Source organism: Megachile rotundata, chromosome 3 (assembly GCF_050947335.1).
Source record: "Megachile rotundata isolate GNS110a chromosome 3, iyMegRotu1, whole genome shotgun sequence".
Classification (NCBI taxonomy): Eukaryota; Metazoa; Arthropoda; class Insecta; order Hymenoptera; family Megachilidae; genus Megachile; species Megachile rotundata.
In genome coordinates, this window is record NC_134985.1 from 13869888 (window position 1) to 14388029 (window position 518142).

General features: G+C 37.7%; 35 protein-coding genes and 8 long non-coding RNA genes across 169 annotated transcripts; 21 read left to right on the forward strand and 22 right to left on the reverse strand.

Moving 5' to 3' along the window:
* Nucleotides 1-1743: 1743 nt before the first annotated feature.
* Nucleotides 1744-2560, forward strand: NP15.6 (NADH dehydrogenase [ubiquinone] 1 beta subcomplex subunit NP15.6). The gene has a single exon (XM_012282663.2). The coding sequence runs from the start codon at nucleotides 1973-1975 to the stop codon at nucleotides 2417-2419; it is 447 nt and encodes a 148-aa protein (XP_012138053.1). The 5' UTR covers nucleotides 1744-1972; the 3' UTR covers nucleotides 2420-2560.
* Nucleotides 2561-3088: 528 nt separating this feature from the next.
* Nucleotides 3089-5521, reverse strand: Grasp65 (Golgi reassembly-stacking protein 2). The gene is made up of 7 exons (XM_003702025.3): nucleotides 5035-5521; nucleotides 4793-4873; nucleotides 4472-4675; nucleotides 4173-4390; nucleotides 4013-4097; nucleotides 3628-3934; nucleotides 3089-3551 (listed from the first exon to the last, which is right to left on the reverse strand). Exons 1-7 carry the CDS (start codon nucleotides 5095-5097, stop codon nucleotides 3199-3201), a joined length of 1311 nt encoding a protein of 436 aa, XP_003702073.1. The 5' UTR covers nucleotides 5098-5521; the 3' UTR covers nucleotides 3089-3198.
* A 153-nt stretch (nucleotides 5522-5674) lies between these two features.
* Nucleotides 5675-16690, forward strand: LOC100879144 (uncharacterized). 3 transcript variants are annotated; one of them, XR_013037375.1, is made up of 11 exons: nucleotides 5675-6086; nucleotides 6175-6316; nucleotides 6391-6599; nucleotides 6660-6806; nucleotides 6891-7126; nucleotides 7210-7395; nucleotides 7465-7627; nucleotides 7702-7739; nucleotides 12255-15828; nucleotides 16360-16388; nucleotides 16565-16690. XR_013037375.1 is itself a non-coding variant. In XM_012282665.2 (8 exons), exons 1-8 carry the CDS (start codon nucleotides 5931-5933, stop codon nucleotides 7735-7737), a joined length of 1275 nt encoding a protein of 424 aa, XP_012138055.1. In that variant the 5' UTR covers nucleotides 5675-5930; the 3' UTR covers nucleotides 7738-7892. The 3 variants fall into 3 exon arrangements, 1 of the variants encoding a protein (XP_012138055.1); XR_013037376.1 differs by having other exon boundaries at nucleotides 12255-15756; XM_012282665.2 differs by lacking the exons at nucleotides 12255-15828; nucleotides 16360-16388; nucleotides 16565-16690 and having other exon boundaries at nucleotides 7702-7892.
* Hyccin (PI4KA lipid kinase complex subunit hyccin) lies at nucleotides 11241-14749 on the reverse strand. Of its 2 annotated transcripts, XR_013037374.1 has the most exons (10): nucleotides 14600-14749; nucleotides 14306-14440; nucleotides 13904-14029; nucleotides 13593-13810; nucleotides 13382-13528; nucleotides 13166-13296; nucleotides 12968-13084; nucleotides 11987-12488; nucleotides 11707-11837; nucleotides 11257-11380 (listed from the first exon to the last, which is right to left on the reverse strand). XR_013037374.1 is itself a non-coding variant. In XM_076529214.1 (9 exons), coding segments are annotated over exons 1-9 (1527 nt in total). In that variant the 3' UTR covers nucleotides 11241-11379. The 2 variants fall into 2 exon arrangements, 1 of the variants encoding a protein (XP_076385329.1); XM_076529214.1 differs by lacking the exon at nucleotides 11707-11837 and having other exon boundaries at nucleotides 11241-11380.
* Nucleotides 16691-17032: 342 nt separating the features above from the next.
* Nucleotides 17033-23647, reverse strand: CrebB (Cyclic-AMP response element binding protein B). Of its 22 annotated transcripts, none has more exons than XM_012282669.2 (10): nucleotides 23311-23635; nucleotides 23057-23200; nucleotides 22777-22952; nucleotides 22225-22435; nucleotides 21676-21825; nucleotides 21473-21602; nucleotides 20233-20322; nucleotides 19577-19720; nucleotides 19191-19278; nucleotides 17033-19114 (listed from the first exon to the last, which is right to left on the reverse strand). In XM_012282669.2, the coding sequence occupies exons 4-10, from the start codon at nucleotides 22414-22416 to the stop codon at nucleotides 18970-18972; spliced, it is 939 nt and encodes a 312-aa protein (XP_012138059.1). In that variant the 5' UTR covers nucleotides 22417-22435; nucleotides 22777-22952; nucleotides 23057-23200; nucleotides 23311-23635; the 3' UTR covers nucleotides 17033-18969. The 22 variants fall into 22 exon arrangements, with proteins under 22 accessions (XP_012138059.1, XP_076385349.1, XP_012138062.1 ...); XM_076529234.1 differs by having other exon boundaries at nucleotides 22324-22435; nucleotides 23311-23625; XM_012282672.2 differs by lacking the exon at nucleotides 22777-22952 and having other exon boundaries at nucleotides 23311-23637.
* On the forward strand, nucleotides 21792-22151 carry LOC143264040 (uncharacterized). Its single transcript, XR_013037384.1, has 2 exons — nucleotides 21792-21929; nucleotides 22061-22151. It is a non-coding gene; the product is annotated as an uncharacterized LOC143264040 (long non-coding RNA).
* Nucleotides 23648-25250: 1603 nt separating the features above from the next.
* On the forward strand, nucleotides 25251-31981 carry LOC100876980 (transmembrane protein 47). 6 transcript variants are annotated; one of them, XM_076529237.1, is made up of 7 exons: nucleotides 25251-25637; nucleotides 25777-25865; nucleotides 26416-26476; nucleotides 27694-27880; nucleotides 27958-28107; nucleotides 28193-28255; nucleotides 28364-31981. In XM_076529237.1, exons 3-7 carry the CDS (start codon nucleotides 26426-26428, stop codon nucleotides 28576-28578), a joined length of 666 nt encoding a protein of 221 aa, XP_076385352.1. In that variant the 5' UTR covers nucleotides 25251-25637; nucleotides 25777-25865; nucleotides 26416-26425; the 3' UTR covers nucleotides 28579-31981. The 6 variants fall into 6 exon arrangements, with proteins under 6 accessions (XP_076385352.1, XP_012138056.1, XP_003702081.1 ...); XM_012282666.2 differs by having other exon boundaries at nucleotides 25251-25519; XM_003702033.3 differs by having other exon boundaries at nucleotides 25251-25865.
* A 1778-nt stretch (nucleotides 31982-33759) lies between these two features.
* Nucleotides 33760-70795, reverse strand: LOC100877278 (rho guanine nucleotide exchange factor 10). 6 transcript variants are annotated; one of them, XM_076529193.1, is made up of 15 exons: nucleotides 69922-70795; nucleotides 66394-66554; nucleotides 66048-66313; nucleotides 64537-64821; nucleotides 63943-64097; nucleotides 39080-39290; nucleotides 38725-38962; nucleotides 38231-38413; nucleotides 37852-38148; nucleotides 37679-37771; nucleotides 37212-37436; nucleotides 36981-37142; nucleotides 36680-36886; nucleotides 36285-36599; nucleotides 33760-36190 (listed from the first exon to the last, which is right to left on the reverse strand). In XM_076529193.1, exons 2-15 carry the CDS (start codon nucleotides 66499-66501, stop codon nucleotides 34322-34324), a joined length of 4614 nt encoding a protein of 1537 aa, XP_076385308.1. In that variant the 5' UTR covers nucleotides 66502-66554; nucleotides 69922-70795; the 3' UTR covers nucleotides 33760-34321. The 6 variants fall into 6 exon arrangements, with proteins under 6 accessions (XP_076385308.1, XP_012138092.1, XP_076385306.1 ...); XM_012282702.2 differs by having other exon boundaries at nucleotides 64537-64824; nucleotides 69922-70794; XM_076529191.1 differs by lacking the exon at nucleotides 69922-70795 and adding an exon at nucleotides 69114-69337 and having other exon boundaries at nucleotides 64537-64824.
* LOC105662167 (uncharacterized) lies at nucleotides 56461-61132 on the forward strand. Of its 9 annotated transcripts, none has more exons than XM_076529228.1 (5): nucleotides 56461-56606; nucleotides 57996-58089; nucleotides 59266-59368; nucleotides 60082-60437; nucleotides 60609-61132. In XM_076529228.1, exons 1-5 carry the CDS (start codon nucleotides 56558-56560, stop codon nucleotides 60982-60984), a joined length of 978 nt encoding a protein of 325 aa, XP_076385343.1. In that variant the 5' UTR covers nucleotides 56461-56557; the 3' UTR covers nucleotides 60985-61132. The 9 variants fall into 9 exon arrangements, with proteins under 9 accessions (XP_076385343.1, XP_012138084.1, XP_076385345.1 ...); XM_012282694.2 differs by having other exon boundaries at nucleotides 56465-56606; nucleotides 60124-60437; XM_076529229.1 differs by lacking the exon at nucleotides 56461-56606 and adding an exon at nucleotides 56680-57055.
* A 9-nt stretch (nucleotides 70796-70804) lies between the features above and the next one.
* Nucleotides 70805-83079, forward strand: Agxt (Alanine-glyoxylate aminotransferase). 4 transcript variants are annotated; one of them, XM_012282692.2, is made up of 9 exons: nucleotides 70805-70943; nucleotides 71492-73459; nucleotides 73567-73795; nucleotides 73861-74061; nucleotides 74495-74652; nucleotides 74743-74898; nucleotides 75494-75841; nucleotides 76178-76344; nucleotides 79142-80377. In XM_012282692.2, exons 3-8 carry the CDS (start codon nucleotides 73619-73621, stop codon nucleotides 76329-76331), a joined length of 1194 nt encoding a protein of 397 aa, XP_012138082.1. In that variant the 5' UTR covers nucleotides 70805-70943; nucleotides 71492-73459; nucleotides 73567-73618; the 3' UTR covers nucleotides 76332-76344; nucleotides 79142-80377. The 4 variants fall into 4 exon arrangements, with proteins under 4 accessions (XP_012138082.1, XP_012138081.1, XP_012138083.1 ...); XM_012282691.2 differs by having other exon boundaries at nucleotides 70810-70943; nucleotides 71458-73459; XM_012282693.2 differs by lacking the exons at nucleotides 70805-70943; nucleotides 79142-80377 and adding an exon at nucleotides 82437-83079 and having other exon boundaries at nucleotides 73210-73459.
* On the reverse strand, nucleotides 76573-218250 carry sog (chordin short gastrulation). Of its 12 annotated transcripts, none has more exons than XM_076529207.1 (15): nucleotides 218120-218250; nucleotides 214660-214801; nucleotides 214206-214521; nucleotides 213816-214104; nucleotides 213627-213730; nucleotides 213397-213504; nucleotides 213152-213267; nucleotides 196917-203692; nucleotides 129544-129647; nucleotides 114835-114964; nucleotides 95039-95104; nucleotides 93001-94770; nucleotides 91785-91936; nucleotides 90016-90342; nucleotides 76573-82771 (listed from the first exon to the last, which is right to left on the reverse strand). In XM_076529207.1, the coding sequence occupies exons 8-15, from the start codon at nucleotides 197041-197043 to the stop codon at nucleotides 82577-82579; spliced, it is 2871 nt and encodes a 956-aa protein (XP_076385322.1). In that variant the 5' UTR covers nucleotides 197044-203692; nucleotides 213152-213267; nucleotides 213397-213504; nucleotides 213627-213730; nucleotides 213816-214104; nucleotides 214206-214521; nucleotides 214660-214801; nucleotides 218120-218250; the 3' UTR covers nucleotides 76573-82576. The 12 variants fall into 12 exon arrangements, with proteins under 12 accessions (XP_076385322.1, XP_076385319.1, XP_076385327.1 ...); XM_076529204.1 differs by lacking the exon at nucleotides 218120-218250 and adding an exon at nucleotides 216124-216390 and having other exon boundaries at nucleotides 214667-214801; XM_076529212.1 differs by lacking the exon at nucleotides 218120-218250 and adding an exon at nucleotides 216124-216390 and having other exon boundaries at nucleotides 95048-95104.
* On the forward strand, nucleotides 96975-133173 carry LOC105662166 (uncharacterized). 11 transcript variants are annotated; one of them, XR_013037379.1, is made up of 7 exons: nucleotides 96983-98373; nucleotides 121716-121940; nucleotides 122005-122150; nucleotides 122215-122441; nucleotides 122506-122585; nucleotides 123217-123340; nucleotides 124785-126957. XR_013037379.1 is itself a non-coding variant. In XM_076529242.1 (7 exons), the coding sequence occupies exons 4-7, from the start codon at nucleotides 122378-122380 to the stop codon at nucleotides 124944-124946; spliced, it is 387 nt and encodes a 128-aa protein (XP_076385357.1). In that variant the 5' UTR covers nucleotides 96990-98373; nucleotides 121716-121940; nucleotides 122005-122150; nucleotides 122215-122377; the 3' UTR covers nucleotides 124947-126957. The 11 variants fall into 11 exon arrangements, 5 of the variants coding, with proteins under 5 accessions (XP_076385357.1, XP_076385358.1, XP_076385356.1 ...); XM_076529242.1 differs by having other exon boundaries at nucleotides 96990-98373; nucleotides 123217-123297; XR_001095577.2 differs by lacking the exons at nucleotides 123217-123340; nucleotides 124785-126957 and adding an exon at nucleotides 122715-122849 and having other exon boundaries at nucleotides 96987-98373; nucleotides 122506-122650.
* Nucleotides 218251-218453: 203 nt separating the features above from the next.
* Nucleotides 218454-222016, reverse strand: Arf79F (ADP-ribosylation factor 1). Of its 4 annotated transcripts, XM_076529240.1 has the most exons (6): nucleotides 221877-222016; nucleotides 221596-221792; nucleotides 220641-220812; nucleotides 220395-220504; nucleotides 220086-220211; nucleotides 218454-219902 (listed from the first exon to the last, which is right to left on the reverse strand). In XM_076529240.1, the coding sequence occupies exons 3-6, from the start codon at nucleotides 220786-220788 to the stop codon at nucleotides 219738-219740; spliced, it is 549 nt and encodes a 182-aa protein (XP_076385355.1). In that variant the 5' UTR covers nucleotides 220789-220812; nucleotides 221596-221792; nucleotides 221877-222016; the 3' UTR covers nucleotides 218454-219737. The 4 variants fall into 4 exon arrangements, with proteins under 4 accessions (XP_076385355.1, XP_012138073.1, XP_003702087.1 ...); XM_012282683.2 differs by lacking the exon at nucleotides 221596-221792 and having other exon boundaries at nucleotides 221877-222007; XM_003702039.3 differs by having other exon boundaries at nucleotides 221596-221948.
* A 409-nt stretch (nucleotides 222017-222425) lies between these two features.
* Nucleotides 222426-229853, reverse strand: LOC100879367 (uncharacterized). Of its 9 annotated transcripts, none has more exons than XM_012282723.2 (29): nucleotides 229564-229853; nucleotides 229367-229502; nucleotides 229156-229312; nucleotides 228941-229079; nucleotides 228545-228809; nucleotides 228376-228485; nucleotides 228104-228298; nucleotides 227899-228024; nucleotides 227729-227830; nucleotides 227505-227623; nucleotides 227246-227446; nucleotides 227096-227189; nucleotides 226921-226988; nucleotides 226733-226862; nucleotides 226570-226673; nucleotides 226296-226491; nucleotides 225990-226211; nucleotides 225634-225804; nucleotides 225413-225548; nucleotides 225131-225298; nucleotides 224803-225064; nucleotides 224402-224728; nucleotides 224045-224291; nucleotides 223811-223953; nucleotides 223563-223733; nucleotides 223321-223483; nucleotides 223129-223263; nucleotides 222982-223059; nucleotides 222426-222640 (listed from the first exon to the last, which is right to left on the reverse strand). In XM_012282723.2, exons 1-29 carry the CDS (start codon nucleotides 229717-229719, stop codon nucleotides 222620-222622), a joined length of 4542 nt encoding a protein of 1513 aa, XP_012138113.1. In that variant the 5' UTR covers nucleotides 229720-229853; the 3' UTR covers nucleotides 222426-222619. The 9 variants fall into 9 exon arrangements, 8 of the variants coding, with proteins under 8 accessions (XP_012138113.1, XP_012138112.1, XP_012138117.1 ...); XM_012282722.2 differs by having other exon boundaries at nucleotides 222936-223059; XM_012282727.2 differs by lacking the exon at nucleotides 225990-226211 and having other exon boundaries at nucleotides 222936-223059.
* Nucleotides 225085-226531, forward strand: LOC143264039 (uncharacterized). Its single transcript, XR_013037383.1, has 2 exons — nucleotides 225085-225216; nucleotides 225337-226531. It is a non-coding gene; the product is annotated as an uncharacterized LOC143264039 (long non-coding RNA).
* Nucleotides 229854-229966: 113 nt separating the features above from the next.
* On the reverse strand, nucleotides 229967-238195 carry Chro (chromodomain-containing protein chromator). 7 transcript variants are annotated; one of them, XM_076529201.1, is made up of 11 exons: nucleotides 237766-238078; nucleotides 236447-236545; nucleotides 236049-236191; nucleotides 235729-235969; nucleotides 235483-235652; nucleotides 235276-235412; nucleotides 234989-235198; nucleotides 234822-234904; nucleotides 233783-234729; nucleotides 232396-233626; nucleotides 229967-232173 (listed from the first exon to the last, which is right to left on the reverse strand). In XM_076529201.1, the coding sequence occupies exons 2-11, from the start codon at nucleotides 236499-236501 to the stop codon at nucleotides 232076-232078; spliced, it is 3315 nt and encodes a 1104-aa protein (XP_076385316.1). In that variant the 5' UTR covers nucleotides 236502-236545; nucleotides 237766-238078; the 3' UTR covers nucleotides 229967-232075. The 7 variants fall into 7 exon arrangements, with proteins under 7 accessions (XP_076385316.1, XP_012138111.1, XP_076385315.1 ...); XM_012282721.2 differs by having other exon boundaries at nucleotides 232396-233568; nucleotides 233656-234729; XM_076529200.1 differs by adding an exon at nucleotides 237352-237427 and having other exon boundaries at nucleotides 232396-234729.
* Nucleotides 238085-259558, reverse strand: Pex23 (tectonin beta-propeller repeat-containing peroxin 23). Of its 4 annotated transcripts, none has more exons than XM_076529198.1 (26): nucleotides 259230-259558; nucleotides 258847-259089; nucleotides 258537-258719; nucleotides 258047-258199; nucleotides 257856-257948; nucleotides 257604-257784; nucleotides 257301-257524; nucleotides 257013-257213; nucleotides 256750-256928; nucleotides 256545-256677; nucleotides 256249-256475; nucleotides 256038-256169; nucleotides 255820-255976; nucleotides 255583-255745; nucleotides 255401-255504; nucleotides 255190-255332; nucleotides 254766-255114; nucleotides 254551-254701; nucleotides 254273-254469; nucleotides 253993-254202; nucleotides 253820-253921; nucleotides 253614-253749; nucleotides 253351-253542; nucleotides 252972-253115; nucleotides 252692-252849; nucleotides 238085-238329 (listed from the first exon to the last, which is right to left on the reverse strand). In XM_076529198.1, exons 2-26 carry the CDS (start codon nucleotides 259069-259071, stop codon nucleotides 238297-238299), a joined length of 4170 nt encoding a protein of 1389 aa, XP_076385313.1. In that variant the 5' UTR covers nucleotides 259072-259089; nucleotides 259230-259558; the 3' UTR covers nucleotides 238085-238296. The 4 variants fall into 4 exon arrangements, with proteins under 4 accessions (XP_076385313.1, XP_076385312.1, XP_076385311.1 ...); XM_076529197.1 differs by lacking the exon at nucleotides 238085-238329 and adding an exon at nucleotides 251925-252619 and having other exon boundaries at nucleotides 255190-255323; nucleotides 259230-259553; XM_076529196.1 differs by lacking the exon at nucleotides 238085-238329 and adding an exon at nucleotides 251925-252619 and having other exon boundaries at nucleotides 259230-259549.
* Nucleotides 238342-241823, forward strand: Ssl1 (general transcription factor IIH subunit 2 Ssl1). 12 transcript variants are annotated; one of them, XM_076529216.1, is made up of 10 exons: nucleotides 238342-238460; nucleotides 239227-239294; nucleotides 239406-239484; nucleotides 239560-239761; nucleotides 239837-239965; nucleotides 240034-240207; nucleotides 240276-240532; nucleotides 240605-240854; nucleotides 240940-241081; nucleotides 241419-241823. In XM_076529216.1, the coding sequence occupies exons 3-9, from the start codon at nucleotides 239426-239428 to the stop codon at nucleotides 241069-241071; spliced, it is 1203 nt and encodes a 400-aa protein (XP_076385331.1). In that variant the 5' UTR covers nucleotides 238342-238460; nucleotides 239227-239294; nucleotides 239406-239425; the 3' UTR covers nucleotides 241072-241081; nucleotides 241419-241823. The 12 variants fall into 12 exon arrangements, with proteins under 12 accessions (XP_076385331.1, XP_076385337.1, XP_076385335.1 ...); XM_076529222.1 differs by having other exon boundaries at nucleotides 239227-239277; XM_076529220.1 differs by lacking the exon at nucleotides 238342-238460 and adding an exon at nucleotides 238517-238571.
* slif (cationic amino acid transporter slimfast) lies at nucleotides 248033-251280 on the forward strand. The gene is made up of 9 exons (XM_012282712.2): nucleotides 248033-248261; nucleotides 248330-248458; nucleotides 248791-249051; nucleotides 249157-249443; nucleotides 249575-249915; nucleotides 250001-250167; nucleotides 250240-250406; nucleotides 250486-250594; nucleotides 250673-251280. The coding sequence occupies exons 1-9, from the start codon at nucleotides 248033-248035 to the stop codon at nucleotides 250792-250794; spliced, it is 1812 nt and encodes a 603-aa protein (XP_012138102.1). The 3' UTR covers nucleotides 250795-251280.
* A 5688-nt stretch (nucleotides 259559-265246) lies between the features above and the next one.
* LOC100879590 (uncharacterized) lies at nucleotides 265247-268039 on the forward strand. The gene is made up of 3 exons (XM_003702141.3): nucleotides 265247-265560; nucleotides 265631-265980; nucleotides 266049-268039. Exons 1-3 carry the CDS (start codon nucleotides 265436-265438, stop codon nucleotides 266591-266593), a joined length of 1020 nt encoding a protein of 339 aa, XP_003702189.1. The 5' UTR covers nucleotides 265247-265435; the 3' UTR covers nucleotides 266594-268039.
* Nucleotides 266994-269084, reverse strand: LOC100879701 (putative inositol monophosphatase 3). Its single transcript, XM_003702142.3, has 5 exons — nucleotides 268094-269084; nucleotides 267762-268010; nucleotides 267514-267674; nucleotides 267338-267455; nucleotides 266994-267266 (listed from the first exon to the last, which is right to left on the reverse strand). Exons 1-5 carry the CDS (start codon nucleotides 268332-268334, stop codon nucleotides 267025-267027), a joined length of 1011 nt encoding a protein of 336 aa, XP_003702190.1. The 5' UTR covers nucleotides 268335-269084; the 3' UTR covers nucleotides 266994-267024.
* A 156-nt stretch (nucleotides 269085-269240) lies between these two features.
* LOC100879809 (ubiquitin-conjugating enzyme E2 W) lies at nucleotides 269241-271464 on the reverse strand. The gene is made up of 4 exons (XM_012282736.2): nucleotides 270973-271464; nucleotides 270006-270356; nucleotides 269868-269943; nucleotides 269241-269718 (listed from the first exon to the last, which is right to left on the reverse strand). The coding sequence occupies exons 1-4, from the start codon at nucleotides 271015-271017 to the stop codon at nucleotides 269705-269707; spliced, it is 486 nt and encodes a 161-aa protein (XP_012138126.1). The 5' UTR covers nucleotides 271018-271464; the 3' UTR covers nucleotides 269241-269704.
* Nucleotides 271465-271928: 464 nt separating this feature from the next.
* LOC100878064 (N-acetylneuraminate (7)9-O-acetyltransferase) lies at nucleotides 271929-275789 on the forward strand. Of its 3 annotated transcripts, none has more exons than XM_012282739.2 (12): nucleotides 271929-272268; nucleotides 272483-272642; nucleotides 272717-272813; nucleotides 272887-273145; nucleotides 273221-273478; nucleotides 273551-273786; nucleotides 273849-274070; nucleotides 274141-274462; nucleotides 274533-274772; nucleotides 274846-275136; nucleotides 275196-275414; nucleotides 275500-275789. In XM_012282739.2, exons 2-12 carry the CDS (start codon nucleotides 272528-272530, stop codon nucleotides 275623-275625), a joined length of 2385 nt encoding a protein of 794 aa, XP_012138129.1. In that variant the 5' UTR covers nucleotides 271929-272268; nucleotides 272483-272527; the 3' UTR covers nucleotides 275626-275789. The 3 variants fall into 3 exon arrangements, with proteins under 3 accessions (XP_012138129.1, XP_076386227.1, XP_003702091.1); XM_076530112.1 differs by having other exon boundaries at nucleotides 271929-272253; nucleotides 272324-272642; XM_003702043.3 differs by having other exon boundaries at nucleotides 271930-272268; nucleotides 272499-272642.
* Nucleotides 274767-277152, reverse strand: LOC100879919 (mpv17-like protein 2). Of its 2 annotated transcripts, none has more exons than XM_003702144.3 (3): nucleotides 276953-277152; nucleotides 276450-276611; nucleotides 274767-276376 (listed from the first exon to the last, which is right to left on the reverse strand). In XM_003702144.3, exons 2-3 carry the CDS (start codon nucleotides 276606-276608, stop codon nucleotides 275951-275953), a joined length of 585 nt encoding a protein of 194 aa, XP_003702192.1. In that variant the 5' UTR covers nucleotides 276609-276611; nucleotides 276953-277152; the 3' UTR covers nucleotides 274767-275950. The 2 variants fall into 2 exon arrangements, with proteins under 2 accessions (XP_003702192.1, XP_012138128.1); XM_012282738.2 differs by lacking the exon at nucleotides 276953-277152 and adding an exon at nucleotides 276749-276945.
* An 863-nt stretch (nucleotides 277153-278015) lies between these two features.
* Nucleotides 278016-281098, forward strand: dup (chromatin licensing and DNA replication factor double parked). 2 transcript variants are annotated; one of them, XM_012282740.2, is made up of 7 exons: nucleotides 278016-278255; nucleotides 278334-278968; nucleotides 279046-279298; nucleotides 279371-279707; nucleotides 279789-279971; nucleotides 280049-280296; nucleotides 280385-281098. In XM_012282740.2, exons 1-7 carry the CDS (start codon nucleotides 278178-278180, stop codon nucleotides 280751-280753), a joined length of 2103 nt encoding a protein of 700 aa, XP_012138130.1. In that variant the 5' UTR covers nucleotides 278016-278177; the 3' UTR covers nucleotides 280754-281098. The 2 variants fall into 2 exon arrangements, with proteins under 2 accessions (XP_012138130.1, XP_003702092.1); XM_003702044.3 differs by having other exon boundaries at nucleotides 278016-278968.
* Nucleotides 281099-281236: 138 nt separating this feature from the next.
* On the forward strand, nucleotides 281237-282327 carry mRpL33 (mitochondrial ribosomal protein L33). Its single transcript, XM_003702045.3, has 3 exons — nucleotides 281237-281503; nucleotides 281920-282023; nucleotides 282231-282327. Exons 1-3 carry the CDS (start codon nucleotides 281463-281465, stop codon nucleotides 282278-282280), a joined length of 195 nt encoding a protein of 64 aa, XP_003702093.1. The 5' UTR covers nucleotides 281237-281462; the 3' UTR covers nucleotides 282281-282327.
* Nucleotides 282328-298636: 16309 nt separating this feature from the next.
* On the forward strand, nucleotides 298637-330845 carry dmrt99B (doublesex-Mab related 99B). The gene is made up of 6 exons (XM_076529564.1): nucleotides 298637-299566; nucleotides 302468-302819; nucleotides 324655-324777; nucleotides 326112-326383; nucleotides 326896-327202; nucleotides 328405-330845. Exons 1-6 carry the CDS (start codon nucleotides 299297-299299, stop codon nucleotides 328728-328730), a joined length of 1650 nt encoding a protein of 549 aa, XP_076385679.1. The 5' UTR covers nucleotides 298637-299296; the 3' UTR covers nucleotides 328731-330845.
* A 33113-nt stretch (nucleotides 330846-363958) lies between these two features.
* On the reverse strand, nucleotides 363959-364951 carry LOC100878404 (thioredoxin domain-containing protein 12). The gene is made up of 2 exons (XM_003702046.2): nucleotides 364633-364951; nucleotides 363959-364321 (listed from the first exon to the last, which is right to left on the reverse strand). Exons 1-2 carry the CDS (start codon nucleotides 364881-364883, stop codon nucleotides 363997-363999), a joined length of 576 nt encoding a protein of 191 aa, XP_003702094.1. The 5' UTR covers nucleotides 364884-364951; the 3' UTR covers nucleotides 363959-363996.
* Nucleotides 364952-365756: 805 nt separating this feature from the next.
* On the reverse strand, nucleotides 365757-368179 carry Syx7 (syntaxin 7). The gene is made up of 5 exons (XM_003702049.3): nucleotides 367508-368179; nucleotides 367376-367445; nucleotides 367144-367318; nucleotides 366857-367069; nucleotides 365757-366781 (listed from the first exon to the last, which is right to left on the reverse strand). The coding sequence occupies exons 1-5, from the start codon at nucleotides 367614-367616 to the stop codon at nucleotides 366533-366535; spliced, it is 816 nt and encodes a 271-aa protein (XP_003702097.1). The 5' UTR covers nucleotides 367617-368179; the 3' UTR covers nucleotides 365757-366532.
* Nucleotides 368180-368310: 131 nt separating this feature from the next.
* On the reverse strand, nucleotides 368311-385810 carry ACXD (Adenylyl cyclase X D). Of its 4 annotated transcripts, none has more exons than XM_076530060.1 (22): nucleotides 384667-385810; nucleotides 384346-384456; nucleotides 383446-384092; nucleotides 377714-377848; nucleotides 376118-376338; nucleotides 374738-374894; nucleotides 374221-374370; nucleotides 374028-374149; nucleotides 373712-373959; nucleotides 373147-373499; nucleotides 372714-372994; nucleotides 372310-372486; nucleotides 372049-372229; nucleotides 371885-371968; nucleotides 371718-371816; nucleotides 371475-371618; nucleotides 371310-371405; nucleotides 371103-371226; nucleotides 370818-371027; nucleotides 370568-370748; nucleotides 370363-370498; nucleotides 368311-370292 (listed from the first exon to the last, which is right to left on the reverse strand). In XM_076530060.1, exons 3-22 carry the CDS (start codon nucleotides 383554-383556, stop codon nucleotides 370128-370130), a joined length of 3375 nt encoding a protein of 1124 aa, XP_076386175.1. In that variant the 5' UTR covers nucleotides 383557-384092; nucleotides 384346-384456; nucleotides 384667-385810; the 3' UTR covers nucleotides 368311-370127. The 4 variants fall into 4 exon arrangements, with proteins under 4 accessions (XP_076386175.1, XP_076386177.1, XP_076386176.1 ...); XM_076530063.1 differs by lacking the exon at nucleotides 368311-370292 and having other exon boundaries at nucleotides 370360-370498; nucleotides 370568-370582; nucleotides 370651-370748; nucleotides 384667-385718; XM_076530062.1 differs by lacking the exons at nucleotides 383446-384092; nucleotides 384346-384456; nucleotides 384667-385810 and adding an exon at nucleotides 379145-379780.
* A 3460-nt stretch (nucleotides 385811-389270) lies between these two features.
* On the reverse strand, nucleotides 389271-395223 carry LOC100880373 (importin-4). 2 transcript variants are annotated; one of them, XM_012282743.2, is made up of 16 exons: nucleotides 395046-395223; nucleotides 394720-394910; nucleotides 394275-394361; nucleotides 394094-394201; nucleotides 393875-394027; nucleotides 393621-393806; nucleotides 393259-393553; nucleotides 393027-393184; nucleotides 392360-392957; nucleotides 392051-392286; nucleotides 391765-391976; nucleotides 391363-391703; nucleotides 391116-391291; nucleotides 390840-391048; nucleotides 390453-390763; nucleotides 389271-390362 (listed from the first exon to the last, which is right to left on the reverse strand). In XM_012282743.2, exons 1-16 carry the CDS (start codon nucleotides 395071-395073, stop codon nucleotides 390238-390240), a joined length of 3414 nt encoding a protein of 1137 aa, XP_012138133.1. In that variant the 5' UTR covers nucleotides 395074-395223; the 3' UTR covers nucleotides 389271-390237. The 2 variants fall into 2 exon arrangements, with proteins under 2 accessions (XP_012138133.1, XP_012138134.1); XM_012282744.2 differs by having other exon boundaries at nucleotides 395022-395162.
* Nucleotides 395224-395336: 113 nt separating this feature from the next.
* On the forward strand, nucleotides 395337-400850 carry LOC105662168 (uncharacterized). Of its 9 annotated transcripts, none has more exons than XR_013037716.1 (6): nucleotides 395337-395563; nucleotides 395997-396104; nucleotides 396194-396837; nucleotides 396987-397339; nucleotides 398367-398468; nucleotides 398594-400850. It is a non-coding gene; the product is annotated as an uncharacterized LOC105662168 (long non-coding RNA). The 9 variants fall into 9 exon arrangements; XR_013037715.1 differs by having other exon boundaries at nucleotides 396987-397286; XR_013037713.1 differs by having other exon boundaries at nucleotides 396194-396575; nucleotides 396647-396837; nucleotides 396987-398468.
* Nucleotides 398324-404029, reverse strand: LOC100878921 (uncharacterized). Its single transcript, XM_003702051.3, has 2 exons — nucleotides 402394-404029; nucleotides 398324-398863 (listed from the first exon to the last, which is right to left on the reverse strand). Exons 1-2 carry the CDS (start codon nucleotides 403589-403591, stop codon nucleotides 398607-398609), a joined length of 1455 nt encoding a protein of 484 aa, XP_003702099.1. The 5' UTR covers nucleotides 403592-404029; the 3' UTR covers nucleotides 398324-398606.
* A 1083-nt stretch (nucleotides 404030-405112) lies between these two features.
* On the forward strand, nucleotides 405113-407737 carry LOC105662169 (uncharacterized). Of its 2 annotated transcripts, none has more exons than XR_001095595.2 (3): nucleotides 405113-405226; nucleotides 407086-407307; nucleotides 407619-407737. It is a non-coding gene; the product is annotated as an uncharacterized LOC105662169 (long non-coding RNA). The 2 variants fall into 2 exon arrangements; XR_013037718.1 differs by having other exon boundaries at nucleotides 407086-407515; nucleotides 407619-407677.
* On the reverse strand, nucleotides 407181-417961 carry LOC143264176 (uncharacterized). 3 transcript variants are annotated; one of them, XR_013037706.1, is made up of 8 exons: nucleotides 417826-417961; nucleotides 417473-417578; nucleotides 417166-417337; nucleotides 415827-415926; nucleotides 407993-415570; nucleotides 407608-407865; nucleotides 407382-407531; nucleotides 407181-407313 (listed from the first exon to the last, which is right to left on the reverse strand). It is a non-coding gene; the product is annotated as an uncharacterized LOC143264176 (long non-coding RNA). The 3 variants fall into 3 exon arrangements; XR_013037707.1 differs by having other exon boundaries at nucleotides 407181-407319; XR_013037708.1 differs by having other exon boundaries at nucleotides 415827-415980.
* A 133-nt stretch (nucleotides 417962-418094) lies between these two features.
* On the forward strand, nucleotides 418095-431709 carry LOC143264074 (uncharacterized). Of its 3 annotated transcripts, XR_013037559.1 has the most exons (6): nucleotides 418095-418250; nucleotides 418673-418896; nucleotides 419066-419290; nucleotides 419688-419852; nucleotides 419923-420183; nucleotides 427946-431709. It is a non-coding gene; the product is annotated as an uncharacterized LOC143264074 (long non-coding RNA). The 3 variants fall into 3 exon arrangements; XR_013037558.1 differs by having other exon boundaries at nucleotides 418673-419290; XR_013037560.1 differs by having other exon boundaries at nucleotides 418673-419290; nucleotides 419926-420183.
* Nucleotides 431710-446999: 15290 nt separating this feature from the next.
* Nucleotides 447000-452244, reverse strand: croc (forkhead box protein crocodile). Its single transcript, XM_012282753.2, has 2 exons — nucleotides 450158-452244; nucleotides 447000-449575 (listed from the first exon to the last, which is right to left on the reverse strand). The coding sequence occupies exons 1-2, from the start codon at nucleotides 451513-451515 to the stop codon at nucleotides 449449-449451; spliced, it is 1485 nt and encodes a 494-aa protein (XP_012138143.1). The 5' UTR covers nucleotides 451516-452244; the 3' UTR covers nucleotides 447000-449448.
* Nucleotides 452245-472323: 20079 nt separating this feature from the next.
* Nucleotides 472324-480802, forward strand: LOC143264078 (uncharacterized). 3 transcript variants are annotated; one of them, XR_013037565.1, is made up of 7 exons: nucleotides 472324-473212; nucleotides 473301-473531; nucleotides 473622-474495; nucleotides 475214-475621; nucleotides 475690-475845; nucleotides 475913-477361; nucleotides 478439-480802. It is a non-coding gene; the product is annotated as an uncharacterized LOC143264078 (long non-coding RNA). The 3 variants fall into 3 exon arrangements; XR_013037564.1 differs by having other exon boundaries at nucleotides 472324-473531; XR_013037566.1 differs by lacking the exon at nucleotides 475913-477361 and having other exon boundaries at nucleotides 472324-473531.
* Nucleotides 480803-480967: 165 nt separating this feature from the next.
* On the reverse strand, nucleotides 480968-484006 carry LOC143264079 (uncharacterized). Of its 2 annotated transcripts, none has more exons than XR_013037567.1 (4): nucleotides 483876-484006; nucleotides 483642-483789; nucleotides 482051-482246; nucleotides 480968-481412 (listed from the first exon to the last, which is right to left on the reverse strand). It is a non-coding gene; the product is annotated as an uncharacterized LOC143264079 (long non-coding RNA). The 2 variants fall into 2 exon arrangements; XR_013037568.1 differs by having other exon boundaries at nucleotides 480968-481296; nucleotides 483876-484004.
* A 465-nt stretch (nucleotides 484007-484471) lies between these two features.
* Spg7 (SPG7 matrix AAA peptidase subunit, paraplegin) lies at nucleotides 484472-487962 on the forward strand. The gene is made up of 10 exons (XM_012282758.2): nucleotides 484472-484688; nucleotides 484778-485000; nucleotides 485068-485373; nucleotides 485448-485676; nucleotides 485749-486045; nucleotides 486109-486277; nucleotides 486338-486690; nucleotides 486770-487266; nucleotides 487335-487460; nucleotides 487640-487962. Exons 2-10 carry the CDS (start codon nucleotides 484836-484838, stop codon nucleotides 487763-487765), a joined length of 2268 nt encoding a protein of 755 aa, XP_012138148.2. The 5' UTR covers nucleotides 484472-484688; nucleotides 484778-484835; the 3' UTR covers nucleotides 487766-487962.
* Nucleotides 487963-488207: 245 nt separating this feature from the next.
* Nbr (exonuclease mut-7 homolog) lies at nucleotides 488208-492927 on the reverse strand. 5 transcript variants are annotated; one of them, XM_076530118.1, is made up of 14 exons: nucleotides 492906-492927; nucleotides 492452-492502; nucleotides 492246-492386; nucleotides 491946-492130; nucleotides 491638-491876; nucleotides 491392-491573; nucleotides 491127-491318; nucleotides 490862-491065; nucleotides 490630-490779; nucleotides 490237-490515; nucleotides 489984-490132; nucleotides 489480-489893; nucleotides 489215-489405; nucleotides 488208-489139 (listed from the first exon to the last, which is right to left on the reverse strand). In XM_076530118.1, exons 1-14 carry the CDS (start codon nucleotides 492910-492912, stop codon nucleotides 488821-488823), a joined length of 2703 nt encoding a protein of 900 aa, XP_076386233.1. In that variant the 5' UTR covers nucleotides 492913-492927; the 3' UTR covers nucleotides 488208-488820. The 5 variants fall into 5 exon arrangements, with proteins under 5 accessions (XP_076386233.1, XP_012138146.2, XP_076386232.1 ...); XM_012282756.2 differs by lacking the exon at nucleotides 492906-492927 and adding an exon at nucleotides 492628-492820; XM_076530117.1 differs by lacking the exon at nucleotides 492906-492927 and having other exon boundaries at nucleotides 491392-491570; nucleotides 492452-492821.
* Nucleotides 492928-493136: 209 nt separating this feature from the next.
* Swt1 (Swt1 RNA endoribonuclease) lies at nucleotides 493137-497427 on the forward strand. 2 transcript variants are annotated; one of them, XM_076530119.1, is made up of 12 exons: nucleotides 493137-493610; nucleotides 493774-494299; nucleotides 494442-494651; nucleotides 494718-494956; nucleotides 495031-495267; nucleotides 495349-495579; nucleotides 495639-495897; nucleotides 495970-496158; nucleotides 496234-496349; nucleotides 496446-496603; nucleotides 496677-496817; nucleotides 496929-497427. In XM_076530119.1, the coding sequence occupies exons 1-12, from the start codon at nucleotides 493479-493481 to the stop codon at nucleotides 497170-497172; spliced, it is 2682 nt and encodes an 893-aa protein (XP_076386234.1). In that variant the 5' UTR covers nucleotides 493137-493478; the 3' UTR covers nucleotides 497173-497427. The 2 variants fall into 2 exon arrangements, with proteins under 2 accessions (XP_076386234.1, XP_076386235.1); XM_076530120.1 differs by having other exon boundaries at nucleotides 493774-494239.
* On the reverse strand, nucleotides 497337-507619 carry Phyhd1 (Phytanoyl-CoA dioxygenase domain containing 1). The gene is made up of 5 exons (XM_012282780.2): nucleotides 507406-507619; nucleotides 498447-498590; nucleotides 498258-498371; nucleotides 498041-498191; nucleotides 497337-497922 (listed from the first exon to the last, which is right to left on the reverse strand). The coding sequence occupies exons 1-5, from the start codon at nucleotides 507424-507426 to the stop codon at nucleotides 497504-497506; spliced, it is 849 nt and encodes a 282-aa protein (XP_012138170.2). The 5' UTR covers nucleotides 507427-507619; the 3' UTR covers nucleotides 497337-497503.
* Nucleotides 507620-518142: the final 10523 nt, after the last annotated feature.

Consider the following 518142-nt stretch of genomic DNA (forward strand, 5'->3'; position numbering starts at 1 on the left):
AAGAACAATAAGGATAATGACGATAAAAGTAGTAATATGCGTAATAATATTGATAATAATAAGAATAATAATGATAATGATGATAAAAGTAGTAATATGCATAATAATATTGATAAAAATAAGAGTAGTAAGGATAATTACAGTTTCAGCAACGATAGTAGTCGTAATATGCGTAATAATATCAATAATTGTAAGAATAATAAGAATATTGATGATAAAAGTAGTAATATGCATAATAATATTGATAAAAATAAGAATAGTAAGGATAATTACAGTTCCAGTGATGATAGTAGCCGTAATATGCGTAATAATATCAATAATTGTAAGAATAATAAGAATATTGATGATAAAAGTAGTAATATGCATAATAATACTGATAAAAATAAGAGTAGTAAGGATAATTACAGTTCCAGCAACGATAGTAGTCGTAATATGCGTAATAATATTGATAATAATAAGAATAATAAGGATAATGATGATAAAAGTAGTAATATGCGTAATAATATGAGTATTAATATAAGTAGTTATATATATGACTATATAATACTATATAATTATATATAATACTATATAATACTATATATATTATAGTATATATGGTATACTATAGTGTATATAGTATAGTAGAGTATAGTATAGTATAGTATAGTATAGTATAGTATAGTATATATAGTATAGCATAGTATAGTATGTATAGTATAGTATAGTATAGTATATATAGTATAGCATAGCATAGCATAGCTTAGCATAGCAAAGCATAGCATAGTATAGTATAGTATAGTATATACAGTATAGTATACTATATATATACTATATACTATAGTATACATAGTGTATATATACTATATAGTATAGTATGTATATATATATATATATATATAAAACACTTCGACGCAGTGTTATATATATATATATATATAACACTTCGACGCAGTGTTGGGTAGGTCCAGTGCATGCGCAGTAAGCTATCCGTAGAAGTTCTCAGTAGCGTATACACTTTGATGAAATATAAGGTATCATTAGGCCCTAGTGAGGGAAAAAAATAAATCTGAAGAAAGTTGCAGGAAAGAGAATAAAAGTGTGAAATAATACAACAGATTATATACAATAAAAGTAATATTAAATTTATTTATGATTATTATTATTTTTTACGTTTACAGCCGATTTGTTATATGAATATCAATATTTGTTGCAAGAGCAAAGGAAAAAGATACCGCTCGATTTTTATCAGATCTATGCATGTTAACAAAATACAATCCATGTATTTCTTTGTTATTGTTTCTCTGATATTATAATTTTCACACGTATAAAATATAGTTATTCAAAGAGGTCGTTCCATGTCGTTTGTCTTAAATAATAAATTCATTTAGTGTTTTAAAAGTTATTTTGCTTTTATGTTAGTTTAAATATAATAATCTCCCATATTCCGTCATATTATTCCCGTATATTATATTATATAATTCACAATATATATATATATACATATATATAGTTGTATAGTTTTATACAGTCATATATATAACTAACCTAACCCAACCTATACATTCATAGTTTACGGTGCAATTATAAGAATTTTTGAAAAATTATGTAGGATCATTAAGGTGCCCTCATCAGTCACAACTGCGTGTACCGGCTAGGTACGGCATTGGCAGCAAGCTGTGACGTCAGCTGACGCATGCGCATAAAGCTCTCGCCTGCGATAAATCTCAGGACTGCCCAACACTGCTTCTACGGATAGCTTATTGCGCATGCGCTGGGACTGCCCATCACTGTCCTGTCCTCTTGGCGAATCAAAAATATATGCGTACAGTTCCTAACCTTTAAAGCAAGTCGTTGCCAAACGTAACCATATATGCAGTTATCTAATTTTGGTTTCTGAAATTTTCCACGATATAGTAAATACTAGAAACTAGCAAAGGCATTTTATCGTTTGTATATTCATTTTGGAAACAAATTGCTGTTATTAAGAAACATGTCAACGTTATTGCGAATTATTCGCTCTTCAGGAATTAGGAACAGAGTGTTATGTTTAACATTGAAAGATAGTAAAATTCATGATATAGCACAACGCAGTTACTCCTCGGAAGTTAAAAAGCATGAAGCAGATAATGAAGAGCCAATTAAAGTAAAACGTACATGGACCAGTTACGGATTCGACGACGAGGATGAAAAGATGGATCGTCATTACATGCATCAAACACTTTTTGTTGTTATTAGTATATGTTTTGTGGGTGGAGCATTCCTAATTGCCTATATGCCAGATCCTAAGTTGAAAGATTGGGCTCAACGTGAAGCATACTTACAGCTTCGTTACAGAGAAGAGAATGGTTTACCTTTAATAGATCCAAATGCTGTTGATCCATCAAAATTCACACTTCCAAGTGAGGAAGAACTTGGCGATATGGAAATAATTATTTAAACACTGCCAGAAGCATTGTATATAATAAGAAAAGTAAATCTTAGCAATTTTAGATAGTGCTATATAAATATTTATGTAATATTTTAAGTTATAATGGTATGTACAGAAAGAAATAAACAGTTTTCATTAAAACCAGAATAATCTTATTCCTATCATTTTTAGAATCCATAAAGAATTTACTAGAAAAAATATATATTTTTTATATGAAACTATATTTGTAAATTCAGGGGTGTTTCTTTTTAAACATGGTTAAGTAATAATTATAAATTGTAATAGTAATTTAAAAACGTACTCTTGTAAAAAGTTTTAATATTACAAACATTATTTTATTATTTAATAATAAATTAGAATTTTGTAATCATGATCATATACTTATAAAGATAAAACAGGTAACATGATTTAATACATATGTTATTACATATGTTATTACAAATTATTATGATACAGAAAATAAAACTTATAAACATGCACAGTTAAAAATATAATAAGCAGAATAATTAATATATAAAGATTTAATACCTCTCATTTTTTTAAATGCTTTAATTCAATTCTAATTTATATAATTACTCAATACCTTTTATCTATGTACAGAACTGCATAATCTTTTTCCCATATTTAAGAATTTGTATACACTACATTAAACAAGTAATAAAGTATAAACTCACAAAGTAATATAGTATGTTTGTGGTGTTTGTATCACACCTTTGTTTTACTTTTATTCTTTAGTATGTATTTTGTTATAAAAGATAACAGATATTTATTCAGTAATAATATACTCATTACTGTGTTGATGATACCGTAGACGTGGGAACTGTACTAACATTAGTCAATTCATTTTGCTGAAGAACAGACGAATAGAAAGATGTATTTTGTGGTAGACCTGCACTAACGGTAATTGGCGGCATACCAGGTAACGAAATCGGTATTGTTACTACATTAGACTGAGGCACATTGAACTGTACTGCAGGTGAAATTCCGCCTTGTACGGTTGTATAATCTTTTGACATTCCAGCAATGCCAGTTGTTTCATTCAAAGACGTCGGGTTAGTAGTAGTAAAAGTTGGTAAAGGTGGCGTAGTCGGCATACCAGGTATATTTGGCATTGTATTTTGATAAGACAGAGAATCGTTACCTAATTAAAATAAATAATTAAAAGTACGTCTTCTTCAGTGCTATAACATTAAATCTAATTATATTCTAACACTTACCATATGTAGTATTTATACTACTTGGGTTAGATACATCAGGTACAGAATTAGTAGTAGTAGATCCTCCAACTGTAGTAGGATTCAACTGAGGAGATGTGTATGTTTGGGTACTTGATGTATATGTAGTTTGCAATGGAACAGTGGTTTCAAGTTCTGATTTTGTTGCACATTCTTGAGTTGAAATGTAATTTGGTGGAATAGAGAAACCTGGAGGTATACTTGTAACAACATTACTTCCTCCAGAGTAAGTGACACTTGTTGGTGTAACTTGACTAGATACTAATTGATTACTTGATATAACATTACTCTAAGAAATAAATAATAATTAAATAGTATAAAGTATTTTATCATATTAGATACGATATTGCAATAAAATAGTACATACCATGTATGAATTGTTAGGTTTATGTTCCTGAACATTTCTAATGGGTATTCTATGCAGATAACCATAACCAATTCCACAACCCAAACTATGAAAGAAAAATATTTGAAGAAATATTTTTACATTATGTAATTTACAATGGCATTAAAAAATATGTACACACCTTCCTTCTCCTCCCCAATTATGATTAGGTACAATTGTAACTTCTCTGCAAGAATCATCTTCTGTGTTATATACATATAATTTAAGAGATCTAGATTCATGAGCTTCAATTAAAGTAAATAAATCCTCAGATTCGTGTAGAACTGAATCAGCACCAATAATATAATCTGTAAATGGCCTTAATCCTGCTAACTCAGCAGGAGAAGATGGGTGCACCTCCTGTAAAATATAGTTTTATAATATTACATAAATACATTATTCTTACTATAAACCACATTTTGTTTTACACTATGTACTTACAAGAACATGCCAAACATTTTCATTTGAACCTTCAAAAGAACAAAATCGTACACTAATACCAAGAAGACCTTGTCCACCCCAGGTAAGACTAGGTACTATAACAGTTCGTCTTACAGATTGTGTTTTACTACTATAAACAGTCATAGATAATTTGCTATCCACACTGTTTTTAAGAAGTTCTTTTAATGTGTCATTATCTTGATCCTATAAGACAAAAGAAGCACGAAACCTTAATGTAATTTAAATATTAAACTATACTCATTTAATATTGAATGAATGTAAGATTTCTATGAAGAATATAGATTTATATTAAGTACATACCAAACGAGTATTTCCAATGGCTACAATAAAATCAAAGAATGCTTCGAGACCAGCTTTTTGACCCGGGGAACCATCCTGTACCTAGTTTAATCACAAAACTCCAATTAAATTTTTAAAATTACAACTATCTAATTATCATCAATTGAAACACAGATTGTCAATGTCTTTACTAAAATTTGTTCTACTAAGCAAACATTGTACATTTTTTAAATAAATCATACTATTTTGACAAGTTTCCTTACCCTTAATACATGGTAACCTTCTGTACCACCTCCTGGTATTTCAATACTGTGGGAAGATCCCATTTTTAGTGAGGAAACTTTTTAAGTCACTTGATTTGAAGAAATACAAAACATCAAAGCTAATGTTATAATTTAAAAACCACTAGTCGAAATAGAAAAATATGTAACCAAACGCCTCGTATAAACTACTTGGTGACGTAGCCTATCATCTGTAAAGGTTTGGATGTGCTTACTATTCATACAGTGCTACCAATGCAGTTAACCTATTTGTTGGTATCTACTACTTGCTCGATGGTAGATCATACTCAATTTGCGCAACTCGGATAACTTCAGAAGGTTTCCCACCACTCAGAGCTATTTAAACCATCACACTTTGTCACTTATATACATGGTGGACAAAATATACAAATAATGGAAATAAATAGTTATGAAACAGATATATTATATATAACGTCACCCGTTATACATGTCTGGCGTCACCAAAGTTAGAAATGGAAATGTGGATAACCCTTGGTTACGGAGTGCATTTGTACCAATTAGATCTGACATGCGCAGAACAAGCAAAAATTCGTCATCTGCTGAGTATGACTACATGTAAAACGAATAGTAACTTTTATTTTGATAACATATATTTTTTATTAATTGTAGCTTTCCTACCAATTTCTAACTAGATTAATCAATTTTAATTATCATCTTACATGTTATATTTATGCACAAAATATTGCAATTAAAATTATATTTGAAAACTAGTCATAAAAATGTTGTGCAGCTTGATTCGTTCATTGCGCATGCACAAATTTGAATGCATTTAAAACTAACTGTCTAAAGCAAGGCGTCTGCAGTTTTATGAATTTTTATAACAAATACTATTATATAAAAAGGAATTTATCAAAATAATGGATTTGGACATAGAAAAAATACATAATATTCTAATTCAAGCCGATCTTCCATCAAGTATAAATGACTTGAAGAATCCAACGGAAGAATTTGTTATCAATTTAATTAATACATTTTTGAGAAGGTTTCATATAGATGTTGGCGCAATTGATAAAGTATTATTATCATATTTAATATTTTAAATAACTTAAATACAAAAATATATTTTTTGTATGAACTCTTTTAAATTTTATTTTCTTGTAGCCAACAATGGAACAACAAGATATAATGAAATATTGTGAAGATTCTGATATAATTAAACTCATAAATTTACATGTTGTTATGGTTCAAATATGTGATCGAATATACTTGAAAGATTTATGTATTACAGATATATCCAGTCCAGGTATGCATTATGAAATATGATACTGAAATATACTCATAATGAATTCATTAAATTATATCCATCTAATTATACAGGTTCAAAGAAAGTACGTAAACATGCAAAGCTTCTTGTAAATTTCATATTGTATGCAACTAACAAAGAGTCTGATATAGCAGATGAAATCAGCAAGATTCAAAGTAAAGGCAAACTACTACATGATACAATAGAAAAGAAAAATGAAATATTACAAGCTAAAAATGAGAAAGCAATCTACACAGCAAAGCATTTATCAGTGAAGGAAAAGGTATTGAATTTAATAAATGTAATTTCTAAGTACCATATAATTTCATATATCTTCTCTTAGTGTGCTGCTGAAATTCAAAAATTACAATCAAAAATTGAAAAGAACAATAAAAGATATATGGAACTAATGGCAAAAGTAAATAAAGCAGAAGAGAAAAAACATCAAGCAGTGGAACGTTGTGGAACTAAGAAAGCAGAGGCTACAAAGGTAAAATCTAAAATATTTAATTGAAAATATACGTACAACATATGTACATATGTTAAATTTAATAGAAATAATGTATAATTACAGTTAAGTAAAACACTTACACAATTAGAATCGGAGATTGTAAAGTCTCCTGAAGAATATAAAATGCGTTTGAATGAGTTAGAGAAACAACAAGCTGCTAAGGTCAAAGAACGTGAAACAATGCAAGAAGCATTCCTGGATAAAAAACATTTAATTGAGCAACAAACAAACATTTTAAATTTTGTTCAGAAACAACTGGAAAAGTTTGTTGAAGTTCAAGATATACATCATCGATTAAAGTACTTTTACAAATCTTTTTTCTAACTTTTAGATAAAGTTTTTAGTTGGTCATTTTATATGTATGTTTGTCCTTTATTCTTAGGAACGTAGATATTCAAGAAAATAATGTTAAAAAACAAGTAGATGTGCTTAGAACAGATATTACTGAATTTGAAAAAAGATTACAAACTCAAAAGGAACAACATGAGGAGATTGAAGTACATAATCTTAATGCACAATATGAAGAACGTCTCGTGCCTTTACGTAATTTGAGTATGCAGTTATTAAGGTGATATAAATTATAATAAATACAAATTCACTATTTCTATTGGAAAATTACACTAACTTAAAATTTCAGTAATAAAAAGTTATGTAAAGAGAGATTAGAAGAAATGAAAATGAAGTATAATGATGAGTACCTGAAACTAGAAAAATCACAAAGTACAATAAAAAAATTAGAAGAAGAAACTGTAGCACTTATTAAGAACTACCAGGATCTTTACGACAGTGAAATTTTAATTGTAAGTTGTTGTGCACTATGTAAACATTATAAGCAAAACTAATATTATTCTCAAGATTTGTTTAATATTAACAGGAGAAAAGTTTTATGGAACACGTGGCCAATAAATGAAGGTAAAATTTTTTTCTAGTAATAGCTTAATATTTTTAATCTATAGTGTAATATTTGAATTATATTTTATATTTTTTTATTTCCACTAATATGCAACAAATGAAGTAAACAGTAAAATACAATATTAAAATATAAAAAATAAGTATTCAACATTATATATTATTCTTTATTTTATTTAATTACATTTGTTAGCAACACAGTCACTAATATTTAAACATTATTGAACATATTTATCTAAACATTACCTTTATTGCATTATTTTTTACTGTTAATAAATACACAAGGTAGTAACAATATATGTACTCTTTAAATAGGAAGTTATGTAGGTACTTTGATTTTGTTATTAACTTATTTTAATAATTTTATCGTGTGTATTGCTCAACAGTTTTAATATTTATTTTCTAATAAATTTGTTAGTAGTCGCACATTTTCTACAACATGCAATATATATAACAAAGTAAAGGTTTTAAAAAACAATGTAAAGTATAGTTGTTAATAAAAATAGATTTTATGCAACAGTTCAAAACGTTATTTTAATTTAACATACAATGAAAATTAAATATATTACGAATAAACTCAATCAAACCTCCTGTGCAGTTAAGTTTTATATATTATTTACATATTGACAACTGTAACAATATAAGCTCTAACAGTATAATTACAAATTAAAACAATGTACAATATTTATACCTGAATATACACGAGTTATCATGGTTTCGTTATAATCTGCATAAACATACAAGAAATTGTATATATTATGTACACATTACTTTTCTTATACATGAAAAGTATCTACATGTATGAAAGAGCATAAGAGAATTTAAATAGTAAACAGCTCCAAAATTTACGTTAAATGTTACAATTCTTATGTATTTACCAATTCCCGTTTTTATACCTTTTATACAAATAGTCCAACAAATTTAACAAACTTTTAACTTATTCGTTTTATAGTACCATTTAAATTTTCTCCTTGTGTAATTATTTAATACTTATAACTTGCATTATTTCGTTCAACTTTAAAAACATATTTTTCACGCCTATGCGTATACATTTTAAATATAATATAATACATACTCAATCAAATGTGTAAACTTAAGTTATCGATGTAATTTATTTTTAGTAAATTACACTATATGGCAGTGATACAGGAAATTAAATTGATTTTTTCTAAAATAAATCTATATGTAATTCTAATTTTTGTTTCCGTATGCTTGTGGATTAATAATAATGTTATTTAAGAATTTTAAATAATAAAAAAGGCTCAGTATTTCAAGTTCATCGTTTTTTTAAGTGTCAATATTTGAAATATGCTTCTTTTTTAATAACTAATAATACGTAGGAACAGGGAACAATTTAAATGCACGACTGAAATGTAAAAAATGTAGAATTTTACACATTATTTACAGAATTACTAATTTCTAAAGCATAATTTAATGAAGTTTTAATATTAGAAATGCACATTTTATTTCACTGTTTTAACGAAGATACTTCCAGTTCATCTTAATTGATTCATTGATAGAGTAGATTTATGTCATTTAAAATCCTTAGAATTTTTATAAGAGTTAAATGATTGCTTTAAACACACATTTATGCGAATGCATTATATAATATTCGTTCATCAAATATTAATATGCGTATGATGTTTTATTGAACACTATGATTGGTTAAAGAAATCATAAGGGTATATCTCTTAGTTAGACTAAGCAATAATGTAATGCAACGTGCAGTCTTATTCAAGTAGATACCAATTCCCAGTTTCAATTTCTTAAACATAATTCAATTTAAAAATTGTTTCAAAAACTTGTTCAGAATTATCATCATTTGATATCATCTGTATTATTTTATATTCATAGATCTTTTACGACACATTATTATTTTCAATAAAGTAACTGATGAATGTTTTTAAATGAAATTCTACTTAAAAAATACAGTTTCTATCACAGTGTATATTTACAAACACAAAAATACTGTATCAATTGCAAGGAAATATTTTACATTGCAACTCTTTTTGATTGTAAATAATATGTACAGTGCTATTCTATGAATTCTTGTTTTATATTTAAATAAATCTTCACAGTAATGACACATAAGTTTAAACAAAAATAAAAAGTTGCTACTCCAAAAACCTTGAGTTTGTTAATATTAAAAGTACAGAAAAACATGACTACACATAAATTATTTTAAAATTGTTATAATGCGGATTATGGTATGATCTAAAATTTTCTTATTTTAAAATGTATACAAAAACATTTTCTCTAAACATAATTTACCAATATGATTTTATGCATAGAAGCATGAAAGTACATCATAGAAAATGTAATTATTAGGAAAGTTATAAGTTTTTCTTTAAGTTTATTTTTACATTGTCTTCAAAGACAAATCAGTCATATTGCATTTTGTTTATAAAATGCCTAAAATTTAAATATATAGTAAATTAGACTTTTTGTGAAACTATGAAATAGTTTCGACTATTTAATGTCAAAAAGTTTATTTTACACTTTGCCGAAAAATAAATGCAAATATGATACAATCGGATACTTTAAATATGAAAAATAATATCGTTCAATTTAATAATGAATTATTTCAGAAAAATGTATATAAGTACATGTTTTCAATTTGAAAATATATCTATTTCGAATCAGATGTTAAAACGTTGAATTAGTCAATAATTTATTTTATGTAAAGAGCAAAATTTTTTAATATTTAAAATCATAGAATAATTATAAATAAAAATATTTAAAAAATATAAAACTGACTGATACATTGAAAGCATATTATAAAGATAGTTAACTTAAATTTTCAATCTACATTAGTGTATTTCTATAAAAAGAAAATATACATTATTAGTTTATTGTTCCCTTCCCCATTATATCTTTTAGAATCTTTGAACTAATTATGGAGATCAGTATAGTAATGGACTACTTTTACAGCGACTGTGAGTATAAAATCCTTTCAATTTTCTCTTTTAATTCTTATTGGAATTGATATCTCAGTAATAAAAGAAGAAACAGGTATATACAACTGTAAATTAAAGCTAAATGAAAATAATTAGTTTTTCCAGATTACTTGTTCAGTGTAGCCCACTACTAATAGTTTTGTTTGCTCTACAAATTTGTTCTTAGTAACTTAAACAGAACTGACCTGAATAGACGAAGTCAATCAGTCTGTTTCATTACGTGTACTTAAGGTAATAGGAGCTTCCATATCAGTGTTATCTACATCTTCACCTAATGCAAGACGTTTCGCCATCAATTAAAGAAATGTTAGTGTACACTGCTAAATTGAACGATTTTCCTGGATTATTCTTTTTTTTCTTTTTGATTAAACATTCGTTAACATTTCCATTAATTTCTGTTGAATCGCTATTTAACATTGAATCTTTAATACTTTCCTTTAATGTTGTCTGAGATCCTTATCAGGTGGATCAACATGAACATTCATAATTATTTTATCGTCCCTTTCTCGACGCTTTTTTTCACGCACGAAAGAATTTATAATCTTTGATGCAGTCTTTTGACCCTTCGATTGTCTTATTGAACCAACTCTACTTTCGGTTCTGCGGATTCTTCTTCAGTGATGGAAACAAGATTACTTTTACCCTCTCCTCCAGAATCCTCCTTTGTTTCTTGAATTGGAATATCATCTGAACAAAGGGAAAAATAAATAGAAATACATTATTATTAATAATACTTATCGATAAAAGTAAATTGAAACATGTATCAGAAGATCGTGAGAATAAAAAAAATACAAGGATTTAAGCATTTTGTGTAAAGCAGAAAATACAAAATACAAATATCAACATTCATGGTGTAATTTGAGGACAACACAATTTTATATGTAATTAATAAACAGAACAAATGTTTTTTGACTGAAATATAAAGCAATATAATTTATATTTTATAGAGAAAAAATAATGATAATTGAAGTTAATAGTAGTAGAAGAGGAAGTGTGAAAGGATTAGGATGAACCTGCATTATAACAAACGTGATATCTTCGGTAAAAAGAAATGCATCAAAATTGCATGCAGTTTCCCATCATATGCACTTGAATATACAAAATTTAGGCTTGTGTTTTGTTTCTTGTAAGAATGATGGTACCTCTGAAATGAATTCATCAATAAATGCATAAATTACTAACAATTAAAATATTCAATGTTACATAGTGTAACAACTAATTTGCCGCGTGTTTGCCAAAGAAATTTTAATAATATTTAGTGATCCTAAAGTGCTGAAACTGAATCATTAGTACCATGTATTTGTTGACAGAGTAGCAGACGTATGAAAACCATCGGATTTATTTCCTTCCGAATATAAATTTTCCACCGATTCATGAACTATCTCCCCTAGAAACTGTTCTTCCAATACGCTATACAGATGCGAAGCAGATCCGACTTTATTCTCATGAACAATATCCGAATTTTCTTTATGATGTTTTTTTGCTTTCGGAGTTGTTTTCAAATTATGATCTTCATCTTTTTCAGATGTACTTTTCTTCAAATGCTCTCTGTTTCTTTTAGGGGAGGATTTGAGAGGTGAATTTTGAATACTACACACGCTCCCTCGTCTGCAACTCTCCAATGAGGAAGAAGAACTCATTTTTCTTATTTGGGCTTCTTCTGCGTTTGAAATCGGAAGTGAATGCTTCCAATACCAAGGGAACCGCTTCGAAGTGTTGGATACTGCTACTTGCTGTTGTTTTTCAAGATTAGTACCGTTCGCTTCAGCCTCAAATAACGTCTCATCCAGATCGTCTAACGACACATGTTTGCAACCAATGCATGTTTGCTTTAATCCACTAATTTATGAAGTATATTTTTTATTGTTTAAATATTTAAATATGTAATCCAAGACATATTCAAGATATTTTATACAAAAAAAAATTGTAGCAAAACAAAGTAATATGTAATATATATAATAATTTAAAAACAAATATTAACAGTATACACATTTTATAAGTATCCTTAATTGGCACTGAAACCAAGTTTCTTAAAGGAAATTTATCATTATTTGTACATATTTAGGATATGCTAATTGATGATTATTATACAATGCTTCATAACATTCTGGTTGGATATGAATAATATAATCAAACATGAAAAATAATCTTTCCTTCATGAATATAATAGTAAAAATATAAACCTTAACGAAACAGTCGAGCAAGTTAGTGTATTAAGCTGCATTTCGATGATATTTATAAGTAAAATAGAAATGTTAATTTGTAAAAATATACCTGGCAATTTTTTAGCCCGGAAAGAAGCGTTCGTAATCATGGATTTAGACACCGTGGCGGTGGCGGTTGCTGGTGATAATGCCACACTAATACCGATTGGTCCATCGGTAGGTTGACCTAAAACGATCGAATTTTTTAATAGTATTTAATACTTTTAGCCAATAATTAATTTAAAATATTGATCAATATTTCACACACCAGATGGACCACTGCTAGCAGAATTGCGTATGGCATTTGTGACTAGCATAACATCTGGATATGTCTCATAGCATGCCCGATTATGAATGTCTTCTACTGCTTGAGTTCCTATGTACCAGCAATCATTATACCTGTTGATATATGTACATTATGCAATATAAAAGTGGCTTTAATTAAAAAAAATAATTACTACCACAAAAGGATCATGATACATACATAGCAAAATATACAGCATGCAAAAATTCAAGAAGAAATTGACTGGATACAGGTATACGAGGTAGAAGTCTTGGGACAAAACTAGATTCACTTCCATATGAAGAACGTTGGTGGTGCCCTGGTTTCATAAATCCTTGAGTAACAAGTCTGTAATAAAGTTTTAAAATAATTACTGTTCCTTCATCAAATACATGAATTTAATTCAGCTTACTTTGTAGCAACTTTGCATAACTGTTCCAAGGCAAATTTACTTATGTAGCCCAGCTGTTGATTGTAAATAAAAAGAAGAGCAGTCATAACCTTTAGTCTATTCTGAGCAGTTAGTGTTTCAACTTGTTGCAATGGGCCCCAACTAACAAGTTTTGTATTGCATTCTTCAAATCTACGCACTGCACTCTCCGTTAAAGAAGCAGGTGCTAAACTTGCAGGCTACATAAAAGAGATAATTATGCTAGTGTAATGAATTAAACATTAATACTATAGCTAAAGTATAACTATCTATGTATAATAAAATACATGTACCTCATGATATACAGAAAGCATGGCAAGTGATGGCAATCTAAAAGAAATTGCTTTTGACTGTCCAGATTTATCCATTATTTCCAGATTATACAACCCAATTAATAATGTTTCTACAGATCTACAGTTCTGTAAAAGATGACAAATAACAAATTAGATGCAAAATCAAATTTTACAAATAATATGTACATGATTTTTCAACTTAAGAAAGAGTAATGAGTTTTTTATAAACAAGAATACATTAACTATTTTTGCTTCCAGTGTTGAATTAATACTCTTATGTTATATAATATCAGTAGTATACATCTGCTATCCTTGTAAGTATAGTTTGTCATAAGTTTATCAAACATAACATACTAATGAGGCTAATACTTCATCATATTTTCTTTAATTATATGCTGTTACCTTGATATCACCATGAGCTGCAGAATTCAAATAGATATATATTAAAGTGGGCAAGAACTGCAAGGTAAACCTTTGTAATTCTGTTTCCCGAGAACGATAGAAATTGTATAACTGATCACATACGGTATCCACTAACTGTAATAAATCATATGTTACTTGTACACTCAAATAAGGTTCATCTTGAAAATGAAAAATAAGGTTATAAGAAAACAAACTTATTTTATCTAGATTTTTAAAATACATGTTAACATTTTTTAATTATAATATAAATATTATTTATTACAAATCTATTACCTGACTATATTTACTACGTTCTTCTAAAAGAACATAAAGTGCTCTGACTATTTCATTGTCCTGTGACAGAGTAGTAGCAAAAGTATGAAGTTCCGATGACGAGACATCTGCACAATCTGTCAGCCATTCATTTATCAAACTTTCCGTCATTTTTACTTCTTTTTCACCTGTGTCAATAAATCAGGATCTTGTTGGTGAGAAATTTCGGTATCAAAAATAAACCGTCTAACGCTTTGACAACCATTACACCAATCTTGAAAATGGTTAACTATTCACAAGTGATTCACACAAAACATCGTTATATTTCATTAGTATATTTATAAAATTGATAACAGATTAATACGAAGTGGTGTATTAAATGGTTCACGATGAACAACTGCGATATCGTAAAGCATTAGTAACATTGCTTTATCATGTTATCATGTACGATTTAATTGTGTCGAATTTAAATCTGTTGATTTCTGCAATAGTCACTTTTATTTTAATTAAATGACAGTCAAAAAATCTTAAATTTTATTCAGATCGCACTATAACACCTTTCAATTACCTCCATGTCTATCCTATACGACACTCAGTCCTCCCTCGAAATACTGACACTTGTAACTTGTAACTACTAAAATGAAATACATAATACATAGATAGATAACACATAACAAATTCGTGTTGATGTTTGATTGGATAAAATTGACACATTAAAATAAATAAAATAAATGTAAATATACAGGTTATAATTATCTATATTACTTATATCTGCATGTTTTCAGAAATTATTTATTTATCAAAAAAAAGGATTTTTATTTTACAGAAGAACTGTGGTATCAAATAACGCTATTATTCATCTTGTGCAGATTTGCTTCAATTGGTTAACATATCTCTAACCAGAGATATCATGTATGCACTTTAATTGTAATGTCAAGTGTATATATCTAGTGATCTGTTATTTAGTATACTTTTCTATATCATTATTTCTTCCTATTATTCATATATTTTTGATCACCTTGTATATCATTTGGAAATGGTAGAAGGTGCTTCCTGAACTTAGCTGAGATGCGCGAACGGTTTTGTCGAGAACATTGAAACCTACCCAAAGATCGTATCTCTATGTAGCACTAAGTTATATTACAAGCATCCAACGTTTTTCATGTTAGTACATCCAGGTTAGTCGAGCTGATTGTGAGAAATTATTTGTTAAAAATAGGAATGGCGAAATAAACAAAATTTTCCATTAAGTAAGTTTAATTTATAAATATTTTATTATATTTCTAGCTTGTGCTACCAAATATATCTAAAATATATCTTTTTTATCTAAAATGATAAGATTGTAACGCCGTGATAACCACGTGAATTTCGTTTTGTCTTCAAAATTTTTTAATCTAAAAGCATCTTTAATAAATAAATGCAATCAGTATACAATTAATTTATAATTCGTATATTTTTCTTATTTACTATGATTTATAATCTATATATTTTTAATAATTTATAACTTATTATCGCTACAACAGCTTAAATTATTTTTCGCTTTCAAGATGATCATTTTAATATTACTAATTGATCATTGATTTTCTCTATTATTTATGTTGCGTTATTGTTTATATTTACAAATCTTTAAAAAATATAAAATATGATGAAATTGTAAACCGTTTATTCATGATACAATGATTGTTTAACACATGCACTACCAACTGAGTAATTTTAGTTAAAATAAAAAATAATTAAAATAATCACACAATGTTAAATTTAATTTTATTGGTTGATTTCAGATTTTTGGGTTGCAGTGTATATTTGTATGGTTAGTATTATTCCTTTTCTTTTTATTGTATTAAAAACTTAACATGATGATACTTCAACCGTTAATTATGAATTAATGATTATTTTAACATGCACTACCAACTGAATTGTTTAACTTATTTAAAAATTACTGTTACTCCTATGATGCATATATTTCTAAATATATTTACTTTGTAGGTGACCAAACCACTGTGATTGTAAGCAGCTGCTGTGTACTGATGTTTCAATAAAGAATATAATTGTATATGTTACCACAAAAACTCTGTAAATAATTGTTTATAATAAAGATTTTTTAAAAATTTAGTTAACTTATTTAAATCTATTTACCCATCCTTATATTCTGTATTCTATTAAAAATGATATTATCCTAAAAGGGGTTTATAAACTATTTTGTTAACACAGATGATGTGTAAAAATACATATATTATCTATATACAATATTTCATAATATTATCGGTGCAGCAATCAAGATATACATATATTATACATCTAATTAACATTGGAACAGAGATGAAAATGTGCAGAATATCAGTTAATCTAAATAAACTTTTATTTTGTAAGAAAAATGGAACTTATAGTGAACTGTTTTTATTTCATAACACATCACTATAAGTATATTGTACTTTTAGTTAATAAAGAATTGGATTCAATAAAAATTGTATATTTACAAATTACATGTCAAAAGAATGTGATAAACTAGCCAAAATGGATAATTGCTCCTGCCTTTCACGGCTAAAAGGGAAACAATGTAAAGAAAACTAAGTTTAAAAATTACATAATCCATTCATGTAATAAATTTTTCCAGTTTGATCAGTTCTTAGGGCATTCATTTCATATTCTGTACAAAAATATATTATTATACAAATATAAAAGAAATGTACACAAAAAGAATGCAATTCAACATCATTATATTTTTTATATAAGTTATTGATTAACGCTTAACATAATATTTATAATAAAAAAATTACATTTCTTCTAAAATTATAAACAGTTCATTGTTGAACTAGATAATATCAAATTACCGAATGATCAAACTGGATTTCTGATACACAAAATTGTATACTTTTTAAAAATAAACGCCTAACAATTAAAATCATACATTCAGTAATTTCCATATTTAGATACACAGAATATCAATTCTACAAGAAAAATGCATTAGAGAATAATCCCTTGTAAAATACTTGATTGTAATAAGATTTTTGTTATTTCAGTGTGAAATTCATTTAGCTATATATCTGCATGTAATTTATAGTACAATATGTAACTAACAATAATAATTCAAAGACTTTATTTAATTTTAGAAAATATGAAAATGTATCAGAATAAAAATTTAAATATTAACATAATATTATAATTTTTATGTAGGACATAAAACTATAACATAATACATAGTTTTAAAAATATTATATATACCCATTTTTTCCTACAACATAATTTTATACGTACATTGTGTGTGTATTTGCGCATTTGCGCGTGTCATTTGTATACTGTAAGTATACAGAAATCTTCAAGGCACTCCAGATATATATTACATTCATATTTTACAAACTCTGTTATTCAGTTTTTGCACTTGAGGCATTTTAAAATAGAAATTAAGATCAGATGATAGCGTTTTAACTAATGCTTTCCTATCGCACACTTTTCTACAATATAAATTATATTTCTCCTCATAATACAAATCTGAAATTTGTATGTAAAGTAAAAAATTATATTGAAGTGACACTTTATACATGTACATGTTACAGAAGCAATGATTAAATCAGCAAAATTTCCACCTACTATCTATTTACAATGTTTCAATTTCTTTGTTCAGGTAGTAGAATTTTAGAAATTTTCTCTAATTTTTAATACGAAACAACAAAGCAATTGAAAAATAAATTAGAGACACTGCTGTCTAAATATACTTTCTTTCACGCAGAAATTAGGTGTCTTTAAACTGCAGTAATTGTATCTACAATAATTTCTAAATTACATTAGCAAATGTAGTGTATAAGGCGTTTCTCTGATGCAGGTGTATTAGTGACCAATTATGTATTATAAATTGACTACTAAAGATATTCTTTGTTGTTTTTGTGTAATCTTTTCGAGCTTCAGCTATTGTAAAGTTTTCTAAAGTAGAGGCGAAACTACACGAATACAATGTTCATGTACAGGTAAAACAGTACCAAAGTACTATTTAACATCACATAGTCACTGTAACCTAAATGAATATGTTTTAAACACTGATGTTATCGTTTCGTTATCAACACATATTTTGAATATGCATACATTAATAACCTGTCTTCGTACGAGTGTTAAGTTTATCCAAAATATAGATTGACTTCCTGAATATTGCCTATAAGTTCGCTACCGTCGTATTTCATATACCTTTGGCTTCTCGCTTTTTAGTAATAGCAAGTTTCACAAGCCTTCGTATTCGCACTTAAATACAGTATGTTACAGAAACACTTATTTATAAGAATGCATGTACATCACCATTGCTTACCTAACAACGTTTAGGATAATGTACACAAAGAAGACATGTACAGGTTTTTTAGCTGGTTAATAGTTTTCATACAATGTCTCAATATTAAACACCAACCTCAGTCAGTTTTCGGTTCGCATAGTTGTTTTAACGACTTTAATTCTTCTATTAACGTCTGATTTCTGTTTTCCAATATCGCGACTCGGTTTTCTAAACACTTTATATATTCTTTCTTTTTTCTTCTACACTCACGCGCTGCTTCTCTGCGAAAAAAATGTATTTACATATGAGTAATTTTATAATCAAAATCAGAATATTCTCAATTTTTATTGCTGTTACCTGTTTTTAAGCAACCTTAACTCTCTTTTTCTAGCTGCATCTTCTACTACAACACCATGTCCTGTATAAGCTGGAACATTGCCAGAAACTGTATTCCCCAAATTTTTACTTTTGTTGCTCACAATTAATCAGTATAACTTAAAACTATGTATAACTATTTATCAAATATAGATTTATATTACTATCACTAAAAATAGTTAAAAATGTATGTTTTTATATTTAAAATTTGTTATTAAGTATTTGAACTGCTTACAATTTAAACAGCAGATTGTAAATATTATAGAACAAAAACAGCAAATTAAATCATGCATAGTATGTTCGTAATAAAAGTTTTTAAGAATTTAAACTAACAAAACTGCAATGAGAAAGTGTGAAAAAGGACGCACCTGGGACAAAAAACTGTGTATCTTGGCCTTGTGCATATTGTACTATAGCTCCTCCTGCTGTTGCTGGATTACTCATAGTTAGCGTATGAAGCCCAGGAACTCCTTCTCCTTGGGTTGCAATTTGAATGGTACCAGCAGGGATTACTGCAAAAATATATATATCTTATTTAATATTACTTAGCTCGGCAGTTTCCAAAAAATACATCTTTTGTGTAGTAAAAAAACAGAATTAAAAATAATACTGCAACTATACATGTTCATTATGTGCATTATTTTTATTTGAAATAATTATATAATATTTCACTATGAAAAAGTTAAACAATGCAGAAGAAATGAATGGATGTATAATTACTTTTTCAGTGTTTGCAACCATTACATATGCATTGTCTAAATATACAATGTACACATATACCTATTTGCAAATAAAATCAAGAACCCCATAAGCAAAGATGCCACACCAAGCAAACATGATACAAAATATCTCATTAGCAATATACACAAAGATAAAAGGAATTCAATTTTAAGTGCTTTAATCTAACAGCTCTAATATACTCCTCTAACATTGTTTTTTAAATTAAAAAACAAAGGCTGGGATATGTGTAAAGAACCGAATAAAGGACAGCCAGGAAAGATATGTAGAAGAAAAAATAACCAACCTGTCTGATAATGAAGCGAGTGGGAAGACACTTCACTGTCCACGTTAGAATCACACTCAGAAGATGATTCTAGGGGGGGCAATCGACCGTCTGTAACACCGAATTAATACAACCCCTATTATAATAGAGTTGCTATCGGTGTTTATCTGTTTAGTCTAAATGTACAATCTATACCAAATATTACTATAACTGAATTTTTTATAGTATTTATTTATCAACTAAAAACGATGATACCTAATTTATTTAACATTTGCAGTTAACATTTCTTCTGGAATAACTTTCCTGATTGCATTATAGTGTAAAAGTGTTTGCTTTTAAAAAAAACTTGCATCCAGAAAGTAAAGTGATCAGTTGATAACTAGAGAAAATAATGGTCAAAATAAAATTATACCATTATATGCTATTTCCTTTCTGGCTGCTGTTTACATATATTTATAATAATACTGTGCAGTCAGCTCATACAAAAAGGAAATAGATCAAAATGAAAGTTAAAACAGACTAATATTTATGTGCAATCATGAAAAGTGTAAATAATGTAAATAAATTTCTAATAATTAACAGAGAAATGTAATTGTAATAAAAGTTAAGCGATACCATTTAAATATTATTATTATTTCTTTATACCATTTTTTATAAATTTTCAATATTTTTTATCTTCATTACACTTATTCATTTTAAAATAAACCTAGAAAAGATAAAAACCTAAAAACATTTCATTTTATATCATATTTTACTTGATTATATAGCAATTGCATAATTCACTTTATTAGTACTAAACAAACATATGTGTACATAGATAACAGTTAGAGGAGAATTCACTGTTGTTCAGTTTATCATAACTTACAATCTAAGCTTGGTATGGCATTCCTTCTCTTTTTATACAGGTACATGAGATAAAATATTAAAAAGCTAAAATGTCACATTCATACTCTCATAATACTAATGCAATTGAATTTGTTGAGAAACAATGTTCAGGTTTAATAATTTCGAAAAAAAATACTTATAATATGTATATAACAATAATTGTATGAACTGACATGCACTTTATTATTATCTAACAATCAGTATACTTTTAGAAATACATTATAGTAAAACAAAATAAATACAATTTTATATAAGCACCAAAAATATTATATAAGATTATAGAAACAAATTTCATGACAAATCTATTAATTAATATTTTCTAGATGTATCATATATGTATCTTTTCCCAAAATTATTAACAAAATATTTACTATACCTGTAATTTCACCACCACCTAGATCATTGAGAATTTTCTTATAAGATGGCCGTCTGGTAAGGATACCCCCTCTCTGTTCAGGTGATTCTTCTGAATCTGAGAAACTATCATCGCTTCCAGTTTCAACCACCTGTTGTAATAATACAATATAAAATTTAAACATTTATTTATTATTTAACATAAACACATAAAACAAATGTTACCTGAAGAGTCTGTAAGCTAGCCTGAGCTGTTTGAATGACAGAATTGGGTTTACTAACAAGAATGACATTTCCCTTTGAAATAGCAACAGGTTGAATATTTGTTGCAGTTTGAATTACTGACTGTTGATTTGGTTGTATAACAGATTGTACCTGAATGAACAGAAAAGATACTAATTATTATATGATATTACATACAATAAAAAATAAATATCAATAATGGATATAACTATAAAAGGTTTTAATATTAACTACAGGTAATAACTTTTATAACAATTATAAACATGCATATATGAGTCACTATGAAATAAATGCAAAATATTTATTACTAAAGAATGAACAAGTAAATTTTAATTAGTTAATTAAGGATACTTAATTATAATTTCAGTCTCTTCATTTGAACCAGCATTATGCAAGATCGAATATATACACAGTGCTCATTAAATTAACTGACAATAATTAAACCACAAAAAAAATAATGTATGCATGCTTTGAAATAAAACAAATGAATAAATGATCAGACATAGATACACAGGAGATTCTCCTGTATACCTGTGTTGCCGCTGACGTAGGAAGTGTCAGTTGCACAATGCTGGTAGAGGCTACCAGATGATGAGTTTGCTGCTGATGTGTTCTATTGAGAGATTGTACCGATGTAGCTATTGCTGGTGCTGCGTCACCACCTTGAGAACCCGTAGATAATGGGTCAACAGCTGATCCATTTTCCTCAACCATACTTTCCATAGCCTGGGGACCACAAACCCTATAAAAAAAAGGGATATATTTCATTAATTTTGTATGTAATTTGTTATCAAATTCTATAAATTCTACTTTATTTTAATTTGTTGTTTATTTTTAATACTGACACATATATTTCTACATATTAATCATTACATGTCCTTTCGGAGTCATATTCATAACAAATGAGAGAATTTAATAGAATAACTAATATAATAATGACATTGATTAATATGCAAATAAATATTCTGCATAATAGGTATGGAGTTGAATTATGTTGACAGTACTAAGTATTCAAAGAAACGAAAGCTGTGTAACACAAGTATAGAAACAATTTGTCATTTAAAAAGTCAAATATATGCATACTTGAAATATCATGAATTGACTTCCAGACTAAAGATTAACATCGTCAGAGAAAGTGGGACCAACGATATCGAAAAGGTATCGACTTGAAATCGGGATTATCCATTAAAGTGCAAAATTTTTAAATTTCCCGCCAGTCAGCGATCGACGGTATTACTGCGTCATTTACATAAGCAGATCTAAAAATAATACGAGAGAACAATAAACACTTAAGATGCTTTCGTAGGTAATCGAAGATCCAGAAATGATAAAAAAACATGATGAAACGTGACTAAGATTGTACCGATCGAAATCACGATGCTTCAATTAGCGGCGAAAAGAGTTGTCAGAATCATCACGTAACCCCCATTGCTCTTTTCGAGAAATTTGTACATCTTCTTTAAGGCGCCATATTTTACGGCATATTCCATAGTAGATGTAAAACTGACTATATTGGGATCATGAAATAAAATGCTAGTAGTTTCGGCAGCATTTTAGGTGTACCGTAAGTGCAGTGGTCCATGCCCGGTTGTTATTATTCTCCAGCTGGGTACTTACCAGTTACGTATTTCTCGTCACCAACTTTGCTGCAATCGGAGTGGGCAAACGGGCAGGTACGTAGCAGCCACGTCAAAACTCCAGTGGCTTCGTCACTGGTGGAGCCCACGACCTCCGCGCTGCGCGTCACGATCAAAATGGCCGACGGTTTTCCTCCACCCCCTCGTAAGCTGATCGTGAATCGGATAGTGATGGGACTGATGCTCTCGTGTACACTCATACCCTGCACTTACCACTTACGTACTAATTGCTTCCAAAATAGCTGACGTAAGTCGAAAAAGACATAAGTCGGGGTAAACGGGAACTGACAATCGGTTACAATCTAGTCTTTCTTTGGTTAAGGACCAGTGTAGGGGAAGCAACCTCCCACCACATGCTTCCGATTTTTGAAAATCATATATATATACTTCGACGTTTCCAAATTTCCAAATTCTCAAATTCTTAAATCCTCAAATGCTCAAATGACCACATTTTCAAATTTCCTAAATTCTTAACTTCCCAAATTCAAAAATTTTGAAATTTACTAATTCTTAAATTTGCAAGTAAAGTTCTAAATTTCAAAGTACTGAAACAAAAAATCATCGATTGATAAGGAGTCATAATTCTTCTATATGTTTTGTTATTTGCACTACGGAAGCCTACTGTACTTGACGGTTTGCATACATAAGTACTTATACACACGTGTATCGTACCGATATTGTAGTAATTAAAATATATACGTACATGTAAAAACATATGATACAGATAAGTAGGTAGTTTTATGCAATATCATTTGATATTAATCGCGTTGCCAATAGAAACAACGTAAGTGCAAAAAAACGCAAGTCCGAGTATGATTATCATTGGTACTGGTCACGTTTTGCTAAAATTTTAACTGATATAACTCGACCAAACTGTAACTGATATCAATCATTACATTCATATCAATTTATCATTATATTTAATATCTTGTAACAGCTAGCATTAAATATCGATAAATTTTATAGCAAATAATTGTTCATTTCGAGTTAATTAATTATCAACAGTCACACACGAGATAAGACGGATACGAACGTGCTTTGATTTAGTGAACTTAAAATAGTAATTAATCATTTACGTAATATATTGTAGATTATTTATTTTCGTTTATAAATAAAGAATGTACGTATATTTAGTAGAGATCGTTTCTACTTATTTGTCTTCGTTTGTTCAACAAACGAAAATGTTTTTCCTTATCTTGTGCAATCATTCTTTATAAATATTTGTACATTCCTTTTTTTGAAAATGTTATACAATTCTCGTACAAAATTATAATAAAAGTTTCTGTTTTACACATGCAAAATTCGAGATAAATTATGAACAGAGAAGTTACTAATGAAAACATAATTTTTTGATTAAATTTTTTGTTTAATTTTTTTCTGAAACAATATGAACGAATTATCAAAAAACCGGATAAAGTGAATCATCTGAATGAATATTTTCACATGTATAGTACGTTTATGTGATCCCTTAGTGTGTGTGTTATACTGACGTCATTCAGTGACGTCATCATCATATTTAGAAACATGTCCACATGTTTCATATTCTTAATACTGTATTTGTTGTTACTAATGAGCTTGAAATATCTTTCGCAACTGGAAAACAATTAATGTTTTTTTACATTTTGTATATTAGCTCCCTTATGCAATAACTTGTACAGTAGATTATTCTTTTTAAATAATTATTTTACATAAAATTATAAATACATGTTTTATGGTATAATAAAAGAAATTTACCACTTCATATGAATTAATTATTGTTACTTTTTGTACACATAATATCTTGTGTTTCTTCGTTTATCTGTTAATGCACGAATAAAAGTAAATCGTGTAAAGTATTAGTCATAAACACCTTCGAGTTGCAAACGTCCCGTGCGAAAGAGTATTACATTTTTTATTTTACGAATTTTGTATGTATATTTAAATAGTGAAAAATATTACAGATTCGTTTTGTGCACGTGAACAATTTGTAGAAAATATTGTTGACATCCATATGAAATGTATAAGAATATGTGTGCGTTCGCGTATCTATTCTCCTTTGTAAAATGTAGAATATCGTTCTCCCATTGGCAGCTGTGAGATTGTTCCCTTGGAATCACTTGTTTCATTAGATACAACAGTCCAAGAATGCAGTGAGCACTGAATTTTATTCGTCGTTTTGGAAAATACATGAAATACCAATCACCGTTCAGGTTAGAAATCTCATCACAAGAGCCAATAACAGCGTTTTCCTTCTACAAATCTTTGGAGTGATTACTCACTGATACAATATACATTTTCTCATTATATGTGTGTCAGCGGCATACGAAGGTTGGAGTATGGAGTGAAAGACTGAAACCTGTTGTTGACATTTCTACTGACATAACCCTTGAAATTAGACTGTGTTGTTGTTTATCAATTCCGAAATTAGTCTTATATTTACGTACATTTTTTGTATGACTTTTTTCAGCTATTGGATTTTCAAATCGAATTCCACCATTTAGGACTTCATATGTGTCATAGCAATTGATAAGGCCTAAAGTGAATATACTCATTATTGTAAGTGAATTATTTTGTTCAAAGTAACTATTAAAATGAAAAATGTTTTTCTATCTAATAGAGGGACGTGTAAGTGATATTTTGTGCAATTGATGACGTTGATTATATTACTTTTAATTAATGGTAATCTAGTAATACGTATAAGGGACATGTAATAGTGCATCTTTGTGCATTGTGAATAATCTATTATCTATCATTGAGGAATATGCCATTTGTTAAAAAGAAAAAGAACAATAGTTATCAGAAGAATATGTAAATGGCAGAATATTATAATTGTATTTGTTGTACATGTATATAAATGGTATCGGACAGTGAGAAAACCTATTGACATATAAAATGTAATATTTATATGTAATAAATATTATCAGGATCCATAGTTATATTAATATAACTCATTATTCATCTTCCATTATGTTATTTAATTCAACATGGTTACTGATATGTTCCTCCTATTGTTTTGCTTTTCTTTCTATGTGTGTTACTTTTATTTAGTTATATTAATGATTTATTGTTTCATTATTATTATGAATTTATTTTATTTTTCTTACAGCCAATTAACAATGCCACAAACAACAACCATCGAAACCATCACTATTACTAGACCATTAAAGGTAAGCTTTAATGTATTTTAGAATTTAACTCTAATATATTTTATATAACAATAATGATATAACAATAAGTATTAAAACATTCAGTTTGTCATATTCTTGACATGCTCTTGTAAAAGACTGTCGAATGCAAAAGATTAACATCCTTATTGCAGTAGTTTATATTTTTTAGTATATAATGATATTTTAAAAGCTAAATTAAAAAATATTGTATTCTATACTGTCCAAATTAGTAAAATATTTAAACTGAAGAAAAAATTATAATACAAAAATAGATGAAATATTTTAAATTAAATTTGATTCAAAATTAGGTCAATATAACTAAATTTAAGGTTGCTAACATCTGTTACGTATGTATTAAATACTTTCTCAAAGAAAAGAAAGTGATAATGTTATAAAAATGTCAATGGAAAGCCAAGAAAATTAAGTTGTTCGTACGATCATGATAAAGAAAATTTTCTGTAAATGGAACACGCTCGTCTCAAGTTTCGTCTATATTAAAAAGCACCCTCTACCATGTACGCGCACTGCGCCACGACCTTTAATGGGCGCAGCTTCCCTGGAACCCAATTACTCCCCCAACTTCGAACGGAGAGAATCTCAGTTTGACCTCGCGAAACGACCAACATTTTCGATATTTTTGCCAAACGTTGAAAGTAAAAACTGCAATAATGTAATTCGCGCAATGCTCAACTTAACTCGATAAAAAGGATTAATTCCTGAACGTAGCAGAAGTACATGAAACGTGAAACGTGTTTACTTCGGAGGTGTTTGTCATTCGTGAAAGTTTTACGTCTTTGAACGATCTCTAAATGCTTTGTTTTTTATCGAGAGTGATTCGTAAAAAGGTATACGATGTTCCGTAAGTGGTACCTGTCACAGAGACCAAAAAAACAGTGAATTCGAAACGGATTTAATTGAACATTAAATTCTTGGTTTCATCCATTGGGACTAATCTTTAAAAGTGCACCGTGGATCTACGATGATCATGTATACAGTCGCTGAAGATCACATGGGCGATACTGAAATCGCACAGGTATAATCGAAATATTTCTTGTGCAGCAAAAACAATCTTGTTTTGCATATTGATCAATTGTTTTGCACAAGTATTTGTTATGTTGTTCTATATCATAACTTTATTTCAATGAATATCAATTTTTTTTTCAGATTTATTTCTTTAATAATACTCATAGAAATATTTACTTTATTGTTGATTACAGGTGATAGCATTTATATGTGGAATAATAGTGATACTGTTGATGATAATGGGCTTAGCGTCCACTGATTGGCTGATGGCATTAGGATGGAGACAAGGCTTATTTGCGCATTGCATAGAAGAAGGCGCTCCTACACCAGTGCCATTTAATTTACCAGATACAGCTGGATGTTACCAAGCTAGAGACGTTGGTATGAGCAAAATAATCAACTTTAGTGAGGTTCCTAAAAACATGATTTCTCAGCTGCTTATACTTTTGTTTTTGTAGCCTACATGAAAGCAGCTGCTGCCTTGTGTGTAGTATGTCTGTTAACAGATATTGCAGCAACAGTTCTCACTGGTCTTGGTTTAAGATCTCAAGACAATCGTGAGAAGCATAGGTATTATAGATTTGCAGTCTTCTGTATGGGTTTTGCACGTATGTATATGTACTTAAAATCAAGTAAGAGATATTTTGCTTTACTTTAATTTGTACACATATTCAAAGTCTTTTTATGTTTCAGTGGTGTGCCTCTTAATAGCCTTAGTAGTATATCCAGTGTGTTTTGCTACAGAACTGAATCTTGGTAAGATTACATACAATTCTATAATATCTTGAAATGGATTATTTAAAATTTCACTGTGAGAACTAGATCATTGTCACAGTAAAATTATCATGATATAATGTGTTATAGGAAATCGAACAATTTGGGAATTTGGTTGGGCATATGGAGTTGGTTGGGGAGCAGCTATATTTTTGTTCGGCGGAGCTGTGTTGTTGTTATGCGATAAAGAAAGCGAAGAAATTTATTATAAAGAACGGAAGATCGTTCGTGACGATATTGGCGGTGGAGGTTCTATGATTGGAATGGGACATCACGGTGGACGAAGTGGGACGCAATTAGCCTAGTGGCATTGCTCCCTGCCCGACGTTGTTCTCTAGGTGATTAACTTTTCTTTTTCTGTCCTCACCATTTGATACATATGTGAAGAAACGTACACAAGTATAAGAGCAAATGGTTTTTATACATAGTGTATTCGTTATGCCAGCATATATTGGACATAATTATCACTTTGATATAGAACGTTTAAAACATCAATCCATTATTGGATGTTTGACGAAACGAGGATCGTGAGTTGACTGAGACTTGATAAATTTATTCATGGGTTACCAATTTTCACTTTTTCATAGCAACAATTTCGGGACCATTGTTATTTTTAGTTTATGGTAGTATTGTTTCTTCTGTACATTATATAATTACAAATATTTTTTACACGGTATATTTACATTATTTTTCGACTGTATTGTTTAACTTTTTTTATACTATTATAATGGTAGCATTGATGCTGCGTTTCTTTAAATATCAGTAGGTAACAGTTACTTAATTCAGTACAATATAGCAAGTGACATTTTTAAACCTGTTGATTTACTAATGTTCGCAACTTTACATTAATATAACTTTCACTGTGCCTGCATTAGCAGTTCATCATGTTTGGCTAGTTTTAAAAATAATCTTTGCTACTTAAGAACAAAAAATTATATTCAGGTACTTAATGCAATTTGATACTTTATTGTTTGAGGACATTCTGACGAAGATTCCAGCAATAACAAGCTAAAAAATATATAGGTGATTAATATAATTATAGAACAAGAACACTGCCCTTCTTTAGTCAAGTAATGAATTATGTTTATTAATTTAATTTTTATGTGAAAGTTGCAGCTTTGATTTAATTAGTATTTATTATGTTTTAGTATATTTTCTATGTGTGGTATGTACATATACATATATATGCATTTATAATTAATTGCCACTAATTTATTATTTGCTTACATTTACGTCTTCATATTATTATTAAAAGTGATATATGCTTTAATTAATATGATTTATATTATTATGATATTTACCAATATCCTTGGTATAATGTTACAAAGTAGTAATATTTATTACTTATGCTTCCACGTGTTTTGCAATAAATCTTGGCCAAAAATTTTCGTAAATGATATATCTTATGATTACATACACGCACAGAAGTTATATAAATGGAATTATAAGAAATTAACTGAAATTAATCTTGAGTATTGCAAAAAGAAAGCAAACATTAGTTATAATAAGGTCACATGCTTGGGCACATTTGTTAATCATTATCAATAAGAATTTCTTAAATTATTTAAAAATATTTGGATAAAACAATTGTTTATATTACATCGTATAAATTATTTTTATATTTATGCAAGTCATCTTAAAAGTCTTCCTTTATTTTTCCTAAAAATATAAATGTTTTTTATTATTCTATGAAACATGCAAATGCTACCTCTGAATTTTTATTTTTCGAGTACAATTAAGTTATGAATATGTTAATAAAAAATGCGCAAAAGAAAGTAAAGGAAAAAAATTTGCAATTCTTCCAAACTGTAAAGATAATATTTGATTTAGTTTTATAAAACAACGTTAATCCTAGTTTGTGTGTAAAAGTTAATTTACATCTTGCATTAATTCATTTCGTACAAAGGAAAAAATTATAATGTCATTACATTGAGAATGAATTTACTAAATTATGGACATTAAACAAGACATGTATGCAATGTGAGAGCTGACATATGTATGCGTTAGTGATGTTTCTGGTGATATTTTCAATATTACGTTGCTAACATAATATTGAAAATTCATTAAACGTAGTCGGATGTTGATACGGTTTCTAACAGTATTATGTATTTCATAGTAATTCTTAATTGGTAACCATTTACTTTCTCATTAATCGAGTGAACGTTTATAATTTTTACCCATTGCCTGTAAGGAGAAGTTTAACTTCCCCATAAGTCGAGTTATATTTTATGTTAAACACAGCACAGAATATTTAAGTGTGCGATGGAATAGAGACAGCTCGGGCAGGTATTATCTATTATGTTATCTGCATTACATACGTGTATGTATATGTATATATATATAGGTATTTTATAAATACATGTAATAGACTAATGTACTTGCAGTTACTGCGATACTCTAAAGTAAAGTCAAAAAAAGGACAAAAGGCCCATATATGCATTTTTGTATAATGTGGCAGATTGATTATGCTTTATACGAGACAAAAGGATTTGTATTTTAAAGCTAAGGATTCTAGCGTGTTTGATTCTTTACCAAACACTGTCGATTTGCGCCTTTCAATTTTGATATACTTTTAATGAAATGAAGTACCACATAAGACTAAGCGTAACCAAGTATTTAAATATGTTTAAAGAAGCAACAAATGAACCATTAATACGTTAATTAAAAAGTATATACATATTATACAGAAATGTGTACGCATAAATGAAAGATTTCAAGTTACCGTAAACTGAATACGATTTGTACTCGTCGTGTATATTGCACATTTTTTCTGCTATGCTTTACTTAACTATTTTCAAGCGAAACAGAAAGTACTACGATGCCACTAAAAATTTCTAGAATATATTAACGCTACTCGTTGATAACTCAATGATAAGTTATGATTTATAAATTTTGAAATCATGTATCAGAATAGTTTCCAATCTTCCAGTTAAGCTATAATTTTAAATGTAAAGAAAATAGTACTCGTTATATGCCTACACTTCTGTAGTAGAATGTCAATGTAGATAATAGATTATTGCTTAAATATTTTACCGTTGTTATCGTAAGCAAACCGATTGAATGATTGTAATTAAATGAGCATAGACATAACGTAGAATTAATAGAGCACCATATCAGAGTAAAAAATATTAGTTGTTCGTTATGTGTATAAAATCTCCGATAAAAAATGAATTCTCTATCGTGCGAAGAAAATCATTGATAAATGAAATACACTGTAAGCTTAGTTAAACTTCTGTAACATATTCTTTTTTACAAGATTATATCGATACGAAAGTTACAAGTTTAAGAATGGCACGATAGAGATACTTTCCTTTCCAGACAACTGTTTAAACTATTGTAATTCTTTAATTTGTAAATCGTACTAAGATATCCGTCGAAAATCTTGAAAGATTATAAAAGGAAGGAGAATGCATCATAGAAATTTCATTCTACCGAACTTATGCATTTTAAACCGAAGTAGCAGAGCGTAATTTATTGAATAGTTAAACGTTTCATATTGTATAGTACACATATCGTACTTACTCCATGCATATCGTAGTGTCTCAAAAAATATTGACGTGAAAATAAAGACATGTAAATTCATTTTCCTTGTCGAGAAATGTTCAAAATATTGGTAGAACTATACGAATGAATTATTTATGCGCCATATTATAAAATGTAAACATATCGTAATATTGTACAAAGAATAAACTATATATCTGAAAACGATGTGTAGAAAATTTTTTACAACCTATCATAAATGAAACTTATACATAAAGAACAAAGAAGAGGTGGGGTGAAGAATCTCATGTTTGCTCTTTTTTAAATAATCATAGTATTCAGCAATATAGCAATACAAATAGTAAAAATGATTAAATCGAAGAGGTTTTTCGAAGAAATCTAACGTAACAAAATTTTCGAATCCATATTAACAATGATACAACGCTACGGACCTTTTAAGTAATAAATACACGTGCGCGTATGCTGCGTAAATGTGTGCGTGTACGTGTGCGTAACACAAGTATTGCTGAACAAATTCCACGTATAGTATCATTCGCATAAATACAAAATAAGATTACATTATGTATATGTATTTATATAAATCTAAACAAAAAAAGGTAGTGTACAAAATATAAATCTATGCAGGATTTTAATAGAAAATTAATTTCCTCTGAAAATATATATGTACACGCAGACTTTCGTTCGTCCATGCCGATAGCAAAAAACAACTTAACAGCACATTTGCGAAAAAACTACGATATACTTTTCTCACTGGGTAACTGATATAAATTTATTTTCCCCCTTGCTAATATTCTTTTTTTCTGTCTACCTATCACAAGTATGGTTTCCGCTGAAATATAGCGTGGTCTTTCTTTTGCCGATCCTTTTTCCTCTCGACAGAAATCTCTATCGCATTTGGCAGTAAAATATATATATCATAAATTTTTAACGTGCTAACATTTTATAAAGAATATAAAACATTTGACGCACCCTCAAAAAATGCTATTAAATATACTGGATATACCAGTACACGGTATAACTGTAATAAGATTTTCCAAAAAAAAATGTCAAAATTAAACAATCGAATGTACTACCGATTTTATCGTAAAACTAAACGTGTTTTATAAATTCATTTGCGCAAGAGTTCGAACTGTTTCATTCCTTTTTCTGCAGCGGGAAAAAAAATTAAAAAACAATTCTTAATATTGTCAGAGATTCTTTGTGCGCTAGTATCACTGGCGTAACAGATTTTCTAGACTTGAGCCAAGTCTGCTGAAATTTGATTCGGTCCTTTGGCATACGCGTGGAGTTCCACCTCGATTCGGCTTGGCAAAAATAGGATGCGTTTGGTTGGGTAGTTTTGGAAGTAAATCGATACTGTCATCATTCATCTCACTATTACAGCCTTCCATCACATATTAATAAAAACCGAGTATCCTATTTTTGCCAAATCCATTCGATACTTTCAAGATTTCACTTTACTTTTAAAGTTGAAAATCTCATCCTATTTATAAAGTTACGCCAATGAGTAATACATCAAAAGAATAAATCACAGACGCTGCTCTGTGCCTTTATCTTACTCCTGTACAAAAGAGATTTTTTTAAATTTTCATCAACAAGATTCGAAATGAGAACGTGAAACTCTTAAAAATTTGATCGTTTTCCCAACGATGCGAAACGTCCTGCGTATAAAGATAACGTTTCATATTCATACTATCTCACAAATTCATGCGCGTGTATCACCTGATTATCACCGAATTACGAAAACTCGGAAACTTGACTTTAAATCAGTGGTACTCACTGCGTTTACTCTGTGCTATCGAACATAATATTTTAAACGAATTCATAAATAATTTTGATTACGCTGAACAAAATTCCAGATCATATTTACAAGAATACCACTGTTTTAAGCAGTTCGTAGCACGTAACTACTAAGAAATAACAATGTTTATTAAAATATAGCTTCAAAACTTCATCTTTTTTTTAATAACGCATACACTCGCATATTTCTTAAAATCGATACATTTATTAACTTTTTTCGTAAATATTTATAATCATGGATACACAAGAGATTCTTCGTTAATTTGCACAATGGAAAAAGAAAATACGGCTGAGGTATGACTGAACGATGTATACGAGTGTACACGAGAACGGAGTCTAATCAACAACGAAACCTAAGACCTTTAACGTGTCATTACAGGGACGTAATCGAATACGCTCCCGAGAACGACACTACAAAGCGTTGTTATAAAATACAAGATTCTTACTTATTTAGAGAGCTACGTGAAAACTAGATCTTTGCACTGCCGACAGAGTAAAGGACATTCGACTCGGTGAACTTCGTCTCCACATTACGGTTCACCCGCCTGTGTAATTAACTTAAAACCGCGTGAATTAATTAACAAATATCCTTATTACTTAAACGAATATCAGTTCGACAACAGTTCTTTTTTTTGGTCCTATATACCGATACTACGAGCTCATAATCGTAATCGGCCTGAAAGCATTTAACGTTTCTATCCATACTGACGATAGTAGGCGTAACGGTAGACCTAACGTAACTGAGTATCATAATTTCATTTCCCAAAGCACGATGTGAGCATCGTTGCTGTTGGGATCTTTGAAAGTGTAGCCCGATTTGGAACTTTTGTCTGCGACGGACTGTGCGTTCAGTTGTCTCCAATTGATGTAACCACGACCACCCATTAATGTCAGAACAGTTCGTTTAGGTTGTTCCACCTGCTGCAACGTTTTGTTGATCTTTTTCCCATTTGGCTTCAGATTATTAGGCGCTGGTACCGCTTCCGGTACCGATTGTACTATACTACTATTAGGGGTAGTCGTTTCGTACGGGCCATTTCGACTAGCGGTACTACTGTTGCGAGACAATTTGCCAGTTTTCAGAGAAATGTTTTCTTCTGACCCGGACGATGTGTACAGAGAACTGGCATGAGAGTCGACGGACCAATTCGACAGATCCAAGGATCTGGGTCTTGTGATCTTCATCTTCAGTCTGCGATCTAATGTACTAACTTTATTTGGTATGGCTGCCAGTTCTGGATCGCTCCTTCTCAACGACTCGTAAATTGGGTCGATACCGGAGCTGTTCTCGTTCTCGTAATCCTTTACGTACATTAGTTCGCCGTATAAACCGTATACGTCGCAGTTTTCCCCGGAACTCTGCGAGCCTGACATCGAGCTCGACAGAAATCCTCCGCCAGAACCAAGACCTCTTGGAAGAGTTTTGGAACCTTTGTATTCGTATTCCTTGCTTCGTTTCCTTCTCAACATCACTGGACTGCCTGCTAACTGTTGTTTCAATTTTATAATACTATTCGACATCGAAGAATCCAAGCTTGCACGATCCCTAGTTCTGTTCTCCGTCTCTTTCGTCCTCAATTGTACAGTCTCCTCGTCGTTGATTTCTTCGGAAGTCGAGCAGCTCGTCGTGTTCTTCGGATTCTGAATAGCGAGTAGAAACGTGATGGGGCCAAAATGCGCGTGGTAAGAGATATTTACACGGCCACTGATAATAGGTACGCCTTCCAATCTAGGCAGAGGTATCGTCAAACTTATGCCTACGTTGGTACCGACCCAAAGGAGGCCTTTACACGCCAACAGTGCTGTCACAGTGACGGCTGTCTGATTGTTATTTAAGTTGTCGCCGCATGAATTCGAAGCGTTATTCGATCTCGTTACTCTCAGTACGTTGGACGCTATGTTAATGTCTTGTAGGTGTTTGAACGTTTCCGTGTGATATAGACAGACGGTGCTGGAGTTCTTGAGAGCAACCCAGAGACCAACTCCAGAATGAGCCATCAGTTTTACGCTACCAACGTGTTCGTGCTGTACGCTGAAACTTTTGGTGATGTCGCCGTTCACTCCGTGAAGTACCCAAACTTTCTTACCACAGGCGGCATATACGGACGTATTAATTGGCATCAAGCACGACACTGGCTCGCTACCTAGAGATATCACGTACGGGTCTCTGAGGTTCCACGTGCCGTCTACTTGTCTCTTGAATAAAAGAAGCAGACCAATTCCCAGAGCGACGAAAACGTTATCGCAATGATGTTTGATTTGTATTACTGGACCGGATACGGAGTAGCTTCCGAGTTGTTCTTGCTTCTCGGGTTCCGAAGCGGCGTAGATGATGATCTTGCGAGAATCCGTGCCCATCCAGACGAGGTCGTTTGCTAATGACAGTGAGTCAGAGGATACACCTTTTATAAATTCTATGGCGGCCACTTTAGTTTCTACCAAGTCGAAAGCGGTAATTTGTTTCAAGGAAGTTGCCGAAGCTGTTGTCGATTGACCGAATACTGTTATGTGACTGGATATGCCGTCCCCTGTGCATATCCACAAGTAACTTTGACTTCTGCCGCGACGCCTCGTAGGTCGAGAATTTTGTGTTGTGTAGTAGCAACCGCAACGTACCTGAAAAAAGTTTATTTTGATACATTGTCTTCCAAAATACTGCTTTTTTAAGGTAAAAAACAAATTGCTCAAATAATATTTCATATTATCTTACTTCTGTTTGATGTTGCGAATGATACACCTGTTGCGAGCTAACAAAGAGTGGCATTTTTGTGGATGGTCTTTGTTCTTGTTCAGGTACTTCCCAAGAAGGAGAATTGTTCGGATCCAAGGCTAGTTGGGCTAACCTAAGTTCAGTTATCCAGTCTTTTTTTACTAAAGGATTCTCTGTTTGGAACGTATACATTTGACCTTGCTTCGTTACTAACTGCAAACAACAACTGTCTGCCCAAACCATATCCTCATCTTTTTGTTGTATCGAAAGTTGTATGGATTGTAAGATTTGCTTAGTTTTTTCCAATGTCATTCCCTATAAGCATAACATTATCAAATGATCAAATGATACAATATCATATAACTAGTTTACTTTTCTATGTAATTTTTTCTTACCTCGTATTTGCCCTTTAGCTGTGCAACTAAGTCACTTATCCTAGACATCACCTCGTAATCGTGCATTAAATCGCTCATTTCTACACAAAGATTATCCGCACCCGCTTGTCCACATTCTCCGCTTTTGTCAGACTTCAGACTGCCACCTTTATTTAAACCAGCAGTCAGTAAGCGACTCAATGTTGGCGAAGTACTTGTATCCTGAATCTGTATCAATACATACATGTTATTACTATCACGACTGCCTATCAGTTGATTATTAATTATTGGATGTTCTAAAAATATTAAATTGTATTTGTACCTCAATATCTGATACAGGATATGTCCACTTCAAGGTTAGTCTCTCGCTTCCACTGAAGTCTTCCGTGGACCGTGGGGTTACGGAAACGCACACTACGAGATCATTCAATAACAATAACCTTCTCCTCTTGGACTTCGTTATCATTCCATTTTGATTAAACTCCTACAACAATTGAACGTAACGTAAGTAATTCATCATTGTGATCCTATATTACAAAGTGATAATGCTTACCAATTGCGTGACGTTATCTTCCCTTATGAGATACCTGGACGACGACGAAAGAGGACGATGAGATAATTTTCCAGACACGTGTCGTAACATCTCTTTAAACGCCTGGAACTGTTCCGCTTCTCGTTTTCTTTCGTTCAACATTTCAGCCAGGCTCTCTAATTGGGTCAACGCTAATTGTAACGACATTCTATCGTGATGTCCTTGGGGCGTATGTTTCAATAAGTCCTAATGAAAGTTTGTATCACTATGATGCAATTAGCGGAAATCAAGTTAAACGTATACTTCTGTGCACGGTAGGCGTCCCTAGGGAAAATGGCAATGCAGAGGAAGGAAACCATCAGACTTTTTTCCTGGTTTGTAGGTTTTCAATTTTAGAAAATTTGGGAGTGCAGCAAATGTACGATACTTCTCTCTTATTCAAAGGATGCCTACGTTGCATCGAAGAATGCATTCATTAGTGTACTTACTTGTAAGAATAGTATAAATTGTGGAAACCTCTGTACTGGTTTAACCATTAATCCGAAAAAGGATAGTCTGTCATGTGCGCTAATTTGTTTCACCTATAAATACGACAGCGATAAATACAATCATTACTTTACTAAAAATACAATCATAAAAAAACCCGTGATGCAAGACAAACCTTGAAAAAATCAGCCAAGGCAGTCTTTCTCTTAGACTCCTGCTTAGCCAAATCCATAGCTACTGAAAAATTATTTATAAACCCGCTATAAATGTCAAGAACGATAGCTTTGCTGAAACTGGCTACAAACACGTCTCCTAACTTTTCATCTTTGTCCCATGAACGCACGCATTCCGCTAACGCGATTCTGAACAACGTATGGCATTGCAGAATCTCAGGCAATCTATGAAACAACGTCGCTATTTTCGCCTGACTTAATATAGGCGGTGAGGATTCCTCCAAAGGTTTCTTGTAATCCTGAAACGGAACGCGTATCTTCAACGTGATCCTCAATTCCGCGAAAGGGGCTCGAATACTGGTATTAGTGGTGATACGATACATTCACTAGCCTCTGCAATGTAGACACGTAACTGTTCTCGGAGTGCACTATAGCGGCTACTATGTGTCGACGCTTCAACTGTTGAGGAGTTAAATTCGGAGGTGTCGGTGGAAGTGCAGGCGGCGTTTGTCTACGTTGTTGCATACACTGGAACTGCACCATCGCGCTGTTTTCTTCTTCCACCTAAAACAGAAACATAATAAATTTTCTGAGTATGAAGTTCTTGTAAAAATTGTAGAATATTAATCTCTTCGAAAACAGTTTTTGTATAGTGTATATATATGTTATAGTGGTGTGTGTTAAAGGAATTAAGCTTGAAGGGGACTAATCTGAACAAAGGAATGAAATCTTACAAAACAGAAGTAAATGGTCTTCTTTTAACACACTATCTATACAATCTGGTTATTAACAAACAGAATGTTCATATTTAATATGATACAGATACCAAAAGAATTAAGTTTGAAAAGAGAAAAACTAAATCCTAATGTAATTACTTCGCACAGTTGCGGCATTTGAGGTGTTTTAATGGGACTGGTGAGGGAAACAGTGTCGGAGGAGTCAACGTCATACTGTTGCGTCGACCCCCTCCGAATGCTAAACCATCTGGATAGTCTTCCATGGTTCCCGGGCGAATCCAATGGGTCAGCATTGTTCACTCGCATATTCTGCGGTCTCCATTTGTCACACAGCGTTCTCGCCTTGTGTAACGTGTTCCTCAACTGGCAATTACTTCTGTAAAAATTATTTAGGCTATTAGTTCTTTTCATAGAGGAAGGGTATAATTGTATATTTTCCAATAATGGAGGAACAATGACTGTACGGGAAATGGTGCGATAAAACGTTACTTACTTAATACTGATATTACTCTTCTCGCTTTCATCGTCCGAGGAGAGGTCATGATCCGACGCTGAGCACCAAGAGTCCTCGCTTCTAGCAGATTGCGTCGAAGTGTTGGACCTGGTTGCCTCCAACGAAGGATGCTGTCTGTGCGTTTGCCCGACAGTTTCCATTTTAGTCGGACCTACGTCATCCCATGATCTGCACCTTGAACGTGGTTCATCTGCAACAATGCGATACGTTCAAATTTAATATATATTCGGTTTATTTTAAACTTAGGTGCTGATCTACACCACCTTGAAACGTCCTGTGAAGGTCATATTACAATTTTTAAATGATCACACGTTAACATTTATAAATTCCTAAATTCTCTAAACCTACAAATTTCTGAACCTCCACTTCTAAATACAATTAAAAAATTCCTGAAACTTTCCAAATTCTTACATCCATGGCATACTGTCAATTCAGTGTTCCCTATTTCGTTATCGTCAAATATGAAGAAAGATTCGTTGAACGATTTCTCCGAGATAACTCATTAGCATACGCCTTAACATTGCTGTATTTTTGTGAAACACTTGACGAAAGCATCTATTTATACAACTATGTCTCAATCGTAACAAGATTTAATCACTGTTCCTCGAAAGTCGATTAAATCATTATTATTTGCAGTTTAATCGAAAATGGTAGTCTCTCAAGCTTGTCGCTCTACTTTTTTCCAAAATAAATTCTCTACACTTTCTCCAGTTTGGTAACGCATATAGATAGTGGTATCTTTTATCAAATGTTTGCCACTAACTAATGGAAGAATACCAAATGCACAACGCTCGTGAAAATCTACTCGCGACAAAGATGTTTGGAAACAACTATGCATACAGATTACCAATGTGAGTCATTTCTTGAAATTCGTAACGTTGATCAAACCGCATCGTACATAGCTGACCTTTGCTCGCGGTACGCTATGAATTCATTAAATGCATTTTTTTATCGCAAAAAGGAATTGAAGGTCATCCGCATTGTTCTCAAGATGGCAGCCGCATGCTGAGCTTCTTCCGAATACATTTTTATGCATGATTTTTCTCAAGGAAGTATTGCGCGTATTTCTTATGTAGATCAATTCAAGGAGTTCAAAAGTTCAAACGTAATCCTGGAGGAGATACCAGATACAAACGCAAAGACCTTCGTACAGTGAGAAAATAAGATTCGTGTAATTTAAAATAGCGTCGAAAATATCAAAATATAAGTGTGAGTGACGCCTGCTCGTTTATTCCGAATATCATTCATGAACTTTGTGTGGTCTGCGTCAGTTCGCCTGTCGCTCCCGGCAATCGTTCGAGTTAAACACTTGACTCGTTCCCACGTTTCGGAGATAGACGTGGACAATGATCAATGTTTACTCTCTTACGGAGTCTGAAACGTTCAAATTTCGAAATGTTTAGATTTTCAAAGTCTACGGCGTCAAATTCCACAATTCATAAATTCCTAATTCTCTAAATCTCAAATTTCCCAATTTTCAAATTTCCAATTCCCATATTTCCCAATTTCCACATTCCCTAATTTCCACAGTTCCCAATTCCCACATTCCCCAATTCCCACATTTCCTAATTTCTACATTTCCCAATTCCCACATTTCCCAATTCCCACATTTCCCAATTCCCACATTCCCCAATTCCCACATTCCCCAAATTCCAAACTCCCCAAATCCCAAACTCCCCAAATCCCAAGCTCCCCAAATCCCAAACTCCCCAAATCCCAAACTCCCCAAATTCCAATCTCCCCAAATCCCAAATCCCCCGAATTCCAAATCCCCCGAATCCCAAATCCCCCGAATCCCAAATCCCCCGAATTCCAAATCCCCCGAATCCCAAATCCCCCGAATCCCAAATCCCCCGAATCCCAAATCCCCCGAATCCCAAATCTCCGAAATCCCAAATCCCCCAAATCTCCGAAATCCCAAATCCCCCAAATCCCAAATCCCTAATTCCCCAAATCTCCCAAATCCCAAATCCCCCGAACCCCTAATTCCCCAAATCTCCCAAATCCCAAATCCTAAATCCCCCAATCCCAAATTCTCCAAATCCCAAATTCCCAATTCCCCAAATCCTCCAAATCCCCCAAATCCCAAATCCCCAATTCCCCAAATTCCTAAATATCCCAATCCTCAGACCCCAAAGTTAAAAAAAATGGCCATAAAGTCTACGTAAAACATTTAAAACGGTTTTATGAATTAAAATGCTCACGTGCCATTTATAAATGTGGGAAAGAACGAACGAAATGCAGAATGAGCCGCGTTAACCAGATAGTCACCCTGATGTTAACACCGAGGTAACTTGAGTGCGGCACGCACACCGGAAGATCCAATAAAACCAACAACGCGTGAACCTACCACTTCCGCACGGGGGACTGTCAGCATCGCAGCATCGTTAATTGCAACAGAATAAATCCTAAGTTCAAGTTCAAAGGATGCAAGTCTTTTGATATCAGAATTCATGTTTTGTATCTTGTAACAGCATACACCTGTTTTAGCGCCTTAGCTTCATTATTAATGGATCTTGAATTTCCCTCCTTTTTGCTGTACATACGGAAAAGGAAATTGCTAGAACAATTATGTATAATGTATACAACATATGTTCAGTATTAACTAACTAGTAATTAAATTAATATTAATTTAACTTCTAATCTCTCGGTAAGATCGGAAAATTTAATATCGAATTGTGTCTTCGTTAAGAATGTTTCTACTTGAAAGAAAGGTTATGTCACCTTCGATTACCATAAAGCTCAATACAGTTGCACGGTCGAGTCTTGCTTTTTTACCGATACTCCTAGAACCTTGGATCTGTATCTTAACGGAATTAGTCACTGAACGTATTCATCAGATTGCGTCTCATTATATAATTCTTAACGCATAATCTAACCGAGTATGTATTGTTACATCAACATTTGAAATTTTCAAATCGACATGAATATTGCAACGCGTCGAACTCGATTTCTTAACGACCGATTACTCTTTGCTATGTTAACACTGATCGCGAGCAAATTCATGGAAAAATGCGCAGTGCAGTGTCACGTTCAAGGATATTTTCGATCTTCGTCACTTTTCTAATAAGTCTGCTTTTGTATTTTACACCTACAGTAAATATATGTCTTTTTCATCAGCACAGAAACATTAGAAACATAACTATTGCGAGATGACCACGAGAGGAGAGGCTATGTACTGTATTCCAATTTGGCGGGAAATTTGAACAAGGTATTTTCATAGAATAGAGATGTGTAATTACAAAGCTTTGCTAAATGTAACTGTGCCTTATTTTTAAAGTACTATATGTTAACTTTGAGTAAAAATATTTAAGACAAGATTTTATAAGGCCTCGAACTAGTTCCGTCTATAAGTCGTCCTTGAACTAAGCAAATTTATGATAACGAAACTATTAAGAGGATTATATGATTTATCCAAAAATAGTCTTAATACATGTCATTGAAGAATTCATGCATACGAATCACGTTTCTTAAGCAACAATGTGATCTCTGAAGACATATTAACGATTATGATTATGAGCGATTATGTACGACATAGCGTTACATCACTTTTTCCTAAATGGTAAAGACTGAATAGGTAAAACGATTCCTTTTACAGTAGCCATAAGAAATATTAAATTTGTACTACTTCAAAATGAAAATTCTTTTTCAACGAGTAACGCGAACTTCGTCAATATAACCTAAAAATGATACTGTTTTAAGACTATTTGGCGGAGAGTTAAGCCGAGTATATTTATGAAAACAATTTCAAGAGAACATCGCAAACATACGAACTTTATTGCCCTGTCTTGTACAAGGGTAAAAGGCTAAAGGTTCAAGGATAAAAACACAGCCGAGAAGAACGCGATCTTCGCACCGTATCCTTTCTTCTTGCAAACCGGAAATCACCATGAACGACACACAACGCATTCAGAATGTTCACTCGACACGTCAGTTCGACCTCGAGACTAACACGCGCTCGTTTCTACAAACGAGATATCTTGAACGGGCGGGAAATGAAAGGAGAGCAATAAACAGAGACGTTAGGCTAACCAAATTTCTAAATTTAAAACTTTATAAATTTCCACAGATTTACTTTCCGCGGCGCCTAAGTTCTCCTAAGCTAATTTTCCGCAAACTGTACACGTTTAGTCAACGTACTTACTAGCTTGATTTACTGTAACAGAAATATTTATCAGGCTTCAGTGAACCGAGAGAAACAATGCAACGATGCTCTTTGAACGGAGCTTCGTAGAATGAAAAACGACGACTCCGTAGATCGGAGCTTACGGGATAAATCATATCATTGGCAGCAGACTTGGTCATTACTGTCTTCGGAGATAAACACGACCGGTCGAGACACCCCTATTGCTTCGTAGGTTTTACTCGCGCGCAGGAAGTCGATTATCGCGCCACCATGCATCGCGTACATAAGCGATCAAGAAAATCATGTTCAATAACGAGGATGAGCATGATCACCAATTTAAGGACTGTTTAAAATGTACTTAATTTTATGCTGCCAGCCATTACTGCCGTTTCACCGGATCAATTTTATGCCTGGCCATTAAATGCGAATTAAAATAATCAACTTTCCTCCTTTTAATACCTGTTGTTCTACAAAAACAACCTGGTTATGCGTATTCCTTTATGAATAACTAAATTAAATTATTTGCTATTAAAAGAATGTTCAATGTTCCTTCTTTTCAAGTACAAATATAAAGCAAGATTTTGGATTTTATGTTCCATTAAAAATATTAGCATTTCGTGATTTATAGAACATCGAGTGCAGCATGGAAGCGGACGTTGATACATGGGTCATGCACGCAATTTAGCGTTTAAGCGTGGGTCACGTACGCAATTTAACGTTTAAGCGTACATCAATTGCAGAATTTAATGTTGGAACATGGGATATCTATGATTATGCGTGGGTCACCCATATAATTTATTGTCGGGCGTGGGTCATCCAGGGTGGCGCGTGGGTCATTTGCAGAATTTGAATTTTAAGGCTTGGTCACTCCACAGAATCCATATCGACCCGTGGGTCACGCGATGAAGTTGTTATCGAGTCGTGGGTCACTCGCGTAAATTAATATTTGGGCGTGGGTCATTCGTGAAATTAAACTTCTAAGCGCGGATCATCCATACAAGTCAAAATTGTTGCGTGGGTCACGCGAAATATTCAGCACCGTGCAGTGGGTCATGTGAGATATTTAGTATCATGCAACGGATCACTGGAAATATTCAGTATCATGCTGTGGGTCATGTGAAATATTCAGTATCACGTCGTGGGTCACATGAGATATTCAATATCATGCGGTGGGTCACGCGAGGTATTCGGTATTGAGTCTTAGGTCATAGGATATATCTAGTATTGTGTCGTGGGTCACCCATGTTATTCAGTATCGAGTGTGCGTCATGTTATTTATCTTCAATGTGTAGATCACTCATAAAGTTTAACAGCGATGCATGGGTCATCCAATCCAAAGCGTTGATCATTTACCCATAGTGCCAATTATTTATTGAAAATAATTTAACATCTTGCTATGGGTCACAAGAATAATTTACCGCAGAACATGGATCAATCTACAATTAACTTAAACTCCCAATATCCACAGGTAGAACATTCGAAATAATTACTCGGCAATATTTTAATATAAAAAGATTTGAATGGTGTCATTTAGTAAACAACAAAAAGAGACGCAGTGAGCAGCAATTAAAACGTTAAACTTGTAAAGCAAACGAAACATTGAGTGGTACTTGGGCAGACCACAAGGGGCGAAGGATGACTCGTTTTCTCCGATTCACCGAACACTCAAATTATTTTTTCAACGTGTGTCGCAACACGGACTTTCACGAACGAAAATGTTTGAAAACTTATCGTTCTCTGCCCACGCGGCTCTGGCCACGCACGAGTGAACCGAGTACAAACGTGTCGGCTATCTAGCGCGTGCATGCACAACGGACGAGCACGTGTACTTTTACAAGGAAAAATATTTGCGAATCACTTTTTCTTTCTTTTTGAAAACAATTTCCGAGATTCATGCTGCGTTCGCGAACGAATGTACTCTCGGTTTATTCGTTCAACAAACAGGCCGTGGAACGAAGTGTTCGAGAAGAAATTCTGTAACGGCTAGGTACACATACATTTTTAGCCCTTGCAAAGGCAATTGAGTACTCGTTGAAGATCCGATACTTTGCATTTTAAGATTTGCGAAGAAAATATCGCGAAGAGTTTGGAGATAGCGAACGATAGGATGACGGAACGAAATAATTTTAGAAAGGAAATTGATAAACGATTTTATGCACGCGATTGTACACGTGATTTGGCTTTCTTTCCATCATCGATTTCGTTCTCGTCAAAAGCAGACAAGTTAATCTTTGGAACTGACATCTGATAGATATAACAGTTCGATTTTAATATAGCACGACGAACAGTACTCTGTTATCGAAGTACCCATTTGTTCCCTTTTCACGAACAGATACAAGAGAAATGAAATCCAGTCCTGTTTAGAAATCTCTTACAAAACGTACCAAGAATTACAATGTTTCTTTATCTATACTACCATCCGACTATATCAAATTGGAAGCCGCACTCAAAATGTTAATAAATTGGACAGTTTCCCAACTATCTACTTCCTACTGCGAATCAATTGCTACGTCACCAGTTTCACGCCAACTAATTCGAAAAGCAATCGCTAGTCCGTGCACACTTCGGAAACATCGAATAACGTAATCCATAATTTTGTCACAACGGGAACTACGTACATGCATAAATTACTCATACTGACCGGAAAATCACGGCAAGGACTTCGAAACCGATTAGAGCACTACCGGTCACAGAACTCGCAGTACTAGGGTCTAATCGAGTTTATTCGCAACATCGAAACACAATACGACGAAATATCTCGCGCAAAATCTTTACCGAAGCACTGGACGAGGCACCGACACACGAGACGTGCCGCGACGACTGGCAACGATTGTCACGAGGACGCCGCTGTTCGCCCCTTTTTCCCGTCGACGATCTCGATGTAAACACGACCGATAAGGACGATAAGAGCAACGCGACCGTCGAGTTGGAGCACACGATCGACACTATTCCTTCGCGAGTCGAGTCGCGTCTCTCATTCTCTGTTGCGGTCGGTTCGACCCACGCGTTCTTACTGGCGAAACAGAGACAGCAGAGGCAGAGGAGCTTTACGCTTGTGTCTCTCCCGATGCACGCGATAGCGCGGGCGCATGCGTTTCACGGATGTCATCTGCGCGTTAAGTGACCGTGTAACGCACGTTGCGAACAACTACTTACGTTTCGCGAGTGTATGTAGCCTTTGCATTGGCGTAACTAGAATTTTCACCTTTGGTCACTAGACAAATGCACGTCGGTACCCTTTGAAAATTTTGGAATTTCAAGACACAGTGATTCGAGAATCTGAGTGTACGGTTCGAGGATTTGAGTATTTAAAAAATGGAGATCTATTTATTTGAGTACTTGGATTTTAGAAACTGAGTATTTACAAATTTAGAATTCTGACCACTTGAGAAGTCAAAAATTTGAAAACTTGTAGTTCTAAAAATGTCCAACATGAGGTAAACGATCATATTTATAAAGAGCCAAATCATCCCTACCTAGTTACGCCAATGTGGTCGATTGCTGCAACGACACGGGTGGAAATGAATCTTCAGAATGATCTATCCTGTTCTCCCGTGGGAGAACGAGCGTCACACTGTAATCGGTTTAATGCCTTGTATTGTTCCAGCCAGCCGAGCGGGATCGAGCAAGGTGTAATACTCCTGACTTCAACTACTGTTAATAACATGTTTCTGAACTACTGTTAATAACATACTCGCTAACTCGCTTCATTTTTATTCAATGCAGCAGTTATCGAGTGCAATTTGAAAATTGATAAGTGCGTTTTTAACTTGCCTTTTTATGTACCGCTGCGGTTAACAAAAGAACTGTTATAAAAAGATGTGATACATAATGTGATATATCGGTCAGTTACGCGGTGACTTCGCTGGCAGTGATTCACCGGTAACCCACGACTAGTCTAACGTGTTAGATTCATTGAACCGACTAGAAGGGAATTGAACAGGTATCGATAACTAATGAAACGTTCATGTATTTGATAATTCGAATAAGACACACATATTGGTACTCGATTATGAACTTAAGATTATCAAAATGATCCATTTCGAAGACTGTGAGTCACTGGAACGACTTTTGCAGGAAGTATTGGTATATTACTATTCGATAAGGATCGCGTAGGTCACTTGAGCGATTTATTAGACTCATACATCGCTCGAGTGATTAATCGAGATTGATAACTGACACTTAAACCAGTTTCGTTGAGGATTTTCCGAAAAAATGTCGTTCATGCGATTCGGCGTCGATGCGTGGGCCACGCGAATTCGAATCGTGGGTCACGCATATTTGAATTCGAAGCGTGAACCATATAAGTAATTGCAACCTCAGATGTTGGCCACGCAAGTAATTTAAGCGCTGGTCCGTGGGTCATCCGTGGGTCACGCATATTTGAATTCGAAGCGTGAACCACATAAGTAATTGCAATCTCAGATGTTGGCCACGCAAGTAATTTAAGCGCTGGTCCGTGGGTCATGCGTGGGTCACGCAGTCGATTTGAAGTCGATGCATGTTATACGTAAAATATTATTGTGACGAAGTGTAGACCATGTAAATGATACCAATACCGGTGGGTCACACGTGGGTCATGTAGTCGATTTGAACTCGGGGCATGGTATACATGAAATATTAACGTGTGGGTCATGTAACTGATACAAGTATCGGTGGGACATGTAAACAACTGAGATTTAAAATCGTGGGTCACCCAGTCGAAATAGGATCGAAAGCATACGATGATGCGTGGGTCATGGAAGCAATTCGAATAAGATAAAAGAGTGTTAACGATTTAAAGTTAAGAGTCAGTACCCCGATATTACTGGTCGTGGGTCAATTCAACAATTTACTATTGAAGGTCTAGGACACAATCGAACGTGGGTCATTACGAACTACTAAAATCTATGAGTCAGTAGTAGTAGGTCATGGTTGCCATTTACAACGCTCCAATATGTATCATTCAGTTCCCATAACTCCTAAAATAAAAAAATTTCATACGAAATTTGCATATCCGTTGGAATATTACGAAATGGCGGTTATCAATATCCTGTCTGCCGTTTATCTCCGCGTGTGGACACAAAGGGACACGTATTCTCGTAAATTCGTATCGTAACATACACCAGTTACTTGTTAATGGAGCACCAGGGCAATATGGTACCGTCAGGTTTTATCGCTTACACTTCCAGTCGGTTTATTAATTTTACACGCACATGCGTTATACAGAGTGTTCCGCGACGAAACGCGTGTTCAAACATCCTGAAAATGTATCCGTGTACTTTGTCGCGGAACACCCAATATATTCGCAGAACGCGCGACGTAGATCTCTGGGATTACCGCTTCACGTGCACGAAGCTTTCACACTCGGGGTACATTCAATTTTCCGCGAGAATAGTTCGAAAGAAAAATGGAGCATTGTTCTGCTTTGATTAAAATTTTTCCAATTCGCGTGTATCTCGATCGCTGGTTTACCCCACGATTTATAGAGTGAATCTGCTGACGTGTAGCTATTCAAAGTACAACGAATACTCGGAGAACACGGATAGGGGGGAGAGAGGTGGCTCTATTTCAAACGTTATTACGCATTCGCGAGTGGAAAAGGGTATTCCACGTTGGGTGCACACGAAGCGCCGTTTAAAATTTCTGTTGTACTACCGTGAACAGCGATAACTGGCAGGTGCTATGGGTCAAGTTCTTATTTCAACTTTTACTTAGTCCTCGGTAAACAACGGCTCTAAAACAAACAGGAAACGTCGCGAGCAGCTGCAACGATAACGTGAATTCGTGTACACGGAGATCCTTCTTGTTTATACGCGACGGTAAGCGTGTAAAACAAGTTGCAACATTTTCGAAATTTGTCCTTGCAGGGCAGACGTTCGTGCACGAAATATATCCTGAATGCATCGGTATGCTCGAAATCTGCAGTCGGTCGAAACAGTTAAGTTCCCCTGTGTATCAAACACCTACGTGAATGCAGTTCGCCTACGAGCAATATATTGTCTCCTTCGTTCGAAAATAGAAGCGGGTACGCATCCTCCTTGATTGTGTTCCTTTCAATGGATACCGCTGTTTGCTTGGCGCAGGTTACAGAGAAACCGGCACATCGAACGGATAAAGCGTAGCATGCAGGTGCAGCGCGGCAATGCACAACAAACTGCAGGTACACGACCGTTTTCTCACACAAAGGCGTGCGGTAGCTGCAATACCCAAGATGCATCCCACACGACGCGATGAACTTTCTCGTTTGCTGGCATATTGGCTGAACGATTTTATTTCTGCAACTACTGCAGCTTTTTAACGCAAACATCTTACACAGAACCTGTGCTTCATATTTCTCGAAACGACAATACCACAAGTTCGAAGAAAGGATCTGACCCACTTACAGTGGCATAAAATCGATAGAAACTTCTGAATGGATTCGTACAAACAAGAATCATTATCAAATCGCGAGGACGTTTCAATTAAACGGAGGACATGCTATTCTTATTTTCCGGAAGTCCCTTATAAAACGTATTGCGTCACAGGTGTGTACAAACGCTTCATATTGTTATACCTACACAGACCAATTAACGACAACTATCATCGCGGGTATCGTTTAACTTCGTATTCTAACGAGGCGATTAAGCGTTTTGTATTTCCGTCACATAACGTTTTCGTTGTTATTCGTATCAGCCGTTCGTGGATAATTTTCCACGACGTGGGTCACTTAGACTGTTTTAGAGTGAGTCATGCAATTTGGCAAGGGTTCATAGGTCGATGCATTTTGTTATGTATTCGTGGGTCATGTATGGATCGCTCGTGCATTATGCGCGTGTATGGGTCATGTATATGATTTAACGTGGATTGTGGGGCACTTAGACGATTCATCGTTGTGACGTTGGGTCACCCATGCAATTTGACAATGGTTCGTATGTTGATCATGTATTCGTGGGTCATGCATGGACCATTCATATAATGTGACGTAATTGTGTGGGTCATGTATGACTCGATCATGGGCGACTTAAAACTAGTGAATGTGTGGGTCACTCGCGATATAGCATTGAAGTGTTATTCATACAATTTGGCGCTCGGTAGTGGATCATAACTTAGCGTAGAAGAGTGGGTCACAATTTAGTACCCGGCGTGGGAACCCTAAGAATTCAGCATTGTGGGTCACTGATACGATTTAACATTGAGTAAGACACGGGATTTAGAATTAAAACGTGAGTCACTACTCAACACCGAAGCGTGCATTACTCGCATAATTTTTATGTCTACGGCGTGGGTCATTCGCAGAATTTATCATTGGACAGTGATTTAATATTATGGTGCAGATTACTTTTACAACTTGATATCGAAGCGTAGGTCATGTAAGCGATTTAGCACCGGATCACCGATAATTTTGTGTATACGTGAGTCATGCAAATTAGTAGTAAGCAGTTAGATGTTTCAATTCGTCAATTTGTTTAGGAGTCGTCAAAAACTAATTGGTTAAAGTATGGGTCATGCTGGTGATTTTAATTTTACATCCTTCTTGTTCTCATTATCTCTCATTACACGATCCAACTATCTGAGGGTTAAACACTCGACTCACACTATCGATCCACTCGTGCCCTGCTAAAACGTTACTCACAGTGTACACACGAAGGTAATCTAAACAGTGAATATTTGAGTGAACGGGGGAACCTAACCTAATCATATTCGGAGCAACTTTATTTCAATAATCTGAGGAAAATCAGTAAACTCTATGTACGTCAATTAGTTAAAAACATAAGTAGCAAATAGCGTGGGTCTACATGTGTAAGTCTGGCAACAGCGCGCCACTTGAATGCTCATTGTAAGCACGTAGCCTAGCTCGTGTGTGCCCGAGCCGTGTGAGCGGCTCACGGAGAGGCCAGCTTTTTACAGTGACACACGTGCTCCCCACTAACTTTATTTCTGACGACAGAGTTCACGATTCGAGGAGTCATCGGCACGAGAATACTTCCTTTTTCGCTAGCGGGGAGCCGAATTTACTGCGACTACGCACCCGGTTATCCCTGTCCCCTTACACGTTCGCATTTAAACACGCATAACTGAGATTAGCGGCAACTGCGTTTTCACACCGACCAGCACGCGAACTAGTTCGGTTACCAGTAACTTCGGTTTTCGATCGATAGAATGCAGTTTCGACACTTTTACGCCGCGAATGAATCTTGAATGGGAAGCTGTTACATAACGAGGATCGATGACCTCGACCGTTATGAACAATGACTCGAAAAACGATTAGAAACCTTGTTTAACCCATATGAACCCCTCCTTAGAAGCTAACCTTCGGATGGTAGGGTGGGGTCGAACGGAAACGCGGGAAAGATATCACCGATGAATAATTCACTTGTTTCAAATCGAACGATTATTTTTAACGAATTCTATTTTCTTTTAAATTTACAATCATTTACTCAACGCATAGCAACATTGGGAACGACGATTTGTGATCATTTTAATTTATAATTAAAACTTAAATTTAAAAGTTTTTGCCAAGAATTTAAAATACACCTTCGCGTGTATTATACTCCTTGCACGAACTATATAAATAACTTTGTTTTAATTCTGTAGCTGAATCAAAATGACCTAGTAGAGATAGTTATTTAAATAGATACGCAAGTACAGTTTAAAGGCATTGAACTCTATTGGCGGTATACGTATCTGTGGGAGAGAGGAAAAGTAAACGCGAAACAGGTTTTAGGAAAAGCAAAGTAATTCGCGTCCTACTAAATAATACAGGTTAATATCGAATTACGCGTATATACCGTGCCATTATCGTTACGAATTGCCTTTTGCGGTTGCAGACACGCGATGCTCGTCACGGTCAGTGTCCCATTTTGCTCTCGCTTCGTACTTTTTTCTTCTGCATCGTGACGATCAATCTACGTAACATACGACTTTGTGCAGATTTTCTTGCTGTTACTACCTCATCCTGACGTTACTAGGCACGCTTTGATGGATTATGTATCTCGTTAAACAGTGAAGCAGTGACGAGGCACCACCAGTCTAGATACGTTTATCTGCTCGCGCGAAAAAACTCTGCTTACGTAATAAACCTCGTTTCGATTTGACGGAGACATAATGTTAACGTTAACGATCAACGAACGGAAAGACGCGTTACGGATGAATCGATACGAGTAAATACGAGTACATACTCGATCCCAAGTACGCTTAGTATCGACACTACTTGCTATCGAAAAAAGTGCGTACTTGTGTCGAGTGGTGAGAGTTATCGATATGAAAGTGAAGGTAGATTATGTTCGAATGGTAACAAGTGAAACTAAATTTTATTAACATCTATAATATTATTTCCCGAACTTTAGATATCGGTATATTCTTTCTCAGATTTATGGCATGATCAGATTCTATCGGTCTAATTATCTTAATTATATACACTAATGATGTATGTAATTACTTTTTTATCAATTACTATCCGTACACTATTATAATCAAGCTGACGATGCTCGTTCGTACGAACGTTACGAAGTTGAACGAAGATGCACGAGCACCGGTGAATTTTGGAATTGTTTGAACGAAGCGCTTGTCACAATTTGAATATGAAAATTTGATTGATACAGAGTAAAAAATATAAATCCGGTGATATATAATATAAATTGGATCGGTATTTAATAGATGACTATGAATATTCAATCGGACGTGTTCGACATACAATTATTCGTATCGTTTCGAAAGATACAAATTAGTATCTATTTGTTCCCTTTCACTATCTCAACCGGTTCATCTACGTGGTACAATTGAACGAATGAAATACGAGGGTACATTTTTTTAATAACGAGCGAAATACCGACGGCCGGTATGACATTTCAATCTGCACTTTTATAAGAGAAAGCACGCCCACGCGTGAATAACAGGTCCTACAGATCTAGGAGACACTCGATATCGTTCGGTGCGGTTTATAAGTCCATACATCACCCGGCATAAATTACCATATTAACTAACCGTATTAACTAACCGGGGTAAATGGGGTTGCTTAAGCGTCCCAATCTCGGATTACGATAAATTATAATTTTAAATCGATATGTCACAGGTGTCGCGTGTACTACGCCCGATCGAGTCGTTCGAGGCGTGTCGATCACTAATGTACATGATTCTGCGTTAAAAACATACGGCTAATATTTTCATGTAGCATCACGTTATCGGTTTACGTCACAATAGACCGCCCGCGATCGGCAGTTATGATACGAGTCAGACAAAAGGAAATAAAATTACAAAATTTATACCCCGCAAACACTTAATCATTCGTCGAAGAATATTTCGAAACTGTCAACAGGATAAGGTTATTTATAGATAATTGGTAACGTTGTCGACCGCGTTTGCAGCGTGTTACTATGAAAGTACGCGCTAGAAAACTCTGCTATTGGATGCATTATCGATACCTTATTAAAATTTAACGATATTTATCGATAACATTAGCTTTAGTTTGTGCTGTAGAGCGATTCAAAAAATATGATTACGTCATACGAGTGCTTCCAGGAAAAATTTGACGCATCGACTGCCCTGAGGTTCTCCGGTGATTGGCGTCATAAATATTTTGAAATGTTAAACAGCGTAAAGGTTATATCTAGCGGTTAAAGGATTATGTTGCTACTGATTATCGGCATCGAAACGTTTATCGTTAACAGTTAACGTCGTTATAAAATTGATTTGCGGTCATTTTTAATAGTAGGCATTAAAAGTGGCATGGAACCATCAGGAACGCGGAACGGGCACTGTCCCTAAGCTGACGCTGCACGATACGTACGTTTCATCGTTTCCACGCAACCGTGCCGATGCCAATTACCGGAACAATGATCGACCGTGTTGCAACAGAATCCAGTTGCACCGAGTTTGTTTCATAATTCGAACTCTACCCCGTCACTGACACATTCTCGAAAACCGAGGTTATGTTATCGACGAGCCGGGCGTTCTTTCAAATTCATTGAAAAAACCGTAATGACAGCAGGGTGAACGTTCTCCGTTTCTGGTCGAACGCCGTCAGCACGCGTGATACGGTAAGGTCGGTAAAACGCGAACATTCGACGAGACGAAACTCAACTCAACTTACACTTGATCAAGATGACACCGTTATGCAGCTCCTCCATCTCGCGGAGGCGAGCGATCACCCTCGCGTATCGTCCTCCAGGTTAAATCACTTGTTCGTTATCGAGCACCGGCTGGTCCGTGTCTTTCGTTTCGTGTGCGCAACGTGTTCGCGATTCGAGTTCGCAGACCAGGAACATTCACGCGCGCGCAAGCTCGCGTTCCCAAGAGTCGCGTTCGCGGAACGACACTCGGCGTGGAAACGCGACGGACGAGTTAAAAAAAAATCACCGCGCACACGTGGTCACGCGGCCAGCCGCGGGCATAATTAATATCGTGGCGGCATGCACCGATAAGAATGCGTCGCGTTCGACGAAGAAACAACACCACCGAAACCGAGTAAACATGGCCGCGCGCGCGCGCCTCTCTAGCTCTCCGTGGCCAGCGGAGCCGTCACGCACTGAGGGAGGTTGCATGGAAACGAAGGGCACAGAAAGGAGGGACAGAGAGAGGCCGAGCGAGCGAGATAGACCAATGGCTGCGCAAAAGAAAAAGAGACACACGGTCGGTGAGAATGGAACAGAGGGTGCTGCAAGCTGCGAACGAGAGAGAAAGTTTGGGAGAGAGTGAAAAGACGCATGCCATTTGTGTGTGCAAAGGAAACGAGTGAGAGAGAGGTCGACCGGTTGGTTATGTGGAAGAACGAGGACAAAAAAGACAACGAGACAGAGAGGCAGAATGAAAGAGTTGGCTCATTCTGTACGCCAAAGCGGAAGAAGGGAGAAAGAGAGAGTACGATAGACATAAAGAAAGGGAAACAGAGACCGGCTCATCGTTTTATGGTAGTTCGCTGAAACGACCGCTATGCGGAGCCACCTTGAGCGCTTACCTCTCCCCGTCGCTCCACAGATCTCGAGAGCTTACGCTCTGGGACGACCCTGGTTTGTACACTCCAGTGCAATGTTGGCTCACTTTGGATAAGAATTAGCATAAGAGTAAAAACCGCCCATTGTCTTAAATATTAAGACTAAATTTGCGGACCTAAAAATTTCTAGAACCCTAAATCTTCGAATTTTCAAATCTCCAAATTTATTAACTAAAGGTTGTTCTGTAGAAATCGGCGATGCTTGCCAATGTACCGATCCTCTGACCTGAGGCATTGTTAAGCGATCAAAGCGCACAGCAGCTGGACTTTAAGGGTCTTTGAAAATGTGTACCCATTTTTGTGCGCTTAATGGATGGAAAATTCCGAGAAAATTTTAAACTGCGAGAACAGATGCGTCCTTGCATTTGCAAGGATTCTAAGTGATTCGAAAAATATTTGGTTTCCTTATTTAAAAGATAACAATAAGCTACTTAGTGTGTTAAACTTTCGTCACGATTATGTACTAATGTATCTCCGTATGTATGCGTATTGACATTATCAGATTTATCGACTTGGCTCTAAATATTTTCGCAAGACTAAACACGTCAATCTCCTGTCTAACAGTTAGCGCTAGTCCGATACATGCATATTTTGCGGCACTATAATGTATCGCTCTGTTTCATTTTAGAACTGAAACTAATTTCGAACGTAACAATATTCATCTAACACAAAGAACCACGATATAAGCAATACGTTAACACACAAATAGTGCTTATATAGGTGAAATATAATACGATTCGGAAGTCCACGCGTACACTGCGTGAATGTGCAACGTTTGTCACGAAACGCTAACCTGGAGAATTTTGCAAATATATCAAGTCAACATAAATGCCTCATAAAATAAAATTATTTTGCAAGGGAGATACTACAGCACCGTTAAGTTATTTGAGAAATACTACTGGATGGTATCAACATAAAAAGAGCAACGTGTACCGCCATTCACACACTGTATTGCGAGACGATCGTGGTAAGGATATTCTACCAGAAATAAAACTTTCTGCCAAGATCAAAATATGTCGTACGAATGATACTGCCAACATGGCAGACGTCCAAGGTTAGGTATTAATTGTATTTTATGGAAATTTTCTTCAACTCGACAGAGACCTGTACTTCCAGGATCGACATCGATTATCCTTAGTTAAAAGCTGTGCCTGGTCGATAACGCAGCGAATCGCGGGAGATCCGTAGCACGGTTAGCCGAGCAAGATGAAAAAGAGCTGTTGTGGAGCGCTAATGGGAGATGGCGACGCGGTTTGTTTTCCTTTCTTAGTTGGCACGCACCCAGAGAACTGCCGGTTATACGCGTTAACATTGGCGTAATTAGGACTTTTATCTGCGGTGGTTCACGTTTTCTAGGCTTTACTGGCAGTGGGAACATCGCATGGGTATGGATAAACGACTACCGAAACTGTGGGAATTCGGAAATTTGGGTATTTGAGAATTTGTAGATTTGGAAATTAATTCTATACTTTGTAACTTTGAAATTTTACAAATTCCTAATACGAGATATACTACATCCTATGCTTCTGACATTACGTCAAAAGGGCCTGTTTATACTGTGCAGGGTTTAGGCCCATCCTCCGCCCTCTGTGATTACGCCAATGCGCGTTATTCACGGACAAACTCGCGTCTATACCGTCCAAGTATCGCGTGTCCCCACCAAATCTATGTTTGCAGCTTCCACCGCGGCGGTAGTAGTTTATACGTTCCTCGTACTCCCCTCTCAGTCCGCGGATGAAGACTGAAACCAGGTCTAGATTTTAGTACGCATCAGAATCTCGACTATGAAAAGTTTTCACCCGGTCGTACTAGTCCACGTTAGAGACGTATCGAACGCTCGTGCTCATGACGCAGTCTGCCCAATACACGAAATTTCGATGTGAGTTTTGACGGGAACGACGATGTCCCCACCACGTGTATGATTCTTTTCTCCGCGTTCTATTGGCGTACAGTTTATCGGCCACCATACGACAAGTGTTTTAACGCGAAACAAAGACCACGTTTTGTGGTATCAAGGTGCTTCTTCTGTCCCTTTTTAATCGTCGCGCGTACACGCGTTCGGCGTCTGTCACAGTGATCCATTTTACTACGTAGATCTATCCGCAAGTACATGTTAACGTTTCTCTTGCGTCATCGTTTCTATGATGCTCCCTTTGTGCGCCGGTTTGTGAACTGTGATATCGCCTTGTAAATGAAACATAATAGTTGAATCGTTACTGTCATTCAATTTACTTTTCAAATGTTTGCCACGACGTATATACGCAATACTTGAAGGCGTCCGTTACATTTCAATAATGAAACATGCACGGAATTTATTTTTGCAATTGCACTTCATTGATACGATCGATTTTGGCTATTTATTATTTTTAAAATTGTTGGTTTATTTTTGGTCTCGTTGACACTTTTTACGAATAAACAATGGAAGAATTCAACTATCCACGTCGCATGGTTTCATTTGCTCGCGTAACCGAATCATTAGTCCCGTTTTTATGATCGCCAGCCTCTCCATCTCGATGCACACGGGCGACTCGAAGAAACGCGTAAAGGAATGCGCGTAAGGTGCGCATGCGCGTCAGTCTATCCACGTGTTCGCGGAGTACATTAAATCGCGCACCTTCCAATTGTTATTCCTCCCACTACTATTTTTCCCGTTTTTTCTTCTTTCTTGCGACCGTGACGACCGGTCTGGTAACCCGACAACATTCCATGGGCGATATAATAAGCGTCTTAATAGGAATCTTTGCTACGGATACGTGATAATAATCGCGAGTCACGCAACGTAGTTACGGGGATTTCCCCTTTTGTGGATGTGCCCGCAGGGACCGAGAATCTCACCTGCCGATTCATTCAGCTACGAAAGGAAAATGGAAAGCTATTCACCGGTCGCAAATATTCTGCCCAAGCGGGTTGGGAGTAAGTAAATGCACGTTAATTACTTTGTTAGAGAACGCACCAAGGTACCGAGTAATTCATGCGGCAATGTAGGTTTGTCGAGCATTTAAATTCTCGAATATTCGAATATACCAATTCATCGATAATAAAATTTCAAATTCCAGAACGTTGTAATATACGAGCTAGAATTCATAATGTACAGTATTCTGCAGTCAAATTTTTACTTACTTCATTTACATCGGTAAATGTTTGCGACCCTCGATCCACAGCGCGCGTGTTAAATCACTTGAAAAGTTGCAAGGAGAATTCTCGAATATCCATCACTACTTACAACGTGCCAAACACGAAACGCCAATTTACCCTTGGTTCACACGAGACTCGCGAACTATCGTACAAGTAAAACATGCACCGAAACGTATCCTCGACCGGCGAATATAAAAATACTGACAAAAGGAGCCCCGGCGCTCGTGTCGTTTATCAACCACGACATTCTTAATAATTATCGACCTCGAACACGCGGAGGAAAGATACGCGTTTATACAGAGTTTCCATTTCGCGATTCGTCACGTTTTGTATCCTTGTTGGAATTTCAAAGTAATGGAAACGTTTAAGTGCTCGCCTCGGGGCAATTGCAGAATCGCGTGAAATACCGAAACAGAAATTATGCCAAAGGATCAGACGGCTGACTAAAATAACCGGGAACACTGAAATATTGGGACGCGAACGGTGAATTACTATTATTAACGAGCGCGACGAGAATTGGAAGGAGATAACAAACATAATATCAGTTGCATATATTTCTTCAATTCAGCGAGGAGGATTTACGACACCTCTGAGAGATAATAATTTAGATTTGAAGCACAGAAAACGAGAGGAACGGAAACAGGAAGGTCCTGATATTGTAATTCAGAATCATGAAGCCTCGTGCCTATTCCGTTTATCGAGCATTCGTCTTGAACTGTTTCCTTATCGGTCGTGAAACGTACGCGCGCGATAAGAGCAAAACAATAGGCCGATTTTATTCCCTATCGCGAATAGTGTCCTCCTCTGTTCGTTTCTCGGAAGGCGAATGGCGAAACGCGAAAATATACTCGGGCCGGGTGCAACAAAACGAACGCTGAACGTGCCTCATTGTCGTGTCCCTGATACTACACTCCAGTATTATATTATAATTTCCTCTGTTCCTTTCGTTTTCAGATACATTCTGCAGCAGATGCGAGAAGAATTTCCCAGCGTGATGGCTAACGTGCACTACAGGGTGCTGAAGAAGAAATGGTCAAACCTGTTGCAGCAGTACAAAGTGAGACGAGGCAGATGCGCGCATTGGCGTAACTGGGATTTTTCTTTCAAAGAGTATTTGCATTTGGAGGCAGAAGATTTCTATACTTTCACGTTTCTAAATTTCTCAATATCGTATAATGCAAATCTTTACATTTTTAAATACTCAGTTTCTCGAATTTTGTAAGTTTACAAGCTTCCTTTTTACACTGCTAATTCTCTATGTCCACATATTTGTTCATACCCTAAATTCTCAAAGTTACAAATTTACAAGTTCTTTCCAACGCTCCGAGTCTTAAAATTATCAAGTTTCCGAAGCTCCAACTTCTAAATCCCAAAATTTGGAGAACACAACTCAGCTACGCCAATGCACGAAGTACTCTATTACCCCAACGATTAAGCGCGATCATTCGTGTTTATCCGCTCGTGCACGTTAGCTCGCTATCTTCCGTCCGTTCCAAGCGCAAAGATAATAAACGCTCGGCAGATAAAGTTGCAAGTTGAAACGGCATCGCGAGGGATGGTTGTAATGATACCTATAAAACCCTCGGGGAATCGATGTCTTCCTCGCAACAATTTTTCATTTTTATTCCATCGAACGTGCCGGAGACCTTGACGGGTTCGAAATAACCCCTAAAGGTTTACGGGACGATAAAAATGTCGGAAATGGGGGGAATACGTTGCTCTCGGGAGCAATTCCGCGCGGATACACGCGATCGTGCACGACCCGCTTAGCTCGTCCTGTTACTATGCATCTGCCACAGCGATCTGTTGAAGGAACTGAGGAATCCGGTACACGGAGACAGAAACAAGGCGGACGACGTCTCGTGGCCGTTTTACAGCGCGATCGACCAGCTCCTTGGCCACGATCGAGGCGCGACGCCGATCAACGACGAGTACATAGATCCTCACGAATTCTTGTGCGTCTCCGTGACACCGGAAGAGCCCACCTCCTCCGTCGACACGCTTCCTGCGGGATCCGATCCGGAAATCGAATGTCGGATCGGTGATTCATCGAACGAGTCAAGGCTGCGCACATTTGGCAACGATTGTTCCATAGAAATCAAGAGGGTACCTTCTGATGAAACCAGGTACGGTATTACCTGTGAAATTTGCTTATTTAAACAGGTGAAAATGTCTGATAAAAATTTCGACGCTTCAACGTCGAATATCTGATGTAATACAATATCAAATACATCTAATGTAGTATAGTTTCTAGTATATCTAATGCAATTTATAAATAGAAGTATGTGAATTTTCAGACAAACAGGAAAATATTATGGGAGAAAGAAACGAGAGACGAAGAACTTGATGCCGCGTTTACCACGTGCCACGGGCCTCACGATCAAGAAAGTAACGTCAGAGGCCGACTGCTCTAAGGACTTGTCGAGGGTAGGAGGAAACGACGTGGTCGATTCCATCGGAGACAAAGAACGAGCGGTTACGGCGCGTAACGAGGATGAGGAAAGGCCTAGAAAGTCGAGGAGAACCCGAATACCGTATCGCGAGGATCACGAGTCACGGACCGATCGCCGTATCGAGCAGATCTTCGAATACATCAAAAGAAGGGACGAGGAGAATAGATCCATCATGATCCGAGTGATGCACGCCGTGGAAACCATCGCCAACAAGCTGTGACATCCTTCTATCCGCGGACCGGTGAAAGGAATTGCGTTCAAACGCTTTCTAACGGCCACGATCGATTAATTCGCTTGCAATGTATAAGCGTACATAAACACTTTGTAACGTTCTCTATTATTTTTATTAAACTGAACCTTGTATTAAATTCTTGCTTTATTTATGGCGATGAACTGTGAGATCGTACACTGGGATTCTTACATTCCTGTATCTTTAGATCTTTAGGTTTCTGGATCCACTAATCCCAGATCCCTTTATCTTCTCTGTATTTTTATGTGCTGGTATATCCTAAGATCTTTATACCCCCAGAATTTGTTATCTTTGCATCTCAATCGCTTTTAACTTGTGAAACACGGTAACAAAAATGATGTATCCACGAATAATAATTTACTTGACCGTTCTATTTCCATCACAACTGCTCATTGCGAAATATCGCGTTCAGTTCCAAACGGCAACGGTGCTTTCGCCAAGATTGGAGAGTTCGTCGACTTCACCTTGAAATTCCGAGAAAACTCGTAACATCCGGTGGTCACCACAAAGCTGGTATTGTTTAAAGAGCTACGGAAGCGTCCTCGAGGCTCTAGTCGGAGATTAGGGTAGGCCCGAACCGTTCGAGGACCTCGACGGGATCCCGGAAACCATATGGCTGACTAAAAAGACTGCTCTTTTCTGAACATCTGCCCCCCGATGTTGCCCAGCCATTTTTCCTTTACAATCTCTGCCCGCCATCGACAGAATTTGTTGTGGCGGAGACAAAGTTCCGCTTAGCGAACATCTGACACTTGGACCTGTTTACCAAATTACAGTGTGAATCTATTCTTTGTCTCCCGTCAAATATTTCGTTGTACGTTAACATTTGGTCGATTGGAGCAATGTTTGAATATCGCATACCAATCGTAATTGCAGCTTAACGCCTTATTATACTGTAATATCTGTCTATTGTGCTAGGTTCATAAGAGCCGTGAAAAGAAATGGTAATTGGTCGACGTGATAGAGCCACGCCTCGATTCACACGTTGCGATCGAAACGATCTATTAATAAAGACTTCCATCTTTTGAGACACACAAGGTAACAGAATAACATAAGAAAGTGTAGATCGTAAAGGCTTTTCTAAAAACTACAACGAACCGGCTGAAACTTAATTGACCGAACAAAATTTCACGCTAATAAATCTGATTATATCGAAAGAAGTTAAAGAAACGGAACGAAGCAACGCTCGAAATCCAAGTCAGCCATAAAGCATCCAGAGGCGGACAGACTTACGCAAGACGAAGAAGGGTTACTCAAGGGAAAGAAAGAGTAGGAGAAAGAGAAAGAGAGAGATCGAAGCTGGAAGAGAAGGGCGTGCACGTGGTCTCGCATCTGCTTCTCCACCGAGTGACCCCACGGCTGACCCGTTCCAAGTACCAATAATTAACTCCGTTCGTGCGCCAAATGCACACGAGCGCGCGCGTCGGGGCCAAACGCTTGCGTCATACTCGGCCAATGTTCCCATGAAAGAAAGGCCTGCGCATACTTGTGCAGTTATGCGCGACAAAGGGCCGTGAAACAGACGTACAAAAGGTGCTCGACACGGCTCGAGCATGGTACGCGAGTTCCGTTCTCGGATCGATCATGATTGCGGCAATATTTTTCGCTGCTCTATTGACCAACGAGCGCGTTTCATATTCATGACGCATCGTGTGCGTCTTGTGCCACCCACTCGCGCAACTTTCCATTCCCACAACCGTCTCTCGTTCGATGCAACTGACGCACGTGGTGCGTCTTACGCTGACATACGCAACTTTTGATGTATTATGCATATCTCCAAATATGGATCCCATCCGACTGCTCGCTTGCTGGGTCTGACATACACAACTTTTGATGTATTATGCATATCTTCAAGCATTCGACTGAGTTGTGCATCTTATGCTGGGTCTGACAGCCACAACTTTTGATGAATTATGTACATGTTCAGATATGTACGATGTAACTGTCAACGCACCTAGTCTTGTGACTACTGTAATTGATTATATACGTGTACTTTATATTGAAATATAATCGATGAGATTACGTATCGAACCTATGCAGTTAGTGACGCGCCTGTTGCGTCTTGCATTGTTTGTGTCCTACACTATTCGTTCAATGTAACCATGACACAATTTATGTGTCTTATGATATTAAACCTTTGATGGTGAACCTGTTGCATTTTGTGCAATTTAACCCTTGCACTTGATGACGCATCCCGTTAATTACCGTCTTATTTAATACAACGGTGGTGCAACTCTGATATTAAATCTATATGACTAACAAACTTTTATGCGTTTCTTACTCTTTAACCTATGCGATAACTGTATCCCTATTTCTTACAAATAATGACGTGTCCCATGCTTCCCATTTTGCGACCTCGAGTCTTAGGATATTGAACCCGAAAATGACCCTGTGCGTCGCTGGTTGCAAGCAGAAGACACGTCGAAATTAGTTAATGATCGATAATTAGTCGCGTATCAGAAGAGAAAATTATCGGAGTTTGTATTCTTGTCACGACAACCGATGGTACGCGCAAGAAGAATTTTTAACGAAGTCACAACCGAGTATAATTAATTCGCGGCCATGAGTAGTTCGTGACCGAAGCTCGGCCGGTTCCGATAGCACTTTCATTGTTGCGATTTATTATCGTCGAGCGCAAAAAACAAGATGGAGTACGCTTCGAGTTATCGGGTAACACGTGTACCCGATTGCCAGCGATTATTTCAGTGCGCAACGGAAAAAGAACGTTCTAAATCAGCGGGGAAAAGGAACATTTTAAAGTTATGGAAAACCTCGTTAAAAGCTTCGTTCTTTAAAACGCGTGAAAGATTACGAAAGACTCGCGACGTTGTTCTACGACGTTTCTATCGGTGCTTGTACAGTTTATTACTCTGAAACGCAGCGAACAAAGTATTGTCGACGAGAAAATGGTATGTACGAGTGACTCACCAGTCTTGTTGCTATTATTCCCGAAAGAATGCAGTTTCTTCCAGCCTTTCCAACCCTTTTTCCAGATCATAGCGGCTTTAGTTTTACGTTGGTTCGCCGGTAATTCTGGAGTGCTGGTTTTTCCTATTCCTCTCCTTAGGGATCCGAGACCCGACCTAAGTAAATAACAATCGACAACGTCAGAACGCTGGCAGTTCCTTTTTTGCTCGTGCAAACCCGGACTGAAACACGACAGTGCACTTTAAAACTGATCCTTTCTTATATATTATTTCTTAGGACTTCTCTGTTCCAATATCTTATTGTGACACTATCCTCTAGAAGGGTTAATATTATCTGACATTGAAGAGACACTTGGTGTCTGGATTTAGTTAACGTTAGATTTACAAGTAAATTTTCATAGTATTATAACCAGCCCATATTTAAATTTTGTAAGGTCTAAACTGATCAAATTCTCAAATTCTAAGAGTCACAGTGAGGTATTACAGTATTAGTTATGGGACATGGTCAACTTCAGGTAGAAAAGAACAAAGCATCAAAAAGACTAAGCTTGTTAAGGTTTAAAACTGGCCGTGTATAAATAGAATTTGTATTGACCTGTAACTTGCACTGGAGCTTCCACTGAAGCCGCTGTCCATGTCACAGCCAACAGGCGAGAGGAGGTCGTCGGTTGGACTGACCGAAGATAATAGTTCCTCCGTGGACGCTCCGCGTTGATCCTGCGGCTCATCCTCGTCGTTATTATCGACTACGGTCGGCATCAGCATCGCCTCCACGCTCAAATTCAGCTCCCCGAGCACTCGACGATGACGTGACTGTACTCTTCGTACCTCCTCCGCCACCAGGGATCTTCTTGAACCGTGCAACGCTCGGTGACATTGTCTGCTAATGAATTCCAACCATTAGTATGTGGAATTCCTCTCGAGTACTATATTTAATCGACAGCCAATGATTCATGGCGTCTAAAGTTGTCCATCTTTGACAGACGAAATTCTGTCTAGTCATTACAACTCGTCTTTTATACTTATTTTACAAAGTAACTACACATAAAATTAATTTAACCTATGATGACATCTTGATACTTATTTTACAATGTAACTATACATCAAAATAATTTGACCTATGATGACATCTTAGCTTAGGATGACGTCTTAATGGTACAAAAAAGAATTACTTAATATTTTGACATATTTCAAATATGTAACAATTACATAAATAAATCCTACAAGAATTTATGATATACATAAGCAACAATATCGTCATAAGACCTTTGATCAAAGAACTGAGAAACTAAACGTACACATATGTAAGTATTCTCAAACAGTGTTGGTGCAACGAAGACCATAGAAGTAGAAATCGATTGGTTTTCTACGAGGTTTCCATTTCTGATGAAAATGTATTCCTACACCGGGTGTATCCAACAGGAAGACGGTGTTAACTTACAACGTTAGCGAGTCGAGCTTCTTTCGGTCGATAGAAGCGCCGATGATAGCGCGTAGAATTACGTTTCATTCAGTTTAAATGGTTGATGAATACGCACGTTCATTCGCCCGACGCGAAGTGAACTTCATCGAGGCGAGTATGGATGCGGTTCAAGTGGACAACAACAAGCTTCCAACCACTTGTCCGATTCGACCGGATACCATGAGACAATGATTAAGTTGCGAACAATAAGAAAACGAGTTTGTACGATTGTACAGCGTCCACTGTACCAGGGACATAAGTCATCGGGGATTAAATGAATACGCATTCAAATCCAATCCTATCGTCGACTATATTATTCTGCAGCGTTCGATAAATTATGTTATCATTATTCCTTTTCTTCTCCTTGCTAATACATATTTCCTATGCACTGTACTTTGCTGAACTAATTTTACAATTAACCAACTAGTTTTACAATATCCTTGACGACTATCATTTGTTGGTTTGTGTAAACAGATCTGATAGCATTTGTATTGTATAAAATTTTATATTATTCGCTTTGTTTATTTCTAATTCTCAAACTCACAGAACTCTAAATTTCTGAGTCTCAATATTTCTAAATTTGAAATATTACAGAAGAAATTCGTGCTCCACTGAACACCGCTCTTCTTATACTACATCCTTACTTGATTTCTGATATTTCTTCGTAGATGTTCTCCTCCGTCCCGTAGCGGGTCATGTACGTGTGCCTCTTGAACGATTCTGGTCGTAGTTGCTGTTGTTGTTGCTGCTGCACACGATTCAAACCCACTTCCGCCGGATACGTGCCGTGCAGGCGACTCGGGCCAGGTTCGTAGTAGGCGTACGAATAATCCTGAAGGGGATGCTGGTGAGCGGTGCTCGACATAGGCGATGTCACCGCCGCAGGATCCACCAAACCCGAACAAGCCATCTGAAATAAAAAATTTTACATGAGCAATTTCATAAAAATTAAATAAACAGTATACAAGTATGTACAAAAATTGCAGTCACCTGATTGTGAGGGGGTGGGTAAGGCGGAGGTGGTGGAAACTCCAGGTTGACTCTTCGTGGTGTCGGAACACCCGACGCCATTCCTGGTCCTCCAAGGGACGAGGCCATGATGCATTGTTCGGCTAATTGGTATGCTTCCTTTACATCGTTTCTCTGATTTTCTGAAATATATCCCGTATATAATTATTCGATATTATACTGTTTCAAGATTGAATAAAAATACAAAATTCACGTGTTACAATGAATATATACTGCTATAACGTTTAGAACTGTAATCTTATATTTCTAGATTCTTCTACACTCGTATTTCTTCTAAATGTATACGTATACCTTTGCATCTCAAAACTTGTATATACGATATCACTAAATTGTCGAATTGTAATATTAAATATAACAAAAATAAAATCCTATTTAATACTAAATATAACAAATAATAAAATTAATTAACTTCCGTGATACCAAATATTTAATCGAAATAGAAGTTGTGTAAATAGTCGGCGAGGGAAAAGGTGGTCCTAACCTAACACGAAAGCCCGGTTTTATCGGTAAGAGGGAGGAAATTTAAAGAGGGAACCAAGGTCCTGCGTAAACGCGATAACATCGTGCACGGCACGACTACGACGTGGATGATGACGGTGTTGGTGTGTCGCGGAGGGAAGAACACAGGTGCGCGGGACATGATACACACGCTGCGAACGCGACGATTGAGATTCAAAACGCAGCATATAATTCGCTAACGCCGTGCACACTCGACGATGTGTAATAACGTTCGCCGGCTGTGAGATCCAGCTAACAAGATAAACGTGTTGTTATTCGCGACGCTCTTGTAACGCGTTTCTTCGCGCGTTACCATCATAATGATAGAAATTAGCCTGTGTTTATCGTCGACGGTGATACCACGCCAGGTTAGGGTATATTGTTCCGGTGAACGTTACCTTTGTGGCCCTTCGTAACACCGAAACACAAACGAAAAAGTTTTGTGAAGAATTTTTGAAGGTAGACGTTCGTCTCTTTACTGTCCTGTCTGGGAATTTGACTAAGCGAACCTTAATAAATCTGGAACGTTCTACTAACGTGTATGCCCGGTAGATAGTAATTTTTTAAATCCAGTCACATTAAAAAATTTTGTACTAGGGAACTTTATAAATGCTAGAAAGTGATCTAGGGATATTTCAATTCAAGTATATAAGGTCTAGTAATATTTGAATAATTAATTCAAAAATATTAAAATTACGTATTAGGATCTAGGCATATTGGAATTACGTCCTAACACACTGTTACGCACAATGTATATACCCACACGCACTGTATGTTTATGTACTTGTTTTTAATCTATAAAGTTTACAAACTGAAATATTTTTGTTTAACGATCGTGTAAGCGGATTTATTATTAGACGATAAAGTCTGCGTACTTCGTAAAGCTGACCGAGTCGGCAGTTGCTTCATTGTAAAGGGTATTTACCGACCGAAGAAAAATGAGGCTTGTCGGGCAGTCCAGGGAAATCAGATTATAAAAAGCGGAAAGAACCGTAACGACGGCGTTTCACCGCCGAAACGAACTTGAAATTCAATTTGTGTGGGTGGCGTATGGGAATGCAGACGCCACGAGGAGAGACACGCACGTTGCCCTCGCATGATAAACGACCGGTGTCTATCTTCACCTGCCCACGTAACGTTAATGCAGTCAATTACTCGCTAAAGTGATTCGGCCTGCGTCATAATTCTTTTTCGATTGAGCACGCCGATCGAAATTACGAACACTGACCGGTCGATTACTCGCGAATGTACGTTCAGAAACGCGGCAGAGGTGCACAAACTTCGTTGTTATTTTAACTTTGTTTTTATTTTAATAAATTTGTACTTATTATATTATTAACGGAATATGAAATGTAATAAAACTGCAGTTACTCATAGTTAAGATCGCTGGCCCGGCAATTAATATACCTATTGTTGGTATCTAAGATAGCGAGATACGTAACGTTCGTGTTAGGTTAGGTTAGGCTGCGACTGCCTTCATCGCGTTTACCCATCTGGACCCGCCACCAAGACACTCCCATGCATCGCAAATTGAAAAGTCCCCACTGATTAACGATGAAATCATGGCGTAATATTACTTCTTCAAATATTTAGTCCCCCAGAAATTACAACAGCACTATAATTCCATAAAGGAATTCACCGCATCCGCCTTACATTGCCTAACTTAATGAACCATTTGCCTTAATTACGTGCCTCGTGTATGCCTCTCGTGTCTCTCGAATAAGACTCCATGATCTGTCTTCGCGACGTACTTCACAGTCCTCGCGAACTGATTTATAAACTCGAATCGTATTTTGTAAATATTCGTAGTAACGTCTGCGTAATTCGTTATTACGATATCAAAATTCGAATATCAACAGTTTCATTCAATATCTCCCGTTATTAATTGTCGATCTACTATTTACTATTTACTTGCGTCAAAGCAAATCCAACGATACAGCTGTTCAAATAAAATTTCAATGAAGAAGTGTTATCGCGTGTTATTTAACGTTAATAATACTAAAAAAGTGATTGATAGTTAAATAAAAATATTTCCATGTTTGTAGAGACTTTTACATTCTTCGTGAACGTGTCAATACCGTTGCCGCTTACAAAGTCATACATCAGTCAACACGCGATCAAAAACACCAAGGTTCTTCGAATTGAAATATTATTTCCGGTATGTCCCAGCCATGAATACATACGCACACACGTATCTTCGGCAGCCGTCGGTATTTTTGGATTTGGTCCAAGAAGCGGCGAAACGATACAGGAAGGGCCCGATGATGTCGATTCTCTCCGGTTTACTACACCGAAAATACTTTGCAACCACGTAACGACTTCCAAGAGTGTACGAAAACACGTTCCTAAAATCCCTCCCTTGACGGAAGCTCCTTACGCTTCACGGCAGCTTTTCTATTTCGTTTCATCCCGAATTAAGCTGAAAGGGGACCCTTGCCGATGTCAAAGCGTATCTAATTTGGTGGGTCTGACTTTTGGACGCGTGTCCGTTGTCGATTATTCGCTCGTATTCGGTCGATTATTTGGACGGATTATTTCGAGAAGAATGGAGAAGAAAAACACAACACGTACATGGGGGTCTGTTGTTACGATACTCTCGTGGTCTTATATCGATTTCTCCGAGAACGATATCTGTACATTCGTGGCCGTAACTTTTCTCACGATCTATCACTCGGAGTAATGGTATTTCGAAATGGGAACGCAATACCTATCGGCTGAACGATTATGAATCGAAGTCGTTACACGAGGCCGTGCACGAGCCGAACGGGTCGGCGAATATATACGAGAAGCGGTAACTGTTTCCTAAATTGCCAATTTTTATATCGTGTTAAAAGCTCGTTCCGGTCGATTCGTTAAACCGTTCGTTTAAAAAGTTAATTGAAACCGTTGCGTCCGATCGCTCAAACGGATATCACGTGTTTCAGAGACGGAAAAAAGTGCCGGTTATTCGAAATAAACGAAGGTGATAATCATAACAGTACACTCACTCACCTTGTTGAGCGGGCCACTCGAAGACGATTCCACTCTCGTTAACTCGTCCGTTGTGAATCCATCCGAAATCCGAAAAAAAAGTACCGAACGACAGTTTCGGTGTAAACACACACTCGTGGAGCAAAGATCGGGCCACACACAGGCAGAAAACACAGGAACCATTCGTTCGCGCCTCGTGCTTAGATAGTTTTGCGTTCGCTCATTGTTGAATGTGGCCAAGCACGCCCCCTTGAGAGACCGGTCAACCGAGGAACGGATCGGAGAAAGAGAGGCGAGGAAAGAGAAGCGGAGAGAGGATCGCAAAGCGAAGATAGGGACAGTATGGTCGAAGGGAATGCAAGATGAAAGGAGCGAGAGTGTACGAGACGACGACACGACCGAGGGAAGCGCGTCAACCGCACAGATTTCTTAACCATGGACACAATTCGATTCACTTATACGCGCCGATCGATAATCACTCGTTGAACGTGCACGGTTTCCCGATATCCACGGGAACACCGGTGACAAGCAGTTAGCGACGATTACGAACTGACTCGTGCGTCGTCGATTATGTATACGACTCCTCTTCGTGGGACGAAGATAGACGAACGATACCGATTTCGCACGAAAATCAATGTCCCGGTCGATAAACACCACCGCCGAAACGATACACTCGCGTCGAGACTTCGTTCGTTTCCTTGACGACCGTGATCCGATATCGATCGATTCTCACGCGCGTCGAGATTCGGCGTAACATCGATTGGAGGGAAAAACAATCGCAAAACACTCGAAAGACACTCGAAGAGAAGGAACGTGTACGCCGAAAACTGGCAGTCGGATCTTTTTGAGGCTCTTTTTTCCAGCTCAACACACAAAGCGTTCCTCCTTGGTCGCGGCCCGGCCTCTACTGAGAAACAAGTACGCCAGGGGGCAGTCACGAGCAAGCGGTTCTCGAAGCCGGGAGCCTGAAAACCGTCTTCAGAAATCCTTGCTGCCTGTTCATGCACGGTTTCGTGGACGTACGAGACGAACAAGCAAACCAAGTAAGTACGATCCACCCGCTCGCCTCGCTACTCGGACCCGAGACGGCGACGTTCCATTGTTTCGTTGTCTCCTGGTTCGGGAGCGTGGCACACAGACAAACACGATTGCGGTAGCGCACGTGCACGCCCGACCAATACACGCTTCAACGCCACGATACGCGTACACTGTCGAGCATAGTATGCTTCCCTAGGGAAAATGGCGAGAGAGGGGAGGGGGACATAACAATTTTAATATTTTTCGGATTAGAGGTTTTAGTGGTTTTTAAATTTCGAAATTTAGGAAGTTGAAAATTTTTTAATTTTGAAGCTTAGGAATTTGGGCATTCAGTCATTTGAGAGTTTGGGAATTTGGAAGTTTAGAAATTCGAGGATTTGGAAAATTCTAAATTTCTTAAATAATACCCAGCAGTTTACGTAAATGGTGGGACCTCCTTCTCTTTTATCGCGATTTTTTTTACGAAATAATAGTGCTCGGTAATTCGTTATGCCATTTCCCCCTACCTATTTTTTCTAGCTTAAGCCAACAATGCTCTCGATTGTACGAGCAGGTTAGGGAGCACGCACACGTCGAACAAACCACACCACACTCTTCTCCGCTATAAACCGACCGACCGACCAGTCACGCACGATCTCTCGTTCGTGTATGAATGTCGTAGTCCGGTTACCACCGGACCCGAACCCATCTCGAACACCGACGAACTTATGGTTGCGAGTGCGCGAGCGCACACGATCGTTCACGAACGAAAAACCTATCGGGAACTTTTGAAGTACCGATGAAAATTTATCGTGTTCCCTTCGTCTTGCCGCCTCGTCGTTTCTCCTTGACCTTCCGGTCATTTCGAATAATTTCACGTCGTACCAACGCTATTACTATTAGCGGCTTAACACCGGTGACCTACGAAGGGAGATTAAAGAGCGTCAGGAGGAGGAGGGTGGTAGAAAGTGGCGAGAAAGAAGGGAGACGAAGTTAATGAAGGAGCAGAAAGAAGACGGAGAGAAAAGAGAACCAAAGTGGTTGCGTAGAGGGGGGGCAGAGGAGGAGTTGGGTGCTAGGTGGAAGCCGATGGAAGGGGAAAACGATGTCGAGCAACCGAACTTGACCCTTGCTGGATCTGCATTTTCGTCGGTTTGCTTAGCAAACAGAAAATATTGAGCTTTTAATTTCATGCGAAATTATTCATTACCAAATTATTATTTATGAAAAAAGATTCGATCACGCGATAAAGGCATTCGACAGACTTAACTCGATGTTAATATCAGTATTTATATATGAACTTTCGCTGTGTTTTAACGAAAGGAATGTTGTACCGGTATTCCGTTATGAGCACCAAGGAATTTCTTCTTGCTACATTCATAAATTGCATTTTTTGTAACATACACGTGAAACTGTTCACATACATTGTTAACCGCAAAATTTTCAATACTTTCCCACACAAATTCAATTTTCTGTATTTCAACCTTCGTTCAAAAAAGATCAGTTTAAATATTGCGCGTTAAAAAAAGCGCGCCTTTTTTTCAGGAAGCGTCTTCAAAGTTTAAAGCGTGTTTCGGCAACGCGGTAGTTAAACGATACAGATTTTAACACGCTTTTTTGTAATTCTATAAAAGTTTTAAAATAGGCGCACGTCTTAGAACACAATTCATCTACTGTACCGCTTTTAGTGTCACGTGTTTAGAAACACGTGCGTGAAAGAAGCCTAGAAGAGTAGGTTAGATAGAAGAGCACGAAAACAGCTCTGATAAACGTAACTTGAAACGGAACTTGATAACCACTCATCGTATTTAGAAACCTAACAGTTAGCTGTCGCCAGAACAAAAAGCATTTAGAAACGCATTCATTTTTTCCATTAGCACGTTTCACTATACTTGATATTCCGAGTCAGTTGTGTCTACGAATCGCTTTATGATTTATGGAACTTCCCCTACCTCCTAGCGTGGATGTAGTCGTATAACGTGTAGTGTTACAACACGCAGCGATACAATGCGATGGAAATACAATGCGTGGCGTGTGTTATGACGCGTGGCGATATAACGCGAGGCGATATCATTTTTATTTCGTTTGCAGTAAAAATTATAATCAACTTTTTACATTCACCACGTGCGTAGCTAATTGTTTTTGTAACGTTTATGTAAGTTACGATTAATAGTTCGTAAGGTTATCAGAGTGCAGTTACGTATCAAGTTGTTTTCACATTTCAAGAGATTTCTTTGTACTCCTATTCTTTCAATAAACTCATGAACGCTGAAACGTCTTTTTTATCTACGCCTTCACATTCATACTTATTTCGACGTCGAGACTGCAGTTTCATATTAAAACAATTATATTTCGGATGGAGGCTTCAAGTACATCCGAACTTGCGAGCGACTGATTTTTAAATTGAAATTATCTGCTGATGACCGTGATATTAAACGCCCGCACTGTGTATAAGTAGAACAGATGGTCGTAAGACCATTCGTGTGTCATCACAGTGACTTGTAAAACTTATGTAATATTCCTCATCATTTCAGGAGTTTAGGTAAGTTAATTATTAATTAAATTTTAATTTATTTTTTAAATTATATTCTTTATTTTTATTATAACGAAATTGTAATTAATTTTTACATTCCTTCTCCTAAAATATAGCGTACAACCTCCTAATATATTCTTTAAAATATTTAATAAAAGAGAAGTCGCCATGAATTACAAATGGGACCAGCTTGCCGTTCGCAAAGAACCACCAAAGGCACTTCGAAGCAAATTACAAGTGCCGGTAAAAACTTTAGCAACTCCCGGACCGACTAATTGCTCCAAGAGAGTCCTTCGCTCTCTTCAGAATCAAATTATCGGCCATCTTCAGCCCGAGATCTGTCAGGTAATCCCTTGTTTATTTGCAATCGAAACATCAATACCAATAACCATAGCAATCCAATTTTTCAGATAATGGATGAAATTAAGGCTGGACTGCAATACGTCTTCCAAACAAACAACAGACTTACCTTGGCACTTAGTGCATCAGGACACGGTGGCATGGAGGCGTGTCTAGTTAATATACTCGAACCCGGTGAAACTGTCCTCATCGTCAAATCTGGCATTTGGGGTGAACGTGCAAGTGACATGGCCACTCGAATTGGAGCTAATGTATGCGAAATTATTTGCTATATATAAGTTTCTAAGGCACTTTCAATTCAATGATTATTTGAGTTAAAATGTTATAGATAAGTAGAGTTGTGTTATATTGCCATCGATGGAGCTGCAGAAGTGGAAAATTTTGGAATATAGTGGATAAGCTATTGAGCGCGGTTATACAACGCGTGGAGATACAGCGCATGAGATACAATTCGTGGTAATATAGCGCGTAGATGATACAAGCGAAGATACAGACATAAGCGATATAATGGATTCAGCACATGAACGATGCAACAAGATCTAATGCATGGTGCAATGAGTAAGGATTAAACGCGCAAAAATCTATCACATGGCAATATAACATTCGTAACTTCCTTTAACATTGAGTTGAAAGTGACAATGTTATCCTATGTTTATCAAAACATATTCAATTTAAAAATTCTAGGTCGAGCTGATAGAAACGCCACACAACAAGGGCCTCACATTGGATGAACTAGAAGTTGCTTTGGCAAAATATAGACCAGTAGCTGTTTTCATGGTCCAAGCAGAATCCTCCACAGGGTTAAAACAACCACTGGAAGGTTTTGGAGACCTCGTTCACAAGTACTTTTATTTAACTCGAGAAATTATATCAATCGAATCGAAATTATATCAATCAAATCGAATATGAATTAAGAAGAAACGATATTTCAGATACGATGCTTTATTCATTGTCGATTGCGTCGCGTCATTGGGCGGCGAGCCGTTCTTCATGGATTCCTGGAACATCGATGTGACTTACACTGCTAGCCAAAAGGTTCTTGGTGCCCCACCTGGATTCGCTCCCATTTCGTTCAGTCCACGGGCAGAGTACGTATATTCGTTTCTTTCGCGGTTTTCTTTTCAACCGCAAATCAAAAGGCACCGGGGAAATGGCCTGAGAATCGGGACTCCGAGTGATCATCTTAGAATATCAATCGCACCTGAGGTCATCATTGTGACTCGTGTGGCCTACTCGTTCTACCAGTGATTCATAATGGGAATGTCTGATGAATTCTTATTTGATGACACTCTTTTGGCTTTCTGAATTAAGCAACGCGTTGTCTGTACCTATCACCTGAAGCTTTTACTTTGTATCTTAGAAACTAGATTAATATTAGACCAGTAATTAAGTCATCAGATAATATTTGAAGAATGTGAAAATTATTGAAGCTGAAATTCAGATACTTTCAAATCACTTTCAACACTGATACATGTATAACTAGTTAATCAGGTGCACTTTTTAGAAAGACAATCTCTTATAAGTTGAATCTTTGGCTTAGTTGAATAACATATCGATTATTTCATAAAAAGAGTAGCTTTCCCAAACACTAACTTTTGTTCATTATTTGACCGCAGTGCCATTATGTCATCAGGCACTTTTTATTAATATTTTATTACCTAATTGCAATTTTCTTCACGTCAGACGAAAGCTGTTCCAAAGAAAAACCAAACCAGTCTCCTTCTATTGGGACTTGAGGATCCTCGGCGTTTATTGGAAATGTTTCGATAACGAAGACCGCGTGTATCACCACACGATGAGTGCAACGTTGTTGTACGGTTTAAGAGAAGCATTGGCAGAACTCATTGAAGAGGGTCTCCCAGCATCTTGGGCCAGACACGCGGCTGCAGCTGCCAGATTCAGGAAGGGTCTTGAATTACGAGGGCTTCGATGTTACGTGCAAATTCCACAGTATCAATTATCCACCGTGATCTCCATAGAGCTGCCACCTGGCGTCGACGAGAGGATCATTGTGCAGCGAGCCTTGGAGAAGTGAGTCGCGTTCGCAATCACCGCCGCTTCATTCATTTTTATTTTTAATATATTCGTTATAATTTCTACATAGATCTCCCTGTATTTTTGACAAATTTGTTTAATAATTGAAAGCATAGTTTTACTATTTTCTGATTGTTGTTGTCGAAAACATAAGGAGTAGTAATATTATAGTTATTACAACTGTTTCAAAGATTATAACCAGTGATATAGTAGTGCAAAGTTTAGAATGTAGTGTAAGGTTCGATTGTACTTGTTGCAATCAGAAATTTAATTTCCAATATTTTACTTTTTAAATTCCTTTGCATGAAACTAATAATTATATTATTTTTCCAGGTACAAAGTTGAAATCAGCCGAGGTTTAGGACCGACCGTAGGGAAGATTATACGAATCGGATTTTTAGGAATTAATGCGTCACCCAAAGTAGTGGATCTCGTACTACGCGTGCTCGACGAAGGTCTCATACACGCCAAGAAATCAAAGCTGTAAATGATAAAGCGACGTATGTATCTTCTAATAATAAACAACGTTTTATAGTTAAGAACTTTGATTTATCATTGAAATCTTGTGGATGCAAGTAGTATACGGGTTGCATTGCTACAGGCGTCTATCGAATCTTAGAGACCTGTCTCAGTCAATACCGGTTACGCAGACGATTAATCGTGTGTGTTTGTTTATTAATGGAAATACTGAAATCGGCGTACAATTACTTCTAATATAATCATTTGCATAAAATTCAATTATATGATTTATTGCGATAGTTAGCAATATCAACAATTGGTTGTTCGCTTCTCTTTCTCTCGTTCCCTTTTTTCATTCTCTCATTCTCTCTCTCTCCTTCCGACTGGCACACCTATGTACGTGCAATCGTACATAACGTAGTTGCAACAATTATTAATTACGATTTAATTGACAATCGTTTTGGCACAGTACAGAATAACGTTCGATTTCCATGCTCCTTCTATGTCCTCTTTTTGAATAATACAGAATTTGTTTCGCGGTTTAAAAAAATAATTTCAATATAACGTCTCAAAAAGTATTTTTGGTTCGATTTCACGACATTTCAACGATTATAGCACAATTCATACGAGGCGTTACGTTCGTTAACTCTTGTGTTAGTAACTTCAAGTGTTTCGAAGAATCGAGTGCTTCTAATATGCAAAATTATTTTTCCATCGATTTACTGTTATTAACACAAGGGTTAAATACTGTTTAAACAGTTTCGTATCGATCGCTTCGATTGTTAATTAAAATTTCTTAAGGCACTAGTTCGCGATTCTTACATAATTTACATACATTTACAACTGACGTCGAACAATGTTATCGACCCCAACATACGTGTACAGGCTCCAATGAAATGTATACATGTACGACTATTAATATCAAACATTAACGTTGACGTTCATTCAGAACATTTTTTAAAACGTTCATTGAATTACGTGATAATAAAGTGTGTATACACTTCACTGGAACTTTCTGTATATTAGAATACACTCTGCAATATTCTCGACCGATAGTCATTAATCATAACTAGACAAGATGAAATCAACAGTTATCGTACTGTTCTGGTGTGTGTGGAAGAATACGACGCTCTTCGGCGATTAGTAAACAGTAAGAAAAATAATAACTCGTGTATTAATGCACTTTTAGGACGATATAGTGTTTTAATACATTGATGGACTCGTGCATCTTCAGTTCCAAATAAACCTTCAAATTTCTAAATTCTCAAACTCCTGAATACACAAATTGTAATTCGTGAACATTTGAATTTTTAAGATCTGAATTTTCTGAATCTTCAGTGATACGCTAGATATGATTCTACATTTTCCTTATATCGCAATGTACCTGCCCGAAAAATTCTGAGGGTAATCTGCCCATCACTGTATTAAAGCGACGCCATTAACGCTTCCCTTCCTGACAAAAGATCGGATTATATCATGCGCGGGGATGATTTTAAATAATCGTGAAGATAATATCTCTAACATAATGATAATATAATAATAGTAATAGTATTGAAATAGAAGAATAAAATAATATTAACGAGCACCGTCGACGATTGATCAGTTCGACGAGCCACGACGAAGAAGACTCCTAACAGTTACATATAAATATTATTAATAATAATCGTGATATTGGATAAACGATTCTTATCGTGTATTACATACGTCTATGTACAAAATATCGAAATTCGAACATACTTAAGGCCTCTACTGGTGAACGGCTAACACTAACAGCGTTGACTAAGTGTACATGCACGATGATTAAGGCACAATCACTTCGAATTTCTTCGAAATTTGTCCAACATTGGACTACGTTATCATTCATGCGTATCCTAGTACCATCAGTCAATGGTACGATATAATTTGCGAACAGGAAGACAATTTTAATCCTCGGATCGATTAGACTTTCTCTGCGAGCTTTTCTGTTCTTGCATAACGAGACTCGTTATTTAATTTCGTGACATTCCGATTAATATCGTTTACGTTCATAATTTTTCAATCTTTAATTCACATCGCATAGATCACAGCCGACTTGGATCAACGGAGTTCGCGGCGAGCATTAAAATGGGTCAAAGACGATAAATTGACATTTTAATACTTATGAATGACGATCATTAAGTCGTTGATTGTCTCAGTAAAAATTAACATACATAGACATATAATACAGTAATAGCACAGATAGTTTTATTACTGACTCTACATTACGGATCTTCGTTTACATTTTACTTCTGCCTCGATTGATTTCTTGTAGCAGGTGCATCAATCAACGCGTTAACAATGAAATCAAGTTCAATCATGAATAACTTCAGTTGGGTATAACGTAGGTCACAGCTCGTGTTCACTTTCTTGTCGCGAACCCGTTGACCATGTAAACAGTTACAGTTTCACGGTACTGGGCAATAAAAAAAGTTTCCCGTTGAAAGTGTTGAAAGCAAACAACCAGGCCTACCAGCTGCCATGGCTACGCGCAAAACCGCTACCCCCGATTTCTTCTCGTCTTTCAGCGATCAAGTCACCGCTCGTTTTCCGCAAGCTTGCTCGAACAAGTGTTTCAGACACTTAGACTAGATGCTAACAATGCATTGATTCTTCACTCCGAACCCTCATCATTTTTTCGTTACAATACTTTTTTTTAAATTATATCATCACGTGTGGAATTCCGAAATATAGAAATTTTTAAATCATTCCTAAATTTTTACATTTCTATACTTTCGAATTTTCATATATTTCCAAATCCTGAATTTAATAATCTTTAAAAATTTTCGAATTCGCTAAATTATTAAATTTCTAAATTTTCAGGAGTGAACGTGAACCGTTACGTGATAATATAACAAGAATCCAGATCTATCGCACTCGTCTCGTTATGCAAAAACCTGGGAATTTCCGCTTGACAACCTGCGGCTCGGCAACAACGAATCGTCAAAAGTTTGAACACGTTTCTCGCTTCGAGGATGACACTTGAAAGATACTCTCTCTATTAATTTCCCGAGAAATTCGTTGAAGTTACATAGTTGAAAAGACGGCTACTTTTACACACGCACGCGTCTAAAAAAACTGACTCACACACACATTCGTTAACTAATCAAGCATTACGTTCTTTTTAAATAAACGCCGAAATCGACTGTAATCTCGATCGTTGAACGCATCGAGATTACAGACGCGTTCGCCATCGAATAACTTACAGAACCTAACAATAAATAAGCTTATAATTTATAAAATAAAAAGAAAAGTAGGCTTATAAAGAGCGAAGCCGTTTCGATGAGATTACAGGCGGTTTCAAATGTTAACGCTAGTATCAAGCGATGAGAAAATAACATTATAATAGTAGCAGCGATATTTATACTATTCAAAATAGCGATAGAAACGTTAATAATAATATTGATATTAATAATATTAATGACAACGTGACGAGATGAGAAATGAACGGAGGATGAAACGATGAACGATGACGAATGAACGATGAAACTTACGATAAGTGTATAAACGTTAACATCGTTAATATTAATAATAATAATAATAATATTAATAATCCGTAGCAATAAATTGCGTTGGAGTATAGATTTACATATAGTGTAAACGTTAGCGTGTTCGCGCAATGATAACTGATGCCACCATCGGAGGTTTTTCAGTCTTCTTTGGTTGCTGGGTAACTTGGTGAGGTTGGTGGGTACGGTAGGGCTCTGCGTTTACCGCCTCGACTATATTTTCATTCTCTACCCCAGGCTTGTGTCTCTCTCTTTTCTTACATCATTTTTATTACACAATATACTCCCGTTATACTGCCACATTTCATACCAGATACTATACGGCGCAATATTAATTCTTTTCCGTACATCAACATTACATTACTTTTTTTATACATAATCGATATTGTCAGAATTTTTATTGTCATGTTATCATTCAATATTGTCGACACAACGATATTGCTAGTCAATCTTTTCAATACAATATTCATTATCAGTATTGTTAATTTTCTAAATATTTATTATGAACAAATAATGAGGAACACTGAGAATAAAGCCCGTCAAAAATCTCCATCAATGTAAATGCACCAATTATTATATGCATCACGTATTATACATCCGCGTGTTATACTGCGTATTTTCTCCCGACTCCTGCAATTAATTACCGCAATCGTATCCCCAAAAACATCAATACTCGTAAGTGGCAATAAAACGAGAGTCTACTGTACCGTCGCATACGAGCTTATGTACTCGTGAGGTCACTCGAAGATAGAGAGCGGTTGGCTTCCGGTCCGTTGATCCGTTGATGAGAGCCAATTGATTAATAAACGTTTAACGGGTTTATGGGTGCTCCTCTGTGTGCGCGCGAGGGCTTGATAGACCGTTGCGGACCAAGAATATAACGTCTGACGAGAACCATGCTCGCGTTACGTTATTGTCAGTATTATTACCGTTCTCCTTATTATTATGGTTTCCTGTGATACCCGTCGATCATCGCAGACACACCAGTCTTTCTCTTTCGTTGATTACCATCTTCCGTTCGACGATATTGCCGACGAACAGACTGCTCCATACATTTACCCCTCGAACATCATTTTCATCGTGTCCGTAATCTAGCCGTTCCACCGTCGTATACGGCGAGGATTTACTCCAGGTACGTGTTTTCAGGGCCGGTGCTGGGCTAGGTATTTTATATTGATGTGGATTGGGGGCTGACGGAGGGCAGGATGGAGCTTTGGAACTGAGGATTTAGGGATTTGGCAATTTGGAAGTTTAGAAACTTAGAAATTTGGGAATTTGAGGATTTAGGGATTTGAGGGTTGGGAGATTTGGGGATTTGGGGATTTGGGGATTTGGGGATTTGGGGATTTGGGGATTTGGGAATTTGGGGATTTGGGGATTTGGGGATTTGGGGATTTGGGGATTTGGGGATTTGAGGATTTGTGGATTTGGAAGTTTGAGGATTTGGAGCTTCAAGGATTTGAGGATTCGGGGATTCGAGCATTCGAAGATTTGAAGGTTTGAGGATTTGAGGATTTGAGGATTTAAGGATTCGAGGATTCGAGGATTCGGGGATTCGAGCATTCGAAGATTTGAAGGTTTGAGGATTTGAGGATTTAAGGATTCGAGGATTCGGGGATTCGAGCATTCAAGGATTTGAGGATTTGGAGGTTTGAGGATTTGGAGGTTTAAGGATTTGAGGATTCGGGGATTCGAGCATTCAAAGATTTGAAGGTTTGAGGATTTAAGGATTCGAGGATTCAGGGATTCGAACATTCAAGCATTCAAGGATTTGAGGATTTGAGGTTAGGATAGTTTGAAGATGTGGTGCTTTAAGAATTTATGAATTTGGAAATTTGTAAATTAGAACATTTAGAAAAGCATAGTTTGAGCACTTGCGAATTTAGGTACAAGGAGATTCGTAACAAGAAAATTCTACAATTTCGAAATCTCAAAATTTTCACATCACTCCACTTCACAAGAACCCACTATTCCCATACTAACTGCATGAAAGACCTATTAAAATGAATCAAACTGAAAAAGTCATAAAATCAACGATAAAAATATTTTGTTCATAAAAGTGAATTTCCTGTTGTCCACAGCCCCTACCAGCCGGCCCTGTTTTATCCGCAACCGAATGTAATCCTCCCCGGATATCGTAAGCTCAAACCGAACCAGTCGATCGTCAATACCGAACCGTGATACCTCCATCTGGCCAGACAGCCTCGTTAAATTTCTGTCCTCGCGTAAATTGAATTTTACAGCCTCGTTATCTTTCCACCGTAAATGTGCAACACTCGTAAACCTTAGGACGATCCTCTTTTACCGCTCCTTTGATTCAATCTGCACGAATTGTAATCGGCGCTCTGTTCCGCAGACTTTCTGTTCGACTGCTCTATCCTCTCGAAGGCATTACTGTCACGTTGATAAAGATGGCGAAAACGAGAATCGTATCGTAGGATCAACATCGATATTTCTTGGTCCGTGTGGACTATAAACTCGACTCGGAGTGTCAAGATGGCATAAATCGATTTTGATATTTCCACGAGATCCTTCTATTTGATACGGAAGACAAGACTATAAATTATAACTCTATAAGACGAGAAGATGTAGCTCCGATATTTCTGCAGGATCCTGGTCCGTTCGCGGAAGATGGACGACTATAACTGCTCTATTCGACTGTGGGACGATGACTGTCGAGAGAAACATGGCCCGGGAACGTTTCCATGAAGCAGGATAGCTCGAAGGAGGTTCATTCGGACAGCTGGACTCAGCTGAGCTCTCGAGGCGTCACCGAATGTCGGGCTGGGTGGTGATTGTTGCGATGATGACGCCTTGCTCGACGACACTGCACCGTGCAACAGTCGTCCACCTCTCCTACGTATTCGCCGCGTTTTATTTGATGAGTGATCGAGTTGCAGAGCGCACGGGGACACCGCTTCCGGTCGCATCTCACCTCGCCGTTCTGAAACAATGAAAATGTTAATTCGTACTTGCATTGTGATATGGGACACTTTATGTTGCATAGAAATTCTATTTTAGATACACTCTCTATTAGATAAGAAACTATATGTTAATTATTGTTAGCGTTAAATTCAAACAAGCTTGTGGATTACTGCGTAAGATGATGGACTTGAAATACTAGGGTCTCGTGTTCCAATCTTCTCCTCTATATCCCAAATATTTTTTCTCAATTTTTTTGTATAATATTATACATTTATAAATATTTATACATGTGTATAAATACGAATAAATATTGTTTATCAATTTTTTCGCATAATATTATACATTTATAAATAATATATACATTTGTATAAATATGAACAAATATTTTTTGTCAATTTTTTCTTATAATATTACACATTTACAAATAATATATACATTTGTAAATATACATTTATACATTTGTATAAATATGAACAAATATTTTTTGTCAATTTTTTCTTATAATATTACACATTTACAAATAATTTATACATTTGTAAATATACATTTATACATTTGTATAAATATGAACAAATATTTTTTGTTAATTTTTTCTTATAACATTACACATTTACAAATAATTTATACATTCGTAAACATACACCTATACATTTTAAACACGAACAAATAAAATTTGTCCAAAAGAATAAACGTTCCTTGAAGAGCCGCTTCCATGAAGTTCAAACTAGAAAATAAATGAAAAACCAGCTAACGACAATCGTCGATAGACCTGTCACATAAAAATGGTGGTGTTCAGTGGAACACAGAGTATGTTAGCGGTGATCGCGATCCAAGAAGTCGAGGATACTTTTTCTGAGCGTAATGCCGGGTCCGTTGGCGCGATCCGTGGCCGCGTTCCATTTTCATCGTAATGGATGGACCCTTTTAATGGTCGGTCCGGGCGAACGAGTCCGGTTAAAGGTTTTCTCCTTAAAGGTCTCTCGTCGTGGCCGTGTCTGGATATCGCAACGAGGCTATGCCACCATTCTAACGAGCGTGTACGTACGCGACCAACAAGCAAAAGTAAATCAAGTCGCGAGCCAACTTTTTTTTTCGAATAGACCTTCGTATTATAATGAAAATGTCTCGCCTTGCCCTTTTTTGGGTTTTCTCCGGCTCTTTGATGGACGATTTTTACTAATTGCACTTTGAAGGTTTATTCAATATGCAATTTTTTTTTATTTCTGTTTGGGTTGGGACTATCGAGGGATATTGAAATTTTTAAACTTGTAGATTTTTAAGTTTCGCATATTTCTATGATGCAAGATTTTGCGAATTCTGAATCCTTTACGTTTGAAAATTTCAATGTGCCGAAATTCCAACGCGCCGAAATTCTTACGTCCCGAAATTCTTACGTCTCGAAATTCTTACGTCCCGAAATTCCAACGCCCCGAAATTTCCACGGGCCGAAACTCCTACGTCCCGAAATTCCAACGCCCCGAAATTCGACCGCCCTGAAATTCCAAAGCCCCAAAATTCCAACGCTTCGGAATTGCAACGCCCCGAAATTCCCACATGCCCAAACTCTTACGTCCCGAAATTCCAACGCGCCGAAACTCCAGCGCTCCGAAATTCCAACGCCCCGAAATTCCAACGCGCCGAAACTCCAGCGCTCCGAAATTCCAACGCCCCGAAATTCCAACGCGCCGAAACTCCAGTGCTTCGAAATTCCAACGCCCCGAAACTCCCACGTTCCGAAATTCCAACGCCCCGAAATTTCAACGCGCCGAAATTCCAGCCCTCCGAAATTCCAACGCTCCGAAATTCCAACGCCCCCAAATTCCAACGTGCCGAAATTCCAGCGCTTTGAAATTCCAACGCCCCGAAACTCCCACGTTCCGAAATTCCAACGCGCCGAAATCCCAGCTCTCCGCAATTCCAACGCGTCAAATTCCAGCGTTCCGAAATTCCAACGCCCCGAAATTCCCACGTCTCAAAATTTCTACGCGCTGAAATTCCTACGTCCCGAAATTCCAACGCCCCGAAATTCCCACGTCCCGAAATTCCTACGTCTCCAAACTCCTACGTCCCGAAACTTCTACATCCCAAAATTCCTACGACCCCGAATCTTCAAACTCCCAAAATCTCAACTTCCCAAATTTTCACGCCACCCAATTCCCAAGCTTGCAAACGCCAAGTCCTCCAATATCTAGAAATTTCTTAGCTCCAGAAGGTGAGAAACGCAGAGATCGCGGAATAGGTGGAAAAGATAGTAAATAGCCGTGTGTCGCGGATCGTGTCGGGCAGCAACTTGAAGCACGAGCGGAATGCGGCTGATGAGGGGTTAAGAGCGATCGTGTAAACCGGAAATTGTCGCGTTCGCCGAGTAAAGTACCGTGACGATCTCGTGCTACTAGTTCTGAACGGTACGCGTTCGATGCCGGTCGTTTAATACGTGCGCACAATGCCACAAGAAACGTATTATTACGTTCGAGGCTTTCCAATCGGGGCCCTGGTAACGTATGACCGTCGATATTTTCTTTTTCGATCGGCGTAAATTTGTTGCCTCGTAACGTAGCATCGATGTCCTTATCGCCGGGAACTCGTGTTAAATGGCCACCGTGTCCTGACACTCTTCCCGTTCGCAATTGGCACGACTGCAAGCTGCATCACTATTTCTGTCGCCGTAACAGAACCGCGGTACCGCGAATCTCGTCTTATCGTCTTGTACGCCTCTGCAAATCATAAATTCCCTCCTGGCTACAACGTTTGCGACTAATTTTGTCCGGGCTCGGATCAATTAATAAGGCCGCTGACTCGTGCTGGACATCTTATAAACACGGCGAATACGACTGATGTACGGTGTTCCTTTCATCTTCGTTAAAATCGAGGTACAGTAGGCTCTCGTTATATTGCCAACGAGACTATAAGGAACTGCTGGTACAGGCATCGTTAAATTGGCTATGAACTTTGTTTGTATATCGTGGCGCTTTGAAGTGCAGTTGATAGTAGTACAATTAGTTTTGTTGCTAACAAGTGTTACTTTGGAAGTTGTACTCCTATGATTTTGACACGGAGTTAATTTAATCTGGTTGACTCAAGATAATATTTTCAAGCCTGTAAATATTGTAAGGATAATTCCAACTTGAAATTGTATAACTTTCTATCATATTTAATTTAACAAGACAATGTTTTATTTAAGTGTAAACCCTATGATTCGACGTTATTTCAATTCTACATATTCTAATTTTAATGTACATACACTACCGTCCATAAGTATCCGGACACAAGCGAAATATGCACTCGCGTTGCATGAAAGTTATTCAAGTATCTGCAACAGTAACTAAAATCGATTCTTTTCTGCGAAGGTCAGAATACTGGAACGTTTTTCGTTTGATAATTCTCGTTTGGAACTCATATCTCGATGGAAAAGAAGCTACAGACGAACTAAACCGAAACTGTCGAGTGCGTAGCGTTACCTCCATTCTTATCTTCATTGAGGGAACCTAAACATCTACCAACAGTTTACAAACACTTGAAACATATCGAAGAACCCTCTGAATACGTTCTGCACCATAGACATGAAACACAGTAGAAATGAAAATTTTTTTTAGAATCGAAAGTGTTTCATTAGATTCACAAATTTGGACTTTGACTTCTGGACATGAATTTTACTTTCACACTTTCATTGTATAATTTGTACTTAAAAATTAATTCTATTGCGTTATGACACCTCGAAAAAGATAATAATAATTATTACAAATGATACGATAACCCTAAATACCTTTCGTACAAAGTTCAACTATGTTTTATGTAACGAAACCAAGTGTCCGGATACTTATGGACAGTAGTGTATATTCTTATGTCAAGTACCATAATTGTAACTAATAACGTCTGTAGAATTTCATCGTCAAAAGAGTTCCTATGTCCACATGTCCAAACGACATCCCACAATTCAATCTGTAAACGCAACTGTCGCACTCACGAATCACATGAATTGTACGAACGCAACGCACATACCCGTGCATTTTCACAAATCACGCGTTCACGGCTCACTCTAATTCGATCCCTCGATTTGTATCGGCGCGAAATCGCGGCGATTGTCTCATAAAGGCAATTTACGCGACCGCGAGTCGCGCTAATCTTCCTACGACCACAAATTGCACCGATGTTCTCGCATCTCCGGCTAGAACGATCGCTCCCCTCCAACCGTAATCTTCCGAAATTTGCTCTCCGCGGCGATTTGCTACCTCCGATCACAAACCATTCGCATTCCGCTCGTGGAGTGCCAATCTTCACTGCAAAATCGTCTCGATCCTGGAACGGGGCTTTCAAGTGCCGACACGATCTCATCTTCGCTTATTGCGCGCCACTGATCAAAAAAACTTGCGTACGATCACCAACAATTTACTGTGGACATTTACGTCGTAGAGGATAATTTGGAGAATGTGGGGAACTAGGGAAGGAAGATGGGGATAGATGAATAGAGGATGGAAGGGTTTGTCGATGTGGGGATGTAGGGGTGTGGAGATGTGGAGGTGGAGTTTGAGAATTTAGGGATTTGGAGTAGTAAGTATTTGGAGTAGTAAGTATTTGGAATAGTAAGTATTTGGGGATGTGAGAATTTGGGGGCGTGACAATTTGGGTTATGTAGGAATTTGGGGATGTGAGAATTTGGGGACGTGAGAATTTGGGGACGTGAGAATTTGGGGACGTGAGAATTTGGGGATGTACGAATTTGGGAATGTAGGAGTTTCAGGACGTAGGGATTTGGAGACGTAGGAATTTGGGGATGTGAGAATTTGGTTATGTAGGGATTTGGGGACGTGGGAATTGGGGGATGTGAGAATTTGGAGACGTGAGAATTTGGGGACGTGAGAATTTGGGAATGTAGGAGTTTGAGGACGTAGGGATTTGGAGACGTGGGATTTTGGGGACGTAGGGAATTGGGAGGCGTGGAGATATCGAGACGTAAGGATTTGGAAACGTAGAGATTTGGGGACGTATGGAATTGAGGGACGTAGAGATATGGAGACGTAAGGATTTGAAGATGTAAGGATTTGGAGACGTAGGAACTTGAGGATGTGGGAACCTAGAGACACAGATATTAAACTAGTTATTATCTACCTAGCCATCTATGCATCCATGTATTCGAAGATCAAAGTAGACATTTAATTATACAAAAATTTCGAACTGCTCCTTCAGTTTAGATCCATGTATCTAAACATCAACTTAGACATCCACAAAAATGTTGAACTACCCCTTCTGATATGTCTTCCCTCCACATATTCATACACTCTCGCAATATTAATATTTGCAATAACGTTGCTCTTCTGAGCATGCGTTGTAAAAATGCATAAAGTGCGTATCGTTCGGTCAGTATATTCAAAAGTGATTAGTCGAAGGCTGACGTTCGTAAGATACGAGGCGTTGATTGCGAATATTTATGCATAATCAGTCACGCTAGATCGGCCCGTAAGAATGATTGAAACACAAAACTCACCACGACCCGACTGAAATATGTTTACATATCGCGCCCAGCATTTTTATCAAGCGACATTACGTCCAAGTCTTTAATCAATTGCAACAGCCTGTCCGCTTCGAACGCACAGAAGCCAATCGCAATTAATCATAGCAACGATATTACTCAATATCGTTCCGCCATCTATAGCAGTGCTGGTTACCCTGTGTTTGTTCTGCGTTCAGCTACTGGACCATCTCAAGGGTAAACATTCTTTTCTCATCATTTTTTGATCTTTTGTGGAGTTAGGTATTGTTAGAGCTGGGAATGTATGTGATGTCATTGGTATCGTATATTATCATGTATGTGGATGTCATTGGTATCATATATTATCATGTATGTGGATATCGTTGGCATCATATATTATCATGCGGATTGGCATCGTACATTAATATGTATGTGGATATTGCAGCGATAGACAGTGTAGATATTTAGTGGAGCATTATTGTTTGAAGGTAGTTAGTAATTTATAATAAATTTTTACTAGGTTTCTATATCTATAAGTAGTCAGGTAGATTCCTATGTTCATGCTTCCTTACATCTTTAAATTTTTATGTTCTCAGACCTCTATGTCTTTAGACCACGTCTTCAAATCTTTACATCCATAGGTATCTATCTACTTCTCTAAATTCCCAGATCCATGTGAATCACACATACCCACTAGGGGACAACTATAACCCTAAATCTCCACGTGCCGAAATCCTTGCATCCATAGATCTCTACATCCCCTAATTGCTAAATTCCCAGATCACTATGTTCCCAAACCTCTACCAGTATTGATACCCACATCCCTAGATCTCCGCGTCCCCAAATCCTCACATCCACAGATCTCTACATCCTCGAATCCCTAAACTCCCCGATCGCTACGAATCTTGACACCTACATCCCTAGATCTCCGCGTCCCCAAATCCTCACATCCACAGATCTCTACATCCCCTAATCCCTAAACTCCCCGATCGCTACGAATCTTGACACCTGCATCCCTAGATCTCCGCGTCCCCAAATCCTCGCATCCACAGATCTCTACATCCTCGAATCCCTAAACTCCCCGATCGTTACGAATCTTGACACCTACATCCCTAGACCTCCGCGTCCCCAAATCCTCACATCCACAGATCTCTACATCCTCGAATCCCTAAACTCCCCGATCGTTACGAATCTTGACACCTACATCCCTAGATCTCCGCGTCCCCAAATCCTCACATCCACAGATCTCTACATCCCCTAATCCCTAATCTCCCCGATCGCTACGAATCTTGACACCTACATCCCTAGATCTCCGCGTCCCCAAATCCTCACATCCACAGATCTCTACATCCTCGAATCCCTAAACTCCCCGATCGCTACGAATCTTGACACCTACATCCCTAGATCTCCGCGTCCCCAAATCCTCGCATCCACAGATCTCTACATCCTCGAATCCCTAATCTCCCCGATCGCTACGAATCTTGACACCTACATCCCTAGATCTCCGCGTCCCCAAATCCTCGCATCCACAGATCTCTACATCCTCGAATCCCTAAACTCCCCGATCGCTACGAATCTTGACACCTACATTCCTAGATCTCCACCCACATCTGACACCCACATTACGTCTCCACATCTATAGATCTCCTCTACACATCCACACTTCTACCTCTACACATACCTACCTTTACACAATCCTATCGTGCAACCAGGTAGAATTAAACACGAGTGCCATTAATCTCTAACCCGTAAATGCATCAGCCTCGAAAGAATATAAAAATAAAAATATATCTCACCTTGCACCTGCACTTGACGCACTTCATCTCCCCATGCGAGTGAACGCGAGGATGCCACTCCATCCCGTTCTCGTAAGGTCCACCCAGAGGATACTTGCAACCACCGGCAGCGAGGATCTCTTCGGGGGTGCGTTTGACCGTCGGTATCGCTTGGTCTCGAGGTAAACGCGTGGTGTCACCACCCTGAACGCCGACGTTCGCCGTGCTGGGCGTCGTCGCCGGACATTGCCTGCAACAGGCCTTCTTGCTCGGTCTGAAGGCGATCTTCTCGTCGCAGTCTAATGGCGGGCACTGCACTCGTGGACATTTTACCTCCAGCGTGACGGGCTACAAGATAAATGGGATCTTTAGTCGATAATTTTAATGCTGCGTTCATATGACTTTGTAAGTTTCGCCAACTATTCGTAATTACTTCGTGCGTTAGAATATTATGCAGCGATTAATTTTGCGACACTCGAAATTGCCTACAAATATGACACCGGTCGGTGCTAATGGGTTTCACGGTAATTGCGGTTTGTATCTGAGAGATTAGATCTCGAATCTAGTCTGATATGCGCACATTTGCTTCCGTGGAGCCGAACGTGTTAATACGAGGGTTGCAGATAAAGTTCAGCTGGGACGGCTAAGCAAAAATAGATAGTAATACTTTTAAATATTTAATGTTTAGAATTCCATACTGTATCTTGCTTCAGGATCTTCCACACATTGCATAAAACTAATGTACAAAACCTTTGCGTTTCGTATCATTAAGATCGAATTTCATGCTCGAGATGTTTCACCACTTCGTCCGTGTGTACTCAAGTGGGCTCGAACGTGTTAACACGATCATTTACGCGTTCGAGGATCGACAAGATGAATTATCAGACCTTCGCACACTCCAAACAGTGATAACGGGTAAAGGGTACTGTGATTAGCCTAAGAGTCTCCATATGGTCCTATCTGCCTCCAGATTCAGAGCAATCAAGGTGACAAAGCGACGGATCAAAAGGATGCTGTTATCGCGCTTAATGGAGGACTTCGTTCGACGCGTTTCAAGCATGACTTCAAACAATTTACTTATAATATATTTAGAAAGGCCTGTCACCGATCAGCCGTGCGCCGTGCTCTTTCATGACTCGGCAGAGAGCAACCGCATTCTTCTGGCGCAACGAACCCTCGCGTCGTGTGTCTGTCTGTCTGCTTGAATTTTTCATCGTCGGGGAGCCTTCCACTCGTGTACAACGTTGTCTCGATATACAACGCATTATAATATAGGTACATTCGTGTGTACGGGCACACGTACATGTCGCAGGATCGCGTTGATGGTGGCCTGCGATCGTTACGAAACTCGCCACGGCGAAGTGAACGTATGGTAAAGAGGTAAACAAAGAATCTGGAAAAAGTCATGCACGCTTGGAATTCGAGTTGCCAACGAACCGTCTCCGAGTGCCTAGCGTCTCAGAACTTTATCCGCCGCAACGATTTGAATTCCGATGTTTCGAAACTCGACCTCAGGTTAAAATGCAGGGATTTGCGTCAGTCACCGGTTATCCTGCCGTCCACGGCTAACTTACGATGCTATCTTCTGGCAAAATGAAAAAACCCTACCTTCCATAATATGCATGCTAATGTGGACGAAATCGCCGGGTAAAGATTGCATTTTATACAACCTTGTGGCGCTTAAACGTTCGAAAGGATGCGATTCGCAGAGGGGTTCTTCGCAGATTGGGGTTCAAGCTCGTATCTTCCGTTCTTCAATGTGTTTTGTAGGGTGTTAAGAGGAAACTTACGTCGCACGTGCAGACTGCACACGTGTCGAATCCAACAGGTGGCAAGTATGGGTGCCAGGACGCTCCTGGTAGGTGGAACTGACCGGCCAGGATGCATCCTCTCGTTATCGAGCTGACGTTCTTCCCGGTCCCGTTTACGTTCATCCCAGGACCTAAGTAGAAATGATTCGATTAGAAAAATATTCATCGCGTACACCTCTCTAACGTAACAAAAGTCCATTATCCGAAATCTGAATGAAATTCAAATATCTGTGGGTGTAATTCGACATCGTATCACGTAAGAAAATATTTGTAAGATTGACAAACCGATGCCTCCAGTGGCAATATACAGGACGTTGGCGCATTAATTTGAAATTAATTCCGCTAACTGGATCCGGTAGAGCAGCATCGCGGGGACGGGAGTCTGGTAACGCGACTAAATAACGCAACAAATAGTGGAACCGGACGATGGAAACACGACAGATTTAATTAGATACGATCGAACATCGACGTAGCTGAAGAAGATGACGGATCGGCGCGATGGCTCGACCACGTTCGGGGACTTTTTCCCGACACATCCGATACGTCTTTATTGCTCGAACTCCGCGAATAAAAACAACCTATAATTTGTCTGATCGATTAGACGGACGATGAACGGGACATACGTTTCCAAGGACTAGATTTACCATCTCTCGACGCAACTAACAGGATATTAGTCCTCGATCGACCGGGTAAAATATTACGCGACAGATAAACCAGACATTTATGCCGGCTGACACATTGTAAAGTAACACCGTGTACATCGTGATTGATAAACGTTCGTGTAACGCAGACGGGTCGTAGATAGGCGTAACTAATTCTACGCGATTACTTTCATGAAGCGTGTCACGGCTAAGCGGATTTAATCAACCGTAGACGGACACGTCTGGGTTAAGTCCGATTTATCGATTTCTCGAGAAAACGAACGGTAATTAATCCGTCAGTCGATTCAGTACACGGTAGCGCGTCTTAACGATCGCATTCGTCGAAACTAGAAAAGTATGCTGAAAGATTACATGCTAATAGTTGTCCACTTAGCATCGCAGCAACTGAACGGTAGAAGATTAACTTCGGATACACTCTCGCAGTTACAAACACTTTACAAATGACCTATATACTCGCGTACATTATTAACACGAATCGAAGTGCATCTGTTCAGGTGCTGTGCCGCTAAGTGGACATTTCTAAAGTAACCTACCCGCACAAATCGGGCAGCAGTGGCCAACAGCAGGCTTCAGTTGCTTGCCCTGCGCGCAGGTGAGTGCAGGACAGGGCACAGGGTCGCACTGTGCCAGTCCACGATAGCAATGGCACATGGAACACGGGTCCGTGCTGGAGGTCCACTGGGTGCCCTCCTCGTAGAATCTGGTCTCGTGGAAACAGGCACCCGTCTCGTACGCTACCACAGACGCAACGTCGTTGTTCGTGTAATGGGGTAAGCAGTTGAGAGGCGCTCTGGCCTTGAAGGGAGCCTTCAGGATCCTCTCGGCCTGCTTATCGGTCACCTCCAGGAACCCGATACCGGATTCGATTCTGTACAGCTCCACAGGCGAGAGTCCCGTGACTGACCCTTCGAGTACATAGCCGGTGAACTCCTCCAGGAGTCTCCGAGCGACTGGTGCACCCTGGGCTAGAAGAGGCATGGTCTCCAGATAGAGCCTGAAGGTCCGTGGTTCGGTGTTGGCGGTTGCCGGTGCCTGCGGGAAGCCAGCGATCTCTAATTCATAGTGGAGGGAGCAATCGAGGTCCACGGCTATCCAGACCAGTCCAACGGGACCGGGATGAACGGGTTCCTGAGACAATCTTCGAAGCAACACTGGCGCTGTGGTGTCCCTGGCGTCCGCCACTGGTCTCTGATAGAGGCGACCACGCAACATGGAGCCCATATGGGAGGCTGCCACGACGGACAGCTCGCCGTTGAAGAGGGGCTCCAGGAGACGCGGTCCTGGGCGATCCAGGGACCCGTTCGCGAGCCCGTCAACCAAAGCAGGAGTCAGATCTTCGAGTTCCGTGCGACGTTTGCCCCCCTCGTCCACCAGGGTCACCAGGGGACTCTCTTCCTCGAGTCCGATCAACTGAACTCCGTACCGTAACGATCCAGCGCGGTCCAAGAAAGCCCAGGCGAGCCCTGACGCCGCTGAAGGCGTCTCCGACAACAGCAACGTCTGATACATGTCGCAGGTGGCTCTGGGACCAACCATGCCCGCCAATCTTATCGCCTGCGGATCCTTCTTGGACATTATGCTGATGGACAACTTGCCGCGCGTCAGCAGACGCAGGTCCGCTCCAGACAACGCGCTACGGACCTCCCCGAAGTTCAGCTCGTTCGACGGCTTCTTCACCACGATCTCCTCTCGCAGCACCACGTAGTCCTTCTCCACGTGCTCTAACTGAACGATCAGGGGCACCTCGAGCACGTCGTTAGGCAGGAACACTCCGTTGAACACCAGGGACACGTGGATCGATGGCGCCGAAGCCGACGACGCCGAAACTATGGCTGTGGCCCCTGCGCCAGACATCAGAGACCGGTCTACGCCCATCGTGGGCTCCAGTAACGAGGAGTACTGCTCGGTGGACAAGGCACGGTAACGGGACAATTGTCCGGTCAGGGTGGACGACGGCTCCCATATGAACGACACGTGTAGACGCTCCTCCCGAAGTAATTTCCTGTAGTCCCGAGGAACCCTTCGCCAAACACCGCACAGTTTACCCGTTGCGTTTTGATACACCCCGCCGATTGGGTCAATTATCTGCTCTTCTAGGATGCTCCCTGAACCGTCTACGAATTGTATGCTCCTCGGTCGGGGAGTTGTTGTCGATAGGTAGAACGAGTAGTAGAGGTTCTTGCGGTGGAAAGTGAAACGCCCGGTAGCCACGTAGTTGTAGGCGCTGTTGTAGAGGGATGTTGGGCTGGGCTCGTCGCGACGGAGGACCTGAGATGTTCTGCCAGTTAACAGGGTTCCGAAATCTGTGGGAAAAGTGATGGAAGAGGTGAGTATCGAACGAGTGAGATCATTGTAGTGACGTAATTAGGGAGACTAAGGTGGATCTCGCACTGAAAGGAGCGATACTTTACAGGATAGCAGTGTGTAGGACACTACACTTTACACGCTATGAAAAATATTTTCAAAGTTACTAATTTTTCAATTTTTGAAAATCCACTTAGTCGTACATGAACCCAACAATGAGTAAAGTTAGGAACCCAGCCCTAATTACGTCAATAATAACTAAATTACGTTTCAGACTTCGTTCCTCTTCCTCCGACGACAGCTGCGCTGGCAGATCCTGCACTATGTCCGTACCTGAAACACAACAAACATGCAAATAACATTTATCCTTACTTATTTCATTAAATTACAAGCTACATCTCCCAGCTGTAAGTTGAAGAAATCTCCGACGATTTCTATTTTGTGAAATATAAGCATGACTGCAAAAAATCGTTTTATCGCCTCGTAAAATGGCGGCGAGCGCCACCGTTGCCGGCGAGAAATTTCTCGTTAAAGTACGCTTCCGAAGGAGCAGTGATATACGTCGATGTTTTATGTCACGCGGCATAACGCCAGTCGAATCTTGTCGCTGAAACGATCGAGTGGATACAGTAACGCCAGGGGCGTCTCTAAAGTTTGTGGAGTCTGGGATTTATATCATTTTTGATGGAATTGGACGAGAAGTTCTAGGTTCTATATTTGGACTTCAGTAAGACACTCAGAACATTTTTAGATCCGGTTCTTCCTATTGTATTAATTCTCCTCTAGTTCTTAAACTGAACCTAATGTTTAGATGTTCCTAAACTGAACCTAAGATGTTCCTAAAGTGGTCTCCAGTCCCAAGGCTCCTCTCAAACTCCTTTGAATTTCTAAATCCTCCTGCTTCTCTCGAAGTCTACCTAAGTCTGAACATCGTCTGGATCCTGATTTCTAATGGTCTCTAAATTCTTGAGTATAGTAATACCCTGACAGGTGAATTTCTCCCGCGAGTACTCCCAGGAAAGGCTTTCGTTAAAACCGTACGGGGAAGGAAAGTTCATAGACAATTAGAAAAATGAATACCGACGGAACAACGCGAAAGTCACAAAGGTATGTTGGGTCGTAAATCTAGAGGTTAAGAGGTAGAAACGTCGGGTAGAAAGGTGAAACGACAGCAATGTTCCGAGGCTATTGGTCGGTGTCACTGGCTCGTACAGTACGTATGCCAATTAACGTAACCGTGCGGCTGGACCGGTGCGGTATGTGCCATAAAAGCAACATTCGAAGTAGCGGTGGTTGGCGCCAGCCGCCTCTTTTCCTACCCTCCGCTCATTTTTTATGCTTCGTACACGCATCGCGACTGAATGAGCCTCTGCCTTTCTCTCCTTTCCTCCTCTCGTTCTTTCTCGCCTTTTCTCCGGTCGTTCCTTCTTCGGTCGACCGGTGGTTATTTTTGTTTTATGTTCGACTCGCGAGCCATTCGGTGCCGCCTTATAATCGATACACCACCACGCGGAATACCGAGGCGTCTCGCGCGCGCCGCAAGGATAATAAATGAAATTAATGGCGAGGAATCATTAATTACCCCCGTTCTCTTGGTACAATTTATGCAATTTTATTACCGAAGAATGATCTGTGATTCATTATTTATTATAGTGGGTAAACAGGAAAAAATATGATGTAAATGAAAGCAGTTAATTATTAAGAATCTTCACGGTACAATGTGTTATAAAGAAGCAACGCGCGCAACAAAGTATAATTCCTACTTCTCCTTGACGTATACCGGGTAGTCTATCATTAGGGGCAGCGTATTTCTAAAATACGGTCGGTAAAAATAAAAATTTGATCAGCGCCATCTAGCGGAAGTTTCCCAAAGCTTGCTCCTGGTAGCCGGATAGCAGGAAAGCGAGGAGGTATCCGAAGTAGTAAGAGGTTTCCCGCGCAAACTTGCGCATGCGCGGTAGAGGGGGGGTTGGCGCTACCTCTTCCAAAATGGCGGACTACTAATCGACAAACATTAGTGATCTATAACCATCAATTTTTCCTTTCTCAAATATAATTTATGCACTTTCGTAATTAAAAATTAATCTCTGATTTATTATGTAATTTTTGATGCAACATTTGTTAAGATTTTATTCGAAGACAATTAATTATTAATATTTATTTATAGGTAAAATATTACTGCCAGATTTTATTAATGAATTTTATATAGAAATGTTAAGAAAAATTCAAAGTGTATTTGATAATTAAGAAAGTGTGGAAATTATATCTGGAAGACAAGTAATTAATTAATGTAAATCATTGTTTCGATCTATTTAGAGAGACGCCATCTTGGATAAGTGGCGGGAGTCTGGGCCTACTGCGCATGCGCGGATTTGCGCGAGAAACCTCTTACTACTCCGGATACCTCCTCGCTTTCCTGCGATCCTGCTACCAGGAGCAAGCTTCGGGAAAATTCCGCTAGATGGCGCTGATCAAAATTTAGTACTTACCGACAGATTTTTGACGCATGGTACAGTCGTAGATAGACACGGTCGTAGTCGTACCGGTAGCGTGCTTGCGAGTGACAGTTTATAATTAATTACGTATAACGAAAATCTTAGCATATGTTACGTGAAGTGATAGATTATAACTCAGAGATTATTTTTAAATTACAAAGGTGCATAAATTTTATACGGGAATGGAATAATTAATTATAATCTATAGGCAGTAATTTTATTTTTTTTCGTGTGTAAGTGATTAATTATTTCGAAATAAAATCTTAGCAAACAGTGCATGAGAGAATAGTTCATGAAGATTAGATCATTGTTTGACCATAAAAGTGCATAAACTGTTAATAGAAAAAGTGTAGTGAATAGTGTCGTGTCATTAATTCCATGTGTTCAGTGAGCCGCCATATTGGATTTGTGACGCAAGTCTGTGCATGCACGCTGCTGCGCGAGAGATCTCCTGATATTCCGGATACCTCTTCGCCTTCCTGAGATCCTGCTACCAGGAGCAAGCTTCGGGAAAATTCCGCTAGATGGCGCTGATCAAAATTTAGTACTTACCGACAGATTTTTGACGCATGGTACAGTCGTAGATAGACACGGTCGTAGTCGTACCGGTAGCGTGCTTGCGAGTGACAGTTAATAATTAATTACGTGTAACGAAAATCTTAACATATGTTACGTGAAGTGATAGATTATAACTCAGAGATTATTTTTAAGTTATAAAGGTGCATAAATTTTATACGGGAATCGAATAATTAATTATAATCTATAGGCAGTAATTTTATTTTTTTTCGTGTGTTAGTGATTAATTATTTCGAAATAAAATCTTAACAAACAGTGCATGAGAAAATAGTTCATGAAGATTAGATCATTGTCTGACCATAAAAGTGCATAAATTGTTAATAGAAAAAGTGTAGTGAATAGTATCGTGCCATTAATTTCATGTGTTCAGTGCGTCGCCATATTGGAGAGGTCGTGCAAGTCTGTACATGCTCGCTGCTGCGCGGGAGACCTGATATTCCGGATACCTCTTCGCTTTCCTGCGATTCTGCTACCACCAGCAGCCCCAAAACCCCAAACGCTAGATGGCGCTGTCAACTTTTTACTACGTCGGTAAGTCACCTCTTTATTCAACTGATTCCTTGATCAACAGGAAGTTATTTCTTTTACGTTCCGTAAAAAACTTATTACCGTAAAGTTGCCTACCTTGTCCACAACACGCGCAAATAGATCGTATTTTCTTCGTAACATACGTAGATACAATTGTAGACAAACTAATAGGCAATGTTTTCAATAAACATATCAGTAGAATCTATTAATCCGATAATGCGTTGACTCATTCTGCGTTGCTAGGAACGTTTCAATAGCAGATACGGAAAGACGTAGTCTCTGTAAGTAGTACAGAGTAGTCTTGCATCTTTCAGTTTGCAAGTTTCCAAAGTACCATATCTGAAAGTCGCAAGATTTACTACGCTCTACGTGGCGCCTCGTTTCCGACACCTCTCAGCATTAAGCTCCAAAAAGCTCGGTTCTCTGACGAATTACGTCAGCCTCGACACGCACGTGCAATCATCGACGTTCGTGTCCAGAACAGTTGTTGCCAAATACGTTCCGCGGCAAATAGCGTCATAAATTTGCTCGTGTAACGGTATTTCCTGCACCAGTTATCGATGCACAAAGTGCCGAGCAAATTTATCGATGATCGCCGTGTTTATTCTCCGGGACGGTTAAGTAAAAATACATACGCGAAACACAATCGATGCAAATTTCATTAACACGAAACATAGTCGTTTCCCCGTCGAAAATCGAAAGGCGTATATTCGTGTTTTTACGACGGCTCGGCGTGATTAGCAAGCACCTTACGGTCGTTTAATGGTATTCACGCGGTACGTTTTACCGAAGGACGCTCGTTATTCAAGATTAAACGTGCTCGTGAAAACGGCGCCAAAATCAGCAGGTTCGCCTAATTGGCTGGCTTTCGCTTGCTTCTCCGGAACGGTAATCCGATACGGACCCGAATCTTTTCGCGATACTTTACTGCCTTCCACTCTAATTATCATTCTAATTTCCACGAGCAATCGAACTCGTCGGGACACGTTGTGAAACTGATTCGACGATAAGTAGCGAAATCGGTGATCCTTGCAGATTGCTCTTACTGATAGAATACTGATGTGGTTTGCACTCATAGATATACATATATTAACACTTTAACGACCGCTCACACAACACGTGTGTGATAACCGGAACAACCGTTCACGACCGCTCACACAACATGTGTGTGATGCTACCGCCGAAGGTTGTTGTCCAGTGCCACACTTTCTGCGTGATAATTTATGAAAGTAAACAAGTGTGGATATTGCTATTGGCTTCGTATTTCATCGCCACGTCTTTGATTTTAGGTAATTATTGCCTATTTTTAATTTTACATTTTACACTACAGTGGTGTACCATGTAAATTATGGAGCAAATGTCGGCGCTCTACGAAATATTAAATTTCTTGTTAAATTGTTGTCGTTTTTTGTTTTATGTTAACTTTTTCGTGAATTTAATAAAGTTCTTTTAAATTAATTCTTCAAAAATACTGCCGGCCCCTGGCGACGTTTGACTGCGTAGACGTGCGGTTGTTAAAGTGTTAATGTAGAATAATATTTAATAATTAGAAAGATTAATGAAGTTTATTAATAAAGTACGATTAGTTATAATTAATTAAATGCAGCACAAATGGAACTTCACGAATTACAAATTTCTTACGTCTTTATCTCACAATCTCTCACGAAGCAATGCGCTCTTTGCTTTGCTCCCAAAAACATTCGATCACATCAAAAAGACAATCGTACAATCTTCTAGCAACCTTCATTACATGCAAACTTCAATCATACCATACGCAAGCTTCATTTATATTATGCACTCATGTCGATCATACAATTACATAGTACATACACACACATACCATACAATTACATAGTACATACACACACACATACCACAATATTAATATTAGGTCAAGTCATAAGTAACTTCCGTTTTTTTATCAGACATTTATTTCGTTCTCATTAAACAACAAAATTATATTATTTTATTATATATTCACCACTATTTTCTATAACCTTCTCCCATTTTCCTGGTAGTTTATCAATTCCTTCCTTGTAAAATGTGGTTGGTTTGGACTGGAAGAAGCTTTCAACAGCCTGCCTGACTTGCTCTTCAGAATTGAAGGTTTTTCCATTTAAAAAGTTTTGTAAGGAACAGAAAAGGTGGTAGTCTGTCGGGGCAAGATCTGAGAAGTAAGGTGGATGTGGTAAAACAGACCATCCAAGCTCAAGAATTTTTTCTTGAGTCACCCTTGTTGTATGCGGTCGCACGTTGTCGTGTAAAAGAATGACATTTCTGCGATTGACGAGTGCAGGGCGCTTTTCTAGGAGTTTCTCTTGCACTCTTTGCAATTGCTGAATGTATTTATCCGCAGTAATCGTTAAATTTGACTTCAACAAATCGTGGTGACTTATACCTTCATAATCTCACCATACACACAATAAAATCTATTTAGCTGCATCGGAAGTTACTTATGACTCGACCTAATACTACATAACTATAGTTGGATTAATGATAAAACCAATAGGACATTGAGTTAATTGTTCACTTATGAAATTTTCATTTTTGTCGCATTACAAAAGCCAAGGTTTCTAAGAAACCCAAAACGCCAAGAACAAGTATGATCTCAACTCTGTCTTTCTTTAAAAAAATTTCGCCTGTAAACTCCTCATCAGACTGACTGATCTTCTATGAAGCTACCGTCCCTGATACATTGGCTATCTCCGTTGCTTTCGCTAGATACTCGAACATCAATCAGCTCCAAATCACCAAAAGACAAAATCTAATGTTCCTAAGAAACCCAAAACGCTAAGAACAAGTATGATCTCAACTCTGTCTTTCTTTAAAAAAATTTCGCCCGTAAACTTCTAATCAGACTGACTGATCTTCTATGAAGCTACTGTCCCTGATACATTGGCTATCTCTGTTGCTTCTGCTAGATACTCGAACATCAATCAGCTCCAAATCACCAAAAGACGAAATCTAATGTTTCTAAGAAACCCAAAACGCCAAGAACAAGTATGATCTCAACTCTGTCTTTCTTTAAAAAAATTTCGCCTGTAAACTCCTCATCAGACTGACTGATCTTCTATGAAGCTACCGTCCCTGATACATTGGCTATCTCCGTTGCTTTCGCTAGATACTCGAACATCAATCAACTCCAAATCACCAAAAGACAAAATCTCTTTCTTTAAAAAAATTTCGCCTGTAAACTCCTCATCAGACTGATCTGCTATGAAGCTACCGTTCCTAACACATGGGCTGGCTATCTTCGTAGCTAGTATCTACTTGAACATCAAAATCCTTAGCTCCTAAAGTCTCTCCTCCCATCTGAACCTAGAGGACCTCCTCGATCGGAAATAATCTCTCACGGGTTCAACGAATCTTTTCCGTGAGAGAATCGTTATAAAAAAATGTCAGCGTGTCGTCCTCGCGAGACAACAGCGAGACGGCTAAACGGAATAACGAACCGTGAGAGAGGCCGAATTAACCGGCGGAGGTGGTGCAAGAGGAGCGGTAAAACAGCGCGGAAAAAAGGTCGATGATAAAGAAACGGTAGAGACAGCGAGGGGAAAAAAAGAGAGAAGGGAACGAAGAGGAGTGGAAGGTCGGTGGTCGAGGAACAGAGACCGAGAGGGGGATCGGGCGCCACGGTTTAGCGCCATGGCGCCGGCTATATTACCGCATGGCGTCACTTCGATTAAGCCGTGCAATCTAAATGTAAATATTAGCATACGTAATGATCGGGCATAACGCGCGCGGGAATGAGAATAGACGAGAAGCTCCTCGCCGATTTGGAGAGAGGGTTGGAAGGTCGCGGGGGAAGCGTAGGAGGGAGAGCTAAACCTTCCAATAAGCCTCTTGATCGACCATGCCGCCTCCGACGATTCTTTATCTTCGCTAATTTCCACCGTGTTCCTTTCCTTTATCGACGTTTCTCAAACTGGCCCTTGTTCTCTGCTTATCTCGTTAGACTTTCCAAATCGGTATTAGGAATAATTATAACTAGTCTACTTGTATTTACGATTTCACTCTTTTGATGCTTTACGATATACTGTTAAAAATATTTTACTTGATGGTCAGCGAGTTTAGAATTTATTGGTAGAAAAGTTTGAGGAATTCTTCTGATGTTATTACAGTGATGAGTCACGATAAAAATCATACTGCAAGTTTAGTTGAAAAATAGTTCTTCCAGACTTTTATATTAAATCGTATGGTGTCACTCTCGTGCAAAGGGTTGAAATTATGGTGAAATATTTTGGAGTCATTTCTAGCGTGGATCTTCAAATTCAATATTGAATACATTCCCAAATAGTTCGTCATCTTTCAAGAGCAAAGGGTTGAAATTATGTTGAAATATTTTGAAGCCATTTTTAGCGTCGATCTCCAAGTTCAAAATTGAATACATTTCCAAATATTTCGTCACCCTTCGAACTCAAAGGGTTGAAATTATGTTGAAATATTTTAGAGTCATTTCTAACGTGGATTTCCAAGTTCAAAATTGAATACAATTCCAAATGTTTCGTCACCCTTCAAGAGCAAAGGGTTGAAATTATGTTGAAATATTTTAAAGTCATTTCTAACATGGATCTCCAAGTTCAACATTGAATACATTTCCAAATGTTTCGTCACCCTTCGAACTCAAAGGGTTGAAATTATGTTGAAATATTTTAGAGTCATTTCTAACATGGATCTCCAAGTTCAACATTGAATACATTTCCAAATGTTTCGTCACCCTTCGAGCACAAAGGGTTGAAATTATGTTAAAATATTTCGGAGTCCAGCATAGAATTTCAAGCTCGAAATTGAATAAATTTGCAAACGCTTCGTTAAACTTCAAAAGATATTAAAACATGGCATCGTACAAAGTTCGTCACGCAATTATCAATGAATACTAATCCCTATAGAAATGCGATAATCAGACTCATCGATAGCATCGTCCATACATGCACAAATATGTATACTATCAAAATATCATGTACAATCTGATAATTCGATATTTTGTTGATATTTTCGTGTGACGACGGTGCTGAATATAATTTCACCCTTCGATTTCAACCTTCGAGCACATCGGATTCTCTACTTCGCTAAAATTACATTTCGATAATTTTAGCTTCACTCGGTGAGAAGTAATGGGTTGAAGAAAGTTGCTCGGTTGGTAATCCAGGATTTACATCAACGCTCTATCCTCGTTCTACTTTTAAATAACTTTTTCTGTTGGTTCGCGATCCGTGAGCAATTTTGTAGCGATTCCCAGCAAAGAGGTCATGATTTCTTTACGACCGTTTCAACGTTAATTTAAAGCTCTTCTTATACTACCCATAAATTATCTCCCTAACTGTATGTCAAATCGTTCGCTAATTTATTTGAAAATCCAGTATATTAATACAGCGAAGTTGCAACGCGTGAAAATTTCTTTTTACGCTTATCGACGTTATCGATGGATATCGACACAACAGTGCCGGTAATATGACATGTTTATGGTATTAATACATAATAACATGTAATTTTATACTGTACACGTATTTGTATTATAAATTTATATATAACATTTATATAAAACAAACTTATATTTTAAGTCCAAACAGGATTCGATAGACTGTAACGATAAAATGTCACATTAGGATACGTATTCTGTTAGATAAGCTCCTAATATACACTACCGTCCATAAGTATCCGGACACTTAGTTTCGTTACATAAAACATAGTTGAATTTTGTACGAAAGGTATTTAGGGTTATCATATCATTTGTAATAATTATTATTATCTTTTTTGCGGTGTCATAACGTAATAGAATTAATTTTTAAGTACAAATTATACAACGAAAGTGTGAAAGTAAAATTCATGTCCAGAAGTACAAAGTCCAAATTTGTGAATCTAATGAAACGCTTTCGATTCTAAAAAAAATTTTCATTTCTACTGTGTTTCATTTCTATGGTGCAGAACGTATTCAGAGGGTTCTTCGATATGTTTCAAGTGTTTGTAAACTGTTGGTAGATATTTAGGTTCCCTCAATGGAGGTAAGAATGGAGGTAACGCTACGCACTCGACAGTTTCGGTTTAGTTCGTCTGTAGCTTCTTTTCCATCGAGATATGAGTTCCAAACGAGAATTATCAAACGAAAAACGTTCCAGTATTCTGACCTTCGCAGAAAAGAATCGATTTTAGTTACTGTTGCAGATACTTGAATAACTTTCGTGCAACGCGAATGCATATTTCGCTTGTGTCCGGATACTTATGGACGGTAGTGTAGGTTTGACAAAATTATATACGAGATTGTGTTAGATTAGATACGAAGTTCTAACAAGACTAAAGAGATATTAATAGGAAAATTATGTATCAGGTTAGGTTACGTTGCATCAGATTAGATTTCAAGTTCAAGATAAAACGTTTTGTTCATCGATCAGTGATGTATTCGAACTTGATTTCGCTAGTTCAATTTTTAAAACTTAAGAGCAAGTAACTCTTAACTTAACTCATGAGTTACTCAATCAAGATCAAGTAAAGAATGTTTGAAATATACATCGAATTAGATCAGTGTCGACAGCTGTCCTTAGCCCCTAAATTATTAAGACTTAAATAACAGTTTTTCGTTTCGATTCGCTGCATGAATAAAGTACACCAAAGTCCGCTTTCCTACGTTTCACATATTTGAATAATAACCGGTGACACGTGGTAGAAATATTGCCGCGCAGCAATTTGTTAAGTGGCAGATTAAGTTATGTAAATAATAAAGATCGATTCGTGTTTGTGTATTATAATCTGATAGGCGATTTTATCGTTCACATTTGATTACACGTTTCTGCCTGAACTTCACATCGAACCTAACTCGATAGACAAGTTTCGTATTTAAATCTGTCTCTTCGTACGTAAATTTCGAACATAATCTAATATTACGTATCCATAACCTAAAACCTTAATGTCAGATATAACTTCATCGTTAAAATGTATTTATTCTTATCTGAACTTCGAATCTCGTAACTTGATACACTGTTCGAATCAATTTATTCTTGTGTAAACTTCGCATCTGATATTATGTAAACCTGATGCATAATTTTGTCGTTGAAATTTTAAACTTGATGCAAAGGTAGACAATCGTGTTGCATAAATACTTGTTTGAACTTCGAGTATAACCTCGCATATAATTCTATCGTCTGTTCTATCTTGAACTTGGAATCTGATGCAACGTAACCTAACGTGATACATAATTTTGATATTAATATCTCTTTAGTCTTGTTTGAACTTCAGATATAAGCTAACCTATCCTCACATATAATTTTATCATCTGTTAAATCAAGTTCGAGTACGAGTTAAGGAGGGCGTCATTCTCATTTTTTCTGCGCACGCGTCTCCATTGAAGTAAATGGGAAAAAGATGATCTCACATAAGGTACCTCTTCTGGAAAACCAGAGCACCTACATGTACACCCAAGGTACCAAATTAAAGCTACGGAGATGGCCGACAATCCGAGTGAAGTGGATTTTTTTGTAGGCCTTCATTTTTTTTGTAAACACTTCAAACCTGACAACTTACCTCAACGGCTACACTTAAGGCCAGTTTTGAAAAATTGAAGGCCTACAAAAAAAATCCACTTCACTCAGATTGTCGGCCATCTCCTTAGCTTTAATTTGGTACCTTGGGCGTACATGTAGGTGCTCTGGTTCTCCAGAAGAGATACCTTGTGTGAGACCATCTTTTTCCCATTTACTTCAATGGAGACGCGTGCGCAGAAAAAATGAGAATGACGCCCCCCTTAAATGGACTCCTAGATGTAAGGATCGTTTTATAGGTGGTTTTCTAGGAATAAACGAACAAATCGTTAAGGTATAAAAACACAAGTTCCCAAATTTCTACGTTCCTAAATTCTCACATCCCTAAATCTCCAGATCCCAAATTTCTGGACCTCCGAATCCCACACTTGAGAATCTGTCTCAACGCGAAACGACGCAGCCTTATCAGTCTGAATTCACCTCGAGTTTCCGCGTAAAAGATTCCGACGACCGGAAATTGCCCGGTTTCCCACGGGCGTCGAAATTAGCGACGATTCACGCGACATCCCGTCGGCACCTCTCGGTGTCCGTGAATGATCGCAATCAAGCTCGCATACCCCGCGATAGATCGCGGCAGAAAGGTTGTTGTTCCTTTTTTTAAACGGCCATACAGCATAATTGCGCGGACACGGTCGCGCATTAATATAGAGGATGACAGACGACCTAACCGTAGTCGTGGGGTCTTTCGGCGTCTCTCCCTCGAACGAACCGAACAGCGTCGACGGGGCGAGAGATTCAAACGAGTTTCGTCATTATCCGGCTGCTTTCGTGTCTGCTGCCACATCCGGGACGTGGTCGTTGGTCGTTCGTCGTCCGAGTCGATGAGAATCGATGTGACAGTCCAATCGACGGGCTCATGGGTCGCAGTTTCTTTTCGCGGGACGTAAAAGGGAGAGAGCATCGGTAATCGTAAGCTTCACCTTCCATCAGCAGAGGGCAACGAGCCTACCAGACTAACGCGCCGACCGACGACGACAAACACCATTGCTAACGAACCTTTCGTTACTGACCACGCTTCCCCAAATAGTCGCGTCTATGACATTTTTAGGGAATATGGATACTATTGGGTTTTCCGGAAAGTTCGTGCCGATTTTGAGGGGAATTGAAACGCAGCTCATTTAAATTTGGTACACATTTATTAAATTATATAGGTGCCATTCTGTTCTATAACCTTTCTCCATCTTTTATGCAACTTGAGAAGTCCTTCTAGAACGTCTCAGGCTTTTTAGTGAAAAATTATGTAGAATAATATTTAATAATTAAATATAATGCATGAAATTTATTAACAAAATATTACTGGGTATAATTAATGAATTGCAACACAAAGATGAAACTTCTCAAATTACAAAATTCTCACGTCTTTTCCTCTCAAACTCTCAAAAAGCAATGCCCTCTCAGCTTCTTCTCAAAACATTCAATCGCACCAAAAAGACAATCTTCTAGCAACCTTCATTACATGCAAACTTCAATCATACCATACGCAAGCTTCATTCATATTATGCACCCATGTCCAACACACACATACCACACACCACAATTATTCTAAATAAAATTTCATGCCGCCTACCGAAAATCGGCACGAACTTTCCAGATAACCCAATACATTTCTTTATTTTATAAGCATATTGTTTTATGTTATTAGCATATTGTGACGCGTTGGCCTCGTCTATGTCATTTCTAGGGAAAATGCATACCATGTTTCTACTACAAGCTACACTTCATTATCTTACATTTGACGCGTTGACCTCTATGACATTTTTAGGGAAGATGCATATCGAATTTCTATTACAAGCTTCATTTCATTATCTTACAATTGACGCGTTCATCTCTATGATATATTTAGGGAAGATGTATATCGAATTTCTATTACAAGTTTCATTTCATTATCTTACATTTGACGCGTTGACCTCTATGACATTTTTAGGGAAGATGTATATTGAATTTCTAGTACAAGTTTCATTTCGTTATTTTGCATTTGACGCGTTCATCTCTATGACATATTTAGGGAAGATGTATATCGAATTTCTATTACAAGTTTCATTTCATTATCTTACATTTGACGCGTTCATCTCTATGACATTTTTAAGGAAGATGCACATCTAATTTCTATTACAAGCTTCATTTCATTATCTTACATTTGACGCGTTCACCTCATCTATGACTTTTTAAGGAAGATGCATATTGAATTTCTATTACAAGCTTCATTTCATTATCTTACATTTGACGCGTTCACCTCATCTATAACATTTTTAGGGAATATTCAGATTGAATTTCTATTACAAATTTCATTTCATTAGCGTGTTTTGACGCGTCAGGATGTAGAGGTTCATAGATCCATTTGGTGATCCAAAGACTTCCAAATGTGATCACTTTGAGATCCACACTTAAAAGTATAATAATAAAACCTGATACACGTTACTTCTCATTCGCGTCGTACGTGGGGTAGAAAAAGCGTGTAAAGAAAAACAAGGTTGAATCTCTATCGAGCGCAGCCAACGCAGAAACCTCTTTATATCGAACGTTGTCGCGATAAAGAAATCTGCTCGCGGACCCGAATGGAAATAGAAAGCGCGGACAATGACAGCGTACACTTGTCCGCGGATAATAAATGCGGCCCCGCTAATTGATTCTAAGTAACCGATAAATTGTCCGCTGCCCACCATGGTAGAAGCGTTATGGTCAACGACGCGCGGTATCTTTCACCGGCTATTTATTCATTTTTCCTGGAAACCAACCTTTCGGTTTTCTCACTCGGACAATCTTCGTTGTTCTTATCGAGGAATCCTATCGATCAATATCGCTTATGATTATCGTATCGGTGCAATAAACAATGACTATTCGATTTTTATTTCCGGTAATCTTGTGGGACACACGTGGACTTATCTTATTTTTAGACAGATTTTTGGATTTGTGAGTCATTCGGATTTTTGCGCTTTATGTTAGATTTGATGCCACGTATTATGTTATCCCTGTATTTTGTTATTACATATTATTGTTTAATGAGAATTGTTCATGTAATAATATTGTGCATGTAATACTACATATAATATTACGTTATTAATCAATTCTGTTGCTATGTGCTACTACGTTCTATTAAATTTTATCGCATAAAGTTTCATTAACACTAAAACTACCGCTCCACAAGTTTCTTATTAAAAGGTATACATTTTGTTGAAATACATTTCTTGAAATCAGAATTGATTTTCATCAAGATAAAGAATAAATGTGTGTACTAATTTATGTTTCATCCTTTGCTTATTTAATTTTTAACTTCATTTTTAATTGCAAATTAAGTACGCATTGTATGCCAGTAGGTTTAGTGTTAAACTCGGCTATGAACGAGTATACATGCTTACAGTATTTTATTATTGCATGATACTACAATCTACTAAATTCTGCTACCATGTACTATGATTCATTGACCCGTGTTATCACGTAGTACTACGTTCCATTGAACTTGGTTATCATATACATATCATATATCATATGTCATGTCATATACATTGTTATTCAACTTTACTATCATTTGCTACCATATTCTACTGAATTTTATCACGTAGTAGTATGTTCCATTGAACTTAGTTATCATATACATATCATATATCATGTCACATACATTGTTACTCAACTGTACTATCATTTGCTACCATGTTCTACTGAATTTTCTTATCACGTAGTACTACGTTCCATTGAACTTAGTTATCATATACATATCATATATCATATATCATGTCATATATTAGGTCGAGTCATAAGTAACTTCCGTTTTTTTATCAGACATTTATTTCGTTCTCATTAAACAACAAAATTATATTATTTTATTATATATTCACCACTATTTTCTATAACCTTCTCCCATTTTCCTGGTAGTTTATCAATTCCTTCCTTGTAAAATGTGGTTGGTTTGGACTGGAAGAAGCTTTCAACAGCCTGCCTGACTTGCTCTTCAGAATTGAAGGTTTTTCCATTTAAAAAGTTTTGTAAGGAACAGAAAAGGTGGTAGTCTGTCGGGGCAAGATCTGAGAAGTAAGGTGGATGTGGTAAAACAGACCATCCAAGCTCAAGAATTTTTTCTTGAGTCACCCTTGCTGTATGCGGTCACGCGTTGTCGTGTAAAAGAATGACATTTCTGCGATTGACGAGTGCAGGGCGCTTTTCTAGGAGTTTCTCTTGAACTCTTTGCAATTGCTGAATGTATTTATCCGCAGTAATCGTTAAATTTGACTTCAACAACTCATGGTGACTTATACCTTCATAATCTCACCATACACACAATAAAATCTATTTAGCTGCATCGGAAGTTACTTATGACTCGACCTAATACATTGTTACTCAACTTTACTATCATTTGCTACCATGTTCCACTGAATTTTCTTATCACGTAGTACTACATTCCATCGAACTTGATTACCATATACATATCATATATCATACATCACATCATATATCATACATCACGTCATATACATTGTTACTCAACTTTACTATCATTTGCTACCATATTCTACTGAATTTTCTTATCACGTAGTACTACGTTCCATTGAACTTGATTATCATATACTACATATTACATAACTTTGCTATCTTCTGCTACCATGTTCTACTGAATTCTATTATCGTAGCACTACGTTGCAAAAAATTCTTATCGCGTCGCGTTGCAATTCCGTTATCGCCATGTAATTCTCTTATCACGTAGCATTACGTTGATCACCAGGTTGAATGTATAGTCATTATTCTAGTAGCCGTTGATTGCATAAGCGTTAATGCAGGTTGATCGATAAAATTATCCGAGGAACGAGTATTCAAGCAAAAATGATGTCACTCGACGGTCTTTTACGTGCACAGGTTATTTTAATGACAAATGATTAAGGCACTACGAAATACGCGCTAATTGCCGTTAAATTCCGATACAAAACAACTCACACGTGTTTATTAAAGAAAAAAAGAGTTGTATGTAAAATATGGTAAAAAATGTGAAACGTGTTGGACGGACAATTTTTTTTTTTTGGAGAATCCCCGGAGTCACTTTAAATTTCTTATTGCGAGCTTACAACGCAGATTATCTCATAAACGATCGGACACGACGTTTATGATAATATACTGCTATTATAGTAATAGACATCTAATAAACGGGCAATTCAACCGTGGATCTGTTTTTTTTTCGTCGGCTTTTTTTGCTAATCCATTAGCGCTCTCGGCATAAAACTCTATTAATACACAATTTTATTTTAAAGTCGCTTGCAAGTTAGACTCGTCAGCTGCATTCGACGTCATCGTTTCTAGATTGAAATTTTTCGTCTTTTAACGTGACGTGTAACTTGTTTGGTATAATACACAATGGCTTTAATAATCGACCTTACAGGCAAATAATGTATAAATGGATTCGATTAAATATATGAGATAACATTACGTTGTAAAATTATAGTGTACAAGATTACCTAATTATAAGATCAGAAAGGAAACTACAATCATAAAATTATGGAACAGAAAAATTGGTTTAATGCATGCTTGCAATGTACAGCTATAACGTAAAGACAAAAAATCTTTATATAAAAAAGTATATCTTTTTATAATAAAAATGTATCGTGCAGTTCTTGCAAACGAGATCTACTTGCAATAACTTTTTGTCGCTCATATAAAAATGACGACTACATGTACGAATAATTAATCGACATTCTAAAATACCGAAACCAATCAAAAATTCTAATAAAACGCCGCATATTTTGCCATCAATTACAATTAACTAGAATTTGCTTCGGCACAAATTGACCTGAACGTTGCTTTGCGTACTAATCAGTTATCTCGCGGAACACGTAAGTTAGAAAGTAGAAAAATTATCTTTCGAGATAGATTTATAGTAGTCAGTTAACAGTCCTGCCTACTGTACTACTCGTTACTCAGTCAGAATTCCATTTGCTAAATTCCTGGCCTTCACTTTTCGTTGCTCCTTGTATTTCCAGTCGAGAGCAACCGAAATATTCCGACCGTTTCATTTATTTCATCCGCATTCTGTATAGAAATGGGAAAAAGAGAAATGCAACGGAGTCGGTTATTTACAGAAGTTACATTTTTCGAATGGTTGTCTACAAAGTGCAAAGATAATTGAGGCGGTTCATTAATTTTAAATATTGATAGCTTATAAGGAGCAGTATGAAAGTTTTGAGAACTTTCATTGGATAGAGGTATTAGAAAGTGAGTTTACTGTGTATGGTAGTGAGGCATAGGATATATTCACATCAATTTTCTTCTTTACAATCATTAATTCAAGTATTAATGGTCTACTAATTTTTATGCAAATTTATAGTGATGTAGCGTGAGTTATAGCTGAGTCTATTTAACGCTGAGTTATCAAACTAAAGATTGTAGGACAATAATTAAAGATCAGTGGTTGTTGAACGATTCATTCTAATCGGTGACTATACTGAAAGAATGATAACAAAAGAAACTAAACTCGGCTTGCAACACATGCTGACTTCAACTCTGACTTCATAAAATTCAATACATTCTGAATTCACACAATTCAACACACTCTGACTTCATGCAATTCAATACATACTGAATTCACACAATTCAACATACTCTGACTTCATACAATTCAATACATACTGAATTCACACAATTCAACACACTCTGACTTCACGCTATGCATTCATCTCACAAGATTAACAAGGTTCCTCCAGTTGGATATGTGGATCTCTGTATTAGATTCTTGGATCTACTAGATTTTAGATGTATTAGATCTTGAATGGTTGGACATTTGCAAAAGTGGATTCTTGGACAGGTGGACACTTGAATAGACTCTTCAATGAGTAAATTTTCATACTGATAGATTCTTGAATAGATGGATTCTGGAACATTTGGAGTTTGGGATTAATGAACTTCTAGATGAGCTGATCTCTGAATGAGTGGACAATTAGATGGCTGGATCTGTAGATGGATGGATGGACTCCTAGATGAATGGATCTCACAGTAGATGGATGGACTGATAGATGAGTGGATCTCTTAGTAGGCGAATTCCTAGATAGGTGGATGTTTTGATTAGTAAATTCATAAGCAAGTGGAATATTATATAAATGGATTTCAGGATATATGGACTCTTACATATGTGGATCTCTGAATAAGTGGACTCCTAGGTGCGTGGATCTCTGGATGGTTGGTTTCCTAGGTATGTAGATCTCAGGATGGGTGGACTCCTAGATGACTGGATCCCTGGATAAGTAAATTCCTACATGGGTGGTATCTTGGATTGGTGGATCTCTGGATAGGTGATTTCCTAAGTGTGTGAATCTGTGAGTGTGTGGATTCCTAGGTGCGTGGATATCTGGATGGGTAGACTCTTAGATGATTGGATCTCTGGACGGGTGGACTCCTAGATGACTGGATCCCTGGATAAGTAGATTCCTACATGGGTGGTATCTTGGATTGGTGGATCTCTGGATAGGTGATTTCCTAACTGTGTGAATCTGTGAGCGTGTGGATTCCTAGGTGCGTGGATATCTGGATGGGTAGACTCCTAGATGATTGGATCTCTGGACGGGTGGACTCCTAGATGATTGGATCTCTGGATCAGTAGATTCCTACATGGGTGGTATCTTGGATTGGTGGATCTCTGGATAGGTGATTTCCTAAGTGTGTGGATTCCTAGGTGCTTGGATATCTGGATGGGTAGACTCTTAAATGATTGGATCTCTGGACGGGTGGACTCCTAGATGATTGGATCTCTGGATAAGCGGACTCCAAAGTGGTCTCGCAAACTCACAATACCAAAAACGATGCATCAGCATTCATCCTCACTCATTACCCTCTACAACATTAAAAATTGTTACAGTTAAATTCCATTACACTAATCATACAAATAATACAAAATCCCTGAACAATCCCTATAATAATCCCCTACAATTAACCTCCACGCTAATGGAAATAAACAAAGAAGACAGAATGCATTCAAGAATAAGATTCTCAGAAGAAAAAGATACCGACCAGAGTTTCTCATTTCTCGCCAATTGAAAAAACACATGCACACGCGTTTATCCGTTAATCCGTTAATGAGAGCACTCGAGCGCTTCGAAGCGATAATAAAAGTAAAGGCACCGATAACGCTCGACCATGATTACATGGCATTGCAAATACGATTATCAGATCGATCGACCGATACGCAGTCGGATCGAAAAAGCTTCGAGAGAACGGTGGACAAAGAGAGAAACACCTCTGGACGATATCGAAGACAAAGACAAGAAGACGCAAAGAGGCGGTGATCGTTGATAAATGATTTATGCAAGCCACTTAACTCTCATTAATGCCCACAGTCATTCGATACATTGTGGCTGGAGCCTTTTAGAGATCTTTACGACGAATCGTCTTGAGTAAATGAATTATTTTTATAGTCGAAACTTTCTGTTAACAGTCGTTCGGGTTTTATCGAGGGCTTCGTTAATGATGATTTAGGGATACGGTTATTGCGAGTCGGATTAGTTAAGAGTAAGAGGAGGAGCTTGCCATCAATTACTGGGAGTAAGGGGATTTGTAATTTTCGAAATTAATTCATCGATCATTGAATTTTCAAACTTCTACATTAACTGAATTTTCTAAATCCTATAAATCCACAAACTTTTAGACTGGCAAACTCTTAAATGTAGATATTGTTCAAACTCTACAGACATCTCAAACTCTGCAAATTACTAAATTGACAATTTTCTACATTTCCAAACTTGCATGTTTCCTAATTTAAAAACCCCTTAAACTTCTCAAATCTCCAAATCCTTAGATTTACTATTTCCAAACTCTCAAACTTGTAAAATTCTGTATCCAAAAATTGACTAATACCTTAAATATCAGTAGACACCCTATACATTTTACATACATACACATTCATGTGTATCAGTTTCAAAATCGTGATAATATTTATATGAAAAAAGAAGATGGTGTTACTCACTGAAATCTCCTGGACAAGACTTGCAGCATCGGCCAGGAAGAAGAACAGGTTCGTCGCACGTAAGTTTCGGGCACTCGTTTTTAATGTTACGACAGTGGACCCTCGCCACGATCCGTCGCTTCTTTTGCACCTACAATACAACATACATTGCTATAAATAAAGGCAATCGATAAGCTGGCGAATTTATAATAATGTCATAACACTTTGGGTGGGTGAATCCTTCGAAGGGTGGATTTCTAGATGCGTGAATCTCTGATACAGGACCAGACCCGGAACTTAATGATTGCACCTCGTAGATGGATTTTTAGATTAGTAAACTTTTAAGCAAGTGCAAAATTATATGGATGGATCTTTGGATAGATGGATTCTTACATGGGTGGATTCCTAAGTGCATGGATCTTTGGATGGGTAGATTCCTAAATAGATAAATCTCTGGACGGGTGGATTTTTGGAAAGGTGAATCCTTTGAAGAGTGGATTTGTAGATGTTGTTAGAATCCGGGTTAAGGAATAAAACCACTTTTAATATACTAAAAATTTATTCGATTTAAAACCTCTATGATTACGCCGAACTCAACTTCAACAGAAAATCGTGTGAAGAATAGAAACAACGACCTCCTTGCTAACTTGCAGCAAAAACTGACTCTCTTTCTAAAGTGCCCGTGGTCAGTGAAAATATATATATATCCTCTCTCTAGTGGGGGAGGACGACCTTAGCTCTTGTGACTAATGGTGGATGTACGCTGTCTTTGTTGTTGTGCATCGAGAGAGTCAAGGTTTAGCTATGACATATTATTGGCTTAAGATAGGTCATCCAACAATGCGTGAATTTCTGAATAGGTGGATACCTAAATAGGTGAATCTGTGGATGGGTGGATTCCTAAATAGGTGGATCTGTGGATGAGTGGATTCCTGAACAGGTGGATCTGCAAAAGGGTGGATTTCTAGATGGGTGGATTTCTCGATGGGTGGATTTCTAGATGGGTGGATTTCTAGATGGGTGAATTTCTGGATGGGTGGATTCCTAAATAGGTGAATCTGTGAATGGGTGGATTCCTGAACAGGTGGATCTGTAAAAGGGTGCATTCCTGAATGGGTGGATTTTGGGATGGGTGGATTTTGGGATGGGTGGATTTCTAGATCGGTGGATTTCTGGATGGATGGATTTCTCGATGGGTGAATTTCTGGATGGGTGGATTCCTAAATAGGTGGATCAGTGGATGAGTGGATCCCTAAATAGGTGGATCAGTGGATGAGTGGATTCCTAAATAGGTGGATCAGTGGATGAGTGGATTCCTGAACAGGTGGATCTGTAAAAGGGTGGATTCCTGAATGGGTGAATTTCTAGATGGGTGGATTTCTAGATGGGTGGATTTCTAGATGGGTGGATTTCTAGATGGGTGGATTTCTAGATGGGTGGATTTTTAGATGGGTGGATTTCTAGATGGGTGGATTTCTAGATGGGTGGATTTCTAGATGGGTGGATTTCTAGATGGGTGGATTTCTAGATGGGTGGATTTCTAGATGGGTGGATTTTTAGATGGGTGGATTTCTAGATGGGTGGATTTCTAGATGGGTGGATTTCTAGATGGGTGGATTTCTAGATGGGTGGATTTCTAGATGGGTGGATTTCTAGATGGGTGGATTTTTAGATGGGTGGATTTCTAGATGGGTGGATTTATAGATGGGTGGATTTCTAGATGGGTGGATTTCTAGATGGGTGGATTTCTAGATGAGTGGATTTCTAGATGGGTGGATTTCTAGATGGGTGGATTTCTAGATGGATGGATTTCTAGATGGATGGATTTCTAGATGGGTGGATTTTGGGATGGGTGGATTTCTCGATGTATGAATTTCTGGATGCGTGGATTCCTAAATAGGTGAATCAGTGGATGAGTGGACTCCTACATACTTAGATCTCTGCATGACTGTACTCTTGAATGTGTGGATCTCTTAAAAAGTACCCTTTTGGAAAAGTAGACTTCTGAATGAGTAATCCCTTCAATGAGTGTATTTCAAAATGGATAGACCCCAAAACAGATAGACCTTCACATGGTTAAACCCCAGGATACTTAAATTCTCAGAACCTCGAATACTTTCACCCTACAATACTTGAATTTTTAGATCTACAACACCCCTAATTCTGTAAACCAAACATTCTAACTCCCATAATCCACGTCCACTCAGTTCTCCACAGCGCAACCTCTAAACTCTAATATCAAAGCTCCGATCACTCGGTATCGCGATCTCCATCGTCACCTCTAACCGTTGCGGTCCACGACTCGTTCCCCGCAGCGAGCGTTAAAAATGACAAACAACTGATATCAAGATAAGGCGAAACGCGTTTACGGAGCATAAAGCCATGTTTAGATCCAATTATCGCCTAAATGTCAACAGGCCTCTGCACATTACTTTTCCATATAAATCGTGCAAATTCCAAGCCACGTTTCTCTATTAACGCGAATGTAATCGTTTTTTTCCCCGACACCGTCAGCTACACGCGTGTTTATTGCTGCTTTACGCATGGCTGCTGATAGCTGCAACGTTTACACGCACTGCACGCATAAATCTATCGGCAAGTAATTGGTAGGTGTTGCTGATCACAAAGGACTCGTTTATCACGGTCAATGGTACCATTATTCGCGACACGGTCTACAATACCGTAATATAAATTATTATTTAACGTCTCTGTCCGCGCGAAAAATGAACACCGCTAAAATACACGTTACGTGTCGAAGTACACAACCTTGTCCCGCGACACTTGCGTATTCACATTTCTGGATTTCGTCGACACTTTCTAACCGTATGTCTTTCCTCTCTATTTCTCTTCAACGTCTTACTACCGATTCTATCTTGTTCTTTACGACATTGTTCCTACTTTATGACCCGACTATGTTGCATTAAAATTCTTTTCGCTTGAACGTCGTTGATGAAATACGACATGGGAGGTTTTACGTATTACTTAACTCGATGTACGCAATTTTATTGCCTTTCTGAATTAATACTCTTATGGGCTAGGATTTGCGTGGAGTAGAATCTAAGGAAATTTTGGAACTGGAAAAGGGAGAATCTGAAGGTTGGAACTCAAGGGAGGATCTGAGGAAGATTTCAGACCTGAGGAAGATTTAGGACCTGGTGAAATTTATGAGGTTACAGATTCTGGATTTTAGGGGCATCTAGGGTGTACTGGAAGTCTAAGATCACACAGGAAATTTAGGGCCTAGGTACTTGGAATTTATAGAAAATTTAGGATGGGAAGGTTAGAACCTATGGAAAGTTAAGGACTTAATAAGGTTTAACTTGTTCAGAGTCTCGAATGTAATGGTTTCTCCATACGGGAGTCTAGAATATGGGAAATATAGAATTCAGAGGAGTCTCGACCTTATCGAGTCCTTAGAATCTATGGAAAATGCAAAAATAGCCTAGGACCTGGTCAATCCTCAAAGAGGTACCTCTGAGTTACCTCTGAGCTACCTCTAGAACCTTCATAAAAATTCCATCTGTATATTCCAGAGTCAAACAGAACCTAGAACCCTAGATATCCTAGATACCCTATTTGGAAAGGCGAATTCTTCGAAGGGTGGATTTTTGAATGGGTGGATTTGTAGATGGATGGACCTGTGGATAAGTGGATTCCTAAATAGGTGGATTTCTGAATGGGTGGATTCTTGAATGGGTGGATTTATAAATGGATGGATCTGTGGATGGGTGGAGTCCTAAATAGGTGGATTTCTGAATAGGTGGATTCTTGAATGGGTGGATTTATAAATGGATGGATCTGTGGATGGGTAGATTCCTAAATAGCTGGATTTGTGGATGGTTGCATTCCCCAATAGGTGGATTTCTGAATAGGTGGATTCTTGAATGGGTGGATTTGTAGATGGATGGATCTGTGGATGGGTGAATTCTTAAATAGGTGGATTTGCGGATGGATGGATCCCTCAATATGTGGATTTCTGAATGGGTGGATTTGTAGATGGATGGATCTGTGGATTCCTAAATAGCTGGATTTGTGGATGGGTGGATTCCTCAATAGGTGGATTTCTGAATGGTTGGATTTGTAGATGGATGGATCTGTGGATGGGTGGATTCCTAAATAGCTGGATTTGTGGATGGGTGGATTCCTCAATAGGTGGATTTCTGAATGGTTGGATTCTTGAATGGGTGGATTTGTAGATGGATGGATTCCTCAATAGGTGGATTTCTGAATGGGTGGATTTGTAGATGGATGGTTCTGTGGATGGGTGGATTCCTAAATAGTTGGATTTGTGGATGGGTGGATTCCTCAATAGGTGGATTTCTGAATGGGTGGATTCCTCAATAGGTGGATTTCTGAATGGGTGGATTCTTGAATGGGTGGATTTGTAGATGGATGGATCTATGGATGGATGGATTCCTAAATAGGTGGATTTCTGAATGTGTGAATTCCTAAATAGGTGGATTTGTGAATGCGTAAATTCCTAAATAGGCGGATTTGTGGATTCCTAAATAGGTGGATTTTTGGAAAGGTGAATCCTTTGAAAAGTGAATTCTTGAATGTGTAAATACCCCAGATCTTCAGATCTAACTGCTAGATCTAAAAAACCCAAAAAGAATCCCAATCAACAAAACAAACCTTAACCCAAAATCCCGAAACAAGAAATTACGTGATTCACTGAACAAACTGCCCGTACAATAAATATCATAGTTTAAGGCAGATTTGCACCGGGTTATCTCGTCGCGTGAAAAACCGACGCCCAAGGGAAAAAGGATAAGAGATCAGACACGGATCAGAGGAGGTTCCGATTACAAACGGTCCACCGAACAGAAATTAAGTTCGGGGTTTTATAGAGCTGCGCCGGCATTCTTGGAACACGAAACGATACACTCGATATGTTGATTCAAGTGGCGGGGAGGAAAAAAAAAGAAAGAAAGGGGTGACCGGTCGCGGACGTTAAGAACTTCGAATTACAGAAGAATCGGGGAGTAAATTCCGAGTTTCAGGAGGCTCCTGGACAGTTAACCGGGTCCTGTGAATCCGTAGGTGTAATTTTTATCGCTACGAGATACATTTAGGTGGCGCACGACGCATGCCTCAAAGGCTTCCGATAAGTTCCTGCCAGATAAAATACAGAGTGTAGATAGAAACGGGGTTTGGAGGTCTGTATTATCGAAGAATAATTTTGTTGCGATGGATACAAATTTTCTCATTCACTTTTTGAGTGATTTTTCAGTCTTTTAGTAATTGTTTGGTTTCTGAAGGATTTTATATATAGCAAAATAAAATCTTCGAGTGTAAAGGATTAATGACACGTATAATAACATATATTAGTAACATGTATCATTACATGTGTATTAATAACATGTACCATTTTAGTAAACAATTCAAGGTATTTAATTCATGTTAAATTAAAAGTTAATAAAATAAAAAGAAACACTGTATAGAACCTATAAAATGTTAGCTAACTATATGGTGATACTATATGGTACACTATACAATACTATATTTAATTAATCACAGATCATGTCATTAACTTATCAACTCATCAAGAGCCGAACCCAAAGTTACATACTACTAAACCCAAAAAGTATAAAATTCAATAAAAAAACAGCTACAGAAAGAATGAAATATTAGGTCGAGTCATAAGTAACTTTTTTTTATCAGACATTTATTTCGTTCTCATTAAACAACAAAATTATATTATTTTATTATATATTCACCACTATTTTCTATAACCTTCTCCCATTTTCCTGGTAGTTTATCAATTCCTTCCTTGTAAAATGTGGTTGGTTTGGACTGGAAGAAGCTCTCAACAGCCTGCCTGACTTGCTCTTCAGAATTGAAGGTTTTTCCATTTAAAAAGTTTTGTAAGGAACAGAAAAGGTGGTAGTCTGTCGGGGCAAGATCTGAGAAGTAAGGTGGATGTGGTAGAACAGACCATCCAAGCTCAAGAATTTTTTCTTGAGTCACCCTTGCTGTATGCGGTCGCGCGTTGTCGTGTAAAAGAATGACATTTCTGCGATTGACGAGTGCAGGGCGCTTTTCTAGGAGTTTCTCTTGCACTCTTTGCAATTGCTGAATGTATTTATCCGCAGTAATCGTTAAATTTGACTTCAACAACTCGTGGTGACTTATACCTTCATAATCTCACCATACACACAATAAAATCTATTTAGCTGCATCGGAAGTTACTTATGACTCGACCTAATATATGGTACACTATACAATACTATATTTAATTAATCACAGATCATGTCATCAACTTATCAACTCATCAAAAGCCGAACCCAAAGTCACATACTACTAAACCCAAAAAGAATAAAATTCGATAAAAAAACAGCTACAGAAAGAATAAAATAAAATGCAAACGTGTAACTAAATGTGTCGATAGAGATTCATGAACGAGAGCACTTTTCTGAGGTTAGGGTCGCGGGCAACAATCGTTTCGATTAAAAAGCGCGTGTCCCACTATTCATGAACCGTGGTCGGATGGCGTGATTCATCCACCCACGAGTTTCTTCCTCGAGCCATTCATTATTTCGTCGCTATTGTGGGAATAATGATAGAAGGAACGATACAACCGGAAGTCGATGTCAATCCGTGCGTGGGGTCTCCTCGATCGTGTGGGTCGTCTCTAGATAAGTATTTTACCTTGAACAATCTTTTCATTTCGTCGCCGTGTGAGAAAGTTTACGATTTGCTTTGGTAATGGTCATTGTATTTTTATGTCATTCTATTTTAGGATTTTTGGGTATTAATGGGTTTATTGATATTTGGAAAGTTGAATGATACTGAATGAGATTCTTCGGCATTTGAATATATGTTCAGCATTTGTATGCTTTGATAGACTATTGGATTGATAGATTGTTGGATGTATTACTATTGGATGTATGATGTTTCAGGTATACGGAGTATTGGATGCATGGAGTATGGGATATGTGAACTACTGAATGAGTGGAGCAAAGAATCGATGGACAACTGGATATGTGGAGTATAGAATCTATGGACCATTGGATACGTGGAGTATAGAATCTATGGATCACTGAATACGTGGATAATTGGACATGTAGATCATAGGATAAGTGGACTATTGGATAGATGGACCACTGCATGTGTGGACTTTTGGGGTGCGTAGATAACTGAATGTATGAAATACTCGGTGCATAGACTAATAAATGCGTGAACTTTTAGGTGTGTGGACTATTAGGTACATGGACTACCGTATATGTGAACTGTTGGATGCGTGGACCACTGAGTATGTAGACCGCCGAGTATGTGGACTACTACATGTGTAGACTACTGGAGTGCGTGGACCACTGGATGTGTGGACTATTGGGGTGCGTAGATTACTGAATACATGAAATACTCGGTGCATAGACTAATAAATGCGTGGACTTTTAGGTGCGTGGATTATTGGGTACATGGACTACCGAACATGTGAACTGTTGGGTGCGTGGACCACTGAATGCGTGGACCACTGAGTATGCAGACCTCTGAGTATGTGGACTACTACATGTGTAGGCTACTGGGGTGCGTGGACCACTGAGTATGCAGACCACCGAGTATGTGGACTACTACATGTGTAGACTACTGGAGTGCGTGGACCACTGGATGTGTGGACTATTGGGGTGCGTAGATTACTGAATACATGAAATACTCGGTGCATAGACTAATAAATGCGTGGACTTTTAGGTGCGTGGACTATTGGGAACATGGACTACCGAATATGTGTACTGTTGGATGCGTGGACCACTGGATGCGTGGATCCCCGAGTATGTAGACCGTCGAATATGTGGACTACTACATGTGTAGATTACTGGATGCGTGGACTATTGTGGTGCGTAGATAACTGAATGCATGAAATACTCGGTGCATAGACTAATAAATGCGTGGAGTTTTAGGTGCGTGGACTATTGGATACACTGATTACCGAATATGTGAACTGTTGGATGCGTGGACCACTGAGTATGTAGACCGCCGAGTATGTGGACTACTACATGTGTAGACTACTGGATGCGTGGACTATTGTGGTGCGTAGATTACTGAATGCATGGAATACTCGGTGTATAGACTATTGAATGCGTGAACTTTTAGGTGCGTGGACTATTGAGTACATGGACTACCCAATATGTGAACTGTTGGATGCGTGGACCACTGAGTATGTAGACCGCCGAGTATATGGACTATTACGTGTGTAGACTACTAGGGTGCGTGGACCACTGGATACGTGAACTACTAGAATATGTAAATTATTGAGTGCGTGAACTACTAAATGCATCGACTATTCAATATGTGAACTATCGAATATATAATCTATCTGTACAGACCTCTTAGTACATAGTCTACCAAATATTACCACACTCACCAAATAAACCCACCACTAATAAAACCGAAATTTTCCAGAATCCAGAAAAACGTTACCTGACATACGAGCAGTTAAAGAAGCCAGCACGAAACAGTGATCACAACGACCAGTATCGAAAAGTAAATCACAGAATGGTGGACAGTGGGCCGGCATAGTCTTTCGGTAAAGAAACGACGTCTCGTGTGATTCACGCGACGCGTCTGCCTGTGCTCCTCGCAACGAAGACCGCGACCTATCAATAGCTGCTCATATACAGTGAAGAGGGACTGTCATTCCACCGAAGGCTAAAAATAGAGTTCGCGCGTCCGTCTATAAAGCTGCTGCTTCGAGAACTCCTGTACCACCGCCTCTCACTCTTCGTTCGACCATTCTTTCTTCCTCTCTCCGACATTCTTTCCTCTCTCTTCCATCTTCTTTCTTCTTTCTTTTTATCTTACCGACTCTGTATTTATAGTTCCGCGCGAAACACTTCCCTGCTACATACTCTTCGTTCATGCTTCGATCGAAATGCGTCTGCATCAAAACTTTCGGGTATTTCGTCGATGCATGGGTCACTGGGACCCCAGGCATTCGGGATATGAGCTCTGACGTGATTTGATGCTAATTTATATGCGAGATATTGCATTTTGGGAAGTTAGATTTTGGGTGCTTAGATTTTGAGTAGTTAGATTTTGGGTACTTAGATTCTGGATATTTAGGTTATTGATTTGTGTAATTGTATTATTGCATCTTTGGGTTATTGCATTGTTTGAATGTAGATGGATCTTTGGATAGATGAATTCTTACATGGGTGGATTCCTAGGTGCATGGATCTCTGGATGGGTGGATTCCTAAATATATGGATGAGTGGATTTTTGGGAACGTGAATTCTACGAAGAGTGGATTCTTGAATGGATGGATCTCTGGATGAGTAGATTTCTGGATAGGTGGATCTGTGGAAGGGTGGATTCTTTAATGGGTAGATTTTTAAATGGGTAGATATCTGGATGGATAGAATCCTAAATAGGTGGATCTATGGATGAGTGGATTCTTGGATGGGTGGATTCCTAGGTGTGTGGATCTCTGAATAGGTGGATTCCTAAATAGGTGGATCTCTGGATGGGTGGATTTCTAAACAAGGGGATCTGTGGATAGGTGGATTTTTGGATGGATGGATTCCTAAATAGGTAGATTTGTGGATGGGTGGATTCCTAAATAGGTGGATTTGTAGATGGGTGGATTCCTAAATAGGTGGATTTGTGAATGGGTGGATTCCTAAATAGGTGGATTTGTGGATGGGTGGATTCCTCAGTAGGTGGATTTCTAACTGGGTGGATTCTTGAATGGGTGAATTTGTAGATGGATGGATTTGTAGATGAGTGGATTCCTAAATAGGTGAATCTGTGGAAGGGTGGATTCTTGAATAAGTGGATTTGTAGATAGGTGAATCTCTAATTAGATGGATTCCTAAATAGATGGATCTGTGGATGAGTTGTCATCTCAAAATCTTGTACCTCTCAGTCCCCTAAACTCCTAACTACCATCCTCCTCCATCCTCCTTCATCTTATCTTCGCAATCGATGACGCGAATCTTCCAACAACTAATCTAATATCTTCTTCTTTGCAGAAACCTTGTACCTACCGTGTGAAGTTTAAGGTGAAGCCGATAAATCATCTCGAAAAGAAGAAACGTAAACGTGGATCTAAACGAGAGGCTAATGGCAGCCATCAAAGAAGAGCACGTAAGAACGGTAGCCAGTCAAGGACGGAGCTTATGAAGATTGGCTAAATTAAACTCCATTAGGACAGTCGTGGCCGTTTTGTCCCGACGATAAATGCATGCGCGACAGAACCCGTGTAACTATGATAGAGAGCATTAATTGAACCGCACAGAGCGACGGGCTCCGAATCGCTTTACGATTGACCCCGAATTTATTTCCACATTCTTAACCCACAATCAAACGTTCGCGGGTCACGTTATTAACCCAATGGTATTAACCCGTCTATGAATCAACCGGACTAAACTTTCGCTACGTCAAGTGATTCTTATTTGTCCTCGTTGCTGATACCCCTTTATCGATCGTTTTATATTTTCTATAAATCGTTTGTAATAACTGGTTTTACGACGTTTTCAACATACTAATCGATTATTAATCGGGCTTATTTCGTCTGGGTTCGTGGATACAATTTTATTGATGGCGAAAGTGTAGTGTGGTATATTTATTTCTATCGAATCAATTTATACATCTTGTTCTTAATTTATTATAGTCGGTATAGGAACACACCAAAAATTTGTAATATATTTATTTATAATTTTTAATATATCATATGAGTAACTTGTATATCATATGAGTAATCGTATGAGTAACTTGAAGAAAGGTTCGTAGAGAGACTCACTGTGTATTCTAGCGTATTCAGAATTATTGTAACCTCTTTACGCAGTTGTAATAATATGCTCCTACGAAAGTGTCAAGCAAGGTGCGAACGAAATCTTGTTCCTCCCAAACCTTATCATTCGAGAATGTTTACACGAAATGCAAATTATATCGTTAATGATACAGTGGAGAGATAATAAAAAATATAAGAACCGAAAGATAATGATATAGTATAAGTTTGTCGGAACAGAAAGGTTAGGCCTTCACCTTTCATCGAGAAAGTCCGGAAGAGAACCACTTAAACTCAGCTAATTGGCTGTGGTAGTGCATTTATCCGTTGAAAATCATGCTCGTTAGTGCACGGAGTATTATTAGTGGACTGTAAAAAGCTGTCGGTGAAAAAATGCCCGATTTACTAACCGGGAGTTGTTCGTAAATCGAAGTTCGCTCGATCGTGACGATCTGCGAGGTAATATTCGTTGTAATTAATACGTGTAAAACACCGTATACATTCCCATTTAAGAGAAAAAGACATCGCCTTGAAGTTTCGACGGTTCCTGCTACGAGGTCAAGATTTATGTACGAAATAAAATGTCCTCTCGAAACGAGCCGAAACTTTCGTCCGACACGTTTGTCCGTGTAATTCGCGGAACGAAATGGTGTTCGACGTCCAAAGATCAAAATGGGCGTCGTGTTCCGAAAATGTCCAGAAATCGAGTTAAATATAACTCGCCGGTAACCGAGCATAAAATTTGCATCATTAACGGTGAACGAAGTCGTAAACTGAATATCGTTATTCTAAAAGTGTCCTACGCAATATCTTGATAAGTTTGCGGCCGATATTTCGAGACGGCAGGAAAAAGAAAAGGAAACGGACGATCAAAGGAACAGGAGAGAGGAGAATCAAGGTTAAAAAGTTACGGAAATTTTCATGCAAATGTTATTCAGGAAGTTTGTTGTCTCGTGGTCGAGAAACGTTGATCTTGACGGGAAAGGGCAAGAATATCGATGACGTGTGCGCAAGGGAAGCGGCATTTATCGCTCGGTCGCGTATCGAACGCGAGACAACGGGGTTCCTCTTGCGAGACAAGCATGCAAATGATCGACCGACAATTCGACTAATTTTATTCGTAAGACAAATTCCATATTACAGCTATTAGTTATTTATGTGGGAGTGTAATATATTTATGTATGGTTTGATGTAGAATGTATGTATAGTTTATCACTGTGAAATTGCGTGTATGACTGCAAGCGTGAATGATGATTAATGAAAGAAACGTGAAATGTTGTGCGCCGCGAAATACAAATTATAATATTCTACGTATTACCATTTTACTACGTTTAATAGTTCCATATGTTATTGTACTCTTATTGCGAGTTAATTGTTGTGTTCTCTTAAATAAAAGGATAGTTATTAAAACTCTATTCCTACACTTATGACTGCCCCGACAAATAAATCATAGAGCAAGGGATTAAAAATATTAATAAAAAAATTATGTATCGTTCGAAATAAAATTTTTAAACACGCATTATTTTGTCAGCTCAAATAGCACAATGGCACATAACAACGTCTAAGACTCATAAACGTGTCGGTAAGTTTTTGACAGGGTTTAAAGGTCTCGCAATGACGTGTCACGACATAGCAGTAAGACTACGGACTGGTATAAGGCTAGGCTGATATATGCAACAGTAAAGTAGCTCACAAGGCGGACGCCAGTCTGTCTCGGCCAGAAATGGGATTAGGAAGCACGTCAAGTATCTATGGGTCACGTCACGTAGATCGAGATTTAGTCCGTGTCACGTCGATCTAAAGCACCGTTCAAAGAGCAATGCCGTTTCTACAGCCTTCTTAGAAAAACCGACTCAGGAACACGTGGATTAGATCACGTGTACACTCTGTGAATAATGGATGCATATCTCTCTGTGCGGTACGGGGATATACTTGGAAATTTGGGATTTAGAAATTTAGGGGTCTAGATGTTCAAGAATTTAGAAATTTGGAAATTTATTCTGAGAAAGGCTATTTCTACTTATGGAGTTTATAGGGTACTAAGGATATAGAGATGTAAGGGGTGTAGGTGTACAGATGGATCTGTGGATAGGTGGATTTTTGGAAAAGTTAATTGTTTGAAGGGTGGATTCTAGAATGGGTGGATTTCTAGATGGGTGCATCTCTGGATGAGTGGATTCCTGAATTGGTGGATCTGTGGATGGGTGGATTTTTGGAAAGTGAATGCTTTGAAAGGTGGATTCTAGAATGGGTGGATTTCTAGATGGGTGCATCTCTGGATGGGTGGATTCCTAAATTGGTGGATCTGTGGATGGGTGGATTTTTAGATAGGTGCATCTCTGGATGGGTGGATTCCTAAATTGGTGGATCTGTGGATGGGTGGATTTTTGGAAAGTGAATGCTTTGAAGGGTGGATTCCAGAATGGGTGGATTTCTAGATGGGTGCATCTTTGGATGGGTGGATTCCTAAATTGGTGGATCTGTGGATGGGTGGATTTTTGGAAAGTGAATGCTTTGAAGGGTGGATTCCAGAATGGGTGGATTTCTAGATGGGTGCATCTCTGGATGGGTGGATTCCTAAATTGGTGGATCTGTGGATGGGTGGATTTTTGGAAAGTGAATGCTTTGAAGGGTGGATTCTAGAATGGGTGGATTTCTAGATGGGTGCATCTCTGGATGGGTGGATTCCTAAATTGGTGGATCTGTGGATGGGTGGATTTTTGGAAAGTGAATGCTTTGAAGGGTGGATTCTAGAATGGGTGGATTTCTAGATGGGTGCATCTCTGGATGGGTGGATTGCTAAATAGGTGGATCTGTGGAAGGGTCCACCTTCAATTGAGATATAGAAATTTAGAGGTATAGGGATGTGGAGGTATCGGGACATAAAGGTATCAAGTTGTGGAGGTATCGGGACATAAAAGTTTCGAAATGCAGAGTTACAGGAATACAGAGATATCAGTACATTGAAATTTAGGGACATAGGGTGGTTGGTACATAGAAATTTAAGGATGTACAGATATCGGAATATAATTTGGGGATACAGAGATCAATACACTGGAATGCATTCATCTACAGATATCAAAATATAGAGATCTAACAGTTTAGAAGTTTAGAGACCCACAGTCTGGAGATCTATGGCTCCAAATACATGGCCTAAGGATTTAGACATTTACACTACCGTCCATAAGTATCCGGACACTTGGTTTCGTTACATAAAACATAGTTGAACTTTGTACGAAAGGTATTTAGGGTTATCATATCATTTGTAATAATTATTATTATCTTTTTCGAGGTGTCATAACGTAATAGAATTAATTTTTAAGTACAAATTATACAATGAAAGTGTGAAAGTAAAATTCATGTCCAGAAGTACAAAGTCCAAATTTGTGAATCTAATGAAACGTTTTCGATTCTAAAAAAAATTTTAATTTCTACTGTGTTTCATTTCTATGGTGCAGAACGTATTCAGAGGGTTCTTCGATATGTTTCAAGTGTTTGTAAACTGTTGGTAGATGTTTAGGTTCCCTCAATGGACATAAGAATGGAGGTAACGCTACGCACTCGACAGTTTCGGTTTAGTTCGTCTGTAGCTTCTTTTCCATCGAGATATGCGTTCCAAACGAGAATTATCAATGGAAAAACGTTCCAGTATTCTGACCTTCGCAGAAAAAAAATCGATTTTAGTTACTGTTGCAGATACTTGAATAACTTTCATGCAACGCGAATGCATATTTCGCTTGTGTCCGGATACTTACGGACGGTAGTGTATGTAACTGGAAATTTGTTAGATTGAAAATGAAAAGACTTCCGCGACTATGTAGAAAGCCACGTTGCTCGAGAGTGTACCTGTACGGGCAGCACCGTGGACCCCGTCGAGACGCGGCACGAGGGGAGGGGTCAAAGGTCGAATACGGGCGAACACAAAAGTCCGGTGATCGAGCGCGCATACGGACACGCACGAACGCGTGAGGACACACCCACCCATCCACTTTCATACGTACCGGAATGCATTCGCATTTGATGCAGTACATGACTCCGAAGGGCGGGCCCAAATCCGCGAACCAGGTGGAGCCCAATTCCCGTATCTGCTTGCCGAACGTGCATTCTGCAACAAAGAGGTATTTCAATTGGCTTTGGCGAATTTGTAGCTCATTCTCTAACGGCGTGTTACGGCATGACCGGGTATAAATATCGCTCTTTGAAAACTGGCTAAGTTGAAATATTTGAAAGCGAACTGAATGTATGTGATTCGGGTTGCGGGAAGGGAGTGGTCCGCGGGAGGGAAAGGCACGTGAGAGCATTGCTCAAAAGAATTAAAGGTGAAGTCTGATTTCAAATCGCCTGGAATTTATTTGGTAAAAGTTTAGTAACGGTGAGTGCGAAATTGCAAGGGATATGTGAGTAATAGTACCGAACACGGTACTTGACCTGGCGGGTCCTGTCGGGAAGAGTCGGTAGCACTCGGATGGAGGATTTGTGACTTCGGATCTTCGGGTAGTTGGATCACGTTCGGGTAAAGTTCGATCTATCGAATCTTCAGCGCCGAATTTAAAAACACAGTAGTCTCGATTTTGCAAATTTACAAATTGAGCATTGTGAGTTTAAGTATTGTCAAAATAGTCCGTCCCGAAGTTATCCGAAGATCCCGAGTACACATTCGAACCCGTCCGACTGTGTCCGAGCCAACCCGAGACCGAAATGAATGGAGGACCTGTTCCGAGCGAGTCGCGCAATCGCCAACTTCTGAATCATCGTCACGCGCATACAAGCAAACATTTTTGGTCGCCGTTTAAAAATTGCCGAGACGACGATGAGACGGTGCGTAAAAGAGGAAGAATAAGAGCGACAGCGCCTGTTAGATGACGAGAGTAGGGGGAGAGGAAGAGAACGGCGATCTTGGTAAAAAAAAAATGCGTGCACCATTCTCGCAAGGCCGTTGCCTCGTTTAACACTGACGCTGTCTCACCTTCTTCCGCTAAAAAAAAAACAAGAAGAAAAAGCGGCTAAGGCCCGTGTATGACTGCGCGTTACGACGTCCTTTCCTTTTCCGTGTAAAAATAAATACCCGACCAGGCCGTGGCACCGAAAATAACGAGCCCACACTTTTTCGACGGATTATACGATTTGTACTTCATCCTTCGACTTCTGAGAAGCCGCCTCTATCCTTCCGGTTCAAATAACTATGTCGGAGGTCGTATTTACACACGGTTAAATAGCTTCATTTTTCAGCAATTTTTAAGGCTCGGTTAATTTATTGTTCATTTGTTACGAGATAAATGGTGACTTGTGAGCAGCATGTGTAGTAGATGTTATGGAAGGGTCAGACAGGCGCCATGAGAGACTAGGGAGTTTGGAACCTACGGAATTTAGGAGCTATGGAGTTAAAGATTCAGGTCTTGTGGAATTTAGGAGATCCATGAAATTTAGAATCTAGGGATAGCCTAGGACAGAGGGACACTTTCAGACCTATGGTACTCAGGACCTAGGGTGTGCAGAACCTTGGGAGATTAGAATCTGGGAAGAGTTTGGAACTTAAAGAATTTAAAATCGAGGAAGTTGAGGACCTAGAAGATGTTTGAACATAGAAAGACCTAAAGTTAAAAGTCCCAAACTTTAGCTTAGTAGACTCTGCTTAGGTCCAGAACTTAGCACCCAAATCCCCAAGATCTGCGTTCTCCATAAGTCCTAAACGTTATGCAAAGTTTCCAGATGTCCTATCTTACTTTCTACACTTTCTTCAAACTCCATACATCCCACGTTCTGAGTCCTCTCAGGTTCTAAACCCGCGTTTCTCTCCACATCGCAAGATTCAAAGGAAGCCGTCAGAAAGAGCTCACAGCCTAGAACTCCAGATGGATTCTGCCAAGAGTCCAGCACATCACATGTTTTGCAATATTTACATACCAGCGTTGCCTAAACGACTCCGCCCAAGGTAATTAAGACGCAGAGACAAGCGACGGCGATCAAAGCCGAAGTTTCTGACAATATTTCCAGACGGTGGCTGTCTAGAATCGCCTTTGTGCCCGTCCGGGACCTAATAGGACGCTCGCGTCGCGACGTTCCGTGCACGAAGAAAACGGAGAGAACGAAAGATCGGTGTTCCCGGTCTCTTTGGGCTTGTACGCGTCCACTCGTCCGTTTGCTTGAGATGCGCACGGCTGGCCGAGAAAGAGAGAAGAAAGATACACAGGGAGTATGGCTCGTTGCGCGAGGTCGTTGCACCGCGTGTGCTAAGTCGTTCTAAGCGCGGAGTCGGTCCTAAGTGTTACCTTTGTAGCATCTCTCGCTAACTTTGTAATGCCGACTGTTTCTCTATATTTATACTTCGAGAAAACGTACAGATCCGATTTTTTTGTGTCCGAAATTTCTAAAACATAGATCCTTTCATTTATCTAGCGAGCTTAAATCGTGTTTTTTTTTTAATACGTAGATGGCAAAACGAAGTAAATAAATAAAACGAAGGCAGATTATCTATCGTGGAGAGGACAATATTTGTATTATAAAGTTCCGAAATTCCTAGATCTCCAAATTCACAGATTCCTGGATCCATAGATCCCAAAATCCTTAGATTTTTAGCACTCCAGATTCCTATATTCCTAGTTTATCTTTAGGCGAATTTCACCATGTTACTTTAAACGTATTTTATGTTTATTTTTACATGAAAAATGTAAGTTAGTACTATTGTAATTTAATTTATCTTCTTGTAGGAGGAGGACAAATCATCCCTGGCTGCAGCCATCTAGCGAATGCAAAGATGAGGGTGCCTTTAAGATCTTGTTCAAGCTAGTCGTAACAGCTGATTCGCCATATGTAAGAAAAACAAGAATGCATAAATTTCCAAACATATGTTCTTTTTGCTACTTGAGAGAAAAATATCAGACATCGAAAAAGCCTTGTTACAAGATACATTGAATAACGAAACACAGAATTAATTATAGGGCCAAGAACGATAGGGCATAAGTTTTTTACGTCACGCGTAACTCGTATGTAGCATTCTATATACGAGATAGCACGTAACTGTACTGCAAAACAGCAGTTCTTCCAATTTCTTTGGAGCATAAAGTATTAAAATTGATTTACAGGGGAGGAAAAATGAAATTAGGTACAGTTTGATCCTTGAGAGTAATTTCATTACGTATATGCAAATACACGCAGTACACAAATTGATGCGCGCATGCATTTGCGCTTGCGCGACAAATCTGCGCTACTTAAAAGTAGTTTAAGCCATGCGATCAGACCGACGAACTAGTCTTTATAGCATTGCAGTGGAGGAAGGATCTTTGCGTTCCAGTTATACATATAACGTAAGTCCTATTTTGTATTATTACACATATATTTAGTCGCAACAATTGTACATTATAAATTATTATTCAATTTATTATTTTTATAATTAACATTTTGTGTATACTAATGTTCTAACCTTCACGTAAAAATATTATTAAACCGTACTAACTACAATAAATATGTTATTATAAATGCTTTTATTTTTCAGGTCCGAAATTGAATATACATACAACCTGCCTCGATCTTCGACAACAGAATTAAGCCAATAAAGAGTTACATAAATTACAAATTGTACAAAATATATTTGCAAATTGTATGTATTTATGAAGTTACAATAAATACAAGAAAAAAAATCATGTACTTATTTAAAATCCCTTCCATTACATTCATAAACATAACAGATAATCAACAGGTTAGGTCAGGCTTACGGTTAGGTTATATTATATTAGGTCAGGACCTAAGGTTAGTTCGGATCATGTTAGGTCAGGGCCTAAGGTTAGGTTGTATCAGATTAGGTTTGGAAACCTAACATATATCATTCCCCACGTTGCTATTACTATTATCGTGGAACTATAATTATTACCTTTATTACTCTTATTATTATCAATTTAACCGATTCCACTACCCATATTACTACTTTTATTATCATTATCCTTATGATTCTTATTATTATCAATATTATTACGCGTATTACAACTTTTATTATCATTATCCTTAGCACTCTTATTATTATCAATATTACTTCACATATTACTACTTTTATTATAGTTATCCTTATCATTCTTATTATTATAAATATTATTACGCATATTATACTATACTATACTACTATACTATACTATATATACTATACTATACTATACTATACTATACTATACTATACTATACTATACTATATATACTATACTATACTATACTATACTATACTATACTATACTATACTATATATACTATACTATACTATACTATACTATACTATACTATACTATATATACTATACTATACTATACTATACTATACTATACTATACTATAGTACATATATATTATATAGTATTATATAGTCATATATATAACTACTTATATTACTACGCATATTACTACGCATATTACTACTTTTATCATCATTATTCTTATTATTCATTATACTATATATACTATACTATACTATACTATATATAGTACACTATACTATATGTACTATACTATACTATACTATACTATACTATATATAGTACACTATACTATATGTACTATACTATACTATACTATATATAGTATACTATACTATATGTACTATACTATATATACTATATATACTATACTATATATATACTATATATAGTATACTATATATACTATACTATACTATACTATACTATAGTATATCTATATTATATAGTATTATATACTCATATATATAACTACTTATATTACTACGCATATTACTACGCATATTACTACTTTTATCATCATTATCCTTATTATACTTATTATTATCAATATTATTACGCACATTACGACTACTATCGTTGCAGGAACTGTAATTATCCTTACTACTCCTATTATTATCAATACTATTACGCATATTACTACTTTTATTATCATTATCCTTATCATTCTTATTATTATAAATATTATTACGCATATTACTACTTTTATCATCAATATCCTTATTATTCTTACTATTATCGATATTATTACGCATATTACGACTACTATCGTCGCTGGAACTGTAATTATCCTTACTACTCCTATTATTATCAATACTATTACGCATATTACTACTTTTATTATCATTATCCTTATTATTCTTATTATTATCAATATTATTACGCATATTACTTCTTTTATCATCAAAATCCTTATTATTCTTACAAATATTGATATTATTACGCATATTACGACTACTATCATCACTGGAACTGTAATTATCCTTACTATTCCTATTATTACCAATATTATTACGCATATTACGACTACTATCGTCGCTGGAACTGTAATTATCCTTACTACTCTTATATTTATCAATATTATTACGCATATTACTACTTTTATCGTCATTATCCGTATTATTTTTATTATTAACAATATTATTACGCATATTACGACTACTATCGTTGCAGGGACTGTAATTATACTTACTACTCTTATTTTTATCAATATTATTACGCATATTACTGCTTTTATCATCATTATCCTTATTATTCATTATACTATATATACTATACTATATTATACTAAATATACTATATATACTATACTATACTATACTATACTATACTATACTATACTATATATACTATACTATACTATACTATATATACTATACTGTACTATACTATATATACTATACTATACTATACTATACTATATATAGTATACTACACTATACATACTATACTATACTCTACTATACTATAGTACATATGTATTATATAGTATTATATAGTCATATATATAACTACTTATATTACTACGCATATTACTACGCATATTACTACTTTTATCATCATTATCCTTATTATACTTATTATTATCAATATTATTACGCACATTACGACTACTATCGTTGCAGGAACTGTAATTATCCTTACTACTCCTATTATTATCAATACTATTACGCATATTACTACTTTTATTATCATTATCCTTATCATTCTTATTATTATAAATATTATTACGCATATTACTACTTTTATCATCAATATCCTTATTATTCTTACTATTATCGATATTATTACGCATATTACGACTACTATCGTCGCTGGAACTGTAATTATCCTTACTACTCCTATTATTATCAATACTATTACGCATATTACTACTTTTATTATCATTATCCTTATTATTCTTATTATTATCAATATTATTACGCATATTACTTCTTTTATCATCAAAATCCTTATTATTCTTACAAATATTGATATTATTACGCATATTACGACTACTATCGTCGCTGGAACTGTAATTATCCTTACTACTCCTATTATTATCAATATTATTACGCATATTACTACTTTTATTAACATTATCCTTATTATTTATACTATTATCAATAATATTACACATATTATTACTTTTATCATCATTATCCTTATTATTCTTATTATTATCAATATTATTAACCATATTACTACTTTTATTATCGTTGCAACTATAATAATAATAATTATTATTACCTTTACTAACATAACCAACCTCCCCATATCTATTCCGACCTAACCGGTTAGGTTGTATCGTGTTAGGTCGGACCCTAGGGTTAGGTTGTATTAGGTTAGGTCTGGGTACCTAACCGACCTAACCCACCCTGACCTAACCTGATCTGACCTAACCTTCGGGGCAGACCTAACCTGATTCAACCTAACCGGTTAGGTTGGAAAAGGTTAGGTCTGACCCTAGGGTTAGGTTGTATTAGGTTAGGTCTGGGTACCTAACCGACCTAACCCACCCTGACCTAACCTGATCTGACCTAACCTTCGGGCCAGACCTAACCTGATCCAACCTAACCGGTTAGGTTGGAAAAGGTTAGGTCTGACCCTAGGGTTAGGTTGTATTAGGTTAGGTCTGGGTACCTAACCGACCTAACCCACCCTGACCTAACCTGATCTGACCTAACCTTCGGGCCAGACCTAACCTGATCCAACCTAACCGGTTAGGTTGGAAAAGGTTAGGTCTGACCCTAGGGTTAGGTTGTATTAGGTTAGGTCTGGGTACCTAACCGACCTAACCCACCCTGACCTAACCTGATCTGACCTAACCTTCGGGCCAGACCTAACCTGATCCAACCTAACCGGTTAGGTTGGAAAAGGTTAGGTCTGACCCTAGGGTTAGGTTGTATTAGGTTAGGTCTGGGTACCTAACCGACCTAACCCACCCGGACCTAACCTAATCTGACCTAACCTTCGGGCCAGACCTAACCTAATCTGACCTAACCTTGGGGTCAGACCTAACCTAATATAACCTAACCTTGGGGTCAGACCTAACCTAATCTGACCTAACCTTGGGGCCTGACCTAACCTAATATGACCTAACCTTGGGGCCTGACCTAACCTAATCTGACCTAACCTTGGGGTCAGACCTAACCTAATCTGACCTAACCTCGGGGTCAGACCTAACCTAATCTGACCTAACCTTGGGGTCAGACCTAACCTAATATAACCTAACCTTGGGGTCTGACCTAACCTAATATAACCTAACCTTGGGGTCAGACCTAACCTAATATAACCTAACCTTGGGGTCTGACCTAACCTAATATAACCTAACCTTGGGGTCAGACCTAACCTAATATAACCTAACCTTGGGGTCTGACCTAACCTAATATAACCTAACCTTGGGGTCCGACCTAACCTAATGTAACCGGTTAGGTTTTGGGCCTGACGTAACATAATATAACCGAATATTGATAACAACAAGAGTAGTGAGGATAATTACAGTTCCTGCGATTATAGTAGTCGTAATATGCGTAATATTATCGATAATAATAAGAATAATAAGGATATTGATGGTGAAAGTAGTAATATGCGTAATAATATTGATAATAATAGGAATAATAAGGATAATGATAATAAAAGTAGTAATGTGCGTAATAATATTGATAGTAATAGGAGTAGTGAGAATAATTACAGTTCCAGCGATGATAGTAGCCGTAATATGCGTAATAATATCGATAATAATAAGAATAATAAGGATATTGATAATAAAAGTAGTAATATGCGTAATAATATTGATAATAATAGGAGTAGTAAGGAAAATGATAATAAAAGTAGTGATATGCGTAATAATATTGATAAGAATAGGAGTAGTAAGAATAATTACTGTTCCAGCGACGATAGTAGTCGTAATATGCGTAATATTATCGATAATAATAATAATAATAAGGATATTGATGATGAAAGTAGTAATATGCGTAATAATATTGATAATAATAAGAATAATAAGGATATTGATGATAAAAGTAGTGACATGCGCAATAATATTGATAATAATAGGAGTAGTAAGAATAATTACAGTTCCAGCGATGATACTAGTCGTAGTATGCGTAATATTATCGATAATAATAAGAATAATAAGGATATTGATGATGAAAGTAGTAATATGCGTAATAATATTGATAATAATAGGAATAATAAGGATAATGATAATAAAAGTAGTAATGTGCGTAATAATATTGATAGTAATAGGAGTAGTGAGAATAATTACAGTTCCAGCGATGATAGTAGCCGTAATATGCGTAATAATATCGACAATAATAAGAATAATAAGGATATTGATAATAAAAGTAGTAATATGCGTAATAATATTGATAATAATAGGAGTAGTAAGGAAAATGATAATAAAAGTAGTGATATGCGCAATAATATTGATAAGAATAGGAGTAGTAAGAATAATTACAGTTCCAGCGACGATAGTAGTCGTAATATGCGTAATATTATCGATAATAATAAGAATAATAAGGATATTGATGATGAAAGTAGTAATATGCGTAATAATCTTGGTAATAATAAGAATAATAAGGATATTGATGATAAAAGTAGTAATATGCGTAATAATATTGATAATAATAGGAGTAGTAAGGAAAATGATAATAAAAGTAGTGATATGCGCAATAATATTGATAAGAATAGGAGTAGTAAGAATAATTACAGTTCCAGCGACGATAGTAGTCGTAATATGCGTAATATTATCGATAATAATAAGAATAATAAGGATATTGATGATGAAAGTAGTAATATGCGTAATAATCTTGGTAATAATAAGAATAATAAGGATATTGATGATAAAAGTAGTAATATGCGTAATAATATTGATAATAATAGGAGTAGTAAGGAAAATGATAATAAAAGTAGTGATATGCGCAATAATATTGATAAGAATAGGAGTAGTAAGAATAATTACAGTTCCAGCGACGATAGTAGTCGTAATATGCGTAATATTATCGATAATAATAAGAATAATAAGGATATTGATGACAAAAGTAGTAATATGCGTAATAATATTGATAATAATAGGAGTAGTAAGGAAAATGATAATAAAAGTAGTGATATGCGCAATAATATTGATAAGAATAGGAGTAGTAAGAATAATTACAGTTCCAGCGACGATAGTAGTCGTAATATGCGTAATATTATCGATAATAATAATAATAATAAGGATATTGATGATGAAAGTAGTAATATGCGTAATAATATTGATAATAATAAGAATAATAAGGATATTGATGATAAAAGTAGTGACATGCGCAATAATATTGATAATAATAGGAGTAGTAAGAATAATTACAGTTCCAGCGATGATACTAGTCGTAGTATGCGTAATATTATTGATAATAATTAGAATAATAAGGATATTGATGATGAAAGTAGTAATATGCGTAATAATATTGATAATAATAAGAATAATAAGGATATGGTTGATAAAAGTAGTAAAATGCGTAATAATATTGATAATAATAAGAATAATAAGGATAATGATAATTAAAGTTGTAATATGCGAAATAATGTTGATAATAATAAGAGTAGTAAGGTTAATTACAGTTTCAGCGATGATGATAGTCGTAATATGCGTAATAATATTGATAATAATAAGAGTAGTGAGGATAATAATAATAGTTATAACGATAATAAAAGTAGTAATATAGGTAGTGAAATCGGTTAAATTGATGATAATAAGAGTAGTAAGGATAATAATTATAGTTCCACGATAATAGTAATAGTAACATGGGGAATGATATATGTTAGGTCTCCAGACCTAACCTGATACAACCTAACCTTAGTTCCTGACCTAACATTATCCGAACTAACCTTAGATCCTGACCTAACATTATCCGAACTAACCTTAGATCCTGACCTAACCTAACATAACCTAACCCTAGGTCCTGACTCAACCTAATGTAACGCAACTCAAAGACTTTGATCTAACCTATTCCTAGTAAAGCCCGGGTGGGAAGAATGCGAAGCTGGTGTAAACGTTGTCGCATCGTCCTTCGTTGGCCGAATCCGAAAAATTGTGTCAAGGATCCATTTTCGACGGACGCTACGATATGATTTGTCGCGAGAAGAAAGTGGAGAGCATAGGCGTCGAATCTCGCTAAACGTTTAATCTATTATTGGAATGATGAGAATAGGTTAGAGGCGGTGTGGAAAGCATAGAGTAGTTGTTGCTAATTTGGCCCGTATATATACCAACGTTTCATAGACCGTTGACTCGGCTGCCATAACTTATGAACCGTGAAATGTTGCGCGCTTTATCTCAAAGGCGACCCACGTTCGCGCTTAGCACGACCGTTACCTTCGTGGAACGCGGCGAGGCAATCAGAAATTCATTGTTTCCCCGATGCACGCGTTCCTTTTTTGTTTTATCCCCGTGCGTCCGCGTTTCACGCGTAACGAGATTAAGGACGCTAAGAGAACGGCACAAAAGGCGTCCGCGCGAGAGATTCGCATAAATGGATTAGCATAAATTAAGCGGGACGCTAAAGCATCGAGAGCACGTTCGTAAATTGGCCGTGTTTTGCATAAACATAATGGCCCGCGTTCCGCTTCTTCCGTTCGCGGAAAAATTGCGACGAAACATGACGTGGCCCAGAAGAAGGCGCGTAAAAACGAGTACTCGAGCCGGCATGTCACGACGGAGATCCTCCAGACATCCACGAACGTAACCGGGTAGAGAAAACAGAAGTCGGTGGCACTCGATCCACGGTACTTTCGAGGACCGCAAAAACCGAACGACCATTGCTGGCGACACCAATTATGGCGCGATTCAGTCCTTCCGATACGATTCGCTGGATCGACTGTGGGGTCGTTTGATAATCTAAATGTTCGACTGAACTAGACACGGAGAGTTTGCTTAGGTAGCATCTAAGGAAATGTGACTACAACACGTGATAAATGACGGGGAACCGAATTAGCAATACTGGTACCAGTACATTTCATACATATCAATAAATCATTGGTCCATTTACCTAGCCACGAAGTGTCCGTTTCAAAATCTGAAGAAATTGTACCCGTATCCAACTATGTAACTATCAATTTTAGTTGCAGTGTCCATCAAAATTACGTATGAACAGTCAGACCACAAAGTTGACGAATCCCACCCAATGTTATCACAATACAAAATAAATGAAATAAAAAAACAAAGAAAAACAAATAGTATTAATATTAGTAACAACTGCCGAACTGTTAACGAGTCGGATTACGATTTCGTGTTTAAAATTTAAAGTTCAGTAGCATTCCATTCCTACTACGTTTAGCTTTCCGCGAATTTAACCGAGAATTCGAGGAACAAGTCTTGAGCCACTATTCTCAGCCACGTAGACGCTGTACGATAACGTCGGACGCTTCTAAGTCGGGAGTTCGATGAACCACGATGAATCCTCCTAACGGAGTTCGTTTAGGAAAAATACAACAGGATAGACACCACTGTTAATCCTAAAATATCCAACACGTCGACCGTTGACTCGTTTGTCCGATGCAGACGATTCGACGCACACTAGGCCTTTACGATCTGCGTTGCCATGGTTGTTTCCATGGGACATCATTAAACTTAATGAAGAAGCAGTTTCCTTGCCTTATTGCAGAATCCGGTTTGATTGGGGCGAGATAGGTAAAATGATTTACCCTTTCTAGGTTCCACTTAGGACTATAGGTTTCTTGTGTAGGATAGAGCTATTAGGTTCTACGATAGCTAGGTTTGTGGATTTTATGATCTTCATAGGATGTTATTCATAGGATCCAGATTCTAGGCTCTAGGACCTAGGTTTGTATGGAGTAGAAGTTCATGTGTGACCTATCTTACCCATAGGATGTGGGATTTCCATAGGCTACATGTGATACAGGCTATCCTAGGACCTAGGATCATTGTGAACCTTGGTATCCACCTAGTTCCAAAGCTGAACAGTATGGACATACTACCTAGGCTTCCTATAATATCTGAAGAGATTGCATACCTTGAGGAGCCACTTAGGACCTTCATAGGATGTTATCCATAGGATCCAGATTTTGTACAGGCTCTAAGTCCTAGGTTTATATGGAATAGAAGTTCATGTGTGACCTATCTTACCCATAGGATGTGGGATTTCCATAGGCTACATGTGATACAGGCTATCCTAGGACCTAGGATCATTGTGAACCTTGGTATCCACCTAGTTCCAAAGCTGAACAGTATGGACATACTACCTAGGCTTCCTGTAATATCTGAAGAGATTGCATACCTTGAGGAGTCACTTAGGACCTTCATAGGATGTTATCCATAGGATCCAGATTTTGTATTGGCTCTAAGTCCTAGGTTTGTATGGAATAGAAGTTCATGTGTGACCTATCTTACCCATAGGATGTGGGATTTCCATAGGCTACATGTGATACAGGCTATCCTAGGACCTAGCATCATTGTGAACCTTGGTATCCACCTAGTTCCAAAGCTGAACAGTATGGACATACTACCTAGGCTTCTTGTAATATCTGAAGACATTGTAAACCTTCAGAGCCACTTAGGATCTGGACTATCCATAGATCTAAGCTCCCCTAGAACCTAGACACTCTGTAAACCATAAGATCCATCTAGGACCTAGGTGGAACCTAACCCCCTATGGGTCCTATCCATACCTAGCTTCCTCTAAAATATCCGCTTAGTCCTCGCTAAAATTCTTCTTCTCCAACACCCTAATTACTGCCTAGGGCCTTGCAGACTCAGCTTCCTCAGAAGCGAAGAGCTTAGGAATAAGTTTCTACATTGTCCTGCGATGCAATCATCATTCCTCCGCATACACGTTTCACGCGGTACCATGTGTACGAGTATATACATCCTCGGCCACTAAAATAAAGTTCTCGGCGAGAAGGCGAAAAAACGAAAAGGAAAGAAGTGGTGCGATAGCGGTGCAACGGGAACGACAAACACATGCCACTTTCTTTCCTCGCGTTTCCCAGTCTTTTCCATCTCGCTCCTTTTTCCATGAATCTCGCAGGTTATGCTTCCTTCCTGGCCCCTTCTGTTCGCCGGTCCGATGCTTGTTCGTGCTCTATCTCGTTCCACCTTTCTACGCGTTCCGTTTCTCTCGCGTCTACGCGTCTCGTTACTCCCTCTCTCACTATGCCTTTCTCGTTTGCTCTTCCTCGTCCGCGTCTCGAGTTTCACATCACCTTTAGCATCGTATACGATCTCGTGTCACGTGACATTGCAATGCGTCAAGTGTACGTCTCGGTCGTTCGATTTCTAATGTTTCACTGCCACTGCAGATAACGACATTGTAGCGAGATGAAAATGTATACGTATCTGTGTTGCCGAGCCGGCTGACAGAAGTGAAACCGGTTAATGGTAAGAGCTATTGGGATCAACTTTAACACCAATTTGCACGTTTTAATTGCCGCTTTATACCAAAATATAATATGAACGCCTACATATTAAATCTTTTGCTTGAATTGGAAGATATTTCTAACTGGAACATCCAAAAGCAATTAAAATCGACCGCAATGCACCGTTTAGTGCATGGGAATACAAGATGGACGCCCACGTGCTCATTTTTGTTACTCTGTCGCGTTAAATCCGCTGTTACAAACGACAATGCTGTATCTGGAGACACTTCTAACTGGAACATCGGAAAGCAACGGCCGAGTACATTGCGCGACCCAATTCCATTCACCGTGCGGTTTCTTCAGCTTCTAACGGATTATAATAAATTTATGGAAGGTGACTACCGAGATGAACCTCGAGGAAAGTCGCGAAGTTAAGAAGGTTTCTCGACGAAAATAAAGACGCGTGAAAAAATACGAGTAGCGAACGGAAGAAGAAGAAGAGAAGCCGAAGTGCGTCGACATCTCGCAGTTACGCAACCGTTGTTTGGCCGTGAAGCAGCGTCTACGAGGAGGAGGATGCCATCTTCATCTTCCGGTCCGATCCTTGCGCCACTTTCTCATAGGTTATATGGCCGCGTGTGCAAGTGGGCAGACGAACGTGGGCGACGCTTCTCGCGACTTCTTCGACATTGAAGTCACCTCTTGCCGTGTCCCGACTGCACACGTATATAGCCCCGCGATGTTGCGCGACCGTACCTGCTCTCTCGGTTACAGGTTTTCACGTAGGTGTACACCTACGTGTACCAGGACCGAATATGTATTCCTTCGAGTCCCGATCGCCATTAATATGCAGAGGATTTAAAGTCGAGTACTCGGCCTCGTTCGGGTTGCACGCGAACCTTTTAATACATGTACAGGGTGGAACACGTAACTGCAACCACTTCGCCGTAAGCGACGATTTCGATGAAAAATTCTTTGAATAACGATTTCATGATCTTGCGAGCAATAAGGTTAGATCGATAACGCTAGGATATATTACGGTAGCGATATAACGCGTTGCGAGTACACAGAAATACAACGCGAACCAAATACTCCGCATGGTTGATATAAGTGGTAATTCGACATGTGACGATCCGACGCCGGTTGATCTAATATAACAGCGATCTGAAAGTACGAATTATGTAACTAAAGATACTAGGAGCTAAAATATGAATTATGTAACCGAAGCTACTAGCGAAACTGAAGTACGAATTACATAAGTGAAGAACGTAGTACTGTATTAGTAGATGGAAGTACACGGTACCATTTTTGGTCCGTATGAAAGAGACCTAAAGGCTTCGTTTGGGTGAGCCCACACGTAGGCGACACGCCTTCGCAATCTTTGCTGTCTCGTTTGGGGCGCGCGCCCCAACTACGTGCAAATGATCGGTGATGCTGCCCACGTACAGATTTACGTTTCACGCGAGTACACATCCGCTTCTCGAAAACGCTTCAACACACTTTACACGCGTTTCCAGTAATTTTCTTTGTCGTGACGAAATATCGACGGCTGTAAGTCAAATTAGAAGCAATCATGTAAATTGAGTGAAATTATACGTCATTACGATATATTCATAGAACGGAGAAAATAGAAAACTTGTATCGTCACGACATTGCGTTGTTGTCGTATAACACTCGTTATCCTGTTCGTGTGCATGATCCTAATCAGAAAACAGTGGTCAGGGAGGTAAAACTTATGTGGGTTAACCTGGAATGCGTGAATCCCCTGAATGATTCCGAGCGCGTTACCATATCTCCTAAAACGCATCTGGCGAAACAACGAGCGCGTTGCGCGTTGACAGACGCGGCGATGTTTTACTGCCGTGCAAGTAACAATGCCGCTTTGTTCGCGGCGCGCCGCTGCCGATTTAGAGTCGATGTTTTCTACCGACTCCGAATAAATTTATCTGTTTGCCCCGTGAGATGCAATGGAACGGCTATGACAATGCCCTCTAGGGCCACGTCACACGCCTAACAAGAACACGGATCGATACCAAAATGGCTGCCAATCTTAAACTCTACTACTCATTTCTTATTTTATATACGAACACAGCGTAGTTCTTGTATATATTATTCTGTGTTCACCGTCCATAAGTATCCGGACACTTGGTTTCGTTACATAAAACATAGTTGAACTTTGTACGAAAGGGTTATCATATCATTTGTAATAATTATTATTATCTTCTTTGAGGTGTCATAACGTAATAGAATTAATTTTTAAGTACAAATTATACAATGAAAGTGTGAAAGTAAAATTCATGTCTAGAAGTACAAAGTCCAAATTTGTGAATCTAATGAAACGCTTTCGATTCTAAAAAAAATTTTCATTTCTACTGTGTTTCATTTCTATGGTGCAGAACGTATTCAGAGGGTTCTTCGATATGTTTCAAGTGTTTGTAAACTGTTGGTAGATGTTTAGGTTCCCTCAATGGAGATAAGAATGGAGGTAACACTATGCACTCGACAGTTTCGGTTTAGTTCGTCTGTAGCTTCTTTCCATCGAGATATGAGTTCCAAACGAGAATTATCAATGGAAAAACGTTTCAGTATTCTGACCTTCACAGAAAAAAAATCGATTTTAGTTACTGTTGCAGATACTTGAATAACTTTCATGCAACGCGAATGCATATTTAGCTTGTGTCCGGATACTTATGGACGGTAATGTATATAGTCTGTATATTTCTGTATATGTCATATATAAGTTTTAACCCTTTGCACTACTTTGACAAGTCTGACTCGTGACGCACTAGTACTTCGTCCAGAATTAATTTTACTGGAGTTTTCAATTCACTTCAATTTGGAGTACAAGTTCAATTATAATTTGCATAGTCAATTGCATTAGAAAATATTGACATAACATTTCAAATTTGTTTGTCTGTTTTAATATTATAGCTGTAATTAATCAGTTCTGACTGACGCACCAAATAAGTCATAGTGCAAGGGGTTAAAATTACCACGTTCAATCTCTACGTCCCGAAATATCCATTATATGTCCATTTTATGCAACGAGAGTGAACATCCGCATCATTGAACGATACGAAGAAACCTTTAATCCGTCAAGACAATCAGGTAAAGAAAGAATTGGCTAGATTTCTCCTAGTCACTTAGGAGTTGCGGAACAACAGAGATGAAAGCCGCGGGTGATCGTATCTGGCGGGTTTGCAAGTACAATTAATTTCTTTGAACGCTCGCGAAGGGAAACCCTGACAAGCGCAACGTGTAAGGTCAAGACTTCTCTCGTGCGGTTTCCTTTTTCAGAACAATCCAAAAATATACCCTAGGAATTGTCTTTCTCTCGCGAGGTTATAAAAGACGCGTCAACCCGAAGGGCAAACGCGGCGAGTGCAAAGACGAAGAAGAAGCGGATGGAAACGTCCGCGAACGAGTCACCGGGTCCTTGATGCGCCCTTAATCATCGACGGAACAAGAAATGGACGCGGACGAACAGAAATATTGCTAGTCGATCGTAACAGTACGGCCCTCCTCGTTCGTACTCCCTTCGCGGCAAGAACGGGAATGTTAATGCCGCATCAGGAGTTATGACAAATGATGCGATTTCGCAGGGGGCGCGCGAACAAATATGTTACTGTCGCTTCTTCGACGTAGAAGAAACGGCTCCGAAGTACTCGGACAGACGGTACTATGCCGTCAAAGTAGATAACGATGCTTGAAACTTTACGCGAATTACAAATGTTTCTGTTTGCTATGCTACTATCGTATCTGAGCTTTCTGTGTGGAAATAAAGTACTCAACATTTACACGCGGTATAGTGGATAGAGAGATGGGAATTTCATAGATAGCGAACTTGGAAGATAGAGAATTTGATAGCTGGAAAATTTGGAGAAGTGGACATGTGAGAATTTGGAAATAGAGTTTGGGAATTAAGTGACTTGGAGACTACGTCATTTGCTTAACAATTTTCGTAGTGTCCAAATTCTCGATACTCTAAACTCTCCTAACTTCCCAATCCTTGAAATTCTCATGACCCCAAATTTCTGAATCTCAAACCTCTTACTTCCCAAACTCTGCATCTCTCAAATCTCTAATACTTCAAATTCCCTAGTCCGCCAATCCTCATTTGTCTAACTCCACAGTGCCCAAGTTCTCAAATTCCCTGGTACCTAAATTGATCAGCCCATCAGTGCCCTATCTACTTAAAACGCCAGTTTCACAATCGCGAAAAGTCCGACGTCAGAGCGCTTCTCATAGTAGCATCCTCTTACATAAAACATTGAATTTATAAGAATTTTTTGTCGTCCGCTAAAAACGATCGGAATTCGCGTGATTGCGACGGCAGTAATTCGCGAAAGATCAGTCGCTGCGATAAGTCAGCCGAGCGCCGACAGAAAAATCTTCGTGCGATATCCCTGCCGGCGGCGCGCCATCCCGAAAATGGTCAGACCTCTCCGAGAGAAAAGGAGCAGGTTCGCTGTTACACTTCCTTACACGCGTAATTATGACCGTATTTGTCACCAGTTCGGATCACCGCTACCTTCTTGCCGTCCCCGCTAACTCTTCTTCTTCGTTCATCCCCTCCGTTATCTCTCTCGCTCCGTTCCAGTACCTTCTATCAATTTTTTTTTTTATCTGGAGTCTCCACCCTTTTTCCTTATATCTATTTCGAGCTCCATTTATGGCTCTCTTCTTCTTCTACCTTCTTCGACGACCGACTCCACCTTTCTCCATTTTCCCTTTCTCGTTCCTTTGTCCTTCTTGTGGACCAGTTATGATCGAACGAGTTTCTCGGCTTTGAGCAGAGTGACTCACGTGTAGTATCTTTGGTTTTTGGTTAGTTATGGAGATTGACATGAAAATGGTTCTGGATTCTAGATTTTGGATAAATTTTAAGGTCTTCAGGAATCTAAGATTTCTTTTGGACTCACTGTGAGGTCTAGGATCTTCCAGGTTATATGCTCCACATACGGTCTATACACCTTTGGATACTCTATTAGTTACTAAATCTTGTCAGGTTCTAGGTTTTTCATAGATCCTGTAGTCTCCACAAGCTCAATGATCCTACAGGCTCCCTATGAGGTCTACACTCTTCCTAGGTCATAGGCTCCTCACACGTTCTACACACCTCTGAACTTCCTATTAGCTACTAAATCTTGTCAGATTCTAGGCTCTCCATAGATCCTGTAGTCTCCACAAGTTCAATGATCCTTCAGGCTCCCTATGAGCTCTAAACCCTTCATAGGCCCTATACTCTTCATACATTCTACACACCCCTGAACTTCTTATTAGCTACTAAATCTTGTCAAGTTCTAGGGTCTGTCTAGATCCTGTGCTCCTCATAAACTCAATAATCCTTCAGGCTCCCTATGAGGTCTACTCTTCCTAGGTCATAGGCTCCTCACACGTTCTACACACCCCTGAACTTCCTATTACCTACTAAATCTTGTCAAGTTCTAGGGTCTGCCTAGATCCTGTGCTCCTCATAAACTCAATAATCCTTCAGGCTCTGTAATGGGTCTACTCTTCCTAGGTCATAGGCTCCTCACATGTTCTACACACCCCTGAACATCCTATTAGCTACTAAATCTTGTCAAGTTCTAGGGTCTGCCTAGATCCTGTGCTCCTTATAAACTCAATAATCCTTCAGGCTCTGTATGAGGTCTACTCTTCCTAGAACATAGGCTCCTCACACGTTCTACACACCCCTGAACTTCATATTAGCTACTAAATCTTGTCAAGTTCTAGGGTCTGCCTAGATCCTGTGCTCCTCATAAACTCAATAATCCTTCAGGCTCTGTATGAGGTCTAAACTCTTCCTAGGTCATAGGCTCCTCATACGTTCTAAACCATCCTATTAACTACTAAATCTTGTCAAGTCTCAAACTCTCCATAGATCCTATGCTCTCCATAATCTCACATATCCTTCAGGTTCCCTACGAGTCCCACCTCCTCCCTAGACTTTACCTAGCTCACCTCGAAATCTACTGTATAAATAACCTATTGCGTCCACATAATAATATTGCATACAAAAGTCCAGATTTCTGCAATATCTCAGCTTCCCCATAAATTGTACACCGCGTCGAATGCACTTGTACCCGTTAGTCGTTCGCCTCTTGACCAGACGTTTCCCATCGTATGCCGGACGATTCGATGTATCGGTGCACCCACGCAGGGTCGAACAGGAATCCAGACGATTCCATGTATCCGCACGCGCACGTATCCGGGCGTATGTACGTAGGTAACGTACGATATCCGGAGCTCATCGTGTACATCGACGCGGTCGTTGGGGAACTGGTGCGGAGGTGGCCAGTGAAATTTTAATTTGCTTGCTTTTCGTCAAAATTCCGCGAAATGCTTACACTGAAAATATTCCGTTGCGGATATAACGGCGGTGCCTCGAGAGGTTCCGCTCGATCGTGTCCGGTACACGCTTCGCGGAAACTTTTCGGGCCGCTTTGTTGTTTTGACCGCCAGGAGAACGGAAACGGTTCTATTTTGTTCCGAGGGACTTTCGCCTGTGGAATCAGTTTGAAATACGAGAGATCAGAGGAGAAGAGGACATTGGAGGAATCGGAAACTCGCTGGGGAGTCCGGTGCACGTCACGAAGCAAAGGCGAACGTGGTTTAACGGTAGCAAGGTGCGAAAACGTTGGATCGTTACAGCGCACCCTTTTAAAAACCTGGAAACGCTTTTCCGAGTTTTCTGAACGCGATATTTTTAGGCAACGCGCAAACTCCCCGAGTCTATTCTCTCCTCGTATAAAATATATTTTTTAAGAGCGTATCGCTGCATTTAGCCGGCGAGTGTTTTCGCCGGCCGCGAGATGACACGTAGGATTCCAATAACCTTTCGAGGAAACCGATCGAACGTTTAATCGGGTTATCGTGTCATTACGAAACAACGTAACTCAGCCTATTGGACTTTCAAACAATAATATTGATTACCACCGCTAGATTGTCGTAAGACGATTACGCTTTTCATACTGGGTCACCGACGGATTACAATACGAACGCTATCGCTGCTTGACATAGGTCATCGGTAGATTACGGTATTATGTCACGCATAGATCTACGCGAGCCAATAGATAATTCGATTACCCCTTCAAAATCGTCAAACTTAATTAACCGTGGAGGTCTTTTCGATTTTCCGGCTTTCGATTGTACGCTGATTCAATGAAGCTGTTTCAATGGGTGTATTCTTAGATGTAGCAAGTCTAATATTTGCTACTTCGCTATTTTTACTTAGCTATAAACTACAGTAATTGATATATCCTCCCAAACAGAAGTTGTTTTCTTTCAACGAACGAAAGTATCGATGAAAATTTGTATACGTATTCGTACGTCATTTTTTTAAAGTGGTGCAACACATATTTTAACTTTGACACAACTGTTTATTTTTTACAAAAAAAGTATTGAACTATTCACTATGATACATCAATTTAACATATTTTTAAATTAACATCTTCGTATTTATATGCATTGTAATATCAACAATTCAATTCTAATCTGTCGGCCATCTTGATTTTATTTACTCGAAATATTATAAATTTATTTTCACGTTTCAAACAGAACAACTAACAATATCTAACAACAACCTTACTGATTAAAAAATCATAAAAAAACAGCTTTAAAATACAAACATTTGAAACATGTATAACTCGATTCTTTTGGCGGGAGCGCAGCGGGAATTCAAACGCGATTAACGTAATCCAAACAACGCTTAGCATCGAATCACAATTTCTTGTATATTTGATCATTCAGCAAGAGGACTCATATCAAGATTTGAATCTGGAAATAGAAACGCGCGAATTTCCGTCAGGGATTTACATCACGGTCGTATATCAGCGGCTCGAACCCGCGGAATTATGGCGCGTATCATCCTCACCGAATAACGCGTGCCAAATGGAAGGAAATAACGTAAGTCAGCAGAACGCGAACACGAGGGAAGAGTGTCGTAAAGAATACGAGACGATGCTGTAAGAAAGCGTTGAAACCATTCGTTATGGGTCCACCCGTTTCGTTCAAAGTTTCGTCGGACCCATGAAAGGGAGACAAAAACGGCGCGCGCGTGCAATGTACAGTTTGGTGCAATGTTGCTTTCTGTTTGGTATAGACGAATAAATATTATACTTTTCGATTAAATTTTAGGGTTAACGATCCTAATTCCTTAATTCCCAAATTTCCAAATTCCCACATTTTCCAATTCCCATATAATTCAATTCCCACATTTCCCAATTCCACATTCCCCTATTCCACATTCCCCAATTCCCACATTCCCCAATTCCCACATCCCCCAATTCCCACATTCCCCAATTTCCATATTCCCCAATTTCCATATTCCCCAATTTCCATATTCCCCAATTTCCATATTCCCCAATTTTCATATCCCCCAATTTCCACAATCCCCTATTCCCACATTCCCCAATTCCACATTCCCCTATTCCACATTCCCCAATTCCCACATGCCCCAATTCCCACATTTTCTAATTCCCACATCCCCCAATTCCCACATGCTCCAATTCCCACATTCCCCAATTCCCACATTCCCCAACTCCCATATTCACCCATTCCCACATTCCCCAATTCCCACATCCCCCAATTCCCACATTCCCCAATTTCCATATTCCCCAATTTCCATATTCCCCAATTTCCATATTCCCCAATTTCCATATTCCCCAATTTTCATATCCCCCAATTTCCACAATCCCCTATTCCCACATTCCCCAATTCCACATTCCCCTATTCCACATTCCCCAATTCCCACATGCCCCAATTCCCACATTTTCTAATTCCCACATCCCCCAATTCCCACATGCTCCAATTCCCACATTCCCCAATTCCCACATTCCCCAACTCCCATATTCACCCATTCCCACATTCCCCAATTCCCACATTCCCCAATTCCCACATTCCCCAATTCCCACATTCCCCAATTCCCACATCTCCAATTCCCACATTCCCCAATTCCCACATCCCCCAATTTCCACAATCCCCAATTTCCACATTCCCCAACTCCCACATTCTCCAACTCTCACATTCCCCAACTCCCACAATCCCCAATTTCCACATTCCCCAACTCCCACATTCCCCAATTCCTACATTCCCCAATTCCCACATCCCTCAATTCCCATATCTCCAATTCCCCAATTCCCACTTCCCAAATTTCCAAGTCCACCATTTCCCAATTCCCAAATTCCCAATTTCCCAAATACACATTCGCAAATTGCCTTCTCATAGTATAGTTCCTCAAGCATCCTAATGAAAATCAATTTGTCCAAAGTGCAGTTTCGCGTATCGAGGAGAGGCAGAGAGCGAAAAAGCCACGGATACAGCTAAGCCGTGAAGAGGAGAGAAGAGGATCGCGACGAGGACGCGTTTGAAAAGCAAACGGCCGAAAGTGGTAGGTAGGGGAAAGGGGCAGATGAGCCGAGCAACACGGTGGGCGTGTGTGGGGGCAAGGGGAGACAGTTGTTCGGTGTGCTGCCACACTCAGAATGGAGTCGAGTGCCAGAGAGTCGGTTGTCCGTGTATTTCAGGCGGCACGGGCCACTGCACTGCCCCTACCACTTGTGCACCTACGTGCTATGTATATCGTACCTTTCATATCAGGGGTGTCGTTTCAACATGCTGTGTCCACCCTCCATGCTTCATTGCTTTATTTTTTTATTTAGACTGTAACGTGGGTGATGTTATAATAGGTACAAAAAAATGTGCTATAAGAAAACTGTAGACGTAACAGGAATTCGAGTATTTGAATGTTTTATATCGTTACATCACATTCAGCAAATCTTTTATGCAAGATTAAAACAGGTTTTTATAACGTTTGAGGAATTAACTGTAAATGGTACGTGGTGCAACTGGTTAATTGTTGTGGTTGTTAATGACTTCGGACGTGACTAGTTACGATAACAGGCCACTTAAAGTGCCAACTATAATTTACGTGCCCCTACTGTTACGGACACCTTTTCGGATTATTTAGAGGAAAGAAACTATCCTTTCAAGTTAAGTATGCACCTCGTATATCGAAGATCAAAAGCTGGCTACCCAATTTCAGTTTATATTTTAGAAAGGTTTAAGCCAATTCCGAGAGCGACGTCTGCTCGATGAGATCAGAAATAACAGAACGCGTAATGTATGCTCCAATATTTGTCAAGAATGAATACTACACCCTTCGTATAACGCGTGTCATACGGAGACACGTTTTGCGGGACCGATGGATAAATGTCCACGATCCTCGAGGCGCCAAAGCTCCGTTCTGGAATACTCGGCAGACACTAACGTATGCCCTCGGAATCCGCTAGGAGAAGAAAAAGGGACCAGAAAGGGGAGGAATGAATGCCGTGCTCTGTCGTGAAACTATTTCCAGTGGACTGCCGATCGTGATAACCGATAAGATTTTGGGGGAATGCGACGAGGAGGAATGAGACACCGCGCATTCTTTTTCGAGACTTTCTTTCGGCTTCTCTCCTTCGTTGCTTTTGCGGCTTACAAGACTGTTCGATTTATTCGAAAAATTATCAATGTTCGAACAAAAATATTCCACCTAATTTCTCAATCAGTTAACATTTTTTTTTAGTAGGAGTCGCTTTTATATTTTTAATAAAGAATTAATCTTACTTGCTGTAAATGCATACACGTTTATTCGAAAAATTATCAATATTCGAACAAAAATATTCCACCTAATTTTTCAATCAGTTAACATTTTTTTTTAGTAGGAGTCACTTTTATATTTTTAATAAAGAATTAATCTTACTTGCTGTAAATGCATACACGTTTATTCGAAAAATTATCAATGTTCGAACAAAAATATTCCACCTAATTTTGCAATCAGTTAACATTTCTTTTTATTACGAGTCACTTTTATGTTTTTAATAAAAAATTAATCTTACTTGCTGTAAATGTGTACACGTTTATTCGAAAAATTATCAATATTCGAACAAAAATGTTCTACCTAATTTCTCAATCAGTTAACATTTTTGTTTATTAGGAGTCACTTTTATATTTTTAATAAAGAATTAATCTTACTTGCTGTAAATGTATACACGTTCCTGTTTAACCTCTTCAGACATTTTTCCTAAATATCTACATATGTATAATTATTAATCTTACTCGTAAACATAGACATGTTCCTGTTTAATGACTTCAGACATTTTTCTTAAATATCTATATATGAATAACTAATTAATTTTACTCATAAACGTAGACATGTTCCTGTTTAATACCTTCAGACATTTTTTTTATGTCTTCAAACATCCACACAAGTATTCCTGAACAGGTTAATCAAAATATAAATTCATTATATTGACCCAGGTATAAATTCATTATAAAAATACATTGTAAAAATATACATAAAAGTAAATATTTCTGAGTAAATTATTTGTGGACTGAAAGATTAGTCTGACGAGTCAACGAAGAATCGTAATAAATAGTTTCATACGTCAGTTATTGCTGAAGTGACCAGCATTACTCCATTCTCTTAGCCATAAAACGGACTACGTACATTTTAAGGTTCTCTAAGTCTATGAAACAGAAATCGTCTCGACGATGTACACGCGGAGAGACGGTAATTCTTGTGATCCATTAAGTCGTTAACACGCCATTTTGCGTGTCCAGCTTGCGTATGTCAACTGTTAGTAACCTCCCGTAACGTCTGTATAGACTAGTTTGTTTTCTTAGCGTCTCTAACCCTATTTCTTGAGAACCTAATGTGTACCATAACTCGAAAAGTGATTATAAACGATCGGAACTACGGTGGCTTAAATTGAGCTCGAAATAAGAGACTCTGAATCGATCAGGAGTAATTTGAAAATTATCTCGAAGTTTAAAACTTTGCAAATATATCAGTTCTAAAACCAGCTTCTAATTTTCTTATCAGTTTCTAAATTTCTCATCACATTTGTCAATTAATGGTAGCGCCAAAGTGGAAGTGGAAGCGCGCATGCGCAGAAAGTAGCGCGTGCGCTGCCGCGAATTACGAAACGCGCATCGCGTAAATTGTCGAGGAGACAGAGACGCGCGAAAGCGATTCAGTGTAATCGCCGTTGAGAATCGAGCGATTCAATTAACGCGAGCAAGATCGTTCCGAGTGAAAAGACGAAAAAGAAACACGGGGCGAGAACGATTTTGCCTTGGACCATTCCGGCCGACTGAATGATGCTGTTTGATTTCCGACAAATCTCGCACGATTGGATTGTAAAACGTCGCCGCGTAATTTTCTGAAAGCTCGGGCCGTAAACGCTGGCCAGCCACGCTTGAAATTCGATTAATGAGCAGCCGCGGGGAGTGCAAGAAAGAACGACAGAGAGAGAGAGAAAGAGAGGACGAGAGCAAGGACGAAGAAAAAGTTGACCGGACGGCGGAAGGAATAAATAGCTCGGCGAAGAGCAAAACGAAGACGGCAGAGCCCCTGCCAGATGTACAAATCGAACTGTGCGATCGGCGAATTCTTCGTAATTTCTTGCAAACGCGAAGCCTGTTTCGTGACTCGGAAATTACTCTCTCGTGCCGCTAACACGTATCCCCTGAAATTTAATGCCAACGATCGCCGCTAGAGTCGCTCGCAGTCTTATTGCGGACACTTAGATACGCGATCGACGCTGTCTCTAAGTGGACATTATGTGCTCGCTTCGACTAAACCACCTAGATTCTAACCTACGACTCCCCTGCAATTTTCTTAGATCCAAAGTAATTCTCTTTGAGGTCACTTTTTTTAAATTTCTTTCCTAATTTTTTTCTATACTCTCTCTTCAGAATTATCTCCTATATCTGGAGTTATCCTTAGGATCTCAGACTTCCTTGCGTCACAAGTTTTCATGGGCTCCCGTTACAATTACCCCAGGTTGCCCTTCTAGCGTCTGTGAAAAATAGTGGGCGGACGCCACGATGGAACGTCGACCAGCGAGGAAATAGAGTAGTCGTCGGGGAGATGCGACTGGCCAGATGCGTAAAGCGGGGCGCCGACTCCGGGATTCCTCGTAATTTCTTCCCCGTTGGGACGCGAACCGCGGCCTCTCGTCCGTCATCGCGCTTTAAAGTCTCGCTGTTTAATGCCCCGCTCTCTCTTCAACCATCGGTAGCATCTGTCGCGCGCGGCCGGCACAGTTAAATAACTCGAATGATCGCGAAGGATTTAGCCGTCACGCGTTCCTCCCTTCTCCTCCATCCCCTTTTCTCTCTCTCTCACTGTATCTCTCTCTTCTTCGACCGATGCTCGGTTGCGTGCGCGCACAAAAAGTCCGCAAGAACAGATATCCCCGACCACGAGCCACTGCTACCAATTGCCCTTTTTTGGCGCCAAACTCGAGAAATACTTCGCTACTTTGCTTCGGTGAAGTATCGGACAGACTGGTTACTTCCTGGTTTAGGGTAACTTTATGTGCAACAGCTGTATCGAGAGACAGTCTCCCTAGAGAAAATATGGTAAGAAAGGACCGCACATGTTCATTTTAGAACTTTTGAATTTAAAAAATTTGTGGATGAGTCAAGAAGTTGAGGACTCAGAATGTGTGACATCAAATTGAATGATATAAGCATTTAGCAATCATGGGATTCTGGGATGCAACATGAACATGTTCATTTTAGAACTTTTGAATATAAAAAATTTGTGGATGAGTCAAGAAGTTGAGGACTCGAAATGTATGACATGAAATTGAATGATATAAGCATTTAGCAATCATGGGATTCTGGGATGCAACATGAACATGTTCATTTTAGAACTTTTGAATATAAAAAATCTGTGGATGAGTCGAGAAGTTGAGGACTCAGAATGTGTGACATCAAATTGAGTGATATAAGCATTTAGCAATCATGGGATTCTAGGATGCAACATGAACATGTTCATTTTAGAACTTTTGAATTTAAAAAGTTTGTGGATGAGTCGAGAAGTTGAGGACTCAGAATGTGTGACATCAAATTGAATGATATAAGCATTTAGCAATCATGGGATTCTGGGATGCAACATGTAAATGGACACATCTAAAGACTTTGGAGATAAGACTCTTTATGATTTGAGCATCTAGGGATCTGACGATCTAGCAATTCAAGAACACAAGAATTTGTGATCTCGATCCAGAAATTTGTTCCAGACTTAATCTAAATAAATTTCGTAAACTTATTGTGGAACTTGCTGATCTAGAAACTTGAGGACAACTTTGTGGATCTAAAGATCTAGCAAGGTTGACTGTAACACTCAAACAATTTTCAATTGCATCCAGTAATGTCTTAATTTTGAATAAATTTTTCCAAACATTTTCACAATACCTTATTACATTTATTTTCCATAGATCCATGTAAGAATTTTCAATTAGGAAAGCGCATAAATTTTAACGATACACATATTAAATCAGTATAGACACTTAACCCTTTGCGCTCGAGAGGCGACTCTCAGTCATTTTATTTTAAACAATAATTTGAAGTAAACATTCTTTAATTTGATTCTATAATATGACACGTGAGATAAATATAGTGAAACAAACAACAGTGGAAATTATTAGTAGAGGAATAATAACCTCAAAAGAATTCATTTAACATTTTAAATAAGTTTTAAAGTTGCTGTTTGCAAAACAGTGAAATTACCTTCGAGTGCAAAGGGTTAAGCCTCATCCATACATGGGTGATGTGGCAGTCAACGCGCTAGAGGTCAGCCATTTTTAAAGAAGTCTCTAAAAGCTACATATAAGCAAAATTTTAACCACAGATGTTTCCTATAATATACACGTAAAGCGAATAACCCAATATATATATTAGGGGTACCGAAAAGTAATAAAAATTTTATTTGCTGGCGAAAAATATTTATTTATTAAAGAAATCTTAAATCAACAAAATAATTTCCATCACTTTCTAACGCTTTTTGCCAGCGTAAAGGCAATTGTTCCTTTCTTTAAAAAAGTCCTTCGATTTTTCATAGAAAAACTTTGAAACCATCGAAGAAATTTTGAAAACTTTTCGGTTTCCCTAATACAAATCTGATACCGTAAGATAGCATAGACAGCATAGAGTGTAAAGGGTAAAAGATTTGCAGTTGGCAAGCCTGGAACACCGATGGACAAAGGACGACATGGCCGTCGCATCCATCAACGGTCGCAAGAAACGGCGAATTGCCGTGTGAGGTCGGTCAGTAAAAATACCAGCGATTATTATTGAGTGAGTCAGGGAGAATAAGCGGCATGCGAACCCCGTTGCAACGATGACCCCCCCGGTCGCTGGCTCGCATCAAATTGATGGAAACAAACGAGCACCGGGGTTACCGGCGTGATTACTCTGCCCTGACGTTATCTGCGTCGTATTTTCGGACACACGCGTGAGTCGGCCGCGTTAATTTCTGCGACGCGATTATTATCGCTCGTTGCGCAAACGATCCCGCGCGTCTGATACATTTTTAGCATATTATTTCAGTGGCTCTGTAATTAAACGGACCCGCTGCGATCGAGTCGCGAGTCTCGTTAACCTTCTCGGACCGAATTGTGCCGCGTCACGAGACGCGAGCGTACCAAACTTCTCAAACGTTCAATTTCGTTTGCTCTCTAATGGCGTGCACATTTGGAGGTACAATCTTCCACAAGAGATAGAATTCTTATAGTCTCAGATTTATAGATTTAGAAAATCTCAAACTCTGCAATTTCGAAATCCTTGATTTCTTAAATTCAGACTCCCTACTTCCAAAATCCAGTTTCAATGCTCCTAAATTTCATAGTACTTACACTCCTCCTACTACCTAGTCTCCTAAGTTCAAAATTTCCTAGTTCCCAAATTCCTTCTCTCCTAAAGCTTTCAATTCCCAAACTTCCTAGTCCTCAAAACTAACTCTCAAAGTCCGTAACTATCAGTTCTCGAAAATTTCTAAAAACCCCAAGTGAAACTATCGACTCGATGACTCAGCAGAATCAGTAAGATCGATTTTCATCCCGGAGCAATCAAAACATCGTGGCATCTACGAGAGTAAAAATTGTTCGGTGTTGGCGTCGCAGCGCGAGGTGCATTGTGAAGTCAGCGAGGCATATCCGAGCCTATAGCCGTCCGTAACTAGACCGTGATTGTATGTCAGCCTTCATCCCGTCCGAAGGGTATCGAGATCGAGCATAATCGTCGATCGTAACGTCGTTACGGATCGAACTTTTATCCCGTTCGAATGGCACCGATTAATAATTCGAGATCGGCGGCGTCCATCAGGCTTTCGAGTCGGCCGATTCTCCACCTCTGTTAAGCTCCGATCCGAGTGCACCGAATACGTAATCTTCGTTGTTCGAATCAAGTTTCAAATCACTGAAACTACCGATTTGCATTTGTACAGCGCTGAGGATCGCCATCTGCATTTCTGACGATGTTACAAATAGGTTCACAAACGAGATCTGGAGGATTTCCAGAATCTCCTTAAACTTTTCTTAGCTTCTTTCTGTACGAGCTGCTTCACTTCTCGACACGTTTTCCTGGGTCATCTTTAGAATCCTGACGCTGCTATAGAATTCCTTTAGGCTTTTATTTGCATAAGTCTTCTTTAGAATTTCACTAATTCCGTGTAGCACCTTTTTAGGACCCCGGAAGATTCCTAGAACCGTCATAGAAATACCTTAGGTTTAAACTTCGTAAGCCTCGACTAACATTTCTCTGAGCCTTCATAGTTGCGTTAAGAATCTTCCTTGGTCCTTGTGGAGTCGTATCGAAATTTTCTTAAGTTCTCACTTCCTCCACGTAGACTCTCCCTAAAATTGCCTATTGCGATGATGATCCACTTGGACTTTTATCTGAATCTAGTTAATAGGACAAGCATCTGTTCTTGTCCTAAAATCTAGTTGACTCCTCGCAGACTCTTTTTGAAATCTTTTCAAGTCCTCCTATATTCTTCCTGCAATTCTCCTAAGTCCACATAGACTCTCCCTAAAATTGCCTATTGCGATGATGATCCACTTGGACTTTTATCTGAATCTACTTGATGGGACAACCATCTGTTCTTGTCCTAAAATTTAGTTGACTCCTCGCAGACTCTTCTTGAAATCTTTTCAAGCCCTCCTATATTCTTCCTGCAATTCTCTTAAGTCCACATAGACTCTCCCTAAAATTGCCTATTGCGATGAAGGTCCACTTGGACTTTTATCTGAATCTAGTTAATAGGACAACCATCTGTTCTTATCCTAAAATCTAGTTGACTCCTTGCAGACTCTTCTTGAAATCTTTTCAAGTCCCCCTATATTCTTCCTGCAATTCTCCTAAGTCCACATAGACTCTCCCTAAAATTGCTCTAGGTCTGCTTGGTCTTTCATCTGAATCTACTTGATGGGACAACCATCTGTTCTTGTCCTACAATCTCCTTAACTCCTCGCAAACTCTTCTTGAAATATCTTCGAGTCCTCTTACATTCTTCCTACAAATTCCCTAAAGTGTCCACATTTACCTCTGAACTTCCTCTGATCCTCTTCCTCTGAACCTCTTCCTCTGAACCTCTTCCTCTGCATCTCTTCCTCTGAACCTCTTCAATAAATTTGTTCAGACCCCAGCTAGAATTTCGCCAGAGTCTCATTTGGACAAAGAGGTGCAAAGAAGCTAACGAGGAGTGCAAGAATCGGTATAGGAACGTAGACGCGCGTCGAAGGCATATTATACGCGCAGACGATATATTCCATCGTGCACGCCTACGTGATGTCATGCGCGCGTCAGAAATGCCGACCTTGCGGCTGCGGCTCAAGTCAGTGCACGCGTAATGCGATGCATTTGTATTGGCCAAGCCTTTCGGCCGATCCCACCATTGGTCCGCGCTGATAAGCATACCTACGCCGCTCAACCTATATGCATCGCGAGAGTACACGGATCGTACGCTCGAGCGTACGTGGCTATACGATCAAAGTAACCGTAGAAGGATCGTCGCCCCGGCGAGCCCAGAGGATCCAACCGGCAACATTCTTCCAGACATTTCCACGACAATCATCTCGTGATGCGCTAGATGTCCAGATAACGCTTTCTGGGGAGGTATGTTTCGTTTAGGAGCTCGATCGAATTAGGTTGTTCGAATTTCTTGTGGATTGGTAAAGGTAACGGTGGCCTTGTGAAGGTAAATTCGAGTACAGGAGGGAATCATTCATAGAGGGAATTCATAGGTGGTCAAGTTTCGAAATGATCAGATATAGCTTTCGGGATTAAATTCTTAATTGTGCAATTTCTACAGTGACACGATCTATAATTACTCAAATTCTCCAAATGTTTGAATGGGTGGTTCTAGGACTTGGAAAATTGGGATTTTGTGAGTTGAGGAGTTTGAGATCTTGAAATTCATTAATTCTCAAGTTTCACATTACTCTTCAAAGTTCTCAAGTTTCTAAGCTTCCAAATCCTATAAACTCTCAATATCCAACCCCTCAAGTTCCAAGATCTCCAACTCCCCAAATTCCCCAAATTTCCAAGGCTTCTAAATCACATAAACACCCAATCCCCAACATCTCAAGTTCCAAGATCTCCAACTCCTCAAATTCCCCAAATTTTCAAGGCTTCCAAATCCCACGAACTTCCAATCCCCAAGCCCCCAAGTTCCAAGATCTCCAACTCCCCAAATTTCCCAAATTTCCAAGGCTTCCAAATCCCACGAACTTCCAATCCCCAACCCCCCAAGTTCCAAGATCTCCAACTCCCCAAATTCCCCAAATTTCCAAGGCTTCCAAATCCCACGAACTCCCAATCCCCAACGCCCCAAGTTCCAAGATCTCCAACTCCCCAAATTCCCCAAATTTCCAAGGCTTCCAAATCCCACGAACTTCCAATCCCCAACGCCCCAAGTTCCAAAATCTCCAACTCCCCAAATTCCCCAAATTTCCAAGGCTTCCAAATCCCACGAACTCCCAATCCCCAACGCCCCAAGTTCCAAGATCTCCAACTCCCCAAATCCCAAATTTTCCAACACCTCGAATCACCGAATCTCCAATATTCAAGCTTCCCCAAATTCCCTACATCTCCAAATTTCCAAATCCCTTAATTCCTGTCCATAACACAAGTAAAAATTCCTCGGTTAACGCGTATGGCGTCCTTTTAGGTTAGGATTAGGTTAAGTCCGTCTACAAGGCAGAATACCAGAGCTATTTATAGCGGTCCGCATGACCGACGTCCCTAAACATATCTGAGATTCCGTAACGTCATAATGCCCGCAAATATATAGCGTTGTCACAAATGTCAACGATCTGGAACCTGATACTTTTCAACGCCGAAAGATCAACGACCGATGCAGCGCACATGACCGTATATAGATCGTACTTGCAAGGGTTCCAAAAACTGATCTACAAATTAATCACTATGATCCATTATTTATTCCAAGTAAATACTATGTAACAGCTACTATTCTACACACTGCTCTACATATTACACATTCCATGATCTACATAAACAAGTATTTCGTAAGTTATTTGAAACCTCAGAACAGGTGATTGAATCTACTATTAGAATCCGCAATTGATTACTTCCGATACAAGGTAATCTCGGCTAATAGAATATTCAGATACTCGAAGACAGTTATGGATGAGCGTTGTTTACGAACGGAAGATTTACGACCGTGCTATATCCGTGCGTCTACCATAGAAGACCGGTCACCTTTCGCGACAGTCTCGCAGATAACGAAATAGCTTGGTTTACACCGTCTACGTTTCCGGCGCCAAAAGGATTCCTGTTGCACGTGCTCGTCTTCCTTCGAGCAACATGCACGACTGTACACGCTGTAACTCGAGTCCACGTTCCAAGAGCCGATCGAGAAAACGTTGAATGTAAATTTCTCGCAAGGTCTCGTACACGCAATTCGATTACAGAGGTTCTAACCGGAGTTCGATCGTTCGCAGACATTGTATTGAATTAACAATATTGGAATGGTGCCACGGCTTAATGCTGACTTAAATCAAATCTGTCCAACGACTGGTGATCTCCGTTGCCGGCGAGTGCCTCGTTCCTACTACTGTCAACCTCACGCTGGCACGTGTCAATTCTCGAGCCAAGAAAACTCGCCGATTCGCTCGATCGTCCGCTCGATATAGATCCGCCATGTTGGACGCTGAGTCACTGCAGAAAATCCCTATACGTTGTTGCAGCTCTTTCAAGCTTTTGGGACTTGGACTGTTCAGGACTTGGACTGTTTGGCACTTTAGACTGTTTGACATTTGGACTGTTTGGGACTTAGACTGTTGGGGATTTGCATTGTTTGGGACTTGGACTGTTTGGGACTTGTACTGCTTGGCACTTCAACTGTTTGGGACTTGGACTGTTTGGGACTTAGACTGCTTGACACTTAGACTGTTTGGGACTTAGACTGCTTGGCACTTGAACCGTTTGACACTTAGACTGTTGGGGATTTGCATTGTTTGGGACTTGGACTGTTTGGGACTTGTACTGCTTGGCACTTGAACTGTTTGACACTTAGACTGTTTGGGACTTAGACTGCTTGACACTTAGACTGTTTGGGACTTAGACAGTTTGGGACTTAGATTGCTTGGCACTTGAACCGTTTGACACTTAGACTGTTTGGGACTTAGACTGTTGGGGATTTGCATTGTTTGGGACTTGGACTGTTTGGGACTTGTACCACTTGGCACTTGAACTGTTTGGGACTTGGACTGTTTGGCACTTTAGACTGTTTGACACTTAGACTGTTTGGGATTTGCATTGCTTGGGACTTGGACTGCTTGGCACTTGGACTGTTTGGGACTTGGACTGTTTGGCACTTTAGACTGTTTGGCACTTAGACTGTTTGGGACTTAGACTGTTGGGGATTTGCATTGCTTGGTACTTAGACTGCTTGGGACTTAGACTGTTGGGGATTTGCATTGTTTGGGACTTGAACTGTTTGGGACTTGGACTGCTTGGCTCTTGAACTGTTTGGGACTTGATCTGTTTGGCACTTCAACTGTTTGGAACATGAACTGTTTAGCACTTGGACCGTTTAACACTTGGACTTTCAGAATTATAAACTTTCACATAAACAAAATGATGATACATGGGATAGATTCCTACACACAATTCTTGGATCGAAAACTTTTGTAAGTTTCAAGTTTCCCCGAAATTTTCACCAGGGTCCTCCAAGGACGTATACCACAGATCCACGTTTGTCCTCGGATCTACACATCCACGCTCCTTCAACAATTATTCCAAATATTTTCAACAAGACATGGAGCTCGTTAAGAAAAATTGCAAACAAGCAAATAAAAGTTTCATAACTTAAAAATAGTTTCGCATGTAAAAAGCCAGTACACATAAAACCTAACTGCACAAGTCGATAATATTTAATAAATTTAATAACGTCGTTAAGCAAACAACGTAGCAAATTATTGAGAGATACATTCAGGAAAACGTTGGAGATTTAAAGATCGCTCGTAACCGACCGTTAAATTACGAACCTTTGGCCGTAAACGTTGCAGCATCTATTAATCAGTCATCGAGTTGCGAAGGCAAAAATCTATAATGACAGATAATTGGTGCGGTTAGCTGATGAACAAGTTTATCGCTACGTGACTCGAGGATAATGGGTTAATGTGACGAGATTCAACGGATACAAATTTTTTCCGCGGAAAGAACGAGACCGAAGGCGTCAGGGAAAATCACTCTCGGATTCGTGTCACGACAGGGAATACCACGCCTTCGAAATAACAAGAACTCATTGGACGATCGGCAATAACGATGCATGTGGTAGTTTTCCTCTGTCTCATAGGTTGAATGGGTGCGAAGACAAACGCGCTGGAAACGCGACGATGAATAATACATTCGTACGAGGTCTGAAGAACGTCCATTCGATTGAATTGGAACGGCAATCGGTGCTTACGGAGAATTTGAAGAAGCTGCGATGATATTTATCCGAACACACATTTCTCGTATTCTCGGCTCTAGGAAAATAACTACGTGAACAAAATGGATCATTTAACGCTCTGCTCAGTAATTTTGATGAATTTTATTGCTGCAGTTTATGGGAGGATTTTGAGGAATGAGGGAGTTTGGGACAAGAGTGGAGTGTGGAGGATTTTATGTATAGGAATTTAGGACCTATAGAAGTTTGGGATATTGGGACATTACGAGAGATTGTAAGACTTGTGGTAAGTTAGGTACAGGAGTTTTGTACCTATAGAAGTTTGGAACATTGGGACATTACGAGAGATTGTAAGACTTGTGGTAAGTTAGGTACAGGAGTTTTGTACCTATAGAAGTTTGTGTTATATGCCAACCTAAACTAATATAGATATCCTACCCAACTATCTAATATCCCGATGACCTCATCCTTAACTGCGATTCACACTGTCAACAATCAGCCCTACATCATCCTCAACCTTGTCCTATGCGTCATTTTTGAACCCCGTCCTTACAAATTCCAACTCCCTCCACCACTCTTCAAAATATATATATATTCCTTCATTTTACTAAAAGTAGAATTATTGTCAGTCAGTCAGTCAAAGCGAACTCTTGTACGTCGGCACGACAAGATATCAGTCAGTCTTACTGTACGCATTAATAAAGACTAGCCTAAATTCCGCTTGGAATCGAAGATTATTTAATATAATAACCCTAATCCCTACGGAATACAACATTTGGAACATTGGGACATTACGAGAGATTGTAGAACTTGTGGTAACTTAGGTACAGGAATGTAGGACCTATAGAAGTTTGGGACATTGGGACATTACGAGAGATTGTAGGACTTGTGGTAACTTAGGTACAGGAATTTTGTACCTATAGAAGTTTGGGACATTGATACATTAGAAGAAATTGTAGGACTTGTGGTAACTTAGGTACAGGAACTTTGTACATATAGAAGTTTGAGATCTTGGGACATTAGAAGAGATTGTAAGACTTGTGGTAACTTAGGTACAGGAGTTTTGGACCTATAGAAGTTTGGAACATTGATACATTACGAGAGATTGTAGGACTTGTGGTAACTTAGGTACAGGAGTTTTGTACCTATAGAAGTTTGGGACATTGATACATTACGAGAGATTGTAGGACTTGTGGTAACTTAGGTACAGGAGCTTTCGACCTAAGGAGAGACCTAAAACTTGGAGAAATCTAGGACCTATTAGAATTTAGAATCTAAGGATGGTGCTAGTACTTGTAGGAACCCAGGACCTACGGGATTTAGGACCTATTAGCACCGAGGATATGTTGGAACCTTGGACCTACTGCAACCTAAGATCTATTGGAACATTGGATCTATTGGAACCTTGGAACTACTGGAACCTAGGATCTATTGGAACTTTGGATCTATTGGAACCTTGGAACTACTAGAACCTAGGATCTATTGGAACCTTGGATCTACTAGACCTAGCATCTGTTGGAACCTTGGACCTACTGCAACCTAAGATCTATTGGAACCTTGGATCTAATGGAATCTAGGATCTATTAGAACCTTGAAACTACTGGAACCTAGAATCTATTGGAACCTTGGATCTATTGGAACCTTGGAACCACTGGAACCTTGGATCTATTGGAACCTTGGACCTACTAGACCTAGGATCTGTTGGAACCTTGGATCTACTGCAACCTAAGATCTATTGGAACCTTAGATCTATTGGAATCTAGGATCTATTGGAACCTTGGAACCACTGGAACCTAGGATCTATTGGAACCTTGGATCTATTGGAACCTAGGATCTATTAGAACCTAGAATCTATTGGAACCTTGAACCTATTAGAACCTAGGATCTATTGGAACCTTGGATCTACTAGACCTAGGATCTATTGGAACCTTGGATCTATTGGAAACTTGGACCTCCTGGAACCTAGAATCTATTGGAACCTTGAACCTACTAGAACCTAGGATCTATTGGAACCTTGGACCTACTGGACCTAGAATCTATTAGAACCTTGGACCTACTGGACCAAGGATCTATTGGAACCTTGAACTTACTGAAACCTAGAATCTATTGAAATCTCGAACCTATTGGAACCTTAGACCTACTGAAACCTATATAGATCTCAAACCCCATCACCTACTTGAACCTAGAGATCCTAGAACCTAGCACCCACTAAAACCTAAAGAACCTAAGTCCCAAACCTTAAACCACACAACACAGATCTTAAAACTAATTAGAGTCCACCTACAGAGACCACCTTGGTCCACCTCTTATGAGGTAACACGATAAGTACTATCTTTAAAGCATGAAAAGTATTCATCCAACCATACACATGGCACACGTTTTCTGGTGTGCTCGCATGGAAACAATCGCGGAACAAATTCCACACGATCCATGAACGGTTCTCGGTCACGGATTAACCAAGTTACGCAGAATTCCGCGGGAAAGCGCATCGCCTCAGGCTTCGGGTTCAAGGTTCCAAGGAAGCCTGTTCGCGTACAGTTCCGGCGATCTCGTTGCAGATGGAAGATAACCGACGGCCAATCACGGTACGCCACTCATTTGAAGGAACGTTCCGCGGGGTCCGATAATGCGTCTCTGATCATTAAGGATTACCGGGAAATTGTTTCGTTTTGTTCGTGATTTAACCGTGTGTCATGGTTTTCTTTGAAAACGTGGCGAGATTTCTCAAAGGAAATTACTGTGTATCGTGTGATGCAACTCTCGGTAACATTCGTAACATAGTGGATTGCTTTTTAACGAATGAGGCAGAGTGGTTTAATTTGGAACTGATGAGAATTATGGATGTCTTTCTGGATTCCTATGATACTAGGTACTGAGGTTTAGGTTCTAATTTTTGTGTGGATATTAGATTTTAAGCTCTTGATAGATTAGAGTCGAAGGTTTCAATATGTGCTAGGTTTCAGTAACTTCTAAGTCTCAATTTAGATTCCTACAGGTCCTAAGTTTCTATAAATCTGAAACATTTGTAGGTCCTAGGTTCCTATAAGACTGAAACATCTATAAGTCCCATATTTCAATAGATCCTGACTTTCAGTAAATCCTAGGTTTCTCTATACCCCAACTTTGAATACATTCAAAGTTTCAATAAATCCTACACTTTAGGAAGTCGTCCATGCCAATAAGTCCTACATGCCAATAACCACGAATCTAAATCCCAAAGTATCCACAAGATGCAACTAAACTGCAACGACAATGTAGCAAAGATCCTGAAGATTACCAAGTCCGTGAGAACAAGCCTTAAGGAGCACGTGAGAACTAGGAAGACTAGGCGTTGCTACTTGGCAGGCGCCATGCGCGATCGAAGTAGCGCTCTGGTGTCTTCCATCAAACGGGATTCATCTCCGTAAATCATCCGTGACGCTCGTATTCGAGTCACGTAACACACCCACTTAACGTTCAGGATATAAACTTTCGACTGGTTCGCATGCTGCTGCATTTTCACCTTGGCTCGTGGCCGTCGCTTTAACACTTCTCGGTAGATACATGGTACACTTAGCAATCAACTGTCCTAGGGATGGGGACAACTATATCGGTTTCTTAACATGTGAATCTAGTAGTCGGACTTAGAGGAGTTTGTGGAATTACTGATAGGAGATTTTGTGGGTATAGGGGTTTAATAATAGAAGTTGGGCATATGGAGATGTAGGAATACAACGGTTTGAAGGTGTAAGTATATAATGTGGTGTATTATGGTTGTTTAAGAGTAAGAGACCTAGTAGGTACAGGAGGATCTACAATATGAGCATGTACACTAGTATAAGTATCCGGACACTTGGTTTCGTTACATAAAACATAGTTGAACTTTGTACGAAAGGTATTTAGGGTTATCATATCATTTGTAACAATTATTATTATCTTTTTTGAGGTGTCATAACGTAATAGAATTAATTTTTAAGTACAAATTATACAATGAAAGTGTGAAAGTAAAATTCATGTCCAGAAGTACAAAGTCCAAATTTGTGAATCTAATGAAACGCTTTCGATTCTAAAAAAAATTTTCATTTCTACTGTGTTTCATTTCTATGGTGCAGAACGTATTCAGAGGGTTCTTCGATATGTTTCAAGTGTTTGTAAACTGTTGGTAGATGTTTAGGTTCCCTCAATAGAGATAAGAATGGAGGTAACGCTACGCACTCGACAGTTTCGGTTTAGTTCGTCTGTAGCTTCTTTTCCATCGAGATATGAGTTCCAAACGAGAATTATCAATGGAAAAACGTTCCAGTATTCTGACCTTCGCAGAAAAAAAATCGATTTTAGTTACTGCTGCAGATACTTGAATAACTTTCATGCGACGCGAATGCATATTTCGCTGGTGTCCGGATACTTATGGACGGTAGTGTAAGATGTATGAAGATACATTCAGAGGGATGTATGAAGATCTAGAGACAGGTTTATGAACACAAGAAGGTAAGGACACAGTGACGTGAAATACAAGAGTTGGAATAATATGGTTTTAAAATATAGAAGCTAAAAAATATAATAATTTAGAGAAACATCGTTCTAAGGGTTACATAAATATGAAAGTGAAAATCTGAGTCTATCCCCAATGCTACTCCTTCACATCAAACATACTCATCGCCATGAGCTGTCCACATATAATCTAGCCATCATCGATACTAGCCATCATAAACGAATTTTCCACACTTCGCAAAAAAAGACGAAAGAAGAATAATAAAGAGACCAGGAATCAGTAGATTCAAGAAGCGTCGCTCGCGAATCGAGGCGTAAGTGGCACGAAACGCATCGAGCATCGTCGAGCAGGCGTTCGAGAAACGAGGGAAGGGGGATGAAAAAAGAAGGTGAAACATCAGAATAAAAGGGACACGAGGAGAGAAACAGAGAATCGAATAGCTGGTTCACACGATTCGATCGCGTCCGTGGCCCGGGGGCTTCCCGTCTTGCTTTTCGATGCTCGTCCTTCTCCGTTGGCCGGTGTACTCTCCCTGTTTTTTTCTCGGGCTTGTTACAGAAACACGACGAACGCAGGAGAAACGGAAGGCCAGTACCTTTTTTCAGGATCCGATCGGACGAGCGGCGAACCGCTGACGGAAACTGGTAAAAACGCTACGTTCAAGTACCGTGTAAACGAGGATATCCGAAGAGAGGGATGCCATTTCTAGGCACCAGATTTTGAACGGATACCTTTCGGGTAGGTGTGTTGATGAGATGTTTTATAAGAGATATTTTTGGATAAGATGGTTAAAATTCTTGGATATTTAACAAGTTTGATCTCGGTAAGACAGGTAGTAAGGTAGTAAGACAGCCAGATCCAACGCGTGGTGATCCAACGCGTAGTAATGCAACGCGTGGTAATCCTATGCGTAGCAATGCAATGCGTAGTAATCAAACACGTACTAATACAGCGTGTGGATATCGAACGCGTAGTAATCTAGCGCGTGCATATTCTACGCGTGGTAATCCAACGCGTAATAATGCAACGCGTGGTAATTCTAAGTGTTGGGATCTAATGCGTGGTAATCTAACGCGTAGTATTCCAGCATGTGGAGATCCAACGCGTAGTAATCCAACGCGTAGTAATGCAACGTGTGGTAATGCAACGCGTGGTAATCCTACGCGTAGTAATCCAACGCGTAGTAATCAAACACGTACTAATACAGCGTGTGGATATCGAACGCGTAGTAATCTAGCGCGTGCATATTCTACGCGTGGTAATCCAACGCGTAGTAATGCAACGTGTGGTAATGCAACGCGTGGTAATCCTATGCGTAGTAATCCAACGCGTAGTAATCCAACGCGTAATAATGCAACGCGTGGTAATTCTAAGTGTAGGAATCTAATGCGTGGTAATCCAGCGCGTAGTATTCCAGCATGTGGATATCCAACGCGTAATAATCCAACGCGTGGAGATTCGACGCGTAGTAGTCCAACGCGTAATAATCCTCGTGCTCTGACTGGTCCGTGTTTTCCCTAATAATTCAAAAACGAAGCTTCAAATCCCATTTTTGCAAAGAAAAATCACAATGACGTCTTCTACCACCCCATTCAGGGACTTCTACCTTCTACCACCCTTGTAGTTCCGAGACACCCTGTATAGCGAATGGTAGCAAACCTTCTCATGCAACATATGACAATACATGGTCCTATACGTGACAATATCACAATATTGGTAATCGAAAAAAATAACGCGACATCGAGTTTGAAATCTGGTGTCCCGTAACATCATGATCCAGTTGAACGCGCCATCGTTTCGTTTTATTAGGTAGACAGCGTAAGTACGATGTGACAGGCAAAAAGCATGGTTGGCACAACGGAACATGGCCAAACGATAAATCGCGGTACGTGTCGTACGGACGACGATCGGATTTCAGTCGCTTTTGAAATCGGTGTCTCGAGTCCGAGTTAAAACGGTTAGGTTAGGTTAAGGAGCATGGTAAAAACCCAGTCCAGAAACAAAGAACGTAATGTTTACGTATCGTCTGTCAGTAAGCGAAACTTCGTGCTGCCACCTGCAAAGGGTTAAACTTCTCTCAAGTTCCTGGAAGGCTCGTGCTTATAACGTTACGAACACGCATCAGAGATATCGATAGCGTTTATTTACGTTTGTAACTGCATTTAAGCTGTCGTTGAAATGTTCGGAAGTTACCGTTCTGGCTCACGAAGTTTGAGGAACTTACAGGTTCTTGGAAATTGAAGGTTTGGCATTGGAAGTTAGTGAGACTCCTTAACTGTTCGCGGATCGGTGCAATCGTCGCTCAGTTACGGCGGGAGGTGGTAGTTCCACAAAGTTCACTATGTATAAGTTCAAGAAGTTGCATCGAGTAATGCTTGTCTCGTACCGAAATTATTTGCTCGGTCAGGTAACAAGACTGCTACTGTAATTATATAATCAACTTTTCAAAACAATGACTCACTTGCAACAGCTAATTACTGATGCGTTTCGAGACTGAATTTGTGTCCACCCGAGTAAATATACGCATTGAAATATTTCAACCGAAGCTACAGTTATCCGAAACTCTCGCGTCTGCGCATGCGTAATCCTCGCGCTCCGTATTTTTCCTTAATAATTCAAAAACGAAGCTTCAAACCCCATTTTTGCAAAGGGAAATCTCATTCAGAATCACGTCAGCTACTCCCCATTTCAAGGACACTAATTGTGAGACACCCTGTATCGCAGCCTACGTGTTCCCGTAAAGCCACAACCATAACGCGACAAAGCACGCAGTCTTTTTTACCGATCGAAATCACACGGTACGGATTATATGTACCCACGTACGTTGGTGCACGCAATTTCTCCGGTCGGTCTGGTACATACTAAGAAAGCGTCGCCTACATAATCAATGAACATCAATAACCCGGACAGAATTAAGGCCCACGATTTACATTGTTTCATTTGGTTACAATGTAACGTTCGCGCGTTACATGGTTCGCCCGTGAATATCGGGGCCCGTATTCGTGCGCGTTCGATACCGAATGCCGGGACATTGTCCGCAATTTCTCCGCTCGCGTTACCGACAGACGTCCTCGTATATGTACGCAGTCAATTTCTCCCTCGGTACTTAGAATGAAATTAATGCATTCTTTCCGACTCAATTCGTCCCCGCTTATCTGCATACAATGCCAAACGGTTGACCGCCGGCGTCATTATCGTCTGCGCGCTCGTAATTAGATTCAGCCAACGTTTTACACGTGTATCTATTTATTGTTTTAGCCGTTTATCGTGACCGTGTACGTCTACCTTTGCGCACGCTTCTCGGCAATGAGTACAACTTATTACTTCGATTACCCTACTTATTCTAATACGTACTATTGTGCTCAATTGTGTGTACTTATTCCTTATTACGTCTGTGGTTCTATTAGGTCGAGTCATAAGTAACTTCCGATGCAGCTAAATAGATTTTATTGTGTGTATGGTGAGATTATGAAGGTATAAGTCACCACGAGTTGTTGAAGTCAAATTTAACGATTACTGCGGATAAATACATTCAGCAATTGCAAAGAGTTCAAGAGAAACTCCTAGAAAAGCGCCCTGCACTCGTCAATCGTAGAAATGTCATTCTTTTACACGACAACGTGCGACCGCATACAGCAAGGGTGACTCAAGAAAAAATTCTTGAGCTTGGATGGTCTGTTTTACCACATCCACCTTACTCCTCAGATCTTGCCCCGACAGACTACCACCTTTTCTGTTCCTTACAAAACTTTTTAAATGGAAAAACCTTCAATTCTGAAGAGCAAGTCAGGCAGGCTGTTGAGAGCTTCTTCCAGTCCAAACCAACCACATTTTACAAGGAAGGAATTGATAAACTACCAGGAAAATGAGAGAAGGTTATAGAAAATAGTGGTGAATATATAATAAAATAATATAATTTTGTTGTTTAATGAGAACGAAATAAATGTCTGATAAAAAAACGGAAGTTACTTATGACTCGACCTAATATTTAGGAAGATAGAGATATATTAGAATCTGTAGATATACAGATCTCTACTGTATGTAGAGATCAAGGGATGTACAAATCCACGTGAGGATTTGTATACGGGAACCCGAGTTAGGAAGCTAAAGATGCAGAAATATAAGGCAGTAATAATCTAGAAATTTAGAAATAGCCTCGATACCACCCACGCGTAAAAGCGATATCTCCGAGACATGTTATTACAGCGACCGTTTCACGTCGCGAATCGGAACGAGCATCGACTTCGAAGGTTTCCTTTTATCTAAACGGACGTTCGATTTCTCCTAGAGAAAAGTTGTCGCGACGAACAGACGGGAAAGTCCATATCCAGATCACGAACTGGATTCCAAACACCAGACAAAATGAAGGTATTCCTTTTTGGCGCGCAAATTGATTTCTCCGTAAACCATTGCTGCGCGGTGAATCCCCTTAACGACACAATGGAGTACCGTTTCTACACGAGATTCCTTATTCTTGCGTAAAATCTAAACGACTGCATAGACTTCCAATAAGGTGTCATTCGTTCTGACTTCACGAATAAATCTGTGTAAGTTCATATATTATATAAAAGGTGTTTGAAAATAATGTACATTTCGAAATAATCACAAAACGCTAGACAAGAAAATAAAATGGTACGTACACGTATATATAATATCATGTTTCAAGATTTTTATATTTTTCAACCGATTAATAGTTGTTCGCAGTGGGACTCCTCGCTATTCTCATTCAATAACGTATCTTGTTTTAACGTCGGTTCCTTAAAGAACGGTATGTGTACGGTCTGGAGTTGTTGGTGCGAGGAGATCCCGCGAACGTTAACGCGCCGCGTTGTACGTGTACGCGCGGCGCATGCTGCACATACGTAACGAGGAATCTCGTTTCGTTGCGTCTGGTGACCTTGGGAGCATGCGCTGTAAAAGAGCAAAACCGACAAATAAACGCCTTCGTAATTTTAGATTCATGAAGTCCGAACGAGTCGTGTCTCTCGTTTCTCCCTTGTTCTCCTTTTCGACCCTTTTGCAACGTAGCCCACTGTGCTCCCTTACTCGTTGGAGTTGGAGACTTAGAGCTGTAGGGACTCAAGGGATGTAAGGACGAAGGGATGTAGGGACGTAGCTATAGGGATGTGCGAATATAGAGTTAGAATGTCCTACTTAGGGTTATAGGGATCTAAGGATATAAGGATTTGGGATAATAGTGATCTGGGGATGTAGAGAAGTGGGGTTACAGTAATCTGGGGATGTAGGAATTTGGGACTATAGGGATTTGGGCTATAGGGATTTGGAAATATAGTGATTTGAAGATGTAGAGATGTGGGGCTGTAGTGATCTGAGAATGTAGGGATTTGGAACTATAGTGATCTGGGAATGTGGAGATATGGGGCTATAGTAATTTGAAAACGTAGGGATTTGGAACTATAGTGATCTGGGAATGTAGAGAGATGAGGTTATAGTAATTTGAAAACGTAGGGATTTGGAACTATTGTGATCTGGGAATGTAGAGATAGGGGGCTATAGTAATTTGCAAACGTAGGGATTTGGAACTATAGTGATCTGGGAATGTGGAGATATGGGGCTATAGTAATTTGCAAACGTAGGGATTTGGAACTATAGTGATTTGGGAATGTAGAGATATGGGGCTATAGTAATTTGAAAACGTAGGGATTTGGAACTATAGTGATCTGGGAATGTAGAGATATGGGGCTATAGTAATTTGAAAACGTAGGGATTTGGGACTATAGTGATTTGAAGATGTAGAGATATGGGGCTATAGTAATTTGCAAACGTAGGGATTTGGAACTATAGTGATCTGGGAATATAGAGATATGGAGCTATAGTAATTTGAAAACGTAGGGATTTGGAACTATAGTGATCTGGGAATGTAGAGATATGGGGCTATAGTAATTTACAAACGTAGGGATTTGGGACTATGGTAATCTGGAGATGTGGGCATATGGGGCTATAGTAATCTGGAGCTGCGAGGGTTTAGGACCATAGTGATCTGCGAATGTACAGATTTGAAAATAATAGTGATCTGGGGATGTGAGGACCATAGTGATCCAGCTACATAAGGATTTGAAGTCGTAATCTATGGTTCTACATACACTACCATAAGTATCCGGACACCAGCGAAATATGCATTCGCGTTGCACGAAAGTTATTCAAGTATCTGCAACAGTAACTAAAATCGATTCTTTTCTGCGAAGGTCAGAATACTGGAACCGTTTTTCCATTGATAATTCTCGTTTGGAACGCATATCTCGATGGAAAAGAAGCTACAGACGAACTAAACCGAAACTGTCGAGTGCGTAGCGTTACCTCCATTCTTATCTCCATTGAGGGAACCTAAACATCTACCAACAGTTTACAAACACTTGAAACATATCGAAGAACCCTCTGAATACGTTCTGCACCATAGAAATGAAACACAGTAGAAATGAAAATTTTTTTTAGAATCGAAAGCGTTTCATTAGATTCACAAATTTGGACTTTGTACTGCTGGACATGAATTTTACTTTCGCACTTTCATTGTATAATTTGTACTTAAAAATTAATTCTATTACGTTATGACACCTCAAAAAAGATAATAATAATTGTTACAAATGATATGATAACCCTAAATACCTTTCGTACAAAGTTCAACTATGTTTTATGTAACGAAACCAAGTGTCCGTATACTTATGAACGGTAGTGTATCTACAAGAATAAAAGTCTGTGGAACATACACATCTAGAGACTAGAATACCTAACACAAAATTGCTATAGAATACGTGGCGATATAATAGAGGGAGCCAGAGGGCACACTGTGGTCTAGGTGTGCATCGTCGATCAGCTAAAAGTTCCTAGCAATCACGAAAGCGTTCGAGACTCGGGCTATCTGATTGATGATTGGGTCTCACGGACCGGACAGGGCACGGCAGGATACACAAAATAGGCTGTCTGCTCGCATTACTCGTCAAACGTAGCTTTAGGTGTGGTTCGCGCTTAACGCATTCCGCGTCATCAGCTTTGTCGTTTTGACACTTTTATCGTTCGCCCTGCAGACATTATTCGAACATATGCCCCGCGATCGTTCGAATAAATTCCGAGTATTTATCATCGGCTATTGTGTCGTAGGAAATCGTATTTGAAGCTGTTGACTCGAATCGGTTGATCGTTGAACAATGTTGCAATTTGTCGATGACCCGCACGGTTAAATGATACGATGTTGTGACATAAGATGACAGCGCGGTATTACCACTGGTGATCCACCTCCATTCATCGTTGTTGATAGTTCGCGAATAGAGACGAGTTTTAATTCGCTTACTTACACGCAATTTATAAGAGCAACCTTTGAACGTTCTCGTTACTGACCACCGCTGGACAGCCGCTGACTTGCGAGATTCGCGTTAATCACCTGATGCTCTAGGCTAACTTTCGACTGGCACGTGTTATTTGTCGCGTGCCGCTCAACACGGATCACTCCATTGTAATCCTTAAACTGTCCCCTAAAGCTATAATTAACGTCCAAGTGCGAACACTTGTTATCTATATGTACATAAGTCGTTCGTGTCATATCTCTAAATATAAGTCTGAATGACCAGCTTTCTGGATCTCGTGTAGAGATCCTCATGTAGACATAGATCCTTCATACGTCTCCCATATCGTTACTCTTAGGTGGAGATATCTCTGGATCTATAGATCTATATTATTAAGTGCATATATTCCTGCATTCTTAAATACAGCCACAGGTTCTACCTTCTCATATGCACAAATCTCCATATGTATTTTCAAATTCTTATGCATTTAAGTCGCCATATTTGCAAATCCATCTATCTCCAAATCCTTGAGTCACTTAATTATTACATCTCCAAACTCCTGTATGCTCCCACATTCTCAAACATCCAGATGTCCAAAACCCTATATCCCTAAATTCCTGCATGTCCACACTCCCACATCCCCAAACCTCCAGATGCTCAAACCTCTATGTCTCCAAAATTCCTATATGTCCAAACTCCCACATCCCCAAACCTCCAGATGCCCAAATCTCTATGTTTCCAAAATTCCTATATGTCCAAACTCCCACATCCCCAAATCTCCAAATGCCCAAAATCCTATATACCCAAATTCCTATATATGTCCAAACTTCCACATCCCCAAACCTCCAGATGCCCAAATCTCTACCTCTCCAAATTCCTATATGTCCAAACTCCCACATTCCCAAACCTCCAGATGCCCAAATCTCTATGTTTCCAAAATTCCTATATGTCCAAACTCCCACATTCCCAAACCTCTAGCTACCCAAATCCCTACACCTCCAAACTCCTCTACCTCCAACCTCCCACATCCCAAATTTCCAAATACCAAAATCCCCACCTCCCCAAACCCTTACACCTCTACATTGCATCCCTAAATCCCTACATCCCTAAATCCCTACATCCCCAAATCCCTACATCCCCAAATCCCTACACCCTCCATCGCGCTAACAAACCCAAGACTCACGCCATCCGAAACTAAACCCGTAAATCCAAGAACTCCCGATTAAAAGCGAGCGTTTCATCTGGCCGCTGTCGAAGCTAGAGAATAGAAAAAAGGTGAAAAAAGGTGACTCGCGAGAACCGCAGGAGGAGGAGAGAAAACAGCAAGAGGAAGAGGAGCAAGAAGAACGAACAAGTCCCTGTCGCGGAGGTGGTGGTAAGTCGTTTTGTGTCTGCAGCCCGTCTAAATATACGCGCGGGTCTTCTCCTCGGCGACGCAGCCTTTCTCGCGACACGAAGGGACAGAAACGAGCGTCGTTAAAGAAACGCTCGCACAGGCGGAAAAGCGAAAACCGTCGACGGAAAACGTAGGTGGCTGTTCGCGAATTATGAGTACACTTCGAGAGGCTGTTGGACGGGAGCAGCGTTCAATTGTCGCGTTTGATAGCGGCTGGCAGGCAGCGCACAGAGAAACGTTCGCGCGGACGGATTTCTTAAAATAAACAAGCGTGAGATATCGTGTTTCCGAAGTATTCGGGCAAGTCAAAACATCGCGCGCGACAATTGCGCTTATCATATCTGCCTCTTGCAAACAGCTTTGTACGCGGTGGCAAACAATTCGCGTTGCGCTGCTCTTGTGGTTAGCGGTAGGATACTTGGTGTACATGGAGGGTACTCGGTTAGAGGGTATCGATGGATATAATATTGGAATGTAAAGTGTTTTAGGTTGGTATATTGCTGGAATGATAAGGGAGGGTGGTTGACGTATGCAAGAATTAATTTTATACTTTCTAGGTAATTTCAGACTTTAATTTCTAGGGTTGTGGATTATCAAATTTTGTAATTTTTGCAGGCCGAAATTTTGTAATTTTGTAATTTACTGAGTCCCCAGATTTACGAGTTTTTAGCTCCCAGATTTGTATTTTTTTTTTTTAGTTTGTCAAGTATACAGGTTTCCAATCTGCCACTTTTACAAATCTCTGATTTCCCAAATAATTTTTTAGTCTGTTAATTTCTTAATCTTACAATTCCTTCTTTCCACGCGAAAACATTAGGAAATCACATAATTTGAAAGCTACAAAATTAAAGAATTTAGAAATTCAAAAACTTGAGCAATTAGAAAATGTTGAAGTAGGAGTAGGGATAGGTGTACGACTACTACCAAAAGCAATACCAGTTACAAAAGAAAAATTACCCAAGTCCAAATTACATAAAAGCAATAATCGCAGAATGACACGTGTCGAAACGTTTTGAAAACGTACAATAACCTATTCATCATTAACCTTTACGTAATACCGTCATTATGCGACGATTAGTAAAACAGCGATAGAAAATTTCACGGACTCGAGAACAAAACGTTCAAACTTGAACCCGGCATTATTTTGGTCTATTCGAAAAGTAAATTATTGCCTGGCAGTTGATGCCGCGTGTCTCGAGAGCGTTGTTTCTTTCTTTTATTTTTACGATCGTTCAAAGCGTTCACGTGCCGGTGCCGAACGTAAAGAGACCTATTCATAAATCGAGAGAGGCACGTCCCGGCAAAACACACGTGACTACCACGTATGATCCTTTGAGGTGTGCTGACTCGCGCATTCCTTGCTATATAAATTCTTCGAGCCGAGCCAAGCGAATATAAATGTCTATATATTTGTCATACGATTAACCGTACCGCGCGATGTGTAGTAGCGTGATTAACATCAACCACGTGAGCTAATAGGAGCTACAAGGAAAGGCAAATGAATCCATTCGCGACCTGCTTCCTCTTATTCCAGGACATTATTCATTTTTCCTCTTCTTAATGCGCCATTTTACTATCGATCATTTCCTTCTCTTGTTGGAATAACAAACACGCGGAAATGTTATACCCTGCTACTGAGCATTAAGACATTTTCAAAGCTATGTTTCAGGTTCATCTATAAATCATCTACCTATAAATTGAACACTAAACCTATGAACATATAATGTGTACTTTCTTTGAAATTTAAAATGAAGTTAAAAAATATACAATCATAAAACAAGTTAGTACATAGACTTATTCTTTGTTTTAATGAAAATCAATGCTGATTTCAAGGAATGTTTAACAAAATTTGTAAATTGAACACTAAACCTATGAACATATAATGTGTACTTTCTTTGAAATTAAAAATGAAGTTAAAAAATAAACAATCATAAAATAAATTAGTACATAGACTTATTCTTTGTCTTGATGAAAATCAATGCTGATTTCAAGGAATGTTTAACAAAATTTATAAATTGGACAGTAAACCTATCAACATATAATGTGTACTTTCTTTGAAATTAAAAATGATGTTAAAAAATATACAATCATAAAACAAATTAGTACATAGACTTATTCTTTGTTTTAATGAAAATCAATGCTGATCTCAAGGAATGTTTAACAAAATTTATAAATTGGACAGTAAACCTATCAACATATAATGTATACTTACTTCGAAATTAAAAATCAAGTTAAAAAATAAATACACAACCGCGAAGCATAAATTAGTACACACATTTATTATTTGTCTTAATGAAAATCACTGCTGGTTTCAAGTAATGTTTAACAAAATTTATAAACTGACTAAACCTACCAATATATGTGTACTTACCTTGAAATTAAAAATCAAGTTAAAAAATAAATACACAACCGCAAAATAAATTAGTACACACATTCATTCTTTGTCTTAATGAAAATCACTGCTGATTTCAAGTAATGTTTAACAAAATTTGTACCTTATAATAAGAAGCTTGTGGAGCGGTCGTTTGATAGTTGTAGGGTTAATAAAGTGTCGTTCATTGGACTCGAACCCTATGCAAATACTCTACCAACCCTAACTGTGTAGCTAACATATAAAATTGCAAACTGAAATACCTCAAAAAAATGATAGTCCATTTTGAAAAAAGGCACCATCTCTGTAATACCACATATGTATTAGAAGTTCTACATATCGTTCGAAAAGCAATTTGTCGTCGCCTCGCGAGTTTAACGAAGCTCGATGGCGACAGGACGCGGCAGTAATTCAATTTTCGAATTGTTACGTGAAACTTATTTGCGGGACGTGTCTCGGTCCAGCGCACAGTGAAATAATCTTTGCTCCGCAATGACGTCCATTGAATGATGATGTAAATTCTATTAGGTCCATTTCAATCCCATTGTCCGTTTCGAGTCCAATAATAATAATGCTCGGTCGAATAAACAGGGCACGTCTCGTCCTTGATATATCGACCTCCTTACGAAAGCTCCGAACGTATTTTTAATTCTCGAAATCACTTGACCGGCAAATGACTGTTTTCTCGGGTTACAACACGCGCGCACGCACACAGAAAACACGTCGTGACCGCGTCTCTCTGTTTCTCGTTCGCGTGTTCCCTCTTTCTCGGGCCGGAATAAACGTCCGCGCGAAATGCATGGCCGGTCATTCGATTCTTCTAGCGACGCGTCTGGGATATTTTTTCTCCCCGTGATATTCTCGGTGCCATATTTCATTTTTGTCGATGGCGACGCGGTCTAGAACGCTCTCGTAACGGCTCTTTCCTCGATAAATCACCCTTCGCGATCGATGGATGTCGCTATTCTTATTCGCACGGGCGTAAATCATGTTCCTCCATTGTCCACGCTATTGGTACTTCGGTTTCTTTTCCTTCGAAATTTATTAAACACCCTACTGGAGGTCTGGTTTGATTAAATTCGATTGGCGCGACGAACCATTAGCTTTTACTGGTACTATCAGTACGTGCTACTTTATACAATAGATTCTCCATAAGTGCTACTTCTCTTCAGGTTCTGAGATCTCCATAGATCCTAGTGTAAGGTTTATATTAAATAAAAGTATCTTTCGCAGTTTCAGAAAATTAACTGTAAGGTTTATACTAAATATAAATATCTTTCACAGTTTCCAATTCAATAATTACAATAAGCAAAGACAAAATCTGCACTCAGTTTAACGACACGCTCGCCGATCCCTTTTGTTCGCACGCTCGCTTCATACCAATTTGCCAATTTCGACTCTCCTCACTCTCATTCCTCACTTTGTTTATATATCGCCGATCCTTCAGAGGCTCTCCCACCACTCATCCTATTTATTACAATTTCTATACTCTACAAATCTTACACTAGGGTCTCAGGCTGAGTCCCTATGAGTCCTGTCATAAATAAGTCCTTACATAAATCTTGTGCTTTCTCTAGCTCCTAATCATCTAAACCCTCATATCTCCTCTCAAGTCCATCTTGCACTCGAGTCCATCTACATATCCCCTACAACCCGCAATTGCGTGGCAAACGGTAGCATCGCAATTGTACCAATTTCTCGGTAAGTTGTTAGATCATAGCGCGTAAAGGTTCCTTAAAGGTCTCGCGTAAATGGATGTTATTCACGTGCGTCTCCGTCCGACCACGGTATCTCGTTCCCGCGTGGCGTCCACCGCGATTCTCGCAACACGATTCGCGGCTAATTGGCCGCAGCCACGAAGACAACGTGGCCGTTGTGCATTAAAGAAGTTTAGTGATTCGACGCGCGTTTTAAGTAGGTAAATCGCGGGGCTGCCGGTCAGAAGCGAAGCGATCACGCCCGACCACGCGAACAGTCTCCGGCGACTTCAGCGAGTTTATGCTCGCCGTTTATAACCGTCGAGCGGCGGTAGACCAAGGCCTACCACGTTCGTAAAGCGAGTAGTTTGCCCTTGTAGGGGGAAGAGAGCCGCGGTGTTTGCGGGCAGACTCGACGGCCGGCGACGCGACGCGTCGTCGCGACGACCATACTCGCGTGTCCACCACCCGAGGTAATAGTCCCTTTACCGTCCAGCCTTTTATTTCTTCCGGAGGCGTGTTCCGACGACGCGAACGAATCCCAGATAAATCTCGCCAACGTCGCTCGTTTATTTCAATTATTCCCTCTCGGACCTGGCCACCTGTGCCGCGATCCTCAACCTCTAATTATCTGCCATTCTAATACTACCTTCGCTATATGGCACTTCTTAATTAGTCACATGGTCAGTCACATACGTAATGCTCCTGTAACACGTTCACAGCCATGGCATCCAGATATGACTGACGCTTAAGTTGCTGAACTGATCTAACGTGAGTAGTATTCAAAATTTGTTCCTCATAAAAAATTCTAGCATTAATTCCGTAGATCTATGGATAACAAATATAGCAAGATACTGTGAAAATATTTGGAAAAATTTAAAACACTACTTGATGCAATTTTCAACTGTTTGAATGTGCCAGTCAATGTGATAAAGCAACTGATACTTAAGATGCGTACATTGTATACCAAATGTAATGTTTATCAAATATTTCGATATGCATGTGTGACGTCATATGGTATACACATGGAGTTGTACCGTAAATGTGACGTCATAGTCCAATACACAAGACTGCATTGCAAATACACAGTTCAAATGTGACTTCGTAATGCACAATGTTGCATACATTAACATAGCTTGTAGTAATAAAAAGTAACATGTCATCAATGCACAAAGTAGCATTATATAAATAGAAGGCTCCAAGTGTAACTTGTTGTAATGCACGAAGTTATATTTAACTTCAAGCTATGTAAATATAGTAAGATGTGTATGTTAACATAGCTTGTACCATTAGAAACTGACACGTGACCTGTTCATACTTAAAGTTGCTACTGCAAATCCAAGTAGAGTTCCCCATCAAATATAACTCATTAGTGCAATTGCATATATAAATATAGCTTGTACCAATAAAAGCTAGCGACACGTGACCCATTTATACACAAAGTTGCTACTGTAAATATAAGCAGAGTTCCCCATTAAATATAACTCATTAGTGCAATTGCATATATAAATATAGTTTGTATTAATAAAAGCTAGCGACACGTGACTCGTTCATACACAAAGTTACTATTACAAATCCAAGTAGAGTTCCCCATCAAATATAATTTATTAGTGTATAAGATTGCATACACGAATATAGCTTGTACCAATAAAAGTGACATGTGACCATCGATACGCAAAGTTGCATCGCAAACATAAATAAATTCAACTCCAAATAACTCGGTAGCTTATAGTAATGTATTGCAGAACGTAGGAGGAACTCTAGGACTGACCGAAGACGTAAGATTCAGAAGCACTGAGATCTAAGTAGACTTCAGATGCTAATGGAAGAAGGGAACCTAGGAAGACTCTAGGACCTATGCACAGTGTAGAAGCTTAGAACCTAAGGAGAACATAAGATGCAAGAAGAGCTAGAAGCAACCCAGTAGCTAGGTGGATCCTGTAGGGAGTCCAGATTCTAGAGAGTGCCCAGATCTTGGAAGCTCAGAGCTTGCCAATAGAATGTGGAATTAGCTCGAAACCTAAAGAAACTGTAGAAGAAGCAGAAGATGTCAACAACCTAAACTAATCCAAAAACCTAGAGGAAGTCTGGATCTTATAGAGAACCTTAAGTTTACTAAGATACTAAGAGTAACAAATGTCTAGAGTCCAGCCTAACATCTAGAACCTATGTCAAAAACTAAAACCTTGCACCTAGAACCTAAAACATAGAACCTAAAACCTAAAACCTAGAATCGAGAACCGAGAACCTAGAAGCTAGAACCTAGAACCTAGAACCTAGAATCTAGAACAGAGAACCTATAAACCTTGCATTAATTAGACATGAATCGATAAAACCAGATGACTTTTCCCAGTAAAATACAAGTATGGTTATAGAAAAGAATGGTTGTCCCGGAAGCGGCGTAAACGGAGGACCTCGAGTATCGAAGACAGTTACGAGCAACGAGTAAGACGGATTTCAAGGTGACCTTCGTTTCTTTCTCTTTTACGGAATGTCGATTCTTTTTTTGTACACTCGAGTGCAATAACAGTTGTCCAGACGAGCTTGACAAGCTATAATAGAAGTCGTCAAGGCTCTGTACAGAAGCTCGTAAATCGATTTGTAAAATGAACGATCGGGGCCGATTCGACGGTAATGACACATAATGCCTACAATTTCGTGTACATATAGACGTTCGTGAAATGCAAATATCCGGCACCGATAAATACATTTCGCCAGAAATCATTGTATTAACGACTCGCCGATCATGAGACTTGGCTTTGAGTCTACCTAACATATTCTCGTTTCTGTGGCAAAAAAGACCGTACAAAATTAGTGCAAATGACGTCTCAATAACGTTTCTTGAAGAAAAACAGAGATTATCGACCGTTTCATGTAATTTTAACTCTGACTGTTTTATTTTCTGGACTTTAATTGCTATGGTAGAACTGACTGTGTGTGGCACGACACGTTCTGTTACGGAAACCGGTAAATTCTGCGCGTGGCAATTTCTACACGCAGAACGCTCACTGCGCTGCAAATTCGACGCATTGAGAACTCAACGTGCTGCAAATTCGACGCGTGGAGAATTATACGCGCTGCAAATTCTACGCGTAGGAAATTCTACGCGCTGCAAATTGCACGCGTGGGAGATTCGACGCACCGCAAATTCAACGCGTGGAAAATTCAACGCACTGCAAATTTGACGCATTGCCAATTCGACGCGTGGGAAATTCTACGCGCCGCAAATTCGACGCGTGGGAAATTCCACGCGCCGCAAATTCGACGCGTAGGAAATTCGACGCGCCGCAAATTCCACGCGTGGATAATTCGACGCGTGGAGAATTCAACACACCGCCAATTCGACGCGTGAGAAATTCTACGCGCCGCAAATTCGACGCGTGGGAAATTCTACGCGCTGTAAATTTAACGCGTGGGAAATTCTACGCGCTGTAAATTCAACGCGCCGCAAATTCCACGCGTGGAGAATTCAACGCACCGCCAATTCGACGCGTGGGAAATTCTATGCGCGGAAAATTCGACGCGTGGAGAATTCAACGCGCCCCAAATTCGACGCGTGGAGAATTCTACGCGCCGCAAATTCGACGCGTGGCGAACTCGACGCTCTGCAAATTCCACGCGTAGAAAATTCAACGCGCCGCAAATTCCACGCGTGGAGAATTCGACGCACCGCCAATTCGACGCGTGGGAAATTCTACGCGCGGAAAATTCGACGCGTGGAGAATTCTACGCACGGAAAATTCGACGCGTGGAGAATTCAACGCGCCCCAAATTTGACGCGTGAAGAATTCTACGCGCCGCAAATTCGACGCGTGGCGAACTCAACGCGCCGCAAATTCCACGCGTAGAAAATTCAACGCGCTGCAAATTCGACGCGTGGAAAATTCAACGCACCGCTAATTCGACGCGTGGGAAATTCTACACGCCGTAAATTCGACACGTGGAGAACTTGACGCACCGCGAATTCAACGCACCGCAAATTCAACGCGTCACAAATTCTCCACATGGGGAATTCAGCGCACCATAAATTTGACGCACAGTAAAATCCACCCATAGAAAATTCAATGCGCCACAAGTCTAAAGCGACATACTTCACAAAAACTTCTCCGTGAAATAAAACTCACTAATAAATTCGACACGCAACTAAACTTTGCCACAAAACGATAAATTCAAAGTTCCACAATGTTTCCATAAAAAGCATAAAACCGTTCAAAAAGAAACGTAGAAATGGCAACTCGGTTGTTCAGAGAAGGTTTAATACGTTGGCATACCTGTAGAATTCGTGTGCGGTCGCGACAAGCGTATTAAACCGCGTCTCGCATAAAACTCCCTAGCCGTGGAGCGTCGCCACGCCGGCAATAAAGACTAATTGAGATTAGCAGCGGGCGTGCTACGTTAAGCAGGTGTCCCTAGGAGAAAAAGAAAGAGAAACGACTGGTAAGGAAAAAAGAAGAAGGAGAAGAAGAGGACGAGACAACGCGAAGATGACACGTTCCAACTTCAATGGAGAGCTGCTCTGTTCCGACGGACATTGGACACGGGACATTGCTGCTTACGACTTAATATGTACATGCAAGAACACGATTCATCAACTATGTTCTACCTGCTATTCTTGTATCAGAACGTGTACGACACTGTTTTCGACACTGAACATTGTTGGGAGTTATGGTCTCGATTCGAGCTGACTCCGGATAGTTTACCTTGAAATACTAATGCGCTTTGTTGATGGCGGACTCTTTTCTTTGGTGGAGGTATTTTGAGAAAGATATTTTTGCTTGGACGTTTTTGTATTTTTGTGTAGTTCAAGTTTTGTGTATAGTAGTGATTCGTTTTGAAGATTGTTTATTTATTGTATAAATTTTTATATTGTTGGTAGAAATTGTGGATGTAATAATAAATTGCATGTTGTGAAATTTTTCAATTGTTTAGTTCAAAATTTTTGTGTTGCCAAATTAATATATTCTTAAGTTCATTTCTGTTTTTTTAAATGTCCAAGATTAAAAATTACGAAATTCACAAATTCACGTCTCTAAATGTGCAATCCCCTAAATTCCTAATTTCCCAACTTACTAAATACCTAACTTGATAAATGCCTAACTTGCTAAATCCCCAACTTGCTAAATCATCAACTTCCTAAATTCCCAACATGGTAAATCCCCAACTTCTTGAACTCCCAACTTGCTAAATTCTAAACTTCCTAAATGCCCAACATGCTAAATCCCAAACTTCTTAAATTCCCAACATGCTAAATCCCCAACTTGCTAAATCCCCAGCTTCCTAAATTCCCAACATGCTAAATCCCCCAACTTCCTAAACTCCCAACTTGCTAAATCCCCAACTTGCTAAATTATAAACATCCTAAATTCCCAACTTGCTAAATCCCCAATTTCTTAAACTCTCAACTTGCTAAATCCCTAACTTGCTAAATGCCTAACTTGCCAAATCCCCAACTTGCTAAATCCTCAACTTCCTAAATTCCCAACATCCTAAATCCCCAACTTCCTAAACTCCCAACTTCCTAAACTCCTAACTTGCTAAATCCCCAGCTTCCTAAACTCCCACCTCCCTAAATCCCCACCTTCTCAAACATCTAAATATCCACATCCCAAATACCCAAGTCCCCAAATTCTGGAATTCCCTAATCCCCAAACGTCCACGCCCCTGAACTCCCATATCTCCAAATTTCGTACGATTTTATGATCACCAGTCGACCGAACCTTAGTGTTTCTGTTTACCCCCTAATCCCATAGAGCGTCATAAACAATTATCCCGTCTAACCGTTCGTTTAGGAAAAACCAGAGGATAAATACGATAAAGGACAAAAGCGTTTAAAATCGTCAGGTAGTCCAGGTGTGCGCGTGTCCACAATTCGAAAATGAATGGCAATCCGTAAGGAAGTAATCAGGGTCGACAGGTAGTCGTGTATTTAGTCTGACGGCCAACAGAAATCAATCAAGGCAGGTCAAACAGGTACTCGGGCACCAGGTGTCGTGTACCATGGCTGGTATTTCCCCTTGTATTCTTCCAACGGTGGCCAATGACAGCGTTCACGGCTAATCCAGTTTTATTTCCTCCTCGAGACTAAACAACCGATTTGCCAAACAGGGATACATGGGCTATCGAAGATCTTGGATTTTCCCTGAACACATGTACGCGTGATTAACTTGTACTGTTAGCTTAATTACGTTTGTATGGTTTTATAGGATGCACGGCTTCGGGCTATTGCTTTATTCAACGATTGAAGTGTTTTTCCTCGTTTGTACGTTGGTAAGAAGCGGAGGATGGTAGATTTATTAGGTTTGCTAGATGAGGGTTTTTATGAGTTTTTGATGTTTGGGAGAGTTTCTGTTTGGGGGAATTCTTATTTGGGGAATTTAATTTGAAGGAATTTTAGGGGATAGGAATTTTAATCCGAAGGAATTCTAATGGATAGGAATTTCAATTTGATGGGAATTCCAGTGTGTGAGGATTTTGATCTGATGGAATTCCAACGCATAGGAATTTTAATCTGAAGGAATTACAATCCATAGGAATTTCAATCTGATGGAATTCGAACGCTTAGGAATTCTAACGCATAGGAATTCCAACGCAATGGAATTCTAACGCAATGGAATTTCCACGCATAGGAATTCTAACGCAATGGAATTCCAACGCATAGGAATTCTAACGCAATGGAATTCCAACGCATAGGAATTCTAACGCAATGGAATTCCAACGCATGGGAATTATAATGCAATGGAATTTCCACGCATAGCAATTCTAACGCAATGGAATTTCAACGCGTAGGAATTCTAACGCAATGGAATTTCAACGCATAGGAATTCTAACGCAATGGAATTCCAACGCATGGGAATTATAAGGCAATGGAATTTCCACGCATAGCAATTCTAACGCAATGGAATTTCAACGCGTAGGAATTCTAACGCAATGGAATTTCAACGCATGAGAATTATAACGCAATGGAATTTCCACGCATAGGAATTCTAACGCAATGGAATTCCAACGTATGGGAATTCTAACGCAATGGAATTCCAACGCATAGGAATTCTAACGCAATGGAATTCCAGCGCTTAGGAATTCTAACGCAATGGAATTTCAACGCATAGGAATTCTGACGCAATGGAATTCCAGCGCTTAGGAATTCTAACGCAATGGAATTTCAACGCATAGGAATTCTAACGCAATGGAATTTCAGCGCTTAGGAATTCTAACGCAATGGAATTTCAACGCATAGGAATTCTAACGCAATGGAATTCCAACGCATGGGAATTATAACGCAATGGAGTTCCAACGCATAGAAATTCTAACGCAATGGAATTCCAACGTTTAGGAATTGTAACGCAATGGAATTCGAACGCTTAGGAATTCTAGCGCTTAGGGGTTCTAACGCTTAGGAATTTCAACGCATAGGAATTCTAACGCAATGGAATTCCAACGCTTACGAATTGTAACGCATTGGAATTCCATGATAGGAATTCTAATCCATAGAAAGTCCAACACAAGAAACCTTGCACCTAAACCATGCACCTAAACCTTGCACCTAAACCTTGCACCTAAACCATGCACCTAAACCATGCACCTAAACCTTGCACCTAAACCTTGCAATTATACCAAAAACACCGTGAAATTTCACAAACATACATTTCAGAATTATAAATCATTCCGACGAAAATATAATTGCACGAGAATCTCGATTTTCGCGAAACAAACAGGTCGCAGACGTTATTGGTATAATAACGATCGTTCGGTTAATTTGCTCCATTCCGAGATATCGTTGCTCCCGTTTTTATTGTTACACGATAACCGAATAAAGTGCTGCAATGTGATGTCACTGGCGATAAAGCGGTATCTAACCACTCGATGTCATATATGCGGCTCGTGCAATCAAATTGTCCACGGCAATTTCGCGTTTCAAACGCTAGGTACAGGGTTTTCGAGGTGGCGGCTTCTATCGAGCTAGATAAGGCAGTAACCGTGGAACAGGTACGAAACGAGAGTAACGAGGCCAACGAAACGAAAGAAAGAGAAAGAACGTACAAACAGAGGCATCGGACGATACTGGATCCTTATAAAGAACAAGAACGAACCATTTTAGATCGCTTCGACTAATGCGACCGGATACTGCATTTTCTACCCTGCGTTCGAACGTTTACGACGAAACGCTACTTTGTTAGTCCCTCAGACATGTACCACACTTACGAGAAATCGACGACGCTTCTTACGAAAGATTTAATAGAGGTACTTCGTTTTGATTGTACAAATGTTTATATTAATTTGAATGATGGCCTGTGTGTGGTCAAACTTGATTAACATTTTTGTTTTGGGAAATGTGAACATGAAAATATAAGGACTCACTATGAATCTAGATCATCTTCATAAGAACATAGTACTTTAAACTTGGACATGTTAATAGAAACATTTAGAAAAATTTCTTTGAGATGTTCATAATGATCATAATGAAGGTAGCTGGGTATACAGTCAAGCTTATATGTTCCATACTTTTATTTTGCAAAAGGTGAAGATGAATATATATAGGCTCAGACTGACTCTAGATCACCTTCATAAGAACAGAGTACCTTAAGCTCAAACATGTTAATGCAAACATTTAGAAAAATTTCTTTGAGATGTTCATAATGATCATAATGAAGGTAGCTGGGTATACAGTCAAGCTTATATGTTCAATATTTTTATTTTGCAGAAGGTGAAGATGAAAATATGTAGACTCACACTGACTCTAGACCATCTTCATAAGAACAAAGTACCATAAACTTGGACATGTCAATGCAAACATTTAGAAAAATTTCCTTGAGATGTTCATAATGATCATAATGAAGGTAGCTGGGTATACAGTCAAACTTATATGTTCCATACTTTTATTTTGCAGAAGGTGAAGATGAAAATATGTAGACTCACACTGACTCTAGACCATCTTCATAAGAACAAAGTACCATAAACTTGGACATGTCAATGCAAACATTTAGAAAAATTTCCTTGAGATGTTCATAATGATCTTCATAATGAAAGTAGCTGGGTATACAGTCAAGCTTATATGTTCAATACTTTTACTTTGCAAAAGGAAAAGATGAATATATATAGGCTCAGAGTGACTCCAAATCATCTTCATAAGAACAGAGTACCTTAAGCTCAAACATGTTAATATAAACATTTAGAAAAGTTTCTTAGAGATGTTCATAATAATCTTCACAATGAAGTTACTTGAATATACAGTGAAGTTAATGTGATCAATATTTTTATTTTGTAAAATCTGAACATGGAGATATAGACACAAAGTGAAGAGTTCTGGGAGCTCTAGTTTATTTTAGAACAATATGGAAATACCTCCATTAGAGGTTGCTCATCGGTTTATTAGGAATTAACGCCACGTCTCGTTAAGTCGGCCTTGTTCTACGTACTCTCGAAGGCTCGAGATATGCTTCCACAATCGAAACTACAAAAACATTGCGCAATTATGTGACAAACATCACGTAACAAACAGAATTCCGCAATCGAGAGTATTGCTTTTCAATGGTGTTTCGCGACAAATGTCTTAAGGACGATGCTATGCAAGAAATAGAGGCGATGAATAATGGAAAATGGATCGGAAGAAGATTTTATTGATATGGGTATGTAACGAGGGACAGTGTAGCATATGGAGAATGTGAGGTTTTCGGGGGTGGAAGGTGTAAAAATTGAAACGCGTGGAAATTGCAATGCGTAGAAATTACTACGCACTGAAATTGCAACACGTGGAAATTGCAAGGCGCAGGAATTACGACGCGTAGAAATTGCAAGGCGTAGAGATTGCGATGCGTAGAAATTACTACGCACCGAAATTGCAACGCGTAGAAATTACTATGCATCGAAATTGCAGCGCGTAGAAATTACTATGCACCGAAATTGCAGCGCGTGGAAATTGCAATGCACCGAAATTACAACGCGTAGGAATTGCAACGCGTAGAAATTGCAACGCGTAGAGATTGCAACGCGTAGATATTACTACGCATCGAAATTGCAACGCGTAGAAATTACTATGCGCCGAAATTGCAGCGCGTAGAAATTGCAATGCGCCGAAATTACAACGCGTAGAAATTGCAACGCGTAGAAATTACTACGCGCCGAAATTGCAGCGCGTAGAAATTACAACGCGTAGAAATTGCACCGCGTAGGAATTACAACGCGTAGAGATTGCGACGCGTAGAAATTACTACGCATCGAAATTGCAACGCGTAGAAATTACTATGCGCCGAAATTGCAGTGCGTAGAAATTACAACGCGTCGAAATTGCAATGCGCAGAAGATACTGCGCACCGAAATTGCAACGCATAGAAATTACAACGCGTCGAAATTGCAATGCGCAGAAGATACTGCGCACCGAAATTGCAACGCGCCAAAATTGAAATGCGTGGAAATTACAACGCTCCAAAATTGAAATGCGTGGAAATTACAACGCGCCAGAATTGCTACGCATACAAATACACTACTCGCCAAATAAGCGTGGCTCAAATGCAATCAAACTCACAACCAATACAACACGTGCCAAATAAAAGTCATCAATAATCACACACCGATCGATACACCTTCAAGTACCATAAAGTATTACATCTAATAGCACTTTCAACCATCTTATCGTGATCATGTAACATAAGCAAATACATTGTCAGGAGATTCTAGAGCTAACTGCAAACGAAAACTATCGTATCAAACTTTATTTTCCCAATGGCTATACTGATAGAGAAACCTAGATACTGCTTCAACAAATGCTACACACCTCCGTAACTTTTAACAAAATTTTTACAACTCACGTAAGAGTACTTTTTCATTCGAAGAAAAAGATTGATTAACTAATTTCGCCACGAGCGAGCAATTAACGAGTGGCATAAAGAAATTGAATGGCGTAACTGGTCATTTACATCGGTTCATAAATATTTACATATTTCTTGTTTACTACGTAATGACGCAAGTATCACGGAAATTAAATACCTCTTGACCCGACAATTTTTCATAGAAAATCAATCACCGAGTTCGACTAAGTACGATGAGAGTGCATTTACTACTTCGATCGAAAAACATCGATTCGTCAACGATCGATTACCATCGGCTGCAGGACGATACTGCACGCGATGGTTAGATCGGTTTAGCGAGCGAGTCGGTTTCGGGTCAACGTATAGTTCAGAAGTTGTTCAACTCGAACGTAAACCGCTCGGTATGTGGGTGCAGTTAAACGGGTTATCGGGTGTTCAGATATACGTGCAATCTGAACGATGCGACGGCGGTTTTCTGACGGGAAGAAAATTACGCAGCCAGTCACGATGTACCAGCAGATACAACGTCGTCGCAGAAATGACAACGCGTATCGTTGCAGACCGTTCACGTATTTAATCCCGACTGAACAATCATTTGATCATCTTGCGATTCTTCGAATGTTGAAGAAATTTTTGGTCCGAAATAATAGTTGAAGATATAGCAATCCAGAGATGCAGGACATAATGAATGAATGTAAGAATCTAGGGGTACAAAGATATGGAAATGTGAAGACGTATCTACGGATATTTGGAGTCTGTATGTTTTGGATCTGTGGATACTTGAGATGTAAACATTGTTTTGATGTAGGGATGTTTATACTAGTATAAACATGTAAACTAATTGCAGCGCGTAGAAATTGCGACGCGTAGGAATTACAATGCGTAGAGATTGCGACGCGTAGAAATTACTATGCATCGAAATTGCAACGCGTAGAAATTACTATGCGCCGAAATTGCAATGTGCCGAAATTGCAACGCGTAGGCATTACAACGCGTTGAGATTGCGACGCGTAGAAATTACTACGCATCGAAATTGCAACGCGTAGGAATTACTATGCGCCGAAATTGCAATGTGCCGAAATTGCAACGCGTAGAAATTACTATGCGCCGAAATTGCAACGCGTAGAAATTGCAATGCGTAGGAATTATAATGCGTAGAGATTGCGACGCGTAGAAATTACTACGCATCGAAATTGCAACGCGTAGAAATTACTATGCGCCGAAATTGCAACGCGTAGAAATTACTATGCGCCGAAATTGCAACGCGTAGAAATTACTATGCGCCGAAATTGCAATGTGCCGAAATTGCAACGCGTAGGCATTAGAACGCGTTGAGATTGCAACGCGTAGAAATTACTATGCGCCGAAATTGCAATGTGCCGAAATTGCAACGCGTAGGCATTAGAACGCGTTGAGATTGCAACGCGTAGAAATTACTATGCGCCGAAATTGCAACGCGTAGAAATTACTATGCGCCGAAATTGCAACGCGTAGAAATTACTATGCGCCGAAATTGCAATGTGCCGAAATTGCAACGCGTAGGAATTACAATGCGTAGAGATTGCAACGCGTAGAAATTACTACGCACCGAAATTGCAACGCGCAGAAATTACTATGCGCCGAAATTGCAACGCGTAGAAATTACTATGCGCCGCAGTTGCAATGTGCCGAAATTGCAACGCGTAGAGATTGCAACGCGTAGAAATTACTACGCACCGAAATTGCAACGCGTAGAAATTACTATGCGCCGAAGTTGCAATGCACTGAAATTGCAGCGCGTAGAAATTGCAACGCGTCGAAATTGCAATGCGCAGAAAATACTACGCGCCGAAATTGCAATACGCAGAAGATGCTACGCACCGAAATTGCAACGCGCCAAAATTGAAATGCGTGGAAATTACAACGCGCCAAAATCGCTACGCATACAAATACACTACTCGTATAAACATGTAAACTAAGAATATGGGGATACTTGTGATCTAAGAACACTATAGTTCTACATGCATTTTGCAATTAAATATATTTAAAAATTAAGATGAAGTACAAAGATATAGAGATACAAGGCACGAAAGTGTCAACACCTACGAAAATATAACTCTAGGAATACATAAAACAAATGTAGGAATTTGTATCTCATTTAGCATAAACTAATTAATCTTCAATTAACACATTCGTACAACATCAACGTTGATAAATTAATCGAGAGAGAATGAATGGATCGAACCTATCAAGATTGGGCACACTGCGCACGTGCACTGCGCAATAACGTTAAATCGACGCATGCGCGCAGAATTTTTACCGGGACCGCGAAACGCGTGCCACGCTCGAGAAACCCCGTTTTCATCGAACGGGAGAACCTGTTCCTTTACTATTCATAAATTTAATTAACCGCTTGATTGGTCAGTTAATTCCTTGAAACTGGTGTGATTTATTTTTCTCCCTCCGCCGTTTTCTTTTCACCTTTTTTCGTCTTTTATTCGCTGCTCCTTCATTAAATTGATTACTAGATTTCTGAATTCGATATCTCATTCGTCTGGTAACACGATCGTTATTAAAGGTAAGTATTACGCTACGTAATCTAGAAGCAACTGTAATTAATCCCTGGCCATACAACCGCATTTCCTCTCTCGAAACATTTTTGCTTAAATTGTTCAGCGTTGTACGAGCGTTTCGCAACCTCGCAAATTACGACTAATTCAATATATTTAGTTGGAGCATTATGATACTGATAGGCGATGCATGAATAAGAAAAACGAGATCATTATATGGCAATATTCAATGTGACTACATTGACGCACATGCACGTCATTCTTCTTTGCTGCCTCATGTAAAACGTTTTATTTCTGTTTCAAATCTTGCGACATATAAAAAGCAACATAAGCGAACGTTTTACGGTAAAGTCTATTTTAACCGTCAGAATGCTAAGCATTTTCGTGACGCGTCGAGTGCACTAAACTTTATAGTAACGTCAGTTGAAATACGCGATTACAATACACATCCATTAACTCGTTTTAACATCTGGGTCAGAACGAGGTGTTTAAGAACCGGTATACTACTTCCTGTCTCCTCCTTCGTTTCGTTATTGCTAATATTAGGTTGATGCAAAAATAATTGCGGTTTCGTGTTTAACTTTCAAGCACCACGTGTCTTGGATTAAAATAAAGTTTATTGCCCGAAATAGGAATCGAACGGTTTAAAATATACTTGCTTCGTATAACGTGATCTATAACTACCGTTTTAACGCTTCATTTATTCGAAGATTTACATCGTTTCAAATAAAGGTGAATAAACGATAGTAATAATAATTACGTGAAATTAATCACGTATGTAGCGATAAAATAAAATTTCAATGTACGTGTATTGTAAAGCGCCCGTAGCGTTCCGTCGAGTATTTTAAGAGGCTAACGCGCTTTTTTATCGAAACGTTTTATCAACAAGAACTTGTTTTATTACGGAGCGTTTTAAACGTTTCGCTAAGTGTATTATATCTTAACGCGGCAGTAAGAGTTTATTTTCGTTTAAACGAATGGAAGGTTTTCGAAATAAGCAGGCTGGTTTTTGAAACAAAGGAGAACGTGTTATTATCCGTAATTGTCTAGGTTGAAAAGGAAGTATTCGGTCGGAGACGATCGATAAAACAGTTCGATTCGCGTGCGAAACGCCGGTGGCGGAGGGCGAGAAGCGTACGCGAGATTCAAAGCGGTGAATCCGAACAGCGATTCCCGCCTTTTTCACGGCGGCTCTCGTTACGTAAATGCGGCTCTCGTCTCACGGCGAAGCCCGGTATTTTCGAACGTTCTCTAACCTTTAAAGGAAAAGAAACAGCTCGTATTCTGACGAAATCAACGACGGGAGGCTGGCCGGAGAGACCGGTAGCCCCGACGCGGTCGCGTCGTCGTCCACGTCGATCGTCGAGATCGTTCTGAACCGGCTAACGACGCGAAAAAGAGGGGAAAAAACGTGGCTGCGCGTGCGAAACGATAAAAAGAACGGAGACATGAACAATGGCGACTTACCGGCGGCTCGATGAGGTCTCCTCGCCCAGTCGTCTTCGATCAAGGGCGCGACCCTACGTGCGCGCAGGGTCAAAGGGCAAGAAACGACGATAAGCAAGATCGACAAGAGACCACCGTGGAAATGCATCTCGGCTGCTTTCGAGTCCGTCTCTCGTTGCGTCTTCGTCTCTTTCTCTCTCTCTCCGTCGCACTCTCGCGTCTCTCCTATTCACCGTCTCGTCTCTGGCACTCGCGCGCGATGCTTGACGCGTATATAGCGCGTTTTCCTTCGTCTCTTTTCCACCTTCGCGTACTCTTCTCGCGTCTCGTTTCGTCGCTGTCTTTCTCTGCTACGAAAGACGCTCGACTCCGTCTCTGTCCGGCGCGCGGAGCCGCGGCACTGGTCTATTAACGACCGTTCACTGCACAAAACTCTTTCCACCGTGCGTGTCTCGCACCACCTTATTTCGAGGAGGATCGGCTAACGACGACCGGCGAAGTCGATGACAACTGCGACGATACGCGGCCGGGTCGGTCGCGCGCACGATAACGATTAGAAACAATCGACGGCCCCACGGGACAGCCCGCAGTATTTACCGCAGATAACGCGAGAGGTGTGCGTCGCGCACCGCGTTCTCGAGGCACGTCCGACGGCTAAAGGTACACGAGCCTCTCTCGTCCGTCGATTTATCTTCCGACTATTTATTTACTATCCCTTTCGTCGTTTTTTCGCTATCTCGTTCGTACGAGCACGAACGCGTAACTGCGCGCGCGTTTTATAAGGCGGCACACAACGGGCGACGAGTTTCGAGAGGGACACGAAACGGAGCTGCTGGTGGCGTGGTTGGCAACCTCTCTTTTCCTCTTCTTCGCTCCGTCTCGCTCGTTCGCGCCTCGCTCTCTTCACCTACGATTCGCGCGTGTCTCTCGCGGCGCAACTCGCCGGTACGCTCCGCTTCTGTCGCCGGGTCACCGCTCCAAACTCTCGAGCCGATCATCCACACGCGATTCACCAGCCGGCCAGCAGCGACTTCGCGCTCCTTTTCGTATCAGATGATCGTCGACGCCAAATCCCGAGCGACGGCCGAGCGTCGCATCGCGCCTGCGCGGCGATATTCCGCGCTGTACATATACGTCCAACGCGAGCAACGCGAGACTTCGATCGCGATTTAACGGCGGACCTTTCTCGATCACCGACCAAATATCCTTCTTTTCTCACCCGTCCGGCAACAACGGCCTCGTTCCGCGCGAACCAACGTGCGTCTGACACGGTCGCCGCGTGACTGCCGTCACTGACTAACCGATCGCGAGTGACTGACTGACTGTGGCTGGTGGGAAGCTGTTACTCGGCTTGCTCTCTGCGCCCGTGCCGCCACTGAATCCGATGCGTTTGATCATCGGCACCGCCGGCTGGCTCGCTCGAAAAAGCTTCTGCTTTGGCGCTTGCGCCACGACGAATCGCTTTTTCGCTTTCGTACGCGTGACCGCGTCTCCGCCGGTAACGCGAGAGCGCGCGGACGCGTTTACGTGTGCCGTTACATGTACGCGCGCGCGACGCCGACCACCACCACCCTCCGGGAGGACGCGACGCCTTTGCCCGCGGGAGCGTCGCTCTGTCTGCCGTCGAACCGACTTTTCTCTCTCGTCTCTTATAATAGTTTTCGACCACGTGTGTCGGGATCTAGATCTTCGCGCTTTCGAATCCGCGACGATCGCCGAGAGATAATCGCGCGTCGCTTTATCTGTCGATCTTATCGTTGCTCGGCCTCTTCCGCGTTCTCGAAATCGCTCGATCGATCGCGGAAACGTGTCGCGACGACGCTCCGTTCGCCGGGTACCATGCCGGAGATGTTCGTTTTCGCGCGTGTCCGTTCGACGAGGATACTCTCGAGTCGGATGACCAAAGGACTCTACCGTTCGAAAATACGCTAACACGAGGAGGAAACGCGTTCCGCCGATATGTGGCCGACGATGACAACTGTCCGCAGGCCGGTCGAGTCCGTCGCTTTTATGGGGATAGCCGAGCACGCTGTCGCGGCAGCGGGACTCGCCGTTCGCGTGTGTGTGCGTACGCGCGTTTACGCGCCGCCGTGTATAGTGCGCGCACGCGCGAACACGGCTTCCTTTATCCGTACGAATAGAATATTAGCCGTCTAGGCCGCGTCGAGATGCATATACGCGAAGGAAACCGACAGAGAACAGGGATTAACCGAGAGAACCCGTGTCGTCCGGTGCGCGATACCTCGATCGCGGTGGGTGTCGCGAATGACTGTACTGTCCAAGAGGTGTGCGAGAGTGCGCCGCGCGTGTGGGTGCTCTGCCCCACCACCGGTCGACCAGTCACCACCACTATCGCGATTACCACCACCATCGCAGGCCGTGCACACCGCTCCGCGCAGCGGCGAATACACCGGTATCGGAGACCGCCGACCGTGGAACGTACGCTTCTTCGCGTTTCGTCATTTCACCCACACTCGGATTATTGGAAACGCTTGTATCGCGTTTATCTCGCTGTTCGCTTGTCATTTTTGATAGGGCTCTCGTCGTTCTTCCTTCGGCTATCTCGAGAGATCTTAACGTGCCCACGCGAGCTCAACCGACGCCTTCGGTACCTGACCCTTAACGCCACCCCCTGACATGCGGAGCGACTAACGAAATCTCTCGCGAACGGACACCGAACCTCTTCACGAATTTCAACTTCGAACGAGAAATTAGTCGTACTCCTTTTAAATGTCTAATTATGTAAATAAATCCGGATGCATGACTTTTGGTCGATGGACTTAATACCAAACGTCCACATATGTATCCTCACTATTCATTCTCGTGATATAGCTCCTGCTACATTTAATATATGATACGTCTACAAGACTTTTGTTCACTTTTGGAACACCCTGTATATCTTGTGCTTTCGATCGATAATTCAATGATAATTTAGATACCTGTCTATAATTAGCTAGAGATACGCGTGAGCCACCTTCCACTCGTTTCATCGTTGCTAAAAAGTTTGGAAAATTTTATCGCGCAAAAGTAAGACCACGACAATGAAAAACACGAATTCTTTGGCGAGGCGAACAGACTTAAACGGTGCATTTTTTTGCGCCATCAAGTAAACTAGCTCTACAAAGTCTCGTTTTACATTCGCTCTTAATACATACTGATGAATATTTTATACGCTCTGGCGCTGTTTTACGCGAGTTTCCAGCAACACAATATGGTAGACCTGATTAGCGATCTTCGGAAAAAAGTCAAAAGTAAATTGCTCGCGACGGAATTCTATGGGAGCAGAAGCAGCTTTACTACTTGCTTAGGGCGGTGATATAACGCGATAAAAATTAAAAGCGCGGAGTGAAATGGCGGATTACAAAAACGGGAGGTATAAAGTTCTCGAGGAAATATAAGGTGCTAGAGAGGAGAAGCTTGTAACCAACAGGTGGTTACGTTGTAGGGAGAACCATGAACTTTATCATAAGTCGTTATGTCGTCGCATGTCACATATCTATGCATAATGCTACCGTGAATGTATCGCATCAGTTAGGAGAGCAATATCGAACGAAAATACAATCGAATACATGACTCTAAGAATGTTCGGTACTGCGCTCTATCCGCAGCAATATAGCAAAAGGCATCAATGAAACCACAATCCCGGTGGTTTCCAATTCGCCTCGTTGATTCCCAACACGCGTCGAAATGACGTGCTCGGTTAAATGCGTTCTACTCGATGCAAATCCATCGTATGCCCGTCGCATAAATAAAAACCCTTGAGTAACGCATAATCGATATTTGTAGATCGATGAAGCAGCGTTTAAACATAGAAATGCTCCTGTCGAGCAGTCAGAGTATCCCGAAATCCGAACTGAGGAAATCAACGAGCCGACTATGTCCTTCTGAAATCACGGTAATCTAAAAAGGAACGGCTATAACGTTATCCTCTGTTACGGTGACGGATTGGGAGCGGCAACGGCAAACCCGTTACGAAATCGTCCCTAAGACGGGGTGACTAATTGCTAAGCGGCTTGTAAAAATTCGCAGGACAGTCTGTCGACATCGTGGCGCGGTCGTCCGATCGTGGTCGTCGCGCTGTTATACTTTTTGCCAGTGTGCACGCTCGACTAGAAAAGAGAGTGACGAAGAGAAGGATCGAACGGGTGGAGGAGTTGTGTGGGGTCGGAGAAGGGGCAGACGGGGTCGGAGGGGGTTGTCGGAGGACTGGACCGGGGCGAGGAGAAACGTGTGCGTGCGAGGCCTTAAGGTGAGAAAAGAAAAATGGCGAAGAGAGGCCGAGGCTGCGTCGTCCGCGCGCTCGAAGGCGAGAGGGGACGGCGCTTTCGCAGATTCCACGTGAGATACCTGCGGCATTCTTCGTTCTGCACCGGGCATTAAGCCGGATGCACATTCGTCGTGGACGACGCTCGCTGAATTCATTTCCAAGAAAAATATCTTCCGCCTCGAAACGAATTTTACGGCAGATTTTGTTCGCGGCCCGCCACAGAGGACGCTTTCTTCTTTTTTTTTTACTTTCGAGGGACACGAGCGAGGACCGCCGAGGAACCGGCAATAAAACATCTAATCCGACGATAAACCGCGCGTGATTCTTCCCCCGAGACGTTTACGCGTCTCTGACACCGTTCGTGCGCGCGACTGATGCGCACCAAATCGAACGCGATCCTCTGCGCAGCCCTCGCCCCGTTCTGATTGGTCGACCGATCGCGAGCGCGCGCATGCGCTCCTTTGAACTTTATTTATTTGTCAACTTATTCAAATAGTTGCCTTGTTAATCCTCTATTACCACTAGCTGTTCAATGAACTTACACTTCGAGGGGTAAATTTTAAAGATAATACAAATTTAAACCTGATATCGAAAATTAAAGAAGTTATAATTCCTAACTCGACGCAAAAATAATGAAATAAAATATAGTCATCTGTTTAAACAAATACTCCATCGAGCGATGAAATCATTTCCGAGCTCCTCCCCAATTATTTCGAAAAAGCGTACCGATGCGACGAAAGGAGTTTTAGCAAAACATATTATGTAACCTCTCGTACGATCGTCGTGAAAGAACGAAAGAAAGAAGAAGAAAAAGACGCGAGGAGAATTCCGTATTTTGCAAATAATTATGGAAGATGATTCACTGAGAACCGTGTCATTGTCAACAAGACTACCTGCCGATTGCGTCATCCGCATGCGAATTAATTTCGCAATTTCCCATTATAATCTTAATGCTTTTTGGTAGGTTCGAGTTTAATGGGCACGCATCGTTCGTCCGGCTTCGACCCCGTTTACGATTCCCAAAATAGAGCCGTAAAGGTGTAATCGACGTAACAAAGATTTACATTACCGATCCCTTATATCTGCGAATCCTCTCTTCACATTTCAATGAATTCACGTTACAAGGTTCAGTACTAGCATTTTGTAAGATTCGAATGCTAGAGAGGAGTCTATGATTCAAGGGGAGATTACGATGGAGGGAAAGAGTGGAACTAGGAAGTGGCCTGAACTTAGAGTGTAACGATAAAGAAATGTAAACAGTGCAATTTAACCCTTTGCGCTCGAGAGGTGACTCTCAGTCACCGTTTTGTTTAATAAAACAATTTGAAATAATTATTTTTTAACTGATTTTTTAATACGACACGTGTGATGTATAAACACAGTGAAACGAACAAACAGTGGAAATTATTAGTAGAGAAATAATAACCTCAAAAGAATTCATTTAACTTTGTAACTAAGTTTTAAAGTTGCCGTTTGCAAACAGTCAAATTATCTTCAAAGGGTTAAAAAACCAAGTATTGTACAACATAGTCGTTTCGGAACGTATGTAAGATGCGGTTAGGAGCGGGGGTGTACACACGTAAGTATGTCCGAAGGTAACGAACGAGTGGGACGACAATAATCAACGAAGGGTATAAGAGGAACAAGCTAATACTCGAGCCAATAAGAAAACGAATCATGATAGATGGTAGAGAAAGAAGAAATGAAATAATACTCGGATGGCTAAAGGAGAGGGATATATTTGGCGTGCGCCGACAATACCGAACACCCTGCATTCCTACGGGACCGACAATGAGCATTGTGCGATCGTGTCTGCGTTATAGGCGAGCAACGTCGAGCTTGACTTTATTTCTCCGGTCCCTCTCGGTCGCATAGAGAAAGGGATATCATTGTTAAAAGGGACCAAGCGAAGGGTCTACGAAGCGTTACATCCGCTCATCCGACGTTGAATAGAAATACTCCTCCACCTCCTATCTCTTCCTCTCTCGTCTCTGTTCCCTCTTCTTTTTTGTGGTCCCTGTTATGGTGGTGGCACCCTAAGTCGCCAAGAATCTATTAGATTTGTCATAGCCGCGCTACGTGAATAGTCCTCGGTCAGATGATCCCTTAACACCCTTTTTCTCCCTGTCTCTCTTTCATACGCTTTCTTTCTTCCTTCCTTCGACCTCCTTTTTTTCCTTTCGTTCGCCTGTTGTCAGACGTACCTGCGAAAACGCAAAATGCAGCGTCAGAATCCGATCGTAAAGCCGTGCGCCACAAAAGGAGGGCTCCGATAATTCCTCGAAGTAATTGAGTTTCTTCTTGTTTCATTGTGCGTGTGGTCTCGCGCCACAATTGGACACACGACCAGACCGGACAACAGTGATAGAGAATTGAAATAAATCATTTTTTCCAGCCTCTTTGTGCGTCCTGATATCCTCTCACGATTTCTATCTGCGGGATCTTTATATTGTGCTCGATCAAAATCTTGCTGGTAGACATCTTTAGGTTCTTCTGCGATCCGAACTTCTATGTCTTCGATTTCTGCAAACTTAGCGATTTGCGAATTCACAAATTTGAATTTCTCTTAAGATTAGCGGTCGATCGGGACAAGTGACCTGCTCGATAACTTAATAAATAATTTGTTAGTAACCGTCGAGGATATTAAATCGACTTGTATCTGATCGAACTTCGTTCAAGAAACGCTGTTGAATATTAATGTAAGAAAGTGAGTGAGCTCATCGGCGAACATTTAGCGCAGTTTTTCGAACGGTTCGACTGCAACGGGCAAAATAAATCTTGCATCGATACTTTTTTTCGCTTTCACTGAAGAGACTCGGCAGGCAAGAGAGCGGGTTGCTAGGTTCGTCAAGATTTTATTGGCCGTCGAGCGGGGACGTATAAAACACCATTTATATTCAGTGTATTTCACGCACTCGTGTGGTAACGTTCGTCCAGTAAAAATTGCCTCGACGAGATTAGCCAACGTTACGAAACGGTACTTCTCTCTTCTAAACCCGGTTGCAAACGTTATTTTGCAACGGAGACTCGTCCCGTGTCACATTCGCTCGACAATTTTCCTATCGTATCGTTCGATAAGATCGAATAAAACTATATGAAACGTGCCAGTCAGACTAACGATACAGTTATACTACTGAAAGAATAGATCCATACTATCTTCGCGTTATCTGCTCCACGTCTCTTAGGAAAACGATAGATAAACTCGGAACGATATTTGCAATAACGGTACGGTTTGCGTACAGTTTCTTACTACATTTTGTGAAGAAGCTGTACAGTTGGAAGCTGATTTGAGAAAATAGAGATTCAGCAAATTTGATGATCTGAACTTCCATCTTAAACTTCAAACTTGAACTTCCATCTTGAACTTCCATCTTAAACTACAAACTTGAACTTTCATCTTAAACTACAAACTTGAACTTTCATCTTGAACTACAAACTTGAACTTTCATCTTGAACTTCCATCTTGAACTACAAACTTGAACTTTCATCTTGAACTTCCATCTTAAACTTTCATCTTGAACTTCCATCTTAAACTACAAACTTGAACTTCCATCTCAAACTTCAAACTTGAACTTCCATCTTGAACTTCCATCTTAAACTTCCATCTTAAACTTCCATCTTGAACTTCCATCTTAAACTACAAACTTGAACTTCCATCTCAAACTTCAAACTTGAACTTCCATCTTAAACTTTAAACTTGAACTTCCATCTTAAACTACAAACTTGAACTTTCATCTTGAACTTCCATCTTGAACTTCCATCTTAAACTACAAACTTGAACTTCCATCTCAAACTTCAAACTTGAACTTCCATCTTAAACTTTAAACTTGAACTTCCATCTTAAACTACAAACTTGAACTTTCATCTTGAACTTCCATCTTGAACTTCCATCTTGAACTACAAACTTGAACTTTCATCTTGAACTTCCATCTCAAACTTCAAACTTGAACTTCCATCTTGAACTTTCATCTTAAACTTTAAACTTAAACTTAAATCCTAACCAATAGTGTATACATTGTAAATATATCGTCTTCAATATTCTCTATCCTTCTACCACATCAAACTTCTCGAGTGCCATACAAATACACTTTGTCAAGATTCAATCCCCATCGAAAATCCTCGTTATGGGAACCACTGTAATTTACGAGAGGACAATTTGGGCTCGTCCCATGTACCTTGCACAATCAAATCGTGCTTCCGCACTCGATACCCGGATTATCCGTGGGTCGTACGATGGCCAGGTGAAACTACCAAAGTAGTAGTAACTTTATTCATCGTGGCAGCGTCCGGTTCAGTTTTTCGTAGAACTCTGGCCATTGTCTTGGAGATTAATGGTGCCGCGGAAACCGTTCATCCTGCCTTTCGGCGGGAGAGCCGAAAGATTTCGCTCCTTTTGTGCGACCAACCACGCTTCTTCCTCTCGATCCCTTCTTTGCCGGTGAGAAGATGGGGTGGCCCATTCAATGCTCTCCAACGGCACGAAATTAAGTTTCTCGGGGTGAATTTCGTTTGATCTTTCGGTGCTCCGTCTATTCAATGGGAGAGAGCTGTTTCCCTAGGATTTCTTAATTGGTTGGGATATTAATCGTGTTTGATATATCGACTGTGAAGCTTCGTCGTGTTCTGCAGGGACATTGTCGTGGGATCATCCTTAGATTAGAGTCATTCCTGGACAAGTCTATTTAACCTACTCTCGTCTAAACCTACATTAAACCTAAACCTACCGGCATATAGTGTATACTTAATGTGAAATTAAAAATGAAGTTAAAAAATAAATAAACAAACGACGAAACATAAAATAGAACATACATTTATTCTTCATCGCGATGAAAATCAATGCGAATTACAAAAAATGTACTTTAACAAAATGTGTACCTTATAATCGGAAACTCGTGGAGTGGTCATTTGACCGGTTTGTTAGTTTTAGTGCTAAATCTTGTTAATTTTGCAAACCATTTTCACTCATCCCTTAAATGTCTAAGTGACATCATATTCCCAAATAATTCGCGTATTTGAAAGTCACTAGATCTCTTAATAAAACCTGAAACGTTTTCTGAAACACGAGAAGACGAACGGGTGTGGGAGCCACTGTACCGAACGCGTTCGAGCGGACGACGGGCCAAGAGGGAAGAACAGGGTCGTACAGAATTTTACAGTGCGCTACAAGGTGTAAATAACGCCGGAGCCACTATATACAGTCGGCACAGGAAACCTCGTGGTACGAATCGGTTTACGACCTTCCGGCGCCTCGAGACACCTGCCCGCACACCTCTCCTCAGCCTCTCACCTTACCGACCGCTTCTCCCGCTGATTCTTGAAAAATACTTGCCCCTTCCACCACGTACTGGTTCATTCAGGTAAACCCGGCTGTTGCTGAATGCGAGCAGACCTTGATCACAGCTAGGGAACTTGGAATTTTTCGAACGGGCCTCTTGATTTTGCCTTCGAACCTTCGTCATGCACTTTCCTCCTTTTTTAAACGCTATGCCTTCGCTTGACATTATAACTTATTTACTGTAATTATAATTTTAACTCTTATCTGCATAGACGAAGGAACCGTCAGAGTATCAACCGCCTTATCCCAGTATGTCAACCATTTTACCTCGACGTGTCAACCATCTTACGCAACAGTCAGACAAAATGGCGAACGCACGAATTAGTTTCTAATTTAAGTCCAAGGGTAACTATTCCGTATTGATAATATTGATTACATTATTTCAATCTTACATTACATTATTTTGCTGAAATATTGCATACCAAATAAAAAAATTGCAGATATTTTCGTTCAGTATTGTAATCGTTTCACCCTGATCTCTCTTGCTTTAAGATACAACCTTGACCGGATAAGGGTTAAAGCATCCGGGAAATAAACGAACGCGAAAAACGACAAGAAACATAGCTCGTACGTTGTTCGAATGTTTCTCGAACGCGTGACGATACGTCGCGGCGAATATGGAACTCGAACGGCAGAAAAATCCGCTCTGGTCGATAGCGTTGTTTTATTTACGACGTCCAGACAAATTCATTACGATAAACGGCGGAATAAAAACAGTCGCGGCGTGCTGCTGCAGTCCCCGGCCAACGAGGTCAATTAATTACGGCGCCAAAGAGGAAAAATTCAAATGAACACAGTGCCGACGCTATGTTTTTCTTATTGCCGGTAAACACCAGTTTCTGTCGTCGTGGATGTCGTCGCGTTAAATAATGACCAAGTACGCGGATTGAATTGTCCATTACAGGCTGCTAACCAACGAATTTCTAATACGCTAATCACACACGCTACTCGGGTAACAATTGCTTCCACTTTGTCAATTACAACGATTTCACGTGGCTTTCTCACAGTAATGCGGACGTAACGCGACACCCTGTAATTTACTGCGAGTGAAATCGGTAATTAGCATGTTCAGCATACAAAATCGAAGGTGGCCTCTAGTGAGAGTGTTTAGAGGAAGAGGTCTAGGGGAAATTTTGGAACTAACTGGATTCTAGGATCTAGACGGATTGTAGGATCTTTGGAACTACTTAACGAGAGCTACAAGGAGCTTAGGTCAATGACTCGAGTCCTAGGGAAATCTTAGGAGTGTAGGTTCTAGAGGAATCCAAATGGAACCTGAAAAGTAGGGACATCCTACGACTCATAGAGTGGCCAGAATCTAGAGTACCACAGAAGCTGAAGATCCTAGAGAGAATCCAAATTCTAGAAATAGATTCGAACAAGGACCTAAAGGCAAGGAAGCACTCGGTACTTAGCAAGGGCCTATAACATATGGGGCTCTTAATAAAATCTAAAGTGTCAGAGCCAACCAGGAACCTCGTCCTGCATTCTAGAGCTCGCTAATCAAGACCAAATGTAAAGCGCTAATGTGACGTGTCGCGACAGGCTCTCGTCGCAAATCGATGCGAACAATGTTTTGTTTACGTCTCGCCCGAGAATAACATCGGTGCCGAATGCAGAAACCGTGTACAACCATAACCTCGTTTTAGGCACGCTCGAAATTTTGGCGCACACCGGACATGACCATATATACATAAGTTTCGTAGGTAGGGGCGCGTAGCTAAGAATCTGTGTCATGTCGCGTAAACGTACTATAATAATAATACACTATAAATACGCTTGAGTAAGAAACGCACTGTCCGCGAGGCGGAGGGAGAGGGAAAGTATATGCAGGCGCCGGCGCCGGCGGACGGGTACATTACACGCGCCAAGGAAGTATTATCCGTCCCACGTATACAACGTACTCGCTTCTTCCTCTCTTTGTCCCTCCCGTTCTTCTTCCTACGTTTTCCACTCTCTTACCTCGTTGATTCTCTTCGTCGTTTTACCTCTCGCTCGCGCCGTCTTCCTCTTTCCCGTCTCGACGATCCTTTTTTTCTTCTCTTCTTTCCGTTCCCACCTCGATATGTCCCTCCCTGTTTTTTCAACGGTCTGCGGATGTCTGTCTCTCTTCTTCGATAACTCTAGGGGCGACTTAAGCCCTGTACACACCTGCGCGTGTTAAAATATTGTACGACGTTTGTATGCGTTGTATTCTGCGCGTGTTTATCCGCTACAAGTCCTGCTTATCATCCGTTACATCGTCTCACGTTGCATAGACACATGTATCCTCCGAGCGTGGCATTTGTCGCGTGTATTGTACGATAATTGTACGCGGAATACAGTGCTCGCGATATTTGTCGCGTACGGTAATTGTCGCGTGTCGTCTGTTACGTGCGGTATTTGTCGCGTGGTATTTCCTGCGCGTGAGATTCGACACACGCGATATTTCTCACACGGTAATCCCTTGTGGTATTTCTACGTGCGATGCCTGTCGCGTCATATTTGTCGCGCGCGGTAATTGTTGCGCGCTGCATTTGTCGCCTATGATATTTTACTGCGTGTGACATTGGTCACGCGTGGTATTTTCTATGCATGGTATATATCACGTGTGATGTTTTGTACGCGTAGTAATGCGCAATGTCTCATTCGATAATTGTAGCATACGGTAATTGTCGTACGCTACATTTATCGCAAGCGGTGATTGTGTATCTACCTCGCATCACGATTACGCGCGTCGTATTTCGTATGCAATGACGCACAGAGTAATTGTCGCATGTGTTATTTCCTACGTGTGGTATCATTGCACGTATTAAGCGCTTCAGGTCATCTTCACCAAACTGCAATTTAGATAGTATCCAGGTGTGAATAGAACTTAAGTCTCGCGCCAAACTGACCGGATCACGGGCGCCGTCCCTTGTAACTGGCTCGGTTGAACGACCAACCGGCTCGATCTCATCTTTCCATCCCCGTGCTCTTCCTATTCTTGTTTTCATCGTAGCGATCGAGCTAGGACGACGCTCGTTAGACGCGAAATCGATCTTAATTTCTCGGAGTTTGAATGGCCGCGCGAAACCGAGTCGCGTATCGGCTTCGTCGTTGACCACTTGTCAAGTGTCCCGGCGTCGTTCGATTCAGATATTCAGCGGTGAAGCTGGTTTTAAGGGGAGCTAGACGGGTTTTAGAAAGCAGACGCGATATTTATGACAACGTTGCTCGTTGCCTTTTCTTTTGCCGCTATTTACCCACTGGCCGGACAGACGTACTGCCTCGCGTCGTAAATCATCCACCGGGAAGAAGATAAAATGTCGTTCGTTAAAATTTTGTTTTTGATAAACTAGTTCCACGGAATCCGTTCCCGTCCTGCAATACGGGCTTCTCCTTTTCTTCCTTGTTTCCTCCTTTTGCGAGAACGCATGACGCATGGCTCGTGCTGGCTTCTTCCCGGCTCCGCAGGTTCCGAGTGGTCTAGACTTCGACGGCCAGACGTATCCTCGTGATATATCGTTCTTAAGGGAGGAACGTGAGAAATCTTTGAATATGCGAAACCGTACGAGGTGTTCATGAATATATTTAGCGGGTCTTTCGAAAATCGAATAGATTCTAGCTCGTTTTCGAACGCAAATAGAAACTGACACACCTGACATTGCTATGAAACGAATGCAGATGTCATTAGGTTTGTGTGATATTGGCTAAATTTCATGCGTGTTACGCAATCCATTTACTCCTTATTAAACTTCACAAATTTTCTTATTTGACTGTCAAGTGCATCAATAATTATATGTCAATTATCAGTCAATTATCACAGTTAATATTTTTAACCTTCAGTCAACGCCAAGTACCCTTAATGCTATGGAGGATTTCACAGCTTTGATCTTACAGTATTTATTAAAATATTGAATTAAATAAATCAGAAAAATTTGTTCCGAAACTTTCTCTGCTGCATATAATGTCACCCAACAATTTCCGAGTACAACTCTCACTTCACTTTCCCACGTTTCGTAGATTCCTAAACCATTCACACTCTACTACCATGATTACACCACCGATATTATAACTGGTCAAGGTACATTGCAGCTAATTTTAATATCAGCTTCTCGATCCGCGAACGATCTTCGTTTTATCGCGTGCTGCTTAAGCTTCCATTTTTCTAGCCTCGGAGTGCCTCCATCTATCAACGACAACGAAACCGACAAAACAGCAGAAATAGAGAACAAATAGGGTAAATTAGAACGGAACTTTATAAACACGTTTGTGGACTATTCTGATAATCATAAATAACTGTACGGAAAATTCAAGAAAATCTTGAATTAATTTTACATTAATTCTGAATGTAAGTCTAGACTTTTGCTATATCGTCGGTTTCATGCGGACTTTCATGGGCATTTCCTATACGTTATATTATCCACGCGTTATATCGCCACTGCATTCGCTACTGACGTTTCTTGCGCATCGTATAACCACACGTTATATTTCCTACACGTCGTATCACCATGCGCTGCAACTACTATGCGCGGTATTTCCCACGCATTGTATTTGCTACGCATTATTTCTCACGCTTTATATCGCCACGCGTGGTATTTCCCACGGACTGTGTTCGCAACGCATGGTATTTCCCACGTACTGTATTTCCTACGCGTCGTATAACCAGCGCCTCATATTGCCGCTCGTCATATCGCCACGCTTGTATCGAAAACTTTCAACAATACCCACGTACAATATTAAGATTGGAGTACTCGTCACGCGTACCACTTTCGGCAACTCCGGTACATAAATTTCCCACGGACTGTGTTCGCAACGCATGGTATTTCCCACGTACTGTATTTCCTACGCGTCGTATAACCAGCGCCTCATATTGCCGCGCGTCATATCGCCACGCTTGTATCGAAAACTTTCAACAATACCCACGTACAATATTAAGATTGGAGTACTCGTCGCGCGTGCCACTTTCGGCGACTCCGGTACATAAATATGAAATACGCGTATGTAAATAAAGCGTGTATAACATATGCGCATAATCACTCTAAGTACACACCCTGAGCGGATCCAAGCTTACGTGTTTGGAGCAGAAATATTCGCCCTTCTGCATCCACAAATATATATACGTCCGCGTGGATCTATTAGTCCACGCCTCTGCCGCACACGCGTTCTCGCATCAGATGAGATTATCGCGAAGCGTACAGTAATGCTAGAACGCTTTGAACTTTTCGTCTCGAGCCTGTCATTCCCGGAATCGTATCGATACATCTTTCGACAGCGTAAACGATAAAACGACGTACGTGTGGGCTGGTAAACAAACGTTACTTCGATAAAACAGCTGCAGCGTCAGTGGTGATTTCTGAATTATGGCAGTTGATCGAGAACGTGTTTGAACAGACGGTTTCAGACTTGCGAACACACATATTGCTATGAATTTTTTATTATCCAGTGTTTTCTATCAAATTAGTCAGATTTTCTTATCCTCGGTAGGGTTCTAGCTTTTAAACTTCCCTTAGACTATAAGCTCTTTAAGATTTTCTTCTGAATCTTATTGTCGCTTCCTAGTCTCCAACAGCTTCTAGGAACCAAGTCAGAGTTTCTGTGCATCTTAAAAATTTTCTAAGAGTTTAGGCTATGTCCAGATTCTTCTAAGTTTTGTTTCTTCTTGATCTGGAAATAATGGAAAACATCTGCCCCCACGTATCCCTTTAATCCCTAAACTTTCACAACGTGGAATTGCATAAAACCAGCCATAAAAACAAAATGTCACTGTGTCACCATAACAAAAGGCACGATACTTAATGTCGCTTAAAAACATACCTTCGAAGTAAATTGCATCGTAATCCGCCTTCACCTATTTGTAGATATAAATAGAACATTTATTGCAACTGTTTCGAAAGAAAATACTTAATAACGAGACAGGTTACGAGTGCACAGAGAACGATGTCTAAAACGAACGTTATATTGCCGTGAACTGTACGTAGCGGACAGGGTATTATTCGTCCCACACGTTCACCCATTACCGACCCTCCCCTCGGCCTTTTTCTCGCGGGCGGCGTTTTAGCCCGTGCGCACGTGTTTATGTAAATTTTCGCGCGTATGCACGTACCGAGTGACTTATACCCTGGCCACGCATCGAAACGTTATTCACGGTGTGAACATTAAGAACGCCGGCCGACGAAAACCACTCGACGCCGGCTCGGCTCGGTTCCTCGCCTCGGCATCTTTGCCTCCGTCGAAGGAGATCCGACGCGACGCGACGGCTTCACGAGGCACGCCGCAAAGATCGATGGCTCGTAATTCTCGAGCAACGAACCGGAGGAATCTTGGAAGGCCGCCGAGTTCGTTGTAAAGTACACAGCCAAAATTGAATACCGATATTTCAGGAGCTGTCGACAACCGAGCAACTCGTGAAACTTCAGCCAAGCTTTATCGAGCATTTCATCTTTCCTGACGCTTCTGCTTACTTCGATCTTTCACCGCTTCATCGTGAACCTAGCCCGTTGCGTACTTAAAATTCTATTTGCCGTCGTTCAACGAAACGCCGACCGATCCGTGGAAACCCGACAGGCAACGGCGACTTCCTGATAGAACGGCGACGCGGACGATGATGGATGAACGCGACGGACGATTCAATTACGAGGTGCGATTAATTTCATAGTTTGAGGACACAGAGATACGTGGATAGGAAGGTACCTTGAGGAAGAGCTGATGTTTCAAAGTTAACTTGTTTCTTCTACCGCATTTCTCTGTTATGGTATACCTGTTGCTGTCCAACTGTTCGAATATTCCATGGGTTAGTAAGGATAGCACTGAAATGAAATTTATCCTGATCAACTGTCGGCGCAGACTATGATAGATGAATGCAGACAACATTTCAGTTATAAGTTATGATTAATTTCATAGTTTAAGGACAACGAGATACGTAGATAGGAAGGTACCTTTAGGAATTAATGTCTCAAAGTTGACTTGTCTCTTCTACAACGTTTCTATACCATGGTATACCTGTTGACAGTCACGTACTCGGATATTTATGGATTAGGATAGCACTGAAATGAAATATATCCCGATTGAGTTGCGTAGACTACAATGGATAAATACAGCCACCGATTTAGTTGCGAATAGTAATTCCAAAATTTGAGAATATTAAGATAAGTGGATAGGAAGGTACCTTCGGGACAACGAGTCAAAGTCTCAGAATTAACATGTTTCTTCTGTCGCGTTTCTGTGCTATGGCATATGTACGTGTTCAACTTAGCATTAGTAAGGACAATGCTGAAATAGAATGGATTTCGTGTACAGAAAGTAAATTAGTGTTTCGCCGGGAATTATACAACTTACACAAGAATTATAAACCTACTTCTGCATCCGCAATAGTAGTGCTTCGATCTTAATGAATGTTCAGTGTATAAATAACGGTTGTTCGTCATTTAGATGCCAATTAACAGCGGGAGAAGGCGAAGAAAAGCCCGATTTTCATCGTGGAGGCAGCAAAATGTCAAAGGCAATTCTGCGCCACTCGGAAAGCACATATTTCTTGTCGCCTGAACGACGACCGCTTCCATTAATCGAATTTGCATGAGTAGCAATCAGGCGTCAATTAATAGCTGAATTATACGGCATTCTTGTACCAGCAGCTAGGATTTTACCTACATTAACACGTTGCAACTAATAGAGATTCTCGTTTCTGCACTGTACATACGTATGTGCATACGTGCTATAGCATTCTCTCTATCCACCGCTAATTTACCTTATATTCCTTATGTAGCACACCACCCACGCAACAGGCTCCGACCCGTTATCGGCAAACGGCCACGTCGCGATCCAACATTTTACGGCGCACACGCGTCGACAGATGGGAATGTTGGCGCCATTCTCGCGGTATTATGCGCGTACAAGCTCGTACGTTTCTGCACGGCACAATTGTGCGATGATGAAGCAAGTAAAATCTCGTTTGTAATTTGACGAGCCCGTGCACGATCGTCATTTTTTCGATCGACGCAACGTCGAAAGCCTGACGTCGAGAGACCATTGTCTTGAGTTGCGGTTAGGTTATGGCTTTTCTTCTGAAAAAATATATATGAACTTTAGAAGGTCTGATACGTTATGATTAAGATAGTGATGAATAGTATTAGTGTGAAATAATGGCGAAATAGGGAGTGCCTTAGTCTAGGAATACCCTAGGGACATTGGTGCAATGATACCTGATACCTGAGGAAGTCCTAGGACGTAGGAGGCTGGAATGTAGGGAGATCCGGCATAGGAAAATGGACCTATAGAAATCTAGGAGCATGTCTTCGTTCTCGTCAAGTACTCCATATTATCGATGTCCTTGGATGTCCACCACTGTTACAAAAAACAAAAGTTAATTCTTGAAGATACACCTATGTGAACAGCACCTAATAAAATACTTCGAAAAAAAAATTTGACTCCAATAACAAACGTGGAGTGATACTAAAATATTATTTCGTGTGGAGTTTATTCGACGAGAAGTTGAGTGGACCGATCGAAAATTCTTAACCATCGAGAGAATCCACCCTCTGAGAATTTCGCCTGGCACAACAACAATCTGGTCTCGACTTGGAATAATATTTTTCCAATGTCCAAGGGAAATTAATAACCATGGCCCGTCGGAGGGAAAACACAGACGGTCGTGTAAACTCGGGACGGTTTATAGCGCGATGCATAGAAGTCTCGTGTGCCCGATCGAGGGTCTTCGAGAACGCATTTTTGGCAACGTCATTACGCGAGGACAGAACGGTGCGTCGATATGAACGCATCTGCACGCGATGAAAAGAAAAAAAGTAGTACATACATATAATATTATCGTCGCCGGAGATGCATTACACTCGTCCAAACTTTCGCGAAGGTCATCGAAACATCGACACCGTCTAAATATAAGATACCACCAATAACAACGATTGCACATGTCGACAGATTTTTATATTCAACGGTGGGTCTGTTTCGAGAACCTTCTCTCGACGCGTCGATTTTTTAAGACTTCCGGTGAACGAGGAAAATGCGTTAAGTTTTTCTCGGTTCCCGAATGTAGGGTAGAATTCTCTTTCTATTCTTACTCGTGATATAAATTTTCTGAGATCGAGACGAGTTTTCTATTATTATTATAATGCACTGTACCTTTATACGTGTACTCCATTCACTCGGCGAACGTTCGCGCCATAAATCCACATCGACTATCTAAGCGATATGTGTACGACACGAATCGCATCACAGTCAATTAACATGATGAATATTAATACCGATAATATTTTTACTTATTTAATTCACCCCACAGCCCCCGATACACGGAGAACATGTTAAATCGCGCCATGTATCGAGTCAAACAACATAGCGTTATTGATAAATGCATGCTTCAAATGACAGGTTGCGGAACGATATTTCATCATAATAACAAAAAACTCGTCAACGACGCGGTACAAAAAAACTGCAAGCGGTCTACGTTTACTTTTACCATTTAACGTTCGTTTTAATTCCCGCAGAAAAATTCCGACCAAAAAATTCGTATCCCGTCCCGCATGAGTCATTGCGTACACGATAACCTCGAAATTGAACGATAACGTCTATACGTACACAATATATACGTGTATTATATGCTGTACGTTACTATACGAACACGATTACCATTTCACGAAGGATTTTTCGCTTACCTTGCTGTCTGCATTCAACGAACTTTTCACCGGCTATTTATTATTCGACGATCGACGATTTTACGCGGTTGATTGTGAAAAGGCGCGCGATCTGAAAGACCGCGATGACGAGTACCGGACGTTTCGTTATTACCGACGAAGAAGACTGGCGCCGTCTACGAGGCATATCTATCACAAACAACTTCGTCTGACATTCAATACGTGATCGTTACTCTGCAGGTTGTTAATAATTCTAAAAATACGAGGGGCACCGGTTTCGCGCCGTTTCACAAGCGCAATATCTACATACATCGCCGAGCGATGTACATGGCAGCACCGGAGAACCATAAACATGATGGATAGGAAGTACGCTGAATAGATACGAAATGACGACTGGCCTCGTTTGATCGATAGCGCCATCTTTTTTTCATGATCGCACCTTTCGTAGAAATAAAAATCGCACAGAGTCGTTACCATATCGATATTATAGTTCATCACGATCAGTGCAGCGCGCATGTTATATTCGTTTCGATGCTCATAAAACATATTTGAAATGTCATAGAACTAATATTCAATCGACTTCGTAATTACAATTATATACTGAAAGTTTGGAGAAACATTGACGTGCGCTTAATCATAAATTAAACTAGATTAACTAGTATCCGGTATAAATTAGAAAAAATTCTTTTATCGAAAACTAATTTCCGTTAGCTTTCACTTTGAATTTTAGATCTAAACTTCTGATAAAAACTTATTCGATCCAGTCTGCTGATTGAGAATGTTATCCACGGTTTTTTTACCATTCACGAGAAAGGAAAAAAATTTGCCTGACGAGTTCACACACGTGCATAAAAAGTCTTCAAGTCTTTAAAAGAACTCACGTGATTTATTTTTTATACTCAATAATATACATAGCTACACAATACTCCTTATAATAACATATACTTTCGAATTATAATATTCTATCCATATTTACGTAATAATCTATACAAAAATTATTTAATGATAACAAGTTGAACATTTGTTTCTGTTTTCTATCGGATCAATTGAAATTTAAATGTATAATACATTTCTTGCCAATTTGTAAAATTATTTAACCAAATAATAAAATGAGATTTACTCGCACGAACATAATGTACACTGACAGGTATGGTAGACTCCCCAATAAAGGGAAATTTCTCGCCTTGCAATCGTTCTTAGCCGAAGGAAGCCTACGTTTACACACGAGTGTACGTTTATATGAAGTTAAATATGACAATGCACAGTATCGAGTACTTACTCACACTGCGAAGGTTACGTGCATGAAAATGTCACGACATGAGGTCATGCTCATAGGAGCGATGTCATGAATGTGACTTGTAAGCTTTTAACCCATTTATTGTTGACGCTGATGAATCGTTTTAATCGATAAATGAAATAGCGTTATATGAAATCATGGAAATTTGAAACAAATTAACGATTAGTAGATAAAGCAAAAAGACAACGCATGAAATTAGCGCGATAGTAGTTATGAAATATAACAGACAATCATTGATAAAGATTTCTGAATCTTTGAAGAAATGATCATAAAGATATCTCGATCAATAACGTATCGATTAATAATGCTTCTGCTGGTAATAAAAGTCTATATCGTACATCTTGAACGTTATGTTATTTATTGTTCTGACATAACCGGGAGAAAAAAATCTAGATTAAAATCCATATTGTCTCAGATTGATAAATTTACACGCGTTGTTAAAAATAAAATAGAAAATTGACACACACAAATATAATATATTGTTGCAAGAAGAATGTATAACAGTGATGGGTAGATCAAGTGCCCGCCAAATTTTCAAGTGTTGCATATATAACTTTTCTATAAAGCCAATTTCAACAATTCTGTCTATCGGTGCGAGTGCCCATCACTGTTATACACTATTCTTATTTTTTTAGGAAGAATAAAAATCTATAACCCGTAATTTATCCGTAATTAATGTATAATTAGTTAATTAAAAAAAAAAAAAGAAATGAAACTTACGTTACTAAATGAAACATGTGGTATAGGCAGTGCACAGTCTTCAGCGGTAAAAAAAAAGTAATCGTGCTTGTAACTGAAGTACCATCGTCTGAACAAGGGATGCGTGCAGGCTGAGCTCGCCATGAGGATAGAGGTGCGTTTGTATTCATCCGATATACACAAGTGTTCTTTTTTACGATAACGTTTTAATTTCGTATCAATGCTGGAACTCCTTTATCCTGGCCATTCCTTGCGCAATATGCAAGCACCCCGAAGTAGGATCATATATAAATCTATTTATAATCAGCCAGAACAAAAACAAACTATTTAAACGGCAAATAACACATAGACTACATAAAGCACAATTACAGTATATTTCACAAATTGTTTAAACATTCATATATAATTATACGAATCTTCGCATATGACGGAAAGGCGATTTGATCAATTAGGGAAAGATTATTTCGTAAAAACAATGTATTTTTTTAAGGACAGGAGAAACATTAGGAGATTGAAGGGCTTGCAAAAACGGTTTTATCTGGCAGATTGCCATGCCAGTTTGGATTGCTGGCTTAGAAATTGCGAGGCCTATCTCTCTTTACTGCGAGAGGTTCTTTCCTAATATTTTGTTTTATTCCACGTTTTTTTTCCATCGTTTTGTTTCTTTTTTTTCATTTAACGTTTTATCTGCATTTCCCGCCACGATCGATGCATAATTTCGGAATGTTGACAATATTCTAATTTTACCTTATCAAGGTGCAATAAATAAATGATATCTCTTTTACACTGAGATATATAAATGGTTGACTGACTGTTAGTTTCATCGATAGCAGGTGAAGGAGGGTGCAATTACCGCACCTGCCGATGACCAAGCAGTGAGACAACCATTTTGTATAGTTTTGTTTTTACTTTTTTTCGACGTATACCACTGAAAACTTAAAAAAATAGAAACAAACTTTTGCAACTAGAAACAGTAAGTCATTGCACCGTCAGTTACCACTCACTGCCATTTTTTTTTCTTTTTCATGTCAACTGATGGGCCGATGCGACATTTGTAATGTAGTGGACAGAGCAACATTCTCTCATCTATTGATCACATTTTTATCATCGTATTTATATAATGTAATGTACAATATGCAGCTACATTATGATAATCAGTATGTCCAACGCATTCAAACTGATAACACCATGGGTACTTCACTTTTTTGTTCTTAAATTTTTTTTCAAAGATATTCAAATTATTAATTAATCAATATATATTGTATGTTTCAGAGTTAGGTACTTTAATACAATTACTTCCAAGTTTTCCACCTTTCTCGTGGTATCTCTGTGTAAAAAGTGTAACTATAATGCTAATATAATAATAATTATAATAATAAGTTGCACAAGGCAATAGTCCTGTGTGGCCGTTCGAATGTGTTTGCGGCCGTTCCTCCACTCCCCTCCCCCCAAAACTTCCTGGCACAACGACAACTTTCGATAATCTCTCCACCCTCCACTGAAGATCCAAAAGAACTCGCAGTTTGCACTTAGTGTTACCTCTTTTATATTATTACTCATTCATGGGGGGACAGGTGTGTAGCTGATTTTTTTTATGATGTTAATATAGCAACTGAATGTTGACAGAATAACGTTCCAATTAGCGATTGGCACTTTTGAGCTGATTAGAGAGCCAATCGAGGCCCTCGTAAAGTCCGTCTCCACTTGTGGCACACGTTGCTTGAATGTACCAATTACGATTGCGTAAAGAGTGCAGGCCCAACTTATCGGTAATCTCCGCTGCATTCATTGCATTTGGGAGATCCTAAAATTAAAGGTATCTTAGTGTATGTATCTTTAAGTGTATAAATTGTTTCGTTAATTGGTTTCTTTTGGCTTAGTGATTAACAATTCTCCTGGCATCTGTCCATTGTATTTGCACAATAGGCATTATGTATGATGAATTAAAGAATGTTTTGTGTATTAATATATCTGTAACTATACTTACTTGTTTATTAGCAAATATAAGAAGTACAGCATCTCTAAGTTCATCTTCTGCTAACATCCTCATTAGTTCTTCACGTGCCTCACCGATACGTTCCCTATCATTACTGTCAACGACAAATATCAGTCCCTGAAAATAAATTTAATTTATAGGAATAGGTGTAAAAATAGAATCCTTTTTCGTAAGTTACCTATGTAAAAATTAATACTAAAACACAAATTTAACAGTAGTAAGAAAAAGAATAATTCTAAAAAAAAAGTTGTAAAACCTTAATAACATTAAGAAAAATAATTAAATCAGTAAATAGCATACTTGTGTATTTTGAAAGTAATGTCGCCACAGAGGTCTGATTTTGTCTTGGCCACCCACATCCCATACAGTAAAACTTATATTCTTGTATTCAACTGTTTCTACATTGAAACCTAAAATTTATAATGTAAAATCAGTAAAATTCATCATCAGATATACCTTCTCTATATTTTCCAAGAAAGAAAATAAAATTGAAATAATTTCAAAATATAATTTTAAGCACAATTGTAAAGAAATGTTTATGTTTACCTATAGTGGGAATTGTAGTGACAATTTCCCCTAATTTTAATTTGTACAGAATTGTGGTTTTACCAGCTGCATCAAGACCCACCATCAAAATCCTCATTTCTTTTTTGCCAAATAGGCCTTTGAATAATGTTGCGAACATATTCCCCATGGTTACTGTTGATTATGTAAATACCTAAAACAAATAATAATTCGTGTAAGACTAAATTATGATTCAAAATTATTATATGATAAAAATGACATCAACGTTTCAACTATTCGGAACACAACATTAATATGGTTCTTTGTTTATTTTATTTAAACCATTTTTTAATGCAAATACAAAAATTAATCTAGATTTCATTTACAAATATACATTAACAATTATGTAAGAACAAAACATTGAAAAATTAAAGGGCAAGAGCATCATCTGTAAAAATACAAAAGCCACAAAGTGCACAATTATGAATTTATAACCTTATTATATCTTTATTATCACAAATTTCTTATATAAAATTCATTCAGTGAATCGCAATTATACGAGACATATGCAACCATACAATGTACGATACAATTTACGTATAATACTATATACGATTCAAAATCGCACAGTAATAATTTCCACAGAACGAACGGAAAAAGAAACTTCGATCGATTCGAGATAACAATTTTCAACACGTATACACGAGTGAGCAAAAGGAACACGTTTCGTGAACGGAAAAAACTGAAATTACGTAGACGGAGCCAACGTAGAGAGAAACATGCGTGAACTACTGATACTCTGACACAAAGGCTTAAAAGCTAACCTGCACGTAATATAGGAAGCAAACAATAAAAAAAAAATTATCACGAACGACTCGAATCATGGATTACAGATTAACGAAGGAAAAAAATGTTGTGAAGGCATGCACGAGATGCTCACGCTGCCCGCTATTGATTCTCATTTTAATACATCGCTATGATTATCGAACTAGCATACCGTTAAGGATCACTCTAGAGCGTTTTGCTGGTGATCTATGCACTTTTAAAACGTGATCGGCTACCTAAAACGCCAATACCGAAGTATTGCGAGCAAGGCGGAAGATATTGTGCGGTTTGTGAAGCCACTGCGTACACCCGGTTGTCTGTCACCTTCGACCTACTCCCCAGCAAATCGTCAAGGGTTCCCCGCTCAAACTTCCATTATTTATAAACGTTGTCTGATTATTCAGTGTTTCCCGTAATGTCACGTTGTCCGTATAAGCCACTTGCGTTACTTACGTTTCGATAAAAAAGATTATTTTCACGAGAAACGATAAAACATAAAACCAACACTCTCGAAAAGTACCGTATGTCAAAATGGCGGACGTGGAAAGGATTCATGCCTTATGCCACGTATAGGGCCCTCGAAATTCTCTGATTGGCTACGTCGGTCACGTGACATGCAAAATCTTCTGTGTTTTGCGTTTACTTCGGCAGGTGGAGACACTGAGAGGAAGTCGTGAAGGGACTCATGAACGATCAATATATATTGTCAATATTTCACTATTATCAAGATTATTGAAGATCGGAAAGAATTTATTAATGCATTGCCAGTATTTAAATTATTGATAAGATGATCTGATGAAAGTGAAAGCATTTTTATAATATTGACAAATTATTGATAATAAATATTGATCGTTCCGGAGCCATTATTCATAACACTTCAGTTGGTATTGGAGCGGCGGTCAACAAGTGTACTAATTTATTTTGTATATGTCGTATTTAATTATACTTACGTTATGTTGATAATAACCTACTGGTTCTAAATAACTCGTCAACAAATACTAATAATTTAGAAGTATTAAGTTTTATTGAAAACTACAATGAATTTCTTGTGTTTTGAAACGTGCCTTCAAAAGATCTATCATGATCCTTTGTGTGTTTATACACTCGGAGTATGATATTTTTCATCTAATGTTCCTTCTCCATAAATTTCACATTCTTCTGTATTGTAAGGAATGCCAGTTGTTATCTCTAATGTTTCAACCGATTGGCCAGGTTTCCTATATAAAATAATAAATAAATATAATAATCAACATAAACTGTAATCAAGTTTTTGCTTCAATTAATTTACTTTGGCTGAAAGGAAACTGTAAGCATAAAACAACTGCTTTTATTATCAGAATAACCTGCTAGTGTTACATCATTCTGATCAAGTATAAAATCATTGTTTTTCAATTTGTTATTAATTTTGATACCTTGACCATATACTGTTAAAAGATTAATCAAATTGTAATGTTAATGGCATTTTATATTTCTTAGTTTAGATTTCAAAAATATTAAGAAATACAACTGTACTTGATAAGTTTGTAATGTTTAACATTAATTTTTTAGTATCACCTACATAAACTAGACCAAAGTTTAATGCATATGATGATAATTTTAGTATTGGCAGCCAAACTTCCAAAATTAATTCTATATCCTGAAATTGAATATATTTAATGAAAAATAATGTTTACTTTGGTAATTAAAAAATGATTAAGATTGAAACCTGCTGAGTTTTATCAGTGTGTGTAATTTGCAATGGCTCTGTTATCGTAATTACTGAATCATACATATCTTGACTTTTACTTGTATGAATTATTGTTTCAATGAATTGTGCATCTACAATACATACTACTACTACCTGCAAAAAAGACATTATTCAGTGTTTGCATTTGAAGTAACTAAAAATGTAGATTACTTCTGCACATCCTTTGGGATTAATACATATAACTCCTGTAAGTTTGCATGGATTGGTTCTTGCATAAATTGCAACAGATTTGATATGAAATGGTTTGTATGTTTCAAACATTACACGTACTGTTTCAGGTTTATGGTTGTGTAAAAAAAATGTTTGAACCAATCTAAATATAAAAAATATTCAATTAGCTTGTGCTGAATGAATATTTTCTTAATAAAGACAACTGAATTTTCTTTTTATACTCTAATTTTTTTCCTTCGCTTTGCATCACATCATAAGCACAGCACACAAATGTTCTATTTATTTTAGGAATATTGAAGGTCAACTTTGGGTGAATAATATTTGCAGTAACATCAATCTCTATAGGGGAAAGATAATTTCCATCTTGTCTAAAGTAATAGTTGTCTCTATACCTATAAGAATTTAAACCACTTTATGAATTTTTTTAACTTTCACTGGTTTGCAGTATTAGTTAAAAATATGTACAAACTTATCACTAGGAGCAATTCGTAGGAATCCCAGGATTTTACAAAATAGTTCACCTTCATAGTTCTTTTTTAATTTTTCAGGTTGTACATTGATAGTTAGAAAAGCATATTTATCAGGTAGAAGAAACATTTCTCTTGGAGCAACCTTGAGAAAATTTAAAGTATTTGCTGATTGTTCATACTTTCAAATATCTTTCTTAAAAGACTATTATAATCCATGTTTCCTGTTTTCTTACTGCACCAGCTTTTGTATCAATAGATCCATAATAAGGAAGTATTGAAACTTTGATTTCAGTATCCCCTGTTTCCTGGGCAATGTTATGATGATTTATATCCAAGAATGCAGTGTCTTCATCTTGTTCATGTTTAAAAATACTTTTGGAAGTTCTGGTAATACTTTGACTAGTATAGTCTATTGAAATTTCAGTAGTATATAAAGATTCATAATTTGATTTCCAGGATATGGCCATATAAGAGGATCCCCTAAATTATTTTATAAAATAATATATATTGTTGCTAGATAATACTTTATTCCATAAAATACTACAAATTAGTGTTGTCAAAGTACTATTATATTATCAAAAAATATTTACGAATAAGTGTATCCTGTTATACTATCAGAATCAACATTGGTTCCCATAGAGTCAAACTCGTGGATTTTTGAATTTTCTAGTTTAGAACAACAGTTTTCATATTGTACAGGAATTTCGTTAACACTTCCTAATTTGCTAGCTCTCATATCTGAAGCTACCTTGTCAGTAAATGAAGTACAAATATCAAACACAACATTAAAAGGCATCTTCTCTATCTGTGGTTTAATTATAAATGAATGCCAATTAATAGCTATAGGTATGATACTATTATTCCACACTATTATTTTTCTTTCCTGCAGACGTACTCCTGTCATTGTTGTTCCATATCTACAAGTAATTAATAGACTTGAAACATCAGGTTCTTTCTTGTAAAAGATAGAAGAACAGATAAACTTTCTAACTTAATAACAGGTATTTTTGACTGTCCTTTATCCGAAATTGATAACCATATGGGTAACCCAACCACCTGCACGCATATTTCTAACGTATACAATGGTAAGCCTCTTATATTTATCTCCAATTTGTCAACATAAATACCCCACGTATCACCATAAACATAAATATTCACAGGCACAGCCTCAAAAGATCCAACATATGAATTTACGGGATCAACGTAAATTACAACTCCTGATTTTGGTTGTTTCACTCGGGACATTGTATCTTCTGTAAAATAAAATGAGCTAGAGAGTATTAGTTTTAAATCACATTCACAATTAAGTTACTTCTTACCAAGCAGACTTTTCTGTTTGCAATGAACTCTCTTGTAGATGGATTTGATACGATCTTCCAATGACAGCCCTTCACAAGAACACATAGTAGGGTAGAAATTTTTTAAGTCAATTTGAAAATTAGTTGGAATAGATGTTTCATTTTTTATGATGAAAGTCTTCTTCTCCACTAAAAATTTAATATCTGTTTTTATGTCAATCTTCTAGCATCTATGTTTCTCCAAAGTCTTTCTCTTACATCCCCCCAAACCAAGAAAAGCCTACTATTGCAACACAAATGTACCTGTTCTCAAAGGTAGATTTAAAAATTCAAGTACAACTGGTTGCTGACCGGATGGTAGAGTTGTTTGGAAGAAAGGAACTATATCTCCAGAAGAAACATCAGAGCTTCTCCCGTTTCCTGTCACCAAGTTACTCATCTAGAGTTGAATGAATTACTAGATTACGATATTCGAATATTCTCCAGTTCATGGAACCTTGTGGTAAAATCTGCCGGTATTATACTTGAATGATTTCTGAAGTACGTGTACTCAAGGTAAATTCCTCTCCCGAGTCTTCAGCAGCCACTTCGCTAATCGAAGGACCTGCAGAAGCGTCTTTAAGAACATCCCCTTGATCCAGATTTGCAGTCATTAATTCTTCTTCTTCTCTTGCTCGATATTTGTCCAATAGCTTCTGCAACGTTGCAAAATGTAACATGATGTGATTATTGTATTAATTATCAGAAGAAATTTATGGAAATATTTGTAAATATTTATTTAAGAATCGTTAGAAAATTATAATGTAAAAGTCTTATACTATAGGTTCAACTTGAATTAGTGAACATTTTATTGCAATCTTGGCAGTACAATAGAACTTACTATGCCCCTTGTACTTGTTCCTGCTAAGTCAAAAGCAAGTTGAAGACTATTCATGCGCCACTCGACTTGAATAAAATTGTTCTTCAATTTCACAGGCTCTTTGTCGGTCAATGGAAAATAGAATGTCACATAGAGAGGTTCGATGTAACATTCTACACCAAGTATTATAATTTTTTGTGAACCTCCAATGAAACAGGGCATGTATAAAGATTGCACTATCCCCTGGAAATATATGTTCTTTCATCGTATGTCCATACGAGTAGTAGAATAAATTTAAGCAAAAAGTTGTATATCACGAGTATATACCTCTTTTATCGGTGTAAGGGTAATCTTAATTTTCTCGGAAGTTCGACCCGATACTTCCCCTTTCTCAGGGCACGCACAGACTTTCACTTTCTCTGCATCTTCGCCATTCACTTCACCCCACGAATAAATTAATGCCTTATCGGAGAGGTTTTTTATCGTCAACACACAAGTTTCCTCGATACCAATGTACAAAGTCCTGGTGCATACAATATACGCAATAAATATCAAAAAATTTACATGTATAATTACTTTGAAATATTGTGTAACCATATACCTCGTGGGTCTAATAATACCCATGGTTATCGTACGTTCCCGCCAGTGTGGCACAAATTGCTTTAGATTCAGGATGTCGTAATGTGCAAATAGTTCATCTATTAACTATAAAATATGAAAAATTCGATGAACGAAGTAAAATTAAAAATTGAACGTGCGTTTACCAATTGACTCGTTGATTTATATTCATCGTCATGACCGTATTCTGTTCCTTCGTACTGGTCTTCTATGAAGTCCTTGTAATATGATGCCTTTCCAGTAATACGTTCTGCTATTTCATCAAATGCTTGATCACTAATTAAAGATGAAGAATTGAAATATATATAAAACATTGATTAAGATGTAGATGTACCTTTTAATTTGGTCCTCTAGTTTATATTCCAACCAGACCTCCACATCATCAATCCAAACATCTACAGACTAGTAGCAGCATTAGTACATAAAATTATTTCATTAGTTTGTAATAAATTATTACTTGTATGAGAAATTAGGTATCCAGTTATAAAATATATAAGAATAAGAATTACATTTCCACAACTACGTTGTCTGTTAGTGCATTCTTGAACATGAGATAGTAAGTTGTTTGAAACAGCCATTTCAGGTATGTCCTCCACGTACAATCTAAAAGTTGTCAAAGTTTTAATTTCGTAACTTGAAAATATTTATCATATACTCACTGTAAAACAGCAAAATAAATATTTGGTTGCAAATTACTGTATTCAGCAATTACAGTAAAATGGTGAATAGAAGTTGGAGCAAATATACCTTGCTCTGGCTGAATAAAAAGAGACTTCAGAGGAAAATAATTGTACTCATCTATTTCATTCTCGTCGCTTTCAATGTCTCGTTTTTCCCATCGAAAGTACATTCTTATTTCGCTGAAATTCCAAAACTTATTATTGTCTAGCAGTTTCTTTGATCATTTGAAGTTTATACCTCGTGTTAGTCACGGTAATTGTGCATTGACCAAATATGTTTGGAGCACTTGTGCTTAAATTTATGCAGTAATTTGCGCGTTTATCCAAGTCCTTCTTTGATCGATCCTTTGTTAATTTCTGTAATTTGTATACAATAATTGTTTTGGTATCTCCATGGCCTGCGTTTCATGTTATACAATGGACTGTCGATACATAGCCATTTATGTTGACAAGAATATATACTTTATCAATCTGGATTAAATTCTGTTCAAATATCACACCATCTCCAATTATCTCTGTGGCCAATATAGTGCAATTATTGCAAAGTACGTACACTTTGTCCACCTAGCAACAATATGTTGATACAAACAAGAAAATATATTAAATAAAATTAAATGATTTTGAACATTCACATGAACACCGTAAGAATCAGGTGAGAAGGTCGTATGTAAAATCATTCTTTCCTTCGACTTTATCTTGAAATACGCTGGGTACACGGTGAAACGGGATAATTTCAACACGTTTTTATCCGTGACGTCCTGATAAAAAAAAAAAACAAATAAAAAGTTACAGTCAGAAGTTAAAGCAGTAAATACATATACAAAAAAGTGGTCGTACTTGAATGTACATGGAAGTCCAAGAAATTTCGCTCATTATGAAAAATCTACCACCTCCTCCAACGTTCTTGAATCTGATGGGTACATAAACTGTCTCTCCCACGAAGCCTATTCTGCAGTCGAAAGTCGTGCTGACAAATTTATTGTGAATAGTTTCCCAGCTCTCGATACTGTATGTCACGCTTTCTTCACTAGCCTGTAACATTATTATACAACTAATCAAAAAATAAATATAAGTATTATAACTTCAGATAGAGATTTACAAGTACACACATCTGTACTCTCTTCTGAAGAAGACGATGATTCTGGTTGCCACGGTTCAACGACCCACTTGACGTTCGATTGTAAAATTTCGAGGGACTTTCTGGACGGCAGGCAGGTCCCTATGGAGGAGTTTGCGTTTAACATTGAATTTATTTGAATCTTTTTCCAATTTCTTTACCCAATAAAATTGGAGGTTCCTTGTATCCATGCAACTTGATGACCAACGGTTTTCCATTCTCCACCTTCAGCACCAGTAGTTCTTCCGGTTCGTCAACCTCGTTGCACCGGAACAAGATGATCAATTGAAATTGCATTCCCGGGGGAACAATGTTCCGGGTACCCTCGCTACGTTTTATTATCACGCGAAAGTTGGAGCGATATGGCCTGGGTTCGATTTGGAATCTTGCTGGTAATGTGCTGACATTTTGTAACGTGACTGTTTGCTGAAATAATGGAATTGGCTCATCAGTTATTGAAACTTTATAACTTTAAATGGATTCTAAACCTCTAGTTCGACTCTGAGGCATATATGTAACACTACAATAATAATTAACGTGTCATATTCAGTACACACCTTATATAACCGGTTCAAATTAAAATTACGAAACTGCACGTAATTAGTATCTGCGATCAGGATGGTTTGTTTCGGCTGCAGCTTGATTATGCTCCTTTTAGCTCGACCGTGTCTTCGTGGCAGCGAAATAAACTTTTCCCTAATATAAATCAAATTAAATATAATTATTATACCGTAAACACTAAATTGTAAACAGTATAATTTTAAAGAGTTACGAATAAATTTGGAGCCTCGGTAGAGATGTAATATGCACTAATGGCGATCTCTTGCGAATCTTTGGCTTCACCTGCGTCAGTTCTACCAGTTTCTTGTATTCATCCCAAGTTTTCAATTTTTGTGTTTCCAATTGACCTAGCTCGCTGGCGTATTCATCTAAACAAAGTTTTGAATAATTTATTAGCTTCTAAGAGAAAGAATGTTTCGTACCGAATCGAGCTTCGTATTCTTCAAGGTCGCTATCCGAGTCTTTAGACTTCGAATGTAAATCTTGATCAAAATCTGTTTCGAGTTTCAACATTTTTATATCCGCCGGACACGCATTTCGCAATCTCTTTTTTCGACTCTGTAAAAATGGGCACAGTTACTATTTCTTGAACTATTAAGATTTTACAAATGAAACTAACATAAAGCAGATAGGAATACTTCTGTTGCAGTACAACATTCTCTTGACGAGACTTAATAACGCTGTACGACATTCTCCAATTAAATACATTTTCAGGAGTTCTTTGAAGATTTCTGTTCTCGGTATTTTCTGTAGAGGCGAAGCGTACAGAATTCATTTTACAAAACTTGAATAATTCTACCTTTGATAGGTGCAATTACTGTTTGACGAAGTAAACAAATGAAATCGCAGTGTAATATAATGTGATCGTTAACGCAACATCGCAAAATCGAGTACATTAAATTTCGAAAATAATAAAACACATATTTCTGTTTACAAATAAAAGCTATCTTGAAAATAATATACATGTGTTCGCCAGTGAATAACAAAATAAATATCAGACAGAAAAAGGAAGGATACAATAATGAATTTTTAAGACTATGATTTATTTGGAAACAATTTTTTTTATATAAAGGTTTAGAGAATGAAATTCTATGTACAAAAGGGTTACGTTAGTAAAATACTAGGATTTTATATTCCTGGCCGTACATCGTGCAAAATAGTTTCCTCTTACACTGAAGATATAATAATTGTTTTTACTTTTATTTTTCATTTCGTGCAGTTCTTTCTCCTCTGTAATTCTTATCGCGAGTCTCGGACTGCTTATTTAATAATTAAACGCTTGAATCTAGTTTAACCCTTTTTTTTTTTTAAAAACGTCGAGGAAAACTCGCTTTTGCTCGACGTTTCGATGATAATCACATAAGGTACACTTATCGTATTTATCCGTAATTCTTGAATACAAAGAATTCTTTTTTTTATCTTTTTTGAATTCGTCGTACGTGTATACATATACATTTATATATATATATAATATTTATATATAATCATCCCAACACGCATAAACATTATACGCAATGTTCTTTCCTTCTCGTTTAACGTGTAAGACATTACAAATTACGCTTTGTACAATTTAATAATAATATAAACAAGCGAGAGAAACCTCACGATTTTGTAACATAAATTTACGGTGTTTACAAAGATTCCGTTAAACAAAAGAAAGAAAAGAAATATTATTACAATTAGTTTGATAGATGTGTATATCTGCACAATAAGTAAGTTCTCAGTGTCTCGACAAAAAAAGCACTTATAGTATTTAAAAAGAAACTTCTCTGATTAATAATAATAATAATGAGATATATGTAATAGGAATGGGCTTAATAATAATGAGACGCGCGTGATGTTCCATTAAACAACACTGTATTTGTATTTTCTTCTTTTGTAAGCCTTATAGATTTAGAAATGATGTGTTTCCTTTTATAAGTGTGCACTTATTTAATCTAGATAGATTAAGCATACACAGTCCATGAAAGTAGTGTCGAATAATTTTTACAAGCGTACGAATTTATGAAATTCATACGAAGCGCGATTTACCGCCATTGGCGTAACTAAGGTTTTCGTGTACATTAGACCAAGTATGCTTCCGTAGAGAAAAAGATTTATCAAGCGTTAATGTTTTCTCTAGGGAATATACCGATGTAAGGAAAGAGGGCACGATGAAGCCTCCTTTCCTTAAATCACCCTAAGGAAGTCTACCGTGCTCGGCACTGTACTTATTCCAATAATTTGTTATAACGGTGCCACATTTTGGAAGGTCAAGTCCAAAATCTAGGCCCCACCTAGTTACGCCAATGTCTCTTTCCCATCAGCAAATTAATTTAAACGAAGAATCGAAAAGAACCATCGTTTTGCGTCGATCTTGTACAATGGAAAATGCTAGTCAAACTAGGTTCAAGCTTCTATGTAAAAATTTGTCCCCCCTCTTCTTAGAGAAGTATTAATTTCGTATATTTACATGTTGAAGCGCCGATTCGCGTTTATCATGATCGGTACCCCTTCGCGACTTCCCTAAAACTTGTGACTTATCGCGTCGTAAAGCTTGGACTTTGTATGCAGGGGAAAGAAGTATTTTGTTTTATTAAAAAGCCTATTGGTTTGTTCCGTGGAAAATATAAAACCCCAGATTATACTTCACTATCCTACAAATACAATGCTTACTTCAAACGTATAATGGTGTGTCGTTATCGAAGATGCAGTTATCCTTTCTCTCTTCGCGTTATTATTTTACTCTATGCGCGTTTTTGCTGCTTGTACCATAAATTAAACATAAAAATTAAAATTCCAGAGCGGATTCGTTTTATAGTGAAACATGAAATTTCTAAAATGTACTTGTTTATCCATTAATCTAACCTCTACGTGTCTGTATTTGTGAATCATTTTTTTGTTTTGTTTTGTTTGCGTTTTTTACAATACACCAGCTTATATGTTGTTTACGTGTTATCTTTTCTTGCACATTGTATCAGCTGGAAAACATATCTGATAAATTTTATCCATTGCAATTGTACGAAGTGAACGTTCTTACAATATATACAACCCACGATCACCCTTAAGCGTACAATTTCCACATAAATCGTATAAGTTCGATGCATGATTGTTTATTCTTTCCACGTGTGTGTCAACGTTTAAGTGTCTCTTCACTTGCCTAGTCCGAGTGCAGCGTACTGTTCTTCCGTCACTTCGGTCATCATCAGATTTCCGTCAGGTAAGAGTAAAACCACTCTTCTGGTACCACCTAGTGATTACACGCATAAAAAACAATGTAATATACTCTTCATACAATGATCTTTACTTATAAATACATTCAAAGCGATGGATTCGATGAAATTTCGCGATATGGCCATGGATAGGGCTGCAGAAATGGGAACAGTTATGAAATGAGTCCAATTTTTGAAAGGATTCGTATGAAAGGAAGCCATACAACGAGACTGTAGTTTGCTTAAATCCATCAGTTTACCTGGAGTAGGTTCTTCCGCTTGTACGACTTGAGCTACGACTTGTCCATGACCGTCACCTTCCTCCTGCCCTTCAGTCACATCGGCAGTATTCGTGTTATCCATGATGGACATCACCATAGGATTTTCAGTAGGCTCTGTTCCACCCTCCTTTACGTAAAACTGCGAGGCCAGGTTTACTTGATCAGGTATCAGCTGAGCCACGGCTTCTGCCACAGCATGATCCAACGTTAATACAGATCCGTCGTCACCTTGCTGTTCCGTAGTAACATACACGCATTGCTGTTCGCCATCGGCATCTCGGGTGACCAATAACGTTTGGCCATCCTCGGCTTGACCTGCCACTTGATAAACAACACCATCCTCTCCGGTTATCGTCACCAAGTTCGACGCATCTTCCGCTACCTTCCTTTCCTCCGTTAGTTTCTCCTCGGACTTGGCTACATCAGTGGATGCGATCGTTATCGTGCTAGTCGAAGTAACTGTAGCTGTTGTTAAGCCTGGAGCGATGGTCGATTCGCTACTCGATGTAGCTTCTGTCAAGGAAGTTGTCGTCGTCGTTGTGACCGGAGTGGCCACGGCTGGAGCGGTATCGTCCAAGCATGGAAGATCCGGAGCCGGGACAGAAACATTCGTTAAGTTGATTTGTGCTGGCTCGCTCGTTTGAACAATTGTGCCCGTTGTTCCACCCGGACTCATTTCGACTCTCATTATCCCACCAGTCTCTGTAAGAGAATCAAGGGAAGGTAGCACCAATTCTGTCGTGGTAGTGGTAGCAGAAACGTCTATACTCTCGGATGTGGTGGTAGTTGTTTTAACGGTGGATAACGATGTGGCGGGTTCTGGTTCAGGTTGTGGTTCAGCTTGTTGTTCAACTGGTTCACCGTCTGGACCGATGATGCGTCCGGTTAGTGGACACAAAGTGAACGGTCTGGGCGGACTGTCAGGTTCCGTAGTGGCTATGGTATCGGCCTCAGGAGGTGGAAGTTCTGGTTCACCCTCGCTGCTGCTTTCTTCGGAGCCTACCTCGTGGAATTCCATATGAAGCCCGTCACCCTCCGCCAATTTACTTTCTTTTGGTTTGGCTCCTGGTGTGGTCGCCGTTGGTGTTTCAGCCAGTTTCCCTCTACCTCGCCCGGCGCTAGCTCGAGCACCTGCTAGGAGGCCACGGCCACCTGGTTTAACGACACCCGCTGCTTCTTGAGCTTTCCTTTTTGCCATTAGTAACTTTTGCTGCGGAGATAATAATGACTGTGGCTTACCAACTGGTGTTTTCGGTGATTGTTTAGCCTGTTGCACTGGACTAGTTCCAGACTTTACCACTTGCTTCGGCTGTGGACTAAGCACCGTGAACTTCGGTCTAATCTGATTAACATTTCCAGGACTCACCGAGTTACTTTGGGTAGTTACAGCTGGCGTACGTTTTTGTAGCACCTGACGGGTTTGCTGCGACTGAACTTGTCTGGGGGCTGGTGCCCTTACAGGTGTGCGAATCGTTGATCCGATTCCGAGTACGCTAGTCGGTGTTGTCGCACGCAGTGGAGGTCTTGGTAACAATGGGCGACCATCCGCACTGCGTTGGCCTGTAACAGGTCCAGGACGTATTCCTGTACTTATTCTTGATTGCAAAGTTATAGGAGCCGGCACCGCGGTCACGACATGTATCTGCGGTAACTGTGTCGGATCTGGTTTCGGCTGGATCTTTATAGGCTCTGTTTTCTGTGTACCTCCTGCTTTAGTCGTAACTGGTTTAGAAACTACTTTCATTTGAGTTACTACTTGACTTCCATCCATTTTGGAAACCACTTTTACAGGTGTTACAGAATTTGACTGCGATGCTGTTATTACTTGCTTCCTCACTACGTTAGTATTATCTCGATTTTGAACCATTAAAACACCTTGTGTAGTCGGCGAACCTTTTACTGATAATTTTCCACTAGGGGACGAATCCAACTTGATAATGCCATCTTTCCGAGACATTACGTAAACGCCAGACGTTAAGTTCGGCATTTGTTTGGGATCAACTTTAACGACACCTTTTGCGTTCGCAACCAAAACTGGTGGTTGGTTAGATTTTGCTCCTTCGGGAGACTGAAGTCCCAATGAAGTCGCAAGATCTGAAGACGAACCACTCGGTCTGTTAGAACCGTTCGATTGAGCATTGGCACGATTAAACGCGCGTTGGATCACGTCGCTTCGTCCCAATAATCTCTCCTCCTCGGATTCTCCGGTCCAGTCTTCGTCGCTACCTGTGTCACCTTTCGCTCGTTTTGCAGCACTGCTGCCTCCATCCTCGGAATCACTCTCAGAATAATCCATTCTCCTTTTCCCTAATACTGGAGAAAAATTTATTAATTTGCATGTTTTATAGTGTTTGTGAAATTCATAAATAATATTATCTTGTGGCATGCTACGAAAATACACGTACGATCATTGTCTTCATCTTTCATTGAACCACACCATTGCTTCACTTGATCCATCGCTTTTGATTTACTTGATCGCATTGGTCTTCTGTATATAAAGTGTAGCGTATAAAATTTATTTCTTACAAAATACGTAACGTATGCATCAGTAGGCAAAATGTTATCGTCTTACCCTACGTGAGCTGCAGTACTTGGTCCAGGTTTAGCTTCTGTTTTTATAACTGTTTTGTGAGCAAGATGACCACCGCGTCCTGCTGCCTTTGAATTAGCCTGCTGTTGAGCTGCTTTTAATTCTTTTTGCTTAGCAAGATTTCTTTCAAATTCTTCTAATAAATGTTTACATGTAGCTACATGCTCAGCAGGTTCCCATGTATTATGTTCGCTGTAATTATTTGTACATTTTATGTAGCAACCTTTCTCTAATAATAATGTTTTGTGAAGCTACTCAGCTAAACTTACTGTCCATAACCCTCCCATTTTAATAAATATTCCGAACATCTCTTTTTTGGATTGAAACGTTTTGCTAAAATTTTTTCTACTGTATATTCTTCGTCGCTTGAATCTTTATCTTCTTCACCAGCTTTACTAGATTTACCCTATACAATAAGAAATAAATCAAGAGTTTCTATAGAAACCGGACAATTGATAAAATTTAGTTGAACAAACCTTGGGTTTTATAGAAGGTTTCAATTTTGGCTTCTCCTTCTTTTCTACTTCAGTATCAACAGATTCATTACTTTTTTGAGCCTTGGTTTCTAAAGTTTTAACATCCTTTTTACTATCAGTTTCTTCTGGCTGCCCATTTCTAATAACTTTACGAACAATAACAGGCTTTCCTATATAAACATAAAATAATTGTAGTACCAATATTTTCATTTAAATTTATAATGAATTTGTTTGTATAAAATGTACCTTCTGTGCCTGCACTTATTTGATTTTGCCTTGGTACATCCTGCATTTTTGCATTACTGATTTTGGTAAATGTTTGAATAGTTTTTCCAGCTGCTATCCATGAGTCTCTTATGTGCGTATCCATTTTACACCATTTTTGGTAAAGTTTCCATGAATTTGTTGAATCCTTGTCTGGCCCTTCCTGTTGGATTTGTGAATCTTTCCATAAAAGGAAAGCCCACACTTGTGCTTTTTGTTCATTCTACAAAAAGAATCAAAATAAAACAATGATTCCCTGGTATCAGTAGTGATATTGTTCAAATTTAATGAACATTACTAACATTACTATTTTCACGAAAATGAGAAACTTGAGTACAAGCGCCTTCTTTAGTACGATGCTCTTGAAACTCTTCAATGAAATGAAAAACTGAATGGCACTGTCCACACACAAGAACATCTAACCTTCCCATCTCTTCTTGTGCAGCTGGTAACATAAGTAAATGTTTTATTTTGATCATTAAAACTAGTTTACTTAATTAAAATATTCAAAAATAATTTTTAAAAAAGTTTTTGTCATGCTAACAGTCAGTATGTCAGGTTCCTCGTTACCATATACCAATGACTACCAACTTCATTTGTATCAAAACCATTAGTACACTGACATATATAAACTTACTATTGGATAAATAAAGTAAATAAACTAAATATTTTTATAAATATTATAAATTAGAAACATTACCTTTAATAGCAGTAGGATTACTACTGATGGCCGAAGGGCCATCACCTCCCTCCATTTTATTTGATAGACTAAATGAACCTATATCCGCAATGTTTTTTTCTAAAAAGTAAAATTATCATTTACTTTCAATTACATTGTACTGTGCAGAACTGAAAAAATTGCTTATGGCAAGATATAGGAATAGGAGGGGACATATGCTGCTTAATTTCCTCGAATTACATGAATTCATCAGTTGATGATAAAAGTGTACAAATCATGTCTTTTATCATTTTGCTAAACAAAGGCAAAGTTTATTCTTTTCATATGTAATCTTTACAGTTCTGCATATTAATTAATAATGATATACTGACACTGAACTAACTTTATTGTTTAATGATTATCATAAATCGAAGATGAAATGTTTACCCATTCGTAACAGTGTCAATTTCACATGCATAGGTTTCATTGCTTATTACAAATATATAATATATATTTATTATTTGTAGCTATACATATTCATTATACCCTTAAGATATCACTATGCCACCCATTGCGAATGTGTTAATATCAGTGATATTAAATTCAGCAATAAGTGTATTTATTTTCTGTTTCTAATTTGTGAAATATAATTATTTATATCTTCTGATATTCATTATGTTTTTGAGGCGCCAGTATGTCATTTGTGTAAAACCTGAGTACACTTTCACATACTGGTACATCCATTGCGAATGGGTTAATATTAATGAAGGCAAACTACAATTTTAGATAAAAACTCTTATTACAGACTATTGAATTAAAATATGACATAAAAAATACTTTGAAACAATAAAATCTAACATTTCATTTTTCTTGTTTATACAATAAATTTTTATAGCAGCTTTAATTTATATTATTATCGTATCAATGAACCTTATTAATTATCATACGTAATAAATTCGCTAAAAGCTTTGATTTCTTTCAGCAAATGATTCATAAACATTATCACGTTGTTCATACGCTACGCTGTAAATAAAAAAAAATTTATAACATTTGGACTTCGAAGTTTCGCGGGCGTCAGAAAAATTTACACGCAACATGCCGGTGGAAATCGAACTGCGAACATTTTTTAACAAGACACCACTGCCGTTGTTACGGCGATTCGAAGGTTCACTATACACGCACAGCTATCATTGGTAATTTTGCAAATCGTCTCCACTTCCAAGACGTATCACGATGCGTATTACGCGAAACTTTTTATTTAAACTAAACGAATTCCCGCATAAATGGTAAAACGTCCAGACACAGCATGGAGTCATTGTAAACGCGGCCAGTGGCGTAAGTTACCAACGAACAAAACTCACATATATAATTTGTTCTTGAAATATTAGCCGGCTCACCGTGAACGTTCGTTACCGATAAAAGCGACTATTCCAGTTGCAAATAAAACGAGAGTCGAGAAATTAGAAAAACATTTAGAAACGATGCCATTGCCGCCGCCGCCGCCGCCACAGACTCGTCCTCTGTCTATCACGAGCAAGCCGATGCTCATCAAGATGGCTCTCGTCACCGAAAACTTTCATCGACTATTCACTTCCTGTCTACCCGTGAATATTTTTCGAACACACTTGTCCGTTACCGATTTCGATGTAATCGACGCTCAAATCAATGATATTGACTTACGCCCGTTAAACCGTGGAAAAATTAGATTTCCCTGATCCGGATAATTGCCGTCGCCGCACGAGATGGGATGAAAACAGTGACCGCGTCTGACGACAGTAGCGCCATGGCGCTTGCCCGCCACGGCAACAGTTTACCTTTTGGCGGGAGAGTATTATCGGTTAATTTTACTTTATTTTCCCTTATGAGTAGTATCTTTTCTATAACATTGCTGCTTATATCCACAGTGTTATATTTTGGCCCAATTGCTGAAGGAAAAATACTAAATTATTTGCAGAAGGAGGACGGAATTCCTAATGTCCCCGTTATTAATTTCAAATATACCGCTTTTCTTCGATGAATTTACCCGTGTTCCGGCATCGAATTGAGTATAGAAAAGGCAAGTTTATGTTAATTGATGGCATGGCAATTTCGTAAATGGCATGGACCTAGGTATATAGAAATAGAGAGTAACTTTGACGGGGAAAGCCATTGAGCGCGAGACAACGAGGTAAACCTATATCTACTTTTAATTGGTTACAACTTGGTTCCTAATTAAAATTTTGGAATTTCTACATTTAAAAATTTGAAATTTTTCAATTTCTATATTTGAAAATTTTTAGATTTCTAAATTTAAAAGTTTAAAAATGCTTTAATTCGAATATCTGTAAATTTGTGCATTTATAAACTTGAAATTTCCAAATTTCTAAGTTCAAAAATTTGACTAATCTATACTAATAAATGATTTGTAATTTCTCTATTCATAATTAGCGGTACGGAACATGCGCAGAAAAACAATCAATCACATTATGGCATTGGCTATTAAAGTTCTCCCCTCCTCTTATTTTACTTCACTCTCCCCGTCTATTCATTCCATATTGCTCCATATTTCTAGGTCCATGGTAAATTGTTATTGTTTATTCCATATAAATATATAAATTGTACATCATTAATAGCTTTCTTTTTAATTATTGTACTATGCGTACATGTTTTAGTTATGTATTTGATGCTTTTACTATAATTTATAGGAAAAAATGTAGAATAAAGAATTGCTTGTATACACCGGACACCGTTTGAAAATCATACGTACGACGTACGAATATTTTCAAATGAATCACTTGTATTCTTCAAGAAAATTTCTTAAACACAGGTTTATGTTATTACAGGCCTAAAGGTATAAGGAAACGTTTGCATTAGTGACCGTGTTCATAATATTGGTACGTTATTTTTAATGGTAAGAGGAACATAAACAACATTAACCTTATTTTAACGTAATGTTAAATATAACCATAAAAAATAAACAGTACTACAATTTAAAATATTATTTTACATTGTTTGATTGTAGCTGTATTTTAAACATTAAAAATGGCTGATGAAGAAGAAGAGAAAGAGTACAGATGGGAGACTGGTTATGAAAAGACATGGTACACATTATTTTTTAATTTGATTATTCTAATGGATCAAGTAAACTAATATTATGTAAATTATTTGTCATACAGGGAAGCAATTAAAGAAGATGATCATGGATTGTTGGAAGCATCTGTTGCAGATATTATTCACAATGCTAAAAGAAAACGTCAGATGAATAGAAAGATTGGTGCCAGATTAGGAATGATGAGACATCTTTATATAATTCTGGATGCTTCTGAATCTATGTCAATTCAAGATTTTAAACCAACACGTTTTTTATGTTCCTTGAAGGTATTTTTACTTTGATATACAATATAATGTGACTGTGTTAACATTTGTTATACATATACAATTGTTCATTTTAAGCTCTTAGAAGATTTTGTTGAAGAATTTTTTTATCAAAATCCTATAAGTCAGTTGGGGGTAATTATTACAAGAAACAAAAGAGCAGAAAAAGTGAGCGAATTAGTTGGAAATTCTAAAAAGCATATTAAGGTATATTTTTATAAAGTGCTATCAAGATTTATATATTTGTCTTGGTAAAATTTTTTATACATTTGTAGGAAATACAAAACATGCAACAGATGGTACCAGCAGGGGAACCTTCATTACAGAATTCCCTGGAACTAGCTTTAAAATCTTTACGTCTTCTACCTTCACATGCTAGTAAAGAGATTCTTATAATCATAGGAGCTCTAACAACTTGTGATCCAGGAGATATTAATGAAACTATACAAGTATGTACTGTAATATTCATTATAGTAACTACAGAATCTAGTATTTCAATGATCAATTATGATTTTAGGGTATGAAATCAGATTGTATAAGATGCAGTGTGATAGGATTGGCTGCTGAATTGTATATCTGTAAAAGGATGGCAACAGCAACTGGTGGAGAACATGGTGTAGCATTGGACGACAAACATTACAAGGAACAACTAAATATGCATATAGATCCACCACCAGCTGCAACTAGACTGGATGCTGCTCTTGTAAAAATGGGTTTTCCACATCATGCATTACATTCCTCTGTGAATGATTCTGCTATGGCAGTCTGCATGTGGTAAGTAATTGATATATTAACATTTGAAAACTATATATTTTATATAATAATAATAGAGAATATTTTTCACAGTCATGCAGAAAACTCTGAAGAATCTGTTAAACTTATTAGCACAGGATATCTATGTCCTCAGTGTCTCAGTAAACATTGTGAACTTCCTGTAGAGTGTAGAGCATGTGGACTAACGTTAGTATCAGCACCGCATTTAGCTCGATCCTATCATTATTTGTTTCCTGTCGAGCCGTTTACTGAAACTGTATTTGATGGAACTCCTTCACTCTGTTATGGCTGCCAAAAAAATTTTTCACAAATGGACAAAAAGGTATGATGCACAAATAAACATTAAAAGTCGCGATTAATAAATACAATTTAGTAAAAGAAAACTATTTGTGTATCTTTGTTTTTAGATATACATTTGCAATAAATGTAGTCAGGCGTTTTGCCTGGATTGCGAGATATTCATTCACGAATCTTTACATACGTGTCCAGGTTGTGCGACGAATCCAGATACATATCAAAGATCAATGGATAGATCTTAATTTATTAAATGTATGTAAAATAAAATTAATACTTTTAGTTACTTTGAATTAAGTGCTTTAATACAAATACCGTAATCTAAATCCAATTTCATACATCATCTAGTTTTATATCGTCATAAATGTTGATATCATAAAACCAATCAGCAAATGATTCATAAAAAGTATTATGAAGGAACGAATACATGAAAAAATAATCATAATTTTAATGGTTTTTTCTGCACCTTTTTTTTACTATAATAACTGTGACCTAGTAGTTTTTCCACAATAAGACACTAATAAAAGTTTACTTCATTTCTTCCGCATAATTAAAGATTGTATAATAACTAGATAAATTTCTCTATTAATAGATTTTACGTTTCGATGATAATAGTATCGAACAGAAGTTCACATAAGTTTGAAGCAAAAGGAAAACAAAAGAACAGGATTTGTCTGTTTACATCCGAATGATACACAGACTTCTTTCCTCTAGGCAAGGAACCCGGGAGAAGTTTTTCGAGCGGTTAACGCAGGCCGCTTTAAAGTTATGGTGGGAGGTGATTGAAGTTTATTAGCTAGCGGACAGGTGGAAGCGAGCATCGTGATATTAGAGCACATTATTAGTTTGCGATCGTCCTCCGACGCGACCGGTTCCACGGTGTCGACCTACTTCCGATTTAATTACGTATGTCCATCCTGCCCGAACAAAGTGACTTTGTACGTGAGACATTTTCCACACACCTGGTTTCCTTTCTAATACACATCTTCGAGATCAGGTAAGAATATTTTGTACGCGGCACACATATCATTTTTCCAATAATCACGCGATGTCCTCTTACATTTTAAATATATTTTAAAGATATTGTCCTTAACTGCTTAATGTTTTACAGTGACCTGAAATCATGTACATCTGGAATAACTATTATCTACTTTTACAAGTTTCAATTTTCGACGTTTGAAGTTGTGTTTAAGTACTACTTTATCTTTTTCTATTTCGCTTTTAAATTTAACGCGACAAGGATGTTTAGTAATGTCACATACATGCACGCGCGTGCATGTGTGCCGTACGTTTTACATATCTAGTAAGTGTGACGATTGTTAGTAAAGAATGAAATACAAGGTTTATTACCTAGGCTTCCTATGTTATTACAAAATGAAAATAAATCATTTCATGGACAATTAATGTGCAAGAATAATATTGTATTTTAAATATTTTCAAATGAAGTTATTACAAGATTCTGGTAGAGTGTGCACAGTGCAAGAACAAAAAAAGAATTTTTTAATTTGTTTACGTATTAAATTTTCATTGGTACCGACTTCGGTAAAATAGTTTTAATTTATCTTTTATATCAAAGTTGCAATCGACAATACTAATTGTGATAAAGTGTTTGCTAACTAACGAGACATTTAAATCGAAGATAGTATCGGTTATTAAAAAAACAAGCCACTTGTTACTGTTTATTATCACATTTCGCATGTCACCTTGTATTCAATTACTCGATTTCATTTATCATAAGTAATTTATTATATTGCTTTAATTAATTGATACGCATTAAAACATACATTCGATGTTGACATCAATTTATCAGCGTAATTGGTATCGTGAAACGATTACCTTACGTTAAATAACATATCATTAATGAACGTGTCTCATAAATTTCAGTAGCAAACAATTTAAAAAAATATGTTCTCATATATTATAAGTATAATCAGTAACATAAATTGATAAAACCTTCTGTCTAACATGATGGACATTTTATCCAGGAAGTTACAATTTTTTCCTGTATTATGACTTTATTTCTTAATCCAAACTTTTCTAGAGACATGATAAAGCAAATCTTACACTCCTAACTATATCATCTTGATTAGAATTATTTTATCAGTCGAATCAAATTAACTTTTTATGTAGAAGAAAGTATGCTTAGCTTTGCAATAGGTACTTGTTTAGAAAAAAGCAATACAAAGTGAGATCCTAAGATTATTTGTAACATAGCGTCCAAGGTGTATAAATCAAATGATAGTGTAGCTGCTATAAATCAATCAGTATTGTTCAAGAAAGTCAAACTCATCCACTTGCAATTATATTTTAAATTTGAAGTATCATATCAGTATCAAATGGAAAAATGTAATCAGAGAAGACAAGGAAGATAATTATAACAATTATAATAAAATATACTGTTGATTTATATATTTGAAAAGATAAAAGACTTGCATCGTGATACAATGAATAGTTAATGAATTACCAAATGTTACTTAATTTTTATCGCATTCTTCATAAATATTAATATAAATACTTGTAAGTTACTACATCAATTTGTATATAAATTCAAAGTTCAAGCGTGACGCTCATCAAGTAGCTCAGTGATTTTCTTTTTCCATTTTAATTGTGCCACACGAAGACCAAATGAATTCCTTTCTCTTTCGTTAGCGCTTTCAATTCGCGCAGCAATAACTGGTTAGCCCGTAACATTTGATACTTCGTCTAAGTATAGGCATCTCAAAAAAAAAAACAACATTTTTCTAGGAAATTAGTCTTGCGAAATGTATCACGCTACTTTTCCTCGCAGCAATGTAACATGATTGTCCGTCCGTTCGCAGAAAAACTAGATCCCCCTCGTTTATTATGACACCAGCTTGTCCAGCCGTGAATTACGATCGTTTGTCATGTTTACCATTTACATCTTGTACCTCTATTTTCATGCCTCGTTTTTGTTATATCTCCTTCTACGACCGTCACGAAAGTGAAAATATTCTTGTTCCGGCTTTTAAACACGAATGTTGTCAGACTCGTTATGTTTCAAGGATCGACGAATACATGTATAGCTGTTACCACGAAGGACAAAATTGTTGTTCGTATTGTTGATCCATTTATACCGATCGATCTATTAATGCGCACCTGTTAACTCTTTCTATTGTTACTTAAATACTAGGATTTTGTTACGTGATTGTTTGGGAACTATGTGGGTACCGTTATGTTTACGTAGGATGAGGAAATCGCGGTAACGTGGTGATATAGCAATATATGGCGCGTCGAAGCGATAAGGAATACAGTATTCGGCGATATAGCGCGAGGTAAATACAACGCGTGGAATCTGTCTAAGGAACGCAAGATTATGAAGGTGCAACGCACGCGAAGGTCCACGAGAAATACAGCTTATGCTAACACCACTCGGAGCGTTGTAATGTGCGGCGATATAGCGCGATACCATGACTACAGCACTACACTATAACACAGCAATATGACTCACAAAAGGACTTAATATCTAATACATATAGATACATTAAAACTTGTCAAAAATGCAAATTAATCTAGATCTAATATCAATTCTCGTTAACTTTGATTTTCGTATAATTTCCGTTCCAGCTCTAATCAGAGATCCTTCGTCTTCGAAATGACGTATCGATATTATCAGTTTTTAGCATATCAAGCTGCTTTCACGAGGCAAGATACGTATCTTTAAATCCCGAACCCGTTAATTCGAACTTTCCTTTGACCTCTCTCTCTGACGCGAATCTCTCGTCAAAATTCACAACGTCTCTGTCTTTATCTCTTCGGGACAAGATACGCCGAGTATTCGAGCGTTTCTATTGACTCGTTCTACTTTACGCTCCGGAGCGGCTCAGATTATCATTTTATCCAAGCGGCCTCTTAGGGACGAACTCGATCAATCACTATTACCTAAGATATCTGTGTCATTCCGGAGGAAATAAACTGTTTGTTAAAAAGAAATTACGGAATAAAGGAACCACCTTGAAACTCGACGTCTGGATAAAAATGAGCGAAATTATTAAGTAGCTGTCAGAGAGAAGTGGCATCAATTTCGGGGATCGGTGAAATCCGCAATTGGCCCACGTACGAATCGTAAATAAAGATAACGATTATATTGAGGTGTCGAGGGGATCATGCAATGGGGACACAGTACCACGGTGCCTCGCCTTAATTGGCCTGTAACCTTGTCACGTTGTCCGACACCAGCGATACGCGTTGTTTGGCTCCCCTTTGCTCCAATGTCACACTACATCCGAAAATTCTAACCGATTCGTACAATCGAGAGCGAAACACGCCGTAATGATGATCAGCTGAAGAGATAGCTTCAGGCTTTCGATAATGCTGTAATATTGACGATGTTCTATTATGACAAAAATCTTGAAATGTTAACAACTGATTGTTTGAAGTTTTCGTTACTGTTCGACTACTCTTCACTTTTTTAGAAAACAACTTGTCCGATTAATATCTTTTCTCTGTTATAACGATATTTATTTCAAATGTATTATACGGTACCATTGTCTCAGTAGTATATCCTGATATATAATTTATTCTTCAGATCTCAGGCTTCACGCAGTAGCAAGTAAATGATTGGAGCCGGAATTTGCTTATGGATGTTGAGGAAAATAACTTTGGAAAAGGCGATTTCACTTTCTTCCGGCTATTTGCAGTGTTGATGAAATTTCTCGTTACGAAGATCTGCGATGAAGAACTCTCCACTTACTTTTTTGTTTTGACAATTGTTTCTCGATATTAGTCGCTTTTTATAATGTCATTGGTGGAACTACGTAGAATAGTTTATATACCATTTGGTAGTTCATATACTATGCATGACAATACGTTGTAATACCACACATGATAGTACCATGTATGCTAATGTGAAGCGTGGTAATATCACGCGTGGGGATACCACTTGTAACACTGTGCATAGCAATACAATAACGCTATACTTCAAGTTATACTACTAATTAATAATTCAAGTTATACTACTTATGACAACGTGGTAATTTACATATTAATGTGTCGTAACGCAATAAGTAGAGCAACGCGTGGTAGTCTGTCGCGTGGTAATATCAAGAGCGTGTTGATGCAACAGGTAATGCGTGGAAACATAATATGTAATAAAATAACGTGTAATAGAATGTGTAGTATTACTAATGCGTATAGTTGTGGTAATTTTCAGGTACAACATAATGATACCACCATCGTGCGTGTACCACGAATACAACACAGTGAAATCATAGAAAAATTGTAGTTACGTCAATATGTACTGTTACACAGAAAAATTCTATAATTATCGTGATTAGCAGGGAATTCTAACGATTTTTATCAAGATGCAACCCGCGTACAGTAAATACGTAATCACGCCGGTGTTCCCCGTTTCTTTAAATCACTGATCACGATCGTTGTTTAAAGGGATCAAGGTAATTCGAAGACGGTGAACGATCGAGCAACCTTGATGACTCTTGTTCAAATAATACTGAAGAAAAAAGTATTGTACACAACCGTGTTCCGATTCTCATCTCAGTGTTATACTGCTTTCTCGAATCTCATAATTGTGCAAACGTTGAAAGATAAATAATTTATCTTTAGTGTATAATTATTATACACTTGAACTATTTTCCTACAATCGTAAATTTGTTAAAGGATAAGTTGAAGTACTTGTTATTGTTAAAATTTAATTATTTTCAATTGTTGTAAATTTGTTAAAGAAGTTGTTGAAAGCAACCGAAACTTCTAGAAGTATCAAAGCAAGTCTGACTTTTCCTTTCGCGACTACTGGATAGAAAGGTCACCGGAATTTCTTGTAATTGCAACACAAACCGCGCATTTTTATACATGAATTCCTGTCGCCGTCGACAGGAGTCGGATGTGCGCTAAAAATACGAGGAAAGATTTTCTTGGTACTTGATTTACGAGTCGTGTCATCGTCACGCGCAAATATTCATTAAATTAAATATACGATAATTTTTCAAATTGTTTGTCGCAAAAGTTGATTCGAATACGCTGAATTATATTATCTGTAAATCGATTTGTTAGCATAATTTTGCTGAACCTCGCTAATCGATTCTAATAGTTGGGTACCGAGAACTCGTTGTTAAACAAATCATCAAGATTAGTAAATCGATATTTTTTTGGTGCATATCGGAATTTGCCGATATCTCTTCGAAGAACTGTGTGAAAGGAGTTACTTCAAGAATCCGAGATTATATCTTTGTCAACGTGGTTTATGACTGCGAACACCTAATTCGATTTTGATAATTGAAGAAGAGATAGACGTAAACTCTCCGATTTCAAAAAATCATATGATTCTGTAAACTTAATATTTTTAGAGTACGGTATAATTGTGCTAAATTTGTATTTGTTTATGCTAATTCACAGTTCCCAGAAATTTTATCGTTTAATCATCGCTTCTCTGATAATTATATCTCTGACAATTAGTCGATAAATATAAGCAGTCTATATTTTTCCTATTAATTTTATCTATATAGCCATCGTATTAATAAGTGCGATGTAAATCAGAGATATTGATTAATTTCTCTTCTGTTAGTCGAGTATGTACTTAGCAAATTTGATAAAACCGCAATACTACTATATCATAACGTTATTCAATTTTATGTACATAAAAGAAAGATATTGTTGTGTGAGAGCTTACTGTCTGTCTTCCCGTGACGGAAAGAAAACAAGGGGCATTCTAATCGACAGATACGTATTCGGTAAATGAAAGCTGTGAACGATTGTATCTCGAGATGTTGAGTAGCTATTACCACGTAATCGCGGAACGCATTTATTGAATTTTGTCTTCGCGATCACTGTTATCATTCTGAGCGACGCTTATCGACGCTTAACTTTACGCTACGCTGTCTAGTACCATCGATCATTTCGTTCCTGTTCGTTTGTTTATTGAATATTGAGGATTTGGAGATTTAGGGATTTGGGACTTAGACAAATTTGGGAACATAAATATGAGGATTTATAGATCAAGGGATATGAAGATTGAATTTGTAAATTTATTGAGCTGAGAGTTTGCAAATTTAAAAATTTAGGACTGGGAGTCTAGACATTTTTATATTCACGTATCAATCTCTCAAAGTCTCAAAGAAATCTTAACTCGTATAAATTTTTATCCAAAGCGTTCGTCGCTGATTCATTAATTATTAAAGAGTTTTTTTGGTTTCAGAAAAACTACGTGATTGGAAGTGAAAAAGAAGGCTCGGGATGGCGAGCCGATTGTGGAGGGCGCTGTCCCGAAAACGCGTCGACGAAAGTCAGGAGAGCAAGGGTGAACTAGCACGAGTTTTAGGGTTGTTCGATCTCACGGCCCTCGGTGTAGGCTCGACACTTGGTCTTGGAGTTTATGTCCTCGCCGGTACAGTCGCCAAAGAGTCAGCTGGTCCTGCTGTCTGTCTTTCCTTTCTTATCGCCGCCATTGCTTCCGCGTTCGCGGGTAAATTGTCATATCAGAAGTCAATAATTTAAAAAAGAAAACAGCTAATTTAATCTTTTGAATTTCAGGAATGTGCTATGCAGAATTTGCCTCCAGAGTTCCTAAGGCGGGATCGGCATACGTGTACAGTTACGTGACCGTAGGAGAGTTCGTCGCGTTCATTATTGGATGGAATTTAATTTTGGAGTATATAATAGGTGCGAACAAAAGTTTTACCTGCTATATGTTCGAGAAGAGGATCGACGTTTCTTAAGGGATTATAGCTTGTTTTTGAAAAAAGCATTATCTTTATCAAAGTACATTATCGTGTTTAGTCGGGAAGAGTAGAATAAAATGATATATCTATTAAGTAGGGTATGATTAATTTGACTGGGATCGTGACAGTAATTTTAACAAATAAGCCTTTTTTTACAAAGATATATAGAACATGATACTCAAATAAGTGCATATGAGTCAGTTTAAAATTACTGTTATTAAAAAGCTATACTTGTAATTGTTGTAATAAGCTATAATTGTAACTGTTGATTAGGTACTGCCAGCGTCGCTCGAGGACTTAGCAGTTATTTGGACGCATTGATAGGAAACGCGATAGAGAATGCATTAACCTCCGTAATGCCCATACACGTTAAGTTCCTATCAACATATCCGGACTTTTTCGCATTTGGAGTGGTGGTACTTCTAGTGATACTGCTGAGTATAGGAGTGAAAGAATCTTCTGTATTAAACATCATATTTACAGTTGTCAATTTGATAACCATTTTGATCATTATTGTAGCTGGATCCATTAAAGGTGAGAACACTTAACTTTAGAATCAGTTTGCAGATCAAAACTCCAGAAACGATTACTGTATTCTATCAAATATTTTGATTAAAACGTCTTCCTTTAAATTTTTAGCTGATCCAGCAAATTGGAGGATACGGCCAGAAGATATACCGGACAAGCATAAGGAGTCCGCAGGATTAGGAGGATTTATGCCCTTTGGAATAGGTGGAGTAATGGTTGGGGCAGCAAAATGTTTCTACGGTTTTGTGGGATTTGATGCTGTGGCTACCACCGGTGAAGAAGCTAAAAATCCTCAGCGCAACATTCCTATAGCTATCGCGGTGTCTTTGATTATAATATTCATGGCTTATTTTAGCATTTCTACGGTGTTGACTATGATGTGGCCGTACTATGATCAGGTACAGTCATATTGATTAGAAAAGTCTGGCACCTCAAAGTATAGACTAGACCTTAACATGCTCAGTAGTGTTTCAATTTCAGTTTCAAACGTCTACAGATATTATAATCAAAGAACATTTTATGTGTTTAGAACGCTAAAGCTCCATTTCCGCATGCATTTGAAGAAATTGGATGGCCTACAATTAAATGGATTGTTAATATTGGAGCTGCATTTGCATTATGCACAAGTTTACTTGGTGCAATGTTCCCCTTACCGAGAATACTTTATGCCATGGGCAGTGATGGAGTAATTTTCAAACAGTTAGCCGCTGTCCATCCAAAAACAATGACACCTATTATCGGAACCGTAGTATCTGGTATATTGACAGGATTCATGACTCTTATTTTTGATCTTCAACAGTTAATCGACATGATGTCTATTGGAACGTTATTAGCGTACACGATAGTAGCAATATCTGTCTTAATGTTAAGGTAATAGCGGTAATGTAATTAATAGAATGTTCCAATACGTTTTTTAGTTAAATATGTAACATGATTACAATATTCTGATAATCAGGTATCAAGGAAGAGAATCTGAGAAACCGAATACTTATTCTATAACATCAACAAGCAATTATAAGTTAAAGCCGATCGACGTTTTGAAACAAATATTCAATCTACGCAATCAAAAAGAGATAACTGAGAGTTCGTATAAAGTTGCAAAGTATGGTGTTTTTACATTATGTAAGTTTGAATAAGATTATTACTGATTTGTTGAAAATTTAACCTTATTAATATTTGTTAATATTATTACAGGTATTCTTATATTTATAATTGCACTCCTCGTCAAATTTGGGGGTACAGGACTATTCAATAGTAATATAGTAGAATCTGTGATACTAGTTATAGTTCTTATAATATTCTTATTAAATCTAGCAGCTGTCGCGAGGCAACCTACACAAGAGACGAGTATAGCATTTAAGGTACATATCCTAAAAGTTTATTTTACAATAATAAATAAAGAAGAACATACACGTCTAAGTTACTTTTTGCCATTAACAGGTGCCATTAGTGCCACTTCTACCATGTTGTAGTATTTTTATCAATATATATTTAATGTTGCAATTAGATGCATTTACATGGATTAGATTTTGTGTTTGGATGTTTATTGGTAAGTATATATAAAATATTGATAATTAGGAGCAAAAGAAGTAATTGACATGTTCCATTGTTATATTTATTTTTGTAGGTTTTATTATTTATTTCACGTATGGCATATTTCATAGTGAACAAGGTAAAAGAAATAAAGCGGAAGCTGAAATGATAAAACGAAAATACGCAGATCAAGTTAGAATCGTAACTAAATTTTAATAATGATCTTACAATAAGTAATATTTTTGATATTAAACGAACGAAAAGCCATAGATATTATAATATGTGATTGTTGCTATTTTAAATTATGAATATTTTATTGATCAGATTTAAGATATATGGAAAGTTAAGAAAATAACAACTTCTGACTGTGTAAGATAAGTATATTGTACATAGATTTCTATTGCAGGATGAACAATAGTTTTTATCATAAAATTTTTAAATGCCAATAAATGTTATACGTTTTAAGTAAATAAGTATGTCTGTACGTCGTTGCACATGATAAAATGCATTATAGAAACTCTCAAAATATTTTATAAAAATCTAACGTAATGTACAGTGTATAAGATTATATCAACATATTTTGTTCCTTTTTATTTATATGTGAAAGTAATATAATGTAATGTACATATTGCTTAACAAATTTTACTATGTTTATTAACTTCAGTGCTACTTGCGCTAATGAAATACAGCGTTTTATATTAATTTTTGTGTATTTATTTATAAAATCAGCAAAAATTATTTTGCTTAAAAAAATACAATTTTAAAAAGTGTTTAAAAAAATATATTTACATAAGACGATAAACATAAAATTATTATGTTAGTGACATTAAATAAAATATACTAATATAGGAACATTTAATTAGCACTTAGGAAAATCGTGAGGTATCTGTTTCAATAGAAAGAACATACACTGATCGGTGGTTAACATTTTTTAAACATCAATAACATCCATTGTTAAGCAACCTGTTTAAATACATAGTTTTCAATAAGCTTTTATATGAAATGGAACGTTTAATACATAACAAGTATTAAAATAAAAATTTACCATTTCTTATTTTATTATGATTTTGACTCCAAAAATTTGTATTAATAGTCTCATTTTTCACTATCTTGTACTAATAAAAACAGTGTATAACTAGACAAGGCATTTTGTACAATTAAGTCATAGGTTTTTCAATATATGTATAACTAGTCAAAAATAAAATCAATATTTTCCACATCTTCATACTATTGTGCTATTATAAATTACTTTATGTTAGTAATCATATAAATACATATATTTGGAATTCGACAATAATTTAATAGAAAAATTATATGGTAAAACTATAGGAATGGAACTGTTAATATATCTTTTAAACGCTTTTAATATCACTGTCATTTTTTACACAAGCTTCCCTTTACTTATCGAACAAAAATAGTAGAAATAAATTAGAATAATACGTTCCAAGAATAATCTAAATCATTACATAGTCAATTAGTATTGTTGGTATGTTTCAGATAAAATAATATTTTTCTCATTCATTAAATACGTTATGTGGTAAGCTTATATTGTAAGATTTAAGTAGTTGCAAAAGCTAAGCCTTGTACATGTACACTTGAGTGCAATGCAAACTTTCTTTAGAAAAGGATAAATGTAGGGATAGACATCTCTCCCAATTTAACTGTAAACTTAAAAGCATTTACATTTCTAAATGACTAAATATCTAAACCCGAAATTCTTCAGTTTCTAAATTTCTAAGTTTGAAAATCCCCAAATTTTAAAAAATTAAGAAGTAACGATGCCTTTTTCCCTATTCCACCGTTTTCTGTATAAAAGCCTACAATGCTCACTGGTGTACATACACGTATGTTTACATGTACTTATCCATTTTGGTATTCATGACAAAATTGTTGATGAAAACAAGTCGCTAGAGCATTACACTCTCTAGCAATGTAATAATACTTCAAGTATCCGATTTCGAGAATTCTCAATTCTTTAAAAAGGAATCATTCATTTAGTTTTATTTACAAGTCCGCCCACATTTATATACTGCCAATTCGCCTGTTGAATGTAGTAGCAACTTTATAGTATTTTTTAATAACACGTAACTATACTTGTTAAATGATAACTTACCCCTATACCAGTTACCCAACCAGTTCCTGCGGGATTCGTTTCAGTAACACCAATCCTACGACAAAGTATACCAGCTCCTGAAACTGCCCATACTTGACCCTCTTCCCTTGCAACATCAATGTGTCGAAAACCTTGTTTCGCATTTACAACTGACATATCTAGAATTCACAAAAAATTGTTTTATAACGAGCAAGACGAATCCTGTTAACTGCATAAAACAAAGTATAATAGAAAAATTGGTAAGCTTGCTAAATTCTAAATGCACACTCCTAAAATATACCTATGCAATAGGGGTCAGAGAGTGTGTCTAAATAAACAGATGTACGGTCGGTATCAACGTTTCCCAACGTGGGACTGTTTTTTAGGGACAATTTGCAGAGCTTTTCGAGAACTGCAGCCTTTGAAGAGTGTATCACATTTTTTTCTGGAATTTGTTTAAAAAAGTTCAAGTAAGACGATGTAAAAATTATATTGGCAACACACATCATTCTTCTACTCTTAGACATTGTCTAACTATGCACACTTATAAAGTAACTATAAAAAAATTGTATTGTTAATAAAACATTTGATAAAAATTAAGACAAGGAAATCGTTAAGGTTAATTTTGGACACTATAAGGTTGGGAAACGCTGGTCTATATACATTAATTTAAAAAATACCTATGTGGATAGGGTCGTTTGGCATCGCTGGAAGAGTTTGCCAGTGCGTTCCTTCCGGAAAAACATTTAGTTGAACTTCCCGACGTACAGATAATCTACCTGCTGTATCTAATGCCCACACCACATCTTTTCCAACAGAGATTTGTTTTAAATGAGCTCCTGAGGGCGGTTCAACGTTTTGCCATTGCAAACCTAAACAATGAAACGACCATTAATAAAATTACAAATAAACAGATAGATTACTTTTATAGTGTCATTAATACCAGTAGGTTTTTCGGATGTAATGCCTAGCCTCCAATAAGAAGAGCCATTTTTCCCTACGGCCCAAACTTGACCTCCTGGTCCACACGAAATACCTACTAAAGCTTGGTCACTGGGTATATGTTCCCATGAAATTCCCTGCGTAATAAATAACTTCAGCATGTAATAAATAAAGTATTTAAAATTACCAAAGGTTTTCTATTTATACCATAGGACACGATTCCGAAACACCTCTTCTAAATAAAGCTTCACCATTAGAAGCTACGGCCCAAATGTATATAGGAGCATCCGTACTAGGTTTGCCTGTTGCCTAGTATACACGAATACAATTTTATATTTATATTTCATCTGAATTATATTACTATTTTCAACAGTTCTTACATATAATGAAACATCAATCAATTTTGTGTTTCCTAATTCTTGCCAAGGTCCACTAGTTGTTAACTGACACCTGCGGAACCACCTTCTTCTTCTAACGTAATCAGTAAACTGTTTTTTACCATGGAACTGAGAAGGAAAATCAGTTGCGTATTGCCAACCATCTCTGTCCACACCTCCAGGAGTATGGAAGTCTACTATCCAATCTGATACCTGTTACAAGAACAAATACTTTATTACAACAACAAAAGGATTTTATTGTCCTCTTACAATGTATCCTTACCCAATGCCAATGCACTGATAATAGTTTAGTGTTTTCTCGAGTACGTTTATGACGTCCAGTTGCGTCGCTCCACATGTAACGATCGGTTGGAAGACCATGAGAAGTATATCCAGTTACTGGATTCCAACGTTGATTTTCATACACGTAATAGTTATGAGTGTCTACCATAGCATTTATTCCCGTATTACTATCTAATCCTGATAATAACAATATATAGTATGAATATATTATATATATCTAATATATTTATAAAATTTGTAAATTTAAAAACCTCTAACCTTTAAGGCATAAACCTCCCCAACCGCCAGTGTACACCCACGCAGTGCTATCATACCCAATGCCCCATGTTACACCAACAGAACAAGTTTCAACTTTTTTCAAATGTCCTCCAATTTGTCTCCAGAACATGGTGATTGGATCAATGATTACCTGTACATATAAAACTATTATTATAATAAAACTATATGTTATCAGCAACAACATCGTTACATACCGATGTAGATTTATAAAGCACGCTGCACAATGTCATCAATCCTTTCATTCGAAAATGAGTAATACTTTCAGGTGGTATTCTATGACTATAAAAAGTAAATTCTGCGTCGTCAATCAAAATTCTATATCCTTGTACTTCACAAATGATTTTTAATGTTAAATCTGAACCAGCTTTTATTGGACTTTCTCCGTTTCTTTCCTCGTCTCCCCATTGCCCATTCTGATATGTATTCCGTACAATTATATTTTCTTTAAGTCTTGGATTAAAATGTAACGCAACATCGTGGCTTTCTATTACGGATTTTTGTTTTACAAACGTTGTTGTGTAGCAGACAAGATTAAACGATAATCTAAGAGAAAAAATGTCGAATAAAACAATCTGATGGTACAAATGAATTTAATTTGTATTATCTATTATCTTTTACCTGTCAGCATCGTCGTGAATGCAAACTGTAATTTCTAAGGAACTACCATGTTTAAAACCATTTTGTAATATACATTCGAAAGGTAAATCTTTTCCAGCAACATCTAATTCTTGTACGTAAACGCCATTGTTAAACTGATTTTCCTAAAACAATTTTGTTGTATACAAGTAATACGCTTATCATGAAATATACTTTATACAAAATAATTTACCTCAACAGCAGCAGGATCATACACATATACATCTCCTAGTGCAGTAGTAGCCCAAATTGAGTTTGGTCCTGGTTTTCCATAAACATTGTTGATTTTACACGAAACTAAAGATACACGAAAACATTTGAAACTTTATTGATACAATAATGAAAATAAATATGTATTCATATTTATACACATACCTGAAGTTAAATGTGCTACCCAGTCTTCCATTTCAGTGTCACTAGAGAACTGCAATCTAAGAACCTTAGAACGAGATAATCGCGGAGTGTGAATTGCAATTCGTGGATTACCTGGTTCGCTACAGCATACTACACACATAATTTCGGATACAGGAAACTGCATCTGAAAAGATATTTATTCAAAATTAAAGAAAACTATTTTTATGAACTTCCGTCTCATTAAATTCTTTATCTTACAATCGTTGTTGCCCCATCCGAATTCAAAATAGTTAGAGTTCCAGAATCTAAAAATCCACTATCGCTACTTATCCATTCTAATTCAATAACACAATCTTCATACGTAGTACTGCCCTTAACTTTACATTTTGCATCACTATTTTTTATCCATGATGATCTGTAATGAGTAATTATAAATAAAACATATCTGATGCATTAATATTATTCGAGTTTCTTACTTTTCAACGACTTTTTCATATATTGTTGGATCAAATTGAACTTTGTTTAATCTTCTTTTCAATTCTTCTAAAATGTACATTCTCCATGGCTCTGCAGTGTCACCATGACTTGCACCATTGGTATCTGCAATCCTATAATTTTAATACGTACATAAATATAAGTCTGAGCATCACTGTAAAATAACTTCATCATTCATAATATTGAATGTACCATTTTGGAGGATTAGCTGGGTCGACAAAACATGCTCCTGCTTCCACTTTATACCAAGAAGCATCACACTCGGCCCAATACATTGCACCAGAACTTTCATCATCTCCATAAACACCAGAATCACTTGTTAAATCAGGATCAAATATACTTCCATCCGTTTCTGGGTGAGCTTCTACACCTACCATCGACCCAACTGAATGAACAGGACTCCATGCAGCTGGATTGATCTACAGTATTTAAAATTTCAACATCAATTCTAGAAAAAAATCTAATTAAATTTTCCAGTTATAACATACCTTAATAGTACTGCCCATTCCCTTTCCAGAAACTACTATAGATTCACCAGTTTTAGTCAATGATTCATTGGATATAGTTATATTTGCAACACTAGCTTCACTTAAGTCAGCCATATCTAATGAATTCGCAGATCTGAAATTTTCATTAATTAGTAATGATAATACAATTGTAATGGTAATTTACATAAATTAATGACAAGTTTACTTTTTTTTCCCTTCATTTAGATATATGTCCTGGAACGATGTTTGTTGTGGATTCTTTACTGAAGTACCGTCATTTACGCGTTGCCATAATTTTAAGGATGTTGGTGTTGGTGCAGAACGTGATTGCTCTTCCCATTCTCTAATTAGCGTAGTACCTTCACTGGTACTGTGTGGTCGATTCTACAAATAAAAAGTTTTACTTTGTATTATAAACAAAAATGAAAATACTATTTATTAAAGTGAACACTTTTATGAAATAAGTACCAACGATCCCCAACTTTGATGTCTTTGTTGTTGAGGAGTACCACACATACTATGTCTGTTGCTTGATAAACTCGCGTTACTACTTGCTCGACTAAGTTGAAGAGGTGCATTTATTATTCTCCACTTCTTACCCGTCAATTCCGATCGTGTAATACCAGTACGATAATATAAACCTCGATCTTCGTGACCGATGGCCCAAACCTGATCGAATATTATATAATTAAATATCTACATTCGAAAGTAAATACATCGCTTGAATTGAGAATTTTATTTTTTACGCTAAATTACCTGATCATTCGGAGCAACGGATACTAATGACATCTTACTTAACATTTCTACCCATCCAGTACCAGTAGCCATCTGCTCACACACTCCACTCATTTCACCTTTAATACCTTTTCTAAACCACACTCCCCCATCTTGTGTTACAGCCCATACTGCATCGGTACCTACACTAACTTGTATTAATTTTAAATCTTTTTGGGGTGAATCAACCTCCGACCAATCGTCTCCTACAAAAGAATACCCCATTATTTGATGCGCAAGTATTGTTTAAAATACTAATGTTATAATTTTCTAATAATTATATACCCATTGGATTTTCTCTAGTAACACCAGTGCGCACTAGCGCTTTACCAATCATTAACACAGCCCATACAAGACCAGTTATTCCAACACTGATCTGACATACTTCATAACCACTTGCCAATTTTATAGCACTCCATCTTTGCCCCTCAGGACAAGTTGTACTTGTGCCAACACGAAACATTACCTATTCAATAAAATTACATGTAAAGACCTTATAATATAGTTATTACAGTAGTACATTCAAAAAAGTTATACCCTCCCATGGGCAGTTACTGCCCAAACTGCTAAGCTTCCAGAACTACCCCCAGGTATTTGATTTCCACCCACAGTTATATCAATGAATGGTTCCTAAAATAGTATTGCAACACTTAAATCAAAAAGCTATAGAAAAGTATGTGCAAATATTTACTTAATAACAATATAATTCATAAACTGAGAAATATTACCTTAGTTGCATCTTTATGAAGGGGTGCAATAGCACACCATGAATTCATAGCACTATATCTTCTATACCGAACCCACTTTCTTCTTCTAACACAGGATTTCCATTGTTTTTTTGTGGTATATGTAGCTGGAAAATCAACTGCATATGTCCATCCCTACCAAAATATCAGATTCTCTGTGATCATAAGGCTTTGTTTCGATGTTGACAACTGACAACAAATCTACATATAAACAGAAAGTTGTAAGAGATACAACAACAAAGGAATAAAGCATAAAATGAATTAATCCATTCTAATCTCACAGATTACTATGTTAAAAAAATGAAGAGATTAAAATTTATTATATCTTAAACCCTAATAACATAAAAATTAAAAAGAATGTGAAGTAATACTCAGTGAAATTCAAAATAAAAATTAAATTAATGATAAATATAAATATACTGTATATGTACATATATAGTGTAAATGATTCAATAAATTTAGTAATAATTACATCATGATCCAGTGGTTGGCCATCTAATGTAGTTTCTATTTGCCAGTCACCTTCCCATTGCCATGCCATAGATGGTAATTTTACTTTATCTCTACTACGATCAACTGTACCATCTTGATTAGAAAAATTATATCTGTCTGTAGGTAATAATCTACCACTAAATCCTTCTAAAGGAAGCCAACGCTGTAAATGTAATATATTATAATAATATGATGTACATGAAGAAGAATTAATATTAATAACCATTGATATAGCATTTACATAATCCTTTACAGAATAAAAGTAATAAAATTGAGTATAATTAGCATACTTCATTTTCATATATTTCTTCCTTGATTCTTATTGGTACATCCAAACCATGTACATGTACATAAACTTGACGATCTCCACCTATGGCCCACATAAAATGTGGTACGGCGGATAACTGCTTAAATTCAAGACCCAAGTACATGAATTCTCTCCACATATTGCCAGATGTTGATAATCCAAACACACGCCCTTCATTATTTATAGCATACAAGTGTGAACTTGGCATTTTAATATCTTAATTTACCTACAACACCATATGTCGATTATAAACTACTAATTACTGATGAACATAAGAATAATCTATGCACAATAGCAGTTTCAGATTACAACTGAGATAACAAAGCATACAAGTGTGACTTAGGAAAACAAAGAGATAATATGTACCGTTTTTTACGTAAAGTAAAATAGATTGATTATCCTTGTTGTATTGTATAAGTAATATTAGATAACACACATTATTTTCTTTGGATAAATGCTTTGATAATTGCTGAACAATTACTTTGTACTGACTACTCATACATCACATTTTATGTTATTAACATTATGTTTATTACGCTATAAATTATAGCACAAAATTCATCAACTTATGCTTCTTTAGTGTAAAAATTATCAATCGTAATCGTATAAATTGTCAATCGTAAAATAAAAAACATGCTCTTTAAATGACTCAAAACCGTCATTTACTGCTGCAAGTGACTACAAACTGGTATAAACGCGAATAAAGGCGATAATGCACTAATTTAAGGGAATTTTTTGCTTAAAAAGTGGAACACTGATACATATCTGGTGACACTAAATGAGCACATATGGGACCACTGTTTGGTAAATTTGCATTATAACATTTTATTCATAATATTATAAATATATTATTATTATTACTGATTTAATTTTGTATTTAAAATTGCATTTATAACTCTATAATTTTATTTCAAAAATTTAAAACTGTTCACAGTTTCAACGCGAAATTTTCTGGACACATGTAAACGCTACCTAAAAAAAGCATCAGTTGCACGCAATGTTGGGCAGTCGTGAGATTTTATCTCATGCAAGAGCTTTATGCGCATGCGTCAGCTGACGTCACAGCTTGCTGCCAATGCCGTACCTAGCCGGTACACGCAGTGGTGACTGATGAGGGCACCTTAGTGATCCTACATAATTTTTCAAAAATTCTTATAATTACACTGTAAACTATGAATGTATAGGTTGGGTTAGATTACATTAGGCTGGGTTAGGTTAGTTACATATATGACTGTATAAAACTATACAACTATATATATATATATCGTGAATTATATAATATAATATAATGGGAATAATATGATGGAACATGGGATATTATTATATTTAAAATAACATAAAAGCACAATAACTTTTAAAACACTAAATGAATTTATTATTTAAGAAAAACGACTTGGAAGGACCTCTTTGAATAACTATATTTTATACGTGTGAAAATTGTAATATCAGAGAAACAATAACAAAGAAATACATGGATTTTATTTTGTTAACATGCGTAGATCTGATAAAAATCGAGCGGTATCTTTTTCCTTTGCTCTTGCAACAAATATTGGTATTCATATAACAAATCGGCTGCAAACGTAAAAAATAATAAAAATCATAAATAAATTTAATATTATTTTTATTATATATAATCTGTTGTATTATTTAACCCTTTTATTCTCTTTCCTGCAATTTTCTCCAGATTTATTTTTTTTTCCTCGCTAGGGCCTAATGATACCTTATATTTCATCAAAGTGTATATATATATATATATATATATATATAGTATTATTATACAGTCATATATATAACTACTTATATTACTACTTATGTTACTACGCATATTACTACTTTTATCATCATTATCCTTATTATTCTTATTATTATCAATATTATTGCGCATATTACGACTACTATCATCGCTGGAACTGTAATCATCCTTACTACTGTTATTATTATCAACATTATTACGCATATTACTACTTGTATTAACATTATCCTTATTATTCCTATTATTATCAATATTATTACGCATATTACTACTTTTATCATCATTATCCTTATTATTCCTATTATTATCAATATTATTACGCATATTACTACTTTTATTAACATTACCCTTATTATTCCTATTATTATCAATATTATTACGCATATTACTACTTTTATCATCATTATCCTTATTATTCCTATTATTATCAATATTATTACCCATATCAATACTTTTTTTATCGTTGCAACTATTATTATTATTATTAATACCATTTCCTATATAACCTATCCTCCCCTTCCCTATTCCGACCTAACCGGTTAGGTTGCATCAGGTTAGGTCGGTCCATAGGGTTAGGTTGGAAAAGGTTAGGTCGGACGCTGGGGTTAGGTTGTATTAGGTTAGGTCTGGGTACCTAACCTACCTAACCTACCCAGACCTAACCTAATACAACCTAACCTTGGGCCCAGACCTAACCTAATCCAACCTAACCGGTTAGGTTGGAAAAGGTTAGGTCGGACCCTAGGGTTAGGTTATATCAGGTTAGGTCTGGGTACCTAACCTACCTAACCTACCCTGACCTAACCTAATCCGACCTAACCTTGGGCCCAGACCTAACCTAATCCAACCTAACCGGTTAGGTTGGAAAAGGTTAGGTCGGACCCTAGGGTTAGGTTATATTAGGTTAGGTCTGGGTACCTAACCTACCTAACCTACCCTGACCTAACCTAATCTGACCTAACCTTGGGCCCAGACCTAACCTAATCCAACCTAACCGGTTAGGTTGGAAAAGGTTAGGTCTGACCCTAGGGTTAGGTTATATCAGGTTAGGTCTGGGTACCTAACCTACCTAACCTACCCAGACCTAACCTAATCTGACCTAACCTTGGGCACAGACCTAACCTAATCCAACCTAACCGGTTAGGTTGGAAAAGGTTAGGTCTGACCCTAGGGTTAGGTTATATCAGGTTAGGTCTGGGTACCTAACCTACCTAACCTACCCAGACCTAACCTAATCTGACCTAACCTTGGGCCCAGACCTAACCTAATCCAACCTAACCGGTTAGGTTGGAAAAGGTTAGGTCTGACCCTGGGGTTAGGTTATATCAGGTTAGGTCTGGGTACCTAACCTACCTAACCTACCCAGACCTAACCTAATCTGACCTAACCTTGGGCCCAGACCTAACCTAATCCAACCTAACCGGTTAGGTTGGAAAAGGTTAGGTCTGACCCTAGGGTTAGGTTATATCAGGTTAGGTCTGGGTACCTAACCTACCTAACCTACCCAGACCTAACCTAATCTGACCGAACCTTCGGCCCAGACCTAACCTAATATGACCTAACCTTGGGGCCTGACCTAACCTAATATGACCTAACCTTGGGGCCTGACCTAACCTAATATGACCTAACCTTGGGGCCTGACCTAACCTAATATGACCTAACCTTGGGGCCTGACCTAACCTAATATGACCTAACCTTGGGGCCTGACCTAACCTAATATGACCTAACCTTGGGGCCTGACCTAACCTGATATGACCTAACCTTAGCCCCGGACCTAACCTAATATGACCTAACTTTAGGTACTGACCTAACCTAATATGACCTAACCTTGCGACCTGACCTAACCTAATATGACCTAACCTTGGGGCCTGACCTAACCTTAGGTACTGACCTAACCTAATATGACCTAACCTTGGGGCCTGACCTAACCTAATATGACCTAACCTTTGGTCCTGACCTAACGTAATATGACCTAACCTTGGGGTTGGACCTAACCTAATATAACCGAGTATTGATAATAATAAGAGTAGTGAGGATAATTACAGTTCCTGCGTTGGTAATAGTCGTAATACGCGTAATAATATTGATAACAATAGGAGTAGTAAGGATAATTACAGTTCCAGGGATGATAATAGTCGTGATACGCATAATAATATTGATAACAATAAGAATAATAAGGATAATGATGATAAAAGTGGTAATATGCGTAATAATATTGATAATAATATAAATAATAAGGATAATGTTAATAAAAGTAGTAATATGCGTAATAATATTGATAATAATATAAATAATAAGGATAATGTTAATAAAAGTAGTAAAATGCATAATAATATTGATAATAATAGGAATAGTAAGGATAATTACAGTTCCAGGGATGATAATAGTCGTCATATGCGTAATAATATTGATAACAATAAGAATAATAAGGACAATTGTGATAAAAGTGGTAATATGCGTAATAATATTGATAATAATATAAATAATAAGGATAATGTTAATAAAAGTAGTAATATGCGTAATAATATTGATAATAATAGGAATAGTAAGGATAATTACAGTTCCAGGGATGATAATAGTCGTGATATGCGTAATAATATTGATAACAATAAGAATAATAAGGACAATGATGATAAAAGTGGTAATATGCGTAATAATATTGATAATAATATAAATAATAAGGATAATGTTAATAAAAGTAGTAATATGCGTAATAATATTGATAATAATAAGAATAATAAGGATAATGATATTAAAAGTAGTAATATGCGTAATAATATTGATAATAATAAGAATAATAAGGATAATGATAATAAAAGTAGTAATATGCGTAATAATATTGATAATAATAAGAATAATAAGGATAATGATAATAAAAGTAGTAATGTGCGTAATAATATTGATAATAATAAGAATAATAAGGATAATGATGATAAAAGTAGTAATTTGCGTAATAATATTGATAGTAATAAGAATAATAAGGATAATGATGATAAAAGTAGTAATATGCGTAATAATATTGATAATAATAGGAATAATAAGGATAATGTTAATACAAGTAGTAATATGCGTAATAATATTGTTAATAATAGGAATAATAAGGATAATGTTAATACTAGTAGTAATATGCGTAATAATATTGTTAATAATAAGAATAATAAGGATAATGATGATAAAAGTAGTAATATGCGTAATAATATTGATAAAAATAAGAATAGTAAGGATAATTACAGTTCCAGCGATGACAGTAGTCGTAATATGCGTAATAATATTGATAATAATAAGAATGATAAGGATAATGATGATAAAAGTAGTAATATGCGTAATAATATTGATAAAAATAAGAATAGTAAGGATAATTACAGTTCCAGCGATGACAGTAGTCGTAATATGCGTAATAATATTGATAATAATAAGAATGATAAGGATAATGATGATAAAAGTAGTAATATGCGTAGTAAGATAAGTAGTAATATAAGTAGCTATATATATGACTGTATAAAACTATAGAACTATATATATATATATATATATATATATTATATATATATTATATAATATAATGGGAATACTATGGTGGAATATGGGAGATTATTATATTGAAAATAAAACAAAAGCACAATAACTTTTAAAACTCTAAATGAATTTATTATTTAAGAAAAACGACGTGGAAGGACCTCTTTGAATAACTATATTTTATACGTGTGAAAATTGTAATATCAGAGAAACAATAACAAAGAAATACATGGATTTTATTTTGTTAACATGCGTAGATCTGATAAAAATCGAGCGGTATCTTTTTCCTTTGCTCTTGCAACAAATATTGGTATTCATATAACAAATCGGCTGCAAACGTAAAAAATAATAATAATCATAAATAAATTTAATATTACTTTTATTATATATAATCTGTTGTATTATTTAACCCTTTTATTCTCTTTCCTGCAATTTTCTTCAGATTTATTTTTTTTTCCTCACTAGGGCCTAATGATACCTTATATTTCATCAAGGTGTATACGCTACTGAGGACCTCTACGGTTAGCTTACTGGGCATCAGTGATGAGATATGGTACGGGTTTTTTTGCGCATGCGCGGCAATTTTAGTCTCAGTAAAGTACTAGTTTCAATAAAATAGGGTACCTCAATCACCTCCATTATTTTCCAAAAATTTGTATAATTTGGTTGAGAAATGTGAATGTATAGGTTGCATAAGATTACATTATATACATATTTTCATATTTGAGGAGCAGATGGAAAGGAAAGGTACTATAATAACTGTAAGCAAAATATATAATAAAGCTATCTGGCGGCGCCACTAAATACATACGCTGCGGACGCTCCTGCATTTCTTGCGCATGCGCGGCAATTTTAGTCTCAGTAAAGTACAAGTTTCAATAGAATGGGGTACCTTAATCGCCCCTCATTATTTTTAAAAAATTTTTTATAATTTGGTTGTGAAATATGAATGTATAGGTTGGATATTTAGATTATATACATATTTTCATATTTGAGGAGCAGATGAAAAGGAAGGGTACTAAAATAATTAACCAAAATATATAATAAAGCCATCGAGTGGCACCGCTAAATACATACGCTGCGTACGTGCCTACATTTCTCGCGTATGCGCGCAAAAACCCGTCCAATATCTCATCACTGCTGCGCATGCACTGGGACTGCTCAACACTGGTTACACGTTGCACGTGGTGCGCAACTAACGTGAGACCGGAGTGTATAGGTTAGAATAATACGCTTTGCAGAATTTATATTTTCATTCGATTATAACAGTTTGTGTGTATATAAAAATAGTAATTTTATAATAATGGTGGTATTTACTTGTAATAATTGCGGTGAGTCGTTACAAAAAACAAAGGTAGCAAAACATTACGAATTTCATTGCCGTACCGCACCTTTCGTATCGTGCGTTGATTGTTTCAAAGATTTTCGGTAAGTATAAATAAAAATCACTTCAACATAAAATAATACTATGTTGAATTATATTATTAATTATTATAAGAGGTGAGGAATACGTTGCACATACAAAATGTATAACCGAAGCGGAGCGATATGGAGGAAAGGATTATGTTCCAAAACCTGGAGCAAACAAAGGTGAACGAAAGCAACAGGAGTGGATTAATCTAGTAAATAATATGTTAAACAGCGAAACGAGTTTAACAAGTGCAGAACGAAACTTTTTAAATAGTTTATCAAAGTATGATAATATTCCGCGAAAAAAGGCCAAGTTTTTAAATTTCATTCGAAGTATGGGCAATAAAGCAAATCAAGCATTAATTGATAGTGTATGGGATAAAATGCAAACAGCTTATAAGAATAGTATGCAAGATACAACAACAAAACAACAAAATGGTAAATAATTTATTTTATTTATATTGACAGTTGTTGTTTCTAAAATACTTTATATCATATTTAAATAGGTAAGGCAACTGAAAAGGTGGATGATAAGAAATCTGAAGATGCACATCAAGAAAATAATGTTGTTGAAAATCAAAACAATGAAAATATATACAAAGAAAATCAAGCTGATGGTCAGCAAAACAAAAGTAATGGATTGTATGATAGTCATAACAACAATTCTACTAAAAGTATTAAAAAGAAAAAATCGAAAAAAAGAAAAATATCTGAAGCTGTGCCAGAACAAGTAGAAGAAGAAACACCTAAGAAAAAGAAAAATGTTCTTGCACAGGAATCAGACAAAGATACATTACCTTCTGAATCACAAGTTGCTCAATGTGATAATGTAATAGAAAAATCAACTTTTGACTGGAAGGAAGCTATCTTAAACATAGTAAAAAGTAAAGAAGAAATTTCCTTAAAAAAATTACAGAAAAAAGTAACTTCACAATACATGAAATTGTGTCCAGATACAGTAACACAGGAAAAAGCATTTAGCAAATTTAATAAAAAGTTAAAGAAAGTATCAGAAGTAGTAATTTCTGACGAAAAAGTGAGATTAGCATAATAGTATTAATATGTGTGCACTTTTATCACATACAGAAATAAAACATTTGAAATACTGTTAAGTACAAGTTGTAGAAACTAAATTTATTGTTCTCTTTTTTTAACATGACGAATCATAGAAATTGTTGACAATATCACAGAATTTACTTAAGATTAATAATTTCTTACTGAAAAAATATGAAATACAAAATGTAATGGTAATAGTAAATTTTTCAGTAATTATATAAAATTTAGAAGTATAAAACATTTTCCCTAAAGCAGCTGCATTAGGGATTGAATTTGATGTAAGATTTGTGAATAAATGTTTTTACAATTATTTTTTTTAAAGAATTGCATTTTGTTACTAATTCTTTGTGGAAGGAGTTTTTGGTATTTAAATAGGAAGAATAATTTAAAACACATATGTTAAATAGTAACTTTAAATATTAAATATTAAATATTCGAAAATTTATCCAAATACCAAGCATGGTTACTCATAGTAGCTAAAAGACCCCATGTCAGAATTTTGGAATCATTGGGACCAAAACTTATCAACTGTTGGTCAAACAACTGAGTAATTGTACCACCAAGAGCAGTAAGAATTGCAGTGCCTGCACAAATGTCCCACTTCTTTATTGCAGTCATATGCACATATGCAGTTGCATTTCTACTTACGACTTCTAAGAACTTGTAACCTAAATTTATGCAATGGATTCATATATCTATAATACTTAATATTAATTGCTATATTTACATGTAAAATTACCTGCACCAGCTGCCGAAACAATTTCAACATCTTTACCAAATGCAATTTTGGTAACATTATGAACTTGACCAGCATGTGATTGAGATACAATTAATATTGGTGTCCTATCATCTTCCAGCTATTTTTAAAAATATTATTTAACTCATAAATTCAAATAATCCTTTTACATTTATTACCTTTGGGAGTGCTTGCAAATTTTTTGAAATTGCATGACTGGTCCATGTCCAAAATAAACTAGCATTCTGTCTTGTTTCAAATGGTTTATATATAACACCTATTATAGGCTTTCCCTTGACAGCAACACAAACCATAGTTGTAACATATTGTAACAAATTTTCTACAGTAAAAAGAATAGTATATGAAAATGATTTATTACCAAAGTATTAGAAACTAATAGAGTAATGCCTTTGCTTAGTAAATGCACCTGTAAATTCTTTGGTTGCATCAAGAGGATCAATCCAAACTGTGATGTCATTTGAATTTATGAACTCATCCTTGATATTATAATCTGTTAAACTATCAACAGAGTCTTTTATATTTGAAACTGTAACTTTGTCACAATTTTTTGATGCTTCCTCTGATATGACTGTGATATATGGAAATGCCTCTAACAATGAGTGATACATTGCGCAATGTGATCTGTAATCTGCTTCTGTTACTGGATCATTTATACCTTTTGAAATAAAAGTATAAGACATGAAATATGCTTGAAAATTATTTATATATTATTATCATAGTTATGATTAACTAAATTACCTTCTTTTGTCTTTCCTTTACTTTGTATTTCAAATTTTACTTGGTCATGAACTGCTATTACTTCGGAACCACCAATTTCTGCTGCTTTTATAGCAGCAGCAAGAAGTAATTTTAAAGAAATATTTTTCTCATGTTCATTTGAATATATGGTTCGATTTGTATATAAATATAATACACTTAATAACAATACAATCCCACAGAAAATTGTCCTTCTCATACGTACACTCATCCTGATGTGCATAGTAAAACACCTTTTAAAATTACCTTCAAATATATTTGTCACTGTTGATTATTTTACAAACCAGCGTATTTTAATTATACGTGGCCATTTTTAATGTATTTAAATTTTCCAACGATATCGAAGTCACTCGCTCCATATACAAAATTAATATTGAACACTTAACAAATGTTTATTGTAATTTTAGACAATTTAATAATTTATTACATGATTTATGTACAAGGACTGACTTTATACAATTTTTAAAACAATTTTAACTACAATCTCGTTTAAATAGCGCAACGCATTTATACATTTCATGCAAAGCTATTAGACGGGTTGCGCCGTTTGTATTAGGTTAGGTATTGCACTTCCAATACAAACCAAATTTAACCTGTTACATTGACACAATGCAACACTGTAATAAATAAATGATACAAAAATATTTTTGTAAACTAAAAATGAAATAACTTAAAATTAAACTGATAGCAATTATATTATTTAATCAAATAATTTACTTCAAATTGTATTATACATTTAGATACAAATTACAACAAAATGATATTTTTACATCAATTTTTTACATTATAATTAAATTTCCATTTCTAAAAATGCAAGAAACAGCATAACAATAATCAGTTTTATAATAGTTCTATAAAAGAACAAATTTTATTGATTAGTAATATTGCACATGAACAATTGCAATGACATTGTGTTCAACTTATCTCAAAAATAGTCGAACAACAGTATTATTGCAATTAAAATAATTACACAGAAATAGACTAAAACATTGCTGTATACTTAGATTATACATGTTCATGTTTATACGTAATTCAGATTGCAAAATATAAGATTTATTGGAAACAACTGCTTACCTTACTCTAAAATTAATATAATGAGAGGAAAATATTAAGTAAATAAAATAACCAGTGAGATAACATTGTATATTTTTAAAGGTATGCTATTAATAGTGATTACTGTAATATATTAATTTGATACCATTGTACAGTGCACTTTCTACACAAATAATAAAACACTTTCATTGCATATCAATATTGTACGTGCACTTTTTCCTGCCATTTTCTCATTTTGTAAATTATGATCCTCTATTAAACTGTGGGATAACATGTACTATTCTTTTAATAACCTCGTAATAATTTATAACTGGATAATTCACACATTTTACATCACTTTTTTATTGTAATAATAAGTAATACGTAGCCTTTGCTTTTTTTCTAACTTATGCACCTAATTTTTTAAATACGTGACGAAGTTATTTCAACAATTTCATCTATGAAATTTTATTAATTACTTTAAGACAAAAAAAATGTCATTCCACTTGGTCCAGCAATAACTGCTCATTGACAAGTTGTTAAGAATTTTAGCAGTTGCTGTTACACACTGTCATCTGTTCAAACACAACAAAAAATGCTACATAATTTGGTCTTTGAAAAAATATATTTATTAAATAATTTAAGAATATCATTTCTTATAAAAGAAACATATAATAACAGATACTTAATTGTACTAATTAAAACTATAACATATGTTACTTACCATGATACCACCACTTTGTTTTCTTGGGATTTTTATTACATGTTTTCACGTAAAATAAATTGTCAGGTGGCCTCTTCTAAAAAGTAATAATTCACTTTAATACTTAATCACCAAGAAAAATAAAACTTGTTTTCTAACCTTTTCTTTACAACTGCTTAACATTGATACAATACTTAAACAAACACTCTGCACGCTTAAAGCTGGAGACCAATCATCAGTTAGAATGGATAAGCAGATGTGACCATTACTATATACGTGAGGATGCACTGGTATATTTCCACCTATGAATGTTACTTCTGGCGAATCGAATGGATATTTAGAACTAAATTTGAATTGCAACTGAAATCGTTCCCCTTCATATAAAGTGCCCTTTGCACCTTCCATGTGAACAATCCATTGTGTTAAATTTTGACCAGCAAGATCTTCATCTACATGTACGCCTGGTGGAGGTTCACGTATTAAAGACATTAATTCTTTCTGCAATCTCCGCTGAAATAATATTTTTCAAACGTGTTATTTTATAATATAATTTTAATAATTTTATACATTTAATAATCTTGATTAGTAAATTTATAATATTTATTCAATCTGTTATTTATATAAACACAGTATAATTATTTAAATAAAATTTAATTTCCATTTCATATTTTTCCACATTATAATACTCAATGGAAATATTTCAAATAAAATTCGAAATACAAGAGAAATAACTTTTCTTTTATTAACTCGCATATAATAAAAATAAAAGCAGTGTATAAGTATAAAACAGATCCACGATAAAATTATGAATAAATCTATAAAATGTGAAATATAATCGATAAGTCTTCGGTTATGTTGGCACCGATTCAAACATTACAAAAACATCACGAAAATAGTCAAAGTTTTTGTATAGTTAAAAGGAAACGCGTCTTATTTGACACAAAACGTCATCCAAATTTTAACGAATGACATGCAAAGAAATTCTTGTTTTGAGAATTGGATAACACTTTTCTAACGTTATGAAACACGCTAAACATTAAACGTTTTAATCAAATATCGTACAATATTAAAATATAACAATGTGCAAACATATGTACACGTTAAAGAAACTTCACTATTAACTTACCTTCGACGGAGACATTGCCGCCATTGTCGTTATATCGCTTTCCATTGAAAAACATAACCGCTGTTCATTGCAACTTACACAGATTACTTGCTTTGTTCATTCTTCGTTTCAAGGATGTAAAATTATTGTAACGATAGTGTTTTGCATTTTTTTTCAAATTTTGTATTTAGTTTGTCTCACATAAAAAAAAGAGTAACACACACTTACAAGGCGTCGTAGCAAGAACTTTGTGTAAATCAGTCAGACTTGACAGCCGTGCTTATAGATACTGGGGCAAATATACAACATATGTATGTTACTATTTTATTTCACCTGCTCACATATAATTTTATTGCCTCACTTTCCATCGAGGGTTCAAATCGGGTCAGAGTCGGGTTAGAGTCGGGTTGGGGTGAACGCTTTTACGGTGGAAACATCAAAGGTTTATTTGAACTCTACCCTACAAAATTTTAGGGTAGCGTTCAATTGAGGTTCGGTGGAAACGACAAGAGTCGAGTTTGTGTTGCCAACATAACATATCCAAATTACATTGTGTATCGCGTGCTGTTTTAATCGGTGTAGAAGAGGTTATTATTACTTTTTGTCGGTGATCTTGTAATCTGAGAAATAATTTTTGTATGTTATTTTGATATTGTAAAATTAATATTGCTCAGCTTTACATGTCAGAATATGGTAGTTGACTTTGTGCAGTTGGTAATGTTTAACCCTGCCGCAACTCCAACCCGCGACACAAACCCGACTCTAACCCGACCTGACCCGATTTGAACCCTCGATGGAAACTTAGTCATATAGGGATAGAGCATATCCTTGAAGAAGGAAGCCATTGCGGGACAAGGTGACGAGATAAACCGATATTCAGTTTTAATTAACTGCTGCTTGGTACTGTTACAAATCGAAAACTTGAAATTCTGTAAATATAAAATTTCTAAATCTCTAATCTTACAAAAAATTGAGCGTACAGATATACAAGCGATCATTTACTCTCTAATTTCTTATAATTGGCGGCATAAAACATGCGCAGGAAAGCAACCACTCAGATTTAGGCATCTGCTATTAGGTTCCCCTCTCATGTCAGCTGTGCTCTTTTCGCCTATAATTGAACCTTACACACTATTTCCATAATCCTAGGTTTATGATCACATTGCAGATGCACCAAGATGTACTTCGTTGTGTGCAATGCTCCAGAATGAGAGTACTGGACAGTACTGAAATTATAAGTTGTGTCTAAGATACTATTACTATATATATGCAATAAACACAGTCTCTTTCAAATATTTTGAAGTATTTATCTATATAGTATGTATAATTACATTTTATATTACCTTAATGATCTGTCATACACTGATTTCAGCTTACAGTGTAATGTTTTTTAAGAATCAATTTAATAATTGTATGTATACACAGACACAACTATATTTAAATAAAAACATGAAAGAATGATAAAAACTTGAATAAGGGAGTGATTAATATTATTTTTTAATCTTTCTTATCTTGAATCATTCTATTATAGATTGTTTAATTTCTAGTGCCAATGTAACTGAAAGATAAAATATTCATGACTTCAGCAGAACATTTTATTAGTTTAATTACTGTAGCAAGTGCTAAGAAATTAGCTACTGGACTTGTCCTTTGTTTCATTGTGTATCATGGATTAATGCACCTTATTTATGGTAAAATAAATAGTATATAACCATCTTCTCACTAATAATAATTCTTAGTATTTAATTAGTTATGTTTTTTATAGGTAGTGATTCGTGTAAATGGTTATTAACTGAAGGAAGATATAAAGGAGATAAAGAATGGCAACCTTACGGGTGTATGATGCATTATTATACACAAACGTAAGAATTTAAATTTTATAGTTCATAAAATTCTATGTACAACTTACTCATTAGTAAACATTGTTTTCTATAGAGACAGTCGCAGATGTTTGAGATATCTAGCTTTCATGGGCCACCGTAATCATTTTGTATTCACTGGAGATGCTAGAATTAGACAGTTGTATAAGTCTTTCATATCCCAATTCATAGTTGATGGTAAAACATCTGACCTAACAGAATTACTGGATAATTCTGATTTAAGTTTTAATGATGCCCAACTTAGGTTAAATGTACAATTTTTGTGGAGACCTCAATTGGATAATACTATGATAGAAGATTTAAGAAACTGGATGGTAAATCATACATTAAGAGTTATAAGACTTGAAACAAAACCTTTGCATGGAATTTAATAATTGTATTCTTTCTAGAAAACTGATGCACCTAGCTTGATTATTGCAGGCTGTGCAGCTATGACAATTCTTGCAAACAACAATAGTGATACCCAGCTGTATTCTGAATATACAATGGGATTAGTGAGACTTGTACAACCGGTAGACTTTTTGAGTAAGAAGAATACAAAGTATTTATGGATGCTGCAGGACCCAGTGTTAAAAGAAAGATTACCAGTTCAATTATCAGGCATAGACAATAGGCAAATCAATTTATGTAATAAAGCAGCAATAAAAGTAAGATTTATTTGATATATATTTCAATAATCATTCCAAGAAATAGTGGATTTATATATTTATCATACACAGATATTGTCTCACAGTGAGGTTCATATATGGGAAAGTAGTAAACTTGTTGGTACAGGTGTTTTAGAACAAAGTCCAGATGGATATTTGGCTAGTCCTCTATCTTTGCGACACAAAGTTCAATTATTATTAAACACTTATTGCAATGATCATATGAATTTTGATGATGGTAGTTGTTGCAGTTATCCAGAACCAGCAACAACATTGCAATTACTAAGTTTATCTGCACTTGCTTTATGGTAATTATCTATATATTATAATATTACATTTTAAACATATAGTAAGTAATAGTTCATTACAGTATAGTAATTGGTGGTGGAATGTGGATACATAGAAAATTTTGTTATTACCGATCTGAAATATCTTACTTACGCGTTACTACTACTGAAGCAGAAGATACTGAAGAAGCTAATACTTCTGAAGTTACACAGATTGAACAACCTGAAGCACAAGATTTTTATACCTTGATGACATCATTGGCCCTTTTGTCTATCATTCTGGCTTATTTTTACTTATGTGATAGGTATGTTGAAGTGTTTTCTATCGCCTAATATGTGATTAATCATTACATGAGATTTTCATATTGAATACAGAACAAATTTCTTCATGAAAGAAAATAAATACTATAGTGAATTTAGTTTCTGGTTACCACTTGGATATATATTGGCTCTTGGATTATTTTTTACCGAAGATAGGGAAAGGGGGCCGCGAGCTTTAAACCGAGAACAAACAGATGAATGGAGAGGATTAATGCAAGCCGTTGTATTGATTTACCATGTTACTGGAGCTAAGAACGTTTTACCAATTTATATGTACTTAAGACTAATTAATTCTGCTTATTTATTTCTTTCTGGATATGGGCATTTCTGTTACTTCTGGCAAACGGGCGATGTTTCTTTAGTGAGATTTGCTAGAGTACGTATTTCAAACATACATTGAAATACCAAGTGCTGTTGTACTATTATATGTGTTAATTATTTTTCAGGTAATGTTTAGATTAAATTTTTTAACGGTATCCCTATGTCTTTGTATGAATAGACCATATCAATTTTATCACTTTGTTCCATTGGTCTCGTTCTGGTTTTTAGTCATCTATTTTTTGGCATGGTTACCTCCAAGAATATATTCTGGTAGTTTGAACGAATATGGACCAAGAGCTTTACTCTACCTCGCTTTAAAACTTCTAGGTCTCGTATCAATGATAACAATATTATACATGTCAGAGGTATTTATAATTTATTTAAAATGTATAGAATCCTTAATATAACAAGAATAAGCAATAGGTAGTCCTATAATAGGTTTTCTTTGAAAAAGTATTTGTAACGAGACCTTGGAAAGCATTATTTGTTACAACCGATGACGATATACGAGAATGGTGGTCTCGATGGAGAGTAGACAGATACAGCGTGGCTTGGGGCGTCACTTTCGGAGCAGGTCTTGTAGCTTTACAAAGGATAGATCACATTCCAGGAACTGCATTATCTTCTGTATTGGCATTAATTTCTTTGACTGCTTACACTACTTTTACTATATTGTGTCACTCAGTTTCGGAATGTGAAGAAATTCATTCATACGTCGCTTTTATACCGGTAATAATCTAATATTCATCATTTATATTTAAATTGTTCAACTTCGTTTTTTATTACAGATTATAGGATATATAGCGCTAAGGAATGCTTCATTAGCATTACGCGGTAAACATTCAGCACTCTTAGCAGGTTTAGGCCGAATCAGTTTGGAAACTCTAGTCGCACAAGGTCATATTTGGTTAGCAGCTGATTCTCATGGTGTACTGGTATTATTACCCAGATTTCCAGTATTAAATTTATTAGTCACATCATTTATTTTTATATGTGCAAGCCATGAAGTAAGTATTTAAATGCTTCAACTTTTTAACTTAATAGACTTTTTATGTATTATTCAGTTTAATAATGTTTTATTTATTTTTATAGATACATAGATTAACCCGGGTATTAGCACCATATGCAGTACCAAATGACTGGAGATTAGTGGCTCGTAATTTGTTATTATTTATTGCAGTCCTTGTACCTATTGGTATTCATGATGGAATGTTTTAAAGCACATATTATCATAAAGTGGACATTTTTTCTATAAGGATGTAAATATCATGTGTAACAAATACACAGGCTCACAACATTTTTCACAAATTTTGTGAAATTATTCCCTCTTCTATCAATAATTTTTACAGTGGAAAAAATAAATAAATAATTTGAAAGAAAAAGGTTTATTTCTATTTCTTTTAACATATTTATATATTTAAATATTTATACTATACAAGTAGAATGATAGCCAAGAACTGAGAGGAGAGTCAGTTTCATAAAATCAACAAATGTAATAACAATAGAAATTAACTGTTCTTATTACTTTTTACAAAAATAGAGGTCAATGTGAATTATACATTAAATTATTATGTTTTACTTGACTAGTATAAACATCATAACCAAGAGATATAGTATTATCATACAGGACTCTATACTTGGAAGGTAAACAATAGAAATTAAAGATTTGAGCTGGTGGCCAGATAACCCATTCTGCCACATATAATTTATGTGCTTTATTAATAATTTCAGTTTTTAATTCAGACCAACTACTTTTTTCTAAAATACCTAATGTTAGAAAAAACATTGCTATACATAGTGGAGAACAGACTAATTGGTCTATAACAACTTTCTTTAAAACAACTGTAATTGTACGACCTGGTATCTTAGCATCTAAATATTTATACCAGTAGTGACATACTATACCGATAGACATTCCAGAAATGGCCATGTTTCTTGTTCTGTGCAAACTCCATTTGTCCCATTCATTCTGCAACAAACAGAATTATCATAAATGTTTAAATCCGAATTTAAAATTAAAAACCACTGACTCAACTATATACCTTCAATATTTCATATTGTTGTTCTAGTACATCACCGGTAGCAGAAAGAGAAATAGATATTGCTACATTTGTATACAGTAAATATTTGGGAGAAAATAATTGTTCTTTGATTGTGGATACTCTACTGATAAGTGCACTTATATTTTTGGTAATGTTCATTGCCTAAAAACAAAGTCAATATATACAATAAACACCATTTAAAGGTTATGTGACAATTCCACATGCGCTAGTGAATTTAATTATTCATAAATCTTTTACGAAAATGTGAATAAATTTTCAATAAATGAAGTAAAACTTACGGCTAACGGTTAAAATTGTCTACAATATTAAATACTTTCATATAAAAATATATATTTTAAAGAATGTCATCTTCTACTTTCGCCAAATTATTTTGTCGTTCAACATATTGCGATTTTGTAAAGTTATTTTTACAAACGAGGTAAAAAGCCAATGTATGCTTGCATATAAATGTATAATACAAAATATTTTAAGAACTTAGGTACCTGCTTAAAACTATATTTTAGTAATTACTGTATACAAATCATGGAAATCATATGATGCGAAATTGCCGCCACAAGAAAGTACATAAAATATATGTCATATTTTCAAATTGTCAAAAGTTCTGTTATTTGTTTACAAATCTTTCCGAAAATTTATTTAATAAGCCCGGATGTTTCCTAATTATATTTATTTACATAATTATACTACATTCATGTAAACAAATTCATTCAATGACAAATCATACGTTCATTCATAATTTTATGCGCCTCGTAACCAATAGCAACACGCGTGCGCTCTTGTGATGTTTACAACGCTAAATTTGAAAATATACTCGGTGATTTAAATTTCTAAATTCTTAAACCCCCAAAATTTTCAAATTATTAAACTTTTACATTTCCAAGTAATAAAACTTTCAAATTTTCAATTTGATAAATTTACAAATTCCTAAATTTACAAATTTGGTTATTTTTTAGTTACAAAGTACCACACATGCGCAAAATGAAGGTAAGCTCGTCTTCCGGTAAGTACATATACTCTTCAGGATGAAAAATAAAAATACATGTTATCCTCATATTATTAATTAATATTTCGGAAAATAAAAAAGATTAGAATTTGGGACATACAGTTCTTTTATTAATTCTGACTTAAATCATTATTTACTGTGTTATTAAATAACCATTGTTAGCCAATTACATACGCGCAGACGAAGTACGGAAAGGCGTCGTATGTCCTACAGTATTTTCATTTATTTATTTATTTATTTATTTACTTACGGATCCATTAATTTACATGTTAATCAATACAAAAAATTAAAATAAAATTTTTAGTAAGCTCCATGACATGTTACGCCCCTATGTACTCCAGTCGTATGTCATTTGGTGGAAAAACTTTTACTGTTTATAACTCAAAACATAGTAATTTAAAAATTAGAAAAGTAACTTTCACATAATTCAATATTCTATACTGTTTCGTCTCTTTAAATGCTAATTAAGCGTTACGAGACACCCTGTATAATTTACGATTCAAATTACGCGCGTCAATTAATATCCGGTAAATAGTATCCGTTCGCTCTGACTTGGCGCTTAAACTGATAAAAAAGGCGGGATTGTACGTGACATTATCATCGAACGTAGATCGTCACGGCAATTAGGAGTCCGTAAATGGTATCGAATTTTCAAAATATTAACGGATTTCTACAATTCATATATATATATTCGTATATAAAAAATGTCGCAGCCGTTAGTTACGTCGTATTTTAATACGCGTAAACGTGCAGCAACTGACGATTTACGGAATAAAGCAAAGGTACTGCTTCTTGATCGGGAAGAATCAAAATCTGTGAGTAATCAAACTGAAAATCAACTAAATAGCAACAATTCTCAGTTATCCGGGACATTAACTCCGATTCAAGAAGACGTAACAATGGGTGCAAGTCCAAAAGTTGTTGTTGTTTCGGGAAACGAGTTAAAAGGCAACCGCAATATAAAACCAAACTCAGCTGTTAGAAATATTCAGTTTGATTCTCCCAAAACAAATGTTCAGAAGCCAGTTAAAAACACTGCTCGTCCACGAGCCATCCGTTCACGAAAATTATCTGGTCAAGAGGGTCAAACAGATATTCGAGAAAGTTTTCAAAAGGCTACAGAAGATGTGGACGCAAAGAAGGTTCTTTTTGAGAAGAAGGGTGCGTTAAGTCCAAGGAAGAAATGTCCAGAAACACCAAAGAAAAACTCTTCTTCTGCTGAAAATTCAGTTAATGGCATCATGAATGATCAAATGTCATCTAATTGCACAACACCAAAGAAAAGTTCGGCTATGAGTAAATTGGCAAAACAAGAGATGTCTCTGACTGAAATAAAAAATAGGATCAACAAATCGTCTAGACTTATGGAACTAAAAGCATCTATAGCTCGTTTCAAGAATTGCGAACAAAAATTGGAACAATTACAGAAACAGAATGAAGTTAAGAAACCTCAGATACAGAAATTTGAAAAGATTCAACTTGAAATACCAGTTAGGTAAGGTATTTGTAGATAGACATTTTCTAGCATGCTTAAAGCATTTATATTATTTATGATTATATTATTTTTTTTAGCCCACAGAAAGCATATAAATCACCAAACAAAATCATGTTAAGCCCTTTGAAAAATAGAGAATTATTGAATGTTAGTCCTCAGAAACGAATTTTGTTTGAACCTAAAGAAACAACTGGAAGTGTTGTAAATTGTAGTCCAACCAAAGTACCAGCTTATCAACAGTATTTGTCACTTGCTGAGAGTGGCACTCCTGCTTTGCCATTGCCATATAAATATCGCTTTTTAGCAGAAGCATTTAGATGTGTAGACACAGTATGTTATTTATTTATTTTATTGTTGACATGTAGGTAACTGTCCTTGTGTAACATTTGATTGTTCTTATAGGTTTCTGCAATATTGTTCAATCGCAAGGAAACAATAACATTCAAAAAATTGAAACCTGCAGTTCAGGAATTGCTGCGTAAAAATTTCACTTTAGAACATTTGGCACAAATTAAAACTATTTTCCCAGATGCATACATTTATACTCAAGAGAAATACCGGACATTTGGTTCTGCATCTAAACAAGATAAATACGAATTGGTTCTTGTGCCTGTTGTTCAGGAAACTAATGGAAGAAATACTCCTGATCCTGATAATGTTTTAAAGACTGCATCTGAAGCTAGTATGGGACCACAAGTATTACTGAATAGAAGAAGGAAATTTTACAATATATTGCTTGGTATAGACACTTTGATTTACATAAATATTATGGATATGTTTTTACAGATTCTCTAATTATTTTAATGTTGCTTAATTGCAGATAAAATAAAGGATGAACATGAGAAATTTTTACTTAGTTTGGAAACACCAATGCGTATACCAAAAGAAAAAATTGTACGTTGGCATCCGGAATTTGATGTGGAAAGTTGTAAGCCAATTGAACCATCTGATTTGCCACAACCTCCCAATGTTGAAAAGATGACAACTGCAAAAGATGTTCTCGGTAAAAAGATAATTATATATGTGCTACTTAAGTTTCACTAGTTTCCAAAATATTAAATGATTAAATAATTGTTTTAGACAAAGCTAAATCATTATTTAATTGTGGTACTCGCATGGAGAAAGCTTTACAACGGTTAGCAGAAGCAAAGATGACTTCAAAGACACTTTCACCAGAAAGAACTGACACTGATGTTGTGATAAAAACTGAAGATAGCGTGCAAAATGTTAATATTGCTGTTGTAGATACACCACCTGCTACACCCACTGTACAAAGTAATCATCTTAGTACAGCCTTGAAGGGTATCCCAAAGGCTTTGCTTGAAAAGGTAAATATTTTTCTATCAAAATTATTATTTAATGTTTGGTATTACTTTTGTTCAATTGTTAAGAATGTAAAATTGTATTATTGTTTAGGTTCGGGCTAGGCAAGCAGCAAAAGCGCTCGAAGCAATGACGCGTACACCGAATGCTGAAAAAGAAGCTATAATGTACTCAAGATTACCTGAACTGGTTAAATTATTACGTAATATTTTTGTAGCCGAAAAGAAGGGAATTTTACCATTAGAATTTGTAACTACAAAATTGGAAAATTCCTCCAGAGCAAAGTTAACTGTTGCTGAATTGGAGGAGCATATACGTTTATTGTGCAAACTATTACCCACTTGGACCAGTATACATAATGTGCGGAAAGAAAATTATTTGAAGTTACAAAAAGAGATTGATCTCGGGAAAGTTATTAAAAGACTGGAAGTTATGGCTAACAACAAAGTAACATCATCATGATATTTATTACAAAATGATCTACTTTAGTTCATAATTTACGTACAGATCATTCTACATGTACTTATATTAATTTCTTCCAAGTTTTGCAATATTTTGCCACAATTTACAATTATACAATTATTATATTATGCTTTTAATGAATTGTATTGCACCAAGTAGATTTAGTTGTAGTGGAAAGTAAGGTGATAAATTAAACTTTATTTCTTTTTCTTTATAAAAAGTCATTGTGTACTCATGAATCAGTTCAGTTGTCGGATAAACTCAGGCAATACAGGATTTTTTTATAAAAGATCCGTATTATGTAATAATAATACAATTTTCCAATTAATAAATCTTTGTTTTGTACTTTGTGCTCTCTCGTTCGAGTATTATGCATCTTAAATCTTGTCGTGTTAGATGCATTAAAAATGACAAGATTTTTGTTTTGGACATTTATCATTTTGATATTTCTAGGTGTTTGATTTATAGAAAATGAAGCAATAAAGAAATGAAATAAGAATTTCATGTTTTCAGTTCAATTGTATCTATTGAGAATGTTAACATGTAAGTTATAATCTGTACATATAGAGGGCTATGCATCATTTTCTTCACGTCCTATTCATGGTATAGTAGATCGTTTGTTATTGCTAGTTTATTATTACACCGACATATACTACGGAACGGTAGTATTGTTATAAATTAAACTTTATACGTAAATAAATATAAAATCATGTTTCTGACCAATGTATTATGCAAGAAAGCTAAGAGCAAGTGAGTACACATAAATCGACGTGTGATTTAGTAACGTAAAAGTTAGGTTAACTTGTTTTAAAGCACATATCTGTAATTAATTGTTATTGGTTTTAACTGTTCAATTAGTAATTCTATTATTTACGATTTAGAAATAATTTTTTCGATTCCAATGTATACAAGTTTTTATTCGCAGTTGTATGATGTGCTATATACAGGGTGTCCCAGTTTTTTGTATGACAAACGTATCTTATAAACAAGAGTAATTTACTCATTTCTATAATCAAAAAGAATAAAATAATGTTACATAAACACAGGTTCTTAAATAATTGATTAAAAAGTTAGCGGTAAAATTTTGTATAGAAACTGAGACACCCTGTATATATATAATATACTACATAATGTACACATAGTTTATTGTTATTTTATTTTTAAAGACTTATTTTAGTAGCTGCGAAAAGTATAGCAACTGGTCATGTGCGTAATGTAATACGAGAAAGAACAGGTGATAAAGTGGAAAAAGCATTCTATGATCCATTTGGTAAGCGGTTCCTAAAATTTAAATTGTATGCAATATTATTTATGTAAAAAAATGACAATGCAACTGTATAAGAAGATATGAATTCAATAACTAATGCAAATGAATTTTGAATATGAGTCATCAACTTTCCTTTACATTAGTGTATTTCATTACATCTAATAACACCACATTTATTTCAAATAAAATATAACATTTTTATATTTTCAGTTGGAGCAAGGGCAATATACAAAGAAATCAGGAAAATTAAAAGTTTATAATAAGAACATTTGTAAATAAAATGAATAAAATATCATAGCAATCAAAACAGTAATTGTGAAACTAAAAAATAATAGTCAAGCTATTGTCCCATCCAAATTGATGCTCTAAAACGAATAAAACCTCGCATCTGTGATTTTGAAACAAAAGGAATCGAACGTTTGTGAAAAACAATGAGATACCATCATAAATGGTTTTGAATAGAGTGCACAGATATCAGAAGTTTAGCAGGAGTTATAGTTGGGTATATAGAAAGAAAAGGTAGAGGGGCGTGGAAAGAGAAACAGAGAGCCTCGAAATCGAGATTGGGGTAGGTTTCCTTTGATCCTTAACAAGGAACGCAAAGTTGTATTATTTCCACCTGGATTTCAAACGGTTTGAAATTTACGAGGCGTGAAACGTGGCTCTGTTCTCTTTCTCTTTTCCACCTACCCTTTCTATACGTCGTTCTCTTTCACCCTCTACTCTTTCTCGTTCTTTGCTCCTTTTTGGCAGTACGGGAGTAAGTCGGCGTCGTTTACTGATGTTGCCAATTCAATTTCTCGTGGCGGACCATTGTCGTGGGTAAAAAGAGGGTCGTAATCGTAAAAAGGGTTCCCTTTTCAACCGATTCGTCTCTATCTTTCACGACTGTGCGTCTGACAAGTCCTGACATCTAGATATCTATTTATTCTCTGAAGAAAATCTTTTTCTTCTGTTTTTCATAGCGCGATGTCTTTACCTTTGTATGTTACATAAACGTTTATATAAAAGAGATTTCTAATCTACAGAAACATAGGAAGGGTTTAAGTAGTGAACATCTAAGAAGCTGTCCTTGTGAGGTCTCCTAGTCACTACTTCCTTAATCTCTAAGCTCCCCCATGCTCTCCTTAGATTCCCACTAAGCGCTGATAAGCTCTCCTACAGGAATTTCATTTCAATTGTTATAGAATAAGGTAACTCAACATTTGAAACGCATTTTATTAAATTTCCTTAACATTCTCAGATGTGTTTTTCTTGTTTTGAATTTTTTAGCCGTTAACTGGTAATTAAAGCGCGCTATATCGGTCATCTTTATTTAAATGGCAGCCCCAGCGGAGAGAAAATTAATTGTACGGGTGGTTGAGAACGGAAAATCAGGAAACAAATGAACCTTCGACGAAGCGTGTTTTTCGTGGCACAATGAGTTTCGAAGCGGTGCGCAACAGCGAAATTGTTAAAACGTTCGTTGTTTATGGTCGACCCGGCAGAACAGCCGGTAAAGGAGGAAACAGTACGCAACGAAGTGAGCGAGCCAGAGTGATAGGGAAGAACGTGGGTGGGAAAAAGAAACGCCGTGAAAAGCAAAACAGAAACGAAAGGGAAAAAGAGAGAGAAAGAGAGCACGAGAGAGAAAAAAAGAGGCAAGTCTGGGCCTTGGCGCGTTTCAGTTGCCTCGCGTTCGAGGGCGTTTTTTCGCCCGTGAGTTGTTCTTTGCTTATTACAGTGTGTGCACTGGGCTCGAGGCTTGCTAAAGTGGTTTGCTGCTAATTAACTGCGTTATTTTTACAACTCTCTTGCTCCCATCTACCACCCACGTCTCCTACCACCCCTTTTCCCTCTTTCCTTCCCCCAGCTGTTCTCTCACATTCGCAATGGGGTTCAATAATTCCGCGGTCGCAACGCCCTCTCTCTCTCTCTCTCTTTTTGTACCTCTCTCCCCCTTATTTTGCTCCTTACGTTCTTTACCTATGTATGCATTTTATGCGTAAATCGCGATACCTTCGTGTATATCCAAACCTATCATGTATACCTACTCCCTTAATTTTTATATTTTCTTTTTAGTCTTTTATGCGATACTTTATTGGATTCTTTCTAATAGTCTCTAGGCTCTCTACAGGTTTTACAAAGCGAAAAATATGCGAAACCAATTTATACAAGTCATAAGTATAATATTGATCGAACGTTTACTAACAAAAACCACTTTGTAACAATATTCGGAAATAACTTTAATATCTAGATATCAGGTTCATGAAACGGCTATTGGTTGCGGGTTGCCGATGGAATTGGTCGGGGAGGTGGAGAAGCCGAAGATCGTTGTATAGGTATCTCTCTGTCGGTAGTCGTAGCACCCTTCTTTTCTGCGCCACGAAAAGGCACTTGAAATAAATTGAAAATGGCTGGTATCGCTCTGCTCTCGGATAAGTGATACCTACATCATCTACACGCACATCGGTCACCAGATCCACGCTATTTTTTCGCGTATACCAAACGGCCATTCGCAACCCCAATCTTTTAACAAACTATGATCAATTAAAATCCTGTTAATACGTTTTATCAACGAGTGCTGACGAAAGGAAATTAAAATTGGGATGTTCTTCACGATAATCGAAATTCTATGGGGAATTAATGAATTCAATTTATGTGTCATGGATGACATGCTACAAGTATGCTGTGCTTTAGGATTCTTTTCTTTTTTGTTAATAATAAATCTGTGACTTTTTGATTTGAATTATTAGTAAATAAAATATGAGCTTTTAAGTATAAGTATAAGTATAAGTATAAGTATAATTATAAATATAAGTAACAGTATAAGTATAATTATAATTATAAATATAAGTAACAGTATAAGTACAATTATAAGTATAATTATAAATATAAGTAACAGTATAAGTACAATTATAAGTATAATTATAAATATAAGTAACAGTATAAGTATAATTATAATTATAAATATAAGTAACAGTATAAGTACAATTATAAGTATAATTATAAATATAAGTAACAGTATAAGTAGAATTATAAGTATAATTATAAATATAAGTAACAGTATAAGTATAATTATAAGTATAATTACAAGTATAAATATAAGTATGAGTACAATTATAAGTATAATTATAAATATAAGTAACAGTATAAGTATAATTATAATTATAAATATAAGTAACAATAAGTATAAATATAAGTATAAGTACAATTATAAGTATAATTATAAATATAAATAACAGTATAAGTATAAGTAAAGTATAATTATAAGTATAAGTGAAGTATAATTATAAGTATAAGTAAAGTATAATTATAAGTATAAATATAAGTATAATTATAACTTAATTCTTAATTCTTTCAAGTATTTTTAAATTTGTGCTGTAATTAAAGTAATGCATAAATGTGAAGATACATTATATCTACAGCACAGAAGAACAATAATGAAAATCGTAATACAGTGAATACAATAGAAATTAAATAAAATCGACTTCATTGTCAATGTAAAAAGAGTACGTATTTCCAAGCGAGCGATTACAAACCTGTTAATATATTCAACGGTATCCGATCACGGAAACTAATGACTAGGACGATAGGTATCTTTATTTTCATTAAACGAAACGAATCGGGAATTCGAATATCATCGATGCAGCTATTACGACAGCTGGTCTGTCTCATTATTCGATGAAATCGAGCACGTCGAAAATTTATGCACTCTCCCGCGCCGCTCGTCGGTAAAATCATTTCCAAAATGCGGCACGCATTGACCCTGCGAGCCGGGTTAATTTTCGGCGTGCACGCGTGTACCGCGGGCGCATTCACGCGAGCAAATATCTCCAACACACGCGTGCACGTGGAGGCGTGCGAAAACGTGGGTGCGCGCGAGCCGGGACACGCACAGGGAAGCATGTGAGAAGGCACACGAACAGGAAGGTGTATTGAATCGACGAGTATCATGCAGTTGACAGCTAGAGCTAATTGAATCTTGACTCTATCTATCTGTCGACCCGAGCTGAGACCCGGACCGCCGCCGACGCCGCTGCGAATTGCATTTCCGTTCGACAGAATCGTTCGCGCTCGAGAATTCTATCTTCTCCACTCCCCCTTCCCTCTTTAATCCCCCTCGTTTTTGTAATATAGAATTACGCGGAAATTCATTCGACCGGAAACTGCAAATGGCCAACTTCTTCTTTTGTTTTGCTCTTTTCGTGTCCATCTTTTTTAATTAAAAATTATTTGTATTGAACGGATATTCATTTTTGTGGCAAGGGATGTTACACTGACGCGGACATTACTGGAGGACTTTGATGAGTAGTGATGAAGTATAGCGAGTACTGATATGAAGAGAAGTTATGTCAGTATATATGTACAAGTTTGTACATTTCAATAATATTTTCATAAGTTTGTAATTTCGATAATTTCTGAAATTTACAAAATTCGCAGATGAATTTGTTAATTAGGGCGTTCAAACGTGAAGTGGTTCACCAGTGACACCGCAGAATCCTGCGGGAGAGATATAAAGGAATAATTACTTTGATTCGGAACAGCGGTAGCCTCAATAACGAGGAAATTAAAAGGATGGCGCTTATGGGTCCCTCGTCACGTCCCCACCACGAAGGAATACCCCGGTTCCCATTCTTGTTGGCGAAGAACGCGGGGCGAAGAATCTTTTACAGGGTTACCAAACACGTTTAAATGCGGTTTCCTTCAGGGTGGATATGCACACACGTCCGAACGAAACGGGACTCGGTACGTCAGGGTGTCGAGGGCCGATTGGTTGAGCTCGTTTCACCTAACCCGTAGGAAGGGAGAGCGGAAAAAGCAGCGGAACGTGCGAGAAGGAGAGGGAACGAGCGCGGCACAGAGGCAGGAGGAAGGGAATCCAATATAACTGCACACACGTTTATAGGGTCGATGGGAATATATTGGAGCGGATATTGAAATACTTGTTGGTAGTTTGAGTCGAAGGCGAGAGATGCCTTTCTCGATGCCATCTTGATTGCGCAATCGAGGCATCGGTCCACGGGAACAGAATTTAACGATAAAGATCGTACGGATTATAGAATCCTAGACGGTGAACCAACCACCCCATTCTATGACTTTATCGCTATTTCTCTCTCTCTCTCTTTCTCCCTTCTTTACAACAGAATCGCAATCGTTCCGTTTAAATGGTTAACGCGTTCACAGCCACAGTAGAAATGCCCGGCACTGGTAAGACACGGTAGTCTCTTCATTAACGCCTCCTTAATTTCTTTTACCATTTACTAGATCAAAGGGTTGTTAATAAAATTGCAGTAGGGAGTATGTCACATTTTTCTTTTATTACGAGTTGTGAATAGATCAACCAATTTGTTTATGAATTATTTATTAGATACAAGAGAAATGGCAAGATATACTGCACAGATCCAGTGATTTACGTCTCTTTCATACGTTTAATTCTTACTGTTAGAAAGTTAGGGATATACTGTATAGATAATAGTGATTTACACCTCTTTCATATGTTTAATTGTTAGTGTTAGAAAGTCAGTAAGAATGTTACCTTCCTGTCACAATATGGCGGTGCAAGTATCATGGCGACTAAAGTCATCCAGTCTATAAAACTTAAAAATATATTTACAATTATTATACTCTATAAAAGAATGAAGTAACAATTTCTTGTTTGGAATTATACATTTGTGACTAACATTCAGACTCACATAACGAAAATCATTTAATCCTGTTATCAAGAAAAACTATTTAAACATATTTACAATTATTATATTCTATAAAAGAATGAAGTAACAATTTCTTGTTTGGAATTATACATTTATGACTAACATTCAGACTCACATAACCAATTTCTTTTAATCCTCTTATCAAGAAAACTGTCTAAATATATTTACAATTATTATACTCTATAAAAAAATAAAGTAACAATTTATTCTTGTTTGAAGTCCAACATTTGTGACTAGTATTCAGACTCACATAACCAAAATCTTTTAATCCTATTATCAAGAAAACTGTCTAAATATATTTACAATTATTATACTCTATAAAAGAATAAAGTTACAATTTATTCTTGTTTGAAGTCCAACATTTGTGACTAACATTCAGACTCACATAACCAATTTCTTTTAATCCTGTTATCAAGAAAACTGTCTAAATATATTTACAATTATTATACTCTATAAAAAAATAAAGTAACAATTTATTCTTGTTTGAAGTCCAACATTTGTGACTAGTATTCAGACTCACATAACCAAAATCTTTTAATCCTATTATCAAGAAAACTGTCTAAATATATTTACAATTATTATACTCTATAAAAGAATGAAGTTACAATTTATTCTTGTTTGAAGTCCAACATTTGTGACTAACATTCAGACTCACATAACCAATTTCTTTTAATCCTGTTATCAAGAAAACTGTCTAAATATATTTACAATTATTATACTCTATAAAAGAATAAAGTTACAATTTATTCTTGTTTGAAATCCAACATTTGTGACTAGTATTCAGACTCACATAATCAAAATCGTTTAATCCTGTTAATATAAGAAAAATTATCTTGCAATTGACTTTCAATCCAAATCAGAAGAAAATATTCGGTTAGAAGCAGGAACTTTTCAGAATTAAATCGCGAGAAACTCGAGATCGAAAATAATGTTGCAAACGGCGTGCTCGAAACGTCTATTGCACCTTTGATCTACGAGCATTCTGTTGCATCTCTCGCCCCGTACATCTTGCTCTTTTCCAATTAAAATTTCATTGAGAGCTCCCATTGATCCAGCACGTAATTGAATGCCCTGCTGCACGGAAATCTTCCATTCAATTTACGCTGAAAAGAAATTTCCGTTCCTAATAAAAGAGATTCCCTTCGAACCATCGTACACATCGTCGTTCTTTCACCATTCTCTATAACATTTTGTATCGTGTTTCTTGCTGGAATAAATCCGGGAAAGAATGGTCTTACAGCTTTTTTGCGTTGGATAAACAAAGGGATGAAACAGTGATAAAAAGGATGTGATGAAACTGTTCTTGTATTGAAAATCATTTTTCTTACTATTATGTTTCTCTTTTTATCAATATTTCTTTGTATAAGAGCAGAGCAGTTTTTTACGTTTCGACGATGAACAAATTATTGTTCAGAAAAATGATAAAAAATATATTTACATATCGTTTAGAGTTCAGATATTATTTATATTATTCATTGATCAATATGTAAGTTTATTGAATATGTACATAAGTGTTTCTTGTAATAGTATGTGAGTTTTTCAAGCGTATTCTGTAAGATGTTATATTGACACGTGTTGTATGATACTAACGAATTGTGCAGGTTATTAAAATATTAAAACGTGAAATAAAATCGAAGCGGTATTTAAACGATGAAAATTCTTGTGATTTTAAATAGCGTCGATATTCGAAATGATTACATTTGATCGTATCCTAATTCTTTGCCATTACCCGAGCGTTCCGAAAGTCCACTCCACAACGTTAAACTCGAGCAGAGCCGAAAAACTCTCGAGCAATTTAATCCCGAAACTCCATCTCGAAAGCGTCTTTTACCCAGTCTCGACTGCTCGAACTAACAAATTCACGGACTCCTACTCGTAGAATTTTGATTCCTTTTCAAAAGTTCCGCCCGGAGTTACGTACGAGCTCTTCGCCGTAGGTATCCACGAATCCGGTGGGCGAAAAATCAGCGAAGCATGCCGGGAAGATTCACGGATAAGACGAGGGGTCCGTTTGATCGCGGCTTGAATCGAGGTGAAAAACCAGTCCCAGACCGTATCACTCGGTTCCTTTGGACTGGATCGGGCCGAACAATTAGATTCGAACGAGGAAACCCCTTTTGACGGCGATCCACCGCGATCAAAATGAACGCACCACCGATGTACATATTAGTATAATAAGCGGCGCGGTCCGTGTGTATATAGATTACGGGACAACAAAGAGAATGGACGGAGTGAGCGAAATGGAAGGATGAAAAGGATGAGACGCGACGGGAGGGAGGATGTTGGTCGATTTTAATGTGTGCCCAGGTGCTTGCGGACAGAAGCTCTCCGATAAATTATTTCGTCTCGTATCTTCCTATCTACGATCTTAACCGGTTAATTAATCCGAAAAGAATTTAACGATTATCCGCAATCATCGTACCGTACTCCTTTATATGGGACCATTTTCCTCGTGAGAATTCGTACTTTGAAGTTTGGAGAAGTTTTAGAGAAAACGTATGTTACACACGTGTTTGACTATCAAAATTTTAGCTGTGCATTCGGAAGGTTCATTTAGGTTAATACAACTTGAAATTAGTAGTTTTTAGTTGTGTCGTATGTAAGTTATATCATAATAACATTCATGTGTTACGTATACACATATGTTCACATGTTATGTATATACTTATGTTCACATGTCATGTATGCACATATATGTATTCACATAACATGTATACACTTATGTTCACATGCCATGTATGCACATATATGTATTCACATAACATGTATACACTTATGTTCACATGTCATGTATGCACATATATGTATTCACATGTCATGTATGCACGTATGTTCACATGTCATGTATGCACATATATGTATTCACATGTCATGTATACACTTATGTTCACATGTCATGTATGCACATATATGTATTCACATGTCATGTATACACTTATGTTCACATGTCATGTATGCACATATATGTATTCACATGTCATGTATACACTTATGTTCACATGTTATGTATGCTCATATATGTATTCACATGTCATGTATACACTTATGTTCACATGTCATGTATGCACATATATGTATTCACATGTCATGTATACATTTATATTCACACGTCATGTATAAACATAATAGAGATTAATAATTAATAATGAAGTGGTAATCTCAAAAGAATACCACAAACATTTTATCTGATAAGTCAATGATAACAGTAAAACCTTTGTAAAAAGTCTTCATCGAAATCCTTTCACTGACCATCAAATTTTCTCCTCGTTAAAAAGCGATGAACTCAAAGGCTGGAAAAGACCAAGTAATACTCTTGCAGAAGATCGAAGAATTTCCTGTAGGATTAGAAGGTTGAAAGAAGAATGGTAACGGATGATCGAAAGTCGAAGAAGTGCCCGAAGCGTGGCTTTACGCGATCCATGGTTATCGAGCAGAATGGACGCGTTGTATTGGATCAACCGCACAATGAGTCGAATCGGTGAAAGGGTTTCGCAATGGTACCCACGTTTTCTACCGAGCATATCTGCAGGGGATACAGGTACGTTTAGGCAACGCTCCTTTTTATAAGTGCCATTATAAGTGCCATTTGAGCATGCCTACACCCGCTTTGTCCGCGAATTTCAAACTAGTCATTGTCCTCTCGTTATTGTTTGAAAGGACACGGGGATGACAAGCCCACTGTTAAAAAGCGTCCCTCGCCCTCTTCACCGGGGGGCACGACCTATGGTAACGGTTGAATCTTTCTCAGAAGCTTCTTATAATACAAAGTTTTGTTTTCTTCTTTGTTCCACAAATTTCACCCTCTGCTCTTTAGTGCAAGAAACAACATGCTTGTGGTCTTTAATAAATATCAGGGTATTGACACTTTAATCTACAATTTTTTGGATAATCATTCATAGCTAATTATTGCTACAGTGTTAAGACAGCGATCTATATGAACTTAGTTTATAACGTTTGAAATGAAGCGTGCGTTACGAGTGTGACACGTTATTGTAGAACAGGGGTAGATAAGTTTATACTTATAATAAAAAAAAATACTTTATACTTATAAGTTTATACTTTATAGGAGGATGCTTGAAGCAGAACATAAATTGTTTCATTTTTAGAATCATTTATTTCCTATTACTTGTATAATTTACAAAGAGTTGAACCTCTAAATAATAAAGTATAGACATGACGACAATTTTTGTTATTTCTATTCATGGACGAAGTGGTCAAGTAACGGTTTAAGATACAAGATGGAAGAGTACAGTATTGAAAGTAAACGACGAAAGGTGAAGTAGACGCTCGACAACGAATGGGTTAATGCATAACCAATCTGAGTGCGAGTTGGAAGCAGGCGTAACCGTTTGTAACAGTATTCTTGCCGTCGAGTCTGCGCTCGTACATTAAACAGCTCTGCACATCAACCTATCACCAGAGTTCACAGGGACAACCCTGACGGCGCTTGCGTTTGCAACAGTTGCCACATCGAGTAAAAGTACGGGCATTGGTCGACACTGTCTCACCTAGGGTTGCTAACCACGCCCATTTCACCCTCTTCAAGTATACGCGTTCGTACCAATGTATCTTCCGTTTTCATTTCAATTTTATTATACTAATACATGAACTGATTTATTATAAATATTATTGTTGCTCATAATAATAATATTGTTGTTAACATGTAATGTTACGAAATAACTCGTTGATGTAGTTGAAATATGTTAATTTTGACTGAAATTTATTGGTAATAAAGTGTAAAGTATATAAAGTAATATAGTTTATGATGCATTGTAATGGGATTATAATATGTAGTAATGCATTACGTGTTGTAGCACGTTGAGTTACACGTGTTGTAACATAACAAATGGGACATACAAATCATGACAATTTATTACTATTTCATTGTATAAGTTACAATGTCTATTGTTCATCATAGTGTCCATCATAAGTTACAATGCACATTATTCATCATAATGTCCATTGTTCATCATAATATCCATCATAAGTTACAATGCACATTGTTCATCATAATATCCATCATAAGTTACAATGCACATTCTTCATCATAATGTCCATCATAAGTTACAATGTACATTGTTTATCATAATGTCCATCATAAGTTACAATGCACATTCTTCATCATAATGTCCATCATAAGTTACAATGCACATTGTTCATCATAATATCCATCATAAGTTACAATGCACATTCTTCATCATAATGTCCATCATAAGTTACAATGTACATTGTTTATCATAATGTCCATCATAAGTTACAATGCATATTATTCATCATAATGTCCATCATAAGTTACAATGCACCTTCTTCATCATAATGTCCATCATAAGTTACAATGCACATTTTTCAACATATTGTTCATCATAAGTTACAATGCACATTCTTCATCATAATGTCCATCATAAGTTACAATGCACATTATTCATCATAATGTCCATCATAAGTTACAATGCACATTTTTCAACATATTGTTCATCATAAGTTACAATGCACATTCTTCATCATAATGTCCATCATAAGTTACAATGCACATTATTCATCATAATGTCCATCATAAGTTACAATGCACATTTTTCAACATATTGTCCATCATAAGTTACAATGCACATTCTTCATCATAATATCCATCATAAGTTACAATGCACATTATTCATCATAATGTCCATTGTTCATCATAATATCCATCATAAGTTACAATGCACATTGTTCATCATAATGTCCATCATAAGTTACAATACACATTATTCATCATGTCCATCATAAGTTACAACGTAACGTATCCTGATAAAATATTTAGTTATAAAGATTGAAATTGAGAAAATGATTGCACAAGAACGTAAAGAACAAAGAGAAAGAAGCAGCGATACAGGCGCGTGAACGGCACGTGTCGTCGACCCCGCATGAGAATCCGGCTGGCGACTTAATCGGCGGCAACATGGTCAGAAAACGTACGCACACGCGTGAGATTCCTGGGCAGTGAAACGGTCCGCGGAGAAAAGCGTACGCATATGGGTTATGTATGGATCTCGGTGGGTTCTGTGTTTGAAGGGTTGTAGATAATATATAGCCCGTTTCGGGTGGAGAGAGAGCTTTTTAGCTTTGACCGTTTCATCCGGCATCGGTCGGGCCTGTGCTATTGCGCCCCGTAATATCGACGTACCTATATCTACGTCCGTCACGCTTTTTTATTTTTTTTTTCCACCTCGGCAGCCCTTGCCCCAGCTCTCTGGGCTTTTAAAAAATGAGCCAGGACATTATTTTTACGTGGACCTCCACCCTCGGCAGCCGGCGACCCGTGCGTCGAGTGACCCGGGTCCAGTTCTGTTCCTCCTTGTCCTCGTCGTCGCCGTCGTCGTTTCCGCTTGGCGCAGCTCGCGATCCGCCTCGTCAGCGAATGTGCAAAAATCGAAGGGAGAGAAATAGTGGTGGACAGCAACTGGGGGATGGCCATTCGGGAGGGGCGGAGAGGGGCAAACGAGGAAAACCGGCGACCGTTTCGCGAACGACCGCGGAGGGCGAGGAAGAGGGAAAAAGTTGCGGCGAGGTGTGAAAGTGAGAGAAAAGGAGACCGAGGAGAGAGAAAGGGAGAGGGAAAAAGATTATATATCTCGTCTCTCACCGTCCGTCCGTTCGTACAGTCGTTTCCAGGCTATGGATGTGGCCTCGCGAATATATTGGGACCGTGGAAGCCATTTTCAATTCAATCTGTTAAAAGCACGTCAAAAAGTCATACGGTATTTCATCGGCGCAGTAGATCGCGTAGAGAACGCTGGCTTCATCCGCGACGCTGCTGCGGTGAATGCCACCCTATACATTCCTAGAAATATATGTCTCTCTATGGCGGTTTCGGCTCAACACCATTTTGGGAAATTGTTCTGTGAAAACGTAGATTCGCCGCTCTCATATTCTTTACACTTTTTGTTTCCCTTCATTTGCAGCAATTTTTTATTACATAATTTTATCATACAAGTAAATTTACTGCGGAAGAGTTGAAGTCTGTATCTGTACTCTTGTTATGTAGATTATTAATTGGCAGCTAATCGCGAAAGATGCATGTACCACAAGTAACACATTCAGCTCGTGTAACATTTATACTCTTACAAAATTCTCATAGCACTATTACATAATATATTAAACTCCAACATTCACTCAAACTTATTACTTCAATAATTGAACAATAATCCCCTCTTCCTCCAAAAAAGAAGCTAACCAAACTAATCTAATCCCCATCTCACCCAGAAAACAGCATAAGCCACATAAACGTTCCCAGAAAAATATCTTCTTTCGCAACAAGAATGTTCTCCCACGATTCTTAAACGCTCTTCAGATGTTTCCATAAGTATCCGATTTATCAATGGTAGCAGGTACATTGCGTAGCAACGTGCACACTGAGCCACCCCTAAGGGTGTTTACATTTGGGGAGCAGAGATCAAGATCGAAATCGCGATTGTATCGAGTTACAATGTTTGCCAACATCTCACAGATCGGCAACGCCACGGAAACAGCTGATCAAATCGCTTCTGATCGGATAAGAAAGATTAGGCTACAGGTCCCCTGTTTGGTGAACAGTGGCGAAAGGCGCAGGTAACAATGCGACTTTTAGTTGATCTTTGATGTATATCGTGGGTGAATTTTGTGTGAGCTCGCTGGTTGACCGTGGAGAGAAATTGGGGCAAATGTAGCGTTGTTTGAGGAAGTTTCATTTGGGGATTTGGGGATTTGGCGATATTTGGAAATTTGGGGATTTAGCGATATTTGGGGATTTGGAGATTTGAGAATTTAGGGATTTGAGTGATTCGGTACGTGAGGATTTGGGGGTTTGACTGAATGATTATGTGAGAAGTTGGAAATTTGAGAATTTGGTATTTTGAGGATTTGGAGATTTGGGGATTTGAGGAGTTGGGGATTTGGAGATTTGGGAATTTGAGGATTTGGGGATTTGAGTATTTGGGGATTTGAGAATTTGGGGATTTGAGTGATTCGGTATGTGAGAATTTGGGGATTTGACTGATTGGTTATGTGAGAAGTTGGAAATTTGAGAATTTGGTATTTTGAGGATTTTGGGATTTGAGGGTTTGGTTATGCGAGAAGTTGGAAATTTGAGAATTTGGTATTTTGAGGATTTGAGGATTTGAGGAGTTGGGGATATGAGTATTTGGAAATTTGAGAATTTGGTGATTTGAGTATTTGGGAATTTGGAGATTTGGTATTTTGAGGATTTTGGGATTTGAGGATTTGGTTATGTGAGAAGTTGGAAATTTGAGAATTTGGGGTTTTGAGGATTTGGAGATTTGAGAATATGGGAATTTGACTGATTGGTCATATGAGAAATTGGAAATTTGAGAATTTGGAGACTTGAATATTTGTGGACTTCAGTTTTTGGGAATTTGAGATGTTGGTTATGTAAGAATTTCTTAATTTGTGAATTGTGAGATTTGAGTATTTGGAGATTTAAGTGTTTGTGGACTTGAATAGTTGGTTAAATGAAAATGTAATTCGGGAATGCAAGAATTTAAGGATTTTCTGATTTGAACATTATGACATTTGAGAATTTCAGGATTAGTGGTTGGTTATATGAGAATTTGTAAATTTGGGAATTCAGAAATTTAAATGATTTTCTGATTTGAACATTTAAATATTCGAGAATTTCAGGATTAAAGCGGTTAATTATACGAGAATTTGTAAATTTACGAACTTTGTTATTTGAAGATTTATTAGAGAATTTTGAAATTTGAATATTCCAATATTCGAGTACCGAGTTATTCAAAAATTTGTTAGGATTGCCCTAAAATATATTATTTTTGGTTTGACAGGTTCGATTAGCGGTAAATGTAATAACTGAAAAAGGACAGGAGATCGTGTTTGAATTGAATTTCGATGAAACGCGTAAACGGAACTGTAGAGGGGTTGGCTGATACTTTAAAAAGCAGGTGTGCATTACCATAGCTATTGGTTTATTGATTTATCCATCGGCGTGTACGCTCGCTTTGAGTGGTTGATATGCCAGAGTAAAAAAATGGTCCGTGTCGGGTGTACACTGGTATCGACGAATACCCGTTTCACGTACGCTTTTTAATGTTGCTCAAACCGTCATTGCATTTTGCTAATGACGCATTGGCAGATTAATCGATTCGTAACGCGTTGAAACGTGCAATTCAACGGAGAACGAGTGGTCAAGCCTGTTATTATACTTTCAATTTAATAAGTTTTTATTTCGTACAAAAAGCGATGCAACACTCGACAATAATTTCATTACTAAATCAACGTTAATTCAATTTTATTACTTAACATTTTTATTCTCATTATTAAATTAATATCAGCTCAATTTCATTAGTAAACTGAAATAATTAACGTGTTTGTAATTGTTCATAAAATACAGAAAATTTATCAAAATGAAGTTAATTATTAAAACAGTAGTAGTAGCGAGTGCGTTCAAGCGTGTCTTACCACTGTCTGATTCTACTGCAGAGATCAATACGTTATTCTCTTAGAATTTATAAAGTATAAACGCTGTATTGTTCTAATCCACAAGAGGTTAAAATAAGAGTAAAATTTACAATAGGTATCGGATTAAAAGTAATGCATGGCAACAGCAATGATATGCAAATCCGAATACCGGTTTCTCCGAAATACCTCGATATGGTTACTTTTGTACGGCCGATTAAGTCAAAAAAGTAATATTACCGTGGGCCAGGGTCGGGTATACACTCGTACCCGTTGCATTGTGCGTGGAAACGTGCACGTTCACTCGTAGGCAGGCAAGCAGAGATACATATACACAATGCTCGAAAATCACAGAACGCTTTAATACATGGACTGCCTTTTATTCCGTTCTCATTGCGGGGTAAATAACATCTGTACATTAGATCAGTATGAAATCGGTCGCCATTCGTGTACCGACAATAGGGCTTCCCCCTATTGAAACCTCATTGTAGAACATGATTCAAGAAAGGTTCGTCGCTACGACGGTGTGCCCGTGTGGTTTACAGAAAGCGAACTCGATGGATCTGAAAAAAAAGAAAATGAAAAAGAAGGGAAAAGAGAGTAGAACGAACCGCGGAGCAACCGTGACCGAGCGAGTCGAGGCGAAGAAGGAGAGGAGAAAAAAAGCGAAAAGAAAAAAAAAGAAAGAAAAGAAAACAGAAAAGACAAGAAAGAACGGACACGTTCTTGGGCCGAAGGGGGACGAAGAAGGCGTGCATGGTTAAAAACACAGTCCCCGTGCGAAACAAAAGGCGGAGCATAGAGCAGAAAACGTCTGAGCATCGGTGGTATTGTGTTGAAACGTTGGAACGAGTTTTGAAATAAAAGAGTAATGTGTTTGTCCGTTTCGCCCGGACCAGGGACGAACAGAGAGAGGCAACACACGCGGCGTCTGATACGCGGCTGGCTCCTCTATACGCGTTTAGTTTATCGAGGGTGAGTAGGTAGGTGGGTACGCGGTTAGGTATGTCCCCCTTTCACCCCGGCCAGATATAAACTCTTAACATGTTGGTTGGAACAGCGTGTTCGGCCAATGGGATAGGTGCGCGGGCGTGGCCGTGCCTAAGCGCGGCTTTGCGTTTGGCCGAAGCCCCGGGGTGGAACACTGTGGCACAGTGTTTTATTTCCCGCTACTGTGTGGAGGGGCTGTTAGTTTCTGCCCTGTCCCTCCCCGTGCAGACTCTCTCCCTCTCTCTTTCGCTTATTCCTCGTCGCGCTCGTTTCTTTTCTTACGGTCTCTCTCTCTGCCCGTCGCGTTTCACCCCGTTCACTTTTCCACGTTTTTCCTCCGGAATACTCGGTGGCCCCCCGCCGCCCCTAGGACCCCTCCCCGCCCCGCCCCGCCCTGCCTCCTTATCCGTCCGCCTTCGGCTCCCTCTTTCGACACCACCACCGCCACGCCGGTTCTCTGTCTCTCCGCGCTACCTGAATCGACTCTCCCGGGATGCTGCAATTGTTGACAATGCCGGAGAGCGAGAGAGAGTGCTGCGACGACAGGAGTCGGGCCGATTCCGCATTTCGTACCCCGACACCCGTACGAGCGGTGGTGCCACCGCCGCTCTTCTCTGCCGCTGCTGAACTTTCGTCGGTGTGGGCGCGTGCGCGAGTCTAGCCGTCTCCTTTCGTCGCGTTATATCGCATACGCGCTCCCTTGTCCTCTTCCTCTTTCTATCTCGGCCGCTTTGCGTGCCGGTCCCGGAGTTTCGCTACCGAACACCGTTAAATGTGATTTCTTCGCTCGAAGTAAGAAGAGCCGCGCCGGCTCCGTCACTCTCATTTTCCGGTTAACGATCGAGTGGCGGGCAACCCCGACGCCCGGACGGTGTGCACCGGCCGGGAACGAACAGTGGAACTGGAGTTACCGGGACGCAAGAAGTGATCGGTGTTGCGATGAGAGCGTCGCGTGCCAGTGAACGTCGGGCTTTATGCTCCGCCGTAAATCGGTGATCGATCCTGCCCGTTGTTCCGCGTTGTCGCGTTCGGTAACCATGCGCAACGCTCCGTGATCGTCGGTCTTCTTGTCACGCGTGCACAGTGATATAACCAGCCGGATTTCGTTACTTTGGTTTCGGGAACGTCGCTAAGATTGGGCCGTTCGCTATGTCGTTGCCGCGGGGTGTTGGTCTTGGTGTTGACGTGGGCCAATTGATGCAACACCAGCAACAACAGCAGCAGCATCACGTGCTACCAGCCGCGTTCTTCCTGCGTGCCAGTGCCGAGAGATACCAGAGGACACCGAAGTGCGCGAGATGCCGTAATCACGGGGTCGTTTCGGCGTTGAAGGGACACAAACGGTACTGTCGATGGAGGGACTGTGTGTGCGCGAAATGTACACTGATCGCTGAGAGACAACGGGTCATGGCTGCCCAGGTAATTCTTCGCATAACTTTTAACTTGCTTCTGGATTACCCTTTTATTTTGGCCGTTCGATAGTGACTTTAACTTGTACGATTACTAGATTCGTTCTTATATGGCCACGTTCTTTTATTTGGAAGCTGCGAATTTCCTTTGCTATGGATTAGAGCGTGATTTGTGACGTGATGCTTTAGCGATAGATACAACGACGTCCGACGTGTGCATGGAAATTTTAGAATTTTTTAGTTTGAGAGCTTGGGAATAGTAGTAGGTCGGAATCCACGAGTTTGGGAAGTATGGAAGATGTAAATTTGAGGATTTTGAAGTTTGAGAATCTGGATATTTGAGAATTTGGAAACTCAGGGATTTGAAATATTGGAGATTCGGGGATTTCAAGACTTGGGAATTTAGGAATATAGAAATTTGATGTATTGACGATTTGTAAACTTGAAAATTTGGATACGTAGAAGCTCAGGAGTTTGAGGATCACAAAATTTACAACACTGAAAATTTTGGAATTTAAGAATTTCAAGTATTAAGAATTTTGCAAATTTGTATATCAATGAATATTCAAAAGTTCTTCCCACAATCATTGTACAAATTATGTAAAAATAGTTTTCACTAAAAAACGTACGAGTACAGCAAATTGTATTATTACTAATCCCGTCGAACAATTTGCGCAGCGTAAAACGCGAAAGTACCTGTAGCAAAGGGTGCAGTTTATTTTCCCATGGCTTCATGAAATGGATCACGGAAGTGTAAACTGATTCGATTAAAATTAGCTAGAGGGTCGTTTGACACATGTGACTTTCTCTTTCCGCCATTTTACTTACGCGCTTTTTACTTCGAGTGCGTAATTCAAAACCACGCTATTAAAGGACATTGCATAGAAAACTTGCAGACTTTGATTAGTTATGGTAATCAATCACTTCCTGACGTTTCGAATGGGGTAACGTGTTTCTTTGGTAATTTGATCGTATCGTATCGTAACGTTAGACCTTCTCGAGATTCAGTTACCCTCTTGTCGGATCACCCTCGTGTAACCAATATCAGCATCTTAGCGTTCGTTACATTTACCTACTTTTCTATCTATAATCAAAACCTATAAGCTATACAGATTTATTAACATTATTATAAGTTGATCTTTTTTGCAAGTAGTTAGTTAAATGATTTAACATGTGATAATATAGTAGATGTAATACGTGATAATATCACGTGTGGATTTAATGCATAACGTAATAGATGATATAACACGTTACATATTAGATAACATATGTGAGTAATCTAATGTGTGGCAATTTAACACGTGGCGGAATAATATATGGACCTACCGGGGGAATAATGCGTAGGTGATGTAATATGTAGACGATCTAACGAGTGGACAATTTACGATATTACGAGTGGACATTACAACGTGCGGCAATCTGACGAGTAACGACATTGTAACGCGTGCACGGTATAATGCATGAATTATTTAATGCATAATATACAGCGAGGGCGGTTTAACACATGGAGGATATAATGTATGATGGCTTTAGGGATGAATAATTTAGCTTGTGATGATTTAATGTAACGCTTGGAGACTCTGTTAAAGCGTGGTGATACATTTCGTGATAATGTTAATGCGTGGTAACATAATGGGATGCATAGAAATATTTATGCGTGGTGACACGACGTGTGACACTAACACGTGGTAGTTTGGCGCGTGGTAACACTACTGCGTGGTAATACAACTCGTGGTAATAGTGGTACGTGGTAACGCTATCACGTGGGAATACTACTAGTTGGTAACACAACTCTTGGTAGTAGTACTACATGGTAATACAACTGGTAGCAATATTAACGCGTGGTAGTAGGCTGCGTGGTTACACAACACGTAGAATTACTAACACGTGGTGGTGTAACGTGTAGTAATATTAGTGCATCATAAATACAACGCGTGGTAGTATCAACGTATGGTACTATTAACGCGTGGTAGTATCAAGGTATGGTACTATTAACGCGTGGTAGTATCAACGTATGGTACTATTAACGCTTGGTAGTATCAACGTATAGTACTATTAACGCTTGGTAGTATAAACGTATGGTACTATTAACGCGTGGTAGTATCAAAGTATAATACTATTAACGCGTGGTAGTATCAACGTATAATACTATTAACGCGTGGTAGTATCAAAGTATAATACTATTAACGCGTGGTAGTATCAACGTATGGTGCTATTAACGCGTGGTAGTATCAACGTATGGTACTATTAACGCGTGGTAGTATCAAAGTATAATACTATTAACGCGTGGGAGTATCAACGTATAATACTATTAACGCGTGGGAGTATCAACGTATGGTACTATTAACGCGTGGTAGTATCAACGTATGGTACTATTAACGCGTGGTAGTATCAACGTATGGTACTATTAACGCGTGGTAGTATCAACGTATGGTACTATTAACGCTTGGTAGTATCAAAGTATAATACTATAACGCGTGGTAGTATCAAATTATAATACTATTAACGCGTGGTAGTATCAGTGGTGGTATTACTAACACGTGGTACCATCAACGTGTGGCACTATTAACAAATACTACTGTAATGCGTAAACTACTGAGTGGAACTATAAGTTATTAATGTAGTGCGCCCTACAACCTTCATATTAAACATACAGCAATGAAACTAATGGGATATAATCCTTGCCATTTAATACATCCATAAACTACCCTCTTGATTATACAATTCTCAACAATATAACTCTTAATCCTACAATCCTCACCAATATAATCCTACAATCTCTTGATCCTACAATCTTCAACAATGTACCTCCTCATAAATCATTAACCACACAAATCATCCTACATCTCCATTTTCTTTATACCTAACTTCCCTCCATAACGGTTCTAATCTCGAAGGAAACATTCGGCAGGTCGCGTTACGAAGGCAGCAGGCCCAGGAGGAGAGCGAGGCGCGAGAGTTAGGGCTACAACTGCAGTATAATACAGGCAGCTGCACCACCGCCCCCGTTCTGCCTGGTGCAGCGAGTACGACCACGCCAGCTGGTAGCCCGCCCCCGCACCCTGCCCACGTAACGAGTCCATCAGGGCTGGCAATTCCAGCGGCGGCGGCCGCCGCTGCCGCAGCCGCCGCGGCGCACATTCAAACGCAACTGCAACATCAGCAACCCGATTGCAGCCTTCTGCAACGGAAGAGGTTGCCGCAGGACGAGTACCGGCAGCCTAAGATCGAGAAACAGGACCCGATCGTCGGTGGAATTACAGGTTAGTGCGAACCAGATATGCAGTTGCTGATACAGGGATTATTTGATGCCTTTGACTCTTTGAGGTCCATGGACGGATGTTGTTAACCTTCTGGACTTGAAGGTATTTTTCTGTTAGCAGAGCTTTAACACTATAGTTAAAAAATTTGAAACTTTTCTGTTGTTGCCACTATCGTTTCATTATGTTCTAATTACGACGTATGGGGGTATTTTTTATTGTTATCTCTTGAGGTTCTTAATGGTACCAAGTTTAAATTTAATAGTTTTATTGATAAGGGTTCCATTGATCATACTTGTAATGAGGTTTTGGTTATAATGATTTGAAGGATTTTATTTTAAGATTCTAAGAATTTTTCGTAAATGTAAGAGAGAGGTTAGGGGTGCATCTTGCATAGCGATTGTTTCATTCCGGTGCTCCTGATATTCTTAAGCTGCTCCTTCATAAGGGTTGCTCGAGGAATATCTTTGAAATCCACATACCTTCAAGATTAATTTAAAGACTTGTTTCGAATTGTACTCACTTTTCTAAGGTAACATTTTAGTACTTCAGAATTGTTCAAGGAAACATCCCTTAGACAGTCATCCCTTAAGACACTCATCTGCCATGTATTTTAAGATATTCTAACAGTAGTTTCAGACCAATATACGACATTAATATTTTACGATTCCCAACGTTTACGAGACAGTCCTAAAATTTGAACAAACTTAAAAATGTATTAATTTAATCAACGACAGCACCATTTTTAATAGAACATAATTTCTGTACACGAATTATATCTTGAATGACTTTTACCCTGAACCCCCAGAAGTTCACCGATAGCAAACAAATTTTTTTTCAAGGAATTTCGTAAAACCATGCGAGCAACAAAAGTGACACGCGACCAAGAACGAAACGAGCGAGAAAGCGCATGCGTTTCAGCACGCTTGAGTTGCGTACGAGTGGCCATTAGGAACGTGCGTGAACGTACAAGGCTAAATAGGGCAAGTGGCCAGGGACCATAATGTTAAGTAAATAATGGCCAAACTCCTGGTCCCTTATTATACCACTCAAAGCAAAAGTCTCGTACTCGTTAGTGGCGGCTTTATAATTCTCTTCGCGCTCAACCCTTCGCTCCTTTCTAGGCTTCTTCTCTCCGCGCTGGCTCATTCTCACCCTCCGTGAAGTGTACACGCGTGTGCTGTTCACTTCCGTAAGAACCGAGTGCGTGCACTCTTTCGTGTGCTGGCGAACGTTACCACTCATGACACGCGACTTCGACCCACCTGTTTGGATTCGCGAGGAAACGAAAATTCCTGACCTCCTCAATACCGAAAGAAATAACTATCATCGAGATATACTTCAGCTCCTTGTTATTCCCTGCTTTCTACCTTCGTATACCAAGTTTTATGGAAACGTCACTAAAAGAATACGAGCGCAGGATTTTTAGGAATACCTTGCGATTCTTTGTTTCGGAGGTTCTTAGATATTTAACCCCTTTGGGAGTTCTTAGATATGTAACTTGTTAGAGAAACTTGTTAAAGTAACTTATTAATGTAAATTGTTAAAGAAACTTGTTAAAGTAACTTGTTAATGTAAATTGTTAAAGAAATTTGTTAAAGTAACTTGTTAATGTAACTTGTTAGAGAAACTTGTTAAAGTAACTTGTTAATGTAACTTGTTAGAGAAACTTGTTAAAGTAACTTGTTAATGTAACTTGTTAGAGAAACTTGTTAAAGTAACTTATTAATGTAAATTGTTAAAGAAACTTGTTAAAGTAACTTGTTAATGTAAATTGTTAAAGTAACTTGTTAATGTAAATTGTTAAAGTAACTTGTTAATGTAAATTGTTAAAGAAACTTGTTAAAGTAACTTGTTAATGTAAATTGTTAAAGAAACTTGTTAAAGTAACTTGTTAATGTAACTTGTTAAAGTAACTTGTTAATGTAAATTGTTAAAGAAATTTGTTAAAGTAACTTGTTAATGTAACTTGTTAAAGTAACATGTTAATATAAATTGTTAAAGAAACTTGTTAAAGAAACTTGTTAAAGAAACTTGTTAATGTAAATTGTTAAAGAAACTTGTTAAAGAAACTTGTTAATGTAAATTGTTAAAGAAACTTGTTAAAGAAACTTGTTAAAGAAACTTGTTAATGTAAATTGTTAAAGAAACTTGTTAAAGTAACTTGTTAATGTAACTTGTTAAAGTAACTTGTTAATATAAATTGTTAAAGTAACTTGTTAATGTAACTTGTTAATGTAACTTGTTAATATAAATTGTTAAAGAAACTTGTTAAAGAAACTTGTTTAAGTAACTTGTTAAAGTAACTTGTTAGTGTAAATTGTTAAAGAAATTTGTTAAAGTAGCTTCATTATCTAACTTCTTATCTACCTACACTTAAAAGTGACGGTTCACTTAGCTGCAATCAGTCATACTCTAATTTCCTTAAAACATTGATGTGTTCCCCTGTTAATAGAATTCAGTAGGGAATTAAAAATTGAGAATCGAATTACCGTAATAGCCGATGGTTTAGCGACATCGGTGTAAAGCAGGTTTGCACCGGACAGAAATCACTTCTCGCGATTCTTTTCCCCTTAAAGAGGTTCGCTAGCAGCATTCTCAGCCGGGGGATTGAAACTTCGATTTCTCTCGGTTTCAATTACACCTACGTCTTCTGTTGTTCGCGTGGCCACCCCGTTCGCCGCCGCCCCCCTCGGAAAGTGGAGGGTCGCGAATACACAGGGGACGTTTCTCGGGTTCGATCTTCGAAACAGAGTGCTTACAGTAGTGTACCAGACGAGCCGCGTCTTCAGTCGAGAAGTTTAGCCGTAATTGAATTTCTCGGGCCACTGCCTACCCACCGCGAGGGATTCTCGACTGGTTGCTTGGTTGCTTCCTCGGACTCCTGTATTCTTGCTCGGAGATCAAGAGGGTTGATGCACTTTCATCCTTTACCGGCTACAGACTCTTCTTCGATATTAGCAATACTGGTGCATCAATTATACTGTTAATTTTACTGACTCTTTCTGCATTACTGGTAATTTATTAGTAATTTATTGGAGAAAATTTACTGGAGATCTTCACAGTGTGTACTTCTCTATTTACTCATTTCTGGAATCTTTTATTCCTCTTTCGAAGAAGAAATTGAAGTGCAAAATCAAATCTAAGGAATCAAAATGGAATAAGTATTTGTACAGCAAACGTAGTATACATTTCATGGTTACTTAACACTTTGCACTACTCTGACGAGTTTGACATACTCGTACTTCATGATCACATTTTAGTCAAATTAATATGAGCTTCAATTTGAAGTTCAAGTCCAATAATTTCCACAGTCGGTTGCATAATACTGAACTGATATAACACTTCAACTTTCTGTGTCTGTTTTAATGTTATAGTAGGATTAGTTAGTTTTGACTGATGCACTTGATAAATTATAATGCAAGGAGTTAATTGATGTGCATGAAAAATAAATCATCGTGCAATGAGTTACCTGATGTGCTTAAAAAATAAATCATCGTTTAAGAAGTTAACTGATGTAGTTAAAAAATAAATCATCTTTTAAGAAGTTAATTGATGTACATGAAAAATAAATCATCGTGCAAGGAGTTAATTGATGTGCATGAAAAATAAATCATTGTGTAATGAGTTAGCTGATGTGCTTAAAAAATAAATCATCCTTTAAGAAGTTAACTGATGTAGTTAAAAAATAAATCATTTCTTAAGGAGCTAATTGATGTACATGAAAAATAAATCATCTTTTAAGAAGTTAATTGAAGTGCATGAAAAATAAATCATTGTGTAATGAGTTAGCTGATGTGCTTAAAAAATAAATCATCCTTTAAGAAGTTAACTGATGTACTTAAAAAATAAATCATCTTTTAAGGAGCTAATTGATGTATATGAAAAATAAATCATCTTTTAAGAAGTTAATTGATGTACATGAAAAATAAATCATCGTGCAAGGAGTTAATTGATGTGCATGAAAAATAAATCATTGTGTAATGAGTTAACTGATGTGCTTAAAAAATAAATCATCCTTTAAGAAGTTAACTGATATAGTCAAAAAATAAATCATCTTTTAAGGAGCTAATTGATGTACACGAAAAATAAATCATCTTTTGAGAAGTTAATTGATGTACATGAAAAATAAATCATCTTTTAAGAAGTTAATTGATGTAGTTAAAAAATAAATCATCTTTCAAGGAGCTGATTGATGTACTTAAAAAATAAATCATCTTTTGAGAAGTTAATTGATGCACTCAAAAAATAAACCATCGTGTAATGAGTTAACTGATGCACACGCAAGGGGTAAACAGTACGAAACGTTTCGAAGAAGTAGTCTCCGAATCGTATTATCGGCGTGGCCGTCGGGCAGGTCCCGGGTCAATTTGGATAGCACGCACGTCAGTCTCACGTATCAAAGGAGCACAATCATTACGTGGTAAAAGGAGATTTGGTCTTTCCAGCGTATTCCTTGAAGTAGGGCTTTGTAAGAGGTACACGCGCGGATCTTTTGTGTGTCAGTGTGTGTGTGCGTGTGTAGGTATACCCTTTATCCCGAAGGATCACTCGGTTCTCCTTCGTCTACTCTTGGAGACCATTATCCGCCGCCAGTTTCTCACAGTAGAAGCTTCTTCGAGTGTCCACGAAACTTTGTGAAAGACCAGTTAGCTTCCGTTCTTCCTCTTTCGTGGCTGCCGAGGACACCAGGAAATTATTTCGCTCGACCGTGTACACCTCGCCCACGGCCTCGCTGTTCTTCTAGACGTAGCCCGATGATATCACAACGCGTTCAACAGTCGGTGCTGAAGGGTCTTCTGAAGAAACTTTTTGGAATCTCCGTTCTCGGGTCGCTGGTCAAAGATACCCCCGGGCGGCTTCTGTTGCAAAAACGCCCTTTAAGATACGCTATTTACGTCTCATTGTTATTATTCTCTTGACAGACTTATCACTTTACGATTTTAGTATGTTCACTGATGTGACTTCATGTCGATTGTACAAATTACTCTTTGTTAATGGGGGATGATTTACTGCTTGGATCTTGATTAGAATATTGGATGGAAACTTGGATGTTCATTAGGGTGTTGGACGATTTTAACTTGGCTGGTTGGACGATTTTAATTGTCCATAAGAGTGTTGGAGGTTTACTATCTGAACGTTGATTAGAATGAATAATTTACAATTTTAATGTTGATGAGGGTCGGACGATTTTTACCTTAGATGTTCATAAGAGTTAGATGATTTATGACTTGATATTAGCAGCATGTTACATGACTTATAAGCTGGATGTTAAATGATTTATAACTTTGATATTAACTCAACTGATTGACGATCTATAACTTGGATGTTGGAATTTTTGTTCATCCACAGAATTTTAAAGTATGAAATTCACTGTGGTTCACACTGACTGCCATCGATTTCGTTAATACATTCCTCGATAAAAAAGAATTGGAAACGAAAAATTGGAGAGCAAGTTTTCGACCGCAACTAAACAATCACAAGTTAATTTTGTTTAACGAAATTCGTCAGAATTGAAGGGGCGATCTTTGCATCGCGGCTTGCGGAACGATTCCATGGAAGCCGTCGGGTTCTCGAGGACCAACCGTTCCACGAGAAAAGAGGCGAGAGAGGGTAGCAAAAGAAGCGAGTCAGAAAACGGGATCCAAGTGTTTTGTATTCATTCTCGATGGTTTTCCTCAAACTACCGATGGATCGCTTTTCCCTCTTCAATTTAAAAAATGTTATTCGGAAGCCCTCCCCTCTTACCTTTCTTTCGCGAAACGGAAGAAAAGCGACGGTTAATCAAACGTGTACTTCATCGCTAAAAGGCTTCTTCTTTCTTCCGTTACATCCCGAACAGTTACACGAGCCGAGTTTTTTAATTAAGTCCAAAGGTATCGTTTATCGTCTTTCTTCGAATAATTAATCCCTTAAACCTTTCAAATGCGGTGTTTCTATTTTTATGAAATAGCTAACGATATTAGGGTTACATAGTGCAAATAAATGACAAGAATTATATGCATGGTTCCTTAACCTACAATTTTTTGTACAGCGTCATTCACTGTCCGCTAATTATTTTTACAAAGAGGAGACAACTCAAGGGAGTTAAAATACATCATGCATTCAGAAGTCCTTGATTATGTGAATCAGCCATTGAATTCAAAATTTAATTAAAATATGAGTCTTGTCTGCCGTATTGTAAGACAAGGGGTTGAAAAACGACAAAAATAAAATATTACAACAGAGCACTGAAGAATGAATCTGTATAAACAATAACTACACACTGTTCCTCTTCTCTCCCACATAAAATTATGAAACAGTAACTCCAGAATAAACCTGGAGTAAAAAAAATAAAAATAATAAAAATCCCCATACGAAAAGTGCGACTACTCAAACGCTCACTCCAGAAATATCGAAGAAGAAGGATATCACAAAGTGTAATTATCAGAATGAAGATCGAGGAAGATTCCGAAGATCCTTCACGACCACGACCGAACAAATGGACAGAAAGGGGACGTTGGCAGAAGTTTAGTTCAAACACACTTAGAAACGTGCTTCCACGGCGGCGTTGCACGTGTACGTGCATTCGTAGGACCGGCTACACCTATGCAAATAGGTGTACAACCAAGCTGGCCTCTCCTGTTCCATGGGACATCTTGTGTTCCACGAGGTCGTGCTGACTCTTTGCAAACAATGTTACCAGGCACGTCGCCGGGGACATAAGTAGCCGGACCATGAGCATTTCACCTCATCGAATGAATAGTCCTGTCTCGTTTCTAATCTTTTTCTTCTTTACGGTTACCGCAAACCCATTCGCAAATACCATTCGCAATTTGTTCCTTTGCTTAGGGAGTTTTAATTCAGTCCTTTATTTTGTTACATTTTATATTAATTAACAGTCTCGTAATGTTCACTTAAAAATGTCCTAATAAAATTGTTTATTCACCATGATTTTCTATTAACGAATTCTACTAATGATTTTATCAAGATGTTCGTGGAGTAACGTTGTCAATTTTTGTAGCTTTATTTATGATTTAGTTAAAGTGTTAATGGATGAACATTATTAAATCACCAACATGGAATGATGTTCAGGGAGTAACATTGTCAACTTCATAGGTTTATTTATGATTTAATTAAAATGTTAATGGATGAACATTATTAAATCAGCAACATGGAATGATGTTCATAGAGTAACATTCTCAACTTCATAGTTTTATTTATGATTTAGTTAAAATGTCAATGGATGAATATTATGGAATTAGCAATATGGTATCATGTTTATAGAGTAACATTCTCAACTTCATAGTTTTATTTATGATTTAGTTAAAATGTTAATGGATGAACATTATTAAATCAGCAACATGGAATGATGTTCATAGAGTAACATTCTCAACTTCATAGTTTTATTTATGATTTAGTTAAAATGTTAATAGAGGAACATTATTAAATCAGCAACATGGCATCATGTTTATAGAGTAACATTCTGAACTTCATAGTTTTATTTATGATTTAGTTAAAATGTCAATGGATGAACATTATGAAACCAGCAACATGGCATCATATTTATAGAGTAACATTCTCAACTTCATAGTTTTATTTATGATTTAGTTAAAATGTCAATGGATGAACATTATGGAATCAGCAATATGGAATGATGTTCATAGAGTAACATTCTGAACTTCATAGTTTTATTTATGATTTAGTTAAAATGTCAATGGATGAACATTATGAAACCAGCAACATGGCATCATATTTATAGAGTAACATTCTCAACTTCATAGTTTTATTTATGATTTAGTTAAAATGTATAATACGACATTGTGAAGTCAACAACATGGCGTCATGAATGAAACTACGATATCGACAATGTTGATCCATGAACTACCTGATAAAATCATTAATAATGTTCATTACCAAATTCTTTAAATCGTTGATAAAATTATAAACATATAATGTTTATGAAATAATGAATAAATGATAAATGTAAATGGAGCAATTATCCAAAAAACGTTGAATTTGAAAGGAAAATTTAAGAATGTAACAAGAGAGTGTCCTCCGAATTCAGTATGAATTTCTCCGTCACCGTGTATAACGATAGAGCGTAAGAAAGGGGTGTAACAGAAGAGGGTGAGAAGTAGAAGACGAAGAAGAGGGAAAGTACTCGAAGCAGGAGCGGCGACAGCAACAGCGAGCAACAGCCCGATCAGTCATTAAATCGTCGCGATTCCCTTTTGTTTCGAGACGCGGGATGTGTGGGCGTCGGTTTATCCGTCCGTGTGTTTTCGCGTTGCATCGATGAAAGGGGTGAAAACGGTCCAGAGAGAGGGACGCAGGATGTATATACTCTCTCGGTGAATTCGATGGGTATAGGGTGGTTAAAGAGCCACGACGAGGTCAAAGAGCGAAGGAGACAGAGAGGGTGGAGCGAGCAAGGCAGGCGGATAGGGTGGGAGACAAAAAAAAAAAGACGAAGAGGGGAAAACGGTGGAGAGCGATCGGGCGTAACGTTTTTAATTGTTTCGCGCCCAGCCGCCTTTTGTTTCGGCGTTTATGCCTCGTAAACGGTTGCTGAACGCCAACAGGACGGGAGGGTTAGATTCGACCTCGGTACTCTTTTCACTTCCTACTAACGCCTCCTCCTTTTCCGCCATCTCGCTTTCCTGGAAAAACCGAGACGACCATCCCTTCTCACGCTTCCTGCCCTTATGCTCCGCCAATTTCTTATTTCACCCCCTCTACTATTCACGTTTTAGGTTTCTGTACAAATTTTACTTCGTTTTTCTAAATTTCGTATCTCACAAGACCTCAAGTTTTACAAATGTTGCGTTCGATTGCTTGATGTAGCTCATGGTCGGCCATTTTGTATTCAGAATTATTCATGAAGTCTCTGTAGCCATTTTTTATTAAAACTTCATCCTTGTATTTATGTGTCATGAGTGACTCTTTGTTACTTTTGCGCTGCGAGTTTATATTAAAGAAGTTCACGTTGTTCATCTGCTGTGAGTGACAGTCAGCCATTTTGTGTGGAGAACATTACCGAAGCGTTTATACAGCAACCTTCCTCAAACTTTAAGTTAAAAACTGCTATTTTGTGTTGCTTTTATGTCATGAAACTTTATATACATGAGTGACTAATGTCTGCTGCTAATTGACATTCAGCCATCTTGTGTGAATAACATTCATACAGCAACCTTCCTCAAACTTTAAGTTTTATATTAATATATCATCACTGCTATTTGGGGTTGCTTTTCTATCATGAAACTTCACATACATGAGTGACTAATGTCTGCTGCTAATTGACAGTCAGCCATCTTGTGTGAATAACGTTTATACAGCAATCTTCCTCAAACTTTAAGTTTTAAATTAATATATCAGTACTGCTTTTTTGTGTTGCTTTTATGTCATGAAACTTTATATACATGAGTGACTAATGTCTGCTGCTAATTGACATTCAGCCATCTTGTGTGAATAACGTTTATACAGCAATCTTCCTCAAACTTTAAGTTTTAAATTAATATATCAGCATTGCTATTTTGTGTTGCTTTTATGTCATGAAGCTTCACATACATGAGTGACTAATGTCTGTTGCTAATTGACAGTCAGCCATCTTGTGTGAATAACATTCATACAGCAATCTTCCTCAAACTTTAAGTTTTAAATTAATATATCAGTACTGCTTTTTTGTGTTGCTTTTATGTCATGAAGCTTCATATACACGAGTGACTAATGTCTGCTGCTAATTGACATTCAACCATCTTGTATGGATAACATTAACCAAAAGACCTTTTCTTATTACTCAGAGCAAAGTCTAAACTTAAAATTGTTACGAAGTAAATGAAATTTTGGTAGAATTTATAAAATCATATCGATATTGAAACATTGAAGATGCTCACAGCTTGCTATAATCAGCCATTTTGTATAAAAAACAGGAACGAAAGACCTTTTAGCAAGCATTGAGAGTAGGAGGAATTTCGATATAGATAAACGATGGCGATATTTTCGCGTGGAACGAAAAACACTTGATTTTTCCCGCGTTTCGGCAGAACGATTCTTCTTAGGCCTTTTGTTCCCGGTTTGCAGCGTTCCCATCCGAATCCCTTTCACCTCGATTTTCTCCCCGAGTCACCACTTTCTTACGCTCGGCTCGGTCCATGTTCTCCCTTTCGAGGTCCTTCGATTTCACCCCCGTTGTTTTTTCTTTTCTTGTCTTCGGTTCGCTTTCCTCACGCTCTCAATACTTGCTTTTCTTCCCGCACTCGAGCCGTCGACGATTTTCCCGCGTCATTTTTCGCGTCGAATGCGGATCGTCGGCCGCTGCTATTTTCCGGGCGTATCGATACGTGATAATGAGAGTCCTTTCAACCGGTTCGAACGGTGTTCTTCTCGACGCAATCGCACGCTGAAGCGTACCGATTCCGATTGCAGGGCCTCGTAACTGGAATATTTCGCGCTCGACGCAGCGGTTTTCACGCGGCGTCGCGTCCGATTAATTAATCTCACGGCGGTCGAGCCTGGAATGTTCGCTCACGAACACGATCCAGAAAGAAACGGCAGATCAATGATATCGGATCGCTGGGTGAACCTTCTGTTTAATCTAAATGCCTACGAGTTTATTCCTGCATTTAATTCTTCTTCGATACTTATTCTTTTGGAAGGACGCTGTAATCTTAGACAAATATTCAAGAAAAGACAACTTCAATTTTTATGTATTTTTAATTCGCTGTCGAGATCGCCATTTTTAGTGGCGTGGTAAATGGTGAATATGCAGATAGGTTAGGTTCAGTGACAGTTAGGTTAGGTTCGCTGTGGAGACCGCCATTTTGAATAGCGTGGTAAATGTCTTAATATGCAGGTAATTTGGAATGAATTATGATTAAGTTAGATTGAATTGAATGATAGTGTAAATGTTTGAAAATACAGCTAGTTTAAGTTGAGTTAAGTTTCATGTTAAATTAGGTTTACTGTCTTTTAGTATAATATCAAGATCATCGCCTTGAATTGTGATATAAATGTTTATATGTGGAGTTTGATGAAGTTTGAGGTTTTGTTACAATCTTTCAACATAATGTCAAGATCATTATATTAAATTATGGAGTACATATGAAGACAGATTAGATTAAGATCATGATTGAGGTTAAGATAAGTTATATTGATAAGTTAGGTGAATATAATAAAATCATCAAGTATCACAGTTCTTTCAGATGAGTTTTCATAAGAAACTTTGTAACAACAATTAAAATGAATAAATATTTCAAACCAATATATTTAACAATACATACACTACCGTCCATAAGTATCCGGACACCAGCGAAATATGCATTCGCGTTGCATGAAAGTTATTCAAGTATCTGCAACAGTAACTAAAATCGATTTTTTTTCTGCGAAGGTCAGAATACTGGAACGTTTTTCGATTGATAATTCTCGTTTGGAACTCATATCTCGATGGAAAAGAAGCTACAGACGAACTAAACCGAAACTGTCGAGTGCGTAGCGTTACCTCCATTCTTATCTCCATTGAGGGAACCTAAACATCTACCAACAGTTTACAAACACTTGAAACATATCGACGAACCCTCTGAATACGTTCTGCACCATAGAAATGAAACACAGTAGAAATGAAAATTTTTTTTAGAATCGAAAGCGTTTCATTAGATTCACAAATTTGGACTTTGTACTTCTGGACATGAATTTTACTTTCACACTTTCACTGTATAATTTGTACTTAAAAATTAATTCTATTACGTTATAACACCTCGAAAAAGATAATAATAATTATTACAAATGATATGATAACCCTAAATACCTTTCGTACAAAGTTCAACTATGTTTTATGTAACGAAACCAAGTGTCCGGATACTTGTGGACGGTAGTGTATTTCTAAAACAGAAATGTAGCATTGTGGAATAATTTCCAGTTCGAATTTCGCAATTCTATGGTTTCGGAAAAGGAGAAAGCTTAAAGTCTCGAACAGCCGGTTATTTTACGATCTTTCGAACAATGGGAAATGATAATTCATAGTGGGTGCTTTCTACGACCGTGATATTAGCCGGGGGTGCAAAGGGCAAAGATTCGTGGTCCGCGGTATCGTGGGGTTGCACGGGGTAACGTGGGGTTGTAACCGACGCTGCTGGTGATAACTGTTACGCCTCGAAGGGTTATTTATTGCGGGAATTCCGAATTGTCACCCTCTACAACCCCTTTTTTCTGCACTGTGAAATAACGCTGTGTCAGTTCTTTTGTATGAGTCACGTATTCCGTATTTCTGTATTCTGCTATTAATATTATTAGTATTATCAATACTATTAACAATATCGATCATAAATTCTATAATGTTTCCCAATTATTCAAAATAATTATACCACTCTTTCTAAATAGCAGAAAGAATATATCATCATCGCGCTAAAAATTAAAAAGTTTTCCAGACTTTAAAAATGCGCCTCGTCCACATGTTTAACCAGCAGTGAACAATTAGCTACATCAGTCATCTTGACACGCAACATCCTAAGTTTCCGACAGACATTAAACCCGATAGTTTTTACAAGAAGTAAAACGGAAGCGAATAAGAAGGTTGTATCGAGGAACGGTGTCGCAATGGCGGTGGCTGATCCTAAGCCTAATTTATAGGGATGTTTCGTGTCCTCCACAGTTGCTCTGCAGCGTGTGTCCTATTACTCCTATTCTCTATTATGCAGCGGCGCCGTAGGCCGGAAGCTCCCGATATCTATATGCCATTCTAAATTATTCGGCATTGTCCTCGCATGATTCCATTGTCCGCGTCTGTCTCCACCGTACGGTGATACGCCGCCGCGGCGCGGGTTAGGGCGTAGACCTACAACAACCGGGACGTGTGCACACGTTCCAGCCCCGTGTGTATCTGCTTCGAGTGCGTCTTGTCATCGGTCAAGAGAGTGCCAACGGACTTGTACGCCGACCGTCGTCTAATTAATTGCGATTTTGGTGCGCTGCTGTTTCGGGTCATTGCGATTTTGGGACTTGGGATCTTTGGGGATCTTGCAATTTGAGGGGAGGTTGAGATTTGAAGGATGTATGGAGTTGGAATATATGGAGTTGGAAGAGTTGAAATTTTGGGGTGAAGGTGGTTGGGGTTTTTGAGGATTTGGAGATGTGGGAATAGGGGGATAGGAATTTGGGAATAGTGGAAGTTAGGGGGTTGAGGATTTGGGGATGTAGGAAGGTGGGAGAATAGGAATTTGGGTGCGTGAGGATTTGGGGAAGTGGAATTTGGGTGCGTGAGGATTTGAGGAAGTGGAATTTGGGTGTGTGAGGATTTGGGGAAGTGGACTTTGGGTACGTGAGGATTTGGGGAAGTGGAATTTGGGAGCATAGGAATTTGGGTGCGTGAGGATTTGGGGATGTGGGAATTTGGGAGCATAGGAATTTGGGTGCGTGAGGATTTGGGAAAGTAGAATTTGGGAGCATAGGAATTTGGGTGCGTGAGGATTTGGGAAAGTAGAATTTGGGAGCATAGGAATTTGGGTGCGTGAGGATTTGGGGAAGTGGGAATTCGGGAGCATAGGAATTTGGGTGCGTGAGAATCTGGGAAAGTAGAATTTGGGAGCATAGGAATTTGGGTGCGTGAGGATTTGGGGAAGTGGGAATTCGGGAGCATAGGAATTTGGGTGCGTGAGAATCTGGGAAAGTAGAATTTGGGAGCATAAGAATTTGGGTGCGTGAGGATTTGGGGAAGTGGGAATTCGGGAGCATAGGAATTTGGGTGCGTGAGGATTTGGGAAAGTAGAATTTGGGAGCATAGGAATTTGGGTGCGTGAGGATTTGGGGATGTGAGAATTTGGGTGCGTGAGAATTTGGGGATGTAGGAATTTGGAGAAATAGGAATTTGGGTGCGTGAGGATTTGGGGATGTAGGAATTTGGGTGCGTGAGGATTTGGAGGCATAGAAATTTGGGGGCGTAGGAATTTGGGGACCTAGGAATTTTGAGGATTTAGGAATGTGGGCGCATTAGAATTCAAGGATCTGAGAATTTGGGGATGTAGGAGTTTGGGAATATAGGAATTTGGAGGTCTAGAAATTTGGGCACATTGGAACTTGAGGATCCAAGGATTTGGAGATGTACGAATTTGGTAGATGTAGGTATTTGGGAAACTATTCGATTTGAAAATATTCTAATACAGCTATATTTCCATACACACATACAGGTACATATAGCTACACATACATGTATACATACATACATATGTACCTATATTTCTACATCACTACATTTCTACAATACTCAACCCCTAAATACTGTACCCTTTACAGTCTCACATCTTGCATCATATCTCAATATCCCCATATCACAAACATTACCTACTACATTATACACATTATATCCATACTAACACTAGAACTACCTGTTAAATAATCAGAATTATGGAAAATAACAAAACTAATAATACACTTTTGAACACGAACAAATTATTTAATATAAAACACAAACAACAAACATTTTAACTTAAAGATTAATCATTTAAACAGGGATTACTTTTACTTCAAATAAAACATCACGAACGCTTACATTTTCATAACGACAAGACGGAAGTACAATATTCAATTATTCTGTTTCTAATATTCAATTATTCTGTTACTAACATCGCACATCATTTCTAATACTGTAAGATGTCGCTATATGCTAAATTTATTAATAATTTAACACTACCAATCAGTCAAAATGACTGGTTTCAGATTTTATATTACAAAATTTTATTGTCATGATTTTGTGGAAATGTCTGTCATATTTTGTTCAGGTAAAAACTAGTTCTTCATGCTTTAGTATTGGATTGTCCGGAAAGTTCATGCCGATTTTGAGACGCAATTGAAACGCAGCTCATTTAAATTTGGTATACATTTATTAAATTATACAGGTACCATTTTGTTCTATAACTTTTCTCCATCTTTCATGCAACTTGAGAATTCTTTCCAGAACATCTCAGGTTCTTCGGCGAAAAATTTGTCTAAATAAATTTTCATGCCGCCACCGAAAATCGGCACGAATTTTCCGGACAACCAAATATTTACTTATTTCCCTTTTCATTTTATTTTTCATTCTTTGATAAACGAGCATCTATTGTCGGTAGTTCTAGTGTTAAATGAATACATACAATTATCATCCCCCTGCTTTAATTCTTGCCCACACAACTAACCCCATATCTCCAATCTCCATTACTCCTAAAATTGCTCCGAATTTTGCAAAATATTTACGGAAGTACAAGGACCTCGCAGTATCTTAAGTTCCATTCATGTACGAATCCGTAATAAATCCTCTAGCGTTACAGAGGGGACACCCTGCCAGTTCCTCGACATCGAAACGAGTTTTATTAACTTCCTCTGTCCCGTTTCAAAGCGCACGCACACACAACCAGAGACACGTTACACCTTTCGCCTTAGAGATCCAGCAGAAGTTAGATATTTCGGAGTAGTGTGTGTGCACGACAGACGAGCTTATAATAAATCGCACGCACCCTTCTCGAAATACAAGACAAGCACCGTTTCCGATACGGGGACAACCGAAGAAAAGAGATTCCTGATACTGTGTTCCCTTTTTCTTGTGTCACGTTTCTAGGTGTCACAATGGTCTCCGTTTTCACACCTTTTTTACGAATCGTGGATTAGAGACATGGGGTGTAAAGGACCCTTGGGTAATCTGTTACGTTGGCGAATTTTTTTTACTTCCTGTGATGGGGAGGTTGTGTTTAAAATAACAGAAAAATACGATAACTTTTGAAGGATTATATGAATTTATTATTTAAGAAGAAGGAATGTAGAATTCTAATTGTGCACACAAATTTAGTGGCTGTGTAGATTAATTTACATCTTGTGTAGATTAATTTATATCTTGTGTAGATTGATCTACATGTTGTGTAGATTTGATGCGAAGAGAGGGGAGCGAACAACCCCTGTATGAAGGTGGAGAGGACGAAGGGTCACAGGGAAAATGATTTTTAATAACTGTCTCATAATACAGACGACCATGGTTTGACACACGAAGAGAATTCTTCAGCGTGAGACACTCGCCACAGGAATTCTCTCTATGCCATATACATAGAGCGGCTACATTAATTAACACCGAACACGCGATATTACATTCTTGGGTGCGTCGGTTGTCATTGACATCATTGTCAAGGGCGGAGGTATTTGCTGAGGAGATGAGTTATATTTAATATTTTTGGAAATTGTATCTTTGGAATTGCGATACTTTTTTGGGGACTTTAATGTTGAATTCGGGATGCTGGAATTCTTAATATTTTATTTTGTTAAATTTTTAAATGTAACAGCCTATAAATTATAGATATTCAAATTGAAAATTGTAAAATTAGAAAATTTCAAAATTATCAAGTTTCCAAGTTCATATGTTTGAAAATCTTCAAAACATCAAACTCCTCAATTTCCAAACTTCCATTGTCTAAATTCCCTAAATTACCAAACTAATAAATTTCAAAATGCTGAAATTGTCAAATTCGTAAATCTTAAAATTCTCAAATCTCAAAATCCTTCAACTCCCAAATCCTTAGATCTCAGAATCTCCAAATCCCCAGAACTCTAAATCCCCAAAATTCCAAATCCTCAAGTACCCAAATCCCCAAAATCCCTAAATTCACAAATGCTTCAACCTCCAAATCCCTACATTTCCAAATCTCTAAAATTCCAAATCCTCAAAACTCCAAGTCCCTAGAATTCTAAATTCCTAAATCTTAAAATCCTCCAACTCCCAAATTCCTAGATCTCAGAATCTCCAAATCCCTAGAACTCCAAATCCTCGAAATTCCAAGTTCCCAAATCCTCAAAATCCCTAAATTCCCAAATCCTTGAACCCCCAAATCCCTAAATCTCCAAATCTCTAAAACTTCAAATCCCCAAAATTCCAAATCCCCAAAACTCCAAATCCCTAGAAATCTAAATTCCCAAATCTCAAAATCCTCGAATTCCCAAATCCCTAGATCTCAGAATCTCCAAATCCCCAAAACTCCAAATCCTCAATTTCCCGAATCCCCAAAATTCCAAACCCTCAAGTTCCCAAAGCCCCCAAATCCCCAAATTCCCAAAGCCTTCAACCCCCAAATCCCTAAATCTCCAAATCTCCAAAACTTTAAATCCCCAAAATTCCAAATCCCCAAAACTCCAAATCCCTAGAAATCTAAATTCCCAAATCTCAAAATCCTCGAATTCCCAAATCCCTAGATTTCAGAATCTCCAAATCCCCAAAACTCCAAATCCCCGAAATTCCAAATCCTCAATTTTCCGAATCCCCAAAATTCCAAATCCACAAGTTCCCAAATCCCCAAAATCCCTAAATTCCCAAATTCTTCAACCCCCAAATCCCTAAATCTCCAAATCTCCAAAACTTCAAATCCCCAAAACTCCAAATCTCCCAAAATCCCCAAAACTCCAAATCCCCTAAAATCCCCCAAAACCCCAAAATCCTCAAGAACCCCATATGTCCTTCACATGGCCACGCGTATCGCAGCAACAACCACCTAAATAAACCTCGAATTACGAAGAAGTAAGAGAACAAAGAGAACCAGGGCAACACGGCGAAGTAACAGCTAACAGCAATTAACTTAAACAGCGGAACACTTGATATAGTTGCTCAGGGAGAGCCACAACCCTCTCGGAGAGCCACTCGAAACAACCTTGTTATCGAAAGCGTGCGCGTCAAGAATTAATCCGCGGAACAGGAAGGGGAAACAGCCAGGGTAAGAAAAGGCCTTCCGGGGGTGGTTTCAACGAAACGCCAGACTGAAAGCTACATTTTCTTACCCCTTGTGTATACGGGGTGTTTAAAAATCTTCTTGTCCGACATCAAAGGGTTAGATATTATATTATGCAAAATCTTTATGTTAAGACATGTGAACTTGATGATACTGATCGAACATAACCTCAATGTTAGGATACAAAATTTCGTTAGATGAGAGAGACAAGTTTTGTACTAAATAGTTGATCACTTTTGTTGTGAATTGTAGAAGATACTATTAATGGGTAGTAACAATGAATTATATTTTGTAAATGAAGAATTATGAGTTACATACAGATGATACAATTAACAAAGAATAATATTATGAATTAGTCAAAGATAATACAGTTAACAGGTAATAATAATGAATTACACAAAAACGATACAGTTAGCAGACAATATTAATGAATTACTCAAAGATAATACTGTTAACAGGTAATAATAATGAATTACACAAAAACAATACAGTTAGCAGACAATATTAATGAACTAGTCAAAGATAATACAGTTAACAGGTAATAATAATGAATTACACAAAAACAATACAGTTAGCAGACAATATTAATGAATTAGTCAAAGATAATACAGTTAACAGGTAATAATAATGAATTACACAAAAACGATACAGTTAGCAGACAATAATAATGAATTACTCAAAGATAATACTGTTAACAGGTAATAATAATGAATTACACAAAAACAGTACAGTTAGCAGACAATAATAATGAATTAGTCAAAGATAATACTGTTAACAGGTAATAATAATGAATTACATAAAAGCAATACAGTTAGCAGACAATAATAATGAATTCCTCAAAGATAATACTGTTAACAGATAATAATAACCAATCACCAATAATCAGTTACAAAGAAACAAATATTACAATAAAGTATTCTAAAAATTTCTCCCGAAAAAATCAATCTGTACGAAACTTCACATCTTCAAGACAAATGTAACATTATAAACATACGTTATACATATGTATACGAGGATTTCAGTGTATATAAAAATTTGATGGAGTAATTTTTCTGGTACACCCCGTGCATGGGTATCGCTCTTACGCTTTTTCTCCCGCTAATAAACGGCCGGTTAAACTTTTTAACGAGCGGTCAGCCGCAGTAGACTTTCTTGAACGGGCAACGCACCCTTCTCGCATCGGGGATTCTTTCACGCATTGACGAGAACTCAATGGTCCTGCACGTGCATACGCCTCCGCACGTTGTAACGGCACTCTTGAACCCGCTATTACTTTCAAACCAAGAGCCTACGATTGTGTACGTGGCCTCTCGCAATTATTTCTAACAACCTCGAGAACCTCGGACCACCGCGCCGTTGCTTCTTCCACCGTCGAACCACCCTCTTCGATAAAAGATCCCTCGAACGTTTACTGTTCTGGGAATCTGACGTTACTGTTCGAGGTAATTCGACTTGGATGCTTTAAATATTTCGATGCTCTCTGCGGATGACCCCTTTATTTGTCATACGTGCACGTGTGTGAACAAGGATTATTATCCTTGACAGAATATTTCGAGGTCATTGAAATCAGCGACGTGTTCTATAATAATTACTCTTGTCTTTATTGTGCGCCTACAAAGTATGTATTGAATATTATCTTGAAGTAATGAAGTTTCTTGTAAATTAAAAAACGAGGTAGTGATGGGTTTAAGAGTAAAGTGTATTTAAAAGTTTCATAAAATTCCGTTCATATATTCGTTTACATTATATTCACTAATGTAAAATGTAAAAGTGTATATTGTACGTTACCTTGAAGTACTAAAGTTTCTTGTAACTTAAAAAATGAGGTAGTGATGGGTTTAAGAGTAAAGTGTGTTCAAAAGTTTCATAAAATTCCGTTCATATAATTTCTAATAGTTGAATTTCGTTTACATTATATTCACTAATGTAAAATGTAAAAGTGTATATTGTACGTTACCTTGAAGTACTAAAGTTTCTTGTAACTTAAAAAATGAGGTAGTGATGGGTTTAAGAGTAAAGCGTATTTAAAAGTTTCATGAAATGAATTCCGTCCATACAATAATTTCTAATAACTCAATTTTGTTTACATTATATCCCGTAATGTAAAATGTAAATTCCGCAGCACGAAACAGACATTAAGACATAATTTTTTACAGTCCATTAAACGAGTTTTCACTTCGAATCTTAAAGTGTTTACCCAGTACGAGTCATCGCGAATAAGATACAGAAGAAGAACTAAAACGTATGTCGTAATTGGACAGTGTTTAGAAAGCAGTTCAAACAAGCTGCTTCCTCGAAACTTAATGTCGCCACTGCTTTAAAGGTTTTCGAAATTATTGGATTTCACCGAACGCTCGTTTCACCGTCGAGTTTCGATGATATTTGTACACGATCTGACCCTCGAACAAGAAGAAACTAACTTCTTATTTCGGGATAAGTCGAGAAACCGTTTAAGAAACGTGCCTCGATCGGAATTATTTCCGATAACTTCTTACGTTTACGTTAACGAGCTCCGTAACGACAAGAAATAACCGAGTTTTCCGTTTCGTTTGAGCCAGATCGTAGAAATACAAGTTTCGAGCGGGATAATTAAACTCCACAAGTTCAGCCTGGGTCAATCGTTTTGCAATTTTTTAAGGGAATTATCAACTTTTTATAACAAGACAATTTTTTGAATGAAGCAGATATTTCTTTTTTTGGAAGAATTAGTACATCTTTTTTTTAAGTGAATGAGATGTGACAAGTTATTAATACAACAATGTTTATTAATTTTTACAAAGAATAAGATATATCAATTTTTTGATTGAATTAGCTATATCAATTTTTTGATTGAATTAGCTATATCAATTTTTTGTTTGAATAAGTTATATCAATTTTTATATTGAATAAGGTATATCAATTTTTAAATTGAATAAGGTATATCAATTTTTAAATTGAATAAGGTATATCAATTTTTTGATTGAACAAGATACATCAATTTTTTTAGTGAATAAGCTATATCAATTTTTACATAGAATAAGGTACATCAATTTTTTGATTGAATTAATTATATCAATTTTTTGTTTGAATAAGCTATACCAGTTTTTAGATTGAATAAGGTATATCAATTTTTAAATTGAATAAGGTACATCAATTTTTTGATTGAATTAGCTATATCAATTTTTTGTTTGAATAAGTTATATCAATTTTTAGATTGAATAAGGTATATCAATTTTTAAATTGAATAAGGTATATCAATTTTTTGATTGAACAAGGTACATCAATTTTTTTAGTGAATAAGCTATATCAATTTTTACATAGAATAAGGTACATCAATTTTTTGATTGAATTAATTATATCAATTTTTTGTTTGAATAAGCTATATCAATTTTTAGATTGAATGAGGTATATCAATTTTTAAATTGAATAAGGTATATCAATTTTTTGATTGAACAAGGTACATCAATTTTTTTAGTGAATAAGCTATATCAATTTTTACATGGAATAAGGTACATCAATTTTTTGATTGAATTAGCTATATCAATTTTTTTGTTTGAATAAGTTATATCAATTTTTAGATTGAATAAGGTATATCAATTTTTAAATTGAATAAGGTATATCAATTTTTAGGTTGAACAAGGTACATCAATTTTTTTAGTGAATAAGCTATATCAATTTTTACATAGAATAAGGTACATCAATTTTTTGATTGAGTTACCTATATCAATTTTTTGTTTGAATAAGCTATATCAATTTTTAAATTGAATAAAATACATAAATTTTTGAACACAATAAAATACATCAACTTTTAAACTGAATAAACAAAATGAATTTTAAACAACAATTATGGAATCGTTTTGAATGGAAGTTCGATAGTTAACGGTTTATAGTAAGAAAGTAACACGGGTACCATACCCTCTCCGACCGGGGTTGAAGCGGAATGTCAGCGGGTGGTAAATACGCTCGGGGTCACAATAAAAGATGAACAACGTTTTTTCAAGGGTGTCAAGGATCCAGTAAGAGTCAATTCGGCATGCGTCGTAGAACAATGTAAAGTGTTTGTTCGCCGGAGAATTTCATAGGTATTGTGCGTATTAATACGCGCTTTTTCTTTTGCTAAGCGAACGATACGCCCTGTTTTGTTCCAGGCACAAAGAGGTCGAGAATCTCTGAGAGCACTACGGGAACAATGCTTTCCACGAGCGACACCGGTAACGAAGACGACCGTGACTCCGACTCTGGTGGTGAACTTCTTGCTGACCGTCCATTGGGTAGGCATATCTACGACTTCTACTTACTTTCATCCAAAAATCGTTAAACTATGCCGTTGCTTAAACTTCCGTTAACTTATGTTAAACTTCCATGCATAGGAAGGTTATAAAAATTCAGGGAAGCAAGTTTTATATTTGCATCAGTTTGAGTATTCAAGTTTCATTAAAATAATCTCACAAACCTATGATTGTTACTCTTAATACTAATTGCTAGTTATACTGACTCTACGAGTTATATTTATGACATAACCTACAATAGTACATCAAGCTTTCGTCGTAGTTGCTTTACAAATTATATTTTAATCTTTGAGGATGTAGTTATAATTATAGTTTATACAAGACAGTTTATGAGATTGTAGCAACGAATAATTCCTAATAGATTACCGAATAAATTAACTAGCAAAGAGTTAACTTTAGTGGCATTCAAGAGGTCCGCCATTTTAACAGTCCCCTACCGCCATTTTGTGAACAGCCTCTCCCGACGGTCCAAACATCAAATCTCCACAATTTTATGTAACGTTAACGACGGTGTTAGATACACATTATCAAAAGATATTGTCTAATATCACTCATACACAATATTAACTTCATATGACGTTGTACATGTACATAATTAAATTCTTTAGTAAATGTACATAATAAAACTCTTTAATACAAGTATACATATAATAAAATTCTTTGATGCAAGTATATAATAAAATTTTTTAATACAAGTACATAATAAAATTCTTTAATAAATGTACATAATAAAATTCTTTAATAAATTTACATAATATAATTCTTTAATAAATGTACATAATAGAATTCTTTAATAAATGTACATAACAAAATTCTTTAATAAATGTACATAATAAAATTCTTTCATACAAGTACATAATATAATTCTTTAATAAATGTACATAACAAAATTCTTTAATAAATGTACATAAAAAAATTCTTTAATAAATGTACATAACAAAATTCTTTAATAAATGTACATAATAAAATTCTTTAATAAATGTACATAAAAAAATTCTTTAATAAATGTACATAACAAAATTCTTTAATAAATGTACATAACAAAATTCTTTAATAAATGTACATAATAAAATTCTTTAATAAATGTACATAAAAAAATTCTTTAATAAATGTACATAATTAAATTCTTTAATAAATGTACATAAAAAAATTCTTTAATAAATGTACATAACAAAATTCTTTAATAAATGTACATAATAAAATTCTTTCATACAAGTACATAATATAATTCTTTAATAAATGTACATATAATAATAAAATTCTTTAAGATAATTTGTAATTCGTGCACGATTAATGTAAAGCTTGTGTTATAACAGTTCCAACATCGATTGGAATGTCGGAAAACGAAGCACCCAGGAAGCGGTCGAACAGTTTGAACGATTCAGAAGAAGGAAGTCCGGAACCAGGTTCTCAGAGTCCGACGCATACACCACCTTTGACCCCAGCTTTAACACCGCAAAGAGAAGACACGCCGGCGCCGGAAAATCTCAGTCTTCGCAAAAGCGGAAGTCCTCAACAAACCCAACAAACCCTTCAACCTGTGGACCTGGTGCAACCTAGACCTAGTCCTCCGTTACCTTCGCTGGCGGTGAGTCTATTCTTCTTCTTCCATTTTGTTCTTTCACTTCATTTTCGGGTTCTTCCTGTTTCGTTCGCTTCTTTAATCTTTTGTGTAAATAATTAGGGATTAATATTTACATTTTATGAACTTTGTTACGAACTGAATTATGACAGAGTATGTTGTTGTAAAGAAATCTTTGAATAAATTGTATCAGTGCAACCCTCGTAAAATATGACATCTTGTAACGTGGTACAAAGTTGATGAGCACTTGATGAACAAACTCAATAAATTTTAAAGAGTAAAAAATTGTAACAAACTGCAAAAAGAATTTTAACTTGTAGCTGGTTAACTGTTTAGCAAAATATTAGCAAAGAAATATTTTTACAGAATAAACCACCTCTTTCTCGTTTCCCCAAAAGCCCTCAATAATAATAAATATAGCCACACAATTCTTCATTAAACTCTCCTCTACCATCTTCTCCCCCAAATTCCCTTATTTACAAATTCATAAAAAATCATAAAATCATTTTCTGTTCCAGGCTGCAGCAACAGCAGTGCATTTTCCTCCTTACGCACCCCTTTACGGCCCAGCAGCGAGTTCCTTGTACTGTTCTCCAGCCTTGTACCAGCATCAGCACCACCATCACATGCCAGAGCCTCGAGAGATTCAAATGCAGATGCAAATGCAGAACATCCAACAGACCTGTGGGTTGCAATTGCAGCAGCAGCAGCAGCAGCAACAACAACAGCAGCAACAGCAGCAGAGGTCTCCGGTAGACGTGCTGCTGCGAGTGTTTCCAGGAAGACGTCGAGCGGACGTGGAAGCTTTGCTGCATCGGTGCAAAGGTAGGCCCTGCAACTCGATATTCGCGGCTTTTATTCGCGGACAGAACTTGATATACCCGTTGGTTAGTCCCTTTTCAATTTAGATGATGGACACCGTCATTTGGAACACGAATTCGTTTTATTGGCGGAATCTTTTTTGGAATTGTTCTCGAGTTTCGGTTTTTGGGGGGAGATATTTTTGGAGGCGATTTGAGGGCTGGGGAGTTTGGTTCTGTACGTTAAATAGGGAGTAGCGTATTCGAGTTCTCAAGTTTGCATTTTTTTAAATTTTCAAATTATCAGATTTGCATCTTTTGATATTTTCTATTCTATTGAAGGTTGGGTTAATTACTAAGTAAAATAAATATACCAGTAACACAATGTTTCAAAGTTCCAATATCTCAACGTCTCGAGAACCCAGAAATTTATCTGAAATCCCACCTCATAAACTCAAAACACGATATTCAATATTTGGTGGATTATTTTGCACTCTGTTCGTTCACCGTCGGGTTAGTAGCAAGGGGATAAACCGAACTGATATATCTACTTCTGACACGAATAATCCTACACTTCCTAGTACAGTAGAACCTCGATATTTTCCTGCGCCAAGGGCTCTCATATCAAACCACAAATTAATACAAATATCAAACCAAAAAATTCCGTAACACTCACCTATATTAATAACACATTTGCGTACAGTAACTAGTGATTCTCGGGAATTTATCTAGCAGGAAAATATCGACCTTCGATTACTAACAACCGTGAAAAAAAACCGTCCAGTATAGGACTACGAATATTGATGAGTTTCATATACTATCTATTAATTTAATACTCTACTATGAATTTTATTATGCTACTCCTATGTTAAATATACCTTAGAACATAAGAGATAAAATTCGTAACGCATAAACTGATAAAAAAAAAATGTTAATGATCGCAATAAAGAAATGACTCAAACTTTAATAACCTGCAACCTCTCAAATTAGATTAACAGTCTCTTCAGGTATACCACCTCACCGCATCCTTAATTATAAATATTTCGTCTTGAAGCCGCCATTTATTGAAGAACATAGCTACATATTCATAGCTACAAGTACCTAGTACATAGAAGTACCTAGTTCCACCGTATATGAAACTCATACAAATCCGTGTCCCATATTGAACGCCTAAGCGCTAAAAAAAAGACAGCCGACAGCAGCGAAACGCACCTGTCTGTGTCGCAGGCGACGTGGTGTCCGCCATGGAGGTGTTGGTCTGCGAGGATAGTCTTCAACCGAAGTCTGCGTTCTCGCCGTTGGCCGGCGCCCTAGCGTCGGCCGCTGCGGCGTCGGCGTCGGTTTCGGCCGCGTACGCGACTCGTGCCGCGTACTGCACCACTCCCATACCCTCGACCAGACACAGGTTCCTGGCTGCTCCTTACGCCGGCACAGGATACCTGCCCACGGTCATCAAACCGCCCAATCAGAACCTGCACGCGAACGGGACAGGGGACGCCTATCGGGAGACCAGTCCCGACGACGCCAGCGACAAAACCAGCTACTCCGAGTGACCGGACGACGCGCAGGCCGCCACCTGGTCTTACCTGCAATAGCCGAAGGACTTGGAGCGAGAAAATCCCTTCACTCTCAAAAGGCTTCGTCTCATCTTCGTGGTGAGGACACCCAGGTGTGAGGGATGTCGATGTTGCTGAGATGGATTTGAAGAGATGCCGAAGAGATGTAGGCTGAAGGAGATACGGGGGATGCAACTCGGATTTGGAGGGATGTAGGAGGATTTAATGTGAGAGTGCCTATGTCTCGACATCCATGGAGGGTTTTGTGAAAGATGTCCAGAGGTGGATTTAACTGTGAGGTGGATTTAACGACGTGTACATGCCAAGGACATACAAGATGCCGAGGAAGATACAGTTTGAAGGATTCGATGAGATATGATGGATTTGAGAGACGAGTGAGATTTGGACAGACGTACCTGAGATGAATTTGAAGAGATCTAACTTGGAACAATTGGATAAAGATACGGATGTGAAGGATTTGAATAGATGTAACTGAGATGGATTTGAAGAGATGTGGATGTCAAGGGTTTTGAGAGGTGTGGATGTCAAGGATTTGAAGAGATGTGGCTGTCAAGGATTTAGAGCGATGTGGAAGTCAAGGATTTGAAGAAATGTGGATGCCAAGGATTTGAACACTTGTGGATGTCAAGGATTTGAAGAGATGTGGATGTCAAGGATTCGAAGAGATGTGGATGTCAAGGATTTGAAGAGTTGCTGATGTTAAAGATTTGGAGAGATGTAGGTCAGAACATTCTGAAGAGACCAACGTGAAGAATAATTTTGAGACATCGTGTTGACGACCTAGTGAAGATTACTCACGTGATATGCAATTAGCATCTGAACGTAAAACCTATGACTCAATTGTTGAGACTTGGAGCTAAACTATGAAGTGGACAAGAACACAGACGTGAAAGACCTAGATACGAAGATCGTACATATGAAGAACCTAGATGTGAAGAACATGTACACCAGCAAGTGCTTCACACAATCACAATTTTTATGAAGGAGCTACAACCCGAAGGTGTGTGAAACAAAATGGAGACTTGGACTTGACCTCTGATGACTGACATGTGACTATAAACTGTGAAGTGTCAAGGACATGGATGGTGCTATTTTAAGTTTCAATTCGAAAGTGATGTGACCAGTGTCAAAGCCAAGACCTAACTAAAGAAATTTAGATCTGAATGTTGATTTCTGAACAATCGATTAAGGTCTGAAAGTGATAATCTATGAGTTGGATATTGCATCTCTTTTTGTTGAAAAGAGGTTTAGTGCAAAATGGTCTTGGTAGCAAATCTGGAGGATTGTCTAGTGAATTAAATCTTAGCATTCGAAGTTCAGGGGTGCCTCTAAGTTAAATTGCAAGGCTGATTCTAAATTTTGGACTCATAGTTAGAGGTTTTTGCGATGTCGTTTCTCCAGATGTTCATAAGTGATCTAAGTTGTACCGAGATAAAAAGTGAAACAAGCATTTTCCACAACTTGGAAATGGTAAACTCGCTGTAGGAAGATTATAAACATTTCTGTCCATCCGACTATTAAAGATCGACTACCATTATTCATCAATGGTTGAACCCCGTAAAGTGGCCAGTATTTTACCGAACATTCTCTTCTAACTCGTTCTTCCGAACGAAGAAAGAACACAAAAAAGAGAAGAAACGAACCGCGTATGAACAATGAATCGCGGTTACCGTTGCAACGATAATATCTTTATACATGTGTAGATAAAGCAACCGGTAATCAAGAAGTATGTGTGTAGGTAACGTTCGAGAAAAATTGTATCGTTTGATTAAGTGAACCACATGGATTTGTACATATGCTAACCATCGAGAAGTAAATTAATCGGAAAACTGTCAGTCGGTGTATGTTAGAGGGTTACGCCGACTGTGAAACGGGAGAAAACGCGTGTTTCCGGATCGCGTTCTGGAAATGGTGGATCGTCATTGATCCGGAAACATGTTCGTATAACATAAGTGTTTGCCTGTAAGTATAACGGCTCTAAGATGTGTAGATTCGTCGACGATCGAGCGTCGTCCTTTGTAGTTACCATATGTTATTCGAAGAAAATGTATAGACGAAATATGAAATAATAAATAAGATATTGATACTCCATTCGCGTCAGCTTTATTTGCTTCCTCCATTTTGTTTTTAGATTGGGAGTTTTAGGGTGCGTAGGGGAAATTGTAGGTTAGCTTGTGGGGATTATTATTCGTCGAATCATATAATACTATTACCACGGATTGAATTACCACGCGTTAGTAATACTACGCATTGAATTACCACGCGTTAGTTACACCACGGATTGAATTACCGCGTTAGTAACACCACGCGTTAGTAGTACCACGCGCAGAATTACCACGCATTAGTAGTACCATGCGCAGAATTACTGCGCATTAGTAGTCCTACGCGTTAGTAGCACCACGCGTCGAATTACCACGCGTTAAATTACCACGCGTTAGTAGCCCTACGCGTCGAAATGATACGCGCTGAATTACCACGCGTTAGTAGCACCACGCGTCGAATTACCACGCGTTGAATTACCACGCGTTAGTAGTCCTACGCGTTAGCAACACCACGCGTCGAATTACCACGCGTTAGTAGCACCACGCGTCGAATTACCACGCGTTGAATTACCACGCGTTGAATTACCACGCGTTAGTAGTCCTACGCGTTAATAACACCACGCGTCGAATTACTACGCGTTAGTAGCACCACGCGTCGAATTGCTACGCGCTGAATTACCACGCGTTAGTAGTCTTACGCGATAGTAGCACCACGCGTTGAATTACCACGCGTTAATAGCACCACGCGCAGAATTACCACGCATTAGTAGTACCACGCGCAGAATTACTGCGCATTGGTAGTCCTACGCGTTAGTAGCACCACGTGTCGAATTTCCACGCTTTGAATTACCATGCGTTAGTAGTCCTACGCGTCGAAATGCTACGCGCTGAATTACCACGCGTTAGTACTTAGTCCTACGCGTTAGTAGCACCACGCGTTGAATTACTATGCGTTAATAGCACCACGCATTAATAGCACCACGCGTTAATAGTACCACACGTTGAATTACCACGCGTTAGTAGTACCTCGCGTTGAATTACCACACGCTGAATTACCTTGCGTTAATAGTACTATGCGTACAATTACTACTCGTTAATAGTACTATGTGTAGAATCCCCATACGTTGATAGTACTATATATAAAATTACTACACGTTAATAGTACTATGTGTGGAGTCACCACACGTTAATAGTACTATGTATGTCCAGAATCACCACTCGTAAATAACACTACGTGCCTACACCCCTTACAAGTCAAACAAAATTCTAAAACTCCAGATCTCACTGCAGCAGAAGCTTCAAAGTAAGTATACAAAATACACAGACCCTCAAACCTTCATCAACCAACATCAATCTTTAATTTCCCAAGCAAAATAAGTTCCCAAAATATTTCCCAAGCCTTAAAAATCTCCAAAACCACTTGTCCCATCACTTTTCATCTAATTTTCTCTTAGAGAAATGTTCATTTTGTCAAACGTTCGGTATAACACGAAAAACGGTTAGAATGATATTTCTGCAATCGATATTTTTCCATGCATCAAGGATAATTCAGAGTGGCAGGTTAAATAAGGGTCGAACGGTCGCGAACATTAAGGGCGGAGAGATCGACAGAGGGAGGACAACTTTTGGTCCGTTGAAAATTTCACTAAAAGAAAAGGAAAAAGAAGAAGGTATCGGATGTCGGATACAGTTCGCAGGTGCAGAAGGATATGAGAGAGCCACGAAGGGCAAACGTGGGCACAGGATCTTTGAAATTGGATCGGTTTCATGCTCGATCGGATCTGCCGGGATTTCGAGCAGTCGATTTACTGCGAATAGACCCCGGCCACGCGGTTAATTGATTTTACCAGTCGATTTGCGATCTACTGTCGGTTCAATGTACGATCGTGTACCTCGCATGTGAAGCTACTCTTTTCTTTAAGCTCCGTGTTGACTTTTTACTATGAAACCGATATTAGGTTTGTTGCAGTGAAAACCTGATACGTGGTTTATTGTTAATATTAATCTTGATAATCTTGTAATATTTATTTAGAGATAAATCATACTGTAATATTTATTTAGAGATATAAATACTATCATTTGTGTTTTACGAATACATTTTGGTACATTAACAAGAATTGTCAAAATGGCGTTAAGAGTCACATGAAGTTGGCGCGAAATTCAAAAGTCGAAATGCTGCACTATACAGAATTTCGATTTATTAACCATAAGTGTAGCTTGAAATAATATTTTCTTACATTGTCACACTGTAACAAAGCAAAATGATAAATTCTAATTAAAATATGCTAAATTGTTGATCATTAAAGTTGATCATTAAAGATGACTGATTATTAATACAATAATTATTCTAATTACTCTTTCACATGAAAGTGACGCTCAATCTCGAAAATTCCCTTAAATAAACAATCTGGTTTATGCAAATCTCAGGAACGTATTAACTCATCGATTAACCTAACCTCGATATTCCCGCATACAATTTTTAAAGCGAGCGTTCAGAGACGTCGAGCAGGCAACGAGAAAAAGATTTTTCGGTGTTGTTTCGCGTTCGGTATTGTACGAATTCAGGAGATCGATTAATTACCGCGCAGGTACTGTTTTTTCACGTTTTTTTTTTTTTTTTAACGTAGGACCAGAGGGTAGAAGCGGCGTTGGTTTTCGCGTGAAAGCAGAAATTAGAAAAACAAAAATATAAATCGTGCGAAATACCGGGACTTGGGGAAAGTGAATTCCTAGCGTTCCTCGATACGCTCCTCTTTTTTTTTTTTATTTTTCATTTCACCTGGATCATGATCGTTCATTGTCCGCCAGTTTCCTTTCGAATGCCGTTTATTGGGAAATGTAAACCTTTGCTAAATTCAAATTATAACCTTTTGGCTGTTACGGTTTGTAGAATGAAGCTAAGCTTTGGAACTGGAGGAAGAGTGTAGAGATGTATAAAGTGTATGATTTTTTGGTTGAATTGTGTTATATAGGTTAGGAAGTTGATGTAGCTTGGGACAAGTTCGATAACAATTTTCTAAATGAATTTTTAAAAAACATTATCTTTAATGTTCTTATAAGAACATTAACTATAATGTTATAATGTAACTACAATTTTGCAAATGAATTTTTAAAGAACATAAACTTTAATGTTCTTATAAGAACATGAACTATAATGTTATAATGTAAGTACAATTTTGCAAATGAATTTTTAAAGAACATTAACCTTAATGTTCTTATAGAAACATTAACTATAATGTTATAACGTAACTACAATTTTGCAAATGAATTTTTAAAGAACATTAATCTTAATATTCTTATAGGAACATTAACTATAATATTATAATGTAACTACAATTTTGCAAATGAATTTTTAAAGAACATTAAGGTTAATGTTCTTATAAGAGCATTAACTATAATGTTATAATGTAACTACAATTTTGCAAATGAATTTTTAAAGAACATTAAGGTTAATGTTCTTATAGGAACATTAACTATAATGTTATAATGTAACTACAATTTTGCAAATTAATTTTTAAAGAACATAAACTTTAATGTTCTTATAAGAACATGAACTATAATGTTATAATGTAAAACAATTTTGCAAATGAATTTTTAAAGAACATTAACCTTAATGTTCTTATAGAAACATTAACTATAATGTTATAACGTAACTACAATTTTGCAAATGAATTTTTAAAGAACATTAATCGTAATATTCTTATAGGAACATTAACTATAATATTATAATGTAACTACAATTTTGCAAATGAATTTTTAAAGAACATTAAGGTTAATGTTCTTATAAGAGCATTAACTATAATGTTATAATGTAACTACAATTTTGCAAATGAATTTTTAAAGAACATTAAGGTTAATGTTCTTATAAGAACGTTAACTATAATGTTATAACGTAACTACAATTTTGCAAATTAATTTTTAAAGAACATTAACTTGAATGTTCTTATAGGAAAAATAACTTTAATGGCTGCACATCTATGCAGTCAAACGTCAAGGACCAGCAATGTTTCTAAAAAAATTAATTTAAAGAATCTTTATGTAAATTCATGAAATAATTCAACATGTCTAAACACACACATAAAACAAACAAAAAAAAAACGACATATTTAATAGTTTATATTTATGTAATAATTATTAAAGCAATCATCCCACAAAGGGTACTAAACTTTGACAACATTACACACATGTGTGAACATACACTACAATTGCTTCACCTATCACACACATGTGTGAGCGGCCATTGAAGCCTCAAACAAGTGATACTACAAAATGGAGACATAAATGCTATTGAAAATACAAAAGTTTGAAATTCATTCTAAAATCCCAAAGTTCACTCCCAAAGTAAAATCCCAAACTTTAAAAATTCCTAAAAAAAGAAGAATCTTTCTAAAGGTACTTAAAAACATCCCCAACTTGCAACATCGAAAAGTAGCAATCATAAAACCTTTAAAAATCTCCAAATTTTGGTAAAAAAGAAAGATCTCCATCCATCGATCAAGAAACTTTCAAAAATCTCAAAATTTTGCTAAAAAACAAAGATCCCCATCCATCGATCAAGAAACTTTAAAAAATCTCCAAATTTTGTTAAAAAAGAAAGATCCCCGTCATCGTTTCCCTGTACAGTTTACCAATATCCATTTATCCGCTAATCCAACATCGCAAGATGGAAGCCGAGAAGAAAAAGGTTAAACCGGTAGGCGTATTTCAGGCATATTCGCCGCGGCGACTTAGCTAAATAAAATCACTTTCGCGCTACTCGAATAATTACGAGAGGCAAGGGTGGTACGCGATGCGGCGGCGGTACACGGTATCGATGAAATACCGATAATCGATTGCCCTCTACAAGGCATATATCCGATAGGTCGATGCCTGAACACGCGCCTAGCGTTATATAGCCCCGGCAATTTGTACCCTGGCTGTGGTGCACGCCGGTGCATTATAATGCCGCTTATTATTTACGAGCCGTGAGCTGGCTGGCTCCAGGGGTGGCAATATATCGACACCCCGCAGAGTTTCCTCCTTTGGCTACTGGTTACCATTCATAATGGAGCATAATGGTCCCCCTCCGTTCTTCGTTGCCCTCAAACCAGCCCGGGGGTTTAATCCGCAGTCAGAGTGCAACAACCCCCTACCGCCTGTATACGCGGCAGCGTATGTTCTCTCTACCCCCCGTTTTATCACCCCCGAACCCCTCTTCCACCGGCTGATACGAAAGTCTCCGTAGTTTCCACCGTGCGGAATTTTAAGCCGAAACCGATCCGACGGAATCAAAGGGGAAGAAATTTACTAGCTGAAGACACTGGGGGTTGATTCAATTATAGGCATGAGCTTGCATGTGATCGGATTTTTCGACCCTTGGATCTTTCATCCGTGATACGATGTAATTGTGCAGGTTTATGTTTATTCGGGGAGGAGATACGAAGTTTTTTGTTGGATAGAGTAGGTTCTTTGGATTGGTGCTTTTGGTTGGGGTTTATTTTTTGGGGAGTTTTAGGAATTGGGAGGTTGGGGGTGCAATTGGGGACTTGGGGAGTTGGAGAGTTGGAGTTTTGGGGATTTGGAGATTTGGAAATTTGGGGATTTGGGGATTTGGGAATTGGGAATTGGGGAATTGGAGAATGTGGGAATTGGGAAATGTGGGAATTGGGAAATGTGGGAATTGGGGGCTTTGGAAATTTGGGGAATGTGGGAATTGGGGAATGTGGGAATTGGGGAATATGGGAATTGGGGAATGTGGAAATTGGGGAATGTGGGAATTGGGAAATGTGGGAATTGGGAAATGTGGGAATTGGGGGCTTTGGAAATTTGGGGAATGTGGGAATTGGGGGCTTTGGAAATTTGGGGAATGTGGGAATTGGGGAATGTGGGAATTGGGGAATGTGGGAATTGGGGAATGTGGGAATTGGGGAATGTGGGAATTGGGGAATGTGGGAATTGGGGAATGTGGGAATTGGGGAATGTGGGAATTGGGGAATGTGGGAATTGGGGAATTTGGGAATTGGGGAATGTCGGAATTGGGTAATGTGGGAAATTGAGAATTTGGGGATTTGGGAATTTGGGAACTTGGAAATTTGGAAATTTGGAAATTCTGAAATTGGGACCTTGAAACATTGCACCTTCCAGAACTAAAAAACTCAAAAAATCCCGAAATTAGTGAAAAATTGTTGAACCTCGTTAACTTCAATATAAAATCCACAAAATTAAATGCCATAAACCTACCCCTAAACCACCCTTCCAACTTATTTCAAAAGCACCAAACCAACAATAATAAAAATTTTGAACAACCCTTCTCTCTCGCGGAATTTACTTGCGTGAAACATTTTCCACAAAGTCTAGTATTCCAAACGATCCATTGTGAACTAAAACGTGGACAGGTTTATGTTGACCGTCGATAGAACAAACGCGCAAATTATATCACGAGCGGAAAAAAGAACACTGAATGAAAAAAAAAAAAAAAAAACGAACGAATGAAAACAAATAAACAATAGCTTTGAACCGTGACGATGGAGCGGACAAAAATCTCGTTGAAATTTCGGAAACGCGATACGAGAGACAAAAAGAGGCAATCGAGGAAGAGAGTCGATTTTCGAAATCAAAAATCAATGGAAACATCGATATTTGTCGAATACTTAAAAGCTCGAATCCGCGGAAAAGCGATGGCTACCCGAAACACAACGAAGGTACCCGTTGTGATGGCTTTTAAAATTTTTTCGACTTCCATCAATATTTGCTCTCCACACCGCATCTCCCTACTCTTTCGTGCAGGGACGCATGTTACGTGAAACTATTTTGAATTTCGAGATTTGAGGCGAGGTTTTTTATTAGGGACTTTAAGGAGAGGTTTTATCAAGGTTTATTGTAATTTAATTACAATATTAAATTTTGAAATATGTGTAAATTAGTAGAGATGCAAGTTTCGGAATTTTTAGGTTATTGTATTTTTATGTTCTGATGTTTTAAAATTGGTGATGTTGCAAGTTCTTGATTTTTGATACTGTTGTACTGTTGAGTTCTTAAATATATGAATTAGGGTTGCATCTATTAATATTGTAACTTTGAATGATAAAATAGTTAAGATTCTAGCGTTTCAATTTTTCAGAAACGCAAGGTACTACTTTTGTAAATTGTTAATTTCTTAATTTGTGAATGTAGCAAATCTTCAAGTGTAGAAATCCTTGAATGTCTAAATGACCAACTCTTCCAACCTTCCAATCTCCCAATCTTCCAAACTTCCAATCTTCCAATCTTCCAATCTTCCAATCTTCCAATCTCCTAATCTCCCAATCTCCCAATTATCCAATCTCCAAATTTCCCAATCTCCCAAGCTTCAAATCTCAATCTCCCAATACCCAAATCCCCAAATTTCCAAGCGCCCAAATTCCCAAACCCCCCAATTTCCAAGCGCTCTAATTCCCAAATCCCCAAATTTCCAAGCGCCCAAATTCCCAAACCCCCAAATTTCCAAGCTTCCAAATTCCCAAACCCCCAAATTTCCAAGCTCCCAAATTTCCAAGCGTCTAAATTCCCAAATCCCCAAATTTCCAAGCGCCCAAATTCCCAAACCTCCAAATTTCCAAGCGCCCAAATTCCCAAACCCCCAAATTTCCAAGTTCCCAAATTTCCAAGCGCCCAAATTCCCAAACCCCCAAATTTCCAAGCGCCCAAATTCCCAAACCCCCAAATTTCTAAGCTCCCAAATTTCCAAGCGCCCAAATTTCCAAGCTCCCAAATTTCCAAGCGCCCAAATTTCCAAGCTCCCAAATTTCCAAGCGCCCAAATTCCCAAACCCCCAAATTTCCAAGCGCCCAAATTCCCAAACCCCCAAATTTCTAAGCTCCCAAATTTCCAAGCGCCCAAATTTCCAAGCTCCCAAATTTCCAAGCGCCCAAATTTCCAAGCTCCCAAATTTCCAAGAGCCCAAATTCCCAAATCCCCAAATTTCCAAGCGTCCAAATTCCCAAATCCCCAAATCTCCAAGTTCCCACATCCCCAAATTTCCTAATCTTCCAATTTCCCAAATTTCCCAATCTCCCAATCTCCCAATCTCTCAATCTCCCAATCTCCCAATCTCCCAATTTTCCAATCTCTCAACCTTCCCATCTCCCAATCCCCAAATCCCTAAATCTCCACCCAAAAATCCAAATTTCAAGACATCAATCTAACATATACTAAAAATTCGTGTGGCCGACCCTGGTTTTGGTGGCTGGGAACGCCATACTTCACCCTCTCTACCTGTATCGACCGTGTACACGTGTGCAGCCACGTATTTGCTCGTACGACCGGCACAAGTGCACCTTGGAAGCCAATCGGGACGAGATCCTTCGATCCTCGTCACGGATCACGGAAGAGTATATAGTGTTGCCGAACGTTGGCAAACAGCCGGGGTGTTTACTTTTTTTTCCAAAAGACCGATACGGCTTCTTCATGGACAGCGAAACGAACCGCATGTGTGTCCTGTAAAATGACGGGTACCATTTGCATTTTTTATCTTTTTTAGATGTCTTTTACCGTTGGAACACAGTCAAACATTTACGTCAGGGGCTGTGTGTTAAGGAACGATACTAGGTTCAGATATTTTTGGATTATTTGAAATGTATGAGGAAAAATGAGGTAGAAATATGATATTGCGGTTTGAATTCTTTTTTGAGAGGCATAGAAATGTATGATATATATGAGACATGATATGTGTGTTCAAAAATGAGGTAGAAATAAAATATTGCAATATGAATGTTATTTTAAAGGTCACAGAGATATGCGACATATGTGATACATGAGATATATGAACAAAGACATACAATAAATAAAAATGATGTAGGAATAAAACATTGCAGTTTGAATGTTATTTTAAAAGTCACAGAGATATATGACATATATGATACATGAGATATATGAACAAAGACATATGTGAATAAAAATGAAGTACGAATAATAAATTGCAGTTTGAATTTTATATTAAAAGTCGTAGAGATATGTGACATATATAACACATGAGATATATGAACAAAGACATACAATAAATAAAAATGATGTAGGAATAAAACATTGCAGTTTGAATGTTATTTTAAAAATCATAAAGATATGTAACATATGTGATACATGAGATATATGAACAAAGACGTACAATGAATAAAAATGATGCAGGAATGAAGCATTGCAGTTTGAATTTTATATTAAAAGTCGTAGAGATATGTGACATATATGACACATGAGATATATGAACAAAGACATATGTGAATAAAAATGAAGTACGAATAATAAATTGCAGTTTGAATTTTATATTAAAAGCCATAGAGATATGTAACATATGTGATACATGAGATATATGAACAAAGACATACAATAAATAAAAATGGTGTAGGAATAAAACATTGCAGTTTGAATGTTATTTTAAAAATCATAAAGATATGTCACATATATGATTCATGAGATATATGAACAAAGACATACAATAAATAAAAATGGTGTAGGAATAAAACATTGCAGTTTGAATGTTATTTTAAAAATCATAAAGATATGTCACATATATGATTCATGAGATATATGAACAAAGACATATGTGAATAAAAATGAAGTAAGAATAAAACTTTGCAGTATGAACGTCATTTTAAAAATTGTTCATTATTTTGTTCACAAATGAACAGTAAATACAAAGTAAATATACATCGTCTACAACTTATGATTTTCTAAATTAAAAATTATTTAGAAAGCTCTAAAAATATATTGTTAACGAAGAAGCAATTTGTAACTAGAAAATAAAACGAAAATAAAATGTCTGCACGAAGAACGCGGAGCGATAAAGGAAGAAAGGGGAGGTCACCGAGGAGGACAGAGAATTTTAATAGATTTAATTAATATTTCATTTGCATGCTATTTCTCTCCCCAGCTTTCCTCCCTATTCTCTATGTAACTGTGCCCTCTCTCTTCTACTAAATCAGACGCAATTTCAACCAACACATGGACGAAAAGATAGAACGGTAAAGTTATTCTCTGTACAGGGTGTTCCGTTTAAATCCACCCGAATAATATTAAAATTCATTCAAAATTATTTGGAAGTAACTTATTAATAATATAAACTTCAGCCCTGTACTTTACAAGTATATTCTTATAAAATAAAAAAGAAACGAAATTAGGGGTAGTTCGCGTACTGCGACGTATTGTCTTGATTCCAATTTTTCGAAGAAAAGTTAGCCGATTAAATGAGACATCCTGTAGAAGGAATACGGAGAAGTACGTAGAGGTTCAGTCTGCTACAGAGAGAGGAGGACAACGATAGACGGAGAATGCGGGGGTGACAGATCCTCTCTGTATTTCAATTTAGCACGTCCATTGTTAGATACTAATATTATTCAGTTGGGAATTGTTTCGTGACACCCCTCAGCAGTATGATTTGCACGAACGGCTGGTGTCCGTGGCCTCCATCAACGTGTTCGTTCTACTATTACTCTGTTTCTCTCTCCGATTCTCTCTGTTTCCCTCCAACCGGTTGTCTTCTCTCTTCCGCCCGTTCCTCGGCTTCTACGCCGTCTCTTTCAACCCCTGCTTCCCATTCTGGGTACCGTTTCATCCTGGCTCTCGTCTGCCCGACCACCCCACTTCATAACCCGAGGAAGATAATAAAGTATTGCCCAATGAAATACCTCGATATATACCGGTGGAAATAGAGGCGAAACGGTTCAACAAAGAAACGGCCGCGTTTCCCGACGATATTCTCGCCCCGAGAATTCTCTCAACGGTTACCGTCAATCCCTCTCCCCTTCCAATCGACTCTATTCATTTATTAAATTTACTCGATACTTTTTTGTTATTGTTACGTTCCTCCTAAATATAATAATGTTAGCTAGTGATGATAACTTGGAGGTGAAGGGGTGGGGGAAGGTGCCTTAATATTGAGGATTCGAGTGGTTGAAAAATGGAGCTTGAGATTTTAGTAAGCTTGCGAGTATGGAATTTTCAGATGTAGTTCTAAGGGTTGGAAATTTGGAAATTATAGAAGTTAGAAATTTTGCACTTTGAGTTCAAGGAACAGGAGTTTCTTTATCGATTAGAGTGGCAGAAAATGGTGGTTAGGTGGTTAGGTTAGTGAAGAGATACCATACAAACTTTACATTACTAATATTATTATTTACCAACCCTTTGCACTCGATTTTTGCTGTTAAAATTTCTTCTTGACAAACTTACTCCTCTTGAACCTCCTCTACTATCAGTTTCCACTAGCTCTAAATGTAATTAAAAAGTACTTATTGTTGAATTAAATCAAACGAGTTTGAGTCATCTACAAGTGCAAACTTACCATGACCATAAAAATAAAACTCTGAATAATCTTAATCAAACTTTGAATCTACATCTGATTCTACAGAGTCTACAGTTGAATCCACATAGATCCACCGTTATTCCACAGTTAATGCAGTATCGAGTTTCACAGAAATCCAAGATCGTGTATCTTATTCAAACTTGTCCCAAATGGTCAGTTACCTCGGTTCTTACGTAATATTTGACTCGTGACACGGCTTTTACGCAGGTACCAGGCGGGTCGCCTCGCGTGTGGACTCATCATGGTCCACGGCTTTACCTGCCACGGTTTCAATCGTGTCCTCCTGTTTGCCCATCCATTATGGCTACAATAACAACGATCGTCCGCTCCATCAGCTTCTTTTCTTTTTTTTTCCTTCATCCTCCCACGTCTCCTTCGTCTCGGTACTCGGTAACAGTCCACGGTGATCAGTTGTACACCGTGTTGACCCTATTCTCCTTTAAACAACGTTCGACGAACCTCTCGTTCACCTTTTCTTTGGAAGCTTCGTGTGTTTGCGGGATGTACGCGTGAGTGGATGTAGGAATATGTTCATGTGAGTGAATGTAGGAATATGTTCGTGTGAGTGGATGTGAAAGAATGTACATGTGAGTGGATGCATAAGAATGTACATGTGAGTGGATGCATAAGAATGTACATGTGACTGGATGCATAAAAATGTTCATGTGAGTGGATCCATAAGAATGTACATGTGAGTGGATGCATAAGAATGTACACATGTGAGTGGATGCATAAAAATGTTCATGTGAGTGAATGTATGAGGATGTTCATGTGAGTTGATGTGAAAGGATGTACATGTGAGTGGATGCATAAGAATGTACATGTGAGTGGATGCATAAAAATGTTCATGTGAGTGAATGTATGAGGATGTTCATGTGAGTAGATATAAGAGAATGTACATGTGAGTCGATGTGAAAGGATGTACATGTGAGTGGATGCATAAGAATGTACATGTGAGTGGATGTAGGAATATGTTCATGTGAGTGAATGTATGAGGATGTTCATATGAGTGGATGTAAGAGAATGTACATGTGAGTTGATGTGAAAGGATGTACATGTGAGTGGATGCATAAGAATGTACATGTGAGTGGATGCCTAAAAATGTACATGTGAGTAAATGTATGAGAATGTACCTACATGCAAATGAATATGTGAGATATATATGTGAGAGAATGTCTGAAAATATACATAGCAGTTAATGTATAAGATGTACATATGAGTGAATGTATGAGATTGTACATATGAGCACATGTGTGAAAATGTACATGTGACTAAATGAATGAGTATGTACATGTGACTGAATGTATAAAAATGCACATGTGATCAAACATATGAGTATGCACATGTGACTAAATGTATAAAAATACACACGTGATCAAACATATGAGTATGCACATGTGACTAAATGTATAAAAATGCACATGTGATTGAACATATGGAAATGCACATATGACTGAATGTATAAAAATGTATGTACATATGAGACTAAGAATGAGAATGCACATATTGTGCAGCTGTGTAAGGTTATACATATGCCTGGACATACGATGATATACATGTGAATAAATATGTGAGACGTGCATGTGAGTAAATGTATATACGAAGGAAGTAGACGTGGAACAAAATATGATCCTCTACACGAAAGACCTGTAACGATAATTTTCTCGAACGGTGTGCACTTCAGCAACATCCAAGAGAAATGTTCATTCGAGAGAACAGGTTTGAACGTTGTGCAACAATGTTCAGAAGAATTTGTACTTGAGGTATTCTACACTCGTGTAGCCTTTGATGAAGGGATTAATTAACAGGTAGCAGATGTTGTAAGCATGTTACATCTTAATTAATAGCGTCTTACTGAAATATTAAATACTCCCAAACGATCAATTCTACAGAGACTTTAAATAAGACCTAACCAAGTTGAAATCAAAGAAATATAAAACAGCAAGTACATAAAAGAAAACAGCACATTGTCAACGAAAATATAATAGTTCAAAGAAAGAGTAGTACTGCAATATCGTATCGATTTCAAGACACGTAGCACCGAACCATTGTCCTTTTTACAGGCCACGTAATCTCGAATTCGCTCGGAATAGTTTCGCGGTGACAATGAGCATACCTACCCCTTCTACCCGAGCCTATCTTTCTTCCCAGGGTTAAAGGATATTGAATACCGTTTCATATGCTCGCCACGTAGCCAGATCGCGAGGATCACGATCCACCCTTATCGAACCAGTTCTTACGGTGACCTTAAAGTCACTCGGAGTTTTCAGGCCACCCTCTTCGTCGATCTCTTAATCCTTCTCTCTTCCTCTCTTACATCGACCACCCTCTATTATTCGACGATATTAAAATTGTCTTCTATAATCGACTCCGTAGCTGCGGCTTGAATAATTTCCAGGACAACCCGTTTGAAAGTGCTAACGCCGACCCAGTATTTTAATCGGGGGAGTTTAGTGCTTATAGGAGGGAATCGGAGTTAGGGACATTTAGGGGGAATCTAGGTATACTTTGGGGATATTTGAGTTTTGGAGAAATTGCAAATTGTGATATTTTGGGATTTGGGAGCGCAAGTTGGGATTTTGGGAATTGAGAATTGGGGAATTTTGGGATTTGAAAGGGTAAGTTAGGATTTTTGGAATTTTGGGATTTGGGAGGGTAAGTTAGAATTTTGGGAATTTTGGGAATTGGGAAATTTGAGAGTTGTGGAATTTGGGAATTGGCAAACTTGGGAATTGGGGGATATGGGAATTGGGGAATGTGGGAATTGGGGAATGTGGAATTGGGGGATGTGAGAATTGGCAAACATGGGAATTGGGGGATGTGAGAATTGGAAGATGTGGAAATTGGGGAATGTGGGAATTGGGGGCTTTGGAAATTGGGGAATGTGGGAATTGGGGGTTTTGGAAATTTGGGGAATGTGGGAATTGGGGGCTTTGGAAATTTAGGGAATGTGGGAATTGGGGAATGTGGAATTGGGGATTTGGGAATTGGGAAATGTGGGAATTGGGGGCTTTGGAAATTTGGGGAATGTGGGAATTGGGGGCTTTGGAAATTTGGGGAATGTGGGAATTGGGGGCTTTGGAAATTTGGGGAATGTGGGAATTGGGGGCTTTGGAAATTTGGGGAATGTGGGAATTGGGGATTTGGGAATTGGGGAATGTGGAATTGGGGGTTTGGGAATTCGGCAATGTGAGAATTGAGAAATGTGGAATTGGGGAATGTGGGAATTGGGGGATGTGAGAATTGGAGAATGTGGGAATTAGGGAAATGTGGAATTGGAGAACGTGGGAATTGGGGATTTGGGAATTGGGAAATGTGGAATTGGAGCATGTGGGAATTGGGGAATGTGGAATTGGAAATTTGAGAATTATAAAATTTGAGAATTGGAAATTTGAATATTGGGGAATTTGAGAATTAGAAATTGGAGAAGTGTGAATTTGAGAAATTATCCCTTTCCTTTCACCCAAGGCATCCCTCTACCTCAACCTCCCCTCAACCCCACCCTAAAATTCCCAAAATCCCTAAAACTCCCTAAAACCAACTAAAAACAACTTAGAACCTTGCAACTCACCCCCGCAATATTTACTCCCATCCGAAACCCGAACAGATGGCGACAGCGAAAAGAAAAATGGCGTCCTCGTCAGAACGAAAAGTGTGGCCGGTGCACGGCTGGCATTTGGTACAATTTTTTCAACGAAGTTAATGTTAATCAGTGGCGGACGTGACGTGGATGGAGTGTACTCGACTGGATTTCATGTCGTCCGCTGCCACAGGCTTGTACAGCCCGTATGCCATAAACGTACTGCCATAAGTACTTTGGCAATATACATCTCGCGCGGACTCGTCCATTACAACAGGCTAGCGTGAACCACTCGTGAAGCACCGCTACCGACCCACAATCATTCTGCACCGTTCATTTTCGGAAACCGGAAGCTCGATGTCCCGACCATCCGGTTCCCGTTTTCGATTCTTTTTCGAAACGTTGCTGGTAACCGCCGCGAAAAATGACGTTTTATTAACGCAATGAAATCTGACGCGCGTTCGAGCACTCGTTTCGAGTGGATACAGATTCTCCACTCGCCATCACGTCCTCTCGTTTCAACGTTTACTGCTCGTTCTTGCTATTGTTGCGTTTCGAACCGTTGTTTCGGAATTTTTGAACTTCTGCCAGAGACAATTAGGACCGTTTGTACGTGTGATGCTATTTTTGCGGGCTGTTTTATTAATTTTAATTTGATGTTGATTTATGGGTGTTTATAATTTGTTTCATTTTTGGGAGAAGTTCGAGTCGACTGAGAGAGGGCTGATTGTACAAACTTTGGGATGGTGATTTAGGAACTTGATGACAGGGGATTTAGGAAATTTGAAAATGGGGAGGTTGTAGATTCGGAAACCTAGAAATTTGGAGAATTAGGAAATTGGAAATTTATGAATGTGGAGACCTTGAAATTTGGAAAAGTAGAAAATGGAGAACTTGAGGAATTAGAAACCTTGAAATTTGGGGTATTAGTAAATGGGGAATTTGTAGATAAGGAGACTTTGAATTTTGGGGAAATAGAAAATTAAGAGCTTGCAGATAGGGAGACCTTGACATTTTGGGAAATTAGAAAATAAGGACTTTGTAGATGTGGAGACCTTGAAATTTGGGAAATTGGAAAATGCAGAACTTGTAGATGTGGAGATCTTGAAATTTGGGGAATTAGAAACCTGGGAGCTTGTGGATGTGGAGACCTTGAAATTTAAGAAATTAGAAAATGGGGAACTTGTAAATGTGGAGACCTTGAATTTTGGGAATTAGAAAATGGGGAACTTGTAAATGTGGAGACCTTGAAATTTAGGGAATTAGAAAATGGGGAACTTGTAGATGTGGAGACCTTGAATTTTGGAAATTAGAAAATGGGGAACTTGTAAATGTGGAGACCTTGAAATTTAGGGAATTAGAAAATGGGGAACTTGTAGATGTGGAGACCTTGAAATTTAGGAAATTAGAAAATGGGGAACTTGTAAATGTGGAGACCTTGAATTTTGGGAATTAGAAAATGGGGAACTTGTAAATGTGGAGACCTTGAAATTTAGGGAATTAGAAAATGGGGAACTCGTAGATGTAAAGACCTTGAAATTTGGGAAATTAAAAACCTCGAAGCTTGTAAAATTATAAATCTTGAAATTTAGAGAATTAGTAACCAAAAACCTCTTGAAAGAACAAATCAGTAACTCGTAAACCTGTAAACTTAAAGACCTCCAAAAATGAAAAAATTTAACTACCTAATAATTTACCACAGAAGATTGTATCTAATCTAAAAATAAATTGATGAATTTAACAGCAGAGGGTTGAAGTAAACGTCCAGACATCTCGAACGTATATTAATGGAGGATTACTTTCGAACGTGCGACTAATTTAATTTTTCAACTCCCCTTCTCGCGATCTTCCTTCGCGACCCTCGACCCCATTGTCAATTGCAGGTCGACACCTTTTGCCCCGTCGCGTGCGCCTAATCGCTTTAGAATTAACTGCACCCCTGCGAGCTTTCGTGGGGACTTTTCGATATCGGGGATGAGTATACGGTTCGTAGTTTCTTTTTAATTTCATCATCGAACACACGCTGCGACCTGCAACAGTGTCCTCCCTCGAATTATGCCGTCGCACGATTTCGATGGGGTTAATTTCAATTTCACGGGGATAATTTATGATGCCTTTTATAGTTTCGTTGTATTCTTCATTGAACTCTTAGTATTTTATTTTGAACCTGTTATTGAAGACGCTTAAAAAATTGAAGCAAGTTAAACTAACAGGTTAAAATAATTTTATAAACGTGTCAGCGTATGATGTACACTGAAATTATAAACTATAAAATTATAAACGGAAATTATAAACGGAAGAGAAAGATACATAAACAAATAATGAAACATGAATTGAGATACACATTAATTCTTTAGTTTGACAAAAATCAAAACAGACTTCATGAAAGCTTCTCAATAAATAGTGAGATTCAAAAAACAAACCTTGCTAAGTCAAATCACTTATTTAATAATTTTACTGTTAATGTAAAATACGAAGCTATATGAAAATAACATTTATTATTATTACTAAGAATCTCAGTAAATTTTTATGGACACGTGAATGCTTTGTAGACATCTTGTAAACGTAACTTCTTGTAAATGAAACTTCACACGGATGACAATTAAATTTTCTTGCAACCCCAAACGAAAAATATAAAATATAGAATATCAGAAATATATGTCAATAAATATTTGAGTTACCAGATAAACAAGATACTGTATAAAGAGCAGTAAATATGTAACAGTGCGATAAACTAAATGAAATAGTTAACAGTTAATAAAGAATATCAAAAGATAAGTGAATGATCCGAAATTACGACTGACAATTTCGCGATGCATGAAATTTTTGTTCTTATTACTTGCTGATCCGTCATTGTCCAGTATAGAAGAACCACGACGATATATTCTGCAGAGGATCTTTGTTCGTTACGATTCTACAGGCAACAAGAGATCGTTGCACAATGAGACCCGCATAAGTGGCATTAGGAGTGCGCGTGTACGCATCCCTATACAGAGCCGCTGGTTTTCACAAGGAAATACGTCAATTCGGGATTAACTCTCGTATCCACTTCTGCTATGCTACCACTTCAGTAATTCAAAGGAAGAACCAACGAAATTGTGAACACTGAACGCGATCTATCGCGCTTTACCATGTACTCGTTTTTTTTCGTTTAACCTAAATCAATTAGACATCTTTTAAGGATGTTTTTGAAGACTCGATGACTTCTTTAAGGATATTCTTTATTAGATCTTCAATACTTTAGATCTTTTATTAGATCTTAAAGGTTTATGGTCTTTTTGAACAACTATTGATATATAATGTTATTTTTATATATCATTATTGATATATAATTTTATTTTTGTATTATAGTTTATATTACCAACTTAACCTACTAGTATAATCTGTTATAATCTTATAGTAAATTCTATAATTATGTATTGTATGTCACGTACATAATACGTCAGTAACATGTAACATAGTATCATGTCAATAATATCTACATTTACATATGCATATACATATACATACATATACATACACACAAACATTATACATATACAATAAAAAATACATTTCATAACCACCCTAATTTAATCAACCCTTATTTAATTAATCTTCGCACTACAATTCACAAAACCAATAAATAAATTTCACCACCATCAAATATTAAATAATTAAAACCGCGATAAAAAAGACAGAATTAAAAGAAGGCGACTAAACGGTCGTTAAACGCAATATCAATTGAACGTTCCTATAAAACAACTCTTTCTTTAATCTTTTCTTCATCGACGCCCCTCTTCTCCCTAACCACCCTTGTCCCAATAAAAAAAAATCGTGCGTTCTTTCACGCACGCTTGCGGGGCAAGTAAAATGCACACGCGCTCGCGGGCTCGTCTAACCACGCTCTCCCATTCAATCGCGTTATGTGGTGTACAGTGTGCCATGTAAGTATAATAAATAAGAACGCTCGAGGAGCTATTGTACCGATTGTTTTCGATGACCTCGTCGAAAACGACGAGGCACGTCGGCGGGGTCTAACGCCACGGGGTACACACGTTCCCATACGTGTGCATATGTATAGGTGCATATGTGTGTTTGCGTGTGTACAGTTAAGAGCAAATATGGCGATTGGAAGTCGAAATTTGGGGAAATATGGGAGATTGGAAGTGGGAGGGGAATTGAGAGATGGGGAATTTGGGGATTTGGGGATTGGGAATTAAGGGATTTGGGAATTTGGGGGCTTGGGAATTTGGTGGATTGGGAATTTGGGCGCTTGAAAATTTGGGGGCTTGGGAATTTGGGGATTTGGGAATTTGGGGATTTGGGAATTTGGGGATTTGGGAATTTGGGGATTTGGGAATTTGGGGGCTTGGAAATTTGGGCGCTTGGAAATTTGGTGGATTGGGAATTTGGGCGCTTGAAAATTTGGGGGCTTGGGAATTTGGGGATTTGGGAATTTGGGGATTTGGGAATTTGGGGATTTGGGAATTTGAGGATTTGGGAATTTGGGGGCTTGGAAATTTGGGCGCTTGGAAATTTGGTGGATTGGGAATTTGGGCGCTTGGAAATTTGGGGGCTTGGAAATTTGGGCGCTTGGAAATTTGGTGGATTGGGAATTTGGGCGCTTGGAAATTTGGGAGCTTGGGAATTTGGGGATTTGGGAATTTGGGGGCTTGGAAATTTGGGCGCTTGGGAATTTGGTGGATTGGTAATTTGGGCGCTTGGAAATTTGGGGACTTGGGAATTTGGGGATTTAGGAATTTGTGAGTTTGGGAATTTGGGTGCTTAGAACTTTGGGAATTTGGGGATTTTGGAATTTAGAGATTTGGAAATTTGAAGAATTTGGAATTGGGGAAAATTGGACTCCCTTAATATTCCAACAGTCAAATACCATAATATTCCTACACAAGAGTTAAATGACCCTCTTTCTCCTTCCCCAATTTACCAAAAATCCATTCTTCTCCAACCTCCGAAAAAAATGACCAAACTCAAAAAACCTCCTTCAAGATCTACCGCAAGCATCAATCCCCAAAGTCGCCCGAGCGTTTTCTGTCTTCACCAATCGTTCAGATCATGGTCCTGAATGATCGACGGCGAAATACTCGAAGGAGCATTATAGTGGTATGTATCGCGGGATCGGTTGCCCGATCGAGTGTAAGGTTAGGGAACGCTCAGAAAATAGCATCTTAAACGATCCAGGGAAAGGCTGCAAGTACCTACTCGTGTACGCCCGGTGAACACGTACACTTGGTATTACTGTGGCCGAGTATCCAACCCTGTGGTTGCCTTCTGCTATCCTGCTGAGTCCTTTTTCTCTTTCCCTGCTATCAAAAGAGTCTTTAAAACAGACTTTCGCGGAGACGTGAAAGAAAATTGAACGACGGGGTGGGGAAGAAAGAAAATCGAGCATGCGTGCAAGCCCCCAAATTTCCAAGCGCCCAAATTCCCAAACCACCAAATTTCCAAGCGCCCAAATTCCCAAACCACCAAATTCTCAAACACCCAAATTTCCAAACCCCCAAATTCCCAAATCCCCAAATTCTCAAATCCCTAAATTTCCAAGCGCCCAAATTCCCAAACCACCAAATTCTCAAACCCCCAAATTTCCAAGCCCCCCAATTCCCAAATCCCCAAATTCTCAAATCCCTAAATTCCCAAGCCCCCAAATTTCCAAGCGCCCAAATTCCCAAACCACCAAATTCTCAAACCCCCAAATTTCCAAATCCCCAAATTCTCAAATCCCTAAATTCTCAAATCTCCAAATTTCCAAGCGCCCAAATTCTCAAACCCCCAAATTTCCAAGCCCCCCAATTCCCAAATCCCCAAATTCTCAAATCCCTAAATTCCCAAGCCCCCAAATTTCCAAGCGCCCAAATTCTCAAACCCCCAAATTTCCAAACCCCCAAATTTCCAAATCCCCAAATTCTCAAATCCCCAAATTTCCAAGCCTCCAAATTCCCAAACTCCCAAATTCTCAAACCCCCAAATTTCCAAGCCCCCCAATTCCAAAATCCCCAAATTCTCAAACCCCCAAATTCTCAAATCCTCAAATTTCCAAGCGTCCAAATTCCCAACTCCCCAAATTTCTATCTCCCCAAATTCCCAAATTCTCAATTTCCCAAATTTCCAATTCCTGTACCTTGAAAAAACCCATACATCCCAAAGCACATTTCACCCCCCCAAAAAATAAAGAACACTACGTAAAAAAGCGACCGTACTCCTCGAAGCAGAAGTAATATTAACATAAGACGACGATAAAGAACAAGCGAGCAAGGGCGAAAGAAAGATTCTATATAATTTAACGACGCCAGAAAGCAAGGGTGGCTGTCATTTTTTTATTTGGTCGGAGTGGCGGTAGCACGATATGGGTGGGTACGTTTTCGACGATTTTGCACCACCCTGTTGTGCATTACCGGTCCGATAGCTACGTAGAAAATATTAAACGGGTATATAGGCAACCTTGGGCACCTACTTGTGTCACCCATTCCGGGGCATTACGATGCCATTTCTGCTGGCTATTATTATCCGGACTCGGATCTTAAACGCGTCTGCCGGATATTGCCTCTTCGCCGCTGCCGATAAAAATTTCCATGCAAATTATCGCCGGTTACGCCCACTGTTCTTTCTCTCTTTTTCGTTTTTTTTTTCTTCGATGTTCGACTGTCTTTCTGTGTATTGCCGGTCTTTATAACGAAGTGTTAGAGTTTGGTTGTTTGATGTTTGACGATGGAAAGTGATCATTTTTTTTCGAAACAATTTCTTTAAGGTAAATGATTAACATGATCTACATGATTAACAGGATTCACATGGTCCACATGATCCACATGATTTATTTGATTCACATGGACTATATGATCCATATGATACACATGATCCACATGATCCGTATGACTCATATGATCCATATGAATAACATGATCCACATGACTTATATAATCCATATGATTCATATGATCCATATGACCTACATGATTCACATAACTTACATGATCCATATGATACACATGATCCACATGACTTATATAATCCACATGATCCATATCACTCATATGACCATATGAATAACATGATCCACATGACTTATATAATCCATATGATTCATATGATCCATAGGACCTACATGATTCACATAACTTACATGATCCATATGATACACATGATCCACATGATCCACATGATCCATATGACTCATATGATCCATATGAATAACATGATCCACATGACTTATATAATCCATATGACTCATATGATCCATATGACCTACATGATTCACATAACTTACATGATCCATATGATTCATATAATCCATATGATCCACATACTCCACATGACCTACATGATCCATATAATTCATATAACTCACATGATACACAGAATCCACATGACCTACATGATCCATATAATTCATACGATGTACATGTTCCACATGATCCATATAACTGACATGATTTACTTGATCCACATGATCTATATGATCCATATAATGCACATAATCCACATGATCCATGTGGTCTACATGATGCACTATTCACAATATTCACAATGTTCATATTATTTAAATAATTCATGTTTGAATTCATGTAACAGAAGCAGAAATACTTCTAACATTCATTGCAAATTTTAAAATCAGTCTCCATTTTGTTGCATTACTATAACCTTCATGAAACATCCCCAACATTATACCACATACATCATGTACATATATTACACACATATATCAAAATATACATAAATTCCAAAATGAAAAGAATTCACGACACGCAATATAATCAGCCAAAACCTAAAATTATAAAAGAAAAGACAAATTTAAGATCGCATCGTCAAAATAAAGGATAAACGATCGAATTATTAGAAAGGACGATAAGTTGATTTGAATATTCCGCAATTTGAACGGATCATATAACGCATCCGATTGAATCGCATCCTGATTTATGGCAAAGTACATAACAAAGATTTCGATGGCAAATCCAGAGGCGACACGTCCTTCATTCTGACAGGATTGAAAGCCGTAAAAATCCTTGTCGGACGAAAGGGTAGCCCGATCTAGGTACGCATGCGTTTGACAGAGTAGATATATTTCGATCATGGATTTTCGATAGGCTGCAAGGATTAGGGGCTACCCTCGGCTACCGCGTTTTGTTCGAAACAATGCTCGACTTAACTGATTGGCCGATAGTCTGGCCTGGTACCGCGTGTTCGATGAATAACAGAGTGACGATGTGGAGTGCGTAACCCTGGATTACCATAATAATCTCCGTTAACGAGTATTGTCCCGTTAATTGAAAAGTCATTGCTTTCCGCCGCAGATTCTTTCTCTCTTTGCTAATTCTATTATTTACACAAGGACTATCTTTTCTTTAAATTAACTAACAAAATTTTTGTATTTTTAAATATTGTAAGTCCACAACTTACGATATTTCGAAATTTCTATATTCCAAAACTCTCAAGGCCCAAAATCCCTAGATCTGCAAATTCTCATATTCAAAAATTTCTAAATCCCCAAATTTCCAAGCTGTCAAATTCCCACATTCTCCAACTCCCACATTTCCAAATTCTCACATTCCCCAATTCCTACATTCCCCAATTCCCACATTCCCCAATTCCCACATTCCCCAATTCCCACATTCCCCAATTCCCACATTCCCCAATTCCCAAATCCCCAAATTTCCAAGCCTCCAAATTCCCAAAGCCCTAAATTCCCACATTCTCCAACTCCCACATTTCCAAATTCTCACATTCCCCAATTCCTACATTCCCCAATTCCTACATTCCCCAATTCTCACATCCCCCAATTCCCACATTCCCCAATTCCCACATTCCCCAATTTCCACATTCCCCAATTCCCAAATCCCCAAATTTCCAAGCCCCCAAATTCCCAAGGCCCCAAATTTCCAAGCTCCCAAATTTCCAAGCGCCCAAATTCCTAAATCCCCAAATTTCCAAGCTCCCAACTTCCCAAAGCCCCAAATTCCCACATTCTCCAACTCCCACATTTCCAAATTCCCACATTCCCCAATTCCTACATTCCCCAATTCCCACATTTCTAAATTTCCACATTCCCCAATTCCCACATTCCCAAACTTCCAAATCCCAAAATTCCCAAATCCCCAAATTTCCAAGCCCCCAAATTCCCAAAGCCCCAAATTCCCAAATCCCCAAATTCCCAAACCCCCAAATTCTCAAACCCCCAAATTCCCAAACCCCCAAATTCCCAAACCCCCAAATTCCCAAACCCCCAAATTCCCAACCCCCCAAATTTCTATCTCCCCAATTCCTAAATTCCCAACTTCCCCACTCCAATCCCCCAATCCCAACCTTCCAAATCACCAAACCCAAAAACGTAGAAATTTTCAAAAGTAGTTAAGATGTCCACACCAACGAATCAGCACAATACCCTCATCTCCGTCCTCGTAGAATCTGAATAGCGATGACAGCGTAAGGAGTATAAACAAAAGATATCTGGGATATCGAGTCGAAAGGATATTAATGGCGAGAGGGTTTGATGTTACACGTCCGCGTTTCATGGCTGAGTTTTCACCGGTGGTTACCAACCCCCTAGTGTCCCGGTGTGGGTCACGTGCCTCGGCCGATGGAAGAACTATCGTCCGCGAGGGTCGGTAACGTGGGATTACCGTGGCCAATAATTTCGCGGGGTCGAATTTGTTTGATATACTATATCCATTGTGTGATCCATAGAAAGAGGCTTCCCACTCTCTATTGTGGCCACGACGGTCGAGGGGTGGAAACGTGAACAGAGACTAACCGGATAGGGAGAACCCACGGGACAGAGAAGGAGATACGTAAAAGGGTGCTTTCGCTCAGACTCACAAGTGGCAGCTTTTAATCTTTTCCAGGGATAACTCAAACCGAGCTACGATCGAACCTTGTTACTGGCGATTTAATTGCTTGTTAATGGATAATCCAAGTGTTTTACGGCCACTGCGATGACCGTGCATTATGCCCTCCATTACCTATCGTTTTACCAATCTTATGCGATTAGTGTAACTGTTCGGTCGAAATATTTCATTCACTCTCGGTGGAGTATCATATTTTGAGTTACAACGGTGGTCTCATTTAGTCAATTTTATTTGGTAGTCTCAATTCTTTTTGACGTAGTTGAGGATGATGAAGGTAAATTGTTTTGGAACTGTATGTTATTAAAATTATAATTTGTTATAAAATTTCAATATTCTCAGTTGTTACTTCGTGGAACTAATTTTTTATGAAATAGGAAGTCTTTGTGAAATAGAAGATCCTATGTTTTCAAATTAGTAGATCACTGAAATTAACACTAAACCTACCAGCATATAATATGTACTTAATTTGAAATAAAAAATGAAGTTAAAAATTAAATAAACAAACGATGAAACATAAATTAGTACACACATTTATTCTTTATCTTGATGAAAATCAATTCTGATTTCAAGAAATGTACTTCAACAAAATGTATACCTTTTAATAAGAAACTTGTGGAGCGGTCATTTGACAGGCTTGGTAGTTTTAGTGTTAATTCATGTGTCCTGAAGTGTCGTGGACTCTGAAGATCCACAAATCTGTAGATTCACTGTACTCCCAAATTCCAGTCCTAAATTCCCAACGTCCCTAAAAGTCCCCAGAACGATCTTCAACACCCCTAAGGAGCGAAGATTTGCAAGTGACTGTACGCGGAGATGGTCCAGGCAGTTACGGCATTATATACCTAACAGGAAGAAAGACAAAGCGAACAAAACACTGTCGGGGCGTCGCTCCGCAAACACAGCGCCTCTACGGTTGGACGAAGAAAGAGAGCAAGAGAGAAGGAGAGAGAGCGAGAAAAGTGAGACGCGAAGGAACTAAAACTTGGAACAAAAGTCCTCACTTTTGTTCCCTCGAAAGTTTTTCGAATTATGGCCGTGGCGGAGAGAAAGACGAAGGTAAAAGGAGGACGATGCCGATTGCCGAGAGAGGACCTTCCGTGATTTATATCTCGCCAAGGTTTCGGAATTATTAAACTTTCCGGGGCACCACCGGAAGGTAGAAAGCTGCCGAGGGAAAGATGGCCACGACGGAAGAGGAGTTTCCGCGAGAGAGCTTGTACTGTAATTAAGCCGTTTTCTAATGAAGATTGATCGGTCAATTAGCACCGTACCTCCCACCCCGTGTCCTCACCGTTATTTAGAGCGTTGCGATCTACTTACTTATCCTGCTGTTTGCACCTTCGCACCGTTTTCTCGATGCGACGGAATTCAGGGTGGAGGGAGTTAGCAGGTTGCTTCTTGACAAAATGGCGGAGTTTTGTAGTGGAGGTTGCAATTGTTCTATGTAGATGGTATCCTGAATAATGTAGATGGTGGCTGCTTCTGGACATTCGATTGTTAGATCCTTACATTCCTATGGGGATGTAAGATTCATATATTCTTAGAATTTTAAAAGTACTCTTGTACTCTTAAATGATATATGAATGTAGAATTTCTACAGCTTCATATTTTTAGAGACTCAAATATCTACATTCCAGTATTCGTAAGTCCCTAAATCCTCAGATATTCGTATCTTTAGATCTGCGAATCTTGTAACTTCAAAATTATATTATTCCAGAGTTCCTAACTTTCTAAACTCAAATTCTTCAAGTCCAAAAATCTTCAAGTCCCCAAATCTTCAAATTCTCAAGTCCCTAAATGCTCAACTTCTCAAATCTAAAAATTCCCAAATTCTAAAATGCGCAAATCTCCAAATCTCTAACTTCCTAAATATCTGACTCCTCAAACTTAACACTAAACCTACCAGCATATAATGTGTACTTAATTTGAAATAAAAAATGAATAAACAAACGATGAAACATAAATTAGTACACACATTTATTCTTTATCTTGATGAAAATCAATTCTGATTTCATAAAATATATTTTAACAAAATGTGTACCTTATAATAGGAAACTTGTGGAGCGGTCATTTGACCGGTTTGGTAGTTTTAGTATTAAACATCCCTAAATTCAAAAATCTCCGAATCCTCAAATCCCTAGATCCCCAAATCCCCAAATCCCCAAATTCCCAAATGCTCAACTCCTCAAACCTAAAAATCTCCAAATCTCCAAATCCCCAAATCCCCAAATTCCCAGATGTCCAACTCCTTAAACTCCCAAATTCCCAAATCTCCAAATCCCCAAATCCCCAAATCCCAAAATCTCCAAATCCCCAAATTCCCAAATGCTCAACTCCTCAAACCTAAAATTTCCAAATCTCCAAATCCCCAAATCCCCAAATTCCCAAATGCCCAACTCCTTAAACTCCCAAATCCCCAAATTTCCAAGTCCCCAAATCCCTAAATCCCCAAATCCCCAAATCCCCAAATCCCCAAATCCCCAAATCCCCAAATCCCCAAATCCCCAAATCCCCAAATCCCCAAATCCCCAAATCCCCAAATCCTCAAATCTCCAAATTCCCAAATGCTCAACTCCTCAAACCTAAAATTTCCAAATCTCCAAATCCCCAAATCCCCAAATTCCCAGATGCCCAACTCCTTAAACTCCCAAATCCCCAAATTTCCAAGTCCCCAAATCCCCAAATCCCCAAATCCCCAAATTTCTATCTCCCCAAATCCTCAAATCTCCAAATTCCCAAATGCTCAACTCCTCAAACCTAAAAATCTCCAAATCTCCAAATCTCCAAATCCCCAAATCCCCAAATTCCCAGATGCCAAACTCCTTAAACTCCCAAATCCCCAAATTCCCAAATCCCCAAATCCCTAAACCCCCAAATCCGCAAATGTCCAAATCCAAAATCTCAAAAGCACCCTACTGCCTACACCCCAAGCCTAAAAAATCCCCGAAACCCAAGAAATTCAGATTTGCCCCAGACTGTACCCCAAAAAGTAGTAACGAGAGTTTGTTCGCAAGGATCAGAATCGTAGACAGGAGCATCGTACGACCTAAATTAATGAATTCGCAGGCGACGAACGGTGCGTATTGATTGATGCACCACGATAATAGCCAGCCAGCCAGCCTAAACGACTCTGGAATAATTTTCAGCTCCAGGCGGTCGGTACTCAGACACGACATGATCGTTTTTACCGATCGTCGACACCGTTCTTGTTTTCCTTTTCTCCTATTTTATTTTATTTTTTTTTTTATTATTTTTTCCCTCCTCTTTTTTTATTTTTCGGGGCACAACCGACGAAACGGGTGCGTCGGCTGAAGGAAGAAGAAGGGGAGAGACGGTGGTAGAGTATGATGACAGCGGAAAGACACGACCACCATAGAGAGAATGTCGATTTCGTGTTTTAACGAACGCGAGGAAGACACGCGGAATGGACGTTGTCGATATCGTTTTCACGAACGACACGTACGTATAAGTTACGATGATGTGAGGGGCAGATCCATTAGACTATGCAATTGTCCACGTATTGCATTGTCAGCCACCATGGAGATTTCTATTCAGAAATCGCGGAAGTCCCCGGATGCATTGACGAGAGGTAGAGGATGATCGAGGACCGCTCTTGTTGCGAGAAGGAAAGAGACAACGGGAGAGAGACCGGCAGACGTGATCGACAAGGATACTGGTTACTCGTACTTCTCATTTTTTCTCCCTAATTGTCGTGCGTGATATCCCTGTCCACGGAAATCGATCTCGTACCGTAGACACGCGTGCCACTCTGTCACTTTCTGAACCTCGTCTTAATTCTTTTGTTGTTGATCATGTGACCACGTTATTATACTCTACCTTTTGCAACTCTTATTCTTTAACGGGATTATTTTCTCGGATGAGGGGATGTGGAAATTGTTTGTTCTTGGGAGGGTTTTGGGAATTAGGAAGTTGGGACTTTTGGGAATTTGGAGAAGTGGAGGGATTTCGGGAACTTCAGGTCTAAGGGATCTAAGAGATTAAATAAGAACTTCGATCTAACAATAAGAGATTAACTCATTGGGGACGACGATTTATTTTGGAAATGAGAAGATTTTTTTTATTATTCATTTTTAATAAAGAAACTAGTTCACTTAGGGCATTTTTATTGCGAGAGGATTGGACACCATTTGTGTAATACAAGGTAATATGAGGTTTTACCTAGACGACTATTTTATTTAGAATAACTGATAGTTGTTCATTACTACTATTGCACTACGAATGTATGAATGTAAGAATATGAGAATGTAGGAATGTAGGAATGTAGAAATGTAAAAATGTGAGAATGTAAGAATGTAAGAATGTGAGAATGTAAGAATGTGAGAATGTAAGAATATAAGAATGTGAGAATGTAAGAATGTAAGAATGTAAGAATGTGAAAATGTAAGAATGTGAGAATGTAAAAATGTAAGAATGTAAAAGTTTAAGAATTTAACCTTTAAATGGAAATTTAGAGATTTAGGAATTTTGAAACATAGAAATTTTGGGACATCGAAATTTCAGAACATTAGGAAGTTTGAGATATTGAAATTTCAGAACATTAGGAAGTTTGAGACACAAGAATGTAGGGAGCTAGCAATTTCAAGACATAGGAATGTGAAATTCCCATATCCTGAAATTGCTAAATTTCCAAATTCTTATATCCAATATCCCTAGATCTCATAATTCTAATATTCGAAATTCCCTAGATCCCTAAATTCTAATATTTGAAATTCCCTGAATCTCCAAATTCCCATGTTTGAAATTCTCTAGATCTCCAAATTCCCATGCACCGAAATTCCCTAGATCCCCAAATTCCCGTGCACTGAAATTCCTACGTCCCAAAATCCCTAAATCTCCAAATTCCCATGCACCGAAATTTCTTAGGTTTCCAAATTCCCATGTATCGAAATTCCTACGTCCCGAAATCCCTAAATATCCAAATTCCCATGCACCGAAATTCCCTAGATCTCCAAATTCCCATATACCGAAATTTCTTAGATCTCCAAATTCCCATATACCGAAATTTCTTAGATCTCCAAATTCCCATGCACCGAAATTCCTTAGATCCCCAAATTCCCATGCACCGAAATTCCCTATATCCCCAAATTCCCATGTACCGAAATTTCTACGTCCCGAAATCCCTAAATTTCCAAATTCCTATGCACCGAAAATCCCTAGGTCTCCAAATTCCCATGTACCGAAATTCCTGCGTCCCGAAATCCCTAAATCTCCAAATTCCCATATACCGAAATTCCCTAGACCCCCAAAATTCCCATGCACCGAAATTCCCTAGATCTCCAAATTCCCATATCTCAAAATTCTTAAATCTTCAACTTCACAACCCCGAATCCTCCAACCTTGAATCCCCAAGTCCCAAACCCATCCCCCCCTTCTCAACCTAACCTAATCTATCCAATCCACTCCCAACATCCCAAAAACATCGAACGAAACGTTTCGAAACAAATTTCCCATTTTCCTAAAAAAAAACCCAGAAACCTACGGTATTGTGTCCTTCTCCGTATCCTTTCTCTATCAATCAGACATTCGCACAATGGCGACACATTGTGTAATTCAAAATGAATGCAGGCCCCATTCTGTGGGTATAATTGTTTCACGACAGGTCCTCGCACAGCCGGGCATCAGGGCAAAGAAACGGACCGCTGTTTGCGTTTCGAGATCCAACAATGGGGTCTAACGTGTGTAGAAACGGATATCTCGTTACACCGTAATCGAGGAATAATCGATCGCAAAGTTGTAGCACAAGGCAAATTGCTGGGCGTGGTGAGAACGATCCAGGAAACTCGAGAGGGCAAAAGACAAGGGCTGCGTGGCAGAACGAGGAAATCCGAGATTTTTCTTCCTTTCCTCTCGCCCTGAATCCCACCGTTTCACCGACAACGGGGAGAGGGAGGTCAGTCCTTTATTTTTCGCGGTCATGTAAAGAACCTTTTTATTCACGGACCCGCGTTCACCCTCGATCGAGCGACGCGCGTGTGCAACACAGATTTCTATTCGTGGATCCTTCAACCGGATTAATTAGGGGACTTTGATGATGGTTGTAGCGGTTTTGGAATGGCTGGGTCTTTAACACGGAATACGGTAATCGTTCTCTGACTTTAGAAGACGGGATATATATTTTGGATTCAACTTTTGCTACTGGGCTGGTTTTTCTTGGTGATATTATTTATTAGGGATGGTAATTATTCTTTTTGCTCTGACTTTATAAGATGGGATCTACGTTTTTGATGGAACTTTTGGTACTGGGGTGGTTTTTCTTGGTGATATTATTTATTGGGGATGGTAATTATTCTTTTTGCTCTGACTTTGTAAGATGAGATCTACGTTTTTGATGGAACTTTTGGTACTGGGGTGGTTTTTCTTGGTGATATTATTTATTGGGGATGGTAATTATTCTTTTTGCTCTGACTTTGTAAGATGAGATCTACGTTTTTGATGGAACTTTTGGTACTGGGGTGGTTTTTCTTGGTGATATTATTTATTGGGGATGGTAATTATTCTTTTTGCTCTGACTTTAGAAGATGGGATCTACGTTTTTGATGGAACTTTTGGTACTGGGGTGGCTTTTCTTGGTGATATTATTTATTGGGGATGGTAATTATTCTTTTTGCTCTGACTTTAGAAGATGGGATCTACGTTTTTGATGGAACTTTTGGTACTAGGGTGGTTTTTCTTGGTGATATTATTTATTGGGGATGGTAATTATTCTTTTTGCTCTGACTTTGTAAGATGAGATCTACGTTTTTGATGGAACTTTTGGTACTGGGGTGGTTTTACTTGGTGATATTATTTATTGGCGATATTAATATTACTTTTTTGCTCTGACTTTATAAGATAGGATCTACGTTTTTGATGGAACTTTTGGTACTGGGGTAGGTTTTCTTGGTGACATTGTTCATTGAGGATATTAACTATTCTTTTTAATATTAACTTGATAAGTTTTGCAGAAGATTTTTTATTTCATAACAAGGGTGAATTTTTAGCCAGGGTAAAAACATTTGTGGTTGAACTACGATATAAATTATTAAACACAAGGGTTCATCTTTTAATCTGCTAGCGTATAATCACTGAAAAAATATTAAAAGGCTTCAATAATCTGTTCCATTTGTTTTTTCTGTAAATAATTAATTTATAGTTCAAGGGTGTTTGATAATCAATTGCTCCTCAGGTTGAAGTCAAAATTTAAAAATATAAACAAGGGCTGAAATTTGATACTGAAACTATCAAAGACGTCAAATGACAGTCTTATAAGTTTCTTAATATAAGTTACTTTTATTAGGAGGATTTTTTTAAGTTTATATTGATTTTCATTAAAGAAGAATTAATGTGTATATTAATTTATGTTTATTTATTTTTTTATGTTCATTTTTAATTTGAAAGTAAGCGTGGACTTAGCGTTAACGAGGGGACACTGCGACCGTCGGAAAATCGATTTGCACGATTATGAAGAACACCGAAAATTTCAATGAAGAATATTGAAGAAAATAATAATTACAATTATAGTTTCCAATTCTTAATTTCTAATCTCACATCCCTTTCTCAAATTTAAAAATCCTCAAACCCGTAAACTCTGAATCCCTAAATTTCTACAATTCCAAATCCCTAAATTCCCAAATCTCAAATCCCCCAAATTCCTACAACTTCCACCACTAAATTTCCCAAATTTAAAATCCCCCAAATTCCTACAATTTCCACCCCTAAATTCCCCAAACCCTTAAATCTCCAAATCTCTACAATTTCCACCCCTAAATTTCCTAAACCCCTAAATCCCCAAATCTCTACAATTTCCACCCCTAAATTTCCCAAATCCCTAAATCCCCAAATCTCTACAATTTCCACCCCTAAATTTCCCTAATCCCTAAATTCCCAAATCTCTACATTTCCACCCCTAAATTCCCCAAATCCCTAAATCCCCAAATCTCTACATTTCCACCCATAAATTTCCCAAATCCCGAAATCCCCAAATCTCTACAATTTCCACCCCTAAATTTCCCAAATTTAGAATCTCCCAAATTCCTACAATTTCCACCCCTAAATTCTCCAAATCCCTAAATCCCCAAATCTCTACAATTTCCACCCCTAAATTTCCCAAATTTAGAATCCCCCAAATTTCTACAATTTCCACCCCTAAATTCTCCAAATCCCTAAATCCCCAAATTTCTACAATTTCCACCCCTAAATTTCCCAAATTTAGAATCCCCCAAATTCCTACAATTTCCACTCCCAAATTTCCCAAATTTAAAATCCCCTAAATTCCTACAATTTCCACCCTAAATTCCCCAAATCCCTAAATCCCTAAATTCCTACAATTTCCACCTCAAATTCCAAATCCCCAAATTCCCACAATTTCCACCCCCAAATTCCCCAAATCCTCAACACCAAAATCCCAAAACAACCTCCAATAAAACTCAACATTTCTCGTTCACAATTTAATATTTGCACAATCCAAGAATCAATGTAACAGCGTTGGAATAATAACATCGTCGTCCATATCGCAAACTTCCAGTTTCAAAGACTGTTCACTGTCGAACACAACCGGTAACGGTTCGTTGGAATACTGCTTTAAAACATACAGCATGGTTTCGACAATTTGCGAAGGATTCGCGTAGAAGAATTTGTGTTCTCTGTCGGCGGTCTTGTGCTTGTTGTAGGCTTCCTCGATGAAATCGCCGTCAGCAGTGTAGAACAATATCCTAGGCACGTATTTTCCATCGGGTTGGAATTTTTTCTCGTATAGAATCTGCTGGCCATTCAGCTCCACTTTTATCATTACGAACCTAACATTCGATGCTATACTCAATTATTTACCTCTATTAACTTGTCAAATCATCTACAAATATCGCTTTCGTTTTATAGAAACTATTTCTACTTTCTCTTAATCTTAACTATTAAATATTCTCAGTTTAACCTATCGTTACTTTTACAATTATTAAAAACAACAAGATTTAAATATAATTTCAGTGAAGGAACTTTGAGATCCAAAAATTTGTCCGGAAAGTCAGCGACATGTTGAAACTAAGTACGTATGTGTACACACAGTTGTTAAGTAAATTAATTTATATTAAAATAAGCTAAATAAAGTATTTACCTGTCACTGAGATCCATTAATCGCATACAGTTAGCAAATTTTTGCTTCAATTTCCGACACGCGGGACACAAGTCTTTATAAATAAATAAAAGTATTGGTTTCTTGGAAGCCTTCGCTTCCTCGAAGCCATCGTTAAAAGATCTCCACTTGAACAACCGCTCGAAACCAGAAGGAAGCAAAGTATTCGCAACTGTGTCGTTCGCCAAGTTAATAAGATTCAAGGATGTGAGATATCTCAGGTAATGAATCATAACTTCGAAAGAAAATTTCTCATCGTTCTGTCAAACGGGGCAAACAAACGAATCGATTGCGATCGTTCTATATTTTCAATTCTTCATCATTAATATTACAAAATATAAATAATGAAAATAGAAATTTTTAATTGGTTGTAAAAAATGTATTTTGTGTTAAATTCATGTAAAATTGGCGTTCTATTTAATTTTATATAACTTTGAAGATGTGGAAGTGTATTGAAAGAGTTTTCAAATTTAGATTTATGCGCGCGCTTTTCGAAAGCGGTACCACTACCTCTATCTAGCGTCAACGTTAGTACTAGTCAAAGCAAATATTGTTTTTTTTTTAAAGTTAATTATTTTTATGCTTTTCCGACACGTCAAAAATTTTTTCTGACCTAATTAATTAATTACCGAGTCAATTAAGTTAATAAAATTTGTGTTAATTGGATTTTAAAAAAAAAATGAACTAGTGGCGCCATCTCTCCGGCGAACAGGGTGAACTACACACTTTTAGGACAGCACTTTAATTAGTTCCTATTTTCACCGCTAGATTGCGTCTTAATTCTATCTTCTATCACTAGATGGCGTCTTAAGTATTTTATTCCTGAAGTTCGGCGCTTCATGGTTAGATAACGCTAGTACCCTTTTCAGAAACCGCGGGAAAGTATTAATTGTCAAAACTAGTCTAAAGATTTAAAAATACTTTCAACTTTTTATTAAGTTATTTACACTACAATGATCAGTTTATATCTTATTTACAAATGAAGTCTCTGTAATTCTCTATGTAAAATTTAATTATAACAAAAAGTTATTCTACACAAGTTAAAAAAGAAACTTATCGTTGGAAATAAAAATTAAAAATATTTTAATAGCTGTTCAAACTGAATGTTAAAGATGCAGTAGTCATTTTATTCAAATCTGATATAATGTAATTTCTTTCGCATGATTTTATTACATTTTGGTTAAAATAAATCAACATTCTTAAATATAATACATTAACTTACATCAACTTTCTAATCATATTCTCTGTTGTTCCATGTATCCCTGTTAATAATCATTCATCTCAATTTTATAGAACAGAGTCATTTTTCTAGGACGTTCAAAATATGCTTGCACACTTTTACAATGATTATACGGACACATCCATTCCACGTTGATTCATACGATTTAAACAAGATTCAAATTTCAAAGTGCACACTAGCGTTGCTTAAAAAACTGAATCACCATACTCTCTGAGTATACTTGATTAAATTATATGGAATATTAATTACGACTATACCATCGATAGACCTATGTTGCCATATATATTTATATACTTTTCTTTTTATGTGAATATTTAATGCATTAGTATTATCCAATGAGTAATGAAACGTACAAATGGACTGGGCAATTTTAGACTTGCCATTGCACATTTTATTTGCAAAATAGATCTTGCACCATTTATTATCACAATAACGACAGCGTTGTTAATAACGATCAAGGATGCAAGTTTTCTCTTTATGTTCATTTCCCTTGATAGTACTATGCCTTCCATGTACTCGTAAAGCGATCGTAATTGTATGAGGAGCTTCTTCAAAAAAAATACCAACCAAGTATTATACATTGCAATTAGAATGTAGCTACTTCTTGTTATTCGTACGGGAGTATCATTTGTAATAAATGTTTTATGAACTCTGCCAAGCTATGATCCCAATCAGTATGGACAACACGACAACTCCAATGACTACGAGTATACATTTTTTCTTGCGCAATTTGTTTTGATACATACTCGCTTGCCTTACATGGGAAGTAGCTTCATTGACTGATACTTCTGTTCTTTCTACAGAAGCTTCTATAGAATCAATCACTTCTCCTTGATCGTATACTAAAGCACCAAGATCTTTGAAAATCTGATTAATATCGCTAATATTACTCTGTAAAAATAATAATTACAATGTATTTTAAATATCTACAAACCTATAACACATTCTTAAAACTGATATATTTACCTCCAACTCTCTTATGCTTGCCTCCTGTTCTTCTAACATTCGCAAATTTTGTTCCTCTTTTAACTGTTGTTGCTGTGTTTGCTTTTGAGTTCTGCTGTCTTGTAATTCTATCAATGTCTCTTGTTTCTTTTCACCAAATGGAGCAATACCTGCACTTGCTTTAGCTTTTCTAACCATTTCTTTTTCCTTAGAAGCCGCAAGTCTTTGTACTGCCTGAAATTTGATACATGTTAAGTTCCCCATGTTGCTGTTACAATATGATTAAAACAGATTTGTGATGAGTTTACTTGGAAAGAATTTAATGCGCTGGTAAATTCATCTTGAAGACGTTCTCTCTGCATTTTACGTTGTCTCTGTTCCCCAGGACTAGTTGAACCCGAATTATTAGCTAATATAGCTAAATCTCGAAGATGTACACTGGTATCCTTTGCCAGCTGCTGTGTGTAATGCTGGATTTGATGCCTGGAAAAAGTTAACAAATTTAAATTTGATCTAAGACATTTATAAATAAGAACTTACAGTTGATTGCGAAGCTCTTGGGAGTCAGTAGAGCTGCCCAATTGGTTAACCATCTTTTGCATAGAAGATACTGTCGAATACAAACCAAAATTAGTATCAAGTTGCTCGTGCTAAGAAAATTTATGTACTTACCATTCTGAGATATCTTCAGAATCGATGTACCAATTGTTTGTGACAGCCTACCAAAATCTTGCTCCCTTGCTGGACCACCATTGTGGTACGATGAGAATCCAATATCCATATTGTCTTATGTTTTAATTCAACGAGATTTAAAGTACCGAAATATTGTTCACTGTATCAAATAATAACCTCGTCCTTAGAGGTTATTCGTTCACTGGTTAACACATTAAGATAACCATTCTTAATATATTAGAGCAGTAATTTTTTTTTTTAAATATTCGGTTAATAACGTTGGAAACTAATTTTTTAATTTTAAGACTTTGGATATGGTGAACAATCGGGAGAACCAGAAACACGATGACAGTTTAAATGTCAAAGATGGCAAAAGAATGATTATCTGCTACAATTACACTGCTGTCAACAAAAGGAGTAAAAAGATGATTAGCTCGCAAGATGACTCATACAATTACTATCTAAAAATTAATGATTTCTCTGGTACAAACTATACATATCCACCTTTATGTTATTCCTCGAAATGAATCAAGTTCACTGTGAGAAGCTCCAAAACTTCGCGCGAATCGATAAATGAATATAGTTGATGCCACAGCGTACACGTAGCTCTACACCACGACCATATCAAGAATAAATAAATGTCGCTCCTAAAAAATAAACGAGGCCATTACGCATGTGAAATCGTCTTTACTAATATTCGTGAGAAAATTCGAGAATAGATAATACAATATGAAGCACAGAATTCTTCTCATTGTATTTAGGGATATCATTAAACAGCGGTGAAATGAAGAGAAAGGCCTGCGTATAATAAGGTCTTTTATTAGAAACATTTATTACATTTTTCGTGTTTAATTGTTTATAAATTATATTTGTGTCTTATGTGTAGTAATAAATACTTTATTCAAGTCGTCGAATAATCACATTGGTCGTTATTTCTAATTAAAAAATATATACAAAAGTATTTACAAAAAAACAAACGAGTGTTCGTCGCGCCAACAATGCAGCTCACGAGAAAACAAAACTCGTAGTTTTAGAATCAGGGCGGGAAGCTCAATTCATAAAATACTTGAATTATAAATTACAGAAATCGTTACCAGTAAAACCGTCGTATTCGTTTTGTACATAGAACAATTCTTAAAATGTAAGTATAACATTTTGTGCATCGATTACGGACATTAAAAGCGCCGATATCATGTGACAATTAATAAACAGGGATGTGCGAGTAGCTCGATGTGTCGTGTAACCGAGCATTCCTCTCTTTTTTTAATAAAATAAAATATGCAGTCACGATTTCAACAAACATATTACAGTTTGGAAAGCACCAATCTTCATACAATTAAAGTATGAATCTAGAATATTTTATCCTATTTTACTTAATAAAAATAGAAACATTCGCGTAAAAAAGAAATCTACGTTATAAAAAAATAATTATACATATCGAATGAAATTATGATAACATCGATGAGTACATATGAACGAAATAAAATTTAAGATGGTCCAGGTATTTCAAGGCTGAGTTTTGAAATTCACGAGCGTCGCTTTTCAATGGACATCAAAGCCATTCACATTAATGTCATGACTCTGAAAGAACCTACGTTAATAAATATTTTCAACTAACTACTTTGTTTGTTAATCGGACACGGTACATTGTACATTTAATATACAGATGAAACACGTTCTTATCATACACATGCATCGATATAAATAAAGCATTATATCAGTTTTGATTATCTCTCAAATCACTAAGCGTCGACTCATCGACAGAAAACAATTATCATCAGAAATATCTTTTATCGTCAACTATTATTATTATATCGTACTTTCAATGGATTGTGCTCCGTTTTAAGTTTGCATTCTCCAAACATCTCCGTTTAAAAACTTTCTTGCGTTATTTACAATATAAACATTTCAAGTAGTCGAACAAAATAATATGTAGTAATTATGTTTAGCGAGGGTTTTACGTAAAACCACATTTTCTCTGTAAATTGATAGCTTTACGTATTGGCAAACGCTGGTATAGGATATGTTAACACATTGACTGCCATAATTGGGCGACGTTTGTCTTCATAGGAATTCATCACCTGTATCATTAAAGACTTTACCTAATCAGAACTATTCATATTAGGTACTTAAAGTTACGGATAATAAACAGCTTAATATTGAGAAAATGATAGACTTTGTGAAAATAGGAATACTAATAAAATTTTCACAATAAATTAGCAGTCAATGCGTTAAGTGTACAGCACTGTCAATAAAGCTGCTCTTACCACACGTATTGGTCATATAAAATCATTTATCATTTCCTCTTATAAAAAGACGCTATCAAATTTCGTTTCTCGCAATCCATAACAACGCTGCGTATCATACTATCCGTAATTCACTGCAAACTCGATTACGTTTCCAATAAGTTGAGGTATTCCACATAGTACCGTAGCTGTTAACTACGTTTCTGTAGGTCAGTTCTTTGGTCTTTCAAAGTTTCTTTGGTTTCTCTTCTGTCCATTTTGTGTATTTCTCTAGATACCTAATATTTCACTTTGCACATAAACTCTTGGCCATCAAGTGTACACAATAACCAAGGCTACAAATTGATTCGCGAAGAATTAATTTAGTCCTCTGATCACAGACTAGTTTCTTCGATGGAAGTCGTTCTCTCCAGCTGCCGTTCCTCATCGATGCCCACGAAATACGTCGTGACATATCCTTTCGGTTTAACATACGTATTTCCTCGAAGATGACATTTAATGCCCTGCTGTTCAAGAACGGCAGCGGTTTCTGCCGTAACCTGTATAAGCAATGAGTGAGAATTATTTTGTTCGATATTCATTGTCAAGCAATGATAATATTCATCGAACCTGTATTTTCCCTGGAACCCCCGTTGTGTCCATTCTTGACGCCATATTAACAGCATCTCCCCAAATATCATATAGTGGTTTCTGAGCACCCACTACACCGGCCGTCACCTCTCCATGTGATATACCAATCCTTAATCTAAAAAATTGTTCTTCGTAAACGATTAAGGTTTCAAGAGTAAGCGTGTTACGGAAAAGTAGTACACACTTATACGGTTTGCATCTATAAAAAGATCTGCCATTTAATTTACTGAGGACTCCCATCATTTCAACCGCGAACTGGGCCATTACTTTTACCACATTTTCGCTGCAACTTTCTTCACTTTCTGTGCTGCGCATTGAATCACGTCGACTCGCTTCTAATCCGCAAGCTGCCATATACGTTGTACCTAAACAAAGTATAAAATAACAAAGTCCTCATAACTAAGAATTGATAATATACCTAAGTAATTATTTACCAGCAATCTTAATCTTTTCTATCCGACAAAGAAAGTACGGTTCAAATAACAATTTGTCGAATTCACATATGATTTCGTTCAAATCCATCAACACGTTCCTTCCATCAATGGATACGTCCGTCAATGAAGCAAACATGACAGCAACGTTGTTGTGAGCTTCATGGTACGGCTCGTTCTCCTCGCTTCTATTCATGTTTAAGTAGAATTCCGCTGTATAAAATTGATGTAAGATATAATTGCATTGATCATTTTCAATGTGTAAGCGTTATTTAAGTCTGGACATACCAACATGTTCTGGCAAAATATTACGAAGTAACAATTTATTGGCATTTCTTGTTTGAAACGCTTCATCCTGCTCTTCAGTTAATTGACGCTTCCATAGATAATCTAATCTGCTCAAGTATTCTGCCTGAATAAATTGGGGGGAAAGTTTAGATACACTCATCGAGAATTATTGAGTACACCACGAATACTTAACGTGAGAAAACTCACCTGACGATCAATAAGGTGCAAAGCAAAGGTGAGAAAAATAACGCTTAAAATGTGAGCCAGCTGTGGTTCTAGATGTGGATTCCATCTTTCACTTGACTGTGAAACAATGAATTGCAGATTAATTTCTACTGGCGCTCTAACGTCGAAAGTTAAAAATAGAGTTACCCGAAACAAATTCGAACGATGCACCCAAACATTCCACGAGTAAAACGCCACAACCGCGATGCCTATCACTAGTTTTAAGAGGTAATGGAGTCTCAGAAACAAGAAACTTGTTAGAATCGCCAGGGAACATGTCTGTGTCATTTGCTAGAAACGATTGCATATTAAAAGTATCATCTCGATCGCTTATGAAATTGAGCTAAACAAAAATCTACAATAACACAAGTACCTACTAAATAATCTTACCCAGGGTGTAGCTACGCATTCGAGCTTAGAAGCACCAGGATCTGCTATGCTAGCCGTTATGTTGTTGCTTGTAAGATCGTCCACATTCTTACATTCAAACTGAAATCATACAATTACTGAATGACAAGTTTTTCTAATAGTTATTTTTTATAATGCAATCAACTTACAATCATATCGAACATAGCACAAGCTGCTAACATTATCGTTATTACTAGATACAATATTGTTCTAAGAAAGGTGCTCCATACAACCTGAAATTGAACATAAAAAGTACATTAAATAACTTGAAAATCACGTGAAAAATGAAAAAGATTAATATAATATAAAATACCTTGACACTAGTTTGATACAAAAAACACAATAATTTATTACGAGGATGCGGAACATGTCCTTCGTGTTCATCGTGTGGATCCTTATACCGATTCCACGCGAAGTGCATCCAAACGATTGGTATTAACGCAATCAAGAATAATATTGCGACCGAGTAACTGATGGTTGTACTTAAATGCCATCTGAAAGATGATTACACGTCTCCGTGATGTAATATCCCTAATTACCTTTATTAATAAATTGTCTTATAAATAGAACATACTCAGAGGCAGAAGCTGCCGGTACTAAGTAAATGAGTCCCATGAAGATCAGAACAAAAACAGCAGAGCTGAGATAAAATTTGAAGAGAGGATCAGGTTCCTTTAGGAACGGTATCTCCCAGTTCCACTTTTTGAACGTCAAGAATAATGGATTTATGTGTTCCCATCTGCACCATTGTCTGAAAAGTTATTTTTAAAATCATTTTAAGTTTAGTATATAACTACTAGGTTCATCCTAGGCACTCCTTAAACTATCACTAGCTTTTCCTACATTGTTCTTGGGTCTTTAAAGGATTTTCACAAAGTTACAGCTTTTAGAACCTTTATGTATTATTAGTTAGAGGAAGTTTACCGAGTTGCCCAGGTCATTAACACAAGAGTGAAATCATCCGGTGATAGTACTTACTCCCACTTAGTGAGAGGCATTTGCTTAATAGCGTTCTCCATCTCTGCATCTGCGGCTCTCAGCATCAGATGATAATCTCGCAAACAGGAGTCCATAAAGTGTGTACGCCGTCTATAAGTACCGGCGAACACGTCAACATGGTTATTTATAGTGGGAGTGAGCCGTCTGCTGTTTCTCGAGCTTGAGCTGTTACTGGTACGGACATTACTGAACCTCACGTAATGTTTGTTAGCCACCGGTGGGGTGTCCGGGCTTATGACTGTCAAGGTGTTCTCGCTGTTCTGCAACAAGGTTCGCCTGTCAACGACGCGAAATACTTGACGAAAGTTCGTTCAACAATTAATGATAATAACAGTGGCGTAGGAACAGCTCGAGTGTGAACGTTGAAAAGGTAAATTTCCGCGGGCTTCCTACGCCACTGGGAAATACGCACCTGCGAAATAGGCGCGTCGGGAGGGATCGAAGGTGTGATCAGATAGCTGCGTATTCCATATTTCTTCAGGATCTCGTCGTTTATGACGTCAACAGGTACGCAATCGTACTCACTGGCGTCCACCAGATCCAACGTTTGCTGTGTAACGTGCACTTTGCCTGGTTCTCCTGTTTGCTCCATTTTATTAGCTATGACGACATCGCGTGACCACACGTCATACTGCCATTTGTTAGCACCCAGAATTCCTGATATTATGTTGCCCGAATGGACTCCTATTCTCATATTTACGTCCACTCCGCATTCACGGCGTACCCTCGCTCGCACCTCCTTGATGATCTTGATCATATCGAGTCCTGCAATTTACACGAATTAAATTGTTAACATGTTCACTATCGCAGGAGTCATCAATGATTGATAGTAGTAGATTTTTAACAGTTCTCAACTTAGATTAAAATCCTTAATATTCTTGAAGGACCATAATGCCACGTGCGGTATTAGACATAGTTATTTCTATCATAGCAGTGAACTAGTCGAACTGTACTCGTGTACGTCAAAGTATATTTACCTAAATCCACGCAATTTTTCGCATGCTGTGAATTCGGTGTTGGTACACCACTGACGCAATAGTAACAGTCACCCAGGAACTTGATTCGCAAAACATTGTGCCTTTCGGAAGCCTCGTCGAAACTACCAAATAAGTCGTTCAACGTCTCCACTAATTTTCGTACAGGCAACGTCACGGTCAGTCCAGAAAAGTTCACAACGTCGGCGTACAATATGCTCACGTTGTCGTGCTTCTCGACGCATAAGTCACTGCAGAACGAACGATAACATTCATACACGATTTTATCTGATTTCATAGCTAACAAAAATAAACGTACTTATGCGGTCGTCCTTTCGGCGGAGGCTTCTTGTGCTCCTCTATAAATTTAAAAATATCTCGAAAATCTTTCTTGATCTTCGCAGCTATATGTTGCGGTAGTATGCTGCGCGTAAGTTGCTCCTGCAAATATTTGCACCAGATGGTAAGTAAAGTTTTGTTACAATAAAATGTAGTAATAAAAATAAACGTACTTCTTGATCTTTTTCGTAGTTCAGTCGTAATGTCGACTCGACGCATTTCCGGCGATCGAGGAAGGACCGTCTGATGACCACTTCGTTCATGAATCTGAAGTATAATCCTAGCCCGTTCACGCAAACAAAATATATCGTGTCGGTGATAATCTGTACGAAAATAAAAACACTGCGATCGTATCGATTGATTACATCGTAGCTCGAAATAATCCAGGAATCACATTTCTGGATACAAAGTTGAATCCATAGAGGTATTACTGTCTTCGAAGATTACCGGTCAGGAGCGTATATTTCTATAAAAGAGGAATATGTGTGACATCTAGATTTATAAACTTTTATATCCCCAGACACCTATACTCTTATATTTCTATATGCTGGTAGTTCTAATTTGTGTTACAATCATGACCTTGATAGATTCAATTGCACCAGGTGAGTAATTATTTCGAGCAACACGTCATCTCATTTGTTCAGATGTTTTTGAACGCGTACTGCGTCAACGAACCGCAAGTGAATTTACCTTCGTCGAAAAATCGAACGTGTTTCTGTACGTGATTAACGATAGAGTGACCAGGTAACATATGGTGGCTGTAACACCTAGTATGAAAGCGTGCAGATTTTCCGTGAGAGGTAGGAAGACGTAACAAGCGAGAAGCGCGTGTGTTGCGTACGCTGGCCTGTAAAAAGAAACGCAGTTAAACAGGCGCTATGTGTGCGTAGTTTCGCGTGGTATAAACACGTACATATGCAATAAATTCACGGCTATAGGCTCATTAGCGGAAAAGGATAAAACGACTAGCAATTAGTCGATTACTAGGCTCGATTTAATCATCAAAATTACACGTTTCTAATCTGTATCGATCTCTAATTACCACTTGCGTGTAAGGGTCATGAAAAACAAAAGTAATGCGCAATAATATCCAGATTCAACATGGAATCAATTCATTAGCTTGTCTCATTTAAACACCTAGAGATCATTCTATTCTAAATATCAACTTATCCGGCGTTTAATTGAACGTAATTCACCGAAATTACAATTTGCAATTCATGTAAACATAAACGGAGAAACGCGGAAACTCGTCGTATAATGTCAAAACAAATACATTAATGTATCTCATCGGAGTAACGAGGAATAACAATGTTACACAGAATTTCTACGTAATTAGCCCGATATTAGAATTTGCAATTCGTGTAAAGCAGAAAATCTAACCGCGATAATATCTCACGGGACTGGGAGCATAATATCGGTAAGTGGTTCGCCAGTCTTTCGTAATTGCGGTTTTAGAGGAAGTAAATCGAAGCTATCGGTCCGAGACGACGAGAAAACGAACAAGGACAATGATAATTAAACGTCGTCCTTGTGCGATTAACCCTCCGTTTACAAGTACTGGGTCACTTTTGTCACAAGGTTACTACGGAAAGTCTGTTTATAACGTACTGATACAATGCACTTCACGGACAATATTCACGATTATAATGAATAACATTCAGGATATAGTTGAATTAAATAGTGATATAAAATCTGGTTCGGTCACTGGATACAATAGTCAAAAGTGTGCAGTTACCACGCGGTTAATTAGCTCGCGTTCAATTATCGAGCGATTAGTTACCACACGTTCAATTACCACGCCTCACACTTCGACGCGTTACATTATTACCCGTTACACTTCAACGCGTTATATTACCACGTACTTTGGCACATTATTACGCATTACGTTATCGCTAGTATTATCACGTGTCGCATTGTCGCACGTTATATTTCCATGAATTGTAATAATGCATTGTATCGCAACAAATTGAACCGCGATGCATTTCGCTACAAATAAGCCATGAATTGTATTGGCATATGTCACCGCGTGTTGTTTCGCCTTAGTAAACCTTTCGCCTAAGTGATCGTTACCTTATCGGTGAAACATCGCCGTTGCTGACAAGAGTGTAGTACAACGGCACCGCTAAATCACCGATCACTAACAACATGACGATCAGACAGGACAATATAACGGACAGATAGTTGTTTCTGGAGATGAGTTTCGATCTGAATGAGAGAGCGATCACAGGACACAGCAACGCGCTCATCACGCTGCAAACCACCACGTCCGGCACACAGTTCTCGATGTTGACCTGGAGAAAAATTGGGTCACGCGTTAAAACACTTGGGGATATATTTTTGGCGATAGGAAATACATATACATATTGTTATAGGCAGCGTACTGGCGATTTTCATGTACACCGGCCGGCTCTATTAATAGGAACGAAATGACCAGCCGCTCCTTACCAATAGAAAGATTATCGATTCAATAGGAATTGCAATTGTGACGTGACCGAGGAAAAATACACGTATATCGAACGATTTCAATTGTGTAACGAGTGTTACGAGTGATTGAACATGATATTCTGGAATCGGTAGCTTCTTGAAACGAGAGAGATACGTCTCAGGAATAAATTCCTTTAAATAGTCTTACATCGAATCTAATTTTAATTTAATGAATTACAAAATTGATCGAACTATTTTGGAATAACTGTAACTGTTTTAATTATGGTAATGAAAGGGATGCAACCCTCGGATGACGGACGAATCGTGGACCCACACTTATCAGGAGGGTACAACGGTACATCGACTAAAATTAAGCACCCAATTTTCCGAACGAAGGACTTTTATATATTGACAAATTAATATTTAAATAAACAACATATATTTAGAAAATGAGTATGAAAATTATATTTAAATTCTAGATCACATTCAGGGGTGCGAAAGGTTTCGCCATCCGAGGGTTATGACACGAAACTTTTTATTAACAGAATATTAGCCTAACTTTAACTAGGACACAATTAGATATTATTAAAAATGCTATAATACATTATAATGAAATTAAACTCTTCTTAGAATTTTTAAATTTAGTTCCACAGACGGTTTTCTACGATATCATTCAGTTAAATTAATGTGCTCTACAGCATTTAAAGAATTTAAGATATTACAGAAGATTACATCCATTCTCAGATAATTATATCTATACACGTTAAATCTAGTATACCGTTGTGACCACTATAATTCCAAGAAGGGCAAAAATGAAAAAACGTAAAATAAAAAACCATCGTACATTATGAACTAATTAATTAGATAACTGACTTCATAAATTAGTTATGTACACGCCATTTTCCTGGTAGCAATTCCTCTACCATAGAAATTCTTCCATTTTCATGCTAAAAAACTTTTGCGGTACGTAAACAATGTTTAACATGACATCTATTGTTTGTCACTCATAGTATTTTACAACTCGCAATGTAGTTTACAATTTACTAACAATATTATCTAGTGTCTTTTACAAAATTTAAATATTTATCATTATTTGTTACTGCATCCATAAAGTTTCTTGGAACTCGTATAATGAAAAGACAAGTAGGACTGTATACACCTGATACTTTCTACATTTGCTGTATACTTCCTAACCGACCGTTTTCACCGAAGGTACGCCGCTTCGTGTTTCACTTCGCTTACCATTGTAACCAGAATCAAACAATGCGTGGCTCCGAGGACCAATTGCAGCAGAACGAAGAGCGACAGATAACCATACTGAAGCCTTCTCTGGTAAACCGTGAACAGCTTCTCTAGGCTCTTGTATTTGAACTGTTTCTGAAAGTGAAAGCCCACGTGAGATTATGTATTCGACGTGTGACCGGTGATGTTTGAACTTTCTAGACAGAGTTAACGTTAACGACGACGATCACGTGTATCGATCGTGTTAATTGATTTTACAGCTAACCGTCCGGACGTCTAAAAGCCGCATATCGTTTAACAAAAATCCATTTTAACTGTTTGCGCTTTAAGTACCTTCCGGGCATAGATAACAATAATATGTAGTTATTCCTCAGGGACGAATTAAGATGTTCACGCACCCCAAACAATTTACAGATTTTACTGCTTTTTAATTGATTCGAGTCATATTTACTGACACGAGGATTTTGAGGGCTTGGAAGCTTTTTTGGACTCTAGAATTTTGGGATTTTTGAACTTTGAAATTTTAGAGACAGAGATTTTACAAATTAGAATTTTTTAATTTTTAGACTTTGAAGTTTTGAGACTTTAAGGTTTTGCAATCATGCACATTTGAGATTTGGGAGTTTGAGATTTCAAAATTTTTGAATGTTTAACTTTAAAAACTTGACACTTTGTGACTGAATGTTTGAATACTTAACTTTAAAAACTTGACACTTTGTGACTGAATGTTTGAATACTTAATTTTAGCAACTTGACACTTTGGGACATCAAATATACCACATAAAATTTGCTAGCCCCCACCCTGAGTCACCCCTACTCATCCCAAGCACGTGCTTATTTCACCCACTGCTTAATCCATCCCTGCCGCTAATTAAAATGAATTCTCCAGGTAGCACTGAGTTTCTACTAATTACAATTACTAATATTCCAACGTTTCGTTAAGAACGAGATAACCGCTTTACTACTAACGCTCGCTCGATGCATTTTCTAGATAGTGACAATTTCATATTCAACTTAGCTATTTTATTCCTAAAATTAATACCGGCTGATAAATAAATGTAAAACGATTTCGATACATCTACGCCTTTCTGTACCCTCAAGCTCTCACAATTTAGCAAAAAAACTAATTTTCATATAAATGTATATTGCAATGACACGTGCTTCTTTACTCGATATCAACTGAGTTTCGACTCGTTCAAAGCAATTAACTTTGCAAAATATTATTGCTGCATATCTTCGTTTTCTTAACATTTTTTTTGCACATTAATCAAGTGGCATGTTTGACAAGTTGGCAGCCGGAAACAATGCGGATATTATAGTCTCGCGTGCCAACTTACCAGACGTGTACTTTCTACATTACGAAAGATGCTCGAAAAGTGGAGTTAATCCCTTTGACCGACGAACGACTCAATTATGAACCTCAGAACGTACCTGCCACGATGCTTCTTCGGCCAAGTATGAAACGCAAACTCAAAACACACGGTTGAAAAGTAAGAAAAATCGTACAAGAAAAATACACAGTATCAAGTGTTTGAAAGTATACGCAGTCAAAAATAGCGTACTGTTTGAAAAGCCGAGTAGTCGAGTGGGCGCGATCGTTCGGTTATCAATCGCTCGAAATAAAAGCTATCCGTCCATTACAGGAAGAAAAAGGATCACTCTGAACTGCCACCAATAAAATGTTCTTCTAACGCAACAATTTCTCACACGTGCACAATGTTTACATTCGTCGTATAACAAGAATTAACACGGACAATTCGGAACGGTACAAACAACGTTTCACAGAGATGATCGACGAGCAACTGATCGCGATCCGGCTCGAAACGAAGGAAACATCCTTCGACGTTTCCTACGCGACGACCAATATGGAATCATATGCAGTTGCGTCATTGAGAAATACACCATTCGCTCGATATTTGTCGCGAAAAAAAGGGAGAACAACCGTCGGAGATGCGAGGAATTATCACAGTAGACACCTTGCGACACCGAGTAGTCACGAGACGACGGCTCGTTTTGTTTCGCGAACGAACGATATTTATAAGTTACACGAGAAACAGGAAAGGCTAATTATGTATCACACCGAATAGCCTTATCCCATTGATAAGGAGGTCGACAGGAAACCCCGCGCGAGTTCCCAGCGTGCTTGTATCTCCGCCAGTCACCGGCGGTCTGATGCAAAATCGGCGCCGAGCTGCGGCTCGTTAAACCACGATAAAAATCGTAGCCAGTGTATCGTGGGGCGCAGCCGCGCCTTACAGCCCTGACTTCTTTTTTACAAACGGTTTTACAGACGACAACAGAACGGAACCTGGTTCTTTCGTTTTCAACGAGAGCCGACCAAGGAATAGGTACATCTGCGGTGACGCGTTCCGCGCGTGCGTTTTCCTACGCTCGGTGCAGCTCGTGGCTGCGAACCTTTCGGTCCGGCGAATATTGATCTTCAATCTCGAACACGGGCCCGAACGACCACCTTCTCTTTCCTACGTACCTTTTACTCGAGTAATCGCCGCGAACGAATTATGCATGAATCCCTGCCTGATTTGTAATTCGTGCCGGCAAGCGGGTGCACGGATGGATTCGGCATTACGCAAAATAAGCACGTGCTTCGGGTATCGAGGGTACCGGTACCTCTGAAATTTTCTCTCCGAGGATTCTCTGTGGTTTATATTCGTTCAAGCCTCGAGGTTACGAAATTTTACGCTTTTTAAGTTCCAAGAATTTTCATGAAGTCTTCACGTTCAAAATTTCTAAAATTAAATTCAGGTATTAACATTTCAAATTTCTGCAAACTCAAAGCTCGAACATTTTACAATTCATGAGTTTCGCATTCTAAGAGAACCCTAAGATAATAAAGTTACAAAGTCCTTAAACTTCAAAATTTGTAAAATCCTAAATTCCCAAAGTCTCAAACTCCTAAATTAAATATCAATGCCCAAAATTGCAACGTATTCTTAAGAATGTTGGGCCTGTAGAGGTCTTAGTCCGACCCTGAATGTACATATAACAGTGTAAGCAGGTTGTTGGTTGCCTCGGTTCATCCGGAAGTATACGAAGAGATACTGAAGGTTGAGCGGTTTTCGGGAAGAGATAATCCTTGATGAGTGGTTGAGAAAGTGAAAGGACGAAGATGGATGAATGACTTGTTAACAGGTTTGATGATAGGAGTAATCGTAGTCAGCTGCTTCTGGTTGCCTGTCGTATATAAAAAGGCGACAATTAGGAATCTATATATACACTGTTATATAAACAGAAAAAACTTGTAAATTTGTTTGTTTGTACACAATGATGTGGAAGTCTGCTGAACTAACCTTGATGATACTTTCACGGCTTACTTTTTTGTAGTTTGTAAATTGGTCATAGGCTATCTCATTATCATTAGGAAAGACAGATTATCGTGTTGAATCAAATGTTTACATTAACATTGCAGAATCGTGTTTTTTGTGAAGTATGAGTTCATAGTATTTTTTTTAATGTTTTCCAAACTGATTACGCACGAACTTAGAACTTTTTTTTTACTCATTTACGGTTTTCCTGTAAATATCGAGGATCAGAAAGTCGGCGTCGTGATTAAACTTCGATTAGAATATGATTTCGAAAATCAAATACGATGGAATATTTTTGGCTGATCTATATCTCAATACTAATTTATACATCACACAATTTCACATTGTTTTTTCCTAACTCGATTAGATAAGCTTCCGTATATCTAAATACGAAGTTAATAAAACTAAATAAATCTCGTAATGAAACAGGAGCAAACATTAAATCAATGCAAACATTTTATCGAAGTAAAAATGATTTCTTAACAAACAATCGCGCGAATTGCACAATACGATATCCTTGATTCACTTTAGCCAGAAGAAATCAGCACAAATATTTTGTCTCGTTTTTGACCGCGGCACAGTTAATCTAGACGCATTGTCAGCGATAACTTTCAAATAAAAGATATACCGGGTGGCTAAAATTCCGCGGATCGAAAACCAATTAACATCTTACATTTACAAAAAAGGAAGGCTACTTATCGAAATGTACCGAATTCTCCCTTGTGTAATATTACAGAACTAAAAGTGTAACTGAGAAGAGATACTAGATATGAAGCATTTTTATAAAAGTAGGTTTTTCAAAAAATTCATCAAGTAATTTCCTAGCGCCAGTTTAAAGATTTCAAGCGGCACGCTATCAATTCACTTCGGATTACGCCGAAGGACGTGAACGAGATTGAATAATATTTTTTTTCTATTGCGCTTATCGAACATTTGTTGATACCAGCCTGATACTGCAACAAATAGACTATTCACGCGATCGTTGGTCGCTAAAAAATCGAAACTTTTCCGTGTAATCGAATTATCGGCGAGGAAAAAGGCGATATAACATCGGACTACTCTTCAGATTCTTCGTCGAACGAGCAAGTGTAGTTAAAAGTTGTTGAGAGATCCACCTCGATAGATAACTCGCCGATAATCCAATTGCAATTTCACGGAAATCTTCGTGGTATTGCCAGATAGCAGTTCTTCTCGTGTACTAAGCGCGCCTTCCTCGCGGTCTCCTCTTCCTTATAATTTAATTATCATTCGAGCTGGGATGTTTTTCAAAACGTGCGAACCACCACTAAACGAGCTGAAACGTTTATCTATGATTAGAACCGTGCAAAAACGAGAAGTCGTCGCGTTTACGTTGTACAGGAAAATAGTAGATAACTGTATCCAGTATATTTATACTATAAAAATAACATATCTCTGTATCCCTGTATTCTAGATCAATTGTGATGAACCGGTGCAACTTCTCAAGAAAATTTTTATAACGCCTCCACGTTTCAATATAGGTACCATTTTACATCCTCTAGAATTTCTACACCCCCAAAATTTCTACATCCCTCTGTGTCGCTAGAATCCTTACATCTCTGGAATCTATAGAGTCCTAGTACCTCAATATTTCTAGATCTCTGTGACTGTAGAGCACAATGATTAATATTGAGCTACGGGATTAACTCTTTGAAGCACGGTAACAGAAAAGATATACAATTTTTAAGCGAATATAGAATTATTGCATAACAGTGTTTGTGTGCATACTGGGTGTATCAAATATTCAACTATGTTCGAGTGCTCAATATAAAATAAGTTTGTGGAAAATATATTAGGAAGAACATTATGTCGCTCAAGAAGATAATCTTCCTTGAAACAGTATCAAATTAAGTAATAAACGGTTGATTCATCAAGTTCTAGCTATCAATTTTATGCTTTTATGCTTGCGGTCTTTACGATTATTACAGGATAGACACCGCGTCGAAAGAGTTGGGTATGTAACTTAAGTAAAGCAATAAAAATGTTACATATCTGTAATTCTTTTAACAGATGAATTGTTACAAAATTTAACTTTGGTCTCTTCAATAGATCTCTATTGAAAGATCAAACTGAACAATTAAAATAAAATATAAAAATAAAAGGGAGCACCCTTGAAACACTCTTTTCACATACATCCAAAGAAAACAATACTCCAATTCAGAACATAACTGTTATCTTCCAGAATAATTCCTTCCTTCAAGAAGAATAACTCCTCACTCAATGCATTCCACAAAAAGTCCAAAGCATACATCATCTAAACTGCTACAGGTAAAGCGAAAACTTGCGTCAACGTCCACTTCAAACTCCCCATCCGAAGAACACATTCAAACAGTTAGAATCCAAGATAAAGTGTTTATTGGCTAAAAAGCATGCAAATAAGGTGTAACTCACTCTCAAGCTGGACCAGGTCCACTCATCAAGACTGTTGGGCGAGACGATTCGGCCATCGCCCTCCACCTGAAGAGAATTCAAGGATGCCCGGGTGACTAGTTCGACATCCATTGTTTCCCGAAAGACTATTAACAGAGGCTGGGCCGATCAGAAGGACTCGAGCGACGACCACGTAGGCGATGTCGGTGACCACAACGACAACTTCACCGCTGTTCGATCCATCGCGGCTACGATCCACGGCCAGACTGATCGTACGTGGAAATGACTCACCCTGAAGCGGCTCACGCCTCGACTGGCCGCGCTTCGTGTGCTTCTGTCGTGTCGCTTCTAAAACACTACCGTGTTAGAGCACCGCTTTATCGTGATAAGGGAAATGGGCCACTCTAAGCGCCCCTTCTCTCTCCCTTCTCGAGCTTGTTTCCCTGTTGTTCACCACAATGGGATGCCCCGACCGTACGGTCACTTTTCCAACCTTTCAACGTCCCAGAAGAGCGTCACAGTTATGAGAGGTTTATCTACCTGACGTCTAAGATCGCGCTAGCTTTTTCATTATGTGGCTGCTTCCTTTTTGAAGAGTGGTCGTCACCGGTTTCTTCGAATTCCGCGAAGGCTGACGGTCAGTTCTAGCCTTGGACGATTATTCGGACCTGAAATTATAAGGAGATACGCTGTTAGTTTCATGCGAAAAGGCACGACTGAGGATTATAGATTTGGAAACTTGGTAGCTTTGGAACTTTGGGTACTTAGGAATTTGTGGATTCAGACATGTGGAAATTTGGATATTTGTGCAATAAAAAAAAACACTACTTCCACATAAGCTCTCAAGAAAAGTATTTCAAGAACGCTCCAATTACCAAACCTGCAAATCATTCTAATTACTCTTCACAACTATATAAGTACTTTTACCAAATTGGAGAACACTCAGTCAGCAACATATATCCAGAACCCGACTCACTTAATTTCACATTGCTTATCTACCTTCCTATAATTCCTCAAAATCTTCATTATCGTCTAAAATTACGTGGACTTATTAGTGAACGTGATTTAATATACAGAATAAATAGAGTGTAAAAATGAAAAGTTAATGGGATTCATGCTGGATGACTTTCTCTGTCGAATTCACGCTCGATGCGTTCCGTTATAACCGGTTCACGAATCAGAGACACGTTTCTTGGAAATATCAACGACCCAACAACTTTCATGAAAGATGCTCAGTCGCACCTATGATTCATTCCCGCCGATCTTGATCCATACGGCCCTATTCTCGTAATTTCTTGACATTGAGATATCGATCGGATCGGCCATGAAGTTTTGTACAAAGGCACGCAGCTGATGTGAATCTTAAAACGTTCTTAGATACATTACAAATTAGATATACTTGAAGAAACAAAAGAAATCTATTATCATTTACGATATGCGAAGAACAAGTTCATAAATGTTCTCGTGTTTCCAATCACCATCATCGAGCGTGAAAGTGACATTTACGAGCGGCAACAGCTTGATCATTGTGTCCGATGGTGTCACGCCTGAGTACTCCTCGCTACCGGAAATAATGTGTGCATCCATGAATTAAACCCTTGTCAATAAGCGTGAACGTGCTTTAGCAGCAAACTGTTTCGCTCGTGGCAATCAAACATCAAACAACAACTTCATAGACGATTAGTGAACTGATTCTTGAAGGGTCATTTGAATTAGCTTCGATATACATTTAAGGATTCTTATTATATTGATAATAACATCTTTAGGGTCTTTAGATTTCTAACTGTAGATTTCTTGAAGTATTTGGAAACCTTTGTAGGAACATCTAAAATTAAGAATAATCGGTATTAGTAGGTACTCAGGGGAAATATACTGAGATATCAAATTAAACAAATTTTAGGATTTAGAAACTTTAGGAATGTAATGAAGCAAAAATATAAAAGCAACTGCTCAACTTCCCAAATTAAAATACTGTCTATCTGTAGGTGACTACAAGCGCACGTCACTCGCACATCCCATCATGGTCTATTACTATCACGCGCGATGCATCAGAAATTATGCACGATGACTTCAAAACATGGAGGCCTCCCACCGCGTTTCCATCCAGACGCACATATTTTAATCGTCGAATCTTAATTGCATCCTGCTTTTGCTTCTTCGCATGCAAGGGACGGCGTGAACACTTCATAACACGCATCCTTCCGGATCGTTTTAGCGGCCAAAAGCAACAGATCCATTAGGCTAACGACTCCCGAAGAAAGGACTACTAATCGTCTCGTTCGGAACGCTTTGCTCTTGGCAGGTAAAGTATACAAGACAACACGAATCGATTATACTGTTTAAAGTGTATAAGAATTTCATTTGCTCGTGCAACCTTGTATACATTTAAATATTTGCCAATATTCTATGCAAGCACTCGTTCAACTTACTGCCACGTTAAATACACCACATCTTGATGTTTCTTCAGCAACTATCTACGAACACGATCATCCAATTACTTTGTTCTTTATGTAAATCACATACGCGATGAAATTTGTCAGAAAGATCGAACTTTAGATAGGAGATGATGATCGACTGATAGACATTGTTAGACTAAGAATCAAATGACAGAGCATTCGACTGAATCATGCAATTGATCGAACCTTGTGATTAATTACCGTACAGAAAAAGAGTCTGTCTCTCCCTCTTTCTCTGCAATTTTATGAGAGAAAGGTGGGAGGCGCAAAAAAACTGTTACGACACCGAGACGTGGATAATCTGTTCGCTCGGTCGGTGATTAGCAACGCGATGATACGAAGGAACGTTTAATCCTATCATTTAGTGATTGCTGCAGTGTCCTTCAGACGTGTGCAAGTTCATCTTATAAAATAGAGCAGCGATCAAATAGAATGCAATGAAACCTTTAACCCTTTGACTGCGGAAAATGTATCCATACGCTATCATGTGGCTATTAGTATGTATGAAAGGCCTACATATATCTTCGATACATCCTGCAATAAATATTGAGACTCTTATCATTGTAAAAGTTCTAAATTTGATAATGCAACGCGTGGTGATACGATCCGTGGCCATAAAAAAATCGCGACGTAATGCGTAGTAATAGGTGGCGATACAACGCGTGATAATACAATGATACAACGCTAAAAATTTTGGATACGCCGCAAATTTAGGAATCTGAGAAAAATTGTCTAAATTAAAAATTGTTTAAGTTTGCTTAAAATACGTCGTAGTCAATGGGTTAATAAACATGCATACTCTTCATGCGCCTTCTATCATTTTACGACTAAAAAATTAAAAAGTTCGTAATAATTCGTAACTTCCTTCGTACATTCGTGTTCGAACGATTCGACTCGCTTTATGGCCTCTCGTAAGTTACCGAAGAAGTCACGTGCTCTCGGAATTAACATTTACGCCAGTGATGATATCCAGTAAGACAACAATACACACAGCACACCTGATAAATGAAAACAAATGTTCTGAGATATGAATGGACATCGAGAAGTATTACTAATCATAATCTCGCAAACTCTACTATGATATTTCTATCTTTACACGATGAAAGTAAAGATCACTCACCACGATTAAACAGGTGGTACCAGCCCCCATATAATTATTCTCGAACTGCACTACAGCATGCACGATAAATGCATTTCCGTGATGTAGATACTTTAGTTAGCGGATCCGTAGAATTTTGACACGTTCGTCGCGAGCAATATGCCACCTTCGTCTGACGAAACTCTGCTAGCGATATCTCCATGAAGCATGGTAAGCTTGACAGGTACACAGAGCCATGGACATGGGTCGTACACCTACGGCTCTTTTTCGATTCGAGTCATGGTGGCGATCCCAAGGACGCTCGGCCAGCATCAACCGCACGATGTACGTGCACGTACTGGGTGTTTCAAAATTTTAACACTGTCGGCCTTACGAAGCTTTCTACTAACTTCTTGGACTCTTAAAACGTAGATATATTCTTGCGACGTCAAGAAAGATTCATTTCAATCATCCGGTGATTCAGGAATCTTCAGGAAATTGCTGAAAATACACAACGTTATTAGTATTAAGCATAAGCAACATTTTGAGACTTTACAGTTTTTTAATTTTTGAAATTTTTTAACTCCCCAATGTTAACAATGAAAATTTTTTTATGTTTTGAATTTGGAATACTGAAACAGTTTGATTAACAAGTTAATGTTTCGAAACTTCGTAATACCAGATCGAAGATATGTTTCCCGCCAAAAAAATTTGGGAATCTAAATTAACGGTCGTACAAGATATCAAGTGAGCATCTCTACTTATCTATTTGTAAATTGTAACACGTATTTGTGATTAGAACAGAAAATCCCATCTTTGAGTTCTCAACAAAGAGATCAGATAACAACAAAAATTGTAAATTAAACTTAACTTTTAAAGAACACGATGTTAAACAAAGAAAAAGATTCGGAAGTTTCGATACACCGTATACATACGTTAGACGCGTGTACCTGTGGGTTAACACACATTTGATGATGGATGACTAACTCACCCGGCTAGGTGGTATGAAAAGAACCTCGATAACGCTTTATGACTTCCGTTGTTTCGATGTCAGAAGGTTGTCGATCGGCAGGTGAGTATCTCTGGTATGATACGAGTTGAACGGAGCATCATCTGAACGTGAAACTCATTATGACGGTACACGTATCCGGAACACTTTCTCCAAACGTGTTGCATGCTTTATATAAAGTGTACTTCATATTTGAATCTTGACATATAGATACACGAACGTCCCCTCAATTTGTGGATCGTTTCGATCACGTGGTCACGTCAAATCTATTCGGTCGATAACGACGAATACCTTCTTTTTCGAGCAATCAAATCGATCTGTAATTTCGCGTCTGTTGTATGTGCCAATTTCACGTAATTATTCAAATCATAAAATTTTTATATGAAGAAACATGGTTTACTTTTATAGAGAAACAACGATGTAAAATTTTTATGAAATTTACTTTCAAATTTTCAGATTTGGATGTGCATATATTTCGTGTTTCAAAATTAAAGACAAACGATGAAATGTTCTTATCCCTACACTCGTTTTTATCCAAAGTAAGTCTGCTTTGCATCCCAATGTATATGTAATAGTATTCATATTATTGAACATCAACTTGAACTTGAAAGTCCTAATAGCTATGTATGCAATATTAGATATGTGTTGTATTTTTTCCGCCACGTTGTTTTTTAGGTAAATTGACGTCATTGTTGAATAATATTTCAACTTTGAAGCACATGTGTGCCCCTCTCAATCAATTAATTGAAAATAATGTTTCCAAACATGTCGTCCAATAAATCGATTTCATCGGTAACGATGAACCCGTCTGGTCGTTTAAAATTCCTTAACTAGCACATCACCTAATATAATTATTAAAACATACGCGTAATCCGTTTCGATCGTTGTCACGAGTTCGGTTCATGTATCCATTTATTGGTATTGTGACTGTAATTCAAATTAAAGCTTCATATTTACAATAGTTTTCGTTACGAATGTTTACACAAACACATACCAGCGTATTTAATATGCACAGACTAAAATTGAAGGCACTTGATTAATAAGACGAATGATCGGTAATTCCCTAAAAATATGACAGACTACCGACTTATCTCGTGATTGTAGATAAAGCCGATAGCATCGGATAAAGCTCGATATCCGAGTTTACTAAGACGCGAATGGTTATTTTACATTTTAAGACTCAAAATACTATTCGCGCTATTCCAACAAAACCAGTGCATACCTTATACATTATTGTACTGATAATACTTGAGTCAATACATGTTTCAACAAAGCAGTTTTGCAAGAAAAAGAAATGCAAGCATTTGTCAAAAGGGTATAGTACAACAATTTTATTTTTCAAATATTACATTTATCTTCAATGTATACATGCTATACTTTATGCTACATGTAACATTATGGGATATAAACAAACATAAAACCTAAATGTCAAAATGTTTGCTCTTCCATATAACATTCTTTTAACGCCTACGATTGTAACAAATGCGTATATCTAACAAATTTTGAAATGTTCAGTTGCCATCGTTTGCAACGTTCATCTAGCTGTACTGACTAAAATATCTCAAGCCACATTTTAAATGCTGTAACATCATACAAGCCTGTTATAAAAAAATAGAGAGAATTAATCAACGGACTAGAATTTGACGGATTGTCCAATCATTATACGTATCACCTCATGAGACGAGCATTTCTACCACAAAATTATGTTAGTATATAGTTTTATGAAATGCGAATACCAAAAATAGGCTTAAACGGAATACACTGTTTTGTTTGATTAATTGCACTTATTCAAATGGCTGATATTATACATCTTGAGCATAAATGGAGCAAAATTCCCATCGTTATGATAACTTTTAAATAGTGGACATATGCGTATAAAATTGTAAACCATTGTAACTAATAAAAATGTGCGAGTGACTAATATCTCGAGTAAATTTAAAAATTCGCCCGCGTGTCCTTAGAATTCTCGCAATATCCATTTCATTTGATTCGAAATTCGGGCCGGCCCGATTTCTTTGGATTTTACCCGAATCTAATCGATTTACCTAAGGACGTATATCTCGTCTTTATCCGAGTTGATCCGACTTTTTCCGATCTAACCCGACACATTAGATTACGCGCACATTTCTAATAACTAATAATGAAAATTTGTTATGTAACTTAACATTATCAGACACAATTCGTTGATCATTTCCTTCGAGATAACAATATCTTCACTTATGAGTCTGCAAAACAATAATAACTGACTGCTTTTTATTTCCACTTGAGATCTAACAAAATAGACGCTGAACGTTCGTTGCAATTTCTACTGGGAGCTCAGCGTACATAGAATTCCATTCATTTGGAAAATCTCGCTGGGCGGATTTGATGAATTCCATAACAAAGCTTTTTGCCTCTATATAAAAAAATATAAATGTGCAGATTAATACATGCCATGATAACTTTATGATTACGTTTAATTACAAAAAAATATTACATAACGTACCATCGTCAGTAGCTTTCTCTTCATGCAATACACTAACCGCTACCTTCAGCAATACGCACATGTGAGCTTGTAAGATAGAATGTCCAGCTTGATACAAAGTCAATATGCTTCTAAAAACTGCTTTGTTTTCTTCAAAATCTTCCTTTAACGGCAACTGATTAACAAACACTGGAAATACTTGCTCAAGAGGTATATTAGAGTAATTAGCAATGATAAGTCGTGCAATTGCACCGACCACGTTATCACGAGCTCCTGCGTGGGACTCCTTAGCGATCGCGCTTGATAAAACTTGTAAAATATCTGGGTAATGTCTATACATTTATTATTAAGGACCATCAGGAAATTCAATCTTTTGTCCAAAATTAGAATAACTTATTAGAAGGATACGAATACACTGCTTCTTTTCCATGCAGTGCAAGTTCACCAATTCCATAGATTGCATTATTACGAACTTCAGCACTTGGGTCATTTGTGAGCGCCAAGAATGTAGTTAATAAATCAGGTATGAACGCGGCTACTGTATGTTTAAGCCCTGAGAAACATTCTGAAATTGTACCAACTACAAAAGATCTTTGGGCTTCAGATTTATTTTTTTTCTGAAAATATTGGCTAGTTTTCAAAATGTAAAAACAATATTGTAAGTATAATTAAAAAGAATCATACCAGTCTATCTAAAAGCCATGGCAATACAACTTGGAAATGAATTGCGAAATCTTCTGGAGCGATTACTTTTCCAAAATTAGATAAAACATCACCGGCACATTCAATCAATAATTCATCTTGTTCAGCTTCTGTATCTACGTCTTCTGCTTCCTCTAAGTCTTGGCATACTGTCATACCTATCATAAGCCGAGCTAGGTAATGGTCATTACAATATTAAGAATACAATAATTTGGGGTTACGTATTCACCTGACATAACATCTGTAATACAATTTATTATAGCATCATTATGACCTTCCCCAACAAGAACATCCGATTTTATCTCTTTGAGGAGTTCCGTATAAGCATCTAAAGCACTAATAGCTACTGTTCGTTCATCGCCTAATCTTATTAATTCTGACAATCTTGGAATAAATACAGAGAGAGCTTTCAATAAAGCTTGCTTTCCTTCATTGGTATTAATCTTGGAGAAGTTAATGCAAAATTGTAAAAGTGCGTCGATAGCAGCTTTGCGAATATCTTCTTGTGGATAATTAATTAATTTGTAAGTTTCTTCGAAAGATTTTTCGAGGTATGGAAGAAATGCTTCCCTAAAATATTTTACTTGTAAGATCAGATATCACAAATATAAAATATATAAAAATTAAATACCCTGTATGCTCAGCAATTTCCTTTAACGCCAAAATTGCTTCCTCTTTCTCCTCGATATATGCATTTTCAACGCTATATCCCGCAACGTCGTCATCGTCATAATCATCTTCGTTGTCCGTATTTTCAATATCTTCTTCGTCGTTTTCATTTTCGTTATCGCTAATATCTTCATAAACCGGAAACGCTGATGTTTCATCCTCTTTAAGATGAGGCTATCAAAAACATAATGATATGTTTGTACACATAATTCACAATCTTGTATTTACTATCTGTACAATATACGTACTACTATGCCTTCTGAACTCTGTATGCTCGTTATCATGTAATCAATGATTTCTGGAAGAGCTGCTGCCATATCTTTCTTCATTATAGTACTAATTGAGGCGAACAATCCATAAATAGATTTTTTCAAATCTGGATCTTCGGTTTCTTTCAATAATTCCATTCCGAAGTTAAGAGACCTACCAGCCAGAGGTGCAAAATTTTTGTCACCTATTGTTCTTGCAATTACTCCAAGAGTATCTATAATTTTAATCAACAATTAATACGATTATTCAAGATCATATCAAGCAAATGTAAGGTCAAACACACGGACCAACTGCTTGTACTTGAAGACACATGGTTTCTTCCGATTGTTTCTCCGTAAGATAACTATCAAGAATAACAATGACTTTCTCGAAATACGGTAACATGTGCTCTTTACTTGCCATGGCAGCCGAACCAATAGCACTCAAAGAAAGTTCTCCGATATGAACTGGTGTATCTGCATTTAGAAGTTCGAAAAGCCTTTCCATCAATGTTGGTAGATACGGCAAAAGACTTTCGTTCAAGTTTTCACAGAATTTTTCCAGTGCATAAAACATACGATCGACTGAAGGTGGCTCTTTCTTTTCTTGCCTGATATGAGCACATATTTGACCAAGGTATTCAAATAATACTGGCAACAATTCAGACGAATATTGGGAAATGTCAGGTTGTAAATGTTCAGAAAACTGTCCGAGAGCAAAAAGTGCAGCGTTGCGTACCACGGGAATGGTATCGGTAATTCCTTGACAGATACAACGTAAGAAAGATTCAAGGTATTTTGTTCGGATATATTCGGAACAGCCTTCTGCTAACACTGCCATTGCTAGATATGATGCTTTCTTTGCATATACGTCCGTACCTTGAAGACTAGGCTCAATATATTGCAACTATAAAATCAATGTAAAAATAAAGTTTGTTGTTATGGAAAAGGTTACTGAAAGTGTTCCAAATCATACCAGTTGAGGAATTAATTTCTCTGGCGGTAAATTGAGAGCAAGTAAATCTAAGGTTTGAGTAGCACAGGTTACAGGTGTATTGTCTTCATTATCACCACTAAAGTAGACTTCGTCGTTATCGTCCTCAGGTCGTATAGACATAAGATTGAACAATAATTCTATAAAATTGTATTAAAAGATTAATTTGACATATGTAGTATAAAAAATTGATTATAATATTACTATAACTTACCTAGAATTGGTTCAACAAGTTTATGTTTGATTATAGCTTTCTTTTTCGTCCTGGCTAACCAACCAATAAAGCCTACTGCTTTAACTCTAAGAGCATCATCTAATGATTTATTACTAGCAATAGCAAGACACATAGTGACAAGAGGTTTTACATGAGGTGCTATTACAGTCACTGCATTCTCGCACAGTTCATCTAACAGTTCAAAGCATTCAATAGCTTTATCTTCATTACTAGTGGTAAGTGCTTGAATTGTATTCATTACCAGTGGTATCATTTGATGATAAGCATTTACCATCTGCAAAGATAATGTATTATTAGTTGAGGTAATATTTCTTGTTAAATTGTAATTATTTATGACCTACCATTTGATTACCTTCAACCAAAGGAACAAAGTTCTGCATTATTTTTAAAATATAATATGCAACAGGATGTCCTAAATCTTGTAAACTGCTTAATGTTTGCCCCAAAAGAACTGCGAGGGAGCCAGCATGAGTAACATATGCATCAGGTGCAATTTCTGTCATAATTGACAAAGTATAGGTTCCCAACTATAATAATACAATATATTGTATCAAACTTACTAGGAATTTTACTAAAGATGTTATATTTGTTATACCTCCTTCTCGTTTAAGTTTTCACTAGTAACTAATTGCTGTACAAACTGTAACACTTCTGGCCATCCATTATTAGGTAGTTCATGTTTTACAATTACACCTATCAATTGCGCCACTGCATTTTTTACAAATTTTTCCTGTTCATTTACCAGTGCCTAAAGGACAATACAAGCTGCATATATTATTAACCAAATATTATTTCTAAAATTATGTATTCTTACTTGTAGGATTATTGTTTTAAATTCAGTCTGTATGTGCGGTGGTAGTTTTAACCAGTGCTTTCCTTTGCCATAGCGTTTTCTGAGTAATACAGCAGCATATTGTCGAATCTATATACATATCACCTTCTGTTATAAAAACTGATAATAAAAGATATTTATTCATACAGTAAAGATAAAGTACCTGTGAATTTGTCGAAGAAACAATAAGTCGACATAATGCCAATGTACTTTCTGGCTTTTTAAAAGCTTCTCTAAGTTCCGTTGTTCCCTATAATCATTTGAAACATAAAATGTAAAACACTTTGTGAGAAGAATTTCGAAAAAGGTATGTGCTAATGAAAGAAACGTACAAACATCCTTATTTAATAATAGAAAGGAGTACATGGTATGCATATTAAAATATAAAAGGTGCAAACAGCAAAGACAGAGAGACAAGAAATGAGATATTTTATTCGTTTTAAATATACAGTGTACATGAAATAATGAACATCTTCTGTTAAAGATTATAACACTGACTATACAAAATAACTTATTTTAGTTTGAAGTGGTTATCAGCAGAAGCAAACACGTGTTTCGAATGTCATAAGATTTGTTTCAATTATTTATTGTCATTTCTCTACTCATACCTCTTGAATCGTTGCGTTATCAGCTACGAGTAACTTTAATAATATTTCCTCCATTATTGCTGTACTATTGATAATAAAATATGAATTTGGCAGTACTTCGAAGTAAAATAGCCGGTTGTCGACTACCGCTTTTCTGACCTGTTGGTGACGTCCGTAAAATACCTCAATGCACATGCGTAATACCGTACATCCTAACGTATCAATCGCAAAAAAATTTTTATACATCAATTATATTTGTCATAAATTACTTCAAATATTGTAAAATGCAAATATTTTGAAGAGAATAAGCTCCATTAATTCACCTGTAAAATGTATATTTCACGTACTTGGATTTCTTTCCATGTAAGCGTGCATAGAATCTCACAAAGATCAGAAGATTTTGTATCCAACTGTACAGTTAAAAGTTTACATCCTCTGAAGATTTATATTCTTAATTGAAACGTTGTTATTACGGAAACTGTACAGCAATAAGAGAAAACACTGTGTTATTACAAAATATGTAAATTAATGAGCAGGAAACTTCGCGTAAATATTAGTATTATACGATTTTTAATTTTATATAACTGCGCGCTATAAAGGATACGGAGCGATAATCATAATTCACGGTTTTCTCGCTAGATTGCGTTGATAGTGATAAAGTAGAAAATTTTGTATAAATTTGTTGGCTGACCACTAGATGACACTATCTTCATTATTTTCGAAGCGTGTAATCAAGACGAGCTTGCACAGTGTCATTGGCTTGTTAAAGTAATTACTGAAAAGTGTAAGCTTTGCAAGATAATGTTACTATGTAAGAATGCTTCAATTTTTAAAGAGGAATAATTTGTGGTAGTAAAACTAGCTTGTAAGGAAGTAAATACGTATAATTAATTTTATAATTTAATGTGAATATAGTACTCATGTCATGTACTTGAAAATAATAATTTAGAAATAGTTCTTCTTTCTACCCGTACAATGTGAATTGCAAACCGTTCTCCCGTTTTCGTCTAGCCTCGCATCGTATAGTTTATTATTCTAGAGCGAACCCCTTCCTTCAGTATCTACTTCTCTTTTTACTCCTTGTTCACCCTTCTTTCCTTTCGTACTCTCTCTGTTGCTTCCTACGTTTTTGTGAATGCTTCGATACGCGCTTTGAGATAATGCAGTCTCTGAAATTCCTAGATTTCTATTTTAAAATTTCACGGTGAAAAACATTAAACAATTGTTAAATTTATATTCCTTTTTATGATCAAATTGTCGATGTAATAAAAATTAGCTATTTAATATATTTTTTACAGGTTAAGAATATTTTCAGTGACGTAACTGCGAGCGTAACCAGATCAGTTTAAATGAAATAAAAATGAATTCGCTGCTGTGAGTGAGCGTACAAAATTGTTTAAATTCAGGTAAATCAGTATATTTTTTATAAAATACGAAGTAAAAATTTAAAAAAGCAGAAACTTTATGGCGGTAAAAATATATCACGCTGGAAAAGTATTGCAGAAACATGAAGTCGACGAAGCACAGCTAGAAGACAGCAAGATGACCTGTCAGCAACGTCGTTGAGTGACTCCTCTTGCACCTCGTGTACATTCGTCGCCCGATTTACAATACTTGCAATCCATAAGACGATGAAGAAAAATGGCTTTTTTCGTACAAATTTAGTATCTGGCTCACCATAACGTGAATAAAAAAAATGCTCGAAGAACTGCAGTTACGAAATAAGATAATTTTGAGATAATCAGACAACACATCGTAGACGTCACAGATATTCGAACGACAATTAATTATTAAATTATAGAGCTAAAAACTTTTTGTAAATTAATATGATGTTTAAATGCAGTGTGAAGAAAATTCAATCGCGTTCATCTAGACGGGTAAGGACAGGTCTTATTGCTAAAAAATCTTTATGCGAAATTAATGTCCGTATGAATCTGTTTCGTGTAAGCCGACACCACGTGCGACTCACCATCTCGTAGAGCGCGAGAGTTCTCTAATTTATTACATAAGCAATCCCCTGTGCCTCTTAATTCGCTAAGGCAATTCAAGGAAATCGTCGATAGGTGGCTAAATCGATGAAACAAAGAGGCATTTTATCTTACAAATGGCGACGATGCGAAACTCGAGACTGAAATTATTGTTAAATATATTAATGGGACCTATTTTATAAGAAGTAGACAATGGAGACATTGTGCAATTAAATTTCTTACCCCACAAATTCTTACGTTCCAAAATTTCAAATTCACTAATTACCTACTTGTAAATTATTAAATTTTCCAATTTTTTAGGATTCGAGATCTCAGGAGCTTTGAAGTTGAGACCTAGCGAAATCCTGGGAGAACCTCAGAGAACCAGGGAGAGAGAAACATAGGAGAGAAATGAAGAGAGTAAAAGAAATTGCGATTGAACACCAGTCTGATTCATCGCTGAATTTCCCAAGCACGTTCTTTATTTCTCTTCCTTGACCGCGATAATGAGATCTGGATCGAGTGTCACGATACTATTTTCGGACATGACAGGATCAATAACCCGACCACATTTCCGCGAAGAAGAGGTGCAACACATGATTTTATAGGAAGTCCCCAAAGGTGCCGACAATATTTGAACACGTGACAGAAGGAACTCCATATTACTCAAATAAGTATATCTTGTCTAACGAAAAAGGAAGGTCCCGATGTGCTCGTCAGTTTTATGGCTGGGTCAGGCAACAAGCTGTTCCAATAGAAAGTCGTTGGGCATTACTAGCAGTAACTTAGTATCGTTCATGGTCTTCTTTATAACCTCCTGTGGAGAATTTTGAGCTACGGTTCCTTTTTAATTCTTCAGCGGAAAATCTTCTTTTCTCCGTCCAGGAAGAGAAGACAATAAAACGACCAAAAATACACGTCTGGATCTCAGAGTCAGAGTGTATGAAGTCACACTTCACAAATTCACAGAAGAGAAAATCAAAGATGTGGAGATCACGATTGAAATATAGTTGAGTCAAAACAAAATTATTTTAATATAAAATAAAAATATTATTAAAAATGTGGACGTAATACACTCTGTCTCTGGGGTTATTGCTTCACGTGCCAACTCACCAGACATAATATAAAAGTTCCAGTAACCGCATAGCCTGTTGATTCTATTAAAAATTTGAATTAGTAAAACATGTTTAAAATAAGGAATGACGATAATTGTAAAGAGTCCAAACAGTTTTATTGCACGTAAGGAATGATCGAAGCTACGGAAGAGAGATTGTAGTGACAAAAGCGAATAATCATTTTATGCTAGCTAGAGGAAAGCATACCTATTGCGCGGGACGACGCTTCAAACTGTCTGACGAACGAGAAGAGTTCTCGGAATTCATGAACGAGAAGCAAGGGAATAGGAAGCTTGTCGTTATCGAAAAAAAATTCTTTATCGTCACCGCAAAACTAACGTCATCTTGTTAATGTTTACTCCATTCGGCTTGATACATACACACGACAACCGTAGAACTCTCATTACACTTATACGTCTTATTCTGTGTGTGTAGACCCTCGTTATATCGCCGTTGATGTATTATGGCAGTGTGACAAGGCAACTTCACACAGAGATGGCAATATAACGAGAGTCTACCATAATTCAATTCGCAACAGACAACTTAAATTATCAATATTTATTCAAATCAATATAAATATAAATAGGAGCAGAATGTGCGCAATCATCGAAGCGGCTATAAGGAAAGAGGTTTCTTTAGCGTGGCTCGCGACGCATGTACAACGCCTCCAACGATTCTTGAGCACACGGTATAGTTCTTTTTTACAACTTGTACATACACGTTCACGTTTCTTCTCTCGGATAACAGAGTCGTCTCGAGTCTGATAAACACTTGTATCAATGTTAACAAATGACACGTTACACTTTGTTCCAGATCGTCGCACGTTTCACATACTGTACTTGATCTGGTCGTAATACATCGTCGTCGATGGCGTCGTGGTCGTGTGATGAATGTTCGAGGAAACAGTACCGGGTATGTTCGATATACTCAAACCACCGATGTTGCTCAAGTTGAGCGAGCTTAGAGAGCTTAACGAGCTCAAGGTGACCGATCCAGCTGGATGACCAAAGTAGGATGGTTTCCTATCAATCAATCCACCCCCGGAACTGTTGGAATTCGAATTCGAACACTGCATCTTTATCCCTGGAACAAGAAGAAAACAATTTTTCTAGAATCTACACAGCTTCTTCGGTAGTAATCACATTAGTTAAAACGTGTTGTCGAGGAGTAAATTTTGGAAAAAATCTGAGGCAAGACCACACATGAGGACGAAAGAAAACGAAAGAAAAAGATCTCACGATACGAAATCAGTCCTTGTATAGGTACGATAAATCTGAAGCTCCGCCGGCTCTTGAGTTCTTCTTCAAGTGCACACTTCACTCGTGTCTCGACTGTCGTCTTTGTCTTTCTACGTTCTCTTTCGCCTTCGTTTTCTCTTCGTTTTGCCTTACAGTCGTACAGACGATCTTGGCGATAATACGTTTAATAATATGAAAATGGCGTAAGGGAAGAATTAGCTGCTTTAATACTTAAGAATTAGGAATATGGAGACACAGCAATTTATGTATATAGAGACATACAATTACAAGAATTTGTAGATGTAGAAATATGAGCACGATTGGTAAAAGAATTGTGACGACATAAAGATCTATAGAAATAAATAGAAAAGCAATGGCGGTCTCGATAGCAATTGGAATCCGTTTTAATTCGACGTCGAAGGCAAAGTGTAACGAGGGTCTTGAAACGGCGTCGTGTGTGGTCTCAATGGCAGTGCCGTCAGTCAAAATCTCTCCTCTCCTCTCCGCCGTTCTAACGAATCCGAAGTTTCCTGCCTGGTTGAGCAATCTGTTCTCGCGCGCGAAATTCTTTCTCTTTCTTTTTCGTTCGGTTAGGACGTGCGCGCCGAGAACGATGGCAGTAAAAGAGCACAGAAGCGGTTTCCGAGCGAATATCGGAGGCGTCGTACCAACAACGATGCCATAGTCGCGAGTAGCGAGATCGCTCCAGAAATACATTCCAAAACACGACGGGGTAGAAGAAAAAGGAGAAAGAGGAAAACTGGGGCCTACCGAGACGTCTGCAGATTGATCTCGTTTACACTTTACTGACTGAACACCAGGGGCGGGAAGGGGACAGGAAGGGTGTGTGGGTGGCACGTTTATCCCTTGGCGATTCCACCGTGTATCGAGGTGGAGGGAATAGATTGTACTTATATCGGGAGTGTCGAAACGATCTGTTGATCCGTTGTGAATACAGGGTGCTCTAATATAACAAATTGGATATTTTGAAACTTTTGCGTTTTTGAAACTGTATGTCTGTAAATATCTACGTCTTCGAATCTGTACGTCTCCGCAATCTTTATATCTCCAACTCTATATACGTCCAAACCCCTGTATTCCCAAATTTTTATATCTCCAAACCCCTACATCCCCAAATTTTTATATCTCCAAATCCTTACCTTCCTAAACTTCTACATCCCCAAATCCCTATATTCCCAAAACCTCTTCAAATTCCTACACTCCTCAATCTATCCCTACATCCCTAAATCCCTACGTCCTCAGTCAACCCTAACATACTTATAAATGTATAAAATTAGTATTAGTTAGGAGGAATGTAGTGTTTACTAATGTACAGTTTGTTAGAGATCAGTGAACTATTAGGCTGAAGTCGGTCTCGCAGAGAGGTTTAATAAACGAACAGGCTAATGTTTGAGGTGGCTACGTTCGATGTACTTAGATTAAAGAACATCTTGTTTACTCCACTTGTAAATGTTTACGCGATAAGCGATTTGAGACCTCACTTACCAGCACGCGACTACCGGTAACCGATACAAAAAACCGTGTATTTTCGTTCTTCACGATCATTTGTTTATCGCATGATTGAACTTATAGTACTATCTTACGTTTTGGTTCGTTCATTCATAAATTAATTGTAAATGAATGCGAATTAATGTTATATCGACAGTTTTATTGTAATTTGTATGAATAGGAATAATGAATACTTTTTTGGTAGAATGTGATCTTGCTGGGATTTGTATGATGTGCAATGCATTTGGGTTTGGTTAGGGATGAATGTGGGACGAGGGAGAGGTGGTAATATTTTATAAATAAAAATTAGATAAATTTTTAAATTTCTAAATTTCTAAATTCTCAAACTTCATATCACTAATTTTTTAAGTACCTCATTCCCTAACTCCCTGACTCCCTAATTCCCTAATTCCCTAACCCCCTAATTCCCTAACTTTCTAACTCCCGAACTCCTTAATTCCCTAACTCACTAATCTCGTAACTCCCTAATTCCCTGACTCTCTAATTCCCTGACTCTCTAATTCCTTGACTCCCTAATTCCCTGACTTCCTAATTTCCTGACTCCCTAATTTCCTGACTCCCTAATTCCTTGACTCCCTAATTCCTTGACTCCCTAATTCCCTAATTTCCTAATTTCCTAACTCCCTAAATCCTTAATTCCCTAATTTCCTAACTCCCTAATTCCTTGACTCTCTAATTCCCTGACTTCCTAATTTCCTGACTCCCTAATTCCCTGATTTCCTAATTTCCTAATTTCCTAGCTCCCTAAATCCCTAATTCCCTAACTCCCTACTTTCCTAACTCCCTAATTCCCTAATTCCCAAATCCCCAAATCCTAAAATCCTTAAAATCCTTAAAATCCCAAATATCTGAACCCTTAAGAAAATTCAAGCGAACAGTAACTCATAAATGCTGTTCCATGAAATATTCCTGCCATGTATCGTAAACATTTTACTACCAAGAGGGACATTTAACGAGCGTTTAATTGTCGTCTGCTAGTTAACTACAGGTCTCCACGCTAAATTAATCCGTACGTCGAGATTTCGTGTCGCGCCCTGTTACATATGTTAGCTTACGAGTTACGAATTATGACTTCTCGCATGAGCGTGACAGGGAATGTCACCCCGACTAATAGGTGCTGTCAGCTCCGGTGATTTCGTGTCTGTCGGCTCCGCGAGAAGTGTACTTTCGACGTCGCGAGAACCAACTTTTAAATTTACCCTCCAGGAAGTTATCTGTACTATCTAAATATTCATTATTATTGAAAAACAAAAGACAACTAATTATAACAAACTAAAAATTTGAATAACCAAATTTAAAAAATTTTAACATGTGATAATTGCACGAACGTAGAATGTGTCGAGACATTTTTCGAACGAGAAGTCTACGTTTTACGGTGGTCGGCGCCCGTGCGGTCGTAAACCGTCTGCGATTTTCCACATGGCCATCCCTCACTGTTGTGAATTGTCATTGTTGTCTTCGACTTCAAGATCTAACCTCGTGAATGCCTGTCTTTAAAAATCTGGATGTGTCCGAGAAAATAGGAATTTTCCACATTCTGCACGAGATGAGTTGTGAACTTTAAGGGGTTGCAAGGTGTCTCTCGAAGACAATAGACATCTTCTTCAATTATTATTCTTGCCTATACATGTATCGCTTGATACAAGTACTATTTTCTCACTATAGTACCAGCAAAAACAAATTTAATGAAAGAAATGTTAGAAGAGACGCAGCTAAAAGAAGATCAAATCAAGTTCACCCCTCATGAACGAGTAATCTCAATCATCCTTCCAAGTCCTCACCTCTTCTAACTTCCGAAACATTTTACAAAAAAGCAATTCCTATATAAAACCAAGTAACACTCACCGTTGTCCGTCACAGGTGTCTGACAGCCGCTATGCGGTGAACTGACGTTTCCCCCAGGACTAGTATTCCCAGTCTGTTCCGGAATTCCCTGCATGGGTACATTGACATTGCTCCCGGCATTATTGACCCCGGCAAGCCCATATCCCACATAGTAATCCTGTCCCGGAGCCTGTGTAGTCGGCGCAGGATTAGAGGGACACTTGTACGACATCATGGTGTCGTTTTCCTTGTAAACCGTCTCGGGATGATGCTGCTGATGATCCTTCACGGAGAACCCCTCGGTAGCCCTGTATGCTAGCTGGTCCTGACTCCTGGACGCGTATCCTGGCTCGCTCTTGAACGCCACGATTTCCCCGTTCCTGTACACCGACGGCTCCCCGGTTTTGTATGTCACTTCCGTCGTCTTGTAGGTGACTTCCGCTATGGGTGGGGTCTTGTAGGTGGCTTCGGGGTAGGCCCAATCGGCGGACACCGCCGCTCCGGGTGCGTACATGGCGTACTCCTGGTAATTCTGGTACTGGTTCTGGTACCCGTTCGGGTACTCCATGCTACCTGGTGTCAGATTTTCGTAGCCAGGTGCCTGGACACCTACAGGACCGCTTCCTGAGAAGTACTGAGGGTACTGAGGCTTCAGGGCCTGACACTTGCGACGGAAGCCTCTGGGCCGTCGACGGAAGCTGCCCTCCTCGAACATGTACTCCGTCGACGGGTCGATCGTCCAGTAGTGCCCCTTACCCGGTCTCCCCAGCCCCTTGGGCAGCTTAATGAAGCACTCGTTCAGGCTCAGATTGTGTCTCACAGAGTTCTTCCAGCCTTGATAAGCCCCGCGGAAGAACGGGAAGTGCTGCTGCAGGAACGAGTAGATTTCCGAAAGGGTCAACCTCTTGCCGGGACTCGACTGAATCGCCATCACTATCAGAGCTATGTACGAGTACGGTGGTTTCTCCTGACGACGAGCTCCGGGCTTCCTGGGCAGCTCCGTGCTGGACGGGTTGCACATCAACGGGTCCAAACTTTGATCCTGGTTCGAATTGCTGGACATGGACAGGCCGGTTCGTGGAACCACGGACGCGGAGTTGGCGTGGGCGACGGAAGTCTGGTCAGGCAGGTGCAAACTCGCGTCCGACTCGTTCTTCATGATCCTCGTACTGTCCACGGTTCCCCGGGGAGTCGACGGCACGATCACTGTCTGATCCATAGGGTCCTATTATTCGTCACACGGCGAACATTCTAAACGACGCACTTCCAGATACACCGAACACTAAGGTACCGAAGTCCCCAAATGCACTGTTAATTATCCCGTATCAGGTTAAATAAATTGTCCAAACGATTCCTGGTACTTTTTCGGAGACGTTCACGGTGTATTTACTGTTTATGCCACGTAGAGCAATTCGCGTGGCGGCCACGCGTTTTACACGGTAATCACAATAAGAAGGAAGAGGAGAGGTCGTTATTTACGTGTGGCCGATGTAAATTGTTTGCACGGAGCCGCACGGTGGGGTCAATTATTTAGACTTGCCACTTGGCAGACGTTTCGTTGATGCGCCACTAAGTGTTTTCGGATGACTGGACCTCGGGATCAACTTCGGACCTGGCGGAAGCTTGGTACGTCGCGATGACGCGAGCCACGCCGTCACGACCCCAGCTTCGTCCCTGGTGGGCGTGTCTGCCCAGACGAATGTGTCCTGGATCCCTGTTGGCTGCTGCCCGATGCGCAACGCTAAAGCTCTCGCACAGAACCAATGAGAATCGGCTATCTTACAGTGTCACGCCTGATGATATTAAACTTTGGCAACGAGAGACAATGAGACACCCTCGTCGCTTTGGACGGAGATTGTAATTGATAATGACCACATGAGTTTCTAGTTTCGCGGTTTTTATCATTGCGGTGAGATGTTGAGGGTGGTTGTTGCATTGCTTTGATGGTAATGAAGTGTTTGTCTCAGGATGAAAAGGGTTTTAATTACTGAACTGTTGTTGGGTTTTTAATTATTGAATTGTTGTTGAGTTATTGTGGATAAAGTTGCATATGTGATAATTGAAATGGTCATTTTTTGGAATGGTTATCCTACGGCTAAATATGGTAGTGAACAAGTAAAATAAGTTGATAGTTTCACACTGGGGTTGATGCGGATGAGGTGATGTTTAAAGTTCAAAAATATTTTATCATGTCCTTGAGGAATTTTTTGAAGAATATTAATATTATTTCTCAAGAAGATTCATGCTAAAATACTTTAAAAAATTGTGGAACACAAGTTGCCTAACACGAGTAGTCTCTTTGTCAAAAGACATCATTTGGAACAATTTGTTTTATCAAGGTCTATAACTATTTTAACTCCAGTTTTATCTTCTGGATAAATTTTTTAACAATATTCTAAGATTCGTCAAATAAGCTAAATATTTAATTCTGAAAAGTGGTACTACATTTGAAAGAAAAGAATAATTTAGGAGTAAATATTGTCTACTTCGATACTTATTGTTAATTCACTCGAAAAGTGATTGTTCGTGAACAACAAGTTTAATAATTTGAGACTACGGTGTACGAAGACGGTTGAGAAAAGCTCCCTGAAACGATTGGTCCACCTGTTGGCCAACGAGAAGGCAGACCAGTGCTCCGCCCGCGCAACAGAACCGCCCTCCATTTTCCGCTTCTATCTCTTCGAATCTGTGTATCATCGTTTTATCCCGAAATCAACGTCGATTATCTGGAAATTTTGCCAATGATGTCAGTTTTCAACTGAAACTACGCGTCATCGCGAATCGTCGGTTCATTCAATACAAAATGTCGGACTTCCACCATTACAAGGGATCAGAGATACAATTTTTGATACAGGTAATGTTAAACATTTTTGATAATTTAGATTTAAGTTGTACGTCTTTTATAATTGTTAAAAATTAAGTGATGAGTGGCGATACAACATAGAGAATCCGACGCGTTGCAAATTAATTCGTGGCTATATAACGCGTGGTGATACAATGCGTAGTGAATCTAACGCGTAACAAATCTAACGCTTGGCGAAACAGTGTGTACAGAATTTGACGCGTTGCAATACCATGCGTGGCAATACAACGCGTAGCAAATTTAACGCATAGTACATTTAACGCGTGGTAATATAACGCGCGGCGATACAGCGCGTAGAGAATCTAATCCATAACTAATCTAACGCTTGGTGATACGATGCGTACAAAATTCGACGTGTGGCAATACAACGTGTGGCGATACAACGCGTGGGAAATTTAACGCATAGCAAATCTAACGCGTGGCGATACAACGCGTAGGAAACTCAACGCATAGCAAATCCAACGCGTGGCAATACAACGTGTGGCGATACAACGCGTGGCAAATTTAACGCATAGCAAATCCAACGCGTGGCAATATAACGCGTGGCGATACAACGCGTGGCAAATTTAACGCATAGCAAATCCAACGCGTGGCAATATAACGCGTGGCGATACAACGCGTAGGAAACTCAACGCATAGCAAATGCAACGCGTGGCGATACAACGCGTAGCAAACTTAACGCATAGCAAATCCAACGCGTGGCAATATAACGCGTGGCGATACAACGCGTAGCAAACTTAACGCATAGCAAATCCAACGCTTGGCGATACAACGCGTAGGAAACTCAACGCATAGTAAATCCAACGTGTGGCAACATAATGCGTGGCGATACAACGCGTAGGAAACTCAACGCATAGCAAATCCAACGCGTGGCGATACAGCGCGTAGAAAATCTAACGCGTGGCGATGTAATGCTTACAAAATCCAACGCATTGCAATACAACGCGTGGCAATACAACGCATAAAAATTCCAACTTGTAGCAATACAACACATAGCAAATTTAACTCGTACCAAATCTGACGAGTGGCAATATGACGCGTGGTAATATTTTAATTTAATAATATAACCCCCCTTCAAATTTTCAAACTAAATTTCCTGGAAGCAATATTTTGTTAAGTCCGGGGTTAATGGACAATGCCCTATATTATTCTCTGGGTTCTATGAACTTTCATTTCTTATCGCACCGTGTTCAGTCATCACTGTGGAAAGTTTACAACAATCCGCCTGTCAATTAGATCGCTGATTTGGCCCGATCGAAACGCTGTGTTTATTCGGCAAAGCACGTGACGAGGTATCGAGTAACTGGTCCGGAAAGAAGTGAAGAGATTACTTATCAGAAATCATAACCCTCTTCGTGCTTGAATTTCCAAGCTGCACTTCATCTTCTGTAATATCTTCTGAGTTATTCATTTAACTTTCTTGTTTCATTTTTGATTTAGGAACATGCACTGGTTGTTTTGGTATTAATGAAATTTTGCATAAGTTAGTACTCATCAAAGTGGTTTACGTTTCGCTCCTTTAGTGAAGCTATTGGAAACATCTTTCAGCAGACCATGCACTTACGCTTATAACACGTTAAATTTTAATATAAACCTCTCTTGCGGCGTTAAATAAAAGGAAGCAAGCTTTAATTGTAATTTCAAAATGGCTGACTTTAATTTCTGTCCAAGTATTTCACAAGAACATCTTTTTTAATGTCCATTACTTTTCCCTGTATCAAAGTTATAAACCTATAAAAATGTAGAGTTTAAAAGACAACAGATTATGTCTACATGTCTGAAGAGTTGAAACAAGCAAAGCGATGGTCAAGATTTTTTAACGAGGTACTTCCTGGCAATTTATGTTCCAGGAAACGGAAATTCTGTAACGTAGCCTCGAAGGAGCAATTATTTAATGTCATCCAACGTCCGTTCGACGATATCATGTGCCCTGCGCTCCTTAGCCTACGAATTCTCAAGAAGTTTGTTTGCCTTACAGCGAACGATCCGACGAAAGAGAAGCGTCACGGCCATCTTGTCTTTGCCTTCGAGCTGAATCCCTGCAACGGTTCCTCTGCTTCGATTAACTCGTGGTATCACTAAAACTCGTATTACAAATTTACCATGTACTGAAATTATTTTCAAATTATTAAATTAATAGACTTACTTTATTTTTAAGAGTTTGATGTACTTCGTGATTAATTTTAGTTGAATTAATACGCTTCAATTTGGAGTTCAAGTTCGATGTGTGATTGCATTATAGCAAATTGACATAGTAACATATCAAGTTTTTTTGTTTTGGTTAGTTTTGATGCATCTGAAAAATAAATCATAGTGTAAGAAGTTAAATAATTTTCTCTCATTAAGGGTTTTATTCTTGCAAATTAATTTACTTTGGTTCCAGGATTTCTGAGGAAGAAAGAAATAAAGTTTTTTGAGTACAAGACTCTTGTGGACCTCGTGCCTTAAGGGTTGAAAGTGAAGTGCTCGGAGACCACCCCTCTGGAGATACGGCGCCCAACAGTGTTTACCATTTTTACTGCTTCCAAGATTTACCCGTGACGTTTTCTGCGACAGTTTCAAGTGGTCCTTGAAAAAAACTAATTGAGTCCTAAATGTCCAGGGAGGAAGCTGCAGCGAACGTCTCTGCTCTGAAACCACAACGTGTCATCTTTTCATATCATTCTGTTTATACCATTTTGTTCTATTCATGCAATTCTGTTTGTACAATTCTAGTCATGCAATATTTATAACAATTTTAAAATAAATTATACACACCTCAACTTTTAGTTGAACATTTAGTTGAACACTTCACAGATTAGTTGAAAATTTAAAACATGAGTTGAAGAACATAGAGTTGAAGTTCGTTAAAAGATGAAAAGAAGGGTTGATGAAGAGTGCACCTGAATTTTAATACTCAAAAATTATTATCAGGTAACATTTAGCATTTGAGTGGCACTTTTTTGCGCTGAAATTTAGAGAAAAATCCATGTTGAATTTTTGACTACTGAGTTTTATGAAATGGAATGTTATAGTTGACATTTTTAATGATTATGCTACATCAAAGCAGTGTTAGATAATCAGACTAAGCTTATTAACTTAGAAATTATTAAAAAATATCATTGCTATCAAATCTATTTAAACTTGCTGCAAAAGTACTAATTCTTCAATTAGTGAATTATTAAATCAATCAAAATTGATATGTGTTCAATTTTGAATCTGCTACAGCATCCTTAAAACCAGTTTTATCCCAAAAAAATTTCCCTCCACTTCCTTCAGAAACATACACCTACAAAACCTATACCATTGTCATTAGCAAATTAACTTTATCAAACACTAACAAACAAAACAAGACAAATACAAATGTGCTCTCGCCAAAAAAATAAGCATTTCCAAGGGTATACACCCTTATACATCCTTCGTATTGTTCCTATTCAATAAGAATCCCAAAGAATCGCGACAGTTCAGGCTTGTTTTTTGAAGATAAAACGCAGCGTCGTGGAGACCACCCTAAGAAAAACCCGGTTTTGTCGCACGTGTTCCCGTAGGAAAACCGCAGACCGGAACCAGACATTGTGGCCGCCTGTCTCGCGTGTGCACGAAAACGAACCTTCCGTCTGTTTACATCCGGCGGCGTAGCCATTTTAATTCTGAGTGATTCGCTTTCCGAGAGTAGCGAGAGTATCGAATGCACGTTTCGTGCTTTATAGCCTAACCGGTCATATTCACTAGTTAACTAGGGGCGAAGGGTTGCGCAACTTCCTTTGTTCGTGGAACTTCCGTTTCGGGATTCGAGCTGATGGTTCAAGTTAATTTTGGGATTGCGGTAACCCGAACGGTTACAACGCTTACAAATGTTTGGAGATCGGCGCATTCGAACGTGGCAAGCGTTTTAATGGTACTTGCGTTTATGGAGTTGATATGAGAGTTTGGGATTTAGGGTGTTGGAGGGTTAGTGCGGAATTTGGAAATTTTGGGATTCTTTGGGAGTTTGAGGTGGTGGAAGTTTGGAATTCTGGGGTTTTGGGGTTTCGGTGTATTGGGATTTTGAGATCGTGGGGTTTTGGGGAGTTTGAGGTTGTGGAAGTTTGGAAATTTAGGGTTTTGAGGCGTTGGTGTATTAGGATTTTGAAATCGTGGAGTTTTGGGGAGTTTAAGGTTGTGGAAGTTTGGGAATTTAGGGTTTTGAGGCGTTGGTGTATTAGGATTTTGAGATCGTGGGGTTTTTAGAAGTTTGAGGTGGTGAAAGGTTGGGATTTTAGAGTTTTGGGACTTGGTATATTGTGATTTTGAGATCGTGGGGTTTTTAGGAGTTCAAGGTGGTGGAAGATTAGAATTGTTGGGTTTTGGGACTTTGGTATATTAGGATTTTAAGATCGTGGGGTTTTTAGGAGTTTGAGATTATACAAGTTTGGGAATTTAGAGTTTTGGGACTTGGTATACTGGGATTTTTACATTGTAGTGCTTTTAGGAGTCTGAGGTTATACAAGTTTGGAAATTTGGAGGTTTTACAAGTTTGAAGTTATAGAACCTTAAAACACTAAGGTCTTAAAGGTTTAGCACAATGGAATGTTATCATCTTCTCAGATTTTGTCATTGGAATTTAAAATTGCAAAAACTCTGACACACCAAAATGATTCAGGTTACAACACCTAGTAATTTAATGTCTCTGAAACTTTGGCATTTTTAAATCATAAAATCTGTCGTACTTGAAGAGTTAGTAATTTGAAATCTTTAGAAGGTACTTTGACTTTTTTGATCTGTACAACCATGACACTTACAGTTTATGCTTAGGACTTTACTTATACTTCAGGACTTGGTACTTTGGATCTCAGTAAAGTCCACCGAGTATTTTACCCAGACTTGGACTTCCGTTTCCGATTGTTCAGCGATTTACTCGATCTGGTTGTTCGAGGCCGAAGTTAGAGCCTCACTGCTTGTGGAGAACACGTGAGGCTCTGACGGCCACCCAAGCGGCCATCAGACGCGCCGACGATATTCTCTGTTTACACGATACCGTAATTTTATACCGCTGATCGTGGGTGCACGTTACGAGCCCTACGTTCCTGTCGCATCTTTAACCCCGCCAGATTTGTCCCTGTACCTGCACAATCTCTAAGACCCTCGTTGCATCGCAATTGCAAATGATTCTGTACTCAAAGAAGTACATTCAACTGTCTTAGAGAGAAATATTTTTGAGAAATCATATTTTGATGACAAATTAATTAGGACATATTTGTACATTTTTTTCAAATGTAATTATTGTATGTCGACTCTTTCTCAATTGGTCAAAATATTGTTAAATATCATAGATAAAATATCTATTACATTTATGTTTACAATTGTGTTTACGTTTCTATTAAACACTTATATTTACACAAATATTTATAGCAACATTTATTCGACAAAGCTTCACTTACTAGTATACGGAAAGTATAACACTGGAAAAAGAAAGTTTCAAGTAAACGCGTCGCAACTTCACAAAATGGCGAACTCAGGAGTTAACTAACGAAAATGAAACTTGTTCAACACACTTGACAGTACAACTATTTAATAATTTTCACAGTAATATGCTAACAAAGACAACCGTGTATGTATAATTACTTTATCATTACGTATGAATACCATGAAAGATAATTCAAAAGATTCAAACGCGAATGATGAGTATAGTTTGGTACATGTCTGTCAGACGTTACCTGAGGCACACTCGAGGTGCAAAAGACTCGGCTTCCTTTGAGGAAACGGATATCTTTTCTCTGCTAACGGGCCACTGTTTTCATTGGCTTTTAAACTGTATTTAAGACAAACAATTTTGTCCCCTCCCTTGCTTTTGTTGTCCCTCGACCCGCGTCAGAGAACTTGACGACCAGAGGAACGGGTAAAATGGAGCAGCACGTGGTTGCCATACACGGTGCCTTATGTTTTCGAGTATGTATCAGCATTTTTCAGATCCGGTCTTTTCTTACATAATTGTCCAAATTACACACGATGAAGAACATACAAATATTTATACCTTTTACTTATATCAATTACATCAATTTTAAGGGGTAGTTAGTAACAAACATACTAAACTTTCTATTATAAACATTTAAGTATAACAACTTGAGTTATTAATTAGACAAGCAATGTTCTATTCTTTTAGATCTGTGAAGTTAATTATGAAGTTATTAGAAAAACAGTTAAAACATTTTACTGTTCTTTTAGATACATGAAGTTAATTATCAAGTTGTGATATATGTTGAAACAATGTACCATTTTTTTGAGCTATGAAGTCAATTATTAAGTCATGGAAAAATAAGTTCAAACTCTTAGATCTGTGAAGACAATTACCAAATTATAACAGAGTAAGATAAACCAATATTAATCAATAAGACACACAGTGTATTATATGGAGATAATCTTCAAGTTTCAACAATGAACATATCAGACCTAAAAAATTAACCCAAGTAAAATTCAATTAAAAATGAAGTCAATCTCCAAGTTCCAACAATGAAGATATCAAACCCAAAAAATTAATCAACTCAAGTAAAATTCAGTTAAAAATGAAGTCAATCTTCAAGTTCCAACAGTGAGCATACCAGACCTAAAAAATAAAACCAACCCAAATCAAATTCAGTTAAAAATGAAGTCAATCTTCAAGTTTCAACAATGAACATATCAGACCTAAAAAATTAATCAACTCAAGTGAAATTCAGATAAAAATGAAGTCACTCTTCAAGTTCCAACAGTGAACATACCAGACCCAAAAACTTAATCAACTCAAGTAAAATTCAGATAAAAATGAAGTCAATCTTCAAGTTCCAACAATGAACATATCAGACCCAGAAAATTAATCAACTCAAGTGAAATTCAGATAAAAATGAAGTCAATCTTCAAGTTTCAACAATGAACATATCAGAGCCAAAAAATTAATCAACTCAAGTAAAATTCAGATAAAAATGAAGTCAATCTTCAAGTTCCAACAATGAACATTTCAGAGCCAAAAAATTAATCAACTCAAGTAAAATTCAGATAAAAATGAAGTCAATCTTCAAGTTCCAACAATGAACATTTCAGACCCAAAAAATTAACCCAAGTAAAATTCAGTCTCAGAGAAAATTCAGTCTCTAAAAAATTGAATCGTGCATTCAAGAAAATACAGAGAAGAAATTGAAGATGTCTGTCAGGATCGTCCCTCCTGGCGACACAAAATTCTCACGGGCATCCTCGAGAAGTCGTAAAGTCTAGAACGTAGACGTTGGGGCGGAGTGTTTTCAGCACTTCAGAAAAATCGAATCGCTCTTCAGAGCGACAACCTAAGGGCGAGAGGTCTACGTTGGTGGTATAATAATTCCACGATCGATCTATCCAGAAGCTCGTAAATTTCTGTGAACGCCGTTCGTCCTGGTTTCCTCGAGCACCGTCTAATTTCCCCTGGATTTCTGCAGTCCATCCTTGGCGTACAGTGTCTGGATAGTGTTTCTTTTGCGTAAGATCAGGCTTCCTTGGTTGGAACAGTCTAAAGAGGAACGGAGAGGGAACACCAGCTCTCAAAATAAGACATGTTTATCCGCCGATGCTGCTATTTTCGAAAGCGCGCAAGTCCCTCTCCTATACGTGTAAGTTTCTATCAAGAATCTCCCCTTGATTCCCTCCGATACTCCAAATCTCAAATTTCACCATTTTTCTGCCTTTCATTAATCATCTTAACCGCTTGGTTCTGCTCGCGCTCAAATTTTTGTGGCGATTAAAAAATATTTAGAGAATTTCAGACCTCGAAAAATTATGGACGCAGGGTGCACTCCTGAGGAAAATAAGTTAGAACCAAAACTACAGCTATTCGTTGATCAAAAATTATTTAGACTTCAAATATCAAAAACGATAAAATTACAATATAAATTATTCTAAATAAATATAAAGTAAATTTTTATTCCGGAGGATTGACTCAGACATTATGAAGCTAAAAGAATAAAATCACATCAATAGTTCCCTTTGCACAAGAAGACAATCTACAAGACAGAATATCTACTTCCATTCAAATTCAATAAATTCCTAAATTCCTCTAAAAAGTGCCCAGAATTCACAGAAACTTCACAAGGTTGAAAGAGCAAAGTTGCATAAAGTTCGCGCAAGAATAACCTAGAATCCAAGCCGATCAAATACTGGGTTCAGTAATTTTAAAATAATGATAATAAAGTTTGGTTGCATCAAAGATTGATTATTTTCACGTGAAAGCTCGTTGAAGGCACACGCTGTAATAGCGCTTGTCTACGAATGAACGCCTTCCTGCTGCGTAGAAATTTTTCACTAACCGGGACGCACCCCCGTGGTGCCTGGTTGTTTACGCAACGTATGTACCCCACTTAATCCAGTGTTTTAGTGTTTAGATCTCGACTACCGTAGGGGGTTGCTCCGACACGACCTCTCCGAGATTCCGTCTCTTTCGACCCTTTTTTTTTCTCGCTTTTTTCTTCCAACGAGAAGAAAAAACTAGTAGTTGGGAAGCTAGGAACAAGTACGGAATTTTGGGGAATTTGGGAAGAAGGGAAATTTGGGAATTTGAGAATTAGTGGAATTTGGGAGATTTTGGGGAAATTTGGGAATCGGGGGAATTTGGGGAATGTGGGAATTGGGGAATGTAGGAGTTGGAAAATGTGGGAATTGAGGAATGTGGGAATTGGGGAATGTGGGAGTTGGAAAATGTGGGAATTGGGGAATGTGGGAATTGGTAAATGTGAGAATTGGGGAATGTGGGAATTGATGAGTGTAGAATTGGGGAATGTGGGAGTTGGAAAATGTGGAAATTGGGGAATGTGGGAGATGGAAAATGTGGGAATTGGTAAATGTAGGAATTGGTGAGTGTAGAATTGGGGAATATGGGAATTGGTAAATGTAGGAATTGGTGAGTGTAGAATTGGGGAATGTGGGAATTGGGGAATGTGGGAATTGGAAAATTTGGGAATTGGAGAATATGGGAGTTGGAAAATGTGGGAATTGAGGAATGTGGGAATTGGTAAATGTGGGAATTGGGGAATGTGGGAATTGATGAGTGTAGAATTGGGGAATATGGGAGTTGGAAAATGTGGGAATTGGGGAATTACTCAAATACTCAATTCACCCCTACATCCTAACAAACACCAAATCCTCATAACATAAATGGCAGACACTGATGTAACCATCAATACAAAAAGAATAGGGCTCTTCAGGAAATATGATTCAACGTAATACCGGTTGATAGGATTTATTGTTCGCACCACCGCCACAATGTTTAGACGATTACAATCGGTTCTGGCTCAGGCCGCTTTTCTCCACGTCGTTCCCAGACTAATATTCTCTCATAACTTCCGAGTAACAGCTTAACGCACGGAATACAAAACGTCGAGCAAATATTGCGAAATCTACGGCATAAATTTCATTCGCTTGATTTCGCCCTCGTCGCTCGAGGCTAGAAACGAAGAGCGTTACAGCTGCAGCCATCTTGCCGGAGCGACATTTAACGGCGTCGTTAAATGTTAACGACCGTTTGTCAAAAGACTCGGCCTACCGGAATAGAAACCCGGGCACCGTGAACATACTGTGGCCCGTGTTACGAGTACGATGGTACGCGATTTTTCGATTATTACATTCTTGGATGTCGATCGGATACCCTGACGCGTCAACAAGTCTCGTTAACAGATTGTTATGATGAATGTAATAAAAGTCTCATCGAATAGTATTTTCTTGTAATTAGTACTAGTTTTGTAGTACTTCATGACTTTTGTTATTTGTAATTTGGGGTATTTGATGGGGTCATTTGTAACTAGATATTTGTAGGTGGATTCTGTAATATATGGATGATGGACTCTATTGATTTACGTGCATTTCTTGAAATCAGCATACGAATAAGTATCTAAGTATTTAAATATCTATGAATCTATCAATTCAGATATATAAACATTAGCAGATCTCAATACACGAATAAATTCCAACAACCCAATACATTTCTCCAACAACTAATTGTAAGAGATAATTTCCCTATTGATTTTGTATCGATGGTTCATCAGACAATTGCGAGTCTTGCGAACCGAACGCCATCTTCTAAGAATCTTCCTCAACGAACCGGAAGTTATAAATCTTAACTCTTTCTACCACCACTCGCCCCTTTCATCGATGGAAATCTTTAAGGTCTGTTGTCTCGTAAGATGCTGGCTATAGCACGATGAAGATACAGACAATACTTTTACCGTCTCCCCTGTGTTTACAAGACAGAGTATCGTTACGAGCTTTCGGACGTGAACCATCTGTTTGGACTGTCCAGCGGGTAGATGATACCAAAAAAGTATCTTTCTTCCGTACTTCACCCTTTACGTCACTCTTTGACAGTGCCTTTTCAAGAACCTGTACATTTTAAACAAAATTAATTTACCATAATAATATTATAAATCATCAGATATGAATAATACAATTCTTAAAAAAAAATATCATTGATAAACAAAAAAAATAGTAAAATAAATAAATGGTAAAAATAATATAATTACTGAGTAATTACTGAATAATATAATTACTAGATCATAATTTGGATTAGAAGATAAGGAGAACAATTTTGTTATCAATCATTGACATAGTAGATATTTTACTACTCTCAAAAACTCACATGCAGTGGCTAAAATAGAAATCTTGAAACTGTGGTAATTTACTGTCCATAAAGTAAACTTCCTCTTTACCGACATCCCCTGTACAGGAAACTACTGCACCTACAACCAAAATGGCAGACCTCAGTGTCTCCTCTAGATGTCACTCTTCGTACCCTACAAGAGACCTTATTTATTATTTCAATAAATTTTATTGAGTGACCATTTAAAAAAACAATCTCCGTTATTATCAAACATAATATCAATTGTGTACGATTTAAAAACCAGATCTGAAGGTTGATAAACTAATTGAAAGCCGAAATGAAGTATTGCAAACTCAAAATAGTCAAGTTTGTTTTCACTGGTTTGTTTGAGGATTACAAAGTATTGTATCACGATGATTCATAAAGTTACGTGATATTCGATGCAATACACGAAACTGAAACTTTAAATACTTTGTCCTAGACTAAATAAAAACATCGTTCGAACCCTCTGTCCCAACCTGTTCACCAACTGATTTCGTATATTTTCTGAATCAATATTGAACCTTTCGCGTGACCTTGGCACAACAGGTAGGTTAGTTAGATCGAAACATCTTAATCGTCATTTATTCCCTTGACGCTATTTCATTTTCGAATTATAGTCTTAGCGTCAAAGTATCAGCCAAAATTTTCGATTTACCGATGGCCCGACATTCAACAGCCGAATGATTCTAACATCCAATTTACATATCAATAGAAGTGCGATGAGTCGACGAAAAATATTTTTTCAGTTGTCAGGTTGCAAGTTTGCTCGCTGAAATAACCCTTCGCTTCTCTTTTTCGTTCACGACTTATCACAATTTCTTTTATCGCATCGTCTGCAATGCATGAAAAATACTGCTATTGTTCGATAAAAATGTTTATCTTGTGCAAACAAAATTTTGGTCACCAGACAACTAATTATAGACTTGTATTGCAACGTTAAATATCTTATCTTCAATTTTTAAAAATTGGAGGGAGGCACTTGCCGCCATTTTATTTCGGTGGGGACACCCCGATAACCTAGGGAGTACCCACATACCGATCGAAATCGAAAATTTAGTGTTTGTTTATTATTCCAATTTTCTTTTTATTTCCCCTGTTCCAGTTACAGTCTGGCGCCATCGTTATCGATAATTTCCGAAAAAGTCGTAAAACGATGGAATGTTTGTATTCACTTCACGCGTTGAGGACAATTTCGACGAAACGTTGAAGAGTTTTGTTCCGAACGGTAAGGTGATTCCTTAGGTAAGGTTGCCAGGAAGGTCGTGGTGAAAAAATAATCGGAACGTCTGTGAAGCTGTCACAATTAACGTAGCTGGTAATAAAATGGAAAACGTACGAGTATACACGTCACGGCGAATCCAAATATTCGATTTCGGCCGCACCCCACTTGTGATCCTTCGAGTGTTCTCGCACTTGAGTTAATGTTGCCACTTAAGAGACCAACTTCCACCACTTTCTGTTGCGAATGGATTATTTTCGTCTTATTAGACTTTTCATACCGTTATGAACTGTCAAAAATAGAAATTTTAGAATTCAAATAAATAGAAATTAAAATATTTACAAAATACGCGGTTATTCTTCTTAACCCATGAACCAGAAAGCATATTACGTCTTTATTTTTAAATAAATATGTTTGTATTCACCTTCCCGCCATTTTTCGTATCGAACGTTGACGTGCTCAATTTTACGAACTGTGTTTTTAACTTCTTTGACCTTCGCTGGTCCCCAAACTGCAACTGCACCTGCGACCTTATCAGCAAAAACAGACGTTACCATTGTTACATTTGTTTAACGGTATATTTTTGTCTGTTAAAAAAAATGAACTAATTCGAGCATCGGAACTCGGTTTCGGTAAACGCACGCCGCAAAGAACATTTGTTTCGGCTTAGAAGGGGGTCCACACCCTTGTAGGTGGTTGCCACGAGAGAACCTCAACCCGCACCATCTGGAACGACTTAAAACAGCAAGAACGAGAGAGAGAGAAACAAGGATGAACCTTTTCGAGTCCTTTGCGATGTCCTTTTCTTTGGCCTCGTGCCCCTTTTCTTGTCCACCTTGAGATATACGTGCACGGAAAGGGACGAGTCGGATCTGAAAGGAACGGTCAAGACAAGCCCTGTCTTCATTGACAGTATGCCTAGATTAACTCGTAAATAGGTCGAGATTAACCTGTGGATTATGCATTCTATGTTAAACAACGCCACCAGTCACTCAGCGGGAAAAAGGAGGAAACCGCAGTGATTTGAACGTTGCCATTCACTAAAATTTACATTAATCTGTGGATTATACGGTTTAGATTTGAATAACGCCACCAGTTAACCTGACATGGATAATCGTCTTCTTCGTGAATTTCCAGCTTGATCTGGAAAGTCCAAATCCCGACTTTCGACGATGACGTTCGTACAATTATTCGGATGAAAGGTAAAATATAAAAATTCGGTTTAATTAGTTGTACTTGACAACGTGAACCCTAGTGTGCGTGTTCCTTCGGTGAATATTTTTAAGACTGGAAATATTATGATGATATTAGTGATATTATGATATTAATATGATGTATTGAATAAGACATCCATTCCAGTTAATTTCCAGTTAATTTTAAGCTACTATGTATAAATTTTTACATAGTCGTTTTTTTTTGCGCGGGAAATCGGCGTCCCTAATCCTAACCTTCGTTATACATCGCGTAATGTGCGAAGAATTTTAAAACTGTCAAAAATTTATGTAGGTAGTATTTTTAATTTTTACAAATTATTTAGTTGTATCTACTATCCCTATATTGTATCACATTGTTCTTCTAATAATATTCATGGTGTGTTTAAATATTACTCGTCTCTGGTTGACAGAAAGAAGTAACCAAAAAATTGTGAAAAGTGATTGTTGCAAAAGAGTGAGAAGCAGAGGAAGTGGAAGAAATCCGTGAAAGAGGACGGAAGAAGTGAGAGAGAAAAGAGGCGGGAAGAACGTAAAGAAGGAAGAGGGTTCGATGGCGAACAACATCAAAGAGAAGCGACAACGGATACGCGTAAACCTTGAGCTGCAAATGCCGAAAAACCGACAGAAGTTCGAGGTAACCGAGGCGTTCTCGGGAAAACTCATCAAAGAGCCGTGGACGGATAAATGTAACCGGCCGTTTAACGCGAACGCCTCGCTAATTTTAATTGCCATCTGATTTACGTCTCGATACGTTCTTTTTTTCACGCTTTCCTATTTTCTTTTTCTCCCTTGGTACCGAGAAGATCTGCTGTTCTCGAGCTTTCAGCGCATATACGGCAGAAAGAGACCCGTAATGCGACCCCTCTGCCGGACCGGGAAAAAATGATGAACGTCTTGAAGACAAACGGATACGGATTACCGTGATTTGTCGGTACTGTAGAACGACAATTTGTCACGTTTAATCGCAGATGACGCGAGCGTCGTCTTGCGTGTTTTACGCGACACATGAATCAGTAGAATAACCTGTGGTAAGTTCTGATTTCTTTCGTTACTTCTTGCGAACATTAACGTCAGCACTGGGTCTTGCAGAAACCTCAGAATTAATATATTATTAATATTTCAATGTTCTTCATATTTATTGAGAATGTTGAAATGTTGACAATATTCCATTGACAGTATATGTAAATAATACTGAAGCTACAAATAAGTCATCTTATAAAATATGAAATTCAATTTCATTTATCTGGTCATAATTAAATAGTTTATCAAATGTTTCATAATATTCAGAGAAAAACAACAGTTGTCACACTTAAATTATTTTTATATTGTATTAGACACAATGTTCTTACTGTGTCCCCATATTTACCCTTTTTCACAGTTCACCATTGTCTTGCATTTTACTAAAATTAAGAATTAATATTTCAGTATCTACAACAATATAATTATTAAAAGAATAAAGTATTGTGGAAGTAGTGCATTTTGCATGGTAGCGGTAGAACGAGGAAAGCAAAGGATGAATTGGTGTCACACCTAGCCAGAAAGATCAGTCCCGCGGATCGATATCCCAGTTCCACCTCCTTGTTCGTTCAGGTACGTGTCAGAACTAGATTCCGTTCTCCTTCCTGTTTTCACGGCAATTCCACCTTTTCTATGTATTCAGAAGGACACGGAAGCGACGTAAGTGTGGACGCAATATTCAGTTTGGTTTGATGCCACAGTCCGTCACCCCTGGGGCTGTTTTCACACAAAACAAAGAAACCCATCCCCCTTTCGTCGATATTTCCTCGTTCCTGTCCTCCTCTTTCTCGAAGGGCGGCTCTGGCCACCCCACCTAGATAGCCTTTTCTTCGTCGACCTGCGCTTTTCTTCGATCGTGCACGCGGAAGTTCAGGGCTGCGAATATGGACGTAGGGGAGACGAGGTAAGCCACGTTACTATTGGTTCATTGGATAGACTTTCAATTACGAAAATGGAGTTCGGGGAAAATGAAGAGAGTTTAAGTGTCGCTCGTTATGAGGACAATGGAAGTAATACGTTTTCAGGTAGGAGTATGTTTCTATTGAGATGTCAATTGTGCCTCGTCTTTTTAAATACGCTTTGGGTATTCTGAATTGTGGAGTTACATTTTTGTACTAGCATGACTCTTCCAAAACATGAAAACATGCATCTATTGCGCATTTATATTTTAAAACATAATTAAGTTTGCTTCAAAATTTGATCATTGATCAATCCATACTTTGTATTAAGTACGTTGTTCCTAAATATTTAAACATATAAATAGACTCTGCAAGTGTAAAAAATTGGTCTACGTTAAATGAAGCAGTACTAAAAAGGGAGCAAGCAAACAGATCCCGACGAACCGAAGTTTTTTGTGGCACGGTCACTTTCGACCAAGTTGCCGAGATCTCTGAAATACTTTCGAAGAGAAGGAAAGAAAGAACGACTGCACTCGTCATGCGTCGCCGGAGAATGCCGTCTTTGGCAGACAGCGTGGCACCGAACGCTGTCTATCCTCTTCTTTTTTTCCCGGGCGTGGCAATAAGGAAGTGGGCCCGCTGCTTAAGAAAACAGAGTGCCGCCAATATCGGACAGGGCCTGGCCCGGCTGCCTGAGAAAACAGTGAACCGTTTTTGGAATCCTGTCGGAGGATACGAGACTTAGCTTTCCGTCATGAATGAAAACCTGGCTACTCACGAATTGTCATGAAAAGCACCGAAGACGTCGACCGACGGACAGAAATATTCTTGGCTACGTTGCGCTTCAAGCACTGCAAGTTCAAACGTGTTAAATATATGTACCATGGATAATGTAACAGAGTCAACCTCTTCAAGTTTTTATTCTTTTATGCACATATTTATATCGTGTGCTTTTGCTTCTAGAGATGCGCGGATCTGGACGTGGTAAATGAGAATATATCTTAGGATATAAGGTTCTAAAGCAAAGACTGAATACTTGTATCTTCTGCATATTATCATGAACGTATATTTCTGATAGCAATGAAACATGTATGGATTAATGTTATTAAAGAAGTTTGAACAGTCATGAATGAATGAATGCATTAATTAATGAGGAAAAATGATACAAATGTTTCCACAGAGTTTGTGTAGAAAATGAACCGACAACTTTCTCGCTTGGAAAGATGTAAACGATCGTCTTTCCGGACGGTTTGCCGCAAGACAGCGTGGCACCAGTGGTCAGAAGAGGCCTCCCCAACTCCTAGGAGCAGGCGGTGACCGCTTAATTAACGGCCTGACGAAAGGCAACGACAATTAATACGACCCCAGCTTCCTCTCGTTCTCCGGCTGGAACTTGCACGTGTGAAATGCCAGAGGACCGTACTATTTGTCACGCTTTTGTCACGCGTTATTTTTTTCAGTCATTCAAGCCTGCGTCACAATGCGCATTCATACGCGTGAACACAAAACAATGCGGCGATTAGGTAAACAAACAATGACAGATAGTGAACGTACTATTGGCTGAACAAAGCATTGATGTTAGATTGTTTCTGTTTTGAAACGGAGTAGTTTGTTTTTAAAAGGGTTCTTGGGACAAACCCTAGTGACACTAACGATCACGGAGAGTAAATATTTAACTGATACTTGTAATTATCCCTCACAAGAATGCAAACATATTTGCATCATTGTTGAAATATGTTGAAACATAAAATTTTGTAACAGATAACCAACTTCACTATCGATGGATTTAAACATGTTAGGCAATCTCCGTTTTATGATAAACAAATTTGTCCGTACTATAAACGCTTCATACAGACTTGGCTGAAAAGGGTCTCGCCGATGAAAGGTCCGCAATTAAGCGAAAGATTCAACGATCCACTTTTAACGCCCTATCGATCTGTCCCATACACAGTGAAACTCGTTATCGTTCCTTGAGCGATGCCAGTCTGTCTTTCGGTTATAACGAGTCAGTGCAAGCGACAGAAACTCCTCTCCCGCGAAGGTGCAACGCGGACATTGTGTACCTTTCGCGGGGCGAGCTCATAATGGGTCTTAATGGAGCTGACTGTCAGTGCCACGGTAGCAGCCTGTGACCGGGACAATATGTGCTTGGTAGCCATTGCTGTGGCTGCTATTTGACAGGACGTGTCCACATACACGCGGACACACGTATGGTCGATTGCCGTGGTGTGTGGTAACAGAAACGTGATGGTCGCAGAGGTGAAACAGTGTGTGACGAAATGGTTGAAACTGTGCTGTCAATTGTGACGAGGTGCTTGCTGACAGTGTGTTTGAAATATTCAGCTGGAAATTGTCACTGAAGGTGAATGGTAAATAATTCTAACGGCAAATATTGATTAGTATTAATTTATTTTTAGGTAAGGAACAGATTTTATTTAATGAGAAATAGAGGAGAATGATTCGGAGGAAGAATTGCTTTGTGGTTAGCAAAGGCTATTATGCCTTTTTTGTAACTGGTCCATCGGTACAGTGACAAAGTCGAAGTCAAGGCATTCAGCGAGGGTCGGTGTTTTGACACGATGGCACCTCTGAGGATAATCCTTTAAACGGCCCCAACGGGTGGTCCTCGCGAGTCACCTTGCTGACCAGGACCTGCCTCGCTGCTTCCGCCTTTAATCCCGTGGGTCAATCCGGCACACGAGCACTTCCTGACGTTCACGGAGCAACGAAAGTCTGCGGTTAATCCTGCGAAAGTCTGGAGCCCCGCAGATTCTGTGTACCTTCCTCGAATTGGCGTATCTGAAAGCGTGGAAATTGATTAGCTATGGAAACTCGAGTATAGAGTTTTTTGCTTTTTCATGGTGATACGAAAAAGCGTTAAAATTGAATATTCGACAGGTGTCTATCAATATGTATTCTTTACGAGAATACAATGCCATCGTTGTCCTACGAGGCTTCTATAACCTGATATCCGAACAGAGACCCAACTGTCAGTCTAAGAATCGTAGAAACATGTGATGCCTCCAGCGGAGCCATTAGGCTCGATGATCCGTAGACTGAGGTCTAACGTTTCATCTGGGTGCTAGCGTATATCAACTTTAAGGCATATAAAATGTCACCATGTGTTACAGAACGTCACTGTATACAATTTTAATATATATAATGTGTATAATGGTCTTGAAGAAGGAGATCTTGCTTAAGTAACCAGAATGGCAATATAAGGAGTGTCTACTGCAATCGCCTTAATACTTGTGAATAACAATAAACGTGAAAGCTATAAAATTACTGATTATGCAAGAGTTTTATGCATTTGTGTTACAGAAAATTCACATATGACAATCGAAGTTTGATCTTTTTATATAAAAGACGAAGACGGAACTCTATCGGTCATTCGGCCTTCCCAAGGTTCTCTTCGGTAAAACCTTTGTCTTTAATTCCTGGCATCCGGTTCCGGTCCTTATCTTACGTTACACATGTAACCTTCTACGCTATTTGGCCCATTGTTGGCCACATGTGCCTCGTCTCAAGAGGTTTGCTTATGTTGGCCCACCTAACATAGCAAAGCTATGCCCAGACTCGAGTGTAAACTTTGCCGACAGACCGATCCTGGAATTCGATTGCATCTAATCGCTCCCTGCCAGTGATACGACTCTATTTAAGTACGCAACAGAAGTTCAGGACATCTTGAAGAACCTTCTTTGTTTTCTTGAAAACATGCAATAACGTCAAATGAATTCATCATATAGCTCAGCATTCTTTATTCTGAATGTGAAGTTGTGCTATTGTTTTGACAAATGAGTGTGACAAAATAACAAGAGTGTACTGTGTTTTATTGTAGATTCTTGATTTGAATGATATGACCAAGATACTGCACGTTTCCACTGAAAACTCTGCAATGTCAATGGGAACTTTCGTCTATCGAGAGTTACTGAAGTCTGACTTATCTGAATAGCGTATGTAATTCGGCATAGATTTGTTATTTATTACATTGCAAACTGTTTGACAATTGTACAGTCACAGTGTCTATAAATAATTTTAGAGTTATACAATGTAAGTCTATCATTTTACCGAAAATGTTAGGATTGAAAATTATTTGTTGAATCTAGTTGTTAGCCTGACATTAAACAATCTTGTAGCTGGTGGTATACTTATCCACGTAACAAAGCACAGTTACCTAAGTGCATGTTCGTGTATACGAGATGTCATCACAGAAAACAAGATTTCCACGAGATTCGCGATCCCATGGTTTCCGGATCGACAGAGCGAACGGTGTTCATCCTCGCGTGAGTTTGAAACTCCTCGAATCTCGTATAAATTTTCTACTGCCGTCGAGTTTCCCAGAACGTATCTGCGTACCAGTCGGGGATCAAATTAATTGCCTGGTTAATCTCTGAGAAAAACCTTCTCCGATCATAAATCAAACGTAATTTATTCCACTGAGTCAATACCGTTCTTCGACCAACGTCCACGATCACCATCCTTGATCGGAAAGAGGCTAACCAGAGCTCTTCAAGGTGACAACGACTGGCACAATGGCCATCGAATCCATTCGATCGGTCAGCAACATCTAATAAACGAGTAAATAATTTCGGTCACGTACCACGTTAGGTACAGTCACAATGGCATCTCCTTAAATAGGATTATATTAAGCTGTTTCACGGGCTATGAATGGCGAGTCAAATGGAGGATCGGTGGAGGATGTTTTGGTAGGCGCGACTACGTGAGCAGTCGACGGCATCGCCGATGCTGTGCCACCAAGAAACGCGCTGGCACACGAAGATGAAGAAGAGGAAGAAGGTAGTTGACAGGTGAATGGTCACGGGCAACTCTGACGTCCCTTGTCCACCAGCTTTCCCACGTCCTGCTGCGCCCAACAATCGATGTCCTTTCTTCCTGCTTTTCACGCCCTTTCCCTTATCCTTCCTAAGTTTGCGCAACTTCCAAAGAGATTATCACATTCGAGCATTGTATGCCATCATCTTCTGCTAAGTTCATCTTCTCATTTTATACACCACAATCTTAGTAATATATAGTACTTATACAAATGTAAATCTCATCATTTTAATAATAATTTTATTTACTCTTGGTTTCTGCGAATTGTCGAATACCATAATTTGAAAGTCCGGGACATTTCGAAGAAAATGTCGAGGTTTCATATATCAGACCACATGCACCGTTAAACTTTCATTTTGTAGCGTACTCTGTTGCTCGGACACGTACGTTTCAATTGAATCGGTCCCATAAAATAGAGACCTTTCATCGTATACAAGGGAACCGAAAATTTCGACGAAACTATTTTCGAAGCCGGGACGGTTTAAAAAGCCCGCCAATAGGAGATCCTCGACTGTCGGACCTGTCGTTGGATCGCCGCTCTTTGTCGTCGAATTATTTTAGCGGCCGATATTTCCATCCGTACTGCCACCTAAGCCAGGCTTCGGGCCAAAGTCAACACAGAACGAGCGTCCTCCTTCTCGCTTCCTTTCACCCCCTTTCTTTTTGCCTCGCTTTGCTCCTGTAAACTTCCAGTCAGTCGGTGGATTGCATAGTTACCAACTTTTCGTGTCATATAAATAAGACATAACGGAAGTGTCACTGATATTACTCTACAAATTGAAATTAGTGCCGGGGCAAGCGATTTACCATGTGGTCTTACGGATACATTAGGCGATGCGAGTGATGTGTGTGATAAAATGTGATATCCTGTGATGAGCGAACACGTGCTCTAATACGGTGCTGTATAAGGATTTAAGGAATAGTGACATAACTTAACATATAAGGATTTAACGAACAGTGATCTAACTCGTGGTGATACAACGAATAAGAATGAATTGTTCCAGCAGAGTAACTAAATATGTACTAGGATGAATTCTCCAAAATTGAAGCTGCAAGCAAACTTAGAGCTTGAAGACTTAATCCACCTTGTATCGAATGTACAGCAAGTTGCGTGGTAACGCATGAAGTTTTATATAGCACGAGTTAAGAAACTATGTGAATGAAAGATGCAAAGAGTTTGACAGATGGTCACGGTAGTTCGGATTCTGATCTATATTTACTGCGATTACGCTGATCAACGATCGTTTTAAAATAACCTTGCATTTTGTCGCCTGTTAAATCGGCAAAGTTTCTGAGAATAGAGCGATCAGCAGACTCGCGTGTGACGCAACTTCGCCGCGTGTCCTGCTTATTCACCGCGGCGAAGTTGCCGTCGCGGCGACTCCTCGGATCCGTCCCTCTATCGGGACGATCATAAATCGGTCGTTTGCCGTGTTTCCGCGCGTACAGAGAAAGCAAACAAGAGATAAATCAACGATAAAACGTTCCGCCGATCGACGAATCGACCGGAAGAATAATAGTTGGTCGTTGGTGCGTCGACAGCGTGCTCTAGGTGCCAAGCTGTCTAGTTAGTCGAGGAAAATAAAAACAACAGCTACCGTGCAACTAACAAACTATCCCGAAATTGTTTCTTTTCTCTATCCAAACGTCCAGATTTACCACCGACGCGTTTATTTGCCGCCAATTTTAACTTCGCCGAAAGCTACGTCGTCGCCGAACTTCTTCGGCCGTGGATGTATTACGCGATGGCAAGTTTGAAAACGTCAAGTACGAAATATATCGATTTCTTGGTCAACACGAGATAGCAGCGTGTATTCTTAACGTCGAATCGTGGAGCCGCGACGAAGCGAGTCAAAGTGATTCGAGTGCCCCCACGAGAAAGCAAATATTTGACGAGGAAAGATGAATTCCAATGAAATTCCACGTCTCTGCAGACAGTACGGCACCATCTTGGTTGAACGGTGTACCGATGGAAAATTTAACGACAATTTTTCAACCTAACCGAAGTAAACTTGCGCAACGATGCTCGCCACATCTCGATTCTGGCTCGACGGTGGTCAGAGGGTGAATCGCGAACGGTCCCATTGCCGAAAACTCGACGACTCACGGCGCGTCTATCGGCCCGATTATTTATACTATAAGCAAAATGCCCCGGCTCCTGGACACTCGGCTCGTAATTCGAACGGGAGGATCAACCGCTGCTGGGCTGTCAGAAAACGAAATACCATCCGGTCCGCTTCGAGCCTCCACTCGAGGAGGATGGTATTATGAATGAAACCCGACGGGAAGAACGGGTGCAGAGAGAAGAGAGAGAGTGATTCGAGTCTCTCGAGCCACTCCAGACTCAATGGAACCGAGAGAAAAAATCCGTGTGGTCATTTTTCGATCGGACAATGAGACTGACTGCGAGCATCGCCTCTCGTTGCTACCTTCTCCCGTTGTTCCCGTCTCCGTGTTGCTGCGTCACAACAGTGACACATACTGCTGGGATTCCTCGCTAGGGAAGAGGTGGGCGGAGAGGAGAAACAGAAAGAAATTCGACGTGGCGCACAATGAGTCTGCGGAATGACTCGAGGCTCCATAGGGTTATTTATGCGATCTCATTCCAGGACGAGGTGACACGGCCGTGTCCCGTAAACAATACCGTCTTACGAGAGAAGAATGTACACTGATTCGATTAATGGAGATGATTGGTTGTATCTTGCCCTTCCTAGAGATCCCTAGATGACTAAGAATCTCTCATTCACGTTGACATAAATAAGGGACTTAATACTGGAATTTAATCCTTCATATTAATATTCATACCAAATTTATTTTTCTTGACTTTGCCTCATCAGATTCCTGCAAACTTAACATAACGAATATGCTACAGATTTAGCCATAGTAAATTCAAACATAACCGTAAACTGTATCCTAATTGCTATAAATTTCTAGGTAGTTGCAGTTCAGAATGCCACCCAGGAATCGTAAATTTTTTTAAATAAAAGCGAGTCACGTAAGGAGAAACTGGATACCCGTTAACCCGATCACGAAGCATCCCGATCGATCAACGGGACTTTATGCGAAAGCGTGATCCAGACAGCGTTTCGAGAATCCTTCGTCGATCCATCGGTCAAGTCGTTGACACGTTGACGAGGCGTAAGAAACGTCTGGCGTCACGTAAAAAAGCCGTTCGTCTTCGGGAACGCATCCACCCACCGTCGACAGGTCTGACGCCTCGCGAAGGTCTGATGTCGAACCACGGGTTACACGCAGACAACCGAAGGCTCTTCAGCCACGAGTTTCGAGATTTAATGGGTGTTATTTACACGACCGGCACAGTTAATTTCCGTAATTAGGTCTGCTTACCAGCCGTGATTTGCGTTGCAGAATATCGGGTAATGGAGAGGTCGATGCCATCCCCTTCGCGTCATTTTAATTTCATTTATACAGGCTCGTATAAATTAACGGCACAGGGAAAATGTTACGGTTTTATCAGGCAGAGTGATTCGAAATTCTGCAAGTAATTTTAGGAGAATTTTTTTTAGAGAAATAAAATCAGTTGTAAAAATGTAAATAGCTTTTTTAATAAATGTAAGTAAGGTACAATATGATTTATATTTCCATGAGTCTGTTCTCATCGTTAGGAATAAATTGTTGGGTGTTAACGAGCACCGGAAGCAATTCCTGGTGGCCGCCCACCGATTTTGGCAGAACAGGAAAGTGTCGTTTGTAACTGACCCTTCAGGAAAATCGAGAAACCAAATTCCATAAACATAGTCGTTTCACTGATTTACCTAACAGCGTTTACGCACTTTTTTGTACTCGACTTAACATTTCGTTACTATATTATCACTTCCCTTGTGAAGCTTAGGTTTCCATTTCACATGCAAGACATTTAATTCGATATACTTGTGACAACTCATTTACAGAGTCCTCCCGACGCGTGAAAATTTCGATTTCTCCGGTTGTCAGACCAATAAACGTTTCCGACGGTCGCAGCCGATTTCCTCCTCTGAAAAGAGCAAACAGTGCCAACGCTGGGTGGTTCCGCTATCAAACGGTTGAACGCCTTCAAAGACGAATGTCTCTCGTCTCTCCCTTTTTTTTTTAACCCCTTTCTCTTTCCACCACTTCCTTTTCCTAGCCGGCAGCTTTCAAGCCCCATTACCGTCGCTTTGAAACACGCCACTGTCGTCCAATGAGCCTTTCTTATTGCTCTATTATTGGCAACGACGCTCTCGCAAAAGATTGCTCTAACACAAAAAACACGGCCCAACTTTTTCATTCGTGTTTCTAGATTCGTAAACGTCCGACTTCTTCTCGGCTTCAATCTGCTCGTTCATGGTAGATAGGGTTAGGTGAAACTTAATACCTTACGAGTGATAGACTGTTTTGTATCAAATTCAGTGATGTTGGAGTGTTTAATCAGTTGGTTTAAGAACTTTTGAATAATTATGATATGTAGGGAGCTGTTGTATGAGGTTGGATAGGGTTGATACCCTTAAAAATTTTTGATCATCAAACTCCTATATTTCTAATTTTTACATTGGCAGTTTTAAGGTAATAGATATTGAAATCCTCAAGCTCTTAAAATATTCAAATCCTCGGGTTGTATTCCCAAACTGAAGAATTTCCAAGTCGTCAAATTCCCAAATTTCCATGTCAAAAAGTTCTCAAATCCCCAGATACCTAAATGCCAAATTCTTGACTTTATGAATCTTCAGTAACCTAATTTGAAGAATGTTGTAAGTCCCCTAACTTCCAAATCCTCAAGTTAGACCCCGAAATCCTAGACTCCCAAATCCACCCCCAGATTAAAGTACTTATCTCCAAATCCTCAAATTGTAAAATATCTCAACCCAAATTATAATGAATATAGAAATCTATCACCTAAAAAGCTACTCCACGTTATACCACTCTAACCATAATTTCCAAGGACTCGCATCTTCAGACGAAACACGATTGACGCTCAGTTTGTTGATACTTTTCCAAAGGAGATCTTTGATTTTGATCGACGCCGAGATTCACTCTGATCCGAGTTATTAGTGGAATCCCTAGGTGTGGCAAGTGCATGAAACGCAGCAATCGACATTTAAACAAGCGTAACGTCGAAATCGATGAATCTTGTGGAACTTCAGGTTCGCCAACACAGTGAAATTGATCTTTTTTTAATTACCTGTCGCTCGCCTCATGATTCCGACGATTATTATTTACCAGCTTGGACTGTCTAATATTCCTGATCCACGCTTGGCGTATCTGTCATAATACGTTTATAACGTGCAACAAGCAGCCGTGACAAGTTGTGTTGTGCTAACACAACTCATTGCCAGCATCAACATGAAGCTGTAACTGCTTCGGATACGTGTCCAAGATGAAAAGGATTATGCACTCGGTCTTGAGACCGTGGAACTGATACACCAGTTTCTGCTTTCATTGTCACGGCGAGCAGTTAAAAACGATCGCATTATACAATTAATACTAGTCTCTACAGAGATTGTGACATTATTACAAAATAACATATTAACATAAATTAAGTGGTGCACTGGAACAATTTATATAAACTGAAATTAAAGAACGTTAAGACGTTTCAACGACTGTGGTCCGCCATTTTGTGTTCGCTACGCTGTTACAAATGGACGCCCAAACACAGTGAACTCCCAGTTATTTCGCTCAAGATGAACCTTATTGATTCGACAGTTTCATCAGGTGTTAATATAAATTAACTGTAACGACCGTGTTGGTAAATATTTAATTAGATGTTCGCTTTTTTATTACATGCGTGATTGTTGTGACGGAAAAGTTTCGGTTACGCATTTACGTCTAGCGCAGACCCACATAAACGCCTCGAGAACAAGAGCGAGGAAGAAAAAGGAAAAGCAAGCTCCGATGCGTCTACGTGATTATTTCGAGAAGTCAAAGCGTCGAGACGTGTCCGCGTGTCTGACGGATGCCGCTAACGAGCATCGTTGACGATTGACAAAATATTCTCAGTGCGTGACCGAATGTAACTATGCTTGGCTCGACGATGCGTACACATGCAATTCCGAACTGTGGTGATCACGAAATCGAAACGGAAAACAGACTTATATTAGTTAAATTTTCTATTCACGGGCTGAGTGAATAGGTCATGGTAGAGTAGGTACTTATACATTTTTGTTTAAATATCTTTATGTAGGGTAACTTTTATGTGTTAGATATTTTAGAATATATGTGAATATTGTGTGAAATTTATTGAACAATTAAAAATTTATTTTTCTGTACTAGAGTGTTTAATTTTAAATCCTCGACAATTCTGGGCTACCAAGAATGAAGACTGAAAAGAATGAAAAGCTATATCCTACATTAATACTGGTATTCTTTGAAGTTTCACGTTAGTAGATTTGATGTATTTCCCAAATTTATTTATTGCTAAAATGCGACGATTTTAAGAAGCGGGCAATAGATGAAGATAAAGAGGCGAAGGTTTCTCGGCTGCAGAAGGTGTTGATGTAGGTATGCCAAGTTAAATATGCGCGTAGGATGCGCAGGCAGGACAAAAAGCACCTCTTGTCGGACGAGTACCAGGCGAAATAAGAATCTTTATTCAGTACAGAAGTACTGTTCGAATCTTAACTGTCGAGCTCTAGAAATTCAGAAAAGGTTTTACATCTGACCTCCGTAACTAATCGCTCACATACGAAATACACCATCATGTTACTTTTTAATTCAAATATTGAACCATACTGTTTTATTATCCGAAGCTTTATTCATCTCATTAATGTTCTTTCATCGATTAACAAGAGAAACATTTTTAATCTCTCATCAAAAATTGAACTTCATATTAAAAATTTCTAGATCATAATTTCTAGTTAAGTATCTAGAATGATCCAACATCGTGTAAAATAATGTTAAGAGAAAAAAGATTTGTGAACGAAAAATGGGAAAAACAGAAAGATCAACAGGTAAATACAGAAGCAAATAAGTAAGATCCAGAATGCACCGACGGTTATCGCGATGGTGATTCGTTCGTGCAGGTGGTTTTGTACGAGAACCCGAGAACCGGTGCTTGGCTGCTGTTTTCAGAATAAACTAGCGAGCTTATACTCATAACAGGAAAAATATTAAATCACCGTCATCGCCTGTACCACCCTGTCGCGACCCTTTATCTGTGTTAAAACGCTTCCGATAGAAACAGCATCGGATGAGCTTATTTGCGCTATCCTTCTTACGATTATTTCTTTTCTTCGCTCGATCGACATTGATACACGATACATTTACTCTGGGATTTTAAATATTTCGTCTGTTTGATCACTCGGTGCTACTGGGTCTTATATTACATGTATAAACATATGTTGTAATCAAATTTATTGTCATGTCGCTACAAGTTGTAATTATTACACCCTGTAATTTTTATACTAGTTTTGATATTAGTCGTCACATATTGCAGTATGCTCTATATAGCCAAGAGTCCAAATCTCCGACATAAAAAATCTGGATACAGAAAAATTTGCCAGCATCTTCCATTTTCAGCCCGTCAGCAACATCCACCCCATCAGAAGATTCCCTTATCCCAAGTTTAAGCCACATCAACAACGCACCGATTGAGCCATTATGACCGCTGGTAATGCTATTTTGAAGATACGATGACCTGCGGCCCGATCCCCGCCGTTCTATGCTCTCATTCTAGCGTGACACCGCAGGAGGCACACTAGATCTATGGTTAAGGGACGCTCGATTTACCGTGAAATCGGTGAATGTAACCGTGTATGCGATTTACCTCCCCACTGTCAACACGATGATCTTTTTCAGGTCCACATTGTTCGGGCCTACTATTCGTTGCGATTTGTCGGTTAATTGTTAGGTTAGGCAGTCTTTAAGTTCAAAGACATGAGGTGTATCTTTATGGGATGTGTATTAGATAATGTAACATTCATTTTGATTGGGACACTGTGATCTACTGTGCACTTCTAGTAACACTACTTCTAGTAGCACTTCTAGTAACACTATCGGAGGTCACATGTGGATCTCATATCATCTCTATGGAGGTGATGTGAATGGGTAGATTTTATGTGTCCAATTTTGAATGTTGTGAAGATCATTTAATGTTTATGGTACATTAGCTACCACATGTGGAGTTTGGACGTCCTTGATGCTAGTACACGAGGGCTAGTACTTAAACTCTATGTCTTAGTGTTTAAGAACTACGTTCTAGTATTTAGGACCTTATGTCTTTGGATCTAAGACGTACGTCCTGGTATTTAGAACACATATATTCATGAATTAGGCTCTCTATCCTGATATCAAGGACATTACTTCATTACTAAACACCTCATCACAAATGAAGCCTTCACCCAAAAACATTGCACCCAAAATACATGTGCAGTGTTTAAATTAAATTAAAAAAAGAAGTACACAATCAGTGAATAAAAAGCAAGGACTCTAATCTGATCCGACGTGAAAGATACAAGTTAATCGACCAATGATGCGACTGACCTTCTCACGGGAGCAAATACACCGTAACCATCGAAACAAGAATTCGAAACAATGATCTCATTGTGTGTTTCTCATTGTTGCGGGTATAGCGGGTCGAAGGATCCTGAAGGTGCATCTAGCGGGCGTACAATGCGTACGCGCGATGCCCACGTAACAATACAATCGGTAGGCGACAGCAGGATATCACGCGCACCACTGCCCACCGGCAATGACTTAATGCTATTTGGAGCCCATGGCCTCTTCTTGCACGCCATTATGCACGCGTGGCGGGTGCACTCGGCCGTGAATGCCGTAACACGAAGCCCAAAGAGAGACGCCGCCGACAACAACGGAAATGTTTACGGTTTCACGGGTCGCTTTCAGGCGGACCGCGGTCAGAAAACCTCAATTTCCCTAGGAGCAAACTTATGCAACTCTTCGTATATTCATCCACATTTTATTTTGTGACGTTACTTTATAAATTAAGATGCATCCTCAAAGCGAGGAGCTTAAAGAATTACATTTTGATCTTATTTGTGCGATATGAACATCTACTATTGAAGTTTATCTTCTTCAGGTCAGGCTAGGAAGCTTATCTTCAGGTTAGAAGGAATTTATAGAAGCCTCAAGAGCCTAGAAGCCTCATACAGGATCAAACTTTCGTGCAATGTAAATATCTGCATCTACTGTCGGATTTCACCTTGAGGCATCAGTAAAGGTTATGAAGTACCCTCAAGTTGTAGACCATGATAAAAATCGAATTTTAATGTATTTGTACGAAAACTTGTGTGATGTTAAATACACTTGTGTGATCATAAATGAGTAAATAAAATAATTGAGACCTAATCTGTCTAAGCATTTTGACCGTGTTAAGGTGCGTTTTCAACGGAAGACAGGAAGGAAGTAGCATAACGTGCGAAGGTCATTTATGAGCGCGAGTTCGATGCGGTTCCGAGAAGAGGAGCCCGTTGGACGATTTAATGGCATTCGGTGTCAGAATTTCGTGGGACGCACGTACATGTAAACAGACACGGTGTCGGCCAACATACCGTACGGGGGTTGAACACCCTAAAATTAGCCCCGGAGCGGGACGCGACGCGTATACGCGCGAGCAGTACGTATCGAACGTGGACCCACACGCGTGGAGAGCGTGAAAAAATGCTTACATTATCATCCGTAATTTCGTAAACACACCACGGGTTAAACTATGGGGACCCGTTGCTGCACTCGTTGCGGGTGGCCCGTGAAATGCTGCGTCTTCCGTAGTGGATTTCCACTCTGGGAAGTGGGTCTCTTGCGAGATGGTGTTGAGGAAGAAATATATAATCTAATGTTACTATAATTTAGCGATAATTGTAGAGTGGTACACTGTTCGTGTGACATTACACATTGATAGCGTTGTATTTTCATATGTTGATATGACGATATGTTACCACACGTTGATGTAGCAATGCGTTGTATTGCTATGCATTGATACGAGGATGCTTTACATCACTGACGTTGTAGCCGCTTGACCACTGAAATTAATGATACAAGCTACATTAGGACTCTCGCATGCAGTCCTAATGGTTGCTTCTAATTATGAAGGCACATAACCCATCCACGAAGTGAAACTTAGCCTAATCTCAGCTGACTTTCACTTATCATAACCTAAACTCCACGCAAGGTAACCCGACCTGAATATAACATAACCAAACCTGATCTCAACCCAACCTGAACAGAACCTTGCCTGAGCTCAACCCAACCTTAATTGAATCTAGGCCTAGAGTTCAATTTAACCCAACCTTAATTCAACCTAGCCCTAGAGCTCAATTTAACCTAACCTTACTTTAACCTAGCTCTAGAGCTCAGTTTAATCTAACCTTAATTTAACCTAACCTAAACTCCAACTTTACCTCAACGTACACCACAAGTTGCAAACGTCATTTCACAAATATGATACACAGCATACAGATGTATAAAGTATTCACTCGCAGTTCATAATTTAAGGAGGTTGTACCGCAAGCGGTAAAGATCGGTCGGTTAATTAATTGCTTATTTTAAATTCGAATTACCATGGCATAATAACGTGTCAGTTGTCAAGATAGCCCCTGGCGGTAACGTTGTACGGGCAAAGGAGATAGACGCATAGGACGGTGAGACGAACGACGCCGGTGAGACATCGATATTGACGTTCCTTCGTGTGCTTGTAGGTGTGCCAATTAAATTCGAAATTACCTGGAAAAACGAGGAAATTGTTGCTCTTTGGGTGACGCGTAAATGTGTGTACAAATGTCCCTGGGAACGTTTCGCACAACCGATTTAGCATTCAACGTCATAATGACGTTTGCATTTTCGGCTGCGTTGTTGTTTACTTTATTTCGAATTAAACCGCGATTAAATGTAAGCTCATCCACACGTCCATATAACAATCTTCGCGTTCTCTTCCAGATTCACGTGATTTTTTCACTGGGAGATGAATATTGGGAGATTGTTGTGTGAAGGGTTATCTTTTTACTTGAGTGAAGTGTTGTTTGTTTACTTCGTTTTAATTTGGAGAAGTTTCTGGTACTGGTGGTAGTATAGATAGTGGTGGTGTGAGGTATTACTGTTGTAACACGTGGTAAATTAGTGCTGGGTGGAGTGTGGTCATATGGCGATACAACGCGTGGTGATATGACTCGTGGAGGTCTGTCGTAGTGATACAATTGGTGGTGGTTTAACGCGTGGGGATTCTACTTGTGGTGATATGACGCGTAGTGGTACAGTATGTGGAGTTATAATGCGTGGTGATATGACGCGTAGTGGTGCAGTATGTGGAGTTACAACGCGTAGTGGTACAGTATGTGCAGTTACAACGCGTGGTGGTACAGTATGTGGAGTTATAACGCGTGGTGATTTAACGCGTAGGGGTACAGTATGTGGAGTTATAATGCATGGTGATATGACGCATAGTGGTACAGTATGTGGAGTTGCAACGCGTGGTGATATGACGCGTAGTGGTGCAATATATGGAGTTCCAACGCGTGGTGATATGACGCGTAGTGGTGCAATATATGGAGTTCCAACGCGTGGTGATATGACGCGTAGTGGTACAATATATGGAGTTACAACGCGTGGTGATATGACGCGTAGTGATACAATATGTGGAGTTCCCACGCGTGGTGATATGACGCGTAGTGGTACAGTATGCAGAGTTACAACGCGTGGTGATATGACGCGTAGTGATACAATATGTGGAGTTACAACGCGTGGTGATATGACGCGTAGTGATACAATATGTGGAGTTCCCACGCGTGGTGATATGACGCGTAGTGGTACAGTATGTGGAGTTACAACGCGTGGTGATATGACGCGTAGTGATACAATATGTGGAGTTCCCACGCGTGGTGATATGACGCATAATGGTACAGTACGTGGAGTCACAACGCGTGGTGATATGACGCGTAGTGACACAATATATGGAGTTCCAACGCATGGTGACATGACGTGTAGTGGTACAGTATGTGGAGTTGCAACGCGTGGTGATATAACGCGTATTGGTATAGTATGTAGAGTTGCAACACGTGGTGATATAACGTGTGGAAACTTTGGACTTCACACGGCGATACAACGCGTGGTGATATGACTCGAGGTCTGTCACGTAGTGATACAATTAATAGTGGTTTAACGCGTGGTGATTCTACTTTTAGTGATATGACGCGTAGTGGTATAGTATGTGGAGTTACAACGCATGATGATATAACATGTGGAGACTTTAACCTCCACACTTTAATAATTAGAGTATTTTGCAAGAGATGAATATACAACTTGCTATAATCCTATTACGAAACCTTACTACACATCTTCTTACTACACAGCTCAAACTAACATCCTAAAACCTTCCTGACATTATGATGACATTCTAAAAAGGACACCCTGCATACAACCCTCATCAGATTCTGATATCGCAGAAAAATGGGACTGCGATCAATATCAAGAAGTATTTCAAAGTTTTATTTATAAATGTTTTTCCGGAAAGAAATGCGCATAACGAGTTCCGCGACGCTTGCGCCGGCAATAAACCGCTTTGAAACGATTTTCCCGATGCTGGTCGCAGCAGGGCGATGCTCCATATCCGGCGATTATCGATCTGTAGCCGCGGATACCAATGGACACCGTTGGTCCTTTGTTCAACACCGAACCAATTTCCATTGGTCCATCGCCCTCTCCTCTGTTTTCTTTTCTTCTTTTTCTCCCTTTGCCCTTTTTCTCTCATCTGAGAGGTGCAACCGAATGCGGCGAGGGTTGAAAAAAAAGATGGCAGGAAAAATTGTACCTTCGGTGTACCTTCCTAATTGCCAATTTTAATTGCTTCGATACTTTTTGTTCATCATTCCCTGTCTTCCGTTGGTTCGTTTCCTTCTTTTTGATTTTGCTCGTTACCTCGAAGAGCGCGACTGTGTTCCCCGATGTAAATTAAATTCTATTTATCCAGCATCACGCTCGACGAGTTTCTTTCGTGCGCTACTATTTCCATTCCCACGTGTGCCACTCCGTTTTGATTGTGTATCTCCACGGTCCTACACATTTTTCGAGTTGCTCGAATGGCGAATTTCATCCGGTCACGTGGAAGTTTATTTAGCGGACCTGGTTCGTTTCACGGTTGCCATTATTCGAATCCACTATCCAATTACTCGATCATACATACTGAGCAAATATTACCGAATACCTAATCTCTGGTTTTGGGGAGGATGTCCAAAGAAAATTTCGGGATTTGGATTTTAGGATTTCTGCAATTTGGGGATTTGGTAGTGGGGAATTTGCAATTTGGGTTGTTGGGAATAAGGATTTGGAATCGGGAGATTCGAGGATGTGGATTTCGGGAATTTGGAATTGAGACTAGGGAATTTGGGATTTTGGGACTAGGGGATTTTGAATTTGGTGGTTTGGGAATTGGGAGATTTGGAATTTGAGGATTTGAGAATTGGGGGATTTTGAATTTGGGGATATTGGGACTAGGGAATTTGGGATATTGGAACTGGGGGATTTCGAATTTGGGAATTGGGGAATTTGGAATTCGGGGATTTGGAATTTGGGGATATTGGAACTAGGTGATTTGGAAATTGGAGGATTTGGAATTTGGGATATTGGAACTAGGGGATTTGGAATTTGGGGGATTTGGGGGAATTGCAATTTGGGGATTTGGGAATTGGAAGATTTGGAATTTGGGGATTTGGGAATTGGAGGATTTGGAATTTGGGATATTGAAACTAGGGGATTTGGAATTTGGGGGGATTTGGAATTTGGGGGAATTGGAATTTGGGGATTTGGGAATTGGAGGATTTGGAATTTGGGATATTGGAACTAGGGGATTTGGAATTTGGGGAATTTGGAATTTGGGAAATTTGGAATTTGGGGGATTTGGAATTTGGGGGAATTGGAATTTGGGGATTTGGGAATTAGAGGATTTGGAATTTGGGATATTGGAACTAGGGGATTTGGAATTTGGGGAATTTGGAATTTGGGAGATTTGGAAATTTGGAATTTGGGGGATTTGGAATTTGGGGAATTGGAATTTGGGGAATTGGAATTTGGGGATTTGGGAATTGGAGGATTTGGAATTTGGGATATTGGAACTAGGGGATTTGGAATTTGGGGAATTTGGAATTTGGGAGATTTGGAATTTCGGAAATTTGGAATTTGGGGGATTTGGAATTTGGGGAATTGGAATTTGGGGATTTGGGAATTGGAGGATTTGGAATTTGGGATATTGGAACTAGGGGATTTGGAATTTTGGGATTTTGGAATTTGGGAGATTTGGAATTTGGGGAATTTGGAATTTGGGAAATTTGGAATTTGGGGAATTTGGAATTTGGTGATTTGGGAATTGGAGGATTTGGAATTTGGGATATTGGAACTAGAGGATTTGGAATTTGGGGATATTGGAAATAAGGAATTTGGGAACTTAAAGAAGTGAATACTTGGGATTTAAAATAAGAAAGCTAGGAATTTGGTAATATAATAATTCAGAATTGAGAACTTAAACTTGTGTGAACCTCCACTTCTAACATTCCAAAATTAAATTAAACTAAATTTCATCAAAAGAACCAAAAGAACCCCCAAAATAATGACACTTTCTCATACCTAAATATCTTGCCCTACCCCAATCTCTTTTCGAAACTCTCATCTTTTACAACGTTAAAGGACGCCTCGAAGTATTTAGAAATAAAGCAGAGATAGCATGTGCGAGAGAGTAAGAGAAGAAGGGGAGAACGGCAACTGCAACGATAGAAGGTTAGGTACGTGTATCGAGGTTAGGTCACGGTACTCTGGCAGCGATTCCAGTTTCGCGTTTTGCCGCAGGTCTCTGGGAAATGTGCACCTGTCGTCTTTCCCCTGGACGAGCAGACGATGGTGGAACCCCCTTTTCTCTCCCCCTCTTCTCTTTGCGATGCGTCTGTTCTTCTCTTTTCATCCTCCTTCTCCTGCATTCTGTGCCTTGCTTCCTCCGTTTGGATTTTTGCGTTGAAAATATTCGATGAAATTTCCTAACCACCTATCACGCCGATGTTCTTCCTTTTTTCTTACCGTAAAGATTTGCGAACATAACCTCTGTTTGCATTCGGTATAATATCAAGGATTTAATAACAGTGGATTCGTTAGAGTCGGAAGATCTGTTTATATTATAGCGCGTTTATCAGCCTCTCGGGAAATCTCGGTTAGACATGATTATAGGAATATTTTAACCCTTTGTTTGTTCTTTGTACATTTAGGAAATTGAGTATTTTCATTGCTGTTACGTAGTTTTTTACGTTTAGAGTCTGTAGAGTCGTTTTTCATTTTTCTTTTTATATTTTGAAGGAGATAGATTCGTATTTAAAATAGATTTTGATTGTGTGTACGGCCATATTGTGTCATGACTGTCGTGAACAAAATGGCGGAATAGGGAAGAGTGACTTAGGGAAGAATATATAGATGCAGTATAGGCTTTGTTTTAAATTAAAATAAGTTCAGAGAGAAGAGCTAGAGCTATTTTTAGTTTTGAGAAAATGTAACAAAAGTGTAGAACTTAGAGAGATTAAAAAATGTATATTAATGTGACAAAATGGACGACATAGGAGTTCAAAGTATTAACAATGCATCACATATTAATCTCAGCAGCGCCCTCTGCAATGAAGTTCCTCTAACCTAACCTCACCTGAACATAAACATATATTTTATAACCACTTAATTTGGGGATTTGAGAATTGGAGGATTTGGAATTTGGGATATTGGAACTAGGGGATTTGGAATTTGGGGAATTTGGAACTTGGGGGATTTGGAATTTGGGGGATTTGGAATTTGGGGAATTTGGAATTTGGGGGATTTGGAATTTGGGAGATTTGGAATTTGGGGGATTTGGAATTTGGGGATTTGGGAATTGGAGGATTTGGAATTTGGGATATTGGAACTAGGAGATTTGGAATTTGGGGAATTTGGAATTTGGGGAATTTGGAATTTGGGGGATTTGGAATTTGGGGGATTTGGAATTTGGGGAATTTGGAATTTGGGGGATTTGGAATTTGGGAGATTTGGAATTTGGGGAATTTGGAATTTGGGGATTTGGGAATTGGAGGATTTGGAATTTGGGATATTGGAACTAGGGGATTTGGAATTTGGGGAATTTGGAATTTGGGGGATTTGGAATTTGGGGGATTTGGAATTTGGGGGATTTGGAATTTGGGGAATTTGGAATTTGGGGGATTTGGAATTTGGGAGATTTGGAATTTGGGGGATTTGGAATTTGGGGATTTGGGAATTGGAGGATTTGGAATTTGGGATATTGGAACTAGGGGATTTGGAATTTGGGGAATTTGGAATTTGGGGAATTTGGAATTTGGGGGATTTGGAATTTGGGGGATTTGGAATTTGGGGAATTTGGAATTTGGGGGATTTGGAATTTGGGAGATTTGGAATTTGGGGAATTTGGAATTTGGGGATTTGGGAATTGGGGAATTTGGAATTTGGGGATTTGGGAATTGGAGGATTTGGAATTTGGGATATTGGAACTAGGGGATTTGGAATTTGGGGAATTTGGAATTTGGGGGATTTGGAATTTGGGGGATTTGGAATTTGGGAGATTTGGAATTTGGGGAATTTGGAATTTGGGGGATTTGGAATTTGGGGATTTGGGAATTGGAGGATTTGGAATTTGGGATATTGGAACTAGGGGATTTGGAATTTGGGGATATTGGTGACCTTTAAGGCCAATTAACCTTGCAATATACAACAAAAACTTCTTCAAAACATAATTATTCCTCCCTTACATAAAAAAACAAGACAACGTATAAAATAACGAGTCAGAAATCATCGCAGTTCCCGTTTCAGCGCCCAGCCCCGATCGCACCGCTCCGAACTTGGTTTCGTAAGCTTTCAGCAAACATTTTCAACACGTCGTGCATCTCGTTGCTTAGAAAAGAAAAAAGCGTAAGTCGGAAACGAAGAAGGTTTACCCGCACGATCTCTCTCTTTCTTTCGCCGTTCATTTCGTAGAGCGTACTGTTTGTTTAAGTAAGCCGGCGGCCAAACTTTTTCTCTCTTTCGTTCTCTTGTTTGAAATTGATGATTGCACGAACCGCTAATACGGCCGCAACGGTTACGCGGGAAGAAACAAAAACGGAAGAGGGAGGCGGGAAAAAGCGAGCAAGTAGAAATGAAGACCAAATTGCAGCCGAAAGCGTGCGACTAACGTTGCTGCCATCGAAATAATCCTCATTCGGCCCTGGTTTTTCCGTCAGTGTTTACGCCACACGTGGGAACCTAGCCGCCATCGCATCAAACTTTCCAGCGGTTTTTACGTTCGGATTCTCTCAAAAATGTGAACACAGCTGCTATGGAAGAGTGTCATGTTGGCGGTGGCTGATTTTTTTTAGGTGCGATGGAGCAGGTTGTGATGTGGGATCATGTGGAGGTTATGTCGTGTATCTATGAGTACTCGTATGACGAATTACTACACTCTTAAGTTTTCAGTTTGCAAAATTTGTATACTCCCAAATTTTCATACCCCAAATTCCCATATCTGCAAATTTCTACACCCCCAAATTCTCAAATGTCCAAATTTCTATACCCTCAAATTTTCATATTTCCTAATTTCGTCATCCCCCAAATCTCACATCTCCAAATTCCTATACTCCCAAATTTTACTTCCCCAAATCCTCACGCACCCAAATTCTACTTCCTCAAATCCTCACGCACCCAAATTCCCACATCCCCAAATCCTCACGCACCCAAATTCTACTTCCCCAAATCCTCACGCACCCAAATTCCTATGCTTCCAAATTCCACTTCCCCAAATTCTCACGCACCCAAATTCCTATGCTCCCAAATTCCCACATCCCCAAATCCTCACGCACCCAAATTCCTATGCTTCCGAATTCTCACTTCTCCAAATCCTCACGCACCCAAATTCCTATGCTCCCAAATTCTCACATCTCCAAATTCCCAATTTACCGAATTCCCATATTCCCAAATACCTACACCCCCAAATTCTCACATCCCCAAATTCTCACATCCCCAAATTCCCAACTTACCGAATTCCCATTTTCGTAAATACCTATGCCCCCAAATTCTTACATCCCCAAATTCCCAACTTACTGAATTCCCATTTTCCCAAATACCTACACCCCCAAATTCTCACATCTCCAAATTCCCAACTTACCGAATTCCCATATTCCCAAATACCTACACCCCCAAATTCTCACATCCCCAAATTCCTAACCTACCAAATTCCCAAATCCCCAAATCACCAAACTTCCACCTCCTAAAATCCTTAAATCCCCAAACCCTCAAATTCCCATCTCAAATTTCCATCTTCTCCACAGATCCCCAAATTCCCCACTTGAAAGAATCGGTCATCAGAATCGCGGGCCTCTTCCAAGGTTGGTCATTGAAGGTTATGTTTCGATGGGGCGCACGTTTTCCTCGGAACGTATTTGCACGCCGCAGGGTGGATAATTTTAAGTGTTTGCCGTGGAGATAGAGAACGAGGGCCCGATGACTTTTGCACCCCTCGAGTTCCAACGCTCTAAAATTGCCCCATGCCTGTTCGTTCTCGCGTGTGTTTGCACGGTTTAGAGGCTAATGCCGAACCACCATCACGAGAGTTTACATTCCGTGCAAATACCACTTCTGACGTCCATCACTTTCGCCTGTCGATCGCTAATTCGATTTCGCTTTTGATAGAAGAGCCTCTTCTAACCGGTTAATAAATTTATAGTATACTGTACTGTTCGTTGCTTTACTTCCTGTTTTAATTGGACTTTATTTGCAATTAGGTTACTGGTAGGTTATTAACACAACCTTGTACTGTTCATTTTTAGGTTAGATGTTAAGGTAAATTTTATATTAAGTTTGGGGTGAAGTTAAGGTTGAGTTTGATGGTATGTTAGGTTATGTATGGGAGAAGGTTTGATAGGTTAGATATTACACTAGGTTTGATATGATCTAGATTAGGTGTTAAACTAGGTTTGATAGTCAGTTTGATAGTAGGTTAGGTTACATATGGGAGAAGGTTTAATAGTTAGGTTAGATATTACACTAGGTTTGATATGATCTAGGTTAGGTGTTAAACTAGGTTTGATAGACAGTTTGATGGTAGGTTAGGTTACATATGGGAGAAGGTTTGATAGTTAGGTTAGATATTACACTAGGTTTGATGTGATCTAGGTTAGGTGTTAAACTAGGTTTGATAGTCAGTTTGATGGTATGTTAGGTTATATATGGGAGAAGGTTTGATAGTTAGGTTAGATATTACACTAGGCTTGATATGATCTAGGTTAGGTGTTAAATTAGGTTCGATAGTCAGTTTGATGGTAGGTTAGGTTACATATGGGAGAAGATTTGATAGTTAGGTTAGATATTACACTAGGCTTGATATGATCTAGGTTTCGTGTTAAATTAGGTTTGATAGTCAGTTTCATGGTAGGTTAAGTTACATATGGGAGAAGGTTTAATAGTAGTTAGGTTAAATACTACACTAGGTTTGACAGTAGCTATTAAAGTTGGATATTAAACAGGTTTGATAATTAGGTTCAGTTAGGTTAGATATTAGACTATGTTCGATAGTATATCAGCTTGGATATTAGACTAGGTTTAATTGCAGATTAAGTTAGATATTAAACAAGACTTGATTGCACTACTATACTACACTAAGTCATCTGACATATAGCCATGTTTAAGTTAAATATGTCTAATACAAACCAATCCAAGCAACATTACAACCTTGCACAACCTATAACCACACAACATAAGTCAATCTAACGCACACTAATTTAAAACAAGTCCTTTAATCAAAAATCCTAGTTATCCAAATACACGTGACACGTAAAATATGTACGTGTTAGATAAAAGTAACAACTCGAACGTGCATTTGCCCAAAATCCTCAGAGCCTGGGTTTCCCATAAACCCAAGTCCTAAGGCAAGAAACGGAACAAAGTGACGCGTGCTCGAAGGGATTCTGCTAACTGGTCGATAGGTATACACTATCTTTCAGCGAACTAACGGAACGGTTCTAAAGCCTGGCATTATCCGGAGCACGTGTTTCAGCAGATGCAGTTAAATCCCGCCTCGAGCAAAAGACTGCCGACAAAATCCACCGCAACGTTTGTTTCTGACCAAGCTTTTCTCTCAACAAACATTAACCGCTGTTGCGAAGCAGTCATTAGATCATTTAATCGTTGTTTGCAAGTTTTTGTTTCTTTCGGTGTTTCGCTTAGTCGGTTCGGTCAGACGTCTTCAAATTTATGCAACTTTTTGTGTGATAGTTGAGGTTGTAGCATCGTTTGTATTATCATTTAAAGTATCGTTTGATGAGTGTAGTATAAAATGTTTAAGTATGGACATCGCAACTTTTCATGTAATAGCTGAGACTTATAATTTCATTTAAATCTGAAGTATCTTTTGATGAGTGTAGTACAAAATGTCTAAATATGTACATTGCAACTGTTCATGTAATAGCTGAGACTTGTAGCATCATTTGACTCTGAAGTATCATTTTATGAGCGTCGTATAAAATGTCCAAATATAGACATTGTAACTGTTCATGTAATAGCTGAGACTTGTAGTATCATTTGACTCTAAAGTATCATTTTATGAGCGTCGTACAAAATGTCCAAATATGGACATCGCAACTTTTCATGTAACAGCTGAGACTTATAGCATCATTTGACTCTAAAGTATCATTTTATGAGTGTAGTACAAAATGTCTAAATACGTACATTGCAACTATTCATGTAACAGCTGAGACTTATAACATCATTTGACTCTAAAGTATCATTTTATGAGTGTAGTACAAAATGTCCAAATATAGACATTGTAACTTTTCATGTAATAACTGAGACTTATAACATCATTTGAATCTGAAGTATCATTTTATGAGCGTCGTACAAAATGTCTAAATATGTACATTGTAACTTTTCATGTAATAACTGAGACTTGTAACATCATTTGACTCTAAAGTATCATTTTATGAGTATAGTACAAAATGTCTAAATATGTACATTGCAACTATGCATGTAATAGCTGAGACTTGCAGTATCATTTGAATCTGAAGTATCATTTTATGAGCGTCGTACAAAATGTTCAAATATGAACATCACAACTTTTCATGTAACAGCTGAGACTTATAGCATCATTTGACTCTAAAGTATCATTTTATGAGTATAATACAAAATGTCTAAATATGTACATTGCAACTATGCATGTAATAGCTGAGACTTTTTTATCATTTGTATCTGAAGTATCATTTTATGAGCATAATGCAAAATGTTCCTATATGTACATCGTTACATACAAACATATAAGTGATTCAAATAGAAACTTCATACAAATTTAATCATATTTACTGAACTATTACGATGTACCTACCAAGGTCACATTGCAATCCTGTCATAAAAAGTCGCCCAAAATTTACAAGGTAGTCTGATCAAAAAGAAACAATCTAAATTTCACAGTGACAAGAAAAATTGAAGTCGGAAATCTACCAAACCGAAGGAGTAACCTATCTCTTCGAGGTCATCCAAAAAAGTATCCGTATGAAAATTTTCCTGCGTTTACTTGAAAATTTCTCCGAGATCCACAGGCTCCGATGTCGTTCGATCGTGCAAATGGTTTCGGGCGAGCGGACGTAGCGAGATATTCTTACCTTTCCATTATCGCCCACGCCTGATGCGGCCGAGGATAACGTTTCGCAGATCGCGACTAGAAATAATCGGGCCGATTTCTGTACCGGTAAAGCAACAAAGTGCGCGAAGAATTTTCGCTCACCTTCGATTCCGATTTATTGTTAAAATCCCGTTGCACGACTTTTATATCCCGCCTACGTTATTTTCGTCGTAAACTTTCGTTTATTAATCCGCTTCGAGTTTCTTTTTTCGATCGAATTTTTCGCGCTGTGCAATTAATCGAACGGGGGGTAATTAAAAAGGTTGTATTGTTTTCGCAGGTGCGTTTGTGTCGCGTCTGCACGGTATGTTTGGCAGGTAGTCGCGCGAAAAAAAGAAACGATGGCCCGCGAGAAAAAAAGAGAAATGTAACGGAATATTTTTTTTCCAAGCACTCCTTTCCGTAACACCAATAAACACTGCTGGACGGCCAGACAATAGTTTCGAATGTGTCGGTCGGTAACGTCGGATCAAGGAGATGCACGGATATTTCGAAACGAAAAGATGAACAAAATACACAGGATTATTCGTTGTCGTTCATTATGTTTATTTCGTAACGGTTCCGCTCATCCTACGTTAATAAGTTTGCGATTATTAATATTAATCGTGATACCAATACGTTTCATGTATACATATATATATCTGTCTATTTATACATATATAGTTTCATCTATACAATCTATATCTATATATATATATACTCTTTCTTTAATAATATACACGCAGGGATCTATCTACTATACGATTTCGTTTCAATCGTCAACTATTCACATGACCTTGTCGTTAATAAATATATTATATATCTCAGCTCTCGTCGATTCAACCAATCCGGTGCATTCGATCTGTAAGTGCTGCTATCGATTATAAACCATACGTTAGAACTTCGATATTTCCCTACGCCGGGGGCTCGACGCCGTAGGAATTCTGGGTAGATCAGTATAAGGCGTCTGCCTTAGGAATTTGATTGTGAGAGTATTTTTAAAAACTTCCACAGACTTTGGGATAGCTACTCTAGAAATTTTAGGAAGTCTAAACATTATAGATACTTTAGAAATTCTAGTGTCTTTCGGATCTAAATGTGAGGATATCTAGGGACTGTATTAGAGACACTAAAGAGGGAGAACCACTAGGAAGATCCTTTCCTTTTCTCTCCGAAAGGAAATATTCCTACAAGTAAATCTAGAATATCTAGTAGGAAAATATCGATGTATCGTTAATTTTATCATTCAAACTCGTATATTTTTGTTAAAACTTCAGACCTAACCTAACTTAATCTAAGTTAGATTTTCGAATGATAAAATTACGCGTTGCTTATGGATATTACAGTTTCATGAATATTTCGTTCAGATAATATCGATAGCAATACCCTTAATACGAAGCACGAATCGGTTGCAAGGAATGACATTTACATAAATAAATGCACAAACGACGAGACACGAAACCCTCTCGATATCACTTGTTTTTCTTTTACAATCAATTCTATCACGTACTCGTCTCATTCCACTAAATTACCTAAGGAAAAACTTTCACGAACGTCTTTCAACTAGCACAATCCGCCATCATGGATCAGCCTAGTATCAAAAAGATGGATGAAAATGTTCCAACAAACAAAAAGCGTGATTTAAATGAGAAATGTACAGATTGTGCAACCTCTGAAGGATCATAAATCGTGGTGAGATGCAAAATGGCCGATTTTTATGCTCGAATGCGATCGAAGGATGCTATCATCGTCGTTAAAAGCACCGATGATGCGTACGTGACGAAAGCAACGCGTACAAGCAATTCCGGTGCAATTTCCAGGATATTATTTTTATCCGGTTAATGTGTAGCAAGTTTTCACAGTTGTAACAATCGTTGGCCGACGTGCACTGCGAGAAAAGGTATTTCGAATCGGTCAAATTAGAGTAGGTCAGGACGGAGACTTGCCTTTGTTTGCTCAGGTGACTACGATCATCATTGATATTCACAACTGTTTTCTTGGGGCAGATCCCGCTTCACTCGCACTTCCGATTCATTAATGAATGATTCTAGCCGTGATAAGCGCGATCAGATGCTTCGGAAACCAAAGGCATCTAAACCTAACCTTCATGAAGGCAACTATCCTCTTTATGAAAACATTACTCTGCGTTCTTCAGACAAAAATGAAAGCATGGCAGTAAAACTCTTCGATAAATACTCAGTTTCCTTCACAACGGTTAAATTTACGTCTTCTACCCAGTCCAACGGGAAATAAAGTCAACGACAATGTTGAGATTTAATTTAAAGGATAATCAAGAGGACAACGATGAAAAAAGTTACAAGAAGTTTTTCGAAACGGAGTTCAATTACTCTCCGAACTTTTTCCATAGCCCGAGGAGAGATAAAAGAAATTGTCTCTCGGCTTTGAGGTTATGTGTCAATCCTCGGGCTCGTTCGGTCACACGCATACGTGTACCACTTTTTTGCGTCCGAACAGTTGGGACACGTGTTCGCTAATCGCGATAACGACTTCGAAATGTCAAGCGCGTTTCGACATCTCGATCGACGGGATCGTTTACAAAATTGAAAAGCTCAAAGTAAAAATCAGCTAACTCGAACAATCCATCGTATCGCTAATTTTTTCCCTATTTAACATTCATTGTTGCGCTAAGACGTGCTAAGTACTCCCTCCGCGGTTAACAGTTTCGAGAAATCACCGTTTTACTTCACCATTTGGATCAGAATTTAGGACTTATCTAATTCCACTCTTTGGCGAGCTCTTCCGTGCTGGGAATCCACTCTTGCTTCACGTAAACCAAGTTCGAGTCGTAGTGATCGGGGTGATGCTCTTCAAGGCCTCGATGAGGCCTTGAATTTCGGTATTCTCAGTATTTGTGCAGCGTGATCGGTAAATTGCCACTGGTGTTGACCGTGTTGCAGTCTTGGTAATATCTATGGTACAAGGGCGGAGACGGGGCTGCACTCGTCGACAGTGGAGTGGGAGGGCTGGATCTGGAAACACACATATTGTTCTTTTAAAAAACTGCAATTTTCAATCCACCCATATAGTACTCTTAAAAAGATCTGGTGAATTTATAGCACCTCAACATTCTAAATTGAGAGCACGAACGTTGCCAAACAATTTGATTCAATATACTGCGAATAGTACAAAGGAAACGTGATGGTTAAGAACTTATAGATTGTAAACAAATTATTTTGGAACACTAGGAAATTAAAGGTCAGGTTCTTGATAAGAGATGCAAGGTTCGTACATCACATGTTCATCCCCAAAGTAACAAATCTATTTGAACAACTATAACATTGAAACAGCTTCGAGTCTACAGAACCTTCTTACTGATCTAGTACTTCATGTCCTCATCCCTCTTTTAATTTTTTACATGTAACAACCTCCCTTTGAATTTTACAACCCTCCTCCACAGAATGTGTCTTAAAACACAGTTGGAACATGTCAGTTCCAAGACAATTGTAACTGCATCAAATCAGCCAGTAGTAAGAATCCCTAGCAATCGGTACCAATCGGTGACTCAACCAGACAGCTACAAAAGTCCTAAGAGGCAAATTTTTCTCTCTTACCTATAAAGTTGACAGCTGGGCGATTGGGTATCCTGATAAATGGCGGCGGTGTCAGGGCTGGCTGCCTCTTGGTACCATTGCGAGTGTCCGGCGGTGTTGTTATGATTTCTCGAATTGTATTCGGCGTGGTCCATTATGTAACCAGCCGTGGGCGCGCAATAAGGCGCGTACATGGTTCCGGGTGGCGACCCGTTGCTCCTGGAGACGGTGCTAGCGTGTCCATACCCTGAGGTGGCCATCATAGCGGCGACGGCAGCCGTGGTCGTGGTCGTGGTCGTGCAAACGGACGACAAATGATCCCTGGACACCACTCCGGTACCCATCGACTCTCTGCTCGTCATGATCGAGTGCGAGTGAGGATGAGGATGCTGGAGACCGTGCGGGTGATGCGTGTGGTGTTGGTTGTCTCTGGTCATCAGAGTGGCGGTGTTCTCCCGCGTCGTCATCAGGGCATCGACGCTGAAGCTGGTGGGGTCCAGGCCCATGGAGACGTCCTGAATAGCGTCCTGGTGTACCTGATGAGTCGGGTGCACCTGGTGACCCAGGGCTGTTTGTATGACGCTCTGGCCGGCTACAGCGACGGCGGCCGTCGTCGTCGCCGTCGTCTTCGTGTCCTGGATCGGACTGTGGAGACCGTATTTCGCCTGCACGGCCATGCAGTGACTTCCGGCGTCGTTCACCGGTTCCCTCTTCGGTTTGCACAGCGCCGTGTCGAGCGAGTTCAGCTTCTTGCTCGAAGCGTCCGACGGCGGAGGGATCACGATGTTGCTGGGCTTCGCCTCGTCCTGGCTGCGTTTCTCGGGCGCCAAGCACTGCCTTTTCAGAGCTTCCTCTTTCTCCTTCAGTGCGTCCTTCTTCTTGAAGCGCCTACGACGTCTCAGATAAGAACCGTTATCGAACATGTTGTAACTGTCCGGGTCCAACGACCAGTAGCTTCCTTTTCCTGGCTTCTTGTCGTCTCTCGGAACTTTCACGAAGCACTCGTTTAAACTGAGATTGTGTCTGATCGAGTTCTGCCAGCCTTGCTTGTTCTCGCGGTAGTAAGGGAACCGTTCCATGATGAACTGGTAGATGCCGTTTAGGGTGATCTTCTTGTCGGGCGCGTGCTGTATGGCCATCGCGATCAGGGCGATGTAAGAATACGGCGGTTTCACCATATCCTTACCTGGATGGTGGATGTGCTGCTGGGTGATACCCGATACCGGGTAGCCCGCAGCCGTCGCGTAGCCACCGTAGCGATACTGCTCGTAGTATCCTGGCGCGGCACCCACTCCCGGATAAGACGGGGTTCCCATTCCAACGGGAACGGCCGTTGCGTGCCGATAGTAAGCATTCTGTTCACCGAACAGCGTATGCATTTTTATAGGTACACCGAATCTGATCGTGACGTACTCTGCGACCGTAGCGATGATTCAACGGCACCTGCCACGAATCTACAGTAACCAGATCACTGTCAGCGAAGTTTCCTTAGTAGGACATTGTGGGTATCCCGAATATCGATTAGGTCTACCAAGTTCAATGCGTACGCGATTTTCACTCACTGATCTCGATCAGTCACTTACTAACACTTCCTTCCACAATCGATCACGATATCAAAATCCGTGTACGAGGAATTCACTAAGACTCGGTGACGTACTCGTCGACCGAGTTCGCGGGTCTCGTCACCCACTTAGCCCTCGATATCGAGGAACATGATCGGTGTCCTCTTCGGTCGATGGATCGTGCTGCGAATTATCAATTCCGTTGGCCGGACAGAGACGGCGCGGCGGTTCGTTTACTCGTTAGCCGCGTTTAAACGCCTGTTTTGTTGACGCTTTCCGGAATATCTCTCTAGTCCGGGCAAGTTGGTCTCGGCGATCGAGGAAGACAGGCGAGGCGGCGTGGTGCGAGACAAGGGAGCATCCAGTGGTCGATGCCAGGCTAACCCGTAAACCCGCGTGCACGCGTATTATGATACACAACAGGCCGGAGTTTACTCAACCCCGAGTAAAAACACACTGGGGCCTCGGCCTCGCGAGCAACCGAAGTGTTCGGTGTCGGCGAGCACGGCTGCGCGACCCCGTGCGTGGCGCCTCTCTTCGAAAAATCACGAGAACGCGTCGTTGCCTGCCGCCTATTCTTCAACGGCCGTCCCCATTGGCGCACAGCGATCATGTGACTCCACCTACGTGCCTCGACCAATCGGAGAGCGGATATTAAAGGGAAAAGCGTGGACGCCTCTGCGGACGAGTCAGCAGGGATCCGGCGACCGTCCTAACCTAGTCACGCCCTCCTCGCTGCCCGCGCAGGGCCGACGCAACAAAAGCGAGACAATGAGCGTCGCCCTGTGTGGTGTGAGAACTCGCGAAATTTTTACGCGTACGACTTTCGCCGCCGTCGGATACCTTTTTCTCAGCACCGAATCGACCGATTTTACCTGATTCAGGATCTCATTGGTGGCTTTCGAAATCGACAGTTTCACCGATCAATGCTGGACTTCGAGAATATCTGGGATACGGAGTGATATAATTGACCACGTGGTGCTTCGGTCCCTATTGACTCGCAACAGTGCTACTTTCATGGGAGTGTTAGGAAAAGTTTCGAAGGATATCTTGCTACTTGTGGTAATCTCCAGGCTATCTTTCAGGCTTCAAATTTTCCAAATTTTCTTCTCAAATAATACCTTATAATACTTAACAAGAAAGTAAAATTGGTTTTAGTACGAAATTAAATTTGTAAGTTGCTCGTAGACTTAGATTATAAAGTGGAAATTAATTTCGGTACAAAATTTAATGTCTGAAGTGAGTTTATCGGTCACGTGACTCCCTGTCACAGTGGCTAAAATTATGAAAAATTTTTAGACTAAGAACGCTGTTGTTTCTGAACACCGCTTGAAATCAATATATCCGTACTTCGATAGTAAATGTCATGCACAATGAAAAATGTTGTACGTACACGTTCTTATCGCATTTTACCTTGTGTTTAGGTACTGTAGCATTAAACAGCCATTTGTGCAAACATTTTAATCGACGTTGTCGAAAGCAAGTTTCCTTTAAATTCAGGGTCACGATTATTCTCAAGTTCAAGAATATTTGTTCATCAACAAGTTCAGCGAAAGTTTCTGAACGATTTAATCGTTACACATCGATTAAAGAGGTTAATATTCGTTTTATCGAGGCCCTCCTGAAATATTTTCGAGATATATACTCGGAGAAATACAGACAGACGTGTAATCCGTGGACGAAGAAATTGGAGAAACCCCGAGAGGAAAAGACACGAGTGGTAGAGTTATATAGATAAGGGAAGAGACATCACGTTCTTATAGCGGAGGGATTCAATTTGGCGTCTGTTTTTCCAAGGGTTCGACTCCGGCCTTGCAAAAACACTCGACAGGACACCTCGGCTTCCATCTTTTGCGTTTCTCTGCTCCTTACGAATCCCTCCAACTTCTCTATCCAGGTTCTCAAAATATCTTTGATCGTCTCGATGTTCCACTTTTTCGGTTCCGCGAACGAGTTTCACGGGCCGTCACCTGCGCCATCGCCGATAGATTTTCGAACTAATCGATAAGTCCATTTTACCACTATTGCAATTTTTACTTTTTTTATAATGTACTAGGTATATTGATACTGGGTTGGATGATCTTTCTAGGACGTATATGTAGGTGCTGATATTAGGTGGGTCATTTGGGGCGTTTTGGAATTTTTGGAATATTTGTTGGAGTTTTGGAAGAGCGTCACGAAATGTGGAAGTAAATCCCTAGATCCTAAATCTCCTAAATTCACTAAATCTCCAACTTTCAAGCACTGTATCCTGAAATCTTCAAATTCCCCAAAGTTGGAATCCTTAAATCTCCAAATCCCTAAATCCTCATAATCCCCTAACCCTATAACACCCTTTAAACTCCCTAGATCCCTTAGAGCCCAAATCCCTAGATCTCCCAGAAACTATTAAATGCCCAAAACCTCTAATAGTGTGAACCTCTAAATCTCCAAATCTTCAGAATCTCCAATGTTCAAATCCCCAGATCTCCACATCCCCAAATCCTCATGATCCCCTAACACCCTCTAAACTCCCTAGATCCCTAGAGTCCAAATCCCTAGATCCCCCAGAAACTATCAAATGCCCAAAACCTCTAATAGTGTGAACCTCTAATAGTGTGAACCTCTAAATCTCCAAATCTTCAGAATCCCCAATGTTCAAATCCCCAGATCTCCACATCCCCAAATCCTCATGATCCCCTAACACCCTCTAAACTCCCTAGATCCCTAGAGTCCAAATCCCTAGATCTCCCAGATCCCCAAACTATTAAAATCCCCAAATGTTCAATACTGAATCTGTAAATCTATAAATCTCCACATTCCTAGATCTCTAAATCTCTCCCTAGACTTCCCCTAGATCCCCCAAATTTCTAAATAAAACGTCGAAGGTCTTCGAAGACTTAGCAAGCGAAGGTTCGTAAATTACGGAAACCTCGAGACGGTGAAAAAGAAAGTTTATCTTAAGAAAACATACCACGCGACGATTTATCAGATTCCCGATAACGATTGTGTCTGACAGGCATCCAATTATTTTGCGAACGCGTCGCTCCGCGAATCGAGAATGATAAATGGCGACGAACATGTGCGTCAATTATCGCGAGAGGAGGCAATTTTCAATGGCGTTAATTGTTGCATTGTCCTTTCTTGCAAATATTTGCGCTGTTCTTAAATTTCCGCTGTCGTTGAATCGTTTCTCATCGGCGGTTCTCGGCATTGAACATTTTTGTGCTCGAAGGACGATTTTCGTTTCGCGAACGATTTCACGCGAACGCGGAGAGTAAAATCGATGACACGAAAGCGACGTCTAATTTTCATTTAAATGAAACGCCGTTCGCTGTAGGTGTTTCGATTCGGTCCTTTCCTATCCGCCGTCGCCTCGGGCTGCAGCGAAACGCTTTCGAACTTTCGACCAAAGTTTAATTGTCTTTTGCTTGCGTTCTATCTAAATTCGTCGCTCAACGTAGCCAACGTTTCTCCAGCGGTTAATCCACCCGATAAGATCACCGTCTAGTGTTTTTTCACTATGTAGTTGAAAGGATGTTCGGGGTCCATTATCGTACCGTTAACCCTTTTGCTAATATGCCTGTTGCGATACGTTACTTTGTGATCAAATGGTGAGTTTTGTACAGAAAAATTATCTAGGGAAATTTGGTAACACCCATTTACACTTTGAGTAATGATAGGAAAAACCGAACGCATATAACAGTTTTGTGAAATGATAGGCAGGCGTTAATTTGTGGAGTATTAGTCTTTAGGTATATTGCCTCGCGTTGTATTGCCACGCACTGTTATTCCAATGCGTTGTATTGTCTAACGTTGTAATTTCTACCCGTTGTAATTCCTACGTGTTATATTGCCACGCGTTGCAGTTTCTAAGCGCCATATCGCCACGCGTTATATCGCCACGTACTGTAATTTTTATGCGTTGTATTGTCTAACGTTGTCATTTCTACGCGTTGTAATTTCTACCCGTTGTAATTCCTACGTGTTATATTGCCACGCGTTGCAATTTCTAAGCGCTATATCACCACGCGTTATATCGCCACGTACTGTAATTCTTATGCGTTGTAATTTCTACGCGTTGTAATTCTTATGCGTTGTAATTTCTACGCGTTATAATTCCTACGTGTTATATTGCCACGCATTGCAATTTCTAAGCGCTATATCACCACGCGTTTTATCGCCACGTACTGTAATTCTTATGCGTTGTATTACCTAACGTTGTAATTTCTACGCGTTGTAATTCCTACGCGTTGTAATTCCTACGCGTTGTAATTCCTACGTGTTATATTGCCACGCATTGCAATTTCTAAGCGCTATATCACCACGCGTTATATGGCCACGTACTGTAATTCTTATGTGTTGTATTATCTAACGTTGTAATTTCTACGCGTTGTAATTCCTACGCGTCGTAATTCCTACGTGTTATATTGCTACGCGCTGCAATTTCTAAACGTTGTATCGCCACGCGTTATATCGCCACGTACTGTAATTCTTATGCGTTATATTCCTACGCGTTATATTCTTTTTACGTGTTGTGTCCCCACGCATAGTAATTTCTACGCGTCCTATCCCTCGCGTTATATCGCCACGCAGTGCATTACCACGCGTCATGACTTCTACGCGCTATATCGCCACACGCTACAATTCCTGCAAATTGTATCGCCACATATATCTCCTTACGTCCAACATTATTTCCAATTCTCATTCTGTCACTACACTGGCTATATTGCATAAAAGCAAGCACCATTAAATGTAAGAATATATGAAAGTGAACGTCGATAAAAATACTAATAATCTGAATCCCGTTTCACGTCGACTCGTCGACAAGCACCTCTCTCGAGGTGTTTAAAAAATTTCGAGGTCTTTCCAAATAAACCACCGCCATGACCTATCCTATGCGATCGGATACCGTGGATATGGCCGTGTTCTTTTTTGCCCAGCAGAAACAATAAACCCTGGGAATTTCGAGGGGTCCAGGTTGCGTCACTGCCAGAAGAAAGTTCATTTTCTTTATGACACATCGCTGTTCGCGAATCGTAGGAAAAAAATCGTTACATCGTGTTCGCCTTTCATAAATAATCATCCGGTAGTTAACCGGTGTTTAAAGGCTGCTTTACAACGCCGGAAATTGAAATCTTCGTTCGATCGAATTCGGTGATAAATTTGTAATCGTTTCGGTTGAATAATTATTTTTAATTGTATCGAGATGATTTATTGGGGTGTGACGTTATTTATGGTACATTATACGTTATCTCGCGTTATATCGCCGTTTATTATATTGTCGAAAGTTAGATTTTCATGTGTTACATTATTACTTGTTTTATTGTCGTGATGTACGGATACCAGTTACATGGTGAAACTTTGTGTTGGTACATGTAATTTCTAGGCTTTATATTGCCATGCACTATATCGCCGCGTATTATACTGTTGAAGGTTAGATTTTCAAGTGTTATACTACTACGTATTTTATCGCCATGATTTAGGGATACGTGTTACACAGTGAAACATTGTATTGGTATATGTTGTAATTTCTAGGCTTTATATTGCCACGCACTATATCGCCGCGTATTATACTGTTGAAGGTTAGATTTTCAAGTGTTATACTACTACGTATTTTATCCCCATGATGTAAGGATACGAGTTACATAGTGAAACGTTGTATTGGTATACGTTGTAATTTCTACGCGTTATATCGCCACGCACTATATCGCCACACGTTACTTTTTCTACGCGTTATGTCGCTGCATATTGCAATTCCCGCACACCATAATTCCTATTTCTAATATCTGCATGCATTATGTTTCCTCGTACTATATTGCCACACATTATATGACCATAATGACCAATTAACACACATATCTAATACCACATATCTCTATTTCATATTTGAATCGAGAAGCGATCTTAAGAAAAATCAATATCTAATTATCGAAAAAAAATACTCCATTTAGACTTTTTCCAGCAAAATATCGAAGGCGATACTAATTAGTCAATATGCTTTGTATAAGAAGGGATGATTCCAACCCCTGGCGGCGTACAACCCCATACCGTTAAGCCACCACACTTAATGGCATACGTGTTCTGTCATAACAACTTGATAAGGATGAACGACAAGTTCGATAACGATTGAGTAAAGTTCGACGAGACAGTGCAAACGAAAGTTCAGGTGTTTCGTCGCGTAATTTAATATGTCTGGAAGGTGACGACATTGCGGGTCGTAACAATATCGAGGGCAAAATGGACGTCCTTATCTCGAAGACACGCATTGTTCGACCAGACGAAATGTGCTTGTATTTTTCAAACAAATTTCGAAAGTCTTTAGACGTCCCGAAAGAATAATACACACTGGACTCTCGTTATATTGCTTCAGACCTCTGCCAGCGGGAAATTACAATTAGCGATATACAGATTTATTCGAAATGTTTTTCCTTTTGATATTGCTATCATTTTCTTCGGTTTATGACGGGTTCGCAGAAGTAACGTCGGCAATATAACGAGAGTTTATTGTGTCTCTACCACGAATTCTCTCGTAAAGTTTTCAGTTTACGAGTTACATCAACCACAAAATCTTCTTTTTTGTGACATTGATCGACGTCAAAGTTTCATTCAGAAACGAAGAAATAGAAAATCGTGTTTCACTATTTTTATCGCGGAAGACGAACAGCGGATCGCACGATCGGATTAACCGAAGGAAGTCTCTTCGGATTCCGTATGCTTCTCGTCTGGTCCTGACTCGGTGTTTACATAACGATGAAATTTAATTCCGAGACCACCGAACTCAGGAACTCGTGTAAACCAATACGTGGCCCGAGTAGCCAGCAACTAGTGAAAAAACTCATGAGAAAAATCTAGTGGAAATCGTTAGACGTATATTCTTTTGGGGGACCATTTTCGTTTGAGATTCATTTGACACTTTTGGGTGGTGGATGCATAGGGCGATTGAGAGTGTTAATTATTTTAGTGGGGGTATCAGGTGAATTTTGGGGAATTTGGGATTTTGGGACTTTTGGATTGGAAGGATTAGTGGATTGGGAGATTTTGGGAGTTGTAGATTTGGGACTGAGAGATTTGGGATTATAGGAATTTGGGACTGAGAGATTTGGGATTATAGGAATTTGGGACTAGGAGATTTGGGAATATAGGAATTTGGGACTGAGAGTTTTGGGATTATGGAAATTTGGGACTGTAGAAATTTGGGGCCATAGAAATTTGGGACTGTAGGAATTTAGAATTATAGAAATTTGGGTCTATAGGAATTTGGGACTGAGAGATTTGGGGCCATAGAAATTTGGATCTGTAGAAATTTGGTACTATAGAAATTCAGGACTGTAGGAATTTGGTGCTATAGAAATTTGGGACTATAGGAATTTGGGACTATAGGAATTTGGGATTATAGAAATTTGGGACTGAGAGTTTTGGGATTATGGAAATTTTAGACTGTAGAAATTTGGGGCTATAGAAATTTGGGACTGTAGGAATTTGGGATTATAGAAATTTGGGACTGTAGGAATTTGGGATTATAGAAATTTGGGACTGTAGGAGTTTGGGACCACAGAAATTTGGGACTGTAGGAATTTTGGAACCGTAGAAATTTTGGGACTATAGGAATTTCAAGGCTAAGAGATTTGGGACTATATAAATTTGGGACTGTAGAAATTTGGGATTATAGTAATTTGGGACTGTAGAAATTTAGGTCCATAGGAACTTGGAACTGTAGGAATTTTGGGACTATAGGAATTTTGGGACTGTAGAAATTTTGGGACTATAGGAATTTCAAGGCTAAGAGATTTGGAACTATAGAAATTTGGGAATGTAGAAATTTGGGGTTATAGTAATTTGGGACTGTAGAAATTTGGGTCCGTAGGAACTTGGAACTGTAGGAATTTTGGGACCGTAGAAATTTTGGGACTACAGGAATTTCAAGGCTAAGAGATTTTGAACTATAGACATTTGGGACTGTAAGAATTTTATTACTCATAGATTTAGAACTACAGAAATTTGGGACTGCAGAAATTTTGGGACTGATTGGGACTCATTTGAGATTTAAAAAATTTGATACTAAAAAAGTTAGAGTATATATTTAGAGTATGACTATTAAAATTTGTCCCTAATTTCTATAATCCAACCCAAATTAGTCCCAAAATCTTGTACCAAATCTCTCACTCCCAAAATCTCACCCTCCACATAATCTCCCACTCTCAACCACCCTCCTATTTAACCCAAGTTTAACTCCCACTTACCCCAAAATTCGCGAAACGAGGACGGTCCCTAAATAAAAATCAGGTCTCCTATCGGAAGATGGTAATGCTAACCAGATTACCTTTTTCTCTTAGCGGATTTGAGAAACAGCAGACTCGCTGCAACGATGTGTTTGTTATCTTTATGCGCGGATCGCATCGGGCCGTGGCCGCGTCATATTCTTGCATGAAAACGCGTGGAAACGGATGCAGCGTAAACCCGGGCGAATTACAAGCTCGTGGAAGATACGATGCAGAATTGCTGCTTCCTGTAAAGACAAACACCGCCGTTGCGGTGGCTGCAGAACATCCGACTGTGCCCTGGCTTCCCGCAGAAATCTTTCGCGATCTTAAAATCTTGCCTACTTACTGCATACGCAAAACTTGTGAACTTTTAATGAAACTCTTGTAAACATTTCATACGTTCTATAAATTAAACCCTTTAATGTTTCAAGAGGTACTTAGATTTGTTTTAAGATGTATTTCGGTAGTAGTTTTTTATGTGAGTTGCCCTTAATGTTGAATGTCCATCTTTTTTTATCAGGTGCATCATTAATGAAACTCTATCTTGTGAACATTTCACGTATTCTATAAATTGTACCAATATTCTATAAATTTGATACTTCAAGAGGTACTTAGATTTGCTTTAAGATGTATTTCAGTACTAATTTTTTATATGAGTTGTCTTTAATGTTGAATGTTCACCTTCTCCCATTAGGTGCATCATTAATGAAACTCCATCTTGTGAACATTTCACGTATTCTATAAATTGTACCAATATTCTATAAATTTGATACTTCAAGAAGTACTTAGATTTGTTTTAAGATGTATTTCAGTACTAATTTTTTATATGAGTTGCTCTTAATGTTGGATGTCCATCTTTTTTTATCAGGTGCATCATTAATGAAACTCTATCTTGTGAATATTTCACGTATTCTATAAATTGTACCAATATTCTATAAATTTGATACTTCAAGAAGTACTTAGATTTGCTTTAAGATGTATTTCAGTACTAATTTTTTATATGAGTTGCCCTTAATGTTGAATGTTCACTTTCTCTCATCAGGTCATGCAAAGCTAACCAACTATTGCCACAACATTCATATAAATAAGAAAAGTAGTAATGTTATATACATCACAAATTTGTTCCTTCCTATTTACAACAATTACAATTATTACCCAACTCAAAGTTCAATTAAAATTGATCCAACTAAAATGGATTTCACCTAAAAATCCACATTTGTCAATCCACATGGGTCAAGAGTCTGACCTTCCACCTGCTACCGTTCTAAATGAACATATAAATATGTCCATAAACGTTCATAAACGTCCATAAATAATCAATAACCACGATTTAGAAGAACAGTATCGAAGTTCAGGACCCAGAATCGAGGGTTTTTGCGGTTAAAACGAGAAACCTGTCTCGCACCGATAGGATTGAATCCTGCCTCCGGTACGAGGGTGCGAAGTTGAAAAGGGCCGAAGCGGAATTCAGCCGAACAATGCGTACCGGGTGGCAATTTCACGCGACGCGTCTCACCATCAGCATATCAATAGGCCAGCGGGATTATCTGGATGTGCAGTGATATTCCGCGGTTGGTTCCGCCAGATAGGGTTGCGCAGTTTCGCCTGCACGTACATGTTCCACCCCATACCGGCTATGTGTGCGTCTACTTTGATGCCACCACCGTATTGCGTGGAGATTTAGTCGACTGTATCATCCGACGATTTATTCGGAACCTATGGAACTTGGGTTAATCGTTTTCTACTTGCAATCTGCTGTTTGATGGATTCATTATGTTACCAGAGTTTGTGGTTAATAGGGAAATAGTTTGGGTGTGATGGGGATTGATGGCGGCCATTTTGATGTTGATGGATTGAGGATTAGAAGGTGGAGTATTTAGAAGAGTATTAGGAGGTGGAGTATTTTCTGTAGTTAGTATTTTAGTGGATTAGGTGTTTGACAAGATTTGTGAATTTATGAAGTGGCGGGATTTTTTTAATTTTCAAGGTTTGGTTTGGGTCTTGAAATTTTTAAGTCACTATATTTTCGAACGTTCTTCTATAAGTGTACAATTTTGAAGTTTCACGCTTTCTGATTCTGACAATCAGATCTTCAATCATCAATCAAATCTTCAAATCCCCAAATTTCTAAATTCTCAAGTCCCCAAATTTGTTAAATCCCTAAATTCCTAAATCCTCAAATTTGCTGAATCCCCAACTTGATAAATTCCTAAATTCCTAAATTCCTAAATTCCTAAATTTCTAAATTCCTAAATTCCTAAATTCCTAAATTCCTAAATCCTCAACTTGCTAAATCCCCAAATTTGCTAAATCCCCAACTTGCTAAATCCCCAATTTGCTAAATCCCCAAATTTGCTAAATCCCTGCTTACTAAATTCCCAACTTGCTGAATCCCTAAATTCCTAAACCCCAAAATTTGCTAAATCCCCAAGTTCCTAAACCCCAAAATTTGCTGAATCCCCTACTTGCTAAATCCCCAAATTCCTAAACCCCAAAATTTGCTGAATCCCCTACTTGCTAAATCCCCAAATTCCTAAACCCCAAAATTTGCTAAATCCCCAAATTCCCAAATGGCCAAATGCCCAAATCTCCAAATCTCCAAATCCCCAAATCCCCAAATCCCCAAATTCCCAAATCCCCAAATCCCCAAATCCCCAAATTCCTAAATCTCCAAATCCCCAAATCCCCAAACCCCAAATGAAAAAATATGCAGCTCTCAAAAACGGCAATATACCGAGAGCGTCCTTCCCCAAAAATGAAGAGTAAAACGGTAGCATTTGATAGGGAACTCTTTGAGGGAATGATTGGCTGTTTTGATTAGAGCTTAGTAACATTATAATGCGACTGATTCGCCACGGATGAAAACAAACTCAACGAAGTCCAACTTTGTCCCCTTTCGTTCCACGTCCCTACGGTATAACCACGAGACGTTTATTTTTCTTGAAAACGTATCAGCCGCATTTCCTTCCTCATTGTCTGCCTTAAGGAAATAAATCTACTGCCAGACTGTCCCGGCCCGGGTCGTTTCTGCGTGCACGCTGTCGTCCCGACGTTTCCATCTTCCTCTATGGAAACGAATACCTTGTAAACAATTATCCATTAGCTGTTATTAAATAATTATCTTAGGAAAATTGTATTATAACATGAAAATTATATGAACAACAAAAATCAGTATAACATGTATTCATAATCTTTAGTTTAGTTCTTTTAGTGCCTTTGTATGTGGTTCAAAAGGATAATAGTGTTAGAAAATTATTAATTTTGAAGTAAAACATTCTGTACCTATTCTTATATTTCCACATTTGAATATTTCTATAAAATTATTTTATATCTTGAGTAATAATAGAATTATACATTAGTGCGTATGTAGATAAGTTGTACTGTAACAGCGGCCATTTTGTTTCAACGCTCCGCGCGGCAAATTTGAATCCAAAAATTCACCTATGTAGAAACTCTTCACTCGCAATCGTATTACAAATTCAATCGTACTACAAATATTCTATTAAAAAATCTGAAGGGACTTTCTTAAAAAAAATGTAAAAATCCACATGATACAGCAAGATATTCCGACGAAAGCACAGTCAGGCCAACAAGACCGCTAGTACGTGGCCTTCCGCTGGAAAACCACGGATGCACCATCTCGCGCGTGCTATTCTAGAAAAGTAGACAACGTCGGTCACGAATAACTCATGATAGTAGCACGGAGAAGATAATAGCCATAGAGAGGAGTAAACGGCGAGAGCACCGGGTTCCTCGTGGGCGGGTAACGCGGCTAATTCCGACTGTTTGGTTAGCAAGCATTTAAGGTTTGTCTTGGCTGTTGCTTCGTGTCTTTTAGACAGCCGATCTGTGTTCCGACCAAACGAAACGGAAGCTAAACGCTTCTGACGAGGTGACGAGCCGACGACTACGATGTTCGACGTTCTACGCCTTTTTCGGACCATGCCAAATTCCCTGCTCGATTAATTCCTGCGGAACGATGAGACATATGTAGGACGTGGGTATTACGGGTGGAGGGATTTTGGAATGATATGGGAATTTTGGGGTGTAGGAGTTTTGGGACTTGGGACTTTTGGAACTTGGGAGTTTTGGGACTTGGGAGATTTGGGACTTGAGAAATTTGGGATTTGGGAAATTTTGGGACTTGGGAGATTTGGGACTTGGGAAATTTGGAACTTGAGAGATTGGAACTTGGGAAATTTGGAACTTGGGAGATTTGGAACTTGAGAGATTGGAACTTGGGAAATTTGGAACTTGGGAGTTTTGGGACTTGAGAAATTTGGGATTTGGGAAATTTTGGGACTTGGGAGATTTGGGACATGGGAGATTGGGGACTTGGGAGATTTGGGACTTGGGAGATTGGGGACTTAGGGAAGTGGGGACTTGAGAAATTTGGGACTTGGGAGATTTGAAACTTGGGAAATTTGGAACTTGGGGGATTTGGGACTTGAGAGATTTGGGACTTAGCAGATTTGGAACTTGAGAGTTTTGGGACTTGAGAAATTTGGGATTTGGGAAATTTTGGGACTTGGGAGATTTGGGACTTGGGAGATTGGGGACTTGGGGAAGTGGGGACTTGAGAAATTTGGGACTTGGGAGATTTGAAACTTGAGAAATTTGGAACTTGGGGGATTTGGGACTTGAGAGATTTGGGACTTGGGAGATTTGGAACTTGGGAAATTTGGGACTTGGGCGATTTAGAACTTGGGAAATTTGGAACTTGAGAGATTGGAACTTGGGAAATTTAGAACTTGGGAAGATTTGGAACTTCGGAGTTTTGGGACTTGGGAGTTTTGGGACTTAGAAGTTTTGGAATATAGAAATCCAGGAAAATTTCCTCTTCCTTTCTCCAAAAATCCCTCCATCCGAATTTTCCAAATTCAAAACTTCCCAAACTTACTATCCTAATATCCCAAAATCCCAAAGTCCCAAATTCGCAAAATTCCATAAGTTCGTCTTTCCAAAAGACCCATCAAAATCCTTATTTTACCTCGAACGATAAATTCTCGTTACGGTAGTTACAGTAATAGGGTACCTGGTGGTTAAGTAGGCACATAGGTACTCGGACACATATGTAACCGCGTGTACACGAGACAACCGCAACCCTCCGCGGTGCACAAAAGATTTAGAGAAGTTGCGGCTGAACAAACACCGCCGGCATAAGCGCACGTTCCTCCCTTCGGCTTTTCCTGGCTGCTATACTGTTATACGAACACCCGTGAACGTTTGCCGGAGGTTCTGTCTGCGTACCCGTTCCTGATAAGGCTTTTCTTAACAACCCTGCTATCCTTACAAGTTTATTCCTACCTACCATTATTTCACTAGTAATTGTATCCTTTTTTTTTGGTTAACAATTTTAAACATTTATTTATAATTTATTCTATGTTTATTACTGTTCAATTTGCAACTTGGTTTTTAAAAATAATTGTTTTGATGGTTTTTTAAAAATAATTGTCTTGGTGGGTTTTTAAAAATGATGGTTCTGATGGCTTTTTAAAAATAATTGTTTTGGTGTTTTTTTAAAATAATTATTTTGGTGAGTTTTTAAAAATGATGGTTCTGATGGCTTTTTAAAAATAATTGGTTTGGTGGTTTTTTTTAAATAATTGTTTTGGTGGGTTTTTAAAAATGATGGTTCTGATCGTTTTTTAAAAATAATTGTTTTGGTGGTTTTTTAAAATAATTGTTTGGATGGTTTTTAAAAATGATGGTTCTGATGGTTTTTAAAAAATAATTGTTTTGGTGTTTTTTTAAAATAATTGTTTTAGTGGTTTTTTGAAAATAATTGTTTTGGTGGTTTTTTAAAAATAATTGTTCTGATGATTTTTTTTAAATAATTGTTCTGATGATTTTTTAAAAATAATTGTTCTGATGATTTTTTAAAAATAATTGTTCTGATGATTTTTTAAAAATAATTGTTCTGATGATTTTTTAAAAATAATTGTTCTGATGATTTTTTAAAAATAATTGTTCTGATGATTTTTTAGAAATAATTGTTCTAATGATTTTTTAAAAATAATTGTTCTGATGATTTTTAAAAAATAATGGTTCTGACGGTTCTTAAATAATAAGTTTTAATAATAGGTTTATAATAATAGATCTTAATAATAAGTTTATAATAATAGGTTTTAATAATAGATTTATAATAACAGGTTTTAAATAATAATAGTGAAGTCAACATGTTAGACTACGTACAAAATGGCGGACATTGTAATATGAATATAGTCTTAAAGCGTTCCAAAAATAAATAATAAAAAATGATATACTTGCAACAAAATAATACAGACTACCATAAAAATGTGAAAGTAAAATATGAAACACAAAACTTCCACAAAAATGAAATTAATTAATTTTGATTAACAGCGAGTAATTAAAATAATAGGAAATAATAGGAAAAGAGCATTTGAAATTTGATATAATACCGAACGAAAGAATAATTTTATTTGAGAAAGAATGCGATGTTGAAATGTTCGGAACATAATTCTGATAATTGAGGTTACGGTGTTATTTTGAAACGAGCGTGTCCAACAGGAGAAAAACTCGAGCATCACTTTGGGTCGGGAACTCGAGGTTTTTATTATCAAAAATTTCACAGCCATATAGAACATGTTTGTATAAGAGGAACGAGTGTAATGAAACGTACAAAGGAAATTGTACGCGTGGCAACTTTTCTGTGTATTAATTCATCCACCGAGCGATTATTTCTGGGATAATTTTTCCCTTTTCTTTCGGTACCGCGGTATTATTCTAACGTATTTCTTGCTTCACGAACAAATTCACTGTATATTCTAGAAATTGCAAGTTAAACAAGATCGTTTTTTAGCATTTCCTTTTTTTCACGTAAAATTACAATATCGTTTTAATTTAACTTTTTTAATTGGGATTCGAATAAAATAGTAAAGACTGTGTAATGTTTCAATTTAGTAAAGGGGTGGTTTTAGGGGAAACTGAAAAAGTTAACTCGTTTGGAAAGTTTAACTTTTACTTCAATTTTAATTTGTTTGCCTTGGAAATGTTTTCATGGAACAAATTTGTAAATCAACCCCTAAAAGACTGTCTGTATTTTGTACAAAAATATTGCTGATTTTACAACAAAATAATTTGTACATTTTAATTTAATATTTTCTTCGTTGAGAATTATAAAATCATCCCCTAAAATACTGTCTGTAATTTGTACAAAAATATTGCTGATTTTATAACAAAATAATTTGTATATTTTAATTTAATGTTTTCTTCATTGAGAATTCTAAAATCATCCCCTAAAATATTGTCTGTAATTTGTAAAAAAAATATTGTTGATTTTACAACAAAATAATTTGTACATTTTAATTTAATATTTTCTTCGTTGAGAATTCTAAAATCATCCTCTAAAATACTGTCTGTAATTTGTACAAAAATATTGCTGATTTTACAACAAAATAATTTGCACATTTTAATTTAATATTTTCTTCGTTGAGAATTCTAAAATCATCCCCTAAAATATTGTCTGTAATTTGTACAAAAATATTGCTGATTTTACAACAAAATAATTTTTATATTTTAAAATACTATTTTTATGAGTGAGAATTTAAAAATCATCCCCTAAAATATTGTCTGTAATTTGTACAAAAATATTGCTGATTTTACAACAAAATAATTTGTACATTTTAAAATAATATTTTCATGACTGAGAATTTAAAAATCATCCCCTAAAATACTACATGTATTTTGTACAAAAATATTGCTGATGTCCCGCTAAAATAATTGGTACATTTTAAAATAATATTTTCATGGTTAAAAATTCTAAAATCGTCCCCTAAAATACTGTCTACATTTTATATAGAAATATCACTGATATCCCAAATCAAAAACTTGGATAATATAAATATTTCATGATCAAGGTTAAACATTTGAAAATCATCCCTCAATATATTTACTTCCTATACCTCATACAGATCTCCCTGACCTCTCAAACAAAAAACCTAGACAATCTAAATGAACATTTAGTTGCTAAAAAATTTAGAAATCATCCCCTAAAAGATTGATTATTTCACAAATAATTACCCTTAAAAAAAATGTTCAAAATTTTCAAACAACCCTTGAAAACATCTCTCCTATATTTCCTAACACTCGTCCATACCATAAACGCTTAAATTTATACACCAAATGATGTTTACCCATAAAACGTGATTTCCAACGCTCCGCACATGCACCATCGAATAATCGTTCGAGAATAATAGTACAGCGGTGGATCTATAATATCAACGATTGCATAAAACGAATTCTGCGTTTCGGGATGTCAAAGTATCGACGAAAACGTTTGTGTGTGTGTGTGTGTGTGTATGTATATATATATAGGAATAATCGTTGCACGAATTCATTCGGAGCCGCAACCGACAGAGATAATGGCGTCGAGCTGAAAATGCGACGCATGGAAACGATGCCTGTTGTTATTTTATGGGGGTGGAATACCGGGCCGACGGTTAAACCGATTTGCACATCGGATGCACTCTCGATTCCTCGAACAGCGGACAATTTCACAGGGCTCTCTATTTACGCTGCTACCTCCACCATCCTCTACCCAACTCGTTTACGTATTTTCCACGTTCCGGTAAATGCATTACGTTTATCTACTTTACATTCTTTGCTTCATACTTTCGACTACTTTATATTTTATTGGTGCGTCATTTACTTGTTGTTGGGGACATTTTTGATTTAGGATTTTGGGAACTGGGGGATGTGGGAATTTGGAGGGTGGAAATTTGAGAGATTGGAGTTTAGAAGGTGGGAATTTGGAGGATAGGAACTTGAGAGATTGGAAATTAGAGAGTGGGAATTTGAGAGATAGGAATTTGGAGGGTGGGAACTTGTGAGATGGGAAATTAGAGAGTAGGAACTTGCGAGATGGAAAATTAGAGAGTAGGTACTTGCGAGATGGGAAATTAGAGAGTAGGAACTTGTGAGATGGGAATTTGGAGGGTGAGAACTTGGGAGATGGGAAATTAGAGAGTTGGAACTTGTGAGATGGGAATTTGGAGGGTGGGAACTTGGGAGATGGGAAATTAGAGAGTTGGAACTTGTGAGATGGGAATTTGGAGGGTGGGAACTTGGGAGATGGGAAATTAGAGAGCTGGAACTTGTGAGATGGGAATTTGGAGGGTGGGAACTTGGAAGATGGGAAATTAGAAAGTTTGAACTTGTGAGATGGGAATTTGGAGGGTGGGAACTTGGAAGATGGGAAATTAGAGAGTTGGAACTTGTGAGATGGGAATTTGGAGGGTGGGAACTTGGAAGATGGGAAATTAGAGAGTTGGAACTTGTGAGATGGGAATTTGGAGGGTGGGAACTTGAAAGATGGGAAATTAGAAAGTTGGAACTTGTGAGATGGGAAATTAGAGAGTAGGAACTTGGGAGATGGGAAATTAGGGAGTAGGAACTTGCAAGATGGGAAACTAGAGAGTACAGAAATTTGGAAATGTGAGAATTTAGAAATTTGAGGTCTTGGAAATTATAGAATTTTGGAATTTCAGACCTCAGGAAACTTCACCCAATAAATTTTTAAATTCGAATTTCCAAAAAATTTCAAACTACACAAATATAAAAATGTAAGAAAAATTGATTATCTACAAACTTTTGGCAAGTTTATAAATGGAAGATTTGTAATTAAAATTTGTCATTGCCACGTGCCATATCGAAATACCGAAAGATATTTCATTCACGGGCCGCGTGCGTTATATCGTGGACAACAAGAAGAGCAGTTCATTCGCTCGTCTAGTTGAGTGCTCGAGGCTTCCCTTTCGCACTGACAAGATGCAGCTTGCATTCGGACGTCACGTCAATGTCCGAAGACCAGTCGTCGTCGACCATTAAATCGTTTTCTTCGTCCCTCGACAGACATGGCCTCGCATAGCTACCTCGAAAACCTCCAACGTGCTACCGTCATCATTTTCGAAACTCCGTGTTCACAAAAAGAGGGAAGTTCTTTTTTAACTTGCTTTGTTCTAGTTTTAGTTGGAGTTATATGTGAGGTTATATTATTGTATTGTGGTTGTACGAGGATGGTGATTTGTGAGTTTGTAGATTCTCAAATTTTCCAATTTTCAAATTTCCCAAATTCCAGATTTCTCAATTTCCAAATTTTCCAATTCCAAAATTTCCCAATTCCAAATTTCCCAATTTCAAGTTTCCCAATTCCCACATTTTCCAATTTCCAAATTTTCCAATTCCCAAATTTTCCAATTCCAAATTTCCCAATTCCAAATTTCCCAATTCCAAATTTCCCAATTCCCAAATTTTCCCAACTCTCAAATTTCCCAATTCCAAATTTCCCCATTCCCAAATTTTCCAATTCCAAATTTCCCAATTCCCAAATTTCCCAATTTCCCAATTCCCAAATTTCCCAATTCCCAAATTTCCCAATTCCCAAATTTCCCAATTTCCAAATTTTCCAATTCCCAAATTTTCCAATTCCAAATTTCCCAATTCCAAGTTTCCCAATTCCAAATTTTCCCAACTCTCAAATTTCCCAATTCCAAATTTCCCCATTCCCAAATTTCCCAATTCCCAAATTTCCCAATTCCAAATTTCCCAAATCACAAATTTCCCAATTCCCAAATTTTCCCAACTCTCAAATTTCCCAATTCCAAATTTCCCACCTCCTATTTCCCCATCTCCTAATTTCCCAACTCCCATTTCCCAAATCTCCCATCTCCCAAATCCCCCATCCCTTCCTCAACTTCCCCCAAAAAATCCTAAACCCACAATAACCCACAAGAAGGTTAATTCGCGTAAGACACGTCCCACTATAGATTGGCACAGTTAAGAAAATTCGAAGCATTCTGTAGTGAGTACAAGAGAACAGATGGGGTGGTATTCGTGGCGATCACGGTATCGGCGACGTAATAATAACGCCGGCGTCTCTCCTTCGTTTCTCGTCGACGATGGGGGAGGAGGTTCTAACGATTTTAATAAATTTGGCGCTGGCTAAGCTGCAACAACAGCTCGGGTATGAATTAAGAGGGCCGAAACACCGCTTGGATAAACATCTCGAATTAGGCACCGGATTCTTTTCCGTCCATCCGCGTGCACCGGGAGCTTTACGACTTCGGTATGTTTCGGCTGACGTGGCTTGATATGTATATGAGCGGTTAGCGGGCCGCAAAGTTGCGGTAATGGACGAGATATTTTACAACTGAGGGATCCGTTCCATGTTACATGGATTAGGTTCATCCTTTAACGTAATCTTTGATACGAAACCTGTCGTACTAATTATCGATTCAAAGATGATGCCTGAAAGAAATTGCGGGACAGGAAGTTGCAGGATATTGAAAGATTTTAATGAAGTCTGAACATGATTCGATATATGTTACAATGAAAGTTAATATGAGGTCGTTATTGTAAATACATTATGTATGTGCATAAACCACTTTTGTTGCATGGAAATAGATTTGCAATGTCTTATAAGCGTCTGCATACGTGTCTACCTATGATGTTTGCTTATGATATTTACCTATGGTGTCTACCTATGACTATTACGTATGTTTACGTTACTATGTCTACATATGGCGTCTATAGTAGTATGTCTAGCTTTAATGCTACATATGATGTCTATCTGTGATGTCCACATATGATGACTACCTATGGTGTCTACTTATGAATTTTACATTGTTACGTGTTCCTGTGTGTTTACTTATTATCTGTTATGTCTATCTTTGATCTGTAATCTCTAATTATCTGTAACCTAACCAACCTGTGAAATATATCTATGAAGTATACCTATGACATCTACCTATGAAATATGTATATGTGGTGTTTACCTGTGATGTATATCTACACATGTACCTATGACATCTACCTATGAAATATGTATATGTGGTGTCTACCTGTGATGTATATCTACACATGTACCTATGATATCTACCTATGAAATAAATCTATGAAGTGTACCTATGATGTCTTCCTCTGAAATATATCCATGAAGTGTACCTATGACGTCTACCTATGAAATACATCCATTAAGTGTACCTATGACTTACATTTACATAACTTGTACCTATGAAGTCTACCTGGATGTTAAAACAGCCACCCACATTTGAATCAGCCGATTGTTCCAACCAGAAAATGGATCACTATGTATAAGTAGACTGTTTATGCACTTATGATACATTGAGGTCTGCAAGGTATAAATAAACCCCGTGATCTATGCGATCCGAGTCTACAGATAACATGATTTACGTATATTCTGTAGACGGTGATATATCATAAACGCATAAACATCCGCAGTCTAGTAACAAGTAAAGAACCCCGAGGTAAATCACGTGAACCAATTTTAACCAGCGTAAACTGCAGCAAACTACCACGGTGAAGGTTCGATTGAACCGGGACAGAATGCTTTCGAATCGCTAAATGTCTATTCCGGTGGTCCGTTCTTACATCTTACAGAAATCCCCATTAAATCCTGCTATTATACCCGTGGCTCGTCAGTGAACGATTTCTTGGTCATTTCATAGTTCCTTCACAAAGGAGCCTGTCGAAGGCACCTGTGCGCGCGTGTAGCTTTGCGAACAATTCGATATCCTATTTGGAATTTATCGATCGAGGAAGAAATTCCTCCGGGCGGATTAGCTCGATTCGACGCGGTGAACGCGACACACGAATTCGATTCCCTTTTGTGGCTCGATCTGCGGCTTGTTGTTGTTGTGCAAACAGGTCATCGGGTTTCATGATGCTGCGACATCAGGTCGTTCATTTTGCTGCGAGGATGATTTGGTTCAGTGCGCTGCGTGCATCGACACCTTCATTCTGATCATCCTTTGTTGGAGGATTTATCTTATTACGGATTTTACTGTATAACTAGAAATATTTAGGATTTATAGTTTATATGATTTACACATTTTGGTGAGACGTGATTTGGGTGCGATGTTAGGTCTAAGACTAGGTCTAGGACGATGTTAGGGCCTGCTCTTAATTCTACCTGTGGAGATACTAGTTCGACTGAGGTAGAATTTAGGGAAATTTCTATTTGGAGTTTCAGAGAATTTTAAGAGATCCCTCATGGATCTCCCAAAATTATGCAACCTAATATTTATTTCCAAGCAAATCCTCAACTCTCATTCACCAAACAACCAGTACATACGTGAACCCCTAACTCTGGTAATACTCCTAGTATAACTGTAATACTGACCCATCATTTTGTCCCTAGGGGAGGCCACTATGACTCGATGAAATTAGCCGAGACAAGGATTCTCATCGATGTGGACGAAGAAATTCTTTCTCGGTACTCAGACCGACAGGTGCAATCGCCTTCACCCGCGGATATTATTTCTGTCAACCTTGGCCGTGTTTATCTGCATACATATTTGACGAACTCCTCTCGTGCAGGTCCACCGTCTAGGTCGGCAGAGGGAGCGTGTTACCTGAAGAAGCAATCTCTGTCGCATGAAATAACATTTAGGCTGGACTGCCTGCTCCACCACCTCCCTGTTTGTCTGCACATATACACCTGCACACCGTGTTACGTCCATCCTCCCATACGAGTATAATGCCTGCAGGATCATCCTCTACTTTCGACATGGTCACTTGTTATATTGCATCGCTAATAATTTGTGTACTGTAAGTATTAGCATACTAGTTACTATATTAATATATTATTCCTGTATTATTATATTGCTATAAGTACTATAACTGTGGTTTTGATGGCAGGTATGGACTCACATGTGTGGAGATTGAGAATTTGGAGATTTGAGAATTTTGAGGAGCTGGGATGTAGAGAATGTGGATGTGGAGGATTTGCAGGATGTGGAGATTTGAAGATTAAGAGATTTGACTTCAGAATTAAACTTCTTCAAGATTTAGAAATTGGAGAACTTGAAGATTTGGATGTTGGAGGACTTGAAGAGCTTGAAGACTTTGATGTTGAAGAACTTGAAGATTTGGACGTTGAGAGACTTGAAGAGCTTGCAGACTTTGATGTTGAAGAACTTGAAAATTTGGACATTATACAATTTGAAGATTTGTACATTGAAGAATCTGAAGATATGGTCATTGAAGAACTTGAAGACCTAAATAATAAAAAATTTAAAGATTCATAGACTAAGCTAAAAAATGTGCAAATTGTACAACATAAATATGTGAAGATTCGTACCCTGAATGCAAGATGTGACAGAGTGAAGATTCTAAAAGTTCATCAGTGGATTCCATCAAACGTGAAACTCATCTACCACTTTGCATTGTATACTCTTCAACTTGACATGGACTTCCAAGTCATCACTTTTGTGCAAGTTTGAACGCGTTATGTGTGTCTACCCAGTAGTCTTCAGCAATGTCAACTTTCTAAAGATCACACAGTTAGCCATTACTGAACTATTAGAGGTTTGTCAACGTAGCTCGGTAGATCGTTTTGGATGACACAGTGAAGGGTAGCAGGTACCTGCTTCCAACTCTGTTTGGCTGTCTCTGTTGGTTCTGGTAGCGTTTGCAGAGCGGTTCTACCTACGCAAACCACATAAAATATGGCTGGAATCCTTAGAACCTGTCCTTGGTACCCAGAAGATTTCGTACTTCGAGTTTGTCAGAGGTCTCATTTTGACTGAACGTTGTTTTACATTCTTACTTTTTATTAATAGCTATGTTAATAGTTACATTGCTAATTTAAGAGGTACATTGTTGGTATAATAGCTACGTTGTTAACTTAATAGCTACATGTTTAACCTAATAGCTACATGGTTATCTAAATAGGCACATTATCAATGTAACAGCCATGTTATTAACTTGATTGTCACATTGTCTGATCTTCAAATTCATAACTGGAGTTGTTAATACTGTTAAATAAATAGCCACAGTGTTAACTAAATATTTTCATTGTCAGCTAAATGGCCACATTGTGAATTTAATGTCCACATTACTAACTAAACAGCCACGTTAGCTAAGTTACATTGTTAGCTAAGTGGTCACATTGTTAGCTAAATATCCACATTACTAACTGCATTAAGTTAATAGTTACATGGCTGGTCCGATTAATAACCATATCAACTCAATGTCCACACTGTTAGCTAAATAGTCACATTTAGCACATTCTACTTTAATAACCACATTGTTGTCTACATACATTATGATCCTCTTAACTAACTCAATACCCACATTAACTCATTACTACATTTCTAACGGAATGTCCACATTGTTACCTTAATATCCACATAGTTAACGTTCATATAGTTAATCACGAGATAGCACTGTTATTTAATTCAATATATGAAGCATAGCAGGTTTGATGAATCTCTCTTCGTTCCCTTCAGGGTCCTCGGGGAAGAGTGGAAGCAAAGGATACGAGAGTGTGAAAAATAATTTCCTGCCGCTGATATGTGGCAGATCGGACGAAGGAGAAAAGTCCTAGAGGCGGGAGTATCAAAATATTATTCGAGGGTATGCCTAGGGTAGCTCCGCATTCTCGTGCCATATAGAAGCCATGCTGAAGCTAAAGTGGATGGTTATTGCTCTCAACCTGACCGCTCAGACTGCCGCCACACACATATGTACCTCGTGGCAGTACACGAATTTCGTATTTACTCCGTGCACCGATGGAGTCACATGCCTAGTTACCGAATTCATGAACTTGACTAATCATCACCTTGCATTAAAGTTTGTTCGTACTGTACATTTCGTACATTTCAAGTACAAACGTAAAATTACATACACATATAAATGTACATACACATATACATGTATACATATATACATATTTATAAAATCATGTAACATAATGAATTTTCAGAAACAACTAATGACCTGAACAATGGAGTAAAAGACCTAACTCGAGCCACGTTGAATGAATACAAAGTTCAGTTCTTTTAAAATTTTGACTCAAACCACATCGATGATCACCAGTACATACAACACCATATCGGTTACATACGACATTGCAATAAAGGTGAGAATCAATATTAAGAATAAGATCGTTTAAAAGAGTACAGTCTAAATCACGAAGCATATTTCAGTCATTCGATTAGACGAAAATATCCGAATGGGCACGTGGCAGAATCCTGTGGGAACGTATAGTCTTGGCACACATGCGCGTACAAGTACGGCAAGTACTTACAATTAGTAGCAGGGAACGCAGCCCCAAGCCGTGAGAGAGAGAGACTCGGTCGATATATGGTCACAATGAAGGGTGTGGCGTTCGAGGACCAAAAGCTTCTCTCCTGTCTGCTTTATCCTACCATTGGCTGTTGCCAGGTGTCGAGAATGGCGGACCTTTCTCCCGTCGGCCCTCCTGGCTGCTCTTTTAACGCCGCTCCTTTTGCGGCCTCCACCCGAACGCTCTCTTGTTAATTGTGACACGGGGTGGGGCGAGTGATTCCTTCTTTGATTTCCGAACGACACGTGAGAACCGCGACACGAGGATCCTTCTGATCTGTACGCGTCATTTGAGCATACGATTTTTCATCTGACCATCGATATGTACTTCGGTTTCGAGTTGTATCGTGTTTTCACGTGGCGTGTGACGGTGCGTAGGAGTGCAGGGGATTTGTGATAGGTGTGTGTGGTATGGACTCGTGTTGTATCATTAGAACCTTGGATTCCTAGATATTTTAGTTTCAACCCTGGAGTCATGTTTCTTTAGATTTGGTAATTTTTGGATTATTAGTTTGCTAGGCTCCTGGACTTTTATATCAGTAATTTTCTAGATGTCTGTAGTGTTAGATCTCTATTTGTTCAGGTACCTATAGCGTCGGATACCTTCCCTGATATCTACATATAGCGTCAGATCTCTATTTAACCAGGTACCTATAGTATCAGGTCTCTATTTCTTCAGATACCTATGTAGTGAGATCTCTATTTCCCCATATACCTATGGTATCTAATCCCTATTTCTTCAGACACCTATAGCATCAGATTCAAATACTTGGAATATTCTAAATCTTTAGATACTCTGAATTCCTACATATCTAGGTCTTTATCTAGGACCTATAGTCCCCTTATACTCCTATATTTTTAGAACCCTACATACCTGTAGTATACCTAGATACCTAGACATCTGCATCTCTATATCCCTACATTCCTCCATCTTTCTGCAGTCCATATATCTCTAACTAAAACCTCAATTAACTCCTAAAACCTAACCTAACCTAACAGTACTCTATCAAATCCACAAATATTTCACAATGCTAAACTAGTAACTTGTAACGCTAAGAGTAAGTTTACAGTTTAATCCTCAAGGGATCAGTAAATAAATTAGAACCCCGAAAATATAGGAGGATCGCGAAGTAATCCGTTGTAAAAAATGTGCGAGTTTCTGGGTAGAGCGGTGATTTAGAAAGAGAATGACGTATACCGAGGTTCCCGGCAAGCGCCACTTTAATGGAGACACGTGTCGCGGGTATTTTAGATCGGACCGCGGCCCGAGATGATGAAGAGAACGACGACGTTCGAGGAAGATTGATGAGGTGTGTTTACCACTAACTAATTCCCGTCTGCTGCCGCTCCGTGTCTACCTAACTAACTTTTGCTTCTGCTCTGGAAGTCGAGGTCCCTACGCTTCAGGCCTCAAACTTGTTCCACCGACAAATTGTTCGAATTCCAGCACGCTGAGCAGGACGATTATACCACGAGAATATCGACAAATTTATAATTGGAAGGCCAATAGCGAATGATTAATGAAATTTGATCGATTGTTTAATCAAGGGATGTCTTTGTAAGATTTGTATCGGGTTTTGCTGATTAGAATATGTGAGCTATTTTGGAATTTTTAGGTTTGTTTAATTTTCTTGAGTTAGGATAAAAATATTGTTAGGGAGAATATTTTATTTTATGGAGGATATTGTACTTTATGGAGAATGTTATATTTTGGGGAGGATGTTGTGCTTTATGAAGAACATTATATTTTGTGGAGGATATTATACTTCATAGAGAATATTGTGTTTTATGAAGAACACTATACTTCATCGAAAACATTATATTTTGTGAAGAACATTATGCTTCATGGACAACATTGTATTTAATGAAGAACACCATACTTCATGGACAATATTATATTTTATGAAGAACACTATATGTCATAGAGAATATTGTACTTCATGAAGAACACTATGCTTCATCAAAAACATTATATTTTATGAAGAACATTATACTTCATGGACAACATTGTATTTAGTGAAGAACACCATACTTCATGGACAATATTATATTTTATGAAGAACACTATACTTCATAGAGAATATTGTACTTCATGAAGAACACTATACTTCATAGAAAACATTGTACTTCACGAAGAACACTATACTTCATCGAGAACATTGCACTTCTACCTCAAGTCGACACCTCCATTTTGTTGCAAACAGTGCACCTAGTCAAAATGGCCGATCATATTTGACGTACAATTTTCAAATACATTTGATTAAAGTATTTAAATATTTTTGTCTCTAAACCTCGGTCTTTTATCAACCCAATAAATCCAACCTCATTTTCTTTTCCTCATTAATTGCAACATAAATGTACTAACACGTGTATTTCCGACTTTACAGCTGAACTAGGTTATGTTCACGACATCAGCCATTTGCAAAGACAACGAAGTCGAAGATAAAAAGCGAGGTGACTCTAGGCAATCAATCTGGCGGATTTGACGGCACGAGCCAAGAATCGATGAAGAAAAGGGATAATTCCTGGATGAAAGTGCGGGTTTAGCTGTTCGCCGGAGGTGGTTAACGAAGCATCACCCTGGATTAGGCTTGCGTCAAGCCACAAAACCAGCCTCTTCTCGGGGTTCGGCGTACGATGAAGAAACGGAGGTTATTCCTGGTTGAACAAACACTGGAATGGGTCGCGTGCGCCTCCCACATATTTATAGATTTTATCTCTCTTTGACTTCGCCGAGGCGAGTAGGCGTTCGTGTACCCGTGTGCAGCGATGGGATGCCGAGGAAAAGAATCCGGGAGGACAGGGAGGAAGCCGCGAAAAGCGGGGGAAAATTTCGAGAATGCACGAAGAAGCGGGAAAAATATCAAAGTAGAAGAAGCAAGCGTGATTAATCTTGTATTTTTACGAGAATGGTTGGGGTAATTGTGGTGGACTCTCGTTATGTTGCCACTTTCGGTATGGTAGTGCGGTGGGACTTGTGAATGTATGGAAGTGAGAGTTTTGAGCGTTACATTGATGATTATAGTGTTAGGAATGTTAGTATGATGTGTGTTATATAGTCATGTATTAGACATTTTGTTAGTGGTATTCTCGTCACGTAGGATATTGTCAAGTATTGTATAGCTGTGTGTGGTATTTGTTGCGTGTTGGGTTTACTGTGCGTTAAATTTCCCATGAGTGAATTTTCGATGCATTGTAATTTCTGCATGACGAACTTTCCACGCGCTGTAATTTCTATGCGCCGCAATTCCACGCGTTGTAATTCCCATGCTCTGTGATTTCCACGCACAGTAATTCCACGCGTCGTAATTTCCACGCACTATAATTCCACGCATTGTAATTTCTACGCATTGAACTTTCCATGCGTTGTAATTCCACGCGTCATAATTCCCATGCGCTGTAATTTCCATGCGCCATAATTTCCACGCGCCGTAATTCTACGTGCCATAATTCCACGCGCCATAATTCCACGCGCCGTAATTCTACGCGCCATAATTCCACGCGCCGTAATTCCACGCGCCGTAATTCCACTTATTGCAATTCCACGCGCCATAATTCCATGCGCCGTAATTTCTACACGTTTTACTTCCAACACGTTATACTTCCAACACGTTATAACTCCCACGCATTGATCTTTCAACGCGCTGCAATTTCACCCACTAATTTTCCCCATTTGCAATTACCACCTAACGCCATGCGTTATATCGCCACATCAATACTACCCTCCTCCCGCCATACTAAAAATGGCTACACCTCTCAATCGCTCAAAGACCATAACTCTCAATCAAATCACCCAAACCCTCGCATTCCATTCACAAGATATAGTTTCGATGTTTATTCTACAATCACTCCTGCAATTTTCGCCAAATGGCGGACAATAAGAAGGTAAACAGCAATAAAGGGAGAGGTGACGAACAATTGTCACGAAGGATGAATGGAGGGATTTTTCACGAAGCCGAGAAACGTGGACGACTACCGAATCAGCCAATTGTTCGATCGTTTCGCATTGTTATTTTTCTAATTCACTGTATCCTCGATCTTGCTGGCTGGCGACGGCACCGTGTTGTTTTTATTGGCCGCATTTAGGGAACGCGAAAGGGACCGGCAGGAAAAAGGTGGTCCAGTACATCTATGCACTAAAGAAAGAGGGGTAAAACCGATGGGAACGGGGTGTTGTTTCATCCCTCTTCGTCTATTCTGTCCTGGAGCACCTACGTTCTGCTGCCTAAAGCGGTACCGTGGCTAGGATAGGAGAAAATAGGAGAGGAGGAGAGACTCCATTCTGAAGAGTAAAGCTGCATTCACATCGATGCAGTCGTTATGATATAGCGAAGTCGTGAAATTGTTAAGATGTTAACGTTTGTTGGTGTGATAGTAACTGATGCAACTACACATATGTTAAAATCGATAAAAGAAAATAGTTATACAAGTTTTAGTTCCTTGTAAAAATATTAAGTTACAATATCTAACCTAAAAAAGTTAGCTTGATTTGTTTTGCTTTAATTAAAACAGTGTTCTTGTATAAAATGTTTTGTAGTTTTAAGAGTACAGTCAAAATAATTAATAATAACAATATTATGAAAGACAACGCTTTGAAAGAGTTTCAGTCGTTGTAAGCTTAAGTGTACAAAAAATTGTAATTGTTATAAACATATATATCAACAATTATGGTGTATTAACAAAAGACTCAATGAACTAGCTATTATAAAAATTAAATAAGTCTGTTTAAATAAAAAAGTTGTTCAAGATTTCATACTGTTTCTTTTTGTTAAACATAAAACTGCAATTTGCAATTTACCATCACCCAAAATGATTGCAGGAAACTAATGAAATTATTACAAAACAGAAAATGGTCAGACAAAAGTAGTATAAAAGCAAATGATAATGAATAAAGTAGATAATGAAACTTAGGCTAGTTAGTAATATAGTGTCACTATATTTAAGTAATAACAAGTTACTGTATGTAATACAAATGACTCAATGTGAATGGGGTTTTAAAAGGGTGCAAGAGAAGAGGGAGAGAAATGGAGGTGGATGACTAGGAGGGTTGACAATACCGCAGTCATCCAATGTTATTTCAGTACAAATTCTCTCTCCCCTCCTTTTTCGCCCCTTCTTATTTCGCTCTTCTATCTCCGTCGTGTTTTTCCTCCGTCTCCCTTTTTGTCACCCCTTTGTCACTCCTTTCACTCTTCCTTTCCTCCATCCTGTCGCCAGGAGATCGAATCTCCTCGTCTGCCTTCGACTATGTAAATACAGGAAATTTCGGATATTTCGCGCGATTGTTCGCTCGTTATGGCGTTCCGGCGCTAAATGGAGGTATTTTGTGAGGTGCTGGAGACGTTGCAGGGTGTTGGAACGCTGCGAGTTGGAAATTTGGGGAGTTGGGAATTTGGGAATTTAGGAATTTAGGAATTGGGGATTTAGGGATTTGGGAAATTAGGTATTGGGGATTTAAGGATTTGGGAAATTAGGTATTGGGGATTTAGGAATTTGGGAAATTAGAAATTGGAAAAGTGGAAATTGAGAAAGTGGAAATTGGGAAAGTGGAAATTGGGAAAGTGGAAATTGGGAAAGTGGAAATTAGGAAAGTGGAAATTGAGAAAATGGAAATTAGGAAAATAGAAATTGGGAAAGTGGAAATTGGGAAAGTGGAAATTGGGAAAGTGGAAATTGGGAAAGTGGAAATTGGGAAAGTGGAAATTGGGAAAGTAGAAATTGGGAAAGTGGAAATTAGGAAAGTGGAAATTGAGAAAATGGAAATTGAGAAAATGGAAATTGAGAAAATGGAAATTAGGAAAATGGAAATTGGGAAAATGGAAATTGGGAAAGTGGAAATTGTAAAAGTGCAAATGGGAAAAGTGAAAATTAGAAAAGTGGAAATTGTAAAAGTGGAAATTGAGGACTTTCTTGAGGACGCATCTCAAGCTAGTTACATCAGCGCCAACCGTAGTCATCCATTTCCAAATGCAATCATTGTTAGTCGATACTGCAGTTACCTCGCCGGATTTATCAGAAAGCCACGAAAGCGTAATCCCGAAAATTAGGCGTTCACTCTTCCGGATTGGAAGGAGGCTTCTTTGTGCTTGAAATATACCCCAGGATCCTGAACGAGTGGCATCTGTAATAACAACGTTCGCTCTTGCTGCTCTCCCTCTACGTGACTGCTACGTGAACGCTACGTACGATGGATTTCTGAAATTCCGATCAGCTGTGATTAATCGTACATGTTCGCGTTGATCACCAAGGAAAATCGTTTGAAAAATTTATTTTATACTTTATAAGTTTGCTACAGTTCTTGGTTTATGGGTACTCGACTTTTGGGGGATTTGCCAAGTCCCAAATTTCTAAATTCCAAATTTGCCAAGTCCCCAGTTACCAATTTGCCAAGTCCCATATTTCCAATTTCCCAAGTTCCCAATTTCCCAAGTCCCCAATCTTCCAAGTCCCAAATCTCCCAAGTCCCCAATCTCCCAAGTCCCCAATTTCCCAAATCCCAAATTTCCAAATCCCCAATTTCCCAAGTCCCCAATCTCCCAAGTCCCCAATCTCCCAAGTTCCAAATCTCCCAAGTTCCAAATTTCCCAAGTCCCCAATCTCCCAAGTTCCAAATTTCCCAAGTCCCAAATTTCCCAAGTCCCAAATTTCCCAAGTCCCAAATTTCCCAAGTCCCCAATCTCCCAAGTCCCAAATCTCCCAAGTCCCCAATCTCCCAAGTCCCCAATTTCCCAAATCCCAAATCTCCCAAGTCCCCAATTTCCCAAATCCCAATCTCCCAAGTCCCAAATCTCCCAAGTCTCCAATCTCCCAAGTCTCCAATCTCCCAAATCTCAAATCTCCCAAGTCCCCAATCTCCCAAGTCCCCAATCTCCCAAGTCCCCAATCTCCCAAGTCCCAAATCTCCCAAGTCCCCAATTTCCCAAATCCCAAATTTCCAAATATCCAATTTCCCAAATTCCTAACTCCCCTAACCTCAAATCTCCAAATCCAAAATTCCCAAAATTGCAAATTACTCTTCAATCCCTCTAATCAGGACTTCTAAACCAATACCAAGTCTAGCAAATCTTAGCACCCCAGACGAAGAATGTAGTTACGGCAATGGCGACAACGTGGTCGCTAGTCTTTGTTGCGTTCAGTGGCGAAGAACAAGAAAAAGGAGGAAAAGAGGTCCCCTGTCGCCACCTTCTTAAAGCCAACAAAAATATTGTTGCACGTAAATATGTGTCCGCGATGAACCCCTCTTATCCTCGCATTTTCTTCCTTCGACTGTTAAAAGATAAAATTGTGATTGTCATCGGTCTGTCGTCAAGAACGAACCGAACGTCGAGGTTATTTGAAAGATGGATCTTGCGATAAATTAAGCTTTTATGATAATTATGTTGAATATTCTAGCAACAATGCTGGGTAAGTAAAATTGTCTTAATGTTCACGGTATCATGGGGTCATACACTTCAAAAAGTATGAACGAATAAACGAAGAAGTGATCCATTAGGTAGGAAGCCCCAGCTGACACACCCTGACGCTATCAAAACACGCCTTAAAACTTATATTCCTGCGTAACGGCGTAGTAGTAGTGGAAAAACTACGTACGTGAGATAAAATAACAGAGTGTAGTTAACAGGCTTGGGTAAAAATATTCAACCAGCTTCCACCACCTTCCCTTCGACTACTCTTTCTCTTTTCCTCTTCCAACGTCCCTTTTCTAATTTCCTCGTCTTATCTCTTACCTTTTTAGATTCTATAATTACACTGAATTTACTTTCTACGAAACCTTACGATTCGTACAATTTTGTCTTCAAGAATAAAATCATCTTTTATAATTACCGGTTTTATTCATGCAACTCCTTTGAGAACAACTTGGTGGCTTTCGTTTATTTAGTAATTGCAGTGACACAAAATGCATGTAAAAATTACTACTCTGAAGTTAGTTGTACTATCAAATACTTTGCTAAGGTTAAATAAATCAAAGCAGCATTAATTGTACTAAAGAATAAAAAAAGTATTTAAGAAAATTATTTTAATGAATTACTTTATTTGTAACGTATTTAATATCTTATTTATTACAAAAATAATAACGGTTTCGGCGACCCTTTATTCTTCCATTTTAAAAAGACCGCCACAGTGGTGGTTCCGCTATGCACTCTATGCACACATGCAAGAACTGCATTAAGGTAAGTGATTGTTGGTAAAGTAGACTCCTTGATTCAAATGATAAATGTCTGTCGGTATCTTTAATTTTAATTCAATGCACTGTGGGCGCTGTAATATAAAACCTGTACCAATTGATATGGTAGGATGTGACATTAAAATACGTCGCATTATTATACTTTGTCTATGCTTCTAATTCGACACAAAATTCTGTTGCATTAACGATCTACCTTATCATATTTTTGATGCTATAACTATACCTTTAAATTCACTCTCTATACCTATGATTACGATGTATTCGAATTTGTTATTTTTAGGTTTATTTATTTTTATGTTTAAACTTAATTAGATTGTTATTATTAACAAATATACTTAAGATAACTGAAACGAAGTACATATGTTATTTTTCGTTCTTGTTCGGTTTTCTTAAATGTTTGAAAATATCGCATGTACTTTTTAAAATATAGATATTGTGAATTGTGTTGACAGGTAACTTTAAAGAATTAAAGTAAATTATAATTAGACGTTGTTTCATACATTATGCGTAGTTATAATCGTAGTTATTTAAATCATTTAAGGAGAAGCGAGCGATTGTTGCGGTATTTATGTAGGTGATTGCACCTTGCACTAGCAAATATGCAATGTTTATTAAAATATCCAAAGCAACAATATGTTGTTTCACAAAAACTTAGTGTCCTCTTAAAATACGATGCAAGAAAGTACGGTGCTATTAAAGTTGTTTCCTCGAATATTAACCATAACAATGAGATAACTAGGTTATGTTTTCCAGTGTCTCATAGGGTAAGTGTTTCATCATTTCGATTTCATTCGGTTCACATAAAATGCTCATAAAAAATTTTTATCGCAGCTATACACAAAAATTTGTAAAGAATTGCGGGGATTCCAGTCATTATTCTCAAAAAATGACTTTTCTAAAACTTGTACAAGAAACTTTAGCACTAATGCTACCAATAGGCAATCTTCTCAAGATTCCAATAAACAGTCTTCTAATGAGTCGAATAAACAGTCTTCTAAAGATTCCAGTGGAAATTCTTCTAAAGATCCTAATAAGGATGACTTTGACCCAATTGAATTGGTAGTTACAAAATATTTTCTAGTGGGAGTGCTTATGTTCATCACTTTGTACTGGTTTGTTATAGAGCCCATATATACGGTATGGTTTGATGCACTAATAATTTAATTTGTAGAATTTATTTCTAGAATCTTTATTAATTTCTATTTTATCAGGTGAATGCAGTAGGTTGGAACGATTTTGTAAATGACCTACTTCTAAAAGGAAAAGTCACAGAGATATATGTATATCCAGGCCTGTCTAAAGTTTCTGCAGTAGTTCGAACAAATGCTACCTTTAGGGGAAAGAGATTATTCCCAAATGTTACCATAACTGATGTGGTTGATGTTAAAGATATCGAAGAAAGAATTAGAGCCATAGAAAAACGTGTTGGCATTAGATTGGGTACGAAAAATTAATGAAATTCAATAGCAAATTCTACTGTGCTATCTTTAATTGAAAAATATTAACTTTTAGAGGATGGAATTCCCATTAGATACATATCCGACCCAAGTCCTTTAACAGAATTGATAATGATAGCTATACTTTTTGGTGTACCCCTCTTATTTCTACGTAGAAATAAAATGAGAGGCAAATTCAATTTCTTTGATGTAACAAAAGCAAAATTTACATTAGTAGAACCTTTTTCTGGTAAAGGTGTACATTTTAGTGATGTTGCTGGTTTAAAAGAAGCCAAAATAGAAGTTATGGAGTTTGTTGATTACCTTAAAAATCCTGAACGATACAGAAAACTCGGTGCTAAAGTACCAAAAGGTATATAATTTATGGTTTGGGAAATGTTGACTTTCATATGTATAAAGTTTAACTTATTTTTAGGAGCTTTACTATTAGGACCACCAGGATGTGGCAAAACGCTTTTAGCCAAAGCTGTAGCAACCGAGTCAAATGTTCCTTTTCTATCAATGAATGGATCAGAATTTATTGAAATGATAGGTGGATTAGGTGCAGCACGTGTCAGAAATTTATTTGCAGAAGCTAAAAAAAGGTTTAACCATTGCACATAAGAATAGTGTTGTCTGATTTATGATTATTTTATTTATTACAGAGCACCTAGTATTATTTATATAGATGAAATTGATGCAATAGGCAAAAAACGAGCAGATGGATTTTCTCAATCCGGTGACAGCGAATCTGAACGTACTTTGAATCAACTTTTAGTAGAAATGGATGGAATGACAACATCACAGGATATTATCATCTTAGCCTCAACAAATAGAGCAGAAGTTCTGGATAAAGCTTTACTAAGACGTGGTAGATTTGATAGACATATTCTAATCGATCTTCCTACTTTAGACGAAAGAAAACAGATTTTTGAATATCACCTCAACTCATTATCATTAGAAGGCAAAGCATCGCAATATGCCCCATTTTTAGCTCATCTTAGTCCTGGCTTTAGTGGTACTGTATACAATTATTATTCTAAATTCTTGAAACTTTTCTCTCTTCTATAATTTTATTTTAAATATGTTTGGGGTAGGTGCGGATATAGCAAATGTTTGCAATGAGGCTGCATTACACGCAGCGACTGAGGCAAAGACTAAAGTTGAGAACAGTGACCTTATGTACGCAATTGATAAAGTATTAGGTGGCACGGTAAAAAAATCTAGCACGTTAACACCTTCTGAGAAAAAAGTTGTAGTTTATCACGAGGCTGGTCATGCATTATCATCGTGGTTACTAGAACATATAAGTCCTTTAATTAAAGTAACAATAGTACCAAGGACGAACAAACGTTTGGGTTTCACTCAATATTCCGACGCGAATCTAAAACTTCGAAGTTCAGAAAATCTTTTTCAAAATATGTGCGTATTGTTAGGTGGCAGAGTCGCGGAAAATATAATGTTTAATAAAATTTCAACCAGAGCACAGAATGATTTGAAGAAGGTAACGGAATTAGCGTATCGTCAAGTTCAACAATTTGGAATGAGCCCTACTGTAGGTTTAATTTCTTTCGACAAAGAATATACAACTACGGTAAGATACATACACAAGTTTAAAAATAATATTTTATTACTGGATTAATGATATGATTTACTAATTAGAAAACAAAAAAACCATATAGTAAGAAATTGGCAAGTTTAATGGATTTAGAGGTACGGCGAATAATTACAGAAGCATATAAAACAACTGAAAAGTTATTATTAGATAACAAAGATAAGTTGATAATAGTAAGTAACATTGATCAATTCCTAATAGTATCTTTTTCTCTCCATAGATGTAGTGTCCTCTCTCTCATCTTGCGATATTCTCTTAGAGAATATTGTTCATTTTCTTAGACAACTAGTATTTTGTAATATATGTATAATAGATATAACTTTTCTAAAATTACTTTTGTTTCTACTTATAGTTGGCTGAAGCACTACTGAAAAAAGAAACGTTAACGTATAAAGAAATAGAAGCATTAATTGGTCCGCCACCTTTTGGAAAAAAGGATGTTCTTGAAGTAGAAGAACTTGTTACAGAAGCAAAGTAAACGAGGATCGAACACACATACTGTTGTAGCTTATTTTGATTAAGATTTTTATGATATTAATTAATAATACGAAATATGATTTATATGTAAATTTTGTGAAATACTATTTACTTTGATACGTCTACAGTCATGCTACAGGTACCGAAAGTTCCATGAATAGCTTTTATATTAAACAAATCTTATCGATTACTTGTACATTATTTCGTTATTTTTATTAACTAAAATTTCAAATATCTAGTATTAGTATTTTTAATTAAATAAGTCGCAGGAACTTTTAACTATTCAATGGATGGATTCCTATAAAAATTCAAGCGTTATTCACGTATGGATAATATAGTAGTCAACGTGTCAAAGGTATAATAAGTAATTAAAATTTGTTATTACATCAATTTATGTAATATGGCTGTCCTCGTTTCAGGTAAAACAATAACTTTTCAAAAAATATGAAACATAATGAAAGAAATACAACTTTATTTGGATAAAAAAGTAATTTTTACAAAAGTATACTTATTAGAAGAAATTAAATTCAAAACATAAGTCAAAATTAACTACTTTGGTTTAACATAAACAAAAATTATTTTAGACTTTTTATAGCGAAATAAGGCTAACTTAATATTTGAATTATGTGATAAATATATTACATGTATATATATATTTATATGTATTGTGTAAATATAACGAATTGCAATGTAAAATAATAAATCTTATCATAATTTAAAACATTCTTTGTTATTTAATACTGTAAAAGAATGGTTCTTGATGCTATAACGGAATTTATATGAAGTTTAGCTTATTAACAAATTCAACTTTTTCTGAAAATATTAATAATAATCGATAACAATAATAAGAATGAAAAATATATGTTTTTTTAGGATTATGTGTCTTTAAAGATATTAGAAAAGTTCTTAAATTTCTAAGTATGTACTGGTTTAACATAGCATATTGTAGGAACAGTCCTTACTGACAACATTAAATAAATAAAGGTAATTTTGATTTGTGCTTGCAGCGTGTTAACACTGCTTTGACACCGTGTTATGTTTAATGGTAACCAACATTCATTTGGAAATAATATCTTTGATAGTGTGTTTCAGCGTGCGTTCTATATGACTTCCATTCCAATAAACCTGTCCACAGTTTTCGCATACATAATAAACTTGTACATTTCTTAATACATTTATTGGTATTTTATTAATTTGTATTTGTTTTAAGTATTTTGTTAAACACGAGTCAATGAGCACAGTGTTCGTACTCAATATCCATGTACGATCCTCGCATTGCAAAGCATTGTTTGCATAATAATTATCTTGTACACTACTGTCATTTGCTGTACTTGCAAGTATACGATAATTATTCTCACGAGTTATTTTAACAAAGCTGAAAAATGATTAGAATTAGTTACAGTTTTTATACTTAACTATACTACTACTAAAAAACAAATTTATAACGCACTTTTTGACAAGTTTATCCATTACAGACTTGGGAACTTTAGCAAACTCATCACTGTTACAAATTTGGCACCGACTGAAAACGTCTCTCTGTGTAACAAGAACCCTAAAATATTCCAATACCTCCCGTAACTGATCGTCGGGACGATCGGCTATTACCAAGTAATATCTATTCGGTTTTAGATATTTTGAAAACTGTAAGATACAATTAAACGAATATATAACTGATTATTTATCAAATTCGTATAATCTATGGAAAATACATTTACCTGTAAATAATTCCTGTTACGAGTCAGAAGTACCCGGTTTTCGTTTACAGCTATTTTTAAAGATCGTTCTCCATTTTGATCAAAACCTACGTGAGCGCAATCACATCCACACATTCTTAACTTACTGGTTAATCCACCTAACATGGAATCACACACAACACGCCACTTATGTGCCGGCACCTGAAACTCATTTATCTTGATTTGATTTTGTGACGTTTCTATCATGGAATTTTCTCTCCTTATGTGATTCGGTTTATTTGCAAATTGTTGATTCCTTAAATGTGCTACTGGACCATTTGCTGTATTTGGATGCCTTGGATTGTTTGAGCGTATCGGTCTATTTGGATATTCCTGTTTATTTTGATGCCTCGGCTGTTGAAAATTTTCGCTTCTTGCTGGCTTGGTGCTTGTTTGCTGTTTATCGTTGTTCAATATTTCATTTTCCGTAACATTCATATGCAAATAGTACTAATTAATTTTTTTATTTGTGATACGAACACTTACATTAGGCGTAGCTTTTTTTGTATTTCGTTTCGGCGAGCGATGCGGAATATGTTGTATTTCTGTACAAATTTCAAGAAACGGTATATCTAAACGTTCACACTGCTTCTCTAAAACTCCATATATTTCCAACAGGCAATATGCGTCTAATGCTATGATAATAAAATATTATTATTAATATGTTTGATTTAAAAAGAAAACTAAAACCATATTCATGTATAATTTTTACATCTACATATAAAAAGTAACTATTTACCAGCATATGTAATTTGACCACTCCGCAAAGGTCTTTGTTCCCAATTAGAAAACTGATCAGATTTATTTAATTTTTGTCCAAGACAAAGTTCTACAAGTTTACTCAAACTTTGTTTGGTGCAGTGGTCATTACTTTCATGAGGGAACACAAATTTATAATCATTCACTAATATCTGCCACAAATGAACAATATCTACATAACCTTGCCCATGTGTTTTTATTTTTGACAATGCAGGTAGGCTCTCCCGCATAACCGACATATCCTGAGCTATACCAAATCCTACATCATGTATGCAAAAATATATGTAGTTTGTATGTAAGCATACTATATTTTTTATTAATTTATTATGACACCTAATTTTTATTTATAATACAAGAACAAGTTGGAATTTACCCAGTTTTAAAATATTCTTGTTCTCAAATAAAGTAAGAGCCAATTCGGTCCATAATTCCGGTGACTTATTTCCCATTGTTGTTACATCCAAGATGTATACATTAGTTTCTGTAGCTATTTGTATTAAAGCTATCTCAGTTTGCTTTGTGCCTGTTGATAAATAAAAACAGCTTGATTTTTTATAATCAAGTAACTATAGAAACAAACTTTAACAATTAACTTCAGATATTACCAAAACAAGGCTTCCATTCTGAATCGATACCAACAATAAAGACACTTTTTAATCCAGTGTCAAGAAATTCTTCGAAACTTCGTGCGTTATCTATTATTTTAATAGAATCTTTTGACAATCTTAGTTCATGACAATTTGTAGTATCCGTATTGTCTTCACTGTTGCTTATTTCACTTCTGCTAGTCGATGCTCCTTCATTTATTCCTTTATAATCAAACAGTATAACTTTGTACAAGTGATATTGAAATACAGAAAAGATTATTACCTTCAGGTTCAACATGTTCTTCTTCATACACAATTGCCCATGGCCATTGCTCTTTAGGTATGTTAAATTCTTTTGCCCAATACAAGCCTTCTTTTGTATCTTGTGCATGAATTAATAATCTTATCATATGAAGCTGTAATTTAATATCATTTCCTATAGTTTCTTGAACCATCTCCCTCCAACTTGGTGTACCTTAATTTAGTAAGTGATGTATCATTCACAGTACTTAATAATTGTAAATTATATAAAGAAACAATGAACCTACTTAAACTACCATCCACATATCTTTTATGTATTAAAAATTGTAGAGCCCCTTCACACCTTTTTCTATTTAAATTTGGACAAAATTCAGGTGGAAGGTTGTACAATTTAACTAAACGTGCAATCAGCTTCGTCATTGGTTTAATTTGTGTTGTCGACATGTTTACATGTTGGATGTTTTTTCTTCTATAATAAGATAAGCATTTTATTATATTTAATATTTTTCTTTCTTATAATCATCAGAACTTACTTAATTAATTCATCTAATATGACATGCATATGAACATCAGGTCCAATTAGGTTATCCAGATATGTGACCAAAGCCTTTTGCATTTCTGGACAATTAGCCAGTAGTTCTTCTACTATTATTAACTTATTTTGTAATGTTAGAGGTAATAATAGTGTTTCTGGATTTGTAAAACGATCTTGTAATTGCAACATAATTACATACTGTGCAGCTTCTTTATACTTTTGTTCATCAATCATTTTCTAGAAGAACACAATTGATCACACAACAACTAAATGATAAATATTAAAATTTTTATCATATAATTATACCTGTATTATACTAAGAAATTCCACATTGTGGCTAATAAAATCATATGTAATTGCAACCATTTTAATGAACTGCATATTATTTTGTGTAGTGATTAATCGAAATGTTGCTAATTTTAAGTCCAACTCTAAAAAATGTTCGTACATATCTCTTCGTGGTTCTAGCCATTTTGTATATTCTTCAATTACTGCAATGCATAAAAATGAATTAACATTTCTTCTAAAACAATAAACATTAAAAACTTTGATATTTATTCATAATATTACTTCATTTTTGTATAGGTATCATCATAAAATATAAACCTGTAAATGCTAACGATGAATTTGGTTTCATATGCTTAAAGTCTGAAGTATTTACTAATATTCGTATCGTACTTAAATATGGGTTTGGTGCACTTTCAAAATATTCTATCAATGTTTTTGTTACACTATCACATTTCTTCCCTGTAAAATGTATAAAGCATGGGTAATATACAAAATTTTGTAGTTATAACATATATTTAACTTACACAACTGCCATATGTGATTTAGAGAATGAAGCCATTCTCTCGTGGTATCATCTATTAACGAGAAAAATGTTAAATCATCCGCAAAGGAATTGTCACTTTTTTGTATTTCGGTTGTCATTGTTCAAGGTATTATATGCCAAACAATATATAACCGTTAAAACATATAGAATTTATACTTTGTGGAATATTAAGTCGTTAGAACTTGGGAACAATAGAATAACGACAGTGTGAATAACGTTTTTGCTTAAACATCAACCTATCGTTTCGTGACCGCGAACACTATAAAGTACATTTGACGAAATAATTTATTGTAAAGGGAAAAGACAATTCGGTACTATCGATACTGAGTGTGAGTCACATAAAGCAAAACGATGGTATTAAAATACCCTATGCACAGAATTTTTAGTATCGTATATATAGTTCTTGAAAATAAAGAGTTGGTAATATATCTAACCTAACATAGAATATATAAATATTTTAGAAATTTTCTAAGCAAGTGCATAAATATATGTAAATCCTTCGATTATACTCTATAAGATACAAGATACTTTTTATATTAAGAACATTATTAACACGAAATCAAATCAATTCAATGTTTTTCGTTAAATTAGATGTACTACCAACTGCATATTTTTTAGGAAGCCCCGCAAAACCTAAACACGATCAAAAGTTATTCATAATATTATTGAAAAATATAAGTATTCAAATGTAATTTCCCTTGGTATTAATAATTGCTTTCATTCAAGATATACGGAAGATTTACTTTGGTCAAAAATAGGTAGAGTAGAGAATATTGTAAAGTTAGGATAATCATTAGGACGATTTCTATGTTCAATCGCGAATTCATTATTTTGGAACACGTGATCGAAGTTATTTTGTTTACGGGTAACTGTTATTTGTTATTTCATGGAAGTTTATAACTGTTCATGACATAATGTAATGAAGCGTAGTGAGAAGTTTGCGTTTTTCGAAAGGCAATTAAATTCTTTGAAACTCGACTTTTACTTTATCTTTGATCGTTTGAAATATGATGAAGCAAAAGTTGCCGAAAAATTGGATCGTATTAAATTCCAAAACACACCCTGACAGGGTTTATTATTTTAACGTCAAAACAAATAAATCTTCCTGGGAGAAACCAATGGAAGACGAGTCTAAGCAGGTAATTAAATATATTTTAATTATTAAACATAATTATAGTAAGAAATCAATGATATTTCGTAAGTACTTTTAGTTATTTATATTATGTTCATTAATGTTACAACAGTTTTGAACAACTAACAGTATATTAATATACCCTTATTTTTTTCATTTTTATTACATAGGTTACAAAGAAATCACCAGAACCTCAAAAAAAACGTAAAAAAGCAACTCAGACAAGCGATGAGGAAGTACAACCTACTACTCCTGAATACAATGTATCTGAAACAGAAATTGGCGGAAGGAAGAAACTTACTGCAAAGAGATCTTTACGACATACCCAGGGAAAGATTATCCAGGAAAAAGTTGATGAAACAAAAGTTAATAAAGAAAAAGAAACACCACAAATGCAAGTACTTCGTGAAAAATTATTAAGGAAAAAAGAAATGAGTCCTAAATCTCCTATGAAAGATAAAGATAGTATGAAATCACCATCTGTAAGATCTGATCGAAGCAGCTCGGTACATAAGCCTAGCAGTGATTCAAGTTCACATACAGTTTGTACCCCACAAATGTTGGCAGTATTAGAAAAGATGCAGAAGAGAAATGCAAAACGTGGTACAACCACAAAGAAACTAAAAGGAAGTAAAGGTAATAACTCTAAATCTCCAGAAGAAAAACAAACTAAATTGCGACCATTAAAGAACAGAGGTATATATAATTACTAAAATTAGTACAGATAAAAAGAACAAAGATGATTAAGTTTGTCAGTGTATTAGAGAAAATATTTTTAATTATTTTATACATTATTTTGGTAATGAAGGAAAAAACTATTTTGTTTTATGTATTATAGGAAGAAAAGAAACAGGAAAAAAAACAGACGAAGAATCTGATTCAGTTGGAAGTGCATCCGTGAGACAAAGTCAAAGACCTCTGAAAAAAAATTTGGGAAAGGAACGTATGGAAACATTACGCAAAAGTTTAACATCAACCATTAATAATAATGAAACTTTGGAGGATAATAATTGTGTATCTATAATTTCTTCTGTAATCAATAAACAGGGTAGGTGTTATAATATATTAAGACGCAAAATTTGTATTATATTTATTTTTTGAATGATTATGTTAGGCAAGTTGTCAGATATATGTAAAAATGCGGAAGTTAGATTGATACGTTTGAAGGATAAACTTACAAAGGATAAGATTACCATTAACAAGAGTTCACAAATTAATGAAAATAAAGCACAAGAAAAAGTGTCGCAGGAATTCGAAACAACGGTAGATAGTTTAGTCAGACGTTCCAACAGAGATTCTTTTTATGAAGAGATGGATTGGGAACCACTGGAAGACGAGAAAATTACCTATGAAGTAATATCAATTATTCACTAAAACTGAATATATTAATAATATGTATGCATTGATAAATGCTATTCGTATTATAGGTTCAGGCTGTTAGAACACAACTTTGTATAGAGAATAATACAAATACACCATGTAATATACCCAGTAATATTTTGAAATATCCGTTGCCTGCTGAGCAACAAGAAAAAAGGCAAGTGTATATTGTTATTGATACAAACGTATTTTTGTCGAACATTGAAATGATTGATCTGCTAAAAGAAACTACCTTCAAAACTTATGATCAACCGCTAATCGTAATACCATGGACGGTAATACGTGTAAGTAATTTAATTTAAGAACAACTAATATGTATTACATAAGGTTTTTACATTTTTTTTTCAATAAACGTTTGATTTTAGGAGCTTGATTACATTAAAACTGACAATGGTAGAATAAAATCATCAGCGTTATGCGGTAAAGCGAGAAAAGCTGTGAATTACATTAACAATCTTTTTTCTTCCAAACATCCACGAGTGATTGGTCAGACGCCAGAAGACGTTGCAAAAAATAAAGAAAAATTTTCTATTGATTGTCCAGACGATGAAATTTTGCAAACTTGTTTGCAAATTCGTGATTTGGGAAAGTCAGTGGTGAGTTACTGATTGCGTGGCGTATTTTAATTAGTAAGTTTAATCGCTGTTCAATATAGGTTTTATTATCATATGATGTAAATCTCTGTACTAAAGCAATGATTCATGATATTGTCACACTTGGACGAAATGACCCCCTTGAAAAGATCGATTATCTTCATGCTTCCGATTATTTCAATGAATCTTGTACTTCACTTAGTCCAGGCAGAGAAAGATCAAGTTTAGGATCTACTTCGATTTTAAGTACAGAATTATCTGTATCGGACGAGATATTCGAAGACACAAAAAGTATTATTAGAGACTTCCTGACAGTGGCAAGTACAAATATAATAATATGTAATAAAAACCAATTATCGCATAAGAATTAATAAACATTTTGTTTACAGGTAGTCAGCAAAGAAATGCATGCATTGTACGGGGACTCTTGGGAAAAGTATGTTATTATAAAGCCTCCTTGGACAACAGTAACTGTATTACAGTGTGCCATAAAACACTGGATAGCAGCTGTAAGCGAGTCATTTTTAAGAAGGGCAGAAACTATCTTAAAGGAATTATTAGAAATATTTAAAGAGACATCTGGTACGTTCATGAACTGTTTTAATAGCAAAGTAATTAGAGGAATTAATTTTAAATAATGCAAAAGTATTCTTTCAGGAAAGAAAACATTAAAACAAACTAGCTGTATCTTGAACAAATGTAACGACTTGGTTCAGATGGTTAACGTAGATAAACATCCTGATTTGATGTTACGGGTGTCCAAGAAAGTCAACGTAATTAAAAAATTAATACAACTTTTTCAATTGCATAGTTTTATTAAATTATTTTAAAGCAACTTAACGTTTGTGATTCTTTTATTATTTCTAAAGGAATTGTTACAAAAATGTCATGATTGTGAATTGAAAATAAACGATCAACGATTACGAGATGAAATTGGAGTTGAAAACGATGCTGAAGAGGAAGAACACAGGGCAGAAAAAGCTTTCCGCTACTTTGAATCTGCGTACGTTTACGCACGTGACATGTGGTAAGGTTTACAATTATAATTCTGTATACAACTGTTAGACATTAGTCTGTAAACATATTTTTCTGTTGTGTAGTGGTTTGGCATCCGAAGCTGTAGGAATGCCGTGTACTTTCCATTATAATACTCCAAACCCCCTTCCAGTTGTGGATTACGTGAAACAAATACAACCAGAACTGGCGGCAAATGTGAACCGACTGTTATGTAACCTAAGCGCGTAAGTAAATATAACAGATTTAAATCTGAGGATGCAAAACACTGGGAAATGTAGAAATACAGAATCATAAAGAAACATTCGAGTATGTCAGTAACTGGTTTCAAACTGCAGGGTAATGGAACAGGTTAAAAATTCTCGTATCGATTACCGGACATTAAACAACCTACATCAAACATTAGTAACATTTCTTCCTGAAACTTCACCGGCGACGCAGAAGCTGAGCGACACTGATTTGGAGCCCCTCGACGTATATTGCTGCGTAAAACTAAAAACGGAAGTATTAAAAACTGGCTTGCGTCAACTGCAAGAACTCAGCACGCATTTTTGCAGATTTGCAAGTTATAGATGTACATAAGCACACGTTTCTGAAATAATCGAGTTCGATTAAGCTTTTTTGCAGGTATATAGATGTATGTACAAGCTTTTGTTAAACAATACTCGGTACCGGGAGTGTACAATGTAACATAACTGTAACATTTCTTGACAATTATTTCTTTTTATGTAGAAAAAAAATACCAATATTTTAAATGTTTTTATTAACAGGTCTGTATAATACAAGAAGTAACTTTTGTACAACGTGAAAAATAAAAATGCACAGCCAGCATTGTAATCGGTACTAAATTATCTGTTCCTCGATCATCTTTTTCGTTTTAGAATATACCATTTAAACGTTTCAAGTGTTTAATTTAATTTCTGTAAAGTTTCGGAAATCCTCCCGGAGGTGGTTGAAGCCAATTATCCTTCGCATAAGAAACATGTTGCGTGTCGATCACGTGGAAAGTATACGCGTGTCTTGATTTGTCACTTTTGTTCGGATACGAGAAATGTACAACTTCTCCATGAATGAGGATGCATGTTCCTTTACTGACGGGTACAGGTCGGAAATTGCTGAGCTGATAGCAGGGTGCAGGTCTGTCATAGATTACCAGCTCCTTGGAATCTGGATCTTTGTTCCTCGTGTAACGTCTGTGTACACCGCTTTTATGAGAACCAGGAGCAATCCACAGACATCCATTTTCTTGAGTGGTATCCTCCAAAGCGATCCAGAATCCCACTAGTTTCACTGGATCTGTGTATAGATACGTTGCATCCTGGTGCATGATGACTGAAAACGGTTCAATTATTACTAACTTTTGAAACAATTAAAGCAAGTACAATAGAGCTACAAGGATAAAGCCATAGGTAAAATCTTTAAATTAATATTTGATGAGTTTTGATTTTACCTTCTGATCCAGTACCAGGATTTTTGTAAATGTACATTGACTGACAAACAGCTGGCTCCTCATAATCAAGTTGGAAAGCTACTTCCTTTACTCTTTCATCGAATGTGTATTTCTTGAATGTGGGATGAAGCCAGTGAAGAGCATGACCGACCTAGTATCAAGTCAGACAAGTCAGTTCACACTGTATCTTTGATAAATTGTTAAAACTGTGATGTACCTTGTTTAAGGACACTCGGGGATGTACTTTCAACGTTCCATCATTTTCTAACGCTTCAGCCTCGAAGAACACACTTATTTTATTAGCACTATCCAGGAAATACTGATCTTTACTCTGAAACAATTGTAAAATCAAAATTTATATAACGTCATTAGATACTGGATCATAAATAACAGTTGAGTTGTTTACTTGTTGCGCGTTTACTGTACTGAAGACTTTTCTTTCACTTTCTGGAGGCAGGTTTTTCGTGAACTCCTCGCCGCAAAATTTCAGTTCGTCGATTTCTTCGGGTTGAAAGAAATCCTCCAGAACGACGAAGCCATTCTTCTCGAACTATTCAAAAACAATTCAATTTATGTTAATAGAATTGTTAAAATATATTTTTGTTTTTAAAAGAATGCTCTTTTATAACGGGGCCCGGAAAGGTATATATACGGCCCTGGAATACCTCCTCTACCTTCCTGTTATCCTGTTACATTATTTTTAGTTCGAAACATAAATCGCTAGATGGCGTTGATCCAATTTTTAATTTTCGCGCGAAACGTAACTCGATTTGTACAATTTATTATAAGTAAATTTTTAATCAAAGACCATTTAATAGAATAAGGAAATACGAACTCGAAAATTATTTTGAATGAAACAATTTTGTTTAATTAATGAGTGCATGTTGATATTAGAAAATAAAACTATGATGAATTTAGACTCGAAAATGGGGATCATCGTAGGCGACAATCATCAGTCAACCGAAGACTAGGACGCGTCTTATTTTTAGACAAATGATGTTTACTAAGAGGCAGAGACCGGCTACCGATTTGATAATTTATCGCTACCAAGCATTCCACGATGAATTGATCTATGGCCCCTTGATATTCCACGTTTCTCTACGTCTCCTTCTGGCAATCTTCACCGGTTTTTCTGCAGTCCCATCACTGATCAGACCTTTCCTTTTTCTTAAATTTTCAAATACTTCGCAAACATATTCGTGTCTCATTAACATTCAGATTTTCAAACCTTTCAAGTTTAAAAATATTCAAATTTTGCAGTTTACAGAAGTTAAAATGTAAAAATTTACAAATTTATGCACATTCAAATTTGAACATTTGTAAACTTATAAATATTCAAATTAAAAAATAGACTCATAAATATTCAAGTTTTGAAGTTAACAAATGTGCAAACCGACAAACTCACAAATTTATCAATACAATACAGGAATTTATAAACTCTCTAACTTTATTTCTATTTGACTGAACTAGTTTAACTAGAAATGGAAGAAATCGTAATTGTCCGATTATCTCAGAGATAATCCGATTCTATCTGATTCTTGCAATTATTATTTTCTTCCAGTAATTTATTTAAGAAACACGTGTTTAATTTGCTAAGTACTTTCCCCGAAGGCACACGCTAAAAAACGAGTTGAAAGGTGAATTGTCCGAGGGAGAGAAAGTTCTTCGGACACGGTCTCTCGCGAAAGAACAATTCAGGTGGTGAGGTCTGCTGCTCGTTACTTTCGACTTCTTAACGACCATGCGAAAGTCCGACTCTTGGATCTATAAAACGCGAAAAAACTACCGATGGACGTTTGTAACTTCCTCTTGCAACTTTTCAAACGGTTCGAGCATATTTGAACTTTGAATCGCTTCTAATTTTACTCGAACCTTAACAATCGCCAACTTCTACAATCCTTTCTCGGATCGTGTTTCAGCGAATCTTTAAAGTAAGCATTTTTTGTAACGCGTTAACAAGTTTACTCGACAGGGTTTTCAGTGTTGCGAAACAACTTTTTCCAAGACGATAAATTTCAAGCAGAAAAATAATTCATTATTTAAACATGCAAGAGACTTTGCATATTCTGTCATGAGGATTAGACAAATTTTTTTATGGCTAGAATTCACTGAAGGAGATATTTCTGGATAGCAATATTTCATGTTCAACATTGAACCGGACTGTTGCTGCAGTTCTTATAAGTCACATAATCTGTTAAAGTATTTGTTGAAGTCTGCATTGGTTTTCAAGATAAAGAATTAATGTACTAATTTGTCTATTAACTTCATTTTTAAGTGCACGGTAGGTTAATACAGTTGAAAGGTGCTTGGGATGCGAATGTAAACAAAATGGCCGCAAACAAGCAAGTTCCTTATTTGCGATGTAATCAGCGAAATTTATCGAACTACCTTATTGTCGAATAATTTTTTAACAGTCACTTTACTCTACTGTGTTGTAGAGATTATAAAATTGTTCGATATTAAAAAAAATTTTAAAATATACTTGATACAAATGAAACAGTACATACTTCATTTAGAAATACTCTTTTGCTGTCAATAATTATTACACAAGTTCTTAAATAAATTTATACAATTTTTATGTAAGTGGCACTTGCATATACCTGTCATGTCATGAACATTATACTTCAAGAAGAATAAAAATAATTTACGAATGTACATATTTCAAATATATCGTTTATTTGATCGTAAAAGAACGTAGAGTCGCACTTGCTTGTTTGCGGCCATTTTGTTTACATTAGCATCCCAAGCACCTTTCAAGTGTATTAACCTACCGTGCACTTAAAAATGAAGTTAATAGACAAATTAGTACATTAATTCTTTATCTTGAAAACCAATGCAGACTTCAAAAAATACTTTAACAGATTGTGTGACTTATAAGAACTACAGTTCGGTTCAATGTTGAACATGAAGTATTCCAAAAATATCTCCTTTAGTGAAGTCTAGCCATAAAAAAATTTGTCTAATAAGGCAAAGTATAATTTGTCGAAGACAATCTCGCAGCATATAATTTACGTAATCCGGTCGCGTGAACGAAAACGGAAGAAAAATGCAGGTAAGTAGGTGTTTGAATGCGAGTTACGATCGAAGAAGCCTTTTTAGCGAAGAAACGTATGTAGAGCAGAGAATACGCGTTAATCCGTAGAAAGCGTGCTTTGTTTTAATTGCTCCTCGACGTTGCGGTCGAACCTCGCATATTCACCGTAAAATTCTCGAAACGTGATCGATTTTACGATACCTTACGGCTAACCGTAAAAACGGTTATCTCGATTTCATTGAATGAAACCTTGCATTTTTTAACGCGAGTGCAGATCGCGATACGTCGTGTATTTTATTCTGTTCGAAATTGAAAAAAAGCGGCTACATTTTTTAGTTAAAATTGAAACAGACTTTTATGCGGTGCAATTTTCTGTTTAAAATAGAAGCTGTTGTATTTAACAGAGAAGCTTTGTTATATTTACGATATTTTGTTCGAGAATTGAGAAAAAAGAGTTTCGGTGAGAGGTGATATTTGCTTGAAATTGAAAAAAGTTGTGCAAGGTACATTTTGATTAAAGAGGAAAGCTTTACTGCAAGATGTTTTGCGTAAAATTGGAAAGAAAAGATCAGTTTATATTTTGGGAGGTGCAGTGTTAAATTTGAGAGATGTTGAATTTCACAGATTTTAGATTTGAGAAATGTCGAATCTCACAGATTTTAAATTTGAGAGATGTTGAATTTCACAGATTTTAAATTTGACAGATGTTGAATCTCACAGATTATAAATTTGGGAGATGTTGAATTTCACAGATTTTAAATTTGAGAGATGTTGAATTTCACAGATTTTAAATTTGAGAGATGTTGAATTTCACAGATTTTAAATTTGAGAGATGTTGAGTTTCACAGATTTTAAATTTGAGAGATGTTGAGTTTCACAGATTTTAAATTTGACAGATGTTGAATCTCACAGATTATAAATTTGGGAGATGTTGAATTTCACAGATTTTAAATTTGAGAGATGTTGAATTTCACAGATTTTAAATTTGAGAGATGTTGAATTTCACAGATTTTAAATTTGAGAGATGTTGAGTTTCACAGATTTTAAATTTGAGAGATGTTGAGTTTCACAGATTTTAAATTCGAGAGATGTTGAGTTTCACAGATTTTAAATTTGAGAAATGTCGAATCTCACAGATTTTAAATTTGAGAGATGTTGAATCTCACAGATTTTAAATTTGAGAGATGTTGAATTAGACAGACGTTGAATTTACAGTTGCAGATTGATTTTTATTTTCTCGTTGAATCACGATGGCGTGGGAGGGCCACGAACGAGATTCTGTCGTCGAAGATAATGTGCGTTGGCCTCCCTTGGCCGTTTAATCGTCACCTTAACCGTAATCTAAAAATGGAACCTCCGAGGGTCGAAAGATGGTCCGTGAGGCGACCACGTGTATACACTGAGAAATGCCTCGATTTTATAATTAAATACTTCTATGAACTCTACTCCCACGGTAGTCTACCGTACATTCCTTCGTAGTTACTGTAGCGTTTGAACGGTGATTGATTTTAACGTTAATTGCAATTTTGTAGCTGTTATGACGTTGGTAAATAGGCTGTGAGTAATAGGACGGAAATAAAAATTAGTTGTTATTTATTTATTTATTCTAGCTTGTGTAAACGTTTCGAGATAAAAGTTACTGCTCCTTGCAGAAAAGTTGTGAGTGGTGGATATTTTTATACGTAGAAATAAATATTATTTGTGTGCTGTTATATTTTATATAAAATTAATATTCAGAGAAATTGTTCAATTTTGCTAATGTTGGAAATCATTTTGTATAAACTTAATACTACTAAATAAAAATTAATAGCTATTAAGCTTGTATGTTTAATAATGTATGGTTACTCAGTTTGGTACAAAATTAATCTTCAAGGAAAAAATCCTTTAATTTTATACGCAATAAACACTGAGAGATAATAATTCTGCTATAAAATTAAACAGTAACTTTACTCGTACAAAACGACGAATTTCTGATTGGTAAAATAATATGAAATTCTATACTGCAATTACTACCTCATTTCCTTTGCACAGAAACAAATTATCGACGAAATTCCTTGACAACAGAGTTAAAATACCAACATCGTTAAATAAAGTATAATAAACTAAAGAGCCCTCGTTAAAATATTTCGAGGCAATCGCGTTTTATTAGAATCAGCGATATTGCATTCAACAATGATTCACGAATTCGTGGAGCGAAAATAGAGGACAATAACATCCTGCAAATAAAAGTGAAGATAACGATAATGTAATTAACTGGGTCGACAACAGTTCTCTTAATAAATGGATTGACACCGATACGATCGCTCGAAATTATATTATTGGGACAAATAATCAATCAGTCAATAACACTTTGCTCGACACAGGAGGCAAATAAAACGATAATGTCGTCGTCAAATTGTCACGTATAAAATGATAGGCTACATTGTTATGAACAGAAAGATGATTACGATAATATATAATACTATTTTACTTACAAAAAGAAATTCATCTTAAAATAACTTAAAAGTTACCCAACACGTTTCTATCTATATCTTCGGCTGTGACGAATGTATGTACATAAAAATGGCGACGAGTGATAGAATAGATAATTCTGGTTTAAGGACTTCGAGTCAATTTCTCTTTTTGGAATCTGTATAATCTATTTATGTTTATTTTAGTTTACGTTGTAGATTATTTCTTTTTTAGGTTATAAGTTTTTTTGGACTCCCTAATTCCCACTCTAGTTTCTCCTAGTTACTATTCCTAGTTCCTACTTTAGATTTTCTGGAAAATTCTCTTTGAAACTCTCCCTAGTTCCCATTCTAGGTTTCTCCAGTTCTCTCTTTAGGATTTTTCTAGTCCCCCATTTTAGGTTTTTCCCAATTCTCTATTTGGGATTTTTCTAGTTCCCATTCTAGGTTTCTCCAATTCTCTCTTTAGGATTTTTCTAGTCCCCCATTTTAGGTTTTTCCCAATTCCCTATTTGGGATTTTTCTAGTTCCCATTCTAGGTTTCTCCAATTCTCTCTTTAGGATTTTTCTAGTCCCCCATTTTAGGTTTTTCCCAATTCCCTATTTGGGAATTTTCTAGTTCCCCACTCTAGGTTTCCCCCATTCCCTCTTTAGGATTTTTCTAGTCCCCCATTTTAGGTTTTTCCTAATTCCCTCTTTAGGATTTTTCTAGTCCCCCATATTAAGTTTTTCCCAATTCCCTCTTTGGGATTTTTCTAGTCCCCCACTCTAAGTTTCCCCAATTCCCTCTTTAGGAATTTTTTAATTCCCCATTCTAGGTTTCTCCAATCCCCTATTTAGGATTTTTCCACTTCCCCATTCTAGGTTTCCCCAATTCCCTCTTTAGGATTTTTCTAGTCCCCCACTCTAGGTTCCCCCAATTCTCTGTGGTCTCTCCCTAGATGCTTAAATTCCTCCTTTACGTTCCTCCTAAATTTTTTCTCCCAAAATTTATAATTTCCTTTCCAAACTCTCTAATGCTATACCCCTGTAGAACCCTCATTCTCTCCCTAGTCCTCTCCCTAGTCCTCTCTCTAGTCCTCTCCCTAGTTCTCCTCAACCTACACTCCCTATCCTCAAAAGCCACTAAAAACTCCCAAAAAATTCCCCACAAATCCATAACCCCCAAAAATCTCCCAGAATAAATCTACCAAATCTTGAACATCAATCAAAATATAAATCTACCTCAGAAAAGAATTTCCATTGAATTAGTTAATTAAGCAAAGTAGGTCGATAAAGCGGTTGAAAAGCAACGGTATCAAAAAGAGACAAGAGTGGTGAGTAATTAACCGTTGGCCAGTTTGGCTTCTATATCGACAGGTCCGGGATGTGGTCCACGGCAGGAGGATGCTGACCCCACCGAGGCGAGAGGTCGAGTTCGATTATGTCAGTCTTCTTCGATGACGACACCGGCCGTTGGTCCCTGGTCTCTGATTTCGTCGTCTCGTCTTGCCTCGCTTCGTCGTGTGTATCGTTCCTAGCGATTCGTTTTTAGCGAGACCGTATATAGAGTCCGCATCGGTCATCGGATCGTTTAATCGGCACCACGTGTTCGCGACCTTTGCACACGCGAGATTAGGATCGCCTACTGCGTTTCTCTTTACGGAGATCGGTAAACATGTCGGAGCGTTACAAGTATACGTTGCAAATTTAGGTAGGTTGCAAATTTAGGTAGGTTGCAAATTTAGGTAGGTTGCAAATTTAGTTAGGTTGCAAATTTAGTTAGGTTGCAAATTTAGGTAGGTTGCAAATTTAGGTAGGTTGCAAATTTAGTTAGGTTGCAAATTTAGGTAGGTTGCAAATTTAGGTAGGTTGCAAATTTAGATAGGTTGCAAATTTAGTTAGGTTACAAATTTAGGCAGGTTGCAAATTTAGTTAGGTTGCAAATTTAGGTAGATTGCAAATTTAGTTAGGTTGCAAACTTAGTTAGGTTGCAAACTTAGTTAGGTTGCAAATTTAGTTAGGTTGCAAATTTAGGTAGGTTGCAAACTTAGTTAGGTTGCAAACTTAGTTAGGTTGCAAATTTAGTTAGGTTGCAAATTTAGGTAGGTTGCAAACTTAGTTAGGTTGCAAATTTAGTTAGGTTGCAAATTTAGTTAGGTTGCAAATTTAGTTAGGTTGCGAACTTAGTTAGGTTGCAAATTTAGTTAGGTTGCAAATTTAGTTAGGTTGCGAACTTAGTTAGGTTACAAATTTAGTTAGGTTGCAAATTTAGGCAGGTTGCAAATTTAGTTACATTGCAAATTTAGTTAGGTTGCAAATTTAGTTAGGTTGCAAATTTAGTTAGGTTGCAAATTTAGTTAGCTTACAAATTTAGTTAGGTTGCAAATTTAGTTACGTTGCAAATTCAGTTAGGTTGCAAATTTAGTTAGGTTGCAAATTTAGTTAGGTTGCAAATTTAGTTACATTGCAAATTTAATTACGTTGCCCATTTAGTTACGTTGCAAATTTAGTTATGTTGCAAATTTAGTTACATTGCAAATTTAGTTACGTTGCAAATTTAGTTACGTTGCAAATTTAGTTATGTTGCAAATTTAGTTACGTTGCAAATATATTTCTTTGGAGTTTTGTCAAAATGTTACTTTGTTTCATATAATTAGAAATATTGCTTTTATTGCCATTGTGATTGCTTATGATGGTTGGCGATTAGCTGATGGTCATAAATTCTGGAGTGGCAGTGTCAAGTTTTACATTTCAAATGAGATGTAAATATATCAGTTAGCGAAGGTATAGAGTTAGTCAATGATGTAGATATGCATATGGTTACTGACGTATTGTTATCGGTATGTACTGTGATAGACATACTGTCTATTAGGACACTAGCTATTAGGTAGGTAGTAGATACAGTAGCTATTAGGTAACTAATAGATACACCAGCTGTTAGGTCAGATCAGTAACATGTACACTGTCAGTTACCGATGCAAGTTGCCAAGTTATAGGTACAGTGTCCTCAGTAACTGATTTCGTTTCATTGTCATAGTTACAGGTACAGATATACTGATGTAGCTACATTGTCACAGTTAGAGATACAGATACACAAATGAAGATATACTGTCAGTTCAGTATAGGGTACAGGTACACTGTCAATTATGGGTACTGACAGTGAAAGTACCTTATCAGTAACTGATAGATATACTGTCAGTTATGCAGACAAATAGGTAGCTGCATGGACAGGTATACCATTAGCTACTGATACACGTACATTGTCAATTATCAATGCAAGTACATCATGAATTATCATCGTCAATTAGTACAGATATATTAACTAACGATATAGATAGTAGCTACCCATACAGGCACACTGTCAGCTACCAATACGGGTACCAATAATAAAATAAACCTGTGCAACAAAATTACAAACACAGACAACATCCATAACTCACAGGTCCCCGAGGAACTGCTTAAAAGCATGACATAAATATTCGAAAATCCAAAGCAATTTTTAAACATATTAACAGAGACGTAATAAACTTATGAAGTCCACAGTGGTCATATATAAATTAACCACATATTCCATACATGACAAATGATCAAATTTAATACTCCCAAGGTATACATCCTCCAGACTGCTCGAAGCTTTTTACACCAGATTTGCAAACATCTAGCGACAGCTTCGAGATCAATCGTGCAAATAAAATTGTCTCACAAAAATTCCTCCTCCAAAAAATCGCGAGCTGCATAAAAAAGAATGCTTAAAATGCTTAGAATAAAGGAATTAAAATTCGTATCGCGTATAAAAAAATGATTCAACAGTTTAAATGTCCCCCCACGTGGTCAGCGCGAACGAGTTTTCGCGGGCTCGAGATAAGGTAACGGGGTCGAAACGGTTGTAGCTCACTCACCTGTGACCGGATGTCCTTCATTCTATGTCCGTTATAGCCGGTCTCGGACTGGTCGGTTAGATATACTGCACACGGCCGAGCGAGCCTCGAACACGTCCGTCACCGACTGCGCCTACCAAATGACTAGGTGAGCCGCGGCCTCGTGTGCTGAATCGGGTCGAGTCGTGCGGAGTCGAGTCGACTCGGAGCGGGTCGAGTCGGGTCGGGTACGAGTCGAGTCAAGTCCGAGTTCTGTCACGTGATCGACTATTTTCATCAATCGGGAAACTCTACGCTACTGTTTCGGCATTGAGTCATCGTGATTCACTGCATCTCGGAAAACAAATCGTAAAATCGAAGCACGCGTCATGAGAAGAAATGATGATTTATTTTTATCTGGAAATTGTAGACTTGTTTGAGACTTTGCTGCCTTGTTTCTTTGGAGAAAGTATTTAGTAGCTGAAGTTGAGATATATTTAGCAATGTAAATTGTTAAGTAATATTCTTTAAGCTTGAAATTTTTTAATTCTTAAATTTGCATATTCTTTAAGCTTAAAATTTTTTAATTCTTAAATTTGCATATTCTTTAAGCTTGAAATTTTTTAATTCTTAAATTTGCATATTCTTTAAGCTTGGAATGTTTTAATTCTTAAATTTGTATATTCTTTAAGCTTGAAATTTTTTAATTCTTAAATTTGTATATTCTTTAAGCTTGGAATTTTTTAATTCTTAAATTTGTATATTCTTTAAGCTTGAAATTTTTTAATTCTTAAATTTGTACATTCTTTAAGCTTGAAATTTTTTAATCCTTAAATTTGCATATTCTTTAAGCTTAAAATTTTTTAATTCTTAAATTTGCATATTCTTTAAGCTTGAAATTTTTTAATTCTTAAATTTGTATATTCTTTAAGCTTAAAATTTTTTAATTCTTAAATTTGCATATTCTTTAAGCTTGGAATTTTTTAATCCTTAAATTTGCATATTTTTTAAGCTTGGAATTTTTTAATTCTTAAATTTGTACATTCTTTAAGCTTGAAATTTTTTAATTCTTAAATTTGCATATTTTTTAAGCTTGAAATTTTTTAATTCTTAAATATGCATATTCTTTAAGCTTGAAATTTTTTAATTTTTAAATTTGCACATTCTTTAAGCTTGAAATTTTTTAATTCTTTAATTTGTACATTCTCTAAGCTTGAAATTTTTAGATCCATAAATTCACAAATCATCTTTGTAAATGATTAATCCTCTGAATAAGTGCATTCATAAAATTCCAGATCCTTAAATCTACAAGCCTTTAAGTTTCCAAATACTCAAACAAGTTTTTTAAATTCCAAAATCCCTAAAAATATAAAAAATCAATACAAAACCCTTTTAACCTCATTGTAAATCATCCTCAATTTATGTCAGAACGTTTAACAAAATATATAATTAATATCTATATAATCCAATGAAAACTTTCCTCATAACGTGTATTTTATAAAATTAAAATCGGAACAAGGCTGAAGTTTTAATACGAGGTTTGATTGTTTAAACGATTAACAAAGTTTTGGATCTAATTTGTCCATCGTTCCTGAAATGATTTGTACATTTAATTTTAATTGAGCCAGTACCGTGCAATTGCTCATCGCAGCTTTTTCGTGCTCATGAATCGCGTTTATATTTAAATTGTGATTCAAATAGCGGCCGAACCATAAATTGCTTCGTTCTGTACGACCGAATAATATAATTTTTAAATTCTTCACATTTATAAACTATTTCCACTTCACGAGTTCCTATTATTATTCAAACGTTCAATTACTGCTCGCATACAATTATCCTATTATTGTTTAATTACGAACGTTATTTACTTTTTTTACCAATTAGTCGTTCCACGTAAGAATCCCGTTGATTGAATTTATTAACCGTAAACCGCATTGTTGCCATAAAATTTATCTCACTCGAAATCAGTCTTAAAACGTGCGCAAATTACATGTTAGCTTTCACGAACACTCGACAAAAAGATTTGAATATTCCTAACCTTAAATTATTGCTTCCTATTCTTTTTCCCTCGTTCTTATTCCTCCATGCAAATGTAAAAACTATGGCTTGGTCCCGCGAGGTTTCAATGGCCGCCAGAGAAGACAGACAGATAAAGTCGCTAACAGCCGTGCTACAAAGTTCGTTTCTTCTGGCTCGTTAATATGTTAATACTCCGAGGAAAAATCTTATTTTATTGGCGAACTCGTTGGAAGGCTTTTGCTGCCAGAGTGTAAAAACAGTCGGAAAAAAAACACGGAGTTAGGCGCTACTTTGGGAATCATCACTTACTTTGTAAATATGTAGGAATGCGGGGATTAATGGAATTGGGAGTTTAGGGTGGAATAGGGGGTGGGTGGAGATATTTCGGGGTTTGGAGATTTGGAGATATAGGCAGTTTGGGTATATTGGGATTTGGGGATATAGAGATGTAGGGACGTGGGAATTTGGGGACGTGGGAATTTCGGGACGTGGGAATTTGGGGAACGTTGGAATTTCGGGACGTGGGAATTTGGGGACGTGGGAATTTGGGGGATGTGGGAATTTGGGGGATGTGGGAATTTAGGGGATGTTGGAATTTCGGGACGTGGGAATTTGGGGACGTGGGAATTTGGGGGACGTGGGAATTTCGGGACGTTGGAATTTCGGGACGTGGGAATTTCGGGACGTGGGAATTTCGGGACGTGGAAATTTCGGGACGTGGGAATTTCGGGACGTAGGAATTTGGGGGACGTTGGAATTTCGAGACGTGGAAATTGGGGAATGTGAGAATTTCGGGACGTGGGAATTTGGAGGACGTTGGAATTTCGAGGCGTAGGAATTTCGGAACGTAAAAATTTCACAACATAAAAGTTTAGGAACCTTCCTAAATTCCCATCTAAGTACCTAGCAATCTACTAATTCTCAAATCTACGAATACTAAATCTCCCTAATAATAAACCTACCAATCCACAAATCTATAAATCCACAACCCCAATCTTGAAATTCTAAAACCTATCAATTTACGTTCACACAAATTTATATTACTAATATAGTTGAAAATAAAAATAAAAATTTAAATATCGAACTTGAGCAGTTGCTAAGAAAGTTGCAATGTGATTTTCTTTAGAAATAAGAACGAATCATTCTTCAAGGTTCATTCGCGTGGGTTCTTCATCGTCATCGGCTCGTGATGCTCGCAACGATTATCAACATCGAATTCCCTCGAATCTCAAAAACAGAGACTCAATCATTGGAAGAGCATCTCCCGGTATCTGTTTTCATCGATCGATTCCGAAAATACATCGAATTGAACGTTGCATCGTGTAGTAAGTACAATTGTTTCAGATTCAATCGACGATAAAATAATTATCGATTTATCTGGGCAAATTGTTTTCGAGTACTAAAGTGTCAACACGCGATATCGAGTGAACTACTACGGAGATACTTGATCATCTCTCAAATCCTGCGAGCACATTGTATATTATATCCAAATATAAATTACACATTAGACTTGTATACTTATACTGAAACAAAAGTGTACAAATGTATACACACGTGTCGCGACATCCACATAAACGCCGGAAGAAAAACATAATCTTCCACTTTATTATTTCAGCCTGTCATTCTCCATTATTAATGTAACATTACCGGTGTTCGAAGCTTGTAATTGAATTAAATTCGTGGTGTCGGTTGCCGGTGCCGCCACAGCTCAATACACCGTGTAAACAATTTAATCAATCCCAGCATAAATATACAAATTGCATGAAAATTCATATTACCGGGCCAAAGCAGTAACCATCAACGCGTGTTAACTAAAAAGAGACATCCAATCAATTTCCGCCATCTCTTCCGTTTCGTTCCACATTCAAACAACAAAAACTCACAAAAAAAAACAAATACGATAAATCAGTAAATATGTTTATTGATAAATATGTTTTAAAGAAGAAGTTGACGAAACGAAAGCAGCCCGTTGCGACAACAAACGAGGAAGGCTGCACGGAATCAACGGAAATAAAGTCTGTGAGAATGGTGGCGGGTGCCATTTGACTGTTGGCCAAGCCGTGTTGGGTCGACTTAGTTTCTTTTTAGACCGTAAGCCTTAGCTGGTGCAGCATTATTGCGCCATTAATGCCGGCTAGCCAAACGAACTGCAACCCCCGAAGAGGAGGCCGCGCGAAGGGGTTGCGAGGACCGATAAGCCGACTAACCTGGGTCGAGTTTGTTGGTGGACTGCCAGGTGTAGCTTTTTCAGAATTAACTCGCTAACTTACCTTAATTCGTTGGATATACTAACGGGGAAGATTACCGGCGCTGGTATTAAGGTTAGGCATGTGTACATAAGGATTTTCGTCATTTCTGCGATCGGTTGGTTCTGGAGCGCTGGGTGGTTGTTTTGGGATTTTGGGACTTGAGGATTTGGGGGTTTGGGGGTTTGGGGAGTTGAGGATTTGAGGAGATGGGGATTTGGGGATTTGGGGATTTGGGGATTTGGGGATTTGGGGATTTGGGGATTTGGGGATTTGGGGATTTGGGGATTTGGGAGATTTGGAACTTGGGAGATTAGGGACTTGGGAGATTTGGGACTTGGGAGATTTGGGACTTGGAAGATTGGGGACTTGGGAGATTGGGGACTTGGAAGATTTGGGATTTGGGAAATTTGGAACTTGAGAGATTGGAACTTGGGAGATTTGGAACTTGGGAGATTGGGGACTTGGGAGATTTGGGACTTGGGAAATTTGGAACTTGGGAGATTTGGGACTTGGGAGATTTGGAACTTGGGAGATTTGGAACTTGGGAAATTTGGAACTTGAGAGATTGGAACTTGGGAAATTTGGAACTTGGGAGATTTGGAACTTGGGAGATTTGGAACTTGGGAAATTTGGAACTTGAGAGATTTGGAACTTGGGAAATTTGGAACTTGGGAAATTTGGAACTTGAGAGATTGAAACTTGGGACATTTGGAACTTGGGAAATTTGGAACTTGTCAAATTTGGAACATGTCAAATTTGGAACTTGTCAAATTTGGAACTTGGGAAATTTGGAACTTGTCAAATTTGGAACTTGTCAAATTTGGAACTTGTCAAATTTGGAACTTGTCAAATTTGGAACTAGTCAAATTTGGAACTTGTCAAATTTAAAAATTGCAAATTGGTACCTTGAAAAATATACCAAATTTCATTCCCAAATAATTTCAAAATTGTACCCCTCTTAAATCCCTCGGCACAATACTTCATTGCTCATTTGTAAGTAACGAGTACCTACCGCCTAAAGCAAGATGGCGTCCAGCATTTTCCAACGCAATGAATAACAAAGAACACATGAAAAAAGTAACTGGATGAATTTTTGCAAGCACGATGCACGCTCGATGTCCGTTTCGTTGCCATTCGAATTCATCCGCTTGACGATCCCTCGTTTGCCGTACAAACAGACACCGTTTCCGGTCGCAGTTCGTTAAATTCCAGCGCCCTTCCCTCGCATGGTCCTCCGCGTTCAGTTTACCGTATCGCTAGAAATCGTAAATCCGGTTAAACAAAATCGCGCGTGAAACCTCTTCAAATAAAAATCCGTCCCGTCATATAAATAGCTCGCTCAAACACCGGGGAAAATCAGATTTAAAAATTTCGACGTTCGGATCCATTTTGCTAGGCCGAGAACACCGTTCTGGATAATGAAAATCACCAACAAAACACCACTGTGTTCCGCGCTTGTCGGTCAATAAATGTATAATTCAGAAATCGTGTTACCATCCGACAGGCTAATCTGAATAATTAGTTCAACTTGCATATCCCTTCTCTTCGTTCTACCCTTCGTGTTTTGTATCATTTGTATAGGGTACAATAGTTTGTACGAAAATTTATAATTGTGTCGATTTCAAGATATGGGGACTGCGGGAATTAGAGGATATAGAAATTTGGGGGATGTAGGAAATTCGGAGTGAAGGAATTTTGGGACGTGGAAATTTGGGGGACGTTGGAATTTCGGGACGTGGGAATTTGGGGACGTGGGAATTTCGGGACGTTGGAATTTCGGGACGTGGGAATTTGGGGACGTGGGAATTTCGGGACGTTGGAATTTCGGAACGTTGGAATTTCGGGACGTGGGAATTTGGGGACGTGGGAATTTCGGGACGTGGGAATTTGGGGACGTGGGAATTTCGGGACGTGGGAATTTCGGGACGTTAGAATTTCGAGGCGTAGGAATTTCGGGACGTGGGAATTTGGGGACGTGGGAATTTCGGGACGTGGGAATTTCGGGACGTTAGAATTTCGAGGCGTAGGAATTTCGGGACGTGGGAATTTCGGGACGTGGGAATTTCGGGACGTTAGAATTTCGAGGCGTAGGAATTTCGGGACGTGGAAATTTGGGGGACGTAGAAATTTCGAAGCGTAGGAATTTCGGGACGCGGAAATTTGGGGGACGTAGAAATTTTCAGGCGTAGGAATTTCGGGACATTGAAATTTCGAGACACTGATCTGGAAAATTTACTGTTCTAAATGTTTACAGTAAACCTTGAAACTTATAAATTTACAAATTGTTGAACTCGCAAATTTTTTACCTACATTATAATTTTGACAGTTACTTCCAAATATCTCAACAGCTACACAAGCTTTATCTTCCCTATAACCTAATACTCGTAACCTATAAAATTCCTACAAAACAAAATAAAAATTTGATTACACAATAAAGAGTATATTATCTCCCTAATTACTTCAACAAAGAACAAAGAAACGCATAAAAACTTTCAGAAAATATCTCAAAGCGATAATCTAATCGCGCAACTAACCTAACTTACAAAACGAGGAAGTTACATGGAATCAGGAACTATAACAAAGGAATTATCGCGATGAGCAGTAAAGTTTAAAGGCTCGGCTAAGTTTTGTTCGTCGTGTCTGCATGGATTTCAAATATTTTCTTTAAGAGACTTTCGGCAAGAGTTTGGACTTGAAATGATTATCGAGTTTCGTTGCAAAAGACATCAGGGGAAGGAAGCATAACGCAACGAGAGGCAGTTGTTCTGTCGCGTTTACGAGCATCTTCTTTGGAAAGTTTCCAGTTTCAGAATGAATAAAACAATCAGGTAAGCACGACGAAACAGAGAATGATTAATCAACGACAATCGCGGAACGTCTTCAGGAAGAATTTTCTGGGTTAAACGTGAAAGATTGAGACGGCTGAAATGAACGGGACGAATTTCAACGAGAATGATCATTTAAGTAAACGTTTCCTTCTTGGGAGCCGGCTGTTAAGTTTATTAAAAATTAATTTTTTCATTCAATTTTTCAACTTCTTCGAGAATAGCAATTAGCCGTAGTGAGACGATATCTCTTCTAAGCGTTTTAATTCTTTTTTAATTTTTCTTTCGATTGGAATTTTATTCGCGAAGCGAAGGAATATGAATTTTTGAGAATTTAGGAATTTTTAGATATTAATGTTGTAATAAAATTAATATAGGAATGATACATAATACAGCACATATTATTTATAGATTTGCATACTATTTATAGATTTCTGTTTTCAATTTGAGAGAATAACCTCTTGTTTCTTATCTTCTTTAAACAACCGTCCCGATCGGAGCAAACAGAATCTTTGCCTTGGAAATTGCTTGTTGCTGTTATTTCCATGCGAGCGAGGGAAATATTTACGGAAGTATCAGAATGTAGTCTATTCGGCAAATGCTCGGACCGATAGTTTCTTTAAACATGCTTTGGTAAAAAGATTTGTGGAGAAATATTGTATTAGGATAAATTAAACAATTGCACATTATATTGAACAGTGAAGTAAATCCATTCATACAATCTCTTATTATATTGCTCTTTAGACTTTCTGTAGTTGTCGCAGTACCTTCAGCCATCTTTATTAGTGGAACCGTTAGGGTTTTCGGTGACGAGGTTTAAGACACAACAGGGAAGTTACTTTTGAAAGCCTTAGGCCTCTTACAATTTGCGTTAGGTACGGACAAAATACTTCCATAGTTTCTAGTTCTTTGTTCTGCAGAGAAATTGTGAGGTTAGGTCCTAAACGGAGGACAGCCAGGAGGTCCTATGGTCATAAACGCTGTAGATACAAAGGACGAAGGAGAGGACTTGTCGAAGGACGTCCTTAAACATGGGCTTTCCACAAGGCCCTTTTTACCTGAGTTTCAAACATAATGTACTTTACAATGTAGTTTAAAAATACTTTACTTGTTAATATAATATTCTATGTATTCTCAATTCAATCTATCATTCGTTTTTTCATACATTTTTCTTACTAATCATATCTTCAAAAAGACATTCATTCTTTTAATCAATTTCTTTTATGTACTCTTATAAAACCAACGATACGAACACCTCTGCAAACATTCAAATTATTTAATTTAGCTATTAACTTCTTGCCATCTTTCGACTCGTGACGCACTCACAGTTCAAATATAATAAATCTTACCCTAAGCATTCTTAAACTTGAACTTTACATTCATTTGCAATTTACATAGCCGATCACTGACAACATTTTAACTTTCCTTGTTCCAATATTTAATATTGCATCAACGAACAATTGTTTTTGCCTGACATCGGAATTTACATACATAACCATTTGTAGAGGTAAAAATTTAAAAACGTATGAATTTGGGTGCTTAGGCCCTATAACTACCAGTCTAAATCGTATTTACATAAAAATCATTTTGAGTATGATACCAATAACAGTTTATATTAATAAAGATAGCTAAATTCAAAATATACCTAACACATCGATATTCTTTATTTATCGCTGCAGTAATAATTAGCTCTGACTGACGCACCTGCCGAAAAACTTGTAGAATAAACGTTTAAAAATTTGAGGACTATGGAAAAAAGATATATAAATTTGATAAATAAGTTCTTCAGGTGGTTCCAATTTTCCTTACCCCACACAATCATTTTGACCTACGAGTCAAGAAGTAGCCGCTGTTGGTCGTTTATCTCGAGAAACGATGATTTTCGATCAACGATCCGTACAACACGCGCTGTCTTTTGACCCGAGATTAAATCAACGGTAGTCGGCTGGATTGACCTTTGGGTCATTGGTACGATAGGAAGCAGCACGTGTAACGCATTTTACGCTCTTACACTCGCTCTTCTCGATTCTTCGTCCTCTTCCCTTCTCATTCTTTGGTTCACACGATGTCGCGTCATGTATTCGCTATATCGTAGACCCACCGTCGTAATCGTGCTCGTTGCCTCTCAAAATTACGACGTCGATTCGACGTCTCCTTTGCTATATGACATATATATTGTGTACGACTTTCAAATTTCTTCCTCTGCATCTGTACGAGATCTCGTTGGAGTCTGTTAAGTCCTTGTATTTTTGCTTTTGAAGGGATTTATGCTATGTTGTGTCTTTTTCGATATTTATGGTAATTGAAGGGGGAGAATTTTCTGAGAATTCGTTTTTGCATGACGTATGTGTTAGGAGATATGGGAACAATTTTTGGATGTAAGAATCTGGAATTATTAGAATTTGGAAGTTTTTAATATGGGGGCAGTTGTGGTATGGGGGTGTAGTTTGAGGGTTTAGGGATTTGGGGTTGTAGGAAGTGGAGAATATAGGAATTTGGAATTTTAGGGAGCTGGGGATATAGCAATTTATGGATACAGAGATCTGGAATTATTAGAATTTGGAAATTTTTAATATGGGGGCAGTTGTGGCATGGGGGTGTAGGAATTTGAGGGTTTAGGGATTTGGGGTTGTGGGAACTGGAGAATATAGGAATTTGGAAATTTAGGGAGTTGGGGATATAGCAATTTATGGATGTAAGGATCTGGAATTATTAGAATTTCCTAATTTTTAATATAGGGGTATTTCTGATATAGGGGTGTAGAAATTTGAGGGTTTTGGGATTTGGGGTTGTGGGAACTGGAGAATATAAGGATTTGGGGTTTTAGGAAGTTGGGGCATAGGAATTTGGGAATATAAGAATTTTAGAATTTTAGATATATTTGGAGTATAGGGGTGTGACATAAAGGTCTGAAAGTTATAGATTTGCAATAATAGAAATTTTTAAATATAAAATACAATTGTATGTAGAGTTTTGGGTCTATAGTAATCAAGGATTATAGTCATTTGATAATCTCAAACTATAATACATAAATATGAGGATCTACATATGTATCTAATAAGTCACACACCCCAACATATATGTCCACATGTGACCACATAACATACTCCCTCATCATGACACAACTATTCTTCATATAATACACAATTATTTTGCATACCATACATTCTCCATATGATACACAATTATTTTACATACCATACATTCTCTATATACTACATAATTATTTTACATACCATACATTCTCCATATATTACATAATTATTTTACATATCATACATTCTCCATATGATACATAATTATTTTACATACCATACATTCTCCATATATTACATAATTATTTTACATATCATACATCCTCCATATGATACACAATTATTTTACATACCATACATTCTCCATATACTACATAATTATTTTACATTCCATACATTCTCCATATGATACATAATTATTTTACATATCATACATTCTCCATATAATACACAAATATTTTACATACCATACATTTTCCATATACTACATAATTATTTTACATACCATACATTCTCCATATACTACATAATTATTTTACATATCATATATCCTCCATATACTACATAATTATTTTACATACCATACATTCTCCATATACTACATAATTATTTTACATATCATACATCCTCCATATACTACATAATTATTTT

Excerpts from the sequence above, each read along its gene's own strand:
- NP15.6 (XM_012282663.2), top strand. The coding sequence starts at position 1,973 with ATGTCAACGTTATTGCGAATTATTCGCTCTTCAGGAATTAGGAACAGA.
- Grasp65 (XM_003702025.3), bottom strand. The coding sequence starts at position 5,097 with ATGGGATCTTCCCACAGTATTGAAATACCAGGAGGTGGTACAGAAGGT. Across the intron at positions 4,676-4,792 it reads CCATTGGAAATACTCGTTTG|GATCAAGATAATGACACATT; the intron begins GTATGTACTTAA and ends TTTGTCTTATAG. Across the intron at positions 3,935-4,012 it reads AACCTAACAATTCATACATG|AGTAATGTTATATCAAGTAA; the intron begins GTATGTACTATT and ends TTTATTTCTTAG.
- LOC100879144 (XM_012282665.2), top strand. The coding sequence starts at position 5,931 with ATGGATTTGGACATAGAAAAAATACATAATATTCTAATTCAAGCCGAT. Across the intron at positions 6,600-6,659 it reads ATTTATCAGTGAAGGAAAAG|TGTGCTGCTGAAATTCAAAA; the intron begins GTATTGAATTTA and ends ATCTTCTCTTAG. Across the intron at positions 7,628-7,701 it reads ACGACAGTGAAATTTTAATT|GAGAAAAGTTTTATGGAACA; the intron begins GTAAGTTGTTGT and ends TAATATTAACAG.
- Hyccin (XM_076529214.1), bottom strand. The coding sequence starts at position 14,749 with ATGACGGAAAGTTTGATAAATGAATGGCTGACAGATTGTGCAGATGTC. Across the intron at positions 13,529-13,592 it reads TTATGCAAAGTTGCTACAAA|ACTTGTTACTCAAGGATTTA; the intron begins GTAAGCTGAATT and ends ACTTTATTACAG. Across the intron at positions 13,085-13,165 it reads TGCTAGCAGTGGTCCATCTG|GTCAACCTACCGATGGACCA; the intron begins GTGTGTGAAATA and ends CGATCGTTTTAG.
- CrebB (XM_012282672.2), bottom strand. The coding sequence starts at position 22,416 with ATGGAAAGTATGGTTGAGGAAAATGGATCAGCTGTTGACCCATTATCT. Across the intron at positions 21,603-21,675 it reads CTAGCTTACAGACTCTTCAG|GTGGTTGAAACTGGAAGCGA; the intron begins GTAACATTTGTT and ends TTATTACAACAG. Across the intron at positions 19,115-19,190 it reads TTAAGGTTGCTTAAAAACAG|AGAAGCAGCGCGTGAGTGTA; the intron begins GTAACAGCAATA and ends TTTTTTTCGCAG.
- LOC100876980 (XM_003702034.3), top strand. The coding sequence starts at position 27,456 with ATGATCATGTATACAGTCGCTGAAGATCACATGGGCGATACTGAAATC. Across the intron at positions 28,108-28,192 it reads CTTCTGTATGGGTTTTGCAC|TGGTGTGCCTCTTAATAGCC; the intron begins GTATGTATATGT and ends TTTATGTTTCAG. Across the intron at positions 28,256-28,363 it reads TGCTACAGAACTGAATCTTG|GAAATCGAACAATTTGGGAA; the intron begins GTAAGATTACAT and ends AATGTGTTATAG.
- LOC105662167 (XM_076529228.1), top strand. The coding sequence starts at position 56,558 with ATGGGTATGGATAAACGACTACCGAAACTGTGGGAATTCGGAAATTTG. Across the intron at positions 58,090-59,265 it reads TCTGCCCAAGCGGGTTGGGA|ATACATTCTGCAGCAGATGC; the intron begins GTAAGTAAATGC and ends TTTCGTTTTCAG. Across the intron at positions 59,369-60,081 it reads ACCTGTTGCAGCAGTACAAA|CTCGTCCTGTTACTATGCAT; the intron begins GTGAGACGAGGC and ends CGACCCGCTTAG.
- LOC100877278 (XM_012282702.2), bottom strand. The coding sequence starts at position 66,501 with ATGGCCTCGTCCCTTGGAGGACCAGGAATGGCGTCGGGTGTTCCGACA. Across the intron at positions 66,314-66,393 it reads ACCCACCCCCTCACAATCAG|ATGGCTTGTTCGGGTTTGGT; the intron begins GTGACTGCAATT and ends TTTTTATTTCAG. Across the intron at positions 37,437-37,678 it reads AATTTATACTATTCTTACAA|GACTTATTGAAACATACGCC; the intron begins GTAAGTACACTA and ends AACTTTCATTAG.
- Agxt (XM_012282692.2), top strand. The coding sequence starts at position 73,619 with ATGAATTACAAATGGGACCAGCTTGCCGTTCGCAAAGAACCACCAAAG. Across the intron at positions 73,796-73,860 it reads TTCAGCCCGAGATCTGTCAG|ATAATGGATGAAATTAAGGC; the intron begins GTAATCCCTTGT and ends CCAATTTTTCAG. Across the intron at positions 74,653-74,742 it reads TTTGGAGACCTCGTTCACAA|ATACGATGCTTTATTCATTG; the intron begins GTACTTTTATTT and ends ACGATATTTCAG.
- LOC105662166 (XM_012282687.2), top strand. The coding sequence starts at position 98,203 with ATGTGTTCAGTGCGTCGCCATATTGGAGAGGTCGTGCAAGTCTGTACA. Across the intron at positions 98,374-123,216 it reads GTCAACTTTTTACTACGTCG|AATCCAGAAAAACGTTACCT; the intron begins GTAAGTCACCTC and ends GAAATTTTCCAG. Across the intron at positions 123,298-124,784 it reads ACAACGACCAGTATCGAAAA|AAACCTTGTACCTACCGTGT; the intron begins GTAAATCACAGA and ends TCTTCTTTGCAG.
- sog (XM_076529209.1), bottom strand. The coding sequence starts at position 197,043 with ATGCATTTCCACGGTGGTCTCTTGTCGATCTTGCTTATCGTCGTTTCT. Across the intron at positions 94,771-95,038 it reads AGAGGAACGAAGTCTGAAAC|ATTTCGGAACCCTGTTAACT; the intron begins GTAATTTAGTTA and ends CTTTTCCCACAG. Across the intron at positions 90,343-91,784 it reads GTGCAGTCTGCACGTGCGAC|CCCGTCACGCTGGAGGTAAA; the intron begins GTAAGTTTCCTC and ends TTTATCTTGTAG.
- Arf79F (XM_076529240.1), bottom strand. The coding sequence starts at position 220,788 with ATGGGGAATATGTTCGCAACATTATTCAAAGGCCTATTTGGCAAAAAA. Across the intron at positions 220,212-220,394 it reads ATTACTTTCAAAATACACAA|GGACTGATATTTGTCGTTGA; the intron begins GTATGCTATTTA and ends ATTTATTTTCAG. Across the intron at positions 219,903-220,085 it reads TTATATTTGCTAATAAACAA|GATCTCCCAAATGCAATGAA; the intron begins GTAAGTATAGTT and ends CTTTAATTTTAG.
- LOC100879367 (XM_012282722.2), bottom strand. The coding sequence starts at position 229,719 with ATGAATTCTGTACGCTTCGCCTCTACAGAAAATACCGAGAACAGAAAT. Across the intron at positions 225,805-225,989 it reads GAACAAGTACAAGGGGCATA|AAGCTATTGGACAAATATCG; the intron begins GTAAGTTCTATT and ends GCAACGTTGCAG. Across the intron at positions 224,729-224,802 it reads TCAAAAATACCTGTTATTAA|ATATGGAACAACAATGACAG; the intron begins GTTAGAAAGTTT and ends AATTACTTGTAG.
- Chro (XM_012282720.2), bottom strand. The coding sequence starts at position 236,501 with ATGGAGGGAGGTGATGGCCCTTCGGCCATCAGTAGTAATCCTACTGCT. Across the intron at positions 236,192-236,446 it reads TAATCCTACTGCTATTAAAG|CTGCACAAGAAGAGATGGGA; the intron begins GTAATGTTTCTA and ends TTATGTTACCAG. Across the intron at positions 235,199-235,275 it reads AAATGGGAGGGTTATGGACA|CGAACATAATACATGGGAAC; the intron begins GTAAGTTTAGCT and ends AAATAATTACAG.
- Ssl1 (XM_076529216.1), top strand. The coding sequence starts at position 239,426 with ATGGCTGATGAAGAAGAAGAGAAAGAGTACAGATGGGAGACTGGTTAT. Across the intron at positions 240,208-240,275 it reads ATATTAATGAAACTATACAA|GGTATGAAATCAGATTGTAT; the intron begins GTATGTACTGTA and ends TTATGATTTTAG. Across the intron at positions 240,855-240,939 it reads TTTCACAAATGGACAAAAAG|ATATACATTTGCAATAAATG; the intron begins GTATGATGCACA and ends CTTTGTTTTTAG.
- slif (XM_012282712.2), top strand. The coding sequence starts at position 248,033 with ATGGCGAGCCGATTGTGGAGGGCGCTGTCCCGAAAACGCGTCGACGAA. Across the intron at positions 248,459-248,790 it reads AATTTTGGAGTATATAATAG|GTACTGCCAGCGTCGCTCGA; the intron begins GTGCGAACAAAA and ends ACTGTTGATTAG. Across the intron at positions 249,916-250,000 it reads ATATCTGTCTTAATGTTAAG|GTATCAAGGAAGAGAATCTG; the intron begins GTAATAGCGGTA and ends TCTGATAATCAG.
- Pex23 (XM_076529196.1), bottom strand. The coding sequence starts at position 259,071 with ATGCCAAGTTCACACTTGTATGCTATAAATAATGAAGGGCGTGTGTTT. Across the intron at positions 258,720-258,846 it reads AAGAAATATATGAAAATGAA|CGTTGGCTTCCTTTAGAAGG; the intron begins GTATGCTAATTA and ends TTACATTTACAG. Across the intron at positions 254,470-254,550 it reads GGGAGGTTTATGCCTTAAAG|GATTAGATAGTAATACGGGA; the intron begins GTTAGAGGTTTT and ends TGTTATTATCAG.
- LOC100879590 (XM_003702141.3), top strand. The coding sequence starts at position 265,436 with ATGGTGGTATTTACTTGTAATAATTGCGGTGAGTCGTTACAAAAAACA. Across the intron at positions 265,561-265,630 it reads GATTGTTTCAAAGATTTTCG|AGGTGAGGAATACGTTGCAC; the intron begins GTAAGTATAAAT and ends AATTATTATAAG. Across the intron at positions 265,981-266,048 it reads AACAACAAAACAACAAAATG|GTAAGGCAACTGAAAAGGTG; the intron begins GTAAATAATTTA and ends ATATTTAAATAG.
- LOC100879701 (XM_003702142.3), bottom strand. The coding sequence starts at position 268,334 with ATGCACATCAGGATGAGTGTACGTATGAGAAGGACAATTTTCTGTGGG. Across the intron at positions 268,011-268,093 it reads TAAAGGAAAGACAAAAGAAG|GTATAAATGATCCAGTAACA; the intron begins GTAATTTAGTTA and ends TTATTTCAAAAG. Across the intron at positions 267,456-267,513 it reads ATTTGCAAGCACTCCCAAAG|CTGGAAGATGATAGGACACC; the intron begins GTAATAAATGTA and ends TTTTAAAAATAG.
- LOC100879809 (XM_012282736.2), bottom strand. The coding sequence starts at position 271,017 with ATGGAAAGCGATATAACGACAATGGCGGCAATGTCTCCGTCGAAG. Across the intron at positions 270,357-270,972 it reads CGGCAATGTCTCCGTCGAAG|CGGAGATTGCAGAAAGAATT; the intron begins GTAAGTTAATAG and ends ATATTATTTCAG. Across the intron at positions 269,944-270,005 it reads TAAGCAGTTGTAAAGAAAAG|AAGAGGCCACCTGACAATTT; the intron begins GTTAGAAAACAA and ends ATTACTTTTTAG.
- LOC100878064 (XM_012282739.2), top strand. The coding sequence starts at position 272,528 with ATGACTTCAGCAGAACATTTTATTAGTTTAATTACTGTAGCAAGTGCT. Across the intron at positions 273,787-273,848 it reads TTATCTGCACTTGCTTTATG|TATAGTAATTGGTGGTGGAA; the intron begins GTAATTATCTAT and ends AGTTCATTACAG. Across the intron at positions 275,415-275,499 it reads TTATATGTGCAAGCCATGAA|ATACATAGATTAACCCGGGT; the intron begins GTAAGTATTTAA and ends TTATTTTTATAG.
- LOC100879919 (XM_003702144.3), bottom strand. The coding sequence starts at position 276,608 with ATGAACATTACCAAAAATATAAGTGCACTTATCAGTAGAGTATCCACA. Across the intron at positions 276,377-276,449 it reads AACAATATGAAATATTGAAG|AATGAATGGGACAAATGGAG; the intron begins GTATATAGTTGA and ends TGTTTGTTGCAG.
- dup (XM_003702044.3), top strand. The coding sequence starts at position 278,178 with ATGTCGCAGCCGTTAGTTACGTCGTATTTTAATACGCGTAAACGTGCA. Across the intron at positions 278,969-279,045 it reads CAACTTGAAATACCAGTTAG|CCCACAGAAAGCATATAAAT; the intron begins GTAAGGTATTTG and ends TATTTTTTTTAG. Across the intron at positions 279,972-280,048 it reads AACTGCAAAAGATGTTCTCG|ACAAAGCTAAATCATTATTT; the intron begins GTAAAAAGATAA and ends TAATTGTTTTAG.
- mRpL33 (XM_003702045.3), top strand. The coding sequence starts at position 281,463 with ATGTTTCTGACCAATGTATTATGCAAGAAAGCTAAGAGCAA. Across the intron at positions 281,504-281,919 it reads TGCAAGAAAGCTAAGAGCAA|ACTTATTTTAGTAGCTGCGA; the intron begins GTGAGTACACAT and ends TTATTTTTAAAG. Across the intron at positions 282,024-282,230 it reads AGCATTCTATGATCCATTTG|TTGGAGCAAGGGCAATATAC; the intron begins GTAAGCGGTTCC and ends TTATATTTTCAG.
- dmrt99B (XM_076529564.1), top strand. The coding sequence starts at position 299,297 with ATGTCGTTGCCGCGGGGTGTTGGTCTTGGTGTTGACGTGGGCCAATTG. Across the intron at positions 324,778-326,111 it reads TCTTGCTGACCGTCCATTGG|TTCCAACATCGATTGGAATG; the intron begins GTAGGCATATCT and ends GTGTTATAACAG. Across the intron at positions 327,203-328,404 it reads TTTGCTGCATCGGTGCAAAG|GCGACGTGGTGTCCGCCATG; the intron begins GTAGGCCCTGCA and ends TCTGTGTCGCAG.
- LOC100878404 (XM_003702046.2), bottom strand. The coding sequence starts at position 364,883 with ATGATTCATTACCTGAGATATCTCACATCCTTGAATCTTATTAACTTG. Across the intron at positions 364,322-364,632 it reads TTAATGGATCTCAGTGACAG|GTTCGTAATGATAAAAGTGG; the intron begins GTAAATACTTTA and ends ATCGAATGTTAG.
- Syx7 (XM_003702049.3), bottom strand. The coding sequence starts at position 367,616 with ATGGATATTGGATTCTCATCGTACCACAATGGTGGTCCAGCAAGGGAG. Across the intron at positions 367,446-367,507 it reads TCTGAAGATATCTCAGAATG|TATCTTCTATGCAAAAGATG; the intron begins GTAAGTACATAA and ends TGTATTCGACAG. Across the intron at positions 366,782-366,856 it reads CAAGCATAAGAGAGTTGGAG|AGTAATATTAGCGATATTAA; the intron begins GTAAATATATCA and ends TTATTTTTACAG.
- ACXD (XM_076530060.1), bottom strand. The coding sequence starts at position 383,556 with ATGGATGTCGAACTAGTCACCCGGGCATCCTTGAATTCTCTTCAGGTG. Across the intron at positions 372,995-373,146 it reads CCGACGCGCCTATTTCGCAG|AACAGCGAGAACACCTTGAC; the intron begins GTGCGTATTTCC and ends ACCTTGTTGCAG. Across the intron at positions 371,028-371,102 it reads TATTTTGCCAGAACATGTTG|CGGAATTCTACTTAAACATG; the intron begins GTATGTCCAGAC and ends AATTTTATACAG.
- LOC100880373 (XM_012282743.2), bottom strand. The coding sequence starts at position 395,073 with ATGCACGCTTACATGGAAAGAAATCCAA. Across the intron at positions 394,911-395,045 it reads TTACATGGAAAGAAATCCAA|GATGTACGGTATTACGCATG; the intron begins GTACGTGAAATA and ends TTGATACGTTAG. Across the intron at positions 392,287-392,359 it reads TCTTCAAGTACAAGCAGTTG|ATACTCTTGGAGTAATTGCA; the intron begins GTCCGTGTGTTT and ends TTAAAATTATAG.
- LOC100878921 (XM_003702051.3), bottom strand. The coding sequence starts at position 403,591 with ATGGATCAGACAGTGATCGTGCCGTCGACTCCCCGGGGAACCGTGGAC. Across the intron at positions 398,864-402,393 it reads GACACCTGTGACGGACAACG|GGATAAAGATGCAGTGTTCG; the intron begins GTGAGTGTTACT and ends TTCTTGTTCCAG.
- croc (XM_012282753.2), bottom strand. The coding sequence starts at position 451,515 with ATGCATACGCTGTTCGGTGAACAGAATGCTTACTATCGGCACGCAACG. Across the intron at positions 449,576-450,157 it reads CCCAGCTGTCAACTTTATAG|ATCCAGCCCTCCCACTCCAC; the intron begins GTAAGAGAGAAA and ends GTGTGTTTCCAG.
- Spg7 (XM_012282758.2), top strand. The coding sequence starts at position 484,836 with ATGCAATGTTTATTAAAATATCCAAAGCAACAATATGTTGTTTCACAA. Across the intron at positions 485,677-485,748 it reads ACGTGTTGGCATTAGATTGG|AGGATGGAATTCCCATTAGA; the intron begins GTACGAAAAATT and ends ATTAACTTTTAG. Across the intron at positions 486,278-486,337 it reads TTTGCAGAAGCTAAAAAAAG|AGCACCTAGTATTATTTATA; the intron begins GTTTAACCATTG and ends TATTTATTACAG.
- Nbr (XM_012282754.2), bottom strand. The coding sequence starts at position 492,569 with ATGACAACCGAAATACAAAAAAGTGACAATTCCTTTGCGGATGATTTA. Across the intron at positions 490,516-490,629 it reads CAAGAATATTTTAAAACTGG|GATTTGGTATAGCTCAGGAT; the intron begins GTAAATTCCAAC and ends TACATGATGTAG. Across the intron at positions 489,140-489,214 it reads ATGGATAAACTTGTCAAAAA|CTTTGTTAAAATAACTCGTG; the intron begins GTGCGTTATAAA and ends ATCATTTTTCAG.
- Swt1 (XM_076530119.1), top strand. The coding sequence starts at position 493,479 with ATGATGAAGCAAAAGTTGCCGAAAAATTGGATCGTATTAAATTCCAAA. Across the intron at positions 495,898-495,969 it reads AGACTTCCTGACAGTGGCAA|TCAGCAAAGAAATGCATGCA; the intron begins GTACAAATATAA and ends GTTTACAGGTAG. Across the intron at positions 496,159-496,233 it reads AATATTTAAAGAGACATCTG|GAAAGAAAACATTAAAACAA; the intron begins GTACGTTCATGA and ends GTATTCTTTCAG.
- Phyhd1 (XM_012282780.2), bottom strand. The coding sequence starts at position 507,426 with ATGAAGGACATCCGGTCACAG. Across the intron at positions 498,591-507,405 it reads TGAAGGACATCCGGTCACAG|TTCGAGAAGAATGGCTTCGT; the intron begins GTGAGTGAGCTA and ends GTTTTTGAATAG. Across the intron at positions 497,923-498,040 it reads TCCTGGTACTGGATCAGAAG|TCATCATGCACCAGGATGCA; the intron begins GTAAAATCAAAA and ends AACCGTTTTCAG.